At 46.4% G+C, this 576,716-nt stretch overlaps 2 protein-coding genes and 1 long non-coding RNA gene across 9 annotated transcripts; 2 read left to right on the top strand and 1 right to left on the bottom strand.

The window, feature by feature from the left end:
• The first annotated feature begins 38,513 nt into the window (after positions 1-38,513).
• Positions 38,514-139,488, top strand: SNX14 (sorting nexin 14). Of its 7 annotated transcripts, none has more exons than XM_073675658.1 (30): positions 38,514-38,712; positions 42,888-43,008; positions 45,407-45,480; positions 45,561-45,639; positions 48,052-48,095; positions 50,424-50,511; positions 61,766-61,850; positions 62,884-63,040; positions 63,575-63,650; positions 67,270-67,314; positions 67,409-67,489; positions 68,083-68,197; positions 69,561-69,782; positions 84,519-84,674; positions 86,076-86,200; positions 87,592-87,650; positions 89,055-89,081; positions 91,143-91,278; positions 93,762-93,969; positions 94,077-94,160; positions 95,153-95,253; positions 109,780-109,891; positions 110,198-110,238; positions 110,315-110,434; positions 110,519-110,642; positions 116,057-116,221; positions 117,308-117,403; positions 124,955-125,046; positions 125,614-125,670; positions 137,907-139,488. In XM_073675658.1, exons 1-30 carry the CDS (start codon positions 38,576-38,578, stop codon positions 137,916-137,918), a joined length of 3,039 nt encoding a protein of 1,012 aa, XP_073531759.1. In that variant the 5' UTR covers positions 38,514-38,575; the 3' UTR covers positions 137,919-139,488. The 7 variants fall into 7 exon arrangements, with proteins under 7 accessions (XP_073531759.1, XP_073531758.1, XP_073531763.1 ...); XM_073675657.1 differs by having other exon boundaries at positions 45,404-45,480; XM_073675662.1 differs by lacking the exon at positions 69,561-69,782.
• Positions 139,489-188,669: 49,181 nt separating this feature from the next.
• Positions 188,670-456,227, top strand: LOC141259522 (uncharacterized). The gene is made up of 3 exons (XR_012318430.1): positions 188,670-188,823; positions 214,472-214,630; positions 456,109-456,227. It is a non-coding gene; the product is annotated as an uncharacterized lncRNA (long non-coding RNA).
• On the bottom strand, positions 437,644-544,603 carry NT5E (5'-nucleotidase ecto). Its single transcript, XM_073675656.1, has 9 exons — positions 544,198-544,603; positions 485,762-485,984; positions 472,838-473,026; positions 468,151-468,348; positions 464,879-465,033; positions 460,694-460,802; positions 455,357-455,506; positions 446,342-446,542; positions 437,644-437,875 (listed from the first exon to the last, which is right to left on the bottom strand). Exons 1-9 carry the CDS (start codon positions 544,516-544,518, stop codon positions 437,691-437,693), a joined length of 1,731 nt encoding a protein of 576 aa, XP_073531757.1. The 5' UTR covers positions 544,519-544,603; the 3' UTR covers positions 437,644-437,690.
• Positions 544,604-576,716: the final 32,113 nt, after the last annotated feature.

Below are 576,716 nucleotides of genomic sequence, written 5' to 3'. Positions count from 1 at the left end.
AGAGATATTAGCTAGATAGATGGGCGCTTGTTTGGAAGTCAGATAGTGTAGATAACTCCTCTGCTGTGTACCTGTGAAATCGACCTTGCAGCACTTTTTTTTTTCTTGTGCAATTACTGAGATTCAGACAGAAACAGCAGTGCCCATGGCATAGAACTGTGTTGTGCACTGCTTTTATTGTGCTGTATGTACGAGTATACCTTCAATACATTTTTTTCACTTGCTAATGTGATAAAGCAAGCAAGCCCTTGTAGCCCACCTTCTGATTTTGTGGGGTTGAAATTCAGCTGTCTGCAGAGCTTGTCAGTGCAGAGCACAAAAAATCTTTTTTTTTCAATTGCTAATGTGATAGTGCAAGCTGTGTTAGCCCAGTTAGTCATTTTTTTGGTGGGTGAAATTCAGCTGTATGGACAGTAAAAAAATATATATTTTTTCTGTTGCCAGGCAGAGTCCACAAAAGATTTTTTTGTGTTGCAAACGTGATACACTCTGCTAAAAGCCACCTACTATCTTAGTAGCGATGAACTTCAGCTGTTTTCAGAGTAAAAAAATAGATTTTTTGGCTTGCTAGGCAGAGTCCACAACAGATTTTTTTGTGTCGCAAATGTGATACACTCTGCTATAAGCCACCTACTATCTTAGTAGCGATGAACTTCAGCTGTTTTCAGAGTAAAAAAATAGATTTTTTGGCTTGCTAGGCAGAGTCCACAACAGATTTTTTTGTGTCGCAAATGTGATACACTCTGCTATAAGCCACCTACTATTTTAGTGGCGTTGACATATCTCGTATTTTATACAGGCCTCATCCACACTAAAACAATACTTTCTTCTGTTAGTAACGTTATACAGCAAGCCATATCTTACCTTGTTATTTAGTGCTGTGAAAATTCAGGTGTGTGCAGAGCTGTTGCAGTGGAAAAAAATCTAAGTTTGTTTTGCTAATATTGTGCTCCTACTACACTATCTGAGCAACATGAGTGGGAAAAAGAGAGGTTGCGGTGGAAGGGGGAATAGGCTTGGTGTTCAAGGTATATGTGGGATAGGTAGTAATGTTAGTGAAAGCACTAGTGAACCAACACAGTCATGTCCTATCCAAAGACTACTGACAACGTCTGTTAGTGGACGGGCTACTCCACTCCTTTTCTTTGGCAGCCGCCGGTCAATTGATGGCACTTTCCAGGTGTCTACCCCTAATTTGATGTGTTTTAGAGGCTTTTGGGCCCATTTGAAGGTGTTGTATATGCATTTATTTTTGCTCCCCCCCCCATTGAATCCTATGGCATTCGGTAACGTTCAGCGAATATTCGACGAATAAATCGACGAATACTCTAAATTCGACGATCGTAATCCAAACCGAATATTGAAACATTCGCTCATCTCTAGTCATAAAAAAATGTGAAAAACAGATACATATTTCTTTTATTTTCTGCAAAAAATTGGAGTATGAAAATAACAAATATGAAGCCAGAGGTAGAACTAAAAAAGAAGCCAAAAATTATTTGAATATCCTAACAAGGTAAAAAAAACTATAGCTCTTTAAACTGATTGTAAGAAAAAAAAAAGTGTGCCTGGTTAGGAACCCTGGGGTAAATGGCCTTATCATCCTGAACTGGTTACAATAATATGAAAAAGTGGACATTTTGGTTTCTGTATTGCATCTGGTTTTGTTCCATTGCTTACTTTCTTTCCTAGAGGTATCTCTGAACACTTGAGTCAGCAGAGCGTTGCCGATTTTTATGCACTGTGCGCCTCATCAATCTGAGACTTCGCTCTATAACTTTGTGGCTGAGTTGCTGTTGTCTAAACGCTTCCACTCTTCAGTAGTTTTTCACTGTTGATCAAGGGGAGAGATTTCACTAACTGACTTGTTACAATGGTCGCATCCTATTACACAACCGAGGTCAAATTTACTGAGCTCTTTAGGGCTGTTTCAGATGTCCGTAATATCAATCCGATGTTGGATTGCAAATCATGGGCTGACCGCACATTTCCTGACCTGAGCATGACAGCTTCATAGAAATATATGAATCTGTCACGCTCTGGTCACAAGATATGCAGCCAGTCCGTGAATTTCGATCCAACATCGGACTGATATCACGGACATCTGAAACAGCCATTAAAGGACCTATTATTTTATAAATGTTTATACAAACAGACTGTATGGCTAGGTGCTGGATTTTATACACTTATGGCAATGGCATGAAGTGAAAAACATTAATTCAATGATTTAGGCTCCGTTTACATAGGTGATATATAGGTGTTGGTTGATTTACATTTCAAAGATCTGCATGCCATATATATGGTTTCGGGAGGTGGAGATGTTGATCTTCCTGACAACGGATCCACTCCATATCTTGCTCCAAAAACACTTGGAAATTCTTCCTGCTCGTTTCTATGGAACATCCTCTTTGCTGTTTTTATGATAAGTTTTTAATTTATTTTTTTCCTGAAGTCGTTTTGAAAAATGCTTAGTGGAAAAAAATGCACGTGCTGTCAAATCAAAATACTGCAACTAAATGCTTCAGGAAAATATTCTTCCCAAACTCTTTGCTCCAGGAAAATAAAAACTACTCAAAAAAGAGCCTTTCCTGAAGCAGTTTCCACTTGAAAACTCATTGTTTTGAATGTCTTCGAAAAAAAAAAAACTATGCGTGAACATAGCCTAAGATATATCACCCAATACTTTTGTCCAAATAGAGAATCTCCTAACAGAGCTGGAAAAAAAACTTCTATAGAGGCTCTGACAGCAGATACTAGTCGAACATTGATGCTTGTGAAGTATATCAGTACTCCATAAACTGCAGCTACAGGAAAGCAGAATTGTATTCTTTAAAACTATGGGTGAGCAAAGGGAAGGAAAGGATTTAGCGTTCAAAGCTCCATCCCTTCTAAAGATAATTTTTGCCCGTTATCTTTGAAATACTGCAGTACAATTCTTGGTAATGAAGGAGAATCTCTGTATTTCATGCTGCACGTGGTTAGGGTAGCAGCAATCTATTCTCAGTCCATTAAATTAGTTTTTCCACGGACAGTACTCGGACCAAAAATACAGTCGTATGAATCATCCTTTAGGGATATAACTATAGTCCGCAGAAGATGGGATTGCACTCAGGCCCTAGAGCTTGAGATGGCCTCTTGAGAAGAGAAGGGCCTAAATGATACTGGCTAGTTGGAAGGGAGGAAGGGCCCTATTACATTCATTGGGTTCCAGGAGATTAAAGGAAATGTCAGTAAGATCAACCCAAGTGCCCCCAAACTGCATATATGGGCATTCAGGTATTTGAAATGTAAATCGATCAACACTTTTAGGCTATGTGCCCACGATGCAGAAATGAAGCAGAAAATTTCTGCAGCATTTCTGCATCTCCCTGGCAGAAAAAACGCATGCAGATTGTGCATGCGTTTTTCCTGCAGAATACATGCGGATCCACATGCGGATTCACATGCGTTTCCGCATGCAGATTGACAAGCGCTTTCCAGGCGATAGCATCACTTGGAAAGTGCTTGACAACTAGGTCACACTATATAAATCCATGCAAACAGCATGGATTTATACAGTGTGAACCGTAAAAATTAAAACAAATGAAGCTATACTTACCCCCGAGGCCCCGGCGTGGCTGCAGCGCTGCTTCCTGGCTGGTTCCCGGCTGCCGGCATATTGCGAGACAGAGCGGTGAAGGGCCTGCGGTCACATGACTGTGACGTCACCGCAGGTCCTCAAGCGATGACGGCATTCAGAGAAAAGCCTTCGGAAAGGTGAATATAAACTTTATTTGTTATTTTATTCTTTTTTTACAGGTAGAATGGTACCCAGGTCTGGATGAGAGTCTTCTCTCCTCCAGAACTGGGTACCATCCGCACATAGAGACGCATAGAAGCCGCTTGTACAAATGTACAGTCGCGGTTTCTATGCGTTTCAATGCAAGTCAATGGCGGGAGTTCCGCTGCGCTTCCGCAAAATTAAATGACATGCTGCGGATTTTTGTACGCAGCATAAACGCTGTGGAAAAATCCGCAGCATGTGCATAGAACATGCGGAATCCCCTTGGGGACCATGGGGTGCGGATTACCTAGCGTTTCACAAGCGTTTATGCTGCGGAAATTCCGCAGCATAAACGCTTGAAAAACGCTACGTGGGCACCCAGCCTTATATCATCTATCTGGTGCTGCATTCCTGAAAGGATAATGTTTTCATCCATATGCAAATGAGGCGTTAAGTGCGCTGGGTGTACTCCTCCCCAAATTGTTTCCCCACCCAGCCCCAGACTCTAGTTTGATTCAGTTAGTGAACTATCAATCAAGGTAAAGAGGCTCCTGCTGGGTGGGAAAAAACCTGTGGATGCAAAGACTTTTTAGCTGTTTTGTCACCACCAAAGTATTTAACGCATGATTTGTATATAAATGAAAACGCTAATTATTCAGGAATGCAGGTAGAAGATATAAAGGTGTTGATGGATTTACATCTCAAAGACGTTCTTGCCCATATATGTGCTTTACGGGGGAGGGGGTGGGGAGGCTGATCTTACTGTCCAGTTCCCTTTAAGGTTAATCCTATGGCCAAATATCATTTCAAGCAGGATCTATGTTTTTTACATGGATGCAATACAAGGTGTTATGAAGTTTAGTGAGATATTATTTTAGCCTTGTATAATGGTTTTGTTCTGTATAATTTGAGTATATTGGCCTGCATATTGGTAATTTTCAAGCACTATATATTGGTATTAATTGGATGGGATATTTTGGTACATAGTCAGGCATTGTATGTTGTTGGTAATTATTTCACTGTATATTGGTATTTGTTTTTCATTATTTGAGAACTGTATTTTGGCATTATTTGGGCTCTGCATATTGAAATAATTTTAGCACTGTATAGTTATGTGTTACTGTGTATTTGTCTGTATTATGTTTTTGTTGTCCGTATTGTGTATCAGTGTGTGTATTGTGTTTTCTTGATGTTTGTATTATGTATAGTTGTGTGTATTTGTGTGGATCAGTGATGTTGAAAGCTATACTGTGGGCAGTGTATTTTGCCATCAGGAACACCCCAAGCGGACAAGTTTCAACTGAGGTGCCATAGAAAGGTTACTGCCCAGCGCCAGCAGGACATTTCGAGATGAGGTGGTTTCTATTGAGACCATACAACGCTTATTCAGTGTGGCTCCTTCACGGGTGCCACATGACTGCATGGAAGAAATGCCTGGCAATCTACATAGCTGCAAAGGATGAGAACATTGTTCTTCCACTGTACAAAGCACTGGTCAGACCACACTTGGAATACTGTGCTCAGTTATGGGCCCCAATATATAGAAAGGATATAAATGAGCTTGAAAAGGTACAAAGGAGGGCAACAAAATTAATAAAGGGAATGGAGGGACTGCAATACCCAGAGAGGTTGGCAAAACTAGGACTATTCAGCCTGGAAAAGAGAAGGTTGAGGGGGGACATAATAAATGTGTACAAATATGTTAGGGGACAGTATAGAGACCTTGCCCGGGATTTGTTCAAAAGGAGGGATATTACGGTAACAAGAGGGCACTCACTAAGACTGGAAGAGAAAAGGTTTCAGCACCAGCATAGGAAGGGGTTCTTTACGGTAAGAGCAGTGAGAATATGGAATTCACTGAGTGAGGAGACGGTAATGTCGGATTCACTACACCAGTTCAAGCGGGGACTGGATGCTTTTCTAGATACCAGGCAGATTTCTGCATATACTTAAAAATAGAATAAAATAGTAGGTTGATACAGGGATTTATTCTGACTGCTGGTTTCAGAGTCGGGAGGGAATTTTTCCTCAGGTGAAGATTGGCTAAATCATTTGGGGTTTTTGCCCTCCTCTGGATCAACTTTAGCAACTACAGAACTTACAGGTCGAACTTGATGGACGCAAGTCTTTATTCGGCTTTACAAACTATGTATCACTATGTATCCGTATTATGCCAAGAAAATTTGACGCAGAGAACAGCTAAAGTAATTTGATAAAGTGCTGGAAGATGCACATTCAGGTCAGAAGACACTCAACAAGCTACAGGGGAAGAGCCGATGGTCAACATGAGTATGACCAATGCTCATGAAGGGCCAGGATCAAAGCTGCAAAGACGTCTTGGTGCTGATATTGCTTGGTGGAAAGGGAAGATCAAAAGTTGCATAGATATCATAAAGTTTGGAAATTATAATGTACGAACTATGAACCAAGGCAAATTTGACATTGTCAAAGCCGAAATGGACAGAACGGGACTTGACATTAGCGAACGAAGATGGACTCAATCTGGACATTTCCAGTTAGACAACCATTGGATCTACTATTTTGGCAATGATAGCTGAAGAAACGTTGGCGCTTTTATTCTACACTGAAGATTGGCCAGCACTGTTCTGAAGTACAATGCCGTCAGCGATAGTCATCTCGATATGACTACAAGGAGCACCAATTCATGTCACAGTTATACAAGTCTACTCGCCAACAAAAGATGCCGAGGAGGAGGACATTGAACTATTCTACAATCAAGTTCAAGAAGAAATCGGCAAGACCCCAAAATAGGAGTTACTCATTATAATAGGAGACTTGAGTGCCAAGTGGGCCACGGTAAACATGGAATTGATTTTGAAAACTTTGGACCTTGCAATATGATTCTCTTCATCAATGCGATTACGACAATACCCAACATGTCAACTTTCTTTGTTTGTTGTAGTGGTGAAAAAAAAATTTTTTGGGTGGTGTCGCCATTTCCAGAGAACACTAACATTTTTATTTTTCAGCCGATGGAGCTGTGTGATGGCTTAACTTTTCATATATGGACACTCAGGTAATAGGAAGCTGAATAAAATTATATCTGTCACGCTGGTGGGCTGTGGACCAACTGTGCCACGGGCCGGGCAGGTAGCCGCCAGGTACTACTCCAATGCAGTCCCCAATACTCCAGCAAGTACGGACTTGGAGTGTCAGGCAGGACAGGAACAGGGTCACTGGCGGTATGGATACTTGTGCTGGTTCAGACTGAGCGGGTACAGGTTCAGACAGAATAACTAATACAGACAAGAGGAGTTCAGGTACAGGATTAGGTTCTGGCTATCCAGGATAACAGGACAGATTCTGGTACAGGGTAGCAGAACGGGTTTAGGAACAGAGACCTGACAACGAACAAGTGGGAACAAGACTAACTAGATACTGAAGTTGCTCAGGCACCTCTCTACAGGGGAGGCTGCCTTAAATACCTATTGCCTCTTAGCTATAGGCTGGTGACATTTCCGGAATGCGCGCGCTGCCCCTTTAAGAAGCGGGGAGTGTGCCCGCGCTACCGGGAGACCTCCGCGACGGGCGCTGGAAGCCGCGGTGGGAGACAGAGCAGGTGATGCCACCAAGGGGCTGTGGCGGTGAGCATGTCAGCGTCCCTGCTGGAGAGGAACCATGCAGGGATGCTATCATTACAATATCTTATCTGCATTCCTATGTCTTATTCCAGAGAAATTCACATTTTTCTTATATGTAAAGGATCTGTGCCACGCAATGGGCCGAACACTGATCTGCATGAGAATCTGGCTCTAGAGCTAGTAAAGGAAGTTACTAATGTGATATGTAATAGCTGCTCTCTGTTCTACATGTCTCACACTGATAACCCCTGTTTTCAAAACTAAAAAAAATTAAAAATGCACTGTTCCAAAATATGCACAACAGTTTCTAAATATTTTATAGTTTGTAAAGAACTGGAATTTGTCATTTGTTGAATTTGCAGCATTAAGAAGTCACATTTACTGATATCAAAAGCTTTTACAATCAAAAACATCTTAACCGGCCAAGTTACATGTTACCATAGGATCCCTTCTTTGATCTCACCTTCACAATTGTTGCATCCATTTTCCTTGTGAGTTTTCAGATAGTTTTCTGCTTGAATTTCTTTTCAGGACGTCAGGATAGATTCCCAGACCTACTTTTTTTAATGTGAACTGCTTCCCACCCTCATAGATCTTTTGCTTGAGAATTCTCCAAAGGTGCTCAATAGGGTTGAGGTCAGGGAAAGATGGTGGCCACGCCATGAGTTTCTCTCCTTTTATTCCCATAGCAGCCAAATGACTAAGAGGTTTTCTTTGCAACATGAGATGGTGCATTGTCATGCATGAAGATCATTTTGCTATGGAATGCATGATGCTTTTTTTTTTTTTTTTACTATGGAAGAAAGTCATTCAGAAACTCTATATACTTTCCCAAGGTAATTTTCACAACTTCTTGACTCTAAAAGGGCCTAGCACGTCTCCCCATGATTCTGGCCCAACAACATGACTCCACAACCTCCTTGCTGATGTAACAGCCTTGTTGGAACATGGTGTTCATCCACCAACCATCCACTACTCCATCCATCTAGACCACCCAGGATGGCATGGTACTCATCAGTAAACAAGACTGATTTAAAATTAGTCTTCATGTATGTCTGGTCCCACTGCAACCTTTTCTGCTTGTGAGCAGTGTTTAGGGGTAGCCGAATAGTAGGTTTATGCATAAGTACAAGCCACTGGGGGATCCTGCACCTTGAGGTTCGCAGTACTCCATAGGCACCAGCAGCTTCAAATATCTGTTTGCTGCTTTGTTATGTTATTTTAGCAGATGTCCTCTTAATTTGATGGAATTGTTGGGCAGAAACCTTCATCATTGTCCCTTTATCTGCACAAACCTCTGTATCAGCTAGAAATCTATTCACAGTACAATGATCACGCTTAAGTTTCCGTGAAATATGTAATGTTTTCATACCTTGTCCAAAACATTGCACTATTTGACACTTTTCGGCAGCAGAAATTCTTTTTCTTTCTCATATTGCTTAAAACCTGTGACTTGCTTATTAATGTGGAAGGTCCTTCTTAGGCTATGTACCCACGATGCAGAAATGCTTCGGATTTTTTCCTGAGCATTTCTGCATCTCCCTGGCAGAAAAAAACGCATGCGGATTGTACATGCGTTTTTCCTGCCAGGGACAAGCAGATGTGAAGCGTTCTTCACATGCATTTCCACATGCGGGATGTCAAGCGCTTTCCAAGCGATTTTAGCATCACTTGGAAAGTGCTTGACAACTTGGTCGCACTATATAAATCCATGCAAACGGCATGGATTTATATAGTGTGACCTTAAAGAATGGTAAAAAGTAAAAAAATAAATCTATACTTACCTTCTGATAGCCCCCGCAGTCTTTATTCGCTCCGTCCTGGCTTGCTGGCAGCTCGCGGTACACTGAAGGACCTGCCGACGTCAGCGTCGCGTGACCCGTCACATGACTAGACGACGTCATAGCAGGTGCTTCAGTCCACCGCGATCTGCCAGCAAGCGAAGACAAGGAGACCGGGGGCCATCAGAAGGTAAATATAATATTTCTTTTTTATTTTATTCTTTTTTTTTTTTTTTACAGGTTCTATGCTACCCGGGTCCGGAGGAGAGTCTCCTCTTCTCCAGGCCCGGGTACCATCCGCACATTGAAACGCTTGGATTCCGCATGTACAGATGCAGTGATGCGGATTCCATGCGTTCCAAAGCAAGTCAATGGCGGCGAAAACGCAGCGCTTCCGCAAAATAATTGGTAGTGCTGCGTTTTTTTTCCGCAATAATAACCCGCAGCGGAAATTTCCGCAGCATGTGCAAAGCACATGCAGATTATCATTGGGGAACATGGCAGGCCTTCTACCAAGCGTTTTTTAAGCATTTCTGCAGCGTTTTTGCCACTGCGGAAACGTTTAAAAAACGCATAGTGGGCACACAGCCTTAAGTAGTTTTCCTTTAATTGGGATCTCTTGGCAAACTAATTATCACAAGTGTTTGAGATTGATTTCAGTGATTCAAAGAGTCCTGAGACACAACATCATCCATGAGTATTTGAAAAACAAATATGCAAATTGCCTATTCAGAGAGGAAAAGGACTTGAACTCTAATGCTACCTATTAGAAGTAGCAATCCTAAAAGTCAATATCGACTCTTTAATGAGCCTTGCCACATGACTTGGATAAAAGCCAAACCAGAATCTCAATTTTCAGTCACTGTTTTTGGGGTGTTGCCCCTCGTCTGTGCAAAGTATGAGATCTGAAATTAGCTAGGTGCGAGGCTTAAGAATGGGAAGTAAGGGGTAACGTTCCTCCTTGTGGAGAAGTGACAAGCCAGGACGGGCGTGTCACAGTGAGGAGACTTGACTTTTAGGATTGCAACTTCCAATAGGTGGCACTAGAGTTCAAGATGTCCCTGCCTGAAGGCTGAGGCTATGCTCTGACAGCACACACACATCCTCTGCTATCCCTGCGCTGAGGCTATGCCCTGACAGCACACACACATCCTCTGCTCTCCTAGCGCTGAGGCTATGCCCTGAGAGCACACACACATCCTCTGCTCTCCCTGCGCTGAGGCTATGCCCTGACAGCACACACACATCCTCTGCTCTCCCTGCGCTGAGGCTATGCCCTGACTGCACACACACATCCTCTGATCTCCCTGCACTGAGACTATGCCCTGAGAGCACACACACATCCTCTGCTCTTCCCGCGCTGAGGCTATGCCCTGACAGCACACACATCCTCTGCTCTCCCTGCGCTGAGGCTATGCCCTGACAGCACACACACATCCTCTGCTTTCCCTTTGATGAGACTATGCCCTGACAGCACACACACATCCTCTGCTCTTCCTGCGCTGAGGCTATGCCCTGACTGCACACACATCCTCTGCTCTCCCTGTGCTGAGGCTATGCCCTGACAGCACACACACATCCTCTGCTCTCCCTGCGCTGAGGCTATGCCCTAACAGCACACACACATCCTCTGCTCTCCCTGCGCTGAGGCTATGCCCCGACAGCACACACACATCCTCTGCTCTCCCTACGCTGAGGCTATACCCTGACAGCACACACATCCTCTGCTCTCCCTGCGCTGAGGCTATACCCTGACAGCACACACACATCCTCTGTTCTCCCTGCGCTGAGGCTATGCCCTGACTGCACACACATCCTCTGCTCTCCCTGCGCTGAGGCTATGCCCTGACAGCACACACATCCTCTGCTCTCCCTGCGCTGAGGCTATGCCCTGACAGCACACACATCCTCTGCTCTTCCTGCGCTGAGGCTATGCCCTGACAGCACACACATCATCTGCTCTCCCTGCGCTGAGGCTATGCCCTGACAGCTCACACACATCCTCTGCTCTCCCTGCACTGAGGCTATGCCCTGACAGCACACAGACATCCTCTGCTCTCCTGCGCTGAGGCTAAGCACTGACAGCACAAACATCATCTGCTCTTCCTGCGCTGAGGCTATGCCCTGACAGCACACACATCCTCTGCACTCCCTGCGCTGAGGCTATGCCCTGACTGCACACACATCCTCTGCTCTCCCTGCGCTGAGGCTATGCCCTGACAGCACACACATACTCTGCTCTCCCTGCGCTGAGGCTATGCCCTGACAGCACACACATCCTCTGCTCTCCCTGCGCTGAGGCTATGCCCTGACTGCACACACACATCCTCTGCTCTCCCTGCGCTGAGGCTATGCCCTGACAGCACACACACATCTTCTGCTCTCCCTGCGCTGAGGCTATGCCCTGACTGCACACACATCCTCTGCTTTCCCTGCGCTGAGGCTATGCCCTGACAGCACACACACATCCTCTGCTCACCCTGCGCTGAGGCTATGCCCTGACTGCACACACATCCTCTGCTCTCCCTGCGCTGAGGCTATGCCCTGACTGCACACACATCCTCTGCTCTCCCTGCGCTGAGGCTATGCCCTGACTGCACACACATCCTCTGCTCTCCCTGCACTGAGGCTAGGCCCTGACAGCACACACATCCTCTGCTCTTCCTGCGCTGAGGCTATGCCCTGACAGCACACACATCCTCTGCTCTCCCTGCGCTGAGGCTATGCCCTGAGAGCACACACACATCCTCTGCTCTCCCTGCGCTGAGGCTATGCCCTGACAGCACACACACATCCTCTGCTCTCCTGCGCTGAGGCTAAGCCCTGACAGCACACACATCCTCTGCTCTCCCTGCGCTGAGGCTATGCCCTGACGGCACACACACATCCTCTGCTCTCCCTGCGCTGAGGCTATGCCCTGACGGCACACAGACATCCTCTGCTCTCCTGCGCTGAGGCTAAGCCCTGACAGCACACACATCCTGTGCTCTTCCTGCGCTGAGGCTATGCCCTGACAGCACACACACATCCTCTGCTCTCCCTGCGCTGAGGCTATGGCCTGACAGCACACACACATCCTCTGCTCTCCCTGCGCTGAGGCTATGCCCTGACAGCACACACACATCCTCTGCTCTCCTGCGCTGAGGCTAAGCCCTGACAGCACACACATCCTCTGCTCTTCCTGCGCTGAGGCTATGCCCTGACAGCACACACACATCCTCTGCTCTCCCTGCGCTGAGGCTATGCCCTGACAGCACACACACATCCTCTGCTCTCCCTGCGCTGAGGCTATGCCCTGAAAGCACACACACATCCTCTGCTCTCCTGCGCTGAGGCTATTCCCTGACTGCACACACACGTCCTCTGCTCTCCCTGCGCTGAGGCTATGCCCTGACTGCACACACACGTCCTCTGCTCTCCCTGCGCTGAGGCTATGCCCTGACAGCACACACACATCCTCTGCTCTCCTGCGCTGAGGCTATGCCCTGACTGCACACACAGACTCTGCTCTCCCTTCGCTGAGGCTATGCCCTGACTGCACACACACATCCTCTGCTCTCCCTTCGCTGAGGCTATGCCCTGACTGCACACACACATACTCTGCTCTCCCTGCGCTGAGGCTATGCCCTGACAGCACACTCATCCTCTGCTCTTCCTGCGCTGAGGCTATGCCCTGACAGCACACACATCCTCTGCTCTCCTTGCGCTGAGGCTATGCCCTGACAGCACACACACATCCTCTGCTCTCCCTGCGCTGAGGCTATGCCCTGACAGCACACAGACATCCTCTGCTCTCCTGCGCTGAGGATAAGCCCTGACAGCACACACATCCTCTGCTCTTCCTGCGCTGAGGCTATGCCCTGACAGCACACACATCCTCTGCTCTCCCTGCGCTGAGGCTATGCCCTGACTGCACACACACATCCTCTGCTCTCCCTGCGCTGAGGCTATGCCCTGACAGCACACACATCCTCTGCTCTCCCTGCGCTGAGGCTATGCCCTGACAGCACACACACACCCTCTGCTCTCCCTGCGCTGAGGCCATGCCCTGACTGCACACACACATCCTCTGCTCTCCCTGCACTGAGGCTATGCCCTTAATGCACACACGCATCTTCTGCTCTCCCTGCGCTGAGGCTATGCCCTGACAGCACACACACATCCTCTGCTTTCCCGGCACTGAGGCTATGCCCTGACAGCACACACATCCTCTGCTCTCCCTGCGCTGACGCTATGCTCTGACAGCACACACACATCCTCTGCTCTCCCTGCGCTGAGGCTAAGCCCTGACTGCACATACACATCCTCTGCTCTCCCTGCACTGAGGCTATGCCCTGACAGCACACACACATCCTCTGCTCTCCCTGCGCTGAGGCTATGCCCTGACTGCACACACACATCCTCTGCTCTCCCTGCGCTGAGGCTATGCCCGGACAGCACACACACATCCTCTGCTCTTCCTGCGCTGAGGCTATGCCCTGACAGCACACACACATCCTCTGCTCTCCCTTCGCTAAGGCTATGCCCTGACAGCACACACATCCTCTGCTCTCCCTGTGATGAGGGCTGAGGCTATGCCCTGACAGCACACACACATCCTCTGCTCTCCCTGCGCTGAGGCTATGCCCTGACAGCACACACATCCTCTGCTCTCCCTGCGCTGAAGCTATGTCCTGACTGCACACACATCCTCTGCTCTCCCTGCGCTGAGGCTATGCCCTGACAGCACACACATCCTCTGCTCTCCCTGCGCTGAGGCTATGCCCTGACAGCACACACATCCTCTGCTCTCCCTGCGCTGAGGCTATGCCCTGACTGCACACACACATCCTCTGCTCTCCCTGCGCTGAGGCTATGCCCTGACTGCAAACACACACATCCTCTGCTCTCCCTGCGCTGAGGCTATGCCCTAACTGCACACACACATCCTCTGCTCTCCCTGCGCTGAGGCTAAGCCCTGACTGCACACACACATCCTCTGCTCTCCCTGCGCTGAAGCTATGCCCTAACTGCACACACATCCTCTGCTCTCCCTGCGCTGAGGCTATGCCCTGACAGCACACACATCCTCTGCTCTCCCTGCGCTGAGGCTATGCCCTGACAGCACACACATCCTCTGCTCTCCCTGCGCTGAGGCTATGCCCTGAATGCACACACACATCCTCTGCTCTCCCTGCGCTGAGGCTATGCCCTGAATGCACACACACATCCTCTGCTCTCCCTGCACTGAGGCTATGCCCTGACAGCACACACACATCCTCTGCTTTCCCGGCACTGAGGCTATGCCCTGACAGCACACACATCCTCTGCTCTCCCTGCGCTGAGGCTATGCCCTGACAGCACACACACAACCTCTGCTCTCCCTGCGCTGAGGCTATGCCCTGACAGCACACACACAACCTCTGCTCTCCCTGCTCTGAGGCTATGCCCTGACTGCACACACACATCCTCAGCTCTCCCTGCGCTGAGGCTATGCCCTGACAGCACACACACATCCTCTGCTCTTCCTGCGCTGAGGCTATGCCCTGACAGCACACACACATCCTCTGCTCTCCCTTCGCTAAGGCTATGCCCTGACAGCACACACATCCTCTGCTCTCCCTGTGATGGGGGCTGAGGCTATGCCCTGACAGCACACACACATCCTCTGCTCTCCCTGCGCTGAAGCTATGCCTTGACTGCACACACATCCTCTGCTCTCCCTGCGCTGAGGCTATGCCCTGACAGCACACACATCCTCTGCTCTCCCTGCGCTGAGGCTATGCCCTGACAGCACACACATCCTCTGCTCTCCCTTCGCTGAGGCTATGCCCTGACTGCACACACACATCCTCTGCTCTCCCTGCGCTGAAGCTATGCCCTGACAGCACACACACATCCTCTGCTCTCACTGCGCTAAGGCTATGCCCTGACAGCACACACATCCTCTGCTCTCCCTGCGCTGAGGCTATGCCCTGACAGCACACACACATCCTCTGCTCTCCCTGCTCTGAGGCTATGCCCTGACTGCACACACATCCTCTGCTCTCCTTGCGCTGAGGCTATGCCCTGACTGCACACACACATCCTCTGCTCTCCCTGCGCTGAGGCTAAGCCCTGACTGCACACACACATCATCTGCTCTCCCTGCGCTGAGGCTTTGCCCTGACTGCACACACATCCTCTGCTCTCCCTGCGCTGAGGCTATGCCCTGACAGCACACACACATCCTCTGCTCTCCCTGCGCTGAGGCTATGCCCTGACTGCACACACACACATCCTCTGCTCTCCCTGCGCTGAGGCTATGCCCTGACTGCACACACACACATCCTCTGCTCTCCCTGCGCTGAGGCTATGCCCTGACTGCACACACACATCCTCTGCTCTCCCTGCGCTGAGGCTAAGCCCTGACTGCACACACACATCCTCTGCTCTCCCTGCGCTGAGGCTAAGCCCTGACTGCACACACACATCATCTGCTCTCCCTGCGCTGAGGCTATGCCCTGACAGCACACACACATCCTCTGCTCTCTCTGCGCTCAGGCTATGCCCTGACAGCACACACATCCTCTGCTCTCCCTACGCTGAGGCTATGCCCTGACAGCACACACACACCCTCTGCTCTCCCTGCGCTGAGGCCATGCCCTGACTGCACACACACATCCTCTGCTCTCCCTGCACTGAGGCTATGCCCTGACAGCACACACACATCCTCTGCTTTCCCGGCACTGAGGCTATGCCCTGACAGCACACACATCCTCTGCTCTCCCTGCGCTGAGGCTATGCCCTGACAGCACACACACAACCTCTGCTCTCCCTGCGCTGAGGCTATGCCCTGACAGCACACACACAACCTCTGCTCTCCCTGCTCTGAGGCTATGCCCTGACTGCACACACACATCCTCAGCTCTCCCTGCGCTGAGGCTATGCCCTGACAGCACACACACATCCTCTGCTCTTTCTGCGCTGAGGCTATGCCCTGACAGCACACACACATCCTCTGCTCTCCCTTCGCTAAGGCTATGCCCTGACAGCACACACATCCTCTGCTCTCCCTGTGATGGGGGCTGAGGCTATGCCCTGACAGCACACACACATCCTCTGCTCTCCCTGCGCTGAAGCTATGCCCTGACTGCACACACATCCTCTGCTCTCCCTGCGCTGAGGCTATGCCCTGACAGCACACACATCCTCTGCTCTCCCTGCGCTGAGGCTATGCCCTGACAGCACACACATCCTCTGCTCTCCCTTCGCTGAGGCTATGCCCTGACTGCACACACACATCCTCTGCTCTCCCTGCGCTGAAGCTATGCCCTGACAGCACACACACATCCTCTGCTCTCACTGCGCTAAGGCTATGCCCTGACAGCACACACATCCTCTGCTCTCCCTGCGCTGAGGCTATGCCCTGACAGCACACACACATCCTCTGCTCTCCCTGCTCTGAGGCTATGCCCTGACTGCACACACATCCTCTGCTCTCCTTGCGCTGAGGCTAAGCCCTGACTGCACACACACATCATCTGCTCTCCCTGCGCTGAGGCTTTGCCCTGACTGCACACACATCCTCTGCTCTCCCTGCGCTGAGGCTATGCCCTGACAGCACACACACATCCTCTGCTCTCCCTGCGCTGAGGCTATGCCCTGACTGCACACACACACATCCTCTGCTCTCCCTGCGCTGAGGCTATGCCCTGACTGCACACACACATCCTCTGCTCTCCCTGCGCTGAGGCTAAGCCCTGACTGCACACACACATCCTCTGCTCTCCCTGCGCTGAGGCTAAGCCCTGACTGCACACACACATCATCTGCTCTCCCTGCGCTGAGGCTATGCCCTGACAGCACACACACATCCTCTGCTCTCTCTGCGCTCAGGCTATGCCCTGACAGCACACACATCCTCTGCTCTCCCTGCGCTGAGGCCATGCCCTGACTGCACACACACATCCTCTGCTCTCCCTGCACTGAGGCTATGCCCTGAATGCACACACGCATCCTCTGCTCTCCCTGCGCTGAGGCTATGCCCTGACAGCACACACACATCCTCTGCTTTCCCAGCACTGAGGCTATGCCCTGATAGCACACACATCCTCTGCTCTCCCTGCGCTGAGGCTATGCCCTGACAGCACACACATCCTCTGCTCTCCCTGCGCTGAGGCTATGCCCTGACAGCACACACATCCTCTGCTCTCCCTGCGCTGAGGCTATGCTCTGACAGCACACACACATCCTCTGCTCTCCCTGCGCTGAGGCTATGCCCTGACAGCACACACACAACCTCTGCTCTCCCTGCGCTGAGGCTATGCCCTGACTGCACACACACATCCTCTGCTCTCCCTGCGCTGAGGCTATGCCCTGACAGTACACACACATCCTCTGCTCTCCCTGCGCTGAGGCTATGCCCTGACAGCACACACACATCCTCTGCTCTCCCTGCGCTGAGGCTATGCCCTGACAGCACACACACAACCTCTGCTCTCCCTGCCCTGAGGCTATGCCCTTACAGCACACACATCCTCTGCTCTCCCTGCGCTGAGGCTATGCTCTGAAAGCACACACATCCTCTGCTCTCCCTGCGCTGAGGCTATGCTCTGACAGCACACACATCCTCTGCTCTCCCTGCGCTGAGGCTATGCCCTGACAGCACACACATCCTCTGCTCTCCCTGCGCTGAGGCTATGCTCTGACAGCACACACACATCCTCTGCTCTCCCTGCGCTGAAGCTATGCCCTGACAGCACACACACAACCTCTGCTCTCCCTGCGCTGAGGCTATGCCCTGACTGCGCACACACATCCTCTGCTCTCCCTGCGCTGAGGCTATGCCCTAACAGCACACACACATCCTCTGCTCTCCCTGCGCTGAGGCTCTGCCCTGACAGCACACACACATCCTCTGCTCTTCCTGCGCTGAGGCTGTGCCCTGACAGCACACACACATCCTCTGCTCTCCCTGCGCTGAGGTTATGCCCTGACTGCACACACACATCCTCTGCTCTTCCTGCGCTGAGGCTATGCCCTGACAGCACACACACATCCTCTGCTCTCCCTGCGCTGAGGCTATGCCCTGACAGCACACACATCCTCTGCTCTCCCTGCGCTGAGGCTATGCCCTGACAGCACACACATCCTCTGCTCTCCCTGCGCTGAGGCTATGCTCTGACAGCACACACATCCTCTGCTCTCCCTGCGCTGAGGCTATGCCCTGACAGCACACAAATCCTCTGCTCTCCCTGCGCTGAGGCTATGCTCTGACAGCACACACACATCCTCTGCTCTCCCTGCGCTGAGGCTATGCCCTGACAGCACACACACAACCTCTGCTCTCCCTGCGCTGAGGCTATGCCCTGACTGCACACACACATCCTCTGCTCTCCCTGCGCTGAGGCTATGCCCTGACAGTACACACACATCCTCTGCTCTCCCTGCGCTGAGGCTGTGCCCTGACAGCACACACACATCCTCTGCTCTCCCTGCGCTGAGGCTATGCCCTGACAGCACACACACAACCTCTGCTCTCCCTGCGCTGAGGCTATGCCCTTACAGCACACACATCCTCTGCTCTCCCTGCGCTGAGGCTATGCTCTGACAGCACACACACATCCTCTGCTTTCCCAGCACTGAGGCTATGCCCTGATAGCACACACATCCTCTGCTCTCCCTGCGCTGAGGCTATGCCCTGACAGCACACACATCCTCTGCTCTCCCTGCGCTGAGGCTATGCCCTGACAGCACACACATCCTCTGCTCTCCCTGCGCTGAGGCTATGCTCTGACAGCACACACACATCCTCTGCTCTCCCTGCGCTGAGGCTATGCCCTGACAGCACACACACAACCTCTGCTCTCCCTGCGCTGAGGCTATGCCCTGACTGCACACACACATCCTCTGCTCTCCCTGCGCTGAGGCTATGCCCTGACAGTACACACACATCCTCTGCTCTCCCTGCGCTGAGGCTATGCCCTGACAGCACACACACATCCTCTGCTCTCCCTGCGCTGAGGCTATGCCCTGACAGCACACACACAACCTCTGCTCTCCCTGCCCTGAGGCTATGCCCTTACAGCACACACATCCTCTGCTCTCCCTGCGCTGAGGCTATGCTCTGAAAGCACACACATCCTCTGCTCTCCCTGCGCTGAGGCTATGCTCTGACAGCACACACATCCTCTGCTCTCCCTGCGCTGAGGCTATGCCCTGACAGCACACACATCCTCTGCTCTCCCTGCGCTGAGGCTATGCTCTGACAGCACACACACATCCTCTGCTCTCCCTGCGCTGAAGCTATGCCCTGACAGCACACACACAACCTCTGCTCTCCCTGCGCTGAGGCTATGCCCTGACTGCGCACACACATCCTCTGCTCTCCCTGCGCTGAGGCTATGCCCTAACAGCACACACACATCCTCTGCTCTCCCTGCGCTGAGGCTCTGCCCTGACAGCACACACACATCCTCTGCTCTTCCTGCGCTGAGGCTGTGCCCTGACAGCACACACACATCCTCTGCTCTCCCTGCGCTGAGGTTATGCCCTGACTGCACACACACATCCTCTGCTCTTCCTGCGCTGAGGCTATGCCCTGACAGCACACACACATCCTCTGCTCTCCCTGCGCTGAGGCTATGCTCTGACAGCACACACACATCCTCTGCTCTTCCTGCGCTGAGGCTATGCCCTGACAGCACACACACATCCTCTGCTCTCCCTGCGCTGAGGCTATGCCCTGATAGCACACACATCCTCTGCTCTCCCTGCGCTGAGGCTATGCCCTGACAGCACACACATCCTCTGCTCTCCCTGCGCTGAGGCTATGCCCTGACAGCACACACATCCTCTGCTCTCCCTGCGCTGAGGCTATGCTCTGACAGCACACACATCCTCTGCTCTCCCTGCGCTGAGGCTATGCCCTGACAGCACACAAATCCTCTGCTCTCCCTGCGCTGAGGCTATGCTCTGACAGCACACACACATCCTCTGCTCTCCCTGCGCTGAGGCTATGCCCTGACAGCACACACACAACCTCTGCTCTCCCTGCGCTGAGGCTATGCCCTGACTGCACACACACATCCTCTGCTCTCCCTGCGCTGAGGCTATGCCCTGACAGTACACACACATCCTCTGCTCTCCCTGCGCTGAGGCTGTGCCCTGACAGCACACACACATCCTCTGCTCTCCCTGCGCTGAGGCTATGCCCTGACAGCACACACACAACCTCTGCTCTCCCTGCGCTGAGGCTATGCCCTTACAGCACACACATCCTCTGCTCTCCCTGCGCTGAGGCTATGCTCTGACAGCACACACATCCTCTGCTCTCCTTGCGCTGAGGCTATGCCCTGACAGCACACACATCCTCTGCTCTCCCTGCGCTGAGGCTATGCCCTGACTGCACACACACATCCTCTGCTCTCCCTGCGCTGAGGCTAAGCCCTGACTGCACACACACATCCTCTGCTCTCCCTGCGCTGAGGCTAAGCCCTGACTGCACACACACATCATCTGCTCTCCCTGCGCTGAGGCTATGCCCTGACAGCACACACACATCCTCTGCTCTCTCTGCGCTCAGGCTATGCCCTGACAGCACACACATCCTCTGCTCTCCCTACGCTGAGGCTATGCCCTGACAGCACACACACACCCTCTGCTCTCCCTGCGCTGAGGCCATGCCCTGACTGCACACACACATCCTCTGCTCTCCCTGCACTGAGGCTATGCCCTGAATGCACACACGCATCCTCTGCTCTCCCTGCGCTGAGGCTATGCCCTGACAGCACACACACATCCTCTGCTTTCCCAGCACTGAGGCTATGCCCTGATAGCACACACATCCTCTGCTCTCCCTGCGCTGAGGCTATGCCCTGACAGCACACACATCCTCTGCTCTCCCTGCGCTGAGGCTATGCCCTGACAGCACACACATTCTCTGCTCTCCCTGCGCTGAGGCTATGCTCTGACAGCACACACATCCTCTGCTCTCCCTGCGCTGAGGCTATGCCCTGACAGCACACACATCCTCTGCTCTCCCTGCGCTGAGGCTATGCTCTGACAGCACACACACATCCTCTGCTCTCCCTGCGCTGAGGCTATGCCCTGACAGCATACACACAACCTCTACTCTCCCTGCGCTGAGGCTATGCCCTGACTGCACACACACATCCTCTGCTCTCCCTGCGCTGAGGCTATGCCCTGACAGTACACACACATCCTCTGCTCTCCCTGCGCTGAGGCTATGCCCTGACAGCACACACACATCCTCTGCTCTCCCTGCGCTGAGGCTATGCCCTGACAGCACACACACATCCTCTGCTCTTCCCGTGCTGAGGCTATGCCCTGACAGCACACACACATCCTCTGCTCTCCCTGCGCTGAGGCTATGCCCTGACAGCACACACACATCCTCTGCTCTCCCTGCGCTGAGGCTATGCCCTGACAGCACACACGTCCTCTGCTCTCCCTGCGCTGAGGCTATGCCCTGACAGCACACACACAACCTCTGCTCTCCCTGCGCTGAGGCTATGCTCTGACAGCACATACATCCTCTGCTCTCCTGCGCTGAGGCTATGCCCTGACTGCACACACATATCCTCTGCTCTTCCTGCGCTGAGGCTATGCCCTGACTGCACACACATCCTCTGCTCTCCCTGCGCTGAGGCTATGCTCTGACAGCACACACACATCCTCTGCTCTCCCTGCGCTGAAGCTATGCCCTGACAGCACACACACAACCTCTGCTCTCCCTGCGCTGAGGCTATGCCCTGACTGCGCACACACATCCTCTGCTCTCCCTGCGCTGAGGCTATGCCCTAACAGCACACACACATCCTCTGCTCTCCCTGCGCTGAGGCTCTGCCCTGACAGCACACACACATCCTCTGCTCTTCCTGCGCTGAGGCTGTGCCCTGACAGCACACACACATCCTCTGCTCTCCCTGCGCTGAGGTTATGCCCTGACTGCACACACACATCCTCTGCTCTTCCTGCGCTGAGGCTATGCCCTGACAGCACACACACATCCTCTGCTCTCCCTGCGCTGAGGCTATGCTCTGACAGCACACACACATCCTCTGCTCTTCCTGCGCTGAGGCTATGCCCTGACAGCACACACACATCCTCTGCTCTCCCTGCGCTGAGGCTATGCCCTGATAGCACACACATCCTCTGCTCTCCCTGCGCTGAGGCTATGCCCTGACAGCACACACATCCTCTGCTCTCCCTGCGCTGAGGCTATGCCCTGACAGCACACACATCCTCTGCTCTCCCTGCGCTGAGGCTATGCTCTGACAGCACACACATCCTCTGCTCTCCCTGCGCTGAGGCTATGCCCTGACAGCACACAAATCCTCTGCTCTCCCTGCGCTGAGGCTATGCTCTGACAGCACACACACATCCTCTGCTCTCCCTGCGCTGAGGCTATGCCCTGACAGCACACACACAACCTCTGCTCTCCCTGCGCTGAGGCTATGCCCTGACTGCACACACACATCCTCTGCTCTCCCTGCGCTGAGGCTATGCCCTGACAGTACACACACATCCTCTGCTCTCCCTGCGCTGAGGCTGTGCCCTGACAGCACACACACATCCTCTGCTCTCCCTGCGCTGAGGCTATGCCCTGACAGCACACACACAACCTCTGCTCTCCCTGCGCTGAGGCTATGCCCTTACAGCACACACATCCTCTGCTCTCCCTGCGCTGAGGCTATGCTCTGACAGCACACACATCCTCTGCTCTCCTTGCGCTGAGGCTATGCCCTGACAGCACACACATCCTCTGCTCTCCCTGCGCTGAGGCTATGCCCTGACTGCACACACACATCCTCTGCTCTCCCTGCGCTGAGGCTAAGCCCTGACTGCACACACACATCCTCTGCTCTCCCTGCGCTGAGGCTAAGCCCTGACTGCACACACACATCATCTGCTCTCCCTGCGCTGAGGCTATGCCCTGACAGCACACACACATCCTCTGCTCTCTCTGCGCTCAGGCTATGCCCTGACAGCACACACATCCTCTGCTCTCCCTACGCTGAGGCTATGCCCTGACAGCACACACACACCCTCTGCTCTCCCTGCGCTGAGGCCATGCCCTGACTGCACACACACATCCTCTGCTCTCCCTGCACTGAGGCTATGCCCTGAATGCACACACGCATCCTCTGCTCTCCCTGCGCTGAGGCTATGCCCTGACAGCACACACACATCCTCTGCTTTCCCAGCACTGAGGCTATGCCCTGATAGCACACACATCCTCTGCTCTCCCTGCGCTGAGGCTATGCCCTGACAGCACACACATCCTCTGCTCTCCCTGCGCTGAGGCTATGCCCTGACAGCACACACATTCTCTGCTCTCCCTGCGCTGAGGCTATGCTCTGACAGCACACACATCCTCTGCTCTCCCTGCGCTGAGGCTATGCCCTGACAGCACACACATCCTCTGCTCTCCCTGCGCTGAGGCTATGCTCTGACAGCACACACACATCCTCTGCTCTCCCTGCGCTGAGGCTATGCCCTGACAGCATACACACAACCTCTACTCTCCCTGCGCTGAGGCTATGCCCTGACTGCACACACACATCCTCTGCTCTCCCTGCGCTGAGGCTATGCCCTGACAGTACACACACATCCTCTGCTCTCCCTGCGCTGAGGCTATGCCCTGACAGCACACACACATCCTCTGCTCTCCCTGCGCTGAGGCTATGCCCTGACAGCACACACACATCCTCTGCTCTTCCCGTGCTGAGGCTATGCCCTGACAGCACACACACATCCTCTGCTCTCCCTGCGCTGAGGCTATGCCCTGACAGCACACACACATCCTCTGCTCTCCCTGCGCTGAGGCTATGCCCTGACAGCACACACGTCCTCTGCTCTCCCTGCGCTGAGGCTATGCCCTGACAGCACACACACAACCTCTGCTCTCCCTGCGCTGAGGCTATGCTCTGACAGCACATACATCCTCTGCTCTCCTGCGCTGAGGCTATGCCCTGACTGCACACACATATCCTCTGCTCTTCCTGCGCTGAGGCTATGCCCTGACTGCACACACATCCTCTGCTCTCCCTGCGCTGAGGCTATGCCCTGACTGCACACACATCCTCTGCTCTCCCTGCGCTGAGGCTATGCCCTGACTGCACACACATCCTCTGCTCTCCGTGCGCTGAGGCTATGCCCTGACAGCACACACACATCCTCTGCTCTCCCTGCGCTGAGGCTATGCTCTGACAGCAAACACATCCTCTGCTCTCCTGCGCTGAGGCTATGCCCTGACTGCACACACATCCTCTGCTCTCCCTGCACTGAGGCTATGCCCTGACTGTACACACATCCTCTGCTCTCCCTGCGCTGAGGCTATGCCCTGACTGCACACACATCCTCTGCTCTCCCTGCGCTGAGGCTATGCCCTGACAGCACACACACATCCTCTGCTCTCCCTGCGCTGAGGCTATGCCCTGACTGCACACACATCCTCTGCTCTCCCTGCGCTGAGGCTATGCCCTGACAGCACACACACATCCTCTGCTCTTCTTGCGCTGAGGCTATGCCCTGACAGCATACACACATCCTCTGCTCTTCCTGCGCTGAGGCTATGCCCTGACAGCATACACACATCCTCTGCTCTTCCTGCGCTGAGGCTATGCCCTGACAGCACACACACATCCTCTGCTCTCCCTGCGCTGAGGCTATACCCTGACAGCACACACACATCCTCTGCTCTCCCTGCGCTGAGACTATGCCCTGACAGCACACACACATCCTCTGCTCTCCCTGCGCTGAGGCTATGCCCTGACAGCACACACACATCCTCTGCTCTCCCTGCGCTGAGGCTATGCCCTGACAGCACACACACATCCTCCGCTCTCCCTGCGCTGAGGCTATGCCCTGACAGCACACACACATCCTCTGCTCTCCCTGCGCTGAGGCTATGCCCTGACTGCACACACATCCTCTGCTCTCCCTGCGCGGAGGCTATGCCCTGACAGCACACACACATCCTCTGCTCTCCCTGCGCTGAGGCTATGTCCTGACAGCACACACACATCCTCTGCTCTCCCTGCGCTGAGGCTATGCCCTGACTGCACACACATCCTCTGCTCTCCCTGCGCTGAGGCTATGCCCTGACTGCACACACATCCTCTGCTCTCCCTGCGCTGAGGCTATGCCCTGACTGCACACACATCCTCTGCTCTCCCTGCGCTGAGGCTATGCCCTGACAGCACACACATCCTCTGCTCTCCCTGCGCTGAGGCTATGCTCTGGCAGCACACACATCCTCTGCTCTCCTGCGCTGAGGCTATGCCCTGACTGCACACACATATCCTCTGCTCTCCCTGCGCTGAGGCTATGCCCTGACTGCACACACATCCTCTGCTCTCCCTGCGCTGAGGCTATGCCCTGACAGCACACACATCCTCTGCTCTCCCTGTGATGAGGGCTGAGGCTATGCCCTGACTGCACACACATCCTCTGCTCTCCCTGCGCTGAGGCTATGCCCTGACAGCACACACACATCCTCTGCTCTCCCTGCGCTGAGGCTATGCCCTGACAGCACACACACATCCTCTGCTCTCCCTGCGCTGAGGCTATGTCCTGACAGCACACACACATCCTCTGCTCTCCCTGCGCTGAGGCTATGCCCTGACTGCACACACATGCTCTGCTCTCCCTGCGCTGAGGCTATGCCCTGACTGCACACACATCCTCTGCTCTCCCTGCGCTGAGGCTATGCCCTGACTGCACACACATCCTCTGCTCTCCCTGCGCTGAGGCTATGCCCTGACAGCACACACATCCTCTGCTCTCCCTGCGCTGAGGCTATGCTCTGGCAGCACACACATCCTCTGCTCTCCTGCGCTGAGGCTATGCCCTGACTGCACATACATATCCTCTGCTCTCCCTGCGCTGAGGCTATGCCCTGACTGCACACACATCCTCTGCTCTCCCTGCGCTGAGGCTATGCCCTGACAGCACACACTTCCTCTGCTCTCCCTGTGATGAGGGCTGAGGCTATGCCCTGACTGCACACACATCCTCTGCTCTCCCTGCGCTGAGGCTATGCCCTGACAGCACACACACATCCTCTGCTCTCCCTGCGCTGAGGCTATGCCCTGACAGCACACACACATCCTCTGCTCTCCCTGCGCTGAGGCTATGCCCTGACAGCACACACGTCCTCTGCTCTCCCTGCGCTGAGGCTATGCCCTGACAGCACACACACATCCTCTGCTCTCCCTGCGCTGAGGCTATGCCCTGACAGCACACACATCCTCTGCTCTCCCTGTGATGAGGGCTGAGGCTATGCCCTGACTGCACACACATCCTCTGCTCTCCCTGCGCTGAGGCTATGCCCTGACAGCACACACACATCCTCTGCTCTCCCTGCGCTGAGGCTATGCCCTGACAGCACACACACATCCTCTGCTCTTCCCGCGCTGAGGCTATGCCCTGACAGCACACACACATCCTCTGCTCTCCCTGCGCTGAGGCTATGCCCTGACAGCACACACACATCCTCTGCTCTCCCTGCGCTGAGGCTATGCCCTGACAGCACACACGTCCTCTGCACTCCCTGCGCTGAGGCTATGCCCTGACTGCACACACATCCTCTGCTCTCCCTGCGCTGAGGCTATGCCCTGACAGCACACACACATCCTCTGCTCTCCCTGCGCTGAGGCTATGTCCTGACAGCACACACACATCCTCTGCTCTCCCTGCGCTGAGGCTATGCCCTGACTGCACACACATCCTCTGCTCTCCCTGCGCTGAGGCTATGCCTGACTGCACACACATCCTCTGCTCTCCCTGCGCTGAGGCTATGCCCTGACTGCACACACATCCTCTGCTCTCCCTGCGCTGAGGCTATGCCCTGACAGCACACACACATCCTCTGCTCTCCCTGCGCTGAGGCTATGCTCTGACAGCAAACACATCCTCTGCTCTCCTGCGCTGAGGCTATGCCCTGACTGCACACACATCCTCTGCTCTCCCTGCGCTGAGGCTATGCCCTGACTGCACACACATCCTCTGCTCTCCCTGCGCTGAGGCTATGCCCTGACTGCACACACATCCTCTGCTCTCCCTGCGCTGAGGCTATGCCCTGACAGCACACACACATCCTCTGCTCTCCCTGCGCTGAGGCTATGCCCTGACTGCACACACATCCTCTGCTCTCCCTGCGCTGAGGCTATGCCCTGACTGCGCACACACATCCTCTGCTCTCCCTGCGCTGAGGCTATGCCCTGACAGCACACACACATCCTCTGCTCTTCCTGCGCTGAGGCTATGCCCTGACAGCATACACACATCCTCTGCTCTTCCTGCGCTGAGGCTATGCCCTGACAGCATACACACATCCTCTGCTCTTCCTGCGCTGAGGCTATGCCCTGACAGCACACACACATCCTCTGCTCTCCCTGCGCTGAGGCTATGCCCTGACAGCACACACACATCCTCTGCTCTCCCTGCGCTGAGGCTATGCCCTGACAGCACACACACATCCTCTGCTCTCCCTGCACTGAGGCTATGTCCTGACAGCACACACACATCCTCTGCTCTCCCTGCGCTGAGGCTATGCCCTGACTGCACACACATCCTCTGCTCTCCCTGCGCTGAGGCTATGCCCTGACTGCACACACATCCTCTGCTCTCCCTGCGCTGAGGCTATGCCCTGACTGCACACACATCCTCTGCTCTCCCTGCGCTGAGGCTATGCCCTGACAGCACACACATCCTCTGCTCTCCCTGCGCTGAGGCTATGCTCTGGCAGCACACACATCCTCTGCTCTCCTGCGCTGAGGCTATGCCCTGACTGCACACACATATCCTCTGCTCTCCCTGCGCTGAGGCTATGCCCTGACTGCACACACATCCTCTGCTCTCCCTGCGCTGAGGCTATGCCCTGACAGCACACACATCCTCTGCTCTCCCTGTGATGAGGGCTGAGGCTATGCCCTGACTGCACACACATCCTCTGCTCTCCCTGCGCTGAGGCTATGCCCTGACAGCACACACACATCCTCTGCTCTCCCTGCGCTGAGGCTATGCCCTGACAGCACACACACATCCTCTGCTCTTCCCGTGCTGAGGCTATGCCCTGACAGCACACACACATCCTCTGCTCTCCCTGCGCTGAGGCTATGCCCTGACAGAACACACACATCCTCTCCTCTCCCTGCGCTGAGGCTATGCCCTGACAGCACACACATCCTCTGCTCTCCCTGCGCTGAGGCTATGCCCTGACTGCACACACATCCTCTGCTCTCCCTGCGCTGAGGCTATGCCCTGACTGCACACACATCCTCTGCTCTTCCTGCGCTGAGGCTATGCCCTGACTGCACACACATCCTCTGCTCTCCCTGCGCTGAGGCTATGCCCTGACAGCACACACATCCTCTGCTCTCCCTGCGCTGAGGCTATGCCCTGACAGCACACACGTCCTCTGCTCTCCCTGCGCTGAGGCTATGCCCTGACTGCACACACACATCCTCTGCTCTCCCTGCGCTGAGGCTATGCCCTGACTGCACACACACATGCTCTGCTCTCCCTGCGCTGAGGCTATGCCCTGACTGCACACACATCCTCTGCTCTCCCTGCGCGGAGGCTATGCCCTGACTGCACACACACATGCTCTGCTCTCCCTGCGCTGAGGCTATGCCCTGACTGCACACACATCCTCTGCTCTCCCTGCGCTGAGGCTATGCCCTGACTGCACAAACACATGCTCTGCTCTCCCTGCGCTGAGGCTATGCCCTGACTGCACACACACATGCTCTGCTCTCCCTGCGCTGAGGCTATGCCCTGACTGCACACACATCCTCTGCTCTCCCTGCGCTGAGGCTATGCCCTGACAGCACACACGTCCTCTGCTCTCCCTGCGCTGAGGCTATGCCCTGACAGCACACACACATCCTCTGCTCTCCCTGCGCTGAGGTTATGCCCTGACAGCACACACACATCCTCTGCTCTCCCTGTGCTGAGGCTATGCCCTGACTGCACACACACATCCTCTGCTCTCCTTGCGCTGTGGCTATGCCCTGACTGCACACACACACATCCTCTGCTCTCCCTGCGCTGAGGCTATGCCCTGACAGCACACACGTCCTCTGCTCTCCCTGCGCTGAGGCTATGCCCTGACTGCACACACACATCCTCTGCTCTCCCTGCGCTGAGGCTATGCCCTGACTGCACACACACATGCTCTGCTCTCCCTGCGCTGAGGCTATGCCCTGACAGCACACACACATCCTCTGCTCTCCCTGCGCTGAGGCTATGCCCTGACAGCACACACAGATCCTCTGCTCTCCCTGCGCTGAGGCTATGCCCTGACTGCACACACATCCTCTGCTCTTCCTGCGCTGAGGCTATGCCCTGACTGCACACACATCCTCTGCTCTCCCTGCGCTGAGGCTATGCCCTGACTGCACACACACATGCTCTGCTCTCCCTGCGCTGAGGCTATGCCCTGACTGCACACACACATGCTCTGCTCTCCCTGCGCTGAGGCTATGCCCTGACTGCACACACATCCTCTGCTCTCCCTGCGCTGAGGCTATGCCCTGACAGCACACACGTCCTCTGCTCTCCCTGCGCTGAGGCTATGCCCTGACAGCACACACACATCCTCTGCTCTCCCTGCGCTGAGGTTATGCCCTGACAGCACACACACATCCTCTGCTCTCCCTGTGCTGAGGCTATGCCCTGACTGCACACACACATCCTCTGCTCTCCTTGCGCTGTGGCTATGCCCTGACTGCACACACACACATCCTCTGCTCTCCCTGCGCTGAGGCTATGCCCTGACAGCACACACGTCCTCTGCTCTCCCTGCGCTGAGGCTATGCCCTGACTGCACACACACATCCTCTGCTCTCCCTGCGCTGAGGCTATGCCCTGACTGCACACACACATGCTCTGCTCTCCCTGCGCTGAGGCTATGCCCTGACAGCACACACACATCCTCTGCTCTCCCTGCGCTGAGGCTATGCCCTGACAGCACACACAGATCCTCTGCTCTCCCTGCGCTGAGGCTATGCCCTGACTGCACACACATCCTCTGCTCTTCCTGCGCTGAGGCTATGCCCTGACTGCACACACATCCTCTGCTCTCCCTGCGCTGAGGCTATGCCCTGACTGCACACACACATGCTCTGCTCTCCCTGCGCTGAGGCTATGCCCTGACTGCACACACACATGCTCTGCTCTCCCTGCGCTGAGGCTATGCCCTGACTGCACACACATCCTCTGCTCTCCCTGCGCTGAGGCTATGCCCTGACAGCACACACGTCCTCTGCTCTCCCTGCGCTGAGGCTATGCCCTGACAGCACACACACATCCTCTGCTCTCCCTGCGCTGAGGTTATGCCCTGACAGCACACACACATCCTCTGCTCTCCCTGTGCTGAGGCTATGCCCTGACTGCACACACACATCCTCTGCTCTCCTTGCGCTGTGGCTATGCCCTGACAGCACACACGTCCTCTGCTCTCCCTGCGCTGAGGCTATGCCCTGACTGCACACACACATCCTCTGCTCTCCCTGCGCTGAGGCTATGCCCTGACAGCACACACACATCCTCTGCTCTCCCTGCGCTGAGGCTATGCCCTGACAGCACACACAGATCCTCTGCTCTCCCTGCGCTGAGGCTATGCCCTGACTGCACACACATCCTCTGCTCTTCCTGCGCTGAGGCTATGCCCTGACTGCACACACACATCCTCTGCTCTCCCTGCGCTGAGGCTATGCCCTGACAGCACACACACATCCTCTGCTCTCCGGCTATGCCCTGACAGCACACAGACATCCTCTTCTCTCCCTGCGCTGAGGCTATGCCCTGACTGCACACACACATCCTCTGCTCTCCCTGCGCTGAGGCTATGCCCTGACTGCACACACATCCTCTGCTCTCCCTGCGCTGAGGCTATGCCCTGACTGCACACACATCCTCTGCTCTTCCTGCGCTGAGGCTATGCCCTGACTGCACACACACATCCTCTGCTCTCCCTGCGCTGAGGCTATGCCCTGACTGCACACACATCCTCTGCTCTCCCTGCGCTGAGGCTATGCCCTGACTGCACACACATCCTCTGCTCTCCCTGCGCTGAGGCTATGCCCTGACTGCACACACATCCTCTGCTCTCCCTGCGCTGAGGCTATGCCCTGACAGCACACACATCCTCTGCTCTCCCTGCGCTGAGGCTATGCCCTGACAGCACACACACATCCTCTGCTCTTCCTGCGCTGAGGCTATGCCCTGACTGCACACACACATCCTCTGCTCTCCCTGCGCTGAGGCTATGCCCTGACTGCACACACATCCTCTGCTCTCCCTGCGCTGAGGCTATGCCCTGACTGCACACACATCCTCTGCTCTCCCTGCGCTGAGGCTATGCCCTGACTGCACACACATCCTCTGCTCTCCCTGCGCTGAGGCTATGCCCTGACTGCACACACACATCCTCTGCTCTTCCTGCGCTGAGGCTATGCCCTGACTGCACACACACATCCTCTGCTCTCCCTGCGCTGAGGCTATGCCCTGACTGCACACACACGTCCTCTGCTCTCCCTGCGCTGAGGCTATGCCCTGACTGCACACACACATCCTCTGCTCTCCCTGCGCTGAGGCTATGCCCTGACTGCACACACATCCTCTGCTCTCCCTGCGCTGAGGCTATGCCCTGACTGCACACACATCCTCTGCTCTTCCTGCGCTGAGGCTATGCACTGACTGCACACACACGTCCTCTGCTCTCCCTGCGCTGAGGCTATGCCCTGACTGCACACACATCCTCTGCTCTCCCTGCGCTGAGGCTATGCCCTGACTGCACACACATCCTCTGCTCTCCCTGCGCTGAGGCTATGCCCTGACTGCACACACATCCTCTGCTCTCCCTGCGCTGAGGCTATGCCCTGACAGCACACACATCCTCTGCTCTCCCTGCGCTGAGGCTATGCCCTGACAGCACACACACATCCTCTGCTCTTCCTGCGCTGAGGCTATGCCCTGACTGCACACACACATCCTCTGCTCTCCCTGCGCTGAGGCTATGCCCTGACTGCACACACATCCTCTGCTCTCCCTGCGCTGAGGCTATGCCCTGACTGCACACACATCCTCTGCTCTCCCTGCGCTGAGGCTATACCCTGACTGCACACACATCCTCTGCTCTCCCTGCGCTGAGGCTATGCCCTGACTGCACACACACATCCTCTGCTCTCCCTGCGCTGAGGCTATACCCTGACTGCACACACATCCTCTGCTCTTCCTGCTCTGAGGCTATGCCCTGACTGCACACACACATCCTCTGCTCTCCCTGCGCTGAGGCTATGCCCTGACTGCACACACACATCCTCTGCTCTTCCTGCGCTGAGGCTATGCCCTGACTGCACACACACATCCTCTGCTCTCCCTGCGCTGAGGCTATGCCCTGACTGCACACACACGTCCTCTGCTCTCCCTGCGCTGAGGCTATGCCCTGACAGCACACACATCCTCTGCTCTTCCTGCGCTGAGGCTATGCCCTGACTGCACACACACATCCTCTGCTCTCCCTGCGCTGAGGCTATGCCCTGACTGCACACACACGTCCTCTGCTCTCCCTGCGCTGAGGCTATGCCCTGACAGCACACACACATCCTCTGCTCTTCCTGCGCTGAGGCTATGCCCTGACTGCACACACACGTCCTCTGCTCTCCCTGCGCTGAGGCTATGCCCTGACAGCACACACACATCCTCTGCTCTCCCTGCGCTGAGGCTATGCCCTGACAGCACACACACATCCTCTGCTCTTCCTGCGCTGAGGCTATGCCCTGACTGCACACACACATCCTCTGCTCTCCCTGCGCTGAGGCTATGCCCTGACTGCACACACACGTCCTCTGCTCTCCCTGCGCTGAGGCTATGCCCTGACAGCACACACACATCCTCTGCTCTTCCTGCGCTGAGGCTATGCCCTGACTGCACACACACGTCCTCTGCTCTCCCTGCGCTGAGGCTATGCCCTGACTGCACACACACATCCTCTGCTCTCCCTGCGCTGAGGCTATGCCCTGACAGCACACACATCCTCTGCTCTTCCTGCGCTGAGGCTATGCCCTGACTGCACACACACATCCTCTGCTCTCCCTGCGCTGAGGCTATGCCCTGACTGCACACACACGTCCTCTGCTCTCCCTGCGCTGAGGCTATGCCCTGACAGCACACACACATCCTCTGCTCTCCCTGCGCTGAGGTTATGCCCTGACAGCACACACACATCCTCTGCTCTCCCTGTGCTGAGGCTATGCCCTGACTGCACACACACATCCTCTGCTCTCCTTGCGCTGTGGCTATGCCCTGACTGCACACACACACATCCTCTGCTCTCCCTGCGCTGAGGCTATGCCCTGACTGCACACACACATGCTCTGCTCTCCCTGCGCTGAGGCTATGCCCTGACAGCACACACACATCCTCTGCTCTCCCTGCGCTGAGGCTATGCCCTGACAGCACACACAGATCCTCTGCTCTCCCTGCGCTGAGGCTATGCCCTGACTGCACACACATCCTCTGCTCTTCCTGCGCTGAGGCTATGCCCTGACTGCACACACATCCTCTGCTCTCCCTGCGCTGAGGCTATGCCCTGACTGCACACACACATGCTCTGCTCTCCCTGCGCTGAGGCTATGCCCTGACTGCACACACACATGCTCTGCTCTCCCTGCGCTGAGGCTATGCCCTGACTGCACACACATCCTCTGCTCTCCCTGCGCTGAGGCTATGCCCTGACAGCACACACGTCCTCTGCTCTCCCTGCGCTGAGGCTATGCCCTGACAGCACACACACATCCTCTGCTCTCCCTGCGCTGAGGCTATGCCCTGACTGCACACACATCCTCTGCTCTTCCTGCGCTGAGGCTATGCCCTGACTGCACACACATCCTCTGCTCTCCCTGCGCTGAGGCTATGCCCTGACTGCACACACACATGCTCTGCTCTCCCTGCGCTGAGGCTATGCCCTGACTGCACACACACATGCTCTGCTCTCCCTGCGCTGAGGCTATGCCCTGACTGCACACACATCCTCTGCTCTCCCTGCGCTGAGGCTATGCCCTGACAGCACACACGTCCTCTGCTCTCCCTGCGCTGAGGCTATGCCCTGACAGCACACACACATCCTCTGCTCTCCCTGCGCTGAGGTTATGCCCTGACAGCACACACACATCCTCTGCTCTCCCTGTGCTGAGGCTATGCCCTGACTGCACACACACATCCTCTGCTCTCCTTGCGCTGTGGCTATGCCCTGACTGCACACACACACATCCTCTGCTCTCCCTGCGCTGAGGCTATGCCCTGACAGCACACACGTCCTCTGCTCTCCCTGCGCTGAGGCTATGCCCTGACTGCACACACACATCCTCTGCTCTCCCTGCGCTGAGGCTATGCCCTGACTGCACACACACATGCTCTGCTCTCCCTGCGCTGAGGCTATGCCCTGACAGCACACACACATCCTCTGCTCTCCCTGCGCTGAGGCTATGCCCTGACAGCACACACAGATCCTCTGCTCTCCCTGCGCTGAGGCTATGCCCTGACTGCACACACATCCTCTGCTCTTCCTGCGCTGAGGCTATGCCCTGACTGCACACACATCCTCTGCTCTCCCTGCGCTGAGGCTATGCCCTGACTGCACACACACATGCTCTGCTCTCCCTGCGCTGAGGCTATGCCCTGACTGCACACACACATGCTCTGCTCTCCCTGCGCTGAGGCTATGCCCTGACTGCACACACATCCTCTGCTCTCCCTGCGCTGAGGCTATGCCCTGACAGCACACACGTCCTCTGCTCTCCCTGCGCTGAGGCTATGCCCTGACAGCACACACACATCCTCTGCTCTCCCTGCGCTGAGGTTATGCCCTGACAGCACACACACATCCTCTGCTCTTCCTGCGCTGAGGCTATGCCCTGACAGCACACACACATCCTCTGCTCTCCCTGCGCTGAGGCTATGCCCTGACAGCACACACACATCCTCTGCTCTTCCTGCGCTGAGGCTATGCCCTGACTGCACACACACATCCTCTGCTCTCCCTGCGCTGAGGCTATGCCCTGACTGCACACACATCCTCTGCTCTCCCTGCGCTGAGGCTATGCCCTGACTGCACACACATCCTCTGCTCTCCCTGCGCTGAGGCTATGCCCTGACTGCACACACATCCTCTGCTCTCCCTGCGCTGAGGCTATGCCCTGACTGCACACACACATCCTCTGCTCTTCCTGCGCTGAGGCTATGCCCTGACTGCACACACACATCCTCTGCTCTCCCTGCGCTGAGGCTATGCCCTGACTGCACACACACGTCCTCTGCTCTCCCTGCGCTGAGGCTATGCCCTGACTGCACACACACGTCCTCTGCTCTCCCTGCGCTGAGGCTATGCCCTGACTGCACACACATCCTCTGCTCTCCCTGCGCTGAGGCTATGCCCTGACTGCACACACATCCTCTGCTCTTCCTGCGCTGAGGCTATGCACTGACTGCACACACACATCCTCTGCTCTCCCTGCGCTGAGGCTATGCCCTGACTGCACACACATCCTCTGCTCTCCCTGCGCTGAGGCTATGCCCTGACTGCACACACATCCTCTGCTCTCCCTGCGCTGAGGCTATGCCCTGACTGCACACACATCCTCTGCTCTCCCTGCGCTGAGGCTATGCCCTGACAGCACACACATCCTCTGCTCTCCCTGCGCTGAGGCTATGCCCTGACAGCACACACACATCCTCTGCTCTTCCTGCGCTGAGGCTATGCCCTGACTGCACACACACATCCTCTGCTCTCCCTGCGCTGAGGCTATGCCCTGACTGCACACACATCCTCTGCTCTCCCTGCGCTGAGGCTATGCCCTGACTGCACACACATCCTCTGCTCTCCCTGCGCTGAGGCTATACCCTGACTGCACACACATCCTCTGCTCTCCCTGCGCTGAGGCTATGCCCTGACTGCACACACACATCCTCTGCTCTCCCTGCGCTGAGGCTATACCCTGACTGCACACACATCCTCTGCTCTTCCTGCGCTGAGGCTATGCCCTGACTGCACACACACATCCTCTGCTCTCCCTGCGCTGAGGCTATGCCCTGACTGCACACACACATCCTCTGCTCATCCTGCGCTGAGGCTATGCCCTGACTGCACACACACATCCTCTGCTCTCCCTGCGCTGAGGCTATGCCCTGACTGCACACACACGTCCTCTGCTCTCCCTGCGCTGAGGCTATGCCCTGACAGCACACACATCCTCTGCTCTTCCTGCGCTGAGGCTATGCCCTGACTGCACACACACATCCTCTGCTCTCCCTGCGCTGAGGCTATGCCCTGACTGCACACACACGTCCTCTGCTCTCCCTGCGCTGAGGCTATGCCCTGACTGCACACACATCCTCTGCTCTCCCTGCGCTGAGGCTATGCCCTGACTGCACACACATCCTCTGCTCTCCCTGCGCTGAGGCTATACCCTGACTGCACACACATCCTCTGCTCTCCCTGCGCTGAGGCTATGCCCTGACTGCACACACACATCCTCTGCTCTCCCTGCGCTGAGGCTATACCCTGACTGCACACACATCCTCTGCTCTTCCTGCGCTGAGGCTATGCCCTGACTGCACACACACATCCTCTGCTCTCCCTGCGCTGAGGCTATGCCCTGACTGCACACACACATCCTCTGCTCTTCCTGCGCTGAGGCTATGCCCTGACTGCACACACACATCCTCTGCTCTCCCTGCGCTGAGGCTATGCCCTGACTGCACACACACGTCCTCTGCTCTCCCTGCGCTGAGGCTATGCCCTGACAGCACACACATCCTCTGCTCTTCCTGCGCTGAGGCTATGCCCTGACTGCACACACACATCCTCTGCTCTCCCTGCGCTGAGGCTATGCCCTGACTGCACACACACGTCCTCTGCTCTCCCTGCGCTGAGGCTATGCCCTGACAGCACACACACATCCTCTGCTCTTCCTGCGCTGAGGCTATGCCCTGACTGCACACACACGTCCTCTGCTCTCCCTGCGCTGAGGCTATGCCCTGACAGCACACACACATCCTCTGCTCTCCCTGCGCTGAGGCTATGCCCTGACAGCACACACACATCCTCTGCTCTTCCTGCGCTGAGGCTATGCCCTGACTGCACACACACATCCTCTGCTCTCCCTGCGCTGAGGCTATGCCCTGACTGCACACACACGTCCTCTGCTCTCCCTGCGCTGAGGCTATGCCCTGACAGCACACACACGTCCTCTGCTCTTCCTGCGCTGAGGCTATGCCCTGACAGCACACACACATCCTCTGCTCTCCCTGCGCTGAGGCTATGCCCTGACTGCACACACACATCCTCTGCTCTCCCTGCGCTGAGGCTATGCCCTGACTGCACACACACGTCCTCTTCTCTCCCTGCGCTGAGGCTATGCCCTGACTGCACACACACGTCCTCTGCTCTCCCTGCGCTGAGGCTATGCCCTGACTGCACACACACATCCTCTGCTCTCCCTGCGCTGAGGCTATGCCCTGACAGCACACACACATCCTCTGCTCTTCCTGCGCTGAGGCTATGCCCTGACTGCACACACACATCCTCTGCTCTCCCTGCGCTGAGGCTATGCCCTGACTGCACACACACGTCCTCTGCTCTCCCTGCGCTGAGGCTATGCCCTGACAGCACACACACATCCTCTGCTCTTCCTGCGCTGAGGCTATGCCCTGACAGCACACACACATCCTCTGCTCTCCCTGCGCTGAGGCTATGCCCTGACTGCACACACACATCCTCTGCTCTCCCTGCGCTGAGGCTATGCCCTGACTGCACACACACGTCCTCTTCTCTCCCTGCGCTGAGGCTATGCCCTGACTGCACACACACGTCCTCTGCTCTCCCTGCGCTGAGGCTATGCCCTGACTGCACACACACATCCTCTGCTCTCCCTGCGCTGAGGCTATGCCCTGACAGCACACACATCCTCTGCTCTTCCTGCGCTGAGGCTATGCCCTGACTGCACACACACATCCTCTGCTCTCCCTGCGCTGAGGCTATGCCCTGACTGCACACACACGTCCTCTGCTCTCCCTGCGCTGAGGCTATGCCCTGACTGCACACACACATCCTCTGCTCTCCCTGCGCTGAGGCTATGCCCTGACAGCACACACACATCCTCTGCTCTCCCTGCGCTGAGGCTATGCCCTGACAGCACACACATCCTCTGCTCTCCCTGCGCTGAGGCTATGCCCTGACAGCACACACAGATCCTCTGCTCTCCCTGCGCTGAGGTTATGCCCTGACTGCACACACAGAACCGTAGCTCTCCCTGCGCTGAGGGATCTGACAATTACGTCAGTTCTAATGGATCAGGTTATTAGAGGGGCGTGGCCTCAGCAGTGACGTAAGTTGTCACATTCCAGGAAGAAGACTGGAGCCGAGAGCCGCCGTCATGTCCGCGGCCTGGAGGATGTGGCTGCTTATGAGGCAGCGGCTGCGGACCGGCGCACTGCGGGACATATGCCGGCAGTATCCCCTGCTCTGCTTTATATTCATCGTCCTCTCATTGTCCACCGTCCTGCTCCTCAGGTAACGCGGACCCTGTGTGTGACTTACATCTGTACTGCTGCCGTATGTCTGCTCTACAGGACAGTGGTGCTGAGTGATGCCGTTTATATATATATATATATACAGCTTGATAATGCACATTAGATGGGCTTCTGGGATTAGACCCTCTGTGACTCTTCATGTTCCCCACCGTATCTGCACCATATATACACCAACTAAGAAAGTCAGGAAGACGGACACACACTTTACACTAACCTCTCCTAGTACTGTATATGCCCCCACACCGATATACTGCTCCCTGGGGGGCCCAATAGTGTCCCTACACAGTGCCCACCCCACATACCACGGTGCCCAACATACACAATATAATGCCCACACACTATAATGCCCCACATACCACGGTGCCCAACATACACACTATAATGCCCACACACTATAATGCCCCACATACCACGGTGTCCAACACACACTATAATGCCCCACATACCACGGTGCCCAACACACACTATAATGCCCCACATACCATGGTGCCCAACCTACACAATATAATGCCCACAAACTATAATGCCCCACATACCACGGTGCCCAACACACACTATAATGCCCCACATACCACGGTGTCCAACACACACACACACACTATAATGCCACCACGGTGCCCACCCCATACAGTATAATGCCCCACATACCACGGTGTCCAACACACACTATAATGCCCCACAGTGCCCACCCCACACACTATAATGCCCACATACCACGGTGCCCATCACACACACACTATAATGCCCATCCCACACACTGTAATGCCCCACAGTGCCCACCCCACACACTATAATGCCCCACACACCACAGTGCCCATCAAACACACACACTCTATAATACTGCCACGGTGCCCAAGACACACACTATAATGCTGCCACAGTGTCCACCACACACTCTATAATGCTGCATAGTGCCCACCCTGCACCCTTTAATGCCCCTACTGTGCCCACACCAACATTCACTCACACACTATAATGCCCACACAGTGCCCACCCCACATTCATACACACACTGTAATGTGCCCAGCCCACATTCATGCACTAGAATGTCCCCACAGTGCCCACCCCACATTTGCACACACTATAATGCCCCCATTGTGCCCACCCACACTCACAGAACACACTATAATGTGCCTACTCCACATTCACACACATGCACTATAATGCCCACATATTGCCCTCCCCAAACACACACTTACAGTAAAATGTCCTCAAAGCACCCTATACACGGTATAACGTCTTCGCATCACCCCCACACACTATGATGACTTACAACCCTCCACAATATTATCCCCTCACAGCACCCTACAGTCTCCCCACCCCTTCTCCCTCCCAGTCACATGACCTGAAGGTCCTGCAGTGTCTACATAGATGGAACAATGGAGCAGGGAGCTGATGATTCCTTGCACCACTGTTTTATTACACTGGATTTGGATCTTGAGGACACAGATACAGTTGAAGTTGGGACACCCTTCCATCCTGGGACAACTCCTCAAATTTAGGGACCTATGAGTTTTCATAAAAAGGCTCTATAATGGTATGTGCAACCAATGTCTTTTTCTGGCTGCTTCCCACCCTGAAAAATCGCTCAATAAATGTTACCCTCATGTAGATACGCGCTGCATTGTCAAAATGACTTTCTGTTCATATGATCTTCCCTTTTTTTTAACTCCTTATAACCGATTCCTCTTGGAAACTGCCATTATTTTATGAAAAATTAGAATTTATGACAAAGTTGTTGCAAAGAGAACTAAGGTTAGTGCACATGACATCTTTTTGAGGGAGATTCTGCCTTGAACAACTACTAAAGTACTAAAATAATGAACATATGCACTGCATTGTCAAAATGACCTGCTGTACATGTGTTCAGTCTTTCTGAGCTTTTAACTGCTTCAGGCTTGGACAGCCGTGACATGACCGTTTATCAGGTGGTTTCCAATTGGAAATCTGACACCCGGCACCCCTGCCAATCAGCCGTTATCAGTGGCCCCGGCTGGAAGTACTTGCCGAGCTGCTCCGTTTTCTGATAGTGGCCGCCGCAGGGTACTGCACATCCGCAATCCTATTGATTTGAATAGGAGGTGGATGTATAGTACCAAGCCTCGGCCACTACCAGAAGACAGAGCAGCTCGGCAAGTGAGTATTTCCACCTGGCTGCTGCTGACACCAATAACTGATCGGCGGGGGATGTTGGGTGTCGGACCCCGGCCGATCAGACATTGATGACCTATTCTAATGATAGTCATCAATGTAAAAGTAATGAATAACCTCTTTAAACCCACTACAAAAATGTTTTTTCTTTTTTTTTTACAAATCTCATTTGGTAGTGTTTGTTGTAAATTCATTTTTAACTGCCATGATCTATATATCATATGTAATGTCAAAACTGAATTGATAAAACGCCACCAAAAACTTAGCTGCTATGTCACATTATTTGCAGCAAAAAAACAAACACATGTACCATTTAAAAAGAAAATAAAACACTTACAAAAAAGGGACCATTAACTAGTGTTACTTAAAGTAGCAGTCCAGTATTTTTCTTTTTTAATTCATTTCTTTACCAGACCTCTACTATGTATAATTCAGACAGAATTACTTTATTTAATTGCTCCTATCTATTTTGAAATTTATTGTGTATATATCCTCAGATAGGTCATGTAATGTAATTGTGAGACAAGCAACCTCCCTACACCCTTTCCCACCACCACCCTGGAAATTACATGGCTTCATGTTCTCTGAAGGGAGTCACCATCTCAGTAACGAGATCTGCCTGTATGATGAAATTGCATGAACCTTACCATTCAGGTTCTCCACAGGGAAAAAGACAGAATCTCCTATCACAGATAATGATGATGATTGCATGACTCTTGTTTCACAGTTATAGTATAGCACTGTGGTCTGCAACCTTTCAGACCTAGAAAGCCATATTCAGCTCTGAGAGATGGTTGGCGAGCCACATTCTATGCAAAGAAATCATAGGAGCCTTGTGCCCAATCGAAAACGAGACGACTAGAAACTGCTGCAAAATAACAATAACATAGATTATTCTTTACTGTTGCAGCAACGGCATGAAATTATGTATGGCTGCATGAAGTGAGTCACTGACAAATTTCCAGTACTAGAAAGAAGGTCTACTTTTTTCCCTCTAGAAACCGCTTCATTTTAGTCAATGAGTTTTGTCTGGTATTGTAGTGCTACCCTATTGAAGTGAGGAGAGGTAATACTACATTACTAGACACAGCTAAAGGGCAAAAGTGGTGCTGCTTATAGACAACATCCTGGAAACTTATTTCATTATTGAAGTTATTATCACCAAAATGAATGACATAGCCACACTGTTATCTTGGTGGTGGTTAGGACATAACAGTGGACCAGTGTTTTCTATCATGTTTCTCACAATCACAATAAAGTTTACGTAACAAAACCATTGTGAGACAGAAATGTACAGCCTTTTATGCCCTGGTCATGAGCATTATACCCATACTGATCATGACTTACACCTGTACCGAGAGGGAAGTAGGGGGAAGGAAGAGAGATGGAACAGGAGCGAGCGGAGCAGGAACTACCTAGGAGGAGGCAGCAGCCAAGCAAAGAAGGGTGACGTCACCAGATAGGAGGACGAGGCTGCTGCAGCACCACTTGATACATTTTATTGTTCATCCGCCATTACAATGTGTCTGGAACAAGTTTCACTTGTCTGCTACAGCTGCCGCTGACATGAGCCACGGGCTGGGGATCCCAGATGTAGAAGATGACAGATTAGCCCCCTAACTGTATGCTTAGAATCTTTTAGCTTATTTAGGAAACACATAGAGGGGAAGAAGATCCGTGTTACCACAGCACACAGAGATGGTACTGGCTCTAAGTGGTCATGTGATGCTTTACTGATGCATCATGGGATTGACAGAAGAGCAAAATAGGGGTAAACTCTTGGAAATCAAGTTGGAGGATCATTAGAACATAGAGGAGGCTGTACTACATGGACGCAAGTGCACCAGGTATAAAAGAAATGCAGAGTGTGACATTTGGTTCTGGGTGGAGGGATGGGAAAAACATCTCTGGACCGCCTCTTTAATATGTTTTGTTCGCTATAGTAGCTAGCCTTTATGCTTTTTCATTATATTAGTTCACCACGTTTTCTCTTTTTTTTTTCAGATACCTCCATATTCTTATGGTCTTCTGGTCTTTCCTTGCTGGAGTCGTTACATTGTATTGCACTCTGGAGCCTGAATCTCTCCTTCCTAATATTCTTTTTAATATAAAACATAAGCCCAAGGTACAGTATGTAATTACCTTTTTATTACACTTTTGAGGATCTATTAATAATAATGAGTCAGAAGGGCCTGAAGAGGCCAAAAGGTTCTGACAGTCCATCCATCGTCTTATGTAAAAACTCTCCGAACCGTCCCAAAGCTGCTCTGACAATCTGCAGTGTTTGTTATTACTCACAATAGGTAAGATCTCCTGAGGAGTCTGAAAATCTGATTTTACAATATACAATGTACAACAGGCTGCTAATATATGCCTATTTAAGGGGTTGTCTGGTCTAGAGTGACAAGTCTGCAGTCACTATGTGTGACTGTAGACTTGTGAATCCTCCCCGTGCACGCCCTGTGCGTTGTGAGGACTCACCGGTGTCTGCCTTGGGAACGAAGGTCAGGTATGCAATATGCATAGTCCAGGGCTGAACCCGTCTGGTGGGCGCAGCCTCGTTCCATACACTTCATATATCAAGGTAGACTGAACTTCTTTTTTATTGACTCTTCTTAATGAATCAATTAAAAATGGATGAAACATAGATGGAAAGCAACTTAAAAGTATGTCTTCTGTTTTTAACAAATCTCCATAGACTTTATTGACTTTGCGTGATCCGCAAAACAGATGAGAAGATATCATGCTGAGTCTCATGGGTAATTTTATAAAACAGAAGTGTGTATGGACCAAAGAAAGTCTATAGATCTGATTCACCAATTTTCATTTATTTAGTCACTTATCTTCTTTAACTTGTGATTTTCGCTGACTTTTTTTGCTCCAAATTGCTCAAAATTGCACATGCAATCCCTGAATTTTGTGCAAAGCCCAAAACTGTCTCTTTTTTTCTGTCTTTAGTTGGTTTTGTGACTTCTTAGTGTGAAAAGTCACACGTTTCGCAGAAATGCACCAAAATAACTGGCATACATATAATCGCCAAAAGAGGAGGCTGGAGTAAAGTTACACCAAATTTTTGTGACTTTTTTTTTTAAAAAATAGTCGCATTTTATCAATGTGTCTAAAACATCTGGAAAAACCACATTGACATAAAAGTAAGAAAAGTAATTAATCTACAAAAGACAAGTTGAGAAAAGGCACCAGTCGTGTGATGCATTTGGTAGTAATTGAAAAGCATTCACGCCAAAAAACTGTCAGAAATGCAATGAGAAATCAGCCTCTGATTCAATGTGCTTTCCGTGTAAAACGTGGCCAGCATTCGGACGTATATACCGGATGTGTGAATGTAGCCTTAGGGGAGGAGTTCTGTCTGATATTAATAAAAGGCTAATAAATAAACCTGCTATTCCAAGTAAATACAAGGAGATTATTTCTTATTAAATGTGCGATTAAAGGTTGATTAGAAGATTTATTAGTAGCTTTTCTCTGCAATTTATTAATTTGTGTATTAGCAGCTAAATTGTTTTTTCACCAGTAAAAGTGAATAAAATATGCTTAAAGGGGTGTTCTAGAAACCGCCGGCAGTCAGCTGGTTTTGCTAAAGATATATGCCTGTTTAATACCTGGTGGTCCTGAAGCCTTCAGAGCCACCTTTCCCCCTTTACTTCTGTTCACAATGCATCTGAGCCATCAGTTGAAGGTGTGCATTGAAAGTAATTTCTCAACGTATAATAGAAGGTTTTAATATGTAATTTTATAGGTATACACTGATGCATGCATGGACTGAAGGACTCCATAAATCGCATGATATATGTCTTGTTTTTTTGCTGTATGGCAGATGGGGCTCAGTGAGTACATTTGCATATATATGTCGGGAGTTGTGCTCCACTGCTGCCAACGGGCTGTTCTATAAGGGAATCTGTCACCACGTTTTGGCCACTTAATCTTGAGAGCAGCATAATGTAATATATTGTGAAACTGAGACCCTGATTCCAGCGACTTACTGGGCTTTTTGGTGTAGTATTAATAAAATCCCTGTTTTATCAACAGGAAATTATTACTAGAGGACTAGTAAGCCAGATGCCAGGTACCCCAACCACGCCCCACCTCTGATTGGCAGCTTTCTGCCTATGCACAGTGTACTCAGAAAGCTGCCAATCAGTGATGTGGGCAGGGTATTCAGAGCTTAGCATTTTAGACTTGGTAGATCTGCAGCAGATAAAACAAGGACTTTATCAAACTTTCAGCAACCAGTAAAGTAAGTGATACATCACTAAAATTGGGTTTCTGTCCCCACATCATGCTGCTCTCAGACGGGGTAGCAAAAACCTGGTGACAAATCTTTTAAGCAGTCTAATAGGACATATAGACAAGAATTGCACTAATGGGTTATTGCTGTTTAAAAATCCAGTGATCACCTTACCATGTCATTATAGTATGTCCTCATTGCAGTTTGTATAATACTAGTTGTTCAACTATAGTAAATGTTCCCATAACAGAGCTTGTCTATTTCTTCTGTCTAGCAGGCAGAACTACAAGAGCTTTTCCCACAAGGCCATAGCTGTGCAGTGTGTGGTAAAGTTAAGTGCCAAAGACATAGGTAAGTGCAAGCCTAATGTACAATAACGCTACACCATACTTCACTGTATTTCTAGGAGTAAAGGTTGGAATGTATTTCAGGCCAACACTGCAGCTGGAAAACTATCAGCCATGGCTAGACTTGAAGGTTTCTTCAAAAGTGGATGCATCGCTCTCCGAGGTATTCCTGTTTTCTATGGGCGTACTTTTAGCGTAGCGTTCCAAATGATGAGTTTTTGATGCTGCGTATTTTTACTGCTTCAAAAAAGCAGGTTCTTTGCTGGAACTCAAAGTGTACAGGATCTATATAAATCTCATGCCAACTGTGCTTTTATTTTACTCAGTGTAAACTGACCTGCGGTGCGTGTTTCAAATCTGCAGCATGTCAATTTCTCTTGCAGGTACGCTGAGTTTACTCTTCAGATTTTCCGCATAGTCCTGCATCAGATGTGGGCAATCCGCAGAAAAAAAAAGTGCATGCGTTTTTTGTGCCTTTTCTGCTGTGGAATCGGATCAAAAATGCATGTAAACCGCAACAAAGTATAACAATAAAGTTTTGTCAAAGCAAAAAAACAGGACGTATCAAAAAGTATATAAAAAAAAAAGAAAGTGTCAAAAGCAAAGTAGTTTTATTTAAAGGGGTATTCCCATCTCCAAGATCCTATGCCAATATGTAGTAGGTGTAATAATAATAATATTAGCAAATATCTCCAATTAGAAATGTAGTATAGTTTTTCTGATTCGCTATCTCTCTTGCCTCAAGTGCAGGCATTGCAGGACCTTAGGTATCCATGGTTACATCCACTGATAAAGTCACAGTTAGCTAGATGCTAGTGGTCGTAACCGTGGATACCTAAGGTCCTGCAATGCCTGCACATGAGGTAAGAGAGATAGCAAATCAAAAATACTATACTACATTTCTAGTTGGAGATATTTGCTAATATTATTATTATTATTACTACACCTACTACATATTGGGATAGGATCTTGGACATGGGAATACCCTTTAAAGCATGACACACCAAAAAGAGGCAAAAAACGCTTGTAAAAGAAACACACAAAAACGCAAACCGCAAGTAGCCTAATTTCAGTAATACGTGCAGAAATTCTGCATTGTCAAAAACTCTCTAAAAGCTCATAATACTTACGAAGCTATTTGGGGTTGTCTGGAAAAAAAAATCTTTTTTTTTTTCTACTTTAACCCCTTACTGGCCCAGGGCGTATCCGTACACCCCATGCCAGCACCCCCGGTTCAGTGAGGGCTCCGGCGCCGAGCCCGCACTGAACCGGGCACATATCAGCTGATTATTACAGCTGACATGTGCCCGCAACAGACTCGGGTGGAATCGCGATCCACCCGCGGCTGTTAACATGTTAAATGCCGCTGTCAATCTCTGACAGCGGCATTTAACATCACCGCGCTGGAAGCGCGGCATTAGCCCCTCCCATCGGTGACCCCGTCACGTGATCGCGGGTCACCGATGGGTGGTCATGACAACCCTGGGTCTGCAGCAGACACCAGTGGTTGTCATGTAAAGATTACTATGAGCGCCACCTAGTGGTCGGCGCTCATAGCACAGGACCATTTCTGCTGCATACAGGTGATCTGCTGATTATCTCTATGTAGCAGAGGCGATCGGACAAGTGCTGCTTCTAGTTTCCTATGGAGACTATAGAAGCAAGCAAAAAGTTTACAAATTTTTTTTAAAAAATATTAAAAAAATATAAAAGTTTAAATCACCCCCCTTTTGCCCCATTCAAAATAAAATAATAAAAAAAAAAAAACCCACATACACATATTTGGTATCGCTGCGTTCAGAATCGCCCGATCTATCAATGTAAAAAAAGAATTAATCTGATCGGTAAACGGCGTAATGAGAAAAAAATTTTAAACGCCAGAATTACATTTTTTTGGTCGCCGCAACATTGCAATAAAATGCAATAACTGGCGATCAAAACATCGGATCTACCCCAAAATGGTATTAATAAAAACGTCAGCTCGGCGCGCAAAAAACAAGCCCTCATCCGGCCCCAGATCCCGAAAAATGGAGACGCTACGGGTCTCGGAAAATGGCACCATTTTTTTACATTTTTTTTTAGCAAACTTTGGATTTTTTTTTCACCACTTAAATAAAAAAGAACCTATACATGTTTGGTGTCTACGAACTCATAATGACCTGGAGAGTAATAATGGCAGGTCAGTTTTAGCATTCAGTGAACGTGGTAAAAAAAAAAAAAAAAAAACATCTGTGGTATTGCACTTTTTTTGCAATTTCACTGCACTTGGAATTTTTTTCCCGTTTTCCAGTACATGATATGGTAAAACTAGTAATGGCGTTTAAAAGCACAACTCGTCCCGCAAAAAATAAGCCCTAACACGACCATATTGACCAAAAAATAAAAACGCTATGGCTCTGGGAACAAGGGGAGCAAAAAACGAAAATGCAAAAAACGGAAAATCCCAAGGTCGCGAAGGGGTTAATTCATATTTTGTGTACTGACATTGAGTACTGTTATACCTAGCACAGTGCTTTAGGAGATACATTGTGGTTATGATTATTCATAGGCTTATCATGCGTTATTTTCTTTATAGGTGTTTGAACTCGTGCTGGAAAACTTTGTTTACCCCTGGTATCGGTACGTTGGTATCCCAAATCATTACCTAATTGCTAAATGTGTGGCTCACTTCAATATTCATTTATTTTTCAGAGTAGGGTCACATGTAGCGGTTGGCACATACCCATCATATGTGCGTGATGCTGCTGTGTCCTGACTTATTTGGTTACAGTTGTTAATTGCCATCTGTTTTATTTGAATAACCATACAGCCATTAAAGGGGTGGTCCGAAGGCGAAAGTAAATTTTATCTAAATCCCTATCTATTTGATGCCATAATCTAAACTATTTTCTAATATACTTGTTTTAAAAATTCCCTACCTTTCCTAAACTATATTGTCTTAACTGCTAGTCTTTCTTGTCTGATGACGATTCGTTTGAGAGCTCCCCAGTACATGCTGGGATAATCAAACGAAGCATCAACAGATCAGGGGGCAGAGGCTGCGGTCACTGTCACAACCTCTGCTCTCTCCCTAACAGCCGTGGGTGGAATCTCGATCCAACCGCGGCTGTTAACATGTTAACTAACATTGAACATGCACGTGTCAGAAACGCGTCATCAACCATGCCCATCACACAATTGCAGGGCGCCGATGAGTTGGCATGACAACTGGGGGTCTGCAGGAGACCCCCGTGCTTGTCATTGTAGATCTGCTATGAGCGCCGCCCCGTGGCCGGCGTTCATAGCAGATGATTGTTTCTGCTACACGTAGCAGGGCTGAAGCTCTGCTGTGTGTAGCACAGGTGATCAGATGATCGCAGCTTTAAGACTTTTTGAATCATGGGAAAAAAAAATGTTTTTTAAAAATATTTAAAAAAAAAGTTAAAAAAAATATAAAGTTCAAATCACCTCCCTTTTTGCCCTATACAAGATAAAACAATTATACAAAAAAATACACATATTTGGTGTTGCTGCGTTCAGACACGCCCGATCTATCAATATATAAAAATAAGTACACCCAGCCCTATATCACGAAAAATGGAGGCACTACGGGTCTCATTTACTTTTTTTTTTTTTTTTTCAGCATTGAAATAAAAGAGAACCTTTGGTTTGGTATCTGCGAAATCGTAATGACCTGGAGAATCATAATGGCAGGCCAGTTTTAACATTTAGTGAACATGGTTAAAAAAAACTAAATAATTGTGGAATTGCACTTTTTTTTGCACTTTCACCGCTCTTGGAATTTTTTCTTCTGTTTTCCGGTACACTATATGGTAAAATCAATGGTGTCGTTCAAAAGTACAACTCGTCCCGCAAAAAAACAAGCCCTCACATGGCCATATTGACGGAAAAATAAAAAAGTTATGGCTCTGGGAAGAAGGGGAGCAAAAAACAAACGCAAAAATGGAAAATCCCAAAGTCGTGAAGGGTTTAAAGGAATTATCTAGGACTTTTTTTTTTTTTAAGTATTGTAAGAATCCTCAAACCATTTATTCATTTATTTCTTGATCATCTGCTGTACCCTGTATCTCTTTATAAGTACACTTTTCTTGGCTTTTTTTAAATTTTATGTATTTTTACACCATATGATCAAAAATACAAAGTAAGTAAAGTAGGCACAGTCATAATGGTGACCAAGCCAACTCAATCAATTCTGACGTGTCACTTTATGTTGCGATGCCGCTAGAATGTTTCAGCATATCCCAATGATACTGAGATTTTTTCGTAACACATTGTACTTTATGATAGTGGTAAATTTAGTTGATATGTTTTGCAAAGAGCTAAATATATAACATTTACCTTACGTCCACCGTACATCAACACCAATTGTCACATGTCCTTTTATTTTATTAGGATCTTAGAAGGTTTAAAAATTTAGCAGCAATCTATTTCAAGGAAACTTAAAAAACATATATTTTTTTAGTGACCTATTCAGAATTGAAGTGACTTTGGGTGACCTATATATTGGAAACCCCCCCCCCCCCTCCCAAAGTGATACAATTTTAGAAACAGCACCCCTCAACATATTCAAAACTGCTGTCTGGTAGTTTAACCCTTCAGGTGCTTTTCAGGAATTAGCGCAAAATGGAATGACAAGACTGAAAAAAATGTATTTTTACACTGTATTAAGCATCTAGATGCCAATGTCATTATTGACAGCAGCATTTAGGTGCTTAAACGGCTGTGGGCAGTCCCAAAAGCAATTGTAGCAGAAGCAGCAAGGTGTCAGCTATAGTGCACAGCTGACAGCTGCAACATTTTCATCCATCTGATGCTATTGTCCTATTTCAGGGTAGGTAAAATGCGTGGTGATCATTAAAGGGTTAATGTAATTGGTTTTCTCCACATGTGGAGGATTTCTTTGCAATATCATAGTAATAAATTAACTTTTTTTTAAACTTATGACAGCCACATAACTGAAGATGAATCTTCTGTGGATGAACTGAGGATGACATTGAGATTCTTTGCATCAGTGCTTGTGCGAAGAATACAAAAGGTGATCAAATGTGTTGTGTTTTTCGACGTGTTTCATGCATTAACTGTGCTATTGTAGAATATTGATGATGTACAATCAAAAAATATTTTGTAGTACTGTGTTAGGCAGAAAAATCGATGTAAATACTTTTATGCCCCCAAAAAACAAAAGTATTCTGGGAGTGATACATTTATTGGCTAACCAGGATCAGCTGTGATCCCATCCTGTAATGTCTGTATACGTTCCTCCCCTGCCCAGAAGATGTGGTATGATCAGACCATGTCCCTGTATGGTCAGACACAGCCATTACACAGTACACAGCAGGGGCACATTTATAGGATTATCTCAGCACAGGAACATTTTTACCACCTCCAATTGTGGAACTTATTACAAGAGCTGATGATTGAAATGTATTTTTCTATTAAAAAAAAAAAAAAAAAAAAATCTAACATTACTCGCCCATCCCAGGTTCAGCATCGGCTCTTTGCCGCTGTTCCAGACTGTATTGTTTACAACACTGAAGTCATGTGAAACACGGTCAGAGCTTCTGAGCTCATTGGCTGCAGCACTGTTGACATGACATCGGCTCTGCAGACAAACAGACCGAGGCAGCAGCGGACAGCTGACATTGGACCTTGAAACAGTGATTAATAATTGTTTTTTGTTGTTGATGTTTTTTTAAAGCTACCACAGCCTATAAGTGTTTTTTAAAAGGTGACAACCCCTTCATAAAGCTGCAACAATCGTAAGATTTAAAAAAAAAAAAAAAAAAGTCATGGCTCTGAGAATGTGGCCTTACAAAATACCAATTATTAAAAAAAAAGTAGTTTTTATTGTTCAAAAGTAATAAAACCCTAAACAACCTTGATATTGCCGCAATCTTAAACTCGTAAGCTATAGAAGAAAAATTTAAATTGCCAACCTCCGATTTATTTTTTTTTAAACCCTTCCTGGCATCTGCCATATGGTGCGCATCAGGATCAGGTAAATGGAGCGTGCTCAGAACCTGAGCCTGCGCCATACCCAACAGATAATGACTGTGACAAACTGTGGGTGGAGCCGAAATACTCCTTTGCTGTTAATCACTTCAGTGCACCTGTTGATCTCAGACAGTGGCATTTAAGGCTTGTGGTCTGGGGCCACCCGTCATTCCACATGCCCGTTATGTCCCCCTCGGCATCATGATTGCAGAGTTCCAGTGGGTTGTTTTAACATTAGGGGGTCTGATGAAGACCACAATATGTGCTATTAAAGGGAATTTTCAGCAAGGTTTTGCAACCTCATCTGAGAGCATATAATAACCACCACCCAGTGGTGGGACACGGTGCCTGGGACCCCGTAGGCATCTATTTGATTACTTTCAGGTAACATTACTTCCTATGATCCAGGGCAGCACGGTGGCTCAGTGGTTAGCACTGCGGCCTTGCAGCACTGGGGTCCTGGGTTCAAATCCCACCAAGGACAACATCTGCAAGGAGTTTGTATGTTCTCCCCATGTTTGCGTGGGTTTCCTCCGGGTTCTCCGGTTTCCTCCCACACTCCAAGCACATACTGATAGGGAATCTAGATTGTGAGCCCCGATGGGGACAGCAACGATAATGTATGGAGGACTATGGGGGGGGGCCCATTGTTCTGTATGGAGGACTATGGGGGGGGGGCCCATTGTTCTGTATGGAGGACTATGGGGGGGGGGCCCATTGTTCTGTATGGAGGACTATGGGGGGGGGGCCCATTGTTCTGTATGGAGGACTATGGGGGGGGGGCCCATTGTTCTGTATGGAGGACTATGGGGGGGGGCCCATTGTTCTGTATGGAGGACTATGGGGGGGGGCCCATTGTTCTGTATGGAGGACTATGGGGGGGGGCCCATTGTTCTGTATGGAGGACTATGGGGGGGGGGGGCCCATTGTTCTGTATGGAGGACTATGGGGGGGGGGCCCATTGTTCTGTATGGAGGACTATGGGGGGGGGGGCCCATTGTTCTGTATGGAGGACTATGGGGGGGGGGGCCCATTGTTCTGTATGGAGGACTATGGGGGGGGGGCCCATTGTTCTGTATGGAGGACTATGGGGGGGGGGCCCATTGTTCTGTATGGAGGACTATGGGGGGGGGCCCATTGTTCTGTATGGAGGACTATGGGGGGGGGGGCCCATTGTTCTGTATGGAGGACTATGGGGGGGGGGGCCCATTGTTCTGTATGGAGGACTATGGGGGGGGGGGCCCATTGTTCTGTATGGAGGACTATGGGGGGGGGGGCCCATTGTTCTGTATGGAGGACTATGGGGGGGGGGGGCCCATTGTTCTGTATGGAGGACTATGGGGGGGGGGGGCCCATTGTTCTGTATGGAGGACTATGGGGGGGGGGGCCCATTGTTCTGTATGGAGGACTATGGGGGGGGGGGCCCATTGTTCTGTATGGAGGACTATGGGGGGGGGGGGCCCATTGTTCTGTATGGAGGACTATGGGGGGGGGGGGCCCATTGTTCTGTATGGAGGACTATGGGGGGGGGGGGCCCATTATTCTGTATACTGGTTGGCCCGCAACTTTGTCCAAGTTTTTATCTTGGCCCTATGTGTGTTAAAAGGGATCCTGTCACGTCCTAGTAGGTATGTAAACTGCCGCCATTGCGTTGTTAGTGATGCAATGTGCATCACTAACACGCTTTTCGCATTAATATCAGAGCTCTAATCATTTGTAAAAAGCACTTTATGTACTTGTCATACCTGCTCGTTTAGTCATAGGGGTATTCATTGCTGTATTTAGTCCAGCTTGTCCCCGCCCACTCAATTTGAATTTTCCCCCGGTTTGCGTCTTTTTTTGAAGTTCCGCGCTCGTGCACTGTAATGTTCAGCCACACTGGCGCAGTGACGAGCGGCCCCCACTTGCGTGCACGTTTTTACACATTGCGCAAGCGTGGGTGAACATATACAGTGCACAAGCGCAGGTTTAAAAAAAAAAAGACTGTTCGTGTGACGTCGGTGCAAGCCCGGGGACAAGCTGGACTAAATACAGCAATGAACACTCCTATGATTAAACGAGCATGTATGATATAAGTACATAAAGTGCTTTTTACAAATAATTATAGCTCCAATTTTAATGAACAAAGCGTGTTAGTGATGCACATTGCATCACTAACAATGCAATGGCGGCAGTTTACATTTTCCACCTGACATGACAGGTTCCCTTTTAAGTTTGACATCTGTGTTCTATGGCTTTTCTGCTATAAGGTGTAAGAAACTGGGGATCTAAGTAATCTAGTTTTTATGGTGGTGATAGGTTTATACCTAATTATGGCTAGCACTTACACTTTATTATTCTACCCCCTTAGCTACTTTATGTGATCCCATCCTCTATCTTATGTTATAGGCTTCTCCAGGCTCATTGTGTCCCTAACATGAGGTGTTCCTTGTTATTTTATTGTTTTTTTTAATGCATTTTTTTAAATAAAATTATATTTTGAATTTTGGCATAAATCTTCTCTTATCCTGGGATTAAAAATTATATCCTGGGTGGTGTTTATTATATGCTTGAAGTGTTATGCATTTACTAAGAATTTTGGGACAATGATTATAAGTAACTCATCTTAGAGCAGCATAATGTAGGAAACGAGACACTGATTCCAGCAATATATCAATTAATTTACTGTGTGCAGCAGTTCTGACACACTCAGAGCTTTTAGATGTAGAATGCAGCAGAGCTGAGAAAGCTAACCCCGCCACACCAGGCTGGCTGTGCACAGTGTGTATTGACAGTGAGCTGCTTATCACAGGGGGAGGGGGCGTGGTAAGACTAGTCCAGACAATGCTAATCGCATGGTGATAAAACCTATGCTAAGTAAACACCACCACACTGAGTAATAAATAACACACCATTCAACTCTTGTCTCTCAGCTTCTATCTCCTGTTTTCTTCGGATTATGGTCATTTCACATTGCGTTTTGTCACATGCTTGGTGGCCATGTCGGGGCTTTTTTCCCCCTCCACCTGCAAAACTGGATTTGGGCATATGCGCCAAAGAGGCCATAGACTATAATGGTGCTGAGAAAGTGAATGTGTGCTCTGATGTGCATCATTTTCAGGCGTATATGCCTACTGGAGGCGAACACTCATGCGCAGTCTACTACGTCTGGGTGTCCGCCTCCAGTATATGCCCAGAAATAATGTACGACAGAGCACACATTCACACTCTCGGTACCATTATAGTCTATGACCCCATCAGTGCATATCCCCGAATCTCGTTTTGCAGGGGAGGTTTAGACTTAAGCCCCGACGGGTCCACCTGGCGTATATGACAAAGCGCCATGTGAAATCACCCTTACATAGCAAAAGCCTGCTGACAGATTCCTCTTAGGCTGTGTGCCCACAATGCGTTTTTTAAGCGTTTCCGCAGCAGCAAAAAGGCTGCAGAAACGCTTAAAAAACGCATGGTAGAAGGCCTGCCATGTCCCCCAATGATAATCCGCATGTGCTGTGCACATGCTGCGGAAATTTTCGCTGTGGATTATCATTGCGGAAAAAAACGCAGCACTACCAATTATTTTGCGGACGTGCTGCGTTTTCGCCGCCATTGACTTGCATTGGAACGTGCCAATTCCGCATGACTGCATCTGTACTTGCGTAATTGGTGCGTTCTAATGTGCGGATGGTACCCGAGTGTAGAGGAGAGGAGTGTCTCATCCACACCCAGGTACCATTAAAAAAGCTGTAAAAAAAGAATAAAATAAAAAATAAAGATTTTATTCACCTTCCGACGTCCCCCAGACTCCTTCTCTTCGCTTGCCGACAGATCGCGCAGGACTGAAGGACCTGCAGTGACGTCACAGTCATGTGACGGCAGGTCCTTCAGTACAGCGCACCGCGATCTGCCAGCAACCAGCACAGGAGAGCAGCAAGACTCCGGGGGCCATCTGAAGGTAAGTATAGGTTTATTTTTTTACATTCTCTCGGGTCACACTATATAAATCCATGTCGTTTACATGGATTTATATAGTGTGACCGAGTTGTGAAGCACTTTCCAAGTGATGCTGAAAGAGCTTGACAACCCGCATGCGGAAATACAAGTGAAGAACGCTTCACATCCGCATGTCTCTGGCAGGAAAGCGCATGTACAATCCGCATGTACAATCCGCATACTTTTTTTTCTGCCAGGGAGATGCAGAAACGCTCAGGAAAAATCTGGAGCATTTCTGCATCGTGGGCACATAGCCTTAAGGTGTTCCACTGAAATTCAGCCTGTGGCTGGGCTTAAAATGGGAAATGCTGCTTTATACTATACTATTGCTCTATATAGTATAAGTCCCCTACAAAGACTAATTGAGTAAAAAAAAATAAACCCCATAAAAATTTGAATCAACCCTTGATCCTCCATTAAAAATAAAGATTTTACAAAAAAAATCCAATTATGTGGTATCACCGCATGTGTAAAAGTCTGATCTATCAGATATAAAATTCAGCTGATCAGTAAGCAAAGTAAAGAGAAATAATATTAACCCCTTCACCCCCGAGCTTGTTTTCACCCTCATGACCAGGCCAAAGTGTCGCTTTGAGGTAATTACTCTGGAACGCTTCAACGGATCCCTCTGATTCTGAGATTGTTTTCTTGTGACATATTGTACTTCATGATGGTGGTCAATTTTCTGCTATATGACTTGGATTTATTTGTGAAAAAATCCCAGAAATTTTGGGAAAATGTAGCAATTTTCTAACTTTTAATTCTTATGCCCTTAAACTAGAGAGTTATATCACACAAGATAGTAGCCAAATAACATTTCCCACATGTCTATTTCATATTGGCATAATTTTTGAAATATAATTTTTTTTGTTAGGAAGTTATAAGGGTTAAAACTTGACCACCGATTTCTCATTTTTCCAAGAAAAAACACATTTTTTCTAGGCACCACTTCACATTTGAAGTCACTTTGAGGGGTCTGTATGACAGAAAATACCCAAAAGTGACACCATTCTAAAAATTGCACCCCTCAAGGTGCTCAAAACCACATTCAATAAGTTTAGTAACCCTTCAGATGCTTCACAGGAATTAATGGAACGTGGAAGGAAAAAAATGAACATTTAACTTTTTTCATAAAATTTTTCCTTTTAGATCCATTTTTTTTTTTATTTTCACAAAGGTAACAGAGAATGTACCCCACAATTTGTTGTGCAATTTCTCCTGAGCACACAGATACCCCATACGTGTGGGAAAACCACTGTTTGGGTGCTCAGAAGGGAAGGTGCGCCATTTGACTTTTTGCATGTAAAATTTGCTGGAATAATTAGCGGACGCCATGTCGCGTTTGGAGAGCGCCTGATTTACCTAAACAGTGCTAACCCCCCACAAGTGATACCATTCTGGAAACTAGACCCCTCAGGGAACTTACCTAGATGTGTGGTGAGCACCTTGAACCTCCAGGCACTTCACAGAAGTTTATAACGTAGAGCCATGAAAATAAGAAAAAACACATTTTCCCACAAAAATGTGCTTTTAATCCCCAACTTTTTTTAATTTCCACAAGGATAGCAGGAGAAAATGGACCTCCAGATTTGTTGGGCAATTTCTCCTGAGTACGCAGATACCCCATATGTGGTTGAAAACTACTTTTGAGGCACAGTGCAATGCTCAGAAGGGAAGAAAAGCCATATTAGAGTTCAGATTTTTCTGGACTGGTTTGAGGGTGCCATGTCACATTGGTAGAGCCTCTGAGGTGCCAGAACAGCAGGAGACCCCATTTTACAAACTACACTTCTCAATGAATTCATCTAGGGTAGGGGTGAACTGATCATATTGACACCACAGGTGAGTCACATAAATTTATTCTATTGGGCAGAGAAGAAAAAAAATATTACGTTTTTAGCCCCAGATTTTAGATTTTCACACTAGGAAATTGGTAAAAATGGCACCAAAATGTGTCCCACAATTTCTACTGAACGTGGCAATACCCCATTTGTGGCTGTACAGTACTACAGTGCCGGCAAAAAAAATCTTTACAAATTCAACGAAACCACAAAATCTTAACGTTCAAGTGTTTTATTGCGGATATTTCGTTACAATTAGTATTTTAATTAATTAGTATTGATATTTACATTTTACTAAGCCAGTTTTGCTATTATACAGTCATGGCCAAAAGTATTGAGAATGAGACAAATAGTAATTTTTCCAAAGTTTACTGCTTCATTTTTTGTAATGGCAATTTGCATATACTCCTGAATGTCAGAGTGATCAGCTTAACAGCAATTACTGTACTTGCCAAGTCAATATTTGCCCAGAAAATGAACTTTAACCCCCAAAACACATTTCAACATCATTGCAGTCCTGCCTTAAAAGGAGCAGCTAACATCGTTTTAGTGATTGATCCATTAACACAGGTGTGGGTGTTGATGAGGACAGGGCTGGCGATCAATCAGTCATGATTAAGTAAGAATGACATCACTGGACACTTTAAAAGGAGGCTGGTTCTTGGTATCATTGTTTCTCTTCAGTGAACCATGGTTATCTCTAAAGAAACACGTGCAGCCATCATTGCACTGCACAAAAATGGCCTAACAGGGAAGAGTATCGCAGCTACGAAGATTGCACCTCAGTCAACAATCTATCGCATCATCAAGAACTTCAAGGAGAGAGCTTCCATTGTTGTCAAAAAGGCTCCAGGGCGCCCAAGAAAGACCAGCAAGCGCCCGGACCGTATCTTAAAACTGTTTCAGCTGCGGGATCGGACTACCAGCAGTGCCGAGCTTGCTCAGGAATGGCAGCAGGCTGGTGTGAGTGCTTCTGCATGCACTGTGAGGCGGAGACTCTTTGAGCAAGGGCTGGTTTCAAGAAGGGCAACAAAGAAGCCACTTCTCTCCAGAAAAAACATCAGGGACCGACTGATATTCTGCAAAAGGTACAGGGAGTGGACTGCTGAGGACTGGGGCAAAGTCATTTTCTCTGATGAATCCCCTTTTCGATTGTTTGGGACATCTGGAAAACAGCTTATTCGGAGAAGAAGAGGTGAGCGCTACCACCAGTCTTGTCTCATGCCAACTGTAAAGCATCCTGAAACCATTCATGTGTGGGGTTGCTTCTCAGCCAAGGGAATCAGCTCACTCACAGTCTTGCCTAAAAACACAGCCATGAATAAAAAATGGTACCAGAATGTCCTCCAAGAGCAACTTCTCCCAACCGTCCAAGAGCAGTTTGGCGCCCAACAATGCCTTTTCCAGCTTGATGGAACACCTTGCCATAAAGCAAAGGTGATAACTAAATGGCTCATGGAACAAAACATAGAGATTTTGGGTCCATGGCCTGGAAACTCCCCAGATCTTAATCCCATTGAGAACTTGTGGTCCATCATCAAGAGACGGGTGGACAAACAAAAACCAACAAATTCTGGCAAAATGCAAGCATTGATTATGCAAGAATGGACTGCTATCAGTCAGGATTTGGTCCAAAAGTTGATTGAGAGCATGCCAGGGAGAATTACAGAGGTCTTGAAGAAGAAGGGGCAACACTGCAAATATTGACTTGCTGCATTAACTCATTCTAACTGTCAATATAACCTATTGGTACTCATAATATGATTGCAATTATATTTCTGTATGTGATATAAACATCAGACAAACACTAATAAAAACCAGAGGCCAGCAGATCATGTGAAAATATAATTTTGGTGTCATTCTCAAAACTTTTGGCCATGACTATAGTTTTTGATTATCTCCTTCATTGTGTGCACTTTTAAGAAGTGAAATCATGATGCGGATTTTACACGTAAAGTTTTTTTTTACCGCACAAATGTAAAGATTTTTTTTGCCAGCACTGTATTTAGCCACACAGCGCGATTCGAGAGGGACAGAGTGCTATTTACCTCCTGGAGCTCAGATTTTCCTAGAATAGTTTGCAGACTCCATATACAGAGACCCTAAGTGCTAGAAGAGCAGAATTCCCTCCTCAAGTGACCCCATTTTGGAAATTATACCCCTTTGTGAATTTATCTACTGGTGTAATGACGATTTTGACTCCATTGGGTGTTTTCCACAAACAAGCAGTAGTGGATGTTGCTGAGGGAAAATTGCAAACTGCCGTTGTAGTGCCTGTACATTGCAGTGACCAATACATTGTGCCCAGCTCGTGCTTCTGGAAACACACACCCGGAAATTAGGCGGGCTCATCGCTACAGAAATGCCAAACATGTGGAGTGATTTAGGCCCACTGTGGAGCTCAGAACGGAGGAATGCATTTGGATTTGGGATAGCAGAATTTGCTGGTTTTGTTTTGAGGGGTCGAAGAGCCATTTAGCTTTTCCATAACCTTTGTGCTACCAGTAACGTGGAAGCCTCTATATTTCCGTTAACAGATAACTGACCTGAGTGGGGGGGGGGCGACTTTCTTTTGTGGATTGATTTGAAGCTTTTGTTAGGAACATTTTACATAACATTTTGGATCACATTTATCCGGCGCGCTACGCGCTTAGTTTCCATCTAGATCGGAGTGACGTAATTCAGATGAAACTCCGAGGGATCCATTCACTATAATGAATAATGAGGCAGCAGAGTTACTCTGGACTCCATCTGGCCTCTGTTCAGTGTTGTCCTTTTTTTCAGAAGTGTACAAAAATGTGGCAGACCGCACTTTTATGCACTCCCAAAAAGACGGGACATTGTCGGATCATAGGTCAGACGGCATCCACAGTGTCCCCATCTGCCTCATTATAGGGAAACTTCCACTGGTGTTCCGTCTGAATCAGGTATTTCAGAGATTTACACTGAAACCCCGGTGTAAGCGCTCAGCACAGAGTGCAGGATAAATGTGAGCAGAGCCTTACTGCGATCTTTGGGAGGCAGAATGAAAAAATCAACTGCAGGTGAAGAATTGGTTTTATTTATTTTTTACGCCGTTCCTCGTGCTGTATACTAGACAACTTTATTCTTCGGGTCGGTGCGATTACAGATTTATATCGTTTTTTAAATTTGGCTTTGCTTTATAAACTGTCAGCGTTGCACTGACAGACAACCTTGCTCTGAACATTGTGTAGCAAGTTTGCTAGCTCTGGTGACCCGGATGTCGTCATGACTACATCGGGTCACCATGGCAACGATCGGCCTCTCGCAAAGACGTTGTGGGGGTGCCGATCGTAGAGCAAAGGGGGCTCCCTCCCTCTGCATGCCTGCTAAATTCTGCGATCGATATTGAGCGGGCACCGCTCCTGCTGCTGAGTACTGGGTGTCAAAATCAACTGTCACCTGGCTGCAATCGCATATGTACGGCCTCCTGTGCGTTGGCGATCGCCATGACGTATATGCATTTGTCGAGAAGTCCTTCCCGACCCTGACGTGTATATATACTGCAAATGTCGAGAAGGGGTTAAAAAGGCCAAAATTGTTGTTTTTTTTTGTTTTCCAGTCTCTGCAAAACTGCAAAGAATTCAATAATAAGTAATCAAAACGTATCTATCCCTAAATTATATCAAGAAAAACGTCAGCTTGCCCCTCAGAAAACATGCCCGTACGGAGCTCTACTTACCAGGAAATGGGAAACTTCTCAGAAAATGGCAGCACAAACCTCTGTTTTGTATTTAAAAAAAAAAATAAACAATTCCTAATTTTTGTCACAATTAAAATAATAATAATAATAAAAATATATATATTGGACAAGTTTTGCATTTTACTGACCTGATGAATCATGTTACTATGCCATTTTTACCACTAAATGAATGCTGTAAAAACAAACCCCAAAAAAACAGTTGCAGGGTCATTTTATGGTAAAATGAATGGTTTCCAACTAAAAGCAAACCATCATACAGCTATGTGCACAGAAAAATGAAGAAGTTACGTCTCATGGAAGAAGGTGAGAAAAAATAAACGAAAAAACAAAATTTCTTGTCATGGTGAATAATAAGAAATATAGTATTTTCATGGACCAGCCTCCTAGGTCTGCCTGGGTCCCGCGCTGGTCTTCCTCATTCTTGTTGTAGCAGCGGCAGGCATGTCACTAGCCATAGGGATGACCAATGTGGCACCACTGCGGCCAGCTAATCAAATTTCTATCATTGTATATTAGAGGAAAGTCGGCTAAAACTGTGATATGAGAGGGGTCTAGCAAGGATTTATTCTCCTGGAAACACTTCCCTGTGTTAGACAAAGCCAATACTTTAGGTGCCAGCCCCAACACTGACCTTACAATGGGGACACCGTTGATTGAAGCATATTAGGAAGTTGTATCTTTCTATTTTTTTTTTTTTTTAGCAGGATAATCCCTCCAAAAGTGCAGATTAAAAAAAAGTAATGTTTTCTCTTTTGTAGGTGGATATTCCATTTGTTATAACGAGAAAACTATTAAAAGCTGCTATGAAGCATATTGAAATAATTTCAAAAGCCAGACAAAAAGGTAAATTGTCTTTCAGCCCATTACAGCATATTCTTCGTCTCCCAGTCATCTGTGTGGTCTTTATTTTACTTTCATTATTAGGCCATTTTATGTACACATCAAAAATTTAAAGTAAACCTGACACCTGATTCATGTTGACCGATCCACGGGCTGTATTATCTCAGCCATGCATGCTTGACTCTGATACGCTGCGGCGTTTCAGAGAAATGCCATACTACCGTGTACAGTGCAGCTCGGTCCATTGTCGTACAGGCATGTCCCCATCGGCCTCTCCCTGCCTGCTGAAAGTGACTGACAGGTCTCTTCTTATATGCACACATACATAGAGATCTGTCAGTGGGCAGGGAGAAGCCGATGGGGGCGCGCCTGTACGACTAGTGTACAGTGCAGCTCGGTCCCCGGTGCAACAGTGTTTTAAAGTAAAACATACATGGCCGAGATTGTAGGCTGATTCATGCTGCCCATGGATTGAGCAACATATGTCAAGTGTCAGGTTCTCTTTAAAAGAAAACACCCTCTGGGAACCCATAGGAATGTTATGCAATTTCAGGGCTTCATGTGGGACAGGTACTCAGATTTTGGAGAACAAGTCCTAGATGCTTCTGATGTCTGTAGATGAACCCTCTGAACTGTACAGTGCTGTGGAATATGTTAGCGCTAGGTAAATTAAATTATTAGATTCATGCAGGAAGGCAGAAATATAATGGGTGCAGGATTTAGGTTTATAATCAACCCTGAAAACACTGTGCCATGTGAGCGAGCCCATATCTATGTATGATGGGTACACTCGTGGCTATTCATTTTGCATGGACCTGTTAGTATGCGGCTAGTATTGTATGACTAAACGAGGTCTCGCATACATTGATCAACAGATTATAAATGAATGATGCACAGAACACTGTTGTGAGGGACAATGTCCTCAGAACTGTTGCACGGGAACTACAATTCTAACATACTGTAATGGTTGGGGAGATGCTATTGGTTGAAATCATTAATTTTTTAATAACTTTTTTTGTCTTTTTATTCCACTTAGTAAAAAATTCAGAGTTTCTACAGCAGGCCGCACTTGAGGAATATGGACCTGATCTTCATGTTGCATTGAGAAGTCGCAGAGATGAGCTTTGCTATCTCCGAAAACTTACTGAGCTTCTTTTCCCATTTATTCTACCACCGAAAGCAACAGAGAGCAGGTGGATTTTCCGTTTTGTCCTAAGTGACAACTTCTCCTTTTCAGTTTGTGTTTTAGTTATGATCAGACCTTCTTAGATATGCAATGGAGTATTTAGTACTTTGTAAATGCCAACATTTTAGTACTGTTTATTATCAGTCCACTTGGCGGTAAACAGTAGTCTTATCAGTACAATCCCCTCTCTAAGGTAAGCTGCTCTGGCGACCAGTGAATTTTCATGGGTTCAGCTCCGGAGACCCCTCCAAGCTGTCAGTGTCTGTATATTTCCCTAACTACTGTCTATTGATATGTATGTAATGCATGGATGGGCCAGAACACAGTGACCAGAGCCGCTCTTACACTCATGGCTCTCTGCTCTGCTTTCGTGATGTCCATATGCTCTAATAGGGCACGTGTGCAAGAATTATATCCGAAAAAAACCCATTTAAATGTCTCTATAGGAGTATAATATTTCTGAAGCAGAAATGTTTTTTCTCAAGTATGCAGAACAACTGTCCATTTCTAATATCACATTGTTGCATGTTCTTTATTGCAGACCTTTAACATTGCTTCTGAGAGAGATTCTTTCTGGTTCTGTGTTCCTCCCCTCAATGGACTTCTTGGCTGATCCAGTAGGTTTCTAAAAATGTATTGCAGATTTATACGTTTGTAGGTGGTGTAGTAATATTACGTGCTCATATGGTAAAATAGATCTTTGCATTGATATTTGAAAAAGCTAGAGAAATCAACAATCAGTCTTGTGGAAATGCTGAAAATAAGGAAATGATGTGCACTAATGTTACACGTGTTAGTAATTGTGCAAATAGAGATGGACTCTTCTAGATCGTATGTCATTGGCATAAGCTGCCATTATAGAAGTGTGTTCTATTTTTTATTTTTTTTGCTGAAGGTGGAAAATTCGTTGTAGAATTAACTAGTACCTATGTGCATGAAGTTCATAGGGAACTTGTAACTAGTTTCATTGTGCCTAAACCATGGGCAAAATGAATCATAGCCTGGCTGTTCAGCCCCAGCCAGGTATGATTTACTCTGAAACGCTGTACGGCTTGTCAGAAAAAAACGAATTTGGGAGATACCGGACTAGTCCAATGTTGTCCCTGTTCAACTTCTCCCCACCCCACTCCAGTTGATTGACAGGTCTCTCCTTTGAATGTAAAACATACCTGACTAAAATTGTGCAGCCAGGCTTTTGCTTCATGCTGCCCGTGGTCTGTGCAGCATGAATGTAATGACAGATTCCCCTTAATTAGATCTTATCTACATACTGCAGAAATGTTACTTTTTTTTTAGAATCTGCATTATACCCCCATCGTTGCAGACTTTGCTGTGAATTCCTTGTGGATGAGGAATCAACAAGACCTGAAAAGAATACACTTTCTACATAGTTTAGAAAAAAAAAAACTCCCATCCTCGTCCATGTCTCACTTGCCTGATCCCCTGCTAGTCCCTTCACAACTTGGCATTTTGCTATGACGTCTAGTTTCAGTGACACGCTGCAGCACCCACATGATACAGTGTATTGAAAAAGTATTCATACCCCTTGAACTTTTTCACATTATACCCACAAACTTAAATGTATTTTATTGGGCTTTTATGTGATATACCAACACAAAGTAGCAGGCATTTGTGAAGCTTAAAGGAAATGATACATGGTTTTCTTTTGATAATATGTCTGAAAATTGTTATGTGAATTTGTATTCAGCCTTTTGTAGTCTAGTACCCCTAAATAAAATCCTTAGTGACCCATTGCCTCCAGAAGTCACATAATTAGTAAATTGAGTACTCCTGTGTGTAATTTATTCTCAGTATAACTACAGCTGTTCTGTGAAGGCCTCTGTAAACGTAAGAACACACCAGACAGGTCAGGTATAAAGTTGTGGAGAAGAGTAAAGCATGGTTAGGTTATTAAAAAAGAAAAAAAAAAAAGCCCAAATATGAAAAAACTGATCGGCATTTTCAAACAGGAAAAGACAAGTGTGAATGGGTCAAGCTAAGAGAGACACTCTATATAACTAACAAATTAAGGAACTCTAAAATGCTATAATATGTAAACATTGAATATATGAAATTGGAACAGCATTACTGCTGTAAAAAAAGTGCAGATACTTGGCACACAAATTGGCCAATTAGTGTGAGCCCAATGGCCAAAGACAAGGCGTACCCCTTTTTGGGACCGCAAACCTAACATGATGCTAAACGATTGGGCTAAAGGACTACAATTATATGAACAGCTAGGATCAAGCTCTAGTTAAAAACTCCTTAGGCTGATGGGACGAGTGCTCAGTCAGATGGTGTGTACTACAAATGTAAAAAAAACTGACCGGCACTTCCAAACAGGAAAAGACAAGTGTGAACAGGTGCATGCTAAAAGAGCCACTGTATTTAACAAATTAAAACTGCACTCTGAAATGCTATAATATGTAAACATTGAATATATGAAATTGGACTTAAAGCCTACAATAATACCTGCCCATATAATTGTAGGCCGAGCAGAGGCATCATGTTGGATTTAGGGTCCCAACATAGGGGTACACCTTGTCGTTGGTTGTTGTGCTCACACGAATTGGCCAATTTGTGCGCCAAGTACCTTCATTTTTTAAAATTTTTTCTACAGTAGTAATGCAATTCTGATTTCTTATATTAAATGTTTACATATTATAGCATTTCAGAGTGCAGCTTTATTTTGTTAAAAAAAGAAGCCCAAACACTGAACATCTCATGGTGCACTATTCAATCCATCCTCATCCATCATCCAAAAATGAAAGGAGTATGGCCCAACTGTTAACCTAACAAGACATGGCTGTCAACTTAAACTGACATCCTAAGCAAGGAGAACACTAAGAGAAGCATCCAAGAGGCCCATGGTCACTCTGGAGGAGCTGCAGGGATCCATAGCTAAAGTGGGAGAATTTGTCCACTGGACAACTATTAGTTGTATACGCCACAAATCTGGCCTTTTATGTAAGAGTGGCAAGAAGAAAGCGATTTTTGAAAGCAAGCCATAAGAAGTCATGTTTACAGTTTGCACAAAGCCATATAAGGGACACATCTAACATGTGGAAGAAGGTGCACTGGTCAGATGAGACCAAAGTAGAACTTTTTTGGCGAAATGCAAAACACTATATGTGACAGAAAATGAATACTGCACATTACCCTGAAAACACCATCCCCTCTGTCAGACATGATGGTGGCAGCGTCATGCTGTGGAAATGTTATTCTCAGCAGGGACAGGAAGCGGGTCAGAGTTGATGGGAAAATGGATGGAGCTAAATATAGGGGAATCCTGGAGAAAAAACAATTAGTCTGCAAAAGACTTGAGCCTGGGGCATAGGTTCACCTTTCAGCAGGACAATGACCCTAAACATACTGCCAGAGCTACAATGGAATGGTTTCGATCAAAGCATATTCATGTGTTTGAATGGCTTAGTCACAGTCCAGACCTAAATCCCATTAACAATTTGTGACAAGACTTGAAAATTGCTGTTCAGTCGCTCTCCATCCAATCTCACCGAGTTGGGCAAGCTTGCAAAGAGGAAAGGGCAAAAAATTTAGCCTGTAGATGTGCAAAGCTAGTAGTGACATACCCCAAAGACTTATGACCATAATGTTGCAGCAAAAAATGGTCCAACAAATTATTGATTAAGGGGGTCTGAATACAAATGAACATCACAATTTTAAGTATTTATTATTTAAAAATATTTAGAAAACCATGTATAATTTCCTTTACAGTTCACACATACTTGCTACTTTGTGTTGATATATCTCATAAAATCTCAATAAAATGTATTTAAGTTTGTGGGTGTAATGTGAAAAAAATGTGGAAATGTTCACAGGGTATGAATACTTTTTCAAGACACTGCATGAGATATCATTGCTGAAGGCCAAGCTCTGAAATTGTAAGCAAAATCCAAACCGATTTGGTGCCTATTTCCCTGTGGATTCTTGGAGAATTACTAGCAATGTCATCATAGCTATTCCTTTTATGTGTGATTTTAGCATTATAATTGGATGTGGCATCTTTATCTTACAGCTGTGTGACCTTTCCTTTTGTTTGTCAATATAATAAATTAGAAAAATCTACTTAATTTAATCATAAATGTAAGAGTTTGCTTTCTAGTTAATTGTTTTCTTTTCCTGTGCATGAGCTAATAGATATGTTCTTAATATGTGTATGCAACACCATATATATATTATCCATTTGTAAAGTAAGTGAATGTTTGTTTTTTCTAGGATAATGTTAATCGGTTACTCCTTATTTTCATTGACAATAGCCCTGTGAGTATTATTTTTGTATACTATTTGATCTTCTAGTCTTCTAAGTTCTATTCATTATTTTTTTTTAACATGTGGCCATTTAATTTTGTTTTAGCCTGAACAAGCAACTGAGCCGGCTTCCAGTTTGGTACCATTCCTCGAAAAATTTGCAGAGCCTAAAAACAAGAATCCTTCGGTACTTTCCATGGTTTGCTTTAAATGACAAATCATGCTCTTCTTTAATTAAATCTAAGGTGAAATTTAACTGAAGTCAATGACAATTAAAATGTATTACAGATATTTTTTGGTGTCCTGTTCTGGGCACTTGAACTAAAAAGAAAAAAATAGCAATAATTTATTGATAAAAATTACATATCTATTATTATGCAAATTGCCTCTTCAGAGAAAAAGAGGACTTGTACTCTATAGCGCCACCTATTGGAAGCAGCAATCCTACAAGTCACAATCAACCCTTTAACGAGTCGTACAATATGACTCTTTTTCTCTGAAGAGGCAATTTGCATATTAAATTTCCCCAGAGGAGCATTGCATGGCGAATAAGCCTCCTTACCTTGACAGAGCTGGTGTGTCACTCTCCATAAGGAGAAACGTTACCCCTTAGACCACATATCTGTTATTTCAATGATTGAATTACCTGTGCTGATTCATTTAACATACCCTTGTGGATAGCGCTGCTTTATTGTTTTTGCTAAATCATGCTTCTTTTGCCTGTTTTATGTTGTGTTTTACCAGCTTCTTAATGATGCAGTGGATTTATTTAATTTCCAGGTCCTGAAGCTAGAGTTGAAGGAGATCCGGGCAGAGCAGGACCTTCTTTTTCGCTTCATGAATTTTTTGAAACAAGAAGGAGCTGTGCATGTTTTACAGTTTTGCTTGACTGTGGGTAAGTTAATGAGACACCTTTTAAAAAAATATGCGCACAAAAGCCTTGCTCAAGCTAAAAATAATAAGAATGCTTTAAACTCTTTGCGACATTTGCCGTAAGTTTACGTCATGGTCAGAAAAGGTTTCCCACAAAATGATTTACATTTACGTCACGGCGATCATGCAGGCATAGGAGCAGTGCTCGCCTTAAGCAAAAGCCGAGCCCCGGCTGTCAAAGCCAAGAGCGGTGTCCGCAACGGGCCATTTAACCCCCTAAATGCTGCGATCAATAGCGAACGCAGCATTTCGAAGGCTTGGAGAGGGAGGGGGCTCCCTCTCCCTTCAGATCTGAACCTCCGCGATTTCATCACAAGTGCCCGATCGATGCTATAGCAACCCAAGCTCGTCATGAGGACTTCTGAGTCTGCCAGCTACGGTGGCCTGTTTAGACCTTGCTAGCATGTTAGGCTTCTGTCAGTGCAGCACTGACAGGTATAACGAATTGCAATTTGTTATATCAGCGATCAATGTAGTAAAAGAAAAAGTCCCATAGAGGGACTAAGTAAAAAAAAAAAAAAGACACAAAATAAAAAATTATTTTTTTCCCCCAAAAAAATATGTATATTTATGTTACAAAATGTGTACTTTTTTTTTTTTTTACCGCTACGTCTGCAAAGCCCCAATCTATAAAACTGTCAACTATTTAACCTCTTCCGTAAACACCGTTAAAAAGAAAAAAAAAAAAAGTGTCAAAAAAACGATGCTTTTCCCCTCCCCCATGACAGCACACCTTGTGAGAGGGATCCACCCCACCAAGGACAAGAAACCATCTGAAATAAAAGGGCGGTACCTCTCCCTCACTTCAGTTGGTTTCCTGTCCTTGATGGGAACCTGTCTGAAGAAAGGTGTCCATACTTACCTGGGCCTGTTCCGGTGTGGAAGAGCGGGCACCAGCCTCTGCACCGGGTTCCAGGTTCCAGAAGCGCCGTCCGCGGTTCCCTGGAGCGGTGTCCGAGCGTGTGCCGGCGGTGAGGAGGGCTCCGGCTCCCCGCAGACCGCTGCACTGTCCTCTCCCTGCCGCAGGCTCCTGGCTGGCCGCACGCCTGGCGCGGCGTCTTCCGGGTGTGACGCGCCTGATGTCACGGCGCGGTGCACGCTGGGAGAGGCGTGCCCGATGACGTCGGGGGGGGCGGCACCCGGATCCAATATGGCGGCGCCCTGTAAACGCTTGCCGGCCGGCTTTTTTTTTTTTTTTTAAAACATCGGCCGGTGGGTGCCAGGAGTGGGGAGGACACAAGAACCGGAGGAGGTTTGGATGTACCCTATTTAAGGTAGAGGGGTTGTCCTGGTCAAACGCTGCCTATACTCTTGTGGTGTTGCAGCTATGGCAGACCAGGACAGCCAGGAGCAGCAGCAGCTGACCCCTCCATCTCATCAACGCCAGCGGAAGAAGCAGTCGGACGCCTCTCACACGGACAGCCGCTCCAGCAACCGCAGCGGCAGCAGGAGAAGTAAGGTGTCGGACGCTTCAGGGCCATCCAGAAAGGATTCATCTTATGTCCCGCCACAGCTTCCGAATCCGGTACCCTTTTGTGACTTCAGGGGTGAGTGATCTTCGTGAATGTCACTTAATAGTAATGGAAAGTTATTATGTGCTTCATTCCTTAGGAACCTAAGAAGAGTAGCGCCAAACAGAAGCACAGGGTTTGCGCCTTATGCCAGCCCCCCCTTTCTATAGATTGGCAGAAACAGCTTTGTGCAAGCTGTATTAACCAAACCATAGTGGAGAGCTTTTCTCTGAAAGACTTACTAAAGGGGAAAAAGAGAACCCATAAGGATATCTCCTTCGACTATGATTTATCCTCCCAGTCAGAGGATCTTTGCCTCAGTGATTCAGCATCCTCCTCTTCATCAGACAGTGGTAGGCCCTGTTTCCCTATTGAGGATACTGACAAGTTGGTCAGAGCGGTCAGATTTACCATGGGGTTGAGGGAGGAAAAGGCAGCCAGGTCCCTGGAAGGCATTATGTTCGCAGGCCTGGGGGTAAAAAAGAGACGCTCCTTTCCAGTGAATCCTAAAATTCAGACCCTTATAGACCTGGAATGGAGGAAGCCGGAGAAATCTGGAGTGTTGCCCTCATCCTCTAAAAGGAGGTACCCCTTCGAGGATAGTGTCTCTGGGTCCTGGGATAAAATTCCTAAAGTTGACGGGTCTGTCGCCCGATCATCCAAAAGATCGTCCCTACCCCTGGAAGATTCGGGCAGTCTAAAGGATGCTCTTGATAAGAAGGCAGATTCCTTCCTGCGTCACACCTGGGAAGCGGCGGCAGGGGGCCTGAAACCAGCGGTAGCAGGCACTTGCGTCGCTAGGTCACTCATGGTGTGGCTTCAGCAATTAGGAGACCAGCTCAAGGATAAAAAGATATCCAGAGATAAAATCCTCTCCAATCTGACTTTGCTATAAGCAGCATCCGCTTTTCTGGCCAACTCCTCAGCGGATTCTGTTAAACTTGCTGCCAGGTCTGCAAATTTGTCTAATGCTGCCAGACGAGACCTGTGGCTCAAGGGTTGCCCAGGAGACCTACAATCTAAACATAAACTATGTTCCCTTCCTTGTGATGGTAAACTCTTGTTTGGCCAAAAACTGGACGTGCTTTTGGAGAAGGCTGGCGACAGGAAAAGAGGTTTCCCAGGGTTCACGGGGGACACAAAAAGGTCCTATTTTCGGAGGAAGAGATTTAACCGGGGTCGCCCTCCCGGAGAAAGGAAAAGATGGGAGCCCAGATCTAAAAAGGACTCTGGTTACATGTTTGGGGGCCATCCTCCAGTACCAAAAAATCTTCCCAATGACGCGAGGCTAGAGGTCGGGGGAAGGCTTTCCCATTTTATCCCAGCTTGGGAAGCCATCACTTCAAATTCCTGGGTGTTGAGTATCATAAAGAACGGCCTAAAGATACGCTTCAGTCAGGTCCCTCACCGAACCTTCATGATCACCTCCAGGAGGTCCAGGGAGGAGCAGATAGCCCTAGAATCGGAAATGTTAGATTTAGTCAACAAGCAGGTACTTCAAGAAGTTCCAGATTCACAATGGGGACGGGAATTTTATTCCCCCCTGTTCATGATAAAAAAAACAAATGGGTCCTTAAGGACCATTATCAACCTCAAAAGTCTAAATCAGCTGATAGAGAACCAGACTTTCAAGATGGAATCAGTGAACTCTGCAGTAAAACTCCTACACCACAATTGTTTCATGGCAGTTATCATGGCAGTTATCGACCTAAAAGATGCCTACTATCACGTCCCAATCCATCCAGACAACCAGAAGTACCTAAGGGTAGCCCTGTTCATCCAAGGAGAATTGAGACATTTCCAATTTACTGCCCTACCTTTTGGACTCTCGATAGCACCGAGAGTGTTTACAAAGGTTATAGCGGAGGTGACAGCTTTTCTCCGAATCAAAAACGTGGTGATTGTTCCCTACTTGGACGACTTTCTGATAATAGGGAAGTTGGAGGACCACTGTTCCTCTCAACTTTTAGAGGTCAGGACAGCTTTACATCAGCTAGGGTGGTTGATAAATATTCAAAAATCAAAACTATCCCCCTCAAGGACTCAGATATTTCTGGGCTTGACCCTAAATTCCCAACTCCAATCCTGCTTCCTCCCGGAAGACAAGATTTGCAAAATAATCAGCCTGGTTTCAAGGGCCATAAAGTCTCCTGTGATGTCCCTGAGAGGAGCAATGTCCCTACTAGGCTCCATGACTTCCTGTCTCCCGGCAGTTAAATGGGCCCAGAGTCATATGAGGCTTCTTCAGTGGGAGGTCCTGTCAGCACAAAAATCCTTCAACGGACATTTAGAAAAAAGACTATCTCTTTCTTTGGAGACAGTAAACTCCCTCTCCTGGTGGACAAACAGGGAGAATCTGACCTCAGGCTTACAGTGGTCCAGACCAGTCGACCATACAATTACAACAGATGCAAGTGGCTCTGGCTGGGGGGGGTCATCTAGCAGATCTCTCAGTTCAGGGGCTCTGGCTATGTCACGAAATAGAGGCATCATCGAACCTAAAAGAGCTTTTGGCAGTGGAGAAATCACTGATAGGCTTCCTTCACCACATACAGGGTCGCCATGTCCAGATCAGGTCCGACAATCGGACGACAGTAACTTATATAAATCACCAGGGAGGAACAAGATCTCGCTCCCTTATGGTAGTGGCAAACAGAATCCTGCATCTAGCAGAACAGCATCTCCCATCCCTCAGTGCTCTTTACATCCGGGGGGTAGAAAATTCAAGGGCAGATTTCCTCAGTCGCCACACTTTAAGACCAGGAGAGTGGGCTCTAAACCCGATAGTCTTCCAACAGATTATCCAGCTATGGGGGTCAGCGGACATAGATTTGTTCGCCACCAGGGAGAACAGGAAGGTGGAGAGATTCTGTTCACTAAATCCAACAGAGAATCCAAATGCTGTGGACGCTCTCCAGATACCCTGGAAGTTCGGGAAGGCCTACGCGTTTCCACCGATAGTAATGATTCCGGCAGTTGTGAGGAAAATTCGGGAGGAGGGGGCGAGGATAATTCTGATAGCCCCCTTTTGGCCAAAGAGACCCTGGTTCTCCCTGCTTCGCCTAATGTCGATCTCGGGTGCCTGGGTCCTGCCGGACAGGCCGGACCTTCTCATCCAGGGGCCGATATTCCATGCACAAGCCAAAGGTTTCCATCTGGCGGCTTGGAATTTGAGAGGTTGTTACTGAGCAATAGGGGGTTTTCCCCAGGCCTAGTTTCCACCCTATTGGGTAGTAGGAAGCCCATAACAACTAAGATTTATTCCAGAATCTGGGGAAAATTCCTGGATTTTATAGACTCCCCATTGTCGGATAAACCTCCAATTAAAAATGTCCTAGAATTTTTACAAAAGGGACGTGACCTGGGGTTAGCTACGGGAACACTTAAAGTTCAGGTATCCGCCCTAGGGTCGCTCTATAATTGTAACCTGGCGGGGAACAGATGGGTCTCTAGATTCATTAAATCCTGTTCCAGAGCTAAGCCAGTTCGGGCCCTCAGAGTTCCTCCCTGGGACCTGAATTTGGTTTTAAACGCACTCTCTGGCGACCCATTTGAACCCCTGCAGGTTATCTCTCCAAAGTTCCTCACCCTCAAAACCATTCTCTTAGTGGCCCTAACGTCAGCCCATAGGGTGAGTGACCTGCAGGCCCTTTCTGTTGATCCCCCATACACCAAAAATCATGAGGACCGGGTCGTTCTGCGTACAGATCCGGCATACCTTCCGAAAGTAGTATCCAGATTCCACTGTAATCAGGAGATTGTGCTTCCCTCTTTCTGCAGTAACCCTAAAAACTCCAGGGAGGTTAGGTTCCACAATCTAGATGTTAGAAGGGCATTACTACAGTACATAGACATGACTAGTCAGTGGAGGAAGGACAAGTCCTTGTTTCTGGCCTTTCAGGGGAGTAGGAAAGGTCACGGGGTATCAAAGGGAACTATTTCTAGGTGGCTTAGGGAGGCCATTTGTCTAGCTTATACATCTACAGGTGTTCCGGCAACGGACTGTATTAAAGCTCATTCCACCAGAGCTGTAGCAACCTCCTGGGCAGAGAGAGCAGACGTCTCGATTGACCAGATATGTAAAGCTGCTACTTGGTCTGCACCATCCACCTTCTACAAGCACTATCGGTTGTATCTATCCTCCTCTGACCTTACCTTTGGGAGAAGAGTACTTCAGGTGGTGGTCCCTCCCTAGGGTGCTCATATTCTCCAAAATTCTCTCAAGGTGTGCTGTCATGGGTGAGGGGAAAACACCAAGGTTACTTACCGGTAGCCGGTTTTTCCTGAACCCATGATGTCCTCTCAATGCTCTGTAATCTTTCAGACGGTTTCCTGTCCTTGGTGGGGCAGATCCCTCTCTCAAGGTGTGCTGTCATGGGTTAAGGAAAAACCGGCTACCAGTAAGTAACCTTGGTGTTTTTCATCATACTGCCAAAAAAGTGGAATAAAACGCAATCAAAAAGTTGAATGTAAATAAAAAGTGGTATCGCTGAAAGTGTCATCTTATCCCACAAAAAAACAAGTCGCCACTCAGCTCCGTCAGCGAAGAAATAAAAATTATAGCTCTCAGAAAAGAGGGTTGCAAATTTAATTATTTTTTTCTATAAAATAGTTTTTGTGTAAAAGTGCAAAACTTAAAAAATGACATAAATGTGGTATCTCTGTAATTGTACTGACCTGAAGAATAAAGCTGCCTTATCACTTTTACCACACAGTGTACGGCATAAAAAAAACCCCAAAAAACAGTTCCTAAATTGCTGATTTTTGTTCATTCTGCCTCCCAAAAATCGGAATAGAAAGTGATCAAATAATGTTACATGCCTGAAAATGGTGCCAATAAAAACGCCAACTCGTTCAACAATTAACAAGCCATCACATGGCTGTCAGCAGAAATATAGAATAATTATAGCTCTCAAAATATGGGGATGTAAAGATTTGTGTGTCCAAAAAAAGCACATTTTAGTGTGTGACAGCAGCCAAGCATAAAAAAAACTATGTAAATCTAGTATCTCTGTAATCGCAACGACCCGAAGAATAAAGTCATGTAATCACTTACACGACATGAGAAACGGTGTAAAAAAATGAAACCAATTCTTCACCTGCTGTAGATTTGTTCATTCTGCCTCCCAAAGATCACAGTAAGGCTCGGTTCACATTTATCCTGCTCTCTACACTGAGCGCTTACACTAGGGTTGTAGTGTAAACCTCTGAAATACGTAATTCAGATTCCCTATGATGAGGCAGATGGGGACACTGTATACGCCGTTTGGCCTATGATTTGGCGGTGTCTGTCTTTAAGTGTGCATAAAAGCGAAGTCGCCACAGTTTTGTGCACCTCTGAAAAGAGGGACACCGCTGAACTGAGGCCAGATGAGTCCAGAGAAACTATGCTGCTTCATTATAGTGAATAGATCAGTCAGGGGTTTTATCTGAATCACATTATCATCAGAGATTTAGATGAAAACCCCAAAGTAAGTGCTCAGCATAGAGCTCAGGATAAATGTGATCTAAAATGTTATGTGAATTGTTCCCAATAAAAGTTTCAACTCAGTCCACAAAAAAGCAAGTCCCCACTCAAGTCTGCCATTTGTTAACTAAAATATAGTGGGCATCCACGTTACTGGTAGCACAAAGGCTCTAGAAAATCCATATGGATCCTTGTCCCACAAAGAAATCCAATGAATTTTGCGCTCCCAAATCCAAATGCACCCCTTCCTTTCGGAGCCCCACTGTGTGCCTAAACCACATTTATCGTCCACATGATTGACATTTCCGTAACAATAAGAGCCCATCTAATTTACGGGTACATGTCTTCAGAAGCACGAGCTGGGCTTAATATACAGGCACTACAACGTACTGGCCACTACAATGGCAGATTTGTGTTTTTCACTTAGCAACATCCATTGCTGCTCATTTCTGGAAAACACCCATGGAGTCAAAATCATCACTACACCTGTAGATAAATTTGCAAAGTGGGGTCACTTGAGGGGGAATTCTGCTGTTCTGGAACTTGGGGGCTTTGGTGCCAATTTTACCCATTTTCCCTTGCAAAATTTTAAAATTTGGGGCTAAAGCAAAAATTTGTGGTAAAATTATTTTTTCTTCACTGCCCAAAGGTATAAAATTCTGAGAGACACCTGTGGTGTCAATATGATCACTGCACCCTTAGATGAATTCAGTGAGAGGTGTAGTTTGTAAAATGGGGTCATTTATGGGGGTTCTGCTGTTCTGGCACCTCCGCGGCTCTTTCAGTGTGTCATGGCACCCACAAACCATAACAGTAAAATCTGCATTATAGTATGGCGCTCCTTCCCTTCTGAGCTTTCATCTCTGCCTAAAAAGTATTCCCTGATGACATGCAGGGTATTGGCGCACTCAGGAGAAATTGCACAACATACTGTGAGGTCCATTTCTATTAGCCCTTAAAAAAATAAAACTTTGGGGCTAACAACATTTTAGTGGTGAAAATGTAATTATTCTTTCTTCACCACCAAATGGTATAAAATTCTGTGAGGCACATGTGGTGTTAACATGCTCACTGCAACCCCTAGTGGAATTCATTGGGGGGGGGGGGGGGGGGTGTAGCTTGTAAATTGGGGTCACTTATGGGGGATTCCGCTGTTCTGCCACCTCAGGGGCTCTGCCAAAGTGACATAGCACCCTCAAACCAGCAAAATTTGAACTCCAATATGGCACTTCTTCCTTTCAGAGCTTTACACAGTGCCTCAAAAGTAGTTTTTGACCACATATGGGGGTATTGGTGAATTGAAAATTAAAATCCATGGCCAAAGCTGCATTTTAGTGCAAAAACTGGTAATTTTCCATGTACTCAGCTCAATGTTATACAACTCTGTGAATCGCCTGAGGGTTAAAAATGCTCACTACACCTCTAGATGAATTCCTCAAGAGGTGTAGTTTCCAAAATGGGGTCACTTACGTGGGTTTCTGCTGTTTTGGCATGTCAGGGGCTCTTCAAATGTGACATGGTATCTACAGTCTATTCCAGCCAAATTTGCGCTGCAGAACTCAATTGGTTCTTCTTCCCTTCCGAGACCTGCCGTGCGCCTAAACAGTTGTTTTCCAACACATATGGGGTATCTGTGTACTTAGGAGAAAATGGACTGTTAAATTTGTTGTGTAATTTCTCCTGTTACCCTTGTAAAAAATGCAAAATTTGGGGCTGAAGCAACATTTTTGCTGGAAAAATGTATTTTTTCTGTCACCCATGACGGCACAACGAGAGAGAGGGGATCCGCCCTTCAAGGACAGGAAACCTTCAAGATAAAAAGAGCGGCACCTCTCTCCGCCTCAGTGGTTTCCTGTCCTTGATGGGGGACCTTCCTTCTCATCTGCGGCGACAGCATCAGGATCATCTTGCCGGGGCTGGTCGGTTGTGGCAGGGCTGCGGCTGGTCCCGTGGGTCCTGGAAGCGCCGCGGAGGGCGCCGACATCTGGTCTCCTCGCGTGTGGGTGTGGGTTTGCGGGACCTACACAGCATGGTAGCCGGCAACCCCGCGTCCCAGATGTGATGTCACGGGGCGCGACCGGAAGTGATGAGCCGGAAGTCGTGCCCCGATGACGCATGCCGGGACCTCTGACCCCCGGAAGTAATTTTCGGAGGAGGTACCAGAAGCTGTGGGAACGCCGTGATCTCCCTGGCACAATGAGGGTACTTAAGGGTAGATCACCGGCTAGGCAGGGGCGCAGTGTATGGAATGGCCTCACAGCAGACCATGCTGTAGCTGCAGCAGCCCGAGGAGATGGAGCAGCAGCCTCGGCGCCAGAAGCGGACCCAGGAGCAGCGTCCACCGCTGAGCAGGAGCAGTGGGCGTTCTGGGACACGCAATGCCAAGGATTCAAGATCCAGCCGGCATAGCTCATGCAGGATTGATGATTCCACGGTCTCCCGAGGAGAAATGTCGGATACCGTCCTGCCTCCTGTTCCGGTACCCAGTTTTTATCTACTGGGTGGTGGGTGAGCTACGTGAAATTCGATGTATTAATGGAGACTTTTTTCTGTTTGGTCTCTCTCTCCCTCTCCTTCCTCCTTCATATGGTCAGGATGTCCCTAGGAAATGTACGGGGAAGTCCAAGTACAAAGTATGTGCCCTGTGTGAACGGGGTCTGACTAAAGACTGGCCCAAAAAGTTATGCCAGCCATGTATTGAGGAAACCATTTCGGAGGGAACCCCGGATTTTGCTTCAAATTTGAAATCCCTTATTAGGTCTGAGGGGGAAAAATCGCTAAAATCGTTTTCCCAGGCAAAAGAAGCATCCCAGACCCATAGAGCAAAAACCCCACCCGCCCTTTCAGACTCTGAATCTGACGAGGGAATGCTGGATGACTCCACTGACTCTTCCTCTTCGGATAGCAAGGCAGGCAAAGGTCATTGTTTCCCCCTAGAAAGTGTTGATATCTTAGTAAAAGCCGTCAGGTCCACAATTGGGTTAGTTGACCAGAAGGCAAAAAAAATTGGCACAGAATATTATGTTCGGTACTTTGGATCGGAAAAAGCATAGAGTTTTTCCAATTAATGATAAGGTGCAGGGACTTATCAAGAAGGAGTGGGATAAGCCGGAGAAGAAGGGTCCCCTTCCATCCTCCTTCAAAAGGAAATATCCCTTTGATAAGGAAGATACCTCTTCCTGGAATAAAGCCCCGAAGCTGGATGTTGCGGTGTCCAAAGCTTCTAAAAAATCTTCTCTCCCTTTTGAAGACACAGGTATGCTGAAAGACCCACTGGACCGGAAGGTAGATACCTTCCTTAAGGGTACTTGGGAGTCATCAGCGGGGCATTTAAACCAGCCATAGCAGCAACCTGTACGGCAAGATCCCTCATGGTTTGGTTAGACAGGTTAGAAGACCAGGTTAAAAACAACGAGTCACAAGACTCCATTCTGGCCTCTCTACCAGTATTGAAAGGAGCTACGGCCTTCTTATCTGACACCTCTGCTGATTCTTCCAGATTAGCGGCTGGATCTGCGGCCCTGTCTAATGCCGGCCGTAGAGCAGTCTGGCTGAAATGTTGCCCAGGGGATATACAGACGAAAGGAAAGCTATGTTCTCTTCCGTGTGAAGGAGATTCTTTTCGGTACCTCTCTTGACACAATTCTTGAGAAAGCAGGTGACAACAAAAAGGGATTTCCTAAATCTTCCTTCTCTGCTTTTAAGCAGTCGTTTCGGAGGAAGAAATTTGGCCTCAGAAGGACATCCACAGAACAATCTAGATGGGAGGATCGTTCCAGGAAAGGGAAAGGGTTTTTATTCGGCGGGCCCTCCCAGGATAGTCGCAAAATGACACTCTATCCCTGGTGGGAGGGAGGCTCTCTCTCTTCCTTCCAGTCTGGGAAAGGATCTCTTCCAACAGGTGGATCCTCAAATTAATAAAACAGGATTAAAACTGGAGTTTCTGAGAAACCCGCCAGAGAGATTTGTTCTGACTGCCTTAAGATCCTCTCTACCAGAACAGCAAGCACTAGAGGAAGAGATTTCAGGTCTCCTGCAAAAGAACGTCTTACTGAAGGTATCACCACAAGAGGAAAGAAGAGGGTTCTATTCCCGCTTATTCCTTGTAAAGAAACCGGACAATTCATACAGAGTAATCATCGACTTGAAAGGCCTGAACATTCCATCATTTAAGATGGAAACAATAAAATCAACGATAAGCCTTCTATTTCCCGACTGCTACATGGCAGTGTTGTAGCTAAAAATATGCATATTACCATATGCCAATCCATCACGACTTTCAAAGATATCTCAGAGTGGCCATAACTGTACAGGGAGTCGTCAGGCACTATCAGTACAGAGCTCTTCCCTTCGGCCTAGCAGTGGCGCCCCGCATATTCACAAAACTTATAGCGGAGGTTACGGCTCATCTCAGGGAGGAAAACAGATTGATAATCCTGTACTTGGACGACTTCCTAATAGTGGGAATAACTCACGATCACTGCCTGGCCCAAGTGGATCAGGTGTGCACCATCTTAAAAAAACTTAGGATGGTGTTTAAACCTAGAAAAATCAAAACTGATCCCGCAAACAACTCAGATATTTTTAGGCCTTACTCTGGATTCGGTTCGACAGGAATGCCGCCTGCCCGAGCAGAAAAAATGTAAAAATAAAAAATTTAGTTTCGGCTGCCGTAACAAACCCGTAAAGACCATTTTGGAATTTCTTCAAAAAGGGCTGGAAAAAGGCCTAGCGGTTAGCACCCTAAAGGTCCAAATCTCTGCCTAGGGGCCTTGCATAATTATAATCTGGCCGGTAACAAATGGATTTCCAGGTTCGTGAGGGCATGCAGTAGAGTCAAATCAGCCCCTATAATAGGGGTCCCTTCTTGGGATTTAAACTTAGTGCTAAACGCGTTAAGAAGTTCTCCCTTTGAGCCCCTTAGCTCAGGGTCCATAAAATTACTTACCCTAAAAACAATACTTCTTGTGGCCTTAACATCATCAGTTACAGGCTTTATCTGCAGATCCACCTTTTACCTTAGTACTAGACGATAGGGTAGTTTTGACACCAGACCCTGCTTTCCTACCTAACATTGTATCTAAGTTTAATATGTTTCAGGAGATAGCCCTACCATCCTTCTGTCCTGAACCAAAAAATAGCAAGGAGGAAAGATTTCATACCTTGGATGTCAGGAGATGCCTTATACATTATTTAGCATCCACAAGCTCATGGAGGAAGGATAGGGCTCTATTTGTCTCCTTTCAGGGCTCCCGAAAGGGATCAAAGGTCTCAAAAGGCACTCTGTCAAGGTGGATCTGAGAAGCCATCACGATGGCCTATATGGGATCAGGCAGAGATACTCCTAACAATCTGATGGCCCACTCTACACGGGGCATGGCTGCTTCCTGGGCAGAAAGAGCGGACGTGCCCATTGAGCAAATATGTAAGGCGCCCACATGGTCATCTCCGTCCACTTTCTATAATCACTATAGGCTTGACCTTTCTGCCTCCTCTGATCTCACATTTGGGAGAAGGGTTCTGCAGGCTGTTGTCCCTCACTTACATACAGAGTTCTCTAATATAAGTTTCTCAATCGGTGCATATTAAAGATTATATATAGTACTCAGTGGCTAGCACCTAATGGTGGAAGTATTGGTTAAGTCTCTCAACTTAAATATATACTTGAAGAAAAAAATACGACCATATCAACCCAAAATAATGATAAAAATTAACTTTTATTCATAAATAGTATAAAAAATATATCCGGCACAGTACAAAAATGCAGAAAAGCACATATCATGTTGGATAACCATCTCACTGAAGGGACGATCCGGTCCACATGTTATAGGGTCCGAGGCACCACAGCCAAAAAATATATATATATAGTCCTTCATATAATAGACCAATAGGGAGGATCACCAAATGACCACAGCACAATATCCATAGTAATACCCATATGGTAGTGCATATAGCAAGTATATATATAGAAATCATTTTAAATACTTTGCAATACCTCATAGGGAACTTATAGCCTATACTGTCAAGGTGCCATGTATCAGCAGCTAGGATATACATTCCCCATATCAAATGCCACATAAGGGACACTAATAATAGCCACTATTGCACCTAATGTAGTCAAAGTATGACAGCTAGAGGGGTACAAATAATGGAACTATGTTAACAGAGTGCATTCCAGACAAGCATAACGATGGGTAAGTAAAAAGCAAGTGCTTCTTTATGTAAAGGAAAATTACCTGGGCCAAAAGCTGTGCTGTCAGGGTACCCTCACGTGGACCGCGCGTCCACCCCAACGCACGTTTCGGCGTTGCCTTCTTCAGGGGGCGTCCAAACGCGCAACGCCGAAATGCGCATTGGGGTGGACGCGCGGTCCACGTGAGGGTACCCTGACAGCACAGCTTTTGGCCCAGGTAATTTTCCTTTACATAACGAAGCACTTGCTTTTTACTTACCCATCGTTATGCTTGTCTGGAATGCACGCTGTTAACATAGTTCCATTATTTGTACCCCTCTAGCTGTCATACTTTGACTACATTAGGTGCAATAGTGGCTATTATTAGTGTCCCTTATGTGGCATTTGATATGGGGAATGTATATCCTAACTGCTGATATATGGCACCTTGACAGTATAGGCTATAAGTTCCCTATGAGGTATTGCAAAGTATTTAAAATTATTTCTATATATATATATACTTGCTATATGCACTACCATATGGGTATTACTATGGATATTGTGCTGTGGTCATTTGGTGATCCTCCCTATTGGTCTATTATATGAAGGACTATATATATATATATATATATATATATATATATATATATATTTTTTTTTTTGCTGTGGTGCCTCGGACCCTATAACATGTGGACCGGATCGTCCCTTCAGTGAGATGGATATTCAACATGATATGTGCTTTTCTGCATTTTTGTACTGTGCCGGATATATTTTTTATACTATTTATGAATAAAAGTTAATTTTTATCATTATTTTGGGTTGATATGGTCTTATTTTTTTCTTCAAGTATATACATAGTTCTCTGTAATTCTCTCGTTGTGCCGTCATGGGTGACAGAAAAACACATATATTACTTACTGGTAATGTGTTTTTTCGGAACCCATGACGGCACCTTTACATTCCCTCCCTATCACTATGGTGATCACCTTCATTTTGGTGGGTATTGAAGTGTTCACATGGGTGAAATTTGTTTATGGTTAATAAAATTATGTGCTCTAACCGGAGAGTCCTCTCATGCTCTGTAATCCACTGAGGCGGAGAGAGGCGCCGCCCTTTTTATGTTGAAGGTTTCCTGTTCTTGAAGGGCGGATCCCCTCTCTCTCGTTGTGCCGTCATGGGTTCCGAAAAAACACATTTACCGGTAAGTAATATACATGTTTTTCATTTTTAAGGCTCGGCGTTATAAAATTCTATGAAGCACTTGCAGGTTCAAGGTGCTCACCACACCTCTAGATAAACTCCTTGAGGGGTGTAGTTTCCAAAATCGGATCACTTGTGGGGGGTTTCCACTGTTTAGGCACATCAGGAGCTCTGCAAACAACACATGTTGTCCACTATCTATCCCAGCCAATTTTGCACTTCAAATATCAAATGGTGCTTTTTCCCTTCCGAGCCCTGCTGTGCGCCCAAACAGTAGTTTTCCACCATATTTGGGGTATGTGCGTACTCAGGAGAAATTGCATAACAAATTGTTTGGTGCATTTTCTCCTGTTACCCTTGTGAAAATGCAAAAATTTTGGCTAAAGCAACATATTTTTGAGGGAAAAAATAACATTTTAATTTTTTACACATTGCTTAAATTCCTGTGAAGCACCTGAAGGGAGGGTTAATAAACTACTTAAATGTGGTTTTGAGCACTTTGATGGGTGCAGTATTTAAAATACTGTCGCTTTTGGATATTTTCTGTCACATAGGACCCTCAAAGTCACTTCAAATGTGATGTGTTCCCTGATCAACTTTCAACCTTTATAACTTCCTAACAAAAAAAATTGTTTCAAAAATGATGCTGATGTAAATTAAGCATGTGGGAAATGTTATTTATTAACTATTTTGTGTGATTATATATCTCTTTGACTAAGGACATAAAAATTGAAAGTATGAAAATTGCTAAATTGTCACCAAAATTCCGATATTTTCACAAATAAATGCAAAAAATATCGACCTAAGTTTACTACTAACATAAAGTACAATCTGTCACGAAAAAACAGTCTCTGAATCATTGGGATTCGTTGAAGTGTGACTGGTCAGAATTGAAAAATTTGGCATGGTCAGGAAGCTGAAAACAGGCTCTCGGGGCTGAAGGGGTTAAAAATAATTTTCGATGGATGCAGGTTGGGATAATGGGTAAAAAACATCCTTTGCTCATCTACCAGACCGGCGCTGCTCCTCCAAACTCAATGCTGTGTCACCTGGGGCATCAAAATCTGGAAGAGCTTCATGTGACTACTGCAACCAACAAGCTGAGTTTCTTATAAGGACAAAATGTGAAGGTTGCAGACAATGGACGCTACAGTAGTGCATGAGGAGGAGCGGTGCCACCCCATCTGGGCCCATTGAGAATAACTTTTTAATTAGAGGAAAAACTGTTTTCATGCATAACATTTCCTAGAAGGTTCCTAGGACATGGTGGTAAAAATCCAGAAATGACTAAAATGAATATATTTGAGACCTTGTATCCATATTTATTTTTTTTGCCTTAAAGGGGTTGTCCACTACCTATTATCCCTTCCCCAATGTATCCCCCCCGGGGCCCATAAATGTTTTTGTAATTACCTTTGTTGTTTGTTGCAGTTACTGCCTGTGAGCGGCGCTATCGGTGGTCGCTCACAGGAATCATGTGACCCCCGGCTGCAGCCGGCTCTGACATCTGCTGACGTGATGACAAGTCCAGGCTGCAGCCGAGGGTCCCTCTTCTGCATTCCACCGGTGGATGCTGGGTTGTGGGCAACATCCACCGCGCGCTCTGCCTCTCCCCATTCATTGGGAAAGCTCGCAGTGAATGCTGGGTGTGATGCGGGGGGTAACCCTGCCCCCAACCCAGCAGCCACCGCGGGGACCCCAGCGCTGAGTCACGCCTCACTTGTCATGACGTCAGCGCGGGGTCACGTGATGCCTGTGAGCGGCCAAGGATAGCGCCGCTCACAGACAGAACCTGCAACAGAAGGTAATTACCAAGACACTTATGGGCCCCGGGGGGCTACATTGGGGGCATAATAAAAAATTGTATTAGTGTTATGTTTAATGTATTATCTTAAAGTTATAAAAGCTTAATAAACGTTTTCTTTATATGTAGAGGAATTTAATGACAAGATTTTGAGGCCAGAACTGTCTGATGATGAAATGCTTGCTCTTCATGAAGAAGTGAAAAAGATCTATGTCACTTATTGCTTGGATGAAAGCATTGATAAAATCCGATTTGATCCTTTCATCGTGGATGAAATCCAAAGAAGTAAGTGTATATGTTGCAAAGCAAAACATCCAACTGTCTAACCTGACTTACTTCCCCACAGATTAGGAATCCATCTTTTTTTTTTCTCTCCTTTTGCTTGTTCATTACTTTTTTGGCATTGTACTTGTTGTTGGTTCTCTATTTGTAAAGTGCTGTAGAATATGTTAACGCTATATAGATTAAGACTAGTATTGGGTGATAAGTCCAGATACACTTTGGTAAGAGGACTTTATTTTGTATGAATCTCAGAAGTGTTTCATTGACACTTCTTAGTTGGGTCTTGTATGGGGACAAGATGACAGGTACGTAAAATTGATCAAAGTGCTTCATATTGGTCACAGATCTGTTCCAAAAATTTATTTTTTGCTTTTTTTTTTCCAGAAAAGCAAAAAATAAGACACAGTATCTGCCTGTCGTTGCTAAATTTCAATATTCTGTCTCTAGCCGGATCAGTGATACTTACCTTTATTTTCCAGAGTATAAGATGACTGGGTGTATAAGACTACCCCCAACTTTTCCAGTTAAAATATAGAGTTTGGGATATACTCGCCTTATAAGACTACCCCTCTAATAATGCACATACGGTAAAAATTAAAAAACAAATCAGATTTGATTTCAATATGGTAATTTTAAAGTGATGAACCTTACCGGCAATTGGCTGGTTGTTGTATCCAAATCCTGCTTGGATTGGTCAGCTCTCCCTGCCTGCCCAGCCCTCCCTGTCTCCAAGACTATCAGAGCGGTAGCACATCCCTCTGGCCTGCCCTTGTATCCTATTACCGGTACCTCCTTCTCTGCCTCTCTGATCTCGCTCCTGAGGACTGCAGTGATGAGGTGAGGGGGCTCCTCACCGGGAAAGTGTAAGTGAAACAAGCTACAGGCGTCTGGGATGCCCCGGGTATGGAAAAAAGAGAAAGAGCGGTGCTGTGCCCAGAAAAACACGCCTCTTTCACTCGTCTGGCCGACCCTTGTATTACCTCCTTCTCTGCTTCTCAGATCTCGCTCCTGAGGACTGCAGTGAAGCGTGGGGAGCAGTGAATATTCATTTTCCTTAGCAGCGGGGACAGTGTAGGCTGCAGCAGGCGGCTGCTGCCCCCTGTGCCCCGCTCCTCCGTGGCTACCGCTCCCCCCACACACCCCACACATCATAGATAGATAGATATCCCCCTCTCCTCCCCCAACATTCGGACTATAAGGGTATACGCCCTATAAGATGACACCTGGCGTATAAGACGACTCCTGACTTTTGAGAAGATTTTCAGGGGTTAAAAAGTTGTCTTATACGCTGGAAAATACGGTAAGTTTTCCCCTGACAGATTTTTAGTTGAGTTTGGACATGCTTGTGTTAATGATAGATTATTATTAATAATATTTAATGTAGAGTTTAACCTCATGTTTTAGTTGCAGACGGCCCCTACAATGAAGTGGTGAAGCTTCAAACTATGAGATGCCTGTTTGAAGCCTATGAAGATGTCCTCTCCCTCCTTGAGGATGTTTTCACGCCTATGTTTTGTCACAGTGATGAGGTAAATAATAACATTCATACAGCCCAAGTTAAAATTTCTTCATGAAAGAAAAAGTTTGAGTAAACGGATAACCCCTTTTTATGTCAGTTAAAGGGAACCGGCCACTAGATTCATACTGCCCAAACTACAGGCAGCATGAATCAGAGCCTTCCTGCATGATCGCAGCAAGGTTTGTTGCTCTCTGAAACGCTCTAGCGTTTCAGAGAAAACCTAGTTTAAAGATCCCAAGCCAGCTTCTCTCCGCACCGCTGCACGTGATTGACAGGTCTCTTGCTAAGTACACACATGGAGTAGACAGATCTTTCAGCTGGAGTGGCCCAGACTAGTCTCGTAACTGCTTATGGTTTGTTGTGGGGAAAAAAAAGGTGCAGAAGTCAATTCGGTAAACTAAAAAAAATTATACATAGTCGTTCAATCAAGAAATAATGTTCTGTTCATTGAGGATCTAAATACTACTTTTACTATTAAGGGCTAAGTAGTGTAACATGCAGGGTCAGGTGCTGCTGATATTAGTTGCTGCTTTACCATCAATGCTCTCAAGCGGAGACAAAAATCTGAATTAATTGCTGACAGCAAAGTATAATGGTTCTCAGTCGCTTGCTGCTCTGTTACCCCCTGGATGTTACTGTCAGGCATTCAGATTTACTTTATATTAATGTTAGCAGATGGTGCGGAGTGCCGGGTGCTCCGGTCTACATGGGTAGGATCATACCGATGCAGTTTGTGGAGTAGAAGAGTTATTTTCTAGCGCTAAAGCGTTGCTCGAGTTTGTACACTGGACACCCACAGAGTTTACATTTGATTTTACATCTAAATTTAGGTCAATAATTATTCCTACCTACTGTTTCGGTCTACTTTGTACAATTCCAGAGGCAGGTTGTAAGTAGGAGGCATCATATTGTCAGAGGGAGTGTTCTTCTTTCTCCTTCGTTCAGGAAGCAAAAATAAAGCAAAATCTCTGGCTATTTATAATCCCATTCAGTTTATGGGACATTTGTAGCCACCTATTTTGCTTATTATTCACTTCTATGGTACACAGTGGGGGTAGAAGTGGGAGACAGTCTCATGTAGTTCTGTAATATGCTTTTCTTTACTTTAAAGGGAATCTGTCAGCAGGTTTTTGCTATGTAATCTGAACAGAAGGAGGTAGAGGCTGAAACACAGAATTCAGGGATGTATCACTTGTCAAACTGAAGGATTTATCACGAAGAGATTAACATTGCTGGTCTACATTAGTCAGAAGTGCTGCACCCAGTAATAGAAGTGATACATCGTTGGATTCAGGGTCTCTTTGCCTACATCAGGCTGCTCTCAGATGAGGTAGCAGAAACCTGCTGACAGATTCCCTTTAACTGAAACTGTAAAAAATTATAATGCATTTTTTCCTCTAGTATTTTAGGCAGTTGCTTGAAGGTGCAGAGTCGCCTACGCGCAGTTCAAAATTTAACAGGTAGGTTTTAGATTATCCTATATCTTGTGGAGTATTTATTCTATATGTGCACATAATCTTTTAGTTTATTGGGAAATACATATTTTTTTCTGCCTCTTCAGAACTTAAAGGGGTTTCCCCAAGAACAAAGTACATTTTAATCAATAGATCATGGAATAAAAATAGTTTCTACAATTGAATGTGTTAAAAACAAAACACAATGTTCCTGTGCTGACAACTATAAGTGTACCCCCCACTATGTACTGTGTAAAGGCTCTGTATGTACCATGTATAAGCTTAGCAGGCCGCTGGAGAGCTCCTATGTCAGTGACTTGATTTATGATGAACTCAGGGGACTGGAGACCAGGCAGAAACATTTGCTCCTGTGATAAAAATCAGGCATGGAAAGTGTTACTCCAGATAGCTGCAGTTGCTCTTTTGTCTGTATACTCACTTATAAGTGACATGTTTCCACCAGGGCTGTGGAGTCGGTATAAAATGGACCGACTCCGACTCCTACTCCTACAATATATAATAAATTGGGTACAGCAGTACAATGCAGGATGTGCTGTAATTGTTTTCATAAGAATTTGGGAAAGTTATGAAATGTTCTATAAATGTCTGTCCTATTCCTGATCTCAGGGTCTAGACTTTCAGCTGAGATGAATCTGTGTTGCAGTAAAGTTATCACTTACACATAAGCCATGTATGAGGGAGTTGGTGTCATGGAAATTGAGGAGTCTGAGGTTTGGCTTACCGACTCCACAGCCCTGGATTCCCCCCTTGCCAAGAGCTGTGCTATGTGCCGACCATGAACTGGAGTAGCTCTGCATGGTCGGGCACAGCAAATAACAGTACACAGCAGGGGCACATTTATAAGATTATCTTGGCACAGGAATATTTTTTTTGCCATATCCAATTATAGAACTTATTGTTCTTCCAGGATTTATTGATTAATATGCACCTTGTTTGTGGGAGAGCCCCTTTAAGTAGTTAAAGTAGTTAAAGGAAGACCACTAAGAATAATAAATAACCAGTGCAAACACTGAGCTTAGGGGAGTACAGAAGAGGTTCTGTTTCCTAGCTTACAAATGACCACGCTGGACCTTCCCCACTCCTATAGAAACCAGCAAGGTCATTTTGCATGTTAAAGGGGTTGTTGGAACCCTCTCTCTTCATTAGAATTGGATGTGCCAATATCTGATAATTAAGCAGGCGACCAGGAATTGTACATGCAGATGTAAAATCATTCAGCGCCACTTGTCTCCAGATGTGGAAGTGAGCAGTGTCTGATAACCCTTGGAAAGAAGTTCTGAGGGAAAGCTGTTTTGTACCTAATACAGAGGTGGCCAGTTTTCCCACTTCAGTACATAAGGCAGCAATGTTTCTAAAATATTGATTATGACTTATATATACTTATTCCAGAAATAGCCTCAGTTTGGATGATATACGGTGAGTTTCCAGACAGCATGTTTGCACTGCTTCCCTGTAGTTATGTGGTTGCATTTCTGTGCTATATTGTGTGAATTCCTTTTGTCCTTAATAGAAACTGTGTCCTATTTTCTACCTTTCCTATTTAATGCATACATGATGATGATTGGTGGAGATCCAATTACCAGTACTCTCTCAATCATCAGACAGAAGAGACTACATTGCCCTTCATTTTGAGGAATGGGGGCGTCCCAAAGACTGGACCTTCACCAATCATAATGTTATGGGTTGTTCTTATTATAGAAATTCATATGATGCAAACATTCAAAAGTTCCATTCAGGTGCAAGGTGATAAGTACCTGATCCCACAATGCCTGTTGGAAAGTCTCTATTCAAAAGTTCCTTTGACCTTAAATCAGGTGACACCAGGCATTACTATAGCTCCATTGAAATGAAAACATGGAACCCCATTCTCTTGACCGGTCGGGACCACTCAATACCGATCATGAGGATAGATGATAACTTGTCATTCTGGTAACATCTTTTTTAGCCAATAAATGTCATGTATGCTATCAAGGGTAAAAATAGGATACATCTTTCCTGTAAACCGCAATATACTGCCTTTACATAGAACCACTCATGATGAAGAATCTTGTTTTCATGCAGCAATGTTTTCTTATATGTAAGAAATATTAAACCTAATGAATGTAAAATGTATGTTGGTGCAGAGAATTAACCTTTTCACTCTGTTGTGAAGGCAGTACGTCTGGCTCTTGCATCATTACACAAAATGCATGACCAGTAAATGGATGCTATGCCCGGTATCGTTCCCTTAATGCACCTTTTGTCCTAACCTGCCTGCCTGGATTACCCCGTTGTCCCATAACATAGCTGTATCCAGATTGTGACTGCATCTACTTATGTCACTTGGCTGTATTAATAGATTCTGGTCTCCCTTTGCTGTGCCCCTTTTTATACTAACTGCTGGCTTCTCCAGTCATTTTTATTTGTTCTTGCCTATTCTCGGTCATGATCTTTTTACCAGGTAATGTATCCTAGTTTAAATGTGTGGAAGATCCTTGCTCTGTTAGTCTAAAATAAATCAAGCTAGATATATAATTTAATTAATAAACTGGGGCATTTAGTATACAAGTATTATTATATTTTATTATTATTATTATTATTATTATATAATACAATGTGCTGCAGCTGCTGCAGGGAGATAGTGGAGCACTTCAGAGCGCACTGAAATTAGAATCTGATTCCTAGAATATTGCTCTGCTTTTTCTTTTACTAGCTTGGATTCATTTCCCCCAAGGGTTTTCCAGCAGTGGATTTATTATTTCCAGATCTCCTCGTCACCAGGCAAATATGTTGAACCCTTTGAGAATATTTTAAGCACAAACTAAAAACATACACTTTAAAGGGTTCTCTATTTCCTGAAAAAAGGATTGTTGAAGAAGTCACTATAAGTCCTAAGGGTGCTTTCACATTGCGTTCTGTGTCCCCTTCAGGGCATATGTCTGAAATCCCCCGCAAAACGGGGTCTGGACATATGTGCCGATGGGGCCATAGACTGTAATGGTAACGGCAGAGCGAATGTGCGCTCTGGTGTGCACCATTTTCGGGAGTGTCTGCTTACTGGAGGCAGATACTCAGACGTAGTAGACCGAGTCTGAGTGTCTCCCTCCTGTAGAGGAACACTTCTGAAAATGGTGCACGTCAGAGTGCACGTTTGCTCTGCCGTCACCATTACAAACTATGACACTGCCGGTGCTTAAGTCTGGTCCCCGTTTTGTGGAGGATTTCGGACGTATGCCCCGACGGAATGCAATATGAAAGCACCCTTACACGTTGTATCAGTGGCATTTCACTTTTTTTTATATTGTATGTCACATATTAGATTGAAAGAAACTTATCACCCTCTTTTGTTTAGCACTACATTTTTATTCACCTATATGTGAAACACATTGTGAGCCCCCCGGGGCTGGGGAATCTGATGTCAGTGATTGTGAGATGTGCGTAGCATTGCAGAATATTGCTTGTAATTATGTTTGAATATATATATTTTTTTACTCTTAGGACAACACAAAAAAGAGGAGGTGAACCCTCAGGAATTGGGAAGTTTGGCAGTCGGCTTAAAGGAGTATTTAAGAGCACAACAATGGAGGGAGCAATGTTGCCTAATTATGGGATGGCTGAGGGAGATGAGTATGCAGTACGTAAAGAATTCTCATTATTCTCCTGTGACGATGGAAATAGCTTGAATGTATAAGTTGCAGTAGTTGCACAGCCTGAAGACGTGTTGTAAGGTTGCTACATCAATGCCACATTTAAAGACCAAAAGGAGAAGAAAGCAATACAATATTGATGTGCACACCTGTATATAATATGACATATATCTTATTGAAAACTAAAAAAAAATCAATAATCCATAAAAACAATTACACTTCAAAGGAAAGCATCCACAACATTGACATTCCAGCATAAGTTTGCAAGTTTGCATATACAAAAATAATAATTAAATCCCATACAGAGATATGGGTGACAGTATATTCAAGAGTAAACCCTGAGTATATGAGAAATGTGCAGGATACGGATCAAGGTGCAAATATATGCTTATATTAAAGTGCAGACAGCATACTGATTATGAGCATATATTTTATCTGTATCCTGCACATTTCTCATATACTTAGGATTTACTGCTGAGTATATTGTCACCCATATCTGTGTGTGGGATTTATTTATTATTTTTGCATAGTTTATGCTCTGAACATCAGCGTCGTGAATCTTTTCTTTTGAAGTTTCATTGTTTTTATGAAGTATTGATTTTTTAGTTTTCATATAGATATATTTCATATTATACACCGGTATGGACATCGATATTGTATTGCTTTCTTCTGCTCCTTTTGGCTGTAAATTGTTTGGACTCCAGCATCTCTTCTTCTTTATTATATTGTAAATACTCAGGCATTATGTGTCTATCTAAGAGGTTTTCCTTGATTAAGTTCTTATATACATATCATTATTGATAAGGCAAAACCAGGAGTGCCTCAAAACACACAAGACTTGTGAATCTTTAAAGAGTAACCATCATTTTATTTTTAATAATTCGGTAATTCATATAAAAATGAAAAACTTTGTAATGTCAGAGAACGCTGCTCATTTCTCTTTCTCGACTTATCATTCATTGTCAAAATACTCAATTCATGGTTAAAATCTCTTCAGTGAATCCAGATTTTCACATTACTAAGATGGGAGATGAAAGTTGGTTCTCGGTTCTATGTGTTACCTATACATATAAGTATACCTGTCGTTTCAGGAGATCTTATGAGCACTAGTTGCCATTTCCAATCTCAATAATATGAACATCTGTCGTCACTGAATCTAAAGATTTTTGGCACGAACTGTAAAATCTTTCTTGAAGTCTCCATTGGGGGACACAAGAACCCAAGGCTACTGACACTAACAATACATCTTAACCAAAAAAGTTTGCTCCTCCCTAGCATCGGAGAGTCACTGGTGGGGGTTTCTGCTGTTTTGGTACCTCAGGGGCTCTGCAATTGAGACATGGTGTCTGCAATCTATTTCAGCCAAATTTACAGCCAAATACCAAATGGTGCTCCTTCCCTTCCAACCCTGCCATGTGTCCAAGCAGAACTTTTTGACTACATGTTCAAAAGAAAGTGGGTAACAAACTGTGCGGTCCACTTTTTCATTTTATCTCTTGCAAAATTGAAAAATTTGGGTTAAAACATTTTTGTGAAAGAAAATGAAAATTTTCAATATGACGACTTAATGTTATCAAATTCAGTGTACTATATGTGAGTTCAAAATCCTCACTTTACCCCTGGATAGTTTCCAAAATGGGGTCACTTGTGGGGTTTTCTGCTGTTTGGGCGCTTTAGGGACCGTGCAAATGCAACATGGTGTCCGCAAACTATTTCAGCCAAATTTTGTGTTCAAAAATTTAATTGGTGCTCCTTCTTTTCCGAGCCCTGCCATGTGTTCAACAGAGGTTTCTGGCCACATATGGGGTATAGCCATACTCGGGTGATATTCATAAGTTTGTTACCTACTTTCCTCTAAGAAATGAGCGGTTATGTTTTCTTTTAATCCGGTGAGTCAAAATATATCTTAAAAAAAAATAGCTCCAAAATACGGCAATTAATATAATGTAACAAAGAAAAATAAAATTATAATAGACTAAGGGAAGGATGAATTCCCTAAACATGGTAAATGTTCCTAATCTATAGATTCCATTCTACATTAGTACAATGTCACTACTAACAGAGGTAGATATGTAGGAAAAAAAAGTGCTTAGTATATAGTGTACCATATATTTTTTATTATTAATTCAATGAACTTTTTATGAATTACCATTTTATACACTAATATCCAGTATTGTGTAATAAGTATGCAAAAAGTGACTGTAGAGTGCAATATATAAAATATGCATATAAAATAGGCCAAAAAAAAAAAAGATTACTTAGTCCTCTTTAATTGCGGATTACCACAGTTAAAGAGGACACTTTTGACTTAGTCCTCTTTAACTGAAGATTTCACTGATTGCAACGTGTTGGGTAAAACTTTAAGCAAAGTCCTTAATTTGTGGACTCGGCCTTTATGTGATCCTACAAGGTAAAGTCGGTGAAGGGCTGGCTTTATATTCTACTTATACTTCTTTGTATTTACTCTCAGATTGAAGAAGGAATTATGGTATTAGAAGATGACTCTCCTGTCGAAGTTCTCAACGCAACCACTCCAAATACACCCCGAAATCTCACCGCATGGAAAATCAGCATTCCATTTGTAGATTTTTTTGAAGACATGAGTCAGGAGAGAAGAGATCGAAAAGAGAGAATTCCTGTGTTTTATATAGATGTAGAGCGAAATGACAGAAAAGCAGGTACTCGGTACTGACTAAGTGCATGTCAATTGTTCTGTACAAAGAATGTAAAATAGTGTCCTAAAATGTTTTTGTGATAATTGCAATTGTTTTTTTTCTTTTTTCAGTTGGGCATGAGGCAGAGCATTGGTCAGTCTACAGAAAATATATAGAATTTTATGTTTTGGAGTCAAAACTTACAGAATTCCATGGTATGTTTATAAAACTCCTGTTTAGTGCCAGCTTGTCTATTTACAGTACCTAAAGCAAGACTCAAAACAGCTTTTTAATGTAGATTGTGTGAACAAGGCTAAAGAAAGTGTACAATAGACTATAAAATCTATGACATACTTTTAAGGAATAACTTTTTTTTTTCTTTTAATAATTTTATCTAACATGAAAAGTTATGAAACTTTGCAAATCACCTTATTAGAGGATTTATCTTCATTCCTGTTTATAAAAAATATATACATGTAAGCTGGTGCCAAACTGCTTTTCCCCGGTCTATTTCCCTACGTTTAGGGGTATTGATATCAGAACGTACTGATATGGAGTACAGATAATGGCCATGAAAGGGTCTGGTCAGCATCGGTGTCTCCCTAACTCTAGGCATGGGCTGCAGCAATCCATTGTTCTGATGATCGCAACACTCAGAGGGCAAAAAAGGTGCAGACCCTTTCACTGCCATCATCTGTACTCCAGAGAACTACGTTCTGATAGCAATGCAGCTGGAGGCAGGCAAATAGACCTGGGAAAAGCATGGGTTTACAGGCCACTTATTTTTTTTTCCCACAGGAATGAAGACAAATTCTTTAATAAAGCAATCTACAAAGTTTCACTTTCCATGCAGGACAAATTTCTTGAACTGTTACTATTTTATTACTTTATAGGAACACTAGATGGCAGCAATGTAGCTTTAGGCACACAGACTCTGCGGACACCTCCGTTCTCAACACATTAATATACATATGGACTAAGAACTGATTATCGTCAATGTATATTGTAGTGTATATTTTATAGAGCTTAGGCAAGGTATCTGTAAGAACAAAAGGATCTACATGTATATAGGATTGGTGTAGGTTATAACTCTTCCTTTTGTAGGGGTAGGAGGTGTTAACATTGCCATCTACATAGTGCAGTCAAACCCTACAGTGCTCCTAAGTGCCCCACTGCTTTTAATTTATGTCACATACTTCATATTTAGGCACTTTTCCAGATGCCCAGCTTCCATCAAAAAGAATTATTGGTCCCAAAAACTATGAATTTCTAAAATCCAAAAGAGAAGAATTTCAGGAATATTTACAGGTAGGGTATTTTTTTCTATGAACTTATTAATATACTAAATTATTGGTTTGTGTTCAAATTATTATGTGTACACATAATTGATTGTTCCACAGAGATGGCCTATTGATTAACTAATTGCCAGATTACCAGAGATTGTTTTTTTTTTCTTTTGTTTCTCTCTAAACCCAGTCAGGATAGACAACTTGTGTGTGTGTTTTTTTCTTTTTTTCTGGGCAATGTATTTAAAGAATATCTGTCGGCAGGATTTCACACTCCAAACTACACTGCTCAAAAAATAAAGGGAACACTCAAATAACACATCCTAGATCTGAATGAATGAAATATTCTCATTGAATACTTTGTTCTGTACAAAGTTGAATGTGCTGACAACAAAATCACACAAAAATCATCAATGGAAATAAACTTTATTAACCAATGGAGGCCTGGATTTGGAGTCACCCCTAAAATTAAAGTGGAAAAATACTCTACAGACTGATCCAACTTTGATGTAATGTCCTTAAAACAAGTCAAAATGAGGCTCAGTATTGTGTGTGGCCTCCACGTGCCTGTATGACCTCCCTACAACGCCTGGGCATGCTCCTGATGAGGTTGCGGATGGTCTCCTGTATGATCTCCTCCCAGACCTGGACTAAAGCATCCGCCAACTCCTGGACAGTCTGTGGTGCAACGTGACGTTGGTGGATGGAGCGAGACATGATGTCCCAGATGTGCTTAATCGGATTCAGGTCTGGGGAACGGGCGGGCCAGTCCATAGCTTCAATGCCTTCTTCTTGCAGGAACTGCTGACACACTCCAGCCTCATGAGGTCTGGCATTGTCCTGCATTAGGAGGAACCCAGGGCCAACCGCACCAGCATATGGTCTCACAAGGGGTCTGAGGATCTCATCTCGGTACCTAATGGCAGTCAGGATACCTCTGGCGAGCAGATGGAGAGCTGTGCAGCCCTCCAAAGAAATGCCACCCCACACCATTACTGACCCACTGCCAAACCGGTCATGTTGCAGGCAGCAGATCGCTCTCCACGGCGTCTCGAGGCTCTGTCACGTCTGTCACATGTGCTCAGTGTGAACCTGCTTTCATTTGTGAAGAGCACAGGGCGCCTGTGGCAACTTTGCCAATCCTGGTGTTCAGTGGCAAATGCCAAGCGTCCTGCACGGTGTTGGGCTGTGAGCACAACCCCCATCTGTGGACGTCGGGCCCTCATACCACCCTCATGGAGTCGGTTTCTAACCGTTTGTGCAGACACATGCACATTTGTAGCCTGCTGGAGGTCATTTTGCAGGGCTCTGGCAGTGCTCCTCCTGTTCCTCCTTGCACAAAGGCGGAGGTAACTGTCCTGCTGCTGGATTGTTGCCCTCCTATGGGTCCCTCCACATCTCCTGGTATCGCTCCATGCTCTGGACACTGTGCTGACAGACACAGCTACCCTTCTTGCCACAGCGTTCATTGATATGCCATCCTGGATGAACTGCACTACCTGAGCAACTTCTGTGGGTTGTACTGTAGACACCGCCTCATGCTACTGTACTTCTAGGAGTGAGAGCAATGGCAAAATGAAAAAGTGACCAAAACAACTGCCAAAAAGGATGAGAACAGAGAAATGGTCTGTGGTCACCACCTGCAGAACCACTCCTTTATAGGGGGTGTCTTGCTAATTGCCTATCATTTCTACCAGTTGTGTGTTCCATTTGCACAACAGCCGGAGAAATTGATTCACAATCAGTGTTGCTTCATAACTGGACAGGTAGATTTCACAGAAGTGTTATTGACTTGGAGTTGCATTGTGTTGTTTAAGTGTTCCCTTTATTTTCTCTAATAACCCCCCACGACAGCACACAGGAGGATATAGCCCTACCCTAATAAGGACAGGAAATACGAAGAGGTTTAAATAGCCCCTCCCACATCCTCCCTCCAGTGTTATTTCCTGTCCCTATCAGGGATGAAGAGGTCATCCCCGGTGTGCTGGGCTGGCAACAGGCACTGGGAGAAAGCTATTAGCCAGGCAGCGGAGGATCGAGCGGTTTACCTCTCCCCCTCACATGCGCTGCTCCCGTCTCCTCCGGATTCGGGACCCCCTCCTCCAGTCCGCGCTCTCGGGAAAGGTCTGCAGGATCTTTTGGCCGGAGGCCTCTTTGAGCTCTCCGGTCCATCTCCTCCCCCGCTGGATGCACGGGTGATGCCAGTCTCCAGGATGTGGAGTGCACGCTGCGGCGCCGGAAGTGACGTCGGACGCCGAGCAGTGGATGATGACGTCACTTCCGTCAGTTTTGCGTTCCACGGTGGACCGCAACAAACACTAAGGGGGAAAAGAGCGGTGAAGCCACCAGTGATCACGTCTTCACCTGGACACCGGGGAGGAGCCCTCTAACAGAGGGAGGCGCTGGCCCAGTCGCCCATAAAGGAGCCCTGGACACGAAGACATCTGCAGGTAGGACAAAACCATGTCTGTTGAAGCTTCTCTCTCTGCATCTGTAGAGCCCAGCACCGGTCTGGTCCCAGTAATTATGGCACTGGTAGTTCATCTCCCAGATGCAGGTAATAGTGATTATAGCTCCCTTTCCCTTCTCCCCTCTCTTGTAGGGGGACAAGGAACCTGCATCTGGAGACAAAGCTAAACCGTCACGCAGATGTCCCATCTTTACAAAAAAAGCTATCGTCCTCCCATAGAAAACCCCTATTCAAGGACTGTACGGAGAAGATTATCAGGCAGGAACAACCTTCCTTAATGTAAGAAATAAAGGGGTTTGTACGTCAAGAGATCAAATCCTCCTTAGCCTCAGTCACTCTCCCTACACCCTCACCTAGTCAGGATTCTACATCTACTCCCTCAGCAGCCAAAAAGAGGAAGATCAGCCCACCAGAGGGAGGGGCGGAAGACTCTCAGGAGGAGATATATATCTCAGAAGATCTTCCAGAGGAAGGTGAACTGAGTCCAACTCCTGATAACTCCCAGCGAGAGAGATATTACTTTCCATCAGATAGCTTGGAGGAACTCCTCATGGCAGTAAGGAGAACTATGGAGGTCGAGGAAGAAAAAGTTCCTCAGACAGTACAGGATCAGCTGTTTGGGGGGCTACGTTCCAGAAAAAAATTAGTGTTCCCTATACACCAGAGTATTAGGGACTTAGTCTTAGAGGAGTGGGAATCTCCAGAAAAGAGGTTGAATACCCCTACGGAGTTAAAGGATAGATTTCCTGTAGACAACAAGACTGCAGAATGCTGGTATGAAGTCCTAAGTGTGGATATCCAGATTGCACGAGTGGCAAAGAAAACCACACTGCCCTTTGAAGATTCCTCTCAATTAAAAGACCCCTTGGAACGCAAAATGGAGGAACTACTCAGAAAATCCTGGGAGACCTCGGCAGCACTATTAAACACCAACGCAGTCTCTACAGGCGTAGCTCGATCAATGGCTCTTTGGCTAGATCAACTGGAGGAACACCTAGTCTCGGGCACCCCCAGAGAAGACATCTTAGCATCCCTACTGCGTCTACAGAAAGCTACGAGATTTTTAGCAGATGTTTCTGCAGAATCAGTGAGAGTGGCGGCAAGAGCATCTGGGTTATCAAACTCTGTAAGAAGGGCCCTATGGTTGAAATCCTGGAGCGGCGATGTGGCATCAAAAATGAAATTGTGTTCCATCCCCTTTAAAGGGAAATACATGTTCGGGCCAGCCCTAGATGATCTTCTAGAGAAGGTATCAGGCAAGAAGGCCCTCCCGGAACCTAGAAATATAAGGAAAAGGCCTTTTCGTCCCTCCCAGTAACAGACCCCTCAATATAGGGGTAAAGGGAAAACAGGGCGATGGAGCTACCCAAAAGGTAGAGGAAGCAAGAATCTTTTTCTCTCCCAAAATCAACGTCAGGACAGTCGGGGGCCGCATCTCGAATTTTCTCCCTCAGTGGAAAGAAATCTGCTCAGACCCATGGGTCCTAAGGGTAGTCGATTTTGGAGTAAAAATAAATTTCTCCTCCTATCCTCCACAGAGAATAAAGTTAACAGAGCTTCTCTTCTCAGAGTCGGCAGGCCACCCTGATATCCTGTCTTACAGACCTATTGTCCTCAGGGGTGATATCCCTGGTTCCTACAAGGGAGATAGGCACAGGACATTATTCCAGACTCTTCCTAATAAAAAAAGCAAATGGCTCACACCGAGGGATAATCAATCTAAGGCCACTGAATCAGTATATCCACTACCAACGATTCAAGATGAAATCCATCAGGTCGACGGTCCCCCTGATAGGACAGGACCATGTCATGGCCACAATCGATCTCCAAGATGCATATTACCAAATCCCCATACATCCACTTCACAGGAGATTCCTAAGATTCCCAGTGACTCAAGGGGAACAAATAGTCCACTATCAGTTCAATGTTCTCCCATTCGGGATATCATCAGCCCCTCTAATATTTACAAAGGTCATGGCAGAAGTCATGGCTTATATCCGGGGTCAGAAAATTTCAATAGTACCATACCTTGACGACCTGTTATTAATCGGGCCCTCAGTACCAGTACTCCAAGAACATATACAGTTGATCACTCAGACCCTATAGTCTCTGGGCTGGTTAGTGAACCACAAAATATCGTATATGGTACCCTCCGTTCCAAAAACATTTCTAGGAGTACTATTGGATTTCCACAGCCAGATGTAATTTCTGCCCAAACAAAAACTGGTCATGCTAAAAGCAAAGATCAATGTCCTAAGAAGCAGGAGATCAGTATCATTGAGAGATGCCATGTCGGTCTTTGGGTCTATGACATCCTGTATCCAGATGGTGGCCTGGGCTCAGGCACATACCCGATCATTACAGACCCACATCCTTACGAATTAGGACGGATCTCCATGGTCTCTGAACAGGAAAATCCCTATACCACCACTGGTAAAGACCTCTCTATTCTGGTGGCTGAGCATGAAAAATCTGAACAGAGGAGTACCATGGATCCAGAATCCGCTAATAACCATAAAAGTGGATACCAGCGGGAAGGGATGGGGAGCCATGGTCTCCCAAGAGCTATTCCAGGGTATATGGACCAAAGAGGTGAGCCAGCGCTCATCAAATTTCAGAGAATTAAAAGCCATAGAGGCAGTCCTCAGAGCAGCAGAGCCTCTGGTCCAGAAAACTCACATAGATATTTTCAGACAATATCACCACAGTAGCCCACCTTTGTCATCAAGGGGGCACAAGATACGAAAGCTTAAAAGCAATCTCTGCGAGAATATTTTCCTGGGCCGAAGAACATCTTCTATCCCTGTCGGTTCTTCATATCAAAGGTTCAGTCAATGTCCAGGCCGATTTCTTAAGCAGAGCAAAGATTCATCCAGGAGAGTGGAGCCTAAACCCAGACGTCTTCCAGATGTTAGTCAAGAGATGGGGCTATCCAGAGGTAGATCTCTTCACCGGACACCAGAACGCGAAGGTACCTCAATATTTCTCCCTGGATCCAAACAGCCCTTGCTTGGGCGTGGACTCATTCGCTCACCAATGGGAATTCAAACTAGCGTATGCCTTTCCCCCACTGCCTATCCTTTCAAAAACCTTACAAAAGATAAGGACCGAAGGGACCAGAGTAATCCTAGTGGCCCCTCTCTGGCCAAAAAGTTGGTTCAGAACGTTAACCAGTCTGAGTGTGGAGAACCCTCTAATCCTTCCTCCCATCAAAGATCTCCTTCTCCAGGGACCAATTCACCATCCGGATCCCAAGAGACTACACCTAGCTGCCTGGATTCTGAATTCCTGATATTAAAAACAAGAGGCCTCTCAGAGAAAGTCATCAAAACTCTCCAAAAGAGCAGGAAACCTGTAACGAACATCATTTACCATAAGATCTGGAAAACCTTCTTAAGGTGGTGTGCACCCACTCACCCAGACCCCTCATATGGCTAATGTGGCACAGATTCTAGATTTTCTACAAGAAGGTCTGGCCAAAGGTCTCAGACCTAGTACTCTTAAGGTCCAGGTAGCAGCGTTAAGCTCCTACTTTGATCAAAGACTAGCTGAACATCAGTGGGTGAGAAGATTTATTACAGCAGCCACCCGCATCCACCCTACAGTAACAAACGTACCTTATTTTTCGGACTATAAGACGCACCGGACCATAAGACGCACCCCAAATTTCGGGGTGGAATATAGAAAAAATATATATTTTAATAAGATTGGGTCCGTCTTATAGTCTTAATAGGTACAGTATCTTACCTGGGGGTCGGTGGAGCGAGGGTCACAGGAGGCAGGGTCCTTCAGGAATCCGGTGCTCCAGCAGCGGGGAGTTGCGGTGGAGCAGGATTGCAGGGCTCTCCGTTCCCTCCCTCAGAAACCTGGCGGCTGCAGCAGAAGAGATGGCTGGGGGCCCGATGCCAGGCTGGGGGCCGGGCCCTGGGCCTGGCTGAGGGCTGGGGCCAGTGTTCGCCAATAGGGGCCTGCCTGCGTGCCTCCGAGGCCTGCCTGGAGACCGGGACCAGGGGTGGTGGTGGTGGCGGCGATGGCGGCAAAGGAGGAGGAGGTGAGGGGCCCGCGGGTGTCTGGCTGGGGGCCCTTGGTGTCTGGCTGGAGTTAGACTGGATGCGGGCAGTGTCTGACTGCGGGCCGGGGCGGTGAGCGGAGGAGGTGAGATGCTGCGGGTGTCTGTCTGGGGGCCAACACTGTTCAGCCAGAGACAGCGTAGGGGCAATTTAACTCATTAACATATTGCCTGTTGGCAAATAGAACCCCCAACTAAAGCTCTATAAAACTTAACTTTTAATAATTAAATCCTTATTATAGTAGTAATTTATATTAAAATTCCAATATAGGCGCAGGTAGTGAGGACTATCAGGATTATTCAATTGGCATGACTGTGTATCCAATAGTTATCCTATCTATTTCCATTATCATATGCTTGTGGCCCCGGACCTTAGGAATATCAACACTACAGGAGTCTCTAAGCCTTGTGGTACATGCAGTTTTTGCAGATACTTACCAAATACTAGTGAGTTCAGTAATCCATATGATCAGAGGATATATAAAATTAGGAATAATATAAATTGTAAGACCAAAGGGATTATATATATAGCATGTTGCTCTTGCCCTATGATATACGTAGGGAAAACAATACAAGAATTTAGGAGACGTATTTCTAAACATCTGAGCAGTATAAACACTAATCTGGATACCCTCCTCTCTCGCCACATGAGAATAGTTCACTCTGAGAATCCATTAAAATTACAATTTATTGGAATTAGACAGATGAAGTTGAGGCCCAGAAAAGGCAAACTTGATAGAATTTTACAGCAAGAAGAAGCTAAATGGATTTTCAGACTGAACGCTCTTGGGGAGGGGGGTTTAAATGAGGGATTTACCTATACATCCTTCTTATAATTAATCGATGTGAAGCCTGCAAATATAATATAAAATAAAATACTCTATTGAAAATTGTTATTATGGTATATTAATTTTAATGCACCCTGATTGAAACGCCCATATACCCAAAAATCTAGTTACCTTTTTTGCAGTCATATTTTACTCTTAATTATGATCAATGATGAATAGGATATCATTACTATTATCACTATATAGGTTATACAATAATTATTTATAGGTTTATTAACCATAGTGGAATGGAATATTGATATAAATGGAAGTGTTTATCCCCTTATAGCTATCTGTGATATATTGACAATAAGAAATCTCTGTTGTATGCGCAGTGAAGTCTAATTACTCCAAGAAATTAAATTAGAGCGTAAATAAATCAAGTAAATAGACATGCACATTGTGTAAAAGGAATGATATAACAGGACGTTGCCTACGTGGTACCACGTGACTAGAACATGTAAAGGTCCTTATATGCATGATCTTTAATGATCCTAGTAACCTGTGCAATTATAGAAAGAAATATGAAAAAGACCTTGGCTACGTAGTACCACGTGTTTAAAATATATAAAGGTCCTGACTCGTATGGTTTCTATTTGTTTTGGTTACCTTAGTAAACGCAGAATTGAATATACTAAGGGAAATAACTTTGCCTATGTGGCATAATCTGATTGGAGTAAGCAAAGGTCCTGCTATATATGCCTTCTATTGATTTGAACCAATGGTGCAGACTTAATAACTGATGTGCATAAAGAAAAGGACCTTGCCTATGTGGCATAATTTGATTGGAGCAAGTAAAGGTCCTGCTATACATGCCCTCTATGGATTTGGATAAATAGTGTAGATGCAGTAATTGATGTGCATAAAGAAAAGGACCTTGCCTATGTGGCCTAATCTGATTGGAGTAAGCAAAGGTCCTGTTATGCATCTCCTCTATTGATTTGGACAAATTGTGCAGACGTAGTAAATGATACGTATCAAGAAAAGGACCTTGCTTATGTGGCGTGTTTCGATTAGAGCATGTGACGGCCATGACATGAATCCCTCCTATTTTGAATCAGCTGATCACGCAAGTGCAGCAATCGTTTAACACTACCTTCCACTTGTGGATTGGATGTAGGTAAGTTAATGCAGATTGGTTCCTGAAACTGAGGCATTCAGGCTATTATGAGAATGCTGATATATCGCTTTAATCTCCCCCAATGTGGTTTCTTCTGGCCTGAATGACAGCTTTATCCTCCAATCATTTAAATGGTAGGTAACATTATAATGATATGATCTTCATGATTGGAAATAAGGGAGTCTATTCTATTGGCACATGGCTACAACAATACACATTGGCTTAGAGCCCAAACAGAGGTGATAAAAGCTACCTGGCGGCCATTTTGGGTGTCATTTAGCCTCTATCCCCTGATGACGCCAGTTAGGCGAAACATGTCGGGGAGGCTATAATTTTAGTTTACAATAGGACAGGTAGGGAATAGTGCAATAAGTGTTCCACGGCCACAAGCACATGATAATGGAAATAGATAGGATAACTATTGGATACACAGTCATGCCAATTGAATAATCCTGATAGTCCTCACTACCTGCGCCTATATTGGAATTTTAATATAAATTACTACTATAATAAGGATTTAATTATTAAAAGTTAAGTTTTATAGAGCTTTAGTTGGGGGTTCTATTTGCCAACAGGCAATATGTTAATCTGTCTGGGGGCCAGCACGGATTGAACTGAATGCGGGCAGTGTCTGGCTGCGGGCCGGGCGGTGAGCTGTGCAGGTTTCTGGTGTGCGCGGCCATCTTCCTGAAGCTGTGGTCTACAGGAAAATGGCCGCCCACGCTACAAGTCAGCGCATGCCCCGGCTCGGGCTGCCATTTTCCTGTGGATCACAGCTTCAGAAAGTGACCTCACACACCGGAAACCTGCGCCGCTCACCGCCCTGGCCCGCAGCCAGACACTGCCCGCATTCAATTCAACCCGCGCTGGCCCCCAGCCAAACACCCTCAGCATGTCACCACCTCCTCCTTTGATGCCGCCGCCAAGGAGGGAGATCCCGCTCCACCACCATCGCAGGTACTCAACTTTCGGACCATAAGACGCAACCCCCCATTTTCCTCCCAAATTTTGGGGAAAAAAAGTGCGTCTTATGGTCCAAAAAATACCGCAATCCCCCCCTGGGACCTTAACATTGTTCTGAAGGGGTTAACCCTTCCACCCTTTGAGCCCTTTCGGTCAACGAACCCTACCTGAGAATCCTGGAAGATCGTCTAATTTTCCAACTTGACCCTTCATTTCTACCTAAGGTGGTCTCAAATTTCTACAGATCTCAGGAGATAATTCTTCCATCATTTTGTGACAACCCAAAAGATAAGAAATAAATGGAATTCCACACTCTGGACGTTTGGAGAATAGTACTGCACTATCTTCAGGAAACAGAAGAAGGAAGGAAAGACAAGAACCTATTTGTCCATACACAAGGTCCAAACAGAGGAAAGAAGGCAGCAAAATCCACACTAGCCAACTGGATTAAGAGGGCAATTACGGAGGCTTACCAGATTCAGGATCTACCTCCTCCAGCAAGGCTCAATGCCCATTCTACAAGGGCGATATCTGTCTCCTGGGCTGAAAAAGCCAGCGCATCCATCGAACAGATTTGCAGAGCTGCTACGTGGTCCTCCATTCATACTTTCTTCAAACACTACAGACTAGACCTACAGTAACAAACGTACCTTATTTTTCGGACTATAAGACGCACCGGACCATAAGATGCACCCCAAATTTTGGGGTGGAATATAGAAAAAATATATATTTTAATAAGAAGGGGTCCGTCTTATAGTCTTAATAGGTACAGTATCTTACCTGGGGGTCGGTGGAGCGAGGGTCACAGGAGGCAGGGTCCTTCAGGAATCTCCGGTCTGGAGATTTAGCCTTCGGAAGTAAGGTCCTTTAGGCTATTGTCCCTCCCTAGTATATCTTTGGTATACCTCCTGTGTGCTGTCGTGGGGGGTCATTAGAAAAAATTGAATTCGACTTACCGGTAATTCGGTTTCTAATAACCCACCACGACAGCATGGGTAATTCCCTTCCCCTCACTTATTGTTTCTACGACAGCCGGATCAGTAGAAATTAAAGATTAATTTGAAGCATCTATACTCTTGTGGTCCTTTGTAATAACACTGGAGGGAGGATGTGGGAGGGGCTATTTAAACCTCTTCGTATTTCCTGTCCTTATTAGGGTGGGGCTACATCCTCCTGTGTGCTGTCGTGGTGGGTTATTAGAAACCAAATTACCGATAAGTCTAATTCTATTTTTTTGAGCAGTGTATTAATATGCGCATGTAGCTCTTTCAGAGACAAGTTCAGCAATACCTTTAAATGGCCAGTCCATTTTTCCATTACTTAAAAATCAGTGTATGAAGTGATATGCAAATGAGGCTGTAGATCTGAAGCCCCTGTCACTCCAGCTCTATTTCCCACCCAGCACCACCTCCTCCTGGTTGACTGACAGTCTCTATGCTGTGTGACTTCAGGCAAAGGAGCTATCCGTCTAGCAGGAGGCGACGATGCTGGGCGAAACATAAAGCTGGAGTGACCGAGGTCTCAGATTTACAAATAGTTCTTCAGCCTCATTTGCATATCTCTTCAAATGCTGATTTTTCAGTAATAGAGGAAGAAAGTGGCCGTGTAAAGATATTGCTGAACTTCTCTTTAAAAGCGTTACATGTGCAAATAAATGGTTTGAGGTATGAAATCCTGAAGACAGACATCCAACTTTATGGAGAATTTAGAAAACCAAAATTAATCATAAAGTTAAAGAGAACCTGTTTATAAGGATTTTATGCTCCAATCTAAGGATATGCATACAAAGGTGCCTTAATGCTGAGTAAATCCTCACCTTTGTAGAATCCTTTTCGCAGTCTTAGGCCTCCTTCACAAGTAATGATATTTCCGGTACTGGAAAAACCAGTACCGGAGCTGCACATATGTCCATGTTCAACATACGTGTTGCATCCGTATAACATGTATAGGCACTTGGGGAAAAAGCAGTACAGTTAGCACTGTTCCCAGATGCAGAGGTGCTGAAGCCAGCTCTCCTCATTGGCACCTGGTCTCCCTGCGCCCAGGCGATGCTGATGGGAGTTGTAGTCAGCACCGCTGTGTGTGTACGTCGTGAAATAAATAAAATGGCTTGTGGTCCTCCTTCATTTTCCTAACCAGCTGAGGGAAAGCTGATTGCTGGGGGCTGATGTTAATATTCTGGGAAAGGGGCCAATAGTCATAAAAGTTCCCAGGCTATTAATAACAGCTCACAGCTGTTTGATTACCCTTTACTGGTTAGTAAAAGGGGTTCTGAAAAAAAAATGATTTGAGGTCCCCTTATTATTACTAACCAGGAAAGGATAAACAGACAGCTGTGGGCTGATATTAACAGCCTGGGAAGAGGCCATGGATATTGGCACCCTCCCAGACTAAAAACAGCAGCCCACAGCCGCCCCAGAAATGGCGCATCCATAAGAGGTGTCAAATCTGGTCGATTCGCCTCGGCTCTTCCCACTTGCCCTGGTGCGGTGGCAAGTGGGATACTATTTGTGAGGTTGATGTCATCTTTGTAATGTCAGCTGATCTCAAACCCAGGGGTTAGTAATGGGGGCGTCTGATAGATTACTTTGTGTGTGTTGTTTAACTTAAACTCATGGGGTTAGTAAAGTCCTTTATTTGAAATAAAAACTCCCCAACCCTCTTTTACCCATTTATTATCCAAATGTCACACGAAGAGCCCAACTCGGCAACATCAGGATGCATTGCTAAGCGTTTACATGATGCGACCACTCAGACCTGCATCCAGGATACACTGAGCTGAGCATGTGAACACGGCTGCCTGTGACTGGCGGTAACCTCAATGACTTCACAGCTGGTCACTGAAGCTGCGTTCTCATGCTCAGCTCCGTGTGTGGATGCAGGGCTGAGTGATCGCATCATGTCACCGCTTAGCAATGCATCCAGATGTAGCTGAGTTGGTTTCTTCGTGGGACATATGGATTATCAGTGGACAGGTCAGAATGTCTTTGTTTTTTTATTTTTATTTGGAAAATAATAAATGAGTAAATGGGGGTTTAAAATTTTTTATTTCAAATAAAGAACTTTACTCTGTATGTGTGTTGTTTTTTTTTTTATTTAAACTTATGGGGTTAGTAATGGGGGCGTCTGAAAGATGCCTCTCCAACACTAACCCCTGGGCTTGATGTCAGCTGATATTACAAAGTTGACATAAACCCCACAAATATTACCCCACTTGCCACCGCACCAGGGCAAGTGGGAAGAGCCAAGGCGAAGTGCAAGATTTGGCGCATCTTAGGGATGCGCTATTTCTGGGGCGGCTGAGGGCTGATGTTTTTATTTTGGGAGGGTGCCCGTATCCATGGCCTCATCCCAGGCTGTTAATATCAGCCCACAGCTGTCTGTTTAGCCTTTGCTGGTTAGTAATAGTAGGGGGACCCCACGTCATTTTTTTTTCTGAACCCCTTTTACTAACCAGTAAAGTCTAATCAAACAGCTGTGAGCTGTTAATAGGCTGGGAACCTTTATGGATATTGGCCCCTTTCCTAGAATATTAACATCAGCCCCCAGTTGTCTGCTTTCCCTCAGTTGGTTAGGAAAATGAAGGGAGACCGCACGCCATTTTGTTTTTATGTTTATTCATTTAATACCTGATATATACACACAGCGGGTGCTGACACCAGCTCCCATCAGTGTTGCCTGGTCGCACTGATCGCAGGGAGACCAGGCGACAATGATGAGAGCTGGCTTCAGCACCCGGTGCCTGGTAACACCGCGAACTGTACTGCTTTTTCCCAGGCATCGGTACGTGTCACTGACACACGGATGTGATCCATGTGTCATCAGTGCGCACATGTGCGGGACGTTTTGCGGCCCAAGCTGCTTGTAAAAAAAACTGACATGTCAGCATGTTTTGCCCATGAACACATGGTCCATGGAAACACACTGACATGTGCGCAGACCCATTGATTTAAATGGGTGTATGTGTGTAAGTGTCTCCAGTTCGTGTGAAAACTGTCAACACACGTACCAGAGACACTGGTGTGTGAAGGAGGTCTTAGAGAAATCCATAGTTGAAATTGTATGCTAATGATTTGTAAGTGCAGTGGGTGGGGTCGTGCACTACAGCTCTCCTGTCCTCTCTCCATATTACCGCCCGCTGCATGCCTCTGGCTGACAGGTCACTGATGTTTCAGTTATGGATTCAGTCAGACAGGAAGCAAGCAATGGGCGAGGAGAAGCAGGAGAGCTGTGGGTGCAGTGTCCGTCCGCCCTCCTGCTGCACTTACAACTTACTAGCATAAAATTTCAGCTATGGATTTCTCTAAAACAGCAAAATGCATCTTTCTACAACAATTAGGCCAGGGTCACACGAGCGTATAACATGGCCGAGTGCTGTGCGATAAAACATTGCATAGCACTCGGACCAGTGTTATTCTATGGGGCAGCTTTCATCTGGGATTATTTTCTCATGCCGATTCAGCATGAGAGGATCGACAGCGAGACTGCTCACACGCACCTATACAAGTCTATAGGTGCGTGTAAAACCTTGGACTGCACTCTGATGTCATCCCAGTGCTGTCTGAAATATGCCGAGACAGGCAATGGAGGAGATGGAGAAATTACTCTCTCAATCTCTTCTCCACCGGTGCTGTGATCCCCTCATGTGAGGGAATCTGCCCACAGTGAACTGACACTCGGCTCACGCTCGCTGCAGAGCTGGAGCCGAGTGTCATTAGCATATCGCCTTAAAGCGCTGTACATGCATGTCATTAGTTTGGGGCATAAAATCCTGATGACAGGTCCTCTTTTAGTCCCATATCTCTATAGATTAGAATAGTGCTGTGAGATTTTTGGCAGCATTTACTGTATAATGATAAGAATTACAGATTAGTTACCTGCATTAGCTCCTCCAGCATCAAAACAAATTGCAGACATATTCCTTTTGGTACGAGCACTAGGAAGTTGTTGTATTTTTACAGACACTGTTTGGCAGCTTTTCCCCGGCCATTTTCTGTGATTATCACGGGGCGCTGCATTTGGCAGAGTTAATATTGCATTACATGCCAACCTCACAAATCTATAGAAGTAATTACTCATTTTGTGATCTTTTGTTACAGAAACTGTTGCAGCATCCAGAGCTGAGCAATAGCCAATTGTTGGCTGATTTTCTGTCACCTAACAGTTTGGAAACCCAGTTTCATGACAAAATCCTTCCAGATGTCAATCTTGGTATGTGATGATCAGTTTTCAGCAATACGTACTGTACATAAGAAGTCATCAAGTCCTAGCAGTGATAATGTTCTTATTAATCCAAGTCTTATTTATCTGTATATTATAGCACAAAATAATTAATATTTTTTTGCAATTTGGCCCCACTGCTTTACAGATGTTTCGCCCTCTCACCAGTGTGATGGGCCAGCTGCCAAAGAACATATTTCACTGGAAGGAACATGATGTTTGAGCTCTTGCAAATATTTTGATTGAGTGTTATTATAACATTGTGAATATTTCTTGTCTTTGTGTTCTAACTTGCAGGCAAAATGTTCAAGTCTGTGCCAGGCAAATTAATTAAAGAGGTGATTTTATATTTATTTTGTAGGTATGTTAGTCTGATCTTCTGTTCCAAAGTTATAACATGTCTTTGCCTTGCAGAAAGGGCAACATTTGGAGCCCTTCATCATGAATTTCATCAACTCTTGTGAATCTCCAAAACCTAAACCCAGCAGACCTGAACTAACCATTCTTAGTCCTACATCAGAAAATGACAAAAAGGTTTGGCTCCAGTTAGTAATATTGTGTTCATGTAATGAGTGATATTGTGACATTTTATTGATTTAAGGCTTGTTTCAAATGTAGCTTTTCAATGATTTGTACAAGAACAATGCCAACCGCTCTGAGAATATAGAGAGAAGACATAACCAGAACTGCTTCATGGAGGTTATGACCGTTGAAGGAGTTTATGACTATCTAATGTATATAGGTAAGTAAGGAGACATGCCATCCTACCAGACAATATTTTCTTCTGTCACTTTGATTACAGCCCTATAGCTGCAGTATGACTTTCTTTAATAGGTCAGCATCATTATAGAACAGATCCATTTTATAGGGCTTCAAAGCCACTGCAGGTATAGTGTTAAAAGAAAAGATCGTGACTCCTTCTGTATCCTGTTAATTAGTACTATACAGATATGTTAAAAAATTAATAACAACTTTGGACCAGTATAAAGAGTACCTACTAGGAAAAATCAACTTCTTCCTGCTGCGCCAATTTTGCATTTTAATCTTTTCTGCTCCTTCCAAATACCAATAACCTTTTCATTTTTACATCCACATAGATGGATTTTTTCCAAGTTGTACTTTAGAATCATACCATGATTACAGAGATACTAAATTTGTCCATTTTTTTATTAATATTTTAGTAGTTGAAAAAAAGTTCAGAATTTGTAAAAAAAAAAAAAAAAAAAAAAAAATTAATTAGTTTGTCTCCATTTTCTGAGACCCATAGCGTTTTCATTTTCAGCCGATGGGGCTGTGTGAGGGCTTGATTTTTTATTTTTTTTTTCAAGGCAAGCAGATGTTTTTATTGATACGATTTTAGGATAGGTATGTCGTTTTGATCGCTTTTTATATTAAAACATTTTTACGGCATTTCAGCCATTTATGTAGTTTTAATTTTTTTCCCATACAACTGTATTTATCAGTTTAGTTCATTTTATATTGATTGGATTTTTATGGATGCAGTGATGCCAAATATGTGTATTTTTTTTATATATACAGTACAGACCAAAAGTTTGGACACACCTTCTCATTTAAAGATTTTTCTTCATTTTCATGACTATGAAAACTGTACATTCACACTGAGTGCATAAAAACTATGAATTAACACATGTGGAATTATATACTTAACAAAAAAGTGTGAAACAACTGAAAATATGGCTTATATTCTAGGTTCTTCAAAGTAGCCACCTTTTGCTTTGATGACTGCTTTGCACACTCTTGGCATTCTCTTGATGAGCTTCAAGAGGTAGTCACCGGAAATGGTCTTCCAACAATCTTGAAGGAGTTCCCAGAGATGCTTAGCACTTGTTGGCCCTTTTGCCTTCACTCTGCGGTCCAGCTCACCCCAAACCATCTTGATTAGGATCAGGTCTGGTGACTGTGGAGGCCAGGTCATCTGGCATAGCACCCCATCACTCTCCTTCTTGGTCAAATAGCCCTTACACAGCCTGGAGGTGTGTTTGGGGTCATTGTCCTGTTGAAAAATAAATGATGGTCCAACTAAACGCAAACCGGATGGAATAGCATGCCGCTGCAAGCTGCTGTGGTAGCCATGCTGGTTCAGTATGCCTTCAATTTTGAATAAATCCCCAACAGTGTCACCAACAAAGCACCTCCTCTTCCATTCTTCACGGTGGGAACCAGGCATGTAGAGTCCATCCGTTCACCTTTTCTGCGTCGCACAAACACACTGTGGTTGGAAACAAAGATCTCAAATTTGGACTCATCAGACCAAAGACAGATTTCCACTGGTCTAATGTCCATTCCTTGTGTTCTTTAGCCCAAACAAGTCTTCTGCTTGTTGCCTGTCCTTAGCAGTGGTTTCCTAGCAGCTATTTTACCATGAAGGCCTGCTGCACAAAGTCTCCTCTTTACAGTTGTTGTAGAGATGTGTCTGCTGCTAGAACTCTGTGTGGCATTGACCTGGTCTCTAATCTGAGCTGCTGTTAACCTGCGATTTCTGAGGCTGGTGACTCGGATAAAATTATCCTCAGAAGCAGAGGTGACTCTTGGTCTTCCTTTCCTGGGGCGGTCCTCATGTGAGCCAGTTTCTTTGTAGCGCTTGATGGTTTTTGCAACTGCACTTGGGGACACTTTCAAAGTTTTCCCAATTTTTCGGACTGACTGACCTTCATTTCTTAAAGTAATAATGGCAACTGGTTTTTCTTTACTTAGCTGCTTTTTTCTTGCCATAATACAAATTCTAACAGTCTATTCAGTAGGACTATCAGCTGTGTATCCACCAGACTTCTGCACAACACAACTGATGGTCCCAACCCCATTTATAAGGCTAGAAATCCCACTTATTAAACCTGAAAGGGCACACCTGTGAAGTGAAAACCATTTCCGGTGACTACCTCTTGAAGCTCATCAAGAGAATGCCAAGAGCAAAGCAAAAGGTGGCTACTTTGAAGAACCTAGAATATAAGACATATTTTCAGTTGTTTCACACTTTTTTGTTAAGTATATAATTCCACATGTGTTAATTCATAGTTTTGATGCCTTCAGTGTGAATGTACAATTTTCATAGTCATGAACATAAAGAAAAATCTTTAAATGAGAAGGTGTGTCCAAACTTTTGGTCTGAAATATATATATATATATATATATATATATATATATATATATATATATATATATATATATATACAGTACAGACCAAAAGTTTGGACACACCTTCTCATTTAAAGATTTTTCTGTATTTTCATGACTATGAAAATTGTACGTTCACACTGAAGGCATCAAAACTATGAATTAACACATGTGGAATTATATACTTAACAAAAAGGTGTGAAACAACTGAAAATATGTCTTATAATCTAGGTTCTTCAAAGTAGCCAACTTTTGCTTTGATGACTGCTTTGCACACTCTTGGCATTCTCTTGATGAGCTTCAAGAGGTAGTCTCCGGAAATGGTCTTCCAACAATCTTGAAGGAGTTCCCAGAGATGCTTAGCACTTGTTGGCCCTTTTGCCTTCACTCTGCGGTCCAGCTCACCCCAAACCATCTCGATTGGGTTCAGGTCTGGTGACTGTGGAGGCCATGTCATCTGGCGTAGCACCCCATCACTCTCCTTCTTGGTCAAATAGCCCTTACACAGCCTGGAGGTGTGTTTGGGGTCATTGTCCTGTTGAAAAAGAAATGATGGTCCAACTAAACGCAAACCGGATGGAATAATATGCCGCTGCTAGATGCTGTGGTAGCCATGCTGGTTCAGTATGCCTTCAATTTTGAATAATTCCCCAACAGTGTCACCAGAAAAGCACCCCCACACCATCACACCTCCTCCTCCATGCTTCACGGTGGGAACCAGGCATGTAGAGTCCATCCGTTGACCCTTACTGCGTCAAACAAAGACACGGTAGTTGGAACCAAAGATCTCAAATTTGGACTCATCAGACCAAAGCACAGATTTTCACTGGTCTAATGTCCATTCCTTGTGTTCTTTAGCCCAAACAAGCCTCTTCTGCTTGTTGCCTGTCCTTAGCAGTGGTTTCCTAGCAGCTATTTTACCATGAAGGCCTGCTGAACAAAGTCTCCTCTTAACAGTTGTTGTAGAGATGTGTCTGCTGCTAGAACTCTGTGTGGCATTGACCTGGTCTCTAATCTGAGCTGCAGTTAACCTGCGATTTCTGAGGCTGGTGACTCGGATAAACTTATCCTCAGAAGCAGAGGTGACTCTTGGTCTTCCTTTCCTGGGTCGGTCCTCATGTGAGCCAGTTTCTTTGTAGCGCTTGATGGTTTTTGCAACTGCACTTGGGGACACTTTCAAAGTTTGCCCAATTTTTTGGACTGACTGACCTTCATTTCTTAAAGTAATGATGGCCACTCGTTTTTCTTTACTTAGCTGCTTTTTTCTTGCCATAATACAAATTCTAACAGTCTATTCAGTAGAACTATCAGCTGTGTATCCACCAGACTTCTGCACAACACAACTGATGGTCCCAACCCCATTTATAAGGCAAGAAATCCCACTTATTAAACCTGACAGGGCACACCTGTGAAGTGAAAACCATTTCCGGTGACTACCTCTTGAAGCTCATGAAGAGAAAGCCAAGAGTGTGCAAAGCAGTCATCAAAGCAAAAGGTGGCTACTTTGAAGAACCTAGAATATAAGACATATTTTCAGTTGTTTCACACTTTTTTGTTAAGTATATAATTCCACATGTGTTAATTCATAGTTTTGATGCCTTCAGTGTGAATGTACAATTTTCATAGTCATGAAAATACAGAAAAATCTTTAAATGAGAAGGTGTGTCCAAACTTTTGGTCTGTACTGTATATATATATATATATATATATATATATATATATATATATATATATATATATATATATATATATATATATATATATATATATATATATATATATATATATACATACATACATACATACATACATACTAGTAAAAATCACTTTCTTCTTTGAAGCGCAGCCACAGGCTGGTTTTCACCGGATTACTGTGACAATAGATACGTGGGGGTTTAGCAGATCCCCAACTGCCATAGCACCCCATCAGTGGTCTACGAGCACCACAGGGAGGGCGGGATGTTGGAATGGGGGTTAAAAATAAAAAAATATATATTTATCCATGTGTTTACTTATATTAGTAGAAGCTTTGATCCATATACCTGTTTTTCTATGGAATTGCTGCCATCTTGTGGATGGCAACGTTTCTCCTAATCACCCTGCAATTCTCTATATCTTCTAATGCGCATGCGCAGACAGAAAACACAGGACGCACCCTACTGCCACATATATAGTGTTACTACTTTACTAGAGGATTTTTATCTGCCTCTCCGCAGCACATCACTGCCCATGACTGTTCTACTGCTCTCGTTGGTGTGAGAACTCCCCAAGTAGAGCAGAGACCGGTGTCACAGTCATGGACAGTGAAGCGCTGCAGAGAAGCCGGGAAAACTCCTCTAGTAAAGTAGTACACTATGTCCCTGGCAATAGCGTGTAATGTATCTGTCACGCCACGGCCGTGAACATGATCTCTCTGCTCTAAGCAGCAATGTAATTCTGCTTAGGGCAGATAGATCACTTCTATGATGTGGAATGACATGGTGCCATTAAGCATGCTGGGAGCTGGCAGCGACTCTCAGCAGATAATTGGGTTTGCATGCCATGCATGTGCCCTTTGCATATTATGCAAGTGCCTTTATGTAGCAATTTTTAAATTCTATTTAGAAAAGTTTTTATGTGTAAAATATTAAAATAATAAAAAAAATATATTATTTTAAATTACTACAAAAAAATCAACACTGTCTCAGGCATTAAATAAAAAAGGACACTCCCTGTTTGGCTTCCCCATGAAGTACATGTTTTCCAGGAGATTGTAACCTTTACCGGACAAGATGTCCAAGATATTTTCTCATACTCTGTTCACATTGCATTTACATGCGACTTTTGGTAAAAAAAAATAAATATTTTTCAAATGTATTGAAAATCATTGAAAGCTGTGTTTCCAAATCAATGTATTAAAATAAGAAGATTTTAGAAGTATAAGGAAAATAGATGACTAACTGTATAAATTCAGATAACGCACTTAACACCTTTCATCAGTTGTTAATTCTCTATTTTGCATGTTTTATTATGAATTCCAAACAGGACGTCTTGTCTTCCACATTTCTGATTGGCTACATCACCTTTTAATGGGGGGACGAATCCTTTTAAAAAACACCCTTGAGACCTACACAGACCACTACCTGCAATGTAAACTTGAGCAGCTTAGTCAAGAGCATCGACTTGTTTCACTCATTACACTTCTTAGAGGTATGGGCACTACAATCTTTTCCTTGTCAATTTTCTTGCGTATTCCTATTTTATGATTTAGTTTCTCACGTTAGATATATGTAAATATCTCCAGGAAGGGCTTTAAATATATTCCGATTTTACATATATGAGTAGTGGTATGGCTCTATAGGCATTTTTCAAACAATTAAAAAAAAAAAAAGAGATCTGATGTACCAGCCAGTCATGCCAAAAAATATAGTGTAGGAGCCATATGCAAATAAGGGTGAAAGTGCACTAAGGGCGTGTCACTGCACTTGGAAGAAATAGTCCATGTGCCTCTAATGTACTTCCAGTCTGATTTGCATATGGGTTGTATGCTAGATTTATCATGATTGGCAAATTGAGTATTTTCCAAAAAAGGTATCAATTTTATTGGGGAAAAAAGTGCCTGTACAGCCAGACTTCTGCTTCCATATGTGAAAATGAGCTGACAGGTTCACTTTAATGAAGATCCATAAAAAATATTTGCATGCTAGATCTGCAAATAGAGGGTCAAAAACAGTAATTACACATATTGCTTTTTAATAAATTTATTTTTATAATTTTATTATTTTTGTTTATTTTTAAAAGACATTTGGGAAGTAAAAAAGTCAGAAGGGTGAAGTCCGAGGTTTTCTTAACTTCTTTATCAGGAGTACAGCACTTCCCTGCCTCCCCACTTTGGGGGGCAATGTGCTCCTGCTTCATTGACTATCAGCATCACTGGCCCGTAATTTTGTATCTTCTTGAGGACATTGAGGATTTTTATTTAGTAAATTGCAAAGTATCTTTTTTTTACAAGTATATTATAATTTTTACCATTTATGTTGATGAGAATAACCCTTTAAGCAGCAGCCTTTCACCTTTGTCAGCCTTCCAGCTATGTACAGATTACACTGTTTTTGCTATACATCCTTGGTAGGCCTTGCAGTTCTTCATGAAAAGAAGACTTAAGCGAAGCCTCCCCAGTTAAAGAATTAAAAACTGCACAAACGATCATTGCTGAATAGTATAGGATTTTTTTCTCCTAAAATTCAATGATGATCTATATCCACAGAGCATTACTGGTATTTATTTTCATTGTAGATGCTGTCTTCTGTGAAACTACTGAACCTAGAGCTGTGGCTGCAAAGCAAGAACGGGCAAGGCAGACCTTCAAAGAAATGATGGATTACATTCCAGGTTTGTGACCTTTCTTGGGAAATTTGAGTTTACTTACACAATAGCACTGTTTTTTTTCCTGACTCTGTGTTAAGGCCAGTGATAGCCTTATTGAGCGCTCCTGCTCTTTAAACAAGTTGTTCCCAACCTCTCCTATTCTTAGAGCAGGCACTGGAGGACGTGATTTTGACTGGCATCGGAGTTTCTTGCAGTGTGATTGGCTTGGTTGACTTTTTTGCATTCAGTGAGTGCAATGAAAGACCGTGCACATTCTGTTTACACAACAAAAATGCATTTTTTATCTGAATTGCATCACCCAATGCAATTCTATGGGGAAAATCTGCACATAAAACAAAGTGTATCTGAGCAAAATTTGACGTGTTGCTGATTTCAAACGTATATCTTTAACCCCTTTCTGACCTTAGACGTATCCATACATCCCTCTGGCCTGGTATTTGCCGACCTGGGACGTATGGATACGTCTTATATTTAATGCGGCACCGCGACATCAGAAGCCTGCGACATCACAATAGCTGCTGCATCTTTGCTTCTCCTGCTGAAGAAAGAAGACCGAAGACAGAAAAGTCCCTGATCCTTGCCTGATCTCTCCTCAATCACCCCAATACCCCCCCGCTCACCCCTCCCTTATACCACTCTCACCCCCTCCCCACCCCCCATTTCTGCCATCGAGTGCTGATCAGTACATGATCGCTCGATATTTGGCAGTTTTTTTTGTGCGTCCTGCAGCGGCCGAGCGCTGATCAATGACGCATGTCACTGATCAATGTTCGTGCTCACTGTTTTCCAGGAATTTTTTTGTAACTGTCTATTTTTCTCCCCCGCCTTTGCACTACCTCTGTGCGTGCATCCAGCAGCCGCCGAGCGTTGATCAGTGATGCAACACAAGGTGTGAAGATAGCCCAATTGTCATTTACTGCGGTATTGTTTACTGAACTGAGTTCCAGTTAGTAAAGTGTAAAAATATAATGTAGTAATCGTCATCTACTACGGTATTATTTACTGAACTGAATTTGAGTTAGTAAAGAGTAAAAATATACCGTAGTAATTGTCGTCTACTACGGTAATTTTTACTGAATTGAGTTTGTGTCAGCGCGGAAAAAAAGAATCATCCTTGCGGCCGTATTACAGCCATCGAGCGCTGATCACTGACGGACATCAGTGCTTTTTTTCTTTTTATCTTTTTCTTTTCAAAATAAAAAAAAAAAAAAAAAAAGTTTACACCAAGCACACAAACACACAACTGAATAAAATTTGGTACTCACACAAACACCACATACATAAAAAAAAAAAAATAAAAAAAATGTTGTCCTGCTCGTCCCAGACTTGGTATTCAGCGGAGGAGGCATACGCTTTTGTTGCCTCCAACAGTTAGGGAGAGGATCCCACCTTCCTTTATCTTTCCTCCTCCTCGAGTGATACCGAACTTCCCCGCAGACGCCCCAGGACAGAAATAGAACCAGCGCCCACCATTACTGACCCGTATGGACCTCACCTCCTGAAAATTATGAGCCACTGATTCCTGATGATGTGGCGCAATCAGGAATCAAATTTGACATCACCGGCCTCACAGAAATTGACTTTTTCAAAATCTTTTTCTCTGAGTATTTCGTAAACCTCGTGGTGGGCCAAACAAATTTGTACGCCCAGCAATTTTTACCACAAAACCGCTCTTCATCATTTTCTAACTGGATCCCAGTAGACGCAGTAGAAATTATGTCTTAGGGCCTGGTCCTTCACATAGGGATAATGCTGAAGGCAGAACTTTGGAAATATTGGAGTGTTGATTATACATCACCCCACTGTTCCAAGTGGTGATGACCCATAAATGTTTTGAGGCCTTCCATAAATTCTTGCATTACAGTGATAATGCAAGGTGTCCTCCCCGAGATGACCCCAACTTTGACCGTCTTTTCAAATTTCTGCCGGTCATTGAGCACTTCAGCAACAAGTTTGCTGAGATGTACGTGCCACAAAGGGACATCTGCATGGATGAGTCCCTAATCCATTTTAAGGGGAGGCTCCAATTCCGGAAGTACCTGTCCAGTAAGAGTGCCAGGTACGGAATTAAGCTGAACAAACTGTGTGAGAGTACCTCAGGTACACCTACAGATTTAGGGTCTATGAAGGGAAGGACTCCCGGATTGAACCCCCTGAATGCCCCGCTGTCCTGGGAGTGAGTGGGAAAATTGTGTGGGATTTGGTGCACCCACTGCTGAATCAAGGTTATCACCGCTACGTGGATAACTTTTATACCAGCATCCCACTCTTCAAGTCCCTCTCTGCGCGAGGTACCGCAGTCTGCAGTACTGTCTGCAAAAATCAGAGAGGCCTCCCTAAGACGCTAATTGGGCAGCTGCTCAGAAGGGGTGAGAGCAGAGCCCAATGTAGCAACAGCATGCTTATGGTCAAGGACAAGAGTGATGTCCTTTTCTTGACCATCATACATGGTAATGGCAGCAACCCCAGCACTGTACGAGGTACCTATACACATGTCCACAAGCCGCCACACTATGTGCTGGGGTGCAACAAGTACATGTGGGGGGTTGATCTCTGTTCAAGTCCTCCAGCCGTACAGTGCCTTGAGAAAGGCCTAGGTGTGGTACAAGAAGCTGGCCATGCATATCGTACAGATGGCAATGCACAACGCTTTTGTGTTATCACAATGTTCAGGCCAGACCGGTACTTCCCTTCAGTTCCAGGAGGTAATGATCAAGGCCCTGATATTTGGCATGAAGGAGTGGGCCTCAGTACTTCCGGAAATGAAGGTGCTCGTATCGTACCAGGCCTACATTTCCAGGGGGAGGTCCCTCAAAGCACAAAAAAAGAAAGGTCGCAAAAGAGGTGCCAAGTGTGTTACAGAAGGGGGATACGCTAGGACACCTTTATCAATGCGACACCTGCCCTGTCAAACCTGGCCTGTGTATAAAAGAATGCTTCACACTGGACCACACATCCATGGACTACTAAATTCATTTCTGACTTGCACAACTCGCGTATGCCAACCTGACTTACACTACACAACTCACGTATACCAACCTGATGCACTCTACACAACTATGCCACTACATTATAAAATTCACATACCAGGAACAGTAGATCAGTTTCAAAATGGGGTCACCTGCGGGGCATTTCCACTGTTTAGGCACATCAGGGGCTCTGCAAATGTGACATGATGCCCCGCAGACCATTCCATCAAAGTCTGCATTCCAAAACATCACTCATTCTCTTCCAAACCCTTCCATGCGCCCAAACAGTAGATTTCTCCCACATATGGGGTATCACTGTACTCAGGAGAAATTGCACAACAGATTTTGAAGTCCACTTTCTCCTGTTACCCTTGTGAAAATAATTTTTTTTTTGGCTAAAATAACATTTTTGTGGAAAAAATTAGATTTTTTTTTATTTTCACAACTCAACGTTATAATTTTCAGTGAACCTGGGGGTTCAAGGTGCTCACCACTCCTCTAGATAAATTTCTTGGGTGGTCTAGTTTCCAAAAAGGGGGCACTTGTGGGGCATTTCCACATCAGGGGCTCTCCTAACGCGACATGACGTCCGCTCTCAATTCCAGAGAATTTTGCGTTGAAAAAGTCAAATGGCGCTCCTTCCCTTCCGAGCCCTGTCGTGCACTCAAACAATGGTTTTCCCCCACATATGGGGTATCAGCGGACTCCGGAGAAATTGCACAACCACTTTTGGGGTCTTATTTCCCCTGTTACTCTTGTGAAAATAAAAAAAAATGTGTCTAAAGTAAAATTTTAGTGAAAAAAAGTTGCATTTTAATTTTTTCCTTTCACATTCTATGAATTCCTGTGAAGCACCTAAAGGGTTAAGAAACTTCTTGAATGTTGTTTTGAGCACCTTAAGGGGTGCACAGTATTTAGAATGGTGTCACTTTTGGGTATTTTCTGTCACACAGATCCCTCAAAGTCACTTCAGATGTGATGTGGTCCCTAAAAAAAAAGTTTTTATAAATTTTGTTGGAAAAATTAGAAATCGCTGGTCAGCTTTTAACCCTTATAACTTCCTAACAAAAAAAAAATTGGTTTCAAAAATTGTGCTGATGTAAAGTAGACATGTAGGAAATGTTATTTATTAACTATTTTGTATGACATATCTTTCTGATTTAAGGGCATAAGAATTAAAAGTTTGAAAATTTCTAGATTTTCAAAATTTTTGCCAAATTTCTGTTTTTTTTTTCACAAATAAACGCAAGTCAGATCGAATAAATTTTATCACTATCATGAAGTACAATATATCACAAATAAACAGTCTCAGAATCAGGGGGATCCGTTGAAGCGTTCCAGAGTTATTACCTCATAAAGTGACAGTGGTCAGAATTGTAAAATTTGGCCTTGTCCTTAACGTGCAAACATCCTTGGGTGGTAAAGGGGTTAAAAAGATGGCGTTTCTCACGGTAAAAATGAGAATCCTGTGAGCAATTCCCCCTTGGTAAAACTTATAAAAAAGCACTAAATAAAAAGGCCCCTATCTCTGGAACCATATGCCAGATTTAAAAAATAAATAACAGCGAAATACATGTGAGCAGCAAGAATAAAGCTAGAAAAAGCTGGTCACTTTTGACCTGGTGACAAGTCCTTTTTTCACAGTTTAGGTAGTGGTCTGACACCAACCCATAAGATCTTAGGGTCACTATTCGAGATGAGCGAATCTTTTGAATTTCAAATTCGCTAAGTTTGCCAAATCTTTCCAAAACATCTAATTCATGGAGAATCCATTCACCACAAAGCATTGAAAAGCTTTAAATTACCCTGAGAAGATGTGTGTAACACTCGGCGGTCTCCTAAGAGTGTATCCAACCCCTTTCAAGGCAGACACTGGCATAGTAATGTCAGAGCGACCTCAGCATGTATAACTATGGGTAAACAAATGATAAATGGTAGTAACTACCAGCCTGTTTTAAAGAAACCCCCTGTCCCTCTAACTGCAGTTTATTTAAAATAACAAACAAAATGTGCCTTACTCACCCTAGCTAGATCCAGCGCTGAGTCTTCACTGCTGCTCTTAGTGTCTGTTGTTGTCTGCAGTGCTGACATTACGTCAGCAGGAAAAATTCCAGCTCCTAAAATTCCAGTATTTATTTAAAAAAAATTAAAAACATAAATCCACAGTGCAGAGCAACACTTTTCGAACGCACGCAGGCATTCTTTATCAAGAAACGCGTTACTCTGCTTTGTGGATTCATGTTTTTAATTTTTTTAAATAAATATTGGAATTTTAGGAACTGGAATTTTTCTTGATTTTTCCTATTTACACACTTGGTCACACAATTTCCCTGCTCCTGCATGCTTGGGACCGAGAAGGTGAGCTGGTTTCCAACCCTTTTTTTGTTGCGTCAACAGCACTGCAGCCAATCCATGGGCTCAACGGCTAATGCCTCCAATTCGGGCAGAGCTTCTGAGCTCAGTTATTAACTGCACACTTTTAAGAGGGGACACACCTTGTCATAGGTGTCAGAATACACAAATTGGCCCTTATCCACATGTTTTGGAACTGCCGATAAGGAGCTATTGAAGTGCAGTGGTAACGTTCATTAGTTCAGTGTACCCCACTCCTCTGTCATGCTTGTAAGGTCATCTCTATTATGACTTTCTCCAGATCCCTCAGTATTACACGGACAGTACTTCGTTCTCTTTAAACAGCTTATCAGCAAGGGTGGAGAATTGAACCTTTGTCAATCGATAGGGATGCATCTCTTACTGACAGACCATCAATATTATGAGAACTTGTGGAAACCACCAAAAAGTTGAGTAACCATAAACCATCAAACACCAATTAAAAATACAAGTTTATTGAACTGGAAAATATCAAACATATAGAATATCAAGGTCCAATAAGGAGGAAGCATGAATAGTAGAAGGAATGACAGAGTCCAATATAAGGAGTGCCACTCCCTTGAGACACTCCCCTTGAGAAAGCAGCTATGTGAAACACGCATCGGGGCAGTAAGAAGGGCATTTGTGGTTCTGGGACATTATGGGTAAGCACTTATTTTCCTGATCATAGTATATACTGTTATCAAATTACCTGTATGCTCAGAGGGTTTTTTGCAAGCACTTGGACTGTCCTTTTGACTTTTTCGTGCACATGCTGTTTCATTACATCTTAAGATCCTGGTGTACACACTGTTATGTTCTGCAACTTAGAACTAAGGAATAGGAGGGAAAAGCTGTCCCTGCACTGAGACTCCGCTTTACCCTACGCTGGCGTGGGTGCCCTATTCCTTATGAATAGCCCCACCGAAACTCCTGCACTGAACTCAAACGAAGACCTGTTGGAAAGGGAAAGGGGTCCCTAAAAGATCTAAGGACTGGGAGCAAAAGCAGGAGACCTCCTAACAGAAAAGTTAGTTGCAGAAACGAAAATTAAAGGAAACAAAACTGGTGGAACAAGAAGTCCCAGGATAACACTAGTCAAAAGCAAGAAGAACTAAACCAGGCTACTTAGCCACAGCACGAGCGAAACAACACTGATGTCCAGCAGGGAATGGGGGCCAGGTGCTGGGTAATTAAAGAGTTCTGAGATCACGTGACCAAGAAACCCAGCACCAGAGGAAAAGATTAGAAGCCAGCAAACCACAACAAGATGGCCGATAGTAAAACAACATAGATTCTAACACACACTGGGGCTCCTATAGATTGCTCCCATACCCTATATTGGACTCTGCCATTCCTTCTGCTATGTTTCCTCCTTATTAGCCATTGATATTCTATATGTTTGATATTTTCCAATTTTAATTATTTCAGTAACTTGTATTTTTTAATTGGCGTTTGGTGGTTTATGATTACTTCACTCTTTGATGGTTTCCACAAGTTCTCTTGATGTTTAGGAGTACTCAACCGCTTAATTTCCTTCCTATTTAACTGAAAGGGAGAACATCTTGAAAAATTGTGGATATGTTCTCAACGTGGTTATATGACTTGTGCTATATGAATTTTGTTATAGTCTGCATCAATATTATGAACCTAGAAAACCCCTTTTAAGAATACAAGAACGTTTAAACAGGTGCTTTTAAAATTAAAGGGAACCTTTTGTGTCTGATGATTCTATTAACTATCAAGTATAGGGATTAATCTGCAGTTTAATAGCATTATGAAGGTGCCCAACCGCAGTGCTGAAAGTGTGGCACCTGGGAGAAAATATATTTCATTTCTCCTGGGAGCCACCGGCACAGAATTTATAAAAACAAAAATTCATCATACTTGGCCAAATTATCACATTATCCGAGAGAATCCAATCTAACTAATCACATTTCATTCAGATAGTAGTTTTCTGCAGCCAATAAAATCATGACTAATTTCAAAACTGTAGTTGCCCTTAAAGGTGAAAATTGGCAATTTTGTACAACTTTTATTTTAAATGTGTGGGCAGTGTTCCATTCACATTCACATCGTGCCTCGAGGTTAGATTGGGAGGGATCTAGTAGATTGGTGCTTAAAGGGGAAAGAGTTTTATTTGGTTGTAATTAAAAATAAAAATGTGTGTTGTTACTTTGTCAACTATCAACAATCCTTTCTCCTGTTACATTAGATTTAATAGGAAAATGTATTGGGGAGGAAGCGAAGTTTGAAGGAATTCGATTATTATTTGATGGTTTACAGCAGCCTGTGCTCAACAAGCAGGTAATTGTGAATGTATTATGATTTTCTGTTCACACAGTTCAGTCGTCTTCCTCTCTGCAGAGGCAATTTGCATATTTAATTTACTCGAGGAGCATTGCATGGCCCATAAGTCTCCTTACACTTGCATGTCAGGCATTTAATTCTACACAAGGAGAGATGTTACCCCTTAGATCCCAGTCCAGAGGCCAATCATACAGCCAAATCAGATCTTTGTATGCACTGAGGAGACACCACACCCCTGCAAATAGAGATTCTGGCTTAACTTTTATCCTAAGTAATATGGCAAGGCTTGTTAAAGGGTTGATATTGACTTTTAGGATTGCTATAGGGGGCACTAAAGTTCTCTTCCTTTCTAAAGAGGCAATTTGCATATTACATTTCCCAGAGGAGCATTGCATGGCCTAGAAGGCTCCTTACACTGGCATGTCACTCTCCACAAGGAAAGAAGTTACCCTTTAGACCTGTGTTTACACCGTGATTTTGGAACATGCTGTTTTAATTTCTCAGTAATTAATTTTTCATACCTACTAACTTTACATTAACACCAAGTATATGATGTCATTTCAGCTGTCATATGTTCTGCTAGATATTGTTCTGCTTGATATATTCCCAGAACTTGGAAAGGTACAGTGTATTTTTATATTTTTACAGATAAAATTATATAGAATTTTGTATTTTATTTTTAGAACTTTAAGATGTTATGTAGAGATGAGCGGTGTTCGACTAGAACTGTTCGCCAATCTCAAATTCGAGCTGTTTTGGGCGGTGTCCGAGTTGTTCGACGAACCCGAACGATTTGCAAAAAATTCGGCTGTTCGAGGTTATGTTCGATAACTGTTCGTGCACCAAAAGAGTGTCCTGCATGTCTGGTGCTATTTAGAGCACCAATCATGCAGGGATTGTCTGCCACTCACTGTAATGCCACAGCCATGGTGGTTGTGGCATTACAGTGATTGCCCAAATCGATGGGAACAGTGCCAACAGTGAAACATGAAAAGCCGGCAATTCAGCAGCGGCATACACCGGTACCCGACAATTTAGAACCGAAAGAATAGAGCTTCACACATAGATTAGATAGATATAAACATGTCAGCCACATATATACGAAGTACAGTGAAAGTGCTGCTTACTGTACTTGTCATTTAGCGTAAAGGATTTATCAAAAAAAATAATAGTGTTTTCATGCACCGTCTCTTTAAAAAAGCCGGCCGGCAATTCAGCAGCGGTACCCGACAATTTAGAATAGAAGGAATAGAGAATCACACATAGATTAGATAGATAGAAACATGTCAGTCACATATATATGAAGTACAGTGACAGTGTTGATTACTGTACTTGTCATTTAGTGTAAAGGATTTATCAAAAAAAATAATAGTGTTTTCATGCACCGTCTCTTTAAAAAAGCCGGCCGGCAATTCAGCATCTGTACCCAACAATTTAGAATAGAAGGAATAGAGAATCACACACAGATTAGATAGATAGAAACATGTCAGTCACATATATATGAAGTACAGTAACAGTGTTGCTTACTGTACTTGTCATTTAGTGTAAAGGATTTATTAAAAAAAATAATAGTGTTTTCATGCACCGTCTCTTTAAAAAAGCCGGCCGGCAATTCAGCAGCGGTACCCGACAATTTAGAATAGAAGGAATAGAGAATCACACATAGATTAGATAGATAGAAACATGTCAGTCACATATATATGAAGTACAGTGACAGTGTTGATTACTGTACTTGTCATTTAGTGTAAAGGATTTATTAAAAAAAATAATAGTGTTTTCATGCACCGTCTCTTTAAAAAAGCCGGCCGGCAATTCAGCAGCGGTACCCGACAATTTAGAATAGAAGGAATAGAGAATCACACATAGATTAGATAGATAGAAACATGTCAGTCACATATATATGAAGTACAGTGACAGTGTTGATTACTGTACTTGTCATTTAGTGTAAAGGATTTATCAAAAAAAATAATAGTGTTTTCATGCACCGTCTCTTTAAAAAAGCCGGCCGGCAATTCAGCATCTGTACCCAACAATTTAGAATAGAAGGAATAGAGAATCACACATAGATTAGATAGATAGAAACATGTCAGTCACATATATATGAAGTACAGTGACAGTGTTGCTTACTGTACTTGTCATTTAGTATTAAAATAAAGGATTTATTATTAAAAAAATTGGCGTGGGGTTCCCCTTAATTTTAGGCTCTAGCGGAGGTTAAGCAGACAGCTGGGGCAGATGTTTGAAGCCTGGGAAGGGGGTAATACCCACAGAGCTTCCCAGGCTACTAATATCAGCCCCCAGCTGAATACATAGCCTTTACTAGCTATTAAAATGGGGGACCCCCCAAAAAAAATGACGTGGGGTCCCCCCTAATTTAATAGCTAGCAAAGGCTAGGTAGACAGCTGGGGGCTGATATTAATAGCCCAGGAAGGGAGCCATGAATATTGGCCCCCTCCCAGGCTAGAAACACCAGCCGTCAGCCGCCCCAGAAATGGCGCATTCATAGGATGCGCCAATTCTGGCACTTAGCCTCGCTCTTCCACGCTGCCCTGGTGCGGTGGCAGGGGGTAATAGGGCTGGGGTTGATGTCAGCTTATAATGCCAGCTGACATCAAGCCCAGGTTAGTAATGGAGAGGCGTCTATAAGACACCCCCATTACTAACCCCATAGTCAAAGTTAAAAAAAACACAAACACCCAGAATAAAGTCCTTTAATTGAAATAAAGACACAATTCTTTATTGTTCTAAATTAAACCATACTTACCATCACGCCCATTCCAGCTGAAGCCAACGATCTCCTGTAATAAAAATAAAATAATAAAGCAACCTCATCCTTACCTTTCCATGGTTCCCACGACAGCTTCAGCTCTGCTACATCGAGATGACAGGCTGGACCGCAGCAGAACGCCGCCATCCAGCCTGTCATCCCGCAGACACTGAGAAGCGCAGGCTTGCTTGCGCTCTGCAGTGTCTGGCTGTGACGGCATAAAGATGAGACGAGTTCATGTCCAATGAACTCGGCGCACCTCATGCACGTCACTGGAAAGGTAAGGATGAGGTTGGTTTATTATTTTTCTTTTATTGCAGGAGATCGTTGGCTTCAGCTGGAATGGGCGTGATGGTAAGTATGGTTTAATTTAGAACAATAAAGAATTGTGTCTTTATTTCAATTAAAGGACTTTATTCTGGGTGTTGTGTTTTTTTTAAATACTTTACTAGAAATTCATGGCGGTCATGTCTAATACTGGCGTGACCCCATGAATTTTGGGCTTGGGGCCAGCTGATAATACCAAGCTGGCCCTAACCCCTTTATTACCCAGTGAGCCACCGCACCAGGGCCCTGGATGAGTTGAGCACTCAGCGCTTCAGCGTGGGAGAATTCTCACGCTGAAGCGCTGAGTGCAGGAGAATTCTCCCACGCTGTCAGTGACGTGCAGGAGGTGAGCTGAGTTCATTGGACATGAGCTCACCTTATGCACGTCACTGACAGCGTGGGAGAATTCTCCTGCACTCAGCTCTTCAGCGTGAGAATTTTCCCACGCTGTCAGTGACGTGCATGAGGTGCGCCGAGTTCATTGAACATGAACTCGTCTCATCTTTATGCCGTCACAGCCAGACACTGCAGAGCGCAAGCAAGCCTGCGCTTCTCAGTGTCTGCGGGATGACAGGCTGGATGGCGGCGTTCTGCTGCGGTCCAGCCTGTCATCTCGATGTAGCAGAGCTGAAGCTGTCGTGGGAACCATGGAAAGGTAAGGATGATGTTGCTTTATTATTTTTCTTTTATTGCAGGAGATCGTTGGCTTCAGCTGGAATGGGCGTGATGGTAAGTATGGTTTAATTTAGAACAATAAAGGATTGTGTCTTTATTTCAATTAAAGGACTTTATTCTGGGTGTTTGTGTTTTCTTTTAACTTTGACTATGGGGTTAGTAATGGGAGTGTCTTATAGACGCCTCTCCATTACTAACCTGGGCTTGATGTCAGCTGGCATTATAAGCTGACATCAACCCCAGCCCTATTACCCCCTGCCACCGCACCAGGGCAGCGTGGAAGAGCGAGGCTAAGTGCCAGAATTGGCGCATCCTATGAATGCGCCATTTCTGGGGCGGCTGACGGCTGGTGTTTCTAGCCTGGGAGGGGGCCAATATTCATGGCACCCTTCCTGGGCTATTAATATCAGCCCCCAGCTGTCTGCCTAGCCTTTGCTAGCTATTAAATTAGGGGGGACCCCACGTCATTTTTTGGGGGGGGTCCCCCATTTTAATAGCTAGTAAAGGCTATGTATTCAGCTGGGGGCTCATATTAGTAGCCTGGGAAGCTCCGTGGGTATTACCCCCTTCCCAGGCTTCAAACATCTGCCCCAGCTGTCTGCTTAACCTCCGCTAGAGACTAAAATTAAGGGGAACCCCACGCCAATTTTTTTTAATAATAAATCCTTTATTTTAATACTAAATGACAAGTACAGTAACCAACACTATCACTGTACTTCATATATATGTGACTGACATGTTTCTATCTATCTAATCTATGTGTGAAGCTCTATTCTGTCTGTTATAAATTGTCCGGTACAGATGCTGAATTGCCGGCCGGCTTTTTTAAAGAGACGGTGCATGAAAACACTATTATATTTTTTAATAAATCCTTTACACTAAATGACAAGTACAGTAAGCAACATTGTCACTGTACTTCATATATATGTGACTGACATGTTTCTATCTATCTAATCTATGTGTGAAGCTCTATTCTGTCTGTTATAAATTGTCGGATACCGCTGCTGAATTGCCGGCCGGCTTTTTTAAAGAGACAGTGCATGAAAACACTATTATATTTTTTAATAAATCCTTTACACTAAATGACAAGTACAGTAAGCAACACTGTCACTGTACTTCATATATATGTGACTGACCTGTTTCTATCTATCTAATCTATGTGTGAGGCTCTATTCCTTTTTGTCTAAATTGTCGGGTACCGGTGTATGCCGCTGCTGAATTGCCGGCCGGCTTTTTTAAAGAAAGCGTCTTCTGAGCAGTTTGTCAGCTTTTGGACACCTTTGAAGGTGTTTTCTATGTGTTTCTATGTGTTTTTGTTTGCCTGCCATTGGTTTTAACGGTGTTCGACGAACAGTTCCTCGAACATCCCGGTGTTCGACGAACCGAACCGAACCCGAACACTACGGGGGTGGCTCAACACTAATGTTATGCATTGAATGTGTCAGAAAATGACCCAATGAGTTAATGTTTTTATGTTACATGTATGTTTTAACAATTTTTGGTAAGGGTCTTTTTTATTTTTATATTACACTGACTACTGGTGCTATTCTAGACTTCTATTACCTGCTCTTTCAGGAAATCCACATGTACATTAGGAGCAATAGACTGACCCTTTTTTCATATTAAACTCTCTAATGATTGTGTGCCGCGGTCTTTAGTGAGAGGGGGAGCAGGGTCAGTTGTGACCTCGCCTACTGTGACTGGTAGATCCTTTGTTATTGACTGTGTATACAGTTGTTAACTGTCATTGCAATCCTGCCTGTGATGATAATGACTGCTGAAAAATATTCAGGAAATGCAAGTTTAAAATAGCCCCAGTGCCCAGTGTGAAAATTGAGGTTTCTACATATATATATTTTTTTAAATACAGATCATGTAATGAAAAGGTTTTATACCTTAACAATATAAAACAAAAAAAATTATAATGCAAATTTGGTTTAAACAGTAGGTCCTTCTCTGACGACATGTTCGCTTTAAAGAAGCAGCACCATGTAGAGACAGAGATCCTGATTCCAGTGATGTGTCACTTACTTGGCTGCTTGCTGCAGTTTTGATAAAATCCCTGTTTTACCTGCTAAACATTTACCAGTTCTCTAGATCAGGGTTCCCCAACTCCAGTCCTCAAGGCCCACGAACAGATCATGTTTTCAGGAAAATAAAGCCAACTGCCCAGTAAGTCACACATCACTGAAATTTGAGTCTCTGTCTCTACATTATGCTCTTCTCAGATTAGGTGCAGATTAGGTGCAAAAACATTAAGGCTTTATGATATTCTCACTACCAATGGTTACTCTGTTCAGAGCAGCCTTGGCAGTTCTTCCTGATTCGATAGTAATCATAGCTTGATTCTTGTCATCGGAATTAAATGAAAAAACAAACAAACAACAAAACTTAAATTGGGTCAGTCCAGCAGCAGATATGGAGAACTTTTGAGGGGAGGGAAAGATGACATACAAGAGATGTATGTAAGATTACTTTTGGAATCAATATAGATTTTGGGCTTGATTTATTAAAGTTTTTACATTGGCGTGCAAAGTTTTGAAAAGTCACAAAATTTTGGCACATCGCAAGGCTGTGCTAAAATTTTACAAATTTGGGCGTTCTCACGTCTTTTCCACCAGGCCTGTGGAGTCAGTTAGCCAAATCTCTAATTCCTTCATTTCCCTGACCCGACTTGCTTATACATAGCTCATGTTTAAGTGATAAATTTACTGTAGTAAAATGTTAACATCAAGCTTTTTATCACCATTATGATACAATAATCAAGCCTTAATCATGTTTCCTGTTCACTCTGGCAGTTCTGAGATGAATGCAGGCATTCCTTCTAGGGCATTTTTCCTCTGATCTGTAGAGGAGAAGCTTCACTACTGAGCATGTACATGAAGTGCAGCACAGATTCATCTCCGCTAAAAGCCGAGATCCTTAGACCAGAAATAGGACAGACATTTATAGGACATTTCATAACTTTTCCAAATTCTTATGAAAAAATATTCAGCACATGTTGCATTGAACTACTGTACCCAATTTATTATATATTTTAGGAGTCTGCATCAGTCCACGTTATTCTGACTTCACCAAAACGTATTTCCACCCACCTCCGAATAAGTGAGCAGAGCTGGGAGGAAGGGGGCATGGCAACAGCTGCTCATCAAATTCATGATGAGCTGCAGTGTTCTCCACGCCACAAATTGTTACTCCAGTGAGGGACTGGAGTAAATTTGTGGAAAGGCACATGCCACTTCTCAGAAGCACCAGATTCATTAAGACTATGTGCCCACGATGCAGAAATGCTGCATATTTTTTACGCTTCTCCCTGGCGGGAAAAAACGCATGCGGATTTTCCATGCATTTTTCCCGCCAGGTAGAAGCGTTTGTCAATCTTTTTTGCATGCATTTCTGCATGCGGGTTATCAAGCTCTTTTCCAAGCGATTTTAGCATCATTTGGAAAAGTGCTTGGCAACTTGGTCACGCTATATAAATCCATTCAACCGGCATGGATTTATACAGTGTGACCAAGTAATAGTTTAAAAAAAAGAATAAGAATGATAAAAAATTAAGATTATACTTACCTTCTGATGGCCCGCGGTCTCCTTCTCCGCTCCGTCCGGTCTCCCCGGTGTCTCGCGGTGGTGTGAAGGACATGACGTCATTGAGTCATGTGACAGGTCACGCGACCGCCGACGTCAGCGGTTGCGTGACCTGTCACATGACTCAGTGACGTAATGTCAGGTCCTCACACCACCGCGAGCCGCCTAAAACATCGCACGCATCGCTGAGGAGGCCGGGGGACATCGGAAGGTAAGTATAATCTTTATTTTTTATTTTAAATTCTTTTTTTTTTACAGTTTCTATGGTACCTAGGTCTGGATGAGAGTCTCCTCTTCTCCAGACCCGGGTACCATCCGCACATTGAACCACGTGATATCCGCATGTGCACATGTAGTGATGCAGATGTCACGCGGTCCAATGCAAGTCTATGGCGGCGATTACGCTGCGTGTCCGCAAAATTAATGGACATGCTGCGTATTGTTCCGCAATGATAATCCACAGCGGAAATTTCCGCAGCATGTGCACAGCAAATGGGGATTATCATTGGGGACCATGGGGCACGTAATACCAAGCGTTTTTTAAGCGTTTTCGCTGTGGAAATTCCGCGGCAGAAACGCTTGAAAAACGCATAGTGGGCACGCAGCCTAAGAGTTGTGTGCCTTTTAATAAATCGGGAGTGCCTGACTCCAGCACGCCTCTTCATCAAGACCGGTGTGAAAAACGCATGTCTTGATGAATCGGGGCCATTTTAGCTAAACTGTAGTCACAACTCTGCCAACTTCGTTCTAAGTTTTAAATAATCAAGGAGTTAGCAGTGAGGAAAATAGCAGATAAGCAACACCCACAAGGACTGACTTACAGAACACTTTAGAGCTATCGAATGGACAGTCACTTTAAGTAATTCGTTTTATGTTCACTCCACTTTTGCACTTTGCATGGTCCACTAGTCATATAATAATAATCTTTGACAAATTCAGATCTGTGAATGGATATAAAACAGTGTATACAGTGCATATCTCTAATGGATTTTTTAAATTGTTTGTGCTTTTTATTGACTTCCATTAAAACATGAGATTTCTTTTTGCCTACCTACATAATACACTATATACAATCGATAGAACTGTCTTTATGAAGGATTTCACCCTGGTTAAAATACTCTTGAGATGAATTATAAGAATGGATAATGTGCCTTTCAATCTACTTTGATGCTAAGAAACACTGAAAAACAAGTAGCTGCTTGTGTAGGATCGTGGGGACGGACATGGAAGTCATGGGAAATATCCAGCACTATAATCTGGATTTGAAAAGTGCTGCACTATAACCCTGACACATATTGCAATGATATCTTAATATAATATGTCTTTTGTTCAAGATATTGTATTCAGAAAGCACATACAATTGGCTTTTTTTTTCTTTTTTTTTTTTTTTTTTCTTTTTTTTAAGCAAAGAAAGACTAGAAATATACAACTGTATTCAGTACTGTTAATTATATTGCCCATACACTACCTGAATGTATGATGAAAAGATGCTCCATTGACAGATTCTTTATATACAGTTAAGGTCCAGAAATATTTGGACAGTGAATGAATTTTTGTGATTTGGGCTCTGATTGCCACTATTTTTTATTTAAAATGAAACAACTGAGATGCAATTGAAGTGTAGACATTCTGGTTTAATTAAAAAGGAACAAAAATATCCTGTAAAACGTTAAGACATTGCAACCATTTTTTTTGAATAAAGAGAAAATTTCAGCTCACCCCTGGCCGCTGACAGGCATCACGTGACCCCTGGCTGCAGCCGGCTCTGACATCCGCTGATGTCACGACAAATGCTGGCAGCAGCCGGGGGTCACGCTCTTCCTGGTTCCACGGTGGATGCCAGGCTGTGGGCGGGGTTACCCCGCACGTCACACCCATCATCCACCGCGCGATCTGCCTCTCCCCATTCATTGGGAAAGCGCGCGGTGGATGCTGGGTGTAACGTGGGGGTAACCCCGCCCACAACCCAGCAGCCACCGCGGGGACCCCAGCGTTGAGTCACGCCTCACTTGTCATGACGTCAGCGCGGGGTCACTTGATGCCTGTGAGCGGCCACCGATAGCGCCGCTCACAGGCATTATCAACAACAGAAGGTATTTACAATAAGTCTTAGAGGCCCCGGGGGAATACTTTGGGGGGGGTTAAAGTAGTGGGCAACTTCTTTAATGATCTCAAGGCAGCTGGGATCACAGTCACCAAGAAAACCATTGGTAACACATTATGCCTTAAGTTTAAAATCCTGCAGTGCCCGCAAGGTCTCCCTGCTCAAGAAGGCACATGTGCAGGCCCGTCTGAAGTTTGCCAATGAACACCTGGATGATTCTGTGAGTTATTGGGAAAAGGTGCTGTGGTCAGATGAGACAAAAATTGAGCTCTTTGGCATTAACTCAACTCGCCGTGTTTGGAGGAAGAAAAATGCTGCCTATGACCCAAAGAACACCATCCCCACTGTCGAGCATGGAGGTGGAAACATGTTTTGGGGGTGTTTCTCTGATAAGCGCACAGGACTACTTCACCGCATCAATGGGAGAATGGATGGAGCCATGTACCGTAAAATCCTGAGTGACAACCTCCTTCCCTCCGCCAGGACATTAAAAATGGGTCATGGCTAGGTCTTCCAGCAAGACAATGAGCCAAAACATACAGCCAAGGCAACAAAGGAATGGCTCAGAAAGAAGCATATTAAGGTCATGGAGTGGCCTAGCCAGTCTCCAGACCTTAATCCCATAGAAAACTTATGGAGGGAGTTGAAGCTGCGAGTTGCCAAGCGACAGCCTCAAAATCTTAATGATTTAGAGATGATCTGCAAAGAGGAGTGGACCAAAATTCATCCTGACATGTGCGCAACCCTCATCATCAACTACAAAAAACGTCTGACTGCTGTGCTTGCCAACAAGGGTTTTGCCACCAAGTATTAAGTGCTGTTTGCCAGAGGAATCAAATGCTTATTTCTCACTGCAAAATGCAAATAAATTTATCTAATTTATACAATGTGATTTTCTTGATTTTTTTTTTCGGGGATATTCTATCTCTGAATGTTAAAATTAACCTACCGTTAAAATTATAGACTGTTCATGTCTTTGTCAGTGGGCAAACTTACAAAAACAGCAAGGGATCACTGTAATTGGACAATTTAATAAAATATTAATTTTTAATACTTTGTAGAGAATTCTTTGCAGGCAATGACTGCCTGAAATCTGGAAGTCATGGACATCACCAAACACTGGGTTTCCTCCTTTGTGATGCTTTGACGGCCTTAACTGCAGCTGACTTCAGTTGTTGCTTATATGTTTCCTGCTTTAAGTTTTATCTTAAGCATGTAAGATCCTGCTCAATGGGGTTGAGATCTGGTGATTCGGCCATTGGAGAATATTCCACTTCTTTGCCTTAAACTCCTGGGTTGCTTCCGCATAAATGGTTTGGGTCATTGTCCATCTGTACTGTGAGGCGCCGTCCAATCAACATTGCTGCATCTGGTTGAATCTGAGCAGAAACTATAGCCCTGTACACTTCAGAGTTCATCCGGCTGCTTCTGTCTTCAGTCACATCATCAATAAACACTAGTAGCCCAGTGCTATTGGTCACCATGCATGCCCATGCCATCGCATTGCGTCCAGCATGTTTTACACAGGATGTGGTGTGCTTTGGATCATGAGCCGTTCCAAGCCTTCTCCATACTTTCTTCTTTCCATCATTCTGGTACAGGTTGATCTTAGCTTTTTCTGTCCAAAGAATGTTTTCCCAGAACTTGACTGGCTTTTTTAGATGTTTTCTGACAAAGACTAATCTGACCTTTTCTATTGTTAAGGCTTATTAATGGTTTGTATCTTGTAGTGTACCCTCTGTATTTGCTCTCATCAAGTCTTCTCTTTATGGCTTGCTCACACGAGCGTATAACATGGCCAAGTGTTGTGCGATAAAACATTGCATAGCACTCGGACCAGTGTTATTCTTTGGGGCAGCTTAGATTTGTAATTATTTTCTCATGCGGATTCGGCATGAGAAAGCAATCACAGCATGCTGCGAGTGCATCCGAGAATGGGATCGCACTCACCCATAGAATTCTATGCGTGCGTGTGAAACATCGGACTGCACTCAGATGCCATCTGGGTGCAGTCTGATTACCACGGATGCCGGCAATGGAGGAGATGGAGAAATTACTTTCTCCGTCTCCTCCGCACCTGTGTTGCGATTTTTTTAATGCGCGAGAATCAGAGCACAGTGCACTGACACTCTTGATTTTGAGCTGAGTGTCATTTGCATAATTGGCCCTGATTCTATCACACAAGACAACATGTACTTGTGTGACTCCTGCCTTATGGTAGAATTAGTAAAAATTCCTACTTCCTGGATTTCTTCTTTTTTTTCAGCCTAATGATGGTCTGTTTCTCTTCCGTTGAGAGCTCCTTAGACCGCATGGTGTAGTTTCACAGCAACAGCTTCCAAATGCAAATGCCACACCTGGAATCGGCTCCAGACCTTTTACCTGTTTTAATTGATGATGGATTAACAAGGGAATAGCCCATGCAGACCATTAAAGAGCTTTTCAAATAATTGTCCAATTACTTTTGGTCCCTTTAAAAAAAAAAAAAATAAAAAAAAATAAAAAAAAAGGCAGTTACACATTAAAGATCTGTAATTCTTAAACCCTTACTCCAATTACGATGTGAGTACCCACATATTAAAGCTGAAAGTCTGCACTTTAAGCCCATATTGATTATATAACTGTATCTTGAATATGTTTGGGTAAACAGCTAAAATACCAAAACTGTCCAGATATTTCTGGACCTAACTTTTGCAAACATTTCCCAATGCATATGTTGAAGGTGCAGCTCAAACTTGATGTGACCGTAGTCTGAATATTTGTCACTTAAAGGGTTATTACTCCAAAAAAAGTAATAGTGAATGGATATCAGATAACCTGCTAGTTTCTGGGGATCCGATCACTGGGACCAGCAGCGATACTGAGATCAGGGCTTTGCAACCCCGTCTTGATAAGAGCAGAGGTGTGTATACTAAATTTCTGCTCCAGTCGTTGTTTATGGGACTGGCAGAGTACTTTGTTTTGGCTTTATCTGGCAATGCAATTGATAATGAATGGAGTGGAATCATAATATGCACACTTCTTCAGGACAATGCTACAGGGCTACCTTCTCTGGGTTCCAGAGCTCCGATTTCAGGATTGTTGGAGGTCCCAGAGGTCTAACTCACAGCGATCGGAAAGTGATCCCCTGCCCTATTGATAGTGGATACGTTTGTTTATCTAAAGTTTTGTTTCCCAGTATAAAATGTAGTAACATACTTGGTAACATACTGAAAGTGTAAAAACATCTATGATTGCTTTTAATTAGTCAAGTAAGTCAAATCAAGTGATTTAATTTCATGCATGCATCAAAGATTGGCATTTGATGGGGAATGATAATGCCATGCAAATTTGACTTTTGATGTTCAGACAAAATGCCTTTATGCATACAAATAATTTTCTTGTTTTTGTTTCAGCCTCAAAAGTAATTGCCCTATATGCCAGCCTGAGTGTGACGGAGACCACTGTAATTCAACAACTATGTTCCTTGTTCCTTGGCTGTGATTCCAAAAGCCTAAGCTTGTTCCAATCACTTGACACAGACCAACACAATGAGTGTGGATATTGGTTAATCAGAACTCTGAAAATGAGTTGCCTGGTTTTGTTTGAACTAATCATTGAAAGTTCAGAAATGTACAATATATTATTTATTACAAAGTTCAATCTACAGAACGAACACCATAAAGAAATAATGGGCTTTGCAAAGAAATGGCACAATTTATAGACTAAAGTCTATAAAAGTTTAAAAACAAAAAAGTCAAAAGCCCACTAAGGCAAAACAGTAATGACAACAGTCACAAGGATTAACATAAACCAGTAAATACTCAGTTATGTAGTTTGTTTGTTTAAGGCCTAACAGGCTGTGTTTTTACCAATTTGTATCCTTGTGGTTTTTAGTGATAATTTTTTGCCTGCTTTTGCTCAACATCTATACTGACCATATTTCTTAGTAAAGTCCATTATTAGTGTTAAGTTCTTGCGCTCCTTGTAATGTGATGAAGTGAACTAAGATTTTTGTACATTAGATTGTAAATACGAACGAATAAAACTTTTAACAAGTATTATAGTGCTTGATTTCTTTTCTTTTTTTTTTTTGACCTGCCATAACACTAGATCTGGCCTGCACAACATACGGGCCGCTTGCGGACCATCAAAAGGTTTGTTGCAGCCAGGCTGGCTTTCTTTTTACCTTCTTCCCTTATTTAAATGTATTTGCGTCTTTTAGACACGAGTGCATTTGAACACTTGGACACCGGAACTTGGGCAGAGGAGCGCTCGTCAGCCCCCGCCCTGACGTGCAGTGGCATGATGAGGTCAGCACGCTATTGACTTCATCACACTGCTGCTGTCGCCTCACAGGCAGCAGAGACATCAGTCAATTGTAAGCGCTCCATGGAGGAGTTGAAGATTAAATGTCCCTTTATTTTAAATGAAGGGGCCATGGGAGGGGCGGGTTGTGTTACTACTGTTAAAGATAAGATTCTAAAATCTACTAAAAAACATATGAAACTCTGATGTATACTAAATATCTATACTTATATTCTGTTATATGTTATGAATCTTGTTTTGCATATATCTGTTATATTGGATATCATTTAGTCATATATACCCTCACTTTAATATATATTATGAAAACCTTGATATATATATCAGATATCTGTACTAGTGTGTCACTATATAAATATCCTGAAAGGATTAGTTGGAGCTGGTTATAAAAGTGGACTTTCAAATTGTTTACAAGAAGGAGATGAGACAAAGGATTCAACATGACACCTCCCAAGAGAATATCCTGAGGAATGAGGAGAATATCTGGGGAGGAAACATTTAACCCCTTAGGACAACATAATGAGACTTATCTATACCATGGGCCAGAGACTACTGTGATTGCTCAATTGCCTCAGGGCAACACCCTATTGGGACCTTCCTCCATATTGAACATATATATGTTATGCTGGAATAATAAACACATCTTTCCTGCGCCATTTCTCTTCAAGAGAAGTTCAGTATCTGACTCTGTCTGTCCGATATCAAAGCTTCACGTATACACTTGAATAAGTTAATTTGGCAAGGGATAAGCAAAGGGTTGGGGTCCTTTGAACCTCACTTCCACAATTGGCGCAACCAACGTGGGACACCACACGGGCACTACACCAGGGCAGACCGAATGAAGGTGTCCAGCTGTGGATCGTGGATGACTGGATGGGCCTGATCACCCCGCTTACACGGTAAGTCTAGTTAATTACACTGTAATTACAGACTTGCTTGTGTTTCCAGTCATTCATAGATTAGCAGAGGGCACGAGTCGGTCTGTTGTGGTAATCCTTAAGTGGGGGTAGGTGTGACCCTGCTGGTGTTATCGAAACCCACTCACATTCCAATCCACTGTAACCTTTGCTTATTCTAATTTGTTTGTGTTTGAGACTGACTTAGTGGATGTGCTGTTGTGTGTGACTTGTGAACAAAAGTACTCTCCTGGGTGTAATCTCACATTGCATCCCCATATACCTCCTGTTCTTGAGAGAACGTAGGGGGGATGATGTGAGAAGGTAAAAAAAAAAAAAAAAGAAGTTTCGCAGTTCTGTATCGCTCCCTAAAAAAACGTCCTGTTCTTGGAAGATAGAACGTACGAGGGTAGGAAACAGAAGCTAGGCTGGCCAGCTAGTATCTGCGGTTATTATAAGGAGATTATTCTGTTTCATTGAGTCATACTGACACAAGAATTCACTTTGTCTGGTCCGTCTTTCTGCTTGTATTGTGTCAACGTTCGTCAGCCATGCAGAAATTCTTGAGACTGTTCACAAAGAAAGTTGGTGTCGAATAACAGCTATACGGCTCACACACTGGTGGCCGGCCAACAGGGAAGGGGTTAAGTATGTTGCTAGGGTTAAACAGTTAATGGACATTGTAGGAATGGATAGGAGGGGAAGACTTCAGCAGGGGCTGTGGAAAATAGCTTTAAAGAGAAAAAAAAAAAAAGGGGGGGGTAAACTAGAGGAAACAGGTTTATTATCTGCGGCTATGGCAAATGACATAGCAAAAGAGGGATGGGAAGAGGAAGAGAGAACAGATGATAATGATGATGTATATTACATGTATGTTAAGCGCCATGTTTTTCATGTTGCTTTGAAAACTGTTGAGCCACCACCTTATAATGGCCTCAGGGGGTGGACATGTTCTAGGAGTGATGTGCAAACTTTAGACTGTCCGGACAATGGTTTACATTGTGGAGTTCATAGACCATCCACCCTCCCCACTGACTTTGTAGCCACAGCGCCTTCTCTTGACTGCTCCTGGACAGACACGCCACCCAGGTGCCCTCCCACCCACTCAGAGGAAGTCCCACCCACAGGTACTTCCTGTGGCGGCCATCTTACTCCACCCGGAAGGCCTGATAACAATGAGACGACAGATATTCCAAAGCCTAATGCCCAATTAGTTTCTCCACCAGTTTCTATATATCCGGTTGTGACTATGCAAGGACAATATTACACCCCACCTCAGCAATCTATCTCAGCATCTCCCCCACCTCCGACACCAATGTTCCCAGCTCTTACATCACCTGTCCCTCAGTCAGGTGAAGGGGCTCCATCTGTTGCCCCATCATATCAACATGTGGATAATGGCAGCTTTGTGTCGGGCCCCCCAGAGGACTGGGATCCTATTTTTGAGAAAATGATTACCCAGTGTCAGACAGGGGCTGGGGTACTAATCTCTGTGGGTATAGGGAACATGGTCACTCAGCGGGTGGATGCTATAGTGAATGCTACCAATAGCCACCTGCAGCACAGGGGTGGCCTGGCTAGAGATATTGTCATGGCAGGGGGAGACAGTATTCAAAGGGAAAGTGATAATATTGTATGACGACATGGTCCTTTCCAGCCAGCAATGGTCACAGTTACAGAATCAGGCGATTTACCCTGTAACACTATTATTCATGCAGTGGGGCCCATCTATGACCCTTCCTATCCAGATAATAGTGCACGGCTCTTGTGCCAGACTGTACACGCAGCATTAGACATTGCAAACAAGACTGCTGGCATTAAGACTATAGCACTTCCTTTAATTAGCTCCGGTATCTTTGGATACCCAGTCAGAGCATGTGCAAGGGAGCTAGTACAGACAGTGATAGAAGAAGCCTCTAAGCCTTCTTGCCATCTAACCGAGATACGTCTAGTCAGTAAACAGACTGACACTGCAAGGGCAATGAAAGATGCTTGTCAAACACATGTGACTCCCATCACACCAGTACCAATTAAAAATGATGGGGATGAAGAAGAGTTGCTGCCAGGCCTACCTAGACCACCATCTAATTTAACCCTTAAACCTATCACGCCACCACCTGCTCTTGGCAAACCAGAACCGATCATGTATGTAAAATTCACACTGACTCAGGCCATGACACTCTGCAACCAATTGCCAGACCCAGAGAAACAACTCATGCCTTTCTACCGTGCAGTTTTGACTATTCAGAAGACATACTCAGCTACGTGGCAAGATTTGTCCTCCCTTGTGTCTGTTAAAGCAGGAGATGCATATTGGCCAGTAATAGAAAGATCTCTGGATGATGCCCGGTTAGTCTCTGATACTACATGGGAATCGGGACAGGATTTCTGCCAGCAACTTAAAACATGGGCCCAGGAGAAATTAAGCGACCAGTCGACCAATTTAACAGATATTACACAGGAGGAGAAAGAATCCGTGGAAAGGTATGCAGCCAGAATGACTCAAATGTTCCAAGACATGGGCTTCAGTGAACAAATTAAAGTTCAGCAGGGTATTTTAGATTCTTCCTTTGTTCGTGGTCTTAGAGATGACCTTAAGAAACTGATCACTATGGCTAGGCCAGAAATCGAGACTCTAGATATGAAAACTGCAGTGCTTATAGCTAAAGGATTCCAAAAGATTACTCCAAAGCAGAAGAAAGCAGTCACTGCCATGTTAACTACAGAAGATTATCCCATGATGCCCAATATCTCAGCAGACCCGTGCCAAGTTCCCTATGGCCAGCCACAGGGACAGCAATACTCCCAGCACCAGACTCCAGTTGTTTATTACCCACCACAACAATTTTATCAAGGAAGGCAACAAAGATCTTTTACTGGCCCCTGCTATAGATGTGGCAAGATTGGCCACATGAGGAATGATTGTAGAACGCCCAGAAATTTTTGTAACCCACACCCGAGATCAAGACAATCCACAGGACAAGATTACAGACAATATCAAGATGCGAGGAATCAGCCTCACTCCCAGCCATAGGAATTCGGCGGTCTCGTGTCAAAAATGGTGTCTAAATCTGGCTTCACGTGTCCCAAGGTACCCTTACAGGTGGAAGGACAAACGCTTGAATTTATGGCTGACACGGGCGCTGCCAGGACTGTTATACGCCATGATGAGTTGCCAATTTCTAATATGACTACTAAAGACTTTATTACGTGCGTAGGGGTGGATGGGAAACCTACTAAAGCCCATTTGACTCAACCGGTACAGATTGGACCCTATGAAGAGGTGCTCGCCAGGTTGGTTGTCTCCCCAACCTGCCCTGTTAATCTCCTTGGAGCTGACCTACTCGCCAGATTACGAGCAAATATCAAATACACTTCTACAGGTCTCCAGTTGATCCTACACAATCCGCGCACGGAGGATATACTTCAAGATGAAGATTTGTGTGTGCTCCAAGCCGTGCCTCTGCTTCTTTTTGAATTAACAATGGGATATGGGGTACCAGACCACATTGTCCCCCAAGTACCCGATCATCTCTGGTCAAAAGGACCAGATGATATTGGGTGCCTCAGGGTACCCCCTGTTTCTGTGCGACTGAAGGAAGGGGCACAATTACCCCGAGTGCCCCAATACCCTCTCAAGGTAATACATGAATCTTCTCTCAAAGAACAGATCATGGCTCTATTAAAGAATGGTGCTCTCGTCAGATGCGTTTCTCCCTGCAACACACCCTTGTTTCCAGTAAAGAAGAAACCAGTGAAAGGTCAGCCGGATAAATTTAGACTAGTACAAGATCTCAGAGCCGTCAATGAAGCAACAGTGTTGGAATCTCCAGTGATCCCAAACCCACACACTCTTCTTTCTGGAATACCCCCAGATGCTACGCACTTTACCGTTATTGATCTTGCAAATGCTTTTTTCAGCGTACCGCTCCACGAAGACAGTCGTTTTTTGTTTGCCTTTACTTTTCAAGGGTCCCAATTCACTTGGACAGTAATGCCACAGGGAGCTCAGAATTCTCCAAATCAATTCACTCAGGCCTTGTCAGTATGTCTCCAACCATGGAAAGATTCACATCCAGACTCTACGCTGCTACAGTATGTTGATGACCTTCTTCTCTGTGCCCCAACCTTCGAGGATTGTGAGAGTCTATCTCTTGATCTCCTTTTACATCTTGCTGCACAGAACTGTAAAGTCTCCAAGGACAAGGTTCAATGGTGCCACCAGAAGGTTGTCTTTTTAGGCCATTGTCTATCTCAGGGCCTCCGACATTTAACGGATGAAAGAAAACAAGCCATTGTGGATATACCTTTCCCTAAAGGGTATAAACAACTCCAAGCCTTCTTAGGCCTCGTCACCTACTGTAGACAATGGATCCCCGATGCTTCAAGACTCATGCAACCTCTCTATGATGCCCTAAGAGAAGGTAATCTTGTTGCCTATGGTCATAACATACCCAGCCAGATGTATGACTCCTTTGAGAAGCTAAAAGAAGCCATCGTATCTGCCCTGTTTATACCAAGCCCTTCTACCTGTTTGTACACGAAGTCAAGGGACATGCCTCTGGAGTTCTCGCCCAGAAACATGGAGGCAGCATGAGACCCGTTGCCTACTACTCAGCAAGGCTTGATCCTGTTGCCAGAGCCGCCCCCTCATGCCTCAGAGCTGTTCAGGCTGCACACTTGCTTATTGACAAGACGGCTGATGTGATCCTCGGACATGAAACCCGCGTTATGGCTCCTCATGACCTCAAGACTATCCTTGCTCAGACACAGCCAAGATTCCTATCTGCTCAAAGACATGTCCGTCTTGAGTGTTCCCTTTTGCTTCCTGAGAACATCACTCTCCACAGATGTACAGTACTCAACCCTGCCACTCTGCTGCCTCTTTCCAGGGGGGATGATGTGGACAATTCTCCTCCCGTTAATCTCAGGCCACATGATTTTGACCCAGACGGCCCGAACATAGAAGATCTTCTTGAGCATGATTGCATTGAACAGATGATGTCAGAAGCACAACATAATTTGAAGATCCAAGAAGAGCCCCTCCCCAATCCAGACCTCCAGATATGGACGGATGGTTCTAGGTTTGCTGATAAAGCAGGAAGATTCCACACGGGCTACGCAGTAGTCACAATGGACCAGCCTGTCTCAATAGGCCCATTGCCCCCGTCCATCTCAGCTTAGGAGGTGGAGCTTGTTGCACTCATAGAGGCTTGCAAGGCAGGGGAGGGCAAGAAGATTAATATCTATACGGATTCGAACTATCCTTTGGTGTGGCACATGATTTCTGTTATCTGTGGAAGAACAGAGGATTTCTTACAGCCACCGGGACACCCATCAAACACGCAAGTCTTGTAAAAGACCTTTTGGAGGCATTGAAGTTGCCAGAAGAAGTAGCTGTCATGAAAGTCCGAGCACACAGACGCTTGGATACAGAAGAAGCCCTGGGTAATCATTATGCAGATGAAGCAGCCAAGGATGCGGCCCTTCAGTGGTGCCCAGGGAAAGAGACAGCAGAAGTGGCACGGCAGGAACAACAAATCCCAGCCCAAACAATGGTTATGACAAGAAGTCAGAGACAAATCCAAGATCAGAATGAGAATGAACATATAACACCACCATGGACCTTACTATACAAACATCAGGCAGAAGCTGAAGCAGAAGAAAAAGAAGAGTGGAAAAAGTCGGGAGCCAAGCAGGACAAGTATGGCCTATGGATGTTAGGTCCAAGAGTATGCCTTCCACGAACACTATATCCAGCGGCAATCTCATGGGCCCATGGAGCCACACACCTGGGAAAAGATCAGATGTTCCAAAAGATAAACAAATTATACTTGGCACCTGGAATATCAACACCCATTGTACGATACACAAAGGCCTGCTTGATCTGTGCAACTTGCAATCCAGGAAAAACAGAGAAGACTCCACCAAAACATCTGGCAAAACCACTATACCCATTTCAGAGAATCCAAGTTGACCATATTCAGATGCCCAAAGTAGGGAAATATGAATATGTTCTGGTAATAGTGGATATGTTTTCAGGCTGGCCTGAGGCCTACCCAGTTACTAACATGACAGCCCGCACCACAGCTAACAAATTGATGACAGAGGTTGTGTGTAGGTTTGGGGTACCAGAAGTAGTAGAAAGTGACCAGGGACCAGCATTCACGGCCCAACTCTACAGGGATCTGTGGAGTATGGTAGGAACCAGCTTAGGTCTTCATACGCCTTACAATCCCAAAAGTAGTGGGAAGGTTGAGAGACTGAATGGTACTTTAAAGTCCAAATTGTTGAAGATTAATCAGGGGAGACAAATTCCCTGGGCAGACGGTCTTCCCATTGCCCTGTACTCAATCAGAAACACACCGACAGGCCAACACAAACTGACTCCCTATGAGATTTTGTTTGGAGGAGCCCCAAGGTTGGGAGGGTATTTCCCCCAAGAGATGGTTGCAGGTAGTGATACCATTGTTGACTATTTAATACAATTGTCCAAAGAACTTGCAATAACACATGCTGCAGTCTTGTCTTCTATCCCAGATCCTGACAGTGACGAGCATACTCACTCAATCAAACCTGGAGACTGGGTGGTAGTTAAGAAGCATGTCCGGAAGTCCTGCCTGGATCCCAGATACGAGGGCCCATTCCAAGTGATCTTGGTGACACCTACATCAGTCAATGTCGAAGGGAAGGCCACTTGGATTCACGCTTCACATTGCAAGAAGACCCCAGCACCAGCACAGCCATGAAAATATATATCTTTTTCTGCATTGTTTTTGTGAGCGCTCAGAATTCCGAGTCCCAGGTAGCAATTACTAAAACAGGAGGTGTACCTACCTTCTGGTATAATGCCACCAGCATTCAAGTGGCAATGTTTATATTTGATTATTGTAGCATTGTTCCCTGTTATCATGAATATGCCCCACAAATGGGTAGGGCCGCCCAATTAAGGAGAGGGCAACAATATATATGTGTAACAGAAGGGGGATGGGGAGAGAGTTGTAGTTCAGGGAAAGCGGCTGGGTGGAACACAGGGGATGATTGGGGGTACAGACCTCAGGTAGCACTAAACAAGCAGGACACTAAACGAAGATCCCTCCTTATCAGAATGACCCTCACCAAACAGCAGACAACCATTTAATTGTGGGAACATAGGAAGTTGTAACCCCCTAATTTTAAATATTGACTCTCCCCAACCTGGAGATGCAGGATTATATGTGATGGGAACATATATAAGTGGAGGTTGCTATGGTTGTTCTTATCTCGGGAAGTTTAAATTAGCTGACATGAACTCGCCTGAGTGGCAACCCTATCAGAAGTCATTGAAACCTATAAATCCAAATCGCCTGATGCCTCACATTCCAACTTTCCTAGGAATGACTGCAATCATGAACCCTACTTTTGAAGATGTTTTTGCTATTGAAACAGGGTTTTCAGAGACTAATGTATGGTTAGAATGGATGAAATATACGGCCAGCCAATATAATAAATCTAACTGCTTTGTGTGTGCAGGAGCTAGACCCCATTTAGGCTCTGTCCCTCTGAATGTACCATCTGAAATAGAATAATGTTTTCTAAGTTTATTTACTAATCAGTCTTCTGATGACTCTGTATGTGAGAAATGGAAGCTGAAATATCCTATTGTTACCAAGGCACCAAGTTCAGTTAATGGTATTACTATCTATAAAGGTAATTACACTTGTTTTCACAGTGAAGGAACTGGTAGATTTCTAGGGAATTTTACTGAAGGGTATTGTGCCAGGTTTAGCAATGGCACTAAGAAACAAATCGCTAATCAGATCCAATCTGTGGCAGATGTTTTCTGGATATGTGGAGATATGAAAATTAGGTCCAGACTTGAAAGTGATTGGACAGGACAGTGTGCATTGGCCAAATCTATCATGCCTTTTCATATAGTAACAGAAGGAGAGGGTGTCAAGAAATCAGAAGGTCTCCATAGGACAAGAAGGGGAGTGGGAATAAATATCAAAGGAAATTTGGATCCCCATGTCTATATTGATGCTATAGGAGTGCCAAGGGGGGTACCAGACGAGTTTAAAGCCAGAGATGAAGTTAAAGCAGGATTTGAATCCTTCGTCATGCCCCTGGTAACTATCAACAAGAATGTAGATTGGATTAATTATCTGTATTATAACCAGCAGAGATTTGTAAATGCTACTAAAGATGCCCTACAGGGTTTGACAGATCAGCTAGGTCCTACGTCAGTAATGGCATACCAGAATAGAATGGCCCTGGATATGATTTTAGCGGAAAAAGGGGGCGTATGTAAGATGTTCGGGGACTCTTGTTGTACCTATATTCCAGATAATGTTGGCCCTACAGGCAAAGTAACAATTGCTCTAAAGAAACTTACTAGTTTATCAGAAGAACTTTCAGGGATCAAGGATCCATGGGACCAGTATTTCTCATGGATGAGTGACTGGCAGAAATGGTTAGTTCAGGTGGGGATGGCAATTTTTGTAATAATGATTATATTAGCAATGATGGCATGTTGTGTTGTTCCTTGTATACGGAAATTAATACAAAAAACTGTGGATCCTATAATGGTAATGACTGATGAGGAAACTAATAACTGGACAGCAGAATCTTTGACAACAATCCAGATTAAACAGTCAGTCTAAAGTAATGTCTAAAGGCCCCGTCGCGCAGTAGCGATTTCGCTGGCGATCTTGTTGTGTGTGAAGGGGCCTTAACACTTGATTGTGGCAGCTGCATAGTTCCCTTGTTTGTGGTGGTTTGTGTGAGTTTGTTTCCATCCGGCAGTGTAGCGGACAGGCTTGTCTGGGGAATCGGGCCTCGGCTGGCTCCTCCCACTAGGGGTGGAGAAGTACGTGGGCGGGTCTGTGTGTTTGCACTTCGGCTGGAGCGTTCACCCACTGCCAGAGGAGAAGGGAGGTGTGAAAGCAGTATTCATTTACTTATATCTAGAATTTATATTATTAAATGTAACCTCTAGATTCTTTTGTGTGAAATTTTTGCTATGTATTTCTATAAGTGCTAAGCAGAGAGGGGGTCTGATGAAGGGTTTCAAAAATGTTTTTAGTGGGGACTGTTAAAGCTAAGATTCTAAAATCTACTAAAAAACATTATATGAAACTGATGTATACTAAATATCTATACTTATATTCTGTTATATGTTATGAATCTTGTTTTACATATATCTGTTATATTGGATATCATTTAGTCATATATACCCTCACTTTAATATATATTATGAAAACCTTGATATATATATCAGATATCTGTACTAGTGTGTCACTATATAAATATCCTGAAAGGATTAGTTGGAGCTGGTTATAAAAGTGGACTTTCAAATTGTTTACAAGAAGGAGACGAGACAAAGGATTCAACATGACACCTCCCAAGAGAATATCCTGAGGAATGAGGAGAATATCTGGGGAGGAAACATTTAACCCCATAGGACAACATAATGAGACTTATCTATACCACGGGCCAGAGACCACTGTGATTGCTCAATTGCCTCAGGGCGACACCCTATTGGGACCTTCCTCCATATTGAACATATATATGTTATGCTGGAATAATAAACACATCTTTCCTGCGCCATTTCTCTTCAAGAGAAGTTCAGTATCTGACTCTGTCTGTCCGATATCAAAGCTTCACGTATACACTTGAATAAGTTAATTTGGCAAGGGATAAGCAAAGGGTTGGGGTCCTTTGAACCTCACTTCCACACTACCATGGCACATAATGGAGGATATCATGGGGCAATGTGGTGGATTTTGAAAAGGGGCACTTTATGCAGTGAGGGGAGTAGGGACGATGATATTATGAAGTGGGGCCGTGTGGGGAAGACGACATTATGGGGGAGGGACATTATGGAGAGGGGCCATGTGTGTAGTGGGACATTATAGAGAGGGGCCGTGTGAAGGGACATTATCGAGAGGGGTTTCATGGGGGTGTATTTTCTGCAGGAAGCACAGTGAGAGGCATTTTTTTTATGTCAGGTGTGCAGCAAGAGAGATATTTTTATTTATAGGGTGGTATAATGATACTTTTATTTTTATGGGCACCGTGTCGAAATGTGCTGCTGAAGATTGAGAAGAGGGATGTACAGAGAGACAAGTTCTGGGCATGAAATCTCATCATGGACTCTGTGCTACATGGAGACAAAAGGGATGGGAATGATGTCAATTACAGAAGATGTCATCTATATGGTACATGAGTGTAAATGTTTTTTTTTTAATACTGACTACGTCTCATCAGTGCTCTGGTTCCTGTATGGTACGCAGTCTGACAATGGCAGGTAACAACTCCCAGTATCTCCTTAACATTATTAAGGACATATTGCAAATTGTAGGTTTATGCAATACAATTGTATATGGGGCTGATCTGACATAAAAATTGAAACTAAACTTGGGGCTGTATACATGTATGATGGTGGTTCTTGCGCTGCAGTAATGTACTGATGGTGGTTCTGATGCTACAATCGTACTAATGGTGGTTCTTGTGCTGCATTTATGTACTGACGGTGGAGCTGGTACGGCATTTATGTACCGACGGTGGTTCTGGTGCTACATTCATGTACTGATGGTTTTCTGATACTGCATTCTTGTACTGACGGTGATTCTGGCGTTGCACTCGTGCTGATGGTGGTTCAGATCTTGTACACATGTAGTAATCCATAATGTGCTTCATGACTATTGTAGCACAGCTGGGAAGGCCGGGGTTAAATTCCAGCTCTGTAGGGTCTTGATTAGATGCACCTGTAGGGTTTTGCTAAGAACCAGGAGGTAGCTTCATGAAGCAGAGTTGTGTGCTGCTGGTGAGGGGTGTCCCCAGCCAATATTTGAGCTATAGTTGATAGAGACATGCCTGGGTCTCTGTCTGAACAGAGTTACTGGGGAGTATATAGCAGAGGCAAGAATCCCTCTCTGAGAAGAGTCTGCACAGACCGTGTGCAGAGAACCGCAAGTATCAGTGGTTGCTATGGACAATAGCTGTTTTGTTTGACCAAGCTGGGTCTAAGTCAGCCGTGTGTTGCCAGAGTCTGTTCTGTTTAGTTAGTGCCTGAACAAGGCTATGGATATTGATTTTGTTTTGGTGCTGGTCAACCTATGGAAAGTTATACAAACTGCACTTGTTTGGACCAAAACTGCATTGCCTGTGTGAACACTATCTAAGGCCTAATGCCTACATGAGAGAGTTAACCCTTACACTATAATAAAACTTAAAAATCCTCAAAATTTAGAAATTTGAGATTTTGGGGAGGATTTGACGAGTTTCTGCTTCAAAAGCTCAGTTTGTTAGCATGTGTTCACACTGATTTTGTTAGAGCAGAAACTCTACAAATCCTCCTCAAATACTCAAAACTTGGTTCTGGTGATGTATTAACATACTGATGGTGGTTTTGGTGGTGTATTTATGTAACTACCCCTTTTAAAAATTTTTGCAGCCCTTGGGATAGGTTTAGTATGGCAATGTGGCCCTTGGACCAAAAAATGTTCTGCACTAGCTCATTTGCAGCACAAATATAACTGCGTTTTAGATGATTAAATTATGGCAGCTAACAAATTAAGGGCGTTGTCATGGGCTGTATGTTTCTCTTGCAGCAGCTACTCTAGAGGAAATCTGTTCTTTCATGCATCCATTCAAGTCAATAGTTATCCAGCTAACACGTGAATGGCGTAACCCCTTTCCGACTTCATGATCGGGAAGGGGTTTACACACATTAACGTACGATTACGTCATGGCGATTATGCGGGCACAGAAGCTCTGGCAATGTAACATGGCACCCCACTATGGCGCTCCTTACATTCTGAGCTTTGCACTATGCCTGAAAAAAAATTTCTGACCACATATATGGTATCTGTTAGAACCCTCCTGTTTGTTTTTGTTTCTATCTTGTGTTTTGCGGTCACGTGACCATCTTCCTATCTATTCCAGCTCCGCCCTTCTGGCTTTGCTGGACTTCAGTGTTTTTTGCCTGTCTCTCTAGCCAGGTGCTTTTGTGCCTATCTATCTCTAGTTTGCTTCGTCCTCTGGGACCTCTAGTACTTTTGTCAGTTTATCTTTTGCTCTGCAACAACTTCTGTTAAGAGGTGTCCCATTTTTGTCCCAGTCCTTAGTTCTTTTAGGGACCCCTCCCTTTCTCTATAGGTCTCCGTTCAAACTAGCCGAGGACGAAGGCGGGTCTGTTCACAAGGAACAGGTTGCCCGCTACAACTCAGCTTAGTCTTACTGTAGGGACAGCTCTCCCCATCTTTCCCTAGTTTACGTTGCAGATCATAACAGTAAGTCCAGCCCAAACAAAAACTTTAAGGAAAGAAATCTGGGGATCAGTATGGTTTCTGTTCAAGATTTGGCTCAACGCCTGCAGGGATTGTCTCTGGAGGTGTCCGAGCTCCGGCAATACGTGAGTAGCTGTTCTGGAGCGCATTTTGTAGAACCCAAGGTAGGACTGCCTGATATTTTTTATGGTAAACAACAAGATTTTTTTCCTTTAAAAATGCTTGTTTATTATATTTTCGTTTGAGACCAAGGTCCTCTGGGAATGAATCACAGCACATTGGGTTTATCATGTCACTTTTGCGCAAGGAACCACAGGGGTGGGCCTTTTCTCTCCAACCTAATGATCCGTGTTTTAGGTCAGTGGAGGATTTTTTTTCTGCTATGGGGCTATTGTATGACGATCCTGATCGAGTCTCATCTGCTGAGACAGAACTGAGGCGTTTGAATCAGGGGTCAGGTGATGTTGAAAATTATTGTACACACTTCAGAAGGTGGTCCTCAGAAGTGAAAAGGAATGATTCGGCGTTAAAATGTTTTTTTCTTGCTGGTCTAAGTGAAAGGGTTAAGGATCTGCTGATTGCATTTCCTGCACCTGAGACCTTGCAGGAAGCCATGCAATTAGCTATACGTGTGGACAGGAGACTGCGTGCCAGGGTTAATGATGAAAAAATTCCTGCAATGGCAGCTCCTAGTTCCCAGGGGGTCTGCTCGGACGGCGGAGAACTGATGGAGGTTGGGGCGATGTCACTCCGCTCTCAGGAAAGAGACCACAGGTTTTCCAAGGGATTGTGTTTTTATTGTGGCAAAACTGACCATTTGATTAAGAGCTGTGAGCTTCATTTAAGTAAAGAAAAAAAAAAAGGTCAGTTATGCCCGTATTGCTTGTTTGAGCTCTAAGGGAGTATTTCTTTCAGGGAGTACCTCATTGCAGGAAGAGTTGATTGAATTTCAGGTATTTGTGGATTGTGGTTCAACACTTAATGTGATTGATGAGGGGTTTTTGGAAAAACTTAAATTGGAATCCAAACCTTTGTCATAACCTATTTCTGTGATTGCAATTGATAACACTCCTTTGAAATGTATTACTCACAAGGTTGCTGCATTTCCTCTCACTAGCAATGGCATTCACCAAGAAATTTTGGATTTGGTGGTATTAAATGATTTACCCTCTCGAGTCGTTTTAGGTTTGCCTTGGTTAAAACTGCACAATCCTTTACTGGACTGGTCTACTAATGAGATTAAGTCTTGGAGTCCTAAGTGCTATGATAAATGTTGTAATGGTCGCATTGCGGCTGTGGAAAAAGGGGAATTACCTGTACTTATTCAGGATTTTTGGAAGGTGTTTTCAGAAGAGGAGTCGCAAGTTTTACCTCCTCATAGGGACTATGATTGCACCATTGAGTTTGTTCCTGGAGCTACTCTTCCCAAGAGTCGCTTATTTAATCTGACTATCCCTGAGAGAAAGGCCTTGGAGGAATACATACAGACGAGCTTGGCTGCTGGTCACATTAGACCTTCTAAGTCGCCTGTGGCAGTTGGATTTTTCTTTGTTAAAAAAAAGGACGGGGGTTTACGTCCATGTCTGGACTTTCGTGAAATTAATAAGATTACCGTACGCAATTCCTACCCATTGCCGTTAATTCCTGACTTGTTTAACCAGTTAGTGGGGGCCAAGTGGTTCTCTAAAATTGATCTCCGGGGGGCATACAATTTGTTACGAATGAAGGAGGGTGATGAATGGAAAACTGCTTTTAACACTCCGGTAGGTCATTTTGAGAATCTGGTGATGCCTTTTGGTCTTACCAATGCACCAGTGTTTTTTCAGAACCTTATTAATGACATCCTGAGACCTTTGATTGGTAAGAATGTGGTTGTGTATTTGGATGACATTCTGATTTATTCACCAGATCTGGAGTCCCATTGGCAGAGTGTACGTGAGGTGTTGCAGTTATTGAGTGATAATTCACTTTTTGCTAAGCTGGAGAAATGTGAGTTCGCTGTGCAGAGAATTAGTTTTTTGTGCTAAATTATCTCCAGCGAGGGCTTTGAGATGGACCCGGTGAAGGTTCAGGCTGTGCAGGAATGGCCTAGGCCTATTGGTTTGAAATCGATAGAGATTTTTGGGTTTCGCCAATTATTACAGGAAATTCATTAAGAATTTTTCTATAATTGTTAAGCCGCTGACCGATCTCACCAGGAAAGGTGCGAATACGGTCCAGTGGACTACTGAGGCCATTAAAGCTTTTGTGTATCTCAAGGAGAGGTTCAGTTCTGCCCCTATCCTTATGCAGCCTGATGAGACCAAGCCTTTTTTGGTCGAGGTTGATGCTTCTTCGGTGGGGGTCGGTGCAGTTTTGTCGCAGGAGAACAAGGATGGAGTACATCCCTTTGCTTTTTTTTCAAAAAAATTTTCAGAAACCGAACTTAATTACGAAGTTGGTAATCGGGAATTGCTGGCTATTAAACTCGCGTTTGAAGATTGGCATCATTTCTTGGAAGGTGCTAAGTTTCCTATTCAGGTTTTCACAGATCATAAGAATTTGATCTATCTGGATGCTGCCAAACGCTTGAATGCCCGTCAAGCTAGGTGGGCACTTTTTTTTTCTCGGATTAATTTTTCTGTTACTTATATCCCTGGTACTAAGAATGTTAAAGCCGATGCTTTATGTCGCAGCTTTTCTCCCATGGTTGGTACCAAGGAAGAGGAGAGCATTTTACAGGAAGGAGTTGTGATAGCAGCATTGGACTCAGTTTTGGAAGATAAGATTCTGAAAGCCCAAGAGGATGCCCAATCTAACACTCCCCATGGGAGGTTGTTTGTGCCTAGAACCTTTAGGAGAGATTTGTTTGTGGAGTATCATGAGTCTCGGTTGGCAGGTCATCCAGGAATTTCTGAGACTAAGAGACTTATCAGTGTTATGCACACGCCCGGGCTGAGCGGCGTGTGCGTGTGATTGTAGTGATTCCACTGGACCATGAACCGGAGAGTGCCTGGAGGGGCGTGACTAAGTATCTGGCCGATCCGACCAAGATGGCACGACGGCATACGACGCCAGTGCACCAGGGAGAAACCGGGCAGAGGGACCAGGTGCTACTCCAGGTCAAACTCCGGACACGGGGGTTGACCCACACAGGGATTACTGGATCAGGCTAGTTAGGCTGGCGCACAGACTGGAGGGTATAGGCAGGCACGACTGGTATGCAGGCAGGCGGGTAAAGGCAAGTGCAGCTAGAGTGCAGACAGGGAGGCACTAGCAGGTAGGAACACAGGCGGGATAGGACCCAGTACACACTGGGACTCAGGAACAATACAGGTAGAGGGGTACAGGCAAGCACAGCTAGAGTGCAGACAGGGAGGCACTAGCAGGTAGGAACACAGGCGGGATAGGACCCAGTACACACTGGGACTCAGGAACAGGCAGGTTAGGCTGGCACAGACTGGTGGATATAAGCAAACACGGCAGGTATGCAGATGGGTGGATACAGGCGAGTATGCAGGCAGGGAGGTACTGGCCGAAAGGACGGGCTGGAGCACAGAAAGGTTAAGACCCAGTACAGACTGGGTCACAGAACCGCAGATGCGGTAGACAACCACAGCAGAGAGGGAACGCCCGAAGCGGTGGGCAAGAACAGAGCAGGATGGGGCTGCAGGAGCAGCGAGCACAAGCAGGGCAGGACAGGACTGCCGGAGCAGCGGGCAGAAGCAGGGCAGGACAGGACTGCCGGAGCAGCGGGCAGAAGCAGGGCAGGACAGGACTGCCGGAGCAGTGGGCAGAAGCAGGGCAGGACAGGACTGCCGGAGCAGTGGGCAGAAGCAGGGCAGGCTAGAACCGCCGGAGCGGTAAGCAAAGGAGTCAGAGCAGACTAGAACCGCCGGAGCGGTAAGCAAAGGAGTCAGAGCAGACTAGAACCGCCGGAGCGGTGAGCAAAGGAGTCAGAGCAGGCTAGAACCACCGGAGCGGTGAGCAAAGGAGTCAGAGCAGGCTAGGCTGAGTAGGGGGGACAGGGCTCTGTTCACACGGAACAGACAGGAAGGGAAAGGCAGAGCCAGACACCCACAGGGTACTAGCAGAGAAGTAGCGAGTGGACCACAAACTCACAAACGGGAGTACAGAGACAACAAGCAGGAGTTAGGTACAAGTTCAGACTCTGCAGAAAAAGGAAGGGAACGGACATAGAGGCAAAACAGGTAAAGGATAGGAGAGAGTTCAGACTGGAACTGAGTGTACGGAGGAGACCGACACTGCAGCGGAATACAGGAGCGGGTCTGGGAATACGGCCCCCAGAGAGGCAGGACGAACAGGCAAGGTGCGTGTTCAGACAGGACAGACAAGATACAGGAGCAGGTCTAGGTAATCGGCCCCTAGAAGGCAGGAGGAACAGGCTAGGAGCGTGTTCAGACAGGTCAGACAAGATACAGGAACGGGTCTAGGTAATCGGCCCCTAGAAGGCAGGAGGAACAGGCTAGGAGCGTGTTCAGACAGGCCTGGAAATACAGCCTCCAGGATAGGCAGACAAGAGAACACAGAACGGGACCTGGCACCTTCAGAGTGCAAGCACACACTGAATGAAACACTATGCTCAGGCAGGAATAGATGGGAGCAGCTGAGCTATATACCAGGTGACAGACAGCAATAGGCTGAGGACGCACAAGGGGTGTGACCCACAGCAGGTACAAAAAGCAGGAAGTGATCGGGCGCCGCCCTTAAGCAGCAGAAACAGACACAAACAGACAGCATGGAGGGAAGCCAGAGAGACATTCTGGACAGGAGATCAAGTGCGCGCTCTTGCACAGTGGGAGATGGACCACTATGCAAGGACGCCGCCAGGTATGTTACAATCAGTCGCAGTTTTTGGTGGCCTGGGTGGCAGAAGGAAGTCATCAAGTGGGTGCGTCAATGTACGCTGTGTGCTAGGTCAAAGGCTTCACATACCCCTGCTGCGGGGTTGCTTTGCCCTCTGGAGGTTCCTAGTGCGCCTTGGACGCATCTGGCAATGGATTTTATTACTGACCTTCCTGTGTCCGAGGGTTTCACTGTCATCTGGGTGGTCGTGGACCGTTTTAGCAAGATGTGTCATTTGGTTCCATTCATTAAGCTACCCTGCGCTAAGACACTCGCTAAGGCGTTTGTTAAGGAAATTGTCAGGCTCCATGGCGTTCCCACCGACATTGTTTCTGATAGGGGACCTCAGTTTGTGGCTCGCTTTTGGCGTGCTTTTTGTGACAGGTTGGGAGTCCATTTGTTATTTTCGTCTGGGTATCATCCTGAGTCTAATGGACAGACAGAAAGAAAGAACCAGGATGTTGAACAGTTTTTGCGTTGTTTTGTGGCAGACAATCAAGAGGGGTGGTCTGAGTTTCTGCCACTCGCAGAATTTGCTCTTAACAACCATACATCCTCCTCTGCTGGGTGTTCTCCTTTTTTTTGTTGTACTGGGAGACATCCGTATTTTGGTTCGTTCTCCAAATTGGGGTCGGCGGTGCCGGAGGAGGAGAATTTTTCCGGTGATTTGGAGAGAGTTTGGACTAATGTACGTTGTAACCTTCAAGAGGCTAAGAAAAAGTCCAAGAAGTATTTTAACAGGAAACGTAAAGAGGTTTTGTTTACTGTGGGTGACATGGTTTGGTTGTCCTCAAAGAATCTGCGGTTGAGGATTCCCTCTAAAAAATTGGGTCCGAAGTTTGTGGGGCCTTTTAAGGTGCTTCAGGTGGTTAACCAGTCTGCTGTTAGGTTGGAGGTTCCCACCTCCTGGAAGATTAATCCTGTGTTTCATGTTTCCTTGTTGAAAAAGGCTGATGTATCTGATAGGGATGCCACTGTCACAGTTCCTCTGGTGGTGGAAGACGGCGAATATGAAATTTCTCGTATCCTGAATTCCATAGGGCATAGAGGGAGATTGCAGTATCTTGTCGCTTGGAAAGGTTTCGGTCCCGAGGATAACTCCTGGGTAAGGGCGGATGATGTCTCTGCCCCTAGACTTGTCAGAGCTTTCCACAGGAGATTTCCGGATAGGCCTGGGCCTGGAGGATCCTCATAAAAGAGGGGGTACTGTTAGAACCCTCCTGTTTGTTTTTGTTTCTATCTTGTGTTTTGCGGTCACGTGACCATCTTCCTATCTATTCCAGCTCCGCCCCTCTGGCTTTGCTGGACTTCAGTGTTTTTTGCCTGTCTCTCTAGCCAGGTGCTTTTGTGCCTATCTATCTCTAGTTTGCTTCGTCCTCTGGGACCTCTAGTACTTTTGTCAGTTTATCTTTTGCTCTGCAACAACTTCTGTTAAGAGGTGTCCCATTTTTGTCCCAGTCCTTAGTTCTGTTCACAAGGAACAGGTTGCCCGCTACAACGTAGGGACTCAGCTTAGTCTTACTGTAGGGACAGCTCTCCCCATCTTTCCCTAGTTTATGTTGCAGATCATAACAGTATCGTAGTGCTCAGGAGAAATTGTGTGATAAATTGTGGTCTGTTTTCTCCTATTAGCCCTTTTGAAAATCAAAACTTGGGTCTACCACACCCCTATATAACTTCCTTGAGTGGTGTAGTTTCCAAAATGGGGTCACTTGTGTGGGGTTATCGGCTGTTTTGGCACCTCAGGGGCTCTTCAAATACGACATGGTAATCCAATCCGCAGACTATTCCAGCTAAATCTGAGCTTGAAAATGAAAATAGTGCCCCTTCCCTTCTGAGCCCTGTCGTGTGCCCACACAGTAGTTTTCCCCAACATATTAAGCATCGGAGTTCTCAGGAGAAATTGCACAACAATTTGGTCCTTTAGCTCCTCCTGTTACCCTTGTGAAAATGAAACATTTGGAGCTAAAGCAACATTTTATGATCTCGTATGCATCACTGAAACTTGGTGGGATGATAAACATGATTGGAATACAAACCTTGAAGGCTATAACTTAATAAGAAACTGTCTTAACAAGAGGGGAGGAGGTGTTGCATTGTATGTTAGGAAAACATATCTCCACAGATATAAAAACTTCCGAGAATGGTAGCACTGTAGAAACTGCTTGAATAAGAATACAAGACGAGAAGAGCAGAAAAGACACTATTGTAGGTGTTTACTATAGGCCACATAGACATACTGAAGATATGGATGAACTCTCTTTACATCAGATGTCTTTGTTCTCAAAAAAGTATGAAATAGTGATCATGGGAGATTTTAACTATCCATATATTTGTTGGTAATTTCTCTGTCAAAAGTAATGGGTCCAGAAAATTCTTATCTTTGGCTGACAACTTTATTTTTCAAAAGGTAGAAGAGAGAACAAGAGGATCTGCCTTCTTGGACCTAATTCTTACCAACAGGGAGGAATAGTTAAGGAAGTAAAGATGGCTCTGAATTTAGGAGGCAGTGATCATGCTATCCCCTAATTTTGGATTACAAGAGGAGGAAGACCTGCGAGGACTCGGGCTTTAAGGTTGGACTTCAGAAAGGCAGATTTTAATGATCTTAGAGGGTAGGAAAGGTCCAATGGCTGGATGTTCTAAAGGACAGAAATGTTCAAGAAGGATGGGAGATTTTGCTAAAATGAAATTCTCAGAGAAAGGAAAAGAGACATCCCAAGAACTGGTAGAAGATATAAAAAATCTATTTAATGAATATTAAAAACAATTTACAGAATACAGTGCCTTGTGAAAGTATTTGGCCCCCTTGAACTTTTATACCTTTTGCCACATTTCTGGCTTCAAACATAAAGATATAAAATTCTAATTTTTTTGGGAAGAATCAACAACAAGTGGGACACAATCGTGAAGTGGAACGAAATTTATTGGATATTTTAAACTTTTTTAAAAAAATTAAAAACTGAAAAGTGGGGCGTGCGATATTATTCGGCCCCTTTACTTTCAGTCCAGCAAACTCACTCCAGAAGTTCAGTGAGGATCTCTGAATGATCCAATGTTGTCCTAAATGACTGGTAATGATAAATAGAATCCACCTGTGTGTAATCAAGTCTCCGTATAAATGCACCTGCTCTGTGATAGTCTCAGGGTTCTGTTTCAAGTGCAGAGAGCATCATGAAGACCAAGGAACACACCAGGCAGGTCTGAGATACTGTTGTGGCAAAGTTTAAAGCCACATTTGGATACAAAAAGATTTCCCAAGTTTTACACATCTCAAGGAGCACTGTGCAAGCAATTATATTTAAATGAAAGGAGTATCAGACCACTGCAAATCTACCAAGACCCGGCCGTCCCTCTAAACTTTCATCTCGAACAAGGAGAAGACTGATCAGAGATGCAGCCAAAAGGCCCATGATCACTCTGGATGAACTGCAGAGATCTACAGCTGATGTGGGAGAGTCTGTCCATAGGACAACAATCAGTCGTACACTGCACAAATCTGGTATTTATGGAAGAATGGCAAGAAGAAAGCCATTTCTCAAAGATATCCATAAAAAGTCTCGTTTGAAGTTTGCCACAAGCCACCTGGGAGACACACTAAACATGTGGAATAAGGTGCTCTGGTCAGATGAAACCAAAATCGAACTTTTTGGCCACAATGCAAAACGATATGTTTGGCGTAAAAGCAACACAGCTTATCACCCTCAAAACACCATCCCTACTGTCAAACATGGTGGTGGCAGCATCATGGTTTGGGCCTGCTTTTCTTCAGCAGGGACAGGGAAGATGGTTAAAATTGATGGGAAGATGGATGGAGCCAAATACAGGACTATTCTGGAAGAAAACCTGTTGGAGTCTGCAAAAGACTTGAGACTGGGACGGAGATTTATCTTCCAACAAGACCATGATCCCAAACATAAAGCAAAATCTACAATGGAATGGTTCAAAAATAAACTTATCCAGGTGTTAGAATGGCCAAGTCAAAGTCCAGACCTGAATCCAATCGCGAATCTGTGGAAAGAGCTGAAAACTGCTGTTCACAAACGCTCTCCATCCAACCTCACTGAGCTCGAGCTGTTTTGCTAGGAAGAATGGGCAAGAATTTCAGCCTCTCGATGTGCAAAACTGATAGAGACATACCCCAAGCGACTTGCAGCTGTAATCGCAGCAAAAGGTGGCGCTACAAAGTATTAACTCGAGGGGGTCGAATAATATTGCACGCCCCACTTTTCAGTTTTTAATTTTTTAACAAAGTTTAAAATATCCAATAAATTTTGTTCCACTTCACGATTGTGTCCCACTTGTTGATTCTTCCCAAAAAATTAGAATTTTATATCTTTATGTTTGAAGCCAGAAATGTGGCAAAAGGTAGAAAAGTTCAAGGGGGCCAAATACTTTCACAAGGTATAGGTGACGATTAAATTAAAGTGGCTATTGCCAAAAAAGGGGCACCATGGGATGACATATACACATGATTAATACATAGCTGAAACCTTAGGGACTCATTACTCGGATATCTTAATAAATAACAATATACTAACTTGTATTAAGTACCAATAAAGTGCCAAGTTCAAGTAACATACACTGCTCAAAAAAATAAAGGGAACACTCAAATAACACATCCTAGATCTGAATGAATGAAATATTGTCATTGAAAACTTTGTTCTGTACAAAGTTGAATGTGCTGACAACAAAAATCACACAAAAATCATCAGTGGAAATCAAATTTATTAACCAATGGAGGACTGGATTTGGAGTCACCCCAAAAATGAAAGTGGAAAAACACACTACAGGCTGATCCAACTTTGATGTAATGTCCTTTAAAACAAGTCAAAATGAGGCTCAGTATTGTGTGTGACCTCCACGTGCCTGTATGACGTCCCTACAACACCTGGGCATGCTCCTGATGAGGTTGCGGATGGTCTCCTGTGGGATCTCCTCCCAGACCTCGACTAAAGCATCCGCCAACTCCTGGACAGTCTGTGGTGCAAAGTGACGTTGGTGGATGGAGCGAGACATGATGTCCCAGATGTGCTCAATCGGATTCAGGTCTGGGGAGCGGGCGGGACAGTCCTTAGCTTCAATGCCTTCATCTTGCAGGAACTGCTGACACACTCCAGCCACATGAGGTCTGGCATTGTCCTGCATTAGGAGGAACCCAGGGCCAACCGCGCCAGCATATGGTCTCACATGGGGTCTGAAGATCTCATCTCGGTACCTAATGGCAGTCAGGCTACCTCTGGCGAGCACATGGAGGGCTGTGCGGTCCTCCAACGAAATGCCACCCCACACCATTACTGACCCACTGCCAAACCGGTCATGGTGAAGGATGTTGCAGGGAGCAGATTGCTCTCCACGGCGTCTCCAGACTGTCACGTCTGTCACATGTGCTCAGTGTGAACCTGCTTTCATCTGTGAAGAGCACAGGGTGCCAGTGGTGACTTTGCCAATCCTGGTGTTCTGTGGCAAATGCCAAGCGTCCTGCATGGTGTTGGGCTGTGAGCACAACCCCCATCTGTCGATGTTGGGCCCTCATAACACCCTCATGGAGTCGGTTTCTAACCGTTTGTGCAGACACATGCACATTTGTGGCCTGCTGGAGGTCATTTTGCAGGGCTCTGGTAGTGCTCCTCCTGTTCCTCCTTGCACAAAGGCAGAGGTAGTGGTCCTTGCTGCTGGGTTGTTGCCCTCCTACGGCCCCCTCCACGTCTCCTGGTGTACTGGCCTGTCTTCTGGTAGCACCTCCAGCCTCTGGACACTATGCTGACAGACACAGCAAACCTTCTTGCCACAGCTCGCATTGATGTGCCATCCTGGATGAGCTGCACTACCTGAGCAACTTTTGTGGGTTGTAGAGTCCGTCTCATGCTACCACGAGTGTGAAAGCTCAACCAACATTCAAAAGTGACCACAACATCAGCCAGAAAGCATTGGTACTGAGATGTGATCTGTGGTCCCCATCTTCAGAACCACTCCTTTATTGAGGGTGTCTTGATAATTGCCAATAATTTCCATCTATTGTCTATTCCATTTGCACAACAGCATGTGAAATTGATTGTCAATCAGTGTTGCTTCCTAAGTGGACAGTTTGATTTCACAGAAGTTTGATTTACTTGGAGTTATATTCTGTTGTTTAAGTGTTCTCTTTATTTTTTTGAGCAGTGAAGTTATCCCGCATAAGTCCTATCCAAATGTAAGTATATACAGCATAGTAGAAAACGCTAACTTACATGTGTAGTAGTATGCCAAAAGATGGTGCCGCTTCCCCTAAAATGAAATTCTCACTGCACAATCAGTAACAATCCTGAAAAGAATGAATAATTGGAAGCATTTAAAGAGACCAGTATGGATGAACACAGAATTTAAAGACTTGCTAAAAAGGAAAAAACAAATGTATATCAAATGGAAAGAGGGGGGTATATCTAAAGAAGAATATAATGCTGTCTGCAGGGAATGCAAGGCAAGCGTTAGAAGAGTTAAAGCCAGTAATGAAATGAGGCTTGCAAGGGAAACAAAAAGCAAAAGAAAAGTCCTATTTTGCATCTGTGTTTTCTAAGAAAGCAAATGTAACATCAACTGATCTTTACTGTGCTATTGAAGGAATAAAATAATCTACACTATCTATAAACAGATGGTGAGGGAACACTTAGCTAATTTACCTTAAATGAATTTAAATCTGGTACAGATGAATTACATCCTTGGGTAGTGAAAGAGATGGTAGAGGAAATTGCAGAACCACGAACCACAATCTTTGAAAATTCCTGGAGGACAGGAGTAGTCCCAGAAAATTGGAGAAGGGCAAATGTTGGAAAGAAGATGGATCCAGGAAATTATAGGTCAGTGAGCCTTACTTCTATTCCAGGAAAGATATTTGAACAAATTATTAAACAGCATGTATGTGAGTACTTGGATAAGGATAAAGTAATTAATCAGAGCCAGCATGGGTTTGTAGAAAACAAGTCATGCCAGACTAATCTAATTTCCTTCTATGATGGAATCACTGACTGGGGTGGTTCAGGGAAATGCGATAGATATAGTATATCTCGACTTCAGTAAAGCATTTGGTACAGTATTTCATACTATCCCTATTGAAAAAATGACCAAGTATGGAATTGACAAGGCTATGGTTAGGTGGATTGATAACTGGCTCAGTGATCGTACTCAGAGTGGCAATAAATGGTTGCACATCCAATTGGAAGTGTTTCAAGTGGGGGTACCACATGGCTCTGTCTTGGCCCCAGTGTTGTTCAACATTTTTATAAATTATCTAAATAAGGGAATTGAAGGTAAACTAATCAAAATTGCAGATGATGCAAAGCGAGGAGGAAGAGCTAACACTCGAGAAGACAAAGGATTCAGAAGGATCTACATAAGCAGTGAGTAATAGAATGGTATTTAACAGGGATACATGCAAGATTCTACATATGGGCAAGAAAAATGAAAATGACATCGACAGAATGGGAGCAATAGAACTAAGCAACAGCATATGTGAAAAAGACTTGGGTAAACTAATAGATTGCAGACTTCACATGAGTCTACAGTGTGATGCAGCAGCAAAAAGGGCAAACACAGTTCTGGGATTATTAAGAGAAGCATAGAGTCTAGAACACATGAAGTAATTATCCCCTTCTACTTCTCCTTGGTCAGACCTCATCTGGAACACTGTATCCAGTACTGGGCACCACATTTTAATAAAGACACCTAAAAATTGGAGCAAGTTCAGAGAAGAGCTACCACGATGGTGAGCGGACTGCAAGCTATTAATGATGAGCGAGCGTGCACAATACTCGATCGAGCATGAGGTGCTCAGGACGCTCGGTACTCGATCAAGTATCCCTGGTGTTCGAGCGCCATGCTTGAGTCCCCTCCCCACATGTTTCACAGATTTTTTACAGCTAAACATGCAGGGATTGCCTGACAGTAGATGCTTGAGAAGAGCTAGTAGTGCATTACAGGTCTTGCGGCAGAAACGTAAAATCAAAACTCCTTATCAGGACTACATGAATTCTATGCAATATAAATACCGCTGTTTGCTGTATTTAGTATAGGGACAGCTGCTTGAGAAACGCTAGTAGTGCATTACAGGCTTTGCTGCATAAACCTAAAACCCAAACTCCTTTTCGGGCCTACATCTATTCTATTCCAGTCCCTGCATACCTAATGTAATATGCGCAAAGCATTGTGGTATGGGACGAGGAAGTGGACATGCTGCTGATGGTGCATGCGGAGGCTGAGGCCGTGTCCTAGGTGTAACTACCTCCTGCAGGAGCATAACAAACACGCTCATCCACGATAACTAGCTTCCTGTCCCACTTTGCAGGGGGGCACGGGACACCACTCTTGAAGCCAGAAAAGTGTAAACAGGTGGTTGGTTGGATAGCAGATATTCCTTCCAGTATGTTTCCCAGCATCACCCTGTCTTCCACACGGTCTAGTCTTACTAGACAATAATCTGGATCACATAATCCTCAACCTGATCCTCCTTCCTCCCGCTATGGCGAGTCCCAGGAAACAAGTGATCCCACCCTCAGACACTCCGAGGAGCTCTTTACATTTACATTTATTGATTCCGGCCTCTTGCCCTGCACATTTCAAGAGGGACATGAGGAGTTGGTGTTTAGTGATGCCCAAATATTTGAGAAGCCACGGTCAGAAAAAGATGACGGTGGGGAATAGCAATGTCTCAAGAGGTGAATGATGATAAGACAGTTGCCAACAAGTGATATTGTTTAGTCAACAAGTCAGGAGGACCAGCGTATGGAAGTGGAAGACAAGGAGAATGAAGTCACTGACCCAACCTGAAAGGTGCCATGCAAAGTGACCACAGCAACTCAGAGGGGGAGGGGTCTGCAGCACTGCAACAGACAGGAAGAAGCTGTGGGGTAGCCAGAGAGAGAAGGTTTGCAACTGTTCCCCAGAGCACCCACCCGCAGCAAGATTCCAGGCCAAGAGTTAGGTGTTCCCCAGTCTGGCATTTTTTTACAGAAAGTGCAGAAGACAAGAGAATGGTCATTTGCAACCTGCGCCTTACCAAGAATAGCAGGGGCTTCACCATTACCAGTTTGGTCACTATCAGCATGCTCATGGACATGTCATCCAAGCGCCCAACTAGGTGGGCCAAATTCCTGGGTCCACAATCTGTGTCTGCGGGTGACATCACTGCCTCTTCCGCTGTGCTACGTGCTTACCAATCCCCTGTCCAGGACACAGGTGCCGATGCTCCTGCCCTGCACCTCTTGTTGGACATTCACAAGCACCATCAGCAACCACATCCACTTCCTTGTCCCAGTGCACTGTTCATCTGTCCCTACTACAGGCCTTTGAACACAAGTGGAAATATGCAGCCACCCACCCGCATTTCCAGACAGCTTGACTCCCTGGAAAAGTAGCCATTTAGGCTTGTGGACACTGGGCTTTCTGAAACCTCATGATGGCGGCCGTCCCTCCGGTAATCGGTCCTCAGCCACCACTATTTCTCCCGCTGTGCTGTTCCCTCCTTACACCAGCACGTGTTCCATAACATCACCCGTGCCCTGATCAATGCAGTTACTGGGAAGGTACACTTAACCACAGACTTGTGGACAAATACTTGTGGCCAGGGATGCTACATTTCCCTCACGGCACACTGGGTAAACCTTGTGGAGGCAGGGACCAAGTCAGACCCTGGGATGGCACACGTGCTAGCAACACCTAGAATTGCGGGACCTAGTTCCATCAGGGATTCTTCCACTTCCTACGCCAGTTCCTGTACCCCCTTCTCCATCTCTGAATTGTCGTCCATATCAGTCACAAGCTGGAAGCACTGCCTCAGTGAAGCGGCAAAAGGCTCTGCTGAACCTCATTTCTTTAGGTGACAAACAGCACACAATTGCTGAGTTGTTGAAAGGTCATACAGACCAGACAGATCTGTGTCTCTCGCCACTGAACCTACAACCAGGCTTGATCGTGTGTGATAATGGCAGTAACCTGGTGGTGGCTTTGAAGCTTGGAAAACTTGCACATGCACCATGCCTGGTCCATGTGCTCAACTTAGTGGTTCAGCACTTTTTGAAAACCAACCTAGATTTGCCTGAGCTACTTATGAAGCTACGCTGCGTGTGTGTCCATTTCCGCAAGTCACCTACAGCTGCCACCGGTCAGACAGTGCTGCAGCAGTGCTTACAAGTGCCACCTCTCTGACTGGTTTGTGACGTGACCACGCATTGGAACTCAACATTATATATTTTGGCAAGGCTTTGTGAGTAGCAGAGGGCAGTAGCTGAATACCAGCTACAACATGCCCATTGTTATTCCGGTCAGCCTCCGCACATAAAAATGACGAGTGGGCATGGGTGTCTGACATCTTTGAGGATCTACAAAACTCTGAGGAATCAATAAAGATGGTGAGTGGCGATGATGCCAAAATCAGCATAGCCATCCCGCTTCTGTGTTACTCAAACGCTTGCTGCTCACAATTATAGATGAAGCTTTGCATGTGTACCGGGTGGAAATGGAGGAAGAAAGTAGACAGGGTGATACTATCCAGCTCAGTCTCATCTCATCTTCTCTGTGTGGATTGGGTGGTAATGAGGAGGAGGAGGAGGAACAGGAGATGGTTGCCTGCACTACAGAGGGTACTAGCCACACCAGCTTCATCCCATTTGTTCACCGTGGATGGGATGAATAGGAGGATGAGGTGGAGAGAGAGGAGGAGGAGGAGGAGCTGGATAGTCATCCTCGTAGTGGGGACAGGGAAGTCTTTCCTGTTGGGAGTCTGGCACACATGGCTGACTTTATGTCCCACTGACTTTCCCATGACCCTCATATTATACGCATTTTGGTAAAAACTAATTACAGGTTGTTCCCCCTTCTCAACCCACACTACAAAGAGAACTTTTCATCTCTCCTTCCTGCGGTGGAGAGGGCTGTTAAAATGGTGCAATACCAGAAAGCCCTAATCGCACAATTAATACAAAAAGTCCCATCTGACAATGTTGGCAGCAGCGGTCATAGATCCTTGGGCAACCAAGGAGGATAGATGAAGGAGACACACACCAGGTCCAACAGAGGCAAAGGAACACTATTAAAGGTCTGGGACAGTTTCATTAAACCCTTCAGCTCCCAGGCCCTGATTCCTGGGGCAGTCTGACAAGGAGGGAAAAGTTTTAGAAAATGGTGGAGTACCTAGCCAACTGTACCTGGGTTGTCCATGATTACCTTGGAAGTGCTGGTCTGTCCTGCCATTAGTGTTTTGTCAGTACGGGTTTTTAGTGCAACGTGGACATAATAACTGACAGGCGTATCCACCTGTCAACTGAAAATGCTGACTCTTATCAAAATGAACAAAGCCTGGATTAGCCCAGAGTTCTCAATCCCACTGGATGACAGCAGTGGAACATAAAGCAAATTCTAATGTTCCTTAAATAATGGTGTATTCCCATGCACACCTTCCCACCTAAACAAGGGTATAGTGGCATTAAAGCTTATATAAGTAAATCAGCATTTATTGTGTGGATGAAAGGCCCTCTACATGCATCTCTTGTGCCCCATGATGGGCTGCAGAAGTTTTCCCCACCTAGTTCAAGACTTTTCATTTTAAAATGTCTCCCAGGTAGTGTTGAGCGATACCTTCCGATATCGGATCGGATTGGATCGGACCGATACCGAAAAAGTATCGGATATCGCCGATTCCGATACCGGAAACCAATACTAGTCAATGGGACAGAAATATCGGAATGAAAATAAACCCTTTCTTTCCTTGTAGGTTAATTCTACATGAAGGAAAACAACTAAGAATAATGTAGAATGTATTGGGTGAGGTGGGGGAGACAATAAAGGCATAGAGGTTTAGCCCAATCAAATGGAATAGCAGGAATTAATATTTTCTTCACCTTCTTCGTATTATTCTTTTCTTTTACATTCTTCATATTCTACTTCTTCATCTTCTTCATCTTCTTCTTCTTCATCATATTCTTATTTGTGACAGGCATTCCTGTAGTTATCTATAAAAGGTTGGACATTACACCTATCGTTCTGCCCGTCACAAAAGATTTACAACAGGATTTGTCCGCGTTCAGTTTGGCCTGCAGCAGCAGGTCTTTTCCAGGGGCACCACGAGAAGGAACGGACTCACCCCCATACACTGCTTAGTCATCTTCTGCTTATAATTTAGATATTATCTTTTGCTCTGATTTTTAGTCTTATGCTTAATGTTCTTCCGCTTTTTGTTCTGCAGCTTCATGTATTTCTGCTTCTTGGTTTTCTGTCTCTTGTTCTTCTGTATCTTGGTGCTTGTCTTCTCTTCTTTGTCCTCTTGGTCAACTTCTTCAGGGTCATCTTCTTGGTCTTCTTCGGGGTGGTCTTCAGGGTCGTCGTCTTCGGGGGTCGTCGTCTTCGGGGTCCTCGTCTTCTTCGGGTTGGTCTTCTGGGTCCTCGTCTTCGGGGTCCTCGTCTTCGGGGTGGTCTTCAGGGTCCTCGTCTTCTTCGGGGTGGTCTTCAGGGTCCTCGTCTTCAGGGTCGTCGTCTTCGGGGTCCTCGTCTTCTTCGGGTTGGTCTTCAGGGTCCTCGTCAGGGAGATCCAGAGTGATTACCAAGAACCATTTCAAAAAGCTTGAACTTGGAAATGTAGCAGAAGGTACAAGAAGGCTGAGGAACTACCGAGGACCAGCTGATGGTACTGGAACCCGGATGGGTAGCAGAAGGTACCCATGTAAAAAAAAGTTTCAAGGCCGCGAGCCGGCCGCAGTTACCAAAACCCACAGTCCTACAGGGGGTGCTTGTCCTATTGGCACTATGGAACCAGCCTTCATTGCCAGATCCCACAGCCCACATAGGAGTCACCTAAACTGCAGGCACCATAGAGTCGGCTAACCCGACCACAACACGACAGGACAACGCATTGGAGGCAAAGTGACGTTGACACTACCCGGAAACAGCTGGCGTGCTGGAACCAGGCTGGGCAGGAGGGAGTACCCGTGCCAAAGACACTGCCGAGAACCAGCTGACTGTACTGGAACACGGATGGGTAGTAGAAGGTACAAGATCAAATGGAACTACCGAGGACCAGCTGACGGTACTGGAACCCGGATGGGTAGCAGAAGGTACAAGAGCCAATGGAACTGCCGAAGACCAGCTGATGGTACTGGAACTCTGTTACTAAGTAGGAGGTACCTGTGCCAGAAAGCACTACCAAGGACCAGCAGACGTTGGTGGAACTTGGATACCGAGAAGGAGGCACCTAATCCAAAGGCACTGCCGAGAACCAGCTGACGGTACTGGAACCCGGATGGGTAGCAGAAGGTACCCATGTAAAAAAAAGTTTCAAGGCCGCGAGCCGGCCGCAGTTACCAAAACCCACAGTCCTACAGGGGGTGCTTGTCCTATTGGCACTATGGAACCAGCCTTCATTGCCAGATCCCGCAGCCCACATAGGAGTCACCTAAACTGCCGGCACCATAGAGTCGGCTAACCCGACCGCAACACGACAGGACAACGCATTGGAGGCAAAGTGACGATGACACTACCCGGAAACAGCTGGCGTGCTGGAACCAGGCTAGGCAGGAGGGAGTACCCGTGCCAAAGACACTGCTAGGAAACAGCTGGCGGTGCTGGAACCCAGGGTAAATACTAAAAACAGAGTGGAGCCAGAGGTGTAATTGGAGCAAGTTTTAAATCAGTAGAACAGTGGATGTGGACAAAGCAGGAGAATTTGCCGGACACACAGCTGGGGAACAGCTGACGTTACTGAACCCCAATAACACTGGAGCAAGCGTTGACTGTGCAGACGGCACTTCTGAGCAGCAACTAGCGGTATTGGAGCCCAGGGTAAATACTAAAAACAGAGGAGCCAGAGGTGTAATTGGAGCAAGTTTTAAATCAGTAGAACAGTGGATGTGGACAAAGCAGGAGAATTTGCCGGACACACAGCTGGAGAACAGCTGACGTTACTGAACCCCAATAACACTGGAGCAAGCGTTGACTGTGCAGACGGCACTTCTGAGCAGCAACTAGCGGTATTGGAGCCCAGGGTAAATACTAAAAACAGAGGAGCCAGAGGTGTAATTGGAGCAAGTTTTAAATCAGTAGTACAGTGGATGTGGACAAAGCAGGAGAATTTGCCGGACACACAGCTGGGGTACAGCTGACGTTACTGAACCCAAATAACACTGGAGCAAGCGTTGACTCTGCAGACGGCACTTCTGAGCAGCAACTAGCGGTATTGGAGCCCAGGGTAAATACTAAAAACAGAGGAGCCAGAGGTGTAATTGGAGCAAGTTTTAAATCAGTAGTACAGTGGATGTGGACAAAGCAGGAGAATTTGCCGGACACACAGCTGGGGAACAGCTGACGTTACTGAACCCCAATAACACGGCAGCAAGTGTTGACTGTGCAAACAGCACTTCCGAGCGCCAACTGGCGGTGTTGGAGCTCAGGGATTACAGTTCAGGTGGTAGAAACATGAACACAACAGGAGACCTGGATACTGTTGCCAACCAATTATTTATTCTGGAAGAGGACTGGCAAATTCATGAGAGATCCAGACCTTGTTCATTTTGAGAAAAGTAAGCCGGTCAACATTATCGGAGGATAGTCGCATGCGACGGTCTGTTAGTACACCACCTGCGGCACTAAAGACGCGTTCCGATAATACACTAGCAGCAGGGCAAGCTAGCACCTCCAATGCATACTGACTAAGCTCTGGCCATGTATCCAGCTTACAGACCCAAAACTTGAAGGGAGAAAAGCCGTCTGGGAGTACACTAAGAGGGCAAGACATGTAGTCTGTCACCATCTGACGGAAACATTGCCTCCTGCTGACTGGAGCCGTCTGTGATGGTGTAGACATTTGTGGCGGCAGGGACACAAAACTTTGCCACATTTCGGCCATACTGGTCTTGCCTTGTGCTGAGGCGCTGCTTCTGCTCCCTCTTTGTGCAGAGCTTCCTCCACTGCCTCGACGCACTGAGCTGCTTTGTAAAGCACTAGCAGCACTGCTCTCGGTTGGAATGGAGAAAATGATGAAATGCACCAGTGCGTCTTGGTACTCCCGCATTTTACGCTCCCGGTTCAACGGTGTTATGAGGCTTTGTAAGTTGTCCCGGTAGCGAAGATCTAGGAGGGTGGACACCCAGTAATCAGCCGTGTTGAGAATGTGGGCGATGCGTCGGTCGTTTCTCAGGCACTGCAGCATGAAATCAACCATGTGCTGCAGACTGCCAACTGGCCAAGAAACGCTGTCCCCTGCTTGAGGCGTGATCTCTGCCTGCTCTGCATCACCCCACCCTCGCTCTAGATACTGACTACGAGAGCATTGTGTACCTCCCTCCTCTGGACAGATGTCTTCCTCATCCATTGACTCCTCCTCATCCTCCTCACAAAGTGTCCCCTGCCTAGGCCTTTGCGAGGAACCACGTTGCGCAGACTGTAGAGAAGCAGATGGCTTTTGTGACTCCTCATCCTCCACCTCTTCCAAAACCTCGTCCCTTAGTGCTCGCAGTGTTTTTTCAAGCAGGCAGATAAGGGGGATAGTCATGCTAACTAGTGCATCATCTGCACTCGCCATCCGCGTGGAATAATCGAAGGCACGCAAAAAGTGGCAAATGTCCTTCATAGAGGCCCACTCAGTGGTGGTGAAGTGTGAACGGCGCGCACTGCGACTTGTTTGCGCCTGCTGCAGCTGGTACTCCATTACTGCTGCCTGCTGCTCACACAACCTCTCCAACATATGTAACGTTGAATTCCACCTGGTGGGTAGGTCACATATGATGCGATGTTCCGGAAGACGTAATCGGCGCTGCAGAGCTGCAATGCATGATCTTGCGTTGCTGGAACGCCGCAAGTGAGCGCACTCTATGCGGACCTTGTGAAGCAGTGCATCAAGATCCGGATAGTCCCTCAAAAAACTCTGCACGACCAAGTTGAGCACATGTGCCAGACATGGGATGTGAGAGAGGTTGCCTAGGCCCAGAGCGGCCACCAGATTTCGGCCATTGTCACACACTGCCATGCCTGGCTGGAGATTCGCTGGCACAAACCACACGTCGCTCTGCTGCTTGATGGCATTCCAGAGCTCCTGCGCTGTGTGGCTTCGATTCCCCAAATAAATTAATTTTAATACGGCCTGTTGACGTTTGGCCACGGCTGTGCTCATATCGGTCATCATAACAGGTAACCCGTTCACGGGTCGATGTGGAGGTAGACCGTGACGGCTCCTGCAGCGCTGATTCAGAGGAACTGGAGTATGAAGAGGAGTCAATGTGTACAGACTGGATTCCTGCAATCCTTGGAGTTGGCAGAACACGTACAGCGCCACTCTCAAGATCTGTACCCGGCTCCACAACATTTACCCAATGGGCAGTGAGGGAAAGGTATTGTCCCTGTCCATGCTTACTGGTCCACGCATCGGTGGTCAGGTGGACCTTGCTACTGACGGCGTTTTGTAGCGCATGTTTAATTTTTCCCTCCACATGATGTTGCAGGGCAGGGACGGCTTGCCTGCTGAAATAAAAGCGGCTGGGCACGTTGTATTGTGGGACTGCCAATGCCATAAAGTTACGGAATGTGTCAGTCTCCACCAGCCTGAATGATAGCATTTCAAGGGCCAGTAGTTTAGCAATGCCAGCATTCAGAGCCTGTGCTCGGGGGTGGTTTGCCGAGTATGGGCGCCTTTTCTCCCATGCCTGTGCTAACGATGGCTGTAGACTGGCCTGGGAGTGTGAGGATGACTGGGAAAGTGGTGCTGTGGGTGGAATTACACTGTGTCTCTGTACAACAGTGCCAGAGATTCTTCCATGGCGATCCTGTGAGGAAGCCGAACCAGCTGTGTGTGAGCTGGAGGAAGAGGCTACAACACGAGCTGAAGAGGTGGTAGGTGGCGCTGTAGGTTGGCCTAGGTCTTCAGTGTGTTTTTGTAACTCCACCACGTGCTTGGTCCGCACATGTTTCCACATATTTGTGGTATTGAGGTTGCTGACACTTTTCCCTCTTTTCACCTTCTGATTACACAGCTTGCATTTGACAAAGCAAATGTCATCTGCAACTGTGTCAAAAAAGGACCAGGCACTGCAAGTCTTGGGAGCGCCCGCTTTGGATTTTGGAAGAGCCATGCTCCTAATGGGTGCCGAAGTGGAGGCTACAGGCAACCAAGTCTGCCCCCTCCCTCTCCCTCCTTTTTGGGCTGTTCGGGGAATCTCTTCCTCAGAGCTGCTCCCACCACCTTCCTGTCCCTCACGCCATGATGGGTCAAGGACCTCATCATCTACACCACCCTCTTCAAACAACTGCTTCTCCTGGGTAGTCTCGGTAGCACAGTACGCACCAGAAAGTGGCACCTGAGTCTCATCATCAGATGCGTACTGAGGTGTGCTGCTGACCATAGGCACTGGCCCACCCGCCTCTTCAGATTCAGAGAGACAAAACGGTTGCGCATCACTGCATACTACCTCTTCTTCAAATTCTCGAATTCTGCTTGGCTGGCCCCCTCTTTCCAAGCCAAGAGATTCAGAGAACAGAAGTAGAGATGGCTCCTGTCCAGGGCTCTCTGACTGCCTGGGCAATTTGGCAGGTGGTGAAGAGACAGATGGGTGCTCTTCAGTGCTCAGGACCTGAGAGGATCTGGAACTAATTGAAGTCGATGCGTTAGCTGCCATCCATCCGACAACGGCTTCAATTTGGTCCTCCCGCAGCAGTGGGGTACGGATAGCTCCTACAAAGCTGCGCATAAAGGACTGTTCCCTGGTAAAACTGGGGGATGCTGAGTCACTGGTGCCCGCAGCAGGCACAGAATCCCCACGTCCTCTCCCTGCAGGCACAGAATCCTCACCTCCTCTCCCTGCAGAAACTCCACGCCCACGACCACGACCACATGCCTTCCTCCTTGCCTTCTTCATCTTGGTAGACTGATAAAGATAGTACTTTTCTGCCTAAGGGCTTAGTGTGCTTATTCCTGAACAGCTGCTAACAGGTATAAGAAACACTAATTTTATAAAGTGTGGACTAGACTTTAATATGAGCTAATGTGGCCGACACAACTGTAAAGTGGAGTGTTTGGTGAACTTTATTTAGGTTTTTTTGTCACAAAAAGACACTGGATGTGCCTAAAGATGTAATACCGATAGTATCACAAACTTTTTGTAGCTATTACAATGTAGGAAGGTAACCTACAATGAAATAGATGAGGCTACAAAAAATAGGCTAATACTAATCTGGCTGGGGCTGCAGGGCCCAATGCTGCAGAAAGGCTCCTCTAACTACTCCTATATAGTGTGTTTGGAACCAATTTAGCTGTATACGGATGGAACCACCACACTAATAGGAGAAATCAGGAAAAATTATGAATTGGCAAAAAAGGACAATGTATGAGGCAGTGAGACACACTGAGTGCACTACAACAAGACGTGGCTGAAGTACACACTACAGGGTGAGCTGCACTCACACACACAGACCTTGCAGACAGTGGTGAACAGTACAGATGCATAGCACTGTGCACTAGCGCTGCAACACCAAAAAAATTTCTCTATCTACCCCTATATAGTGTGTTTGGAACCAATTTAGCTGAATACGGATGGAACCACCACACTAATAGGAGATATCAGGAAAAATTATGAATTGGCAAAAAAGGACAATGTATGAGGCAGTGAGACACACTGAGTGCACTACAACAAGACGTGGCTGAAGTACACACTACAGGGTGAGCTGCACTCACACACACAGACCTTGCAGACAGCGGTGAACAGTACAGATGCAGAGCACTGTGCACTAGCGCTGCAAGACCAAAAAAATTTCTCTATCTACTCCTATATAGTGTGTTTGGAACCAATTTAGCTGATTACGGATGGAACCACCACACTATTAGGAGATATCAGGAAAAATTATGAATTGGCAAAAAAGGACAATGTATGAGGCAGTGACACACACTGAGTGCACTACAACCAGACGTGGTTGAAGCACACACTACAGGGTGAGCTGCACTCACACACACAGACCTTGCAGAAAGCGGTGAACAGCACAGAGAACTGTGCACTAGCGCTCCAAGGCACAGCGATTTATAAAGTAGCTTGGGTAAAGCAGAATAGACCAAATAGGTAGCTAAAACTGTCCCTCAGAACAACAGCGTCCTATCCCTAACTGAATTCACAGCAGAGTGAGCTCAAAATGGCGGCGGCTTTTATAGTGCATCATGACATCATTTCAGCAGCCAATCACAGCCATGCCATTAGTTAAGATGCCTACATGCCTAACAGGATGTGCCGACACTTCTTAGGATCCTCATTGGCTGAATAAAATGAAAATGGCTCATTGCATTATGGGAACTTCCGATTCCGGTATACGATATTGCAAAAGTATCGGAATTAAGTATCGGAATTCCGATACCGCGAATATCGGCCGATACCCGATATTTCAGTATCGGAATGCTCAACACTACTCTCAGGAAATGAATGAAGATATATTTTAATCCCTTCTTTAGTCTATTTGAAGCCTCGGGGCAACCTGATGCCCTGAGGCACCACATGAGGAACTGCCGCCCACTTTAGCTGGAAAGTTGGTAAAAAAAAACTCCCACCTGCCTACGCTGGCAACAGAGGTCATAGTTCCTTGGGCAACTAAGGATAACAGATGAGGGAAACACACCAGGTCCAACAGAGGCAGGGGAAGACTATCAAAGATCTAGGACAGTTTCATTAGACCCTCCCAGTGCCCAGGCCCTGATGCATGGGGTACCCTGACAAGAAAGGAAACATTTTGGAAGATGGTGAAGGGGTACCTAGCCAACCGAACCAGCATCCTCCGTGATTCCTCTGTGCCATACAACTATTGGATGTCCAATCTGGACACTTGGTGTAGGCAGAGTTTCTGGAGAAGGACTAGTAGAATTAGAGGCATATAGGCACGAGCTGCTGGAACACTCGCTTCCCAGCATGATAGCGAGTTGCTCAGGTCCAACTGTTTCTTCGTTGTCCAATGGCCAGAAATTGTCCTACTTCTTTGAAGACCTTCATCCCCAGAGTCGCAATGGGTCCCCCTCCTCAGGGACCTTTTACCAATATGATTCCTTTCCTGTCCAGCTCTTTCCCGCATACTTGTACAGACATCCACACCACTTCAGCCACCGGGATAGACAACTAGTTGGTGGCCATCAGTTGAATGGTTGGTTCTTTTCTGGAACGGGCAAAGTCTGGGAAGTGAATCTGAAAGTACTTTTCAGGCATAGTGGTCACTTGGGACCCAGTGTCCATCAAGCAGCGAATGCGTTGTCCCTTATACTCAGCCTAGGTAATGGGTCTCTCAGAAACAATATCCTCAGTCTTCATCATTTCTTTCTGGGGTGTGGAACCCCATGGTGTGCTCATCAACCGTAAGGCGTGCTAGTTTAATGAACGCTCCCTCCTCCTTTCCCGGTTGGGTGAGCCCTTGAGATGTGCTCCCTCCCATTGCAGGTTCAGCATTCCGCTAAACATTCTTCTGATGGCCGATGGGTGCTAGGTGGTGGGGCATGAGGGAGTTTGCATTCCCGCTCCAACTTTTCATATCTGGTCACAGGGCCAGGAGTGGTGATGTTAGCGGGGGTTCCCTTAATACTACGCAATTTATCTCTAATGTCCTGGATCTCTTGGCGTAGCTCCTGGGCCCAGTCGGGCTCCTTATTTGTTGTTCCAGAGGTGGCAACTTCATGCTTTGCACCATACCTCTCAGGACATGGGCTTCTCGTTCCATGACTGTGGCTTCTACCCCAACCTCCAGGAAGCTAAAGTTGGGGTTAGAGCGTAGGCGCTCTTTTAGAGCCTGACGTAGGTAAGGGTTTCTCAGTCCACCCCCAGTTTATCCCGCAGCACCTCATCAGTGGACCCAGGCCCCTGTATCCGTCTTGGGTCTTCTTGGTGAATATTTTTAGAGGGTCATCAGGTGACCCTCACTCAAAATACTGAGCTGGTGAACAGGCGGCCCTCACTCCAAATTTTTAGAGGGTCATCATGCGACCCTCGCTCTTAATTTTTCCAGGGTGTATATGATACCCTCCTTCATAATTTTTCCAGGATGTTTTTAGACCTACCTCTACAATTCTCTTACATGTATACCCCCCAGGGGTCTTTCAGCCCGTGCACTTAGTGCGTAGGCTTTATGAATGTCGAAGTCCCACTACCTAACAATGTTAATAGAATGAGTATGAGGCCCTCCTTTATGTCTAGTTCAGGATGTATCAGAGTCCCTCTTCCTTCTCATTTTTGGCAGTTCTTGTATTGTCCACGTAAATTTTGAGCTTGAGTCCCTCCTTCATAAATTAAACAGGATTTGTCTGATCATGTCACACATACCACATGCCCAGATAAGGTAATAAGATGTCAAAATTACATTTACTGGTGGCTACAGGCGGGTGTAGTTTTATTTCCCCTTGTATTATGTCATCTACTGTAGTCCTAGACAACGGGAAAATACAGTGAGAGATGGTCCGGTTATTAAGGCTATGATCACATGTTTTTTTGTGAGTTTATGCAAATTAAATGCTGCTTTTTATAGTACTAGCAAAAGCTATGAGATTTCAGAAATCACATGCACATGATTAATTTTTTTTTTCCTGACTGACATGGAAAACTGTTGCGTTTTTGAAAGAATCAGCATGTCAATTCTTTCAGCGTTTCTATGTTTTTTCACCATTTTTTTTCCTCTTTTCATTTTGCCTTATATAGAAGTCATTAGGAAAAAATGTTTTCTAATATTTTTTCTCTCAAATCCATTTTATCTTTGGTTTTGTATGTTTTATTGTCACTCCGTAAAAGTGGCGTAATACTCGGACTCCCAAGTCTCTTCTGGGAACAATGTTGTCAGAGATGCATCCAGGCATCTTTTTCATGCTGTTCCCATTCCATTTGAGCGTTGTTTCCATCCATTTCAGCGATTTTCCTGTCCCCTAGCCTTCCAGGTAGGGTCTGCCGGAAAAATACTCGAGTTTCCCATTGACTTCCATTATACTCGTTAGTGGAATTGAGCCTGCCCTTGCGTCCGACCTGCTCAATTCGAGTACCGAGCACTCAAGCGTTTTAGTGCTCGCTCATCACTACAAATTAGGTTTCTTCACAAAATTTACAAACTTTGTACTGTTTGCAATAAACTAATGTGACATAGTCACTGGTATTATATCTGAGGGGAGATATGTTTCTCTATGCATAATAGCCTTAGTAAACTGAATCGTACAATTTCCTCCAGCATGTTATGTGTCAGGGGTTAATTCATTATATTCAAAGGGTGTGTTTTTTGTGAGTAGGTGAGAGATGGGTGAGACGCCTACTCACCATATCTCCGCCTCGAGGGTGTGGCTGGGAGCAGTTAAATACTCAGGGTTTTTTTTGTGTTGTGGTCTGGAGAAGGAAGTCTCCAGGTGGTGTGTGTGGAAGCCCAAAGAATTCCACTAAAGGACTTTGCTGGATTGTTTGGAATACCGAGAGCAGGCAAAACCTGCTCACTTATGAACTGCGCTATACTTTATCTTTTTATTTTCCCATTATCTCAGAGAGGACGTGTTTATTTTTTGGAACCCTGATGGAGTTTATGCCACCTAATTAACTCGCAGGAAGTTAACCTGAGACGTGTGTCTTGTGTCTGCCTCTGTGAGAGCCGAGCAAGTAGCTTTACCACGCTAATTAAATAAGAACAATTTAAATACCCAAACACAACTTGTATATCAAGTGCTTTCTCCACATTCTACTGAAAATGCCACTTTTACTGACTACTGCAGTCTCCAAATTCTTCAATCCTTTCATGACAAGCGTACTTAGTAGAGAACCTTTGGCTGTTATGACCTACTACAATCACGACACCGCCTTCTGGTAACATTCCCAAGGAATCTTAGCCAATTTTGCTAACATACTTCATTTATAACGCAACTTACACATGTTTATAGGTTTACTTATTGGCCTCAGTGATACAAGTTACCCTCTATTTTCCTTTTATTTTGCATACAGCATTTGTTATCCAGCTAAATGTACCCCTCCCTGTCATTCCCCCCTGCCACCTTTCATTTTGTCTGTGGGCACAGCAGGCAACTGTCTTGTCTATCAACACTAACTCCCAACAACATGTAACCAGTCCCTGGCTCCGCTAAGGTTTCCATGGCTAGGCCAAAGATTGTGCTCCTGGTCCTACTAAAACCCAGGAGACAAAAGAAGGCTCTTCTACTTAAGTCCCAGCACACTCCATTGCTCACCTTGTCTTTTGCCTGGACACCTCAAAAATACTTATTGTGCTGGGTAGTCTGTCTGAACTAATAATATAGGCGTCACCAATAGGTTGTAAGACAAACACTGTGCATTAGACTTATCTGTGTGACTGGCATCTTGTACAAACCTATCCGTGTAGATCCATAATACTTATCACAACCAAGTCTCAATACTAATATACTTGTTGCGTATGGCTGTTTTTTTTCTGGAATCCTCAGATTGAGCTAAAATCTCAACTATCCTAATTTTCTAAACCTGACATCATGGGCTTTGCAACAGTTCAGGCCAGGACCCACATTTTTCAAGAAAAAGTTTTACTTTATCACTGTCTGGTTGCTCCAAGCATGCACTCCAGTTTTCTATCAGTCTCTGCATGCATGTCTTGGGTCTCATGATCTTCATGAAGTAGTTCCCTTAGCCCATCCACATACTTGCCCCATTTTTTTCTGTGTATCATTTTGATTTAGTAGAACAAGTCTAAAAACATTCTGTATCATATAATTATTCTGCTCCAGTTAGTTTGTAGCTCTCAAATGATATTTACTCTTTTTAAGGGTGACAGTCAGGCCACTCGGTTCTACCACAAAGATGGTTGGCCTTATTTAAGACACAGGAAGGCCATACCAAAACCTATTGGTTCAACTCATTCAGCATCCTCTTGAGGTCTTAGCAGATCATGTCAAACTAAAGATCCACCCAGTAAAGTGGATGCATTAAGAGAGTTTTGAATTTTTGGGTTGCTTTCCACATGAGGGTCATGCTGATGTGGACTCCATAGAACCCAGATTGAATCTCAATCAGATTCCAGTTCGATTCTCTAGAAATCCTGGATTGCATTCAGGTGATTTTGTGACATTGATTCACATTTTCCATCTGCTCCTGCTGCAGATAATTAAGAAGAGCAAAGGTGTTCTATTGATTCTTCTTATTTTAGACTGGCATGGCATGGCCAAGTTCACTACCTGGTTGTTCTACTACCGGACATAACTTGACCACTTCTACTGTAATTTTTTTTCCCCCAGAGGCCACTTTTCCATCCAAAGTCCTTTATTCCTCTTTTATTAACATGGCAGTGGATGCTGCCATACAAAGAATGCTTGTCGTCTTTCTCTGAACTAGTGATTTTAACCAGGATTTAGTTTAGAAAGCCAACGTCCCCCATAGATCCACCAAAGAACATGGAAATACTTCTTTCTTTGGTTTGAAAGAATGTTGTTCCTTCCTCTGTACCAACCAGATCAGCTGTTGTATTTTCCTGTAGGGAGTGGTCGTTATCTTGTGATTGATTTATTACAGTCTTAAACATTGCAATTTCTCAATTCCCCTCAACTTCCCACCTAGCAATATGTGGCATTCTTCCCCATTCAGGGTATCCTCATATTGCAGGTATTCAGCGGGTGGTTCCCTATTAACGAAGAATTAATCTTCCTTTCTTCCTTCCTTCTATCCAGTTAGTTTTTTTTATTTACAATTGGTTTTGGTCTGATGTGATACGTATACTTTCTCAATGTAGTGAGCTCCTTTCAGTTATTGGCCCAACACAAAAAAGCGCTTTTTTTTCTTGGCAATCCTGGCAGCTGGTCCTCTTTTAAAGTTTGATAGGGTGTATACTTGTTGTCCTCCAATGCCCCTCCAGAGTGCATGATTTGGGTGCAGTGATGCACTGTCTGCATTCACCCTTTTTGTTCCTCCAGTGGATTGCTTTTGATTATCCCTAGGTTATCCCACTTGTCCCCCAAAGACATGATCAAGAAAAATAGATTTTTTTTATTTACAGTAATATAATTTTCTCATCAAATTAATTGAGACAAAGTTCTTGCCTATTTTTTTTACCTCTTACATGCTGTCTATCCCATTCAAGGAAAGTATTAGATCTCTAATTGTTGTTTTGATCTATTTACTTGTAACAATTTAGATATTTCTCTGCTTGTCCTATTACTTCCGTACAAACTGCTTTAGGTAATTATAGTATTTGTAAGAGGGGTATAGCTGGTAGAAGGAGCTAACACAGAGCTCTCAAACTCAGCCGGGTAAATGGGCCACACATAGAAAACAATATGAATATGAAGGGCCGCATTCTTTGCGAGTGAAGATGATGTCAGTGATGCCATTATTTTTCGATATGACTTCCTGATCATCATTTTTTTTATTATTGGTATGTTTTTTATTCCTTTTAATGGTGTTTGTCATATGGGTTATGGTACTGGTTTTCTTTTCTACTTCATGTTTTCATAAAACAGCCTTTTTAATGGCCAAATATTATTTCATTATTTTTTCATACTTATAGTAATTTTGGCCCCCATCCTGTAATAATGTTACCAATCCTATAATAACATCTCCAATCCTGTAATAAGTGATGAGTGAGCTACTGCTCGGTGCTCGCCCAAGCATCTCACTCCTCGAGATGCTCGGCGTGAGCTCTGGTCCCCTCCCTGCATGTTTGGTGCTATTTAGAGCGCCAATCAACATACAGGGATTGCCTGCCACTCACTGTAATGCCGTAGCCATGTTGGTTGTGGCATTACAGTGATTAGCTGGCCGCACAGCGTCATCAGGTCTATATCAGACCGGGCACCGCCATGCTCGTCACAGTCACTCCGGAATCAGGCAGAGTAGGGAGAGGTGCTGCTGCATCAGGGAGAGATTTGCTTGTGTATTAGGTAGTGTAGGGAGAAAAACCATACATTACACATATCCATCTTAACAAACAGTCCTTTTGAGGACTAACTAATCCATCTGCAGAGATATCAGGCAGGCAGTGTATATAGGCAGGAAGGGTATATAGCAGACTGCAGTGAATATAACACAAGAGGCTCCATTCCAATTTTGTAGTGAGCGTGGAAGATACTGTCCTCCATTTAAAATGGGCAAGGCACGTGGCAAGGGACGGGGAACTGGACGTGATGGTGATGGTGCATGCAGAGGCCGAGGACAAGGCCGTGGGCAAGCTGAAATTGTGCCACAACAAACACCCACGTCTTCTCCCCTGACCTTCCTGTCCCAATTCCTAGGGGACCGCAGAACACCACTATTGAACCAAGAGCAGTGTCAAAAGGTTGTTGGTTGGATAGCGGATAATGCTTCTAGTCACTTAGCCACCACCACCACCCTGTCTCCCACACAGTCATGTCTCAGTAGCCGTGAGTCTGGACCGCATATTCCTCACCCTGATCCTCCTTCCTCCCACCATGCCGAGTGCCCGGAGACAACTGATCCCACACTTGGACACTCTGAAGAGCTGTTCACTTTTCCATTTATAGATTCGGGCATGTCGCCCGGTCCACTTGAAGCAGGGCAAGAGGAGATTGCGTGAAGCGATGCCCAAATATATTTGAGCAGCCACGGTCACACAAAGACGATGGTGGGAAAGTGTCACAAGAGGTGGACGATGATGAGACAATTGCCAGAAAGTCAGGAGGAGGACCAGGGTGCGGAAGTAGAAGACGAGGTGGTGGATGATATAGTAACTGACCCATCCTGGCAGCAGGACATGCTGAGCGAGGACAGAAGCACACAGGGGGAGGGAGGCAGAGCACCCCAACAGGCAGGAAGAAGCTGTGTGGTGGCCTCAGACAGAAGGCAGGCAACCGTTCCCCATAACACCAACACGAAGGAAGTTGCCAGTATAACTGTTAGGTCTTCCCGAGTCTGGTTGTTTTTTAAAGATTCTGCCGATAACCCCAAAAAGGCCATTTGCACCACCTGCCAGGCCAGCATCAGCAGGGGTGGCAAAACAACCAGCTAACCACCACCAGCATGATCAGGCACATGACAGCAAAGCACCCGACTTTGTGGGCCGAACCCCAGGGTCCAGAAACAGTGTCCGCAGGTGGCACCATTGCTTCTTCTGCTGTTGTGCATGCAAGCCAATCCCGTGTCCATGGTGCATGGGAAGATGCCTCCTGCCCTGCACCTGTCGTTGCACACTCTCAAGTAGATAAGGGGGGATTGTTCCTCTGTGAAGCAGAGAAACAAAAAGATGGCCACACAAGTTCAAAATTGTAAAGAAGTAAGAAAATTCCTTTATTAACACATGTAGTAAACACAAATTACAAAGATAAATGCGGACGACAGAGTAGACACAGAGTGCTGGATCCACATGAATAAAACAATGTTAAAAACTGTGACACAGCGCCCGAAAGGTCAGCCTATATAGCAAGTGGAAATATAAGGGGGGGGGAGCGACAGGGTCACATGTATTAATAAATATATACCACCCATCATGAATACCTTTTACAAATAGTACCCCCAAAGCAATAATATCCCATCACAATCAAAATACCCAGAAACAAAAGGGTTAAAACCCTTATACAGATGGAAGTAATACAACCAATTGGTCATAAATAAGCTAAAATAGCTATGTACCTGGGTAAGGCCACCAGACAGGCTCTGCTACCGTCACCCCGACGCACGTTTCGGTAGGAAAACCTTTTTCAAGGGGTAATACTGCACACCAACTATCCACCTTTTATACCCCCACATCCATATCTGCAGCGTGACATGTTGCACAGTAAAGCGGAAGTGCCATGTAACTGACTTCCTGTTTCACTCACTGCATGTAACTGACTTCCTGCCTCACTCACAGCGTCTCCATGGAGAGGCGTCAACAGCCCTGTCATGTGGCTCCAGGCTCCACCCCCTCGCTTCACATGATCAAGCCCAAGTAACTGACTTCCTGTCTCACTCACTGCTTGTAACTGACTTCCTGCCACATTCACTACGTCTCCATGGCGAGGCATAAACAGCCCTATCATGTGGCTCCAAGTTCCACCCCCTCACTTCACATGATCAAGCCCGAGTAACTGGCTTCCTGTCTCACTCACTGCATGTGACTAACTTCCTGCCACATTCACTGCGTATCCATGGAGAGGCATCAACAGCCCTGTCATGTGGCTCCAAGTTCCGCCCCCTCGCTTCACATGATGAAGCCCAAGGTGCCACCCCCATGATCATGGGATATAAACACCACCGCTGCCCGGCCAAAAATGACGCGGAAACTCCGCCGCACCACAGGCGCACAGCGGCGTCGGCATCACAAGGACGTCGAGAGCCACTGGGCGCATGCGCGAAGCGGAGGGACCGCGTACCGGCCAGACAGTGATGGCGTGCACCGGAGCCACCACCAAGGCACCTGACAGCTGGCAGAAGACAAAGAAAGGGAACGAAAGAAGAAAGATTTAAAGGAGAAGGAGGAGAGGACAAAATTGACTCAGGTGGAACATAGGAGGCAGACAAGAAAGGGAGCAAATAGGAAATGTGTATACAAATAAGTACTGCAATCAAAAATATTACCATAATAGATGGAAGACATATGTATATCCAAAACTGTTAACCTATATCCATATCAGTGCATACAATATAGAGTACATAAATATCAATCCCATTAGAGCATTGTGCAATACAATCTTCTGCAGATTCGTCTCATTAGAAAAAATAATACATTGATGTAACAGCAAAAACCACATATATCTCTCAATATATGCTATATCAGTGAATTATGCAATCATCTTCTCATGGTGTCTGCAAGACTACATCATCACCATCCTCCATGGAATCCAGGTAGATAGCTGCATGATGTCAAACAATGGAGAACCGGGAGGTAAGGGCAACTCACTCATCACTGGTAACAGGGCAGACAATATGTCACGGGCAACAATCTAGTGGAGAATCAATGTGCAGCATTAAAATAAGAACAATGATAAAATCTGAAATGCAAAAAAGAATATAAAAACAACTGAGGACATCACATGCAGACCGGAAATTAAAGAAATGGGACGAAGCTAATACTCTCGTTCAACCCCTTCGGTTGCAGGGTTTTAAGTGCCCATATCCATTTAGACTCCAGCTGGGCCAACCTCTGGGTCACTCGACCACCACGGATACCTACAACTATATTGTCTATACCTCTCACACTCAGCCCAGTGGAGTCACATCCATGGTATAATTTGAAGTGGCGTGGGATGGTCTTGAGGGTGGATGCATCAGTGTGGCCAAGTGCCGCCTCTATGCCCAGTACGTGTTCCCTTACCCGTGTTTTAAACTGACGAGTAGTCATGCCCACATAGATGAGACCACACGGACAGGTTGCATGGTATATCACGTACCGTGTTTGGCAGGTGATGTAACTAGTGATCGGAAGTCTATTACCATCAGAGTCCCAAAATTCATTACTTCGATCAATGTTGGGACAGGCGACACACCGGCCACACGGACTACATCCACGCCGTACACCACCCACACCACTCAAAAAAGTCTGTCGGGGTACCCCCTCATAATGACTCCACACGAGATGATCCCCTAAATTTTTAGCGCGTCTGAAAGTTATGCATGGTTTTTCAGACACATATCTCGTTAGAATCGGGTCATTCATGAGCACCGGCCATGCTTTCTCCAGTGCTCTCCTCATAACCGGTGCTTGAGTGTGGTACTTAGTGATGAACCTAACGATCTCAGTGTTGGTATCATCTCTTGACCCATATAAGAGGTCATCTCGTGCAGAGTATTTAGCCCTATTAAAGGCCTTTTTCACAGATCTACGGCTATAACCACGGGCATAAAACCTCTCCATTAACTCCCTGGACTGAGTGAGAAAATCTTACCCGTGGTAAGAGGTTTTATGCCCGTGGTTATAGCCGTAGATCTGTGAAAAAGGCCTTTAATAGGGCTAAATACTCTGCACGAGATGACCTCTTATATGGGTCAAGAGATGATACCAACACTGAGATCGTTAGGTTCATCACTAAGTACCACACTCAAGCACCGGCTATGAGGAGAGCACTGGAGAAAGCATGGCCGGTGCTCATGAATGACCCGATTCTAACGAGATATGTGTCTGAAAAACCATGCATAACTTTCAGACGCGCTAAAAATTTAGGGGATCATCTCGTGTGGAGTCATTATGAGGGGGTACCCCGACAGACTTTTTTGAGTGGTGTGGGTGGTGTACGGCGTGGATGTAGTCCGTGTGGCCGGTGTGTCGCCTGTCCCAACATTGATCGAAGTAATGAATTTTGGGACTCTGATGGTAATAGACTTCCGATCACTAGTTACATCACCTGCCAAACACGGTACGTGATATACCATGCAACCTGTCCGTGTGGTCTCATCTATGTGGGCATGACTACTCGTCAGTTTAAAACACGGGTAAGGGAACACGTACTGGGCATAGAGGCGGCACTTGGCCACACTGATGCATCCACCCTCAAGACCATCCCACGCCACTTCAAATTATACCATGGATGTGACTCCACTGGGCTGAGTGTGAGAGGTATAGACAATATAGTTGTAGGTATCCGTGGTGGTCGAGTGACCCAGAGGTTGGCCCAGCTGGAGTCTAAATGGATATGGGCACTTAAAACCCTGCAACCGAAGGGGTTGAACGAGAGTATTAGCTTCGTCCCATTTCTTTAATTTCCGGTCTGCATGTGATGTCCTCAGTTGTTTTTATATTCTTTTTTGCATTTCAGATTTTATCATTGTTCTTATTTTAATGCTGCACATTGATTCTCCACTAGATTGTTGCCCGTGACATATTGTCTGCCCTGTTACCAGTGATGAGTGAGTTGCCCTTACCTCCCGGTTCTCCATTGTTTGACATCATGCAGCTATCTACCTGGATTCCATGGAGGATGGTGATGATGTAGTCTTGCAGACACCATGAGAAGATGATTGCATAATTCACTGATATAGCATATATTGAGAGATATATGTGGTTTTTGCTGTTACATCAATGTATTATTTTTTCTAATGAGACGAATCTGCAGAAGATTGTATTGCACAATGCTCTAATGGGATTGATATTTATGTACTCTATATTGTATGTACTGATATGGATATAGGTTAACAGTTTTGGATATACATATGTCTTCCATCTATTATGGTAATATTTTTGATTGCAGTACTTATTTGTATACACATTTCCTATTTGCTCCCTTTCTTGTCTGCCTCCTATGTTCCACCTGAGTCAATTTTGTCCTCTCCTCCTTCTCCTTTAAATCTTTCTTCTTTCGTTCCCTTTCTTTGTCTTCTGCCAGCTGTCAGGTGCCTTGGTGGTGGCTCCGGTGCACGCCATCACTGTCTGGCCGGTACGCGGTCCCTCCGCTTCGCGCATGCGCCCAGTGGCTCTCGACGTCCTTGTGATGCCGACGCCGCTGTGCGCCTGTGGTGCGGCGGAGTTTCCGCGTCATTTTTGGCCGGGCAGCGGTGGTGATTATATCCCATGATCATGGGGGTGGCACCTTGGGCTTCATCATGTGAAGCGAGGGGGCGGAACTTGGAGCCACATGACAGGGCTGTTGATGCCTCTCCATGGATACGCAGTGAATGTGGCAGGAAGTTAGTCACATGCAGTGAGTGAGACAGGAAGCCAGTTACTCGGGCTTGATCATGTGAAGTGAGGGGGTGGAACTTGGAGCCACATGATAGGACTGTTTATGCCTCGCCATGGAGACGTAGTGAATGTGGTAGGAAGTCAGTTACAAGCAGTGAGTGAGACAGGAAGTCAGTTACTTGGGCTTGATCATGTGAAGCGAGGGGGTGGAGCCTGGAGCCACATGACAGAGCTGTTGACGCCTCTCCATGGAGACGCTGTGAGTGAGGCAGGAAGTCAGTTACATGCAGTGAGTGAAACAGGAAGTCAGTTACATGGCACTTCCGCTTTACTGTGCAACATGTCACGCTGCAGATATGGATGTGGGGGTATAAAAGGTGGATAGTTGGTGTGCAGTATTACCCCTTGAAAAAGGTTTTCCTACCGAAACGTGCGTCGGGGGACGGTAGCAGAGCCTGTCTGGTGGCCTTACCCAGGTACATAGCTATTTTAGCTTATTTATGACCAATTGGTTGTATTACTTCCATCTGTATAAGGGTTTTAACCCTTTTGTTTCTGGGTATTTTGATTGTGATGGGATATTATTGCTTTGGGGGTACTATTTGTAAAGGGTATTCATGATGGGTGGTATATATTTATTAATACATGTGACCCTGTCGCTCCCCCCCCTTATATTTCCACTTGCTATATAGGCTGACCTTTCGGGCGCTGTGTCACAGTTTTTAACATTGTTTTATTCATGTGGATCCAGCACTCTGTGTCTACTCTGTCGTCCGCATTTATCTTTGTAATTTGTGTTTACTACATGTGTTAATAAAGGAATTTTCTTACTTCTTTACAATTTTGAACTTGTGTGGCCATCTTTTTGTTTCTCTGCTTCACAGAGGAACAATCCCCCCCTTATCTTTATTGTTACAAGATGATGGCCCGTTCTCTTTATTAGTCCTATATGCAATAACATGGGTCCATTGGGATTAGATTTATCTTCACTGTGTTGTTTGCATCTGAGTTTCTGTCTCTCACTACACTCTCAAGTAGCAGCATCAGGAAGCACGTCCATGTCCTTGTCCTAGCACAGCGTTCAGTTGTCCATACCGCAGTCCTTGGAACGCAAGCACTAATATGCAGCCAACGCCGCACAGGCCACACTACTAAATTCTCACATTTCACGACTGCTTGCACTCAAAATGTTGCCTTTTAGCCTTGTGGAGACGGAAGTATTCTGCAACCTGATGGCGGCGGCCGTCCCTTGGTACTCGGTCCCCAGCCACCACTATTTCTCCCGGTGTGCCGTCCCCGCATTACATAAGCACGTGTCCCAAAACATTAGCCGTGCCCTCAACAACGCAGTTACCGGGAAAATCCACCTAACCACAGACACATGGACAAGTGCTTGTGGGCAGGGGCGGTACATCTCGCTGATGGCAAGCTTGGTTAACATAGTGGAAGCCGGGACCCAGTCGGACCTTGGGACGGAACACGTCCTCCAGATGCCAAGGATTGCGGGCCCTAGGTCAATCAGGGTTGCTCCCACGGTCTAAAGCCCCTCACCTTATCCTCCTCAGCCTCCTCCTCTTCAGGCTCCATCTCCGAAATGACCACATCAGTCACAAGCTGGAAGCACTGCAGCACTGCCTCGGCCAAGCAGGAACAGGCTGTGCTGAAGCTAATATGCTTAGGTGACAAACCGCACAATGCTGAAGAGTTGTGGACAGCTCTGAAAGAGCAGGCAAATCTGTGGCTCACACCACTGAACCTACAGCCAGGTATGGTCGTGTGTGACAATGACCGGAACCTGGTGGCTGCTCTGAGGCGAGGCGAGCTCACACACGTACCATGCCTGGCCCATGTGCTTAACCTCGTGGTTCAGCGGTTTCTCAAATCCTACCCGGAGCTGCCAGATCTGCTTGTTAAAGTACGCCGCCTGTGAGCCCATTTTAGAAAGTCAGCTACAGCTTCCACCGCCCTTGCCGTGTTTCAGCAGCGTTTGCAGCTTCCGGCTCACAGACTGGTGTGTGATGTCCCCACGCATTGGAACTCCACACTGCAGATGTTGGGAAGGATTAGTGAGCAGAAGAGGGCAGTTGTTGAGTACCAGCATCAACAAGGCCGTTGATATTTAGTTCAGACTCCACACATAAGACCTCAGGAGTGGACATGGATGTCAGACATACAGTGCCTACAAGTAGTATTCAACCCCCTGCAGATTTAGCTGGTTTGATAAGATGCAAATAAGTTAGAGCCTTCAAACTGCAAACGAGAGTAGGTTTTATGAACAGAAGCATAAATCTTACAAACCAAAAAGTTATGTTGCTCAGTTGAATTTTCTTAAATTTTAAACATAAAAGTGTGGGTCAATTATTATACAACCCCTATGTTTAATATTTTGTGGAATAACCCTTGTTTGCAATTACAGCTAATAATCGTCTTTTATAAGACCTGATCAGGCCGGCACAGGTCTGTGGAGTTATCTTGGCCCACTCCTCCATGCAGATCTTCTCCAAGTTATCTAGGTTCTTTGGGTATCTCATGTGGACTTTATTCTTGAGCTCCTTCCACAAGTTTTCAATTGGGTTAAGGTCAGGAGACTGACTAGGCCACTCCAACACCTTGACTTTTTCCCTCTTGAACCAGGCCTTGGTTTTCTTGGCTGTGTGCTTTGGGTCGTTGTCTTGTTGGAAGATGAAATTACGACCCATCTTAAGATCCTTGATGGAGGAGTGGAGGTTCTTGGCCAAAATCTCCAGGTAGGCCGTGCTATCCATCTTCCCATGGATGCGGACCAGATGGCCAGGCCCCTTGGCTGAGAAACAGCCCCACAGCATGATGCTGCCACCACCATGCTTGACTGTAGGGATGGTATTCTTGGGGTCGTATGCAGTGCCATCCAGTCTCCAAGCATCACGTGTGTGGTTGGCACCAAAGATCTCGATCTTGGTCTCATCAGACCATAGAACCTTGAACCAGTCTGTCTCAGAGTCCTCCAAGTGATCATGAGCAAACTGTAGACGAGCCTTGACATGACGCTTTGAAAGTAAAGGTACCATACAGGCTCGTCTGGAACGGAGACCATTGCGGTGGAGTACGTTACTTATAGTATTGACTGAAACCAATGTCCCCACTGCCATGAGATCTTCCCGGAGCTCCTTCCTTGTTGTCCTTGGGTTAGTCTTGACTCTTCGGACAAGCCTGGCCTCGGCACGGGAGGACACTTTCAAAGGCTGTCCAGGCCGTGGAAGGCTGACAGTAGTTCCATAAGCCTTCCACTTACGGATGATGCTCCCAACAGTGGAGACAGGTAGGCCCAACTCCTTGGAAAGGGTTTTGTACCCCTTGCCAGCCTTGTGACCCTCCACGATCTTGTCTCTGATGGCCTTGGAATGCTCCTTTGTCTTTCCCATGTTGACCATGTCTGAGTGCTGTTCACAAGTTTGGGGAGGGTCTTAAATAGTCAGAAAAGGCTGGCAAAAGAGATCTTTAATCCACACATGTGAAGCTCATTATTCTTGGTGCCTGAACTACTTCTTAATACTTTAGGGGGACCAAACAGAATTCTTGTGGTTTGAGGGGTTGAAAAATAAATGACACTCTGAATTAACTTTTAACGTTTTTTAAAAAAAAAAAAAAAAAAAAATTTGCTGCAGTGCATTTCCCACTTCCAGGCTGATCTACAGTACAAATGTCACAATGCCAAGTTAATTCTGCATGTGTCAACCATCTAAATCTGCAGGGGGTTGAATACTACTTGTAGGCACTGTATGTACCATATTCCAAAACTTTGAGGACTCCACCAAGATGGTGAGCGGCGATGACGCCATAATTATCGTCACCATCCCGCTTTTATGTCTTCTGAAACTCTCTCTGCTCACAATCAAAGAGGATGCATTGCAGGCAGAGCACAATGAGATGGAGCAATGAACCATACAGGGTGATTACACACAGCCAAGCCTCATCTCATCCCAATGTGGATTGAGTGACAATGAGGAAGAGGAGGAGGAGGAAGGACAGGAGCTAGTTTCTTGCGCTATAGACGGTACTTCCTGCACAGCTGTCATACCGTCTGTTCAGCGTGGATGGCCAGAGGACAGAGAGGAGGAGGAGAGCATGGTCAGTCATTCTCTTGGTGAGAACATGGAAGTCTTGCCTGTTAGTGGTCTGGCACGCATGGCTGAGTTTATGTTACGCTGCCTTTCCTATGACCCTCGCATTCTCAAAATTTTGGGTGACAGTCATTACTGGTTGGTGACACTTCTAGATCCACGCTGCAAGGAGAACTCTTATTCCTGAGGCCGACAGGTCAATAAAAATGGGGCTGTACCAGAAGGCCCTTGTTGCGGAACTATTAAAAAAAATTCCCATCTGAAAACACTGGCGGCAGAGGGCACACTTCGTTGGACAACCAAGGAGTACAAGCGAGAGAGACACAACTTCAATCCAGCAGAGGCAGGGGAACACTGTCAAAGTTCTGGGAGAGTTTTCCCAGACCCTCCCATCGCACAGGCCCTGAGGCGTGGGCTACTCTCATAAGGAGTGCAGAGTTTTGGAAGATGCTGAGGGAGTACCTTGCCGACCGCACCAACGTCCTCCGTGATTCCGCTGTGCCTTATAATTATTGGGTCTCCAAGCTGGATAAGTGGAATGAACTGGCTCTCTATGCCTTGGGGGTCCTGGCTTTCCCTGCAGCCAGTTTTTTATCAGCGCGGGTTTTAGTGTTGCTGGTGCAATTATAACTGATAAGTGCATCCACCTGTCAACTGAAAATGCTGACAGGCTGACTCTTATAAAAATTAACAAGGGCTGGATTGGGCCAGACTTCTCAACACCACCGAATGAAAGCAGCGTAACATAAACTCAAATCCAGTGTCTTTTCTTGGGAGGTGTAGTCTCACTCGTATATGATAGTGACGGACCAATAGAGTAGCGATGTAGTGCCAACCCAGAATAATGATAGCACTCTACTCCTTATCGCATAGATCAGACTTCTCAATACGACCACCCATCTTTAGCAGTTTGTGATGATCAACCACTGGGTTCATTTCAAGCAGTGTACTGTTCTTTGACAGGCTGGTACCTTTTGTGATACTGTCAATATCAGAACGATATTCTTCTTGTTGCACACACTTGATGATGCCTTGTTTGGCATGTTCGATGTCCTTTACACATATGCCAGCCACAACAGTCTGATTATTTATAGCTGGTAAAGCAGTGAGCGATGTGTATAAGATGAAATATGGCCCACACAACAGCTGACCAAGTTGAGATGCGCTCATAGCAATGAGACTTTAGCTTCAATTTTGGTATCACGGAAGTGTAGTGAGCTGAGACGATTGGTCTCATTTCTTTGTCAGACTCCGGTTCCACAAGCTTGTAAGTATTGTTGGTGTCCATTGAACAAGAATCCTCACATAGGAGACTTGGAGGTGACAGACACGTGTTGTCATTGAGCTTAGATGCAGATATGAGTCGTGTCCCTCGGTCAGCTTGGTTTAAGTCAATGGAGATGTGATGCCACTTCTCAGGAGTAGAAAAGTTTTTGATGCGCTCTACTCTATTGCTGATGTAAATGTAGAATTGCTTGCTTTGGTTATATATGTAATCAAGCACCACTCTACTATCTGTGTAGAATGTAAACGAATCAATTGCAATGTCCATTTTGTCCTTTATAACTTCAGCAATTTCCACTGACAGTACAGAAGCACAAAGTTCGAGCCTTGGTACAGGGTGTGTGGGTTTCAGGGTTAATCTGGCCTTACCCAGGACTAATCCACAATGTACTTTGTTGTTGGCTTCTCAGGTCTTCAGGTAGGCTACTGCAGTTATGGCCTCTGTAGATGCGTCAGAGAAAATGCGGACTTCTCTTCTTATAGCAGCCTTAAGGGACTTTAAGGAGAAACAACGTGGCACTTGGAGCTGTTCTAGGATATTCAGAGACTTCTTCCATGTCTCTGTGAAGCCCAGCTGTGCTTGGTATCACAAATCCTAGAAGGGTGTATTGAAGGATTCCTCCACAAGAGGCCCCCATAACCATTCACACATCTCCACTTTCCACCTCAGACCACCAGAGGGAGCCCGTTAGGGATATAAAAGGGAAGGTGGAGCCAGGCAGCAGTTAGTCTAGACTGGAGTCGACAGAGAGCAAACCTGTTGAGAGAGTTCCTGCAGCAGAAGACTCAGTTGTAGCTCAGAGAGGTGAGCTTTAGGTGTGCCGGCTCCATAAGATCGGTAAAGCACGGCAAGCTGCCGTTAGTGTGAGTAGCCTATTGAGGGTCCGAGTAGGCCGAAGGCGAGTAGAGAGAGTTAGTTCATAGGGGCAGAGGAGCTTAACTAGCTCACCCCGAAGAAGCAGTTACCGGACACCGGGTCCAAAGCTTACCGGGATCTCCATGACCCAGTAAGATAAACCGGAATCCCTGGAGAACTACAAGTCCCAGGATCGCTAAAGTGCTGATACGTAACAGAGCCAGGAGACACATAGGCCCCGTAAGTCGGGAGTGTGTAATCCAACAGAAGGCCCTACCACAAGGTCAGCCAGCGCAGGACAGAGACAAAGTTAGGCCTAGCTCCAGGCAGGTCAGAAACTTACTACACAGAGTTAAGAAACAGGAGGCCCAAAACCCGCTCATTGGGGAGGATCCGGACATACACCCTTCACCCTACAGTGCTCTGGGAAGTGCCTGAATTTCCATCAGTAAAAGGTACTGAAGTGACTATCGTGTCTGTCCCTGTTCTTGCTCTGACCCGGCGGGGTCTCTTCGTCCTGCTTCCCCCGTTCATACACTGCCCTGAGGCCTAGCTCCACCTGTGGGGAGCTATACCATCCAGCTGCCTTATCACCAGCCTCAGTGGACTGCGCAGCGATGGTGATCATCACCAGAAGCCACAGGTGGCGTCACAAACTCTTTTGTAAACTTAACAAATCACCAACCCTTTTAAAGGAGAGGCCCAGGGTTCGGGCCCGGAAGCCGACCACCGCGACATCCCTAAAGGCCCGGGTACCGAGTTATCCCCATCCCCCTGGGCTAGTCATCTCCAACCTTTGTTTCTGGGATGGTAGCAGAGTGTCCCAATCCGTGTTCTAAGGAGTCAACTGTCTTAACAGTATCTTGCCTTGAACGGAGATTGGTGCTATAAACCAGTGAGGATCGTAGATGCTGTTCACAACTCATAAGACTCCTTGTTTGGTGAAGGGTTTATCGCAGACAGACACCTGGAATGTGATTGTGTCCTGTTTTCATGCCCCAAAACACATCAAGGCTGCATTGCATGGGTGGAACATCAGAGACCAAATCGAGGTTCTTTAAACATGTTGCATGGTCCTCAGATGGGAATGCTTTCATTACCTTATGGCTGTTGGAGATGACCTTGTGGAGTCTCAGGTTAGCTGCAGACAGCATTTCCTGTTTTCTAGAGAGCAGATCAATTGCCTGATCACTTGTGGGCAAATACTTAACGGGAAGAAGCCATCAAAAAATTTGTATTGAACAATTGATAAAATGTTTTTTTTTTTTTAAATATAATTTGTATTTAATGAAGTAAATATGAAAATTTATTAAAAAAAAAGGTTTGGTATTTCCAGTTTAAACACTAGGGGGAGCAGCTGCTGAAATTTCCCATGAAAACCTAGTGTACAACTAGCTCACATTACGAATGCAGTAAATGTGGGCTGGATCTGCCCAGATGGGTCTGATGTCACTCATCTCCTCCCTTTCTGGGTGTTCGCAAAAGGATAATGAATTTTAGGATCTCTGTGAGGAGCCATTTTGTTGGTGACTGCAAAGTGATACTGACAAGTAGACAGTGTCACTGAAGATACCTGGCAGAGCAGATTCTGTTAGTTGGTACTGCTCGCTGTATCATAAGCTGGGGTTAGATACGTGAAGTGTATCATGTGCGCGATTAGATATGCTTATATTAACACACGCTGAGATTAGATGCAGGGCTCAGCATAGTGTATCACATGATGGGATTAGATATGCAGTATCTAATGTATTTAGTGTGTGACCCTACTCAGTCCACTTCTATGGGATCAGTAGTGTAATGTGTGACTCTACTTCGTCCACTACATTACTACTCCCATAGAAGTAGACAGATTGGAGTCACAAATTACACCACTGCAGGGTCACACATTACACTACTGCTCCCTTAACAGTGGATGGAATAAAGTCACACATTACATTACTGCTCCCTTAGAAATGTGTGACCCCGCTCCGTCCACTTCTATGGGACCGGTGATGTAATGTGTGACCCCGCTCCATCCACTATGTTACTACTCCCATAGAAGTAGACAGAGTGGGGGCACACATTACACCACTGCTCCCATAAAAGTGGACGGAGCAGGACTTTAGTTTCCACGTAAAACATAGACCCAGGAATGTATACGGTAACGTTGATTCCTTCTCCAGAATTCCCTGTTTGGTGTCTGAAGGTGCCAAATCCCCCGGCTTTCGACAAAGGTGGGGATATGTAACAGGGTCACTGGCAATGTATTTTGAGGGGAGATATGTGTCACGAAGGTTGCTATCTTCCGTGATGTAAAACCCAGAAGTTTCTCTCCTGCATGTTATGTGCTGAGGGGTTAATCTGTCATGACAGGGGTTGGTTTTTTTTGTGAGTAGCTTTAAGAGATGGGCGGGATGGCTACTCACCATATCTCCATCCCAAGGGTGTGGTCTGGAAGGTAAATGTCAACTGAGTTTTTTGTCATCTTTGTGTTTGGAGGCGAAGAAAGTCTCCAGTCTGGAGCTCAAGTGTGAGTTGAAATTTGTTTCCCACAAGGCAGAAGCCACAGTGGGAAGGACTTTCTACATGCTGTTTATTTTCAGTTATGCCAGAAATGGAAGTTTTGTATTACTATTTTGTTTTTGCTGGTTTATGAAGTAATAGACCAGCCACGGACTTTAATAGATAAATACCAGTACCAGCCTTTGGCTGGTACTGGTATTGCGGTGCAAAAAGCTGGTCTCTGCGCTGCAATACATTTCAATTGAATGGGTATCCAAGGGTGCACACTCAGTTGAAAAGGAACGCTGACATTAGTGGCCCCTGGACTGAGCTGCGTTCATCTCAGGGGTACACAGGCAGCGTGTTTGAAACCCCTGGAACTAACAGGTTTTTTTTTTTTGCATGGCGTCCTCCCCCTAGCGGCAGCTACTATACCCAAAGTCATCAACTGTATCCAAGGTCAATGAACGTGACGAGAAAAGGATTTTACAAAAATAATAAATCCATACACAAAATTTCTATATTTAAATAACTAGTGCTGAGCTGTATTGCCAGAAACATTCTATATATAACATGAAAAATTTGCTAGAGCCATAAATACTTGTAGGGAACATAGTCCATATGGGGAACTCTCAATATACTGAGAGACAAAATTAGAGAAAACTGGAGCTAAGGACAAAAATGTGTGACAACACAGGCAAAGTATTAGTAATAGATGAACATTGTTCAAACATATCAATCATGTATAGTAACAGCAAATGATACGAGGAAAGTTTCACTCATACTGCCAAGAGCATGCCTCGTGTAAGGTGGGAGACTTTCCAGTGGTACAGTAAAAATGAAAAGGCATCCTGGCATTCATGGGTGAACACTTACTGCCATAGCATGTGGGTTTTTAGGACTTCTCTATGGTTCATATAACAAGTTCCTTTACACAGGGGACTTTTCATTTTTACTGTACCACTAGAGAGTCTCCCACCTCACATGAGGCATGCTCTTGGCAGTATGAGTGAGACTTTCCCGTATCATTTGCTGTTACTCTACATGATTGATATGTTTGAACAATGTGTTGCATATTAACTGTGTTGCTCATATCCCATCTATTACTAATAATGTGTTGTCACACATTTTGTGTCCTTGCCTAAAAAAAACATCCATTGATCTTACATTTGTATTATGTTGACATCCTATATCTTTTAATATGCTTAATAAAGTTTATACTTTTATATGAACTAGATTTCAATACATTTCTTGTTTAAACTATTGGGGAATATTAGCTCCAGTTTACTCTATTTTTGTCTCTGTCTATATATAACAGTGGTGCTTTTTCTGGATCAAAAAAATATGTTTTTTTCCAAGTCTCATGCACCAGTTCAAGATAAGTGAGTGCTATATGAAGATAACTGTATGATTATCACTAGGAATGTAGCTAGCTACTTCAAAATGGTACTGCACCTTTTAAAGGCATACTAAAAATTGTTAAACAATACCAATTTGCCTAATGCTAGTTGCACATGTCCAGGCTTGGACTGGCCCACAGGAGAACAGGAGAATCCACCGGTGGGCCCCTGTCCAAGAGTGGGCCACCTCCCTCTTATATGAGCAATACTTGGCACAATACACTTGATTCACTATGTACAAAGGCAGCATCTTATTTATTTAACAATCAACCCAGTTTAATGCTATAGAAATTTGTGAATAATGATAAAGTCATATTTGCTTGTAGGTGAAAAGTGGGTTGTTGGAGTTGATGTTACTGGTGGACCCTTGGCATCGCAGTCTAACGCTGCACATGTCCATCATTCACTGCCCAAGCACAGACCGATCTAACAGTTATTGTTCCAAATAGACACTCAACCAAGTTATTTTTTAAGCTGAGCAGAAAATAAGCTGACAGGAACTAAGGTTTGTTTCTGTTGATATCCTGCAACCTCTGACGTAAAGAGGGGAGTCGGGAGTAGAGATGAGCGTTGTTCTACTCGAACTGTTCGCCAATCTCAAATTCGAGCTGTTTTGGGCGGTGTTCGAGCCGTTCGGCGAACACGAACAATTTGAGAAAAATTCGGCTGTTCGAGGTTATGTTCGATAACTGTTCGTGCACCAAAATCATAACTGGATTTTTTCTCAGTAATGATGAAAATTAATGTTAATACGCAGTTTGAGTGTACAGCGGGGCGGGGGGAGGGGCAGGGGATGGATCTCTGCAGGAACAATGAAGATCTCCATTTTTTTTTCTCTTTCCCGCATTTGCAGTGGGGAGGTGCAATCTGTCAGCCTATCAGCAGCGCACACACGGAGCGAAGTGCTTTTTTTCACACAAGCAAGGGCATGTGTCATTGGCAGTGTATGGCACATGTCCTTGCCCTATAAGACCAAGCCATTTTCCCCGTCGCCACCATTTTCTCACTGCTGCAGCTGCGTGTTAGACGGCACCGCTGTTGCTCTGTGCGCTATACCTTGTTAATTTCAAGCCAATTTTCGCACAAATCTACAGATAGCTTGGGAGTAGGGAATAGTTGTGATTGCAGTCCTTTTAAGGACTAGGTTACAGCATTTCCTACGACTTTTATCAGGCAGGTCTGTGCTCTTAAATAGATAGATTGTGGGAGTAAAGACTAATTGTAATTGGAGTCCTTTTCAGGACTAGGTTACATCAGTTCCTATCAGTTTTTGCCAGGCAGGTCTGTGCCAGTGCTGTGCAAGTTTTTTTCACAGCATTTGGCTGAATCTAGCAAAGCTAATCCTTTTTGGCCTATTGCAGAGTGTGTTAGTCAGTGGAGTACCCTATCTGTGTTGCAAGCTACACCACCTGTGTATAGAATACCAATTTTTTTACTGCACCTAGTGAAGTAAAATCTTTTGGGCATAGCATCATTCTATTAGTCCATCTATACTGACCTCCATCAAGTTGCAAATTGAATATAAGTTTTTTCTGCATCTAGCTCTGAAAAAATATTGGGCTTCTAGCGGTGTGTGGGACTTGTATTAATCCATCTATACTGACCTCCATCAGGTTGCAAACTGCATATATTTTTTTCTGCATCTACCTCTGAAAAAATATTGGGCTTCTAGCTGTGTGTGGGACTTGTTCTATTAATCCATCTATATAGACCTCCATCAGGTTGCAAACTGAATATATTTTTTTCTGCATCTAGCTCTGAAAAAATATTGGGCTTCTAGCTGTGTGTGGGACTTGTTGTATTAGTCCATCTATACTGACCTCCATCAGGTTGCAAACTGAATATAATTTTTTTCTGCATCTAACCCAGCCAATAGTTTTGGCCTAATACCACAGTTTGGCCACTCAGCTCTGCTCGGTTCCCATCCATTGTTTTTTTGTGCAAACAACTCCAGAGTTGTGAATTAGTTAACCACCAAAATGAGTGGAAAAAGGCCTGCTGCTGGTGGAAAGGGGAATAGGTGTGTTGGGAAGGGGAAAAAAGGTTGTGTCCGTGGGGTAGGTGTTAAAGCAACAGTAACATCTGCAGAAGAAAGACCATCTTCCAGCCAAACTAAAATGTCTACTTCTTTTAGCGGACAATGTGATAAGATCCCTTTCTTACGGCCACGCCAATCGCTACAAATTCCAGATGAGGCAAAAAAACAGCAGGTGCTTCAACGGATATCAAGTGCTCCTTTAAGTGGGCTCTCCTCCACATCAACTTCAACATCACAAATACTCCAGTCCTCAAAGGTGTCACCCCAATCGCACTTGCTTCCTCACAGCTCCCAAATCTCCAGCTGCCCGTCTGAGTATGAGGTAGAACAGATGGTTGAGTCTGCAGAGCTGTTTACTCATACTATAGCCTGGGAATCAGAGGTCGACTCCAGCGCTTCTGTGAATCCAGACGAGGAAATGATCTGCACTGATGCCCAGAATCTTTATGAGTCGGATCCAGGACCAGACGCAGAAGGTTCTGACCATAATGTAGACCCTCATTCCCAAACTGTAACTCCTGTTGGTGGAGACAATGAGGAAGACGATGATAAGACTCAAATACCTGATTGGAGCGACAACTTTAGTTTTTTGTCAGGGCAGGAACAGGTTGGCTCTGAGGACGACGGGTGTGATAACACACAGGGTGATGATGATGAGGTTGGAGATCCCACTTACTGTCAACCCACAGTCAGCCAAGAGATGAGGTCAGCAGAGGAGGTGGAGGAAGATGCTAGTGACGACGAGGTCAGGTTGCGCCTTCCTGGACAGAGACGTAGTACTGGAAGCACGTCAACAACTGCATCCTCAAACACAACTCTGCCTCTCACCACAAGTCGTGGTGGCTCTTCAGGTCGCATGGGTGGTAAGCCTTGCATAGCCTGGGCATTTTTTCAGATCGATAAAGATGACCCAACTCGTGTTATCTGTAACATTTGTCAGCAAAAGCTAAGTAGAGGCCAAAAAATACATAGTTTAAGTACTTCATGCATGAACCGGCACATGGACATGAAGCATAAGTTGCAGTGGGAAGCTCAGTGTGCTACAATGCAGCCTAGCCGGCCGGGCCAACCACCGTCTGCCATATCTTGTGCATCCGCGGCCTCTTCATCCTCTGTGACTGGGGGGACAGCAGTCACACCTGTTTTGGGGCGCAGATCTGCCACCTCTTTACCCGCAACAGCCAGCGTGATTGGCAGGTCATCATTTTCTTTGGAGGTGGTAACACCAGCTGGTGTTGAGCGCTGTCCGACATCGATAGCACCACCTTTGGATCAAGGCAACCTAACATGTCCGCCTGCATCTTCCTCACAGACCGGCAGTTTGCCGGGGACACCCTTATCAACCCCGTCTAAGCACAATAGCCAGCCCTCGGTCCCTCAGATGTGGACAAGTAAAAGACCATTTCCTCCTAGCCATGAGAAAGCTAAGAGGTTGAATTTCACCATCTGCAAGTTCTTGGCTACAGAAATGCTGCCTTTCCGCCTGGTGGACACAGAGGATTTTCGAGACCTTATGTCCGTCGCAGTGCCCCAGTACCAGATGCCCAGTCGGCACTACTTCTCAAAGAAAGGTGTGCCTGCGTTCCACCAGCATGTCGCACACAACATCACCGCTTCTTTGAGAAACTCTGTGTGTGACAGGGTGCATTTCACCACAGACACTTGGACGAGTAGGCATGGACAGGGGCGTTACATGTCGCTGACTGGGCACTGGGTAACTATGGTGACAGCAGGACAAGGGGCTGCTGTCCAAGTCTTGCCGTCCCCACGAGTTGTGCGTCAATCCTCTTAATGTCAAAGTTCCTCCACTGCTTCTGCCTCCTCAACCTCCTCTCGGTCTTCCACCTGCACCCAAAGCCTGTCTGGTCATGCCACAAGCTTTCTAACTGCGCAGAAGGGATCCTGCACACCTCCTTACTATGCTGGCAGTAGGGCTCAACGTCATCAGGCAGTTTTTACATTGAAATGTCTGGGAAATGTGAGTCACACAGCTGAGGAGTTGTGGTCAGCTCTGGAGAACCAATTTCATGAATGGTTGTCTCCGCTGGACCTGAAACCAGGGAAGGCCGTGTGCGACAATGCTGCAAACCTGGGTGCGGCCCTTCGCCGGGGCAATGTCACACACGTGCCTTGTATGGCTCACGTGTTGAACCTGGTTGTCCAACAATTTTTAGCCCACTATCCCAGACTAGATGGCCTTCTGCAGAGGGCACGGTCGCTGTGTGCTCACTTTCGCCGTTCGCATCCCGCAGCTCAGCGACTTACATCTCTACAGAAGTCGTTGGGCCTGCCACTTCACCGGCTAAAATGCGATGTGCCTACCCGGTGGAATTCAACTCTGCACATGTTGCAGCGACTGTGGCAGCACCGACAAGCCCTGGTGCAATACGTTCTGACATATAGCCTGGGCCAACGAGATCCAGAGGTGGGGCAAATCACGCTGCAGGAGTGGTCTCAGATCAGGGACCTATGCACCCTTCTGCACAGTTTTGAAATGGCGACGAAGATGTTTAGTGCTGACGATGCCATTATCAGCATGACTATTCCGGTGATTTACATGCTGGAGCACATGTTAAACAGAATTCGGAGTCAGGTGGTGGCACAAGAGGAGGTGGAGGAAGTAGAGGAGGAGGAGTTGTATGTGGAAGGGCTAACATCTGCAAGGTCCAGACGGTCGGCAGCACCAAGGCGGCAGGCATGTGAGGGTGGGGGAGATGGTTTTACCAGGGCGCATGGTAGCAGCCAAACTAGTGAGGAAGGTGCAGGAGCCCAGGAAGAAGTGGAGGACGAACTGATGGAAGACTCATCAGATGAGGGAGACCTTGATCACATTTCTGTTGTGCGAGGTTGGGGGGAGAGGACAGAGGAAGGAAGCATGATTGTTACCTCGCCACCAACACAACAGGGACTTGGTGCTCCTGGATGCGCAACACACATGAGTGCCTTCTTGCTGCACTACCTGCAACATGACCCTCGAATTGTGAGAATTAGAAATAATCCTGACTACTGGGTTGCCACACTGTTAGATCCCCGGTACAAAAGTAAATTTGCAGAAATTATTCCTGCCATAGAAAGGGATGCACGCATGCAGGAGTATCAGCAGAGACTGTTGCAGAATCTTACATGTGCTTTTCCACAAAATACCAGTGGTGCACATAGTGAATCTCACAGTTCCAACTTGCCAACCGTGGGACCGTCAAGTGTTCAGCACTCAAACCGTAACAGAACCACAGTATCTGCTGGTAACATCAATTTTGCGGAATCATTTCACCACTTTTTTAACCCATCCTTTGCAAGGCCACAGGAGACAAGAAGTCTGACACATAGTCAACGCCTAGAGACGATGGTACAGGAGTATCTCCAAGTAAACATTGAAGCCACGACTGTGTCACTGGACCCTTGCTCTTTTTGGGCTTCCAATCTGGATAAATGGACGGAGCTAGCCACTTACGCCTTGGAGATCTTGTCATGCCCTGCAGCCAGCGTTCTGTCTGAACGTGTGTTCAGCGCTGCTGGTGGTGTGCTGACAGATAAGCGCACGCGGCTCTCCACTGATAATGTAGACAGACTCACGTTCATAAAGATGAACAAATCATGGATCCGAAACGACTTTTCTACCCCTGTGTCATCCTGGGGAGAGTAAAAGCTTGATGATTGGTTAAAATCACCCTACCAACCGTTTTAAGCTTTCAAATTACTAATCATGTTTATCTGTATCTTGACTGGAAAATAATTTGGGCTTTGTAGCAGTGTGCAGCACTGATCCTATTAGGCCATCTATACTAAAGCTTCACCAGATTTAAAATTAATAATAATTTTTAGCTGCATCTAGCCCGGAAAATAATTTTGGGGCTCCGAGATGCGCAAGGCACATAAGTGCCTTCTTGCTGCACTACCTGCAGCATGACCCTCATATTGTCAGAATTCGAAGTAATCATGACTACTGGGTTGCCACACTCTTAGATCCCCCAAACTTTTCGATCAACCTTTTCATTTTAATAAAGACCAAAAAAATGGTCATTTTTGAAATTATAAGCATTAGCAGGTTGTTAGAAACTGAAATCAAACAGTTTTCAACTCAAAACTTTATTCTAGGTGATGTTACATTTTCACATAGGACCCCTTGTTCGAAAGGAGCTTCTGAACTCTCTCGTCCATTGAATTTGTCAGGTTTTGGATGGTTTCTGCTTCAATTGTTTTGCATGAGGACAGAATACCCTCCCAGAGCTGTTGCTTAGATGTGAACTGCCTCCCACCATCATAGACACTCCTTTTAATGATGCTCCAAAGGTTCTGAATGGGGTAGAGGTCAGGGGAGCATGGGGGTCACACCATAAGTTTGTCCCCTTTTATGCCCATATCAACCAGAGATGCAGATGTTTTATGTGCAGCATGAGATGGTGCATTATCATGCAGAAAAATGATCTTGCTGTGAAATACACGGTTCTTCTTCTTGAACCATGGCAGGAAGTGCTGTTTGAGAAAATCCACATACATTATGGAGTTCATCTTTAGCGCCTTCAGGGATCCTAAAGGGGCCGACAATCTCTCTCCCCATGATTCCAGCCCAAAACATTACTCCACCTCCTCCTTGTTGGCGCTGTAGCCGTGTTTGCGTGGGGTGTCCATCAACCAGCCATCCTCCACTCCATCCATCTGGACCATCGAGCGCTGCACGGCACTCATCCGTGAACAAAACAGTTTTGAAATCAGTCTTCATGTAATGTTTGGCCCACTGGAGCCGTTTCTGCTTGTGTGAAGTGGATAGAGGAGGTCGACAGGATGGCGTATGCACAGCTGCAAACCTCTGAAGGACCCTGCATCTTGTTGCTCGGGGGACGTTGGAGGCACAAGCAGCTTCAAAAACTTGTCTGCTGCTATGACAAGGCTTTTTTGCCGCTGCTCTTTCAACCTGACGTAATTGCCTGTAGGAAAGAGTCCTCAATTTGCCCTTATCAGCACGCACACGTGTGTACTGTGAATCAGCTACATACTTCTTGATTGCCAAGACACTTCATCCTGATCATCGCACAATGTTGATTGTAGTCATGCCTTGACCTAAACACTCCACAATTTGTTGCTTCTCAGCAGCCGACACATCCTTTTTCTTTCCCATTTTGGCAGAAAATGTAGGCTGCTTAATAATGTGAGACAGCCTTCTTAAGTAGTCTTGCCTTTCATTGGACACACCTGCCAAACTAATTAGCACAGGTGTCTGCAATTGCTTACAGTGATATAAAGAGCCCTGACACACATCACCATCAATGAGTTTAACTGACAAACAAACAAATTCTTCCCTTATCACTCCTAAACACTTTTTGCATAATAATTTGGAACACAGTGTACATGTGCTTTTCCACAAAACACCAGTGGTTCACGTAGTGAATCTTACAGTTCTAACTTGCCAACCGTGGTCTGTATGGAGTTGTTCAATAAAGGGCCCAAAATTAAGATAACATAGATGGGAGAGGTCTCTATGAATAGGAATTCCTAAGTATTTGATACCCTGTGAGGGCCAGGCAAAGGGAAAGTTGGACTGGATGGAATCCTATATGGATTTGGGGAGGGAGACATCGAGGGCCTCAGACTTCGCTGCATTGATTTTAAAATTTGACCATGTAACAAAGTGATCTATTTCAGCCATAACAGCATGGATGGATATATGTGATTGAGTGATATATACTAGGACATCATCAGCAAATAGAGAGCACTTGTACTCGGTGCCTCCCACCTCAATCCACCTAATATTGGGGTTATGGCGAATTGATGAGAGCAGGTGCTCCGTCACTAGGATGTATAAGAGAGGGGACAGAGAACATCCCTGCCTTGTCCCATTGGTGATTGTGAAAGGTGATGAAAATGTTCTGACGCGCCCCCTGGGCCTTGGGACACCCGGAGCCGGACGCTTTTTGGTGGATGCTGGTGGTTGTAGTCTTCGTGGCGGCGATCCGGTTCCGTGGCTCAGGGCGGTCAAACCAGTGGCGGAACTATTTATGTGGTTTTGATGTTTAAATGTCCGACTACGCCACCCGTGGATTGCGGTCAGAGTGAACCGCCGCTCCAGGGCAGACCGCTGAGGCTGGTGTTGTGGGTGCAGCAGAGCGTAGCATAACTCCCCACGGGAGGAGTATAGCCTCAGGGCAGTGTATGCGGAGGATGGGGGTGATGGTGCAGGGCAGCAGCAGTAATGACACGGAGTCAGTGATGCAGTCCAGGGCCTTTACTCACAGTTCTTATTATCCAGACCACGTCTGCAGGTAACGGCTGCCCACGTCGTACTGTGCTCACCAGGTGAGGGGCTCAGACAACTCCCAGATAACTTTGGAGCACTTCACAGGACTCCCTTTGTGTGTCCTTTGTCTGGCCTTTCTTACCAACCCTTCTGTCCGGCTGCCTCGGGCCTCCTCTTGGTAAACTTGGCGCCAGTTTCCCTGACCCTATGTGGTGCCTTCCTAGCGGGTGTAGCGAGGGGCTGCGCCACATAAAATGTCACAGCCTCCTGTTTCTAGCTGAGGGTCGTTTCCTGCCTCCACTAGTTTCGGGGACCGGTCTCCCCCTTTGGCCTGACCCCTCCACGCAGGTGGATTCGGGCGTGCGGTGGCGACTCGCCCGTCCGCACCCCTGAGATCCCTTCGTTCCTCGTTCCTGGAGCCTTCTCCGCTCCTCTTCCTTCCTTCTCCCTCTTCCAGGCCTGGGCCTCTGTTACTAGGCCCGCCTCCGGAGCAGAGCTCATGCAGAGCCCCTGCTCCCTGCCACTTCTGCTCAGACTTCTCTGCACTGAACTAAGATGGTGCCCACCTTTTATACTCCCTTCTCAATGCACCCAGGAACTGTTTCCTCCCTGCTCCTGCACTACAGGGTTCCCCTTCCTTAGTGTTCCCTCCCCCCACTCCAGCCAGGGACAGGGACTGTCGTGCCCATCTCAGGGGCATATTGGTCGCCCTGCCCCACGGCAATGTGGTGTAATGCATGCAGGTGTCGGGCACACTACATCCTTACCTGAGAGTGAGATATCACACCTCTGGGTGAGGTGCAATACCTCTGTAGCAACCGAGCCCTCAGGGTGCTACAGTTCCATTTATCTTCAGCCTAGGTGACGTATTGCGATACAGGGCCGTGATTTGGGCTATAAAAGGGTCCCCTAGACCCCTACCCCAAGCTTTTTAAGAGAATCATATATGGCGTGCCAGGAGACTCTATGGAATGCTTTCTCAGCATCCAACGAGAGTATCTAATTACAAATTTTTAACTGCATCTAGCCCAGGAAATACTTTGTGCCTAGTAGCAGGGTCTGCTAGTCAGCGGATTATCCCGGCTGTTAAGCAAGCTACACCACCTGTAGTTTGGACACTTCATTTTTTCAAAGGAAATGCTTCGGGACCACGGGATACTCAGTGAAGAGCATCAGGAGGCACCCCAAGGCATAGGGGCTCGGACTGGCAATAGGATGCCTTGCGGTGGACAGCCGAGCTCGATCCTTATAAAAGCTTTTTAACTGCAGCAGCTTTAGTGGACGCTACTGGAGCTGGAATTACGCGGCTGCTGGCATGAGACTTGCCCTCCAATAGATCCTTGTAAATGGATTTAAAGTGTATTTATTCAAATTAGAGAGACAATTTAAATTAAAAAGCTTAGAGCTGCCTCCACCACAGGGGGGCTCGCTCGACCCACCAGCGGACAGGCACCAGTATTGGGAGAGGGGGGCTGGCCGTCAGGGTTCACCGCGGCTCTGGCACAAACCCGGCGACACGGAGGTGGCACGGGCAGGAGCGGACTGAACGTGTCGGCTTCTCACTTTTTGGATTTTAGAAGGGCATGACATGCCTATATCTGTGTCTCCCCCTCCTTTTACTCCTCCACCTCTTTTCTTTTCGCATGACTATATGTACTTGTCACTTTTCCATGTGTTAGTTGTGTCTTCTGAGCAGTTTGTCAGCTTTTGGACACCTTTGAAGGTGTTTTCTATGTGTTTCTATGTGTTTTTGTTTGCCTGCCATTGGTTTTAACGGTGTTCGAAGGTGTTCGACGAACAGTTCGATGAACAGTTCGGCGAACACACGGGTGTTCGACGAACCGAACCGAACTCGAACACTACGGGGGTGGCTCAACACTAGTCGGGAGACACTCATGTCCATCCGATCCTGCTAAAATTCTGTGTGGTCATTCTGATTGAACAAGGCAAAGTTATTAATTTTGTTATATTACAAAAGTGGAGCATGGGTACATGGCAAACAAAGATGAGTGGTTAAAGCGCAGAATAGCTTTTATCTTTGGCTATATTCAGTATAGCCCTTAGTGTGACAGCTGTATCATCCTGCCTGCTGCATTTATGATTAAGACGACTAGAGACAGTTTTGTTTTGTCGTATTAATCCTGTAATTTAGCTTAGTCAAGACTGTAAACTGGTCACTGGATGCAACACGCAGGCAAGGGCAAGGTGGAAGTAACCAATTTAACTATTTATTTTCCTAGGCCGGGAGTGGGGAAAGGTGTTTCTTTAACAGAAGGGAAAGGGCATGATCACAGAGTATTTACAGCATACAATTTTCAATATACAATTGTATTATGAGGCACATATACAGTGGTGGCCAAAAGTATTGGCACCCCTGCAATTCTGTCAGATAATACTCAGTTTCTTCCTGAAAATGATTGCAATCACAAATTCTTTGGTATTATTCTCTTCATTTAATTTGTCTTCAATGAAAAAACACAAAAAGAATTGTCCTAAAGCCAAATTGGATATAATTCCACACCAAACCTAAAAAAGGGGGTGGACAAAAGTATTGGCACTGTCTGAAAAATCATGTGATGCTTCTCTAATTCGTGAAAATAACAGCACCTGTAACTTACCTGTGGCACCTAACAGGTGTTGGCAATAACTAAATCACACTTGCAGTCAGTTAACATGGATTAACGTTGACTCAACCTCTGTCCTGTGTCCTTGTGTGTACCACATTGAGCATGGAGAAAAGAAAGAAGACCAAAGAACTGTCTGAGGACTTGAGAAACCAAATTGTGAGGAAGCATGAGCAATCTCAAGGCTACAAGTCCATCTCCAAAGACCTGAATGTTCCTGTGTCTTCCATGCGAAGTGTCATCAAGAAGTTTAAAGCCCATGGCACTGTGGCTAACCTCCCTAGATGTGGACGGAAAAGAAAAATTGACGAGAGATTTCAACGCAAGATTGTGTGGATGGTGGATAAAGAACCTCGACTAACATCCAAACAAGTTCAAGCTGCCTTCAGTCCGAGGGTACAACAGTGTCAACCCGTACTATCCATCGGCTTCTGAATGAAAAGGGACTATATGGCAGGATACCCAGGAAGACCCCACTTCTTACCCCAAGACATAAAAAAGCCAGGCTGGAGTTTGCCAAAACTTACCTGAGAAAGCCTAAAACGTTTTGGAAGAATGTTCTCTGGTCAGATGAGACAAAAGTAGAGCTTTTTGGGAAAAAGCATCAACATAGAGTGTACAGAAAAAAAAAAGAGACATTCAAAGAAAAGAACACGGTCCCTACAGTCAAACATGGCGGAGATTCCCTGATGTTTTGGGGTTGCTTTGGTGCCTCTGGCACTGGACTGCTTGACCTTTATGAAGTCTGAAGACTACCAACAAATTTTGCAGCATAATGTAGGGCCCAGTGTGAGAAAGCTGGGTCTCCCTCAGAGGTCATGGGTCTTCCAGCAGGACAATGACCCAAAAGCACTATAAAATGGTTTGAGAGAAAGCACTGGAGACTTCTAAGGTGGCCAGCAATGTGTCCAGACCTGAATCCCATAGAACACCTGTGGAGAGATCTCAAAATGGCAGTTTGGAGAAGGCACCCTTCAAATATCAGGGACCTGGAGCAGTTTGCCAAAGAAGAATGGTCTACAATTCCAGCAGAGCATTGTAAGAAACTCATTGATGGTTACCGGAAGCGGTTGTTCGCAGTTATTTTGGCTAAAGGTTGTGCAACCAAGTATTAGGCTGAGGGTGCCAATACTTTTGTCCGGCCCTTTTTTGGAGTTTTGTGTGAAATGATCAATGATTTGATTTTTGTTTCATTCTCTTTTGTGTTTTTTCCTTGCAAGAAAATTAAATGAAGAGAATAATACCAAAGAATTTGTGATTGCAATCATTTTCAGGAAGAAACTGAGTATTATCTGACAGCATTGCAGGGGTGCCAATACTGTAGATCCTCCTGTAATATAAAATTGTCCTCCTCTGTATTGATTACCCTGCAGAGTTTAGTGTCATCTGCAAATATTGAAATACTACTCTGTATGCCCCCTACAAGGTCATTAATAAATATGTTAAAAAAAAGCGTGCCCAATACTGACCCTTGTGGTACCCCACTGTTAACTGAGACCCAGTCTGAATGTGTTCCATTAATAACCACCCTTTGTTTCCTATCACTGAGCCAGTTCTTAACCCACATACATATATTTTCCCCTATCCCCATTGTTCTCATTTTATTTATCAACCTTTTGTGTGGAACCGTATCAAAAGCTTTTAAAAAGTCCATATACACAACATCCACTGCATTTCCTTGGTCCAGTCCGGAACTTACCTCCTCATGAAGTAGTATACGGTCCCAATTACCCCCTCGCCGGGGTTTGGACACTTTTTTAATGCCCATTAATTTGATCACACCCTTATCGCAACCATGAAGGTCTTTAACATGCCTAGAGATAGGAGTGTCCCTATTGTGTCATAGAAAATATTTAAAAAAAAAAAAAAAACTGTCTCTCTGAAATCCCTCTCACTCTTCCCTCCTCCCCTATACCATTTGTCAAAGAAATAAGAGCTCGCAATCTAAGGAGCTGTCTCTATGCGAATGGCAGTACACAAAAGAAGCCACAAACTCCATTATCCAGGCTAGTTACCATACCAAATAGAGAGACATGGGTGATGAATAGACACCTGAGTAAATAGGAAACCGTTCGTTAGGCTTCAAAGGAAATATGTCACACTCCTCACAATAGCCAGGACATTCCCAGCTGGGAATTCTATAATTCTGATTGCGATGGGACACATATTTTTAGTGGCGGGGCTAACTGGGGAACAAATGCATATTTTAACGTACCTGTGCACCCCGCCGGTGAGCTGTAACGCAAGAGAGCAAACATAACCAACAGCAGTTGTGTCATGTTTGGTCTCTAAGTAAAGGTAAAATCACAATAAAAAATATGGCATCACTTGCTAACTTCTGCGATCAACCAGCGAGGAGATATCACAGAAATTAGAAGTTTAATAAAATCATGAAGGGCGGAGACCAGCCCACGTAAGGTCATCACAGGGGAGTGTGTGGGCAGGGCCCCCTTCGGCATAAAAGATCAAGCCAAATATGGGTCTACACTCTAGCTGGGAGATACATATTTGTGTAAGCAGGGGTTCCATTCCATATCGGCCAGAATTGGAGTGCTTCCCTCCAGCTAAACTGAATCGTCTATGCGATCGGTCTAGTAAATTTCTTCTGTTAATCCATTTCATTTTGTGCAACTGTATATGCTGTATTGTCTTGTCCCCCTTTGTAAGATCTTTTGTATATTTTTTTTATAAACACTGCCTCCCTTTGGATTAAATATAAAATTTAATAGCTCTGTTTCTTCTGTTCTGTAATCATTCCTCCCCCGGAGTCATATGCGCTACCAGAAAGCAGGTGTCCAATCAGGCCTGTATTGGATTTTATATCTTTAAAAAAAAAAAACTGATTAGTGGTAATGTAGCACCCTGAGGATTCGGCTGCTACAGGGGTATTGCACCTCAGCCAGAGGTGTGATATTCCACTCCCGGGTAAGGATGGAGTGTGGAACTGAGCTCAGTAGGCTGCATGCACTACACACATCCCATTTCCGGGGGACAGACCAATGGTACTCCCACTAGAGAAATGTGCAGGTACGACCGTGTCTGTCCCTGGCTGGAGTGGGAGGGGGGTGGAACATCCCAGTAGTGTAGGGGCAGATAGGGGGAGCAGTCTGGGTAATGCTAGGAGCTCATTGGGTGCTGGTCACCTGAGCTCACACATAGAGGGAGTATATAAGGTGGGAACCATCTTAGAACAGGGTCTTTTGTAGAGGTTTGGTCAGACAAGCAGAGCAGCTCAGCCAGCTCCAAGGCCAAGAGAGAGAGAGAGAGGAGAAAGAAGGACCCAGAGGGGGAGAAGAGGGAACTCCAAGAACCCAAAATTAGACCAGAGGGTGAAGAGTTGGCACAAGGGTACCGGATCCCAAGCTGGTGGAGGGCACTAATCCTTAGCCAGAGACCGGAGGTCGTGGGCAGGATCTGCCATGACCACCCACTAAATCCACCTGGAAGGCAAACCGTGAATAGGGTCAGGGAACCCAGAGACAAGGGTTTTACCAACAAGAGGCCCGAGGGAGCCGGACATAGGTGGATCCCTGGTGGGGAAGGCCAGAGAGAAGGACAAGTCAGAAAGGGAGCTCAGGACCATGCTCCAGAATCACCTGGGGGTTGGCCGAGTCCAGGACCTGGTGGACGCAGCACGGCTCGGGCGGTCACTCAAGGCCGGAGTGACCAACACAAAAGCAGTAAGTAAAAACCCTGAACTGCACAGCCCGACTCGGAGTCTTATTACCACCCTCCCTGCACCACCACAACCACCACCCTCTACAACTGACCCCCTGAGGCTATACCCCTCCCGTTGGGGGTTATACTACCCGAAGCTGCACACACACCACCAGCCTCAGCGGACCCTGCTGCAGCGGCGGCCGTAGTGACCGCAAATCAACGGGTGGCGTAGTCGACACTAAAGAACATCCAGTAACATCTGTAGGACTGCCACACACTGAGCTTGACACCCTGGGCACGGACCGGGTCACCGCCACTCGGAGACTACAACCCCCATCTGATCCGGCTCCGGGTATCCCCCAAACAGCACTGGCCCAGGGGGCGCGTCAGTAACAGCGAATAATCTTAATTGGGTTATTGTGAAGCTGGCATTGATCGTACTGGGGCATATACACATATTTCATGCGTTGGAATTTGGAGGTGTGTACACCATACGATCACTGCTTGCTTGCTGATAGCTATGTAGCGAGTAATTGGGATTGTGCATGTGCAAGAATCTCTGACAAATTGATGGCAGCGGTGGGATATTGTATGATCTCCCCGGTGTCGTCCTGACAATTGTGTTCTATATCACCAAGGTACTCGCCAATTCTTCGCCTCAGCTCACGTTTAGTTTTGCTAATGTATTGTAAACCGCATTGGCAAGTACCTCTGTAGATAACACCCTGTGTACGGCACTTAATGAAGTCAATGATGGTGAATTCTTTGTCCACATTGGTACCTCTAAAAGTCTTAGCATTCTCAATTGAGGGACAGACTACACAGTTGCCGCACTTAAAACAGCCTTTAGTATCAGACTTTAACCATGAGTCACTCCGTGGTGCTGAAAATTGACTCCGCACCAACCTATCACCAGTAGGGGACACTATGCCAAGGAGGGGAAGTGTGAGGAGGGGGCACAGTATAAAGACTAGGCTCTATAGGAAGACGCAGTGTGAGAGGACAGTGTGAAGAGGGGGCCCAGTATGGAAAGGAGAGGGCAGTGTGGAGGGCATGAACCATAAGACAGACAGTGCGTTGGTCATATTTTGTGCAGGGAATATAGTGAGGGGAAATTACTTATTCAGGGGCTCAGCGTAGGGCAGATATTTTTATTCAGGAGCATTATAATGACAGTGCTATTCTTAAGGGTGCAGGTAATGGAGAAACAAATGGGTTAATTCTGCGCTGCCATGTAGAAAAGATGAGGGATGCCAATCCAAGTGTAAGTGGTTTATTTAGTCAACACGTTTCGAAGTGTGCAAATTCTTCCTCAGGACAACCACGGTCAGGACCTAAGCGTTATCAATGGTTGTGTGCACACAACCCGACCAGGTGAGCACTATTAAGTTATTCTCTCAACATTGTTACCCTGATAAGACCCTATTTTTGCACATTGTGTCTTTCCAGTCGTCTCTTTATTTGGATCTATTTTGAAGGGTATCGTATGGGGATGTTCTGCAGAAGGCTGCAGAGATGCTCTGTGGCTGTGAAAAGTCATCATAGCGTCTGGACAAGATGAAGAAAAGAAAGAGAACGATTCCAATGAGAGACAACGTCATCTATAAGGTATCTGGTTTTAAATGTGTAAATGTTTTTTTGTGATGCTAATTCACATCAGTACTGTGGTTCCTGTATGGTCCGCAGTCTGATGATGACTGATACTCCCAGTATCTCCTTACCATTGTTAACAACGTACTGGAAGTTGTAGGTTCATACGATACAAATGTATAGGGGTCTGACCTGACATTACAATTGATATACCATGTACTGATGGTGGTTCTGGTGCAGAATTCATGTACTAATGGTGGTCATAGTGATGTATTAATGTACTGATGGTAGTCCTGGTGATGTATTCCTGCACTGATGGTGGTTCTTATGATGTATTCTTGTACTGATGAGGGTTTTGATGCTGTTTTTCTTTACTGATGGGGGTTATATACATGTATTTCTGTACTACTGGTGGTTCTGGTGCTGTTATTGATTCTGATCCTGTACACATGTAACAATCTATAATTTTTAAGATTACATGATACATAGCTATGATAATAAAGTCTTTTTTCATCTCACAAGTTAAGAGTTACTATGTTTTTATTTATGTTAGGAGCATTAAAGTGGTTGCCCAAGTTTGTGAAGAGTCTGCAGTCATTATATGTGACTGCAGTCTTCTGAATTCTCACAGTGCAGTCACCTAGAGTGACTGCAGACTTTTATCTCAAACCTGGACAAGCCTTTTAATTATAAAATTAAGCACTGTAGCATGCCAATCTTAACAGTGTGTAATATACTCATTGTCAGGATTCAGCTCTGCTTGCTGGTTCCAGCAGTCATCACATGGCAACTTCACTCATATATGATTTTCATACTTACGGTCACGTGACATCGAGCTTCTCTTTCTGCTTCTCTCAGTTTTTCACTGAACATTGTGAGAATTAGGAAGAGCAGCTAGTCATAATGTGACTGTAAGTGTGCAAATTGCATATGTGCTTGGAGGGAGGAGATCGCCAAACTGAATTCTTGCCCAGGGTGCCGTAAAACCTAGATACACCTCTGACAAAAGTGAGTACACCCCTCACATTTTTGTAACTATGTGCAAACAGTGACCTGCATATTACTGAACAATTGCCAGGCAAACGGTCAACAATCCCGCGCCTGCAATAGAATTGCTTACTCAAAAACACTAAAAATATCAGGAGGACTACTGAGTAAGTGTGGCATAAAAAACAGCTTTTATTAGTACAAAAATATAAATAACATGTGAAGTACATAATAGCATAGCACAAGAATATGAGACAAAAGGTGCGGTGTGCAAGGAACCATGTTATTCCCGCCCCACAGATACTCCCCCAAGGAAGTTCCCAACTGGCAGTGTAATAATAGGTCTATGTGTAAAAGAGGGTTTAGAGAAACTGTACAAAGCCCAAAACCAGGTCATACCCTCCCTTCAATCAGACATGATTGTTAATGGATGCTTACCAGAAGGTGGGGTACAGGGTAGCGTAGAGAGCCACGGATGGTAGGTTTGAGAAAGCCAGTCACATTGGGGGCGAAACGCGCATCAAGGCGCTTGCCTGCCAAATGCTTTCCACCCGTGGCTCTCTACGCTACCCCGTACCCCACCTTCTGCTAAGCATCCATTAACAATCATGTCTGATTGAAGGGAGGGTATGACCCGGTTTTGGGCTTTATACATTTTCTCTAAACCCTCTTGGACTTTTACACATAGCCCTATAATTACACTGCCAATTGGGAGCTTCCCTGGGAGAATATCTGTGGGGCGGGAATGCAATGGTTCCTGGCCGACTGCACCTTTTGTCTCATATTCTTGTGCTATTCTATTATTTACTTCACATGTTATTTATATTTTTGGACTAATAAAAGCTTTTTTTTTATGCCACACTTACTCAGTAGTCCTCCTGATATTTTTGTAAATATGTTATTATATCTTTTTTCATGGGACAACACTGAAGATATGAAACTTTGAACAGTGTAAATTTGGTGTGCCCTCTAACTCAACACACAGCCATTAATGTCTAAACCACTGGCAACAAAAGTGAGTACACTCCTCCACTGTAATATACATGAAATATGCAGTAGCATGATTTCCATACATACTGTTGATTATTGTAATATAAGCAGCAATATGATTTGTATAAACACAGAGGACGTGGAAGCTCCCACTGAAGCTGTAATCTGCTGCAACTGAGTAAAAGCACATGGGGAAAGACCCATTTAATATGTTGCATGTGTATGCCATAGCTCTGTATAGAGGGACAGACCTGACACTGTGTGAGATGGTGGTGAATGGACTTGCTGTGACGGACTCCGGCAACAAGAGGTCACTGTTGCCTCTTTGGGTAGACTCTATTGTAGACTACATGGTATTTTTCAGTACTAGGTGAGAGCTGACAGAAGGAGGATGGGTGTGAAGTAGATCCACTGCCATCCTTGTAGCTCTGAGCTTGTGGTGTTCCGGAAACTGATCAAAGTACTTAAAAAGTATGTACCTGTTCCAGTAATGTCTGTTAGAGAGAGAGAATTCCTTGGAGAGATGACTACAGTTGGATACAGAGTCAGATTCCCCTCAAGCCATCTGCTGTGACATGGAGAGCCTCCTGCTAGTCTACCGGGCTAATCCATGCTGCGTGTGACAATTCCACCATCCACTCCTCGGCCTCCCAGCTAACGGCTGAACAGATGATTATCCACCCTCCTCAGTAACCAGGTTACGGTCAGTAAGTCCTGAGCTCAGGCCCCACCACAGTGATCTTGGTGGGACCGGACCTAGAAATAGAGTTTGAAGCCAAATGTAGATTGTCAGGCTGAGATACTGTTTGCTAGCAGAACTGTATGAACATGAGCTAAATGATCACAGCATTAGAGAGATTTATATACATTTACTCTGAGGCCATGGCCCCACTATCGGTATTTGGTCAGTATTTTTTCTCAGGAGTGGGAGCCAAAACCAGGTGAGGAACAATCAGAGAAAAGGTATAATAGAAACAAGTCACCAATTCTGCATTTATCACCCACTCCTGGTTTTGTTTCCCACTCCTGAGAAAAAATACTCACCAAATACTGACCAAATACTGATAGTGGGGCAGTGGCCTTAACAGAACTCTCTCCTTGGAGAATCACCTTTAGGCTATGTGCCCATGATGCAGAAATGCTACGGATTTTTTCCTGAGCGTTTCTGCATCTCCCTGACAGAAAAAAACGCATGCGCATTGTACATGCATGTTTCCTGCCAGGGATAAGCGGATATGAAGCGTTCTTCACATGCATTTCCGCATGCGGGTTATCAAGCGCTTTCCAAGCGATTTTAGCATCACTTGAAAACTGCTTCACAACTTGGTCACACTATATAAATCCATGCAAACGGCATGGATTTATATAGTGTGACCCCAAAGAATGTCAAAAAATAAAAAAATAAATATATACACTGTGTTCCAAATTATTATGGAAATAATATTTTCTCAGATTTTCCCAAATTACCTATATGAATTGCAGTCATTGTAATTTTCCAGTCAAATAACTATCAGAGTACAATTGAAAGGTTTGTGTACAAACTGCCTATGATAACAGTATTTTTAAAAAAATAAAAAACTCAAACTGCACTCAAAATGCATGTTCCAAATTATTATGCACAGCAGAGTTTTCAACCTTTTCATTTTAATAACCCTAGAACGCATACCTGGGGCCTCGCAGGCCCGCCCTGTTAATTTTTTTCTATTTTCTGCAAGATTACTTTAGTTAGAATTTTGAAACTCTAGGCATTTGTGACACCCCAGGGGTCTGGTTGCCACAGTGATAGAGATATTACGTCTGAGAGCAGGTGGGAGGTCCTTTGGTCAGGGATCCTGTGCATGCCACACCTCCTGCCCAGTCTTGGGAGGGGAAGGACTTCCCCTATATAAACCCGGGGCTGAGGCAGAGTGAGTGAGAAAGAAGACAGAACAAGAGTAGAGAAGAGAAGCAGCATAGCAAGAAACATCAGGAGCTCTGTGGGGAGCAGTGTTACAACGAGTCAGGGGCTGGCAGCTGTAGAGCTCGCCCTGACTGAGAAGATTTCTAACCGGACGCGGAGTCCGAGGCTGTGGGGACTAACTCCTACCCAGCAGCAGAAACCGTCCGGCAGAGGATTTCAGGTCCTCTGGCCCAGAAGCCCGAAGGCACGGTCACACGCGTGGGACCAGCACCGCCATCGTGGAGCGGAAGCCATTAGAAGGCCCCGAGTCACCGGCCATATGGGTGAGCACCACACGGTACACTCAGGGACGTGGGCTACTTATTCCCGCCTCTAGCAAGGTAGCCAGAAGAGTACAGTTAGTTGGGAAGGCCTATAACTCCGCCTGGCCAGGGGAAATCCCATCTGCTCAAGGACTGACCAGGCCCCTATCACTAGCAAGTACTCCGGGAGGGTCTTTCTTTTTCACCAGTAAAGACCCTGAACTACACCGCACCGTCTCTGAGTGGTTCCTGCTACCCCCATCATCCACGTCGGCTGCCCTGAGGCCATACCCCTCCCGTTGGGGGTTATACCATCCACGCTGCACCATCCTTCCACCGGCCTCAGCGGTCTGCCCTGCAGCGGCAGCTCCATAGCTGCATTCAACGGGTGGCGTAGTCACCAACCATCTACTGCTAGTACATCGCCGCTCAGTTTGACTCCCTGGGCACGGACCGGGTCGCCGCCACGAGACTACAACCCTCAAGAGATCCGGCTCCGGGTAAGCTCCCGCGTGCGCATCGCAGCGCGACACAGGCCCAGGGGCGCGTCAACTTTGGCGTAGTCGGCAGGATCTCGTGCCCGCAACCACCGGGTACTGCGTGCCTGAAAAGCAAAGACTGTTCAAACTTACCAGTGGTGAAGATTCCCGCTATCCGTGGAGGTTTCCCGCCATCCGGCGCCATCTTCGACCTTCTTCCCGCCATCCGTGGAGTTTTCCCGCCATTGGACGCCATCTTGAGGACGCCACGCGGGAAGAAGAGGGGCGTGGACTCCGAAAGCGCGCGAGAACTGAAGCCCCGCCTCACGTCCGGACGTTGCGTAAGGTCCTGGAAGGAGCCCAGCAGACGCCGACGTCACCGGAGCGCGACGGAAGGTCCTCAACCCTGACGATCCACTGCGGAGCCGCGGCCTACAGAACAGGATCATCGCAAGGTAGGCCATGGTCCACTAGGGGGGAGGAAGATGTCGGATACGGAGGAGAGCTTCACTGCCTCAACCCCCGCCAGCGCCACCGCTGCTGCAGTTATGCCCTTCACCATGCCCTATATCCCGGGAGCAGCTTGGCTACCCCAGTACTCAGGGGAGTCACATACCCTGCATGACTTTAGAGAAAAGCTGGATAGCCTCTTCCAGGTGTACCCCCTCACAGAAGAGCAAAAAGTGAGCATCCTGGTGGCCCAACTAACCGGGGCAGCCAAAAGGGAAGTAAAATCCTGGCCACCTGGGAGGAAGACTGTCGCAGGGATACTAACCCGGCTGAAGGACACCTTTGATACCCGCACCTCAGCCGAGATTAAGCTTTGATTCTACGGGTGCAAGCAGCGAGCGCATGAGAGTATAAGGGACTATGCACTAAACCTACAAGAGGCCCTGAGGGCCATAAAGCAGACCGACCCTGATGGGGTGGGAAACGAGGACAGGCTGTTGACTGAACAATTTATAGAGGGTTTATATTGCAATGCCCACCGAACCCAGTTGCGGGCAATGGCCTTACAGGATCCCCATCTGGACTTTGCACAGTTCAAGGACAGAGCCATCCGGGTGCTCCGAGAACCGGCACCGGGTGGCGTTGTGACCCACAGGTGCCCAGCTATCACTTACCACCAGGAGGCGGCGCCCTTGTCGGCAGGGCCTGTGGGAGCTGATGCGCAGGCTTTGGACAATGACCCGGCTCCAGACCTACGCCATCAGGTCCAAGAGCTAGCTAAGAGCGTTGCTGCGCTAACCCGAACTGTGCAGTCTTTACAGGTTTCCACCCCAGGGAAGATCCAGCTGGCATCCGGACCGGAGGACATCCCGTGGCGTCGACCAAGGAGGACCCCACCGGCCAGAGGAAGACCCAGTGACCGATACAGCGAGGACGGACGACCCATCTGCCGCCGCTGCAATCAACCCGGACATATGGAAAGGTACTGTTCTTTAAACGGGCACAACCTGGGGTAGAGGGCCAACCCCCAGGAAAAAGATCACCAGGCCCATCGAACTGGCGCGACAGATATGTGGGAGGACGTCCAGTCTTGCCTGTGGTACTGGATGGCATTCCCATGATTGCCCTACTGGACACCGGGTCACAGGTCACCACTATCCCGTACGTGCTCTTTAAGCAGTACTGGAATGACTCGGATATTACCCGCTACCCTGACGACGACTTGAGTATCATCGCCAGCAATGGCCAGCCCGTGCCACAGATCGGATTTAAAGAGGTGACCATCAAAATCGGTAGAGTCGAACTGGCAGCACAGGGACTGATCATTGTAGACATTGACAAACATGAGAGCCACCCAAAAATAACTCTAGGAACTAATGTAATTGAGAATTGTCTTGCAGAGGTGATTTTCCTTCTACAGCAGGTTGCCAAGAACGCCAGCTCCGGCGAGCAGCGAGTGCTCCAGAAAGAGATCCGGGCACTGATGCGACGGCAACAGGTGGAACTCTCAGGCGGTGAGATTGGTAGCGTAAGAATGTGTGACCCTTTCCCTATTGCCATGCCCCCAAAAAGCGAAATGATGATTTGGTGCCGGGCAGCTATTGGTCTGAGAGGTAGAGATTACCAGGCAATGGTAGAACCAGTTTACTCAGACAGTAGGCCCACCATTTTGACAGCACGGGGGGTGGTCAATGTACGCCATGGGAGGGTGCCCGTTCGCATAATCAATATCGGGGAGAGGGAAGTGTACCTGCCCCGGTATGCCACGCTAGCAAAATTATATACCATCAACCAAAACTCTATACAGTCTGTGGAACCCTTGCCTCCATCTCACCCGGAGGAAGGTAACGGCTCTAAGAAAGTAATGGAGGATTGGTGTCAGCAATTACACTTGGGAACTGACTCCACTCCCTCCCACCAGAAACAGGGAGTCTACCGGGTGGTTCAAGAGTATGAGAGAGTGTTTAGTAAACACCCGTTAGACTTCGGGCGAGTCAAGGGGGTAGAACACCGCATCCCCACGGGAGATCATCCTCCCATAAAAGAGAGGTATCGACCCGTACCCCCTGCACATTACCAACACGCCAAGGGGATGCTTAGAGACATGAAGGAGGCTGGGGTAATCCGGGATAGCTGTAGCCCCTGGGCAGCCCCGCTAGTTTTAGTCAAAAAGAAAGACAACACCATGAGGATGTGTGTAGATTACCGGAAAATCAACCGTATCACACACAAGGATGCGTACCCCTTACCAAGGATAGAGGAGTCATTGGCTGCTTTAAGATCTGCTAACTTCTTCTCTACCTTGGATCTCACTAGCGGGTACTGGCAGGTTCCTGTAGCAGAGGCGGACCGGGAGAAGACCGCATACACCACCCCGATGGGACTTAGTGAGTTCACCTGCATGCCGTTCGGACTCTGCAACGCCCCAGGAACCTTCCAACGATTAATGGAGTGCTGTCTGGGCCACAGAAACTTCGAGACGGTCCTGTTGTACCTGGACGATGTCATCGTATACTCCAAAACTTATGAGGACCACCTGAAACACCTGGCGGAGGTGTTCGAAGCTCTGGCGAGTTACGGCCTAAAGGTGAAACCCTCCAAGTGTCACCTCCTGAAACCAAAGGTGCAGTACCTGGGACACGTGGTGAGCGCTGACGGAGTGGCTCCCGACCCCGATAAGATCACCGCAATTAAGGGATGGCCAAGCCCCTCCAGCGTAAAAGAAGTGCGGCAGTTCCTCGGGTTGGTAGGCTACTACCGAAGGTTTATTCCCGGTTTCACCAAAAAGGCAGCGCCTATGCAGGACCTCCTGATAGGCCAGTCCCGGAAGGCCAAGAACCAGAAGCCGCCCTTCAAATGGGAAGAGCTAGAAGAAGAGTCCTTCCGCCAGCTGAAGATGGCCCTCACGGGGGATGAAATCTTGGCGTACCCGGATTATAGCCAGCCCTTCATCCTCTACACCGACGCCAGTAACATCGGGCTAGGAGCCGTACTGTCCCAGATCCAGCAGGGGAAAGAACGAGTAATCGCCTACGCCAGCCGAAAACTGCGACCCACCGAAAGGAACCCCGAGAATTACAGCTCATTTAAGCTAGAGTTCCTGGCCGTGGTATGGGCAGTCACTGAGCGCTTTAAGCATTACCTTGCTTCTTCCCGGTTCACCGTGTACACGGATAACAACCCGTTGACACACCTGGACACGGCAAGACTCGGTGCCCTGGAGCAGAGGTGGATGGCCCGTCTGTCCAACTACGAGTTCATAATCAAATACCGGGCAGGGCGCTCCAATACTAACGCGGACGCCCTGTCCAGGATGCCCAACCTGCCGGACGAAGGAGAAGATCCGGAGGGACTGGAAGAAATTGAACTCCCTGCGTTCCACCGTCATGGGACTATCCAGTATTCCCACCGGGTAAGGAGTAAGCAGGCTGCTACGTTGAACCCCTTACCTCACTACAACTGGGCGGAAACGCAAGACAGCGACCCTGCCGTCCGACTGGTGAAGGAGATGCTGACTCGGCCGGAGGCTCGCCTTGAACCAGACGCTCCGGAGGAAGCCAAACAACTATGGGCAGAGAAGAGTCGACTGTTCCTTTACAAAGGGAAGTTGTGCCGCAGAATGGTTAACTCCCGGACGCATGAATTACTCTGGCAAGTAGTGGTGCCACGAAGAGACGCAGCCATGGTGATGGAGGCATACCACGACGGAGCTGGACACTTCGGGTGGAAGAAGCTGGAGTTCCTGCTGCGCGAGCGATTCCACTGGGTAGGCATGAGGGGAACCATTGAGAAGTGGTGCAGAGACTGTGGCCCGTGCAACCTGAGAAGGAAGGACCGCGCCAGCCAGAAGACTCCCCTGCAGTCCATCGTCACCCGGCAACCGTTGGAACTGGTAGCCTTGGATCATGTAAAACTGACCCCAAGCAGAAGTGGCTACGTCTACGCGTTAACCATCGTGGATCATTACTCCCGGTTTCTGGTTGTCATCCCCGTCAAGGACTTAACGGCTCAAACAGCAGCTAGAGCCTTCCAGCAGCACTTTTGCCGTCCACACGGGTACCCGGACCAAGTGCTGACGGACCAGGGACCTGCCTTTGAAGCGGAGGTCTTCCAGGAATTCTGCAATCTGTATGGCTGCCGGAAGATAAGGACGACACCCTACCATCCCCAGACTAATGGACTTTGTGAAAAAATGAACCAGGTGGTGATGGATCTTCTAAAAACGTTGCCCCTGGAAGAACGCAGTCTGTGGCCTGAAAAGTTGCCCGATCTGGTGGACCTATACAACCACATCCCGGTAGGTTCCACCAACTGTACCCCGGCTTATCTAATGAGGGCAAGACCTGGTAAGTTACCTGTTGACCTGGAAATGGGAGTCCTGACACCCGAGGACACTTCACCAGAAACAGACTGGGACACAGAGAGGCAGCAGCAGTACCGGAGAGTACAGGAGAGCGTGGAGCGAAGTCTCTGTCAGGCTAGGGAAAGACAAGAGAAAACTTACAACCAGTATGCTCCCGCTGTTCCCCTGGTACCCGGAGAGCAGGTCTTGAAGAGGAAGAGACGGCTCCACAAGTTGGACGACCAGTGGGAGAAGGACCCGTACACCGTACTGCCCTCAAGCCACGAAAACCCGAAGGTCTGTACCATCAGTAAAGACGGAGGGGAAACCACAGCCATTGTATCCCGGGACCACCTGAAGAAGTGTCCCGAACAACTGAGGAACCCTGAAGAGGAACAAGAAGACCATCGACCCGTAGAGGAAAGGGAAGATATGGTTAGTACCGTGCTCGGGGACTTCCCTCGGTCTTGGACTCAAGTCAATGGTGCAGTTGTGGTACCCGTACTCACCTTCCTCCAACCATCATCCCAAGAACCTACGGAGCAACCGGTAGAGCTGGAAGAACAGCCGGTCCAGGAGGCAGAAGACTCTACACAAGCAGACCCGGAAAATCAACCCTCTGCTTATAGTGAGCCTGCCATACCCCTAGTGAGCCAGAGGGCCCATAGACAGCTGCCCAGTTTACCCTTGACAGCTCCTACACCCTGTAGTTCAGGGCCAGACAGTCAGCTCCGTAGGTCCACTAGGGCCACTAGAGGCCAGCTACCCGCACGTTGGAGGATCTAAATGTTTAAGCTATCTTATATGTTTACTTGTTTATAGTTGCTTGTGTATAATTTTGTGTTTCTAGTTCTTTTTAGGAGTCCTTGGTGGATTTACCGGGAATCCTTGTACATAGTTGGAGCGTAACCCAGGATGGACTAAAGACTGTTAAGGACTCGGGGCAAGACAGGCCCCTACCTGGTTACGTCTCCCTGTTTTGGTGAAATGGACACCTCGCTTTTCAAAACTGCACCCGGTTGCGGACACTCCGTAACCATCTTATGTGTTTTTCTTATTGTATTGTTATTGTTATACCTTGTTATGTTTTTCTAAAAAAAAAAAAAAAAAAAAAATATGTTTAGTCCCGGAGTACTAAATTTCACTAGGGGGGAATGTGACACCCCAGGGGTCTGGTTGCCACAGTGATAGAGATATTACGTCTGAGAGCAGGTGGGAGGTCCTTTGGTCAGGGATCCTGTGCATGCCGCACCTCCTGCCCAGTCTTGGGAGGGGAAGGACTTCCCCTATATAAACCCGGGGCTGAGGCAGAGTGAGTGAGAAAGAAGACAGAACAAGAGTAGAGAAGAGAAGCAGCATAGCAAGAAACATCAGGAGCTCTGTGGGGAGCAGTGTTACAACGAGTCAGGGGCTGGCAGCTGTAGAGCTCGCCCTGACTGAGAAGATTTCTAACCGGACCCGGAGTCCGAGGCTGTGGGGACTAACTCCTACCCAGCAGCAGAAACCGTCCGGCAGAGGATTTCAGGTCCTCTGGCCCAGAAGCCCGAAGGCACGGTCACACGCGTGGGACCAGCACCGCCATCGTGGAGCGGAAGCCATTAGAAGGCCCCGAGTCACCGGCCATACGGGTGAGCACCACACGGTACACTCAGGGACGTGGGCTACTTATTCCCGCCTCTAGCAAGGTAGCCAGAAGAGTACAGTTAGTTGGGAAGGCCTACAACTCCGCCTGGCCAGGGGAAATCCCATCTGCTCAAGGACTGACCAGGCCCCTATCACTAGCAAGTACTCCGGGAGGGTCTTTCTTTGTCACCAGTAAAGACCCTGAACTACACCGCACTGTCTCTGAGTGGTTCCTGCTACCCCCATCATCCACGTCGGCTGCCCTGAGGCCATACCCCTCCCGTTGGGGGTTATACCATCCACGCTGCACCATCCTTCCACCGGCCTCAGCGGTCTGCCCTGCAGCGGCAGCTCCATAGCTGCATTCAACGGGTGGCGTAGTCACCAACCATCTACTGCTAGTACATCGCCGCTCAGTTTGACTCCCTGGGCACGGACCGGGTCGCCGCCACGAGACTACAACCCTCAAGAGATCCGGCTCCGGGTAAGCTCCCGCGTGCGCATCGCAGCGCGACACAGGCCCAGGGGCGCGTCACATTCATCAGGTATATAGTAATTTGTCATTTGAGTTTGAGTTATTCCATGTTATTTGCACACGGGCCTAAAAGGCCCCAGGTATGTGAAAGTGTAGATTTTTATGGTCATGCGTTCTAGGGTTAAAGAACAAAATAATGGTCATTTTTGAAATTATAAGCATTAGGAGGTTATTACAAACTGAAATCAAACAGTTTTCAACTCAAAACTTTATTCTAGATGATGTTACATTTGCACATAGGACCCCTTGTTCGAAAGGAGCTTCTGAACTCTCTCATCCATTGAATTTGTCAGGTTTTGGATGGTTTCTGCTTTAATTGTTTTGCATGAGGACAGAATACCCTCCCAGAGCTGTTGCTTAGATGTGAACTGCCTCCCACCATCATAGACACTCCTTTTGATGATGCTCCAGAGGTTCTCAATGGGGTTGAGGTCAGGGGAGCATGGGTGCCACACCATAAGTTTGTCCCCTTTTATGCCCATAGCAGCCAGAGATGCAGATGTGTTATGTGCAGCAAGAGACGGGGCAATATCATCCATGAAATGATCTCGATGGTCCAGATGGATGGAGTGGAGGATGGCTGGTTGATGGACACCCCATGCAAACACAGCTACGGCGCTAACAAGGAGTAATGTTTTGGGCTGGAATCATGGGGAGAGAGATTGTCGGCCCTTTTAGGATCCCTGAAGGGGTAAAGATGAACTCCATAATGTATGTTGAGTTTCTCAAACAGCACTTCCTTCCATGGTTCAAGAAGAAGAACCGTGCATTCCGCAGCAAGATCATTTTCATGCATGATAATGCCCCGTCTCATGCTGCACATAACACATCTGCATCTCTGGCTGCTATGGGCATAAAAGGGAACAATCTTCTATGGTACCCGGGTCCGGAGGAGAGTCTCCTGTCCTCCAGACCCGGGTACCATCTACACATTGAAACGCATAGAATGCACATCTACAGATGCAGTGATGTGTAATCCATGTGTTTCAATGCAAGTCTATGGCGGCGAAAACGCAGCGCTTCCGCAAAATAATTGGTAGTGCTGCGTTTTTTTTCCGCAATGATAATCCACAGCGGAAATCTCCGCAGCATGTGCATAGCACATGCGGATTATCATTGGGGAACATGGCAGGCCTTCTACCATGCGTTTTTTAAGCGTTTCTGCAGCGTTTTTGCCGCTGCGGAAACGCTTAAAAAACGCATCGTGGGCACACAGCCTTAGGTGGGAGGAAAGGATGGGTTAGAAAAATTTTAAATTTGTGAACTGCTGTGCTGCACCACTGCTGGGCCAGCCCCTTGCACTCATCTAATTGCATTGTTGTCTGTGGTTAACTCCTTGGCTACCACATTAGGTGGCAGCATAGGTCAGGGAAATTATAGTGTATTTGATAGAACTTTCTGGGCCTACAGGTTATGCAGCACATGGGTTCTAGTCGACACTAACTAATTTCCAGAGAAATTCAGGTTCCATTGTCATTAAAACAATAGTTTCTTGATGAATTGTCTGGTTGTGTTCCTTGTCCATGTCCCGCTGTATCCTGGGGAGACAACCCCCGGTACATGGTCTACAACAGTAATATACATGTAATAAGCAGCAACATGATATCCAAACAGACTGCCCTGTAATATTAGCAGCAATAAGCAATATAATTTGTATAAACACTGAGCACAAGGAATACCCCAGACACTGAAAAATGCTGAAGAGAAGAAAAAAAGCACATGGAGAATGAACTTGTAGCACCCCGAGGGTTCGGTTGCTACAGAGGTATTGCATCTCACCCAGATGTGCGATATCTCACTTCCAGGTAAGGATGGAGTGTGGCTCAGGACCCTAACACCCACATGCACTACACCACATTTCCGGGGGACAGCTCGACGGTGCTCCCATTAGTTATGCAGGCTCGAGTGAGCATGTCCCTAGCTGGAGTGGGGGGAGGGAACACCTAGAGAAGGGAACCCGGTAGTGTGTGCGTGGGGGAAGTAGATCCTGGGTGCACTCTGTACAGGGGTATAAAGGGAGGCACCATCTTGGAAAGGGAGGGAGTTGAGAGAGGAGAAGACAGGGAGCAGAGCTGCTTTATGAGCTCTGCTCCACAGGCAGGCCCTGTCAGGAGGCCTGAGCCTGGAGGAGGGAAGAAGGAGGAAGAGGAGCAGACTGGGCTCCAGGAAGGACAGAGGGGACCCCAGGGGTGTGGACTGGCTGGTAGCCACCACACGCCCGCCGCTACCTGAGTAGGGGGGTCAGGTCAAGAAGATGGGAACCGGATCCCAAATTAGTGGAGGAGAGAAACTACCCTCAACTAAGAACCGGAGGCTGCGACATTACATGTGGAGCAGCCCCTCGCCACACCCGCTAGAAAGGCACCACATAGGACCTGGGAAACGCAGGCCAACGTTTGCCCACCAAGAAGGTCCGAGGCAGCTGGACATAAGCGTGGTCACTAGTGGGGTTGAAGACCAGAAACAGGGGACATAAAGGGGGTCCTGCAAAGCACTCCAGAAAGACCTGGGAGTTAACCGAGCCCCTCACCTGGTGAGCACAGCACGACGCAGGCGGCCACCTCTGCAGCGGTGGCCTGGAGCAGTAACCAAGTAACCGTGAGTAAAGACCCTGAACTGCACCACCAAGACTCCGAGTTGTCTTTGTTGCGCTCGTGTACCACCATCACCCCCATCATCTATCCCTGCTGCCCTGAGGCCATACCCCTCCCGTTGGGGGTTATACCACCACGCTGCACATCCTTATACACCTGGCCTCAGTGGACTGTTCTGCAGCGGCGGCTTCAAAGCCGCACTCAACGGGTGGCGTAGTCGATCAAGTTAACATCTACTGCCATAGACTGCCACTTAGTTTGACACCCTGGGCACGGACCGGGTCACCGCCACAAGGACTACTACCCCTATCCAGATCCGGCTCCGGGTATACCCTGAATATGGCCCAGGGGGCGCGTCAACTTTTGGCGTAGTCGGCAGGATTTCGTGCCCGCAACCACCGGGTACTGCGTGCCTGAAAAAGAGACTTTTAAAACTTACCATCCGTGAAGTTTTCCCGCCATCCGGCGCCATCTTCAGCCTTCTTCCCGCCATCTGTGGAGTTTTCCTGCCATTGGGCGCCATCTTGAGGACGCCGCGCGGGAAGAAGAGGGGCGTGGACTCCGAAAGCGCGCGAGAACTGAAGCCCCGCCTCACGTCCGGACGTCGCGTAAGGTCCTGGAAGGAGCCCAGCAGACGCCGACGTCACAGGAGCGCGACGGAAGGTCCTCAACCCTGACGATCTACTGCGGAGCCGCGGCCTACGGAAGAGGATCATCGCCAGGTAGGCCACGGTCCACCAAGGGGGAGGAGGACACCAGGAACGGACAGCAAGATGGCGGACCGGCAGCAGACTAAGCTGCCCAGCATCGGCAGCGCCCCAGCCATCGCGGGCCCCGACCAGCACCAGGAGAAGACGCGTGACGCAGGAGCGGTCGCGGGAGCAGGTAAGAGGAGTCTCCCTGTCCCGGACGCTGCCAGCGTCAGCCTGCTCCCGGGCCACCTGGTGGAGCCGCCGATCCCGGGCGCTGCAGACGCAGACCTGCTCCAGACCTGGGCACTGCCACCACCAGCCCGCGCCCAGGCCCAAAGTCGCACCCCCTGACCCCGGGCGTCATTAATAGTACCACTCAGACCCCGAGTACCAAGAGGGCCCGGACGGGTCTGAACCTGAGAAAGAGAAAGGAGCGTGTGGAGCACACCATTAATCGTAAACGGTAAAAGAGGAGATGTGAATAGTTACCCGACCGGGTATAAGGACTGTTGTGGGACTGTTTCCACTAAGAGTGTGGTCCCCGTTGGGACAGAAAGAGAACTGTTTCCCTTATCCCCTATCTGGCTGGGGACTGAGAACAGCCACCCCTTTTCCCTCTCACTGGCTGGGGACTGAGAACAGCCACCCCTACCTGGCCGAGGACTGAGAGCGGCCATATCCTGTAAATAATTATGTGTTTCTAGTAATGAATAGGAGTCCTTGGTGGATTTACCGGGAATCCTGTGTACATAGTTGGAGCGTAACCCAGGACGGACTAAAGATTGTTAAGGACTCGGGGCAGGACAGACCCCTACCTGGTTACGTCTCCCTGTTTTAGGAAAATGGACACCTGGTTGCAGAATAAACTGTGACCTGTTATAAAGAGACTTCTTCGTGGATCTGCTGCTAGAAATGTTTTATATGAAAAATTTATATGCTAGAATGTGTTACTATGAAAAAGAGTTCCAGAACAGTACATATGCACTTATACCGTTTAAGAGAGAGCCGTTCCCATAAAGGGAAACTGAATGTTGATACCTGTTGTACTTGTTGTTTATGAAAAATTTGCATGTTCTAATGTATACCCTGTCTTTTGCTCAGTTCCAGCCCGCGGACGTGCTGGGTTTTGCCGGGGGGGAATGTAGCACCCCGAGGGTTCGGTTGCTACAGAGGTATTGCATATCACCCAGATGTGCGATATCTCACTTCCAGGTAAGGATGGAGTGTGGCTCAGGACCCTAACACCCACATGCACTACACCACATTTCCGGGGGACAGCTCGACGGTGCTCCCATTAGTTATGCAGGCACGAGTGAGCTTGTCCCTGGCTGGAGTGGGGGGAGGGAACACCTAGAGAAGGGAACCCGGTAGTGTGTGCGTGGGGGAAGTAGATCCTGGGTGCACTCTGTACAGGGGTATAAAGGGAGGCACCATCTTGGAAAGGGAGGGAGTTGAGAGAGGAGAAGACAGGGAGCAGAGCTGCTTTATGGGCTCTGCTCCACAGGCAGGCCCTGTCAGGAGGCCTGAGCCTGGAGGAGGGAAGAAGGAGGAAGAGGAGCAGACTGGGCTCCAGGAAGGACAGAGGGGACCCCAGGGGTGTGGACTGGCTGGTAGCCACCACACGCCCGCCGCTACCTGAGTAGGGGGGTCAGGTCAAGAAGATGGGAACCGGATCCCAAATTAGTGGAGGAGAGAAACTACCCTCAACTAAGAACCGGAGGCTGCGACATTACATGTGGAGCAGCCCCTCGCCACACCCGCTAGAAAGGCACCACATAGGACCTGGGAAACGCAGGCCAACGTTTGCCCACCAAGAAGGTCCGAGGCAGCTGGACATAAGCGTGGTCACTAGTGGGGTTGAAGACCAGAAACAGGGGACATAAAGGGGGTCCTGCAAAGCACTCCAGAAAGACCTGGGAGTTAACCGAGCCCCTCACCTGGTGAGCACAGCGCGACGCAGGCGGCCACCTCTGCAGCGGTGGCCTGGAGCAGTAACCAAGTAACCGTGAGTAAAGACCCTGAACTGCACCACCAAGACTCCGAGTTGTCTTTGTTGCGCTCGTGTACCACCATCACCCCCATCATCTATCCCTGCTGCCCTGAGGCCATACCCCTCCCGTTGGGGGTTATACCACCACGCTGCACATCCTTATACACCTGGCCTCAGTGGACTGTTCTGCAGCGGCGGCTTCAAAGCCGCACTCAACGGGTGGCGTAGTCGATCAAGTTAACATCTACTGCCATAGACTGCCACTTAGTTTGACACCCTGGGCACGGACCGGGTCACCGCCACAAGGACTACTACCCCTATCCAGATCCGGCTCCGGGTATCCCCTGAATATGGCCCAGGGGGCGCGTCAAACTCATCAATTAAAATTTTCATCCTCTTAATACATAGATACCTCCCAACTTTTGAAGATCAGAAAGAGGGACAAATCTGGCCTCACCCCAAAGCACGCCCATTTACTATTTCTTTCTACCCTGGCAGGAGGAGATGTCAGAAGGGCAGTGGCAGTCAGGGACATTCATCGGATGGCTGAGACTGCAGGGTGTAGACTCAAATCCAGGACTGTCCTCTGTTTCTGGGATGGTTGGGACTAGAGATGAGCGGATGGATTCCTGGGTCTCCGGTCCACCGTCCAGGTTAGTTGTATCTGGTGGCTTGATGGGAGGCCACGAATCTCTTGCCTTCCCGCGTCTTCCACATGGCTTTTGATTAGACCGGGCTGATGTGATGTCATCTATGCGTCCTGCTCATCTCTAGTTGGGACCTGTGGATTTATTTTTTTTTCATTCATTCACACTTGTAGCCACCAGAACTTTCTCATCTTCATGTAGCTTCACTATATGACATTTGGCTTTTTGGTGTCTGTAAAGCCTGTATTCATATGTAACATAAATACTTATTTGATGTGTCTTTAGAGCAGAAGTGAAGCTGTGTTTTTAAGTGCTTTTATAGTACAGAAAAGCTCTCATTCTGTACTTAAAGTAACTGCAGTTTTTTACATGCCTCTAGAAAAAAAAAAACACCAAAACCACACAGATCAGCAGCGTCTTTAGATGCATAGGCGGCGCAGTTTTCATGAAATCACATCCACTGTGCTTGGACAGTTAAATGCAGCAGAATTTCTTTGCAACAAATATGCAGCATTTACGCTACAAGTGAACATGGCCTAAATTTTTAAGCAAAGTGGATGTAATTTCATGAACTCTCCACCCTCGGTGTGTTTTAAAGATGCTGCTGTACTCTGCGGTTTTGGTGCATTTTTTCTCTATAGGCTTCTTCTGAAAAAAAATCGTCATTGCATTTTTAAGTGCAGAATCAAAGCTTTTCTGTAGTATTAAAAACGCAGATTTACATCTACACCAAAAATGCATCAAATATGGGGGAAAAACGCATAAAAGAAAAGTAGCAAACACACAATAATCAGAGAAGATTGTTATTGTGTTGTGTGGTGAGGACACCTGCATAAGAAAAAGCAGTAGAAAAAATGCAGCATTAACGCTACATGTGAACACAGCCTCAGTGTTACATTATTATTAGAAGATAGTAGCAAGAGGTTAAAATATCAATGTTTTATTTGTTTCTAATGAAAACATATAGAATTATCACCCAAAATAGTGCACTGTGTAAATAAAACCTGAGATATACATATATGCAAGCTGATTAGGAAGACAAACAATACTCCTGGATTTATACCTTTATGAGACCAAGTTATTGAGCTGACTGCACAATTTCTTATTAGTATACCCTGTTTCTTACAGGAGGCTCAAAAAGACTTACTGATAGTTAATCAATCCTTATGCCACAACTCGAGCACTTCTTTATGGGGGGTCCTTTCTCTGTATTATTTCTATTTATCAAATGCTCTCATTATCCCACTTAATTAAGGGATCAGAGTGAGTAAATATCGTACCCCCTTTTTTCAGTCAGATTTATACAAAAAACGGTTTGTGAGACACAAAAATACCATAAGCCTCAGTTATAATATCATGATTGATACCTTATCAATGATTGCACACTCCTGCTGCTTACCACACTGTCTCGGAGTGGTTCCCATGACAGCTTCAGCTCTGCTACATTCACATGACAGCCTGGACCGCAGCAGAACGCTGCCATCCAGCTTGCCATGCGGCAGACACTGAGAAGCGCAGGCATGCTTGCGCTCCTCAGTGTCTGCCTGTGACGGCATCCAGATGAGCTAAGTTCATGTCCAATGAACTCAGCTCACTTCATGCACGTCACTGACAGCGTGGGAAAATTCTCCTGCGCATGCGGTGAGTGCAGGAGAATTTTCCCACGCTGTCAGTGACGTGCATGAGGTGAGCTGAGTTCATTGGACATGAACTCGGCTCATCTGGATGCCGTCACAGTCAGACACTGAGGAGCGCAAGCATGCCTGCGCTTCTCAGTGTCTGCCGCATGGCAAGCTGGATGGCAGCGTTCTGCTGCGGTCCAGCCTGTCATGTGAATGTAGCAGAGCTGAAGCTGTCATGGGAACCATGTAAAGGTAAAGATGATGTTGCTTTATTATTTTACTTTTATTGCAGGAGATCGTTGGCTTCAGCTGGAATGGGCGTGACGGTAAGTATGGTTTAATTTAGAACAATAAAGAATTGTGTGTTTATTTCAATTAAAGGACTTTATTCTGGGTGTTTTTTTTTTTTTTTTTAACTTTGACTATGGGGTTAGTAATGGGGGTGTCTTATAGACGCCTCTCCATTACTATCCAGGGCTTGATGTCAGCTGGCATTATAAGCTGACATCAACCCCAACCCTATTACCCCACTGCCACCGCTACAGGGCAGTGGGAAGAGCAAGTCTAAGTGCCAGAATTGGCACATCCTATGGATGCGCCATTTCTGGGGCGGCTGACGGCTGGTGTTTCTAGCCTGGGAGGGGGCCAATATTCATGGCACCCTTCCTGGGCTATTAATATCAGCCCTCAGCTGTCTGCCTAGCCTTTGCTAGCTATTAAAATAGGGGGGACCCCACGTCATTTTTTTTGGGGTCCCCCATTTTAATAGCTAGTAAAGGCTAGGTATTCAGCTGGGGGCTGATATTAGTAGCCTGGGAAGCTCCGTAGGTATTACCCCCTTCCCAGGCTTCAAACATCTGCCCCAGCCGTCTGCTTAACCTCTGCTAGAGACTAAAATTACGGGGAGCCCCACGCCAATTTTTTTTTTAAATAAATCCTTTATTTTAACACTAAATGTCAAGTACAGTAATCAACACTGTCACTGTACTTCTTATATATGTGACTGACCTGTTTCTATCTATCTAATCTATGTGTGATGCTCTATTCTTTCTGTTATAAATTGTCAGGTACCGATGCTGAATTGCCTGCCGGCTTTTTTAAAGAGACAGTCCATGAAAACACTAATATTTTTTTTAATAAATCCTTTAACACTAAATGACAAGTACAGTAACCAACACTGTCACTGTACTTCATATATATGTGACTGACATGTTTCTATGTATCTAATCTATGTGTGATACTCTATTCTTTCGGTTCTAAATTGTCGGGTACCGGTGTATGCCGCTGCTGAATTGCCGGCTTTTCATGTTTCACTGTGAGCACTGTTCCCATCGATTTGGGCAACCACTGTAATGCCACAACCATCATGGCTGTGGCATTACAGTGAGTGGCAGACAATCCCTGCATGATTGGTGCTCTAAATAGCGCCAGACATGCAGGACACGCTTTTGGTGCACGAACAATTATCGAACATAACCTCGAACAGCCGAATTTTTTGCAAATCGTTCGCGTTCGTCGAACGACTCGAACTCCGCCCAAAACAGCTCGAATTTGAGATTGGCGAACAGTTCTAGTCGAACACCGCTCATCTCTAATGCTCTATTCTTTCTGTTCTAAATTGTCTGGTACCGATGTATGCCGCTGATGAATTGCCGGCCGGCTTTTTTAAAGAGACGGGTGCATGAAAATCGGAGGGCACTAGTGTGTTCCAAGTGCCCTGCTATGTTTTTCATGCACCCTCCTATATACCCTGCCTGTCTGCCTATATATTCTGCCTGCCTGACGTTTAATTGAGCACTGTTCCCATCGATTTGGGCAATTTTTGACCTCCTGCAGACCGTTGGGGGGGACCGCCAGAAAAATGCTTGACTTTCCCATAGACTTACATTGGGCTCGTTACTCGGACCGAGCACCCAAGTATTCCAATGTGCTCGACCCGAGCATCGAGCACCCGAGCATTTTAGTGCTCGCTCATCACTATTTGGTATAATTAAACCATTTCACCAATTTTTTTTATATATAGGCAGACTTATCTGTCATGAACTCTCCTTCATTTGTGTCAGTGCAGGTTAAATCATGCTTCGGCTCCCGACGCATTTCCTTATTCTTCAGGGGAGTTTAGAGCCTTATGCCATCTTCCAGAAATGTCTGACACTGTTAGTGGATTGCATACACTTTATATGCTAACCGCCAGACCTGCCATGTGGTGTGTATTTCCGGTACCCGTGTCCCTTCAGCATTGCACTCCATGATCGTGCTTGTGTCTGTTTCCTGACACGCACACTGGAGCGCAAGGTCTCCTACTGCGCATGCACTCACGGCCGATGTTCCAGGTCACTTCTGGTTTCCCCGTGACGTATATCCGGCCTGTGGAATGCAAGCTCCGAGGTGGAATGCAACTCGTCTCAGAGTTGTTTCACATATCTCCGGAGCCTGTCTTATCAGGGTGAGGGTCATGCCTACCGCCTCAAAAAGCGCACCTACATTGCGGCATATATTAAGGGGGTTTATTATAGGGTATAGTATGCCCTTAAGATATTTCCCAATCCCCAATATACAAAATCATATTCAAAGGTCGGAGGAGACTGTTCCTCCAAGACTGACATTTTCTATGTAAGTATTAGTGTTGAGCCACCCCCGTAGTGTTCGTGTTCGGTTCGTCGAACACCCGTATGTTCGCCGAACTGTTCGTCGAACACCTTCGAACACCTTTAAAACCAATGGCAGGCAAACAAAAACACATAGTAACACATAGAAAACACCTTCAAAGGTGTCCAAAAGTTGACAAACTGCTCAGAAGACACAACTAACACATGGAAAAGTGACAAGTACATATAGTCATGCGAAAAGAAAAGAGGTGGAGGAGTAAAAGGAGGGGGAGACACAGATATAGGCATGTCATGCCCTTCTAAAACCAAAAAAGTGCGAAGCCGACACGGCCAGTCCGTTCCTGCCCGTGCGACCTCCGTGTTGCCTGGTTTGTGCCAGAGCTGCGGTGGACCCTGACGGCCAGCCCCCCTCTCTCAATACTGGTGCCTGTCCGCTGGTGGGTCGAGCCCCCCTGCAGTGGGGGGGGGGGGTAACATCTGCAGAAGAAAGACCATCTTCCAGCCAAACTAAGATGTCTACTTCTTTTCGTGGACAATGTGATATGATCCCTTTCTTACGGACATGCCTATCGCTACAAATTCCAGATGAGGCACAAACACAGCAGGTGCTTCAACGGATATCAAGTGCTCCTTCAAGTGGGCTCTCCTCCACCTCAACTTCAACATCACAAATACTCCAGTCCTCAGAGGTGTCACCCCAATCGCACTTGCTTCCTCACAGCTCCCAAGTCTCCAGCTGCCCGTCTGAGTATGGGGTAACACAGATGGTTGAGTCTGCACAGCTGTTTACTCATACTATAGCCTGGGAAACGGAGGTCTGATCCAGAGCTTCTGTTAATCCAGACGAGGAAATGATCTGCACTGATGCCCAGAATCTTTGAGTCGGATCCAGGACCAGATGAAGAAGGTTCTGAGCATAATGTAGACCCTCGTTCCAAAACTGTTACTCCTGTTGGTGGAGACAATGATGAAGACGATGATGAGACTCAAATACCTGATTGGAGCGACAACTTGACTTTTCAGTCAGGGCAGGAAGAGGTTGGCTCTGAGGACGATGGGTGTGAGAACACACAGGGTGATGATGACGAGGTTGGAGATCCCACTTACTGTCAACCCACAGTCAGCCAGTCGATGAGGTCAGCAGAGGAGGTGGAGGAGGATGTGACTAGCCCAGGGGATGGGGATGACTTGGTACCCGGACCTTTGCCTGGCCTTTGGGATGTCGCGGTGGTCGGCTCCTGGGCCTTTACCCTGGGGTCAGTCTTTAAAAGGGTGGATAATTGTTAATTTTATAAGAGTTCGTGACGCCACCTGTGGTATCTGGTGAGAAGCACCAGCGCTGCAGTAGTCCACTGAGGCCGGTGATAAGGCAGCTCGATGGTATAGCTCCCCACAGGTGGAGCTAGGCCTCAGAAAAGCGTATGCAGGGGGAATGCAGGACAGGCGAGACCCAGCTGGGTCAGAGCAAGAACGGGAATGGACACGTTAGTCACTTCAGTACCTTTTACTGGTGGAAATTCAGGCACATCCCGGAGCACTGTAGGGTGAAGGGTGCATATCAGGATCCTCCCCAATGAGCGGGTGTAGGGCCTCCTGTTTCTTGCCTCTGCGTAGTAAGTTTCTGACCTGCCTGGAGCTAGGCCTAACTTTGTCTCTGTCCTGCGCTGGCTCACCTTGTGGTAGGGCCTTGTCTTGGAGTTCACGCTCCCAGTATGCGGGGCCTTAGGGTCTCCTGGCTCTGTTACATATCAGCACCTTAGCGATCCTGGGACTTGTAGTTCTCCAGGGATTCCGGTTATGCCATAGAGATCCCGGTAAGCTCGGATCCGGTGTCCGGTAAATGCTTCGGGGTGAGCTGGTTAAGCTCCTCTGCCCCCTATGTACTAACTCTCCACTCGCCTTCGGCCTACTTGGGCCCTCACTAGGCTATACACACTAACGGCAACTTGCCGTGCTTCACCGATCTTATGGCGCCGGCACACCTTAAGCTCTAACTGGGCTCCCTGAATCTAGCTAACAGGAGCCTCGTGCTCCACTGCTGAACTATTAACTGAGTTCTCTAGACTAGACTGAGCTCCACTGCAGACTGACCTCTCTTAGGCTTCTCTACTGCAGGAACTCTTCAGAGGAACTGAACTGCCTAGCTCCACCTTCCCTATTTATATCCCTAACAGGCTCCCTCTGCTCGTCTGAGGTGGAAGGTGGAGATGTGTGAATGTTTATGGGGGCCTCTTGTGGAGGATTCCATCAATGCACTCTTCCAGGATCTGTGATACCAAGCGCAGCTGGGCATCACAGATGCTATTGACGACGAGGTTAGGTTGCGCCTTCCTGGACAGAGACGGAGTACTGGAAGCACGTCAACAACTGCATCCTCAAACACAACTCTGCCTCTCACCACAAGTCGTAGTGTCTCTTCAGGTCGCATGGGCTCTAAGCCTTGCATAGCCTGGGCATTTTTTCAGATCGATAAGGATGACCCAACTCGTGTTATCTGTAATATTTGTCACCAAAAGCTAAGTAGAGTACTTCATGCATGAACAGTCACATGGATATGAAGCATAAGTTGCAGTGGGAAGCTCACTGTGCTACAATGCGGCCTAGCCGGCAGGGCCAACCACCGTCTGCCCCATCTTGTGCATCCGCGGCCTCTTCATCCTCTGTGACTGAGGGGACAGCAGTCACACATGTTTTTGGACGCAGACCTGCCACCTCTTTATCCGCAACAGCCAGTGTGATTGGCAGGTCATCATTTCATTTGGAAGTGGAAACACCAGCTGGTGTTGAGTACTCTCCGACATCGAGAGCACCACCTTTTGGATCAAGGCAACCTAACTTTTCCGCCTGCATCTTCCTCACAGACCGGCAAGTTTGCCGGGGACATCTTACTCAACCCCGTCTAAGCACAACAGCCAGCCCTCTGTCCCTCAGATGTGGACAAGTAAAAGATCATTTCCTCCTAGCCAAGAGAAAGCTAAGAGGTTGAGTTTCACCATCTGCAAGCTGTTGGCTACAGAAATGCTGCCTTTCCGCCTGGTGGACACAGAGGATTTTCGAGACCTTATGTCCGTCGCAGTGCCCCAGTACCAGATGCCCAGTCGGCACTACTTCTCAAAGAAAGGTGTGGCTGCGCTCCACCAGCATGTCGCACACAACATCACCGGTTCTTTGAGAAACTCTGTGTGTGACAGGGTGCATTTCACCACAGACACTTGGACGAGTAGGCATGGACAGGGGCGTTACATGTCGCTGACTGGGCACTGGCTAACTATGGTGACAGCAGGACAAGGGGCTGCTGTCCAAGTCTTGCCGACCCCACGAGTTGTACGTCAATCCTCTTTATCTAGAAGTTCCTCCACTGCTTCTGCCTCCTCAACCTCCTCTCGGTCCTCCACCTGCACCTAAAGCCTGTCTGGTAATGCCACCCGCTTTCTAACTGCGCAGAAGGAATCCTGCACACTTCCTTACTATGCTGGCAGCAGGGCTCAACGGCATCAGGCGGTGTTTACTTTGAAATGTCTGGGAAATGTGAGTCACACAGCTGAGAAGTTGTGGTCCGCTCTGGAAACCCAGTTTCATGAATGGTTGTCTCCACTGGACCTGCAACGAGGGAAGGCCGTGTGCGACAATGCTGCAAACCTGGGTGCGGCCCTTAGCCGGGGCAATGTCACACACGTGCCTTGTATGGCTCTCGTGTTGAACCTGGTTGTCCAGCAATTTTTAGCCCACTATCCCGGACTAAATGGCCTTCTGCAGAGGGCACGGTCGCTGTGTGCTCACTTCCGCCGTTCGCATCCCGCAGCTCTACGACTTACATCTCTACAAAAGTCGTTGGGCCTGCCAGTTCACCGGCTGAAATGCGATGTGCCGACACGGTGGAATTCAACTCTGCACATGTTGCAGCGACTGTGGCAGCACCGACAAGCCCTGGTGCAATACGTTCTGACATATAGCCTGGGCCAACGAGATCCAGAGGTGGGGCAAATCACGCTGCAGGAGTGGTCTCAGATCAGGGACCTATGAAGTTGACGCGCCCCCTGGGCCGTGGGGTACCCGGAGCCGGGCCGGTAGACGCTGGGGGTTGTAGTCACTGTGGCGGCGACCTGTTCCGTGACCCAGGGCAGTCAATCCAAGGGTAATTTGTATATATGGGTTTTATAATGTCCGACTACGCCACCTATGGAGTGCGGCCAAAGGGGCCGCCGCTGCGGAGCAGTCCTCTGAAGCTGGTGGTTTTGCAGCAATGGTATTATTACTCCCCACAGGAAGAGTGTAGCTTCAGGGCAGTGTGGGTGGATGATGGTGGTTGTAGTGCAGGGAGTCAGTAATGAACACAGAGTCCGTGTGATGCAGTCCCAAGATCTTTACTCACAGTTGTTGCAGTCCAGGTTACAGGTACCAGAGCAATCTCCCCCGTCGTGCTGTGAGTACTCAGTGAGGGGCTCAGTCCACCCTCAGATAGCTCCGGAGTACTTAGCAGGACCCCCTTCTGTGTGTCCTTTCTCTGGCCTTCTCCCTGCACCTCACACCCAGTGACACTTCTATCCGGTGTCCTCGGGCCTTGGCGGGCGACGTGTGTTCCGTCCCCTGGGTCCTATGTGGCTACCTTCTTAGTGAGACTGGTGTGGACTTTGGCCTGCAGTACATGAAATGCTGCAGCCTCCGGTTTCTAGTTGAGCCTTGCTGTTTCTCCGCTAGTTGAGGGACCGGTTCCCCTTATCTGGCCTGACCCCTCTACCTCCTGGTAGCAGCGGGCGTACGGGTGGCCTTCTGCACGGCCCATACCCCTAGAGTACCTTCGGTTCCTGGAGCCTTCCTGCTCCCACTCCTCTCTTCTCTCCTTCAGTCCTGGACCTCCCAGGCTAGGTCCGCCTCCAGAGCAGAGCTCATGCAGAGCCTCTGCTCCTGTCACTTCTCCTCCTCTGACTGGCTTGCTCTTTCTAAGATGGCTTCCTATTTATACTCTACCTGTCATGTGCTCGACCTAAGCTGCTTTCTCCACCCACACCCACTACATAGGACCTTCCCACCAGCTAGGGACCTGGGACTGTGCTCTCCCATAGGAGCAATCTCGCCCTACCCCCACTGCGGGTATGTGTTGGATGCAGGTGTTAGGGTCCCGAGCCATACTCCTGAGGGTGAGATACCACACCTCTGGGTGAGATGCAGTACCTCTGTGGCGACTGAACCCTCAGGGGCACCACACACCCTTCTGCACAGTTTTGAAATGGCGACGAAAATGTTTAGTGCTGACGACGATGCCATTATCAGCATGAATATTCCGGTGAGTTACATGCTGGAGCACACATTAAACAGAATTCAGAGTCAGGTGGTGGGACAAGAGAAGATGGAGGAAGTAGAGGAGGAGTCGTATGCGGAAGGGATAACATCTCCTAGGTCCAGACGGTCGGCAGCACCAAGGCGGCAGGCATGGGAGGGTGGGGGAGAGGGATTAACCAGGGCACATGGTAGCAGCCAAACTGTTGAGGAAGGTGCAGGAGCCGAGGAAGAAGTGGAGGACGAACTGGCGCTGGGCATGTAAGACTCATCAGATGAGGGAGACCTCGATCACATTTCTGTTGTGCGATGTTGGGGAGAGAGGGCAGAGGAAGGAAGCATGATTCTTAACTCGCTACCAACACAACAAGGACTTGGTCCTCCTGGATGCGCAAGACACATGAGTTCCTTCTTGCTGCACTACCTGCAACATGACCCTCGGATTGTTAGAATTCGAAGTAATCCCGACTACTGGGTTGCCACACTCTTAGATCCCTGGTACAAAAGTAAATTTGCCGAAATAAATCCTGCCATAGAAAGGGATTCACGCATGCAGGAGTATCAGCAGAGGCTGTTGCAGAATCTTACATGTGCTTTTCCACAAAACACCAGTGGTGCACGTAGTGAATCCCACAGTTCTCACAGTTCTAACTTGCAAACCGTGGGGCTGTCGAGTCTTCATCACTCAAACCGTAACAGTAACACAGTATCTGCTGGTAACAGCAATTTTGTGGAATCGTTTCCCCACTTTTTTAGACCATCCTTTGCAAGGCCGCAGGAGACAAGAAGTCTGACACATAGTCAACGCCTAGAGAGGATGGTACAGGAGTATCTCCAAGTGAACATCGAAGCTATGACTGTGTCACTGGACCCTTGCTCATTTTGGGCTTCCAACCTTGAAAAATGGCCGGAGCTCGCCACTCACGCCTTGGAGATCTTGTCATGCCCTGCAGCCAGCGTTCTCTCTGAACGTGTGTTCAGCGCTTCTGGTGGTGTGCTGACAGATAAGCGCAAGCGGCTGTCCACTGAGAATGTAGACAGACTCACGTTCATAAAGATGAACAAATCATGGATCCGCAAGGACTTTTCTACCCCTGTGTCATCCTGGGGAGACTAAAAGCTTGAGGATTTGGTAAAATCACCTCACCAACCATTTTAAGCAACTCTGGGGCAATTGATGCCACTGAAGTGGTGTCTGTGCCACAATTTTTGGAAAAAATGGAGACTCTTTTTGGAGTCCCCTTGCTGTGTTTTACGTGACGTTGGCATCGTCAATTCCAGGTGGGTTGGGTCACTCCCCCCCCCCCCCCTTTTAACTGTAAGAAACTACATACACTATGGCTTGGGGTAACACAGATGGTTGAGTCTGAAGAGCTGTTTACTCAGAGGTCTGCTCCAAAGCTTCAGTGTCCTCTAGTCAGCATAGAATTTTTAACTGCATCTAGCCTAGGCAATACTTTGGGCTTAGTAGCCCAGCTGCGAAACAAGCTGCACCGCCTGTGTATCTAATAAGAATTTTTAAATGCATCTAGCCTAGGCTGACTGTGGGGACCCCCAACCAAAGCCAGACACTCAGCCCCCCTACCGCCCCCCTTTCCTTGACAATACAATAATGTAACTCTTACAACTGGATGGGTGAGGATCGGTCACAGCTTTATTAACTCTTTATACTCATTCCATTAGAAAGTCATTTTATTTCTAAAATAATTCAGCTTGTTGCAGCATGCCTTGGGTCTCCACACCGGCAAGTTGGCCAACAAGTGTAACTCTCCAATATGTCCTTTCTATTTCCAGGCCACGGAGGATCCTGCATACTCGTATGCAGGACTCTGACCCCCATCCATCACTCTTAACGCTTCTTCCACTCCGTCCTGGAGTCCTGACAGGAATATGTCCAGTCCAATATCCATTAAGTGAATACTGTCGGGCCGTATGAGGCCTGCTTTATCTCCTTCCAGTTGTCGGTGTTGTATCACTACACCGCCTCTGTCTCTTCTAAATTTTGCCATCCGAATATTTATTACCCGCCTTGTCCGTTCGATGGCCGTGATGTTTCGAGCACCTTGCCATACCGCTATCGGCACAATCTCTGACCATAATATAGTCAGTTTTGTGAAAAATTCTCTGAAGCGCTCAGTGTCTAGTTTCATTATTGCCATTAGTTATGTGCTCTTGTGATGACCTAGGTCATTTCCCCGGGCCTGTATAACTAAGATGACCAGACCTCTTGCCTCTCTCCCTACCTTGATTACCTCCATTAGTACCTGTGGCCATAGCAGGCCTCTAATACCTCTCCAGTTGAGATATGTGTTATGAAACTCTAATTTCCTCCCGCCTGGGTGGACTTTTGCCCTTTTTTCTGCCCAATATATATACGAGTGGACTATCACCCACACTGTTGGCTTAGCGTCACCTGTAAAAGAAACAAACCACGTTAGGATAACAAGTCCGGTCTAATGTATCTCGCCAAACTCGTGGATCGCCATCTCCCTATCCTCTGAACTTCCGTTTCTGAAAGTCCTGCTCTTGCTGCTTCCGTGGCCGCGCCTATGGGGAATGAGTGTGTCCCGTAATCTTTGGGGTGGTTCCCTGCCGATGTTATGCATTTATTAAATATAGCTTGGAACTGGTATCTTGATAATGGCGTTCCATCAATGTGTGATAGGAAGAAATTACTTTGTGATCTGATGGTTATATATGTTTTTACCATTGTAACCCGACACAGTGTACCGTTGTGGGTTGTAGAAGTACCCAAGTGCCCCTGCCCGCTGGAACCGTTTTCAATTGGCGTATGCGTAGACGTATTGCATTATTGGCTATGACTACGTCCTGGTGTAATAAGCCTCCACTGGTGGTAATTTTGGATTGAGGGACTAATTCGCTTATGCATAGCGCCCCGAAGAAGGCGATCGCAAATGCAGTAGACAGTAGTGTTGCTTCAAATTGTGAGTGTCATGTTAATGGTGTTAGGATTATGATGTGAGAAATCAGTTTTAGTGACACGGGACAGGACTTCTACACTCCTGACTTGGCTGACCCCTTTTCCACCCTTTTATGGATTGTCTGATGATGAATCTCTTTGTCACATCTCCCCAATTCAGTAGTTGGAAGTGAAATGCTACTCCGGTCAGACACCGCTGCGCTGACGCCCCTGATATGCCCCTCATCATTAGCTTGTGGAGAAATTCTATGGTGACTTGTAATCTGGCTTGTTCACATTGGTCAACACATCTGCCTGCTACTAGTCGTGTCCCATGCCTTACCGTATGCTTGCCACGTCGACGGGGCAACTGACGCTCTGATTAATGGCATCAACTATTCGCCACTAGATCCCATAAGGAGGGTGGGCAACTGTTGCCCGATGGGTGGACGTTGGGGTGGAGCTCTGTGTAAATCTGCCAATTGAATTGTGATAAAGCGTTAGCAGCAGCTTTAGACCCCTCAGCATCGTGGCTAACGCGGACCCATGCATTGTGTTTTAGGCACAGGAATGCTAGCCGGCGTAGACGGGAGAGACGATGATGCCATCTTATTAATGCAGTGCGCTAGGCTGGTGTTTTTTGTTATGAAGCATATATTTTTGTTAGCCAGGAGCGCGCCTCATATTTCTATTGCTACCACTATTGGGAAGAAAACATTTTTTCCGGGCTAGATGCAGCTAAAAATTATTATTAATTTCAAAGCTGGTGGAGCTTGGTATAGATGGCTTAATACAATGAGTACTACACACTGCTACTATGCCCAAAATTATTTTCCAGGCAAGATGCAGCTAAAAATTATTATTAATTTCAAAGCTGGTGGAGCTTAGTATAGATGGCCTAATAGAATGAGTACCACACACTGCTAATATGCCCAAAATTAGTTTACAGGCAAGATGCAGCTAAAAATTATTATTAATTTCAAAGCTGGTGGAGCTTAGTATAGATGGCCTAATAGAATGAGTACCACACACTGCTAATATGCCCAAAATTAGTTTACAGGCAAGATGCAGCTAAAAATTATTATTAATTTCAAAGCTGGTGGAGGTTAGTATAGATGGACTAATAGAACAAGTCCCACACACTGCTACAAGCCCAAGCCCAAATATTTTTTCAGAGCTAGATGCAGCTAAAAATTATTTTGAATTTGCAACCTGGTGGAGGTTAGTATAGATGGACTAATAGAACAAGTCCCACACACTGCTACAAGCCCAAGCCCAAATATTTTTTCAGCGCTAGATGCAGATAAAAATTATATTGAATTTGCAACCTGGTGGAGGTTAGTATAGATGGACTAATAGAACAAGTCCCACACACTGCTACAAGCCGAAGCCCAAATATTTTTTCAGCGCTAGATGCAGATAAAAATTATATTGAATTTGCAACCTGGTGGAGGTTAGTATAGATGGACTAATAGAACAAGTCCCACACACTGCTACCAGCCGAAGCCAAAATATTTTTTCAGAGCTAGATGCAGATAAAAATTATATTGAATTTGCAACCTGGTGAAGGTTAGTATAGATGGACTAATAAAACAAGTCCCACACACTGCTACAAGCCAAAATATTTTTTCAGAGCTAGATGCAGATAAAAATTATATTGAATTTGCAACCTGGTGGAGGTTAGTATAGATGGACTAATAGAACAAGTCCCACACACTGCTACAAGCCAAAATATTTTTTCAGAGCTAGATGCAGATAAAAATTATATTGAATTTGCAACCTGGTGGAGATTAGTATAGATGGACTAATAGAACAAGTCCCACACACTGCTACAAGCCGAAATATTTTTTCAGAGCTAGATGCAGATAAAAATTATATTGAATTTGCAACCTGGTGGAGGTTAGTATAGATGGACTAATAGAACAAGTCCCACACACTGCTACAAGTCGAAATATTTTTTCAAAGCTAGATGCAGATAAAAATTATATTGAATTTGCAACCTGGTGGAGGTTAGTATAGATGGATTGATAGAATAATGCTATGCCCAAAAGGTTTTACTTCACTAGGTTCAGTAAAAAAATTTGTATTCTATACTTAGGTGGTGTAGCTTGCAACACAGATAGGCTACTCCACTGACTAACACACACTGCAAGAGGCCAAAAAGGATTTGCTTTGCTAGATTTAGCCAAATGCTGTGAAAAAAACTTGCACAGCACTGGCACAGACCAGCCTGGCAAAAAGTGATAGGAACTGATGTAACCTAGCCCTGAAAAGGACTGCAATTACAATTAGTCTTTACTCCCAACCTATCTAAGAGCACAGATCTGCCTGATAAAAGTCGTAGGAAATGATGTAACCTAGTCCTCAAAAGGACTGCAATCACAACTATTCCCTACTCCCAAGCTATCTGTAGATTTGTGCGAAAATTGGCTTGAATTTATAAAAGTATAGCGCACACAGCAACAGCGGTGCCGTCTAACACGCAGCTGCAGCAGTGAGAAAATGGTGGCGACGGGGAAAATGGCTGGGTCTTATAGGGCAAGGACATGTGACATACACTGCCAATGACACATGCCCTTGCTTGTGTGAAAAAAAGCAGTTCGCTCCGTGTGTGCGCTGCTGATAGGCTGACAGACTGCACCTCCCCACTGTAAATGCGGGAAAGAGAAAAAAAAATGGAGATCTTCATTATTTCTGCAGAGATCCATCCCCTGCCCCTGCCCCACCCCCCGCCCCGCAGTACACTCAAACTGCGTATTAACATTAATTTTCAGCATTACTGAGAAAAAATCCAGTTATGATTTTGGTGCACGAACAGTTATCGAACATAACCTCGAACATCCGAATTTTTTTCAAATTGTTCGTGTTCGCCGAACGGCTTGAACACCGCCCAAAACAGCTCGTATTTGAGATTGGCAAACAGTTCGAGTCGAACTTCGCTCATCTCTAATAAGTATATACAAGTTCCTGCTGATGGCATTAAACATACACACAAGGATATAGGACTGAAGTGAGGCTTCGGACAGATAAATCACCAAAATATCAGATATTAATAAAATATATAAGAGGGTGGAGGCCCTGAGTACGCATGTCCGACCACTATTAATGGGTTAGTGTTATACGGAGGAAAATACAGTGAGGGGAAATTTCTTAGGAAAAGATAAGAGGGTCTAAACAGTCCCTTAGTAAATGTCCCTTTCCAAAGCTATCACCTGCCTAAAGCGGAGGATGGCACCCTAGGGGATCTACGCAATGGCACCCTCACTCAATGGCGGCTGTCCCTAAGATGAATCGTTCCTAATCTTTCACCTACATGCTCAAAGGAAAGGGATGAAAGACAGTTGTTCATTAAGTCCAGTCGGGTGTACTGTTTGTAGCCAGAAAATCCATTTGGATTCTTTTTGTAGGATCATTCTATCCCAATCGCCCCTTCTCTGGGGGTGGGGGAATCTTATCGATCCGCACAAATATTATTTTGTCCGTATTTCCCCCATGAAAATTATTTAAATTGTTGGCGATCGGGGTATTTCTCTTATTCATGGTGTCGCGAATGTGTTCTCTAATTCTCTTTCGAAATTCCCTTTTCGTCTTTCCAACGAATTCAGCCCCACATTCACATGTTGCTTTATATATTATGCCTACACTTCGACAATTGATGAAGTGCCTTATACAGTACTCCCTTTTTGTGTTATTATTCGTGAAAACTTTTGTTTGTTTCACCGACCTGCATGCCATACAATCTCTACATCTGTAACAACCCTTCATTTTTGTTTCCAACCATGATACCTGATGAGACTGCTTGTAATGGCTATGGACCAATCTATCTCTTAATGATCGACCCTTACGAAAGGTGATTTGGAGGATGTCATGTATACTCTCATTGATGTCCACATCCATCAGTAGAATTGGCCAATGACGCTTGAAGATTTCTCTAATGTCATTAGCACGGTTTGAAAATTTAGTGATAAATCTAGATCTATTTTCTAGTTTGTTATTTACAGCTGGTCTGAGGAGATCTTTTCAATATTTTGTCAAGGAGGATTTATATGCCTCTGTCAAAATCCCCTTAGGGTAACCTCTTTATAAGAAACGCTGTTTTAAATCGTCCGCTTGTTCTTTAAATTTATTGATATTAGAACAATTCCTGCATACCCTCAAATACTGTCCTTTTGGAATACCTTTCTTGAGTGGGACAGGATGTCCACTGTCCGATCTCAAAAGGGAATTAGTTGCAGTAGGTTTTCTAAAAGTGCTCGTAATTAGTTCGCCATTGTCCCCTTTTTGGATGCAGACATCAAGAAATGCTAGCTTTTCTCGATTCATTTCAGATGTGAATCATAGACCTATATCGTTCACATTTAGCCCTTCCACAAAGCTTGCAAAGTTATTCTCAGTTCCTTTCCATATCACGAAAATGTCGTCGATGTATCTTAACCAGATGACCACCCTCTTGATCCCTGGGATAGGGGGGGTCACTGAATATCTGGGTTTCCTCCCACCAGCCCAGGAGCAAATTCGCATACGAAGGGACACAGGGGCTCCCCATCGCAGTGCCCCTGAGCTGGTGGAAGTACTGGTTATCAAAAAGAAAGACATTATTCGTCAAACAGAAATGAAGGGCCTTCAAAATAAAAGCATTGTGTCTATTGAACTGACATCCCCTAGTTCGGAGAAAGTGGTCCACAGCTCTTAAGTCCCTTTTCATGTGGAATAGAAGAATAGAGTGCTTCAACGTCTATACTTCTTAAGATCATGCCTTCATCAAGATGTATGTCATCAATTTTACTTAGAAGATCGGTTGTGTCTCGGACATGCGAACTTAGGGACACCACAAAAGGTCTCAAAACCTCATCTATGTAGACACCCATATTCTGTGTGAGACTTCCCACTCCAGATATGATAGGTCTGGCCTTTAAGGGACTCGTCCCTTTGTGCAGTTTTGGCAAGCTATAAAAAGTTGTCATTATTGGATGTGTTGGGACTAAAAAATTCCTCTCGTCCTTTGTTATGACACCATTTGCAAAACCCTCGTCTACAATCTCCCTCAAACCTCCAATTAATTCTTTTATGGGATTTTTTCTTAATTTCTCAACCCGAATTGTCGTCCAGAATGCCCATGCAGAGATGTTTATAGTCCTTCGTATCCATGATAACTATATTTTCACTTTTGTCGGATGGTTTTATGACTATATTCGTGTCATGCTCCAATCTATGTAGACTCAACATCTGTTGTTTAGTTAAATTATGGTGCACTCTCGTGTTTTTTGACTCAAGGTTCATGATGTCTTCAGAGACCAGGTTAAGAAACACATCAATGGAGCTCAAATCTCCAGATGGAGGTGGCACTTTTTTACTTTTGTTTTTTAAATTTGTAAAAGGCCCATTTCCATCAACAATAGGTATATTCTCATCCAAATTAAAGAGAAATCTCACATCTTGTAATAGGTCTTCAGTTATCCCTAGGTCTAAACAGGATGTTTTATCTTCCCTTTTAAAATGTAGTTTCCATCTTCATTTTCGGATGAAAAGATGGACATCCTTAATTGTCTCAAAACAATCAAAATCAGTCATAGGGACAAATGATAACCCTTTCTTTAATACATCCATTTCATCATCCGACAGTATTCTTGATGATATATTAACCACTTTGGATTCAGTATTACTCTGTTGGGGTATGGGGGAGTTGGGTATGGAGGGGCCTATTAAAGTGATTCTTTTAAAAGTCCTATCCATCCCTTGATTTCGCGTACCACAGGCTTTTGTTATTTTAGCCCCCCACTGGAAAGGTTCATACGATTTCTCAGTGGGTAATTGTACTCTAAAAAATGATCAATCTGAGGTGATCTCCTATTGCTTCCTCTTCCACCTCTGCTTCCCACTCTCCCTCTTCCTCTTCCCTTTTGATTACGGGATCTAGTATCTGACGCGCCCCCTGGGCCGTGTGTGGGGGAATACCCGGAGCCGGGTCTCTGTGTACTGTTGGGGGTTTGTAGTCTCCGTGGCGGCGACCCGGTCCCGTGGCTCAGGGTGGTCAAACCAGTGGCGGATCTGTTTATTTGGTTTTTAATGTTTAAATGTCCGACTACGCCACCCGTGGATTGCGGTCACTGGGAACCGCCGCTGCGGAGCAGACCGCTGAGGCTGATATTGGGTGCGCAGCAGAGGGTAGTATAACTCCCCACGGGATGAGTATAGCCTCAGGGCAGCGTGTGTAGATGGTGAGGGTTGTGGTGCATGGGCGCAGCAGAAATGACTCAGAGTCCGTGCAGTGCAGTTCAGGGTCTTTACAGTTGGTAATGAAGAAGGCCCTGCCGGGATTACTGGCTAACATTAGTGGCCTGGTCAGTCTGTGAGCGAACAAGACTCCCCCTGGCCAGGTGGAGGTGTAGGCCTTCCCGTCTGACTGCACTCTTCCTGGCTACCTTGCTGTAGTCGTGTAGTAGCCCACGTCACTGAGTGTACCGTGTGGTGCTCACCCATATGGCTGGTGACTTGGGGCCTTTGGTACCTTCCGCTCCTCGATGGTGGTGCCGGTCCCTTGCGTGTGACTGAGCCTCCGGGCTTTCTATGGCCAGAGGACCTGAAATCCCCTGCCAGGTGTTTTCTGCTGCTGGATGTGGATATCCTCACAGCCTCGGACTTCGGTGTCCGGTTCTCTGTGTCTTCTGCCAGGATGAGCTCTATCAGCTCCAATCCCTGGCCTTCAGCTCCTGGCTCCTACAGAGCTCCTTGCTGCTCCTCTGTCCCTTCCTCTGGAACTAACTTCTCTGCTTACCCCGCCTCAGATCCAGTTTATAAAGGGCAGTGTAACGGGTCTGGGAGGCGGAACCTCTGAGCTACTATACAAGGGGGCGGTCCTTGTAAGGGAGCGGGTGGCGACCAGGCAGACAGTCACAGCAGGTGACCGGGACAGTCTCTAGAAGAACGGGCAGGAGGTCACGGCAAGTGACCGGGGCAGTCTCTGGATGAACGGGCAGATGGTCACGGCAAGTGACCGGGGCAGTCTCTGGGTGAACGGGCAGATGGTCACGGCAAGTGACCGGGGCAGTCTCTGGGTGAACGGGCAGATGGTCACGGCAAGTGACCGGGGCAGTCTCTGGGTGAACGGGCAGATGGTCACGGCAAGTGACCGGGGCAGTCTCTGGGTGAACGGGCAGATGGTCACGGCAAGTGACCGGGGCAGTCTCTGGGTAAAGGGTAGGTACGACCTGTGGCGGCTGATGGTAGACGTGAGCTCCCAGGTGAGCAGGCGAGAGTCTCTGGATAAACGGGTGGTCACAGCATGTGACGGCGGAGCCTCCAGGAAGACCAACAGACAGGCGGCAGATGAGCGCTCCCAGGTGAGCGGGCAGAAGTCTCTGGACAGGCGGGTGGTCACAGCACGTGACGGCAGAGCCTCCAGGTAGGCTAGCAGACAGGCAGCAGATGAGCGCTCCCAAGTGAGCGGGCAGGAGTCACTGGACAGGCAGGTGGTCACAGCACGTGACGGCAGAGCCTCCAGGTAGGCTAGCAGGCAGCAGATGTGCGCTCCCAGGTGAGCGGGCAAGCTGGTCCATAGACAGACTGACAAGAGTTGGAAGGCAGACCGTCGGACCTCAGGCAAGCAGGCAGGTAGTTGATATCAGGCAGGAATTTAGACAGCAGACTGGCAGGAATCTGGCAGGTATCTGGCAGGTAACTGGCAACGGGACCTGAGGGCTGAAGCAGAGTAGTGAACAGTGCTACAACATTGCTCGGGCACCTCCATTTTGGAGGAGGTGCCTTTTATATGAGAGGTCCTCCGGCAATTGGCCGGGTACTCCTTAGGACAGCGCGCGCGGTCCCTGTAAGCGAGGGGGAGCGCGCGCGCGCGCGCCCTAAGCACACTGCCGGGGAAGGAGCGCGTGCCGGAAGCAGCGGGGAGAGCAGCGCTGGAGGACGCCGCACCAGGAGCGGGGAGGTGAGAGGGACGGCGTCTCTGCCTAGAACGGGGCAGAGACGCCGATGCTACAGTACCCCCCCCTTTAGGCCCCCTCTTTTTTTGGCCAGAAAGAAATTTCTCAAGGAGAAGCGGGGCGTTGATGTTCTCCCTGGGTTCCCAAGTTCTCTCCTCAGGACCAAACCCCTTCCAATCTACCAGAAAAAAGGTTTTTCCTCTTACCCTCTTGGAGGCCAGAATACTCTCTACCTCAAAGATGTCATCAGCGGAAACCGGAGCAGGAGGGGCACCTGGATTTTTGGAAAAAAAGTTAGACAACGGGTTTGAGGAGAGATACGTGGAAGGAGTTGGGGATCCGTAGGGTGGCCGGGAGTTTTAATTTGTAGGCCACAGGGTTAATTTGCCTGAGGACTTCGAAGGGGCCGATGAATCGAGGACCCAACTTGTAGGAGGGTACTTTGAGCCGCACATGTTTGGATGAGAGCCAAACCTTGTCTCCCGGACGGAATTGGGGCGGATCCAGACGTCTCTTATCAGCATATCTCTTCATCCGCTCAGAGGAGAGAAGAAGAGCGGACCTGGTGCTCTCCCAAATAGTAGAAAATTCGCTGACAAGAGACTCCGCAGCAGGGTTGTCCACAGAAACGGAGACAGGAAGTGGAATCCGGGGATGTTGGCCACCGACTATAAAGAACGGGGATTTGGAAGAGGACTCGCTCTCATGGTTATTATAAGAGAACTCGGCCCATGGTAGGAGATCCACCCAGTCCGAGTGGTGAGCATCAACGAAGTGCCGGAGGTAGCTGGACAAGATCTGATTGATCCGCTCCACTTGACCATTGGACTGAGGGTGGTAAGCGGAGGAGAAATCCAGGGTAATGTCCAGCAGCTTACATGTGGCTCTCCAGAAGCGAGAGGTGAACTGAACCCCACGATCCGACACGATGTGGAGGGGCAGACCATGGAGACGGAAGATGTGGCGGATAAAGTCTTTAGCCAGCTCGGGTGCAGACGGAAGACCAGGCAGGGGAATGAAGTGGGCCATCTTAGAAAAACGGTCAGCGACAACCCAAATGACAGTGCAACCGGCAGAAACTGGAAGGTCGGTGATAAAGTCCATAGCGATGTGTTGCCAAGGAGCAGCAGGTACGGGAAGGGGCAGGAGATGGCCGGCAGGTAGATGTCGGGGAACTTTGTTACGGGCACAGGATGAACAGGCCGCGACGAAGTCTACCACGTCCTTACGCAGGGTAGGCCACCAGTAATGCCGGGTAATAAGTTGGAAGGTCTTCTTTTGGCCAGCATGGCCAGCTAGTTTAGAAGAATGTCCCCAGCGAAGAACCCTCTCCCGATCTGGCACAGCTACGAACGTCTTACCGGGTGGAAGACGAGTCAGATCCAAGGGGGCCACATTCATCACCTTGGAGGAGTCGATGATGTGCGTAGGTTCCTCCTCTTGATCGGAGGACAGGAAGGACCGGGACAAGGCATCAGCTTTGACGTTCTTGTCCGCCGGACGGAAATGAAGAATGAAATCGAAGCGGGCAAAAAACAACGACCACCGGGCCTGGCGAGGATTGAGTCTCTGGGCATTTTGGAGATATGCCAGGTTTTTGTGATCCGTGTAGATAATTACCGGGTAGAGAGCCCCTTCAAGCAGATAGCGCCACTCTCCCAGTGCCAATTTGATGGCTAGCAATTCCCGGTCTCCAATGGAGTAGTTGCGCTCCGACGAGGAGAAGATTTTGGAGAAGAAGCCGCACGTTACCATTCTCCCAGTAGAAGACTTCTGGGTGAGCACCGCTCCGGCTCCGGAAGAGGAGGCATCAACCTCCAGGTAGAATTGTTTATTACAGTCCGGACGGTGCAGGACGGGAGCAGAGGCGAAGGCTTTCTTTAGGGAAAGGAAGGCCTCCTCGGCTTCAGGCGACCATGTTCTGGGGTTAGCCCCCTTACGGGTAAGTGCAGATATGGGAGCAGTCCGAGACGAGAAGTGTGGGATGAAAAGACGATAATAATTAGCGAAGCCCAGGAATCGCTGTATCGCCTTCAAACCTTCAGGACGAGGCCATTTTAGAACGGAAGAGAGCTTCTCGGGATCCATTTGCAGACCTGTTTGGGAGATGACATAGCCCAAGAACGGAAGGGCATCACAAGGTACTCGTAGTGACCGGGTATTGAATGCCGTCTTCCACTCGTCTCCTTGACGGATACGGACCAGATTATACGCTCCTCGTAGATCCAGCTTGGAGAAGATCCTGGCGCCCTTGAGACGGTCAAACAATTCGGAGATGAGTGGCAGGGGATATTTGTTTTTTACCGTGATGAGATTGAGTCCTCTGTAGTCAATACAGGGACGTAGCGAGCCGTCTTTCTTTTTGACAAAGAAGAATCCGGCTCCAGCCGGGGAGGTAGATTTTCGGATAAATCCGCTAGCCAGATTCTCTTCAATGTACTCAGACATGGCTCGGGTCTCGGCTGCAGACAACGGGTAGATACGCCCACGGGGAGGAGTGGTGCCAGGTACCAGGTCGATCGGGCAACCGTATGGCCTATGGGGTGGCAACGTCTCAGCTTCCTTCTTACCGAAGCTTTCCGCATAGGGCCAGTAGGGAGCCGGGAGACCAGGTAAGTTAGCTGGAGTAGGCTGAGGGCGAAGTGGACGGACCGGGACCAGGCAGGTCCTATGGCAGTCAGGACCCCATCGGAGTACTTCACCGGACCGCCAGTTCAATACGGGTTCATGTGTCTGGAGCCAAGGTAGACCTAGCAACAGGGAGTGAGAAAGTCCGGACAGCACATGGAATGAGATCTCCTCAGAGTGCAGCATTCCCACCTGCAGGGTTATGGGTTCAGTGACGAGCAGGATGGTCTCCGAGAGAAGTCTTCCATCCACGGAGGCGACTGACAATGGTTCAGCCAGGGACTTGGTGGGAATATGGTATCTCTCTACCAGAGACTGGGAGATGAGGTTTCCAGCAGCTCCAGAATCCAGATGGGCGAGTTCAAAGAGATGGTTTTCTCCCCAAGCAATAGAGACCGGTAAGGTCAGAGACGGAGAGGGCTTACTTTTGTCTAGGACGACCTCTCCGAGTGGTCCTAGACACTGGCGTTTCCCGGCTTTTCCGGGCAGGAACGGATGAAGTGCTTCATACTGCCACAATAGAAACAGCTTCCCTTGGCTCGGCGAGATTCTTGGCGAGAACCGACCATCTTGGTCTGGTCGACCTGCATAGGCTCAGGAGAGTGTAGCTGAGGAGAGACGGAGGGAGTGACGGGTTTCTGAAAAGTAGGAGCTAGACGTGGAAACCTCCTCTCATGGGTGACCTCTTTGGCACGCTCCTGGAACCGCAGGTCAATCCGGGTGGCAAGAGTTATTAGGTCATCGAGAGTGGTAGGAATATCCCGACCGGCAAGTTCATCTTTTATATGGCCGGACAGACCCTCCCAGAAGACGGAAACCAGAGCGTCATTATCCCAGGCCAGCTCCGAGGCAAGGGTACGGAACCGTATGGCATATTGGCCCACGGTGAGACTTCCCTCACGGAGGCGTAGCAGAGATGATGCGGATGAGGTCTTCCGTCCGGGTTCGTCGAAGACTTTCCGGAAAGCCGTGAGAAAGGCAGGCAAGTCGGACACCAGGGGGTCTCCTCTCTCCCATAGAGGATTTAGCCAGGCCAGGGCCTCTCCGGTGAGATGGGACATGATGAAGGCAATTTTGGACCTGTTGGAGTTAAACTGGTGAGACAGGAGTTCAAAGTGCAGGGTGCACTGATTTATGAAGCCCCGAGCCTGGGCGGAGTCGCCTCCGAAACGAGGAGGTGCAGAAAGCCGGGGTCCGGGGTAGGATACCATGTTATTAGTGGGCAGTGGAGCTGCCGGATTGCGAGTCATGGCACTGGCGGTGGTTGCAGGCAGAGCAGTCAGAGTGTCCAGGCGAGAATTGACATTCCGCAGGTGACCCAGGATGGACTCCTGTTGGGACCTCTGACGGGACAGTTCATGACACAGGTCCGAGAGCGAGGGAGCTTGGGAGCCACCGGGTTCCATGGCCCGAGCAAACTGTAACGGGTCTGGGAGGCGGAACCTCTGAGCTACTATACAAGGGGGCGGTCCTTGTAAGGGAGCGGGTGGCGACCAGGCAGACAGTCACAGCAGGTGACCGGGACAGTCTCTAGAAGAACGGGCAGGAGGTCACGGCAAGTGACCGGGGCAGTCTCTGGATGAACGGGCAGATGGTCACGGCAAGTGACCGGGGCAGTCTCTGGGTGAACTGGCAGATGGTCACGGCAAGTGACCGGGGCAGTCTCTGGGTGAACGGGCAGATGGTCACGGCAAGTGACCGGGGCAGTCTCTGGGTGAACGGGCAGATGGTCACGGCAAGTGACTGGGGCAGTCTCTGGGTGAACGGGCAGATGGTCACGGCAAGTGACCGGGGCAGTCTCTGGGTAAAGGGTAGGTACGACCTTTGGCGGCTGATGGTAGACGTGAGCTCCCAGGTGAGCAGGCGAGAGTCTCTGGATAAACGGGTGGTCACAGCATGTGACGGCGGAGCCTCCAGGAAGACCAACAGACAGGCGGCAGATGAGCGCTCCCAGGTGAGCGGGCTGAAGTCTCTGGACAGGCGGGTGGTCACAGCACGTGACGGCAGAGCCTCCAGGTAGGCTAGCAGACAGGCAGCAGATGAGCGCTCCCAAGTGAGCGGGCAGGAGTCACTGGACAGGCAGGTGGTCACAGCACGTGACGGCAGAGCCTCCAGGTAGGCTAGCAGGCAGGTAGCAGATGTGCGCTCCCAGGTAAGCGGGCAAGCTGGTCCATAGACAGACTGACAAGAGTTGGAAGGCAGACCGTCGGACCTCAGGCAAGCAGGCAGGTAGTTGATATCAGGCAGGAATTTAGACAGCAGACTGGCAGGAATCTGGCAGGTATCTGGCAGGTAACTGGCAACGGGACCTGAGGGCTGAAGCAGAGTAGTGAACAGTGCTACAACATTGCTCGGGCACCTCCATTTTGGAGGAGGTGCCTTTTATATGGGAGGTCCTCCGGCAATTGGCCTGGGACTCCTTAGGACGGCGCGCGCGGTCCCTTTAAGAGAGGGGGAGCGCGCGCGCGCGCGCCCTAAGCACACTGCCGCGGAAGGAGCGCGTGCCGGAAGCAGCGGGGAGAGCAGCGCTGGAGGACGCCGCGCAGGAGCGGGGAGGTGAGAGGGACGGCATCTCTGCCTAGAACGGGGCAGAGACGCCGATGCTACAGGCAGGTTCCTCCCCTCCCTGGACTGGGGCAGGAGGCGTGGCATGCAATAATGCTCCTGATGAGGAAAAACCATGCTCGCTCTCAGACATGGTATTTCTACTACTGTGGCAACCAGACCCCTGAGGTGCCACATTCCCCCCTGGTAAATTTTAGTACTCCGGGACTAAACACATTTTATGAAAACATACATAACAGGGTATAAGCAATAACACATCAACGTATGTACAAGGAGTTCAGTTTTTATAGGTCGCGGCGCTTCCGTAGCCAGGTGTCCATGTCACCCAAGATGTATTTTGAGGGATCCGTCCCAAACCCTCCACGTAGGCCCTGGGGTGGCTACAGGGCATCGATGATCTGGCGTTGGATCACGTCTTCAGCCACCTCCACGGGTTTTTGTTCTGTGGTCAGGCACAAAAGGGGCACTTAACAGGTGCAACTATTTACAAGGTACAGTTCCGGTTATTCATTGTCCATAACCTGTCAGTCCATAAAACCTGTCGGGTAACTTGAGAAACATAATTAGTATTCATGCAATAAACATAAAACATTTCAACATTTGCAATTTACAGGTATATATCATTTTTTAGATTCTCCAGCGAGCAGGCATCTGACCTCTAGTGCTCCTGGTGGACCTACGTAACACACTATCTGGTGGTGTTCTTTCTGGGTCCCCTGTTTCCACCCCTTGTGTAGTGGGCTCGCTAGTGTCTGAACTACAGGTGTTTGGAGATGTTACAGGTAGGTTGGGCAGCTTTCTGCGTACTCTTTGGCTTACCACGGGCACGGCAGGCTCACTACTAGCAGAGGGTTGATTCTCCTGGGCTGCTGGTATGGAATCTTCTGCCTCCGAGGCCGGTTGCTCTTCCAACACTACTTGCTCTTCTGTAGGCCCTGGAGGGGCTGGCTGGAGAAAGGTAAGGACGGGTACCACAATAGCGTTGTTAATTTGTGTCCAGGACCGGGGAAATTCTCCGAGTACTGTACTGACCATTTCTTCCCTTTCCTCTGCGGGTTGAGGGCTATCTTGGTCTTCATCAGTGCTTTGCAGCTGCTCGGGACACTTCTTCAGGTGGTCTCTGAAGACAGTGGCTGTGGTCTCTCCTCCATCCTTACTGATAATGCATACTTTCGGATTTTCATGGCTTGAGGGCAGTACTGTGTACGGGTCTTTCTCCCACTGGTCATCCAACTTATGGAGCCGCCTCTTCCTCTTCAAGACCTGCTCTCCAGGTGCCAGGGGAACAGCGGAAGCATGCTGGTTGTAAGTCCTCTCTTGCCTTTCTCTTGCTTGAGACAGACTTCTCTCAACACTCTCCAGCACTTGCCAGTACTGCTGCTGCCGTTCTGTATCCCAGTCTGCCTCTGGCGAGGTGTCCTCGGGTGTCAGGACTCCCATATCCAGGTCAATAGGCAGATTACCAGGTCTTGCTCTCATTAGGTAAGCCGGGGTGCAGTTGGTGGAATTTACTGGGATGTGGTTATACAAGTCCACCAGATCAGGCAGTTTTTCAGGCCACAGACTGCGTTCTTCCAGGGGCAACGTTTTTAGCAAGTCTATCACCACCTGTTTCATCTTCTCGCATAATCCGTTGGTTTGGGGGTGATAGGGCGTTGTCCTTATCTTCTTGCAGCCATACAGGTTGCAGAACACCTGTAAGACCTCCACTTCGAAGGCTGGACCTTGGTCAGTCAACACTTGCTCCGGATACCCGTGTGGACGGCAGAAGTGCTGCTGGAAGGCTGCAGCTGCTGTCTGAGCCATTAAGTCCTTGACAGGGACCACCACCAGGAACCGGAAGTAGTGGTCTACGATGTTGAGGGCGTAGACGTACCCGGACCTACTTGGAGCCAGCTTCACATGGTCTAGGGCTACCAGTTCTAGTGGCTGCTTGGTGATGATGGGCTGCAGGGGGGTCCTCTGGCTGGCACGGTCCTTTCTTCTCAGGTTGCACAGGCCGCAGTCTCTGCACCATCTCTCAATGGCTCCTCTCATGCCTACCCAGAAGAACCGTTCACGTAACAGGAACTCCAACTTCTTCCATCCAAAGTGCCCTGCTCCGTCGTGGTATGCCTCCAGGACCACAGCCGCGTCTCGTCTCGGGACCACTACCTGCCAGGTCAGCTCATGTGTCCGGGAGTTGACAATTCTCCGGCACAGCTTCCCCTTGTAGAGAAACAGTTTACTCTTCTCCTTCCACAGCTGTTTGGTCTCTTCCGGAGCATCTGGGTCAAGGCGTGCATCAGCCTGTGTCAGCATCTCTTTTACCAGGCGGACGGCTGGGTCACTGTCTTGCATCTCCGCCCAGCTGTAGTGGGGTAAGGGATTGAACGTGGCAGAGTGCTTGTCACTTACGCAGTGGGAACACTGGGTAATCCCATGACGGTGGAACGCAGGGAGCTCAATCTCTTCCAGTTCTTCTGGATCTTCCCCTCCGTCCGGCAAGTTCGGCATCCTGAACAGGGCGTCTGCATTGGCATTTGTGCGTCCCGCCCGGTATTTGATGGTAAACTCATAGTTGGACAGCCTGGCCATCCATCTTTGCTCCAGGGCACCAAGTCTTGCAGTGTCCAGGTGTGTCAACGGGTTGTTGTCCGTGTACACTGTGAACTTGGCAGAGGCAAGGTAATGTTTGAAACGTTCTGTCACTGCCCACATCACTGCCAGGAACTCTAGCTTGAAGGAGCTATAATTCTCAGGGTTTCTCTCTGTGGGCCGTAGTTTTCGGCTAGCGTAAGCAATTACTCGCTCTCTGCCCTGCTGGATCTGGGATAGTACGGCTCCCAGACCCACGTTACTGGCGTCTGTGTGGAGGATGAAAGGCTGGCCGTAATCAGGGTAAGCCAGGATCTCATCCTCCATGAGGGCCATCTTCAACTGGCGGAAAGACTCCTCTTCCAGCTTGTCCCACCTGAAGGGCGGCTTCTGATTCTTGGTCTTTGACTGACCTAACAGGAGGTCTTGCATAGGGGCTGCCATTTTGGTGAACCCGGAGATGAATCTTTGGTAGTAGCCTACCAACCCGAGGAATTGCCGCACTTCCTTTATGCTGGAGGGTCTTGGCCAGTCCTTAATCACTGTGATCTTTTCAGGGTCTGGAGCTACTCCGTCAGCACTCACCACGTGTCCCAGTTACTGTACCTTTGGTTTCAGTAGATGACACTTGGAGGGTTTCACCTTTAGGCCGTAGCCTGCCAGGGCGTCAAACACCTCTGCCAGGTGTTTCAGATGGTCCCCATATGTTTTGGAATACACGATGACATCGTCCAGGTATAGCAGGACCGTCTCGAAATTCCTGTGCCCCAGGCAGCACTCCATCAACCGCTGGAAGGTTCCTGGTGCATTGCAGAGCCCGAACGGCATACAGTTGAATTCGCTGAGACCCATCGGGGTGGTGAACGCGGTCTTCTCCTTATCTGCCTCTGCTACAGGAACCTGCCAGTACCCGCTAGTAAGATCCAAAGTGGAGAAGAAGTTGGCAGACTTTAATGCAGCTAAAGATTCCTCTATCCTAGGTAACGAGTACGCATCTTTGTGTGTGATACGGTTGACCTTTCTGTAATCTACACACATTCTCATGGTGCCATCTTTCTTTTTCACAAGAACTAGTGGAGCTGCCCAGGTGCTACAGTTATCCCTGATTACCTCAGCCTCCTTCATTTCTCGCAACATTCCCTTGGCATTCTGATAGTGTGCAGGGGGTACAGGTCGGTATCTTTCCTTTATGGGTGGATGGTCTCCCGTGGGGATGTGGTGTTCTACCCCCTTTACTTGCCCAAAGTCTAGCGGGTGTTTTGCTAAAGACTCTTTCGTACTCCTGCACCACCCGGTAGACTCCCTGTTTTTGGTGTGAGGGAGTGGAGTCGGTGCCCACATGCAGCTTCTGACACCAGTCCTCCATTTGTTTCTTGGAGCCGTTACCCTCCTCTGGTTGAGATGGAGGCAAGGGTTCCACGGCCTTTACAGAGTTTTGGTTAACGGTGAACAATTTGGCTAGAGTGGCATACCGGGGCAAGTATACTTTTCTTTCCCCAATGTTTAGGATGCGGATGGGTACCCTCCCATGGCGTACATCGACCACCCCCCGTGCTGTCAAAATGGTGGGCCTACTGTCTGAGTAGACGGGTTCTACCATGGCTTGGTAGTCCCTTCCTCTTAACCCGATTGCAGTCCGGCACCAGATCATTATCTCACTTTTTGGGGGCATGGCGATAGGGAACGGGTCACTCATCCTAACACTACCAATCTCACCACCAGACAGTTCTACCTGTTGCTCTGATCTCTTTTTGTAGGACACGCTGCTTGCTGGAGCTGGCGTTCACCGCAACCTGCTGCAATATGACAATTATCTCTGCAAGACAATTTTCAATAACATTAGTACCCAAGGTTATCTTAGGATGGCTTTCACGACGGTCAGTATCCACAATAATCAGTCCTTGCACTGGCAGTTCAACTTTACCAATTTTTATGGTCACCTCCTTGAATCCCACCTGCGGCACGGGCTGACCATTGCTTGCGATGATGCTCAAATCGTCATCTGGGTAGCGGGTAATATCTGAGTCATTCCAGTACCGCTTAAAAAGCACATAGGGGATGGTGGTTACCTGTGACCCGGTGTCCAGTAGTGCACTCATAGGAATGCCATCCAGCACCACAGGCAAGACCGGTCGTCCCCCTACGTACTTATCATGCCAGCTCGATGGGCCTGATGATCTTATGCCTGGGGGTCGGCCCTCTGCCCCAGGTTGGGCCCATTTAAATAACAGTACCTTGCCATATGTCCTGGTTGGTTGCAGCGGCGGCAGATGGGTTGTCCGTCCTGGTCGTAGCGGTCGCTGGGCCTTCCTCTGGATGATGGGATCCTCCTCTGTCGGCGCCAAGGGACGTCCTCCGGACTGGAAGCCAGCTGGATCTTTCCTGGAGGGGACACCTGTAAAGACTGCACAGTTCTGGTTAACGCGGCAACGCTTTTGGTCAGCTCTTGGACCTGATGGTGCAGGTCTGCAGCCAGGCTTTGTCCAAAGCCTGTGCATCAGCTCCCACAGGCTCTGCAGACAAGGGCGCCGCCTCCTGGTGATAGGTGATAGCGGGGCGCCTGTGGGTTACAGCGCCACCTGGTGCTGGTTCTCCGAGCACCCGGATGGCTCTGTCTTTAAACTGCGCAAAGTCCAAATCAGGGTTCTGCAAGGCCATTACACGCAACTGGGTTCGGTGGGCACTGGACTGTAGACCCTCAATGAACTGTTCAGTCAACAGCTTATCCTCATTCCGCACGCTGTCAGGGTCTGCCTGCTTAATGGCTCTCAGGGCGTCCTGAAAGCATAGTCCCTTACACTGTCTTGTGTCCGCTGTTTGCACCCATAAAATTTTAGTTTGATCTCTGCTGAGGTGCGGGTATCAAAAGTGTCCTTTAGACGGGCCAGTATTTCCTTTACAGTCCCCTTTTCCCTGGCTGACCAGGACTTCACTTCTCTTTGGGCTGCTCCGATTAACTGGCCTATCAGGATGCTCACTTTTTGTTCCTCAGACAGGGGGTATACTTTGAATAGGCTATACAGTCTTTCTTTAAAGTCGCTCAGGGTATGCGACTCCCCTGAGTACTGGGGTAACCATGCCGCTCCGGGGATATACGGCATCACTGCGGCAGCAGCTGCGCTGGCGGTGGGAGCTCCCTCCATTCCTGGTGTCTTCCTCCCCCCCAGTTAACCGTGGCCTACCTTCCGTTGCTTCTTCTCCGCAAGCAATCGTCGGGATCGAGGACCTTGCGTCGCGCGCTGGTGACGGCGTCCGCTGGGCTCCTTCCAGGACCTTGCGCAGCGTCAGTACGTAAGGCGGGGCTTCAGCTCTCGCACGCTTTTGGCGTCCACGCCCCTCTTCTTCCCACGCGGCGTCCCAAAAATGGCGCCCAATGGCGGGAAAATGGCTGTGGATGGCGGAAAACTTCACCACGGTAAGTATCACAGTCTTTTTTCAGGCACGCAGTACCCGGTGGTTGCGGGCACGAAATCCTGCGGCTACGCCAAAGTTGATGCGCCCCCTGGGCCGTGTGTGGGGAAATACCCGGAGCCGGGTCTCTGTGTAATGCTGGGGGTTTGTAGTCTCCGTGGCGGCGACCTGGTCCCATGGCTCAGGGTGGTCAAACCAGTGACGGATCTGTTTATTTGGTTTTTAATGTTTAAATGTCCGACTACGCCACCCATGGATTGCGGTCACTGAGAACCGCCGCTGCGGGGCAGACCTCTGAGGCTGATGTTGGGTGCGCAGCAGAGGTTAGAATAACTCCCCACGGGAGGAGTATAGCCTCAGGGCAGCGTGTGTAGATGGTGAGGGTTGTGGTGCATGGGCGCAGCAGAAATGACTCAGAGTCCGTGCAGTGCAGTTCAGGGTCTTTACTGTTGGTAATGAAGAAGGCCCTGCCGGGAGTACTGGCTAACATTAGAGGCCTGGTCAGTCTGTGAGCGAACAAGAGTCCCCCTGGCCAGGTGGAGGTGTAGGCCTTCCCGTCTGACTGCACTCTTCCTGGCTACCTTGCTGTAGTCGTGTAGTAGCCCACGTCCCTGAGTGTACCGTGTGGTGCTCATCCGTATGGCTGGTGACTTGGGGCTTTGGTACCTTCCGCTCCTCGATGGCGGTGCTGGTCCCTTGCGTGTGACTGAGCCTCCGGGCTTTCTATGGCCATAGGACCTGAAATCCCCTGCCAGGTGTTTTCTGCTGCTGGATGTGGATATCCTCACAGCCTCGGACTCCGGTGTCCGGTTCTCTGTGTCTTCTGCCAGAATGAGCTCTATCAGCTCCAATCCCTGGCCTTCAGCTCCTGGCTCCTACAGAGCTCATTGCTGCTCCTCTGTCCCTTCCTCTGGAACTAACTTCTCTGCTAACCCTGCCCCAGATCCAGTTTATAAAGGGCAGGTTCCTCCCCTCCCTGGACTGGGGCAGGAGGCGTGGCATGCAATAATGCTCCTGATGAGGAAAAACCATGCTCGCTCTCAGACATGGTATTTCTACCACTGTGGCAACCAGACCCCTGGGGTGCCACATATCCGTATCAGAAAGGTGTGTTTCAGATGACGAGATGTCTGTCTCTAACACACGATAATTCCGCCCAATGGAAATGGAGTATGCCTTATTTTCACGAAACTCCTGTAGGTCTCTAGTAAACAATCTGTGTTTCCATTCTTTCAGAATGTATTGATATTTGTCAAGGCTATTCTGAAGACCAGTCTCTTTAATACTAAATTCGGGTTCTGCTGAGAATTTTTTAGTGATTTCGATGTGTTCCTTCAAAGAGTCATTTAAATTATTTAGGGTTATTTTCTCTTCCTCCAATAGCAGTTTCATCAATCTTAATGAGCTATCTGTTGCCTCTTTTTCCCATTTTGCCCAAATGCCTGAGCTTTTGTAACGATATCCTTGTGAGAGGGCAATCCTTAAGTGACGAGGTACTATGCCTGATTTAATGTAATTCTCAAGGCTTTTATTTTGAAGGCCCTTCATTTCTGTTTGACGAATAATGTCTTTCTTTTTGATAACCAGTACTTCCACCAGCTCAGGGGCACTGCGATGGGGAGCCCCTGTGCCCCCTCGTATGCAAATTTGCTCCTGGGCTGGTGGGAGGAAACCCAGATATTCAGTGACCCCCCCTATCCCAGGGATCAAGAGGGTGGTCATCTGGTTAAGATACATCGATGACATTTTCGTGATATGGAAAGGAACTGAGAATGACTTTGCAAGCTTTGTGGAAGGGCTAAATGTGAATGATATAGGTCTACGATTCACATCTGAAATGAATCGAGAAAAGCTAGCATTTCTTGATGTCTGCATCCAAAAAGGGGACAATGGCGAACTAATTACAATCACTTTTAGAAAACCTACTGCAACTAATTCCCTTTTGAGATGGGACAGTGGACATCCTGTCCCACTCAAGAAAGGTATTCCAAAAGGACAGTATTTGAGGGTACGCAGGAATTGTTCTAATATCAATAAATTTAAAGAACAAGCGGACGATTTAAAACAGCGTTTCTTATAAAGAGGTTACCCTAAGGGGATTTTGACAGAGGCATATAAATCCTCCTTGACAAAAGATCGAAAAGATCTCCTCAGACCAGCTGTAAATAACAAAATAAATCTAGATTTATCACTAAATTTTCAAACCGTGCTAATAACATTAGAGAAATCTTCAAACGTCATTGGCCAATTCTACTGATGGATGCGGACATCAATGAGAGTACACATGACATCCCCCAAATCACCTTTCGTAAGGGTCGATCATTAAGAGATAGATTGGTCCATAGCCATTACAAGCAGTCTCATCAGGTATCATGGTTGGAAACAAAAATGAAGGGTTGTTACAGATGTGGAGATTGTATGGCATGCAGGTCGGTGAAACAAACAAAAGTTTTCACGAGTAATAACACAAAAAGGGAGTACTGAATAAGGCACTTCATCAATTGTCGAAGTGTAGGCATAATATATAAAGCAACATGTGAATGTGGGGCTGAATACGTTGGAAAGACGAAAAGGGAATTTCGAAAGAGAATTAGAGAACACATTCGCGACACCATGAATAAGAGAAATACCCCGATCGCCAACCATTTAAACAACTTTCATGGGGGAAATATGGACAAAATAACATTTGTGGGGATCGATAAGATCCCCCCCCCCCCCAGAGAGGGGGCGATTGGGATAGAATGATCCTACAAAATGGCTACAAACAGTACACCCAACTGGACTTAATGAACAACTGTCTTTCATCCCTTTCCTTTGAGCATGTAGGTGAAAGATTAGGAACGATTCATCTTAGGGATAGCCGCCGTTGAGTGGGGGCGCCTTTGCGTAGATCCCCTAGGGTGCCAACCTCCGCTTTAGGCAGGTGATAGCTTAGGAAAGGGACATTTACTAAGGGACTGTTTAGACCCTCTTATCTTTTCCTAAGAAATTTCCCCTCACTGTATTTTCCTCCGTATAACACTAACCCATTAATAGTGGTCAGACATGTGAACTCAGGGCCCCCACCCTCTTATACAGTACAGACCAAAAGTTTTGACACACCTTCTCATTTAGAGATTTTTCTGTATTTACTTGACTGTGAAAATTGTACATTCACACTGAAGGCATCAAAACTATGAATTAACACATGTGGAATTATATACTTAACAAAAAAGTGTGAAACAACTGAAAATATGTCTTATATTCTAGGTTCTTCAAAGTAGCCACCTTTTGCTTTGATGACTGCTTTGCACACTCTTGGCATTCTCTTGATGAGCTTCAAGAGGTAGTCACCGGAAATGGTCTTCCAACAATCAAAAGGAGTTCCCAGAGATGCTTAGCACTTGTTGGCCCCTTTGCCTTCACTCTACGGTCCAGCTCACCCCAAACCATCTCGATTGGGTTCAGGTCTGGTGACTGTGGATGCCAGGTCATCTCGCATAGCACCCCATCACTCTCCTTCTTGGTCAAATAGCCCTTACACAGCCTGGAGGTGTGTTTGGGGTCATTGTCCTGTTGAAAAATAAATGATGGTCCAACTAAACGCAAACCGGATGTAATAGCATGCCGCTGCAAGATGCTGTGGTACCCATGCTGGTTCAGTATGCCTTCAATTTTGAATAAATCCCCAACAGTGTCATCAGCAAAGCACCCCCACACCATCACACCTCCTCCTCCATGCTTCACGGTGGAAACCAGGCATGTAGAGTCTATCCGTTCATCTTTTATGCGTTGCACAAAGACACGGTGGTTGGAACCAAAGATCTCAAATTTGGACTCCTCAGACCCAAGCACTGATTTCCACTGGTCTAATGTCCATTCCTTGTGTTCTTTAGCCCAAACAAGTCTCTTCTGCTTGTTGCCTGTCCTTAGCAGTGGTTTCCTAGCAGCTATTTTACCATGAAGGCCTGCTGCACAAAGTCTCCTCTTAACAGTTGTTGAAGAGCTGTGTCTGCTGCTAGATCTCTCTGTGGCATTGACCTGGTCTCTAATCTGAGCTGCTGTTAACTTGTAATTTCTGAGGCTGGTGACTCAGATAAACTTAGCCTCAGAAGCAGAGGTGACTCTTGGTCTTCCTTTCCTGGGGCGGTCCTCATGTGAGCCAGTTTCTTTGTAGCGCTTGATGGTTTTTGCAACTGAACTTGGGGACACTTTGAAAGTTTTCCCAATTTTTCAGACTGACTGACCTTCATTTCTTAAAGTAATGATGGCCACTCTTTTTTCTTTATTTAGCTGCTTTTTTCTTGCCATAATACAAATTCTAACAGTCTATTCAGTAGGACTATCAGCTGTGTATCCACCAGACTTCTGCACAACACAACTGATGGTCACAACCCCATTTATAAGGCAAGAAATCCCTCTTATTAAACCTGACAGGGCACACATGTGAAGTGAAAACCATTTCCGGTGACTACCACTTGAAGCTCATCAAGAGAATGCCAAGAGTGTGCAAAGCAGTCATCAAAGCAAAAGGTGGCTACTTTGAAGAACCTAGAATATAAGACATATTTTCAGTTGTTTCACACTTTTTTGTTAAGTATATAATTCCACATGTGTTAATTCATAGTTTTGATGCCTTCAGTGTGAATGTACAATTTTCATAGTCATGAAAATACAGAAAAATCTTTAAATGAGAAGGTGTGTCCAAACTTTTGGTCTGTACTGTATATTTTATTAATATCTGATTTTTTGGTGATTTATCTGTCCGAAACCTCACTTCAGTCCTATATCCTTGTGTGCATGTTTAATGCCATCAGCAGGAACTTGTATATACTTATATAGAAAAGGTCATGCTTGGAGGAACAGTCTCCTCCGACCTTTGAATATGATTTTGTATATTGGGGATTGGGAAATATCTTAAGGGCATACTATACCCTATAATAAACCCCCTTAATATATGCCGCAATGTAGGTGCGCTTTTTGAGGCGGTAGGCATGACCCTCACCCTGATAAGACAGGCTCCGGAGATATGTGAAACAACTCTGAGACGAGTTGCGTTCCACCTCGGAGCTTGCGTTCCACAGGCCGGATATACGTCACGGGGAAACCGGAAGTGACCTGGGACATCGGCCACAAGTGCATGCGCAGTAGGAGACCTTGCGCTCCAGCGTGCGTGTCAGGAAACAGACACAAGCACGATCATGGAGTGCAATGCTGAAGGGACACGGGTACCGGAAGTACACACCACATGGCAGGTCTGGTGGTTAGCATATAAAGTGTATGCAATCCACTAACAGTGTCAGACATTTCTGGAAGATGGCATAAGGCTCTAAACTCCCCTGAAGAATAAGGAAACGCGTCGGGAGTCGAAGGATGATGTAACCTGCACTGACACCAATGAAGGAGAGTTCATGACAGATAAGTCTGCCTATATATAAAAAATTGGTGAAATGGTTTAATTATGCCAAACTATTTAATTGCACTAGAATCCGTGGGCTGCTAAGAGAGTTTTATAAGCAGCAGGATGGTGTATAAGTTATGACATTGTACTTTGACGTTCATGGTTTCTTAGTGCCTCACAAACTGACAGTATGCCAAATCAATCAATTTCACTATAATCCGAGGGCTGCTAAGACAGTGTGGTAAGCAGCAGGAGTGTGCAATCATTGATAAGGTATCAATCATGACATAGTAATTGAGACTTAAGGTATTTTTGTGTCTCACAAACCGTTTTTTTTTTATAAATCTGACTGAAAAAAGGGGGTACGATATTTACTCACTCTGATCCCTTAATTAAGTGGGATAATGAGAGCATTTGATAAATAGAAATAATACAGAGAAAGGACCCCCCCATAAAGAAGTGCTCGAGTTGTGGCATAAGGATTGATTAACTATCAGTAAGCCTTTTTGAGCGTCCTGTAAGAAACAGGGTATACTAATAGGAAATTGCACAGTCAGCTCAATAACTTGGTCTCACAAAGGTATAAATCCAGGAGTATTGTTTGTCTTCCTAATCAGCTTGCATATATGTACAGTGCTGGCCAAAAGTATTGGCACCCCTGCAATTCTGTCAGATAATACTCAGTTTCTTCCTGAAAATGATTGCAATCACAAACTCTTTGGTATTATTATCTTCATTTAATTTGTCTTCAATGAAAAAAACACAAAAAGAATTGTCCTAAAGCCAAATTGGATATAATTCCACACCAAACATAAAAAAGGGGGTGGACAAAAGTATTGTCACCCTTTGAAAAATCATGTGATGCTTCTCTAATTCGTGTAATTAACAGCACCTGTAACTTACCTGTGGCACCTAACAGGTGTTGGCAATAACTAAATCACACTTGCAGCCAGTTAACATGGATTCAAGTTGACTCAACCTCTGCCCTGTGTCCTTGTGTGTACCACATTGAGCATGGAGAAAAGAAAGAAGACCAAAGAACTGTCTGAGGACTTGAGAAACCAAATTGTGAGGAAGCATGAGCAATCTCAAAGCTACAAATCCATCTCCAAAGACCTGAATGTTACTGTGTCTTCCGTGCGCAGTGTCATCAAGAAGTTTAAAGCCCATGGCACTGTGGCTAACCTCCCTAGATGTGGACGGAAAAGAAAAATTGACGAGAGATTTCAACGCAAGATTGTGCGGATGGTGAATAAAGAACCTCGACTAACATCCAAACAAGTTCAAGGTGCCCTGCAGTCCGAGGGTACAACAGTGTCAACCCGTACTATCCATCGGCGTCTGAATGAAAAGGGACTGTATGGTAGGATACCCAGGAAGACCCCACTTCTTACCCCGAGACATAAAAAAGCCAGGCTGGAGTTTGCCAAAACTTACCTGAGAAAGCCTAAAACGTTTTGGAAGAATGTTCTCTGGTCAGATGAGACAAAAGTAGAGCTTTTTGGGAAAAAGCATCAACATAGAGTGTACAGGAAAAAAAAAGAGGCATTCAAAGAGAAGAACACGGTTCCTACAGTCAAACATGGCGGAGGTTCCCTGATGTTTTGGGGTTGCTTTGCTGCCTCTGGCACTGGACTGCTTGACTGTGTGCATGGCATTATGAAGTCTGAAGACTACCAACAAATTTTGCAGCATAATGTATGGCCCAGTGTGAGAAAGCTGGGTCTCCCTTAGAGGTCATGGGTCTTCCAGCAGGACAATGACCCAAAACACACTTCCAAAAGCACTATAAAATGGTTTGAGAGAAAGCACTGGAGACTTCTAAGGTGGCCAGCAATGAGTCCAAACCTAAATCCCATAGAACACCTGTGGAGAGATCTCAAAATGGCAGTTTGGAGAAGGCACCCTTCAAATATCAGGGACCTGGAGCAGTTTGCCAAAGAAGAATGGTCTACAATTCCAGAAGAGCATTGTAAGAAACTCATTGATGGTTACCGGAAGCGGTTGTTCGCAGTTATTTTGGCTAAAGGTGGTGCAACCAAGTATTAGGCTGAGGGTGCCAATACTTTTGTCCGGTCATTTTTTGGAGTTTTGTGTGAAATGATCAATGATTTGATTTTTGCTTCATTCTCTTTTGTGTTTTTTCGTTGCAAGCAAATTAAATGAAGAGAATAATACCAAAGAATTTGTGATTGCAATCATTTTCAGGAAGAAACTGAGTATTATCTTACAGAATTGCAGGGGTGCCAATACTTTTGGCCAGCACTGTATATCTCAGGTTTTATATGCACAGTGCACTTTTTTGGGTGATAATTCTATATGTTTTTATTAGAAACAAATAAAACATTGATATTTTAACCTCTTGCTACTATCTTCTGATTTATAATTGAGGTTATCTATATTAGCTGAATTGTTGGTTAAATTATTATTACTTTTTTTAGGCGCTTAATAGAGAAAAAGATCAATCACACCATATTTTTAGGTAATTTATCAAACCCCATAATCCGATCACTTGTTTGTTCTGGTCGCTATGATTACATGGACACCAAATATGTCGATATTATTTGCTGATTTGTAATGTTCATTATTTTTTAAAAGAGCACATTAAAAATGACAATATTTTAAGTGTTTTTCATTATTATCTAGTAATTTTATAGGAAAAAAAAATCTATTTTATTCTCTGTCTAGAATACAAATATATAGAAATATTCTGCTGTGTACAACGTATCAAAGCAATCAGCCTATGGAATAAGAGTCTGCAATAAAGATGTCATGCACAGTGTGGGAAAGACTAAGTGCAACACGAAGGGATGAAGAGAAGGAAGCCCAGACATTAAGGAAAAGGGGAGTGGAGACGCCTAGGCAGATCTAATGACACCCTGCCTACCCTACCATCCCTATATTGGTTCCACACCAATCTCCAAGCAGGAAACCTAAGCCCTGTTTATCCCTAGAGCTAGGCCCTAGATTGGGAGGGGGGGTGAGCACTGATCAGTCCCCACTATAAACTGAAGACAACATGGGTGACAAGAAAAGGAGGAAAGCTTATCTTGAGCAGACACCAGAGAGATAACACCAAACGTCCTCCAAGGGCACCAGAGAGGAAGCTAGCTGACTGCTGTAGCTCCAATCCTTCACAAGGGAAGATGAGAATATCACCGGCTACTCTCTGTAGCAGACTGACCGTTTATAAACACCCAGACCAGGGTGTGTCAATCAGAGCAGGAGGGAGGTCGCCACTGGGTCCAAAAGTGAAAAGGATTAAGAAGACGTCTGCAATGCCAAACACAGTGACCTTCTGCAGCTAGATGCAGAGCGACTGTCTGTCACATCTGACACACCCGTGACAACAGATCAACTACACTAAATTCTCCTAGTGACATCACCAGCACTTGTGGCTCAATAGCTTTAGCTCCTGCCTGTAATGTTGAGGGTTGTGGGTTTGATTACAGGGGAAACTAACAAAAAAAAAAATTTTTTGTAATTAATTTTTCATATTTTTAGCAGTTTTATAGGAACAAAAAAATCTGACTTTTTCTTCACCTCAGTAAACAGGGAACATTAAAATACATTGTTATATACAATGTATCTCTATGTACATAAATAATCTGCTTCTGTGGTCACTGCCTGCAATACAGGCCAAACTTACCAAATTCTCCTATGTTTATCATCATGAGCTGTGGCTCATAAATAATGCTGTGTGTATGAACACTGAGATGCGAGTTCAAGTCCCGGGCAATCATGATCACACGAGAAAAAGCAGTGAATATTATGATTTAACTTATGCACTGAGCAGTGAGAAGTGGCCCTGCCCCCCCAGGACGGGGGGCTACGGAGCAATAAAGACGTCAGAGAGTGGTGAGTATTTAGAAGCCAAGACAAAGCTCTGATGTGGCGGGACTGAGCCCTCAAAGCAGGACAGTCCAGCTGAATCCGGGACGGTTGGGAGCTATGTTAATGTATTGAAGTCATCATAATATACAGTACAGACCAAAAGTTTGGACACACTTTCTCATTTAAAGATTTTTCTGTATTTTCATGACTATGAAAATTGTACATTCACACTGAAGGCATCAAAACTATGAATTAACACATGTGGAATTATATACTTAACAAAAAAGTGTGAAACAACTGAAAATATGTCTTATATTCTAGGTTCTTCAAAGCAGCCACCTTTTGCTTTGATGACTGCTTTGCATACTTTTGGCATTCTCTTGATGAGCTTCAAGAGGTAGTCACCAGAAATGGTTTTCACTTCACAGGTGTGCCCTGTCAGGTTTAATAAGAGGGATTTCTTGCCTTATAAATGGGGTTGGGACCATCAGTTGTATTGTGCAGAAGTCAGGTGGATACACAGCTGATAGTCCTACTGAATAGACTGTTAGAATTTGTATTATGGCAAGAAAAAAGGAGCTAAGTAAAGAAAAATGAGTGGCCATCATTACTTTAAGAAATGAAGGTCAGTCAGTCCAAAAAATTGGGAAAACTTTGAAAGTGTCCTCAAGTGCAGTTGCAAAAACCATCAAGCGCTACAAAGAAACTGGCTCACATGAGGACTGCCCCAGGAAAGGAAGACTAAGAGTCACCTCTGCTTCTGAGGATAAGTTTATCTGAGTCACCAGCCTCAGAAATCACAGGTTAACAGCAGCTCAGATTAGAGACCAGGTCAATGCCACACAGAGTTCTAGCAGCAGACACATCTCTACAACAACTGTAAAGAGGAGACTTTGTGCAGCAGGCCTTCATGGTAAAATAGCTGCTAGGAAACCACTGCTAAGGACAGGCAACAAGCAGAAGAGACTTGTTTGGGCTAAAGAACACAAGGAATGGACATTAGACCAGTGGAAATCTGTGCTTGGGTCTGATGAGTCCAAATTTGAGATCTTTGGTTCCAACCACTGTGTCTTTGTGCGACGCAGAAAAGGTGAACGGATGGACTCTACATGCCTGGTTCCCACCGTGAAGCGTGGAGGAGGAGGTGTGATGGTGTGGGGTGCTTTGCTGGTGACACTGTTGGGGATTTATTCAAAATTGAAGGCATACTGAACCAGCATGGGTACCACAGCATCTTGCAGCGGCATGCTATTCCATCCGGTTTGCGTTTAGTTGGACCATCATTTATTTTTCAACAGGACAATGACCCCAAACACACCTCCAGGCTGTGTAAGGGCTATTTGACCAAGAAGGAGAGTGATGGGGTGCTACGCCAGATGACCTGGCCTCCACAGTCACCGGACCTGAACCCAATCGAGATGGTTTGGGGTGAGCTGGACCGCAGAGTGAAGGCAAAAGGGCCAACAAGTGGTAAGCATCTCTGGGAACTCCTTCAAGATTGTTGGAAGATCATTTCCGGTGACTACCTCTTGAAGCTCATCAAGAGAATGCCAAGAGTGTGCAAAGCAGTCATCAAAGCAAAAGGTGGCTACTTTGAAGAACCTAGAATATAAGACATATTTTCAGTTGTTTCACACTTTTTTAAGTATATAATTAAACATGTGTTAATTCATAGTTTTTATGCCTTCAGTGTGAATGTACAATTTTCATAGTCATGAAAATACAGAAAAATCTTTAAATGAGAAGGTGTGTCCAAACTTTTGGTCTGTACTGTATATTGCTGCCTTTGCCTTTCTACCCAGCTAATTCTTCGCTCTGCTGTGCTCTCTGTAGAAACAGGAAGTCTCTTGTTCCTGCATTTATCATTCCCCTGTTCAACTCCTAACCCAGCTGCTCCCTCCTTCCCCCTGCCAGGGACTTTTGCAGTGACTCATGAGTCATAAAGGGAAAATTAACTTCCTGATTCTACATAGAGTTTAGAAGGATTCAGCTAGTCTATTTTTAATCATGTGATGTCATAGATCTAATGGAGAAGAGAAGAATTAGCTGGATGAAAGGGCAAAGTGAACAATTGTAAATACACAGTGCTAGATAATATGATGATTGCAATAAATTAAGAGGGTAAAAATTTTGATGGTATTGCTTCTTTAAAGAACCACTCCAGTGTTGTTTTTATTTCACTGCTGTAAATGTAAGTCCCCTGGTCATATACGTCCAGCCCTTCCCTGTTTTTTGGCACCGCTCCGGTCCCGTGGTGGCATCTTATGACAGTAGCTTCTGACTGTCCGGAAGTCAGAAGCTACATCCAAGCTCTGAATACAAGTCTATGAGAGACAGAACGAAACTCTCATAGACTTGTATTGAAAAGTGCCTTCGCGCAGCTCCATGAAACACCGGAGCAGCCGGCAGGTCACTTTTCGCTATAAACCGACGTCAGCGTCAGTGAAAACAGGTGAAAACGCCGCTAGGTGAGTATCAGACAGGTGTCAGGGGACTTAGATTTAAAGCACCAGGAGTGGTGCAATGAAAAAAATGCTGGAGTGGTGCTATAATGTGCTGCACTTCTTCTCCATAACAATATATAGAGAAAACCACTAACACAGTGATATGCATTTAATAAGCCTCAACGTGATTTGAATAAACACTAAAGATGGGTAAAGATGAGTGATGAGCGAGCGTGCTCACCACTACTCGGTACTCACCCCCAAGCATCTCACTGCTCGAGATGCTCGGCTTGCCTCGAGTATTTCCGGAATGCTCAGGGCGGGAGCTCGGGTCCCCTCCCTGCATGTTTGGCACTCTTTAGAGAGCCAATGAACATGCAGGGATTTTTTGCCACTCACTGTAATGCCATAGCCATCTTGGTTGTGGCATTACAATGATTGGCTGGCCGCATACCATCATCAGGTCTATATAAGACCTGGTGACCCTGTACTCGTCACAGTGTACCCTGGAAACAGGCAGAGTAGGGAGAGCTGCTGCTGAGTGAGGGAGAGATTTGCTTGTTTATTAGTTAGTATAGATATTCCACAACAATATATATATCTATAACATAACGCTGCAAGCGTCCCTCTGTCTGAAGCCTCTATAGACTGCGCATGCGCAACATGTAGTCTGGCTCCAGACAGAAGAACGCATGGAGCCGTTACAGGTAAGAGTAGTGTGTATGGCACTGGAGATCGCGGTATGTGTAGACACTGAACGCATCTCCGGCGTCATACTTAAATACTTACCTGACCGAGAGGAGTGTTGCCGTGGTGCCTCTTTTCGCCGGAGACCGGGGCAGCAGTGAAGGCGTCGGAGTCGGCGCATGCACATAGCGCTATCCAGCGCCATTTTACTGAAGACACATTTGCAGTGTGTCTTCTGCAAAATGGCGCCGGGCAGCGCGGTATGGGCACGGCGCCACACTCCTCCCCAGGCCTCCGGCCGAACAGCTCACCGCAGCGCTGGAGCACAGGGAAGAAAGGTGAGTATAAGTGTTTTTTTTTGTATGTGTGCAGCGTGAAAGGGATGAGGGGTGCCATACATACCAGGACTGGGGGATGAGGGGGCCACACATACCAGGATTTGGGGATGAGGGGCCACACATACAAGGATTGAGGGATGAGGGGGCCACACATGCCAGGATTGGGGGATGAGGGGGCCACACATACCAGGATTGGGGGATGATGGGTACCACACATACCAGTATTGGGGGATGAGGGGTACCACGCATACCAGGATTGAGGGGTAAGGGGACAATGCATATCAGGATTGAGGGGTAAGGGGACGATGCATACCAGGATTGAGGAGTGAGGGGACGATGCAAACCAGGATTGAGGGGTGAGGGGTACCATGCATACCAGGATTGGGGGTGAGGGGTACCATGCATACCAGGATTGGGTATGAGGGGTGCCATGCATACCAGGATTGGGGATGAGGGGTGCCATGCTTTCCAGGATAGGGATGAGGGGTACCATGCATACCAGGATAGGGATGAGGGGTACCATGTATATCAGGATGAGCGATGGGGTGCCATGCATAAAAGGATAGGGATGAGGGGTACCATGCATACCAGGATGAGGGGCGCCATGCATGCCAGGATTGGGGATGAGGGGTGCCATGCATACCAGGATTGGGGATGAGGGGTGCCATGCATTTCAGGATTGGGGGTGAGGGGTGCCATGCATACAGGATTGGGGGTGAGGGGTGCCATGCATACCAGGATTGGGGATGAGGGGTGCCATGCATACCTGGATTGGGGATGAGGGGTGCCATGCATACCTGGATTGGGGATGAGGGGTGCCATGCATACCAGGATTTGGGATGAGGGGTGCCATGCATACCAGGATTTGGGATGAAGGGTGACATACATACCAGGATAGGGATGAGGGCTACCATGCATACCAGGATAGGGATGAGGGGTACCATGCATACCATGATAGCGTTCTGGGGGCGTCATGCATACCAGGATTCGGATGAGGGGCCATGTATACCAGGATAGGGATGAGGGGTACCATGTATATCAGGATGCGGGATAGGGTGCCATGCATACCAGGATGATGGATGGGGTGCCATGCATACCAGGATGAGGGGTTCCATGCATACCAGAATAGGGATGAGGGGTACCATGCATTCCAGGATTGGGGGATGAGGGGGGCCATGCATACCAGGATTGGGGGTGAGGGGACAATGCATACCAGGATTGGGGGGTGAGGGGTGCCATGCATACCAGCATTTGGGATGAGGAGTACCATGCATACCAAGATGATGGATGGGGTGCCATGCATACCAGGATGAGGGGTACCATGCATATTAGAATAGGGATGAGGGGTACCATGCATATCAGAATAGGAATATGTGGTGCCATGCATACCAGGATTGGGGATGAGGGGTGCCATGCATACCCGGATTGGGGATGAGGGGTGCCATGCATACCAGGATTTGGGATGAGGGGTGCCATACATACCAGGATAGGGATGAGGGATACCATGCATACCAGGATAGGGATGAGGGGTACCATGCATACCAGGATAGGGATCTGGGGGCGTCATGCATACCAGGATTCGGATGAGGGGCCATGTATACCAGGATAGGGATGAGGGGTACCATGTATATCAGGATGCGGGATAGGGTGCCATGCATACCAGGGGATAGGGATGAGGGGTATCATGCATACCAGAATTGGGGGATGAGGGGTACCATGCATACCAGGAATGGGGGATGAGGGGTGCCATGCATACCAGGATTGGGGATGAGCAGTACCATACATACCAGGATAGGAATGTGGGGTACCATGTATACCAGGATGATGGATGGGGTGCCATGCATACCAAGATGAGGGGTGCCATGCATACCAGGATTTGGGGGTGAGAGGACCATGTATACCAGGATTGGGGGAGAGGGGACAATGCATACTAGGATTGGGGATGAGGGGTGCCATGCATACCAGGATTGGGGGGTGAGGGGTGCCATGCATACCAGCATTGGGGATGAGGAGTACCATGCATACCAAGAAGATGGATGGGGTGCAATGCATACCAGAATGAGGGGTACCATGCATACCAGAATATGAATATGTGGTGCCATGCCATACCAGGATTGGGGGGTGAGGGGTGCCATGCATACCAGCATTGGGGATGAGGAGTACCATGCATACCAAGAAGATGGATGGGGTGCCATGTATACCAGAATGAGGGGTACCATACATACCAGAATAGGGATGTGGCGTACCATGCATACCGGGATGAGGGATAGGGTGCCATGCATACCAGAATAGGGATGAGGGGTACCATGCATACCAGGATAGGAATGTGGGGTACCATGCATACCAGGATTGAGGGATGAGGAGGCCATACATGCCAGAATTGGGATAAGGGTTGCCATGTATACCAGGATGAAGGGGTACCATACATACCAGAATAGGGATGTGGGGTACCATGCATACCAGGATAGGAATGCGGGGTACCATGCATACCAGGATGAGGGATGGAGTGCCATGCATAGCAGGATGAGGGGTACCATACATATCAGGATAGGGATGAGGAGTGCCATGCATACCAGGATTGAGGGATGAGGAGGCCATGCATACCAGAATTGGGATGAGAATTGCCATGTATACCAGGATGAAGGGGTACCATACATACCAGAATAGGGATGTGGGGTACCATGCATACCAGGATGAGGGATGGAGTTCCATGCATACCAGGATGAGGGGTACCATACATACCAGGATAGGAATGCGGGGTACCATGCATACCAGAATGAGGGATGGAGTGCCATGCATAGCAGGATGAGGGGTACCATACATACCAGGATAGGGATGAGGAGTGCCATGCATACCAGGATTGGGGATTAGGGGTACCATGCATACTAGGATTGGGGATGAGGAAGCCATGCATACCAGGATGAGGGATTGGGTATAGTACATACCAGGATTGGGGGATGAGGGGTGCCATGCTTACCAGGATTGGGGGATGAGGGGTGCCATGCTTACCAGTATTGGGGATGAGGGGTGCCATGCATACAAGGATTGGGGATGAGGGGTGCCATGCATACCAGGATTGGGGATGAGGGGTGCCATGCATTCTAGGATAGGGATGAGGGGTACCATGCATACTAGGATAGGGATGAGGGGTACCATGTATATCAGGATGCGGGATAGGGTGCCATGCATACCAGGATAGGGATGAGGGGTATCATGCATACCAGGATGAGGGGTACCATACATACCAGGATAGGGATGAGGGATGGGGTACCTTGCATACTAGGATTGGGTATGAGGGAGCCATGCATACCAGGATGAGGGGCGCCATGCATGCCAGGATTGGGGATGTGGGGTGCCATGCATACCAGGATTGGGGATGATAGGTGCCATTCATACTAGGATTGGGGATGAGGGGTGCCATGCATACCAGGATTGGGGATGAGGGGTGCCATGCATACCAGAATTGGAGGGTGAAGGGTGCCCTGCATACCAGCATTGGGTATGAGGAGTACCATGCATACCAAGACGATGGATGGGGTACCATGCATATTAGAATAGGGATGAGGGGTACCATGCATACCAGAATAGCAATATGTTGTGCATGCATACCAGGATTGGGGGATGAGGAGTGCCATGCATACCAGGATAGGGATGAGGGGGCCATACATACCAGGATTGGAGGATTGGAGGATGAGGGGTGCCATACCTACCAGAATTGGGATGAGGGGTGCTATGTATACCAGAATGAGGGGTACCATACATACCAGAATAGGGATGTGGGGTACCATGCATACCAGGATAAAGGATAGGGTGCCCTGCATACCAGGATGAGGGGTACCATGCATACCAGAATAGGGATGAGGGGTACCATGCATACCAGGATAGGAATGTGGGGTACCATGCATACCAGGATTGAGGGATGAGGAGGCCATACATACCAGAATTGGGATGAGGGTTGCCATGTATACCAGGATGAAGGGGTACCATACATACCAGAATAGGGATGTGGGGTACCATGCATACCAGGATGAGGGATTAGGTGCCATGCATAGCAGGATGAGGGGTACCATATATACCAGGATAGGGATGAGAAGTGCCATGCATACCAGGATTGGGGATCAGGGGTACCATGCATACTAGGATTGGGGATGATGAAGCCATGCATACCAGGATGAGGGATTGGGTATCATACATACCAGGATTGGCGCATGAGGGGTGCCATGCTTATCAGGATTGGGGATGAGGCGTGCCATGCTTACCTGGATTGGGGATGAGGGGTGCCATGCATACCAGGATTGGGGATGAGGGGTGCCATGCATACCAGGATTGGGGATGAGGGGTGCCATGCATTCCAGCATAGGGATGAGGGGTACCATGCATACCAAGATAGGGATGAGGGGTGCCATGCATACCAGGATGAGGGGTACCATACATACCAGAATAGGGATAAGGGATGGGGTACCATGAATACCAGGATTGGGTATGAGGGAACCATGCATACCAGGATGAGGGGCGCCATGCACGCCAGGATTGGGGATGAGGGGTGCCATGCATACCAGGATTGGGGATGAGGGGTGCCATTCATACCAGGATTGGGGATGAGGGGTGCCATGCATACCAGGATTCTGGATGAGGGGTGCCATGCATACCAGGATTGGGGATGAGGGGTGCCATGCATACCAGGATTTGGGATGAGGGGTACCATGCATACCATGATAGCGTTCTGGGGGCGTCATGCATACCAGGATTCGGATGAGGGGCCATGTATACCAGGATAGGGATGAGGGGTACCATGTATATCAGGATGCGGGATAGGGTGCCATGCATACCAGGAAGATGGATGGGGTGCCATGCATACCAGGATGAGGGGTTCCATGCATACCAGAATAGGGATGAGGGGTACCATGCATACCAGGATTGGGGGATGAGGGGGGCCATGCATACCAGGATTGGGTGTGAGGGGACAATGCATACCAGGATTGGGGGGTGAGGGGTGCCATGCATACCAGCATTGGGGATGAGGAATACCATGCATACCAAGATGAGGGGTACCATGCATATTAGAATAGGGATGAGGGGTACCATGCATACCAGAATAGGAATATGTGGTGCCATGCATACCAGGATTGGGGGATGAGGAGTGCCATGCATACCAGGATAGGGATGAGGGGCCATACATACCAGGATTGGGGAATGAGGAGGCCATACATACCAGGATTGGAGGATTGGAGGATGAGGAGTGCCATACATACCAGAATTGGGATGAGAGGTGCCATGTATACCAGAATGAGGGGTACCATACATACCAGAATAGGGATGTGGGTTACCATGCATACCAGGATGAAGGATAGGGTGCCATGCATACCAGGATGAGGGGTACCATGCATATCAGAATAGGGATGAGGGGTACCATGCATACCAGGATAGGAATGTGGGGTACCATGCATACCAGGATTGAGGGATGAGGAGGCCATGCATACCAGAATTGGGATGAGGATTGCCATGTATACCAGGATGAAGGGGTACCATACATACCAGAATAGGGATGTGGGGTACCATGCATACCAGGATGAGGGATGGAGTTCCATGCATACCAGGATGAGGGGTACCATACATACCAGGATAAGAATGCGGGGTACCATGCATACCAGGATGAGCGATGGAGTGCCATGCATAGCAGGATGAGGGGTACCATACATACCAGGATAGGAATGAGTGCCATGCATACCAGGATTGGGGATTAGGGGTACCATGCATACTAGGATTGGGGATGAGGAAGCCATTCATACCAGGATGAGGGATTGGTTATCATACATACCAGGATTGGGGGATGAGGGGTGCCATGCTTACCAGGATTGGGGATGAGGGGTGCCATGCTTACCAGTATTGGGGATGAGGGGTGCCATGCATACCAGGATTGGGGATGAGGGGTGCCATGCATACCAGGATTGGGGATGAGGGGTGCCATGCATTCTAGGATAGGGATGAGGGGTACCATGCATACTAGGATAGGGATGAGGGGTACCATGTATATCAGGATGCGGGATAGGGTGCCATGCATGCCAGGATAGGGATGAGGGGTATCATGCATACCAGGATGAGGGGTACCATACATACCAGGATAGGGATGAGGGATGGGGTACCTTGCATACTAGGATTGGGTATGAGGGAGCCATGCATACCAGGATGAGGGGCGCCATGCATGCCAGGATTGGGGATGAGGGGTGCCATGCATACCAGGATTGGGGATGATAAGTGCCATTCATACTAGGATTGGGGATGAGGGGTGCCATGCATACCAGGATTGGGGATGAGGGGTGCCATGCATACCAGAATCGGAGGGTGAGGGGTGCCCTGCATACCAGCATTGGGTATGAGGAGTACCGTGCATACCAAGATGATGGATGGGGTGCCATGCATACCAGGATGAGGGGTACCATGCATATTCGAATAGGGATGAGGGGTACCATGTATACCAGAATAGGAATATGTTGTGCATGCATACCAGGATTGGGGGATGAGGAGTGCCATGCATACCAGGATAGGGATGAGGGGGCCATACATACCAGGATTGGGGAATGAGGAGGCCATACATACCAGGATTGGAGGATTGGAGGATGAGGGGTGCCATACCTACCAGAATTGGGATGAGGGGTGCCATGTATACCAGAATGAGGGGTACCATACATACCAGAATAGGGATGTGGGGTACCATGCATACCAGGATAAAGGATAGGGTGCCCTGCATACCAGGATGAGGGGTACCATGCATACCAGAATAGGGATGTGGGGTACCATGCATACCAGGATAGGAATGTGGGGTACCATGCATACCAGGATTGAGGGATGAGGAGGCCATACATACCAGAATTGGGATGAGGGTTGCCATGTATACCAGGATGAAGGGGTACCATACATGCCAGAATAGGGATGTGGGGTACCATGCATACCAGGATGAGGGATGGAGTGCCATGCATAGCAGGATGAGGGGTATCATACATACCAGGATAGGGATGAGGAGTGCCATGCATACCAGGATTGGGGATCAGGGGTACCATGCATACTAGGATTGGGGATGATGAAGCCATGCATACCAGGATGAGGGATTGGGTATCATACATACCAGGTTTGGCGCATGAGGGGTGCCATGCTTATCAGGATTGGGGATGAAGGGTGCCATGCTTACCAGGATTGGGGATGAGGGGTGCTATGCATACCAGGATTGGGGATGAGGGGTGCCATGCATACCAGGATTGGGGATGAGGAGTGCCATGCATACCAGCATAGGGATGAGGGGTACCATGCATACCAGGATAGGGATGAGGGGTGCCATGCATACCGGGATGAGGGGTGCCATGCATTCCAGCATAGGGATGAGGGGTACCATGCATACCAGGATAGGGATGAGGGGTACCATGCAAACCAGGATTGGGTATGAGGGAGCCATGCATACCAGGATAAGGGCGCCATGCATGCCAGGATTGGGGATGAGGTATGCCATGCATACAAGGATTGGGGATGAGGGGTGCCATGCATTTCAGGATTGGGTGTGAGGGGTGCCATGCTTACAGGATTGGGGGTGAGGGGTGCCATGCATACCAGGATTGGGGATGAGGGGTGCCATGCATACCAGGATTGGAGATGAGGGGTGCCATGCATACCTGGATTGGGGATGAGGGGTGCCATGCATACCAGGATTTGGGATGAGGGGTGCCATACATACCAGGATAGGGATGAGGGGTACCATGCATACCAGGATAGGGATGAGGGGTACCATGCATACCAGGATAGGGATCTGGGGGCGTTATGCATACCAGGATTCGGATGAGGGGCCATGTATACCAGGATAGGGATGAGGGGTACCATGTATATCAGGATGCGGGATAGGGTGCCATGCATACCAGGATTGGGGATGAGGGGTGCCATGCATACCAGGATTGGGGATGAGATGTGCCATGCATACCAGGATTGGGGATGAGGGATGCCATGCATACCAGGACTAGGGGTGAGGGGTGACATGCTTACCAGGATTGGGGATGAGGGGTGCCATTCATACCAGGATTGGGGATGAGGGGTGCCATGCATACCAGGATTGGGGATGAAGGGTGCCATGCATACCAGGATTGGGGATGAGGGGTGCCATGCATACCAGGATTGGGGATGAGGTGTGCCATGCATACCAGGATTGGGGATGAGGGATGCCATGCATACCAGGACTAGGGGTGAGGGGTGCCATGCATACCAGGATTGGGGGTGAGGGGTGCCATGCATACCAGGATTGGGGGTGAGGGGTGCTGTGTATACCAGGATTAGTGGTGAAGTGTGCAATGCATACCAGGATAGGGATGAGGGCAGCACATAACAGGATAGAGGAACAGGATTGGGGAGCACAAATACCAGGATGGGGGCAGCACAAATACCAGCATGGGAGACCATATACTAATTAAAAATGCTCACCACCCGGGCGTAGAACGGGCTCCATAGCTAATATATATATATATATATTCTGTACAGTCATGGCCAAAAGTATTGAGAATGAGACAAATAGTAATTTTTCCAAAGTTTACTGCTTCATTTTTTGTAATGGCAATTTGCATATACTCCTGAATGTCAAAGAGTGATCAGCTTAACAGCAATTACTGTACTTGCAAAGTCAATATTTGCCCAGAAAATGAACTTTAACCCCCAAAACACATTTCAACATCATTGCAGTCCTGCCTTAAAAGGAGCAGCTAACATCGTTTTAGTGATTGATCCATTAACACAGGTGTGGGTGTTGATGAGGACAGGGCTGGCGATCAATCAGTCATGATTAAGTAAGAATGACATCACTGGACACTTTAAAAGGAGGCTGGTTCTTGGTATCATTGTTTCTCTTCAGTTAACCATGGTTATCTCTAAAGAAACACGTGCAGCCATCATTGCACTGCACAAAAATGGCCTAACAGGGAAGAGTATCGCAGCTACAAAGATTGCACCTCAGTCAACAATTTATCGCATCATCAAGAACTTCAAGGAGAGAGCTTCCATTGTTGTCAAAAAGGCTCCAGGGCGCCCAAGAAAGACCAGCAAGTGCCAGGACCGTATCTTAAAACTGTTTCAGCTGCGGGATCGGACTACCAGCAGTGCCGAGCTTGCTCAGGCATGGCAGCAGGCTGGTGTGAGTGCTTCTGCACGCACTGTGAGGCGGAGACTCTTTGAGCAAGGGCTGGTTTCAAGGAGGGCAGCAAAGAAGCCACTTCTCTCCAGAAAAAACATCAGGGACCGACTGATATTCTGCAAAAGGTACAGGGAGTGGACTGCTGAGGACTGGGGCAAAGTCATTTTCTCTGATTAATCCCCTTTTCGATTGTTTGGGACATCTGGAAAACAGCTTATTCGGAGAAGAAGAGGTGAGCGCTACCACCAGTCTTGTCTCATGCCAGCTGTAAAGCATCCTGAAACCATTCATGTGTGGGGTTGCTTCTCAGCCACTCACAGTCTTGCCTAAAAACACAGGCATGAATAAAGAATGGTACCAGAATGTCCTCCCAGAGCAACTTCTCCCAACCGTCCAAAAGCAGTTTGGCGCCCAACAATGCCTTTTCCAGCATGATGGAGCACCTTGCCATAAAGCAAAGGTGATAACTAAATGGCTCATGGAACAAAACATAGAGATTTTGGGTCCATGGCCTGGAAACTCCCCAGATCTTAATCCCATTGAGAACTTGTGGTCAATCATCAAGAGACGGGTGGACAAACAAAAACCAACAAATTCTGGCAAAATGCAAGCATTGATTATGCAAGAATGGACTGCTATCAGTCAGGATTTGGTCCAAAAGTTGATTAAGAGCATGCCAGGGAGAATTACAGAGGTCTTGAAGAAGAAGGGGCAACACTGCAAATATTGACTTGCTGCATTAACTCATTCTAACTGTCAATATAACCTATTGGTACTCATAATATGATTGCAATTATATTTCTGTATGTGATATAAACATCAGACAAACACTAATAAAAACCAGAGGCCAGCAGATCATGTGAAAATATAATTTTGGTGTCATTCTCAAAACTTTTGGCCATGACTGTATATATATATAAAATATAACTGAGATCACAGTGGCGCTAGTAGGAGGTCTACAATCCTGCTGCAAATTGGGACAGTTGCCACTAAATGTCCTAGTGATATCAAAAATATATCAATATTTACATAGGATATGGCATAACATTTGTGCTAGATAGATAGACTTCGAAAACTAAGGATGATAAATAGTGTTAATTTTATTAATAAATAATTGATTAAAACATGAAGATAGTAGATATACTAAAATTAGTATAAAAAAAGTATAAAATCCTGGATGTTAGGATGGTGGTCCTACTGCGAGCTGAGTTAACGTGGAGGGATATGGTAAGAGGTACCGGATGTCCCCTCGAAGAGAAGGAAGTTGGGTAGGTTATTAGGCTAGACGTTTAAACAGGAATATTAGCTGTAGAAGTGGTGCCGGTACCTGAGTAGGACTGGTAAGAAAGGTGGGTCTGAAGGGATGAGCCCGCTCCTGAATTGATGTAGGTGAGAAGGTAGCTAGGAATAAACAGTATATAAAGTACACATGTAGGATTGGTCTAGGTAGTGGAGTGGGCTATATTTACCTGGATTGGTGGGGTTTCGGATGTGTATATTCCGTGGTAGATGGAGATGGAGAATGAGGATCCGGGTCTAATTGCAACCTTGTAGGAGAGAAAGGTGCATATGGGTGGTTAGAATAGTAGGAATAAATGGACAATGGTACCTAGAATGGATTGGTGAGCAGGGGGTTTACCTTGAGTGCATAAGTATAGGAGTCCAGATAGGGATGTAGTTGATGTCACAGCTGCAACTTGCTGGCTTTGAATATGTACACAACCCTGTGAGACCAGGGGAGTTCATGGAAGTGCAGGTAACTGTGTTAGTGATCTGGGTCACACCAGAGTCTTGATCCCTGGAGGGCTACTAGAGTCTGGAGGAAAAAATGGAGGTAAAAAATGACTAATGCAGCGAGTATTTGGATAAATACAGTTGAGATGCCCCTCTGGTATACACCTTGGTATGTAAATACTTAAATGTGTGTGTAGAGAGGCTGTACCTACTTGGTGTTGCTGAGAGTGCCCAAATTCCTAGTGGCAGGCGATTTTCCACAAAGAGCAAGGGGGATTTCTTGCTAGTAGTGTGCCAAGTTGGTACTTGCCCCGTCTGTGGAGTAGTTGGCGATGGATAGGTTGCGTGGTACAGTTTGCAGTGCTCTGGAGGCAGAAAGCTGGTTTGTTAAGGAAGTTCCGTATGCTGAACTGTGTGTCCTCTTCAGCTGGCTGGCGGCAAAGTGGGTGGCGTCTGGTCGAGGTGGATAGCTCACGGAGATATAGTGGCAGAGTCTGCTCGTGGAGAGAGAGGCTGCTGCCCGATGCTTTTTCTGCCCTAGTTGTGGCTAAGCATGTGGAAGAGGGCACTGGTCAGGCTGTCTTTGGAGCGGCGGAGTGGAGCGGAGTCCCGGCCGGTGACTCGCACTCTTAGGTGTCTTGACGCGATAGCGTGCAAGGACCTGACGTGACGTGACAGTCACGAGGATCACATGGTTCGCTGAGTAAGGAGCTGCAAAAGGACCAATAGTTCCTACGCGTTTCGAAGACGTCCGGTCTCCTTCATCAGGGATGTCCTATTGCCGCACATGGTCCATTATATAGGGGATGCCTTTCTGTGATTGGTCACAGGAAAACCAAGTTGTATTGGGTTTAAGTATTGAACGCACACAACTCGATTTCGCTATACAAACCTTTTGGTTTGAGTGTGTCCAGCTTGAAGATTCAGGAACTTTCAGCTCCTAACATTGCGCCAACTTTTTGGTACAACATGGATTCCCAATATTTGTGTACCTTATATGTGTCCCCCATGTGTTTCTAGAAAATGTTTAGATAGGGGGTGTCTGTTGTAGTGTTTTTTGATATTACAATGGTGTTCATTGATGCGTTTGAACATAGGGCGTTTGGTACGCCCTATATATATTTTGTTACATGAACATTTAAGGCAATAAATGACTCCTGTTGTGGTGCATGTAATAAAATCCATGATGGCGTATACATTTTGATCTGTGCTAATCGTTTTTTTTTTTTTTTTTGGTGGTGAGTGAGTGTTTGCATGCATTGCACTTTTTGCACAGACAAAAACCTTTAAGGTTTTTAGTGAATAGGGTGTATGAGTTAGTGGGATTTAGTGGGTTTCTTACTGAAGGGGCAATTATGTTTCCCAAGTTACTGGCTTTTCTGAATATAAGTTTTGGTTTTGGCGGTATTTTATCTCCCAGGTTTTTTATCATCCTTAAGGATATCCCAGTGTTTTCTAACAATTTTACGAAGGAGATGTGTGCTAGAATTAAATTGTATAATAATTGGGACATCTAGTGTGGTGTTGTTTGGTTCTGGGTAGGTTTTGAGATCTTTTTCATCCAGAAGGGTATCTCTAGGGATTTTTAATACGTCCTTTTTCGCTAATTCCAAAGAGGTTGATAACCCTTGTCGAGGAATTTATTGGTCAGGCTGGCGGTCTCCGTTTCAAAGTCGCGGATTTTGGAGCAGTTCCGATGGAGTCACATATACTGGCTGCGTGGAATGTTAAGCAGCCAGTTAGGAAGGTGACAACTGTCAATCAGGATAAAACTATTGGCATAAGTTGGTTTAGAGTAGGTGCAGGTGCAGAGGCGGCCTTGGTCAATGTAAATATTTAGGTCTAGAAAGTTAATTTGTTGCTGACTGGTATGAGAGGTGAATTCTAGATGGAATTCATTTTTATTAATATCCAAGATGAAGTTGGTAAGGGATTCCTGGTCACCCGACCAGATGAATATGATGTCGTCTATAAATCGTTGCCATAGCACCAGGTTCACGCGCAGCACCCCCCTGGGGCAGATGGCAGAATCTTCCCATCTACCTACGTAGAGGCTAGCATAGCTGGGCGTGAACCTGGTCCCCATAGCAGTGCCCCATTGCTGGGTGTAGTAGTGCCCTTCATGAAGGAAGAAGTTATGGGTGAGTATGAAATGCATACATTCTCTAAGGAAGGAGATTTGTTCCGGTGGTATTTGGCTGAATGAATGGATGAAGTGGGTTGCTGCCTCACAGCCTTTGTCGTGTTGAATGGCGGTATATAATGAGGATATATCCAGAGTTCCCAATATATAGTGGTCTTTCCATGAAATTTTATTGAGGAGCTGTAGAATGTGTTTGCTGTCCTTCAGGTAAGCTGGGAGTTTTGGTACTATATCATGGACGTGATGGTCGATGTATATTGATAGATTCGAGGTTAGACATTGTATTCCGGATATAATTGGTCTCCCAGGGGGATCTGTAAGGGATTTATGGATCTTTGGCAGATAATAGAATATTGCCATCCTCTGATGGAGGATGTTAATGTACTCGAATTCTTGTTTATTGAGGAAATCAGCTTGGAGCCCTTTGTTGGTTAGAGTTCTCATTTCTCTTAGGTATTGGTCTGTAGGGTTGTGGTCCAGAATTTGGTAAGTACGGGTATCACATAGGAGTCTTTTTGCTTCCTTTTGGTATTGGTTGGAGTCCTGGATTACGATCCCTTCTCCTTTATCGGCAGGTCTTATTACAATATTTCTGTTGTTCTGTAGTTGTCGGACTGCTCTTTGTTCGGATATTGTGAGATTGTTTTTGAATTTTGAGCACCTTTTGTCACTGATGTGATGGATGTCATGCATGACATTTTTCTGGAAGCTCATGAAAGCTTCCAAGTATTCATTCAGAGGGTTAAAGTTATATTTATTTTTAAGTTCAGTGTGAATGAAGTTGTTGACATGAGTTACAGGTGTGTTATATTTCTCTGAAATAGGCTCCTTTTTCATAAAATGTTTTTTTTCATAGCTAGTTTCCTCATAAATTGTTTGATGCCAATGAATGCTTTAAATTTATCGAATTTTGAGGACGGAGCATACTTAAGTCCTTTGTTGAGGAAGGAGATCTCGTTTGGTTTTAGTGGGTATTGGCTAAGGTTGAAGATGACCCTGGTTTCTTTCTTAGATTTATTTACTTCCTCTGGATTTTTCTTCTTTTTGGTGAGTCCCCCCCCCCCCCTCCGTTGCCCCTCTTACGTTTTGTTTTTGGTGCCAACTGAAAAAAAATAGATGTGCTGGTTCTCTTCCTTACCCGAAGAAGTAGTATCAGTTGGCAGTGTGGCGTCAGCCTGTGGATGAGTAGAGGGATGGTTGGAAATGGATGGTGGAGTTTCTTCAGAATCTTCAGAATTATTTAGAGGACTAAACCTATTTTGTGTGATTATAGGCATGAGTGTGAATGTATTGGCAACAGAGGGGATGATTGAGTGTATAGTTGAGAAGGTATTGGGCTTGATAAGGGGGGGGAGCGATCGTTTGCTGTGGTAGTAGATCTTCTTCCTGGGAGTTGGAAGAGATGGAAAATCTGTCTTCTGATATTGGGGAGTTGGAAGGAGTGGCCTCTACTTCATCTATAATTCTGAATACATGGTTATGTCGTTCGCAATAGCCGGGTGCAGATTCTGGGATGGAGTCATGGCCAAATTTCTTTTGCTTTTTTTCACTAATGTCCTTTTCCTTGGAGTTTATCCTCATCCTGATATTTTTGGTTAGGCAGATAATTTCAGGGTGATTTTGATACGGTCTGATTTCACTGTACAGCTAGACATTTTGGATTTACTTTACAAAACTTGATTTTTCCTTTTGTCACTAATAAATTTTACTGCCTGTTGGGAAAAAAGTTTGAACATGTGGTCCCATTCAAGTAGAGTGGCTGGATCACCTACAGTTAGGTCCATATATATTTGGACAGAGACAACATTTTTCTAATTTTGGTTCTAGACATTACCACAATGAATTTTAAACAAAACAATTCAGATGCAGTTGAAGTTCAGACTTTCAGCTTTCATTTGAGGGTATCCACATTAAAATTGGATGAAGGGTTTAGGAGTTTCAGCTCCTTAACATGTGCCACCCTGTTTTTAAAGGGACCAAAAGTAATTGGACAGATTAAATAATTGTAAATAAAATGTTCATTTCTAGTACTTGGTTGAAAATCCTTTGTTGGCAATGACTGCCTGAAGTCTTGAACTCATGGACATCACCAGACGCTGTGTTTCCTCCTTTTTGATGCTCTGCCAGGCCTTCACTGCGGTGGTTTTCAGTTGCTGTTTGTTTGTGGGCCTTTCTGTCTGAAGTTTAGTCTTTAACAAGTTAAATGCATGCTCAATTGGGTTGAGATCAGGTGACTGACTTGGCCATTCAAGAATATTCCACTTCTTTGCTTTAATAAACTCCTGGGTTGCTTTGGCTTTGTTTTGGGTCATTGTCCATCTGTAGTATGAAACGACGACCAATCAGTTTGGCTGCATTTGGCTGGATCTGAGCACACAGTATGGCTCTGAATACATCAGAATTCATTCGACTGCTTTTGTCCTGTGTCATATCATCAATAAACACTAGTGACCCAGTGCCACTGGCAGCCATGCATGCCCAAGCCATCACACTGCCTCCGCCGTGTTTTACAGATGATGTGGTATGCTTTGGATCATGAGCTGTACCATGCCTTTGCCATACTTTTCTCTTTCCATCATTCTGGTAGAGGTTGATCTTGGTTTCATCTGTCCAAAGAATGTTCTTCCTGAACTGTGCTGGCTTTTTTAGATATTTTTTAGCAAAGTCCAGTCTAGCCTTTTTATTCTTGATGCTTATGAGTGGCTTGCACCGTGCAGTGAACCCTCTGTATTTACTTTCATGCAGTCTTCTCTTTATGGTAGATTTGGATATTGATACGCCTACCTCCTGGAGAGTGTTGTTCACTTGGTTGGCTGTTGTGAAGGGGTTTCTCTTCACCATGGAGATTATTCTGCGATCATCCACCACTGTTGTCTTCCGTGGACGCCCAGGTCTTTTTGCATTGATGAGTTCACCAGTGCTTTCTTTCTCAGGATGTACCAAACTGTAGATTTTGCCACTCCTAATATTGTAGCAATTTCTCGGATGGGTTTTTTCTGCTTTTGCAGCTTAAGGATGGCTTTTTTCACCTGTATGGAGAGCTCCTTTGACCGCATGTTTACTTCACAGCAAAACCTTCCAAATGCAAGCACCACACCTCAAATCAACTCCAGGCCTTTTATCTGCTTAATTGAGAGTGACATAACGAAGGGATTGCCCACACCTGTCCATGAAATAGCCTTGGAGTCAATTGTCCAATTACTTTTGGTCCCTTTAAAAACAGGGTGGCACATGTTAAGGAGCTGAAACTCCTAAACCCGTCATCCAATTTTAATGTGGATACCCTCAAATGAAAGCTGAAAGTCTGAACTTCAACTGAATCTGAATTGTTTTGTTTAAAATTCATTGTGGTAATGTCTAGAACCAAAATTAGAAAAATGTTGTCTCTGTCCAAATATATATGGACCTAACTGTATGTCCCCAGATAGGGATTTTGAGACCACTAAGCCCTGTGGAATGCTGTCAAAGGCCAGATAGCATTCTAGGGTTGCTTTTTCCCAGAGATCCCTCATCTCCTTGAGAAGGAGCTGTTCGAGGATTTTCAGGGATTCTTTAATAGGATTGATGTCCTCGGTATTGGGTGCAGGAGGTTTATAGTTTGGACAGAACTACTGAATTGGTAACATTTTTTAATAATTTGTATGCGTTGTTTTCTATCTGCCCACTGATCTCCCATGGTGGGATCAGTGGGAGTATTGAACTAAAAGATAGGGGGTGGTGGTAAATCCTACTGTGCTGCCTCTGTGGGTAAGAGAGGTGGGTCCGAAGGGATGAGACCGCTCCTGAATTGATGTAGGTGAGAGAGGGTAGCTAGGAATAGACAGTATATAATGTACACAATTGAGAAATTGAGAAATGAGACACAATTGCCAGAAAGTCAGGAGGAGGACCAGGGTCCAGAAGTGGACGACGAGTTGGTGGACAATGAAGTCGCTGACCCAACTTGGCAAGGTGACATGTAAAGAGAGGACAGCAGCATAAAGGGGGAGGGAGGTGTAGCACCACAACAGGCAGGACCAAGCACTGGAGTGGCCACAGACACAAGGCGGGCAACTGTTCCCCGGAACACCAACACGACGGAAGTTGCCACTCCAACTGTAGGTCTTCCAGAGTCTGACTCTTTTTTAAAGACTGTCCAGATAAACCCAAAAAGGACATTTGCACCACCTGCCAGGCCAGCCTCAGCAGGGGCAGCAAAACTACCAGTCTGACCACCACCAGCATGCTCAGGCACATAACAGCAAAGCCCCCGACTAGGTGGGCCGAACGCCAGGGTCCAGAAACAGTGTTTGCAAGTGCCACCACTGCCTGTTCCGCTGTTGTGCGTGCACGCCTATCCCACGTCCATGGCGCAGGCGAACATGTCTCCCACCTTGCACCTGTCGCTGCACAATTGCAACCATCATCATCATCAACCATGTCCTTGTCCCAGCGAAGCGTTCAGTTGTCCCTACCTCAGTCCTTTGAACGCAAGTGAAAATACCCAGCCAACCACCCATAGGCAACACTATTAAACTCCCACAAGAATGCTTGCACTTGAAATGTTGCCTTTTAGGCTCGTGGAGACGGAACCTTTCGTCAACCTGATGGCGGTGGCCGTCCCTCGGTACTGGGTCCCCAGCCGCCACTATTTCTCCCGGTGTACCATCCCCACATTACACAAGCACGTGTCCCAGAACATAAGCCGTGCCCTCAAAAACGCAGTTACCTGGAAGGTCCACCTAACCACGGACACATGGACAAGAGCTTGTGGGCAGGGATGGTACATCTCGCTGATGTCACACTGGGTTAATATAGTGGAAGCCGGGATCCAGTCGGACCCTGGGACGAAACACGTCCTTCCGATGCCGAGGATTGTGGGCCCGGTGTCAATCAAGGTTGCCCCCATAATCTACAGCTTCTGCACCTCCTCCTTTTCCTCCTCTTCAGCCTCCATCTCCGAAATGACCACATCGGTCAGAAGCTGGAAGCACTGCAGCACTTTCTCAGCCAAGCGGCAACAGGCACTGCTGAAGCTAATATGCTTAGGTGACAAACCGCACATTTCTGAAGAGTTGTGGACAGCTCTAAAAGAGCAGGCAGATCTGTGGCTGTCACCGCTGAACCTACAGCCAGGTGTGTGACAATGGCCGGAACCTAGTGGCGGCTCTGAAGCGAGGTGAGCTCACACACATGCTATGCCTGGCCCATGTGCTCAACCTAGTGGTTCAGAGGTTTCCTACCCGGATCTACCTGATCTGCTTGTCAAATTACGCTGCATGTGTGCCCATTTTAGAAAGTTAGCACCATAGTTAGCGTCACCATCCTGCTTTTCTGTGTACTGAAACGCTCGCTGCTCACAATTAAAGAGGAGGCATTGCAGGCGGAGCACGATGAGATGGAGCAAGGAACCATTCAGGGTGATTCCACACAACCCAGCCTCATCTCAGGAAGAACAGGAGCTAGTTTCCTGCGCTATAGACGGTAGCACCCACACAGTTGTCATACCGTCTGTTCAACGTGGATGGCCTGAGGAGAGGGAGAATGAGGAGGAGGAGAGCATAGTCAGTCATCCTCTTGGTGAGGACACGGAAATCTTGCCTGTTAGCAGTCTGGCACACATGGCTGAGTTTATGTTACCCGTGACCCTCGCGTTGTCTAAATTTTGGGTGACAGCCATTACTGGTTGGACCCACGCTACAAGAAGAACTTTCTATCTTTCATTACCGTGGTGGAGAGGTCTACTAAAATGGCCCTTGTTGTGGAATTATTTAAAAAATTTGCATCTGAAAATGCTGGCGGCAGAGGTCACAGTTCATTAGACAACCAAGGAGTACAGGCGAGAGAGACACAAATACGATCCAGCAGAGGCAGGGGAACACTGTCAAAGGTCTGGGACAGTTTTCTCAGTACAGTTCATATACACTCAATGGTCCAACAAAATACCACCCCGTTTGCAAAACTTAACCAAAGTTTGTACATATAAGGACCCCCCTGATCCAGGCATACACTCCTGAAACAGTTGAGGGTCCTTGTACACAGACACCATCATATAGAGAACTATACTTCTCTATTAAATCCAGGAACAGAAAGGTGGGCATTATCAGCATATGTAGGTGAGAGTGCTCCACTGTACCTGGAGATTAGGATAAAGTGAAACACATGGGAGGATTAGTTACTTTATATAGTGTAGTCCCGAGTAATCAAAAGTTTTCAGATTTCTGGCTTATAAAGCTTTGAAACGTCACAAAATATTGTCTCAATGCGAGGCTGTGATAAAATTTGGCAATCTTTGCCCAGCTCTGAAAAAGTGGGCAGAGCTGGGGCACGACTGGGGCTTGGCAACCCCTGCTCATCAAATTCATGACAAGCATTGGTGTTTCTTACACCACAAATCTTACTCCAATCAATGACTGGGGTAAGATTTTTAGTGAGGTTCATGTAACTTTTCAGACGCGCCGGATTAATTAAAAAGTGTATACGCCTCTTAGTGAATGAGGAGCGTCTGAATCCACCACTCTGCCTCATCAAGACCTGGCAAGAAAAATGCTGGTCTTGATGAATTGGGCCCTTTGTGATCTAACATAATTGATGTGCTGTTTTAATTCTGATTGCTAGGTAAATCACAATATCCCTTGTGTGTTGCTTGACGAGGAAGAGGAAAGCAGAATTTTCTCTTGCTAAAAATGTTTTCTGTTTTCCAGAATGTGGTTTGATCTTGTTCCCTTCCTTCCTATAAACTCCATGAACTAAATTTAAGTATATAGGCCCTTGCCAGACCAAAAGACTCCACAACATTGGCACGACTGCTGTGAAAGTCTTTGATATGTCAAAAAAAATATTTGAGGGAACACAAATGAACACTTTGTTATGCCCAGTGCCATTTCAGAGAGGGCAGTGTGTGGCGCCCCTGAGGGTTCGACCGCTGCACTTCTCTAATGGAGTGTGGTGTTCCTCCTCTGAGGTAAGAACGGTGCAATAATCAGGACCTCACCTCCACATCCAACACCACACTTCTCCCACCAGAGGGGGCTAGTAGGCACTAGGTGCTGCCCCTACTGGGAATTGGGAGACTGGGGAACCAAAAGATAGGGGGAACCATGTAGTGGGTGAGGGTGGAGGACTCACATTTAGTTTACACTTAATATTTCATATTTAATACACAGCCATCTTGGCTCTTGGTTCTTTGATTGTGATCTCCCTCCCTGAATGTGGATCCTGTGTGGACCTGCAGCGGATGGGGACACGGCCCTCGTACCCTGGCCTTGGGTCGAGGGGCAGGTTCGAGTTAGCATATGTCTCAACCTGGTCAAGGACCATGATCAAGAAGGCCCGGAGCTTAGGAGTGTAGCTCCGCCGCAAAAGGATCCCAGGGGGATGCAGACGGAGCGGTATACGCCACCTGTCCTCGCTAATCTGATCTAGTCAGAGGGATTCCGGCTGCAAGAGGGTTACCGGCCCCAGACACTTGACTTTGCTACTCCACGTCCTAGTCAGGGAAGCCCGGCAGGCCCAGAGGATCCCACCGGGTAACGGAAGGAGCGGAGCTGCCACCCGTACCCTGTTTCTGAGCTTAGTCCAGAGGGAGACCTGGCCTATCTACACACACAAATAGGAGATGACTCAGTCTGAAATCTAGGAACACTCTGGTGCGGGGTCCTGATTGAACTCTTGAATTACTCAGAGGTTGTCGGACCCCCATTCCCTGGTGACCGCAGAACTCCGTGAGGAGCAGGGAGAAGCCTTGCAGCTGCGCTCTCCACCGTGAGTAAACAACCCTGGAAGTCGACCCCTATGGCCTCCGGACTCGTTATTTCTGCACCACACCGTGTAGCACCAGACACCCTACACTACGACTCCCTCCATCCCTCTCCTCTGCCCTGAGGCCCTGTTCCGCCTGTGGGGAGTAGTATCAACGTCGGCTGCCACAACATCACGCCTCAGAGGACTGCAGCAGCGCTGGTGGCCTTCACCAGGTACCACGGGTGGCGTAGTCGATGACAATCAATCAACCCTGAGAGTCCTTACATCCTTTTTAATGTGATGGCCCTGGGCACGGGACAGGTCCAGGCCACGGCTGCACCCCAACTTCCATAGGACCCGGCCCCGAGTAACCCCCCATCTTCCCAGGGCAAGGCTGCGAGCGTCACATCACTGGCGTAGTCGGCAGGATTGCGTACCCGCAGCAACGGAGGGAAATTGCCCATTGCTACCGGGTACTGTGCGCCTTACACCTTAGACTGTCGTTTCCACTTAAAATGGCGCCCACCCAAGAAGAACAGACACCATAGTGCATCAGAAAGACAGTCTCCTAACACCTCCTATCGTGGGCCAGGCTCCCACATGGCGCCAAAAGTGCGGACCGCCACTTCCATCAGAGACTGTCCGCGGGGTAATGCCCGTCAAAATGGATGGGCTGAACTAAGGTGTGCCTGTCCGCCTACCGCCCTGGAGCCGCCCCAAAAAGAGGAGGGAATGGAGAAACAACAAGGTGCGGCCATAGCAGTTGGAGTTTGGCAACCTTCAGGAGCGGACATGGATGCTGCTGGAGTTAGTCAGGTGGAACCTTCCGAACCCGGCCCAGATTCTTCTCCCATCAGGGAGAGAGGCGGCACGATCCTTACTTCGGGAGATATTGAATTTCTCCACCAGGAAGCCCCGTGTCTCGTGCGGAGACTGGATGAGGCCCAGAAAGCGGCGTCTGCTGCGTGGCGGGAAGAAATGCTGCTGCGCATCCGGACCCTCCGCCAAGGAGCAGGAGCTCAGGAAAAACAGTAACAGAGGTCGCGAGCAGCCCAGAGGCGGGTGAGTGTGCTACCCCTGCCCCGGCTGCTCAGCCTACCGAGCCCGTACTGGACCTCATGACCGAGTATCTGCTGCCCGGCGCGGTCACCTGGGAGCAGGTCTTTGCCCTGGAGCTTGAAGCTTCTGCTATCAGCGGGGACCTGCACTGCCGCCCAACTCCTGACTCGGAAGATCCTGAGTCTGCTGGGGTATCCACTGACCCCAATCCGGACTGGTCCGCACTTGCAGAGGACCCGCAGCAGCCCCTGCTGTCACCGCTGCCCGCACCTACAGTCACCTGGCCGGCGGCTGAAGAATGGGCCTGGGACAACCAGGAGGGGGACCTGATGGGCTTCCCCTGGGAGACCCGGGCTGAAGCACGGAGGAGGAGCGAGCTGTGCCGTCAGCAGATCCTCCAACTCGGCTGGGAGCAACGCCAGAGGGAGGTCCGCTGCAAGCGCCTCGAGGTGCGCGCCAAGGCTGCAAAGTCCCGGGCCCACCAGGAGGAGGCGACCCGTCCAAGCCCCCGTGTGGAAGGGCAAGTTGTCTGCTTCCACCATGAGGCGGGGTGGGGATTCATTCTGAGTTCCCAGCATGAGCACGACGTCTTCGTCAGCCGGCGGGATGTCGAGCCGCGGCTGAAAAAGGGACACCCTGGCCGGAACCTCTTCCCCGGTGACATAGTCACGTACACCCGCCACCACGGGGTGCGGGGGTGGTACGCCCTGGATGTCCACAAGGTGTCCGGGAGCGATGCCCCCTCGCGCTTGGCCATAGAGGACCAGTCAGCCTCCATCGGGAGGAATGAGCCGTTTCCCCCGTGGGGACCTGAGAATTAAGCAGCCCGGGAGGCTGTAACTTGTTTAAAGTTATAATGTTTATGTTGACCATGTTTTTCCCCAGTTTCTAGAGACTTTTGTCCCTGCGGACTTGCAGTAGACAGACTCCTTATCTGTAAATAGTTTGCATCTCTTTAGGTGCACCTCATTGGTTTTATGTAAAACCGTGGCTATTTCTACCTCAGGCCTCAGAAGAAAAACCTGTCTAGAGTGGCTCTCCTGGAGGTCCAACTCGAGATCTTCATGCCCTGCAGCCACCCCAGGGCCTACGTTGGGGGTTTGGGACAGGTCCCTCGTGCTTCTGAACTGACTCTTAGTCCTTGCACTTTAATCCGTCTGTCTATGCATAAATGTCTCTGGATGGTTTTATATTTTTATACTTTTGTACTTTTATATTATATGCTGTTTGTAACATTAAAGAAGAAGTACCTCCCATAATGGGAAGATTGTTTACTGTTTACAAAATATAAAAATACTGTACCAGGTTTTGCTCTCTTTGCAGCCCGCGGACGTGCTGTGTTTCACCAGGGGGGAATGTGGAGCCCCTGAGGGTTCGACCGCCACAGGGATGCTGCACTTCTCTAATGGAGTGTAGTGTTCCTCCTCTGAGGTAAGAACGGTGCAATAATCAGGACCTCGCCTCCACATCCAACACCACACTTCTCCCACCAGAGGGGGCTAGTAGGCACTAGGTGCTGCCCCTACTGGGAATTGGGAGACTGGGGAACTAAAAGATAGGGGGAACCATGTAGTGGGTGAGGGTGGAGGACCCACATTTAGTTTACACTTAATATTTCATATTTAATACACAGCCATCTTGGCTCTTGGTTCTTTGATTGTGATCTCCCTCCCTGAACGTGGATCCTGTGTGGACCTGCAGCGGATGGGGACACGGCCCTCGTACCCTGGCCTTGGGTCGATGGGCAGGTTCGAGTTAACATATGTCTCAACCCGGTCAAGGACCATGATCAAGAAGGCCCGGAGCTTAGGAGTGTAGCTCCGCCGCAAAAGGATCCCAGGGGGATGCAGACGGAGCGGTATACGCCACCTGTCCTTGCTAATCTGATCTAGTCAGAGGGATTCCGGCTGCAAGAGGGGTACCGGCCCCCGACACCTGACTTTGCTACTCCACGTCCTAGTCAGGGAAGCCCGGCAGGCCCAGAGGATCCCACCGGGTAACGGAAGGAGAGGAGCTGCCACCCGTACCCTGTTTCTGAGCTTAGTCCAGAGGGAGACCCGGCCTATCTACACACACAAATATGAGAGGACTCAGTCTGAAGTCTAGGAACACTCTGGTGCGGGGCCCTGATTGAACACTTGAATTACTCGGAGGTTGTCGGACCCCCATTCCCTGGTGACCGCAGAACTCCATGAGGAGCAGGGAGAAGCCTTGCAGCTGCGCTCTCCACCGTGAGTAAACAACCCTGGAAGTCAACCCTTATGGCCTCCGGACTCGTTATTTCAGCACCACACCGCGCAGCACCAGACACCCTACACTACGACTCCCTCCATCCCTCTCCTCTGCCCTGAGGCCCTGCTCCGCCTGTGGGGAGTAGTATCAACGTCGGCTGCCACATCACACTTCAGAGGACTGCAGCAGCGCTGGTGGCCTTCACCAGGTACCAAGGGTGGCGTAGTCGATAGCAACCACTCAACCCTGATAGCCCTTACATCCTTTTTAATGTGACGGCCCTGGGCACGGGACGGGTCCAGGCCACGGCTGCACCCCAACTTCCATAGGACCCGGCCCTGAGTAACCGCCCATGTTCCCACGGCCGGGCTGCGAGCGTCACAAGTGCATGACCGAGCTTTCGGAAATGCCAGTGAAAGTCATGTACTACCCCATCAGACCCTACATTAGACACATGCCAGTCTATCTGCTTTAGCTGTAGTGTCACCTCAATAGCTTGTATGGTATATTTTATATAATTAGTGAAAAGCAGCAAAAATTTGTGGCATGGGTATTGTATTGAAATGGGAACCAGTCTAATGCCCTCTGTCATAATACCTTTCTCCAAACAAAAAAAAAAAAATAATAGTTTATCAATACATTACTGTATATGTACTTCAAAACAGTGGTATTAAAAATATATTGTAACTTTTCCTGCAATAAACAAGCCCTCATACGGCCACTTTTCTAAAAAAAAAAATTAACAAGTTATGACTTTTATGAACATAGTAATAAAAAAAACAAAAGAAAAAAAGGTGTCTGTGGGGCAGAATGTTTAAGTAATTTTTATACTGTTTCCTTTTTTTAATACTAATATTGGTCGATGAAATAAAGAAAATACATTTCTGTTTTTTTTTTTACATTATACTGTGTGTGTGTTGGGTGGGGATTTAATGTGGACATCATACTGTGTACTGTAGTGACCATACTATAAGTGGGGTGCATTATACTGTATGAGGACTCTAGGACTATGCAGGGTGTATTATACCGTATGGAGGACTATGGGGGGTGCATTATGCTGTATGGAGGACTATGAGGCGTGCATTATGCTGTATGGAGGACTATGAAGAGTTCATTATAACGTATGGAGAACTATGGGGAGTGTATTATACCATATGGAGGAATTTGGGGGGTGCATTATACCATATGGAGCACTATGGGGGTGCATTATACCATATGGATGACTATGGAGAATGCATTATACTATATGGGGAACTATGGGGCATGCATCATACTATATGTAGGACTATGGGGCGTGCATTATGCTATATGGAGGACTATGGGGAGTGCATTATACAATATGGAGGAATATGGAGTGCATTATACTATATGAAGTACTGTAGTGAGTGCATTATACTATATGGAGGACTGTGGGGAGTGCATTATACTATATGGAGCACTATAGGCAGTGTATTATACTGTATGAAGGACTATGGGGTGCATTATAGTATACGGAGGTCTTATGCTTGTGTAGCACACGGGAAAATAGGTTATACACTAAAAAACTGAAACTGACCCTGCCGGTTCCTACAGATTAGATATCCTGACACCGTAGTCCCTAGTGGTTCCTGTGGGTGCAGAGATAGCCCTTACCACAGACTAGAAGATGGCAACTTGGCCCTAACCTGCCTAAACAGCCATCCATTTACTTCAAGTTCCTCCTAAAGAACCGGAGGGCAGAGCAAAGTGTGAATTATCTAAAAGAGGAGAAGTGTGCTGAACAAAGGAAAGATCCCATAGTGAGTAAAAAATATAATGAAATACCAAACAAAGAATAAAGCAAATACTGTTAATAAATATATTGCCTACTTCCTAATGATAAAAAGAAGATAGGTGCAACGTTGAGCAAAGAAGCGGCAATATGAAAATACTTAGCTGAAAGCTCACAGACTGGCTCCAGATATCAATAGAATTTCAGAATATCTAAATGAATCTATCACCAGCAGGAAAACGCCAGCAAGGGGCCGAATATATAGCTGTACCCAAATGGTGATAGGTTAAAAAAAATGAAAACACCTGTGTTAAACTAAACAGACTACAGCTAGAACAGCAGAACCTAAACAAAGAACCCGACCACAGAACACAAACTCAAGGTACTGAATCCAGGAGCATGACAGGAGGGCTATGGAGTGCATTACACTATATGGAGGCTACTTAGGGGGCCATCAAAGGTGTGGGGGCTAGTGACGGGGCCATCATACAGTGGGAAATGAAAGTGGGGTTTTTGTACAGTGTGGGGGTTATCCAACAGTTGGGGGCTAACAAGGGGTCAGTATACTGTGAGGGGGTACTATACAGTGTGAGGGCATTATACTGTGTAGAGGGGAGCTGTACAGGGGGTAGACTCGGGCTTTATTAAATGTTAAGTGGGCACTTATTGCTATAGGGACACTCAGGTTATTGTGACTGTAAAAGGGGCACACAGAGGGCATTATTACTTGGGGCTCTGCTTTCTAGTGTATTTCCACAGGGCATTAATATATTCTAGAGGGTTGTTTTACCATTTTGAGGGCACACAGTACCACACAGTTGGTGCAGTAATAGGGACACATACTGCAGCAGCGGCTTAGCATTGGAGTATCAGGAGGATAAGGAGTTTGTGCAAGTTGGGGATAGATGGGGATGGCGCTGGAAATGTGAGAAGTCAAATGTGTCTTTGTTATAATCTCTGCAGACAAGTCCTGGCTGGAAGAAGTTGTCATGTCAGTCTGGGCCAGATGTAAAAGTGAATGACTCCATCAGTAAGAGCATCAGCTGTAAATCATTATCTATAACTACTGTAATCTCTTATATGTTCTGCAGGATTGATATCTACCACTATATGGTCACCATATGGCAGTAATATCGGTGTTGGTCTTTGTATAGAGATTTTTTTAGTAACAGCACAGTCATCTGCTAAGGTTCTCCTACATCCACTATTAGGGTGCGCCACCATAGCTGTAATCAGGGTTACCTGATTAGGGGCCCACTCAGAAGTTTCGATCTCAATGAACCAATCCCCTAGCTACACCTCTGATGCAGCCTTTTTGAAATTGCAAAGATATTGGTATGATCACGGAACCATCAAATGTTTTGTTGCAAATAGTCAACAGCGTGGCAAAAAATGGTTTGAAAAAAAAAAGACGCACAGTAACTGCCAAGGTTTTGAAAGGAATCAAACATGAAGTAAAATAAAGAAGGTGGAGGTGGGGTACTGCTATAGGTTGGTATTATTAAATATGAGCTAGTTATTCTTTTCTGGGTTGAATATGGCCTCAAAATCAACCCCCAACCTACAGACAGTTTTTAGAAGACAGTTTTTAGAAGCAGTGGTATAGGAAAAAGTGTGCATCTTTCAAGAAGACTATGATTTTTATGCAGGACAATGCTTCATCATATGCATTGAAGTACTCCACTACTTCTCTATCCAGTAAAGGCCTTAAAGATTAAATAATAATGACATGGCCACATTCTCACCTGATCTAAACCATATTGAGAACTTGTAGGCCTTTCTTAAACTGGAGATTTATGGTGAGGAAAACAGTATACCTCTCTGAGCAATGTCTGGGAGGCTGTGGTTGGTTGTAATGGTGCCCTGGATGGTAGCTGTGGGCGAGTGTTATATATTCGGCACCCCGGCATGCTACAGTAAATTGAGAGTTCTGGATGTGTCTGTATGATGGCAGTGTTTCTATGAGTACCTTCACCTTCAGGCCGTTCCCATTCCACTCCTCACCAGGTCTATTGGGCTTAAGGACAAGGACACCAGACATGTTTATAAAACAAGACACTCTTTACGTGGCAACATATTTAAGTACACAGGGCAGCAGGAGGCACACTTCATAGTTTCTTCTGTCTCATACAGAGGTACATTCCTATTGGTTTTGGGCGACAGCACTTTACATGTGGATGGTAAACAAGAGGAACCCAAACAGCAGTCTGTGATCCATTACAAGAGCCGCTCCTAGAGCTGCTTCCCTCTTCTGTGTCCTCAGCTGGGCAGCACCCTTCCTTCACAGGTCCCCCTATGCCTGGATGGCACTGAACTCACTTCTTCCTCTAATTCTCCCCCAAATAGGTTTTGCCCACTTGCCTGCTGAACTGGATCTCAGTGGCCTCTAAAGTTCTTCAATGGTTATTGCTGCCTTGTGCCTCTCAGCTCACACCACACTAATTATTTTCCTATCCAGATGTCAGAATTCCTGTTGTCCTTCTACAGTTTGACCACTAGTGGCTGCAATTGTTCACCTTAATAATTGTGCTGCAATCCTACTCCTTACTACTGGAGGCTGCTGTTGTGTTCTGTAATTGCCCTTTACTAAGATGGCAGATTCTAAACCTGTGGGATCCATCTTGTTTCCTGTTTGGGCCCACTTAAAGCCACATGGATCTTTCACTCATTGCTTGAGTCTAGCTATTAGCCTAGTTCAGTCTAGAGCTCCTAAACATTCTTACCCAGACTGTTTTCACCTATCTATGGATAGTTTCCTACAACTCCTTTTCCTAACTCCAAGAACTTCTACTACCGCTTGCTGTTCCTGCTCATGCTCTTTCGGCCACTGGTTTCCAGCAGTACTATGTCAGTATCGTAACAGAATACTCAATCCATCATCATGTATGCCGCCAAGGGAAATTTGGAGGTTTATGTAAATAAAATGAACTGTTTGCTTACCAACATGCTGATATACAAACACTAAAAACAAAATATACGACATTTGAAACTCAGACATCTCATAACGTTCAAATTTTTGGACAAGCTGCACAGGATCTACAGAATATTGTGCAAGATCCAAGCAATAAGATTGCACTGCAGTCTGAACAGATCCTTCAATTACAAAATCAACATATTGCTCCAGCCCCTCCACCCACCCTTCCACTCCCACTAGTGTTGAGCGAGTATGTCTAACAGCCGTGACACTTGCAGCCGCGGCGACAGTAAAAAAAGAAAGCCGAGCAGGCCAAAATACTCGGCGAATACCTGAGTGTGCTCGCTGAAAGAGTTAGTGAAACATACTCGATCAACGCTAACTCCCACCTTTCAGATTTATTGGAGATCGTGACAAATTTTGTGGATTCATCAACCAGTGCAGACTGTACTTTGGTGCACACCTTGCTCACCTCCATACTGACAGATCAAAAGTATTGTGTATCATTATGCTACTGACACATAAAGCTTTGGCTTGGGCCAGCCCCCTTATTAAAACTCATGATGATCGACTTAATGATCTGGAGGCTTTCCTAGCAGCCATGAGCCAAGTGTTTGATGACCCTAATCATTGTGCAATAGCTTCAGCTACACTGATGGCACTACGTCAAGGTAAACGCTCTGTTGCAGAGTGCGCCACAGAATTCAGATGGTGCGTGATTGATACCAAAATAGAATAATGCTGCAAAATTATCTTTTTTTAAAAACAGACTCTCCAGCACACTCAAAGATGAACTAGCCGAGGCCGATGCTACTGCAAATTTTGATGACTTCATTCACCATTGTATTTGTATAGGCAACCGTCAGAGAGGAGATTGGAAAACTGGAATTCAAACTGGTCCCTCAACAGTAATCGTTATCCACCTGTTTCAACTACCAGTCCCAGAGACTTTGCGATAAAGAGTCCTCACATATCTGAAGCTAAATCCAAGCAGGTTGACAGTCTGTTAAAACGTGAAAGTGCTGAGAGAAAAGAATGGAGACTTCTGGGAAAATCAATGTTTTTATTGTGGCAAGACTGACCACTTTCTCGTCAATTGTCCGTCTCGACTACGTAAAACAGTGGCAGTGGTAGCGGAGCCCAAGTTTTCTGCTGAAGAATCGGTCTTGTCTGAACCAGCACTTCCAGTGAATGCTGTCATCCATTCAATTTCTTCTATTGCACCCGACATTAAAACAGAAAGCAAGGAATGTCATTGTTTCATTTCTATCAAGTTTCAAGTTCATTCTCAATGGATTTCCACATTTCCCAAGGAACATGGGGTAAAAATTCAAAACAGACTGTCATCTATCATCATGGAAACTGTTGACGGATCTCCACTAATTTCGGGACCAGTGAATCAAAAGACTGAACCCTTAGAGATAGTTATGGAACCTAATCACCATGAGGTTTTATCCTTCCTATTAATCTCACCTCCACATTTTCCAATAATCCTGGGGTTGCCATGGCTACAGACTCAAAATCCCACAATCAATTGGGAAACCAAAGAAGTGACTTTTCCATCTACTGTACACTTCCCACAGGCTTCACCAAATGAAGATTTGTAGAGGATCCTGAACAATCTTCTAAACTACCATCTATGTATAAGGAATTTGATGATGTACAGTATGTGACAAGAAAAATGCAGACAAACTCCCTCCTCTTCGGCCATATGATTGGTCCTATTGATCTATTGTCTGAAGCAGCAATACCCTTTGGAAGCATTTACCCACTGACAGCAGAAATTAAAAACAAACATAGCTAAAGGGTTTATTAGTCCATCTTCATCACCAGCAGGTGCGCCTGTATTTTTTTGTTAAAAAGAAAGACTGTTCCTTAAGACCCTGCGTTGATTACAGAGAATTGAATAAAATTACTGAAATGAATCATTACCCTCTGCATTTGATCCCTGAATTGCTGGACAAAGTTTGTCATGCAAAGTGACCAGACCTGAACCCAATAGAGATGGTTTGGGGTGAGCTGGACCGCAGAGTGAAGGCAAAAGGGCCAACAAGTGCTAAGCATCTCTGGGAACGCCTTCAAGATTGTTGGAAGACTATTTCCAGTGACTACATCTTGAAGCTCATCAAGAGAATGCCTAGAGTGTGCAAAGCAGTCATCAAAGCAAAAGGTGGCTACTTTGAAGAACCTAGAATATAAGACATATTTTCAGTTGTTTCACACTTTTTTGTTAAGTATATAATTCCACATGTGTTAATTCATAGTTTTGATGCCTTCAGTGTGAATGTACAATTTTCATAGTCAAGAAAAATCTTTACATGAGAAGGTGTGTCCAAACTTTTGGTCTGTACTGTAAGTATGGTAGTAGGAGAGGAATCCTAATATCTGCCTCAACTCCCCGACGGTAGAGGGCCACTTGTCTTTTAACGCCAGTACCAGAGCGATTTCTGCTGGGTCCATAGTATATCCTTCTCCGGACACAATTTTACCTAGAAATCGGACTTGCCTTTTGAACAGTTCACACTTCTTTGGGGTCAACTCAACTCCGTGTTGTTGATACCGCTGTAATACGGTCGTCACGTGTTCAACATGCTCCCAGAAAGTTTTGCTGTGTACCACATTGTCATTCAAGTAAGGCTGGCAGATATCGTCCCTCAATCCTTCTAAACATGTCTTTATACTTCTCTGGAATTCTGCTGGAGCTGAACGGAGCCCAAATGGTATGCGGATCTACTCATATAACCCCCACTGTGTGATGAATGCTGTCAAAGGTCTACTGGACTCTTCAACAAACCCTTGATGGTATGCTTTACCCTGATCGAGGACAGAGAACCAGGTACTTCCTGATAGGCTATCCAGCATATCTTGAATCGTTGGTATCGGGTGTTGAATAGTTACTGACTTTCGGTTTAGTTCCCTGTAATCACAGGAGAGTCTCAACGTACCGTCCTTCTTCCTAACACAAACAATAGGAGAATAATAAGATGACTTCGACTTTTGGACCCAACCTCTGTTGATTAGGTGTTGTAAATACTCTTTCACTTCACGGTGTAATGGTTTTGGCACAGACATGTAACTTCTGGTTACTGAGGTCGTGTCTTTCAAATTGATTTTCAACTGCAACGATGGGATGCAACCTATATCAGAGTCATCTTTGGAGAATGTGACGCGCCCCCTGGGCCATGTTCAAGGGATACCCGGAGCCGGATCTGTATGGGGGTAGTAGTCCTTGTGGCGGTGACCCGGTCCGTGCCCAGGGTGTCAAACTAAGTGGCAGTCTATGGCAGTAGATGTTAATTTGATCGACTACGCCACCCGTTGAGTGCGGCTTTGAAGCCGCCGCTGCAGAGCAGTCCGCTGAGGCCGGTGGTATATGTGCAGCAGTGATGGTATAACCCCCAACGGGAGAGGTATGGCCTCAGGGCAGCAGGTGTGGATGATGGGTGTAGTTATGTTGTAGAAAGGAGAGTCAGAGACTTGAGGTGCAGTTTCAGGATTTTTACTCACAGGTGTTCTCTCAGTCACTCTGGCCTTGAGTGACCACCCGAGCCGTGCTGCGTCCACCAGGTCCTGGACTCGGCCAACCCCCAGGCAGTCCGGAGCGTGGTCCTGAGCTTCCCTGTCTCTCTCTCTTCCTCCTGGCCGTTCCCACCAGGGATCCACCTTTGGCCGGCTCCCTCGGGTCTCTTGGTGGTCAAACCTCCTCTGGGTTCCCTGACCCTATGCTTGGTGTGCCTTTCTGGTGGATTTGGTGAGGGTCGTGGCAAATCTTGACCACGACCTCCGGTTCCTGGCTGAGGATAAGTGGCCTCCACCAGTTCGGGTTCGGGTACCCGTGTTCGCCAACCCTTCACCCTTTCTGGTCTGTTTCTGGGTTCTTGGGGTTCCCTCTGTCTTTCTCTCTGGGCCCTTCTTACTCCTCTCTCTCTCTCTCTCTGCAGGCCTTGCTCTGGAGCTGGGCCCAGCCGGAGCCACAGCTCCCTGTCAGCCCTCCTGGCTGAGCTCTCCCTCAGCTTCTCCTCAGGCTCTCTGACCCTGTCCTAAGATGGTGCCCACCTTATAAACTCCCTCTATGTGTGAGCCCAGGTGACTAGCACCCAATGGGCTCCTAGCTTTACCAAGACTACTCCCCCTATCTGCCCCTACACTACTGGGATGTTCCACCTCCCTCCCACTCCAGCCAGGGACAGACGCTGTCGTACCTGCACATATACTGGTGGGAGTACCGTTGTTCTGTCCCCCGGAAATGGGATGTATGTAGTGCATGCAGCCTACTAAGCTCAGTTCCACACTCCATCCTTACCCGGGAGTGGAATACCACACCTCTGGCTTGAGGTGTAATACCCCTGTAGCAGCCGAATCCTCAGGGTGCTACATTCCCCCCTGGTAAATCACAGCACGTCCTCGGGCTGTAAAAGAATAAAATATCCAAAAACATACAATTTTTTTTCAAAACATCATAAACATATAAAACACTATATATATTATCAGCAGCAATAAACTCTTCATATAAAACTTTTCATTATAAACATTCTTGTTCCTCCGGCCACGGTGCAACTTGTGACCGGGTAAAGTGCAACAGTCACAAAAACAGTTCTTTATAAAACCAGTAGGGGGCGCTTTAGAAAGCGCAACTATATACAAGGGGAGGTGGCCGCTCTCAGTCCTCGGCCAGTGGGATGAGGAAAGAATGACCGCTCTCAGTCCTCGGCCAGTGGGATAAAGGGACATACGGGTAACAGTTTAATTTGCTGGTCCCAACGGGGACTATAATGGTAACAGTTCCTGTACCCTGACAGGTAACTATTTTACAGTTCCATTTACCGTACTTTAGTAGCGGCGCCCTCCTAATACTTCCTCCGTGTACCCTTCAGACCCGTCCGGGTCCTCTTGCTCCTCCTGACACCTCAGCTCTTCCTCCGTCAGCCGGTGTACATGAAGGGCATAGGGTCCTTTGGCACACTGGTGCTGGGTAAAGGTGACCTCATCACCCAGGTAAAGGTCACGACCTCTGTGTCCCTCCGGTAGGTGGGACTCGACATCTCTTTTGGTCACGAAGACGTCGCCGGGGGTGTGATGATCTCTGATGAAGCCCCAACCGTGCTGCAGTTGGAATTTAATTACAGTCCCGGTGGCACGGGGACCGTGGGCTGCACGGGGGTTCCTTCGGGTCCGGCTCTTTTGTTCTGCACTCTTTACTTGCAGCCGCTCCTCGCGGACCCGTCTCTCTCTCCGTTCTCGCTCAAAGACTTCCAACTGCTGGCGGCAGCACTCCGCACGCTCAGCTGCGGCCGCCCGGGTCTCCTGAGTGAACCCGATGAGGTCTCCTCCTGCGGGGTCCCACTCAAACTGCACTTCCTCTAACGAGAGCGGGGTCATCTTGACGGGCGCCGGAGCCGGGGTCAGTGGTTCGCACAGGGGTCTTTCTTTCCGGAGTCGGGGATGGTGGTACTCCGGTGGCCACACAAAGGGCTGCCCATCCGGGCAAGTGTGCTGGGCAAACAAGTCCTCACCCAGGTGCGGCACAGTGGAAGTTGAGGGCGCGGTGGTGGTAGCGGCGCCCAGGTTTACCAGGCCTTGCGACCAGGCTTGGGGCACCCTGAACGTAAAGGGCACCGTGAAGACGGCGGCGCCCGGGGTTACTTGACCTTGCGACCAGGCCGGTGGCTCAGTGGAGGTAGAGGGCGTTGTTGGTACTGCGGCGCCCGGGGGCACTCGGCCTTGCGACCAGGCCGGTGGCGTCTCCTGCTTGGCCGCGCTCAGGGTTGAGGCGCGCGACGTCACAAGAGGCGTGGCTGCGGCTCCTGCTTGAGGCCTAGTCTGGAGCGGTAGCGGTGCGGCAACGGGCACGATCGGTGGGATTTCGGGCTCTGCGACGGGGAGCGGGGGTAGGCTTACGGTGGCCGGGCTTGGGGTAGTGACGTCCCCTTTACTTGCCTCCGTCTCTTCAGCTCCCTCTGCGGCGTCGTCTCCGGCCTCCGTCCCTTCTGCATCCTCTTCAGGGGCAGGCGTGCTCCTTGTTGCGGGTGGTGTGCTTCGCTGGCGGGCTCCAGCCTGCTGGGCCATCTCCCTGCTCCACTCCGTCAGCGTTTCTCGCTGCACCTGGGCCATCCTCTGTGCGAGGCCCTCCAGTGCGGTCTGTGCACGCTCCCGGTCTCGGGGGAGCTGTGCCAGGATCTCCACCAGGTCTTGTGGAGTGGTAGCTTGCAACAGGCTCCTGACCACAGGGTCGGTGCTGCCTGACTCTCCCTCCATCTCCGGGTACGGCTTCTCCAGACTCCTCCAGGCTGCACCCATCTTCTCTCTTTTGTTCTTGGTCCGCCCCCATTGAGGGCGGTCCTGGGGCAACTTGGTGATTGTCAGTTCCAGGGGCAGACCCCCCACGCTGATGGACATCTCAATCATTGCAGTCTCTGCTGGTGGGGGCGGTCTTCGTTTTTGGCGCCATTCTTGGTCCTGGCCCACGATGGGAGGTGGCCTCTTGCCACCCTCTGGCACGCCCATAATGGCGTCCGCTCTGCCAAGGCGGGAAATCTTCTCAGATGGCGGGAACCGCTTCCCAATGGCGGGAAACTCTGTGGATGGCGGGAAAAGACTGCAGATGGCGGGCAAACGGCGGGAAACGATCCGAGATGGCGTCCGATGGCGGGGACCCTCCGGAATTGGCGGGAGACTTCTTTTTACGGTAAATATGAACTTTTCTTCAGGCACGCAGTACCCGGTGGTTGCGGGCACGTAATCCTGCCGACTACGCCAAAGTTGACGCGCCCCCTGGGCCATGTTCAAGGGATACCCGGAGCCGGATCTGTATGGGGGTAGTAGTCCTTGTGGCGGTGACCCGGTCCGTGCCCAGGGTGTCAAACTAAGTGGCAGTCTATGGCAGTAGATGTTAATTGATCGACTACGCCACCCGTTGAGTGCGGCTTTGAAGCCGCCGCTGGAGAGCAGTCCGCTGAGGCCGGTGGTATATGTGCAGCAGTGATGGTATAACCCCCAACGGGAGAGGTATGGCCTCAGGGCAGCAGGTGTGGATGATGGGTGTAGTTATGTTGTAGAAAGGAGAGTCAGAGACTTGAGGTGCAGTTTCAGGATTTTTACTCACAGGTGTTCTCTCAGTCACTCTGGCCTTGAGTGACCACCCGAGCCGTGCTGCGTCCACCAGGTCCTGGACTCGGCCAACCCCCAGGCAGTCCGGAGCGTGGTCCTGAGCTTCCCTGTCTCTCTCTCTTCCTCCTGGCCGTTCCCACCAGGGATCCACCTTTGGCCGGCTCCCTCGGGTCTCTTGGTGGTCAAACCTCCTCTGGGTTCCCTGACCCTATGCTTGGTGTGCCTTTCTGGTGGATTTGGTGAGGGTCATGGCAAATCTTGACCACGACCTCCGGTTCCTGGCTGAGGATAAGTGGCCTCCACCAGTTCGGGTTCCGGTACCCGTGTTCGCCAACCCTTCACCCTTTCTGGTCTGTTTCTGGGTTCTTGGGGTTCCCTCTGTCTTTCTCTCTGGGCCCTTCTTACTCCTCTCTCTCTCTCTCTGCAGGACTTGCTCTGGAGCTGGGCCCAGCCGGAGCCACAGCTCCCTGTCAGCCCTCCTGGCTGAGCTCTCCCTCAGCTTCTCCTCAGGCTCTCTGACCCTGTCCTAAGATGGTGCCCACCTTATATACTCCCTCTATGTGTGAGCCCAGGTGACTAGCATCCAATGGGCTCCTAGCTTTACCCAGACTACTCCCCCTATCTGCCCCTACACTACTGGGATGTTCCACCCCCCTCCCACTCCAGCCAGGGACAGACGCTGTCGTACCTGCACATATACTGGTGGGAGTACCGTTGTTCTGTCCCCCGGAAATGGGATGTATGTAGTGCATGCAGCCTACTAAGCTCAGTTCCACACTCCATCCTTACCCGGGAGTGGAATACCACACCTCTGGCTTGAGGTGTAATACCCCTGTAGCAGCCGAATCCTCAGGGTGCTACAAATGCATGACACTCTTCTCTCAGCATCTGTTTTGCTACAGCTCGATCTTCAGCACACAAATGTTCCAGGGGTACTGGGGGATCCCAGGACCCCGAGGTGGGTCGTGCAATTTCCTCCCCTGGGCAACTCCTGTTCCTTGGTGGGGAGACTGAATTCATGGTAGACCCCTGGGCGGGTCTCACACTGGCTGGATATACAGTTTTAACGGTTTCGATGTGACCTAACACAGTCTTTGGATCCAATCTATTTTCGTGTTTCGTAGTATTCATCACCGGTACTGTCACTCGAGCAAACCCACCAGTTGGAATCATAAGTACAGTCTCACCTTGAACTAGACCTTCCCGAAGTTCTGAGGAGTCTTTTGGCACGAACAGTCTTTTCTGGGCTTTTCTTCCCGGTTCTACCCAGACTCCACACCTCACCCCCACCATTTGGTTTGCAGGGATGATGGTTGGGTGCCAGCCTACCTTGACTTCTTTTAGGTCCATTGTATTCTGTGCTTTCTTTACTCTATGAATCACATTTTCCGCCACCGCGTTGAGCATGGCAAGCGATGTGGCAATTGCATCCACCACCAGTGTTCCTGACTTGTGTTTCGTGATGACCTCACTGATTACATTATAACCCAGGATAGGATCCTCTGCCATGTTCTGATCACTGGTCACAAGAAAAGGTACCAAGAGCTCAATGGTGTTGCTGTTATTCGTGGCCCTCAGTTGTAAAGTCACTTCCACCCATCCTATGAAAGGGATTTTTGTCTGGTTGACAGTTTTGCCGTGGAGTTCCACTGTTTCTAAGAGTTCTTTTAGCGACCGAAGGCAGGTATGTGGCAGGTATCGCCTTCTCCATTCTTCATTTAAAAGGATCGCTTGGGCTCCTGTGTCCCACAGTGTTTTTACCAGGAGTCTATCTAGCTGGCACATCATTTGACCTCCTCACTGGGCATTAAGTAACTGATGCCCCTGTCTCTCTTGCAGCTGTTGTAGACGGAAACACACTTGGGGATAGTACTGATGCAGCCGTTTAGCCTCATGCGCCGTTCTGGGGCTTGGTGAGGTTTGGATTTGCTTCTGGGGCCTTCTACGTGTTGTGGTTACCAGTCGCTTCGCACTGGCAACCTCCTGTCTTTTAACCCAAACAACCGTGACCATTGGCATTCTTTGGTATAATGTTCTTCCTCACCACATCTGAGACAGTGGACACACACCGTACTCTGATTTGATGTACGGCATGCTTCACGAGCCGGGTATATTCTATTTTGGAACCCACTCCTGGGTCTGAGGGATACATGTTCTGGCCTGGAACGAATCAACTTTTTCACCTTAATCAACTCGGCTCGCAGTTCTCCTATTACTTCCTCCCAGTCAGCACTGGTGGTCCTCTCTTTTGTTGGTGATTTAAAGTTCCCTATCGGAGGTGGCACTGGAGGGTCTCCATGATGATCTTCGGACTGGCTCATTTTGGTTATTTTAGGAGCAGAGCCTTTCTTTAATTTCTGTTCACTCTGAGATCCCAAATTAGCTGCCCCATTCATTTTTTCAATTAGGACTTTGTCCAAAATGCCAGGATCTTCTAGGTACTGTTTCAGCTGCAGCTCGATGTCTTTGCTGATTAACACCGTTCCCAATGATCTCAAGAACTTCTTCTGGACTAGTCCAGCATCAAACTTCTCTTCCGCTTTTACACCTCTGGATGCAAACAACAGTCTATCCTTCAGTTCAATTGCTCTGAACAAAAACTTTGGGGTGATTCATTATTTTTCTGTGATAGGTTAATGAGTCGGTGGAACAATTCTGAAGTACTCTCTACTTTATAGTGCCCTTTTAATATCATCTTCAGCTGTTGCAAGGTCAATTGACTCTTAATTTCTAGCATACTATGGAGGTTCATGGATTTATATAGTGTGACCAAGTTATAGTTAAAAAGAATGGTAAAAAATAAACATTATACTCACCTTCTGCTGGCCCCCTGTCTCCTTGTCCGGTGCGTCTGGTGTGTTGGGCGGCTCACGGTGGTCTAAAAGGACCTTCCATGACATCATTTAGTCATGTGACAGGTCACGCGACCGCCGACGCCAGCGGTCGCGTGACCTGTCACATGACTAAATGACATCATGGAAGGTCCTTTTAGACCATCGCGAGCTGCCGGGGAGCCAGGACGCATCGTACAGGAGACCGGGGGCCATCAGAAGGTGAGTGTAATGTTTATTTTTTATTTTAAAATCTTTTTTTTTTACAGGTACTATGGTACCCGGGTCTGGATGAGAGTCTCCTCTTCTCCAGACACGGGTACCATCCGCACATTGAATCGCTTAATATCCGCATGTGCACATGTAGTCATGTGGATATTAAGCGATTCAATGCAAGTCAATGACGGCAAAAACGCCGCGCTTATGCAAAATAATTGGTAGTGCTGAGGATTTTTCCGCAATGGTAATCCGGAGCGGAAATTTCCGCAGCATGTGCACAGCACATGCGGATTATCATTGGGGAACATTGCAGACCTTCTACCAAGCATTTTTTAAGCGTTTCTGTGGTGGAATTGCCGCTGCAGAAACACTTAAAAAATGCATCGTGGGCACACAGCCTTATGGTGATTTGTGGTGTTAGAGAAGACTGTCTCCCTGATTTATCTAACCCAAGCAGGTTAAAGGTTCTGTCTGAGTCTATCACTCGTTCTAAGGTTTTGGTCGATTCCTGCAGGGCTGTTGTTAGGGCTTTGAATTGTTCTTTCAATTCCTGTAGTTCTGTCTGCGGACGGAGATTCTGGTAATTTTTTTTGGCAATTGGTGCCGCCTCTCCATCCTCCAACTTCAACCTGGTTAGAAACTTTGTTAGCGCCTGGAGGAATGTTCCCATTACGTCTTCAGATTCTTTCTCCCCCAGCTCATCCATTTTTGCATTAATGGCAGCTAACAGTTGCCTGTGGTTGTGTGCTTTAGAAATCTGTTCTTCTGACATCTTTATTATTGATGGGCGAGCACTAAAATGCTCGGGTGCTTGTTGCTCGGGCTGAGCAAATTGGAATGCTCGGGTGCTCCACCCGAGCAACGAGCCCAATGTAAGTCTATGGGAAACTCGAGGATTTTTCCGGTGGCCCCCCTGGCGGTCTGCAGAGGGACTAGAAGTTGTGGAAATCGATGGGAAAAAGTGCTCAAATGACATGGGAACAGCATGGGGAAGACAACTGGAAGCATTTCTGACTCCCAGGTCACTGCTGTGAACAATGTTGTCAGATTATTGCGCCACTTTTACGGACTCACGATAAAACATACAAAAACAAAATGGATTTTCATGGGAAAAATGTTAAGTAACATCCTTTGCACGATAATGACTTATATATAAGGCAAAATAAATAACCAAAAACAAAAATGGTCCTCCACACCTTGGGCTATGTTCATACATAGCGTTTTTGATGCGTTTTTGCACTTTTGCATTGCTTTCGACCAAGACAAATGCATTCACTGGGAAATGTCATTTTTTACATTTTACAACCTTATCTGGCCATGTGCTGTGTGACACATCATCAGACAAAAGCATACAGTGCTGAAAAGACATGGGAATAGCATGGGGAGGAACCCTGGAAGCATCTCTGACTCCCAGGTCACTGCCTAAAAGTGTGCCCATCATAAGTGAACCTTGGCGCATGCGAAGCTGCCTCCTGCCATGCACCTGTCGCTGCAGACGTCCATGTCCTTGTCACATCGCAGTGTTCAGTAATCCTTACTCCATTCCTTGGAATGCAAGCGCAAGTATGCAGCCAGCCGCCCACCCACAGGCTGCAATACTATACTACCAAATTTTTGACAGTTGCATGCACTTGAAATGTGGCCTTTTAGGTTCGTGGATGCGGAAGCTTTTCATAACCACATGGTGGCGGCGGCCAGGTACTCGGTCCCCAGCCACCACTATTTGTCCCGGTGTCGTCTCCGCCTTCCACAAGCAAGGGTCCTACAACATAACCTGTGCCCTCCCCAGTGCACATACTGGGAAGTATCGCCTAACCACAAACACGTTTAAAGTGAATGTGGCAAGGGATGGTACGGAGCCAGTTCACAGCTCGCTGGTGAGAGTTGTAATTCACCACAGCCATATTCTTTAGCTCAGTGAAAGGACTTGGGAAACCGTTTCTACTCCAGTTGTCATCTCTCCTAGGAAGTCCTCTAATGCATCTTCTTGCATAAGCAATTGCAGCCCATCCAACATCAGCTCACACTTCTTGGTGGTGCTTTGACACACAAACATCTTTCTTTGCGCCTTTAATTTCATGACTACAGAGTTGGGCAATGGCCTGATCTGCAATGCAGTTTGAGAAATAACATGCATAAGCACATCCAATCCACAGTAAAAAAGCAGCCATAGAGTTTCCGGGAACCTTCCCACACACTTTTCGTAGCCAGGGCTGCTCCTCGGCAGGGTTGGACGGTCGACGGTCCCACCAGAGAATCCTCGGGTGGGCCCTCTCTTCTCCATCAGGAGAGTTCATGATGATAGAGCAAACTTTGCAGCTGCTATGGTGCTATTGAGAGGGGGGAGAAAGGAGGGCCCTCAGAATCAAATCCTCTGGCAGGCCCAATGTTTTTCAGTCTGAAACTGCTTCTCAGTGGGAGTTGTATTTCACCACAGCCATATTCTGTAGCTCGGTGAAAGGACTGGCATAGAGGGAAACCGTATCTAATCCGGCTATCATTTCTCTGTCACCAGGTTCCGCCCATTGTCACACATGACGATGCCTGGCTGTATGTTCAGGGGTGAGAGCCACAGATCATACTGCTGTGTTACAGCTTTAAACAACTCTGCAGCAGTGGGCGGTTTGTCACCTAAGCGCAGCATTAAGCATGTTATCTTCAGCACAGCCTGTTGCTGCTTGGCCAAGGCAGTGCTGCAGTGCTTTCAGCTTGTGACTGATGTTGACATTTCGGAGATGGAGGCCAAACTGGAGGACGTGCAGGAGCTGAACAATGTGATTACATTGAGGTTACATTGGCGACTCTGGTTTTTATACTAAATAGTGTTGAGCGAGCATGCTCGACACTGCTCGGTACTCGCCCGAGCCTCTCACTACTCGGGATGTTCGGCGAGCACCAAGCATTTCCAGGTTACTCGGGCGGGAGCTCGGGTCTCCGCCCTGCATGTTTGGCGCTCTTTACAGAGCCAATGAACATGCAGGGATTGCCAGCCAGTCACTGTAATCCTGCAGCCATGTTGGTTGTGGGCATTACAGTGATTGGCTAGCCGCACAGAGTCACCTCAAGTATTTAAAACCGGGCGACGCCTTCTTGGACACAGTCGCTCCGGATCAGACGGTGTAGGGAGAGTGCTGCTGAGCTAGGGAGAAATTTATGCTGCAAAATAGGTAGTGTAGGGTGTAATGCACACGCCCGGACTGACTGGCGTGTGCGTGTATATGTAGTGATTCCACTGGACCGTACCGGAGAGTGAATGCCTGGAGGGGCGTAACTAAGTATCCACCCGATCCGACCAAGGTCGCACGACGGCATACGACGCCAGTGCACCAAGGAGGAACTGAGCAGAGGGACCAGGTGCTACTCCAGGTCAGACCCCGGACACGGCTGTTGACCCACACCGGGGAATACAGGAACAGGCAGGTTAGACTGGCACACAGACTGGTGGGTATAGGCAGACACGGCTGGTATGCAGATGGGTGGATGCAGGCAAGCACGACTGGTATGCAGGCAGGGAGGTACTGGCAGGTACGACAGGTTGGAGCACAGAGTGGATAGGACCCAGTACAGACTGGGACTCAGGAACAGAACCGCAGATGCGGTGGACAAACACAGCAGAGTGAGGCCGCCCGGAGCGGTGAGCAAGAGCAGAGCAAGATGAGACCGCCAGGAGCGGTGAGCGAGAGTGGAGCAGAGCAGGACTGCCGGAGCAGTGAGCAAAGGGTCAGAGCAGAGCGGGACTGCAGGAGCAGTGAGAAAAGGGTCAGAGCAGAGCGAGACAGCCGGAGCAGTGAGCAAAGGGGAAGTGCAGAGCGAGACTGTTGGAGCAGTGAGCAAAGGGGCAGAGCAGAGCGAGACTGCCGGAGCAGTGAGCGAAGGGGCAGAGCAGAGCGAGACTGCCGGAGCAGTGAGCAAAGGGGCAGAGCAGAGTGAGACTGCCGGAGCAGTGAGCAAAGGGGCAGAGCAGAGCGAGACTGCCGGAGCAGTGAGCAAGGCAGAGCAGGCAAGAACCGCCGGAGCAGTGAGCAAGGCAGAGCAGGCAAGAACCGCCGAAGCAGAGAGTAAGGCAGAGCAGGCAAGAACCGCCGGAGCGGTGAACAAGGCAGAGCAGGCAAGAACCGCCGGAGCGGTGAACAAGGCAGAGCGGGCAGAAACCGCCGGAGCGGCAAGCAAGGCAGTGCAGAGGGGACAGGGCACTGTTCACACGGAACAGACTGGAAGGGAAAGGCAGAACCAGATACACACAAGATACTTGCAATGAAGTAGCGAATGGACTCTAAACTCACAAACGGAAGTACAGCGACAACGAGTAGGAGTTAGGTGCAGGTACAGACTCTGCAGAAAAAGGGAAGGAACGGACATAGAGAAAATCAGGAGACAGGTTAGGAGACAGTTCAGACAGGAACTGTTACTGCAACAAATACAGGAACGAGCCAAGGTAAAGCCAAGTGCTGGTTCAGACAATGCAGGAGAAAGGGAAGGTACGGACATAGAGAAAAACAGGAAGCAGGTTAGGAGACAGTTCAGGCAGGAACTGTTACTGAAGCGAGATACAGGAGCGAGTCTGGGTATGCGGCCCCCAGAGGGCGGGACAAACAGGCTAAGAGCGTGTTCACATGGGCCTGGAAATACAGCCTCCAGGAAAGGCAGAAAGACAGCTGGCTAGAGTGCACAGACAGGACACAGTTCAGACATGGGAACTGATACCGCAAGGCAGAAAAAATAGACAGGACCTGGCACATCAGTGACAAGAAGCCAACTGACAGAACAAGATGCTCAGGCATGGATTCCAAGGAGGAGCTGGTTTAAATACCAGGTGACAGACAGCAATAGGCTGAGGACGCATTAAGGGTGTGTCTGCAGCAGCTACAAGAAGCAGGAAGTTCAGCAGACGTCGCCCTAAGCAGCCAGAGCAGAGCAAAGCAGACAGTATGGAAAGAAGCCAGAGTGGCAGTCTGGACTGGAAATCAAGTGCACGATCTTGCACAGTGGGAGATGGACCACTATGCAAGGACACCGCCAGGTATGTTACAGTACCCCCCCCTTACGCCCCCTCTTCTTCAGGCCTGCCAGAATCTTCCGCAGGGAATTTGAGGGCCAATCCTTCTCTTCAAGGAGATTACTTCTACTGTCCACAGGAGGGCGGGACGAACAGGCTAAGACCGTGTTCACATGGGCCTGGAAATACAGCCTCCAGGAAAGGCAGAAAGACAGCTGGCTAGAGTGCACAGACAGGACATAGTTCAGACATGGGAACTGATACTGCAAGGCAGGAAACATAGACAGGACCTGGCACATCAGTGACAAGAAGCCAACTGACAGAACAAGATGCTCAGGCATGGATTCCAAGGAGGAGCTGGTTTAAATACCAGGTGACAGACAGCAATAGGCTGAGGACGCATTAGGGGTGTGTCTGCAGCAGCTACAAGAAGCAGGAAGTTCAGCAGGCGTCGCCCTAAGCAGCCAGAGCAGAGCAAAGCAGACAGTATGGAAAGAAGCCAGAGTGGCAGTCTGGACTGGAAATCAAGTGCGCGCTCTTGCACAGTGGGAGATGGACCACTATGCAAGGACACCGCCAGGTATGTTACAGTACCCCCCCTTACGCCCCCTCTTCTTCAGGCCTGCCAGAATCTTCCGCAGGGAATTTGAGGGCCAATCCTTCTCTTCAAGGAGATTACTTCTACTGTCCACAGGAAGAGACAAAACTGGTCTCATCTGGGTAGCTAGGATGCTACCTCCTATCCAGCCATCCTCAGCAACAGACGATATGGGTGGAGTACCAGGAACAGCACACAAGGAAGTCTCTCTCCACTTATTATCAGGTAGCACCCCAGAGGGTTCAGGAGACAACTGGAAGTCCTCCGCCGGGTTGGAGGGGTGCAGAGACTCGGGAGTAACCTCTGCTTCGGGGTACATCTTGTCAAGCTCACAGGATGAAATAGGCGAGGTATCAGGTACAAGGTGTAGAAAAGTCACTGTCTCTTTGTTATGTGGTGGTACCCCGGAGGATTCAGGAAACAACTGGGGGTCCTCCGCCGGGTTGGAGGGGTGCTGAGACTCGGGGGTAACCTCCGCTTCGGAGTACACTTGTTCAGACTCACTGGATGAAGCAGGCGAGGTATCAGGTACCGGGTATAGGAAGATCTCTGTCCATTCGCTATCATGTAGCACCCCGAAGGGTTCAGGAGACACCTGGAGGTCCTCCGCCTGGTCAGAGGAGTGCAGAGACTTGGGGGTAACCTCTGCTTCGGAGTACACTAGGTCGGACTCACTGGATGAAGCGGGCGAGGTATCAGGTACAGAGTATAGGAAAGTCTCTGTCCATTCGCTACCAGGTAGCACCCCGAAGGGTTCAGGAGACAACTGGAGGTCCTCCGCCTGGTCGGAGGGGTGTAGAGACTCAGGATAACTACCGCTTTGAGGTACCCTTTGTCAAGCTCACAGGACGGAGCGGGCGAAGTATCGGGTACAGAGTGTAGGGAAGTCTCTCTCCATTTGTCATCAAGTGGTATTCCGGAGGATTCTGGGTGGGCACCAGTCTCTTCGGGCAGGAGAACTGGTGCGCTACCCACGCACATTAACCGTCGGGGCTGCTCCGGGATACTGGGAAGTGAAGCTTCAGCAGGGACTTCAAAGTTGGGGTCAGGAGGTCTTTGGGAGGACAGACCCTGGCGTGACGGCTTGCTTCTACGCCTAGCACGTCTGGACTGCCTCTTGAGGTTGGGAGAAGTATTCCGGAGAGCGTAGTCATCCTGTGTGGATTCTGGGTGGGCAGTAGTCTCTTCGGGCAGGAGGACTAGTGCGCTACCCACACACATTACCCATCGGGGCTGCTCCGGGATATTGGGAAGTGAAGCTTCAGCAGGGGCTTCCGGGTTAGGGTCATCGAAGACCATTAGAAAGGCCACCAGGAAGGCCTGCAGGTCCAGGACGATAGGATCCTGTGCTTCCCATAGGGGGGTGATCAATTTCAAGGCATCACCCGCTAGGTAAGACATCATGAATCCCACCTTAACCCGATCGGTGGGAAAATAAAGAGGGTAGAACTTGAAGTGTAGCATGCATTGCTCCACAAATGCACTACTCTGTCTTGGATCCCCATAGTACCGTGGCGGATCCGCAGGAAAGGGTGCAGAAAGCTCCATCTGGACGGGTGCGTAATTCGTCTGGAACTCAGCTTGCAGCAAAAAAAAATAAATTTCTTCTAGATGCACGTATTCACTGGAAAACGTCTCAGAGAGTGAAGGCCATGGGGCTCAGCGGGAACCATGGCCTGAGCATGCTGTAATGCACACGCCCAGACTGACTGGCGTGTGCGTGTATATGTAGTGATTCCACCTGACCGTACCGGAGAGTGAATGCCTGGAGGGGCGTAACTAAGTATCCACCCGATCCGACCAAGGTCGCATGACGGCATACGACGTCAGTGCACCAAGGAGGAACTGAGCAGAGGGACCAGGTGCTACTCCAGGTCAGACCCCGGACACGGCTGTTGACCCACACCGGGGAATACAGGAACAGGCAGGTTAGACTGGCACACAGACTGGTGGGTATAGGCAGACACGGCTGGTATGCAGACGGGTGGATGCAGGCAAGCACGACTGGTATGCAGGCAGGGAGGTACTGGCAGGTACGACAGGTTGGAGCACAGAGTGGATAGGACCCAGTACAGACTGGGACTCAGGAACAGAACCGCAGATGCGGTGGACAAACACAGCAGAGTGAGGCCGCCCGGAGCGGCGAGCAAGAGCAGAGCAAGACGAGACCGCCAGGAGCGGTGAGCGAGAGTGGAGCAGAGCGGGACTGCTAGAGCAGTGAGCAAAGGGTCAGAGCACAGCGGGACTGCCGGAGCAGTGAGCAAAGGGTCAGAGCACAGCGGGACTGCCGGAGTAGTGAGCAAAGGGTCAGAGCAGAGCGAGACTGCCGGAGCAGTGAGCGAAGGGGCAGAGCAGAGCGAGGCTGCCGGAGCAGTGAGCAAAGGGGCAGAGCAGAGCGAGACTGCCGGAGCAGTGAGCAAATGGGCAGAGCAGAGCGAGACTGGCGGAGCAGTGAGCAAAGGGGCAGAGCAGAGTTAGACTGCCGGAGTAGTGAGCAAAGGGGCAAGGCAGAGCGAGACTGCTGGAGCAGTGAGCAAGGCAGAGCAGGCAAGAACCGCCGGAGCGGTGAGCAAGGCAGAGCAGGCAAGAACCGCCGGAGCGGTGAACAAGGCAGAGCAGGCAAGAACCGCCGGAGCGGTGAACAAGGCAGAGCGGGCAGAAACCGCCGGAGCGGTGAACAAGGCAGAGCGGGCAGAAACCGCCGAAGCGGCGAGCAAGGCAAGGCAGAGGGGACAGGGCTCTGTTCACACGGAACAGACTGGAAGGGAAAGGCAGAACCAGATACACACAAGATACTTGCAATGAAGTAGCGAGTGGACTCTAAACTCACAAACGGAAGTACAGCGACAACGAGTAGGAGTTAGGTGCAGGTACAGACTCTGCAGAAAAAGAGAAGAAACGGACATAGAGAAAAACAGGAGACAGGTTAGGAGACAGTTCAGACAGGAACTGTTACTGCAACAAATACAGGAACGAGCCAAGGTAAAGCCAAGTGCTGGTTCAGACAATGCTGGAGAAAGGGAAGGTACGGACATAGAGAAAAACAGGAAGCAGGTTAGGAGACAGTTCAGACAGGAACTGTTACTGAAGCGAGATACAGGAGCGAGTCTGGGTATGCAGCCCCCAGAGGGCGGGACGAACAGGCTAAGAGCGTGTTCACATGGGCCTGGAAATACAGCCTCCAGGAAAGGCAGAAAGACAGCTGGCTAGAGTGCACAGACAGGACACAGTTCAGACATGGGAACTGATACTGCAAGGCAGGAAACATAGACAGGACTTAGCACATCAGTGACAAGAAGCCAACTGACAGAACAAGATGCTCAGGCATGGATTCCAAGGAGGAGCTGGTTTAAATACCAGGTGACAGACAGCAATAGGCTGAGGACGCATTAGGGGTGTGTCTGCAGCAGCTACAAGAAACAGGAAGTTCAGCGGGAGTGACCCTAAGCAGCCAGAGCAGAGCAAAGCAGACAGTATGGAAAGAAGCCAGAGTGGCAGTCTGGACTGGAAATCAAGTGCACGCTCTTGCACAGTGGGAGATGGACCACTATGCAAGGACGCCGCCAAGTATGTTACATAGGGTCTCTAAAGCCTGCAAAATCAAACAAACAGTCCTTCTCAGGACTAATATCCATCCCAGATATCAGGCAGGCTGTATAGGAGACGCAGTGGTTATACCAACACTGCATTACAGTCCTGTGTGCTGCTTCTCAAATTGCTAGACTTAGCCCTAGGTCTCAGGGGCCAGGAAAAATCCTTTTTTTTTCATCTAAATCCTCTTTTTTTTTTTCCTCAGTCAGACTGTACAAATACTCATCTTATTAACCTTTTGGTATTCCCCTCCCCCCCCAAAAAAAAATTGAGTGTGTCTGTCAGTGTTCAGACACAAATATATCTATTTAACAGAGTCTGGTTTCGGACAGATAACTAGAACTGTGGTTTTGCAGTTCCACGTTTCAAATCTCTGTATTATCCACTTTTTTGCCTTTTTCCATAAAAAAAACATTCTGAGTGTCTCGCTGACTGTTCAGACACAAATATATCTGTTTAAAAGATTCTGGTGTAGGCCAGAGAACTAGAACTGTGGTTTTCCTCTTCCACGGTTCTAATCTCCTTTTTGTTACCCTTTTGCCATTGTTAGTGCGAGTGTAAGCTATGGACGTTCTGGTGATGGTGCGTGCAGAGGACGGGGCCTTGGCCAAGGTGAAAATGTGCCACAACCAACAGCCACATCTTCTTGCTTCCAGTTCTTGACCGAATTACTAGGGAAGCACACAGCAACACCACTATTGCGAACTGATCAGTGTGAACAGGTTATTAATTGGATAGCAGATAATACTTCCACTCACCTGGGCACCAGCACCTCCGGTCTGTCTTCCACACGGTCAAGTGTTAGTAGCCGTGAGTCTCGACTGCATACTCCTCCTCACCCTGATGCCCCTTCCTCCCACCATGCCTAGTGTCGTCAGACAGCAACTGGTCCCACAGTTGGACACTCTGAAGAGCTGTTCACTGGTCCATTTCCATATTTGTGCCCCTCGCCTGCTTCACTTGAAGTGGTGGAAGAGGAGATCCCATGTAGCGATGGCCAAATATTTGAACAACCACGGCCACAGGAAGGCAACGCTGGCAATTGGTCACAAGAGGTGAACGATGACGAGACACAATTGCCACGAAGTGAGGAGGAGGACCGTGGTGCGGAAGTGGAAGAGGAGGAGGTGGTGGATGATATAGTAACTGACCCAACGTGGCAGGAGGATACGCAGAGCGAGGCCAGCAGCACACAGGGGGAGGGAGGCAGAGTTCCCCAACAGGCAGGAAGAAGCAGTGTGGTGGCCGCAGACAGAAGGCGGGCAACCGTTCCCCGTAACACCAACACGAGGGACATTGCCAGTACAACTGGTAGGTCTTCCAGAGTCTGGAATTTTTTTAAAGACTTTGCTGACAACCCCAAAAAGGCCATTTGTACCACCTGCCAGGCCAGCATCAGCAGGGGTGACAAAACTACCAGCCTGACCACCACCAGCATGATCAGGCACATGTCAGAAAAAGCACCCAACTTTGTGGGGTGAACCCCAGGGTCCACGACCAGTATCAGCGGGTGTCACCACTGCTTCTTCTGCTGTTGTGCGTGTAAGAGAACCCCCTGTTGTGCGTGCAAGGCAATCGCCTGTCCATACTGCATGCAAAGATTCCCCCTCCTCTCAGTCTTCACTTGTTATGGCAGTTTCTCAAGAAACAGCATCAACGTCCAAGTCCACGAGATCACACACGTACCATGCCTGGCTCATGTGCTTAACCTCGTGGTTCAGCGGTTTCTTAAATCGTACCCCGAGTTTCCTGATCTGCTCGTCAAAGTACGCCGCCTGTCAGCTCATTTTCGCAAGTCCACATGTTGCAAAGGATTTGTGAGCAGAAGAGAGCAGTTGTGGAGTACCAGCTGCAACAAGGCCATCGATATTCAGGTCAGACTCCACACATAAGACCTCAGGAGTGGACCTGGATGTCTGACATATATGTACCATCCTGACAAACTTTGAGGAGTCCACCAAGATGGTGAGTGGAGATGACGCCATCATTAGCATCAGAATCCCACTTGTCTGTCTTTTTCAACGCTCTCTGCAAAGAATTGAAGAGGAGGCATTGCAGCCAGAGTATGATGAGATGGATCAAGAAGCCGTAGCGGGCGATTACACACAGCCCAGCCTCATCTCATCCCAATGTGCATTGGGGGACAATGAGGGAGAGGAGGAGGAGGAGGAGGAGGAAGAACAGGAGCTGGTATCATGCACTGTAGATGGTAGTACCAGTACAACTGTCCTACCGTCGGTTCAGCGTGGGTGGCCTGAGGACAGGGGGAAGGAGGAGGAGAGCATGGACAGTCGTCATCTTGGTGAGGACACGGAAGTCTTGCCCGTTACCAGTCTGGCACGCATGGCTGACTTTATGTTACGCTACCTTAACCGTGACACTCGCGTTGTCAAAATGTTGGATGACAGTCATTACTGGTTGGTGACACTTTTAGACCCCCGCTACAAGGAGAACTTTCACTCTCTTATTCTTGATGTGGAGAGGTCTACAAAAATGGGGCAGTACCAGAAGGCCCTTGCTGCAGAGCTGTTAAAAAAATTCCCATCTGAACACGCTAGCGCCAGAGGTCACAGTTCGTTGCCCAACCAAGGCGTACTGGCGAGAGACACAACTCCAATCCAGCAGAGGCAGGGGAACACTGTCAACGTTCTGGGACTGTTTTCTAAGACCCACCCAGCTTACAGGCCCTGAGGCGCTGGGTACTCTCACAAGGAGTGGAAAGTTTCAAAAGATGGTGAGGGAGTACCTTGACGACCGTGCCAGAGTCCTCCTCTGTGCCTTTTAATTATTGGGTATCCAAGCTGGACACTTGGAATGAACTTTCTCTGTATGCCTTGGTGGTCCTGGCCTGCCTTGCCACTAGCATGTTATCAGAGCGTGTTTTTAGTGCTGCTGGGGGAATTATAACTGATAAGCGCACTTGCCTGTCAACTGACAAGCTGATCCTTATCAAAATGAACAAGAGCTGGATTGGGCCAGACTTCTCATCACCACCAAATGACAGCAGAGTAACATAAAGTCAAATCCACTGTGTTATTTCGGGAGGTGTATTCCCATGCACCGCTTCACACCCACACATGGGTATACGCTTCCTCATTTCGGCTGCTTTTTGCTCTTCTCCTTCTCCTCAGCCTCCACCACCACTATACCACCAGGGTGACCGTGGTCCGTGTTGCCCGCATTGCATGTTCCTCCGTCCTAATTTTTGGCAGCTTTTGCTTGGAAGGCATAGGCAAAGACAATGGGAGACGCACTCCCCAATAATGGGAATAATGTTTTTAATATGCTGTACTGCATGGCTCTTGTAAGGGGCATTGCAAGTTCCTCCGTCCTAATTTTTGGCAGCTTTTGCTTCGAAGGCATAGGCAAAGACTATGGGAGACCCACTCCCCAATAATGGGAATAATGTTTTTAATATGCTGTACTGCATGGTTCTTGCAAGGGGCATTGCAAGTTCCTCCGTCCTAATTTTTGGCAGCTTTTGCTTCGAAGGCATAGGCAAAGACTATGGGAGACCCACTCCCCAATAATGGGAATAATGTTTTTAATATGCTGTACTGCATGGCTCTTGTAAGGGGCATTGCAAGTTCCTCCGTCCTAATTTTTGGCAGCTTTTGCTTGGAAGGCATAGGCAAAGACTATGGGAGACCCACTCCCCAATAATGGGAATAATGTTTTTAATATGCTGTACTGCATGGCTTTTGTAAGGGGCATTAAAATCGTCTTGTTAAGCTATTATGACCTCCACGTCTCTTCCAAGTGGCATTGATATTGTCTTTTAATTCCACTGGGACCTCCACGTCTCTTCCAAGGGGCATTGATATTGTCTTTTTATTCCACGGTGACCTCCACATCTCTTCCAAGGGGCATTAAAACCGTCTTGTTAAGCTACTGCGACCTCCACGTCTCTTCCAAGGGTCATTGATATTGTCTTTTTATTCCACTGGGACCTCCACCACTCTTCCAAGGGGCATTGCTATTGTCTTTTTATTCCACTGCGACCTCCACCACTCTTCCAAGGGGCATTGATATTGTCTTTTTATTCCACTGTAACCTCCACCACTCTTCCAAGGGGCATTGATATTGTCTTTTTATTCCACTGGGACCTCCACCACTCTTCCAAGGGGCATTGATATTGTCTTTTTATTCCACTGGGACTTCCACGTCTCTTCCAAGGGGCATTAAAACCGTCTTGTTAAACCACTCTGAACTCCACAGCTCTTCCAAGGGGCATTGAAATGTTGTTTTTAATTACCTCTAACCTCCACGACTCTTCCAACGGGCATTGCACTTCCTCCTAATTTTAGTCAGCTTTTGCTTTTCAATGCATAGGCGAACACTAAGGGAGACCCACTCCCCAATAATGGGTAGAAGGTTTTTAGTACGCTGTAATCCACGTCTGTTTCAAGGGGCATTGCACTTCCTCATAATTTTGGAAAGCCTTCCATTCACTGCTTAGGCCAACAGTGTACAGGAGACCCAGTTGCTATAAATGGAAAAAACGGTTTAGTTAAGGCCCTCTGACCTCCATGTCACTTCCAAGGGGCATTGGAGTGCCTCTAAATTTTTGGTAGGCATTGCACTCACTGTATGCCCTATAACTGTGTAGCCGAACCGCTCCTTTTGGTACAGAAACATATCCTACAAGACATGTGTGGTTGACTGGCCTGATATTGATGTGAATGGTCCCTGTCCCTCCTGCTCTTTCTCCTTTGCCACCATTCATCACCTGAAGTTTTGTTTTAACGGGAGTCATAAAACTGGGATAGTAGCAGGAAAACATCCAGCAATCTTCGGAGGAGGTAGGATATGCGCCAAAACGCTGACCATCTCAGGCCTAGCCTCTTGCATTCCAAGGATCAGAAAGCTAAGGAGATGGATGGCCTCATGATCATGAATAATTTACTCGTTGTGTAGGAGGCTGACCACTGCTGCTGTCTACCTTCTGAACTTTGTGTTGAAGCCTGATTGACCCAGGACCCGCAATCCTCTATGTCTGGAGGACATGTTGCATCCCAGTGTCCAACTGTGTCCCTGCTTCCACAATATTAACCCAGTGTGAAGGCGTCAGTGAGATGGACCATCCCTGGCCTCATTGACTTGTCTACGTGTTTGTGGTTAGGCTGTCCTTCCCACTAAATGCACCGGGGAGGGCACTGGTAATGTTTTGGTATGCACGCTTGTGTATAAGGCACACCGGGACAAATAGGGGCCGTTTATGGATACCCGGCCGCCCCCAGGCGGCTGGGGACCCGTGTGTGGACACCCGGCCGCGGGGCGGCTGGGGACCGAGTATGGACACCCTGCCGCCCCCTGGCGGCTGGGGACCAAGCGTGGACACCCGGCCGTCGGGCGGCTGGGGACTGAGTATGGATACCAGGCCGCCGACGCAGCCATGGTGTGGTAGCCAGATTCCGCCTCCACATGCCTAAAAGGCCGAATTTCAAGTGCAAGCAAGCAATATGGTATTGCAGCCTGGGGGTGGGTGGGTGGCAGGCTGCATACTTACGCTTGCATTGCAAGCAATGGGGAAGGTACAATTGAACACTGTCCTTTGACAAGGACTTGAACGGGGATAGTTGCAAGTTTGCAATGACAGGTGCAGGGAGGGAGGCATCTTCGCATGTGCCATGAACAGGGGGTTGGCGTGCACACACTACAGCGGAATAGGCTTTCGTTCCCACTAAATGCACTGGGGAGGGCACAGGTAATGTTTTGGTATGCGCGCTTGTGTATAAGGCGCACCTGGACAAATAGGGGCAGCTGGGGACCAATTATGGACACCCGGCCGCCCCCTGGCGCCTGGGACCGAGCGTTGACACCCGGCCGCCGGGCGGCTAGGGACTGAGTATGGATACCAGGCCGCCGACGCAGCCATGACATGGTGGGTGGCGTCTGCCTCCACAAGCCTAAAAGGCCTCATTTCAAGTGCAAGCAAGCTAGCAGTATGGTATTGCAGCCTGGGGGTGGGTGGGTGGCAGGCTGCACACTTACGCTTGCATTCCAAGAAAACAAAGCAGATGCTAACTTCTATCATCATCATCATGCTCCTCACCTTGGCACTCTCAACTCCCCTGATGGAGAAGCCAGGGCCCACCGGAGGAGTCTGGTTGTCTGGTGGACTCGTCCAATGCTGCCCTAAAGCAGGCCAGGCTAAGAAAAGTGTGGGGATGGCTACCGGGACAAATAGTGGCGGCTGGGGTCTGAGTATGGAGACCTCGCTGCCGAAGCAACCATGAGGTAGTGACCAGCTTCGGCCTCCTCCAAACGAAAAGGCCCCATTTCAAATGCAAGCTAGCAGTATGGTATTGAAGCCGGGGGGTGGATGGGTGGTAGGCTGCACATTTACGCTTGCATTCCAAGAAAACAAACCAGATGCTAACTTCTATCATCATCATCATGCTCCTCACCTTGGCACTCTCAACTCCCCTGATGGAGAAGCCAGGGCCCACCAGAGAAGTCTCTAGTTGTCTGGTGGGCTCGTCTAATGCTGCCCTAAAGCAGGCCAGGCTAAGAAAAGTGTGGGGAAGGTTCCCAGGACAAATAGTGGCGGCTGGGGTCTGAGTATGGAGACCTCGCCGCCGACGCAGCCATGAGGTAGTGGCCAGCTTCGGCCTCCTCCAAACTAAAAGGCCCCATTTCAAGTGCAAGCTAGCAGTATAGTATTGCAGCCTGCGGGTGGGTGGTTGTTTGGCTGCATATTTGCGCTTGCATTGCAAGGAATGGGGGAGGTACAATTGAACACTGCCCTGGGACAAGGACTTGCATGGGGATAGTTGCAAGTCTGCATCTTCTGATGCGGCAAGGATCACTTCTGATGGGCACACTTTTAGGAAGTGACCTGGGTGTCAGAGATGCTTCTAGGGGTCTTCCCCATGCTGTTCCCATGTCTTTTCAGCACTGTATGCATGTGTCACACAGCACATGGCCAGATAAGGTTGTAAAATGTTAAAATGACATTTCCCAGTGAATGCATTTGTCACGGTTGAAAGCAATACAAAAGTGCAAAAACGCATGAAAAATGCTACTTGTGAACATAGTCCAAGGTGTGGAGGAGTATTTTTGTTTTTGGTTATTTAGGCTATGTGCCCATGAATCAGAAATGCTCTGGATTTTTCCTGAGCGTTTCTGCATCTCCCCTGGCAGAAAAAACGCATGCGGATTGTACATGCGTTTTTCCTGCCAGGGACATGCGGATGTGAAGCGTTCTTCACATGCATTTCCGCATGCGGGTTGACAAGCGCTTTCCAAGTATCACTTGGAAAGTATTTGTCAACTTGGTCACACTATATAAATCCATGCAAACGGCATGGATTTATATAGTGTGACCTAAAGAATGGTTAAAAATAAAAAAAATAAATCTATACTTACCTTCCGATGGCCCCCGCAGTCTTGCTTCACTGCGTCCTGGCTGCCGGCAGATCGCGGTACACTGAAGGACCCGCCAACGTCAGCATCGTGTGACCCGTCACATGACTATGACGTCAGCGCAGGTCCTTCAGTCCATCGCTAGCTGCCTTCATGGGAGGACGAGCGCACCAGGGGCCATCAGAAGGTAAGTATAACATTTATTTTTTATTTTATTCTTTTTTTCACAGATTCTATGATACCCGGGTCCGGAGGAGAGTCTCCTGTCCTCCAGACCCGGGTACCATCCGCACATTGGAACGCATGGAATGCGCATCTACATATACAGTGATGCGGAATCCATGCGTTCCAATGCAAGTCAATGGCGGCGAATACGCAGCGCTTCCGCAAAATAATTGGTAGTGTTGCGTTTTTTTCCGCTATGATAACCCGCAGCGTAAATTTCCGCAGTATGTGCACAGCACATGCGGATTATCATTGTGGAACATGACAGGCCTTCTACCATGCATTTTTTAAGCGTTTCTGCAGCGTTTTTGCCGCTGCGGAAACGCTTAAAAAAACGCATCGTGGGCAGACAGCCTTATTTTACCTTATACACAAGTCTTTACCCTGGAAAGGATGTTCCTTAACATATTTCACAGGAAAACAGTTTCAGTTTCGTTTTTGAACGTTTTATTGTGATCCCGTAAAAGTGGCTTCATACCTCTGACCACGTTGTAGACAGCAGTGACCTGGGGGTCAGAAATGCTTCCTGGGGCGATCCCCATGCTGTCCCTATGTCATTTGAGTACTGTCACTATCGTTTTGGGCTCTTTTTAGGCTTTCTACAGACTGCCGGGGGTGCCGCCGCAAAAATGCTCGGGTCTCCCATAGACTAACATTGGGCTCGTTGCTCTGGTCGAGCACCTGAGTATCACGGTGAGCTCGGCCCGAGCTTCGAGCACCCGAGCATTTTAGTGCTCGCTCAACACTACTTCTTACATTACATGAGTGATATCTATTGTAAATTCTACAATAGCTCAGAAACTGGCGAATCGCTCCATACAGAATACTGGCCCCCATAAAATGCTCCATACAGGATACTAGCCCCCATAAAACGCTCCATACAGAATACTGCCTAGCCCCCATATAACGCTCCATACAGGATACTGCCCCCCATATAACGCTCCATACAGAATACTGACCCCCATATAACGCTCCATACAGAATACTGGCCCCTATATAATGATCCATACAGAATACTGGCCCCCATATAATACTCCATACAGGATTCTTGCCCCCATATAACGCTCCATACAGTATACTGGCCCCCATATAACGCTCCATATAGGATACTGGCCCCCATATAACGCTCCATACAGAATACTGGCCCCCATATAACGCTCCATGCAGGCTGTGCCCCCCACATAATGCTCCATGCAGGCTGTTCCCCTCACATAATGCCCCATGCCGGCTGTCCCCCCCCCATATAATGCCCCATGCAGGATGTCACCCCCCCTTATAATGCCCCATGCAGGATGTCACCCCCCTTATAATGCCCCATGAATTATGTCACCTCCCTAATAATGCTCCATGCAGGCTGTTACCCCCACATAATGCCTCATGCAGGCTGTTCCCACCACATAATGCCCCACACAGGCTGTTCCCCCCCACATAATGCCCCATGCAGGATTAAACCCCCTTATAATGCCCCATGCATTATGTCACCTCCATAATAATGCCCCATGCAGGATGTCACCCCCCCTCCCTTATAATGCTCCATGAAGGATGTCACTTCCCCTCATTTTAATGCCCCATGCAGGATGTCACCCCCCCTTATAATGCCCCATGGAGGATGTCACACACCCCTTATAATGCCCCACACAGAATGTCACACCCCACCCTCCCCTATAATGCCCCATGCAGGATGTTACCCCCCCTTATAATGCCCCATGCAGGATGTCAAACACCCCCCCCCTTATAATGCCCCATGCAGGATGTCACCCCCCCTTATAATGCCCCATGCAAATGTCACCCCCCCCTCCCTTATAATGCCCCGTGCAAGATGTCACACACTCCCACCTGCCTTATTATGCCCCATGTAGGATGTCACACCCCCCTTGCTTATAATGCCCCATGCAGGATGTCACACACACACCCCCTCCCTTATAATGCCCCATGCAGGATGTCACACCCCACCTCCCTTATAATGCCCCATGCAGGATGTCACACACCCCCACCTCCCTTATAATGCCCCATGCAAAATGTCACCCCCCCTCCCTTATAATGCCCCATGCAAGATGTCACACACCCCCACCTGCCTTATAATGCCCCATGTAGGATGTCACACCCCCTTGCTTATAATGCCCCATGCAGGATGTCACACACACACCTCCTCCCTTATAATGCCCCATGCAGGATGTCACCCCCCCTCCTCCCTTGTAATGCCCCATGCAGGATGTCACACACACACACCCCCACCCTTATAATGCCCCATGCAGGATGTCACACCCCACCTCCCTTGTAATGCCCCATGCAAGATGTCACCCCCCCTCCTCCCTTGTAATGCCCCATGCAGGATGTCACCCCTCCCTTTCTAATGCCCCATGCAGGATGTCACTCCCCCCATATAATGCACCATGCAGGATGTCACGCCCCCCCTCCCTTATAATGCCCCATGCAGGATGTCACACACCCCCACCCCACCCCACCATATAATGCCCCATGCCTCCATACAATAAAAAAAAAAAAAAAAATCAAATACTCACCTCACTTCTCACCTGCTGCCGCTGCTCCGGACTCCTCACGCACGCCGGCGTCTTCCCGCTCTGCACGGTGACGGCTCAGGAGAGAGCCCGGTGTAAAGATGTCACTGCGCCCTCTGACCTGAGACAGGACGTGCTGCGGAGGCATGGGGAGAGGTAAGTATTGCGCCAGCTGCCCTGAGCAAGCAGGGGGGAGGGAGCTGACTCCGCTCTCCTCCACTCACGGGTCCCATAGCGCGGCGGGGTACCTGACGTCGAGTGGGCCCCCCGCCTGCTCAGGGCCCACGTGCGCCGGATGCTGACGCCGGCCCTGGTTCCGCCATTCTATGAGCTTTGGCTTCTTGTTTCTTCTGCACATGCGCCACCTAATATTTCTGCACACATAGATATTCTCCTAACAAAGACTAAATCTTACTTTTACTTTCTCACACAATATATAAGGATTTGCTTGGTACTTTTATTATTATAAGGCGTCAAGTGGAATTTTTATTTAAAGGAGGCACTGGGGAATTCTTATTATTATAAGGCGGCCCAGGTGGATATTATTTTTATAGGGTGCTGTATAACTGTAAGGAGCACAGAGGTGAGCATTATGACTATGAAGAATTATAAAGTGAACGTTATTACTGTGTAAGGGCACAGAGGAGGCACTGTAATTGGTACACAAAAATTAAGATTCGGTTAAGGTCTGGTGGTATTTGCCTGTTATATTGCAATATTATTATTGCGGTATTATTGGGAATATAGGTCCTGTAGTAAATCTTGATTTCTTCTAGACAGGATATTAGTATTACAGACCCTGTGAGGGTATGACACCTGGCACTCCCGCCATTCAGATGTAATTAGCACTAATGATGGCTGCATGTAAACATAACCAAGGTGAAAAGCAAAGCTCCGTTTAATGTGTAATGGCCACTTTTGGATACTTCAGATCAGCTCCTAGTCAAAACAATAGGTGATCATCTGCAGTTCTTAGCAGCAGCTACTACACATTGAACAGGACAGTTCTGTTGACCTCCGCTAAGTATTTACATCTGCCATCTCCAGAGCAGCAAACAGTTGATCAGTGCTGGGCGCCAGATGTCAGACCCCCACCAATTTGATGACCTATATCCTATCCTTGTGTTTGTATTATATTATTTTATCTAATAAGGTTTGTCTTGAAAGAATGTTATGATGGAGTAGAACTTGTTCTTGCTTGATACTTGAATGAATCCTATGAACCAAAGCAATCATTTTAAAGGAATTTGTGCATTGGTAAAGCTGCGGAGTGAAACCACTGAACTTGTCAGTAAGATTATGTTTCAGGGGCAATGACTTCATAGAAAGCAATTAAAAATTTTGTTCTAGCATGCGATTGTACACTGTCCTTTAAGCATTTTCATCTCTCTAGCTTTTGTGCCTGACTCATTAATGTGATCTATTCAAGTGTTGATAATGACACATCAATCCTATTAAACTGCAGAAAACTATTTTTGGCAAAAATCGGTAATCAAGATTCATTAACGTCCCTTAGAATAAAAAAAACATATTTTCCTCTCATATCTTAAAACACTGAAACATGTAACACCATTGTTACCCTCCTGTAGTTTTGTAACTTTTTGATATCTTTATTTCTATTTGATATTCATTACAAGTGCCAACTTGCTCTCTTTTTTGTGGCTACAGAGTATATACAACAAGTTGGACTAATCTCTAGCTTCCTTAGTTTCTGTATAATACCCATATATCCTTCCACTTGTAAGGAAGTGGAGGTGTTGCCCACATTCCATTTGAAGATATGATGTTGGTATATAATGCATTGCTCTCTTTTGTCTAATTGGAGATTTGCATTGCTATGTGTTGAAATGTTGATGTATTCATTTTCTGCCCTGCAACAGCTAGTTAGCAGCAGACAGGGTTGATAGTTGGGAGTAGCTCAGATGGGAGGAGTTATGTGGGCACTAACTGAGGCTGATTTCTTGTTATGACTCAGAGAGGGCCTAGCATTCAGTAGTGAATGACCTATGGTCTACTAACATGCAGACGTACATGCTAAAGAGTGTTGTGTGTGAAGAGGGGGGACATCAGATAATACGTCCTAAGGATCAAGGAAACTTGAATACACATTTGACATATTGGAACCCAGGCCAGGGAGGCCATTTAAATGGTAAAGAACTTTGCACAGGGGGTGCAGAAGGTCCACATGAAGAAGATTGAAAGCAGAGGGAACTGTAACAGAACTGTAAAGTGACCAAGTAGTCATGACAGAGTTGCTGTCTGGTTATGCTCTGGCACTCACTCTCACTTGTAGACTGCAGGATTCTGCTGTCTCCAGGCCTCCATCTTCAGGAGCTCAGGGGACATCAAGTTCATTGCAACAAGAAAACGTTTACTGGTTATTTCAAGTTTATCAAGCTGTAACGTGGGATAAGGCACAACACTTTGTATCCCTTAGTTCCTTAACACAACACATCTTCAGCCCTACCACTCATTCCTCCTGGACTATCCCCAAGCCCGCTGACACCATCAGCCTCAGGAATTTCCTGTCCAGTTCCGCAGAGCACCCGAGCGCGGCCACCTGCCCTTCACACGGTTCCGCATCTCTCTTCCCCTGTGCGCTAGAGGACAAGATGCAACCTTTAGCCCCCATGCAAGTCCTTAGGCTCCTGATGTGGCCGAATTGTCCGCACCGAATATCAGTATGTCCTATCACTGCCTTGAACGATTGGTATATGCTGACCCTAGCAGCCTTCTGGACTTGAACTTGACCTTGTCACTGTACTTCCCTAACTGAGTTACTACCAGGAAGTGGGCCCCTTTTCTAACCTCACTAAACCCCTCCCACTGTTGGCTAGCCCCAAACACTAACTGTATCTTATTCTTTTCCTTCAGCTAACTACAGTTACTATACTATAATCAATATGTACTAAGTCTATTCTTATCTTATGTCTTATCCTTATACGTTACATCACAACATATTAACAGCACTTATACTATTCTACATTACAGTTTAATTACAACATACACTAAAATCACCGCACATAGTTCACATTCTACATGACTCTATATACATATAAAACGCATGACATTGGTCAAATTACTCAATTGTTGTCTTCAGGTACAGGAACAGGGTAATACAGTCCACACCCTTACAGAAGGACGCTAGTGGACAACTGTCTACATTAAAAGGAAGCTATGGTCACCATATTGTTACATGAATTCTCCTACGAAGAGCAGTAGACTTTCACGGTACTATTGAGGAGTCGTACCGATGTACCTTGAGCAGTGGGGTTCTCATTAGTCAGTTGGGAACTGAGAGTAGCTGTGAGAAGCCGTAGCATTGCACCTCGATCCATGCAGCCCTCACAAGGGAAGACGTAGCTTCCTTTAAAAGTTTGCTGGACTGTCGTGAAATGCAAGATTGTGAAGTGCAAGGAAAGAGAAGTGTCATTGAATGTAACAGAAAATTGCCCATACCTGCTTAATGTAAGTGAAACATTTGTGAAGTATTGTAACTATTATCTGACGTAAATAGTTCATAACAAGTTACTATTTAGTAAAGACTCTGGTCTCCCTCACTCATCTCCGCAACATCTGGTCCTGACCTGCCAAGTACAACAGCAACCTGCAGTCTGCAGAGGCGTATCACCCAGGTAGCAAAAGCACACACACCTAGCCTACACTTTTATGTAGTGTGGCAAAGAAAGATAAAGGAAGAAAAAGTTGTGGATTATTCTTCACTGCAGAAAGAATGATGAGGATCCAGTATACAAGGAGCTCTATTTTTGCGGATTTATTATTGACACATATAACACACGTATTCAGGATACAACCACATATAAATACGTTGACCGAAAAAGCAGCTGTACAGGAATTAAATTCAAATAAAGGCGCCAAAGAGGCACATGACATGTCAGATTTCACGTCTTAACCGTTCCGATGAAAAAAATTACTCCAATTATCCCAGTATAAGATATTGTTTGAACCTTGCTCTTAGGTTTTTTCCTTTGCTGGTCACATGACCTCGTTGGCCTATTTAATCCTGCTCCGCCCTTCTGGCTTTGCTGGACTTCATTGTATAACTACTTTCTAGCTAGCCTGTGCTCTGTATCTAACTCTGTTAGTTTGCTTGGTCTACGGACCTCAGTGTTCTATATATTTTGTTTGTTTGTCTGTCTGCTACTATTTCTGTTAGGAGGTGTCCCATTTTCCTCCCAGTCCTTAGTACTTGTAGGGATTCCTTCCCCACATCTATAGGTCTCCGTACAGACTAGCTTAGGACTTTAGCAGGTCTGATCGCAGGATCAGGTTCCCCGTTACATCGTAGGGATTCAGCTGAGTTCTATCGTAGGGACAGATTTCCTCTCTTTCCTTAGCTCTGGTAGCAGAACATAACAGATATAGCATAAGATAAGATATATGGTGTGGTAGATTGGCTCACACGGAGATAGACATGGAACACTGTTTCTTTAAATTTCTTGTTGGTTTAGTAAAAAGATGACATAAACCAATATAGAGTTCATAAAAATAAACACGGCTCCTAACCCGACCTCTGAGGTATCCATCTGGACTACGAACTTCTTACTGAAGTCAGGTGCGATCAAGACCAGCTGTTTACACAAGGCAAGCTTCAACTCTTGGAAAGCCAACTCTGTTTCAGAAGACCTTTTGGCCATCGACGTCTTTGTGCCTTTAAGAGGGTCAGCTAGGGGTACGGCTATCATGGCGAAATTCAGGATAAATCGCCGATAGTATCCCATAAATCCCAGAAACGCCTGAACCTGTTTCTTCGAGACCAGTTGTGGACAATTTTGGAATGCCTCCACCTTTATCACTTACGGCTTTATTTTGACCCTTCCAGCAATGTAGCCCAAGTATTTTGCCTCTTCTTTTCCTATGGCGCGTTTCTTTGGGTTTATAGTAAACCCTGCCTTCCTAAGTGCATCCAGTACTGCCTGGACCTTCTGCAGGTGACTTCCCCAATCCGGGCTGAAGATCACAATGTCGTCCAGATAATCTGTGGCATACTTTTTGTGAGAGACTAGGATACGGTCCATGGCCCTCTGGCAAGGGCTGGGGCTCCCTGCAGACCGAATGGCATCCTGGTGTATTGAAAACACTCGTCAGGTGTAGAGAAGGCCACCTTCTCCTCGGCACTTGGAGATAGGAGAATTTTCCATTACCCTTTCATTAGGTCCAGGGTGGTGATATATCTGGACCTAGCCTCTCAATGAGTTCATCCATGCGGGGCATCGGATACATGTTGAATTTGGAAACTTCATTTAGTTTCCTGTAATCATTGCAAAAGCGCCATTCTCCATTAGGTTTCGGCACCAGGACAATGGGACTGGACCAGCCGCTCTTTGATTCCTCGATGACGCCCAGGCTCAACATTCTCCTCATCTCCTTCGAGATTACCTTGCGGCATGCTTCTGGAATCTGATATGACTTGAAGTTCACCTGTACATGCGGTTCCATCAGGATTTCATGCTACACAACCTGCAACTCCGAAAACAGGTCCTTGTTCCGCTGAAGCAGTTCTTGGCACTGTTGCTTCTGGGCTGGTAACAGTATTTCGGCCACTGTGACATCCTCAATCCTAGCTTCAGGATTGGCCCCCAGACACGTAGCTTCCACCAGTTCCCTGTCTCACCACGGTTTAAGCAGGTTGATGTGGTATATTTGGTATGGCTTTCTCCTTCCTGGCTGGTGGACCTTGTAGTTGACATCACTCAACTTTTCGACCACCTCGTATGGCCCTTGCCACTTGGCCAGGAACTTACTCTCCACCGGGGGAATCAACACCAACATCCGGTCTCCAGGGCTAAACTGTCTCAGTCTCGCTGACTGGTTGTAGACCCTTGCTTTGGCCTCTTGGGATTGAAGGAGGCTCTCCCTCAAAATTGGCATTACCTTCACAATCCAGTCCTGCATATGGGTCCCATGTTCGATGACGCTTCGGTGGGGTGTTACCTCGGCTTCCCAGGTCTCCTTTGCAATGTCCAGAAGTCTGCGGATGATACACTGACATGTTGAGTTGTGTAATTTGGAGAGCCTTACACAACTCCCTCATCACTTTGGACATGAAAGGAGTACCTTGGTCTGTCAGGAACTCCTTTGGCAGTCCCGCCCGGGTGAAAATATGCACTAGCTCTCGGGCTATACTGCTGGCAGAGGAGTTTCTCAGGGGTACCACCTCCGGGTACTATGTTGTGTAGTCCATCACCACTAGAATTCACTGGTGCCCCCTGGCAGACTTAACCAGGGGCCCGACAAGGTCTATGGAAAGCCGGTCAAATGGGACTTCTATAATGGGCAATGACACTAGAGGACTGTGAAAGTGGGATACTGGAGCAGCTAGCTGACAGGTAGGGCAGGATCGGCAGAAATGAACAATGTCTCGGTGACATCCAGGCCAGTAGAACCTCTGCAGGACCCGCTCTTGGGTTTTCTCAGCCTGATTGGTCACTGTCTCGTCCTCGTCACCAGCAAGGACACACTGGGTGAACTCATCCACCTCCGACTTCGATGGGGATTCATCATGATTGAACTGGGTCCTGTCTGAGTGACTTGGCACCCCCGCCTTCTGGCATAAGTACTAGAACAAGCTAAAGTCCCACCCTATTATCACTGGATATAGGAGGTCTTTATCCACTCCAACCTCATGGGACTCAGCGCCACAGTTCATTTTCACTCTGGCAACGGTGTAGTCCTTGGCATTCCGGTGAATACAGCGGACGCCCATGTGTTTTCCGGGGATCAATTGATGAGGGAGTGTGGGCCTTACCAAGGTCACCAAACTCCCGGAGTTCAAGAGTCCCGATACTAGTACCCCATTTATTGCGGCCCCGCACTGGGCTGATAGTCCACACTGCTGGCGGGATAGGCATAGTATGAACAGCGCCTCTCTAGGCTGCAGTCCATTTGCTCGGAGGACATAGGACACTGGGCAGCTATGTGTCCAGGACAGTGACATCTCCAGCAGGTCAAGTTTTTACCAGCGGCTTTTAGCAACCCCTTTTGACCTCGTCCTCCCCTTCCCCACCCCACTTGTGGCTCTACTACCCCTCTTGTGAGATTTGGGGCTCCCTCTGGGTATCCCAGTATGGGAATGCAACAACGCCAGGCTTCCTTAGGGACCCTATCGACCACCTGGTACCTTTCTACTAGGCCAACTAGGTCGTCTGCATTTCGGAGGTCCCCCTGGGCAACCCAGGTCTGCACCTGCCTGGGAAGGGAGTGGATAAATCTGTCCATTAAGACACGCTCTACCATCCGCGCTGGGATGGAGGAATCCGGCTGCAACCACTTTTGTACCAGATGCAGCAGATCGAACATTTGGGTGTGAGGGGGTTTATCATCGCAATACACCCAGTGGTGGACCCTTTGAGCTCGGACCGACATAGTCACCCCTAAGCGTGCAAGTATATCAGTTTTTTGTTTGGTATATTCCTGGGCATCCTGTAAGGCCAGGTCATAATAAGCCTTCTGGGGCTCGCCAGTTAAATAAGGGGTCAGCACCTACACCCACTGCTCCAGTGGCAGCTTCTCCCACTCTGCTACCCTTTCAAACACAGGCAAAAAACCTTCCACATCATCACCCGGCGTCATTTTTTGCATCGCTCGTCTTACCGCCTTCTGGACATACAGTACAGACCAAAAGTTTGGACACACCTTCTCATTTAAAGATTTTTCTGTATTTTCATGACTTTGAAAATTGTACATTCACACTGAAGGCATCAAAACTATGAATTAACACATGTGGAATTATATACATAACAAAAAAGTGTGAAAAAACTGAAAATATGTCTTATATTCTAGGTTCTTCAAAGTAGCCACCTTTTGCTTTGATGACTGCTTTGCACACTCTTGGCATTCTCTTGATGAGCTTCAAGAGGTAGTCATCGGAAATGGTCTTCCAACAATCTTGAAGGAGTTCCCAGAGATGCTTAGCACTTGTTGGCCCTTTTTCCTTCACTCTGCGGTCCAGCTCACCCCAAACCATCTCGATTGGGTTCAGGTCTGGTGACTGTGGAGGCCAGGTCATCTGGTGTAACACCCCTCACTCTCCTTCTTGGTCAAATAGCCCTTACACAGCCTGGAGGTGTGTTTGGAGTCATTGTCCCGTTAAAAATAAATGGTCCAACTAAACGCAAACCGGATGGAATAGCATGCCGCTGCAAGATGCTGTGGTAGCCATGCTGGTTGAGTATGCCTTCAATTTTGAATAAATCCCCAACAGTGTCACCAGCAAGCACCCCCACACCATCACACCTCCTCCTCCATGCTTCACGGTGGGAAACAGGCATGTAGAGTCCATCCGTTCACCTTTTCTGCGTCGCACAAAGACACGGTGGTTGGAACCAAAGATCTCAAATTTGGACTCATCAGACCAAAACACAGATTTCCACTGGTCTAATGTCCATTCCTTGTGTTCTTTAGCCCAAACAAGTCTCTTCTGCTTGTTGCCTGTCCTTAGCAGTGGTTTCCTAGAAGCTATTTTACCATGAAGGCCTGCTGCACAAAGTCTCCTCTTATCAGTTGTTGAAGAGTAGTGTTGAGCCACCCCCGTAGTGTTCGAGTTCGGTTCGGTTCGTCGAACACCCGTGTGTTCGCCGAACTGTTCGTCGAACTGTTCGTCGAACACCTTCGAACACCGTTAAAACCAATGGCAGGCAAACAAAAACACATAGAAACACATAGAAAACACCTTCAAAGGTGTCCAAAAGCTGACAAACTGCTCAGAAGACATAACTAACACATGGAAAAGTGACAAGTACATATAGTCATGCGAAAATAAAAGAGGTGGAGGAGTAAAAGGAGGGGGAGACACAGATATAGCCATGTCATGCCCTTCTAAAATCCAAAAAGTGAGAAGCCGACACGGCCAGTCCGCTCCTGCCCGTGCCACCTCCGTGTCGCCGGGTTTGTGCCAGAGCCGCGGTGAACCCTGACGGCCAGCCCCCCTCTCCCAATACTGGTGCCTGTCCGCTGGTGGGTCGAGCGAGCCCCCCTGTGGTGGAGGCAGCTCTAAGCTTTTTAATTTAAATTGTCTCTCTAATTTGAATGAATACACTTTAAATCCATTTACAAGGATCTATTGGAGGGCAAGTCTCATGCCAGCAGCCGCGGTAATTCCAGCTCCAGTAGCGTCCACTAAAGCTGCTGCAGTTAAAAAGCTTTTATAAGGATCGAGCTCGGCTGTCCACCGCAAGGCATCCTACTGCCAGTCCCAGCCGCTATGCCTTGGGGTGCCTCCTGATGCTCTTCACTAAGTATCCCATGGTCCCGAAGCATTTCCTTTGAAAAAATTAAGTGTCTAAACTACAGGTGGTGTAGCTTGCTTAACAGCCGGGATAATCCGCTGACTAGCAGACACTGCTACTAGGCACAAAGTATTTCCTGGGCTAGATGCAGTTAAAAATTTGTAATTAGATACTCTCTTTGGATGCTGAGAAAGCATTCCATAGAGTCTCCTGGCACGCCATATATGATTCTCTTAAAAAGCTTGGGGTAGGGGTCTAGGGGACCCTTTTATAGCCAAAATCACGGCCCTGTATCGCAATACGTCACCTAGGCTGAAGATAAATGGAACTGTAGCACCCTGAGGGCTCGGTTGCTACAGACGTATTGCACCTCACCCAGAGGTGTGATATCTCACTCTCAGGTAAGGATGGAGTGTGGATCAGGACCCGACACCTGCATGCATTACACCACATTGCCATGGGGCAGGGCGAGCAATATGCCCCTGAGATGGGCACGACAGTCCCTGTCCCTGGCTGGAGTGGGGGGAGGGAACACTGAGGAAGGGGAACCCTGTAGTGCAGGAGCAGGGAGGAAGCAGTTCCTGGGTGAATTGAGAAGGGAGTATAAAAGGTGGGCACCATCTTAGTTCAGTGCAGAGAAGTCTGAGCAGAAGTGGCAGGGAGCAGGGGCTCTGCATGAGCTCTGCTCCGGAGGCGGGCCTAGTAACAGAGGCCCAGGCCTGGAAGAGGGAGAAGGAAGGAAGAGGAGCGGAGAAGGCTCCAGGAACGAGGAATGAAGGGATCCCAGGGGTGCGGACGGGCGAGTCGCCACCGCACGCCCGAATCCACCTGCGTGGAGGGGTCAGGCCAAAGGGGGAGACCGGTCCCCAAACTAGTGGAGGCAGGAAACGACCCTCAGCTAGAAACCGGAGGCTCTGACATTTTATGTGGCGCAGCCCCTCGCTACACCCGCTAGGAAGGCACCACATAGGGTCAGGGAAACTGGCGCCAAGTTTACCAAGAGGAGGCCCGAGGCAGCCGGACAGAAGTGTTGGTAAGAAAGGCCAGACAAAGGACACACAAAGGGGGTCCTGTGAAGTGCTCCAAAGTTATCTGGGAGTTGTCTGAGCCCCTCACCTGGTGAGCACAGTACGACGTGGGCAGCCGTTACCTGCAGACGTGGTCTGGATAATAAGAACTGTGAGTAAAGGCCCTGGACTGCATCACTGACTCCGTGTCGTTACTGCTGCTGCCCTGCACCATCACCCCCATCCTCCGCATACACTGCCCTGAGGCTATACTCCTCCCGTGGGGAGTTATGCTACGCTCTGCTGCACCCACAACACCAGCCTCAGCGGTCTGCCCTGTAGCGGCGGTTCACTCTGACCGCAATCCACGGGTGGCGTAGTCGGACATTTAAACATCAAAACCACATAAATAGTTCCGCCACTGGTTTGACCGCCCTGAGCCACGGAACCGGGTCGCCGCCACGAAGACTACAACCACCAGCATCCACCAAAAAGGGTCCGGCTCCGGGTGTCCCAAGGCCCAGGGGGTGCGTCAGAACATTTTCATCACCTTTCACAATCACCAATGGGACAAGGCAGGGATGTCCTCTGTCCCCTCTCTTATACATCCTAGTGACGGAGCACCTGCTCTCATCAATTCGCCATAACCCCAATATTAGGTGGATTGAGGTGGGAGGCACCGAGTACAAGTGCTCTCTATTTGCTGATGATGTCCTAGTATATATCACTCAATCACATATATCCATCCCTGCTGTTATGGCTGAAATAGATCACTTTGTTACATGGTAAAATTTTAAAATCAATGCAGCGAAGTCTGAGGCCCTCGATGTCTCCCTCCCCAAATCCATATAGGATTCCATCCAGTCCAACTTTCCCTTTGCCTGGCCCTCACAGGGTATCAAATACTTAGGAATTCCTATTCATAGAGACCTCTCCCATTTATGTTATCTTAATTTTGGGCCCTTTATTGAACAATTCCATACAGACCACGGTTGGCAAGTTAGAACTGTAAGATTCACTACGTGAACCACTGGTGTTTTGTGGAAAAGCACATGTACACTGCGTTCCAAATTATTATGCAAAAAGTGTTTAGGAGTGATAAGGGAAGAATTTGTTTGTTTGTCAGTTAAACTCATTGATGGTGATGTGTGTCAGGGCTCTTTATATCACTGTAAGCAATTGCAGACACCTGTGCTAATTAGTTTGGCAGGTGTGTCCAATGAAAGGCAAGACTACTTAAGAAGGCTCTCTCACATTATTAAGCAGCCTACATTTTCTGCCAAAATGGGAAAGAAAAAGGATGTGTCGGCTGCTGAGAAGCAACAAATTGTGGAGTGTTTAGGTCAAGGCATGACTACAATCAACATTGTGCGATGATCAGGATGAAGTGTCTTGGCAATCAAGAAGTATGTAGCTGATTCACAGTACACACGTGTGCGTGCTGATAAGGGCAAATTGAGGACTCTTTCCTACAGGCAATTACGTCAGGTTGAAAGAGCAGCGGCAAAAAAGCCTTGTCATAGCAGCAGACAAGTTTTTGAAGCTGCTTGTGCCTCCAACGTCCCCCGAACAACAAGATGCAGGGTCCTTCAGAGGTTTGCAGATGTGCATACGCCATCCTGTCGACCTCCTCTATCCACTTCACACAAGCAGAAACGGCTCCAGTGGGCCAAACATTACATGAAGACTGATTTCAAAACTGTTTTGTTCACGGATGAGTGCCGTGCAGCGCTCGATGGTCCAGATGGATGGAGTGGAGGATGGCTGGTTGATGGACACCCCACGCAAACACGGCTACAGCGCCAACAAGGAGGAGGTGGAGTAATGTTTTGGGCTGGAATCATGGGGAGAGAGATTGTCGGCCCCTTTAGGATCCCTGAAGGCGCTAAAGATGAACTCCATAATGTATGTGGATTTTCTCAAACAGCACTTCCTGCCATGGTTCAAGAAGAAGAACCGTGTATTTCACAGCAAGATCATTTTTCTGCATGATAATGCACCATCTCATGCTGCACATAAAACATCTGCATCTCTGGCTGATATGGGCATAAAAGGGGACAAACTTATGGTGTGACCCCCATGCTCCCCTGACCTCTACCCCATTCAGAACCTTTGGAGCATCATTAAAAGGAGTGTCTATGATGGCGGGAGGCAGTTCACATCTAAGCAACAGCTCTGGGAGGGTATTCTGTCCTCATGCAAAACAATTGAAGCAGAAACCATCCAAAACCTGACAAATTCAATGGACGAGAGAGTTCAGAAGCTCCTTTCGAACAAGGGGTCCTATGTGAAAATGTAACATCACCTAGAATAAAGTTTTGAGTTGAAAACTGTTTGATTTCAGTTTCTAACAACCTGCTAATGCTTATAATTTCAAAAATGACCATTTTTTTGGTCTTTATTAAAATGAAAAGGTTGATCGAAAAGTTTGGGGGATCTAAGAGTGTGGCAACCCAGTAGTCATGATTACTTCGAATTCTGACAATATGAGGGTCATGCTGCAGGTAGTGCAGCAAGAAGGCACTTATGTGTCTTGCGCATCTCGGAGCCCCAAAATTATTTTCCGGGCTAGATGCAGCTAAAAATTATTTTTAATTTTAAATCTGGTGGAGCTTATTATAGATGGCCTAATAGGATCAGTGCTGCACACTGCTACAAAGCCCAAATTATTTTCCAGTCAAGATACAGATAAACATGATTAGTAATTTGAAAGCTTAAAACGGTTGGTAGGGTGATTTTAACCAATCATCAAGCTTTTACTCTCCCCAGGATGACACAGGGGTAGAAAAGTCGTTTCGGATCCATGATTTGTTCATCTTTATGAACGTGAGTCTGTCTACATTATCAGTGGAGAGCCACGTGCGCTTATCTGTCAGCACACCACCAGCAGCGCTGAACACACGTTCAAACAGAACGCTGGCTGCGGGGCATGACAAGATCTCCAAGGTGTAACTGGCTAGCTCCGGCCATTTATCCAGATTGGAAGCCCAAAAAGAGCAAGGGTCCAGTGACACAGTCGTGGCTTCAATGTTTACTTGGAGATACTCCTGTACCATCGTCTCTAGGCGTTGACTATGTGTCAGACTTCTTGTCTCCTGTGGCCTTGCAAAGGATGGGCTAAAAAAGTGGTGAAATGATTCCGCAAAATTGATGTTACCAGCAGATACTGTGGTTCTGTTACGGTTTGAGTGCTGAACACTTGACGGTCCCACGGTTGGCAAGTTGGAACTGTGAGATTCACTACGTGCACCACTGGTGTTTTGTGGAAAAGCACATGTAAGATTCTGCAACAGTCTCTGCTGATACTCCTGCATGCGTGCATCCCTTTCTATGGCAGGAATAATTTCGGCAAATTTACTTTTGTACCGGGGATCTAACAGTGTGGCAACCCAGTAGTCAGGATTATTTCTAATTCTCACAATTCGAGGGTCATGTTGCAGGTAGTGCAGCAAGAAGGCACTCATGTGTGTTGCGCATCCAGGAGCACCAAGTCCCTGTTGTGTTGGTGGCGAGGTAACAATCATGCTTCCTTCCTCTGTCCTCTCCCCCCAACCTCGCACAACAGAAATGTGATCAAGGTCTCCCTCATCTGATGAGTCTTCCATCAGTTCGTCCTCCACTTCTTCCTGGGCTCCTGCACCTTCCTCACTAGTTTGGCTGCTACCATGCGCCCTGGTAAAACCATCTCCCCCACCCTCACATGCCTGCCGCCTTGGTGCTGCCGACCGTCTGGACCTTGCAGATGTTAGCCCTTCCGCATACAACTCCTCCTCCTCTACTTCCTCCACTTCCTCTTGTGCCACCACCTGACTCCGAATTCTGTTTAACATGTGCTCCAGCATGTAAATCACCGGAATAGTCATGCTGATAATGGCATCATCAGCACTAAACATCTTCGTCGCCATTTCAAAACTGTGCAGAAGGGTGCATAGGTCCCTGATCTGAGACCACTCCTCCAGCGTGATTTGCCCCACCTCTGGATCTCGTTGTCCCAGGCTATACGTCAGAACGTATTGCACCAGGGCTTGTCGGTGCTGCCACAGTCGCTGCAACATGTGCAGAGTTGAATTCCACCGGGTAGGCACATCGCATTTTAGCCGGTGAAGTGGCAGGCCCAACGACTTCTGTAGAGATGTAAGTCGCTGAGCTGCGGGATGCGAACGGCGGAAGTGAGCACACAGCGACCGTGCCCTCTGCAGAAGGCCATCTAGTCTGGGATAGTGGGCTAAAAATTGCTGGACAACCAGGTTCAACACGTGAGCCATACAAGGCACGTGTGTGACATTGCCCCGGCGAAGGGCCGCACCCAGGTTTGCAGCATTGTCGCACACGGCCTTCCCTGGTTTCAGGTCCAGTGGAGACAGCCATTCATGAAATTGGTTCTCCAGAGCTGACCACAACTCCTCAGCTGTGTGACTCACATTTCCCAGACATTTCAAAGTAAAAACCGCCTGATGACGTTGAGTCCTACTGCCAGCATAGTAAGGAGGTGTGCAGGATCCCTTCTGCGCAGTTAGAAAGCTTGTGGCATGACCAGACAGGCTTTGGGTGCAGGTGGAAGACCGAGAGGAGGTTGAGGAGGCAGAAGCAGTGGAGGAACTTTGACATAAAGAGGATTGACGCACAACTCGTGGGGACGGCAAGACTTGGACAGCAGCCCCTTGTCCTGCTGTCACCATAGTTACCCAGTGCCCAGTCAGCGACATGTAACGCCCCTGTCCATGCCTACTTGTCCAAGTGTCTGTGGTGAAATGCACCCTGTCACACACAGAGTTTCTCAAAGAAGCGGTGATGTTGTGTGCGACATGCTGGTGGAGCGCAGGCACACCTTTCTTTAAGAAGTAGTGCCGACTGGGCATCTGGTACTGGGGCACTGCGACGGACATAAGGTCTCGAAAATCCTCTGTGTCCACCAGGCGGAAAGGCAGCATTTCTGTAGCCAAGAGCTTGCAGATGGTGAAATTCAACCTCTTAGCTTTCTCATGGCTAGGAGGAAATGGTCTTTTACTTGTCCACATCTGAGGGACCGAGGGCTGGCTATTGTGCTTAGACGGGGTTGATAAGGGTGTCCCCGGCAAACTGCCGGTCTGTGAGGAAGATGCAGGCGGACATGTTAGGTTGCCTTGATCCAAAGGTGGTGCTATCGATGTCGGACAGCGCTCAACACCAGCTGGTGTTACCACCTCCAAAGAAAATGATGACCTGCCAATCACGCTGGCTGTTGCGGGTAAAGAGGTGGCAGGTCTGCACCCCAAAACAGGTGTGACTGCTGTCCCCCCAGTCACAGAGGATGAAGAGGCCGCGGATGCACAAGATATGGCAGACGGTGGTTGGCCCGGCCGGCTAAGCCGCATTGTAGCACACTGAGCTTCCCACTGCAACTTATGCTTCATGTCCATGTGCCGGTTCATGCATGAAGTACTCAAACTATGTATTTTTTGGCCTCTACTTAGCTTTTGCTGACAAATGTTACAGATAACACGAGTTGGGTCATCTTTATCGATCTGAAAAAATGCCCAGGCTATGCAAGGCTTAGCACCCATGCGACCTGAAGAGCCACCACGACTTGTGGTGAGAGGCAGAGTTGTGTTTGAGGATGCAGTTGTTGACGTGCTTCCAGTACTACGTCTCTGTCCAGGAAGGCGCAACCTGACCTCGTCATCACTAGCATCTTCCTCCACCTCCTCTGCTGACCTCATCTCTTGGCTGACTGTGGGTTGACAGTAAGTGGGATCTCCAACCTCATCATCATCACCCTGTGTGTTATCACACCCGTCGTCCTCAGAGCCAACCTGTTCCTGCCCTGACAAAAAACTAAAGTTGTCGCTCCAATCAGGTATTTGAGTCTTATCATCGTCTTCCTCATTGTCTCCACCAACAGGAGTTACAGTTTGGGAATGAGGGTCTACATTATGGTCAGAACCTTCTGCGTCTGGTCCTGGATCCGACTCATAAAGATTCTGGGCATCAGTGCAGATCATTTCCTCGTCTGGATTCACAGAAGCGCTGGAGTCGACCTCTGATTCCCAGGCTATAGTATGAGTAAACAGCTCTGCAGACTCAACCATCTGTTCTACCTCATACTCAGACGGGCAGCTGGAGATTTGGGAGCTGTGAGGAAGCAAGTGCGATTTGGGTGACACCTTTGAGGACTGGAGTATTTGTGATGTTGAAGTTGATGTGGAGGAGAGCCCACTTAAAGGAGCACTTGATATCCGTTGAAGCACCTGCTGTTTTTGTGCCTCATCTGGAATTTGTAGCGATTGGCGTGGCCGTAAGAAAGGGATCTTATCACATTGTCCGCTAAAAGAAGTAGACATTTTAGTTTGGCTGGAAGATGGTCTTTCTTCTGCAGATGTTACTGTTGCTTTAACACCTACCCCACGGACACAACCTTTTTTCCCCTTCCCAACACGCCTATTCCCCTTTCCACCAGCAGCAGGCCTTTTTCCACTCATTTTGGTGGTTAACTAATTCACAACTCTGGAGTTGTTTGCACAAAAAAACAATGGATGGTAACCGAGCAGAGCTGAGTGGCCAAACTGTGGTATTAGGCCAAAACTATTGGCTGGGTTAGATGCAGAAAAAAATTATATTCAATTTGCAACCTGATGGAGGTCAGTATAGATGGACTAATACAACAAGTCCCACACACAGCTAGAAGCCCAATATATTTTCAGAGGTAGATGCAGAAAAAAATATATTCAGTTTGCAACCTGATGGAGGTCAGTATAGATGGACTAATACAACAAGTCCCACACACAGCTAGAAGCCCAATATTTTTTCAGAGGTAGATGCAGAAAAAAATATATTCAGTTTGCAACCTGATGGAGGTCTGTATAGATGGATTAATAGAACAAGTCCCACGCACAGCTAGAAGCCCAATATTTTTTCAGAGGTAGATGCAGAAAAAAATATATTCAGTTTGCAACCTGATGGAGGTCAGTATAGATGGACTAATACAACAAGTCCCACACACAGCTAGAAGCCCAATATTTTTTCAGAGGTAGATGCAGAAAAAAATTATATTCAGTTTGCAACCTGATGGAGGTCTGTATAGATGGATTAATAGAACAAGACCCACACACAGCTAGAAGCCCAATATTTTTTCAGAGGTAGATGCAGAAAAAAATATATTCAGTTTGCAACCTGATGGAGGTCAGTATAGATGGACTAATACAACAAGTCCCACACACAGCTAGAAGCCCAAATATTTTTTCAGAGGTACTGTAGATGCAGATAAAAATTATTTTTAATTTGCAACCTGATGGAGGTCAGTATAGATGGACTAATAGAGAAAGTCCGACACACTGCTAGAAGGCCAAATATTTTTTCAGAGCTAGATGCAGAAAAAAATTAGATTCAGTTTGCAACCTGATGGAGGTCAGTATAGATGGACTAACAGAGAAAGTCCCACACACTGCTAGAAGGCCAAATATTTTTTCAGAGCTAGATGCATACAAAAAATTATTTTGAATTTGCAACCTGATGGAGGTCAGTATAGGTGGACTAATAGAACAAGTCCCACACACTGCTAGAAGGCCAAATATTTTTTCAGAGCTAGATGCAGAAAAAAATTATATTCAGTTTGCAACCTGATGGAGGTCTGTATAGATGGATTAATAGAACAAGACCCACACACAGCTAGAAGCCCAATATTTTTTCAGAGGTAGATGCAGAAAAAAATATATTCAGTTTGCAACCTGATGGAGGTCAGTATAGATGGACTAATACAACAAGTCCCACACACAGCCAGAAGCCCAAATATTTTTTCAGAGGTACTGTAGATGCAGATAAAAATTATTTTTAATTTGCAACCTGATGGAGGTCAGTATAGATGGACTAATAGAGAAAGTCCGACACACTACTAGAAGGCCAAATATTTTTTCAGAGCTAGATGCAGAAAAAAATTATATTCAGTTTGCAACCTGATGGAGGTCAGTATAGATGGATTAATAGAACAAGACCCACACACAGCTAGAAGCCCAATATTTTTTCAGATGTAGATGCAGAAAAAAATATATTCAGTTTGCAACCTGATGGAGGTCAGTATAGATGGACTAACAGAGAAAGTCCCACACACTACTAGAAGGCCAAATATTTTTTCAGAGCTAGATGCAGAAAAAAATTATATTCAGTTTGCAACCTGATGGAGGTCTGTATAGATGGATTAATAGAACAAGACCCACACACAGCTAGAAGCCCAATATTTTTTCAGAGGTAGATGCAGAAAAAAATATATTCAGTTTGCAACCTGATGGAGGTCAGTATAGATGGACTAATACAACAAGTCCCACACACAGCTAGAAGCCCAATATTTTTTCAGAGGTAGATGCAGAAAAAAATATATTCAGTTTGCAACCTGATGGAGGTCAGTATAGGTGGACTAATAGAACAAGTCCCACACACTGCTAGAAGGCCAAATATTTTTTCAGAGCTAGATGCAGAAAAAAATTAGATTCAGTTTGCAACCTGATGGAGGTCAGTATAGATGGACTAATAGAATGATGCTATGCCCAAAAGATTTTACTTCACTAGGTGCAGTAAAAAAATTGGTATTCTATACACAGGTGGTATATCTTGCAACACAGATAGGCTACTCCACTGACTAACACACTCTGCAATAGGCCAAAAAGGATTAGCTTTGCTAGATTCAGCCAAATGCTGTGAAAAAAACTTGCACAGCACTGGCACAGACCTGCCTGATAAAAGTGATAGGAACTGATGTAACCTACTCCAATTACAATTAGTCTTTACTCCCACAACCTATCTATTTAAGAGCACAGACCTGCCTGATAAAAGTCGTAGGAAATGCTGTAACCTAGTCCTTAAAAGGACTGCAATCACAACTATTCCCTACTCCCAAGCTATCTGTATATTTGTGCGAAAATTGGCTTGAAATTAACAAGGTATAGCGCACACAGCAACAGCGGTGCCGTCTAACACGCAGCTGCAGCAGTGAGAAAATGGTGGCGACGGGGAAAATGGCTTGGTCTTATAGGGCAAGGACATGTGACATACACTGCCAATGACACATGCCCTTGCTTGTGTGAAAAAAAGCACTTCGCTCCGTGTGTGTGACGCACCCCTGGGCCTGTGTCGCGCTGCGTTGCGCACGCGGGGGCTTACCCGGAGCCGGATCTCTTGAGGGTTGTAGTCTCGTGGCGGTGATCCGGTCCGTGCCCAGGGAGTCAGACTAAGTGGCGCTGTATCAGCGGTAGATGTTGGACGACTACGCCACCCGTTGAGTACAGCTAAGGAGCTGCTGCTGCAGGGCAGACCGCTGAGGCCGGTGGTAGGATTGTGCAGCGTGATAGCATAACCCCCAACGGGAGGGGTATGGCCTCAGGGCAGCCGACGTGGACGATGGGGGTAGCAGGAACCACTCGGAGACGGTACGGTGTAGTTCAGGGTCTTTACTGGTGACAAAGATAGACCCTCCCGGAGTACTGGCTAGCGATTGGGGCCTGGTCAGTCCTTGAGCAGATGGGATCTCCCCTGGCCAGGCGGAGTTGTAGGCCTCCCAAACTGACTGTACTCTTCTGGCTAACTTGCTAGAGGCGGGTATAAGTAGCCCACGTCCCTGAGTGTACCGTGTGGTGCTCACCCGTATGGCCGGTGACTCGGGGCCTTCTAGTAGCTTCCGCTCCACGACGGCGGTGCTGGTCCCACGCGTGTGACCGTGCCTTCGGGTTTCTGGGCCAGAGGACCTGCAATCCCCTGCCGGTCGGTTTCTGCTGCTGGATAGGAGTTAGTCCCCACAGCCTCGGACTCCGGGTCCGGTGAGAAATCTTCTCAGTCAGGGCGAGCTCTGCAGCTGCCAGCCCCTGACTCCTTGTTGCACTGCTCCTACAGAGCTCCTGTAGTTTCTTCCTATGCTGCTTCTCTTCTCTACCTCTTCTCTACTCACTAACCCTGCCTCAGCCCTAGGTTTATATAGGGGAAGTTCTTCCCCTCCCAGGACTGGGCAGGAGGTGTGGCATGCATAGGATCCCTGACCAAGAGACCTCCCACCTGCTCTCAGACGTAATATCTCTATCACTGTGGCAACCAGACCCCTGGGGTGTCACATTCCCCCCTAGTGAAATTTAGTACTCCGGGACTAAACATATTTTTGGAAAAACATAACAAGGTATAACAATAATGATACAATAAGAAAAACACATAAAGGTGGTCACGGCATGTCCGTAACCGGGTGCAGTCTTTGCAGAAAAGCAAGGTGTCCATTTCACCAAAACAGGGAGACGTAACCAGGTAGGGGTCTGTCCTGCCCCGAGTCCTTAACAGTCTTTAGTCCGTCCTGGGTTACGCTCCAACTATGTACACAGGATTCCCGGGAAATCCACCAAAGACTCCTATAAACAACTAGAAACACATAATTATACACAAGCAACAAGAAAAACAGGTAACCACAAATAAAACAATTTATACACTTCAAATCCTCCAACGTGCGGGTAACTGGCCTCTAGTGGCCCTAGTGGACCTACGGAGCTGACTGTCTAGCCCTGAACTACAGGGTGTAGGAGCTGTCAAGGGTAAACTGGGCAGCTGTCTACCGGCTCCTTGGCTCACTAGGGGTACGGCAGGCTCACTATAAGCAGAGGGTTGATCCTCCTGTTCTGCTTGTGTGGAGTCTTCTGCCTCCTGGACCGGCTGCTCTTCCAGCTCTACCTGTCGCTCCGTAGGTGCTTGGGATGCTGGTTGGAGGAAGGTGAGTACGGGTACCACAACTGCGCCACTGACTTGAGTCCAAGACCGAGGGAAGTCTCCGAGCACAGTACTAACCATGTCTTCCCTTTCCTCTACGGGTCGAGGGTCTTCTTGTTCCTCTTCAGGGTTCCGTAGCTGTTCGGGACACTTCTTCAGGTGATCCCGGGATACAATGGTCGTGGTTTCCCCTCCGTCTTTACTGATGGTACAGACCTTTGGGTTGTCGTGGCTTGAGGGCAGTACGGTGTACGGGTCCTTCTCCCACTGGTCGTCCAACTTGTGGAGCCGTCTTTTTCTCTTCAAGACCTGCTCTCCGGGTACCAGGGGAACAGCGGGAGCATACTGGTTGTAAGTTTTCTCTTGTCTTTCCCTAGCCTGACAGAGACTTCGCTCCACACTCTCCTGTACTCTCCGGTACTGCTGCTGCCTCTCTGTGTCCCAGTCTGCTTCTGGTGAAGTGTCCTCGGGTGTCAGGACTCCCATTTCCAGGTCAACAGGTAACTTACCAGGTCTCGCCCTCATTAGGTAAGCCGGGGTACAGTTGGTGGAACCTACCGGGATGTGGTTGTATAGGTCCACCAGATCGGGCAGCTTCTCAGGCCACAGACTGCGTTCTTCCAGGGGCAACGTTTTCAGAAGATCCATTACCACCTGGTTCATTTTCTCACAAAGTCCATTAGTTTGCGGATGATAGGGTGTTGTCCTTATCTTCCGGCAGCCATACAGAGTGCAGAATTCTTGGAAGACCTCCGCTTCAAAGGCAGGTCCCTGGTCTGTCAACACTTGGTCCGGGTACCCGTGTGGACGGCAGAAATGCTGCTGGAAGGCTCTAGCTGCTGTTCGAGCTGTTAAGTCCTTGACGGGGACGACAACCAAGAACCGGGAGTAGTGATCCACGATGGTTAGTGCGTAGACGTAGCCACTTCTGCTTGGGGTCAGTTTTACATGATCCAAGGCTACCAGTTCCAACGGCTGCCGGGTGACGATGGACTGCAGGGGAGTCTTCTGGCTGGCACGGTCCTTCCTTCTTAGGTTGCACGGGCCACAGTCTCTGCACCACCTCTCGATGGTTCCCCTCATGCCTACCCAGTGGAACCGCTCGCGCAGCAGGAACTCCAGCTTCTTCCATCCGAAGTGTCCAGCCCCGTCGTGGTATGCCTCCATCACCATGGCTGCGTCTCTTCGTGGCACCACTACTTGCCAGATTAGTTCATGCGTCCGGGAGTTAACCATTCTGCGGCACAACTTCCCCTTGTAAAGGAACAGTCGACTCTTCTCAGCCCATAGTTGCTTGGCTTCCTCCGGAGCGTCTGGGTCAAGGCGAGCCTCTGGCCGAGTCAGCATCTCCTTCACCAGTCGGACGGCAGGGTCACTGTCTTGCGTTTCCTCCCAGTTGTAGTGAGGCAAGGGGTTAAACGTAGCGGCTTGCTTACTCTTTACCCGATGGGAATACTGGATAGTCCCATGACGGTGGAACGCGGGGAGTTCAACTTCTTCCAGTCCCTCTGGATCTTCTCCTACGTCCGGTAGGTTTGGCATCCTGGACAGGGCGTCCGCGTTGGTATTGGAGCGTCCTGCCCGGTATTTGATTGTGAACTCGTAGTTGGACAGACGGGCCATCCATCTCTGCTCTAGGGCACCGAGTCTTGCCGTGTCCAGGTGTGTCAACGGGTTGTTATCCGTGTACACGATGAACCGGGAAGAAGCGAGGTAGTGCTTAAAGCGTTCGGTGACTGCCCACACCACTGCCAGGAACTCTAGCTTAAATGAGCTGTAATTCTCAGGGTTTCTCTCGGTGGGTCGCAGTTTTCGGCTGGCGTAAGCGATTACGCGTTCTTTCCCCTGCTGGATCTGGGACAGCACGGCTCCTAGCCCGATGTTACTTGCGTCGGTGTAGAGGATAAAGGGCTGGCTGTAATCAGGGTACGCCAGGATTTCATCCCCCGTGAGGGCCATCTTCAGCTGGCGGAAGGACTCTTCTTCTAACTTCTCCCATCTGAAGGGTGGCTTCTGGTTCTTGGCCTTCCGGGACTGGCCTATCAGGAGGTCCTGCATAGGAGCTGCCTTTTTGGTGAAACCGGGGATGAATCTGCGGTAATAGCCTACCAACCCGAGGAACTTCCGCACTTCTTTTACACTGGAGGGACTTGGCCATTCCTTAATTGCGGTGATCTTATCAGGGTCGGAAGCCACTCCGTCAGCGCTCACCACGTGTCCCAGGTACTGCACCTTTGGTTTCAGGAGGTGACACTTGGAGGGTTTCACCTTTAGGCCGTAGCTTGCCAGAGCTTCGAACACTTCCGCCAGGTGTTTCAGGTGGTCCTCATACGTCTTGGAATACACGATGACATCGTCCAGGTACAACAAGACCGTCTCGAAGTTTCTGTGGCCCAGACAGCACTGCATTAATCGTTGGAAGGTTCCTGGTGCGTTGCAGAGTCCGAACGGCATGCAGGTAAACTCGCTAAGTCCCATCGGGGTGGTGAATGCGGTCTTCTCCCGGTCCGCCTCTGCTACAGGAACCTGCCAGTACCCACTAGTGAGATCCAAGGTAGAGAAGAAGTTAGCAGATCTTAAAGCAGCCAAAGACTCCTCTATCCTTGGTAAGGGGTACGCATCCTTGTGTGTGATACGGTTGATTTTCCGGTAATCTACACACATCCTCATGGTGTTGTCTTTCTTTTTGACTAAGACTAGTGGAGCTGCCCAGGGGCTACAGCTATCCCTGATCACCCCAGCCTCCTTCATGTCTCTAAGCATCCCCTTGGCGTGTTGGTAGTGTGCAGGGGGTACGGGTCGATACCTCTCTTTTATGGGAGGATGGTCTCCCGTGGGGATGTGGTGTTCTACCCCCTTTACTCGCCCGAAGTCTAGCGGGTGTTTACTAAACACTCTCTCGTACTCTCGAACCACCCGATAGACTCCCTGTTTCTGGTGTGAGGGAGTGGAGTCAGTACCCAAATGTAGTTGCTGACACCAGTCCTCCATCGTTTTCTTAGAGCCGTTACCTTCCTCCGGGGAAGATGGAGGCAAGGGTTCTACGGACTGTATGGAATCTTGATTGATGGTATACAATTTGGCTAGCGTGGCATACCGGGGCAGGTACACTTCCCTCTTCCCGATATTTATTATGCGAACGGGCACCCTCCCATGGCGTACATTGACCACCCCCCGTGCTGTCAAAATGGTGGGCCTACTGTCTGAGTAAACTGGTTCTACCATTGCCTGGTAATCTCTACCTCTCAGACCAATAGCTGCCCGGCACCAAATCATCATTTCACTTTTTGGGGGCATGGCAATAGGGAAAGGGTCACACATTTGCACGCTACCAATCTCACCACCGGAGAGTTCTAGCTGTTGCCGTCGCATCAGCGCCCGGATCTCTTTCTGGAGCACTCGCTGCTGGCCGGAGCTGGCGTTCTTGGCAACCTGCTGTAAAAGGAAAATCACCTCTGCAAGACAATTTTCAATTACATTAGTTCCTAGAGTTATCTTTGGGTGACTCTCGTGTTTGTCAATGTCTACAATGATCAGTCCCTGTGCTGCCAATTCGACTCTACCGATTTTAATGGTCACCTCTTTAAATCCAATCTGTGGCACGGGCTGACCATTGCTGGCGATGATACTCAAGTCGTCGTCAGGGTAGCGGGTGATATCCGAGTCATTCCAGTACTGCTTGAAGAGCACGTACGGGATGGTGGTGACCTGTGACCCGGTGTCCAGCAGGGCACTCATAGGAATGCCATCCAGTACCATGGGTAAGACTGGACGTCCTCCCACATATTTGTCGCGCCAGTTCGATGGGCCTGGTGATCTTTTTCCTGGGGGTTGGCCCTCTACCCCAGGTTGTGCCAGTTTAAAGGACAGTACCTTGCCATATGTCCGGGTTGATTGCAGCGGCGGCAGATGGGTCGTCCGTCCTCGTTGTATCGGTCGCTGGGTCTTCCTCTGGCCGGTGGGGTCCTCCTTGGTCGACGCCACGGGATGTCCTCCGGTCCGGATGCCAGCTGGATCTTCCCTGGAGTGGAAACCTGTAAAGACTGCACAGTTCAGGTTAGCGCAGCAACGCTTTTAGCTAGCTCTTGGACCTGATGGTGCAGGTCTGGAGCCGGGTCATTGTTCAAAGCCTGCGCATCAGCTCCCACAGGCCCTGCCGACAAGGGCGCCGCCTCCTGGTGGTAAGTGGTAGTGGGGCGTCTGTGGGTCACAACGCCACCTGGTGCCGGTTCTCGAAGCACCCGGATGGCTCTGTCCTTGAACTGTGCAAATCCCAGATGAGGGTCCTGTAAGGCCATTGCCCGCAACTGGGTTCGGTGGGCATTGCAATATAAACCCTCTATAAATTGTTCAGTCAACAGCCTGTCCTCGTCTCCCACGCCGTCAGGGTCGGTCTGCTTAATGGCTCTCAGGGCCTCTTGTAGGTTTAGGGCATAGTCCCTTATACTCTCATGTGCCCGCTGTTTGCACCCGTAGAATCTAAGCTTAATCTCGGCTGAGGTGCGGGTATCAAAGGTGTCCCTCAGCCGGGTTAGTATCCCTGCGACAGTCCTCCCCCCAGGTGGCCAGGACTTTACCTCCCTTTGGGCTGCCCCGGTTAATTGGGCCACCAGGATGCTCACTTTTTGCTCCTCTGTGAGGGGGTACACCTGGAAGAGGCTATCCAGCTTTTCTCTAAAGTCATGCAGGGTATGTGACTCCCCCGAGTACTGGGGTAGCCAGGCTGCCCCCGGGATATAGGGCATGGTGAAAGGCATGACCGCCACAGCGGTGGCGCTGGCGGGGGTTGAAGCGGTGAAGCTCTCCTCCGTATCCGACATCCTTCTCCCCCCTAGTGGACCGTGGCCTACCTTGCGATGATCCTCTTCCGTAGGCCGCGGCTCCGCAGTGGATCGTCAGGGTTGAGGACCTTCCGTCGCGCTCCTGTGACGTCGGCGTCTGCTGGGCTCCTTCCAGGACCTTACGCAACGTCCGGACGTGAGGCGGGGCTTCAGTTCTCGCGCGCTTTCGGAGTCCACGCCCCTCTTCTTCCCGCGCGGCGTCCTCAAGATGGCGTCCAATGGCGGGAAAACTCCACGTATGGCGGGAAGAAGGCTGAAGATGGCGCCGGATGGCGGGAAAACTCCACCGATGGCGGGAAGGAAGCGGGAGATGGCGCCGGATGGCGGGAATCTTCACCACAGGTAAGTTTGAACAGTCTTTTTCAGGCACGCAGTACCCGGTGGTTGCGGGCACGAGATCCTGCCGACTACGCCAAAAGTTGACGCGCCCCTGGGCCTGTGTCGCGCTGCGTTGCGCACGCGGGGGCTTACCCGGAGCCGGATCTCTTGAGGGTTGTAGTCTCGTGGCGGTGATCCGGTCCGTGCCCAGGGAGTCAGACTAAGTGGCGCTGTATCAGCGGTAGATGTTGGACGACTGCGCCACCCGTTGAGTACAGCTAAGGAGCTGCTGCTGCAGGGCAGACCGCTGAGGCCGGTGGTAGGATTGTGCAGCGTGATAGCATAACCCCCAACGGGAGGGGTATGGCCTCAGGGCAGCCGACGTGGACGATGGGGGTAGCAGGAACCACTCGGAGACGGTACGGTGTAGTTCAGGGTCTTTACTGGTGACAAAGATAGACCCTCCCGGAGTACTGGCTAGCGATTGGGGCCTGGTCAGTCCTTGAGCAGATGGGATCTCCCCTGGCCAGGCGGAGTTGTAGGCCTCCCAAACTGACTGTACTCTTCTGGCTACCTTGCTAGAGGCGGGTATAAGTAGCCCACGTCCCTGAGTGTACCGTGTGGTGTTCACCCGTATGGCCGGTGACTCGGGGCCTTCTAGTAGCTTCCGCTCCACGACGGCGGTGCTGGTCCCACGCGTGTGACCGTGCCTTCGGGTTTCTGGGCCAGAGGACCTGCAATCCCCTGCCGGTCGGTTTCTGCTGCTGGATAGGAGTTAGTCCCCACAGCCTCGGACTCCGGGTCCGGTGAGAAATCTTCTCAGTCAGGGCGAGCTCTGCAGCTGCCAGCCCCTGACTCCTTGTTGCACTGCTCCTACAGAGCTCCTGTAGTTTCTTCCTATGCTGCTTCTCTTCTCTACCTCTTCTCTACTCACTAACCCTGCCTCAGCCCTAGGTTTATATAGGGGAAGTTCTTCCCCTCCCAGGACTGGGCAGGAGGTGTGGCATGCATAGGATCCCTGACCAAGAGACCTCCCACCTGCTCTCAGACATAATATCTCTGTCACTGTGGCAACCAGACCCCTGGGGTGTCACATGTGCGCTGCTGATAGGCTGACAGATTGCACCTCCCCACTGTAAATGCGGGAAAGAGAAAAAAAAATGGAGATCTTCATTGTTCCTGCAGAGATCCATCCCCTGCCCCTCCCCCCACCCCGCTGTACACTCAAACTGCGTATTAACATTAATTTTCATCATTACTGAGAAAAAATCCAGTTATGATTTTGGTGCACGAACAGTTATCGAACATAACCTCGAACAGCCGAATTTTTCTCAAATTGTTCGTGTTCGCCGAACGGCTCGAACACCGCCCAAAACAGCTCGAATTTGAGATTGGCGAACAGTTCGAGTAGAACAACGCTCATCTCTATTGAAGAGATGTGTCTGCTGCTAGAACTCTGTGTGGCATTGACCTGGTCTCTAATCTGAGCTGCTGTTAACCTGCGATTTCTGAGGCTGGTGACTCGGATAAACTTATCCTCAGAAGCTGAGGTGACTCTTGGTCTTCATTTCCTGGGGCAGTCCTCATGTGAGCCAGTTTCTTTGTAGCTCTTGATGGTTTTTGCAACTGCACTTGGGGACACATTCAAAGTTTGCCCAATTTTTCGGACTGACTGACCTTCATTTCTTAAAGTAATGATGGCCACTCGTTTTTCTTTACTTAGCTGCTTTTTTCTTGCCATAATACAAATTCTAACAATCTATTCAGTAGGACTATCAGCTGTGTATCCACCAGACTTCTGCACAATACAACTGATGGTCCCAACCCCATTTATAAGGCATGAAATCCCACTTATTAAACCTGACAGGGCACACCTGTGAAGTGAAAACCATTTCCGGTAACTACCTTTTGAAGCTCATCAAGAGAATGCCAAGAGTGTACAAAGCAGTCATCAAAGCAAAAGGTGGCTACTTTGAAGAACCTAGAATATAAGGCATATTTTCAGTTGTTTCACTCTTTTTTGTTAAGTATAAAATTCCACATGTGTTAATTCATAGTTTTGATGCCTTCAGTGTGAATGTACAATTTTCATAGTCATGAAAATACAGAAAAATCTTTAAATGAGAAGGTGTGTCCAAACTTTTGGTCTGTACTGTATGTGTTGTCATCTGGAGTTGGGGGAGGGGCTGCCGGACTCCCACGAACCACCACTATGAGCAACTCATTCTACTGCTGCTGGTGTCGGTTCTGGTCTTGGTGCTGCTGCTGTTGTTGGATCTGGTCTTGGTACTGCTGCTGTTGTTGAATCTGTTGCATCAGCAGCTTACTTGTCTCCTGATACACCAGCTGTTGCTGCTGTTGTGTCAGTAGTTGTTGCTGTTGGGCTTTCACAAGGGGCTTAATCAGCTCCTCCATGTTGTCTGACTTCGCTTCCTGGTTCACTGCCAACTTCACCGGGGACATTTGGTTTGTCCACAGCTGCTACATGTGTTCCTGGAACGTTGCACGCATTCAAAACACCACCAGTGGTAGATCGGCTCACTCACTCACAGAATGCTGTTTCTTTAATTTCTTGTTACTTTATTAAAAAGATGGCATAAATCAATATAGAGTTCACAAAAATAAACACGGCCCTTCGGGCATAAGTCGGGGGCAAAAGAAAATGTACAGCACAGTCCTTGCACCAGCCGTGGTCTGGCCACTCATGATTAGCAAAAACACATAGTTCAGGTTAGCACAAAAAAACACAAGCTCCTCTCTCTGGAGCTAGCTTCTCCAGATACTGAACACCACATGATTCAAAAGGATGGCTATTTATATTCCAGGCCACACCCAGAGGTTGAGATATGGTGAACAGCCTTCCACCTGCTCTACAGCTGTTCACATCAAACCTAGCCCATTAAAAATGGCCAATTAACCCTCTCACCACAGTGTGCTGGAGCAAACTTCTGGGTTTCAACTCACTGAAGCTAATAGCCCAAGTGAAATATATCTCCCCTCTAGTGCTTTGCCAATGACTTTGTCACAATGGATGTAACAAAAATGGATTCTAAAATTTTGTTACATCCATTCTCCATGGCTCACTTAGTAGCATCACTCATTGACACTTCAATCCACCAGTTCAAATCCATTCAATTATATTTTCTATATAATTTTCCTTTATTTATACAAAAAACAAAAGTATTTATTTAAAAAAATGCTTTTAAAATATAATAGAGCACATTTGACATTTGCTTCACACAAAAATCCTTTAACATATGGTTATATTTTATATTTTAATCATTTTTTAATCGTAACGGTTAATAAGAGGTGAACTCTGATATGTCATGTGCCTCTTTGGTGCCTTTATTTGAATTTAAATCCTTTAAAGCTATTTTTTCTGTCAACATATCTATATATGGTTATATCCTGAAGGAGTGTTTTATACTTCGAAACATGTCCATAATAAAGCCGCAAAAATACAGCTCCTTGTATATTGGATCCTTATCATTCCTCCAGAAGCACAGAATAATCCATAGTTTTTCCTTTCTTACTTGAATCTGGTCTGGCAAACTTTGGATCAGCAGCAGGTGATTGCTCATAAAATGTTGTGTGGTCCACAACTTTATCAGGTTAGCAAATCCTATTTTAAATAATTCCTTACTGTCGGATAAGTACTGTCATTTGTTTGCTCCCCAGCTCCCGCACAAGAAAGATAGATTCCAATTAGAAATGTACTATAGTTCTTCTGATTAGCTATGTCACTTACTCCATGTGCAGCGTATTGCAGTAGCTTAGGTATCCATGATTATGACCACTAACAGCTAACTAACTGTCACTATATGAGTGGTCTTAAGCATGGATACCTAAGCTACTGCAATGCCCTGCACATGGGGTAAGCGACATAATGAATCAGAAGAACTATACTATATTTCTAATTTGAGGCATTTGCTAATATTACTATTATTATTACACCTAATACCTATTGGGATCGGATCTAGAAGATGGGAATATTCCTTGAAGGACAGAATATTACCCTCTTAAGCCACAAAGAAGCCTCTCCTTCTTAAGAGAATACCTTTTTAATTATTCCTCCAACCATCAACCACTCGACATGACCCATTTTCAAGGTATCTTCTAATAAGGAGGTAACAATGCCATAGTCCTTTTTTGTTCCCATGATTCAAGTATAATAGCTGCCAAGTCCCAAAATGCAAAGGAGGTAAAAGCAATGATATATTGAGTAAACGTGATTCAATCACAAGTATAGTCAAAAGGATTTTTTTTTATTATTATTATTATTGACTAGTCCAAATAGTTACAAACCAAAAATAATTATCCATAAAAGCTTACAATCTCAAAATTATGGGTTAGGAGCTGGTCATACAGAATGACGGTCAGTCGAATCTTTTAAAAACAAATGTATGGGAAAGTTAAGTAGTAGAAAGCTTTGTAAGCGTGGTGAACTTTAAGATTTGCTGATTTGTTAGTATCCAGTGTAGGGTACGAGAAAAAGTTGTGTCCATATGAGTGGGCAGAGAAAACTGCAGGTCTAAGTTTAAAACAGATTGAAGTGGTGCCAGTCTGTATCATGACAAGTCAAAGAGGAAGGAGTAGGCGTCAGGATATGAGGGCATGTGCTGGCATGTTAGCAGTATCACGAATGTTAAGTAAGGGGTGTAAAAACAATATTTTGAACTTGCAGACCATAAGATGTACGTTCTAAATGTTTGAACAAAAAATAAGTGAATCAGACAAGTGAAGACGGATGAGTCATAGTGTTAGTAGTAATAGTATTTGTTTTTATGGACAGAGGAGAAAAAAAGATGGTATAAAGAGGGCAAGTTCTGTTATTTTCCAAGAGATCATACAAGATTAAATAAACACAGGATCATACATAGACAACACAGGGCCATTCATAGAGAACACAGGGCCGCTTCTGCCATCAGTCGAGATGAGCATTTTGCCTCAGATGGCAGCCTGAGGTACCTTCCAGGAGACAGCATTTTACCAGCCTCCAGGAAAGGACTCAGCTGGGTCTCCAAACCGGTTGCTAAATTGACAACTGGTTCATAGCACCAGTAGAAGGCCAGTTCTCTGCAATCTACTTTCAATTGCGTTTGTGTGTTTTATCCGTGAATGCAATTAAGGAAATGAGCTCCAACGCCCAGTAGTTGAGGAGCGCTCTTCTCCCCACCCTGACATGGATCAGCGTGATGAGGTCTCCTCATAATGCTGCTTAACATCACTGCTGCACCACAGAGGACAGTGTAACAGTAAGAGCTCCATGGAGGCGAAGATATAGGTGACTTTTAATAGATACTATGGTGTAGGAGGTGTTTAGTGTTGAAGGCTCAGTATAAGGGGACTGTATGCGAAGGTGGGAAAAGTGTGAGAGCGAGCATAGAACGGAGAAGAGGAAGTGTAAGGAAGGGGAACAGTATTAAGAGGGGCAGTGTAAGGATGAGGCACAGTCTGAACATGGGGCACTGTGGGGGTGGCAGTGTAGAGATAAGGACAGCATGAGGGGGGACAGTGTGAAGAAGTAAGCACAGTATGGAAGAGGGCAGTGTGGAGACAGGTGTAAGGTGCCTCAGCGAGGTAGTCGTGGGCGAGCTGTAACCCCTGCTCGCTCTGACACCCTACAGACAATACGTGTCCTCTCTCTGATGTGTGACTGTGTATGTGGTGCTCTCCACTTACTTCCAACCATCCGCTCGTGGCTGTCTCCAGGCATTTCTCTTCTGGGACCAGGGCAGCAATAAATTCAGAGGACACGAGGTTCTTAACCATAACTTGGACTTTACTTGGGGAAGAGGAATATGTACAATATTTACAGGCAGATATAATGGATAAGGCCCGACAGGTTATTATCTTCCTCACAGGCGCTGGCAACATCTTCATCCCTGGTTCCCTCTTTAGGTGAAGCATCTCTGTGACTCTAATCTCTAGCCCAAGAGACTCTTCTGCAATACCAGCAGTGTTCCGGATCCAATATCTCCCCCATGTCTTAGCCTGGAGTCCTATTTATTTTCCTCTGCTACCTGCAGACTAGAAGTGCCCCAGGTTCCCAATACCTCCGTTGAGCTTCTCCGGCTGGCTAACAGGACTCTTGCACAGGGAGATCTTTACACTGATGATCCCACTATCTGAGGGTATGGAGCTCCCGTCTACCCTAGCAGCCTCCATATACTCAGGCTGCCCGTATGGTTCACTGTCCTAACTCTTACTACTCATCACTTCCTGCTGCTGGAAGGTAAGCATAGATTCCTAATCTGCCCACCCTCTGTGGGCTGTCATCACACACCATTAACCCCATCACTGTCTGTAATACTGCTGGCAGACTCAACCTAACATCTGCACCCGAAACAGTGGCATCTTGTGGCCGGTTACAAGTACTGCAGCCCACAAGTAATTATGTCAGGAACATGCTCTATAAATACTTTCTTTAACTACTTCAGTGCCAAGGGAAGGCTACGTCCTTCCCCACTATTACACAGGGACACCGTGAAGTGGGGACAGTGTGGTGGTTATAGTTCATAAGTGTATAGTATGTTGGTTATGGCTCATATGGGGAACAGTTTGAAGGTTATAACTCATTCTAGAGGACAGAGTGATGGTTATACAGTAGCTCATATAGATGAAAAGAGTGGAGGCAGAAATTTTTAGGTGAGGACAGTGTGGAGGCAGTGTACCATAAAAAAGTTTAGATTTGGGGCCATATTTCGTGCAAGGAGCACATTGAGGGTCAATTATTTATTCGGGGGCACAGAATGGGCAGATGTTTGAATACAGAGGGAATTATACTGACACTTATTTTTAAAGACACACAGGATATACAGACTGACACAAATTTTTGTTTTCAGAAAGTTTGCTGCTTCAATGTTTTTAAATATTTTAATCAGATGTTCTATGATTGCTGAAGTACAATTATAAGAATGTCATAAGTTTTAAACTTTTATTGATAAATACATCAAGTTTATGTAAGACTCAATATTTACATTGTTGACCCTTATTCTTCAAGATTTCTGCAATTTGCCCTGATATGCTGGATATCAACTTCGTGGCCAAATCCTGACTGATGGCAGCCAATTCTTGCCTAATCATTGCTTTGAGTTATCACAATTTCTGTATGTAAAATTTGCCATGGAAAATACTAATGCCCTGTGTAAGCTCCCTAAAAAACAGTGCCCACGTTTTATGCCTGAAAATTAATAATGCACTCTGTGCAACTTTTTGATGGTCACAATTAGTGATGGGCGAGCACTAAAATGCTCGGGTGCTCGATGCTCGGGTCAAGCAAATTGGAATACTCGGGTGCTCAACCCAAGCAACGAGCCCAATTTAAGTCTATGGGAAGCTCGAGCATTTTTCAGGCGGCTATCCCTGGCAGTTTGCAGAGGGCCTAAAAATTGCCCAAATCGATGGAAACAGTGGGAACAGCAGGGGGAAGACCCCTAGAAGCATTTCTGACTCCCAGGTCACTGCTGTCCACAACGTTGTCAGAGGTATTACGCTACTTTTACAGACTCACAATAAAACATACAAAAACGAAACCAAAATGGATTTTCCTGGGAAATATGTTACGGAACATCCTTTCCAGGGTAATGACATGTATACAAGGCAAAATAAATATACAAAAACAAAAATGCTCCTCCACACCTTGGGGTATGTTCACACTTAGTGTTTTTGATGCGTTTTTGCACTTTTGCATTGCTTTCAACCAAGACAAATGCATTCACTGGTAAATGTCATTTTAACATTTTATTAACTTATCTGGCCATGGGGTGTGTGACACATCATCCGACACATCCTGTTTCATTTATGATGGAGGTACTCTGAAAGTCACAAAGCCTATGTTTATAGGGCCATCAGGCGACCCTTACTATTCTTAAAGGGCTAGCAGTCGGCCCTCGCTATTGTTAGAGAGTCATCAACCGGCTATGCTTTGGTGTTCCCATTATTAACGAGTGGGTCTCCTATACTGTTATTGCGTATGCAGTGACTGCAAGGGCTGCCAATGGCTCTTGCAAGAGAGATAGAGGTCAAAGAGCCTCCTAAAAACAATGTTCCCATTATTAGGGCTTGTAAGATGGGAGGGTCTGAGAAAACTGTCCCATAACTTTGACAGTGTTCTGCTGCCTCTGCTGGATTGGAGTTGTGTCTCTTTTGCCTGTACTCCTTGGTTGTCCAATGAACTGTGACCTCTGCCGCCAGTGTTTTCAGATGGGAATTTTTTTAATAATTCCGCAACAAGGGCCTTCTGGTGCTGCCCCATTTTAGTACACCTGTCCGCCTTGGGAATAAGAGATAGAAAGTTCTCCTTGTAGTGTGGGTCTAGAAGTGTCACCAACCAGTAATGACTGTCACCCAAAATTTGGAGAACGTGAGGGTCATGGGAAAGGCAGCGTAGCATAAACTCAGCCTTGCATGCCAGACTGCTAACAGGCAAGATTTCCATGTCCTCACCAAGAGGACGACTGACCATGCTCTCCTCCTCCTCCCTGTCCTCAGGCCATCCACGCTGAACAGACTGTATGACAGTTGTGCAGGTAGTATCTTCTATAGCGCATGAAACTAACTCCTCCTCCTCTTCTTCCTCATTGTCACCCAATCCACATTGGGATGAGATGAGGCTGGGCTGTGTGTAATCACCCTGTGTGGTTCCTTGCTCCTTCGCATCGTGCTCCGCCTGCAATGCTTCCTCTTTGATTGTCAGCAGAGAGTGTTTCAGAAGACAGAGAAGCGGGATGGTGATGCTAATTATTTTGGCATTGCCGCTCACCATCTTGGTGGAGTCCTCAAAGTTTTGGAGGATGGTACATATGTCTGACATCCATGTCCACTCCTGGGGTCTTATGTTTGGAGTCTGAACTGAATACCGACGACCTTGTTGATGCTGGTAGTCAACAACTGTCCTCTTCTGCTCACAAATCCTTCCCAACATCTGCAGTGTAGAGTTCCAACATGTGGGGACATCACACACTAGTTGGTGAGCCGGAAGCTGCAAATGCTGCTGAAACACGGCAAGGGCGGCAGAAGCTGTAGGTGACTTTCTTAAATGGGCACTCAGGCGGTCTACTTTGACAAGCAGATCCGGCAGAACCAAGTAGGTTTTGAGAAACTGCTGAACCACGAGGTTAAGCACATGGGCCAGGCATGGTACGTGTGTGAGCTCGCTTCGCCTCAAAGCCGCCACCAGGTTTCAGCCATTGTCACACACGACCATGCCTGGCTGTAGGTTCAGCAGTGTCACCACAGATCTGCCTGCTCTTTGAGAGCTGTCCACAACTCTTCAGCGTTGTATGGTTTGTCACCTAAGCAGATTAGCTTCAGCACAGGTGGTGCAGGAGCTGTAGAATGTGGGGGCAACCCTGATTGATCCAGGGCCCACAATCCTCGGCGTCGGGAGGACATATTCTGTCCCAAGGTCCAACTGGGTCCCGGCTTCCACTATGTTAACCCAGTGTGCCGCCAGTGAGATGTACCATCCCTGCCCACAAGAACTTGTCCACGTGTCCATGGTTAGGTGGACTTTCCCAGTTACTGCGTTGTTGAGGGCACGGCTAATGTTGTAGGACACGTGTAATGTGGGGACGGCACACCCGGAGAAATAGTGACGGCTGGGGACCGATTACCGAGGGACGGCCGCCGCCATCAGGTTGCGGAAAGCTTCCTTCTCCATGAGCCTAAAAGCAAAACATTTTGAGCGCAAGCAGTTGCGAAATGTGTGAATTTAGTAGTGTTGCCTGTGAGGCGTTGGCTGCGTATTTGCGCTTGCGTTCCAAGGACTGGGGTAGGGACAACTGAACGCTGCGCTGGGACAAGGACGTGGACGTGCTTGCTGGTGGTGCTAGTTGATAGTGTGCAACGACAAGTGCATGTGTGACACCCCAGGGGTCTGGTTGCCACAGTAATAGAGATATTATGTCTGAGAGCAAGTGGGAGGCTTCTCTGGTCAGGAGCCCTAAACATGCAACACGGCCCACCCAGACCTGGGAGGGGAGGAATCTGCCCTTATAAACAGGGTCTGGGGCGGGATTAGTGAGTGAAGCTGCAGACAGAGACAGAGCCTGCAGAACAAGCAGAGCAGTCAGAGCCTGGAGTGAAGTTCCAGACACAGGGAAAGCAAGAATAGGAGCTCTGTAGGAGCAGAGGCAGAAGGCCAGGGGCTGTGAGCAGAGATATAGCTCGCCCTGGCTGAAGTTACTAAAACCGGACACAGGAGTCCGAGGCTGTGGGGACTGATATATACCCAGCAGCAGAAACCAACCGGCAGGGGATTCCAGGTCCTCTGGCCATAGAAGCCCGGAGGCGCAGTCACAAAGAAGGGACCAGCGCCGCCATCCAGGAGCGGAGGCTAACAGAAGGCCCCAAGTCACCAGCCATACGGGTGAGCACCACACGGTATACTCAGGGACGTGGGCTACTTGTAACCGCTGACAGCAAGGTAGTCAGGAAGAGTGCAGATAAACGGGGAGGCCTACAACTCCACCTGGCCAGGGGAACTCCTGCTTGCTCGCAGACTGACCAGGCCCCTTATACTAGCCAGTACTCCCGGAAGGGTCTGCCTTGTACCATCAGTAAAGACCCTGAACTGCACCTCACGTCTCTGTGATTCCTTGCTGCACCAGCACCATTAGCACTGGGACCCTCACACCATCACTCCCATCATCTCTCACATTAGCTGCCCTGAGGCTATACTCCTCCCGTGGGGAGTTATCCCATACTCGGCTGCGCAAACAACATCAGCCTCAGCGGTCGGCAGCGCAGCGGCGGTCCCCACTGACCGCAATCCACGGGTGGCGTAGTCGGACATTTGCTATACATTAAGACTGCCACTGGTTTGACCACCCTGGGCACGGACCGGGTCACCGCCACACGGAGACTACAACCCCCAGCATTCTACAGCATTCCCGGTTCCGGGTTCCCCTGCACAACACAGACCCAGGGGGCGCGTCAACTTTGGCGTAGTCGGCAGGATTTCGTGCCCGCAACCACCGGGTACTGCGTGCCTGAAAAAGAGACTTTTATACTTACCTGTGGTGAAGTTTCCCGCCGTCCGGAGTCGTTTCCCGCCATCCGGAGCCGATTCCCGTCATCAGACGCCATCTTGGACCGTTTCCCGCCGTCTTCTGCCTTCTTTCCGCCATCCGCAGCTGCTTCCCGCCTTCGGACGCCATCTTCGGGACGCCGCACGGGAAGAAGAGGGGCGTGGACGCCGAAAGCGCGCGAGATCCGAAGCTCCACCCCACGCTCCGCCCCACGCTCTGACGCTGCGCTAGGTCCTGGAAGGGAGGAAGAGCGACGCTGACATCATCGGAGCGCGACGCCAGGTCCTCAACCCCGACGATCGACTGCGGAGCCGCGGCCTACGGAAGAAGAGCATCGGAAGGTAGGCCACGGTCCACTAGGGGGGAAGGAGGATGTCGGACACTGAGGGGAGCTCCACTGCCACAGCCACCGCCAACGCAACCGCTGCAGCTGTCATGCCATTCACCATGCCCTATATCCCGGGGGCAACCTGGCTACCCCAGTACTCAGGGGAGTCACATACTCTAAATGACTTTAGAGAAAGACTGGATAGCCTCTTCCAGGTGTACCCCCTCACAGAAGAGCAAAAAGTGAGCATCCTGGTGGCCCAATTAATCGGGGCAGCCCAAAGGGAGGTAAAGTCCTGGCCACCTGGGAGGAAGAGGACTGTCAGAGAAATACTAGCCCGGCTGAAAGACACATTTGATACCCGCACCTCAGCCGAAATAAAGCTCAGATTTTACGGGTGTAAACAGCGGGCACATGAGAGTATAAGAGACTATGCTCTAAACCTACAAGAGGCCCTGAGAGCCATTAAGCAGGCAGACCCTGACAGCGTGGGAAATGAAGATAAGCTGTTGACTGAACAATTTATTGAGGGTCTACTGTGCAATGCCCACCGAACCCAGTTGCGGGCAATGGCCTTACAGGACCCTGACCTGGACTTTGCACAGTTCAATGACAGAGCCATCCGGGTGCTCCGAGAACCGGCACCAGGTGGCGCTGTGACCCACAGGCGCCCTGCTATCACTTACCACCAGGAGAGGGCGCCCTTGTCTGCAGGGCCTGTGGGAGCTGATGCTCAGGCTTTAAACAGTGTCCCGGCTACAGACCTGCACCATCAGGTCCAAGAGCTGACTAAGAGCGTTGCCGCGCTAACCAGAACTGTGCAGTCTTTACAGGTCTCTTCTCCAGGAAAGATCCAGCTGGCATTCGGACCGGAGGATGTCCCGTGGCGCCGACTGAGGAGGACCCCACCGGCCAGAGGAAGACCCAGCGACAGATACAACGAGGACGGACGACCCATCTGCCGCCGCTGCAATCAACCCGGACATGTGGCAAGGTACTGTCATTTAAACGGGCACAACCTGGGGTAGAGGGCCAACCCCCAGGCATAAGACCATCAGGCCCATCAAACTGGCGTGATAAATACGTAGGGGGACGTCCAATCTTGCCTGTGGTACTGGATGGCATTCCTATGAGTGCCCTACTAGACACTGGGTCACAGGTGACCACCATCCCGTACGTGCTCTTTAAACAGTACTGGAATGACGCGGACATAACCCGCTACCCAGATGACGACCTGAGTATCATCGCCAGCAATAGTCAGCCCGTGCCACAGGTGGGATTCAAAGAGGTGACCATTAAGACCGGTAAAGTCGAACTGGCGGCACAAGGACTGATTATAGTGGACATAGACCGTCATGAGAGTCACCCTAGAATAACCTTGGGAAGTAATGTGATTGAAAATTGTCTTGCAGAGGTGATTCTCATTTTACAGCAGGTTGCCAAGAACGCCAGTTCCGGCCAGCAGCGTGTGCTCCAAAAAGAGATCCGGGCACTGATGAAGCGGCAACAGGTGGAACTATCTGGTGGTGAGATAGGTAGCGTGAGAATGTGTGACCCGTTCCCTATTGCCATGCCCCCAAAAAGTGAGATGATGATTTGGTGCCGGGCAGCTATTGGTCTAAGAGGTAGAGACTACCAAGCAATGGTAGAACCCGTCTACTCAGACAGTAGGCCCACCATTTTGACAGCACGGGGGGTGGTCGATGTACGCCATGGGAGGGTGCCCGTTCGCATCATAAATATCAGGGAGAGAGAAGTACACCTGCCCCGGTATGCCACGCTAGCCAAATTGTTCACCATCAACCAGAACTCTGTACAGGCCGTAGAACCCTTGCCTCCATCTTCCCCGGAGGAAGGTAACGGCTCTAAGAAAACGATGGAGGACTGGTGTCAGCAACTACATTTGGGTACTGACTCCACTCCCTCACACCAGAAACAGGGAGTCTATCGGGTGGTTCGAGAGTACGAGAGAGTGTTTAGTAAACACCCGCTAGACTTCGGGCGAGTAAAGGGGATAGAACACCACATCCCCACGGGAGACCATCCTCCCATAAAGGAGAGATACCGACCCGTACCCCCGGCACACTACCAACACGCCAATGGGATGCTTAGAGACATGAAGGAGGCTGGGGTAATCAGGGACAGCTGTAGCCCCTGGGCAGCTCCACTAGTCTTAGTGAAAAAGAAAGACAACACCATGAGAATGTGTGTAGACTACAGGAAGGTCAACCGTATCACACACAAAGATGCGTACCCGTTACCAAGGATAGAAGAGTCCTTAGCTGCATTAAAATCTGCTAACTTCTTCTCTACTTTGGATCTCACTAGCGGGTACTGGCAGGTTCCTGTAGCAGAGGCGGACCGGGAGAAGACCGCATTCACCACCCCGATGGGTCTCAACTGTATGCCGTTCGGGCTCTGCAACGCACCAGGAACCTTCCAACGGTTGATGGAATGCTGTCTGGGACACCGGAACTTCAAGATGGTCCTGTTATACCTGGACGATGTCATCGTCTATTCCAAGACCTACGAGGACCACCTGAAACACCTGGCAGAAGTGTTCGAAGCTCTGGCAAACTACGGCCTAAAGGTGAAACCCTCCAAGTGTCACCTCCTGAAACCAAAGGTGCAATACCTGGGACACGTGGTGAGTGCTGACGGAGTGGCTCCTGACCCTGATAAGATCACCGTGATTAAGGACAGGCCAAGACCCTCCAGCATAAAGGAAGTGTGGCAGTTCCTCGGGTTGGTAGGCTACTACCGAAGATTCATTCCCGGTTTCACCAAAATGGCAGCCCCTATGCAGGACCTCCTGATAGGTCAATCTCGGAAGGCTAAAAACCAGAAGCCGCCCTTTAGGTGGGAAAAGCTGGAAGAGGAGTCCTTCTGCCTGCTGAAGATGGCCCTCACGGGGGATGAAATCCTGGCATTTCCAGACTACAGCCAGCCCTTTATCCTCCACACGGACGCAAGCAACATCGGGCTAGGAGCCGTACTGTCCCAGATCCAGCAAGGGAAAGAACGGGTAATCGCTTACGCCAGCCGAAAGCTATGGCCCACAGAGAGGAACCCTGAGAATTATAGCTCATTCAAGCTGGAGTTCCTGGCAGTAGTGTGGGCAGTGACCGAACGTTTCAAGCATTACCTTGCCTCCTCCAAATTCACCGTGTACACGGATAACAACCCGTTGACACACCTGGACACTGCAAGGCTCGGTGCCCTGGAACAGAGATGGATGGCCCGCCTGTCCAACTTTGAATTCGCCATCAAATACCGGGCAGGACGCTCAAATGCCAACGAGGATGCCCTGTCTAGAATGCCGAACTTACCGGACGTAGGGGAAGATCCAGAAGATCTGGAAGAAGTTGAGCTCCCTGCGTTCCACCATCATGGGATTACCCTGTATTCCCACCGTGTGAAGGACAGGCGCTCCGTGACGTTCAATCCCTTGCCCCACTACAACTGGGCGGAGACGCAAGACAGTGATCCCGCAGTCCATTTGGTGAAGGAAATGCTGACCCAGGCCGATGCCCGTCTTGACCCAGATGCTCCGGAGGAGACCAAGCAACTGTGGAAGGAGAAAAGTAAGCTGTTCCTCTACAGGGAGAAGCTGTGCCGGAGAATGGTTAACTCTCGAACACATGAGTTGACCTGGCAGGTAGTGGTCCCAAAACGAGACGCGGCTATGGTTCTGGAGGCATACCACAACGGAGCAGGGCATTTCGGATGGAAGAAGCTGGAGTTCTTGTTGCGTGAACGGTTCTACTGGGTAGGCATGAGAGGAGCCATAGAGAGGTGGTGCAGAGACTGTGGCCCGTGCCACCTGAGAAGAAAAGACCGAGCCAGCCAGAAGACTCCCCTGCAGCCCATCATCACCAGACAGCCACTGGAACTGGTAGCCCTGGACCATGTGAAACTAGCTCCAAGCAGATCTGGGTATGTCTACGCCCTCACAATCGTAGATCATTACTCCCGGTTCCTGGTGGTGGTCCCGGTCAAGGACTTAACGGCTCAAACAGCAGCTAGAGCCTTCCAGCAGCACTTCTGCCGTCCACACGGGTACCCGGACCAAGTGTTGACAGACCAAGGACCAGCCTTCGAAGCGGAGGTCTTCCAGGAGTTCTGCAACCTGTATGGCTGCAAGAAGATAAGAACAACGCCCTATCACCCTCAAACCAATGGACTCTGCGAGAAGATGAACCAGGTGGTGATAGATCTGCTAAAAACGTTGCCCCTGGAAGAACGCAGTCTATGGCCTGAGAAACTGCCCGATCTGGTGGACCTGTATAACCACATCCCTGTAGGTTCCACCAACTGTACCCCGGCTTACCTAATGAGAGCAAGACCTGGTAAGCTGCCTATTGACCTGGATATGGGAGTCCTGACCCCTGAGGACACCTCGCCAGAGGCAGACTGGGATACAGAACGGCAGCAGCAGTATCGGAAAGTACAGGAGAGCGTCGAGCGAAGTCTGTCTCAAGCTAGAGAAAGGCAAGAGAAGGCTTATAACCAGTATGCTCCCGCTGTTCCCCTGGTACCTGGAGAGCAGGTCTTGAAGAGGAAGAGGCGGCTCCACAAGTTGGACGACCAGTGGGAGAAGGACCCGTACACCGTACTGCCATCAAGCCATGAGAACCCAAAAATCTGCGTAATCAGTAAGGATGGAGGAGAAACCACAGCCATTGTCTCCAGAGACCACCTGAAGAAGATCAAGAAAACCCTCAACCCGCAGAGGAAAGGGAAGAAATGATCAGTACCGTACTCGGAGACTTCCCCCGGTCTTGGACACAAGTAAACGGCGCTGTCGTGGTACCCGTCCTCACCTTTCTCCAGCCAGCCCCGCAAGTGCCTACAGAGGAACCGGTAGAGCTGGAAGAGCAGCCGGCCCAAAAGGCAGGAGAGTCCACACCAGCAGTACAGGAGGATCAACCCTCTGCTAGTAGTGAGCCTGCCGTGCCCCTAGTGAGCCAAAGAGTGCGCAGACAGCTGCCCAGCTTACCTATAACATCCCCTACACCCTGTAGTGCAGAACCAGTTAGTGAGCTCCGTAGGTCCACTAGAGTCACTAGAGGTCAGATGCCCGCTCGCTGGAGAATCTAAACTAATGCACTGTGAATTTATCTGCTAACTGTTTATGGTTTATGTTTGTTACCTGTTATTAATTATGTTTCTCAGTTACCCTGCAGATTTATTTGGACTAACAGGTTATGGACGCTGGATAACCGGAACAGTATTGTAGATAGTTGCACCTTGGTGCCTCTTGCAAAGACGGCCGCGGAAGAGAAAACCTGTCTGGCGTGGCCTACTTGCGGCCCAAAGTAGCTAGCTCCAGCCTTGCAGCCACGCCCAAGGACAACGCAAGGGGTTTGCTTTGGACAGGTCCCCTACTTCCCTTAAAACTTCACCTTGGGTGATATGGACACCCGGTTGCGGACACTCCGTGACCTTTAAAGAACTAAAGCTTCTTGTAAATATGTTATCGTATTATTGTTATACCCTGTTATTATGTTTTAAAAATGTGTTTAGTCCCGGAGTACTAAAATTTACTAGGGGGGAATGTGACACCCCAGGGGTCTGGTTGCCACAGTAATAGAGATATTATGTCTGAGAGCAAGTGGGAGGCTTCTCTGGTCAGGAGCCCTAAACATGCAACATGGCCCACCCAGACCTGGGAGGGGAGGAATCTGCCCTTATAAACAGGGTCTGGGGCGGGATTAGTGAGTGAAGCTGCAGACAGAGACAGAGCCTGCAGAACAAGCAGAGCAGTCAGAGCCTGGAGTGAAGTTCCAGACACAGGGAAAGCAAGAATAGGAGCTCTGTAGGAGCAGAGGCAGAAGGCCAGGGGCTGTGAGCAGAGATATAGCTCGCCCTGGCTGAAGTTACTAAAACCGGACACAGGAGTCCGAGGCTGTGGGGACTGATATATACCCAGCAGCAGAAACCAACCGGCAGGGGATTCCAGGTCCTCTGGCCATAGAAGCCCGGAGGCTCAGTCACAAAGAAGGGACCAGCGCCACCATCCAGGAGCGGAGGCTAACAGAAGGCCCCAAGTCACCAGCCATACGGGTGAGCACCACACGGTATACTCAGGGACGTGGGCTACTTGTAACCGCTGACAGCAAGGTAGTCAGGAAGAGTGCAGATAAACGGGGAGGCCTACAACTCCACCTGGCCAGGGGAACTCCTGCTTGCTCGCAGACTGACCAGGCCCCTTATACTAGCCAGTGCTCCCGGGAGGGTCTGCCTTGTACCATCAGTAAAGACCCTGAACTGCACCTCACGTCTCTGTGATTCCTTGCTGCACCAGCACCATTAGCACTGGGACCCTCACACCATCACTCCCATCATCTCTCACATTAGCTGCCCTGAGGCTATACTCCTCCTGTGGGGAGTTATCCCATACTCGGCTGCGCAAACAACATCAGCCTCAGCGGTCGGCAGCGCAGCGGCGGTCCCCACTGACCGCAATCCACGGGTGGCGTAGTCGGACATTTGCTATACATTAAGACTGCCACTGGTTTGACCACCCTGGGCACGGACCGGGTTCCCCTGCACAACACAGACCCAGGGGGCGCGTCACATGTCAGGAGCCATCTTCGCATGCGCCATGAACAGAGGATTGGCTTGCACGCACAACAGCGGAAGAAGCAGTGGTGCCACCCACAGACTGTTCCTGGACCCTGGGGTTCGGCCCACTTTGTCTGGTGCTTTGCTGCCATGTGCCTTATCATGCTGGTGGTGGGGAGGCTGGTAGTTTTGCTACCTCTGCTGATGATGGCCTGGCAAGTGGTGCAAATGGCCTTTTTGGGGTTATTGGCAGTCTTTAAAAAACAACCAGACTCGGGAAGACCTAACTGTACTGACAACTTTCGTCGTGTTAGCGTTATGGGGAACACTTTCCCACCTTCTGTTTGCAGCCACCACACTGCTTCTTCCTGCCTGTTGTGGTGCTACGTCTCCCTCCCCCTGTGTGCTGCTGTCCTCGCTCTGTATGTCCCCCTACCAGGTTGGGTCAGTTACTATATCATCCACCACCTTGTCTTCCACTTCCGCACCCTGGTCCTCCTCCTGACTTTCTGACAATTGTGTCTCATCATCGTCCACCTCTTGTGACAGTTTCCCACTGTCGCCTTCATGTGACCGTGGCTGCTCAAATATTTGGGCATCGCTACATGCAATCTCCTCTTGCCCTGCTTCAAGTGGACCGGGCGAGAGGCCCGAATCTATAAATGGAAAAGTGAACAGCTTTTCGGAGTGTCCAAGTGTGGGATCAGTTGTCTCCGGGCACTTGGCATGGTGGGAGGAAGGAGGATCAGGGTGGGGAATACGCAGTCCAGACTCACGGCTACTGAGACTTGACCGTGTGGAAGACAGGGTGATGGTGGTGGTGGCTATGTGACTGGAAGCATTATCTACTATCCAACCAATAACCTTTTCACACTGCTCTGTGTTCAATAGTGGTGTTCTGCAGTCCCCTATTAATTGGGACAGGAAGGTGAGTGAGAAGATGTGGGTGTTTGTTGTGGCACAATTTCAGCTAGCCCACGGCCTCAGCCTCATCCTCTGCATGCACCATCATCACCATCACGTTCACTTCCCCATCCTTGCCACGCGCCTTGCCCATTTTAAATGGAGGGCAATATTTTCCACGTTCAGTACAAATGGCTGGATTTGAACCGCAGTGATATGTGATACATGTGATGGACAAACCACAGTTTTAAATAGCTGGCCTGTAGGTAACTATTTTTAACAGCGACCTCGTGTCAATAACTTCGCTGACACACTGCAACAAATCGGTTTATACAGTATATACACACCTTTTCTGAAAGGCCACAGAGGCTGCAACATCATTAAAGTGAATCTGTCACCCCCTATCAGGCCGCTAATATGGGCCTACAGGTTATAGAAATGTAAATCTATACTTACGTGTATATCCCACATTAGTGGTCTGATTGCTGTGAAATACTGTACCTTTTTATTAAATCAGTTCTGCCAAGAAATCCCCACCTACTAACTTTATTTCCATATTCTCCCCCCTCCCCTGCACGTCACAGTGCCCTGTGATGTGCAGTTCCCGGGCCGGATCCTGCGCCTGCACAATTTTCCCTGTACGGACAGAGCTCTTCTTCCTGCCGTCTGTGTATCCTTGTGGAGCAGGGAAGTTGTGAGTCATTCTGCTTTCCCAGCGCCTGCATACAAGTTTACTGCTGCACAAGGCTTCACAGATGGCAGGAAGCAGAGCGCCATCCGTACAGGGTATACTACGCCGGAACGGGATCCGGCTGGGAACTGCACATCACAGGGCCCTGTGATGTGCAGGGGAGGTGGGGTGACTATGGAAATAAAGCTAGTAGGCGGGGATTTCTTGGCGTCCTTTGGACTCGAAGCTTGGCAGAACTAATATAATAAAAAGGTATTTCACAGCAATCAGACTGCTAATATGGGACATACAGGTAAGTATAGATTCACATTTCTATAATCTGTATGCCCATATTAGCGGTCTGATAGGTCCCAGGAGGTGACAGATTCCCCTTAAGCAAGAGGCGCCACCAATCAAACAACACCTTGAAGACCAAGGAGATCTCCAAACAAGTCAGAGATTAAGTTGTTGAGAAGTACAAATCAGGGTTGGGTTCTAAAAAAATATCCCAATCTCTGATGATTCCCTGGAGCACCATCAAATCCTTTATCATCAAATGGAAAGAACATGGTACCACAACAAACCTGCCAATAGAGGGCCACCCACCAAAACTCTCAGCCTGGGCAAGGAGGGCATTAATCAGAGAGGCATCACAGAGACCAAAGGTAGCACTGAAGGAGCTGCAGAGTTCCCAAGCAGAGACTGGAGTATCTGTCCATACGACGACAATAGAGGTGGCAGAATGGGCAGAAAAAAAGCCTTTACTTATACACAAAAATTGTTTGATTTGAGTTTGCCAAAAGACATGTGTGAGACTCCCCACATGTATGGAGGAAGGTGCTGTGGTCAGATGAGACCAAAATTAAATTTTTTGGCCACCAAGGCTAACTCTATGTCTGGCGCAAAATTTACACAGCTCATCACCCCAAGAACACCATCCCCACAGTGAAACATGGTGATGGCAGCATCATGCTGTGGGGATGTATTTCGGCAGCAGGGATAAGGAAAATGGTCTGAGTCGAGGGGAAGATGAATGGTGTGAAATACAGGGATATTCTTGAGCAAAACCTGTTTCAGTCTACCGAGGGGAAGATGAATGGTGTGAAATACAGGGATATTCTTGAGCAAAACCTGTTTCAGTCTGTCAGTGATTTAAGACTGGTATAGAGGTTCACCTTCCAACAATACAATGACCCAAGTTATACTGCTAAAGCAACACTCGAGTGGTTTAAGGGGAAACGTGTAAATGTTTGGGAGCGGCCTAGTCAAAACCCAGGCCTTAATCCAATTGAGAATCTGTGGTCAGACTTGAAGATTGCTGTTCACAAGAGGAAAACATCTAAATTAAAAGAGCTGGAGCAGTTTTGCCTTGAGGAATGAGCAAAAATCCCAGTAGCAAGATGTGGAAAGCTCATTGAGACTTATTCAAAGTGACTTTCAGCTGTAATTGCCAGAAAAAAGAGGCTCTACAAAGTTCTGACTTTGTGGGGTGAATAGTTATGCACACTGAAGTTTTACTAATTTTGTCCTATTTGCTGTTTGCTTCACAAAAAAAAGAAAACCAAATGTTCACAGTTGTAGGCATGTTCTTTACATGAACTGATGCAAACCCTCAAAAACGACAGTAAAATTTCAGGTTGTGATGTAGCAAAACACAAAAAATGTCAAGGGGGTGAATACTTTCACAAGCCACTGTACTGGTTGTAGTTCTGTTGGTGTACGCATGTACTGATGATGGTTCAGGTCCTGTATTTCTGTACTAATGTTGGTTCTGGTGCTTTATTCTTATAATCTTAATAGTTCTGTGCACATGTAGCAATCCATATCTTGTCAGATGACATGCTATGTTGCTATTGTTATTGTATTAAAGTATTGTGCCATCTGATAACTGAAGAATTACTACATCTGTATTTAGGACTGGAGCTTTAAACTTTTGTATTTGAAAAGTCAAGGTTCCACGAGTTGGGCTTCATAGGAGACCATGATTTGTCATATATACTGCAATACATAAGCAACCAGATGATTCCAGGTTCAACTTCCCTAGGTAAAAAAATAAATAAAAAGTCTTTAATAATATAAAACAAATTCAAATTTTAGTCACACCCCCCTTCTTCCTTGTTAACAAAATCAAAAAGTAACATATTTGGTAAAAATCTGATACATCAAAATTATCACAATAAGGAATTAATCAACCCTTACAGTAAAGAGAGAAAAATCTACATGACAGAATTGCGTTTTTTTCCACATCACCTCCTTAACAAAATACAATAAAAAAGCTATCAAAACGTCATATGCACCCCAAATTTTTAGCAATAAAACAAAAAATATGTTTTCATGAATCTCCATGGAAAAAAATAGGTAAGTTTTAAGTCTCAAAAAATGACAAAAATGATTGTTTTTACACAGAAAAAAATGTATGATTGTTTGGTATTGCCATAACTGCACTGACCTGAGGAATCATGTTCACAATTTTTTTTACTGTACAATGAATACCATAAAAGCAAAACCCCAAAAACCTTGATTGAATAGTGTTTATTTACTGCAGGTTTATTTTGTAGTGTATTGAGGGGCGTCATTTAAATTTTTGACCCAGGCAGCGGCAAAGCTAGATTATTTAGACAGGCATAGGAGGCTCACAAACAGACAAATTGGCTGCAATAATATAGAATGCCGGTCAGTTCTTTCCTGCTACTTTTCATATAATGGTGATTGTAAGTGGGTTCATATGAATGTTCATTCCCCTTCACTTTCATTATTGTTGGTAGCACTTTCCCTGTTTACACCAGGAGATGTGCTGCCAACCACTGTTATTTTTTGTTTTCTAGTGTTAAAGTGCCTGAAATAGCCTACAAATTGTTGAGAGTCCAGAGCTCGAGACCCCCACCTATCGCTCAAAATACTTGTTGTCACATGTGTGTTGTTATGGAAGTAGGAGCACATGACAGGTGTTTTGAACAGCACACATGTGACAAGTATTTGAGTGGAGATCTCAGGACTCAGACCTTCACCAGTTTGCAGCACATTTCAGACCCCATCACATTTTAGAAGACAAAATTATAGGTGTAACTTTTCTTCCCATATAAAATATGCAATCAAAAACATTTTTTTTTGTTGGCTGACTACTGGCCATATTTGAAAAGCGAATGTAACAAACATTCATCCTGTGTCTTGAGTAGATATTGATGTTTTGAAAGTTGAACTAGTGTGCTTTGCTAAATTTTTCCCAAAAATTCTATTCATTTTTCCCCAAAAGTTCAATTCACAGTGGATTGTTTTGCCACTAAACACAGGTACTGATAAGCCTTTAATTGCTCAGCAAAGATGTGTTACACTCTGAGGTCTAAGGACTGTATTACTGAACCCCTTTTTGAATGATTTACTGCAAGTGAAAGTGACCAAAGTGACAAATCTGGCTAGGGATGAACAGATGGTCACCAGTGTTAACAAACAGTCTGTTTACCAATATGGGTGGTGCAAAAATTATCCTTATTTGGGGAGTATCAACAGGTTTGTACTTTACTAAATTATGAAGTGATAGCTTTTTCACAACCTATCCAAAAATATCTTTGATTTGGGAATAGCGACACATTCACTGTATAGATAGAGAAATAGCAATGGCTTCTTTATAATCCAATGGCTTCTTAACATCTTGAAAGTGAAGAAGCAGCGGCTTCTGAACTAGCTGTGAAAAAATTATACCTTTTTGAGATGCACAACAGGTTTGCTATTCAGAATGCAAACTACAATGTTTTTTTATCAAGCCATCACTTTTTTTAGGGATCAGGAACAGACTATCCATTTTAAAAGTGAAGAGGCAATGGCTTGTCAACAAGTCATAAAAAAATAATCTCTATTTTGAGAGCAGTTTCATGTTTGCGTACCTTGAAGAAGATACACTTCACAGCAGCAGTACAATATGGCATAGATGTGGTATAGTAACACTTATCAGTGCTGGCCATGAGTATTCAAAGCAATGCAAAATGACACACATGTCCCGCATGGAGGCCCACTCATTGATAGTGAAGTGGTTTTGTTCCGAAGAGCGAATCAGCCATGTGTGCTGCAGCTGAAACTCCACTATTACCTGCTGCTTCTCGCACAGTCTCTCCAACATATGCAAGGTGAGGCAGGTGGCCCTGTTGATCGTTAGCGGGAGGAAGAGACCGCAGCAGAAGAGGGAGCAGGTGGAGGCTCAGATCTGTCATGCTTTTTAAGGTGTGTACTCCACTCCACCTCATGCTTGGAATTCAGGTGCCTCATCATGCAGGTGGTGCTCAGTTTCAGAACATTAAGGCCTCGCTTCAGGCTCTGACAGTACAGCGTGCAAACTACACGTGTCTTGTTATCAACACATTGGCTGAAGAAATGTCACTCCAGGGAGCACCATTCAGCTGGCTTTGATTAGCTCATTTCCTTGGCACGGTGAGCAGTAGCTGTCGACATTATGACTAGGGGCAGCCTGCTGTGCTTTTGCACTCCTCACCCTTTTTTGCTGTGCTGCTGGGCCAGTGCAACTACTTCCTCATCCTCCGAACTGCGCATATCACTAGGAAGGCCTTCAGTCCATATGGGGTCTAGAACTTCATCATCCCCCGCATCATCTTCCACTCTTCCACCCACTCCTCACCCCTGCCCTCCTTGCCGATCTGCACACTGCAGAAAGACGCTGCAGTTGGCAACTGTGTTTCATCATCCTCTGAAATGGGCTGCAGTGGTCAATTGACCATGTGCACTAGCCCTCCCACGTACTCATTCTCCAACATAACAAGTGGTTGGGCATCAGTGCACTCAGTCTCTTCCACTTCTGGGGCAAGGCCAGGTGAATAGGCCATGGAACTCCACCCAGCAGAGTAATCAAAAGGCAGAAAAGACTGTAGCATGACTTGGGGCTCAGACTGCTTGGCTGACTTGCAAGGGTGTGAGGTGGAAGCCGTTTGACCATGGTCCTAAGTAGCCAACTCTCCTCTTTCTACAGTGGATCAGGTGTTAGATAATGTAAAGGAACTGGAGGCATTCTCAGCCATCCAATCTAACACTACCACAAGAAGTTCTGGCCTCACCATTCATGTAGCCGTACTCGGCCCTGTGAAATGATGCAGAACATCCTGTCGCCTACATGCACCAGAGGAAGGTGTTTCATTTTGGGCAAGTAGCAGGCACAGAATGACCACGTCCTATCCCTGCAGCAGCTACACCATCACCACCAGCTACACCCGCACCACCATGACGGCGTCCACATCCCATATTTGATTCGCTCCTCAGTTTTTGAAGTGGTTTTTAGGCACACTACTCCCAAAGATACGGATACAGAGTAGAACAATTTGTTTTTATGCACACTACTCTCACAGACACATGTGCAGGGTAGAGCCATTTGTTTTTATGCACACTACTGTCACAGCGATGGGTGTAGAGTATAAAAAATTGGTTTTAGGCACAAAGACACAGATGCAGAGTATAAACAATTGGTTAGGCACACTACTCCCACAAACATGGGTGCAGAGTATAAAAAATTGGTTGTAGGCACACTACTCCCACAGACACGGGTGCAGAGTAGGAAAAATTGGTTAGGCACAATACTCTCACAGACACGGCTGCAGAGTAGAAAAAATTGGTTGTAAGCACACTACTCCCACAGACACAGGTGCAGTGTACACACAGAGAGGCTTTTTGGAAAACTACGCACACACAAAACCTAATACTGTCCCTCACTCCAGCTTCGTTCTGTCCTTATGCTAAGCAGAGCAGAATGGCGGCGGCACCCATGATCCGGCATTTATACAGGCAGGATCACGTGATGTGCTGGCCAATCACAGTCATGCCAATACTTGACATGCTGTGATGGGTTCAGCAGTGCCCACAGCCTAAAAGCTTGTTGATTGGCTGAGATGCATCCTTTCAACAAAGTGTATTTGGCATCTGGCAACAGTAAACCGGACTTCTGGTAAAAATCGGGGTTCGGTACCAGACTCTAGGCGTCAGTTACGAACCCCGAACTTTACAGTTCGGGTTCGCACATCCCTAAACTTAGCCCATTTACTCATTTAAACTTTAGAACCCTGGTACTTTAGCTATTGTTTTATGCATGTTTTAGCTCCTATCTCTTATTTATTTTTAGCTTCCATTAGGTTTACAGTTTTATCATCACATATGGAATGTATTTATATCTATTGGCAAAAAAGTTGTAATTACTTGGAATCCATAAATGTGATACTTTGTGATGCTCATATCCATTGTGGAAAAAGCTTTCGATCAAGGCATTGTTCCTAAGAAAATGCTGGATAATGTTAGAAACTTCCACACAAGGCTTCCTACCTTGTATCTCATCCCAAAACTCCACAAGAATCACTTGGACCTTCCTGGTATTCCCATCAATGCAGGGAATGGGAGGATGTGAGATAATCTCTGATGTTATCGACCATTACCTGAAACCATTGGTGTCCACTTTGCCCTCCTTCATCCAAGATACCACTTCTGCCCTCCAAAGACTGGACCATCTTTATCTTCCTGAACATGCCACGATGATAAATGCCGATATTGAGGCACTGTACACATCGATAAGGCATGAAGATGGTTTAAAAGCAGTCGCGTGGTATCTTGGACTAAGCAATCTGGAGCCGGACCTGGTTGAACTTCTGATCATCTTGGAAAATGTCCTTAAACATAATGTCTTTCCCTTCAACAAAAAAAATTATTTTCAGCTACAAGGTACTGCTTTGGGGGCTTCTTGCGCCACCTCTTACGCTAATCTAATCTTTTTATTGGTGCCTGGGAAAAGGACATATTTCAGGGGGATACCATTTCAGGTATCAATCTAGTGCAGGGATGGATGCACTACATCGATGACATCTGGTTCGTGTGGGAGGGTACCGCTGAAGGGCTAGTGAGCCTGATGAATACTCTGAATAACAACAATTTGAATATTAAATTAATTTATAAGCTTGGTAGAGATCTTGAATTTTTGGACTTGCAAATACATGCTTCTGTGGATGGTCATCACTACAGACATCTACAGAAAGCAACCAACTCCCTTCTCCATGAGAAGTCCTCTCATCCCTTTTCTACTATTCATGGTATTCCATTGGCCAATTTTTGAGGGCCAAGAGGATATGCTCTGATGAGCCTGTTTTCCAAACTGAAGCTGCAAAACTTAAACACAGATTTACTGACAGAGGATATAGCCGCAAACAAATCAGACGAGGCTATGCAAGAGCCAAGAAAATCTCTAGGGAACAAATCATCTATGGTTCTAAGGACAAGAACACTACAAAAAAAGTTGAACAAGTTCGGTTCTATAACAACCAATGGGACCAGCTAACTACGATCATTAAGAAACATTAGAAGGTCCTACGAACCGACCCTGTTTTTTCCTCCTCTGGCTCAATACGTGGGAAGATCTCATTGGTTACTGCAAGATACATAACATACCGGCCCTCTGCAATAGGCACACGCCCCTGGAAGATGCAAAAGTAAAGCGGCGTTGGGGTGAGGGAGACATGACACTTTGCTTTCCACCCCCGGTTTGGCAGTGTTTTGCTAACTAGGTAATGCTATCCCTATTACTTACTTGATACATCTGGTAATATGATACTCTATTACTCCATTCTATCTGCAAACATTGTATGATTAGGTTTAAAGCTATGAATTTCATTGGACATGACCTCGGCTCATCTTTATGCCATCACAGCCAGACACTGAGGAGCGCAAGCATGCCTGCGCTTCTCAGTGTCTGCGGCATGGCAAACTGGATGGCAGCTTTCGGCTGCGATCCAGCCTGTCATGTGAATGTAGCAGAGCTGGAGCCGTCCTGGGAACCATGGAAAGGTAAGGATAATGTTGGTTTATTATTTTACTTTGATTGCAGAAGACATTGGCTTCAGCTGGAATGGGCATGATGGTAAGTATGGTTTAATTTAAAACAATAAAGAATTGTGTGTTTATTTCAATTAAAGGACTTTATTCTGGTGTTTGTGTTTTTTTTTAAATTTGACTATGGGGTTAGTAATGGGGGTGTCTTATAGACGCCTCTCCATTACTAACCTGGGCTTGATGTCAGCTGGAATTATAAGCTGACATCAACCCCAGCCCTATTACCCCACTGCCACCGCTACAGGGAAGTGGGAAGAGCGAGGCTAAGTGCCAGAATTGGCGCATCCTAAGGATGCGCCACTTCAGGGACGGCTGACGGCTGGTGTTTCTAGCCTGGGAGGGGGCCAATATTCATGGCACCCTTCCTGGGCTATTAATATCAGCCCCCAGCTGTCTGCCTAGCCTTTGCTAGCTATTAAAATAGGGGGGACCCCACGTCATTTTTTTGGAGGTCCCCCAATTTAATAGCTAGTAAAGGCTAGGTTTTCAGCTGGGGGCTGATATTAGTACCCTGGGAAGCTCCGTGGGTATTACCCCCTTCCCAGGCTTCAAACATCTGCCTCAGCTGTCTGCTTAACCTCTGCTAGAGACTAAAATTACGGGGCACCCCTCACCAATTTTTTTTTTAATAAATCCTTTATTTTAACACTAAATGACAAGTACAGTAATCAACACTGTCACTGTACTTATATATGTGACTGACATGTTTCTATGTATCTAATCTAGGTGTGATGCTTAATTCTTTCTGTTCTAACTTGTCGGGTACCGATGCTGAATTGCCGGCCGGCTTTTTTAAAGAGATGGTGCATGAAAACACTATTATTTTTTTAAATAAATCCTTTAACCCCTTTACGACATAGGGCATATTAGTACACTTTGTGCCATCACCCCCGGTTCAGTGAGGGCTCCGGCGCTGAGCCCGCACTGAACCAAGCACATGTCAGCTGATTCTTGCAGCTGACATGTGCCCACAACAGCCACGGGTGGAATCGCGATCCACCTGCGGCTGTTAACATGTTAAATGCCGCTGTCAATCTCCGACAGCGGCATTTAACTCGAGGTTCAGGGAAGCGCGTCCTAAGCCCCGCCCATCGGCAACCCCGTCACATGATCGCGGGTCGCCGATGGGTGGTCATGACAACCCTGGGTCTGCAGCAGACACCAGTGGTTGTCATGAGCTGGTCGCTATGAGCGCCACCTAGTGGTCGGCGCTCATAGCACAGGACCATTTCTGCTGCATGCAGGGGATCTGCTCGTCCCCTGTATACAGCAGAGGCGATCAAATGAGTGCTGCTTCTAGTCTCCTATGGAGACTATAGAAGCAAGCAAAAAGTAAAATAAAATAATTAAAAAAAAAACCCACATACACATATTTGGTATCGCCGCGTTCAGAATCGCCCGATCTATCAATATAAGAAAATAATTAATCCGATCGGTAAACGGCGTAACGAGAAAAAAATTCTAAACGCCAGAATTACGTTTTTTGGTCGCCGCAAAATTGCAATAAAATGCAATAACGGGTGATCAAAACATCGGATCTACCCCAAAATAGCATCAATAAAAGCTTCAGCTCGGTGCACAAAAAATAAGCCCTCACCCGGCCCCAGATCCCAAAAAATGGAGACGCTACGGGTCTCGGAAAATGGCACCCTTTTTTTTTTCTTTTTACCAAACTTTGGAATTTTTTTTCACCACTTAAATAAAAAGAACCTGTACATGTTTGGTGTCTATGAACTCATAATGACCTGGAGAATAATGGTGACAGGTCAGTTTTAGCATTCAGTGAACGTGGTAAAAAAAAAACAAAAAAAAAAACATCTGTGGTATTGCACTTTTTTTGCAATTTCACGGCACTTGGAATTTTTTTCCCATTTTCCCATACACGATATGGTAAAACTAGTAATGGCGTTGAAAAGTAAAACTCGTCCCACAAAAAATAAGCCCTCACATGGCCATATTGACCAAAAAATAAAAACGCTATAGCTCTGGGAACAAGGGGAGCAAAAAACGAAAACGCAAAAACAGAAAATGCTCCAGTCCTTAAGGGGTTAACACTAAATGACAAGTACAGTAAGCAACACTGTCACTGTACTTCTTATATATGTGACTGACATGTTTCTATCTATCTAATCTATGTGTGATGCTCTATTCTTTCTGTTCTAAATTGTCGGGTACCGGTGTATGCCGCTGCTGAATTGACGGCTTTTCATGTAATATATTCTACATTATTCTTAGTTGTTTTCCTTCATGTAGAATTAACCTACAAGGAAAGAAAGGGTTTATTTTCATTACGATATTTGTGTCCCATTGACTTGCATTGGTTTCCGGTATCGGAATCGGCGATATCGATATTTTTTGGGTATCGGTCCGATCCAATCCGATATTTCCCGATATCGGAAGGTATCGCTCAACACTAGCGATAAATGATCGCGTTTCCACTAATACTTTTTAGGACTTTGGCTAGGATAGTGGTGCTTTATGATGAGCTGGGGGGACGTGTTTGATCAGGGGAGGAGGTGGGGAGAGGTCAGAGGAGCAGCGGACTGTTATTCTTAAATTGTGTTTTCTTAACTTAATATGTGGAGATTCCGGCAGCCAATCAGGGTACAGAAACCATCCACAACATCCACACACAAGGGCTTGTTTCATTGGCTGCTGAAGTCACAAGTCCCTCTCCATATATAGAGCGGATATGTTGTTTTGTGCCATTTTGTCAGTGTAACAGCGCAGAGAGGCTGCTCCTGCTGCTACTAGATAGTGAGTTAGTTAGCTAGCTGGTTGTCAATCAGCTATTTCAGATAGATAGGATCCTGTGTGGCTGTGAAATCGACCTTCCAGCAGATCAATGCTTTTTGCTAATTGTGTGGTCCAGAGACACCAGGCCACATTTCAGCATATTACTCTTTTGTGCTGCTAATATTGTGCTCCAGGCAGGAGTCCACATTTGAAACTCTAATTTTTTTGTGCTAATAGCGTGGTCCTGAAACAAGGCCAGATTTGCGCATAGAAATATTTTGTGCTGGTAATATTTCTGGCCAGGCAGGAGTCCACGTTTGAAAATCTAAATTCTTTCTGCTAATAGCATGATCCTGAAACAAGGCCTCATTTGTGCATAGAACAGCTCAGTAGATGCCTACCATCAACAGCATCTGCTGTTTCTTCCTACTCTGTCACCGTGGCAAGTGTTTTCACACAGATCTCCGGTCACAGAACCTCCACTTCTTTACCCGCTACAGTTGGGGTGAATGAGAGCCCGTCAGCTGTTATGGAAGTGGACACGCCTGCTGTTTTTGTTTTATCGAGCACACCACATCTTTTTCAATCCACCATAACATCTCCGCCTTCACCTCACTCACAGTCCAGCAGTTTGTCGTGTTCACCCTACTCCATCCTCTCTCAGCACAACAGCCAGCCCTCGGTACCGCAGTTGTGGTCACGTAAAAGTTTGTTTCCTCCTACACATGCCAAAGTGAAGAGCTCGAACTCCACAATCTCCAATCTGTTGGCCACGGAAATGCTGCCTTTCCGCCTGGTAGATACAAATGGTTTCTGAAAGCCGATGGTCATCGCAGTTCCCCAGTACCAGTTGCCCAGTCACCATTACTTCTCTAAGAAAGCTGTGCCTGCGCTACACCAGCATGTTGCCGACAATATCACCCGTTCCTTGAAAAAATCTATGTCTGCCAGGGTGCATTTCACCACAGATACCTGGACGAGCAGGTGGAGAAGGGGCTGACCCACAAGTCTTGGAATCCCTACATCTTGTGGGACAAACCGCTGTATCAAACACTTTCTTCACTGCTTCTGCCTTCTCCACCTCACCCTCAACCTCTGCCTTAATGAGACATGCATTCCAACAGATGGCTGTCTCCACTGAACCTGGAGCCAATGAAGGCCGTGTGCGATAATGGGGTGAACCTGGTGGTGGCCCTACACCGGGGCAACCTCACACATGTGCCTTGCATGGCTCACATCCTCAACCTGGTGGTACAGCAATTTCTCCGCCACTATCCCGGCCTGGATGCACTGCTGCAGAAAGCACGATCGCTGTATGATCACTTTCGTCATTCGCACCCTGCGGGTCATCGACTTGCTTCGTTACAAAGTTTATTGGCCCTACCAGTTAAACGTTTGATATGCGATGTGCCGACACGGTGGAATTCCACTATGCACATGTTGCAGCGACTGTGGCAGCAGTGACGAGCCATGGCACAGTATCTCATTTTGCATAGCCTGGGCCAACGCTGTACGGATGTAGTCCAAATCACATTTGTGGAATGGGCACAGATTAAGGACCTCTGCACCCTTCTTCCCTGCTTCGAAATGGCTACTAAGATGGTTAGCGCTGACGATGCCATCATCAGCATCACTATTCTGGTCAACTAAATGCTAGAGCACACTTTGACCAGTCTGCGGGAGGAGGTGGTGGTCCCAGAGGAAGAGGAGGAAGCAGAGGAGAATGCGGAAGGGATAACAATATCTCTAAGATCCAGACTGTTGTCGCACAGGTGGGTGCCAAGGGAGGGTGGATTGCAGCGATCAAGGGGGGACTCATGGTACCAGACAATCTGTTAATGAAGGTTCAGGAGCCAAGAAACAAATGGAGGAGCATGAGGAGGAAGAGGTGATGGGAGCGCAACAGTCAGGAGATGAAGAGGATAATGATCCCATCTCTGTTGTCTGTGGTTGGTGGGAGGGGACGGAGGAATCAAGCTTCAGTTTTTACCCCGCCACCAACACACCATGGACTTGGACCTCATGAAAGAGTCCAATACATGAGCGCCTTCTTGCTGCACTATCTGCAATATGATGCCCATATTGTTAGGATTCAAAATAGTGCTTACTACTGAATTGTCACTCTGTTAGATCCATGGTACAAGAGCAAATTTTGTCAGATGATTTCCACCCTGGAAAGGGATGTGCACACGTGGGAGAATCGAAACACAGTTGTAGGCAACCTTAAGAATGGTTTTCCCCAAGACAGCAGTGATGCACGCAATGTGCATCGCAGTTGTAAACTTCCAACCCCGGGAATGTCGATTCGTCAACGCAAAAACATTAGCAGCAGTGTAAGTGGCAGAAGCAATTTCTGTGAGTCGTTTCACACATTTTTTAGACCAGCCTGTGTACCAGCAGAACAGAGTACACGTCTGACACATAGTGAACGACTGGAGAGGATGGTATCTCAAGCTCAAAATCAATGCCATCAGGTAGGGTTTTGATCCTTTTGCATTTTGGTCTTCAAAAACGGAAGAGTGGCCTGAACTCACCTGTCATGCCTTGGAGGTTTTGTCATGCCTGGCAGCCAGTGTGCTCTCAGAACGTGTTTTCAGCGCTGCTGGTGGTGTCCTGATGGATAAGCGCCTCCGGCTGTCCCCTACAAGTGTAGACTGCCTAACTTTCGTCAAGATGAACAAGTCATGTATCTCCAAGGACTTTTTCCACCCCAATTACAGACTGTGCAGACTAGGCGATGTTGTTGTAGTTTATAGTGTGCTGCATTGATCTCGCGTTATTGCAGTCTGTGACATCTTTGTCGTGGCTTCTATACCTGCTGTTGCTACTGCTGCTGATGTTGTCAATAATTTTTTGAAATGTGGAGACTCTAGTTGGGTATCTATCTGGTATGTTGCCTGTAGTGGAAGGGATGTCAGTGACCCATTATACTATTTCTACTCTGGTGAAATTGATGCCACTTTAGTCGTATATGGCAATAATTTTTTGAAATGTGGAGACTCCTAGTTGGGTCTCCATCTGGTTGGATTGCCTGTAGTGTAAAGGGTGTCAGTGCCCCATTATACTATTTCTACTCTGGTGAAATTGATTCCACTTTAGTCGTGTGTGGCAATAATTTTTTGAAATGTGGAGACTCCTAATTGGGTATTCATCTGGTGTTTTGCATGTAGTGGAATGGGTGTCAATGCCCCATTATACTATTTCTACTCTGGTGAAATTGATGTCACTTTAGCGGTGTGTGGCAATAATTCTTTGAAATGTGTAGACTCCGAGTTGGATATCAATCTCGTATGTTGCCTGTAGTGGGATCACATAATACTTGATGGATAAAAATTAGTGATGAGCGAGCAATAAATGCTCGGGTATGCATTGCTCGAGTCGAGCAAATTGGAATACTTGTGTGCTCAAACCAAGCAACGAGCCAAATGTAAGTCTATGGGAAACTCGAGCATTTTTCTGGCGGCCCCCAGTAGTCTGCAGAAGGCCTAAAAATTGCTCAAATTGATGGGAACAGTGCTCAAATGACATGGGAACAGCAGGGGGAAGACCCCTGGAAGCATCTCTGACTCTCAGGTTACTGCTGTGAACAATGTTGTCAGAGTATTATGCCACTTTTACGGACTTACAATAAAATATACAAAAACAAAACCAAAATGGATTTTCCTGGGAAAAATGTTAAGGAACATCCTTTCTAGGGTAATGACTTGTATATAAGTCTAAATAAATAACCAAAAACAAAAATGCTCCTCCACACCTTGGATTATGTTCACACGTAGCTTTTTTGATGCGTTTTTGCACTTTTTCATTGCTTTCAACGGTGAAAAATGCATTCACTGGTAAATGTCATTTTAACATTTTAATACCTTATCTGGCCATGTGGTGTGTGAGACATAATCAGACATATCCTGTTTCTTTTATGAAGGAGGGACTCTGAAAGTAACAAAGTCTATTTTTATAGGGCCATCAGGTGGCCCTTACTACTCTTAAAAGGCCAGCAGTTGGCCCTCGCTATTGTTAGAGAGCCATCAGATGGCTATGATTTGTTGTTCCCATTATTAAAGAGTTGGTCTCCTATACTGTTGTTGCATATGCAGTGACTGCAATGGCTGCAAAAATTTGGGAAAAACCCCAATACCAATTTAAAGACACATAGAGGTGGGCCACAGTAACGACATGTTCCCATTAGAAAGGAACGGTTCTGCTATACAGTTATAGGGTATGCAGTGAGTACAAGGGCTGTCAAAATTTGGGAAAAACCCCAATAACAATTTAAAGACACATAGAGGTGGGCCACAGTAACGATATTCTCCCATTAGAAAGGAGTAGGTCTGCTATCCAGTTATAGGGTATGCAGTGAGAACAAGGGCTGCCAAAATTTGGGAAAAACTCGAATAACAATTTAAAGACACATAAAGGTCGGCCACAGTAATGACATGTTCCTAAAAAGGAGCTGTTCTGCTATCAAGTTATAGGGTATGCAGTGCGTACAACGGCTGCCAAAATTTGGGAAAAACCCCAATAACAATTTAAAGACACATAGAGGTGGGCCACAGTAACGACATGTTCCCATTAGAAAGGAGCGGTTCTACTATCCAGTTATAGGGTATGCAGTGAGTACAAGGGCTGTCAAAATTTGAGAAAAACCCCAATAACAATTGAAAGACACATAGAGGTAGGCCTCCGTAATGACATGTCCTAGAAAGGAGTGGTTCTGCTATCCAGTTATAGGGTATGCAGTGAATATAAGGGCTGCCAAAATTTGGGTGGGAAAAACCCAATAACACTTTAAAGACACATAGAGGTGGGCCTCAGTAACAACATGTTCCCATTAGAAAGGAGAGGTTCTGCTATCCAGTTATAGCGTATGCAATGAGTACAAGGGCTGCCAAAATGTTTAAAAAAAAACAATAACAATTTAAAGACACATAGAGGTGGGCCAGGCCTCAGTAATGAGTACAACATGTTCCCATTAAAAAGGAGGGGGTCTCCCATACTGTTCTTGCGTATGCAGTGACTGCAATGGCTGCCAAAAATTTGGAGGCACTCCAATGCCCCTTGCAAGAGATGTAGAGGAGGACTTCCTGAAAAAAATGTTCCCATTATTAGGAAGTGGGTCTACCATACTGTTTGCCTATACAGTGAATGCAATGGCTGCCAAAAATTTGGAGTCACTCCAAAGCCCCTTGCAAGAGACGTAGAGGAGGGCCTCCTGAATTTTTTTTTTCCCATTATTAGGAAGTGGGTCTCCCATTCTGTTTGCCTATGCAGTGAATGCAATGGCTGACAAAAATTTGGAGGCACTCCAATGCCCCTTGCAAGAGACGTAGATATGGTGATATGGTAGATATGGTGGTAGAGGATGAGGAGAAGGAGGAGGACAAGAGCAAGTAAACAAAATCAGGAAGCATATACCCATGTCTGGGTGTGAAGACAGAGGTGTAAGGGAATAGAGTTAGACCATCCAAAAAAGACACTGTATTTGAGTTTATGGTATGCTTGTATAATTCGGTGGTGTTGAGAATTCTGGCCCAATCCAGCCCTTGGTCATTTTTATAAGAGTCCGCCTGTCAGCATTTTCAGTTGACAGATGGATGCGCCTATTGGTTATAATTCCACCAGCGGCACTAAAAACCCGCTCTGACAAAACGCTAGCGCAGGGCAAGCCAGGATCTCCAAGGCGTAGAGAGCTAATTCATGCCACGTGTCCAGCTTGGATACGCAATAATTATAAGGCACAGAGAAATCACGGAGGACGTTGGTACAGTCGGCAAGGTACTCCCCTCAGCATCTTCCCAAACTTTTCCCTCCTTGTGAGAGTACCCTGCGCCTCAGGGCCTGTGCGATGGGAGGGTCTGAGAAAACTGTCCCAGAACTTTGACAGTGTTCCCCTGCCTCTGCTGGATTGGATTTGTGTCTCTCTCACCTGTACACCTTGGTTGCCCAACGAACTATGACTTCTGCTGCCAGCGTTTTCAGATGGGATTTTTTTTAATAATTCCGCAATAAGAGCCTTCTGGTACTGCCCCATTTTATTTGGCCTGTCCAGCACTGGAATAAGAGACAGAGAGTTCTCCTTGCAGCGTGGGTCTAGAAATGTCACCAACCAGTAATGACTGTCACCCAAAATTTGGACAACGCGAGGGTCACGGGAAAGGCAGCGTAACAAACTCAGCCATGTGTGCCAGACTGCTAACAGGCAAGACTTCTGTGTCCTCACCAAGAGGACGACTGACCATGCTCTCCTCCTCATCCTCCTCCTCCTCATCCCTGTCCTCAGGCCATCCACGCTGAACAGACGGTATGATAGTTGTGCAGGTAGTACCGTCTATAGTGCAGGAAACTAGCTCCTGTCCTTCCTCCTTCTCCTCCTCTTCCTCATTGTCACCCAATCCACGTTGGGATGAGATGAGGCTGGGCTGTGTGGAATCACCCTGTATGGTTCCTTGCTCCATCTCATCGTGCTCCGCCTGCAATGCAATCCTCTTCAAGTGTGAGCAGATAGCATTTCAGAAGACAGGGAAGTGGGATGGTGACGCTAATTATGGCGTCATCGTCGCTCACCATCTTGGTGGAGTCCTCAAAGTTTTGGAGGATGGTACAGATGTCTGAAATACATGTCCACTCCTGAGGTCTTATGTGTGGAGCCTGACCTGAATACCAATGGTCTTGCTGATGGTTGTAGTCAGCAACTGCCCTCTTCTGCTCACAAATCCTTCCCAACATCTGCAATGTAGAGTTCCAACACGTGGGGACATCACACACCAGTCGGTGAGCTGGAAGCTGCAAATGCTGCTGAAGCACGGCAAGGGCGGCGGAAGCTGTAGGTAACTTTTCTAAAATGGGCACACACGTGGCGTACTTTGACAAACAGATCCAGCAGCTCCGTGTAGGTTTTGAAAAACCGCTGAACCATGAGGTTAAGCACATGGGCCAGGCATGGTATGTGTGTGAACTCGCCTCGCTTCAGAGCCACCACCAGGTTCCAGCCATTGTCACACACGACCATGCCTGGCTGTAGCGTCAGTGGTGTTAGCCACAGATCTGCCTGAGCTGTCCACAACTCTTCAGCGTTGAGCAGTTTGTCAGCTAAGCATATTAGCTTCAGCACAGGCTGTTGCCGCTTGGCCAAGGCAGTGCTGCAGTGCTTCCAGCTTCTGACTGATGTGGTCATTTCGGAGATAGAGGCTGAAGAACAGGAGGAGGTGCAGGTGCTGTAGAATGTGGGAACAACCCTGATTGATCCAGGGCCCGCAATCCTCGGTGTCGGGAGGAAGTGTTCCGTCCTAAGGTCTGACTGGGTCCCGGCTTCCACTCTATTAACTCAGTGTGCTGTCAGCGAGAAGTACCGTCCCTGCCCACAAGCACTTTTCCATGTGTCCGTGGTTAGGTGGACTTTCCCAGTAAATGAATTGTTGAGGACATGGCTAATGTTGTGGGACACGTGCTCTTGTAATGCGTGGACGGCACACCGGGAAAAATAATGGTGGCTGGGGACCGAGTAACGAAGGACGGCCGCCGCCATCAGGTTGTGGAAAGCTTCCGTCTTCACAAGACTAAAAGGCAACATTTCTAGCTCAAGCATTCGCGAAAGGTGTGAATATAGTAGTGTGGCCTGTGGGGCATTGGCTGCGTATTTGCATTCCAAGGACTGGGGGAGGGACAACTGAACGCTGCGCTGGGACAAGGACGTGGACATGCTTGCTGATGGTGCTAGTTGAGAGCATGCAACGACAGGTGCAGGGCGGGAGGCATCTTCGTGTAGTAGTGGGGAAGGACGTAGACTTCCTTTGGCACTGATGTAGTTAAAAGAGAATGTTCCCGGAGTTAGACCTCTCTAAACTGTTGTTAGACCAAGCTAGGGGGTTAGCTGCAGTGGTCCAGTCAGTAGAGTAGGGGGGAACTTAGTGCCATGATCAGACATTGAGTGTGTCTGGAGCTTAGTTTAACAGAATTCCTTGTGGGCTGCAGTACTTGTAACCAGCCACAAGATGCCACTGTTGGGTACAGCTGTTAGTGAGAGTCTACTAGCAGGATGACAGTGAAGAGTTAATTGGGTAAAAGGACAGCCCAGAGAGGGTAGGCACTCTAGGAAACCTGTTGTGAGTTTCCAGAAAAAGTTGAGCGAGCGTTTGGACAGTGAACCTTATCAAAAGCCTAATATAGTGGCTGCTAGGGAAGACAGGAGCTCCGTACCCTTAGGCAGTAGGATCACCAGTATGAAGATCTCCACTTTCAGTCTGCATGCAGCAGAGGAAGATAGGACTCCAGACTAAGACGTGGGGGAGATAAAGGATCCGGATATACTGTCGCTTGTGAGGAAGATTCTCTTGGTCTAGAGAATAGGGTCATAGAGATGCTTCACTTAAAGAGGGAACCAGGGCTGAAGATGTTTCCAGCGCCTGTGAGGGAGATGACAACCTCTCAGGCCTTATCCATTATATCTGTCTGTAAATACTGTATATATTCCTCTTCCCCAAGTAAAGTCCCAGTTATGGTTAAGAACCTCGTGTCCTCTGAATTTATTGCTGTCCTGATCCCAGAAGAGAAATGCCTGGAGACAGCCGCGATCAGATGGTCTGAAGTAAATAGAGAAAACCACATACACAGCCACACGTATTGTCTGTAAGGTGCCAGAGTGAGCAGGGGCTACAGCTCACCCACGACTACCTTGCAGAGGCACCTTACATTCGTATGCTCCATGGAAAGGAGATTGGCATGCACGCACAACAGTGAAAGAAGCAGTGGTGTCACCCGCAGACACTGTTTCTGGACCCTGGGGTTCGGCCCACTTAGTCGGGTGCTTTGCTGCCATGTACCTCATCATGCTGGTGGTGGTCAGGCTGGTAGTTTTGCTACCCCTGCTGATGCTGGCCTGGCAGGTGGTGAAAATGGCCTCTTTGGGGTTATCTGCAGAATCTTTAAGAAACAACCAGACACGGGAAGAGCAAACTGTTGTACTGGCGACTTCCGTTGTGTTGGTGTTATGGGGAACGCTTTCCCACCTAGTGTCTGCGGCCACCACACTGCTTCTTCCTGCCTATTGTGGTGCTATGCCTCCCTCCCCCTGTGTGCTGCTGTCCTCGCTGAGCATTGTCCCCCTGCCAGGTTGGGTCAGTTACTATATCATCCACCACCTCGTCTTCCACTTCCGCACCCTGGTCCTCCTCCTGACTTTCTGGCAATTGAGTCTCATCATCATCCACCTCTTGCGACAGTAATTGCACTATCCCACAGTTGCTTTCGTGTGACCGTGGCTGCTCAAATATTTGGCATCGTTACACACATTCTTCTCTTCACCCGCTTGAAGCTGGCTGGGCGAGAGGCCCGAATCTATAAATGGAAAAAGTGAACAGCTCTTCTGAGTGTCCAAGTGTGGGATCAGTTGTCTCCGGGCACTCGGCATGGTGGGAGGAAGGAGGATCAGGGTGAGGAATATGCGGTCCAGACTCATGGCTACTGAGACTTGACTGCCTGGAAGATAGGGTGGTGGTGGTGGTGGCATAGTGATTGGAAGCATTATCTGCTATCCAACCAACAACCTTTTGACACTGCTCTGTGTTCAATAGTGGTGTTCTGCGGTTCCCTAGTAATTGTGACAGGAAGGTCGAACGACAAGATGTGGGTGTTTGTTGTGGCACAATTTCAGCTTGCCCACGGCCTCGGCCTCTGCACGCACCATCACCATCACGTCTACTTCCCCGTCCCTTACCACGCACCTTGCCCATTTTAAATGAAGGACAATATTTTCCACTTACACTTCAAATGGCTGGATTTGAACCGCAGTTATGCGTCTGACGGACAACCACGGTTTTAAATAGCGGGTCTGTAGGTTACTATTCTTCACAGTAATCTTGTGTGAATAGCTTCACTGACACACTGCAACAAAATGGAAATGGAAGCCGGAAACGGCTGAATTTGGAATGCAGTTATATGTGATACGTCTGACGGAGAACCACGGTTTTAAAAAGCGGGCCTGTAGTTTACTAATACTATTTTTCACAACAACCTCGTGTGAATAGCTTCACCAACACACTGCAACAAAATGGCAATGGAAGCCAATATTTTCCACGTTCAGTTTAAATTTCTGAATTTTTATCTGTAATATAGAAAAGATCTGGCTGTATTCTGCAGTGCTAACAAGCAAATGGAGTAGAAAAATGGTGTACTCTGGATTGCTTTTTAAGCAAATAATCAGGATTAAGATAAAAAAAATTAGCATTGTCCCTGGATACCTGGGGCTATGTCTACAAATTTCTGTAAAAGCAGGATCAGTCAGAATGTGCAATGGACCCTCTTGTGCTGTATGCACTGCAGTCTGACATATACCCTGCGTGCCTTGCTTTTTAAGCAAATAACCCGGATTAAATTTAAAAAAAAATTATCCCTGGCCCCTGATATCTGGGGCTATGTCTACAAATATCTGTAACAGCAGCAGAAGACAGAACGTGCTATGGACCCTCTTGTGCTATATGCACTGCAGTCTGCCACATACCTTGCCTTCCTGCCTAGCTCCTGCTATCACCACTGAATATATGCAGCTGGATATGTCCTCAGAAGGACTGTTAGTTCAGATGCATATATAGATATGCTGTGGAATACCTATACTAACTATAAACAAGCAAATCTCTCCCAGACTCAGCAGCAGCCCTCCCTACTCTGCCTGTTTCTGGGGTAGACTGTGACGAGTCTAGCGTGATCAGGTCTTAAATAGACCCGATGACGCTATGCGGCCAGCCAATCACTGTAATGCCACAACCAACATGGCTACGGCATTACATTACGTGGCAAGCAATCCCTGCATGTTCATTGGCTCTCTAAAGAGCGCCAAACATGCAGGGCAGAGACCCGAGCAACCCAGAAATACTCGCCGAGCGCTGAGCTTCTCAAGCACCTTGATGCTCGGGCGAGAACCGAGTAGTGGCGAGCACATTCGCTCATCACTAATCAAAATATATAAAAAAATTTCAGCCTCCACAAAAAGAGCTGCAACTGTATATTTGCCACCGGACTGCACAGACCTAATCCTTGTTTACAGACTGTATTCTGCCACTCTCCCTCCTCCTTCAACTCTCTCTTCTTTCCTACACTGAATGCACAATGTACGTGATACAAACAGCGAAGCAAAGGATTAGCTTTGACAAGGGCTGTTAATATGATGATTCAGCTTCAGCACCAGTATTAACAGTAGAGGACTCGGAATCTTTATACTGTGCACACAAGCCTGTACAAGCACTCTCTCCCTCCCTACACTTAATGAAGAATGTGATACATGATACAGTATGTGATATACCATACAAACAGCAAAGCACAGGATTAGCCCTTACAATGGCTTTTAGTATGATTGTCCTGCTTCAGCACCAGTATCAATCGTATCTCCCTCCAATACAAACTGTCACAGAGCTGTGCAATGGTGTCAGTGTGCCAAGCCTGGCGCCACCTGCTCTTTTATAAGCTCTGATGATGTCAGAAGACCAACGAATCACAGTAATGCCACTACCAAGATGGCAATGGCGTTATAGTGACACACAGGCAATCTCCGCATGCTCATTGTCTGCATGTCTGCATAACAGGCGCCAAAGATGCGGGGTGGGGATAGGAGTTTGAAATCGAGTACCGCCAGATACTCGCCAATTAATGAGCATATCTGAGCACCGTGATACTCAAGTGATAACTGAGTATCACCAGGCACGTTCGTTCATCCCTAATGAATACCAATAAGAACACAATGGATAATAATTAGTGATGAGTGAGCAATAAAATGCTCGGGTGCTCGTTGCTCGGGTTGAGCAAATTGTAATGCTCAGGTGCTTGACTCAAGCAATAAGCCCAATGTAAGTCAATGGGAAACTCGAACATTTTTCTGGCGGCCCCCCCTGGAGGTCTGGAGGGGGCCTAAAAATTGGTCATATAGATATAAACAGTGCTCAAATGACATGGGAACAGCATGGGGAAGACCCCTGGAAGCATCTCTGACTCCTGGGTCACTGCTGTGAACAATGTTGTCAGAGTATTACGCCACTTTTACGGACTCACAATAAAGCATATAAAAACGAAGCCAAAATAGATTTTCCTGGAAAAAAAACGTTAAGGGACATTCTTTCCAAGTAATGACTAATCACTGGGATACGTTGAAGCCTTCCAGAGTTATTACCACATAAATTGACACTGGTCAGAATTGTAACATTTGGCCAGGTCATGAAGGTGAAAACAGGCTTGGGGGGTGAAGGGGTTAATTGGGGGAACATTGACTAATATAAATGAATGGGAGTTAAGGAAACATCTCTTGCGGTTCCCATAGCAATTTTTTGGTGGTTGGAGCCTGGATGGAGTAATTTCATGAAAAGCTGAGATGTGATTAATAGTGTTGAGCGAACATGCTCGACACTGCTCGGTACTCGCCCGAGCATCACGCTACTCGGGATGTTCGGCGAGCACCAAGCATTTCCGGGTTACTCGGGCGAGAGCTCGGGTCTCTGCCCTGCATGTTTGGCGCTCTTTACAGAGCCAATGAACATGCAGGGATTGCCAGCCAGTCACTGTAATGCCGCAGCCATGTTGGTTGTGGGCATTACAGTGATTGGCTGGCCGCACAGCGTCACCTCGAGTATTTAAAACCGGGCGCCGCCATCTTGGACACAGTCGCTCCGGATCAGACAGTGTAGGGACAGCGCTGCTGATTTAGGGAGAGATATAAACTGTGAAATAGTTAGTGTAGTGTCTGTAAAGGCTGCCAGATCAAACAAACAGTCCTTCTCAGGACTAATATCCATCCCAGATATCAGGCAGGCAGGCTGTATAGGAGACGCAGTGGTTATACCAGCAAACGCTGCATTACAGTCCCGTGTGCTGCTCCTGTTGCTGAAATTGCTGGACTTAGCTCCAGGTCTCAGGGGACAGGAAAAATCCTATTTTTTTTCATCTAAATCCTCTTTTTTTTTTCCTCCTTCACACTGTACAAATACCCGTCTTATTAACCTTTTGGTGTCCCCCCCCCCCAAAAAAAAAGCGTGTCTCTGATTTTTCAGACACAAATATATCTGTTGAAAATAGTCAGGTGTAGGCTAGAGAAACAGAAGTGTTGTTTTGCACTTCCACAGTTCAAACCTCTGTATTATCTACTTTTGGGCCATTTGTATCTAAAAAAGAAACAGTTTGAGTGTGTCGCTCACTGTTCAGCCACAATTATATCTATTTAAAAAAGTCTGATATACCCCAGTAAACAATAACTGTGGTTTTGCCATCCCACGGTAAAAAATCTCTATTATTCAGGTTTTGGTATTTTTTACGTAAAGAAAAACAGTAGTGTCTCCTGACTGTTGTGACACAAAAATATATCTGTTGAAAATAGTCTGGTGCAGGCCAGACAAATCCCAGTGTGGTTTTGCAGTTCCACAGGTCAAATCTCTGTACTATCCAGTTTTGGGCCTTTGGTATCTAAAAAAACACAGTTTGAGTGTGTCGCTCACTGTTCAGCCGCAATTATATCTATTTAAAAAAGTCTGGTGTACCCCAGTAAACAATAACTGTGGTTTTGCCATCCCACGGTAAAAAATCTCTATTATTCAGGTTTTGGTATATTTTCCGTAAAGAAAAACAGTAGTGTCTCCTGACTGTTGTGACACAAAAATATATCTGTTGAAAATAGTTTGGTGTAGGCCCGACAAATCCCAGTGTGGTTTTGCAGTTTCACGGGTCAAATCTCTGTACTATCCAGTTTTGGGCCTTTGGTATCTAAAAAAACACAGTTTGAGTGTGTCGCTCACTGTTCAGCCGCAATTTTTTCTATTTAAAAAAAGTCTGGTATACCCCAGTAAACAATAACTGTGGTTTTGCCATCCCACGGTAAAAAATCTCTATTATTCAGGTTTTGGTATTTTTTGCGTAAAGAAAAACAGTAATAGTTTCTCCCTGATTGTTCAGATTGTTTAAAAGAGTCGGGTGTAGGTCAGAGAAATAGAACTGTGGTTTTCCTCTTACACGGTTCTAATCTACTTTTTGTTACCCTTTTTCCATTGATAGTGCAAGTGTAAGCTATTTTACTTCCTTTACAATGGGCAAGGCGCGTGGCAAGGGACGTGGAAGTGGACGTTCTGGTGATGGTTCGTGCAGAGGACGGGGCCGTGGCAAAGGTGAAAATGTGCCACAACCAGCAGCGACATCTTCTCGCTCCCACTTCTTGACCGAATTACTAGGGAAGCACAGAACAACACCAGTATTGAGAACTGATCAGTGTGAACAGGTTATTAATTGGATAGCAGATAATACTTCCAGTTACCTGGGCACCACCACCTCCGGTCTGTCTTCAACACGGTCAACTCTTAGTAGCCGTGAGTCTCGACCGCATACTCCTCCTCACCCTGATGCTCCTTCCTCCCACCATGCCGAGTGTCATCAGACAGCAATTGATCCCACACTTGGACACTCTGAAGAGCTGTTCACTGGTCCATTTCCATATTTGTGCCGCTCGCCTGATACGCTTGAAGTGGTGGAAGAGGAGATCCCATGTAGCGATGCCCAAATATTTGAACAGCCACGGCCACAGGAAGTCGACACTGGCAATTTGTCACAAGAGGTGGACGATGACGAGACACAATTGCCAGGAAGTGAGGAGGAGCATCGTGGTGCGCAAGTGGAAGAGGAGGAGGTGGTGGATGATCTAGTAACTGACCCAACGTGGCAGGAGGACATGCAGAATGAGGCCAGCAGCACACAGGGGGAGGGAGGCAGAGTACCCCAACAGGCAGGAAGAAGCAGTGTGGTGGCCGCAGACAGAAGGCGGGCAACCGTTCCCCGTAACACCAACACGAGGGACGTTGCCAGTACAAGCGGTAGGTCTTCCAGAGTCTGGAATTTTTTTAAAGACTCTGCTGATAACCCCAAAAAGGCCATATGTTCCACCTGCCATGCCAGCATCAGCAGGGGTGACAAAACTACCAGCCTGACCACCACCAGCATGATCAGGCACATGGCAGCAAAGCACCCGACTTTGTGGGGCGAAACCCAGGGTCCATGACCAGTGTCAGCGGGTGTCACCACTGCTTCTTCCACTGTTGTACGTGCAATAGAACCCCCTGTTGTGTGTGCAAGGCAATCCCCTGTCCATACTGCATGTAAAGATGCCCCCTCCTCTCAGTCTTCACTTGTTATGGCAGTTTCTCAAGAAACAGCATCAACGTCCACATCCACGTCCCACCGCAGCGTTCAATTGTCCATATCCCAGACCTTTGAACGAAAGCGGAAATTCGCAGCTAACGCCCCACAGGCCACAGTCCTAAATTCGCACATTTCACGACTGCTTGCGCTGGAAATGCTGCCTTTTAGGCTGGTGGAGACGGAATCCTTCCCCAATCTTATGGCGGTGGCCGTCCCTCGGTACTCGGTCCTCAGCCGACACTATTTTGCCCGGTGTGCCATCCCCGCACTACAAAAGCATGAGTCCCAAAGCATCTGCCGTGCCCTCAACAACGCAGTTACTGGGAGAGTCCACCTGACAACGGACACGTGGACAAGTGCTTGTGGCCAGGGACGGTACATCTCTCTGACGGCACATTGGGTAAACATAGTGGAGGCCGGGACCCAGTCGGACCTTGGGACGGAACACGTCCTCCCCACACCGAGGATTGCGGGCCCTATGTCAGTCATAGTAGCCCCCACAGTGTATAGCTCCTGTGCATCATCCTCCTCCTCCTCCTCATGTTCAGCCTCCATCTCAGATATCACCACATCAGTTACAAGCTGGAAGCACTGCAGTACTGCCTCCGCCAAGCGGCAACAGGCTGTGCTGAAACTCATAAGCTTAGGTGATAAACCTCACACTGCTTGTGATTTGTGGACAGCTGTGAAGAGCAGGCAGATCTGTGGCTGAGACCGCTGAACCTACATCCCGGCATGGTCGTGTGTGACAATGGCCGTAACCTGGTGGCGGCTCTGAGGCGAGGTGAGATCACACATGTACCATGCCTGGCTCATGTGCTTAACCTCGTGGTTCAGCGGTGTCTTAAATCGTACCCCGAGTTGCCAGATCTGCTCGCGAAAGTACGCCGCCTGTTAGCTCATTTTCGTAAGTCGGCTACAGCTTCCGCCGCCCTTGCTGTGTTGCAGCAGCGTTTGCAGCTTCCGGCACACCGACTGGTGTGTGATGTCCCCACACATTGGAACTCTACCCTCCACATGTTGCAAAGGATTTGTGAGCAGAAGAGAGCAGTTGTGGAGTACCAGATGCAACAAGGCCATCGATATTCAGGTCAGACTCCACACAAAAGACCTCAGGAGTGGACCTGGATGTCTGACATATGTACCATCCTGACAAACTTTGAGGAGGCCACCAAGATGGTGAGTGGCGATGACGCCATCATTAGTGTCAGCATCCCACTTGTCTGTCTTTTGCAAGGCTCTCTGCAGAGAATTAAAGAGGAGGCATTGCAGCCAGAGTATGATGAGATGGATCAAGAAGCCGTAGTGGGCGATTACACACAGCCCAGCCTCATCTCATCCCAATGTGCATTGGGGGACAATGAGGGAGAGGAGGAGGAGGAGGAAGAACAGGAGCTATTATCATGCGCTGTAGACGGTAGTACCTGTATAAGTGTCATACCGTCGGTTCAGCGTGGGTGGCCTGAGGACAGGGGGGAGGAGGAGGAGGAGGAGGAGAGCATGGTCAGTCGTCATCTTGGTGAGGACACGGAAATCTTGCCCATTACCAGTCTGGCACGCATGGCTGACTTTATGTTACGCTGCCTTAACCATGACCCTCGCGTTGTCAAAATGTTGGATGACAGTCATTACTGGTTGGTGACTCTTTTAGACCCCCGCTACAAGGAGAACTTTCACTCTCTTATTCCTGAGGTGGAGAGGTCTACAAAAATGGGGCAGTACCAGAAGGCCCTTGCTGCAGAACTCTTAAAAAAATTCCCATCTGAACACGCTAGCGGCAGAGGTCACAGTTCGTTGCCCAACCAAGGCGTACAGGCGAGATGCAACTCCAATCCAGCAGAGGCAGGGGAACACTGTCAACGTTCTGGGACAGATTTCTGACACCCGCCCAGCTTACAGGCCCTGAAGCGCCGGGTACTCTCACAAGGAGTGGAAAGTTTCAAAAGATGGTGAGGGAGTACCTTGCCGACCGTACCAGCATCCTCCATGATTCCTCTGTGCCTTTTAATTTTTGGGTATCCAAGCTGGACTCTTGGAATGAACTCGCTCTGTACGCCTTGGAGGTCCTGGCCTGCCCTGCCGCTAGCGTGTTATCGGAGCGTGTTTTTAGTGCCGCTGGGGGAATTATAACTGATAAGCGCACTCGCCTGTCAACTGACAATGCTGACAAGCTGACCCTTATCAAAATGAACAAGGGCTGGATTGGGCCAGAATTCTCATCACCACCAAATGACAGCAGAGTAACATAAAGTTAAATCCACTGTGTTATTTCGGGAGGTGTATTCACATGCACCTCTTCACACCCACACATGGGTATACGCTTCCTCATTTCAGCTGTTTTATGTTCTTCTCCTTATCCTCAGCCTCCACCACCACTATACCACCAGGATGCCAGCATTGCAAGTTCCTCCGTCCTTATTTTTGTCAGCTTTTGCTTGGAAGGCATAAGCAAATACTATGGGAGACCCACTCCCCAATAATGGGACTTATGTTTGTAATATGCTGTACTGCATGGCTCTTGTAAGGGGCATTGCAAGTTGCTCCGTCCTAATTTTTGGCAGCTTTTGCTTGGAAGGCATAAGCAAATCCTATGGGAGACCCACTCCCCAATAATGGGACTTATGTTTGTAATATGCTGTACTGCATGGTTCTTGTAAGGGGCATTGCAAGTTGCTCCGTCCTAATTTTTGGAAGCTTTTGCTTGGAAGGCATAAGCAAATCCTATGGGAGACCCACTCCCCAATAATGGGACTTATGTTTGTAATATGCTGTACTGCATGGTTCTTGTAAGGGGCATTGCAAGTTGCTCTGTCCTAATTTTGGAAGCTTTCGCTTGGAAGGCATAAGCAAATCCTATGGGAGACCCACTCCCCAATAATGGGACTTATGTTTGTAATATGCTGTACTGCATGGCTCTTGTAAGGGGCATTGCAAGTTGCTCCGTCCTAATTTTTGGAAGCTTTTGCTTGGAAGGCATAAGCAAATCCTATGGGAGACCCACTCCCCAATAATGGGACTTATGTTTGTAATATGCTGTACCGCATGGCTCTTGTAAGGGGCATTGCAAGTTGCTCCGTCCTAATTTTTGGAAGCTTTTGCTTGGAAGGCATAAGAAAATCCTATGGGAGACCCACTCCCCAATAATGGGACTTATGTTTGTAATATGCTGTACTACATGGTTCTTGTTAGGGGCATTGCAAGTTGCTCCGTCATAATTTTTGGAAGCTTTTGCTTGGAAGGCATAAGCAAATCCTATGGGAGACCCACTCCCCAATAATGGGACTTATGTTTGTAATATGCTGTACTGCATGGCTCTTGTAAGGGGCATTGCAAGTTGCTCCGTCCTAATATTTGGAAGCTTTTGCTTGGAAGGCATAAGCCAATACTATGGGAGACCCACTCCCCAATAATGGGACTTATGTTTGTAATATGCTGTACTGCATGGCTCTTGTAAGGGACATTGCAGTTCCTCATAATTTTTGGAAAGCCTTCCGTTCACTGCTTAGGCCAACAGTGCACAGGAGACCCAGTTGCTATAAATGGAAAAAAAGGTTTAGTTAAGGCCCTCTGACCTCCATGTCATTTCCAAGGGGCATTGGAGTGCCTCGAAATTTTTGGTAGGCATTGCACTCACTGTGTGCCCTATAACTGTGTAGCCGAACTGCTCCTTTTGTTACAGAAACATATCCTACAAGACATATCTGGTTGACTGGCCTGATATTGATGTGAATGGTCCCTGTTCCTCCTGCTCTTTCTCCTTTGCCACTACCTCATCATCATTTATCACCTGAAGCTTTGTTTTAACGGGAGTCATAGAACTTGGATAGTAGCAGAAAAACATCCAGCAATCCTCGGAGGAGGTAGGATATGCGCCAAAAATCTGACCACCTCAGGCCTAGCCGCTACTACAGACATGCGCTTGCATTCCAACAAAACAAAGCAGATGCTAACTTCTATCATCCTCATCATGCTCCTCACCTTGGCACTCTCAACTCCCCTGATGGAGAAGCCAGGGCCCACCGGAGGAGTCTGGTTGTCTGGTGGGCTCGGCCAATGCTGCCTTAAAGCAGGCCAGGCTAAGAAAAGTGTGGGAAAGGTTACTAGGACAAATAGGGGAGGCTGGGGACCAAGTATGGACACCCGGCCGCCCCCTGGAGGCTGGGGAGCAAGCGGGGACATCCGACCACCGGGCGGCTGGGGACTGAGTATGGATACCAGGCCCCCGACGTAGCCATGGCGTGGTGGCCAGATTCCGCCTCTACATGCCTAAAAGGCCCAATTTAAAGTGCAAGCAAGCAGTATGGTATTGCAGCCTGGGGGTGGGTGGGTGGCAGGCTGCATACTTGCGCTTGCATTGCAAGGAATGGGAGAGGTATAATTGAACACTGCCCTGGGACAAGGACTTGAACGGGGATAGTTACAAGTCTGCAACGACAGGTGCAGGGTGGGAGGCATCCTCGCATGTACCATGAACAGGGGTTTGGCATGCACACACTACAGCGGAATAGGCTCTCCTTCCCACTAAATGCACTGGGGAGGGCACAGGTAATGTTTTGGTATACGCGCTTAATCTTATGTATAAGGCACACCAGGACAAATAGGGGCGGCTGGGGACTGAGTATGGATACCTCGCTGCCGAAGCAGCCATGAGGTAGTGGCCAGCTTCGGCCTCCGCCAAACTAAAAGGCCCCATTTCAAGTGCAAGTTAGCAGTATAGCATTGCAGTCTGGGGGTGGGTGGGTGGCAGGCTGCAAACTTACACTTGCATTAAAAGAAAACAAAGCAGATGCTAACTTCTGTCATCATCATCATGCTCCTCACCTTGGCACTCTCAACTCCCCTGATGGAGAAGCCAGGGCCCACCGGAGGAGTCTGGTTCTCTGGTGGGCTCGTCTAATGCTGCCCTAAAGCAGGCTGGGCTAAGAAAAGTGTGTGGGGGGATGTTCCAAGGAGAAATAGGGGCGGCTGGGGACCGTTTATGGACACCCGGCTGCCCCTAGGCGGCTGGGAACCGTGTGAGGACACCCGGCCACGGGGCAGCTGGGGACCGAGCATGGACACCCGGCCGCCGGGCGGCTGGGGACTGAGTATGGATTCCCGGCCGCCAACGCAGCCATGACGTGGTGGCCAGATTCCGCCTCCACATGCCTAAAAGGCCCAATTTCAAGTGCAAGCAAGCAAGCAGTATAGTATTACAGCCTGGGGGTGGGTGGGTGGCAGGCTGCATACTTGCTCTTGTATTGCAAGGAATGGGGGAGGTACAATTGAACACTGCCCTGGGACTACAACTTGCACGGGGATAGTTGCAAGTCTGCATCTTCTGATGCGGCAAGGATCACTTATGATGGGCACACTTTTAGACAGTGACCTGGGTGTCAGAGATGCTTCCAGGGGTCTTCCCCATGCTGTTCCCATGTCTTTTCAGCACTTTATGCATGTGTCACACAGCAGATGGCCAGATAAGGTTGTAAAATGTTAAAATTACATTTCCCGGTGAATGCATTTGTCACAGTTGAAAGCAATACAAAAGTACAAAAACGCATAAAAAATGCTACTTGTGAACATAGCCCAAGGTGTGGAGGAGTATTTTTGTTTTTGGTTATTTATTTTACTTTATACACAAGTCTTTACCCTGGAAAAGAAATTCCTTAACATATTTCACAGGAAAAAAGTTTCAGTTTCGTTTTTGAACGTTTTATTGTGAGCCCATAAAAGTGGCTTAATACCTCTGACCACGTTGTTGACAGCAGTGACCTGGGGGTCAGAAATGCTTCCTGGGGCGATCCCCATGCTGTCCCCATGTCATTTGAGCACTGTCACTATCTTTTTGGGCACTTGTTAGGCTTTTAAAAGACTGCCGAGGGTGCCACCGCAAAAATGCTCGAGTCTCCCATAGACTAACATTGGGCTCGTTGCTCGGGTCGAGCACCCGAGTATCACGGCGAGCTCGGCCCGAGCTTCGAGCACCCGAGCATTTTAGTGCTCGATCAACACTAGTGATTAACTCTTTTTAGGGACTAGAGATTTGTACTTAGGTGGTACAAACAATACATCTTTTTATACAAAACTAATGCACTTCGATTTTTCAGGTATTAACTTAGTTTTGTACTTGTCATGCTGATAAATTCACTGTTAAAAAAAACTTTGTCAACTAAAAAGTGACTTTTTGATAAATTTTAAAAGTAAAATATTTTTTATGAGTACTCAGTGACTCTTATCAACTATTGAACAGTTTCTTACTTTGTTGCAAATTAGCTCTCCTTCATCTGTATGAGGTAGCTACCTCATAATTTAGTGTTGTGCCATTTTCGAACCTTGGAGCATAACTACACAAACATTCCAATAAAGCTACACTTCATTCAATAACCAACAGACAGGGGACAGTCACAGGACATGGGGTAAAAGAAATAAAGAGGAAAAGAGAGGAAGGATCATAGGACAGAGACTTTATTAAGGGACAGGAAGAGAAAGGGAGAAAAAGCGTGCTATGTGAAGGACCTGATAGGTAGATGTGACGGAAACAGCCAAAAGGCCACTCACCTATTGGAATGGTGCACCCCTGCACAACTCCGGTGTTAGTGTGAGGATGGAAGGAGTAGGCACGTCTCACCGAAAGGTACAGGTAGCTTGGCACACCACGTGCCGTGTGCTGCAGACCACCGCTCGTGCTCACCGCTTCCAGGTTCCAAAATTGCAGGCCACGTGTCCGCCCACAGATCACGTGACTCAGGATCAGATGTGCATCACCACAGGTCCTGAAAGTTAGGAGAGTGCAGCCCCCAATCGCAGGTCCTGAGTTGAGCAGCCGAAGGGGAATTTTATAGTGGGAGGAGGATTTAAGAATGTTTAACTAGAAGCTGCTCCTGCCGCTAACCCCCAAAGGGGGACTGAAAGTGGTCCAAATTAAATAAAATAAAAAAGCGGTCTATATGGCGCTAAAAGAATAAACACTAGAAGTGAAAAATTTTTTAGGGCTTAAAAATAATTTAATGAGCCCTAAAGGGACAGACACGCTTAGCTGGATGGAGAGAGGCAGTAATCCTCTTCATAGTCTGTCAATGATGGCATAGTCCCTTAGCAGGCTGCAAACAACATCTTCCAGTTCATGACCAACAATTCCTGTCATGCCACAATGCATCCTTAAAACGGAGCACCAGGTTTCCTGGATAGTCTGAATCATGTAATACCAAAAAAAATGTCTTTAACCCCTTCTTAACTGGGTTATTTTCCATTTTTGTGCTTTTGTTTTTTCTTCCCCTTCTTCCTAGAGCAACGACCTTTTTTTATTTTTGTTGACCGATATAGTGGGCTTATTTTTTGCAAGATCGCTTGTAGTTTTGAATGACACCATTAATTTTACCAAACAATGTAGTGGAAATGGTGCCTGCCAGGCTCAGTGCAGGTTCAGCTCCTGTGCCCACTCCATACACAGGCACCCATTATGTGATATACTACAATGTCACATCAGGGAAAGGGTTAAAGCACTGAATTGTACATTACAGGGAATTTCTAGGAATCCACTTCTCTATTCTAAAGGTTTGCACATGTTTAAAACAATTGATACACCACTACGTGGCCATCTCAGGTCCTGTGCTGCCTCTCTGCTGCTGCTTTGGTTTTAGTTTACTGGAGTAGTGGTGATGACTAGAGATGAGCGTTGTTCGACTCGAACTGTTCGCCAATCTCAAATTCGAGCTGTTTTGGGCGGTGTTCGAGCCGTTCGGTGAACACGAACGATTTGAAAAAAATTAGGCTGTTGGAGGTTATGTTCGATAACTGTTCGTGCACCAGAATCATAACTGAATTTTTTCTCAGTAATGCTGAAAATTAATGTTAATACGCAGTTTGAGTGTACAGCGGGGCGGGGGGAGGGGCAGGGGATGGATCTCTGCAGGAATAATGAAGATCTCCATTTTTTTTTCTCTTTCCCGCATTTACAGTGGGGAGGTGCAGTCTGTCAGCCTATCAGCAGCGCACACACGGAGCGAACTGCTTTTTTTCACACAAGCAAGGGCATGTGTCATTGGCAGTGTATGTCACATGTCCTTGCCCTATAAGACCCAGCCATTTTCCCCATTGCCACCATTTTCTCACTGCTGCAGCTGCGTGTTAGACGGCACCGCTGTTGCTGTGTGCGCTATACTTTGTTAATTTCAAGCCAATTTTCGTACAAATCTACAGATAGCTTGGGAGTAGGGAATAGTTGTGATTGCAGTCCTTGTAAGGACTAGATTACATCATTTCCTATGACTTTTATCATGCAGGTCTGTGCTCTTAAATAGATAGGTTGGGAGTAAAGACTAATTGTAATTGCAGTCCTTTTCAGGGCTAGGTTACATCAGTTCCTATCAATTTTTGCCAGGCAGGTCTGTACCAGTGCTGTGCAAGTTATTTTTCACAGCATTTGGCTGAATCTAGCAAAGCAAATCCTTTTTGGCCTATTGCAGAGTGTGTTAGTCAGTGGAGTAGCCTATCTGTGTTGCAAGCTACACCACGTGTGTATAGAATACAATTTTTTTTACTACACCTAGTGAAGTAAAACCTTTTGGGCATAGCATCATTCTATTAGTCCATCTACACTAACCTCCACCAGGTTGCAAATTCAATATAATATTTTTCTACGTCGAGCTCTGAAAAAATATTTAGGCTTCTAGCAGTGTGTGGGACTTATTCTATTAGTCCATCTATACCATGGGTCTCAAACACGCGGCCCGCGGGCCGCATGCGGCCCCTGAGGCTGCTTTATGTGGCCCGCAGGCACAAACCCCTTGACGATCCCGACCTGGTCCAGGAGGAGCCGCCGACAGCAGCGCTGCATTGCCGCACACAGAGACTGTCTCCCAGCACAGCATTTCCAATGACAGCCGCTGGCCAATCAGAGGCCAGCAGCTGATATCTGCGTGTCGGCGCAGTGAGTATGATGTCATTGCCATATGCAGATGTCAGCTGCTGGCCTCTGATTGGTCAGCGGCTGACATTGGAAATGCTGTGCTGGGAGACAGTCTGTGTGCGGCAATGCAGCGCTGCTGTCAGCGGCTCCTCCTGGACCAGGTCGGGATCGTCAAGGGGTCTGACTCTGTGGTGCCTGCGGGCCACATCTGCAGGAAGGCCGCCGAGGGAACGGAGGACAGGTGAGAATCATCTTTTTTTTTTTTTATGTGTGTGAAGAACAGCACAGGGGGCACATAGCCACAAGAGGGGACCTGGATGGGGCACATAGCCACAAGAGGGGACCTGGATGGGGCACATAGCCACAAGATGGAGACCTGGATGGGGCACAGAGCCACAAGATGGAGACCTGGATGGGGCACATAGCCACAGGATGGGGACCTGGATGGGGCACATAGCCACAGGATGGGTACCTGGATGAGGCACATTAGTACAAGATGGGGGCCAGGATGGGGAACATTGCCACAAGATGGAAACCTGGATGGTCACATAGCCACAAGATGGGGACCTGGATCGGGAACATTGCCACAGGATGGGGACCTGGATCGGGAACATTGCCACAGGATGGGCACCTGGATGGGGCACATAGCCACAGGATGGGGACCTGGATGGGGCACATAGCCACAGGATGGGGACCTGGTTGGGGCACATTAGTACAAGATGGGGACATTACTACAAGATGTTTGCCATTATTACTATATGATGCTAATGGTATGACAATTTTACTGTATGTGGCCAATTGGAGGAAAGAAAATTGTAAAAATCAAAAAAATAAAAATAAAGCATGAAAAAATATTGGGCACTAAAAATGCTGTTTAATATGTAAACTAAAGTAAACACAAAAAAGTACACGTTTATTATCGCCACATCCATAACGACCCAAGCCATAAAAAAATAAACACGGGAAAAATGTTCAAAAGGTGTATACAAAAAAAAAATGGTATCACTAAAAATGTCACATTGAACAAAAAATGCGGCCCCCAAATTCTAATTTTTTCCATTTGTGGCCCATATACCCAGCCGAGTTTGAGACCCCTGATCTATACTAACCTCCATCAGGATGGAAATTCAATATAATTTTTTTCTGCATCTAGCTCTGAAAAAATATTTCAGCTTCTAGCAGTGTGTGGGACTTGTTCTATTAGTCCATCTATACTGACCTCCATCAGGTTGCAAATTCAATATAATTTTTTTCTGCATCTAGCTCTGAAAAAATATTTCAGCTTCTAGCAGTGTGTGGGACTTGTTCTATTAGTCCATCTATACTGAACTCCATCAGGTTGCAAATTAAAAATAATTTTTATCTGCATCTAGCTCTGAAAAAATATTTAGGCTTCTAGCAGTGTGTGGGACTTGGTCTACTTGTCCATCTATACTGACCTCCATCAGGTTGCAAATTCAATCTAATTTTTTTCTGCATCTAGCTCTGAAAAAATATTTAGGCTTCCAGCAGTGTGTGGGACTTGGTCTATTAGTCCATCTATACTGACCTCCATCAGGTTGCAAATTCAATCAAATTTTTTTCTGCATCTAGCTCTGAAAAAATATTTCAGCTTGCAGCAGTGTGTGGGACTGGGTCTATTAGTCCATCTATACTGACCTCCATCAGGTTGCAAATTCAATCAAATTTATTTCTGCATCTAGCTCTGAAAAAATATTTCAGCTTGTAGCAGTATTTGGGACTTTTTCTATTAGTCCATCTATACTGCCCTCCATCAGGTTGCAAATTCAATATAATTTTTTTCTGCATCTAGCTCTGAAAAAATATTTCAGCTTGTAGCAGTGTGTGGGACTTGTTCTATTAGTCCATCTATACTAACCTCCACCAGGTTGCAAATTAAAAATAATTTTTATCTGCATCTAGCTCTGAAAAAATATTTAGGCTTCTAGCAGTGTGTGGGACTTGGTCTATTAGTCCATCTATACTGACCTCCATCAGGTTGCAAATTCAATCTAATTTTTTTCTGCATCTAGCTCTGAAAAAATATTTAGGCTTCTAGCAGTGTGTGGGACTTGGTCTATTAGTCCATTTATACTGACCTCCATCAGGTTGCAAATTCAATCTAATTTTTTTCTGCATTTAGCTCTGAAAATATTTAGGCTTCTAACAGTGTGTGGGACTTGGTCTATTAGTCCATCTATACTGACCTCCATCAGGTTGCAAATTCAATCTAATTTTTTTCTGCATCTAGCTCTGAAAAAATATTTCAGCTTGTAGCAGTGTGTGGGACTTGTTCTATTAGTCCATCTATACTAACCTCCACCAGGTTGCAAATTAAAAATAATTTTTATCTGCATCTAGCTCTGAAAAAATATTTAGGCTTCTAGCAGTGTGTGGGACTTGGTCTATTAGTCCATCTATACTGACCTCCATCAGGTTGCAAATTCAATCTAATTTTTTTCTGCATCTAGCTCTGAAAATATTTAGGCTTCTAGGAGTGTGTGGGACTTGGTCTATTAGTCCATCTATACTGACCTCCATCAGGTTGCAAATTCAATATAATTTTTTTCTTCTTCTAGCTCTGAAAAAATATTTCAGCTTGTAGCAGTGTGTGGGACTTGTTCTATTAGTCCATCTATACTGACATCCATCAGGTTGCAAATTCAATATAATTTTTTTCTGCATCTAGCTCTGAAAATATTTAGGCTTCTAGCAGTGTGTGGGACTTGGTCTATTATTCCATCTATACTGACCTCCATCAGGTTGCAAATTCAATCTATTTTTTTTCTGCATCTAGCTCTGAAAATATTTAGGCTTCTAGCAGTGTGTGGGACTTGGTCTATTAGTCCATCTATACTGACCTCCATCAGGTTGCAAATTCAATCTATTTTTTTTCTGCATCTAGCTCTGAAAAAATATTTCAGCTTGTAGCAGTGTGTGGGACTTGTTCTATTAGTCCATCTATACTGACCTCCATCAGGTTGTAAAATCAATATAATTTTTTTCTGCATCTAGCTCTGAAAAAATATTTAGGCTTCTAGCACTGAGTGGAACTTGGTCTATTAGTCCATCTATACTGACCTCCATCAGGATGCAAATTCAATCTAATTTTTTTCTACATCTAGCTCTGAAAATATTTAGGCTTCTAGCAGTGTGTGGGACTTGGTCTATTAGTCCATCTATACTGACCTCCATCAGGTTGCAAATTCAATCTAATTTTTTTCTGCATCTAGCTCTGAAAATATTTAGGCTTCTAGAAGTGTGTGGGACTTGGTCTATTAGTCCATCTATACTGACCTCCATCAGGTTGCAAATTCAATATAATTTTTTTCTTCATCTAGCTCTGAAAATATTTAGGCTTCTAGCAGAGTGTGGGACTTGGTCTATTATTCCATGTATACTGACCTCCATCAGGTTGCAAATTCAATCTAATTTTTTTCTGCATCTAGCTCTGAAAATATTTAGGCTTCTAGCAGTGTGTGGGACTTGGTCTATTAGTCCATCTATACTGACCTCCATCAGGTTGCAAATTCAATCTATTTTTTTTCTACATATAGCTCTGAAAAAATATTTCAGCTTGTAGCAGTGTGTGGGACTTGTTCTATTAGTCCATCTATACTGACCTCCATCAGGTTGCAAATTCAATTTAATTTTCTTCTGCATCTAGCTCTGAAAAAATATTTAGGCTTCTAGCAGTGAGTGGAACTTGGTCTATTAGTCCATCTATACTGACCTCCATCAGGTTGCAAATTCAATCTAATTTTTTTCTGCATCTAGCTCTGAAAATATTTAGGCTTCTAGCAGTGTGTGGGACTTGGTCTATTAGTCCATCTATGCTGACCTCCATCAGGTTGCAAATTCAATCTAATTTTTTTCTGCATCTAGCTCTGAAAAAATATTTCAGCTTGTAGCAGTGTGTGGGACTTGTTCTATTATTCCATCTATACTGACCTCCATCAGGTTGCAAATTCAATATAATTTTTTTCTGCATCTAGCTCTGAAAAAATATTTCAGCTTGTAGCAGTGTGTGGGACTTGTTCTATTAGTCCATCTATACTAACCTCCACCAGGTTGCAAATTAAAAATAATTTTTTTCTGCATCTAGCTCTGAAAATATTTAGGCTTCTAGCAGTGTGTGGGACTTGGTCTATTAGTCCATCTATACTGACCTCCATCAGGTTGCAAATTCAATCTAATTTTTTTCTGCATCTAGCTCTGAAAATATTTAGGCTTCTAGCAGTGTGTGGGACTTGGTCTATTAGTCCATCTATACTGACCTCCATCAGGTTGCAAATTCAATATAATTTTTTTCTTCATCTAGCTCTGAAAAAATATTTCAGCTTGTAGCAGTGTGTGGGACTTGGTCTATTAGTCCATCTATACTGACCTCCATCAGGTTGCAAATTCAATATAATTTTTTTCTGCATCTAGCTCTGAAAATATTTAGGCTTCTAGCAGTGTGTGGGACTTGGTCTATTATTCCATCTATACTGACCTCCATCAGGTTGCAAATTCAATCTAATTTTTTTCTGCATCTAGCTCTGACAATATTTAGGCTTCTAGCAGTGTGTGGGACTTGGTCTATTAGTCCATCTATACTGACCTCCATCAGGTTGCAAATTCAATCTATTTTTTTTCTGCATCTAGCTCTGAAAAAATATTTCAGCTTATAGCAGTGTGTGGGACTTGTTCTATTAGTCCATCTATACTGACCTCCATCAGGTTGCAAATTCAATATAATTTTTTTCTGCATCTAGCTCTGAAAAAATATTTAGGCTTCTAGCAGTGAGTGGAACTTGGTCTATTAGTCCATCTATACTGACCTCCATCAGGTTGCAAATTCAATCTAATTTTTTTCTGCATCTAGCTCTGAAAATATTTAGGCTTCTAGCAGTGTGTGGGACTTGGTCTATTAGTCCATCTATGCTGACCTCCATCAGGTTGCAAATTCAATCTAATTTTTTTCTGCATCTAGCTCTGAAAAAATATTTCAGCTTGTAGCAGTGTGTGGGACTTGTTCTATTAGTCCATCTATACTGACCTCCATCAGGTTGCAAATTCAATATAATTTTTCTCTGCATCTAGCTCTGAAAACATATTTCAGCTTGTAGCAGTGTGTGGGACTTGTTCTATTAGTCCATCTATACTAACCTCCACCAGGTTGCAAATTAAAAATAATTTTTTTCTGCAACTAGCTCTGAAAATATTTAGGCTTCTAGCAGTGTGTGGGACTTGGTCTATTAGTCCATCTATACTGACCTCCATCAGGTTGCAAATTCAATCTAATTTTTTTCTGCATCTAGCTCTGAAAAAAATATTTAGGCTTCTAACAGTGTGTGGGACTTGGTCTATTAGTCCATCTATACTGACCTCCATCAGGTTGCAAATTCAATCTAATTTTTTTCTGCATCTAGCTCTGAAAAAATATTTTGGCTTGTAGCAGTGTGTGGGACTTGTTCTATTGGTCCATCTATACTAACCTCCACCAGGTTGCAAATTCAATCTAATTTTTTTCTGCATCTAGGTCTGAAAAAATATTTAGGCTTCCAGCAGTGTGTGGGACTTGGTCTATTAGTCCATCTATACTGACCTCCATCAGGTTGCAAATTCAATCTAATTTTTTTCTGCATCTAGCTCTGAAAAAATATTTCAGCTTGTAGCAGTGTGTGGGACTTGGTCTATTAGTCCATCTATACTGACCTCGATCAGGTTGCAAATTCAATCAAATTTATTTCTGCAAATAGCTCTGAAAAAATATTTCAGCTTGTAGCAGTATTTGGGACTTTTTCTATTAGTCCATCTATACTGACCTCCATCAGGTTGCAAATTCAATATAATTTTTTTCTGCATCTAGCTCTGAAAAAATATTTCAGCTTGTAGCAGTGTGTGGGACTTGTTCTATTAGTCCATCTATACTAACCTCTACCAGGTTGCAAATTAAAAATAATTTTTATCTGCATCTAGCTCTAAAAAAATATTTAGGCTTCTAGCAGTGTGTGGGACTTGGTCTATTAGTCCATCTATACTGACCTCCATCAGGTTGCAAATTCAATCTAATTTTTTTCTGCATCTAGCTCTGAAAAAATATTTTGGCTTGTAGCAGTGTGTGGGACTTGTTCTATTGGTCCATCTATACTATCCTCCACCAGGTTGCAAATTCAATATAATATTTTTCTGCGTCGAGCTCTGAAAAAATATTTAGGCTTCTAGCAGTGTGTGGGACTTATTCTATTAGTCCATCTATACCAACCTCCATCAGGATGGAAATTCAATATAATTTTTTTCTGCATCTAGCTCTGAAAAAATATTTCAGCTTCTAGCAGTGTGTGGGACTTGTTCTATTAGTCCATCTATACTGACCTCCATCTGGTTGCAAATTCAATATAATTTTTTTCTGCATCTAGCTCTGAAAAAATATTTCAGCTTCCAGCAGTGTGTGGGACTTGTTCTATTAGTCCATCTATACTGACCTCCATCAGGTTGCAAATTAAAAATAATTTTTATCTGCATCTAGCTCTGAAAAAATATTTAGGCTTCTAGCAGTGTGTGGGACTTGGTCTATTAGTCCATCTATGCTGACCTCCATCAGGTTGCAAATTCAATCTAATTTTTTTCTGCATCTAGCTCTGAAAAAATATTTCAGCTTGTAGCAGTGTGTGGGACTTGTTCTATTAGTCCATCTATACTGACCTCCATCAGGTTGCAAATTCAATATAATTTTTCTCTGCATCTAGCTCTGAAAACATATTTCAGCTTGTAGCAGTGTGTGGGACTTGTTCTATTAGTCCATCTATACTAACCTCCACCAGGTTGCAAATTAAAAATAATTTTTTTCTGCAACTAGCTCTGAAAATATTTAGGCTTCTAGCAGTGTGTGGGACTTGGTCTATTAGTCCATCTATACTGACCTCCATCAGGTTGCAAATTCAATCTAATTTTTTTCTGCATCTAGCTCTGAAAAAAATATCTAGGCTTCTAACAGTGTGTGGGACTTGGTCTATTAGTCCATCTATACTGACCTCCATCAGGTTGCAAATTCAATCTAATTTTTTTCTGCATCTAGCTCTGAAAAAATATTTTGGCTTGTAGCAGTGTGTGGGACTTGTTCTATTGGTCCATCTATACTAACCTCCACCAGGTTGCAAATTCAATCTAATTTTTTTCTGCATCTAGGTCTGAAAAAATATTTAGGCTTCCAGCAGTGTGTGGGACTTGGTCTATTAGTCCATCTATACTGACCTCCATCAGGTTGCAAATTCAATCTAATTTTTTTCTGCATCTAGCTCTGAAAAAATATTTCAGCTTGTAGCAGTGTGTGGGACTTGGTCTATTAGTCCATCTATACTGACCTCGATCAGGTTGCAAATTCAATCAAATTTATTTCTGCAAATAGCTCTGAAAAAATATTTCAGCTTGTAGCAGTATTTGGGACTTTTTCTATTAGTCCATCTATACTGACCTCCATCAGGTTGCAAATTCAATATAATTTTTTTCTGCATCTAGCTCTGAAAAAATATTTCAGCTTGTAGCAGTGTGTGGGACTTGTTCTATTAGTCCATCTGTACTAACCTCTACCAAGTTGCAAATTAAAAATAATTTTTATCTGCATCTAGCTCTAAAAAAATATTTAGGCTTCTAGCAGTGTGTGGGACTTGGTCTATTAGTCCATCTATACTGACCTCCATCAGGTTGCAAATTCAATCTAATTTTTTTCTGCATCTAGCTCTGAAAAAATATTTTGGCTTGTAGCAGTGTGTGGGACTTGTTCTATTGGTCCATCTATACTATCCTCCACCAGGTTGCAAATTCAATATAATATTTTTCTGCGTCGAGCTCTGAAAAAATATTTAGGCTTCTAGCAGTGTGTGGGACTTATTCTATTAGTCCATCTATACTAACCTCCATCAGGATGGAAATTCAATATAATTTTTTTCTGCATCTAGCTCTGAAAAAATATTTCAGCTTCTAGCAGTGTGTGGGACTTGTTCTATTAGTCCATCTATACTGACCTCCATCTGGTTGCAAATTCAATATAATTTTTTTCTGCATCTAGCTCTGAAAAAATATTTCAGCTTCCAGCAGTGTGTGGGACTTGTTCTATTAGTCCATCTATACTGACCTCCATCAGGTTGCAAATTAAAAATAATTTTTATCTGCATCTAGCTCTGAAAAAATATTTAGGCTTCTAGCAGTGTGTGGGACTTGGTCTATTTGTCCATCTATACTGACCTCCATCAGGTTGCAAATTCAATCTAATTTTTTTCTGCATCTAGCTCTGAAAAAATATTTAGGCTTCCAGCAGTGTTTGGGACTTGGTCTATTAGTCCATCTATACTGACCTCCATCAGGTTGCAAATTCAATCTAATTTTTTTCTGCATCTAGCTCTGAAAAAATATTTCAGCTTGTAGCAGTGTGTGGGACTTGGTCTATTAGTCCATCTATACTGACCTCCATCAGGTTGCAAATTCAATCAAATTTATTTCTGCATCTAGCTCTGAAAAAATATTTCAGCTTGTAGCAGTATTTGGAACTTTTTCTATTAGTCCATCTATACTGACCTCCATCAGGTTGCAAATTCAATATAATTTTTTTCTGCATCTAGCTCTGAAAAAATATTTCAGCTTGTAGCAGTGTTTGGGACTTGTTCTATTAGTCCATCTATACTAACCTCCACCAGGTTGCAAATTAAAAATAATTTTTATCTGCATCTAGCTCTGAAAAAATATTTAGGCTTCTAGCAGTGTGTGGGACTTGGTCTATTAGTCCATCTATACTGACCTCCATCAGGTTGCAAATTCAATCTAATTTTTTTCTGCATCTAGCTCTGAAAAAATATTTAGGCTTCTAGCAGTGTGTGGGACTTGGTCTATTAGTCCATCTATACTGACCTCCATCAGGTTGCAAATTCAATATAATTTTTTTCTGCATCTAGCTCTGAAAAAATATTTCAGCTTGTAGCAGTGTGTGGGACTTGTTCTATTAGTCCATCTATACTAACCTCCACCAGGTTGCAAATTAAAAATAATTTTTATCTGCATCTAGCTCTGAAAAAATATTTAGGCTTCTAGCAGTGTGTGGGACTTGGTCTATTAGTCCATCTATACTGACCTCCATCAGGTTGCAAATTCAATCTAATTTTTTTCTGCATGTAGCTCTGAAAATATTTAGGCTTCTAGCAGTGTGTGGGACTTGGTCTATTAGTTCATCTATACTGACCTCCATCAGGTTGCAAATTCAATATAATTTTTTTCTTCATCTAGCTCTGAAAAAATATTTCAGCTTGTAGCAGTGTGTGGGACTTGGTCTATTAGTCCATCTATACTGATCTCCATCAGGTTGCAAATTCAATATAATTTTTTTCTGCATCTAGCTCTGAAAATATTTAGGCTTCTAGCAGTGTGTGGGACTTGGTCTATTATTCTATCTATACTGACCTCCATCAGGTTGCAAATTCAATCTAATTTTTTTCTGCATCTAGCTCTGAAAATATTTAGGCTTCTAGCAGTGTGTGGGACTTGGTCTATTAGTCCATCTATACTGACCTCCATCAGGTTGCAAATTCAATCTATTTTTTTCTGCATCTAGCTCTGAAAAAATATTTCAGCTTGTAGCAGTGTGTGGGACTTGTTCTATTAGTCCATCTATACTGACCTCCATCAGGTTGCAAATTCAATATAATTTTTTTCTGCATCTAGCTCTGAAAAAATATTTAGGCTTCTAGCAGTGAGTGGAACTTGGTCTATTAGTCCATCTATACTGACCTCCATCAGGTTGCAAATTCAATCTAATTTTTTTCTGCATCTAGCTCTGAAAATATTTAGGCATCTAGCAGTGTGTGGGACTTGGTCTATTAGTCCATCTATACTAACCTCCATCAGGTTGCAAATTCAATCTAATTTTTTTCTGCATCTAGCTCTGAAAAAATATTTCAGCTTGTAGCAGTGTGTGGGACTTGTTCTATTAGTCCATCTATACTGACCTCCATCAGGTTGCAAATTCAATATAATTTTTTTCTGCATCTAGCTCTGAAAAAATATTTAGGTTTCTAGCAGTGTGTGGGACTTGGTCTATTAGTCCATCTATACTAACCTCCACCAGGTTGCAAATTAAAAATAATTTTTTTCTGCATCTAGCTCTGAAAATATTTAGGCTTCTAGCAGTGTGTGTGACTTGGTCTATTAGTCCATCTATACTGACGTCCATCAGGTTGCAAATTCAATCTAATTTTTTTCTGCATCTAGCTCTGAAAATATTTAGGCTTCTAGCAGTGTGTGGGACTTGGTCTATTAGTCCATCTATACTGACCTCCATCAGGTTGCAAATTCAATCTAATTTTTTCTGCATCTAGCTCTGAAAAAATATTTAGGCTTCTAGCAGTGTGTGGGACTTGGTCTATTAGTCCATCTATACTAATCTCCACCAGGTTGCAAATTAAAAATAATTTTTATCTGCATCTAGCTCTGAAAAAATATTTAGGCTTCTAGCAGTGTGTGGGACTTGGTCTATTAGTCCATCTATACTGACCTCCATCAGGTTGCAAATTCAATATAATTTTTATCTGCATCTAACCCAGCCAATACTTTTGGCCTAATAGCACAGTTTGGCCACTCAGCTCTGCTCGGTTCCCATCCATTGTTTTTTGTGCAAACAACTCCAGAGTTGTGAATTAGTTAACCACCAAAATGAGTGGAAAAAGGCCTGCTGCTGGTGGAAAGGGGAATAGGCATGTTGGGAAGGGGAAAAAAGGTTGTGTCCGTGAGGTAGGTGTTAAAGCAACAGTAACATCTGCAGAAGAAAGACCATCTTCCAGCCAAACTAAAATGTCTACTTCTTTTTGCGGACAATGTGATAAGATCCCTTTCTTACGGTAACGCCAATCGCTACAAATTCCAGATGAGGCACAAAAACAGCAGGTGCTTCAACGGATATCAAGTGCTCCTTTAAGTGGGCTCTCCTCCACCTCAACTTCAACATCACAAATACTCCAGTCCTCAGAGGTGTCACCCCAATCGCACTTGCTTCCTCACAGCTCCCAAATCTCCAGCTGCCCGTCTGAGTATGAGGTAGAACAGATGGTTGAGTCTGCAGAGCTGTTTACTCATACTATAGCCTGGGAACCAGAGGTCGGCTCCAGAGCTTCTGTGAATCCAGACGAGGAAATGATCTGCACTGATGCCCAGAATCTTTATAAGTCGTATCCAGGACCAGACGCAGAAGGTTCTGACCATAATGTAGACCCTCGTTCCCAAACTGTAACTCCTGTTGGTGGAGACAATGAGGAAGACGATGATGAGGCTCAAATACCTGATTGGAGCGACAACTTTAGTTTTTTGTCAGGGCAGGAACAGGTTGGCTCTGAGGACGACTGGTGTGATAACACACAGGGTGATGATGATGAGGTTGGAGATCCCACTTACTGTCAACCCACAGTCAGCCAAGAGATGAGGTCAGCAGAGGAGGTGGAGGAGGATGCTAGTGACGACGAGGTCAGGTTGCGCCTTCCTGGACAGAGACGTAGTACTGGAAGCACGTCAACAACTGCATCCTCAAACACAACTCTGCCTCTGACCACAAGTCATGGTGGCTCTTCAGGTCGCATGGGTGCTAAGCCTTCCATAGCCTGGGCATTTTTTCAGATCGATAGAGATGACCCAACTCGTGTTATCTGTAACATTTGTCAGCAAAAGCTAAGTAGAGGCCAAAAAATACATAGTTTGAGTACTTCATGCATGAACTGGCACATGGACATGAAGCATAAGTTGCAGTGGGAAGCTCACTGTGCTACAATGCGGCCTAGCCGGCAGGGCCAACCACCGTCTGCCCCATCTTGTGCATCTGCGGCCTCTTCATCCTCTGTGACTAGGGGGACAGCAGTCACACCTGTTTTGGGACGCAGACCTGCCACCTCTTTACCCGCAACAGCCAATGTGATTGGCAGGTCATCATTTTCTTTGGAGGTGGTAACACCAGCTGGTGTTGAGCGCTGTCCGACATCGATAGCACCACCTTTGGATCAAGGCAACCTAACATGTCCGCCTGCATCTTCCTCACAGACCGGCAGTTTGCCAGGGACACCCTTCTCAACCCCGTCTAAGCACAACAGCCAGCCCTCGGTCTCTCAGATGTGGACAAGTAAAAGACCATTTCCTCCTAGCCATGAGAAAGCTAAGAGGTTGAATTTTACCATCTGCAATCTCTTAGCTATAGAAATACTGCCTTTCCGCCTGGTGGACACAGAGGATTTTCGAGACTTTATGTCCGTCGCAGTGCCCCAGTACCAGATGCCCAGTCGGCACTACTTCTCAAAGAAAGGTGTGCCTGCACTACACCAGCATGTCGCACACAACATCACCGCCTCTTTGAGAAACTCTGTGTGTGACAGGGTGCATTTCACCACAGACACTTGGACGAGTAGGCATGGACAAGGGCGTTACATGTCGCTGACTGGGCACTGGGTAACTATGGTGACAGCAGGACAAGGGGCTGCTGTCCAAGTCTTGCCGTCCCCACGAGTTGTGCGTAAATCCTCTTTATCTCAAAGTTCCTCCACTGCTTCTGCCTCCTCAACCTCCTCTCGGTCCTCCACCTGCACCCAAAGCCTGTCTGGTCATGCCACAAGCTTTCTAACTGCGCAGAAGGGATCCTGCACACCTCCTTACTATGCTGGCAGCAGGGCTCAACGTCATCAGGCGGTTTTTACTTTGAAATGTCTGGGAAATGTGAGTCACACAGCTGAGGAGTTGTGGTCAGCTCCGGAGAACCAGTTTCATGAATGGTTGTCTCCACTGGACCTGAAACCAGGGAAGGCCGTGTGCGACAATGCTGCAAACCTGGGTGCGGCTCTTCGCCGGGGCAATGTCACACACGTGCCTTGTATGGCTCACGTGTTGAACCTGGTTGTCCAGCAATTGTTAGCTCACTATCCCGGACTAGCTGGCCTTCTGCAGAGGGCACGGTCGCTGTGTGCTCATTTCCGCCATTTGCATCCCGCAGCTCAGCGACTTACATCTCTGCAGAAGTCGTTGGGCCTGCCACTTCACCGGCTAAAATGCGATGTGCCTACCCGGTGGAATTTAACTCTGCACATGTTGCAGTGACTGTGGCAGCACCGACAAGCCCTGGTGCAATACGTTCTGACGTATAGCCTGGGCCAATGAGATCCAGAGGTGGGGCAAATCACGCTGGAGGAGTGGTCTCAGATCAGGGACCTATGCACCCTTCTGCACAGTTTTGAAATGGCGACAAAGATGTTTAGTGCTGACGATGCCATTATCAGCATGACTATTCCGGTGATTTACATGCTGGAGCACATGTTAAACAGAATTAGGAGTCAGGTGGTGGCACAGGAGGAGGAGGAGGAAGTAGAGGAGGAGGAGTTGTATGCGGAAGGGCTAACATCTGCAAAGTCCAGACGGTCGGCAGCACCAAGGTGGCAGGCATGTGAGGGTGGGGGAGATGGTTTTACCAGGGCGCATGGTAGCAGCCAAACTAGTGAGGAAGGTGCAGGAGCCCAGGATGAAGTGGAGGACTAACTGATGGAAGACTCATCAGATGAGGGAGACCTTGATCACATTTCTGTTGTGCGAGATTGGGGGGAGAGGACAGAGGAAGGAAGCATGATTGTTACCTCGCCACCAACACAACAGGGACTTGGTGCTCCTGGATGCGCAAGACACATGAGTGCCTTCCTTCTGCACTACCTGCAACATGACCCTCGAATTGTGAGAAAAAGAAATAATCCTGACTACTGGGTTGCCACACTGTTAGATCCCCGGTACAAAAGTAAATTTACAGAAATTATTCCTGCCATAGAAAGGGATGCACGCATGCAGGAGTATCAGCAGAGACTGTTGCAGAATCTTACATGTGCTTTTCCACAAAACACCAGTGGTGCACGTAGTGAATCTCACAGTTCCAACTTGCCAACCGTGGGACCGTCGAGTGTTCAGCACTCAAACCGTAACAGAAACACAGTATCTGCTGGTAACATCAATTTTGCGGAATCATTTCACCACTTTTTTAGCCCATCGTTTGCAAGGCCACAGGAGACAAGAAGTCTGACACATAGTCAACGCCTAGAGACGATGGTACAGGGGTATCTCCAAGTAAACATTGAAGCCATGACTGTGTCACTAGACCCTTGCTCTTTTTGGGCTTCCAATCTGGATGAATGGCCGGAGCTCGCCACTTACGCCTTGTAGATCTTGTCATGCTCCGCAGCCAGCGTTCTGTCTGAATGTGTGTTCAGCGCTGCTGGTGGTGTGCTGACAGATAAGCGCACGCGGCTCTCCACTGATAATGTAGACAGACTCACGTTCATAAAGATGAACAAATCATGGATCCGAAATGACTTTTCTACCCCTGTGTCATCCTGGGGAGAGTAAAAGCTTGATGATTTGTTAAAATCACCTCACCAACCATTTTAAGCTTTAAAATTACTAATCATGTTTATCTGTATCTTGGCTGGAAAATAATTTGGGCTTTGTAGCCGTGTGCAGTACTGATTCTATTAGGCCATCTATACTAAGCTCCACCAGATTTAAAATTACTAATCATGTTTATCTGTATCTTGGCTGGAAAATAATTTGGGCTTTGTAGCAGTGTGCAGTACTGATTCTATTAGGCCATCTATGCTAAGCTCCACCAGCTTTCAAATTAATAATAATTTTTAGCTGCATCTAGCCCGGAAAATAATTTTGGGTCTCCTAGATGCGCAAGACACATGAGTGCCTTCTTGCCGCACTACCTGCAACATGACCCTCAGATTGTCAGAATTCGAAGTAATCCTGACTACTGGGTTGCCACACTCTTAGATCCCCCACACTCTTCGATCAACCTTTTCATTTTAATAAAGAACAAAAAAATGGTCATTTTTGAAATTATAAGCATTAGCAGGTTATTAGAAACTGAAATCAAACAGTTTTCAACTCAAAACTTTATTCTAGGTGATGTTACATTTGCACATAGGACCCCTTGTTCGAAAGGAGCTTCTGAACTGTCTCGTCCATTGAATTTGTCAGGTTTTGGATGGTTTCTGCTTCAATTGTTTGGCATGAGGACAGAATACCCTCCCAGTGCTGTTGCTTAGATGTGAACTGCCTCCCGCCATCATAGACACTCCTTTAGATGATGCTCCAGAGGTTCTGAATGGGGTTGAGGTCAGGGGAACATGGGGGTCACACCATAAGTTTGTCCCCTTTTATGCCCATATCAGCCAGAGATGCAGATGTGTTATGTGCAGCATGAAACGGTGCATTATCATGCATGAAAATGATCTCGCTGGGGAATACACGGTTCTTCTTCTTGAACCATGGCAGGAAGTGTTGTTTGAGAAACTCCACATACATTATGGAGTTCATCTTTACCCCTTCAGGGATCCTAAAGGGGCCGACAATCTCTCCCCCCATGATTCCAGCCCAAAACATTACTCCACCTCCTCCTTGTTGGTGCCGTAGCCGTGTTTGCGTGGGGTGTCCATCAACCAGCCATCCTCCACTCATCCATCTGGACCATCGAGCGTTGCACAGCACTCATCGGTGAACAAAACAGTTTTGAAGTCAGTCTTCATGTATTGTTTGGCCCACTGGAGCCGTTTCTGCTTGTGTACAGTGGATAGAGGAGGTCGACAGGATGGCTTATGCACAGCTGCAAACCTCTGAAGGACCCTGCATCTTGTTGTTCGGGGGACGTTGGAGGCACCAGCAGCTTCAAAAACTTGTCTGCTGCTATGACAAGGCTTTTTTACCGCTGCTCTTTTAACCTGACGTAATTGCCTGTAGGAAAGAGTCCTCAATTTTCCCTTATCAACACGCACACGTGTGTACTGTGAATCAGCTACATACTTCTTGATTGTGCGATGATCAGGATGAAGTGTCTTGGCAATGTTGATTGTAGTCATGCCTTGACCTAAACACTCCACAATTTGTTGCTTCTCAGCAGCCGACACATCCTTTTTCTTTCCCATTTTGGCAGAAAATGTAGGCTGCTTAATAATGTGGGACAGCCTTCTTAAGTAGTCTTGCCTTTCATTGGACACACCTGCCAAACTAATTAGCACAGGTGTCTGCAATTGCTTACAGTGATATAAAGAGCCCTGACACACATCACCATCAATGAGTTTAACTGACAAACAAATTCTTCCCTTATCACTCCTAAACACTTTTTGCATAATAATTTGGAACACAGTGTACATGTGCTTTTCCACAAAACACCAGTGGTTCACGTAGTGAATCTTACAGTTCTAACTTGCCAACCGTGGTCTGTATGGAGTTGTTCAATAAAGGGACCAAAATTAAGATACCCATAGACGGGAGAAGTCTCTATGAATAGGAATTCCTAAGTATTTGATACCCTGTGAGGGCCAGGCAGAGGGAAAGTTGGACTGGATGGAATCCTGCATGGATTTGGGGATGGAGACATCGAGGGCCTCAGACTTTGCTGCATTGATTTTAAAATTTGACCATGTAACAAAGTGATCTATTTCAGCCATAACAGCAGGGATGGATATATATGATTGAGTGATATATACTAGGACATCATCAGCAAATGCAGAGCACTTGTACTCGGTGCCTCCCACCTCAATCCACCTAATATTGGGGTTATGGCGAATTGATGAGAGCAGGTGCTCCGTCACTAGGATGTATAAGAGAGGGGACAGAGGACATCCCTGCCTTGTCCCATTGGTGATTATTAAAGGTGATGAAAATGTTCTGACGCGCCCCCTGGGCCTTGGGACACCCGGAGCCGGACCCTTTTTGGTGGATGCTGGTGGTTGTAGTCTCCGTAGCGGTGACCTGGTTCCGTGGCTCAGGGCGGTCAAACCAGTGGCGGAACTATTTATGTGGTTTTGATGTTTAAATGTCCGACTATGCCACCCGTGGATTGCGGTCAGAGTGAACCGCCGCTGCAGGGCAGACCGCTGAGGCTGGTGTTGTGGGTGCAGCAGAGCGTAGCATAACTCCCCATGGGAGGAGTATAGCCTCAGGGCAGTGTATGCGGAGGATGGGGGTGATGGTGCAGGGCAGCAGCAGTAACGACACGGAGTCAGTGATGCAGTCCAGGGCCTTTTCTCACAGTTCTTAATATCCAGACCACTTCTGCAGGTAACGGCTGCCCACGTCGTACTGTGCTCACCAGGTGAGGGGCTCAGACAACTCCCAGATAACTTTGGAGCACTTCACAGGACCCCCTTTGTGTATCCTTTGTCTGGCCTTTCTTGCCAACGCTTCTGTCCGGCTGCCTCGGGCCTCCTCTTGGTAAACTTGGCGCCAGTTTCCCTAACCCTATGTGGTGCCTTCCTAGCGGGTGTAGCGAGGGGCTGCGCCTCATAAAATGTCACAGCCTCCGGTTTCTAGCTGAGGGTCATTTCCCGCCTCCACTAGTTTCGGGGACCGGTCTCCCCCTTTGGCCTGACCCCTCCACGCAGGTGGATTCGGGCGTGCTGTGGCGACTCGCCCGTCCGCACCCCTGGGATCCCTTCATTCCTCGTTCCTGGAGCCTTCTCCGCTCCTCTTCCTTCTCCCTCTTCCAGGCCTGGGCCTCTGTTACTAGGCCCGCCTCTGGAGCAGAGTTCATGCAGAGCCCCTGCTCCCTGTCACTTCTGCTCAGACTTCTCTGCACTGAACTAAGATGGTGCCCACCTTTTATACTCCCTTCTCAATGCACCCAGGAACTGCTTCCTCCCTGCTCCTGCACTACAGGGTTTCCCTTCCTCGGTGTTCCCTCCCCCCACTCCAGCCAGGGACAGGGACTGTCGTGCCAATCTCAGGGGCATATTGGTCACCCTGCCCCACGGCAATGTGGTGTAATGCATGCAGGTGTCGGGGTCCTGATCCACACTCCATCCTTACCTGAGAGTGAGATATCACACCTCTGGGTGAGGTGCAAAACCTCTGTAGCAACCGAGCCCTCGGGGTGCTACAGTTCCATTTATCTTCAGCCTAGGTGACGCATTGCGATACAGGGCCGTGATTTTGGCTATAAAAGGGTCCCCTAGACCCCTACCCCAAGCTTTTTAAGAGAATAATATATGGCGTGCCAGGAGACTCTATGGAATGCTTTCTCAGCATCCAACGAGAGTATCTAATTACAATTTTTTAACTGCATCTAGCCCAGGAAATACTTTGTGCCTAGTAGCAGTGTCTGCTAGTCAGCGGATTATCCCAGCTGTTAAGCAAGCTACATCACCTGTAGTTTGGACACTTAATTTTTTCAAAGGAAATGCTTCGGGACCCCAGGATACTCAGTGAAGAGCATCAGGAGGAACCCCAAGGCATAGGGGCTGGGACTGGTGGTAGGACGCCTTGCGGTGGACCACCGAGCTCGATCCTTATAAAAGCTTTTTAACTGCATCAGCTTTAGTGGACTCTACTGGAGCTGGAATTACGCGGCTGCTGGCATGAGACTTGCCCTCCAATAGATCCTTGTAAAAGGATTTAAAGTGTATTCATTCAAATTAGAGAGACAATTTAAATTAAAAAGCTTAGACCTGCCTCCACCACAGGGGGGCTCGCTCTACCCACCAGGGGACAGGCACCAGTATTGGGAGAGGGGGGCTGGCCGTCAGGGTGCACCGCAGCTCTGGCACAAAGCCAGCGACACGGAGGTCGCACGGGCAGGAACGGACTCGCCGTGTCGGCTTCGCACTATTTTGGTTTTAGAAGGGCATGACATGCCTATATCTGTGTTTCCCCCTCCTTTTACTCCTCCACCTCTTTTCTTTTCGCATGACTATATGTACTTGTCACTTTTCCATGTGTTAGTTGTGTCTTCTGAGCAGTTTGTCAGGTTTTGGACACCTTTGAAGGTGTTTTCTATGTGTTTCTATGTGTTTTTGTTTGCCTGCCATTGGTTTTAACGGTGTTCGAAGGTGTTCGACGAACAGTTCGACGAACAGTTCGGCGAACATACGGGTGTTCGACTAACCGAACTGGAACACTACGGGGGTGCCTCAACACTAGTGATGACACAACTACAGCACATCATTGCATCAGTCACTGAGCTCTGCAGTTCTGCTGATGTTGACACAAGCCACTGAGCTCAGTGATTGGCTGCAGTGTTGATCAGCGCTGTTATTGAGACATCATTGCTGTAGCCAGTAAATATAGTTTTGATTTCGAACAACCTCTAAGCTTATTTTTGGCACACTTTTTTGTTTGAGGACCACAGTTTGCCTCATCAAGGCTTGAGTGAAGGGAAATCTTAACCAGTGTCACCAACTTGACTTATTAAAAAATCATGGACAGACAATATTTTTTACAGACTCATTGTAAAACCATAATAAATCATTAAGATTATAAGTGATACATGTCTACAGCCCATAATGCTGATAAGAAAACATTAGCTGCATTCACGGTAAATTAACATGATGATAACTATAGTCAAAATAAATTGTATAAATTTCCTTAGCCTAAAAAAAAAATCCCGAACACCCTAAATGTTTTTTTCCAGACATTTTTACGAACTGTTCTGGAATTTCTGGATGGTTGGCAACCCTGGTTTTGACTGGTCCACTCTTTGACTTTTTTGGTAAGATGTCTAAGGGATAGCCTCATTGTAATCCAGGGAAGGGGGGTGGAAAGACATTTGTGGCAGGGTTTCTCTTAGAATACGTTGTGCTAATTTTTCCTTCCCTAGGTTCTTTGGTGCCATGTTGGTCCTCCAAGAATGCTGGGTAAAGCTATGCGTTTTACCCTATCTTCTTCAATGAAGAGCCTTGTCAAATCCTTTGGAGTGGGGGTGCAAAAGTAAGGATCTAGACAAAAATTCACACAAGATTGTCAGGCGTCATTCTCAGAGCTAATCAGTTGACTCCTGTTCCCAAGGAAGTAGCCTTGCATCTAATAACAGTAGTTGGCGGAAGCTGATTATATTTTCACAGGCTGAAGTTTCCATGAACCCATAATTTTCATCCATTCTCATTTTATGTACAGTTTAACCTTCTATGTACAGCCTTACATAGGTCTAGTGTAGAACTTCTTCACAGAAGCTGATTAGATTAGTTTGATAGGACTGACTCCTTGAATTATTTTCTTCCAATTTTATTGTAGTACATTAAAATGCCTATTTTCTTAGTACACTAACAGAAATTTGTTCTAGAATGTTAATAGGGTGAGTGCCTTTGAGCATGTGCGGTTGGAAGCTAGTCTGTGACCTGCAGATAATTTATGTACCAAATATTGTCAAGTTATCTCAAATTCACAGCTATCAGAAAGACAGGGTGGACAGCAGCATGAGCAGCCTCTTTTTACCTCAGCATCCATGGCACCTCCAGTATTAGATAAAAAAGGCAAGGTGGACCGCAGCAAGAGCAGCACCGTCTTACCTCAGCACCCCTGGTATCTTCAGTATTAGATCAGACATGGTGGACAGCATTGTGAGCGCCCCCTTCTTACCTCAGCTCACCTGATATCTCCAGTAGTATTAGATCAGAATATCCACTGAGCACATCTTCCCACAATTGAAAGGAAGGGCAGAGCTTCCTACTGCACATGCTCACTGGCATTTCATCTATTAACATTCTATGACAGGTTTCAGATAGTGTAACAAGGTGGTGGCCATTTTAACTCCATGGTGATTACTTCCTTAGATAAAATGAGTGTGATTTACTTAATTATAGGTATTTAGAAATGTATTTAGAATTACATTTCCTTTGGTTATTTTTGTTTTCTATTTCCGGAGAAAACTTTTAAGATCAACTTTTAGCAATGAAAACTAGCCTTTCGGAAGATTAATGTTTTGTTGTTCTTTACATAAACACATTTTTAAAGCCATAAATAAAAATGTACTATGTTAATGATCACATGGGTAACTCCAATCTACATTTTTGTTATCAACTAGCTTACAGTCATGACACAAATATCGGTTTTCAAAAGTTTTGCAGCTTCAGTGTTTTTCAATCTTTTGGTCTGATGTTTCTATGGTTACTGAAGTACAATTTCATAAGTTTTTTTTAACTTTTATTGACAAATACATCAAGTTTATGAAAGACTTCAAAATGTACAATTTTGACCCCTATTTTTCAAAGACCTCAGCAATTCGCCCTAACATGCTGGATATCAGCTTCTGTGCCAATTCCTGACTGACGACAGCCCATTCTTGTCCAATCAGTGCTTGGAGTTTATCAAAGCCTTTGTTTGTCTACTGCTTTTTGAGGATTGACCACAGGTTCTCCATGGGATTGAGGTCTGGGAATTTCTTAACCATGGGCCCAAAATTTTAATGTTTCTTTTTAACCAAGCCACTTACTTATCACTTTGCTTTGTGACATGGTGCTCCCTCATGCTGTAAAAAGTATTGTTCATCATCAATTTTTCCCTAGATCATTGCATTGATGCTGGATCGTCAGTAGAAGTTGGTCTTGGAGCATGTTTACATACCATTTTTTATTCATTACAGTGTTCTTAGGCAACATTTTTGTGGTCCAATGAAACGCAACCCCACACATGGATGGTTTTAGGATGAAGTTCAGTGTAAATGTTTTTTTTAATTAAGTTAATTTTCATGGAAGGAATTACTGTCATTTTTTGCAATTCATGTGCCACTATAAAAACTGAAGCAGCAAACTTTGTGAAGGCCAACATTTGTGTCAGTCTCAAAACTTTTGATAATCGCTGTACAGTTAAAAATTAGGTCTATAAGCGTCCCTTTCTTGGATTATGCCCTTGTTCTACAAAGTAATTGTTTTTTATTATTGTCAAAAGCCTGCTATCTTTGTTGGTTCTACAGGTTTGTATGTCTGTTTCTAATTTCAATAAGGAAGTGCTATGATTTGCTGCCTCATTCAGTCACCTCTGTTAATAGATTTTCTGCTGATTAATAATTATTCTACCTCAATATCATCATGCAATATGGACTTTAGGAAAAACAGGGCTGCTCCTTACTGTAAACTTATATTTAACTCAACTGCCCAGGTTCTTTTTTAAACCTCCCTTGCCCAATATATTGTGGCAGTTTTGTAAATTACTTTTTCACACTTGTGGTTTATTGTCTGTACTTTATAATCACTCCGTCTATGTACTGACTTCTAGAGATGAGTGAACCCGTACTTAAAAGTTCAGGGTTTGTACCAGACAGTTAGTGTCCGGGGCAAAGCTCCAAGAACGGACTTTTACAGGAAGTCAGTTGCAATGTTCGGAGTTCCAGGGAAGGAGAGAGAGAGAATTTTGAGGCTCAAAAGTCTGGGTTTCTATTGTTTTCAATTGGGTTTGGACTCTGGTTCAAGTTTGGGTATAGTTCTGGTACCCGATCCGAAGTTTGGAATAAAGTTCGGGTTGGGTACCAGAAGCCGAACTTCCACAGGTCCGCTCATCCCTACTGACTTCTTGATGAGCCTGTTATTGACATGTTTATACTGAATCCAATCAGTGTAGGTAGAGCTGAGTGGAGGAGGACAGCAGCAATGTGAGCCAGTGATTGGACAATTGGACAGGAGGTATACCTCAGACTACCTGTAGGCACTATAGCTAAACAATAGTCACAAATCATAGCTTTGTCCTTCAGGGGGAGGGCTAAAAAGCAGCCAAGGAGCAAAATCTGGGGAAACTTCTGGTAAAAATCCCCTGTAGGTGCTAACATATAAAGGTATATAATGTTTGAGCTTCTTACTGGACAGTCACTTTAAGGGGTTTGTCTGATCAGGATAATCCTTTTTATATGTGTCACCAATTGGTCTCTTCTACTCTCTATTTTGTCTATATCCAATTTCCAGAGTACCAGCAGCATGCCTGGAAACCAGGAACATGTAAAGTTTCTAGATAGTATAATTTAAAAAAAAAGTATAGCATGATTTGTATCGTCGTATTCACTTTCTGCTAGAAAAAAGACAGATCAAAACTATATTTAAAATTTAGAATAAATCTTTGTTTCACATCTTTGATGATGTTATTCAGAGTATTTTAAATATCAGCACAATTAAAGACATTGAAGAAACCAAGGATAAGTTCATTTCAATGATAACAGAAGAAGAATGGGAAAAGTCTTCATCTGAAAACTGAATCCTTCCTTCCACTGCAGGGTAAATTCGTAACATTCTATGAATATAATTCCCAACCACTGCTACATCAAGATCACCTAGAAAAAAGCAAACAAGAATAAAAAAAAGAGTACAGATTTATACATTTAAAGAGCACTGTATGATTTAATAATCTAAAACTGAATATTGAGTTACTAATGATATCCATTATCCAGCTACAATTTCCAGTAATTTGCAACAAGCTAAATGACTTTACTGCTTGCCACATTTTCAGCCAACAAGCATGCTCCCATCCAGAAGTCTTTAAATTATTTCTAGATTGTGAGACACTTTTTTCAATGGCTCTTATCCAAGCTTTATCTGCTGGTAGGATGGTTTTGATCCTACTTAAGCAATACTACTACAACCCTTGTCCCCATAGGGCACAATATTTTTAGCTATAGAACAGCTGCCAGGTGTGAAGCTACAGAGTTCCAGAGAGCCATATTTATCTTTGAAGCCACTGATTGAGAACACTGACCTACCCCCTCTGCACACTACCAACCAGGAGTTAATAAAACCTGGTAGGGCTTGATTACAAGTTGATAAGAGGTAAGTAGAGATGATAGAATCTTTTGAAATGTAAATTTGTTAGGTTTGTCTAATTAAAAAATTATCTTTTTGATTTGCAGTTAATTGCTTGACCGCAAATTGCAATTTTAATATAAAGCCTCCAATTACCCGTAAAACACTCTCTTCTTTGCAGAACACTGACTCAAACTGATGGTGTCACTGTCAGAGGTAACATCATCTTGTGGTAACTGAGACAAGTGATATACCATATATTCCCTAACGTCTTCCACATCCTCCCCAGTAATATGCTTGCCGGAGGCAAAGGAAGCTAATTGTGGCATGCGTTTGGTAGTACTACTGCATGGACGGCTAATACCAGTGGTGCAGGTGCTGCTGCTAGTGGCTCTCACATTCTTAGCCATTGTATGTTTTTAAGGTTTACACTACCCTTTGCCACTTTTTCTTTTACCATACAATTTGTACAATATATTGATAATCTTTTCAACCCCAATCATTCAATCCTTACCAAAAAGGACATAACAAGAAATGCTAGGTAGGTACACATACAGAAAGCAAAATGTGGCAGCAGGTATACTATAGGTGTGGTGTGTACAGTTGTCAAACTGGTCTAGAAAAAGATATGTAAAAACAGACATGTATAAATATTTTTTAAGATTTTTTTTAACAAAATGTAACCCTCTTGCAAAAAATGACATGAGGAGAAAGGCTAGCTAGACATATAATCAAAAAACCAGCACCTGCAATAGCGTGTTGAATTTGTTTGGTGTGTACAGAAGTACAGTTTGAATAGTAAAAAAGATGTGCAATAAAATTTTTCTTGCCACACGTACACTTTGTGAGATACAATGGCATGTAAAAGTTTGGGCAACCCTGGTCAAAATTACTGTTATTGTGAACAGTTAAGCAAGTTGAAGATGAAATGATCTCTAAAAGGGCTAAAGTTAAAGATGACACATTTCCTTTGTATTTTAGCCCCCCCAAAAAATATTGTATTTTTCGGATTATAAGACGCACTGCCCCACACACCCCAAACTTGGGAGGAAAATGGGGGTGCGTCTTATAATCCAAAAGTAAAAGTAGCTTACCGGGTGGGTCGGCGGCCGTGGAGCGTGGCCACAGGAGGCAGGATCGCTGCTTCAGGAGGCCGGCAGCTGCAGGAGTGGGGCGATCTCTGGGGCAGTGCTGGGGCGATGCTGTCTTTCACGAGATCTCAACCTGTGCATGTGCCACCTCCAGCGGCCATTTTTCCAAGGCCCACTGCAGGAAAACACTGCCCAGCGATGACATCTTAGGAAAGTCCAGGGCCCACAGCCTCACAGCATCGGGACATCCCCCCATCCTAGCCTTGGGCCCGCAGAATCGCCTCACTCCTACCACTGCTGCCAGCCTCCTGAAGCAGCAACCCTGCCTCCTGTGACCCTGCCCCACCACTGCCGACCAGCCCCGTAAGCTACCATAAAATGGGACTATAAGACGCACCACCATTTTATTTAAAACATTTTTTCCTATTTTCCTAACCAAAATTTAGGGTGCGTCTTATGGTCCAGTGCATCTTGTAGTCTGCAAAATACGGTATACAGTGGGTATGGAAAGCATTCAGATCCCTTTAAATTTTTCACTCTTTGTTTCATTGCAGCCATTTGGTAAATTCTAAAAAGTTCATTTTTTTTCTCATTAAAGTACACTCTGCACCCCATCTTGACTGAAAAAAAACAGAAATGTAGAAATTTTTGCAAATTTATTTAAAAAGAGAAACTGAAATATCACATGGTCATAAGTATTCAGACCCTTTGCTCAGACACTCATATTTAAGTCACATGCTGTCCATTTCCTTGTGTTCCTTCTTGAGATGATTCTACTCCTTCATTGGAGTCCAGCTGTGTTTAATTAAACTGATAGGACTTGATTTGGAATGGTACACACCTGTCTATATAAGACCTCACAGCTCACAGTGCATGTCAGACCAAATGAGAATCATGAGCTCAAAGGAACTGCCCAAGGAGCTCAGAGACAGAATTGTGGCAAGGCACAGATCTGGCCAAGATTACAAAAGAATTTCTGCATTACTCAAGGTTCCTAAGAGCACAGTGGCCTCCATAATCCTTAAATGGAAGAAGTTTGGGACCACCAGAAGTCTTCCTAGACCTGGTCATCCAGCCATCCTGAGCAATCGTGGGAGAAGAGCCTTGGTGAGAGAGGTAAAGAAGAACCCCAAGATCACTGTGGCTGAGCTCCAGAGATGCAGTAGGGAGATGGGAGAAAGTTCCACGAAGTCAAATATCACTGCAGCCCTGGACCAGTCGTGCCTTTATGGCAGAGTGGCCTGACAGAAGGCTCTCCTCGGTGCAAGACATATGAAAGCCCGCATAGAGTTTGCTCAAAAACACACGAAGGACTCCCAGACTATGAGAAATAAGATTCTCTGGTCGGATGAGACGAAGATACAACTTTTTAGTGATAATTCTAAGCGGTATGTGTGGAGAAAATCAGGCACTGCTCATCACCTGCTCAATACAATCCCAACAGTGATTTTCAGCTGCAGGGATAGGACGGCTGGTTGCAATTGAAGGAAACATGAATGTGGCCAAGTCCAGAGATAACCTGGATGAAAACCTCTTCCAGAGTCCAGACTTGGCTGAAGGTTCACCTTCCAACAAGACAATGACACTAAGCACAGAGCTGAAATAACAAAGTAGTGGCTTCAGAACAACTCTGTGACCATTCTTGACTGGCCCAGCCAGAGCCCTGACCTAAACCCAATTGAGCATCTCTGGAGAGACCTGAAAATGGCTGTCTACCAATGTTCACCATCCAACCTGACGGAATTGGAGAGGATCTGCAAGGAAAAATGGCAGAGGATCCCCAAATCCAGGTGTGAAAAACTTGTTGCATCATTTCCAAGAAGACTCATGGCTGTACTAGCTCAAAAGGGTGTTTCTACTCAATACTGAGCAAAGGGTCGGAATACTTATGACCATGTGATATTTCAGTTTTTCTTTTTTAATAAATTTGCAAAAATTTCTACATTTCAGTTTTTTTTTCAGTCAAGATGGGGTGCAGCGTGTACTTTAACCCCTTTAAAGCCCAAGACGTACTAATATGTATCTGCGCCCTGGGCTTTAAGAGCCTGATATGTATTAGTACATCTTGGCGATCGCGCCCGCACACAGGCTGTGCGGGCGCGATCATCGCCGGGTGTCAGCTGATTGTCACAGCTGACACCCGGTGCTATGTGCTGGGAGCAGTCTCGCACCGCTCCAGGCACATTAACCCCCGCAATGCTGCGATCGAAGTCGATCGCAGCATTTCGGTGGCAAGGTGGCAAGGTGATCGGGATACTCACCTCTCCTGCCGGCGTCCAGCGATGTCTGCCGCGGCTTCCTGGATGTTACCATGAAGACCCGATGTCGTCATGACAACATAGAGGTCACCAGACAGCAGGAAGATATTTTGGTAATACGCAGTGCATGACCAAAGTATCTTCTGCATCTGACAGCCTGTATAGCACAGGAATGGTGCTTCATCCCTATGCTATACAGGCGATCAGAAAAAAAAAAAGTGAAAGTCCCATAGTGGGACAAAGAATAAAAGTAAAAAAAGTTTTTAAAAATGAAAAAAAAAAAAAATTGTAAAAATAAAAAAAAAAATAACTAAAAAAAATAATCCACCAAAAATAAAATATAATGTACCCATCAATAAATATTATTATGAAAAAAAAAAAAAGCAATAAAAGTACACATATTTGGTATTGCCGCGTCCGGAACGATCTGACCTATAAAACTGCCCCACTAGTTAACCCCTTTAGTGAACACGGTAAAAAACTAAATAAAAAACGAAGCAAAAAACAATGCTTTATCAACATACTGCCAAACAAAAAATGGAATAACACGTGATCATAAAGAAAAATATAAATAAAAATGGTACCGCTGAAAACATCATCTTGTCCCGCAAAAAACAAGCTGCCATACTGCTCCTTCAGCCAAAAAATAAAAAAGTTATAGCTCTCAGAATAAAGCGATGCAAAAAAATATTTTTTTCTATAAAATAGTTTTTATTGTGTAAAAGCGCCAAAACATAGAAAAACAATATAAATATGATACCTCTGTAAACGTACTGACCTGAAGAATAAAGCTACCTTATCAATTTTACAGCATAAAAAAATGTAAAAATAAAACAATTCCTGAATTGTTGGTTTTTGTTTATTTTGCCTCCCAAAAATCGGAATAGAAAGCGATCAAAAAATGTCACGTGCCTGAAAATGGCACCAACAAAAACATCAACTCATCCCACAAAAAACAAGCCGTCACATGACTCTGTTGGCCAAAATATGGAAAAATTATAGCTCTCAAAATATGGCGATGCAAAAACTAGATTTTTTAAAAAAATGCGTCTTTTAGTGTGTGACAGCTGTCAATCCTAAAAACCCGATATGATTCTGGTATCGCTGTAATCGCACCGACCCGAAGAGTAAAGTCATCTAATCACTTATACCGCACGAGGAAGGGCGTAAAAAATAAACTCTAGGGTTAGGGTTAGGGTTGTGCTAGGGTTAGGGTTAGGGTTGGGGTTAGGGTTGGGCTAGGGTTGGGACTAGGGTTAGGGTTGGGCTAGGGTTAGGGTTGGGCTAGGGTTAGGGTTGGGCTAGGGTTGGGGTTAGGGTTGGGCTAGGGTTGGGGTTAGGGTTAGGGTTGGGCTAGAGATAGGGTTGGGCTGGGGTTGGGGTTAGGGTTGGGCTAGGGTTAGGGTTGGGCTAGGGTTGGGCTAGGGTTAGGGTTGGGCTAGAGATAGGGTTGGGCTGGGGTTGGGGTTAGGGTTGGGCTAGGGTTAGGGTTGGGCTAGGGTTAGGGTTGGGCTAGGGTTGGGGTTAGGGTTGGGCTAGAGATAGGGTTGGGCTGGGATTGGGGTTAGGGTTGGGCTAGGGTTAGGGTTGGGCTAGGGTTAGGGTTGGGCTAGGGTTAGGGTTGGGCTAGGGTTGGGCTAGGGTTGGGGTTAGGGTTAGGGTTGGGCTAGAGATAGGGTTGGGCTGGGGTTGGGGTTAGGGTTGGGTTAGGGTTGGGGTTAGGGTTGGGATTTTTTTCAAAAGTAAAAAAAAAAAGACGATATGGCGACTAGTGTTGAGCGTAAATGCTCGCTACTTGAGTTTGCATCAGGAGCTCGGGTATGCACTGAGTATCGCGGATGCTCAAGTGACATGCTCCAGTCTCCGCCCCATATTCTTCACGGCGAAAAAACCTCACGGGGATTGCCTGCCATGCACGAGCGATCCCTGCATGTTTTTTTTAGGGTGTGTAATAACTGTGAAACATATGGGCGGGGACTCAAGCATGTCACTCGAGCACCCGCGATACTTGGTGCATACCCGAGTACCCGACCCAATGCAAACTCAAGTAGCGAGCACTTGCACTCAAGACTAATGACAACTTATCCAATATGATGACCTAATGTTATCAAATTATGTGTCGTACCTCTGGGTTCAAAATGTTCACTATACCCCTTGATAAAATCCTTGAGGGGTGTAGTTTCCAAAATGGGGTCACTTGTGGGGGGTTTCCACTATTTAGGCACCTGATGCGGCTCTTGAAACGCGACATGGCGTCCACTCTCGATTCCAGCCAATTTTGCGTTCAAAAAATCACACAGTGCTCCTTCCCTTCTGAACTCTGCCGTGCGCCAAAACACTGTATTTTCCCCACATATGGGGTATTGGCGTACTCAGGAGAAATTGCAAAAAGTTTTTGGGGTCCATTTTCTCCTCTTACCCTTGTGAAAATAAAAAAATTGGGGCTAAAACATCATTTTTGTGGAAAAAGTTTGATTTTTTTATTTTCACGGCTCCATGTTATAAACTTCTGTAAAGCACTTGGGGGTTCAGGGTGCTCACCACACATCTAGATAAGTTCCCTGAGGGGTCTAGTTTCCAAAATGGTGTCACTTGTGGGGGGTTCCACTGTTTAGGCACATCAGGGGCACATCCGCTAATTATTCAAGCAAATTTTACATTCAAAAAGTCAAATGGTGCTCCTTCCCTTCCGAACCCTGCCTTATGCCCAAGCAGTGGTTTTCCCCCACATATGGGGTATGTGCGTACTCAGGAGAAATTGCAAAAAGTTTTCGGGGTCCATTTTCTCCTCTTACCCTTGTGAAAATAAAAAAATTGGGGCTAAAACATCATTTTTGTGGAAAAAGTTTGATTTTTTTATTTTCACGGCTCCATGTTATAAACTTCTGTAAAGCACTTGGGGGATCATGGTGCTCACCACACATCTAGTTAAGTTCCCTGAGGGGTCTAGTTTCCAAAATGGTGTCACTTATGGGGGTTTTCCACTGTTTAGGCACATCAGGGGCTCTCCAAAACGCAACATGGCGTCCGCTAATTATTCAAGCAAATTTTGCAATCAAAAAGTCAAATGGCGCTCCTTCCTTTCCGAACCCTGCTGTGCGCCCAAACAGTGGTTTTCCCCAACATATGGGGTATGTGCTTACTCAGGAGAAATTGCACAACAAACTGCATGATGCAATTTCTCCTGTTACCCTTATGAAAATGCAAAATTGGGGGCTGAAAAACATTTTTGTGGGAAAAATGTGAACATTTTATTTTTACAGCTCAATGTTATAAACTTCTGTGAAGCACCTGGGGGTTCAAGGTGCTCACCACACATCTAGATAAATTCCCTGAGGGGTCTAGTTTCCAAATGGTGTCACTTGTGGGGGGTTTCCACTGTTTAGGCACATCAGGGGCTCCCCAAACGCAACATGGCGTCCTCTAATTATTCAAGAAAATTTTACATTCAAAAAGTCAAACGGCGCTCCTTCCCTTCCGAACCCTGCCGTGTGCCCAAACAGTTGTTTTCCCCCACATATGGGGTATCTGCGTGCCCAGGGGAAATTGCACAACAAATTTTGGGGTCCATTTTTTCCTGTTACCCCTGCGAAAATAAAAAAAAAATAAAATAAAAAAAAGTAACATTTTTGTGAAAAAAGTAAAATGTTCATTTTTTTCTTCCACATTCCAAAAATTCCTGTGAAGCACCTGAAAGGTTAATAAGCTTCTTGAATGCGGTTTTGAGCACCTTGATGTCACTTTTGACATGATGATGTCACTTTTGGGTATTTTCTGTCATAAAAACCCCTCAAAATGACTTCAAATGTGATGTGGTCCCTAAAAAAATGTTTTTGCAAATTTTGTTGGAAAAATGAGAAATCGCTGGTCAACTTTTAACCCTTATAGCTCCCTAATAAAAAAAAATTTGGGTTCCAAAATTGTGCTGATGTAAAGTAGACATGTGGGAAATGTTATTTATTAACTATTTTGTGTGACATATCTCTCTGATTTAAGGGCATAAAAATTAAACTTTTGAAAATTGCAAAATTTTCAAAATTTTTGCCAAATTTCCGCTTTTTTTCACAAATAAACGCAAGTTATATCGAAGAAATTTTACCACAGTCATGAAGTACAATATGTCACAAAAAACAGTCTCAGAATCAGGGGGATCCGTTGAAGCGTTCCAGTGTAATTCCTCATAAAGTGACAGTGGTCAGAATTGTAAAAATTGGCCTGGTCATTAAAGTGCAAACCACCTTGGTTTGTAAAGGGGTTAATCAGAAAAAAAATTAACTTTTTAGAACTTACCAAATGGCTGCAATGAAACAAAGAGTGAAAAATTTAAAAGGGTCTGAATACTTTCCGTAGCCACTGTATATTGTCATTTTTTACATTTTAAAAATTGCAAAAAGGAAATTGGGCCGATGCAAAAGTTTGGACACCTTGCATGGTTAGTACCAAGTAGCAGCCCCTTTTGCAAGTATCACAGCTTGAAAAATGCTTTTTTGTAGCCATCCAAGAGCAGATTAAATTTAATAGGCTAAAGAGGGATTTGGCAGATATTTGCTGCAATGGATAAGAAAAAATTAACATATTGATGTTTTCACAACACAGTTGTAATACTATTTAATGTCATTTTAAAAACATGGGGCAATTATGCACAACTTACCACTATCATGTTTCAAGCTCTCATTTTTCAGCATACTAAAACCATCTCCCCCATCAGCAACGAAAGCCGGAAGAACAACTTTGTACACTTCATCCATTTGCAAAGGAACATATTTTGGTACTCGACATTTGGTGCACATAACTTGTAATGTTACAACTCTTTCTCCAGGTTCTTTATTTAAATTGTAAACCACTTTAATTCCTGCAACAGAAAAGGAAGGAATACATAAGTAAGTGTCCTTTTTATGAAGTATTATTTACAAGAAAGTTATGGTACTTTATGGTTTCCCCCAAAGTATTTTCCATAATCTTCAGTTCCTATGAAATTTAGAATTTATGCACAAGCAGTTGATTTGGTGCAGAAATTTCTGCCACTGTGTTATTCAATTAATTTGGGTTAGAAGAAATCCATGAACATGTTACATGATAAATCCCCATTCAGATGTATGCAGTAGCACTTCAGTTGCAGAAATTTTTTATATAAATGTTATGAGTGTGAACATACCCTTACATAACAGATACCTTGAGTTTCACTTCAGTTATACATTTCTCTATAGAATATTCTAATGCTAAGACACACATGTGCAATAAAACAGTGGAGATGAGCAAAATGTAACATTGACTTTCCGCTATGTGTTTTTGTAATTTATTTGAGTATCTCTGCAGACATCAATTATATCGGAAAGAAAATGCATTCTTCTTCCTTGGATTTGTAAAGACAAAATGCAGAATACTGTTTTAGATAGGTGCTAGTTAGGTGCTAGTTAGTACTTCGCTCTGAATATTAATGGGATTGTCTGGTCTCAGAAGAAAAGTCTGTGGTCAATATATGTGACTACAGATTGCTGAAACGTGATCATGTGCGATAACACAAATTGTCATAATTTCCTTGTATTCCCTGGGCGGAGGGGTGGTCTATAACAGATTTGCCAGAGAAAACCTGTCAGGAACTGACAGGATAGGTTCAGGAACACAGGTCAGACTTGGATACAGGGTCACAGGTGCAACTTCAGACTGGACTGGTGAGGGTAGCAGTATAAGTGCAGACAAGGCAGATCAGGCTCAGGACTAGGAAGAGGCAAGATGGGCACAAGAACAGGTTACAATGGAATGTGCAGGAACAAGATCAGACAGGACAGACAGAGTCAGGTAGACACGACAGACAGGATCAGATTCAAGTAGCTCAGGTACAGGGACCTTAAAACTAGGTAGCAGAATACACACTGATACTAATGTTTCTAAGGCACCTCCCAATAAAGGAGGATGCCTTAAGTATCATGCATCTCCCAGCTATTGGCTGGGGAAGTTTCCATAAGCATGCGCCCTGCCCCTTTGAGAGGCAGAGAGCTCGCGCGCCCTAAGCACACTCCTAGGAGACCTGGTAACAGGTCCTGGGAGGAAACAGATGCCGTGAGAGCAGCGCGGGCGAAAAAGTGAACAGGCTGAAGTTCCTGCTGATAGGACAAAAGGACCAAACTTGTAGGATGGGATCTTGAGAAGGATGTACTTGGAAGACAGCTACATCTTATCCCCTGGACGATAACAAGGTGGATCTAAGAGTCTTTCGTCCACATGCCTCTTCATATGCTCAGACGATTTCTCTAAAGTGGCTTTAATGTTCTCCCATAGCTTTGAGAAATCCTTTGTGAGAGCATTGGCTGCTAGAATGCCAGAAGTGGCCGACACTGGAAGAGGGATTCCTGGCTGTTGTCTATAGACAATGAAAAATGGAGAGCTTGCATAAAAGTCACGCGGTTGTTATAGGAGAACTCTGCCTATGGTAAGAGCTTGATCCAATCGTCATGATGTATGTTCGTGAAATGCCGAAGGAAGTTGGCCAGAATCTAGTTGACTCTCTCTACCTGTCTATTGGATTGAGGGTGGTATGTAGATGAGAAGTCCAGCACTATGTTTAGAAGTTTGCACAAAGCTCACCAAAAATTTGAATGTGAATTGGACACCTCAGTTGGACACGATGTGACGAGGAAACCCGTGAAGACGGAAGATGTGCTGGATGAATTTCTCCACAAGCTCCATGGCAGACAGAAAGCCCGTCAATGGGGTAAAATGTGCCATTTTCGAGAAGTGATCCACCACTACCCAGATGATGGAGCAGCCCTAGGACACAGGGAGGTTTGTAATAAAGTCCATGGCATATTGGTTGTATGTTGAGGTCATTGCCCTGCTGCAGAATAAATTTGGAGCAAACAGACGCCTCTCTGATAATACTGAATGATGGATAAGAATCTGCCTCTTGACACCAAGATATAGTCATTGTTAGGGATCATAGATGCAGTGGTGGTCCAAGGAAACTTAGTGCAGCAGATAAAAGAAACATCGTGCCTACTTCCTTTCAACATTGGAAAATGTACAGCAGTTACATCAATTCAGAATTAGCCGCAAACAGTGGGACCTAGGTACAGTACACCCATCTACTGTTTGGAAAAGTCTGACCAGATATGGTTTTTGTGGAAGAATTGCTGCCAAGAGCCTTACTTTAAACATCTGATTGGCTCTAAATTTATGCAGCAGGAGAACAATGACCCCAAACATACAGCCAATGTCAATCAGAACTATCCTCAGTGTAAAAAAGAACATGGACTCTATGAACTGATTATATGGTCCTCACAAAGTCCAGATCTCGACATCATCAAGTCTGTCTGGATTAGTGAATGAACAGACAGAAGGATTTGTGCAAGCCTACATTCACAGAAGATCTGTGGTTAATTCACCAAGATGTTTGAAACAACCTCCCTGCCTAGCATTTTCAAAACCTATGTACAAAGGTAAAGAATTGTCATGTCCAATATAGATTTGATTTAGATTTCTGTTTTGTTCATTCACATTGCATTTTGTTAGTTAATAAAATAAACTATTGACACTTCTATTTTTTAAAACATTATATACATTGTTGTAAAGCGACTTGCTCGGCTCTCCAGAGGCAGACACAGGACACACGGTCTGGGTTAACTTCCTGCTGGCTTATTCAGTGGCATAAACTCCAGCAGTGTCCCATAAAAATAAACAGACCCTCTCGGGGTTAACGGGAAAAACATAAAGATAAGGTATGACAGAGTCCAATAGTAAGCGAGGCTCTGCCCACTGCAGGTAGCAGAGTGAAGTCTTCAGCATCACCAGTCCTCCGGTGTTGCTCTCCGGTTTCAACCAAACACAGCCTGGAGACTTCACTCTCCAGACCACACACTCCAGAAAAACAAAGCTGACTGAGCATTTAACCCTGCTCAGCCACACCCTGAGGGGAGGTAGGGGAATGACATCCCTCCTATCTCTATGCCATTTCCCTAAAACCACACCCTTTAAAAGAGTTAACTCCCAGCATATAACATGCTGGCAGAAAGTTTATTGGTTTTAGTTCACACAGGCTAGCAACCTGCATGACACATACCTACCCTCATATATTATAACACTGACTCTGTCATAACATTAAAACAGGTTATAGAAAACAAAATTTGCACAGCAATGCATATGTATATACATATAGTGCATTGTGAAAGTATTTGGCCCCCTCAAACTTTTCTGCCTTTTGCCACATTTCTGGCTTCAAACATAAAGATATAAAATTCTAATTTTTTTGGGAAGAATCAACTACAAGTGGGACACAATCGTGAAGTGGAACGAAATTTATTGGATACTTTAAACTTTTTTAACAAATTAAAAACTGAAAAGTGGGGCGTGCAATATTATTCGGCCCCTTTGAGTTAATACTTTGTAGCGCCACCTTTTGCTGCGATTACAGCTGCAAGTCACTTGGGGTATGTCTCTATCAGTTTTGCACATCGAGAGGCGGAAATTCTTGCCCATTCTTCCTTGCAAAACAGCTCGAGCTCATTGAGGTTGGATGGAGAGCGTTTGTGAACTGCAGTTTTCAGCTCTTTCCACAGATTCTCGATTGGATTCAGGTCTGGACTTTGACTTGGCCATTCTAACACCTGGATAAGTTTATTTTTGAACTATTCAATTGTAGATTTTGCTTTATGTTTGGGATCATTGTCTTGTTGGAAGATAAATCTCTGTCCCAGTCTCAGGTCTTTTGCAGACTCCAACAGGTTTTCTTCCAGAATGGTCCTGTATTTGGCTCCATCCATCTTCCCATCAATTTTAACCATCTTCCCTGTCCCTGCTGAAGAAAAGCAGGGCCCAAGCCATGATACTGCCACCACCATGTTTGACAGTGGGGATGGTGTTTTGAGGGTGATGAGCTGTGTTGTTTTTATGCCAAACATATCGTTTTTGTTATGATCTGCAACAAAACTAAGGAAAGATAAGGAAAGCTGTCCCTACAGTAAGACTAAGCTGAATCCCCTACGATGTAGCGGGCTGCCTGTTCCTTGTGAACAGACCCGCCTTCGTCCTCGGCTAGTCTGAACGGAGACCTAGAGAATTAAGGGAGGGGTCCCTAAAAGAACTAAGGACTGGGACAAAAATGGGACACCTCCTAAACAGAAGTTGTTGCAAGAGCAAAAAGGACAAACTGACAAAAAGTACTAAAGGTCCCAGAGGACCAAGAACTGACAGAGATAGGCACCGAAGCACCTGGCTAGAGAGACAGTCAAAACAACACTGAAGGCCAGCAAAGCCAGAAGGACGGAGCTGGAATATATAGGCAGCTGGTCACGTGACCGCAAAACACAAGATAGCAAAAACTAACAGGAGGGTTCTAACAGTTTTGCATTGTGGCCAAAAAGTTCGATTTTGGTTTCATCTGACCTTATTCCACATGTTTGGTGTGTCTCCCAGGTGGCTTGTGGCAAACTTCAAACAAGACTTTTTATGGATATCTTTGAGAAATGGCTTTCTTCTTGCCACTCTTCCATAAAGGCCAGATTTGTGCAGTGTACGACTGATTGTTGTCCTATGGACAGACTCTCCCACCTCAGATGTAGATCTCTGCAGTTCATCCAGAGTGATCATGGGCCTTTTGGCTGCATCTCTGATCAGTCTTCTCCTTGTTCGAGATGAAAGTTTAGAGGGATGGCCCGGTCTTGGTAGATTTGCAGTGGTCTGATACTCCTTCCATTTCAATATGATCTCTTGCACAGTGCTCCTTGAGATGTGTGAAACTTGGGAAATCTTTTTGTATCCAAATCCAGCTTTAAACTTCGCCACAACAGTATCTCGGACCTGCGTGGTGTGTTCCTTGGTCTTCATGATGCACTCTGCACTTGAAACAGAACCCTGAGACTATCACAGAGCAGGTGCATTTATACGGAGACTTGATTACACACAGGTGGATTCTATTTATCATTACCAGTCATTTAGGACAACATTGGCTCATACAGAGATCCTCACTGAACTTCTGGAGTGAGTTTACTGCACTGAAAGTAAAGGGGCCGAATAATAATGCACGCCCCACTTTTCAGTTTTTAATTTGTTAAAAAAGTTTAAAATATCCAATAAATTTCGTTCCACTTCACGATTGTGTCCCACTTGTTGTTGATTCTTCCCAAAAAAAGTAGAATTTTATATCTTTATGTTTGAAGCCAGAAACGTGGCAAAAGGTTGAAAAGTTCAAGGGAGCCAAATACTTTCACAATGCACTGTATATCACAAATAGAAATGAGTGAACTCGAACTTTAAAGTTTGGGGTTCATATTGGACAGTTAGTGTCCAGTGCTGAATTCCGAACATGGACTTCTCCCGGACATCCATTTTAATGTTTGGAGTTCCGAGGGAAGTCAGAGAGGAGAGAGAGAAAGGGAGAATGAGAGAGGGAATTTTCCGGCTTCAAAGTTTGTGTCCCCATAGATTTCAATGGGTGTTTGGGTTCTGGTTCAAGTTCGGGTAACGTTCTGATACCCGAACCAAACTTTAGACTAAAGTTAGGTCAGGTACCAGAACCCGAACTTCCACAGGTCCGCTCATTCCTAATTACAAAGTATGAGAAAAAAAAGTTTATTAACCAGCATTATAACCTGCAATGTTATCTTAAAAAAAAAGATAGCCCAATGATAAACATGATTGCAGGGGACTGGGAAAGACATCTTTATTGTGCAAAGAAGGATAATTTTACTGTTGCTGAGTCATATACTTGATAGAATTGTGGACCCTGCAATGCTTCTGAGGCTTCTGCTCTCCCTCATTGTGTACCTCACTAGTCACGCAAAACTTGCAGAAGATCACTGGTCATCCTAACATGAGATCAAAATTCATGGCCTGCTTGCTGAGTCCTGCATGTAAGGCTATGCTTAATTGACAGGCTACATTTCATTCAAAACAACAGACATATCTGCACTTTGTGCTTTGAACGAACTGTTGCAGTACCACATTTGATAACTGAGAACAAAGCAGAAAGTTAACGGCAAAAAAACCCTTTTAAAGCAACATTTAAACACTACTAGGGATGGGCGAACCCGAACGGTAAACTTCGGAGTCGGTACCGGACACCTAGTGTCCGTGCATGGACCCTGAACACGGACTTCTCTAGGAAGTCTGTGTTACTGTTCAGATTTGGCAGCCAGAACAAAGCTTGTTGTAAGGCTGCAGCACAGCCAATCAACAAGCTTTGCTGTGTGGGCACTTCCGGCACAATCACAGCCATGTCAAGTATTTGTATAGTTGTGACTGGCCGGAGCGCTGTGTAAAAAAAAAAAAAATTAATAATAATAAAAAAAGATGTGCAGTCCCCTCTATTCTTGGTAACCAGTGCAGGTATAGCTGACAGCGGTGGTTGGTTATATATAACAGAAGGGTCCCACGCCATTTTTAAAAAAAAAATATTTAAATAAATAATTTAAAAATAGTGTAGGGTCCCCCCCCCCATAATTCATAACCAGCCAAGCTAAAGCAGACAGCTGAGACAGCACAAAGGTTAGTAACTGAGAGGCATCTATAAGACGCTCCCATTACTAACACCCTAATATGTGCTGCTTTATACATGATTTTCACCCATCAACAATGTACAGATAAATCCTGATGAAGGCACTACAGCCGAAACGTTCAAATACTGTACCTGTCCTTTTTTGTTGATTGTCTGTTGGTATTGAACCATTAAATATGAAATTTTGAGCTAAATTACTTTCTTTATTCTGTGCCGAGGGTTACTACTGTAACGGGTCGGGAGGTGGAACCTCTGAGCTATTATACAAAGGGGCAGTCTTTGTAAGGAGGCAGGTGGCTCCCAGGGAAGGTGGGAAGGTAGACACGGCAGGTGACAAGAACAGTCTCAGGGTAGAAGGACAGAACGGACACGGCAAGTGACAGGAACAGTCTCTTGACAGGCGGGTGGTCACAGAAAGTGACGGCAGAGCCTCCTGGTAGGCTAGCAGGCAGGTAGCAGGTGGGCGCTCCAGGTGAGCGGGCAAGAGTCTCTGGACAGGCAGGTGGTCACAGCAAGTGACGGCTAAGCCTCCAGGTAGCCTAGCAGGCGGGTAGCAGGTGAGCGCTCCCAGGTGAGCGGGCAAGAGTCTCTGGACAGGCAGGTGGTCACAGCAAGTGACGGCAGAGCCTCCAGGTAGGCTAGCAGGCAGGTAGCAGGTGGGCGCTCCCAGGTGAGCGGGCAAGAGTCTCTGGACAGGCAGGTGGTCACAGCAAGTGACGGCTAAGCCTCCAGGTAGCCTAGCAGGCGGGTAGCAGGCGAGCGCTCCCAGGTGAGCGGGTAAGAGTCTCACGGCTGGCTGGCAGGTGGTCACGGCAAGTGACGGCAGAGCCTCCAGGTAGGCTAGCAGGCAGGCAGCAGGTGGGCGCTCCCAGGTGAGCGGGCAGACTGATCCATAGACAGACTGGCAGGTGCTGGTAGGCAGACTGTCGGACCGCAGGAAAGCAAGCAGGTAGACAGGTATCAGGCAGGTATCAAGCAGGAATCTGGCAGGTAACTGGCAGGTATCTCGTAACGGGACCTGAGGGCTGAAGCAGAGTTGATAGGCTTTGCAACAACATTGCTCGGGCACCTCCATTTTGGAGGAGGTGCCTCATATATGGTGAGATCCTCCGGCCATTGGCCGGGGACTCCTTAGGACGGCGCGCGCGGCCGCTTTAAGAGAGGGGGAGCGCGCGCACGCGCCCTAAGCACAGTGGCCGGGAAGCAACGCGCGCTGCCAGCAGAGCGGGAGGAAGACGCCGGGCACGGAGAGGAGAGGTGAGGGAAACGGCGTCCCTGCCTAGCAGGAGGCAGGGACGCCGACGCTACAACTACTACCACACACTAAAGCTGTTATATCACTGAAGATACCAGGAAATAATGCAGAACAACTGGCAAGCACCGTTCACACACTACACCTCTAATCTCACAGTGCTGTCAGGTTGTGTGATGAAGGCATAGTGTGCGTCAGTGCTTGTCACATACACTGCTTTGAATCAATTCCTAGTGTCGGGGCTTTATTCTTCCATACCTGGGATAGTGTGGATACTGTTTGCAATGACACACAGCTCTGTTGTCATCCCCTTGCACAGTAATCGCCGGCAGTTAGATCTGTGTGATCTGCCACCTACACATCAGTCTCGACATATCACAGAAAAAAGCTGGTTTTGACATTTTCTGGGGGCATTTTCTTTTTTCTCCTGCATGTTGCCTCTTGCTTTTGATTGGTCAATGTCAAGAAGGGGAAAAGTAAACACGCCCAGTGAAGAATCTCTGCTAATGCCCCCTTAGTTTTAGTGGAAATTATCATATAAAGTTTACAAGCTAATATCCCTGCAACAGAGATGAGAAATAAAAAAGTTAAAAATATACTTTATTCAGACCTCCAGCCTCTTCATCATGATGTGGCGAGTTAAGTCATATGTGGTGAATGGTCTTCTTTTTCCCAAAAAGCTACATAAAAAAAATACGTCATTTTATATGTACCCACGAATATAATTGAATATTAAAGCTCATCCTGCAAAAAATAGGCTCCTTGAATATGTCAATCCAAACATAGGCTTGGTAATAAAGAGGAATAAACCATCTGGTACTTAAGTTATTACATTAATCTTTCAGGGAGACTGGAACAAGAATGATTACACACCTTTTGAAAAAAATGGCATAGGAATGACTTTGAAAATGAGAAATTCAACATACCACCAACTTGCAAAAACTCTCCAGTACTGGCCCCATAACGATGCACGCTGTGCTCAAATGCTTTTTTAAGAGTTGATCCTTTAACTTCAATTAGATCAAAAGTACCCCCAAACGGTAACACAGATAACAAGTCTTCAAGAGTTATACTCCCTGTAAATGACAGAACATAAGATCATTGTTTCAACAAGAGTTTTATCATATTGAGGCCTTATTCAGATGTCCATGTTTCATATATGTATGCTATTTGTGATTTTCACGGACAGAGCATGTACCCATTATAGTCTATGGGGCTGTTCAATTGTCTGTCACCTTTCACGGACCTTATGATCGTACAAAAATTACGGAGACATGCCTGTTTTATACAAGCATCATGTATGAAAAATACTAATACGAGTTTATGGGTCTGTGAAAATCACTGCACATGGAAGGCATCAGTGTGCAGTCCATGTGCTGTCTGTGATTAACATTGCAAAAGATAGGGGAAGCGTTGTAACTTATCTATATGTGAAAAACACTGATGAAACAGTGATTGTAAAAACTGACACTGATCAAGCACTGATTAAACTCAGACTTTCTTCATAAAATTTGACCTACGGCACGAGACAGTGTTTTTTAACGTGGCCTAAATGTGGCTCTTCTCCTAAATCTGCCATTTTTCCTGTTCCTGTACCTTTACACTCCTGAGATATGACCCCTTCTTCTTTGTATGTAAATCTAGTCTTGTTAATCATTGGCGTTTGATTCTCATGCAGATGCCTACAGAGAAGCGTTGAGACTCATGCCCACTTGACTAACAAGGAAGAGGAGGTAATTTATAAGGAGAAACCCATGAACCGAAAGAAAAACAAAAGAATCCAAGATTCAGGAGAGCAGATGTATTTATACCAGATATATATACATACATGCACAGTAAGTGACAGGTCTTTTTTAACACAGCAGATTTGTTGAAGAAATTTTTGCAAATGTCTCATATTTCACTGTAAGTTTCACGTGGTCCTTAAAATCTGAGGAGCAAAAGTTCAGGACCATGAACCATGGCTCATACATGCGATGCATAAACTTTTATAGAGCTGCTGCAGCTCATTGGAAAGTGGCATGTACATGACACTTTTAGTAGAGTTTAATTAGCCTATTACATCATGAAAAAAGTCTACAGTAAAAGAAGCAGTCACAGACAGATGTTTGGATTTTTTTCGTTCAATGCATACTAGTGGCTAAAAACACGCACTGCTCTCTCGAGTTTTCTGCAGTGCTTCGAGTGTAGACAATCTTCTATGACCTAATCAACATGAAATCTGGACTTTTATCTAGCAAACTATGAAGTCAGGAGAAAAATTGGTGCTGAAAATGCAAAAAATGCTTGTGACTCTTTTAGGACAGTCTAGTTTGGATACTACAGTAGCACTGCTAAGCCTCCAATGGTGGTGACTAGATGAGTATGACACTCTTAGATCTCCTAGAATTGTATCCAACCCTGTTCAAGCTTTGTAATGCAACACAGCCATAGTAATGTCAAAGTGACTATGGCTGTGGATAAATTGATGGTTTCCGTTTTTCACTGCTATGCCGTCACATCCTATCTGTGCAGTTTACTCAGTGTTTTATGTCTCTCTCTTCCTACCTATATGGCTAATATGTGAGCTATGACATCCTCTAACTAGATTTACCACAATATGGCTACTTGCATTCCTGCTTCAGCTTTTATACAACTTATGAAAGTCCCTTCTGATTGGCTGTGCTATATGATGTGTTGTGATAGCTTCAAGGCATTATGAAAAAGCCCATCTGCACCCAAGGTCATGTAAGTCCTATCTGGCTTATGCAATCTACTGCAATGTGTAAAATGACAGTGGCTGCTTTAGGCAATGCTTGTGAATCAAATTGCAAATTGTCCAAATTTGTCCAGCTCAGCAAATTCCTAAAAATTTTACTTGAATTCAATTTGCATTGAATCAATTCCGTCATCTGTACAAAAATGGTTTAACAAAATTAATCCAAAGTTAAAAATAACGTAGTTCATTAATCACCATGTTTACTCCTTCCTTGCCAAAGTGATGATAATGTAATGTAATGCTTAATATTATAATCCCAGAAATACATATTTGGAATCTGCCCTGTCCAACATCAGGAAACATTGTACAGCGCACTCTTCACCTCATCTTACCTCTCCTTGTTCACAATATTATATCTACCCTCAGAAGCCGCAGCACGCAGGTTTAGACCTTGGAGGTGGCAGATAATTTCTCTGTCATGGGTAGTGGCTTCTTATTGTTTCATCTCATTGTATTTACTTTGTTATTTTACTGTTTTTGTCTTTGCCAAAGCATAAAACAAGCATTTACATGTTATGTTCACCTTTATAGTTTATATCTAGTTCAACTTTCATAAATCAGGACACTTTTTAAAGGCATAGAGAGATGAGAGTATACAATGAATATAAAAAGTGTATACACCCTGTTAAAATATCAGGTTTTTATCATGTAAATAAATCATGCCAAGAAGAATCATTTCAGATTCTTTTCCACCTATAATGTTTCCCATATTCTGTACAATTCAATTGGGAAACTAAATGAAAATTAAAAATAAAGAAATAAAATTACGTGGGTGCATAAATGTGCATACCCTCAAGCTAATATTTTGTTGAAGTACCCTCTGAATTTCTGACAATATTCCATCTTTTTTGGATAGGAATCTATCAGAATGGCACATCTAGAATTAGCAATCTTTGCCTAACTTCCTTGCAGTAGCGCTACAAATCTGTCAGATTGTGAGAGCATCTCCTGTGTACAGCGCCCACTTTAGATCAACCGACAGATTTTCAATTGGATTCAGGTCTGGGCTATTCCAAAATTTTGATCATCTTCTTCTGGTGAAGCCATTCTTTTATTCATTTAATTGAGATTGTCACATGCAGTAGGCAACCAATACTTGCCAGAAATTCCTGCAGCTCCTTTAATGTTGCTGTAGACTTCTTGGCATCCTGCCAGACCAATTAAAATTTATTTGCACCCTCCTCCTGACTGATAATTTTCAACAATGCAAAACAGTAACAATGCAGTCTTGACAAGAATCCGCATAACTAATCATATGCAATGTAGTTGTAAGTCAAATTTATGTATGAGATAGCCAAGATGATTGTCTATAAAATGACGGTAGTCTCACATTCAAAGCAGTAGTGGATGGTGAGATATGGAGCTTGAAAGTTAAAAGTTCACAACATTGTTACCCTTTTGCTCCTCATTCAGTGTATAAGGAATCTATCACTAAATTTTTGTTAACCCATATAGGGGCATAGCCACTGATTCTGGCAATCTATGCTTGTATGCTCGTTGTATTTTTTTTTTTTAATAAAATCACAGTTTTATCTGCTCCAGATCTTTTGCAGTGACTCATGACTCTTACATGGAAAATAAACTTCCTGTTTCTACATAGAGCTTAAAAAGATTCAGCTAGTCAGTTTTTAATCATTGATGTCATAGACCTAGTGGAAAACAGAAGAATTAGCTGTGTAGAAAGGCAAATTGAGCAATTGTAAGTACTTAGTGCTATATAATATAATGACTGCAATATATTAAGAGGATAAAAATGTTGATGTGAGTGCTTCTTTAAGCCAGCTTCATAACTATTATTCTTTTTTTCTATATAGTTCTCTAAAACATACTGCAATTTTTATTAGCAATGAATTGTAGAATATTATGTATAAACAATCATAAAATAATTTTTATTTCCCTGAGTGAAAATACAGCTATTTATATGGTTATATATCTGACCATGCTAATTATATGTTGCCCTTGTTTTTTATGATTTTAACCCCTTCACCCCAGGGCGATTTTATGTTTTTCGTTTTTGTTTTTTCCTCCCCTTCTTCCAAAAGCCCTAACTTTTTTATTTTTCATGCCATATAGCCATATGAGGGCTTGTTTTTTTGCGGGATGAGTTGTTCTTTTGAATGACGCCATTCATTCTGCCACATAGTGTACTGGAAAATGGGAAAAAAAATTCCAAGTGCGGTGAAATTGCAGAATAAGTGTAATTCCATAATGTTTTTTAGTTTTTTTATTTACCACTTTCAACATATGGTAAAACTGACCTGGCAATATGATTTTCCAGCAAAAAAGGAGAGATAGTCACCGTTAAACAGCAGTAATAAATACAAAGTATTGAAACTTACATGTGTGGAAGAAGGCACAGCGCCGAAACGCGCGTAGGGGTGATAGTACCTGGACTTGCATCACTTGATACCCACACATGTAAGTTTCAATACTTTGTATTTATTACTGCTGTTTAATGGTGACTATCTCTCCTGTAGTAATCACACTACACATTACCATAGTGTTGTGATTTTTGGCTGAATAGCTTGTACAATTCTAGCACACGATTATACGGTTAAAAATAAAGGCACTACGATACTGCACTAATATGCTATAAAGTCTCATGTGGTTTTCTCTCGTGGTTCTCAGCCATGAAGTACACTAGTGCTGTGTGTACAGGCCACTACATGTCACGTCAAAGGCTCATGATGAGGATCCATTCTTTAGCCCAAAGCTTTACATAGAAACCTTGATTTTTCAAATTGTAGAACCCTTCCAAGGAAGATAATCCATTAATGCAACAATCTCTATTCCACTTTTCACCTCAGGCATCATCTATGTGAGTAGCAAGCTTGGACCCTAAGGGCACGTGTACACACTGATAGCCATCTTTCCCAACTTAAAGGGTTGACTGCATGAAACAAATGTTTATTGGAGTCTAAACATTATTGAAGATAAAAATATATGCACCCCAGACATATAGCAATCAGCTAAACACACATAATTGTATTGATACCTATAATTGACTCTATAGATAATTATCATTTTTTCACTTGTCAGGTTAAAGGGAATTTGTCAGTCAACCCTCCTAAGCCGTCTATATTGGCACGTAGGTCATAGGAAGCTGAATAAAATACCTTGATATCTGAGATCTGATGTCTTATTCTAGAGAAATCTATGTGTTTCTTATATGTAAATGAGGTGTTAAGATCTATGGGCTGGACACTGATCTGCATGAGAATCTGTCTCCAGAGCTTATATTAACTGAAAGGGGTTATTACCAGTATGAGACATATAATGACTAACAGTCTACATTCCTGATCTACATGTCTCATACTGGTAACACCCCCTTTCATTTAAAATAAGCTCTGGAAGTCAATTCTCAGGGAGATCTGTGTCCAGCCCATAGATCTTAGGTAATCACTGCTACTCTATTTACCTTATAGTTTTAAAGTGAGAGTAGTAATTTCCTGTATATGCACCTAGTGTATACCATTAATAAGATGGACATATTGTTTACACATACCATTACTGGATTTCTCATCAATCGATGCTCTTACTCCACCACCATTCATGATGCACATGGAAACATGATTCCATTTCACTTCATCAGGATTCCGAAGATTATTATATATCTAAGAAAACAAAAACACAATCCCTATTATTGTTAATGAGTAATGACCTGTCAATTGGTAGTGTCATTAGGAGTCATTAGGTATTAAATACAAATGAGCGAATATATATATGAGCGAATGAATGTTCAGACAGTACAGTTATATCTCAGTTTTTTGTGTAAACAACAATTTGACCACACTGTGTGAATAATCTCTAAATTAACCCAACTATCCAAAACTCTAACAGTGCTAAGCTAAAGGCTATAATTGTACTTGCTGAATACCCCAAACATTCAAAATGGAGGGGAAATATTGGCACATGCTGCATGAAAAACAGTTCTCTCTGCTGGCTAAGAGGGATCACTTAAAAAGCTCCAAGGTAACCTTGTGAATATAATCCTGAGACAACCAGCAAAAAATGCCATGTTTTACATTCGACATAGATATGTAAATGTAGTACTATATCTTTACATTTATAACTTGCTAAAGCTATATTTACATAGAAGCAGAAACCCTTCTGAAAAAGAGAATAATTTCAGTGTTAACTATACAGCGGTGTGAAAATGTTTTTGTCCCTTCCTGATTTCTTATTCTTTTGCATGTTTGTCACACTGAAATGTTTCAGATCACAAAAAATGTTAAATATTAGACAAAGATAACACAAATAAACACAAAATGCATTTGTTAAAGAAAGGCTTTATTATTAAGGGAAAAAGAAATCCAAACCTACAGGGCCATGTGTGAAAAAGTGATTGCTCCTTAAACCTAATAACTGGTTGGGCCACCCTTAGCAGCAACAACTACAATCAAGCGTTTACAATAACAGGCAATGGGTCTTTTACAATTCTCTGGAGGAGTTTTGACCCTCTCATCTTTCCAAAATTATTGTAATACAGTCCCATTGGAGGGTTTCCGAGCATGAACCGCCTTTTTAAGGTCGTCACAGCATCTGAATCGGATTAAAGTCAAGACTTTGACTAGTCCACTCCAAAATCTTAATTTTGTTTTTCTTAAGCCATTCAGAGGTGGACTTGCTGGTATGTTTTGGATCATTGTCCTGCAAAATAACCCAAGTGCGCTTCAGCTTGAGGTCAAGAACAGAAGGCCGGACATTCTACTTCAGGATTTTTTGGTAGACAGCAGAATTCATGGTTCCATTTACCACAGCAAGTTTTCCGGGTGCTGAAGCAGTAAAACAGCCACAGACCATCACACTACCACCACCATATTTTACTACTGGTATGATGTTCCTTTTCTGAAATACTGTGTTACTTCTATGCCAGATGTGATGGGACATATACCTTCCAAAAAGTTAAACTTTTGTCTAATAAGTTCACAATGCATTCTCTCAAAAGTCTTGGTGATCATCAAAATGTTTTGAGGCAAAACTGAGACGAGCTTTTATGTTCTTTTTGCTCAGCAGTGGTTTTTGTCTTGGAACTCGGCCAGGCATGCCATTTTTTCTCAGTCTTTGTCTTATGGTGGAGTCATGAACACTGACCTTAACTGATTCAAATGAGGCATACAGTTCTTTGGATGTTGTTGTACGGTCTTTTATGACCTCTTGGATGAGTCACTGCTGCGCTCTTGGGGATAATTTTGGTCGATCGGCCACTCCTGGGAAGGTTCACCACTGTTCCATGTTTTCGCCATTTGTGAACCATGGCTCTCACTGTGGTTTGCTGGAGTCCCAAAGCTTTAGAAATGGCTTTATAACCTTTTCCAGACTGATAGATCTCAATTACTTTGTTTTTCATTTGTTCCCGAATTTCTTTGGATCGCAGCATGATTTCTAGCTTTTGAGGATCTTTTGGTCTACTTCACTTTGTCAGGCAGGTCCTATTTAAGTGATTTCTTGATTGAGAACAGGTGTGGCAGTAATCGAGCCTGTGTGTGGCTAGAAAAATTGAACTCAGCTTCCCAAAGATGTGATAAACCACAGTTAATTTATGTTTTAAAGGGGGGCAATCACTTTTTCACATCGCTGTATATATATCACTGCATTTTGTGTTTACTTGTGTTATCTTTGTCTAATATATAAATTTGTTTTGTGATCTGAAACATTTAAGTGTGACAAACATGCAAATGAATAAGAAATCAGGAAGAGGGAAAACACTTTATCACACCACTATATATATATATACATATACACACTCACACATAGTGCTCAGTATAAATGAGCACACCCCAACAGATTTGTCAGAAAACCTTTAGTTTTCTTTCAGAATCAACATTTTCCATGGGATACCATGCTACAAAATACTCCAACAAATGACGACCATTGACTGTAAACAAGATTTGTTTTTCGCACATCTAAAAATGTAATTTTTCTAACAAATTCATTAGAGACCATGTTGTAAAACTGAGTACACCGCAGTGAAAGTCTTAGGAGCAAAGCTAAAGTTTAGACAGCAAAATTCTAATCAACAAGAATTCATCCACAGTTAAGTCTAATGATTCATTAAAGAGATGTTCAGCAAACAGTTGACAATAAAAAAAGCATTACTTAAAGGGGATATCCGGGACTTAAAAAAAAAAAATGTGCCTATGTTCTAACAGACAGGTAGTTGCTACCTACCTGCCTGTTGTGCCCAGTGCTGTTCTCCGTCGGCACAGAGCGGTCACAGACTTCCGCTGACGTCACATCAACAGAGCTGCAGTTTCTCTTCCTGTTGACTGGGTGGGACAACTGGTGTCATGCTGATTGACAGCTTGCTCCCCTCTGCCTAACTGGAGGAAGCCAGCTGTCAATCACCATTACACCAGTAGTTCTGCTCTGTCAACAGGAAGAGAAACTGCTGCTTTGTTGATAGGGAGCAGCTGAATCTCTGGCAGGAGCAGTCAATGCCCAGTGCCGGTACAACTGTTAGCAACTACATGCCTTTTTTTTTTTAAAGTCCCGGATATCCCCTTTAACAACAAAAAAAAATCTTTTCCATTTCATGCTATCAATGGTACCACATGGAAGAGACATGTCACAAGACCTGAGAAAGAAAATAATTTCTTTGCACAAGAAAGCTGAAGGCTACAAGACCAGCAAAGCTTTAATCATGTCAGATTACTATAGCATAAGTGATCCATCTTAATTAAACTTTTGGAACTGCAACCATCTCCCAGAGATGTCCAGGCCAACCATGGATGTTAACACTTAAACCTGAGCATCTGCTGATGAGAGGGGTCCAAAAAAACTGACATGCAAGTTCACTGCAGTTAGCTAAAGAAGTAGAAAGTCAAACCGGGGTGACTGTTTTCCATGACACAATATGATGTACACTGCAGAAGAATGGTATTCATGGCTGTTGTTCACAAAGGAAGTCTTTCCAAAAGTCCATGCACAAAAATGCTTGCTGGACCGAAAATCCCAGAAATAGCAGAGGTTTAAATTATGAACAAAAAAGTTATATTGAATCTTTTCTCACAAAACATTATATCAATCTATTCAAGTCCCCCTGTTCTATAACATGATGACTGCAGATTGTACTGCATGGTGACAGGTTCCCTTTAAACTTGGGACGAATGTAAAATCTGCCATTTGTAATTCTGAAACTGTTGGGATCTAATTCATCATTTGTGGCTTTTTTTTTAAATCAATGTTCTTTTTTTGTTTTGTTGCAGAAGGTTTTTTTGTGCCAAATGATCAAAAATGATGCTCATGGTTCAAGAATTTTGTGAAAAAGCAAAATGACTTTTTAATTTTGTCTTTTACTTTTTTTTTTGCCTTTTTAGAGCAAAAAGTTGCATGTTTTTCTAAAATATCACAAAATTTGCTCAAAAATCACTCCACGGGGCACTGGAGTACATGGTCACAAAAATATAGCGACTTTTTAAAGATTTATAATTGATGAAATGACCGCAAGCACCTGGAAAACAAAAACCACGGCCATGTTGGCAAAAATATAAAAAACAAAAGACAAGTGAACACATAAAATAGACTTCAAAAAAGGCACAAATTAAAAGAAGCAAAAGTGGGCTTAAAATATGAAAAACTAGAAAAAAAAGACACAACTGCAATAATGAATTGGGCCCTTTCTGTGTATGTGAATGCATAATTTTAGAACAAAGAAATAAATCTCTTTCAGTATATTATAGCCCCGTACCATAGCATCACATATCAGATTTCCCAAATTGCACTCTCGCCATCGACACTCCACAGATGAACCATTTAGAAACACTAAGGTTCTTCCAATTTCTTGTGCAGAAAAGTTATTTAATTGCTCCTTCCATTTGTTAACTTCCAGTAAAAGTGCTGGATCTGGAAAAGAGATATGCACAGATGTCTCACAATATACAGGCATTTTCCATTGTAATTGCATTTCCATTGTATCACATTGCACTTATTCAAGCTATACAACTTTACCTGCTATATTCAACCTCAGCAGATCATATATCGTTTCATCTCATCTAATCTAAATTCTGCCCAAATTCTATGCGTTAAAATCTCCTCACTTGAGATGAGCGGATCAGGCAAAGTTCAAATTCTCCTGATTCGCGCGTTTTTTCCTGCAAAATTGTATTTGCGGAGAAGTTATTCTCTGTGAACTTAATGTCCCTTATTATGCTCTGGGGTCTTGCCAGAGCCTAGAGCATAATGAATGTAATATGTAAAAAATAAGAAAAATCACCTTACTGCTCACCTCTCTGGCCCCTCCGTTTACTCACCACCACCACTCGTCCGATCCTCGCCCCATCTTCTGATTCCCCACCACCACTTGCATTTGAATCTCCTGTCGTTTTGCACTCTGCTAGACTTCTAGATGTCATGGCACCCGGGAGGATTCTGTGCAGCCGTGCTGAAGGTCAATGGCATCATGATGACACGATGTGTGCCCTTTCAAGCACATGTGCAGCTTGTCACCTGGAAGTCTGGCACAGCGCGAGAGGCCTGAAGATTCCATCACATCAGAAGGGGATCAGAAGATGCGGCGATGATCGGACAGGTGGTGTTGAGTAGCAGAGAGGCTAAATAATTTTTTAACCTTTTGATGGTCCATTATATTTCAGTAAAATGGCGGTCAGCAGCCGCCATTTTTGTTAAATCTGCTTGAAAACGAATTACAAAAAATTCAGCATTTTGGAAAATTTATGCTTTTGTAAAATTTGAGTTGAATTCAATTCAACTTGAAATTATTCGCTCATCTCTACTCCACACCTATTATTCTAAAACCTGTTGAAATTGACAAGACTTCTATTTCCTGTTCAAGTTAATACTTGTACAGCCAGGTTACTTGTATATACTGTAATGTGTATGCAATATTTACATTGCCTTTTTCATGGGATTAAGCAAGAAAGAAAATAAAACAATAAGACATCCAAGATATAAAAAAACATTGTAGTAACACCTGCTGCCAAACAGTTCAATAAAATTATATAGACTGGTGACTTGTGGAGTGAATCAGAATAATTGTTAAAGTAAGCACTCCGGTAATTTTTTGCTTAGTTCATTCTGTTGCTAGTCTCCCAATGGTTCTCATGGTACACATGGTATCCTTCTCCTCATTTGGGTCATCTGCTCACATGGTGTCCCCTTTGGAATTGCTTGCCTTTATGTTTTCTTCACAGGATCACCATCTCAGTCACAAGAACTACCTGTACGATGGAACTGCATGGACTGTACTCCTGAAGTTCTTCATAGGCGGAGACATGTGCTGCCGAAATCATTAACAGCTATGCACACAGAACGATCTATTACTAATTATTTTATTCACATAGAAAATAAGGCCAGCCTGTCTAAATAGGTTATTAAATGACTGCGGATATGCAAACAAGTAACTGATGGGTAGTCGTTTAACACAGCAAGTCGGGTGGTATAAACATACTCTTACTCCTACTAGAGGACAGTTTTTAACACCATACCATAATATACTGTAACAGTCTTAATGAGGCATACTCGCTCATCACTACTGGAGACCTTTAATAGGTTCAGTACATTTTGGTTTTCAGTCAGTGAGACAGAAAGACAGGATAAAGTAAGATCTATCACTACAGGTTGTGGTCCATCACAGGTTTAACTGATGGGATCAAAGTTTTCTCCAATTCTGGCAGTCACTGTGGGATTACGGTCATCAATCCCAGCCACAATCCCACTGGTGACATCCATATACATCATTTTGAGGGAAATGATTAATCAAGTTTTTTTTTTTGAATAGTTAAATTTCATCATCAATAAAATTAATGACATTTCACAAGATGATACAAGTAATACTTAGCATGGAATTACATAAAAAATTCTATTTTTTAATAAATAATGACTTTGAATTGATTATCCTCTTCAACCAGAATGTTCAATTACAAATGCCAATCAGTGAGGTTATTTGATCACACAATAAGCTTTTTTTTTACATTTTCTATTAAATTCATATACTTCTGACCCTATATGATCTATTTTTAATCTGAGTTGTGTGATGCTCACTGTCTTCCTCCTGTAAACCTGCTTTGAAACTCAAATAAAAATGTTCATTTTTTTAAAGCTTTCCTATTGTAGCTATAATGAACAACACTCCATTATTGTTTGTTTGGCAAACATATCAGAGTCTGGCAGATTCTAGGAGGATGTTTCCTGCCTGATTAATGATCATTGTAACATTTGGAGAAAGTGGAATTATGATGTCTTTTTTACGGTTTGTGTTGGGTTTCTTAATTGCAGTGAAAAATAATCATAGTATAATATTATACATAGAAGAGATTTGTATACTTCTAATGTTGTGACAACAATTCAATATGATAAAGCCCCTCATGTACAAGTTACATCCTTGAAAAATGGTTTATTGAACTTGACTGACCTGCCCAGAGACCAGACCTCAACTCCATCAACAACCTTTGGCATTAATTGGAATGTCGAGTGGAAGCCAAACCTCTTCAGCCTGTGCCAGTGCCCAGCCTCATTAACATTGTTGAATGGATGTGAATCTCCGGAGACATATCCGAACTGCGTTGGAAAGCCTTTCCCGAAGTGTAGACTTTTACATCAGAAAAGACCAACTCAATATTAAAGGCAATGTTTTTGAGTGAAGTGTTCTGCAAGTGCATGGATATAAACCAACACGCTTTTGGCCATGCAGTTTCTCCATTGAAGCTTCTTTATGTATATTTCTCTAGTTTTTAGTTGTTGCTATCTTTGCTTTCACCAGGTGTGCTTTTTTTATAAAATGTCACTATTCAAAATATATACTTATTTATGCATTAATTTATTTATATATGTTTGTTTCTTATATGCCAGCAAACACAAATTTCATGACATTCCTAGATGTGCAGTTACAAATGAATAATGCATATGCACTGTTGACCCAGTTTCAGGAGGACAAAGATGAAGCTCTGAACATGTGGGCTTAGCTATCTTAGCTGAGTTAAAAAAAACAGATATTTTGCTAACCTTCAGGAATGCTGCTGTTAAGTAGAATTGGATTTCCAGAAGATTGTAAAACATTTCCTTGTGCATCAAAAGTAACATTTAAGTAGCCAAGATATTTTCCAAAGGCATATGCTTGAACAACTGGCACAGTTCGACCATCGTCAGAATTTACCATAAAGGGATATTTCTCGACAGGTACATCATTGGAAGGTGGCGTGCCTGCAATCATAGACATTCACCAATATAAAAAAAGAATCTGATATAAAGATAGCATTTAAAGGTGTGTTCTCAAGTTATTAAATTGCTTTAATTAATTGGATAGCATAAAATTAAGCAAGTTTGCAATTGACTTGCTTTTTGTATATGCTGTCATTCTCCTGAAATGAGACCTTTTATCTTTCATAGTGTACAGCTGATTTCCATGGAGCTTGGCTACAAGTGCCTTCCCAGACCTTGATCAATAGCGCACAATAGTTACATTCATGGAGAGAGGTTAACTTAACTCCTAACACCCCAGGCAACTCTCTCCAGCCCATTGATTTCTATACAGCAGTTATCTGCTCACCTCTCTAACCATCCCTCTCTGCTCCTGACAAGCTACTATTATAAAACTTGCAAAATCAACAGCGACATCAGCTTCTCCAAGAGTAATTTTCATAATTACTTTCTTTTTCCTGAGCATGTGCTTGTTCCATATGGGTGCTATGTAAGTTGTCCACCTTAGCATGAATTACAAATAGTGTCCTGTATGGGTGATTCATGTGTCCCAAAGTATTTCATACTTCAGAACCAGGCTTCCTAAAAACAGTACTTGAACAGTACACATTTGGTTTCGCAACAATTTGTATAGACAAGTGGAATCTCTGTTGATTTCTATGGGAGAAAATTGGCACCCATTCAGCATCTGATAGATCACGGCATTAATGTCTTCTACAGTCATGGCCAAAAGTATTGAGAATGAGACAAATAGTAATTTTTCCAAAGTTTACTGCTTCATTTTTTGTAATGGCAATTTGCATATACTCCTGAATGTCAGAGTGATCAGCTTAACAGCAATTACTGTACTTGCAAAGTCAATATTTGCCAGAAAATGAACTTTAACCCCCAAAACACATTTCAACATAATTGCAGTTCTGCCTTAAAAGGAGCAGCTAACATCGTTTTAGTGATTGATCCATTAACACAGGTGTGGGTGTTGATGAGGACAGGGCTGGCGATCAATCAGTCATGATTAAGTAAGAATGACATCACTGGACACTTTAAAAGGAGGCTGGTTCTTGGTATCATTGTTTCTCTTCAGTTAACCATGGTTATCTCTAAAGAAACACGTGCAGCCATCATTGCACTGCACAAAAATGGCCTAACAGGGAAGAGTATCGCAGATACAAAGATTGCACCTCAGTCAACAATCTATCGCATCATCAAGAACTTCAAGGAGAGAGCTTCCATTGTTGTCAAAAAGGCTCCAGGGCGCCCAAGAAAGACCAGCAAGCGCCAGGACCGTATCTTAAAACTGTTTCAGCTGCGGGATCGGACTACCAGCAGTGCCGAGCTTGCTCAGGAATGTCAGCAGGCTGGTGTGAGTGCTTCTGCACGCACTGTGAGGCGGAGACTCTTTGAGCAAGGGCTGGTTTCAAGGAGGGCAGCAAAGAAGCCTCTTCTCTCCAGAAAAAACATCAGGAACCGACTGATATTCTGCAAAAGGTACAGGGAGTGGACTGCTGAGGACTGGGGCAAAGTCATTTTCTCTGATGAATCCCCTTTTCGATTGTTTGGGACATCTGGAAAACAGCTTATTCGGAGAAGAAGAGGTGAGCGCTACCACCAGTCTTGTCTCATGCCAACTGTAAAGCATCCTGAAACCATTCATGTGTGGGGTTGCTTCTCAGCCAAGGGAATCGGCTCACTCACAGTCTTGCCTAAAAACACAGCCATGAATAAAGAATGGTACCAGAATGTCCTCCAAGAGCAACTTCTCCCAACCGTCCAAGAGCAGTTTGGCGCCCAACAATGCCTTTTCCAGCATGATGGAGCACCTTGCCATAAAGCAAAGGTGATAACTAAATGGCTCATGGAACAAAACATAGAGATTTTGGGTCCATGACCTGGAAACTCCCCAGATCTTAATCCCATTGAGAACGTGTGGTCAATCATCAAGAGACGGGTGGACAAACAAAAACCAACAAATTCTGGCAAAATGCAAGCATTGATTATGCAAGAATGGACTGCTATCAGTCAGGATTTGGTCCAAAAGTTGATTGAGAGCATGCCAGGGAGAATTACAGGTGTCTTGAAGAAGAAGGGGCAACACTGCAAATATTGACTTGCTGCATTAATTCATTCTAACTGTCAATATAACCTATTGGTACTCATAATATGATTGCAATTATATTTCTGTATGTGATATAAACATCAGACAAACACTAATAAAAACCAGAGGCCAGCAGATCATGTGAAAATATAATTTTGGTGTCATTCTCAAAACTTTTGGCCATGACTGTATATTGTGACATAGGAAGTACAGACAGAAACACATCAGTACAAATAAATAGCATCCAATGAAGATACAGAGACATCCTTAGGGTATGTGCACACGGTCAGTACTGTCAGAGCTTTCAACGCAGCATACTCTATGCTGCGTCCAAAGGGCTGTACGCAGGTGAATCTGACGCGCCCCCTAGGCCGTGGGGGTTACTCGGCAGCCGTGGCCCAGGGCGGTCAATAAAAAGGGGGATTATTTATAGGGGATTTGTAAAGTTCGTGACGCCACCTGTGGTGTCTGGTAAGGATTACCAGTGCTGCGACAGTCCTCTGAGGCAGGTGTTTGGGCAGCTTTGTTAGGTCGGCTCCCCACAGGTGGAGCGGGCCTTAGGGCAGTGTAGGGGTAGATGGTGGATGCTGGTGAGAGACGGCAGGACGGTCCCGGAGGAAAGACGGACACTCACACGGGGGTAAGCTTCAGTACCTTTACTGGTGATGAGGCAGGCACGGTCCAGGGTACTCCGGACGAAGGGTGCACTTTTGGACTCTCCCCAGTGAGCGGGTATAGGGCCTCCTGATCCGTGGCTTTGACTTGCTAAGCTTCTGACCTGCCTGGAGCTAGGCCTGGCTTGATTACTGTCTCTCTCTCTTGCACCTGCTGACCTGGTGGTAGGGCCTTCTCTTGGAGATCACTCTCCCTGGACGCTGGGGCCTCCGTGACTCCTAGCCCTGGTACGGTAGTCAGCGTTGGTCGACCTGGGACTTGTAGTCTTCCGGGTATCCGGTGGTCCCTACTGGGTATAAAGGGAACCCGTAGGCGCGGACCCGGTGTCCGCTATATAGTTCGGGGTGAGCCTGGTACGCTCCTCTGCCCCCTTGTTACTTCTTCCTTCTCCTCTCGCCTTCGGCCACACTCTGGGCCCTCACTAGGCTGCAACTTGTGCTGTATTCCTTGGCTCGCCTAATCACAGCAGCCAGCGTGCTGCCTCTTCACTGGTCTAAGTGCCAGCACACTCTCTCCCTGACTGAGAGACTGACTAAACACTAAACTAAAACTGAGCTGCCTGGCTCCACCCTCCATCTATATATCCCTAACGGGCTCCCTCTGGTGGTCTGAGGTGGTAGGGTGGAGGTGTGTGAATGTGTGAGGGCCTCTTGTGGAGAAGTCCATTCATGCACCCTTCTGGGTTCTGTGGCACCAGTGCGCAGCAGGGCGCCACAAATCCGCATGTGTTCATTGTACATTGTATTGATCTAATTTCTCTTGCGGAAACTAGCGACTCTGCAAGAGAAATTGACATACTGTGGTCCGGAAAGACGCGCCGTATGTCTGTGTCCGCGGGTGATCCGCAGGAGCACGGAGACGCATAGTGGGCATGGGATTTCTTGAAATCCCATCCACTATGCTGCAACATCGTGCCGCTGTGGTTTGCACGCAGCGCAAGTGTGCGGCATCCAATCCGCAGCGATTACTGCACATACCCTTAGGATAACATTACTACTGTGTACATTAACACATGCATCTTTTGAAGACAGGAAAATGATGGAGGTCTGTGAGAGAAAAAGGCTACAAGGTGAGTAAAAAAAACAAGCCATACCTGTAACATAGTGTGTTTTTTGATAAAAAGCAATAATCACAAAGCACAGAAAAAAAACAAAACACCAGCTAAAAAAAGCAACGTGTATAGTGCATCTCAAAGTTTCTTTTCACTTTTGGCAAACATTTAGCTGCAACATTTTTTTTTTAATAAGAATGATGTTTTATTTATTTATTGTGTGAATCCATCCTAAATGCAATAAGGTACAGGCATGGGTGAACAAAGAAATGCATTGAAATGCAATGTAAAATAGACTCCTATATATTTATATATTAGTTCAATGTTATTTTTAAATGCGCAGTCTTTAGAAATTTTCAAAAAGCTCATGACCACTGATTTAGTATAATAACTGTGAGCAGGTGCAGAGATCTGAATATCTAAGCCTTAAAGTGCATCTGTCAGTAGGATCAACCTTCCTAAGCCGTCCTAAGCATGTAGGTCATAAAAAGTTTAATAAATTGATACCTTGATATCTGCAATCTGATGTCTTATTCCAGAGAAATTCACATTTTTTTATGCAAATGATCCTACAGACAGATTCCCTTTGATGTAAGAAATATAATAGTAGTGGAAGATTAGTCCATTCCACGGTTCCAAGATCGATTTATGTTACTGCGTTTACTACTAACCTGTATAAAGAAATGTATGTGAGTGTGCTCCGACTACTACATCCACTCCTCTCACTTTCTGAGCAATGAGCTTATCAGTTTCGAAGCCGGAATGTCCCAGTGCTATAACCTTGTTTACACCAAGGGTTAACACTTTAGAAACTTCAAGTTGTAACACAGCTATTTCATCTTCAAAGATCAAATATGGACCTGAAAAACAAAATTTAGGAATAAATCAGTAAAGCAGACACAATGCACTTTCCTTGATGTTTTGTTTTCTTTAGAGGTCGTACCTAGACTGACATGCTTGATTTCAAGGCCACCTCCATGTTCATCCCCATAATTATGTCTGCAATATTCTCACGTAAAGGGCAATTTCCATCATGACAATTTGACCACAGGGTATGCATTAAATACCTCATAGGTCAGGTTTCTGGAAGTGCTACTAGAAGTTATCAAAAATATTTGGTGACCATTATTTGTCAATTTCTTGTTATCACACGAGGACGATGGGCAGGTGACCTCTGAAGACAGTGACTAGTTGCAGTGGTGACATGTGGGTAGTCAATGTTGGACAGCGCTAGAAATCTGCGGGACCATTGGTGGACTAACAAGGTAGTTAATACTTATTTTGTTACTCTCATATTCTCTACTCTTAGCCAATGTTTGAAGAGTAACTAAACCTTTGTAATATCATGATATTTCATCGGCTTTATAATTGCAAGCAGATTGGTAGAAGTCTGTGTCCTGAGACCCACACCAATCACTCCCCCCTCCACCCTTCTCAGGAGACAGGAGTACATAGCTCCTACCTGAGAACACACATAGCGCTGAGTATGGGTTCAATAGAAAATATAGGCTTCATAGCGGTCTATTACTGCCTGTGCTTTCAATCGAATCCGTGCCCTGCTCTGTGCGAGATCAAGTAGAAGCTGTGTGCTCCAGTCTCCTTAGCTGCGTATCTCCCAGACAAGAGGACTTGAGCGATTGGTGGAGGTTTGAGGACCTGGACCCCACCGATCTGCTTGTAATGATACATCAAAAAACATGATATTTCATTGCAACCTTTAAAGGTTTATTTACACTTTAAAGGGTTATTCCTTTCTGAGCCTCTCATTGCCAAGATGGAAATAGCCCTGTCCTAGCTTCAATCTACTGAAGATGGAGTTACACAGAAACAGCCAAGATTGACTGAGCCACAGCGTTTCCGTAATTCCCATAAGAATGAATGGATGTTTCTGAGACAGCTTACTTCCTTTTAGAACAATTTTGTAAAAACTCTGCAAAACATTCAGCCAGATCACGTCATGTGAACATACTTTAACATTTCAAGCAAACTGGATTGGATGTTTTGAAAAATCATATGGAATCATAGTAGTTTTTTACTAAAATAAAACATAAAAAAAAGTCGAATCCTCACCCAAAATGCATTAAAAAGTAGGAAAACACATAAAAAAGAGATTATTATTGGATTTTTTGGTGTGCACTCATACAAACAAAATTAAACTTTTCTACATGTGGGAACACATCCTAAGTGTATGTACCCTCATGACACTGGCATGCACTTGCAGCAATTTTAATCGACCTTATCTGTCTTTATATGTGTTTCTGTCTGTCTCCTTGTCCTAAATGTGTGAATAATCCAAACCTATGTCAGGTTTTACTGAAAACTGCACTTTTTAACCTCAACCTGTTTTCACCTTCCTGACCAGGCCTAAACTTACAATTCTAACCAGTGTCAATTCATGGAGTAACAACTCCGGAACGCTTTAACGTACCCCACTGATTCTAACATTGTTTTTTGTGACACATTGTACTTGATATTTATAAATTTAAGTCGATATTTTTTGCTTTTATTTGTGAAAATATCAGAATTTGGGTGAAAATTTTGCAATTTTCAAACTTTTAATTTTTATTCCCTTAAACCAGATCATTATATTCCACAAGATAGTAAATAAACAACATTTACCACATCTGTAAAAGTGATAAAGCAGTTTTATTCTTCGGGTCAGTACGATTGCAGTGATATCACATTTATATACATTTTTTTACGTTTTAGCGCACATATTTTAAACTCTGGCCCGAGAGACAAATATGGTCCGGAGGGCTAGTATATTTGGCCCATGATGCCGGCGGGTTCTCCCATCCGCTACTTTCAACTATATCCTAGATGCTAATACAGTTGAAAGCAATGATGGAGGAAAGATCATTAGCTGGCACCCCCTCTCCCATCATTCACCCTCTGCGTCTCACGTCTCAGCGCAGAGGAAGCAATTACGTCATTACAACATGCCCGCTGTACCGGATCTTAAGAAACCATGAAGAGACCGGAGCAGTGGGTGAATGGGCAGAGGTGAGTATTTTTTTTATGTGGGACCTATTATACTGTATGGAGCACTATGTGGGGCTCATTATACTGTATGGAGGACTATATGGGGCCCATTATACTGTATTGATAGCTGTGTGGGGATTGCAGTTGGAAAATTATACTGTGATGGGGTCACCATTCTTTGTCAGAAGGATTGCGGGAGGGGGGTACAGTAGTGTCATCATACCATGCGTTATGGAGGGTACTGTGGAGGAATTCACTGTGGAGGTATCATACTGTCTTTGGGGGACACTTTTGTTGGTATAATACCTTATTATCTGTATTATTCAAAGTTTTTTATCCTTTGTTATTACATATTTAAATTAGACCACTGGGTAATATGCTTTTTACTGCTCTTATATAACATAGTATACTATTCCAATATTTTCTTCTAAGCTCTATTAATTAAATGTACTTTGTTCATGGGACAACCCCTTTAAGTTTTTTTCCATATGAAAATGTTCATCGTTATACTGTATTTGATGATAAGGAAAAACTTCCTTAGTTGTAGACTTTTTTTTTTAAATATTAAGGCTGGCCAGCGACTTTGTTCAAGTTTTTAATTTTGGCCCTCTGTGTATTTGAGATCCCTGATTTAGCGCTTTTACACAATAAAAACTATTTTTTAGAAAAATAATTGTTTTTGCGTTGCTATATTCTGAAAGCTATAATTTTTTTATTTCTCCAATGACAGAGCTGTATTGCATCTTATTTTTTGCGGGGCAAGATGACGTTTTCAGCTATATCATTTTTATTTCCTTTCGACATTTTGAATGCATGTTATTACACTTTTTGTTGTTGATGAAAAAGTAGTTTTTTGCCTAGTTTTTTATCTATTTTTTTACGGTGTTCACTGAAGGGGTTAACTAGTTTGACAGTTTTATAGGGTCATTCCTGACGCGGCGATACGAAATAACTGTACTTTTTTTGTTTATTTTTGTTTTTATATAAATATATGTATTTATTAGTATGATATCTTTTCATTTTTTTATTTTTTATTTTGTGATTTTTTTTTATATATTTTTTAAAAAATGTAAACTTTTTTTGTAGTTGTTTACTTATTCCCTCTGTGGGACTTCAACTTTTAGTAGTCGGATCGCTGGTATAATGCATTGCAATGCACTAGCATTACACAGTACCTGTCAGTGTTACACTGACAGAAGCCTCTTACACCAAGCTCAGGACATGGTCTAACAGGCTTGCCATAGTTGGCAGACCATGATGACCTTGGGTTGCCATTGCAACGATTGGCCCCTTTGACTCCTTAGCCTTCTTAATGTTGCGATCGATAGCAGCATTTAGAGGGCTAAATGGTCCGGGGCATTGCAGGTACCACTCCTTGCCATCACATTGGGAGCTGAACTATAAGTTACGCCGAGCTCACGGCAGCGATCATGAGGGCACAGCTCCTGTGCCCGCACAATCAGCATATCGTAAGAAGTTTACGTCATAAGTCGTGAGCCCCTATCTGACCATGATGTAAACTTGCATCAAAGCTTGTGAAAGGTTGTTGTTGAGAAGTTCTCTGATACAGTTTAATAAATTCTGGATCTCGTCTCCTTGGAGCTTTTTGTGTAACAGCACTCGTCATTATTTCTTTTCCTGTGCAGATGAAGTTTGACTTCACATATGAAATGGTTATTTTAGAAAAAATATGCTGTTAATTTATTGTCAATATTGGCTGTGGCATTCAGTGGATTAAATGGACCGGGGTGGTGCTGGCACCACTCCTGACAGTGACAGCCAAGTCTCAGCTATCACTTACCCCGAGCTCATGGCGGCGATAGTGCGGCCATTGGTCCTGTGTAAGCTTACGTCATAAGTTGTGAACCCCTATCAGATCATCCATAAGTGATGATGTAAAATTAGAGACTTTTTAGTCCTTTGCTGAAATTGACAAGAGATGCGAATAGTGAGAGCAGTCTGAGTGTCTAGTTTGACTTCTTAACCTTAGTCATGTGGCAAGATTTGTTAAAGGGCATCTGCCAGCAGGTTTTACTACCACAATCCAAATTCATCTCTGTGTTAGGTTGCTGTAATTCAGAATCAATCCATACCTTTGTTTTTGTAATCCTTTTTTGTGTTCCAAAGTAATAAATTTTTCTGCTAATGAGCTGCATGTGCATGTTACTTGGCCCTACACTTGCAGCTCTCTGTCCTCTTTCCATATTTCCCTACCCACTGCTGTCCTTTGTTCCCGTATTGATAGGTCATTCTTGTCTGAGTTAACTGCCTCCCTCACTTAAAATTATGCAGCGAGATCAGGACTATGGAGCTATACATGTGACGCGCCCCCTGGGCCGTGGGATACTCAGTAGCCGGGCCGGTCGTTGCTAGGGGAGATGTCATAGTGGCGGTGACCTTGTTCGTGACCCAGGGCGGTCAATAAAAGGGGAATTTGAGAAAGGGGATTATAGTTTTTATATAATGTTCATGACGCCACCTGTGGTATGCGGCTATTTGGAGCCGCCGCTGCGGTGCAGAACCTCTGGAGCCGATGATGACGCAGCAGAGTTGGTTCAGCTCTCCACAGGCAGAGCTTAGCTCCAGGGCAGGAAGTGGTGATTTTATAGATGTTGCTGTGCGGTGTAGTGCAGAGGATGGCGCAGTTAATAATCAGTCCACAACTTAATGGCGGTTTCCTCTTATCTTTACTTGCGGTGGTTAGGCAAACCGGGGCATGGGTACTAGCTGGTAGTAGAGGTCTGGGCGGCCTGGAAGCAAGTTGGGAATCCACCTCGTCAGGTGAAGTTGTAGGCCTTCCCTTTGCGCTAATCTCTTTGGCCCTGCTGCTTGTAGCTATGCTGTGGCCCTCATTCCTGAGTAAAACGCCTTTGTGCTCACCCGTATAGCAGGCAGCTTGGGCCTTCCTGGAGTGTCGCTCCCACGTGGCGGTGCTGGGCCCTATCGTGCTGCTGAGCCTCCGGGCGTCTGATGGGGCCAGGAGACCTGCAGTCTCCTGCCCTCCGGTTTCTGCTGCTAGGCCTTCAGTGCCCCACAACCTCGGACTCCGGTGCCTGGTTCTTCAGCGCTTCTCTCCTCTGGGGTGAACTGCCATGCAGTTCCACTCCCTAGGTCTTTTCTCGTCGACGTCCTGACTTCAACTCCTCTCACTAACTCTTGCTAACCCCGCCTCCAGATCCCAGTTGCTAAGGGGAGGAGCTCCCCTTGCTGGCCTGGAGCCAGGAAAATGTTGTATGCTAGTAAACCTGATTAGGGGACCCCTCCTTGCTTCCAGGCATGGCATCACCCCTTGTGAGGGAGGCAATGCCACTGTGGCAACCGGACTCCTGGGGTGCCACACATGTGCCTCCCCCTTTGAAAAGAAGACTGACACAAGAGTGACGGTGACTGCGTGAGATTTCTGCTGGGAAAGGCAGATCACTTAAGTAACAGCTATCTGTCAATCAGAGCTCAAAGAATGGCACCAGGCAGGGGAACCTGGAAAGAAGACAGAGAGCTGTAAGCGCAGGGTCAAGTCTCCTGCCCTTGCGTCTCATTAGCATAAAAGGTAAATGAGGATTTTTTTGAAAGAAGAAGATTACAAAAATTAAGGTATGCATTGATTCTTAACTACAGCAACCTACCATTGATGTATTTGGTTTATGGTAGTAAAACCTGCTGACAGGTTCCCTTTAACGAGCCTTATCACATGACTTAGAATAAGAGGCCAAACCAGACACTCTATTTGCAGAAATGTGTTCCAGGGTGTTTCTTTTCATTGGTGCAAAGTAGGAGGTCTGATTTGGGTGGGTGAGAGGCCTCTTAGAGGGCCTATAATGGAGAACGCTTCTCCTTGCAGAGATTGCCAAGCTGTTGTAAGGTGACTTATAGGCCAGGCAATGCTCCTCTGGGAAATTAAATATGCAAATATCTCCTTCAGAGAGGAAGAGGAATTGAACACTAGTGCCACCCTTTAACAAGCCTTGCCTTAGGATAAGTCAGCTACATTTATGGAGCATTTTGCAACTGTTTTAAAGCATTTTGCATTTTCACCTCTCATGATTTTCTAGTCCCAAACACCATTGTGGATGTGGTGTGAGGTTCTCAAGCAGATAGTTTACGACTAGTGTTGAGCATTCCGATACTGAAATATCGGGTATCGGCTGATATTCGCGGTATCGGAATTCCGATACTTTTACAATATCGAATACCGGAATCGGAAGTTCCAACAATGCCTGTGCTCTGCAGTGTCTCTGAAGGATGACAAGCTGGATGGCAGCGCTCAGCTGCGATCCAGCCTGTCATCAGAAAGCCATCCCAGCTTGAAAGAATTCTCCTGATTGTTTAAAAGCCGGCGGGCGGTAAAAAGCCGCCGGCTTTTAAACAATCACACAGCCCCATACTGCTTCCCCGCAGCCTCCCACCCCGATCCTCCGCTCCCCCCATCCTGATCGTAAGTTAGGACCGGGCGGGGAGCACAGCACCAAGGAGCGGGGAGCGAAGGACCCGGGCGGGGAAGCCGGCAGTGAAAAGACTTCACCGCCGGCTTTCCCGTTCTGTGCTGCGCTTTCCCGCCAGTTATTTCAAATGAACAGCTGAGGTATCAGGTGATGCCGATCAGCTGTTCATGTGAAGTAGCCGCGGTGCCCTCAGAGGGTTCATGTGAGTTCATGCTTGACTGCATTGCATGAACTCACATGAACTTTCCCACGGCCGCACAGGTCAGCCTCACCTCCCAGACCATCAGCCCGTCATGATTAGTGTGTGCGCAGTGTCTGTGCGATGTCTGCGGGTGTGTGAGGGGTGTCTGTGCGATGTCTGCGGGTGTGTGCGGTGTCTGTGCGATGTCTGCGAGTGTGTGCGGGTGTGCGCGGTGTCTGTGCGATGTCTGCGGGTGTGTGCGTGCAGGCAGACATAGGCCGATGTGACACTACTACTCCCATCGGCCTATGTCTGTCCCCCGTCCACTCGTGCCAGCAGGATCAGCTCGATGGGAGCAGTAGTTCCCATCAGCCTGATCCTGCTATTTAAACTGCCCCATGTGCTATTTTTGCCCCTATACATGTTTTTTTTGGTCCCCAATAAATTTTAAATACATGTCATTGGTGGTCAGTGGTTATCTACAATAAATTAGTTTATACATTACCTGTCCCCACCGATCGCCACCTAAAATAAAGTAAAAAATAAAAAACTACACCTATACTCACCTAGACACCTAATTCCCCGAAGCCATCGATCTCCTGTAATAAAATGTAAAATAATAAACCACAACCTTATCCTTACCCCTCCGTAGTAGTCCACAAGTGTCCCACGATGATCTCCAGTTTAGAGCAGCCACATAGAATGTGACCGCTCTGAACCGCTGCCGCTGCTAGAATGATGGGGCCGTAAAGCTGCCCCGTCATTGCATAAGCGGGTTCGCCGGAGTTCAGGCAGCGCTGCTCCGGTTAGCTCCTTTACGGCCCTGCTGTACCGTGAGAAATTCCCACGGTACAGCAGTGCCGTAAAGGAGGTCTCCGGAGCAGCGCTGACTGAATGCACTCCGGTGACCTCAGTCAGTGGCTCCCGCTGCCGGGAGCAGACGTGTTCCCGGCAGTGTGAGCTTACAGCAGCCGTGACAGCTGTCACCATCTCCAGATGTGACAGCTGTGCATGGGAGATCAGCGCAGGAACGTGGACAGGTAACTATTTTTTTATAGTAAACTAACAATTAAATAAAATGGTGTGTTTTATTTCAAATAAATTATTTTTTTCTGGGTGTAGTGTGTGTTTTCTTTTTAACACTTTGTAGGTTAGTAATGGGGGTGTCTTATAGACGCCCATCATTACTAACCTGGGCTTCATGGCAGCTGGCGCTGACATGAACCCCACCACTATTACCCCCTGCCACCGCACCAGGGCAGCGTGGAAGAGCAAGGCTAAGCGCCAGAATTGGCGCATCCTATGGATGCGCCATTTCTCGGGCAGCTGACGGCTGGTGTTTCTAGCCTGGGAGGGGGCCAATATTCATGGCACCCTTCCTGAGCTATTAATATCAGCCCCCAGCTGTCTGCCTAGCCTTTGCTAGCTATTAAAATAGGGGGGACCCCACGTCATTTCTTTGGGGGGGTCCCCCATTTTAATAGCTGGTAAAGGCTAGGTATTCAGCTGGGGGCTGATATTAGTAGCCTGGGAAGCTCCGTGGGTATTACCCCCTTCCCAGGCTTCAAACATCTGCCCCAGCCGTCTGCTTAACCTCCGCTAGAGACTAAAATTATGGGGGATCCCACGCCAATTTTTTTTTTAATAAATCCTTTATCTTAACACTAAATGATACTTGAGGAGTTAATAAAGATGCAGTCCCTAAATTATTATTTATTTTTTAATAAATTTTTCCCAAAAATTTTGACGTGGGCTTTGCCATATTTTTGTATGCCAGCCAGGTACAGCATTCAAGAACGGGCTGCCCCCAACTCCCAGCTGCCTAATTGTACCTGGCCGGACACAACAATATAGGGAAGCCCTTTTTTTATTATTATTTCATGAATTTCATGAAATAAGTAAAAAAAAAAAAATATGTGGGGCTTCGCCCTATTTTTGTGTCCAGCCAGGTACAACTAAGCAGCTGGGGGCTGGAATCCACAGCGCAGGGAGGCCCAAGCTTTGTGGGCCCCCCTGCTGTGAACTGCAGTCCGTAGCCACCCCAGAAAATGGCGCGTTCATAGAAGAGCCATCTTCTGGCGCTGTATCCAACTCATCCAGGGCCCTGGTGCGGTGGCTCACTGGGTAATAAAGGGGTTAGGGCCAGCTTTGTATTATCCGCTGGCCCTAAGCCCGAAATTCATGGGGTCACGCCAATATTAGACATGACCGCCATGAATTTCTAGTAAAGTATTTAAAAAGAACACAACACCCAGAATAAAGTCCTTTAATTGAAATAAACACACAATTCATTAATGTTCTAAATTAAACCATACTTACCGTCACGCCCATTCCAGCTGAAGCCAACGATCTCCTGCAATAAAAGTAAAATAATAAAGCAACATCATCCTTACCTTTCCATGGTTCCCAGGACAGCTTTAGCTCTGCTACATCGAGATGACAGGCTGGATCGCAGCAGAAAGCTGCCATCCAGCCTGTCATCCCGCAGACACTGAGAAGCGCAAGTATGCTTGCGCTCCTCAGTGTCTGGCTGTGACGGCATCCAGATGAGCCGACAATGAACTCAGCTCACCACATGCACGTCACTGACAGCGTGGGAGAATTCTCCTGCGCATGCGGTGAGCGTGAGAGACTCGGCTCATCTGGATGCCGTCCCAGCCTGACACTGAGGAGCGCAAGCATGCCTGCGCTTCTCAGTGTCCGTGGGATGACAGACTGGATGGCAGCTTTCTGCTGCGATCCAGCCTGTCATCTTGATGTAGCAGAGCTTGAGCTGTCCTGGGAACCATGGAAAGGTAAGGATGATGTTGGTATTTTATTATTTTTCTTTTATTGCAGGAGATCATTGTCTTCAGCTGGAATGGGCGTGATGGTAAGTATGGTTTAATTTACAACAATAAAGAATTGTGTGTTTATTTCAATTAAAGGACTTTATTCTGGGTGTTGTGGTTTTTTTAAATACTTTACTAGAAATTCATGGCGGTCATGTCTAATATTGGCGTGACCCCATAAATTTCGGGCTTAGGGCCAGCGGATAATACAAAGCTGGCCCTAACCCCTTTATTACCCAGTGAGCCACCGCACCAGAGCCCTGGATGAGTTGGGTACAGCGCCAGAAGATGGCGCTTCTATGAACGCGCCATTTTCCGGGGTGGCTGCGGACTGCAATTTGCAGCGAAGCGGGGGGGGGCAGAAAGCTTGGGCCTCCCTTCGCTGCAGATTCCATCCCCCAGCTGCCTAGTTGTACCTGGCTGGACACAAAAATAGGGAGAAGCCCCACGTATTTTTTTTTTTTTTTTAATTATTTCATGAAATTCATGAAATAATAAAGAAAAAAAGGGCTTTCCTATATTGTTGTGTCCAACCAGGTACAAATAGGCAGCCGGTGGTTGGGGGCAGCCGTTCCTGCCTGCTGTACCTGGCTGGACACAAATATAGAGCAAAGCCCCACGTCAATTTTTTTTAAGCCTGGGAGGGGGCCAATATTCATGGCACCCTTCCTGGGCTATTAATATCAGCCCCCAGCTGTCTGCCTAGCCTTTGCTAGCTATTAAAATAGGGGGGACCCCACGTCATTTTTTGGGGGGGACCCCCATTTTAATAGCTAGTAAAGGCTAGGTATTCAGCTGGGGGCTGATATTAGTAGCCTGGGGAGCTCCATGGATATTACCCCCTTCCCAGGCTTCAAACATCTGCCCCAGCCGTCTGCTTAACCTCCGCTAGAGACTAAAATTACGGGGAACCCCACGCCAATTTTTTTTTTAATAAATCCTTTATTTTAACACTAAATGACAAGTACAGTAATCAACACTATCACTGTACTTCATATATATGTGACTGACATGTTTCTATCTATCTAATCTATGTGTGATTCTCTATTCTTTCTATTCTAAATTGTCGGGTACAGATGCTGAATTGCCGGCCGGCTTTTTTAAAGAGACGGTGCATGAAAACACTAATATTTTTTTAATAAATCCTTTACACTAAATGACAAGTACAGTAAGCAACACTGTCACTGTACTTCATATATATGTGACTGACATGTTTCTATATATCTAATCTATGTGTGAAGCTCTATTCTTTCTGTTATAAATTGTCGGTTACCGGTGTATGCCGCTGCTGAATTGCCGGCTTTTCATTCTTCACTGTGGGCACTGTTCCCATCGATTTGGGCAACCACCTCCCCCAATACATTCTACATTATTGTTAGTTGTTTTCCTTCATGTAGAATTAACCTACAAGGAAAGAAAGGGTTTATTTTCATTCTGATATTTGTGTCCCATTGACTTGCATTGGTTTTCGGTATCGGAATCGGCGATATCCGATACTTTTTGGGTATCGGCCTGATCCAATCCGATCCGATATTTCCTGATATCGGAAGATATCGCTCAACACTATTTACGACTTTTAAAAAAGTCACACATTTTAAAACAATTTCTCTAGAAGAAAGGTTTCTTTGTCGGATGGTGATACTAAATGGCCCTTCTGAATTCAATGTATAAAGTTAAGGATAACCTATGGTGGTGGACAACATGCAGCTCTAGCAGAATGATAATGCAACCGTGGCAGATAGAGACAAGTTGCATGGAGAAATGTCTTTTCTTTTGGAATAGTTACTGGTATAGAATGGCAGATATCCATGTAGTATCATATAGTGTCTCTGAACATCACCATATTTATAGAGATATTCTTCCCTAGAATCAATGCTTCTGAGGGACAATATGTCCATGATGGGGCATGCCATTTCTGATGGAAAATGGCACACCTGGTAAATTCTGGCAGGAAAGCGAAATGAAACCAGTGAAACCACTGACTGACATGAGTGCTGTATTGTGGCTCTGTATAGTTCAGTGCAGGAGGCCGATTTCTTCCAGAATCTGGTGAATTACATACCTAATATTAGATATTCACCATAAGTTACAAACTGATGTTTTTCTGGCAGATGACGTGCCCATAGTCCTAGTCTAAACACGCTGAATCAAGGGAACATATCTAAAAATTAGATTTCTACAACATCATTTGTGCTAAAATTAAATGTAAACCTTTATTTCATATTATAAGGCAGAGTGGCCTACTATAGCTTCTAAGGGGTATTTGACTGCTTAACTACTACTGTGTCCCTTTACTATGTTAAAAGTGTTGTCCAGTTAAATATTTTCTTTGTTACTGACCCTTTCCGGGTCCATTGCTGCAATTTCACAGCTGCTTCAGTCTTTGTTGATGGGCTGCAGCTGTGATGTCACGTGTACAGTGCTTGTAACATAGCAATGGACTCAGCGGCTTGTGCCGTCTACATCTGTTGAGCCCAGTGATTGGCTGCAGCAATGATATGCACTGTAAACGTGACATCACCACAGTGCCCTAGCTACAAAGACCAAAGTAGTGGTAGAGCATCAATGTTGGACTAGAGGAGAGTGACTAACACTTGTGATAGTTATTTTATGGGTCTGGAACCCTATAGCCACAGGCAGAATGAATCAGACACTGGCTGCGTTATTCCAACCAGGCATGTTTTACTCTGACGCCTTGAGGAGTTTCAGAGAACATATAATTTGGAAAATCAGCCATGGACTATGTATCTCAGATGATTAGTCCAAGAGACAAGGTCCCCAGCGACTTCTCCCCACCCCGGTTTCCTACATGACAGGTCTCCTCTCCCTATGTGTGTGTACGGAGGACCCTGGCAGTCTAGGGGAACGTAGTGTGGAGAAGCCACCGGGACCAGCCTTGGACTCTTCATCGGGTACGCATAGCTCCAGTGCTGGGTTTTCATTATATGCTATCTATGCAATGCTATAGCGCTTCAGAGTAAAACATACACAGCTGATCCATGATGCCCATGGCTTAGAAGAGCATGGATCTCAGTTCAGGTTCCCTTTAATAGATAATGATACAGTATTACTGTATAACATATCACTTATTTGAAAGTGTTCATTTTAATGCACATTAAGCACATAAGTCATTGTAGCATAAGCATTAATGATTGCATTCACCTGGATCAGATAATACTGGGGTTTCTTTCGTGGTGTATCCAACTATTGCAATTTTTTCACCACCAACATCCAAAATCTTATATGGTTGAATATATCCACTGATATTAGAGGCAATGTTTGAGTCCGCTTTAATGTTGGCACTTAAAACAGGAAACTTTACGTTCATAAGGAATGGGCTCACAAGACCAGCTACTTTGTTGTCAAATTCATGATTCCCCAGTGACTAAACAGAGAGAAGAAAATTAATATTGTGGTAAAGTGAAAAACATGGAAATGCATTATACAATGTAATATTAACAATTATATGGTTTAAGGAGAAAGAACAATATAGTATTATATATTTTTATATAAATGCAAATACATAAAGGACTGTGCAAAAAATTTTAGTCAGATGTGAAAAAAATGCTGCAAAGTAAGAATGCTTAAAGAAAATAGAAGTGTTTGGCTATGTGCCCATGATGCAGAAATGCTCTGGATTTTTCCTGAGCGTTTCTGCATCTCCCTGGCAGAAAAAAACGCATGCGGATTGTACATGCAGATTGTACATGCGGATTGTACATGCGTTTTCCTGCCAGGGACATGCGGATGTGAAGCGTTCTTCACATGCATTTCCGCATGCGGGTTGACAAGCGCTTTCCAAGCGATTTTAGCATCACTTAGAAAGTGCTTGTCAACTTGGTCACACTATATAAATCCATGCAAACGGTAAATATAATATTTATTTTTTATTTTATTCTCTTTTTTACAGGTTCTATGGTACCCGGGTCCAGAGGAGAGTCTCCTCTCCTCCACACCTGGGTACCATCTGCATATTGAAACGCATGGATTCCGCATGTACAGATCCAGTGATGCGGAATCCATGCATTCCAATGCAAGTCAATGGCGGCGAAAACACAGCGCTTCCGCAAAATAATTGGTAGTGCTGCGTTTTTTTCCGCAATGATAATCTGCAGCGGAAATTTCCGCAGCATGTGCACAGCACATGCGGATTATCATTGGGGAACATGGCAGACCTTCTACCATGCGTTTTTTAAGCGTTTCTGCAGTGTTTTTGCCGCTACGTAAACGCTTAAAAAACGCATCGTGGGCACACAGCCTTAATGGTTCAATTTTATCCGTAGGATAGGTCATCAATGTCTCATCTATTGTTCCCTGTGTCAGCGGCGGATGGAACTGCTCAATTACGGAGCTGCACAGCTTCGTCAACTAAATAGTGGCCGTGGTAGGATACTACACATCCGCCCCCTATTAATTTAAATAGGGAGTGGATGTGCCATACCTGAATGAAGCCACTATACAGCCAATGGTGCTGTGTTATGCAGCTCTCTAACCGAGCATTTCGAGGCTGCCGCTAACACCAGGAACAGCTGAACAACGGGGGTGCCGGGTGTCGTGCCCGGACAATGCATTTAATTCCCTAAAAAGTCAGAGGATGTGCAGCAGTGCCATAATCTCAAAACTTGGTTAAAAAAAAGGATTGTATTAACAAAATAAGATTACAAGGCTACGCGTTTCAGAGTCACACCGACGTCTTCCTGTAAATCATGTCCAGCAATATACAATTGCGAGCCTACATACAGTATACAGAAGATCTGTGTTTAGTCCAGTATGTTTGGAACAAGCTCTCTGCCGAGTTCCTTTAAGAGGAATCTGTCAGCAGAGAGGGGGTGGTATTGAGCAGGAAATAGAGCTGGAGTGACAGAGGCTTCAGATCTGCAATAGGTATTCAGCCTCATTTACATAACAATTCAAATGCTTTTTTTCTCAGTAACAGAGAAATTATACTGGTGTCATCAGTGTTTCGTGTGTCATCAGTGTTTTTCATATAAATGGATAAATAAATAAATTACAAAGCTTCTCCTATACATGTAATGTTAAACATGCCCAGCACACGGATGGCATATGGATACCATCTGTGTGCTGTCCTTGTTTTTCAGAGAACATAGACTTATATCAACACTTTTCAACCGTGCTGCTGGAAAAAATGAACATTCCTCTATGAATTTTGCACAGTCACCGAGTCCATAAAGAAACATGGACATGTAAACAGCTCCATAGACTATAATAGGTACGTGTTGTATCAGTGAAAACGTGGATAGAAAACGTACATGCTACATTGACATCTTAATGAGCCATTACCCAAATAAACATACCCAAACCAGCAATTACTTGATGGACATCTATTATGTCAACCTGAAAATTATTGTTAGCTGCTGAAAATTGAAGGTGGTAAAATGAACGATTGCAAGAACCATTTTTGTATGAACCCCTGCTTCTGTTCATTGCCAGGTAGAAAAGATCCTTACTGGAAGTGTGGCACCCCAGGGGTCTGGTTTCCACAGTAATAGCAGTATTACGTCTGTGAGCAGGTGGGAGGTCTCCTGGGCAGGAATCCTAAGCATGCCACACCTCCTGCCCAGTCCTGGGAGGGGAAGAACTTCCCCTATATAAACTGGGGCTGAAGCAGGGTTAGAGAGAGGAGTTCCAGACAGAGACGGAGTCTGGTCTGGACACGCAGAAACAGGGACAGATAGACCTCAGGAGCTCTGTAGGAGCCAAGGAGAAGCGCCAGGGGCTGGAGCTGTGCAGAGCTCGCCCTGGGAGAAGGTACTAAAACCGGACACAGGAGTCCGAGGCTGTGGGGACTAAGATATACCCAGCAGCAGAATCCATCCGGCAGGGGATTCCAGGTCCTCTGGCCATAAAAGCCCGGAGGCTCAGTCACAACGAAGGGACCAGCACCGCCATCCCAGAGCGGAGGCTAACAGGAGGCCCCAGGTCACCAGCCATACGGGTGAGCACCACACGGTATACCCAGGGACGTGGGCTACTTGTAACCGCCGAAAGCAGGGTAGCCAGGAAGGGTACAGACTAACGGGAAGGCCTACAACTCCACCTGGCCAGGGGAACTCCGGCTTACTCGCAGACTAACCAGGCCCCAACTACTAGCCAGTACTCCCGGGGGAATTTGCCTTGTACCATCAGTAAAGGCCCTGAACTGTACCCTCGCGTTTCCGTGCTTCCTTGTCGCACCGTTAGTGCTGGGACATCCACACCATCACTCCCAACATCATCCACATCCGCTGCCCTGAGGCCATACCTCTCCCGTTGGGGGTTATATCAACATTGCTGCACACCTATACCACCGGCCTCAGCGGTCTGCCCTGCAGCGGCGGTTTCATAACCGCATTCAACGGGTGGCGTAGTCGGACACTAATACCATCATACCAATAACCGCCACTAAGTTTGACCACCCTGGGCGCGGACCGGGTCACCGCCACACGAAGACTACTACCCCCATCGGATCCGGCTCCGGGTATCCCCCGCGCGCACGCGCGCCGCACTAGAACACTGGCCCAGGGGGTGAGTCAATTTTGGCGTAGTCGGCAGGATTACGTGCCCGCAACCACCGGGTACTGCGTGCCTGAAAAAAGAGACTTTTATACTTACCTGTGGTGAAGTTTCCCGCCGTCCGGAGTCGTTTCCCACCATCTGGAGCCGATTCCCGCCATCCGACGCCATCTTCTGCCTTCTTCCCGCCATCCGTGGAGTTTTCCCGCCATTGGACGCCATCTTGAGGGCGCCGCGCGGGAAGAAGAGGGGCGTGGACTCCGAAAGCCCGCGAGAACTGAAGCCCCGCCTCACGTCCGGACGTTGCGTAAGGTCCTGGAAGGAGCCCAGCAGACGCCGACGTCACAGGAGCGCGACGGAAGGTCCTCAACCCTGACGATCCACTGCGGAGCCGCGGCCTACGGAAGAGGATCATCGCAAGGTAGGCCACGGTCCACTAGGGGGGAGGAGGATGTCGGATACGGAGGAGAGCTTCACCGCCACAGCCGCCGCCAGCGCCACCGCTGCTGCGGTCATGCCTTTCACCATGCCCTATATCCCGGGGGCAGCCTGGCTACCCCAGTACTCAGGGGAGTCACATACCCTAAATGACTTCAGAGAAAGGCTGGATAGCCTCTTCCAGGTGTATCCCCTCACGGAGGCGCAAAAAGTGAGCATCCTGGTGGCCCAATTAATCGGGGCAGCCCAAAGGGAGGTAAAGTCCTGGCCACCTGGGAGGAAGAGGACTGTCAGAGACATACTAACCCGGCTGAAAGACACATTTGACACCCGCACCTCAGCCGAAATAAAACTAAGATTTTATGGGTGCAAACAACGGGCACATGAGAGTATAAGAGATTATGCTCTAAACCTACAAGAGGCCCTGAGAGCCATTAAGCAGGCAGACCCTGACAGCGTGGGAAATGAAGATAAGCTGTTGACTGAACAATTCATTGAGGGTCTACTGTGCAATGCCCACCGAACCCAGTTGCGGGCAATGGCCTTACAGGACCCTGACCTGGACTTTGCACAGTTCAAGGACAGAGCCATCCGGGTGCTCCGAGAACAGGCACCAGGTGGCGCTGTGACCCACAGGCGCCCTGCTATCACTTATCACCAGGAGACGGCGCCCTTGTCTGCAGGGCCTGTGGGAGCTGATGCGCAGGCTTTAAACAGTGACCCGGCTACAGACCTGCACCATCAGGTTCAAGAGCTAACTAAAAGCGTTGCCGCGCTAACCCGAACTGTGCAGTCTTTACAGGTTTCTACTGCAGGGAAGATCGAGCTGGCATCCGGACCGGAGGACATCCCGTGGCGCCGACCAAGGAGGACCCCAACGGCCAGAGGAAGACCCAGCGATCGATACAACGAGGACGGACGATCTATTTGCCGCCGCTGCAATCAACCCGGACATGTGGCAAGGTACTGTCATTTAAACGGGCACAACCTGGGGTAGAGGGCCAACCCCCAGGCATAAGACCATCAGGCCCATCAAACTGGCGTGATAAATACGTAGGGGGACGTCCAATCTTGCCTGTGGTACTGGATGGCATTCCTATGAGTGCCCTACTAGACACTGGGTCACAGGTCACCACCATCCCGTACGTGCTCTTCAAGCAGTACTGGAATGATTCGGACATAACCCGCTACCCAGACGACGACCTGAGTATCATCGCCAGCAATGGTCAGCCCGTGCCGCAGGTGGGATTCAAGGAGGTGACCATTAAAATCGGTAAAGTCGAACTGGCGGCACAAGGACTGATTATAGTGGACATAGACCGTCATGAGAGTCACCCTAGAATCACCCTGGGAACCAATGTAATTGAAAATTGTCTTGCAGAGGTGATTCTCATTTTACAGCAGGTTGCCAAGAACGCCAGTTCCGGCCAGCAGCGTGTGCTCCAAAAAGAGATCCGGGCACTGATGAAGCGGCAACAGGTGGAACTATCTGGTGGCGAGATAGGTAGCGTGAGAATGTGTGACCCGTTCCCTATTGCCATGCCCCCAAAAAGTGAGATGATGATTTGGTGCCGGGCAGCTATTGGTCTAAGAGGTAGAGACTACCAAGCAATGGTAGAACCCGTCTACTCAGACAGTAGGCCCACCATTTTGACAGCACGGGGGGTGGTCGATGTACGCCATGGGAGGGTGCCCGTTCGCATCATAAATATCGGTGAGAGAGAAGTACACCTGCCCCGGTATGCCACGCTAGCTAAATTGTTCACCATAAACCAGAATTCTGTACAGGCCGTGGAACCCTTGCCTCCATCTCAACCAGAGGAAGGTAACGGCTCTAAGAAACCAATGGAGGACTGGTGTCAGCAACTACATTTGGGTACTGACTCCACTCCCTCACACCAGAAACAGGGAGTCTATCGGGTGGTTCAAGAGTGCGAGAGAGTGTTTAGTAAACACCCGTTAGACTTCGGGCGAGTAAAGGGGGTAGAACACCACATCCCCACGGGAGACCATCCTCCCATAAAGGAGAGATACCGACCCGTACCCCCTGCACACTACCAACACGCCAAGGGGATGCTTAGAGACATGAAGGAGGCCGGGGTAATCAGGGACAGCTGTAGCCCCTGGGCAGCTCCACTAGTCTTAGTGAAAAAGAAGGACAACACTATGAGAATGTGTGTAGACTACAGGAAGGTCAACCGTATCACACACAAAGATGCGTACCCGTTACCAAGGATAGAAGAGTCCTTAGCTGCATTAAAATCTGCTAACTTCTTCTCTACTTTGGATCTCACTAGAGGGTACTGGCAGGTTCCTGTAGCAAAGGCAGACCGGGAGAAGACCGCATTCACCACCCCGATGGGTCTCAGCGAATTTAACTGTATGCCGTTCGGGCTCTGCAACGCACCAGGAACCTTCCAACGGTTGATGGAATGCTGTCTGGGACACCGGAACTTCGAGACGGTCCTGTTATACCTGGACGATGTCATCGTCTATTCCAAGACCTACGAGGATCACCTGAAACACCTGGCGGAAGTGTTTGAAGCTCTGGCAAACTACGGCCTAAAGGTGAAACCCTCCAAGTGTCACCTCCTGAAACCAAAGGTGCAATACCTGGGACACGTGGTGAGTGCTGACGGAGTGGCTCCCGACCCTGATAAGATCACCGTAATTAAGGACTGGCCAAGACCCTCCAGCATAAAGCAAGTGCGGCAGTTCCTCGGGTTGGTAGGCTACTACCGAAGATTCATTCCCGGTTTCACCAAAATGGCAGCCCCTATGCAGGACCTCCTGATAGGTCAATCTCGGAAAGCCAAAAACAGAAGCCGCCCTTCAGGTGGGAAAAGCTGGAAGAGGAGTCCTTTTGCCAGCTGAAGATGGCCCTCCAGGGGGATGAAATCCTGGCATATCCAGACTACAGCCAGCCCTTTATCCTCCACACGGACGGAAGTAACATCGGGCTAGGAGCCGTGCTGTCCCAGATCCAGCAAGGAAAAGAACGGGTAATCGCTTACGCTAGCCGAAAGCTACGACCCACCGAGAGGAACCCTGAGAATTATAGCTCATTCAAGCTGGAGTTCCTGGCAGTAGTGTGGGCAGTGACCGAACGTTTCAAGCATTACCTTGCCTCCTCCAAATTCATCGTGTACACGGATAACAACCCGTTGACACACCTGGACACTGCAAGGCTCGGTGCTCTGGAACAGAGATGGATGGCTCGCCTGTCCAACTTTGAATTCACCATCAAATACCGGGCAGGGCGCTCAAATGCCAACGCGGATGCCCTGTCTAGAATGCCGAACTTACCGGACGTAGGGGAAGATCCAGAAGATCTGGAAGAAGTTGAGCTCCCTGCGTTCCACCGTCATGGGATTACCCTGTATTCCAACCGTGTGAAGGACAGGCGCTCCGCGACGTTCAATCCCTTGCCCCACTACAACTGGGCGGAGACGCAAGACAGTGATCCTGCAGTCCGCCTGGTGAAGGAAATGCTGACCCAAGCCGATGCCAGTCTGGACCCAGACGCCCCAGAGGAGACTAAGCAACTGTGGAAGGAGAAAAGTAGGCTGTTCCTCTACAGGGAGAAGTTGTGCCGGAGAATGGTTAACTCTCGAACGCATGAGTTGACCTGGCAGGTAGTGGTCCCCAGACGAGACGCGGCTATGATTCTGGAGGCGTACCACAACGGAGCAGGACATTTCGGGTGGAAGAAGCTGGAGTTCTTATTGCGTGAACGGTTCTACTGGGTAGGCATGAGAGGAGCCATCGAGAGGTGGTGCAGAGACTGTGGACCGTGCCACCTAAGAAGGAAGGACCGTGCCAGCCAGAAGACTCCCTTGCAGCCCATCATCACCCGACAGCCACTGGAACTGGTAGCCCTGGACCATGTGAAACTGGCTCCAAGCAGATCTGGGTACGTCTACGCCCTCACAATCGTAGATCATTACTCCCGGTTCCTGGTGGTGGTCCCGGTCAAGGACTTAACGGCTCAAACAGCAGCTAGAGCCTTCCAGCAGCACTTCTGCCGTCCACACGGGTACCCGGACCAAGTGCTGACAGACCAAGGGCCAGCCTTCGAAGCGGAAGTCTTCCAGGAGTTCTGCAACCTGTATGGCTGCACGAAGATAAGAACAACGCCCTATCACCCACAAACTAATGGACTCTGCGAGAAGATGAACCAGGTGGTGATAGACCTCCTGAAAACATTGCCCCTGGAAGAACGCAGTATGTGGCCTGAGAAGCTGCCTGATCTGGTGGACCTATACAACCACATCCCTGTAGGTTCTACCAACTGTACCCTGGCTTACCTAATGAGAGCGAGACCTGGTAAGCTGCCTATTGACCTGGATATGGGAGTCCTGACGCCCGATGACACCTCGCCAGAAGCAGACTGGGATACAGGGTGGCAGCAGCAGTATCGGAAAGTGCAGGAGAGCGTGGAGCGAAGTCTGTCTCAAGCTAGAGAAAGGCAAGAGAGGGCTTATAATCAGTATGCTCCCGCTGTTCCCCTGGTACCTGGAGAGCAGGTCTTGAAGAGGAAAAGATGGCTCCACAAGTTGGCCGACCAGTGGGAGAAGGACCCGTACACCGTACTGCCATCAAGCCATGAGAGCCCAAAGATTTGCGTGATCAGTAAGGATGGAGGAGAAACCACAGCCGTTGTCTCCAGAGACCACCTGAAGAAGTGTCCCGAGCAGCTGCAAAGCCCTGAAGAAGAAGATCAAGAAAACCCTCGACCCGCAGAGGAAAGGGAAGAAATGATCAGGACTGTACTCGGAGACTTCCCCCAGTCTTGGACACAAGTAAACAGTGCTGTCGTGGTACCCGTCCTCACCCTTCTCCAGCCAGCCCCGCAAGTGCCTACAGAAGAACCAGTAGAGCTGGAAGAGCAGCCGGCCCGAGAGGCAGAAGAGTCCACACCAGCAGTACAGGAGGATCAACCCTCTGCTAGTAGTGAGCCTGCCGTGCCCCTAGTGAGCCAAAGAGTGCGCAGAAAGCTGCCCAGCCTGCCCATAACACCTCCTACACCCTGTAGTGCAGGACCAGTTAGTGAGCTCCGTAGGTCCACTAGGGTTACCAGAGGCCAGATGCCCGTACGTTGGAGAATCTAATTTGGCTAGTTGCTTTAACTATTTTATGTTTACCTGTTTTGTTGTAGCCGTTGCTAATTATGTTTTTCAGTTACAGGTTTCTTTATATGGACTGACAGGTTATGGACAGTGAGTAACCGGAACTCTGTTGTAAATATGTTTGGAGCGTAACCCAGGAATGGACTACAGACTGTTAAAGACTCGGGGCAGGACAGACCCCTACCTGGTTACGGCTCCCTGTTCTTTGGTGAAATGGACACCCTTATTGCTTCCCGGTTATGGACACGCCGTGACCATCTCATGTATTTAATTGTTATTGTTTATACCCTGTTATGTTTAGTCCGGGAGTACTAAATTTCACTAGGGGGGAATGTGGCACCCCAGGGGTCTGGTTTCCACAGTAATAGCAGTATTACGTCTGTGAGCAGGTGGGAGGTCTCCTGGGCAGGAATCCTAAGCATGCCACACCTCCTGCCCAGTCCTGGGAGGGGAAGAACTTCCCCTATATAAACTGGGGCTGAAGCAGGGTTAGAGAGAGGAGTTCCAGACAGAGACGGAGTCTGGTCTGGACACGCAGAAACAGGGACAGATAGACCTCAGGAGCTCTGTAGGAGCCAAGGAGAAGCGCCAGGGGCTGGAGCTGTGCAGAGCTCGCCCTGGGAGAAGGTACTAAAACCGGACACAGGAGTCCGAGGCTGTGGGGACTAAGATATACCCAGCAGCAGAATCCATCCGGCAGGGGATTCCAGGTCCTCTGGCCATAAAAGCCTGGAGGCTCAGTCACAACGAAGGGACCAGCACCGCCATCCCAGAGCGGAGGCTAACAGGAGGCCCCAGGTCACCAGCCATACGGGTGAGCACCACACGGTATACCCAGGGACGTGGGCTACTTGTAACCGCCGAAAGCAGGGTAGCCAGGAAGGGTACAGACTAACGGGAAGGCCTACAACTCCACCTGGCCAGGGGAACTCCGGCTTACTCGCAGACTAACCAGGCCCCAACTACTAGCCAGTACTCCCGGGGGAATTTGCCTTGTACCATCAGTAAAGGCCCTGAACTGTACCCTCGCGTTTCCGTGCTTCCTTGTCACACCATTAGTGCTGGGACATCCACACCATCACTCCCAACATCATCCACATCCGCTGCCCTGAGGCCATACCTCTCCCGTTGGGGGTTATATCAACATTGCTGCACACCTATACCACCGGCCTCAGCGGTCTGCCCTGCAGCGGCGGTTTCATAACCGCATTCAACGGGTGGCGTAGTCGGACACTAATACCATCATACCAATAACCGCCACTAAGTTTGACCACCCTGGGCACGGACCGGGTCACCGCCACACGAAGACTACTACCCCCATCGGATCCGGCTCCGGGTATCCCCCGCGCGCACGCGCGCCGCACTACAGCACTGGCCCAGGGGGTGAGTCAGAAGCATTAGTGAGAAATCTATTTTCGCAGTCTTATTCTCAGGGCCATCAGGGCGGGCACTTCGCTTTGTTGTACATCGCCGCCCACCAGCAACCTCTGGTCATCGATTGACAAATCACTCTTTCCTCAGTGACCTGTCTCCCTGGCGTAGGTCCCATCATTTCCCGGGTTCATTTAATTAGAAGAGGTGGCACCTGCACAATGAATATAGTTTACATCTATAAAACAGCACTAACCTAGCCAAAAAAATTCACTCAGGGAGAAGCAGCTCCACAGAGTTATGTGTAACCTGCACCAGGAAGATTCACCCTTACAACCAAGGGATGCCAACTTACTACCAACCGGATGTTTGCTGTACACACATACAACTGCTGTTGTTTAGCACCAACGGCAGATCAGTCACTATTTCTGCTCATGCAGACGAGTATATAAATCGGATGTATGCTATCTGCTTTTTGATCGGGTAGCACACAGACAGCACACTGTCCCATGGTATTCAATAGGGCTGCTCAGATGAACGATTATTCTATTGGTCCGATCGTCCATGAGAAAAAAATCACAGCATGGTCTACTTTCTTCTGAGTCTTGGATGACACTTACTCATTCAAGTCAATGGGTGCCTAAAAAAATTGGATCTCACAAGGAACATAGGCGTGGCATCTGTTTGTTACGGATACATCTCTATTATAAACTTAGGAAACTGTATTTGATCATGTACATTTTTTAGTGTCAATGTATGACAATGGATTGCACACGGATGTCACAAGGATGTCACACAAATGTAAAAAACGGACACACAAATGGCACATGGATGAATATCGGATGAAGATTGGAAAAAAAGTCTACATTTTCTGGATGAAATTCAGACAATTTCTCATACGCTTGTCTGCAGGGACCCTTAGGCCTCATTAAGACATCCAAATTTGTTCTCTCACAGATAGAACACGCACCCATTGTAGTCTTTAGGGCTATTCATGTATCCATGTTTTTGCAGACCAAGTGTCCGCAAAAAATCATGGAGACATGCCAGTTTTTTTATCGATATTACAGATCTAAATTTTGTAAGTCTATGGCTGTGTGCCCACGATGAGTTTTTGGTGAGTTTTTTATGCTACTTATTCTCGCTGCGTCAAACATGCAGCGTCTTACTGTTCCAGCAAAGTGGATGGGATTTATAAAAGTCTCATGCGTCAAAAACGTGATAAAAACCCATGTAAAAAAACAAGTAACCTAATTTATATAATAGGTGCAAAAATGCTTTAAAGTCTGCAACATGAAAAACTAATTTCCACCTGCCAAAAAGCTCATCACACTCCAAAAAGCTCATGTCCACCTGCAGACCTTAGAGGCAGAAGATGGCTGAATAACACAGCCATCATCCGGTGGGAATGGCGCGGGCTCAGCTCATGAGACTGCTCCATACACCTGACGCACCCCCTGGGCCATGTTCAGGGGATACCCGGAGCCGGATCTGGGTAGGGGTAGTAGTCCTTGTGGCGGTGACCCGGTCCGTGCCCAGGGTGTCAAACTAAGTGGCAGTCTAAGGCAGTAGATGTTAACTTGATCGACTACGCCACCCGTTGAGTGCGGCTTTGAAGCCGCCGCTGCAGGACAGTCCACTGAGGCCAGGTGTATAAGGATGTGCAGCGTGGTGGTATAACCCCCAACGGGAGGGGTATGGCCTCAGGGCAGCAGGTGAAGATGAGGGGGGTTGTGACGGTGCAGTAAGAAGAGTCAGAGTCAGGAGATGCAGTTTCAGGGGTTTTACTCACAAGTGTTCTCTCAGTCACTCTGGCCTTGAGTGACCACCCGAGCCGTGCTGCGTCCACCAGGTCCTGGACTCGGCTAACCCCCAGGCAGTTCTGGAGCGTGGTCCTGAGCTCCCTTCTCCCTCTCTGTCTCTGGCCATTCCCACCAGGGATCCACCTTTGGCCGGCTCCCTCGGGTCTCTTAGTGGTCAAACCTCCTCTGGGTTCCCTGACCCTATGCTTGGTGTGCCTTTCTGGTGGATTTGGTGAGGGTCGTGGCAAATCTTGACCACGACCTCCGGTTCCTGGCTGAGGATAAGTGGCCTCCACCAGTTCGGGTTCCGGTACCCATGTCCGCCAACCCTTCACCCTTTTTGGTCTGATTCTGGGTTCTTAGGGTTCCCTCTGATCTTCCACTCTGGGCCTTTCTTTCTCCTCTCTCCTCTGCAGGCTTGGCTCTGGAGCTGGGCCCAGCCGGAGCCACAGCTCCCTGTCAGCCCTCCTGGCTGAGCTCCCCTGCTCAAAAGACCCTGTCCTAAGATGGTGCCCACCATATATACTCCCTCTATGTGCGAGCCCAGGTGACTAGCACCCAATGAGCTCCTAGCTTTACCCAGAGTACTCCCCCTATCTGCCCCTACACTACTGGGATGTTCCACCCCCCTCCCACTCCAGCCAGGGACAGACGCTGTCGTACCTGCACATATACTTGGTGGGAGTACCGTAGTTCTGTCCCCCGGAAATGGGATGTATGTAGTGCATGCAGCCTACTGAGCTCAGTCCCACACTCCATCCTTACCCGGGAGTGGAATACCACACCTCTGGAGTGAGGTGCAATACCCCTGTAGCAGCCGAGTCCTCAGGGTGCTACACACCTGTTCCCAACAAGCACCAATCATGTATGGTACTCGTCATCAAAAGGTTAATGATTATTGTGAGTTGTGAGTTCACTAGAATGATCAAACTAATAGTATCTGATCTAGTACTACCAACATACATAAAAGCTTGATGGAAAATGTGTTTGAAATATAAAATGCATCTGACATGACATAGAGTTTTGTAAAAAAAATAAATAAAAAATGAAATATCAAACTGCTCAATTACAATAATTATATGTATAGCCATCAGTTTCTTAACCTTGAATGAGCAACAAATTTATTAGCACAATTCTTTCTCCAAAAGAATACATAGCTCAGCTTTAGGGCTCATTCAGACGTCAGTGAATTTTCTCATATGCAATAAACGGTCCAAGTTCCATCAGAGTTTCTAATCAGAGTTTCATCTGAGTTTGGTCCGTGTTACAGTTTTTACCATCAGAGAGTCATCAGTTTTCCTCAGATGAAAGAATGAACTGATGGAGATGTCTCAAGCTTCTCATCGCAAACCGTCCATGATAAACGGACAGCACAATGTTGGCATCCAAGTGCTCGCCGATTTTAACACAGAACCATAGACTTCCAAATACCTATTAAAGTATAATAGGTTACAAGTTCCATCTGTGAAAAACACAGGACTTGTAAGAGAAAAACTGATGTTTGAATAAGCCCTTAGACAGGGTTCAGATAAGCATATGAAAAATTGACTGATTTTCATCCAGGAAAGTCAAATGATTTTAATCTGTAATGTCATCTGTATTTCATCTGTATGTCTGTTTTTTTACATTTGTATGACATCCATATGGCATCTGTTTTTATACATATGTAAGCATTAATACAATTAACAAGACCAAATACAATTTCCAATGTAAACATTTCCAATGTATCCATAAAGTTGTGATAAAATCTGGATGATCTATGATTTTTTTGTGCCCCCATAGACCTAAATAGGCAAGTCTGACCTGAAAACCAAAAGAGAATAGCACATTGCTCAGTGTGCTGTCCGATTATAAAGCTGGGTTCAGATGTCTACATTGGAAATCAGGCAAGTTGTGACCAGTAGGGATGAGCAGAACTTTTAAAATTCAAATTCGCTTCACCGAATTTTCCTAAAACAATTGATTTGGGGTGACTAAATTTGTGTAAATCTTAATACTGGATAGCTTGTAATTGCTCAAAAAGTACATGCAGGGGAGAGGAGAAAGAGAGAGAATGCGCTAACCATAAGAACTTACTCACTACAGAAGAGAGAGAGAGGTCACTGCTGATCATAACAAAAGAGCTTAAACTCTACAGAAGAGACAGAGAACCCTGCTAACTACTGTATAAGAGCTTACACTCTACAGAAGAGAGAGAAGACCATACTGATCATAAGAGCTTACACTCTACAGGAGAGAGAGGACCCCTCTAAGAAAATCTTGCCCAGCACCATTAGCCACACTGCTGAAGCATCAGAGAGCGAGCAAACATAATTTTATGTGGCCTCCCCATAATTCCTTGCAGCTATAACATCTTACAGATTACCATACTAGTGGAGTACAGTTTATATGTCAGTCATTTTCCATCTGCAGAGTCACTGGGTAAGTCTTTCTCCTGTAGAGTGTAAGCTCACTCAAGAGTTCCTATGGAACTCAGATCAGTTATTGCTGCATCATTTTAGGAGACTCTCTAGGGACTGGTACTGTTCTGAGCAACTTGAGCAAATTGGTGCCCATTTTCAAAAACAGCTCCAGATCTTTCCCAGTAACTACAGACCAGTAAGCTTAAAATCCATTGGAAAAAAATATTCAAGGGACTTTTAAAGAATTATACACAGGAGTATATAACAGAAAATAATATTATAAATGATAGGATGGTTTTGCAAAAGACAGAAGTTGTCAAACTAACTTGACATGATTTTATGAAGACATGAGTAGAAATCTGGACAGGGGAATAACTATGAATATAGTGTTTTTGGAATTTGCAAAAGCATTTGAAACTGTCCCACATAGACACCTAATGAGAGTGAATTAAAGTCGGTAGACTTAGAAAGTAAAGTTGGCCATACACAATGGATAGTTGTCTTCTTCTGAATGATGCTCCGTCTAATTGTTTTGCCGACAGCCATCTCAACCGACTCTCCCATACACAGGAGCAGTCACTTAGCCGAGACATCCTGGGTTCTCTCTGAGAAAGCCACCAGCTGATACATCGGCTGGTGACTTATCTCTAGGAGAAAATGCGATCAACAGTTCTTAATCAGAGATGTGGGATCGTCAACTCTCTCAACCATTAGTCGGCCAGAACTCCCATACACTTTATTCTGTCGGTCAGTATTAGTCTGATGTGTAGGGGGTAAGGTTGCAAATGGATCGAAAATTAGCTCAAAAACCGCACCCAGCGAGTATTGGTAAATTACTGCTAATCCAAATGGTCTCCGGTTTATAGTGGTGTACCCCAAGATTCATCACTGTGTCCTCTATTGTTCTAATTATTTATTAATAATTTAAAATACATGATTTATAGTGTTGTTTCTAGTTTTGCAGTTGATACCAAGCTATGTGGTACAGAGCAGTCTATGAAAGATAGTCATAAGATACAAGTTGACTTGGACAAATGAGGCAGAAAAGGTTCAATGTGGAGAAATGTTAAGTTATACACCTGCAAATAAAATAAATAACTGAAGAGACAAAAAGAGCAAAATAGGGTCTTATCCGGTAATCAAAGGGTAGAAAAAATTTAAAGTGCGTTAACCTGGTAGGGTTGTGTCAGTCACAACTCCTATAGAAGGCACATAAAGGCGGCCGCAGGACCACCAAATAGGTAGGATGCAACTGATGAGGAATGTGGTGGTTGGGAATCCGCGCTGCCAAATGTCCAAAGCACGATCGGAGACAAAGATGAAATATGAATGCCGTTTATTTCGTCAACGTGTTTCAAGGTTTTCAAACCTCTTCATCAGGACAAACCACAATGATATTTCAGATTATTTCGTCAACGCGTTATAAGGCTTTCAAACCTCTTTATCAGGACAAAACTGCAATTATATCATTGTGGTCTTGTCCTGATGAAGAGGTTTGAAAACCTTGAAACGCGTTGACGAAATAAACCACATTCATATTTCATCTTTTCTCCGAACGTGCTTTGGACATTTGGCAGCGCGGATTCCCAACCACCACATTTCTCATCAGTTGCAAGTTATACACCTGGGCGGGGACAAGAGAGAAAGATTTTCTCTTTTGGGTCAGATGAACTTTGCATTGTAGTTAAGCTAGTATCCCTTCTCTTTGTCGTTTCCCATCCCTGGGTTGAGCTTTATGTACATTTGTCTATTTTCAGCCACATTAACCATGTAAATACTATCACATTGACTTGTATTGATCACAGTGCTGTCCGTATGAATGCGCCTCTGGGAGACATAAGTAAATGTACCCTTCTTAGGGGCCCCATACACTATAGATAAGTGTTGGCTGATGTCTTTTTTCAGTCATGCATAAAAAATTAGTCTGCCATGTTTTTGTTCATAATTAAAAATAGAAGAATGGAAGAACACTTGTATTCAAATAACCAAACATTGAGAGTTCTGATAATATACTTGCATGTATGAAAATAATTGAGAAATTCAAAAAAATTCAAAATAATATGTTGGTTCTCAAAATGTTAGTTAAATATTATATTTTATTTTTATTTTACCTTTTCTTCAGTATATCAATAAAAATTCTTAAAAATTATTATGTTAAAAACACTGATAGCATCCCATATGAGTTGAAACACAACAAAAATATAAAACAATTCAAATATTACAAAAACAGATAAATAACTATGTATCTAGAATAAAATAGATAAACAACAGTGCATCAGAAATATATTAGATTGATGTTTAATATAATATAGTACAATTCAGGGAAAAAAAAATTTAGATAAAAATTGTGGATCTCTTGCAAATATTTCTAAATACATTAACTAAACATGTGTGCAGTGGCATACCGCCAATGGCGGCAGGCCACGCCTCTGCTATGGGGCCCGTGACTGGAGGGGGGCCCGTGAGCCGGGAGGGCCCCAAGCAGAGTGGGAACCAGGAGGATAGAGTGAGTATTGGGGGGAGGGAGGTTGCGGCGGTGGCGGTGGAGCAGCGGGGCACACACAGTAGCCAGCTGCAGCAGCTACCACGTGTGCCCGCTGCTAAAGGGACATGAATATTCCCTCTTCTCCACTCCCATGGGCATGGAGAAGAGGGAAAATTCATTCTCTTTAGTAGCAGGCACAGAGGAGCGCTGAGCCCCGGCTCCTGCTGTCAGTGCCCGCTGCTAAAGAGAATGCATATTCACGCTTCTCCATGCCCATAGTCCTGGAGTGGAGAAGAGTGAATGTGCCGGCAGCAGCAGCAGCTCACCTCGGCATCTGAGAGCGCACGCTGCTCAGATGCCGACATGAGCTGCTGGCAGACAGGACACAGCAGCGCTGGAGCAGAGGTGAGGAAGGAAGGTGAGTATAACTGTTTATTATTTTATGTGTGCAATGATTGGGGCCATACATACTATGATTGGGAGATGAGGAGGCTCCACATATTAGGATTGGGAGATGAGGAGGCCCCACATACTAGGATTGGGAGATGAGGAGGCCACACATACTAGGATTGGGAGATGAGGAGGCCCCACATACTAGGATTGGGAGATGAGGAGGCCACACATACTAAGATTGGGAGATAAGGAGGCCACACATACTAGGATTGGGAGATGAGGAGGCCACACATACTAGGATTGGGAGATGAGGAGGCCACACATACCAGGATTGGGGGATTGAAGAGGCCACACATACCAGGATTGGGGGATTGAGAAGGCCACACTTACTAGGATTGGGAGATGAGGAGGCCACACATACTAGAATTGGGAGATGAGGAGGCCACACATACTAGGAATGAGAGATGAGGAGGCCACACATACCGTATTGGGGGATTGAGGAGGCCACACATACCAGGATTGGGGGATTGAGGAGGCCACACTTACTAGAATTGGGAGATGAGGAGGCCACACATACCAGGATTGAGGGATTGAGGAGGCCACACATAACAGGATTGGGGGATTGAGGAGGCCACACATACCAGGATATGGAGACGATGAGGCCACACATATTAGGATTGGGAGACGATGAGGCCACACATACTAGGAATGAGAGATGAGGAGGCCACACACAATAGGATTGGGGGATTGAGGAGGCCACACTTGCAAGGATTGGGAGTTGAGGAGACCACACATACTAGAATTGGGAGATGAGGAGGCCACACATACCAGGATTGAGGGATTGAGGAGGCCACACATAACAGGATTGGGGGATTGAGGAGGCCACACATACCAGGATTGGGGGATTGAGGAGGCCAAACTTACTAGGATTGGGAGATGAGGAGGCCACACATACTAGAATTGGGAGATGAGGAGGCCACACATACCAGGATTGGGGGACTGAGGAGGCCACACATACCAGGATTGGGGGATTGAGGAGGCCACACATACTAGGATTGAGAGATGAGGAGGCCACACATACTAGGATTGGGAGATGAAGAGGCCACACATACTAGAATTTGGAGATGAAGAGGCCACACATACTAGGATTGGGAGATGAGGAGGCCACACATACTAGGATTGGGAGATGAAGAGGTCACATATACCAGGATTGGGGGATTGAGGAGGCCACACATATCAGGATTGGGGGATTGAGGATGCCACACATACCAGGATTGGGAGATGAGAAGGCCACACATACTAGGATTGGGAGATGAGGAGGCCACACATACTAGGATTGAGACATGAGGAGGCCACACATACCAGGATTAGGGGATTGAGGAGGCCACACATACCAGGATTGGGGGATTGAGGAGGCAACACATACTAGAATTGGGAGATGAGGAGGCCACACATACTAGGATTGGGAGATGAGGAGGCCACACATATCAGGATTGGGGGATTGAGGAGGCCACACATACCAGGATTGGGGGATTGAGGAGGCCACACATACCAGGATTGGGGGATTGAGCAGGCCACACATACTAGGATTAGGGGATTGAGGAGGCCACACATATAAGGATTGGGGGATTGAGGAGGCCACACATACTAGGATTGGGAGATGAGGAGGCCACACATACTAGGATTGGGAGATGAGGAGGCCACACATATCAGGATTGGGGGATTGAGGAGGCCACACATACCAGGATTGGGGGATTGAGGAGGCCACACGTACTAGGATTAGGGGATTGAGGAGGCCACAAATACCTGGAATGGGGAGGCCACACATACCAGGATTGGGGGATTGATGAGGCCACAAATACCAGGATTGGGGGATTGTGGAGGCCACACATACCAGGATTGGGGGATTGAGGAGGCCACACATACAAGGATTGGGGGATTGAGGAGGCCACACATACTAGGATTAGGGGATTGAGGAGGCCACAAATACCAGGATTGGGGATTGGGGGGGCCACGCACACCAGGATTGAGGGATTGAGGAGGCCACACATATCGGAATTGGGGGATTGAGGAGGCCACACATACCAGGATTGGGGGATTGAGCAGGCCACAAATAACAGGATTGAGGGAATGGGAAGGCAACACATTCCAGAATTGGGGGATTGGGGAGGCCACAAATATCAGGATTGGGGGATTGAGTAGGCCACACATACCAGGATTGGGAGATGAGGAGGCCACACGTACTAGGATTGGGAGATGAGGAGGCCACACATACTAGGATTGAGGGATGAGTAGGCCACACATATCATGATTGGGGGCTTGAAGAGGCCACACATACCAGGATTGTGGGATTGAGGAGGCCACACTTACTGGGATTGAGAGATGAGTAGGTCACACATACTAGGAGTGGGAGATGAGGAGGCCACACATACCAGGATTGGGGGATTGAGGAGGCCACACATACTAGGATTGGGAGATGTGGAGACCACACATACTTGGATTGGGAGATGAGGAGGCCACACATATCAGGATTGGGGGATTGAGGAGGCCACACATACCAGGTTTGGGGGATTGAGGAGGCCACACATACTAGGATTGGGAGATGAGGAGGCCGTACATACCAGGATTGGGGGATTGAGCAGGCCACAAATAACAGGATTGGGGGAATGGGAAGGCCACACATACCAGGATTGGGGGATTGGGGAGGCCATAAATATCAGGATTGGGGGATTGAGGAGGCCACACATACCAGGATTGGGAAATGAGGAGGCCACACGTACTAGGATTGGGAGATGAGGAGGCCACACATACTAGGATTGAGATATGAGGAGGCCACACATATCATGATTGGGGGCTTGAAGAGGCCACACATACCAGGATTGTCGGATTGAGGAGGCCACACTTACTGGGATTGAGAGATGAGGAGGCCACACATACTAGGAGTGGGAGATGAGGAGGCCACACATACCAGGATTGGGGGATTGAGGAGGCCACACATACCAGGATTGGGGGATTGAGGAGGCCACACATGCTAGGATTGGGGGAATGAGGAGGCCACACATGCTAGGATTGGGGGATTGAGGAGGCCACACATACTAGGATTGGGAGATGTGGAGACCACACATACTAGGATTTGGGAGATGAGGAGGCTACACATATCATGATTGGGGGATTGAGGAGGCCACACATACCAGGATTGGGGGATTGAGGAGGCCACACATGCTAGGATTGGGGGATTGAGGAGGCCACACATGCTAGGATTGGGGGATTGAGGAGGCCACACATACTAGGATTGGGAGATGTGGAGACCACACATACTAGGATTGGGAGATGAGGAGGCCACACATATCAGGATTGGGGTATTGAGGAGGCCACACATACCAGGTTTGGGGGATTGAGCAGGCCACACAAACCAGGATTGGGGTATTGAGGAGGCCACACATACTAGGATTGGGAGATGAGGAGGCCACACATATCATGATTGGGGGCTTGAAGAGGCAACACATACCAGGATTGTGGGATTGAGGAGGCCACACTTACTGGGATTGAGAGATGAGGAGGCCACACATACTAGGAGTGGGAGATGAGGAGGCCACACATACCAGGATTGGGGGATTGAGGAGGCCACACATACCAGGATTGGGGGATTGAGGAGGCCACACATGCTAGGATTGGGGGAATGAGGAGGCCACACATGCTAGGATTGGGGGATTGAGGAGGCCACACATACTAGGATTGGGAGATGTGGAGACCACACATACTAGGATTTGGGAGATGAGGAGGCTACACATATCATGATTGGGGGATTGAGGAGGCCACACATACCAGGATTGGGGGATTGAGGAGGCCACACATGCTAGGATTGGGGGATTGAGGAGGCCACACATGCTAGGATTGGGGGATTGAGGAGGCCACACATACTAGGATTGGGAGATGTGGAGACCACACATACTAGGATTGGGAGATGAGGAGGCCACACATATCAGGATTGGGGTATTGAGGAGGCCACACATACCAGGTTTGGGGGATTGAGCAGGCCACACATACCAGGATTGGGGTATTGAGGAGGCCACACATACTAGGATTGGGAGATGAGGAGGCCATACATACCAGGATTGGGAGATGAGGAGGCCACACAAACTAGGATTGGGGGATTGAGGAGGCCACACTTACTGGGATTCACATATCAGGATTGGGGGATTGAGGCCACACATACCAGGAATGGAGGATTGAGGAGGCCACACATGCTAGGATTGGGGGATTGAGGAGGCCACACATACTAGGATTGGGAGATGTGGAGACCACACATACTAGGATTGGGAGATGAGGAGGCCACACATATCAGGATTGGGGGATTGAGGAGGCCACACATACCAGGATTGGGGTATTGAGGAGGCCACACATACTAGGATTGGGAGATGAGGAGGCCACACATACTAGGATTGAGAGATGAGGAGGCCATACATACCAGGATTGGGGGCTTGAAGAGGCCACACATATCTGGATTGGGGGATTGAGGAGGCCACACATACTAGTATTGGGAGATGAGAAGGCCACACATACTAGCATTGGGAGATGAGGAGGCCACACATATCAGGATTGGGGGATTGAGGACGCCACACATACCAGGTTTGGGGGATTGAGGAGGCCACACATACCAGGATTGGAGGATTGAGGAGGCCACACAAACTAGGATTGGGAGATGAGGAGGCCACAAATATCAAGATTGTGGGATTGATGAGGCCACACATACCAGGATTGGGGGTTTGAGGAGGCCACACATGCCAGGATTGGGGGATTGAGGAGGCCACACATGCCAGGATTGGGGGATTGAGGAGGCCACACATACTAGGATAATGGGATTGAGGAGGCCACGCATACCAGGATTGGGGAGGCCACACATACCAAGATTGGGGGATTAATGAGGCCACAAATACCAGGATTGGGGGATTGGGGAGGCCACACATACCAGGATTGTGGGATTGAGGAAGCCACAAATACCAGGATTGGGGGATTGGGGAGGCCACACATACCAGGATTGGGATTGAGGTGGCCACACATACCAGGATTGGGGGATTGAGGAGGCCACACATACCAGGATTGGGGGATTTAGGAGGCCAAACATACTAGGATTGGGGATTGAGGAGGCCACACATACCAGGATTGGGGAGGCCACACATACCAGGATTGGGGGAATGGGGAGGCCACACATACCAGGATTGGGGAATTGGGGAGGCCACACATACCAGGATATGGGGATTGAGGAGGCTACACATACTAGGATTGGGAGATGAGGAGGCCACACATACTTGGATTGGGAGATGTGGAGGCCACATATACCAGGATTGGGGGATTGAGGAGGCCACACATACCAGGATTGGGGGATTGAGGAGGCCACACATAGCAGTATTGGGGAGGCCACACATAGCAGTACTGGGGGATTGATGAGGCCACAAATACAATGATTGGGAGATTGAGGAGGCCACACATACTAGGATTAGGAGATTGAGGAGGCCACACAGACCAGAATTGGGGGATTGAGGAGGCCACACATACTAGAATTGGGAGATGAGGAGGCCACACATACTAGGATTGGGAGATGAGGAGGCCACACATATCAGGATTGGGGGATTGAGGAGGCCGCACATACCAGGATTGGGGGAATGAGGAGGCCACACATACTAGGATTAGGGGATTGAGGAGGCCACAAGTACCAGGATTGGGGAGGCCACACATATCAGGATTGGACGATTGATGAGGCGACAAATACCAGGATTGGGGGATTGGGGAGGCCACAAATACCAGGATTGGGGGATTGAGGAGGCCACAAATACCAGGATTGGGTGATTGGGGAGGCCACACATACCAGGATTGGGGATTGAGGAGGCCACACATACCGGAATTGGGGGATTGAGGAGCCCACACATACCAGGTTGGGGTGATTGAGGAGGCCACAAATACCAGGATTGGGGGATTGAGGAGGCATTACATATCAGGATTGGGAGATGAGGAGACCACTCATACTAGGATTGGGAGATGAGGAGGCCACACATACTAGGAGTGGGAGATGAGGAGGTCACAAATACCAGGATTGGGAGATGAGGAGGCCACACATATCAGGATTAGGGGATTGAGGAGGCCACACATACCAGGATTGGGGAATTGAGGAGGCCACACATACCAGGATTGGGGGATTGAGGAGGCCACACATACTAGGATTAGGGGATTGAGGAGGCCACACATACCAGGATTGGGGAGGCCACACATACCAATATTGGGGGATTGATGAGGCCACAAATACCAGGATTGTGGGATTGGGGAGGCCACACATACCAGTATTGGGGGATTGAGGAAGCCACAAATACCAGGATTGGGGGATTGGGGAGGCCACACATACCAGGATTGGGGGATTGAGGAGGCCACACATACCGGAATTGGGGGATTGAGGAGGCCACACATACCAGGATTGGGGGATTGAGGAGGCCTCACATACCAGGATTGGAGGATTGAGGAGGCCATACATACTATGATTAGGACATTAAGGAGGCCACACATACTAGGATTGGGGGATTGAGGAGGCCACACATACCAGGATTAGGGATGCCACACATACCAGGATTGCAGGATTGAGGAGGCCACAATTACCAGGTTGGGGGGAATGCGGAGGCCACACATACCAGGATTGGGGGAATGGGGAGGCAACAAATACCTGGATTGGTGGATTGAGGAGGCCACACATACCAGGATTGGGGGATTGTGGAGGCCACACATACTAGGATTGGGAGATGAGGAGGCCACACATATCAGGATTGGGGGATTGAGGAGGCCACACATACCAGGATTGGGGAATTGAGGAGGCCACACATACCAGAATTGGAGGATTGAGGAGGCCACACATACTAGGATTAGGGGATTGAGGAGGCTACACATACCAGTATTGTGGAGGCCACATATACCAATATTGGGGGATTGATAAGGCTACAAATACCAGGATTGTGGGATTGGGGAGGCCACACATACCAGTATTGGGGGATTGAGGAAGCCACAAATACCAGGATTGGGGGATTGGGGAGGCCACACATACCAGGATTGGGGGATTGAGGACGCCACACATACCGGAATTGGGGGATTGAGGAGGCCACACATACCAGGATTGGGGGATTGAGGAGGTCACACAGAGCAGGATTGGGGAGGCCACACATACCAATATTGGGGGATTGATGAGGCCACAAATACCAGGATTGTGGGATTGGGGAGGCCACACATACCAGTATTGGGGGATTGAGGAGGCCACACATACCAGGATTGGGGGATTGAAGAGGCCCCACGTACCAGGATTGAAGGATTGAGGAGGCCATACATACTATGATTAGGGGATTAAGGAGGCCACACATACTAGGATTGGGGGATTGAGGAGGCCACACATACCAGGATTGGGGAGGCCACACATACCAGGATTGGGGGAATGCAGAGGCCACACATACCAGGATTGGGGAGGCCACAAATACCTGGATTGGGGGATTGAGGAGGCCACACAAACCAGGATTGGGGGATTGAGGAGGCCACACATACCTGGATTGGGAGATGAGGAGGCCACACATACAAGGATTGGGAGATGTGGAGGACACACATACCAGGATTGGGGGATTGAGGAGGCCACACATACCAGGTTTGGGGGATTGAGGAGGCCACACATACCAGGATTGGGGAGGCCACACATACCAGGATTGGGGGATTGATGAGGCCACAAATACCAGGATTGGGGGATTGGGGAGGCCACACATATCAGGATTGGGGGATTGAGGAGGCCACAAATACCTAGATTGGGGGATTGGGGAGGCCACACATACCAAGATTGGTGGATTAAGGAGGCCACACATACCAGAATTGGTGGGATTGAGGAGGCCACACATACCAGGATTAGGGGATTGAGGAGGCCACACATACTAGGATTGGGGGATTGAGGAGGCCAGACATACCACATTGGGGGATTGAGGAGGCCACACATACCAGGATTGGGGGATTGAGGAGGCCACATATACTAGGATTAGGGTGAGGAGGCCACACATACCAGGATTGTGGGATTGAGGAGACCACACATACCAGGATTGGGGAGGCCACACATACCAGGATTGGGGGATTGAGGAGGCCACAAATACCAGGATTGGGGGATTAGGGAGGCCACACATACCAGGATTGGGGGATTGAGCAGGCCACATATACCAGGATTGGGGGATTGAGGAGGCCACACATTCTAGGATTGGGGGATTGAAGAGGCCACACATACCAGGATTGAAGGATTGAGGAGGCCACACATACCAGGATTGGGGGATTGGGGAGGCTACACATACCAGGATTGGGGGATTGTGGAGGCCACGCATACAAGGATTGGGGGATGAGGGGTGCCATGCATACCAGGATTGGGGATGAGGGGTGCCATACGTACCAGGATTGGGGGATGAGTGGTCCATACATACCAGGATTGGGGGATGAGGGGTGCCATATGTACCAGGATTGGAAGATGAGGGGTGCCATATGTACCAGGGTGTGGAAATTTACCAATAGCTGCTGCATTTTCCACCCTAGGCTTATACTCGAATCAATACGTTTTCCCAGCTTTTTGTGGCAAAATTACGTACCTCCTCTTATACTCTGGTCGGCTTATTTAAAATATACTGTACTTTAAAATCAGTGAGTACTTGGTGCCCATAATACTTCAGGACTGTAGGGTGCATTATACTATATGGGGGCTGCATTTTACCCTTTGGGGTGTGTAATATACTATATGGAGGACTATGGGGAGTGCATTATATTCTATGGAGGACCATGGGAAGTTCATTATACTATATGGAGGATTATAGGGGGTGCATTATACTATATGGAGGATTATGGGGGGCACATTATACTATATGAAAGCCTATCTGGAGCCATTATAATATTTTGAGGGCTATGTGGGGGGCCATTATACTGTATGAAAGGAATTATACAGTGTGAAGGGTTGTGTGGGGTCCATTATACTGTTAGGAGGGCTAGTGCTGGCCATTATACTGTATGTAGGCACATTATAGTGTATTGAGGGCTCTGTGAGGGTCACAGTTGGGGGGATCATACTGTGTTGGGGTCACCATACTTTGCCTTGGGAGTTGAAGTTGGGTACAGTAGGGCCATTATACTGTGCATGTGGACGCTAATGTGCAGGAATGCGCCATGGGGGTAGAATACTGTGTTTGGAGGGCACTTTTGTTGGAATCACACTTTATGGGGCAATGAAAGAGGAATCTAGGACTTTAGCAGGAGGAAAATTACTATGTAAAGGATGGAAAGTTGTGAGATCTGCTCTTCTGTTACACAGACAAATATTTCTTTTTTTTTTGGGTGGGGCCCATTTAGAGCTTCTGCTAGGGGGCCCCATGATTTCTATGTACGCCCCTGCATGTGTGGACTGCTATTCATCTCTTGGATTACTGAAAGTTCATGTGGGTTGCAATGAATAATTACAGTAGATGTTATACGCATTAGATTCTAGGAAAGGGTGCGTTCCTTTATAGCAAGCAGCATTTGTGATTTTAACCAGAAAGCCTGTGTTATCCCCGTAGCTGACAGTTCAGTATAAATCATGATCAGATGGTATCAGCAAATACGGTAGACATGCCGCACTCAAACTTCTCCTTTGTGATTCTTACCTGGTAGGCTGCAATATCCTCCATGACTGACTGGTAAACCAATTGTTAGGATAAGTGTCACTTAGGGGCTTACATAGAAATCATGGGGCACCATAGCAGAAGTTCTAATCTAATCGGACCCCCTCCCCCACCAAAAAAAAGAAGAGAATATTAAACTATGTTCCCATGTTGATCTTTTGGTGCGTTCTTGACGCTGCGCACATTTGCTGCTTCAAAAACGCAGTGTCTAAGGCTATGTTCACACATGTTTGATTTTTTTACGCAGCAAATCTGCAGCAATACTGGTCTCTGTCAGGAAATCAGCTGCTTCAAAAACGCAGGTTTAGCTGCGTTTTTTGTGCATTTTTTCAGTGTTTTTTCATTGTCCTTCTGTTTCTATTTATGCACTTCCATAAAGTTCTGTGAAAAAAAGACTCCTATTGTACTTTGCCATCAAAAACTTAAAAAAAAAACGCTGATGCAAATTTTGGTGCATTTTCGATGCGTTTTTTTCAGCACCCATTACTTCCTATGGGTGAAAAAATGCTGAAAAAACGCTGAAAGAAGTGACATGCTCTATTTTCCAAAAACCCAACAATGGCACAAAAAAAAAAAAAAAAGATGTGAGAACAGAGAATTCTGGTTTCTCATAGACTTTGCTAGTATTGCAAAACGCAGCTGAAAATTTGCATAAAAATCTGCAGCAAAAAATGCTGAAAAACACAACATGTGTGAATATAGCCTTACAGTTCTAGCAAAGTTGATGGGATTTATAGAAATCTCTTGCCTGCTGTGTTTCTTTTTAACACAGCATAAACTGACCTGCGATACATTTTTCAAATCCGCAGCATGTGAATTTCTCTTGCAGGAACACCGAGTTTTCTGTGTGGATTTTCCCCATAGACTTATATTAGGTGCGGAAATTATAGAGGTAAAAAACGCACAAGCGTTTTTACTGCGTTTCCGCAAAGGAAACGTATCAAAAACGCATGTAATCTGCATCTAAGTATGTGAATAAAGTTTTGTCAAAGCCAAATACCAGGAATTATCAAAAACAAAGCAGCTTTATTTAAAGCGTTACACACCAACAAAAGCCAAAAAAGGCAGCGTAAAAAATGGGATAAAAACACGTGTTAAAAACTGCACCTAAAAATGCAATAAAAAAACGCAAGAAACATACTTTAAATCATAGGTGCAGAAATTCTGCAACATCAAAAATGCACCAAAAGCTCATCGTGGGAACACAGCCTTACAGTATGCGTGTCAAACTCTGGCCTGTGGGCCAAATCTGGCCCGCAGTGTGATTATATTTGGCCTGTGACACCAGAACCGCAACCTCTATGTGGGGCCACTATTCTGCACAGAGGACTTTGTGGGGCCGATTATACTGTATGGAAAGCTATGCGGGGCCCATTATACTCTATGGAAAGCTATGTGGGCCATTATACTGTATGGAGAACTATATGGGGCACATTATACTGTATACTGGTTGGCCCGCGACTTTGTCCAATATTTTCATTTTGGCCTTCTGTGTGTTTGAGTTTGACATCCCTGCCTTACAGAGTAATTTTCCTACTATTGAAGTCCTAGATTCCCCTTTTTATGCCTCCATAAAGTATGATGCCAATAAAAGTTCTACCCAAACACAGTATGATGCGACACAGTGCATTCCTACACAGCACTCTCCAAATGCACAGTATGATGACCCTACAGTACCCACCCGGCAAAGTATGGTGACCCAAACACTGTATGATGCCCCAACTGTGACCCCAACACAGCCCTCCACATAATATGATGGCCCCCACCTTCACACTGTATGATGGCCCCGACATAGCCTTCCAAACAGTATAATGACTCACACATAACCCTCCAAACAGTAAAATGGCCCGGCCTCCACATAACCCTCCAAGCAGTATAATGTCCCCCACATAGCCTTCCATATAGTATAATGGGCCCCACATAGCCTTCCATATAATGTAATGACCCTGCATATCCTTCCATATAACATAGTGGCCCCAGATTCTCTCCATAAAATGTAATGTGCCCCACATAGCCTTCCATAGAGTATAATGAGCACCACATAACCTTCCATATAATATAATACAATGGCCCTACATAGCTTTACATGTAAGATAATGGCCCCACATAGCCTTCCATTTAATACAATGTGCCCCACATAGCCTTCCATTTAATATAATGGGCCCCACATGTCCTTCCATATAAATAATGGCTCACATACAGTGGTGGCCAAAAGTATTGGCACCCCTGCAATTCTGTCAGATAATACTCAGTTTCTTCCTGAAAATGATTGCAATCACAAATTCTTTGGTATTATTATCTTCATTTAATTTGCTCGCAAGGAAAAAACACAAAAGAGAATGAAGCAAAAATCAAATCATTGATCATTTCACACAAAACTCCAAAAATGGGCCAGACAAAAGTATTGGCACCCTCAGCCTAATACTTGGTTGCACAACCTTTAGCCAAAATAACTGCGAACAACCGCTTCCGGTAACCATCAATGAGTTTCTTACAATGCTCTGCTGGAATTGTAGACCATTCTTCTTTGGCAAACAGCTCCAGGTCCCTGATATTTCAAGGGTGCCTTCTCCAAACTGCCATTTTGAGATCTCTCCACAGGTGTTCTATGGGATTCAGGTCTGGACTCATTGCTGGCCACCTTAGAAGTCTCCAGTGCTTTCTCTCAAACCATTTTATAGTGCTTTTGGAAGTGTGTTTTGGGTCATTGTCCTGCTGGAAGACCCATGACCTCTGAGGGAGACCCAGCTTTCTCACACTGGGCCCTACATTATGCTGCAAAATTTGTTGGTAGTCTTCAGACTTCATAATGCCATGCACACGGTCAAGCAGTCCAGTGCCAGAGGCAGCAAAGCAACCCCAAAACATCAGGGAACCTCCGCCATGTTTGACTGTAGGGACCGTGTTCTTTTCTTTGAATGCCTCTTTTTTTTCCCTGTACACTCTATGTTGATGCTTTTTCCCAAAAAGCTCTACTTTTGTCTCATCTGACCAGAGAACATTCTTCCAAAACGTTTTAGGCTTTCTCAGGTAAGTTTTGGCAAACTCCAGCCTGGCTTTTTTATGTCTCGGGGTAAGAAGTGGGGTCTTCCTGGGTATCCTACCATACAGTCCCTTTTCATTCAGACGCCGACGTATAGTACGGGTTGACACTGTTGCACCCTCGGACTGCAGGGCAGCTTGAACTTGTTAGGATGTTAGTCGAGGTTCTTTATCCACCATCCGCACAATCTTGCATTGAAATCTCTCGTCAATTTTTATTTTCCGTCCACATCTAGGGAGGTTAGCCACAGTGCCATGGGCTTTAAACTTCTTGATGACACTGCGCACGGAAGACACAGGAACATTCAAGTCTTTGGAGATGGACTTGTAGCCTTGAGATTGCTCATGCTTCCTCACAATTTGGTTTCTCAAGTCCTCAGACAGTTCTTTGGTCTTCTTTCTTTTCTCCATGCTCAATGTGGTACACACAAGGACACAGGACAGAGATTGAGCCAACTTTAATCCATGTTAACTGGCTGCAAGTGTGATTTAGTTATTGCCAACACCTGTTAGGTGCCACAGGTAAGTTACAGGTGCTGTTAATTACACGAATTAGAGAAGCATCACATGATTTTTCAAACAGTGCCAATACTTTTGTCCACCCCCTTTTTTAGGTTTGGTGTGGAATTCTATCCAATTTGGCTTTAGGGCAATTCTTTTTGTGTTTTTTTCATTGAAGACAAATTAAATGAAGATAATAATACCAAAGAATTTGTGATTGCAATCATTTTCAGGAAGAAACTGAGTATTATCTGACAGAATTGCAGGGGTGCCAATACTTTTGGCCACCACTGAACCTTGTACATCAGGCTGCTGTAGTTCCACATAATGTCCACAGAATAAGACTCCACCTTATCTACCACTGATTGCTGTTTTGTACACATGGAAAGCTACAGAATTCACTATTAAACAATAGAGGGGCTTCTGGGCCATCTCTTATAAGGCAGAGATAACACAGGTCTTTCTGACAAAACACAGAAAAGGGAAATAGAGCACTGGGTGGCCAGCCTAAGAAAAGTAAGAAATAATAAGCATTCACACACATTCACACAGAAGTTTGGCCAGACTAGGAAAAGTCCTGTACCGCAACCAGGGTTACAAACATTAAAAAAACATTGTGCTTCTTCATATTCCTTTGTCCTTCAGAGGTAGCGTATCCTTGCTCAGACAGCTTTAAAAGGAATCTGTCAGCAGTTTTTTTCCATGTAATTTGAGGACAGCATGAAGTAGAGGTTAAAACACAGAATTCAACAATGCTTCACATGTCTGGCTGTTTGGTGCTCTTTACTTACACTGAAGCTTTTATCACATGGTGATTATCATTGATTGGACTACAGAAGCACGTGAGCCCTGGTCTGACTCCGCCCCTTCTATGATAAGTATCTCACTGTCTATATCTATGTAGATAGGGAACCTGGTGTGGGTGGGTGCAGCTTTATTTCTCTGCATTGCTAAATCTAAAAGCTCTGTGTCAGAACGGTTGCACCCAGTAAACTTACTGATATATCATTGGATTCAGGGTCTCTTTGCCTACATCAGGCTGCTCTCAGATGAGGTAGTAAAAACCTGCTGCCAGATTCCCTTTAACCTCAGCACGGTATCTAGATAAATGATCTGCATTTTGGTGCTCTTTACATGATCGATGTTGTATTTGAAGCTGTGTTTTTTGGACTATCAAATGCACTTTTCGGCAAGAAAAAATCATGCTGAAAAGTGCAAGAGTCTTATAGTCCGGATACAGCTCTCCCGGCCCACTTCTGCAGTATCAGACCTTAGCTGCTGTGTGCTCAGTGATCTGGTAGAGAGCTGCTCCTCTCCCGATCACTGAGAGCAGAGCACAGTGATGCATACATGGCCATGCAAACATTTCTTGCCCTGCTGGACACTGACCCAGTGCAGCGCAGGAGAGAAAGCACTGTCGTCCAGTCTGCAAGACGCTCCTATCCTCCAGTGCTCGGCTCATAAGTATAAACCCTCTGGTCATTGTCCCTGTTATCCCCCCCTCCAAGTGTCCCTGGTATATGATATTATTGGTGTATTGGTCTTGATATAGTGGATGTTATTCAGCAACAATATTTATTCATGTGAATCTCAATACTGGAAACTTTGTAATTACTCACATAATTGCTCAAAATACATGTGGAGAAGAGGAGAGAGAAAAAATGAGTCTGCTGACCATAATAGCTTACACTCTACAGAAGAGAGAGGGAGGACCTTGCTGACTATAAGAGCTTACATTCTACATGACAGAATTACCAAGTGACTTTGGTGATGGAAAGTTACTTTGCCATACAAACTGTGCTGCATTTTGAACTGCTGATCTGTGATGGCCTAGGTGCTGACCACCACAGTACAAGGTGTGATAATCAGTAAGATGTCATAGCTGCAGGACGTTATGTGGAGGCCGGCGTGGAAGTCCAAAATTACATTAGCCTACTCACTCATGCTTCAGAAGTGTGAGAAACTTTGGCGGGCAAGTATTTTTTTGTGAATTATGAATCAAATCTCAAAATGTACAAATGTGCATGAAACCACAAATTTCAGGAAATTCGACTCAAACTCAATTGTTCGCATATCAATACGCTCATCTCTGCAGAAGTCCAGTCTACATAGGGGCAATTATCTTTCATTGCATATACAGTGGGGAAAAAAAAGTATTTAGTCAGCCACCAATTGTGCAAGTTCTCCCACTTAAAAAGATGAGAGAGGCTTGTAATTGACATCATAGGTAGACCTCAACTATGAGATACAAAATGAGAAAACAAATCCTGAAAATCACATTGTCTGACTTGGAAAGAAATTTTTTTCAAATTTTGGTGGAAAATAAGTATTTGGTCAATTACAAACAAGCAAGATTTCTGGCTCTCACAGACCTGTAACTTCTTCTTTAAGAGGCTCCTCTGTCCTCCACTCATTACCTGTAGTACTGGAACCTGTTTGAACTTGTTATCAGTATAAAAGACACCTGTCCGCAACCTCAAAGGAGTCACACTCCAAACTCCACTATGGTGAAAACCAAAGAACTGTCGAAGGACACCAGAAGCAAAATTGTAGCCCTGCACCAGGCTGGGAAGACTGAATCTGCAATAGGCAAGCTGCTAGTGTGAAGAAATCAACTGTGGGAGCAATAATTAGAAAATTGAAGACATACAAGACCACTGACAATCTCCCTCGATCTGGAGCTCCACACAAGATCTCACCCCGTGGGGTCAAAATGATCTCAAGAACGGTAAGCAAAAATCCCAGAACCACACTGGGGGAGCTAGTGAATGACCTGCAGAGAGCTGGGACCAATGTTACACATGCTACCATCAGTAACACACTACGCCATCAGGGACTCAGATCCTGCAGTGCCAGACGTGTCTCCCTGCTTAAGCCATTACATATCCGTGCCCGTCTGACGTTTGCTAGAGAGCATTTGGATGATCCAGAAGCGTATTGGGAGAATGTCATATGGTCAGCTGAAACCAAAGTAGAACTGTTTGGTAGAAACACAACTCGGCGTGTTTGGAGGAGAAAGAATGCTGAGTTGCATCCAAAGAACACCATACCTACTGTGAAGCATGGGGGTGGCAACATCATGCTTTGGGGCTGTTTCTCTGCCAAGGAACCAGAACGACTGATCCGTGTACATAAAAGAATGAATGGGGCCATGTATCGTCAGATTTTGAGTGCAAACCTCCTTCCATCAGCAATGGCATTGAAGACGAAACGTGGCTGGGTCTTTCAGCATGACAATGATCCCAAGCACACCACCAGGGCAATGAAGGAGTGGCTTCGTAAGAAGCATTTCAAGGTCCTGGAGTGGCCTAGCCAGTCTCCAGATCTAAACCCTATAGAAAACCTTTGGAGGGAGTTGAAAGTCCGTGTTGCCCAGCGACAGCCCCAAAACATCACTGCTCTAGAGGAGAGCTGCATGGAGGAATAGGCCAACATACCAGCAACAGTGTGTACCAACCTTGTGAAGACTTACAGAAAACGTTTGACCTCTGTCATTGACAACAAAGGATATATAACAAAGTATTGAGATGAACTTTTGTAATTGACCAAATACTTATTTTCCACCAAAATTTGAAAAAAAATTCTTTCCAAATCAGGCAATGTGATTTTCAGGATTTGTTTTCTCATTTTGTCTCTCATAGTTGAGGTCTACCTATGATGTCAATTACATGCCTCTCTCATCTTTTTAAGTGGGAGAACTTGCACAATTGGTGGCTGACTAAATACTTTTTTCCCCACTGTATAAGCACCTTTTTGCTAACAAGAAAACACACAGACAGCAACTACTCTCCCTGTAGCCTGCTGACTCCTAACATAATTGTCTACTCACAGATGAGAAGCTGCCATAACACCATAGCATAGTCTATAACACCTCCCCATTTTAGAGATGGCTTGGGAGATTGATTTACTTCTGAAGCACATCTCACCAATTTCTCCCTGGTGAGATAACTCATCTGCGTTTCTATGATCATTTCCCTTCTTGTGCTGGATGGTAAAGTCATACTGCTGTAAATTTAGTCTCCACCGCAGTTGTTTGACACGGCCATCTTATGTAAGAGGGTTGTGATGGGCTACTGCCGTAAAATTACATCTATGGAGACAAGGTTGCAAACTTTGTAGGGCCCACTCAGTGGCTAGAAACTCCGTCTCTACGGTGGCACAGGCCATCTCCTTGGGTAGAATGTTTCTGCTGAACTATATAGCTGGGTGCTCTTCCACACTGAAATGTATCTGACTGAGTACTAACCGCAGGCCATGAGCAGTCACATCTGTCTGTACCAGTAACCCTTAGGTGAAATCCAGAATTTGCAACACAGGAGAACTGGCAACAGAACATTTTAGTGAGGAAAAAGTGTGCTCAGTCTTCTGTCCATTTACCCCATTCCCTCCAAAGCCTGTCTAATCAGGCCAATTTTTCAAAACTTGATATGTGTCACTTTGTGATTATAACTTTGTCATACTTCCACATATAGTAGTGATTCTAAGACTGTTTTTTCATAAATCATTTTACTTTGTGCTAAATTAAGGTTGATATGATTTGTATTATATTATATGTATATTAATATTTAAAATTTGGCAAAAATATAAAAAATTTCGCAATTTTAGAACCCTGAATTTTAACACTCTTAAAACAGATAGTCATACCAAACAAAATGAACATTTACCACACGTTTACTTTTCAACATCATTTTTTAAAAAAGTTTTTTGTTAGGATGTTAAACTGGGTTAAAAGTTTACCAGCAATTTTTCATTTTGTCAAAGAAATTTACAAAACCTATCTTTTTAGTGCCTACTTCACTTTTGAAGTGACTTTGAGGGGCCTATATGTTAGAAAACTTATAAACAAGACCCAATTGAAGGAAAACTGCACCACTCAATGTATTCAAAACTGCATTCAGAAAGTTTTTTAACCTTTCAGGCGCTTCACTGGAATTAATGCAAACTGGAACAAAAAATGAAAAATTACATTTTGCTCTATCCCCAAATTTCTCATTTTCACAAGGATAACAGAAGAACTTGCACAGTAGATTTTGGGGTTCTTTTTATCCTGAGTGCATAAATATTCCACGTGTGCTTGGAAACTACTCATTGGACACGCAGCAGGGCTCAGAAGGGAAAGAGCACCATTTGCTTTTTGGAGCGCAATTTTTCTAAAAAAGATTGTTGACACCATATCTCATTTGCAGAGCCCCCACAAATGACCCCATTTTAGAACCCCCCTGAGAAATTTATCAGTGTGTATAGTGAACATTTTAAAGCCACAGTGGATTCACAACATTTTTTAACATTGAGTTATAAAAATGAAAGAATATTTTTTTTCATGAAAATGGTACTTTAGGCCCAAATCACAAACATGTGAACAGCTCTATAGACTATCACATGTATGAATGCTATCTGTGAAAAACATGGACAGCCCTCATACATGAAAAACCGATGTGCGAATGAGTCCTAAAGTTGAACAAAAGAAATTGGGCACATAACTTTAATTGGAACCTGTCAGGTCTGATAATGCTAGTAAACTGCAGATATATGGTTAATCTGCAAGATTATAAAGCGTTATGAAGGAGTCCGGCTGCGGTACTGACATCTGGGAGAAAATTAACTTTATTTCTCCAGGGAACCGCAGTCATTCAGGCGTGCGCAGAGCAATTACAGTCATCACTCACAGAACTGACAGCAGCTGCTGGAAGCACACACTGGTACTGACTGACAGCCAGCTCAACAGTGCATCAGTACAGAGCTAGCTCCCAGTCAGTGCCAGGCTGCGCATACATCTGCCGCTCTCAGTTCTGTGAGCGATGACTTATACGAAAATTGGAGAATTCCGGCAGGCGCTTCCATTTCAGAAGGAATCTCCAGGATAAGTAACAGTGGTCCAACAGGATGTCTTCACTAATGATGACAATTGTTATACTTTCTTCTTTTATAAAAATAAAAATAAATTTCTTAAAATAATTAAAAAATATTTCTATTCACACACAACGCGTTCTCGGCTTAACAAATAAATAAATTAATGAAGACTGTTGTCATCATTAATGAAGACATCCTGTTGGACCACTGTGACTTATCCTGGTCAAGTCTTGTGAGTTATTCAGGTTACCAGCAACACTAATTTTCCACAAACTTTGTTTCATCTGGAAAAACTAACCAAAAATGTGTTCTCAAGTCAGAAACTGAGAAAATGGAGAAAATCAACTAATAGTAAATTGCATTGTGTAAAAAAAAACCTATTGGATTCTGGATAGGAAAAGGCTGTGTGATTGCACACCACTGATTGGAACAAATACAAGTCTTCTGAATGTTGGTTCACTAGATGTGCTGTTAATGTATGTAACATGTCTTAAAATGGCTATTACCTGTCTTATTAGACTGTGTACTACATGTCATCTAAACAGTAATGTGGATTTAAGTGTCGTGTCAGGGATAATAGTTCCCTACTCTCCAGATCAGTGTGGTGCCCAGCAGTCGGACCCCCAACGATGAAGTGATAACTTTCTTTTACTGAAGAACCACTTTAATATAAACCACCATAATTGTACATCACAATTGGGGTGTGGGCACAGTAAGCGTGCATAAGCATTTATATTTTACAATTGACACTCCATTTTAATGGGAATAATGAAAAACGTATAAAATAGACTTTAAAAAAGATGCAACCTAACAGAAGAATAAGGTGCAAAGGAAAAGGCAAAAAAAATACCAAAAATTGGATATTACAAGCATAAATGCAATAATGAATCAGGCTCTATATATTTATCCGAATGGAGGCTGTATCCAATTGAAGGCACCCAGTTTGACATTTTTTCGGCTGCCAAGTTCCCAATCCCCTTAGTCAGGGTGGGTTCTGGCACTTCAGAATTATGAAAGTTCCACTTTGTTGGGTTTATGACTGAGAAATTGATAACAAAGCTATTTTTATTAATTTTGTTATCTTTGTTGTAATTTGTCATTACCTGGAAAAAACACCAGTTACAATATGTAAGGCTGAGTTCACACAATGCGTTTTTAATGCGTTTCCGCGGCGTTTTTTCAGCTGCGTAAATGCCTCGGAAACGCATTAAAAACGCATGGTAGAAGGGCAGCAATGTTCCCCAATTGAAATCCGCATGTGCTGTGCCCATGATGCGGATTTTTCCGCAGCGTAAGCGCTGCGCTCAAAAGTCCGCAGCATGTCAATTAATTTTGCATAAACGCGGCGTTTTCGCCGCCATTGTCTTGCATTAGAACGCGCCAATTCCGCAAGACTGCATCTGTACTTGCGTTATTGGCGCGTTCTAATGTGCGGATGGTACCCGGGTGTGGAGAAGATGAGACTCTCCTCCACACCCAGGTACCATTTAAAAAGCTGTAAAACAAAAATAAAATAAAAAATAAAGATATATTCACCTTCTGACGGCCCCCGGTCTCCTTCCCTCTGCTCGCGTGCAAGACTGAAGGACCTTCAGCGCAGTGTCTCGCGATATCCCGCAGCCAGGAACAAGCCAGGAACGAACACGGCAGCACACACCGGGGCATCAGAGGGTAAGTATAGCTTTATTTTTTTATTTTTAAACATTCTTATACGGTCACACTATATAAATCCATGCTGTTTGCATGGATTTATATAGTGTGACCCAGTTGTCAAGCACTTTCCAAGTGATGCTAAAATCGCCTGGAAAGCGCTTGTCAATCCGCATGCCGAAACGCATGTGAATCCGCATGTATTCCGCAGGAAAAACGCATGTACAATCCGCATGCGTTTTTTCTGCCAGGGAGATGCAGAAATGATGCAGAAATTTTCTGCTTCATTTCTGCATCGTGTGCACATAGCCTTAAAGGGTTATTCCCATCTCTGTCTTTCATGGTGGAGATGGGAATTTACTGCTTCCAGGTTCTGGCTATGCGATGTAGCAAAAAAAAATCCAAATGGAACTGGGCAATGGTTTGTGTCACTCCCATAGAAATGAATAGGAGATATAGAAACAAAGTAGCAAAGTGAGCAACCACGATAAGTTAACTCCCCAATTGAGCGAACAGTGTAGATGACTGAGTTACACTGTTTCCATAACTCCCATTCATTTCTATGAGAGTTATACAAATATTGTAGCATAGCTGGTCCTGGCTGTTATTCCAGTCTTGGCCATGAAAAGTAGAGATGTGAATAACCCTTTAAGTATTTTAGTGTCTGATGCCTGTTCCATAAATTAAAAAACACTAATAAAAGAAGAACTGAAAAGAAAAACTGCACAAGTGATTGTTATGAGATGATTTCCTAACAAATATTTTGTACCATGCTGAATGTTACATACAGTGGTGGCCAAAAGTATTGGCACCCCTGCAATTCTGTCAGATAATACTCAGTTTCTTCCTGAAAATGATTGCAATCACAAATTCTTTGGTATTATTCTCTTCATTTAATTTGCTTGCAAGGAAAAAACACAAAAGAGAATGAAGCAAAAATAAAATCATTGATCATTTCACACAAAACTCCAAAAAAGGGCCAGACAAAAGTATTGGCACCCTCAGCCTAATACTTGGTTGCACAACCTTTAGCCAAAATAACTGCGAACAACCGCTTCCGGTAACCATCAATGAGTTTCTTACAATGCTCTGCTGGAATTGTAGACCATTCTTCTTTAGCAAACTGCTCCAGGTCCCTGATATTTGAAGGGTGACTTCTCCAAACTGCCATTTTGAGATCTCTCCACAGGTGTTCTATGGGATTTAGGTCTGGACTCATTGCTGGCCACCTTAGAAGTCTCCAGTGCTTTCTCTAAAACCATTTTATAGTGTTTTTGGAAGTGTGTTTTGGGTCATTGTCCTGCTGGAAGACCCATGACCTCTGAGGGAGACCCAGCTTTCTCACACTGGGCCCTACATTATGCTGAAAAATTTGTTGGTAGTCTTCAGACTTCATAATGCCATGCACGCGGTCAAGCAGTACAGTGCCAGAGGGAGGAAAGCAACCCCAAAACATCAGGGAACCTCCTCCATGTTTGACTGTAGGGACTGTGTTCTTTTCTTTGAATGCCTCTTTTTTTTCCTGTGCACTCTATGTTGATGCTTTTTGCCAAAAAGCTCTACGTTTGTCTCATCTGACCAGAGAACATTCTTCCAAAACGTTTTAGGCTTTCTCAGGTAAGTTTTAGCAAACTCCAGCCTGGCTTTTTTATGTCTCGGGGTAAGAAGTGGGGTCTTCCTGGGTATCCTACCATACAGTCCCTTTTCATTCAGACGCCGACGGATAGTACGGGTTGACACTGTTGTACCCTCGGACTGCAGGGCAGCTTGAACTTGTTTGGATGTTAGTCGAGGTTCTTTATCCACCATCCGCACAATCTTGCGTTGAAATCTCTCGTCAATTTTTCTTTTCCGTCCACATCTAGGGAGGTTAGCCACAGTGCCATGGGCTTTAAACTTCTTGATGACACTGCGCACGGAAGACACAGGAACATTCAGGTCTTTGGAGATGGACTTGTAGCCTTGAGATTGCTCATGCTTCCTCACTATTTGGTTTCTCAAGTCCTCAGACAGTTCTTTGGTCTTCTTTCTTTTCTCCATGCTCAATGTGGTACACACAAGGACACAGGACAGAGGTTGAGTCAACTTTAATCCATGTTAACTGGCTGCAAGTGTGATTTAGTTATTGCCAACACCTGTTAGGTGCCACAGGTAAGTTACAGGTGCTGTTAATTACATGAATTAGAGAAGCATCACATGATTTTTCAAAGGGTGCCAATACTTTTGTCCACCCCCTTTTTTAGGTTTGGTGTGAAATTATATCCAATTTGGCTTTAGGACAATTCTTTTTGTGTTTTTTTCATTGAAGACAAATTAAATGAAGAGAATAATACCAAAGAATTTGTGATTGCAATCATTTTCAGGAAGAAACTGAGTATTATCTGACAGAATTGCAGGGGTGCCAATACTTTTGGCCAGCACTGTACATACCAACATTCAGACGACAGTGGTTTTTCACCTACACAAAAAATGATCTACATTTCATCACTGTTTTTGATCCGATTTTCACCAGTGTTTGGTCAGTGTGGCCGTTTTTTACCATCACTGATTTTCTCATATGAAAAATAATTAAATTCTATCTGCAATGTTAATCATAGACAGCACAAGGAATGCACTCGGATAGCAATATGTGATGTCAGTGATCTCTTATGGACTCGTAGACTTGGAATTTTTAGGGTATGTTTACACAATTTCTTTTAGACATGTGCAAACCCAGCTAGTTTTGCAGGAGGACACTTCAGGATATGTTGGCATCTTTTGCCCTGAAACATCTTTTTTTGCATCTTTTGGAATGTTTTTTTGCAATGACTTTGGCCGCTGGCTTTATTTTTAAACTTGTATTGAATAACCTAGAGAGCGGAGTCCTGGGAGCAGCCTGAAGTGTGGTCTGGTCACTTAAAGGGAATCTGTCAGCAGGTTTTTGCTATGTAATCTGAAGACAGCATGACGTAGGGGTTAAAGCACCGATTTCAGCAACGCCTCTCTTATCAAGCTCCCAGGTTTTGTTTGCTTACAGTGATTTTTTTGCACCAGGAACTTATCATTGCTGGATACAGCAGCAAGTGAGCCCAAGTCTGACTCCGCCCCCTCCTGTGAAAAGCAGCTCACTGTTTGTAGATATTATATATACAGAGACTGGTGTGGGCGGGGGCAGCTGTCTCAGCTCTGCTGCATTGCTGAATCTAAAAACTGATTGTGTCAGAATTGATGCACCCAGTAATCTAAGTGATACATCATTGGAATCAGGGTCTCTTTGCCTACAGCAGGCTGCTTTCAGAAGAGGTACCAAAAATCTGCTGACAGAGTCCCTTTAACTGATTTGCATCTTTGGAAACCTGAAGCGGTTAAAAGAAGCTCACAAGACTGAACAATACATGAACAGAATGTAGTTTTTTTTACATTGCAGTGCGTATGTTCATTCTTTTTAGTGTTTAGTTAGCACTTTTTCAGGCAGGTGATCTTGATCACTTTGTGATTTATTTATTTTTTTGCACAAAAAAACAAACATGTGAACAGCTCCATAAATTATATGTGTTCTATTCCTGAAAACCTTGGATGGAAAATGAATGTGAAAAATGTACGTCTGAATGAGGCTATAAGCCACAAAACAACTTATCCAAGTCTCAGATAAACTTGTATATATGTTCTTAGTTATTAATGGATTATATACACTAGTAAAAGGGAATGAAGTGGAATCAGGAGCTGAATGTAACATGACCCCTTTGCCAGACATACAGTAAAATGACTAAATGTTATCGCTGGGTTATGTAAAGACCTGTGTTTGGACATACTTCGGGTTAGTGATAATATAAGGCCTTTTTGACCTGCTTTTCTATGTAAGGAAATCTTCATATGCAATATATCCTGCTTTATTTCATTTACGGCAAGAGACAGGAAACTAAATCTATTTGTTAATCAGAATTCTGACTGTCCATTTCATCATAGGGGCAAAGAGTTGCAGTCTTTTGAAAATACAGGAAACATTTGTGTCAATCTTTAATAAAGGTTACTTTGACAACACCCTTGCAAACATCAACTTTGACAGTGAGTTGATGCCAATATATACATGGCAATTATTGTTAAGGGTTTGAATAATTCCATTAGAAATCATAATTACCTTGTAAATGTGCAAAGTAATCAATTATAAATGATAACAGTATGATTTATACTGTAGTTGTAGCAAGTTGATTACATATAAAAAATACTCATTTATTAAAGTGCAACAAGTAAACAGTAGTGTTGAGCATTCCGATACTGAAATATCGGGTATCGGCCGATATTCACTGTATCGGAATTCCGATACTTAATTCCGATACTTTTATAATATCGAATACCGGAATCGGAAGTTCCCATAATGCCTGCGCTCTGCAGTGTCTGTGAAGGATGACAAGCTGGATGGCAGCGCTCAGCTGCGATCCAGCTTGTCATCAGAATGCCATCCCAGCGTGGGAGAATTCTCCTGATTGTTTAAAAGCCGGCGGGCGGTAAAAAGCCGCCGGCTTTTAAACAATCACACAGCCCCATACTGCTTCCCCGCAGCCTCCCACCCCGATCCTCCGCTCCCCTCGCCACCTCCAATCCCAATCGTAAATTAGGACCGGGCGGGGAGCGCAGCACCAAGGAGCGAAGGACCCGGGCGGGGAAGCCGGCAGTGAAAAGACTTCACCGCCGGCTTTCCCGTTCTGTGCTGCGCTTTCCCGCCGGTTATTTCAAATGAACAGCTGAGGTATCAGCTGATGCCGATCAGCTGTTCATTTGAAGTAGCCGCGGTGCCCTCAGAGGGTTCATGTGAGTTCATGCTTGACTGCGTGAACTCACATCAACTTTCCCACGGTCGCACAGGTCAGCCTCACCTCCCAGACCCGTCATGATTAGTGTGTGCGGGGTGTGTGTGTGCGGGGTGTGTGTGTGTGCGGGGTGTGTGTGTGCGGGGTGTGTGTGCGGGGTGTGTGTGTGTGCGGGGTGTGTATGTGTGCGGGGTGTCTGTGCGTGCAGGCAGACATAGGCCGATGTGACACTACTACTCCCATCGGCCTATGTCTGTCCCCCGTCCACTCGTGCCAGCAGGATCAGCTTGATGGGAGCAGTAGTTCCCATCAGACTGATCCTGCTATATAAATTGCCCTACTGTGTCCCCAATAAATGTTAGATACATGTCATTGGTGGCCAGTGGTTACCTAAAAGAAATTAGTTCATACATTACCTGTCCCCGCCGATCGCCACCTAAAATAAAGTAAAAAATAAAAAACTACACCTATACTCACCTAGACACCTAATTCCCCGAAGCCATCGATCTCCTGTAATAAAATATAAAATAATAAACCACAACCTTATCCTTACCCCTCCGTAGCAGTCCACGAGTGTCCCACGAAGATCTCCAGTTCAGAGCAGCCACATAGAATGTGACCACTCTGAACCGCTGCCGCCGCTAGAATGACGGGGCCGTAAGGGTTCACCGGAGTTCAGGCAGCGCTGCTCCGGTTAGCTCCTTTACGGCACTGCTGTATCGTGAGAAATTCCCACGGTACAGCACTGCCGTAAAGGAGGTCTCCGGAGCTGCGCTGCCTGAATGCACTCCGGTAACCTCAGTCAGTGGCTCCCGCTGCCGGGAGCGGACGTGTTCCCGGCAGCGTGAGCTTACAGCAGCCATGCACAGCTGTCACCATCTCCAGATGTGACAGCTGTGCATGGGAGATCAGCGCAGGAACGTGGACAGGTAACTATTTTTTTTTAGTAAACTAAGAATTAAATAAAATGATGTTTTATTTCAAATAAATAATTTTTTTCTGGGTGTAGTGTGTTTTTTCTTTTTAACACTTTGTAGGTTAGTAATGGGGGTGTCTTATAGACGCCCATCATTACTAACCTGGGCTTCATGGCAGCTGGCGCTGACATGAACCCCACCACTATTACCCCCTGCCACCGCACCAGGGCAGCGTGGAAGAGCGAGGCTAAGTGCCAGAATTGGCGCATCCTATGGATGCGCCATTTCTGGGGCGGCTGACGGCTGGTGTTTCTAGCCTGGGAGGGGGCCAATATTCATGGCACCCTTCCTGAGCTATTAATATCAGCCCCCAGCTGTCTGCCTAGCCTTTGCTAGCTATTAAAATAGGGGGGACCCCACGTCATTTTTTTGGGGGGGTCCCCCATTTTAATAGCTAGTAAAGGCTAGGTATTCAGCTGGGGGCTGATATTAGTAGCCTGGGAAGCTCCGTGGGTTTTACCCCCTTCCCAGGCTTCAAACATCTGCCCCACCCGTCTGCTTAACCTCCGCTAGAGACTAAAATTATGGGGGATCCCACGCCATTTTTTTTTTAAATAAATCCTTTATTTTAACACTAAATGACATTTGAGGACTTAATAAAGATGCAGTCCCTAAATTATTATTTATTTTTTAATAAATTTTTCCCAAAACTTTTGACGTGGGCTTCGCCATATTTTTGTATGCCAGCCAGGTACAGCATCCAGCTTCTATGAACGCGCCATTTTCCGGGGCGGCCGCGGACTGCAATTTTCAGCGGGGGGGGGGGGGGCAGAAAGCTTGGGCCTCCCTGCGCTGCAGATTCCATCCCCCAGCTGCCTAGTTGTACCTGGCTGGACACAAAAATAGGGAGAAGCTCCATGTTTTTTTTTTTTTAATTATTTCATGAAATTCATGGAATAATTAAGAAAAAAAGGGCTTCCCTATATTGTTGTGTCTGGCCAGGTACAAATAGGCAGCTGGTGGTTGGGGGCAGCCCGTTCCTGCCTGCTGTACCTGGCTGGACACAAATATAGTGTGAAGCCCCACGTCAATTTTTTTTAATTATTTCAGGAAATTCATGAAATAATTAAAAAAAAATTATGTGGGGCTTCGCCCTATATTTGTGTCCAGTCAGGTACAGCAGGCAGGAACGGGCTGCCCCCAACCACCAGCTGCCTATTTGTACCTGGCCGGACACAACAATATAGGGAAGCCCTTTTTTTTAAAATTATTTCATGAAATAATTAAAAAAAAATTGACGTGGGGCTTCGCACTATATTTGTGTCCAGCCAGGTACAGCAGGCAGGAACGGGCTGCCCCCAACCACCAGCTGCCTATTTGTACCTAGCCGGACACAACAATATAGGGAAGCCCTTTTTTTCTTAATTATTCCATGAATTTCATGAAATAATTAAAAAAAAAAATGTGTGGCGCTTCGCCCTATTTTTGTGTCCAGCCAGGTACAACTAGGCAGCTGGGGGCTGGAATCTGCAGCGCAGGGAGACCCAAGCTTTCTGGGCCCCACCCGCTGCAAATTGCAGTCCGCAGCCGCCCCGGAAAATGGCGCGTTCATAGAAGCGCCATCTTCTGGCGCTGTACCCAACTCATCCAGGGCCCTGGTGCGGTGGCTCACTGGGTAATAAAGGGGTTAAGGCCAGCTTGGCATTATCAGCTGGCCCTAAGCCCGAAATTCATGGGGTCACGCCAATATTAGACATGACCGCCATGAATTTCTAGTAAAGTATTTAAAAAAAACACAAACACCCAGAAAAAAGTCCTTTAATTGAAATAAAGACACAATTCTTTATTGTTCTAAATTAAACCATACTTACAGTCACGCCCATTCCAGCTGAAGCCAACGATCTCCTGCAATAAAAGTAAAATAATAAAGCAACATCATCCTTACCTTTCCATGGCTCCCACGACAGCTTCAGCTCTGCTACATCGAGATGACAGGCTGGACCGCAGCAGAACGCTGCCATCCATCCTGTCATCCCGCAGACACTGAGAAGCGCAGGCATACTTCCACTCCTCAGTGTCTGGCTGTGACGGCATCCAGATGAGCCGAGGTCATGTCCAATGAACTCAGCTCACCTCATGTACGTCACTGACAGCGTGGGAAAATTCTCCTGCACTCAGCACTTCAGCGTGAGAATTTTCCCACACTGTCAGTGACGTGCATGAGGTGAGCTGAGTTCATTGGACATGACCTCACCTCATGTATGTGACGCGCCCCCTGGGACATATTCCTTTTTGAGGGGAATACCCGGCACCGGATCAGATGGGGGGGTTGTAGTCTCCGAGCGGCTGTGACCCGGCCCCGTGCCCAGGGCGTCAAGCTCAGTGTTATGTGGCAGTCCTACAGATGTTGTTAAGAGTTCTTTTGTGTCGACTACGCCACCCGTTGTGATGCGGTCACTGTGGCCGCCGCTGCTGCAGGGTCCGCTGAGGCTGATGGTGGGTGCGCAGCTTGGTGGGATAACCCCCAACGGGAGGGGTATAGCCTCAGAGGGGACAGGCGCAGAGGATGGGGGTTGTGGTGGTGCAGTGCAGACGGCAATGAAGACTGAGTCGGGTAGTGCAGTTAAGGGTGTTTACTTACTGCAGATGTTGTACTGGTCACCCCAGCTTCGAGTGACCACCCGAGCCGTGCTGCGTCCACCAGGTCCTGGATCCAGCCAACCCCCAAACAAGTCCGGAGCGTGGCCCTGAGCTCTCTTTCTGTCCCGTTCTCTGGCCGTCCCCACCAGTAATCCACCTAGGTCCAGCTCCCTCGGGCCTTCTGTTGGGACACCCTTGGCCTTGGGTTCCCTGACCCTTCATGTGGTGTGCCTTCGGGGTGGATGTGATGGGTGACCGTGGCAGACGCTGCCCACGGTCTCCGGTCTCTGGCTGGGGTGTGTTTTTGCCCCCACCAGCTTGGGTTCCGGTACCCTGATGCCGACTCCTCACCCGGTGCTTTAATTTGGGTTCTTGGGTCCTCTCTGTTTTCCCCTCTGGGTACTCCTTCTTTGCTCCTCTCTCACTCAGGGTCTCTCTCTTGCTGCAGGCTGACTTCCTCTCTGCTTGCTGTCTGCTCCTCTGCAGCTGTCTTGCTGTCTCCAACTGACTTGTTCTCTGCATCTGACCCTGATCTTAGTTGGTGCCCACCTTATATACACCCTCTATGTGTGAGCTCAGGTGACCAGCACCCAATGAGCTCCTAACTTTACCCAGGCTGCTCCCCCTATCTGCCCCTACACTACATGGGATGTACCACCCCCCTCCCACTCCAGCCAGGAACAGACTCGGTCGTACCTGCACATTTCTAAGTGGGAGTACCGTCGGCCTGTTCCTCGGAAATGGGATGTGTGTAGTGCATGCAGCCTACCGAGCTCAGTTCCACACTCCATCCTTACCCGGGAGTGGAATATCACACCTCTGGGTTGAGGTGCAATACCCCTGTAGCAGCCGAATCCTCAGGGTGCTACATATGTCACTGACAGCGTGGGAGAATTCTCACGCTGAAGCGCTGAGTGCAGGAGAATTTTCCCACGCTGTCAGTGACGTGCATGAGGTGAGCTGAGTTCATTGGACATGAACTCGGCTCATCTGGATGACGTCACAGAGAGACACTGAGGAGCGCAAGCATGCCTGCGCTTCTCAGTGTCTGCGGGATGACAGGCTGGATGGCAGCGTTCTGCTGCGGTCCAGCCTGTCATCTCGATGTAGCAGAGCTGGAGCTGTCCTGGGAACCATCGAAAGGTAAGGATGAGGTTGCTTTATTATTTTTCTTTTATTGCAGGAGATCGTTGGCTTCAGCTGGAATGGGCGTGATGGTAAGTATGGTTTAATTTAGAACAATAAAGAATTGTGTCTTTATTTCAATTAAAGGACTTTACTCTGGGTGTTTGTGTTTTCTTTTAACTTTGACTATGGGGTTAGTAATGGGGGTGTCTTATAGACGCCTCTCCATTACTAACCTGGGCTTGATGTCAGCTGGCATTATAAGCTGACATCAACCCCAACCCTATTACCCCACTGCCACCGCACCAGGGCAGCGTGGAAGAGCGAGGCTAAGTGCCAGAATTGGCGCATCCTATGGATGCGCCATTTCTGGGGCGGCTGACGGCTGGTGTTTCTAGCCTGGGAGGGGGCCAATATTCATGGCACCCTTCCTGGGCTATTAATATCAGCCCCCAGCTGTCTGCCTAGCCTGTGCTAGCTATTAAATTAGGGGGGACCCCACGTTATTTTTTTGGGGGGGTTCCCCCATTTTAATAGCTAGTAAAGGCTAGGTATTCAGCTGGGGGCTGATATTAGTAGCCTGGGAAGCTCCGTGGGTATTACCCCCTTCCCAGGCTTCAAACATTTGCCCCAGCTGTCTGCTTAACCTCCGCTAGAGCCTAAAATTAAGGGGAACCCCACGCCAATTTTTTTTTAAATAAATCCTTTATTTTAACACTAAATGACAAGTACAGTAATCAACACTGTCACTGTACTTCATATATATGTGACTGACATGTTTCTATCTATCTAATCTATGTGTGATTCTCTATTCTTTCTGTTCTAAATTGTCGGGTACAGATGCTGAATTGCCGGCCGGCTTTCTTAAAGAGACGGTGCATGAAAACACTAATATTTTTTTAAATAAATCCTTTACACTAAATGACAAGTACAGTAAGCAACACTGTCACTGTACTTCATATATATGTGACTGACATGTTTCTATCTATCTAATCTATGTGTGAAGCTCTATTCTGTCTGTTATAAATTGTCGGGTACAGATGCTGAATTGCCGGCCGGCTTTTTTAAAGAGACGGTGCACGAAAACACTAATATTTTTTTTAATAAATCCTTTACACTAAATGACAAGTACAGTAAGCAACACTGTCACTGTACTTCATATATATGTGACTGACATGTTTCTATCTATCTAATCTATGTGTGATTCTCTATTCTTTCTGTTGTAAATTGTCGGGTACCTGTGTATGCCGCTGATGAATTGCCGGCTTTTCATGTCATTCTACATTATTCTTAGTTGTTTTACTTCATGTAGAATTAACCTACAAGGAAAGAAAGGGTTTATTTTCATTCCGATATTTGTGTCCCATTGACTTGCATTGGTTTCCGGTATCGGAATCGGCGATATCCGATACTTTTTGGGTATCGGCCCGATCCAATCCGATACGATATTTCCTGATATCGGAAGGTATCGCTCAACACTAGTAAACAGTCATCCTCTGCCCTACTATGTTGTATTACTAGGGCAAACATATTCACAAGTAAATTAGTACTTTGTATGTACAATATTTATAATTGTAGAAATACCCAGAAAACTAGTACTCATAGTAATCTGCACAACCCTGCTGTTCATATACCTTTGATTTCATATGAGGGTGTTATATTACACTATCATTCTCCATTTGCTTTTTGGGGAGACTATGTAATATGGTGCAATATGTCGAAGAAAAGTTAAGTATCCAGCTTCCGGTATATATACAAAGTATCACATTTTCTTTAATCCATTAAAAAAGTGAAAAAATATATAAGATCTGCTACTTGTTAGACACAATGATAAAAGGGATGTTCTGATCCTAACCACTTTCCCCAATGGCAGCAGTTCTGTCCCTGTAGGTGGATCCATAACCCAAGCCCTAAAAACCTGTGTGCATTCAGGAGTAGAATAAATTCAAGAGAGGAGGTAATCTTTTGGATCAAGTAGCAAAGCCACAAAGTGCAAAACAAAAATATGGTATAAAAAGCTATCTGTCCATCTAACTCAAATTGTATTAGACAATGCTGTTGTCCTCTACATATCTGCTGGCAGCAGGGTCAGTTTGCTTCAATTTAAGGAAACAGTAATTAAATCTCTATTTACTGAACTGAAGAGGAGGACAGTGCATCTGGCCATTTTCCTTGATCGCATTTTGCGGAAATTTGCCACAGGTGCTCAGCCCTTAATTAGGGATATGGGTGATTTTTTTGAGAAGATCAAAGGAATTGATGCTACTGAATGACCTATTCTGCCATCATTTGATGTGGTTTCGCTATACATTCATTGAACATGAGAAGGGCATTCAAGCTGTGGCTGATATGCTTTCAGGCTCGGACATGGCCCCTGAGTGTGCACAGCCTGTTTTGGCGCTGCTGGAGTTCATTCTCAGGAGGAATTACTTCCTCTTTGGGGATGACTTTTTTCTGCACTACTGTGGCACCGCCATGGGGTCCATGTGACCCCCACCTATGCTAACATCTCTATGGCGTGGTTCGAAGACAGGTATGTTTACAAGTCCATCCTCTCATGCCATGTCCGAGCCGGGTGGCGTTACATTGATGATTTTTTCTTTGTTTGGGAGGGTATTTCTGTTGAACTTTTATCCTTCCAGAATGAGATAAATCATGTTTTCCCAGAGTTATAATTTATGTTGATTTATTCTACATCTCATATACAGTCCCTTGATACCTTGGTCTATAAGGAGAATGGTAAACTTAAAACAGATTTATTTGTTAAAAGCACTGATAGAAATAGTTTACTTCATTTCAGCAGTAACCATCCTAGGAAGATGGTGAGCTCCTTACCCTGGAGTCAGCTGATTAGAGTCAGACGGGTGGTTTCGAGTTAAGAGAAAATAGATACAAGGCTGGAGGAGTTGTATAAAAAGTTCATGTCGAGAGGCTACCCTGCGAGAGAGGTCTATGCACATAAGAGTAAGGCGTTGAGTTTGAGACGAGAACAGTTATTGATGGGGACTCATATTAATCAAAAAACAAAAAGAATCCTGCTTGTGTCAACATATCGTCCAGCAAGTGGACAGGTAGAGAAGATTCTTAATAAATACTGGGTATTTTTACAGAAAGGGCTTCCATCTATATCTGACTTTACATGGGCCGCCACTGGCACCATTTTCCTTAAGACTAGTACAAAAGTTAGGATATGCAGACATAATATTTATATATAAATCTTTGGGGTACCATAAATAAGTATCATGTCCAAACCATTACTACCCAGATAGAATAATAAGAAAATATACAGTACAGACCAAAAGTTTGGACACACCTTCTCATTTAAAGATTTTTCTGTATTTTCATAACTATGAAAATCGGATATTCACACTGAAGGCATCAAAACTATGAATTAACACATGTGGAATTATATACTTAACAAAAAAGTGTGAAACAACTGAAAATATGTCTTATATTCTAGGTTCTTCAAAGTAGCCACCTTTTGCTTTGATGACTCCTCTTGATGAGTTTCAAGAGGTAGTCACCGGAAATGGTCTTCCAACAATCTTGAAGGAGTTCCCAGAGATGCTTAGCACTTGTTGGCCCTTTTGCCTTCACTCTGCGGTCCAGCTCACCCCAAACCATCCCGATTGGGTTCAGGTCTGGTGCCTGTGGAGGCCAGGTCATCGGGCGAAGCACCCCATCACTCTCCTTCTTGGTCAAATAGCTCTTACACAGCCTGGAGGTGTGTTTGGAGTCATTGTCCTGTTGAAAAATAAATGATGGTCCAACTAAACGCAAACCGGATAGAATAGCATGCCGCTGCAAGATGCTGTGGTAGCCATGCTGGTTCAGTATGCCTTCAATTTTGAATAAATCCCCAACAGTGTCACCAGCAAAGCACTCCCACACCATCACACCTCCTCCTCCATGCTTCACGGTGGGAACCAGGCATGTAAAGTCCATCCGTTCACCTTTTCTGCGTCGCACAAAGACACGGTGGTTGGAACCAAAGATCTCAAATTTGGACTCATCAGACCAAAGCATAGATGTCCACTTGTCTAATGTCCATTCCTTGTGTTCTTTAGCCCAAACAAGTCTCTTCTGCTTTTTGCCTGTCCTTAGCAGTGGTTTACTAGCAGCTATTTTACCATGAAGGCCTGCTGCACAAAGTCTCCTCTTAACAGTTGTTGTAGAGATGTGTCTGCTGCTAGAACTCTGTGTGGCATTGACCTGGTCTCTAATCTGAGCTGCTGTTAACCTGCGATTTCTGAGGCTGGTGACTCGGATAAACTTATCCTCAGAAGCAGAGGTGACTCTTGGTCTTCCTTTCCAGGGGCGGTCCTCATGTGAGTCAGTTTCTTTGTAGCGCTTGATGGTTTTTGCAACTGCACTTGGGGACACTTTCAAAGTTTGCCCAATTTTTCGGACTGACTGACCTTCATTTCTTAAAGTAATGATGGCCACTCGTTTTTCTTTACTTAGCTGCTTTTTTCTTGCCATAATACAAATTCTAACAGTCTATTCAGTAGGACTATCAGCTGTGTATCCACCAGACTTCTGCACAACACAACTGATGGTCCCAACCCCATTTATAAGGCAAGAAATCCCGCTTATTAAACCTGACAGGGCACACCTGTGAAGTGAAAACCATTTCCGATGACTACCTCTTGAAGCTCATCAAGAGAATGCCAAGAGTGTGCAAAGCAGTCATCAAAGCAAAAGGTGGCTACTTTGAAGAACCTAGAATATAAGACATATTTTCAATTGTTTCACACTTTTTTGTTAAGTATATAATTCCACATGTGTTAATTCATAGTTTTGATGCCTTCAGTGTGAATGTACAATTTTCATAGTCATGAAAATACAGAAAAATCTTTAAATGAGAAGGTGTGTCCAAACTTTTGGTCTGTAATGTATACAGTGATGCGGAATACATGCGTTCCAATGCAAGTCAATGGCGTCAAAAACGCAGCGCTTCCGCAAAATAATTGGTAGTGCTGTGTTCTTTTCCGCAATCATAATCCGCAGCGGAAATTTCCACAGCATGTGCACAGCACATGTGGATTATCATTGGGGAACATGGCAGACCTTCTACCAAGCGTTTTTTAAGCGTTTCTGCAACGTTTTTGCCGCTGTGGAAACACTTAAAAAACGCATTGTGGGCACACAGCCTAAGGCAGCCAGGCTGGGTTTTAAAACTATATACAGTATCTGCAGATTAACCCTATATGTGCAGATAAATTAGACATTACAGGTTACCTATACGATTTCAGATTCCTATGTTAAATAGTGAAAATATGACATCTTAGCTGTAAATAAGCTCTATTCTACATCATACAAAAATGCAGCAGCGTTTAGGACAGTAGTTTAAAGACGTGGCAGGGGGGCAGTAATTGACTGATGCTACTTACGGGCAACCAGTTCTGAAATATGTCTGCACAAGTCTATTTTAATTTGGCAGCACAGCTGTTCTCCAGATGCCTCATAAAAAGAACAAACCTATTCACGTCACTTTAAAAATGATTAGCTTATGTATTTACTTGTTATATGTCTTTCAAATCGCCAAGTCCCTTCTCTCAATTAGCTCCCTTAGTAAATAAGAAGTGCCAGAGGCATGAAATGAAGATCACAAACTGGTAGTGCCACTTCTCCACCTATTTTCAGTAATTTCCTGCTGGATACACAATGATGGAGGTGCGCTGATTCATCTGTTTCTTATATTCTGCCCCACTTTGTACGGTATGCACACACACAGAAAATATACTGACATACAGTACATTCCAGACAACCCAAGGCACGAGATGCATACAGATGAGCATTTCTTCCTGCACCGAACGAAATCTTCATTTGGCATTACATTCATTTTCCAGCCTTACAAATAGATGAAATATACAATTTCTGACTCAGTATAGTGAAGAAGTCTGCATGCCATAGACCCTCATTATACTATGTATTCACTCAAATGCACAAGCATCTGGAAAGAAACCGGAGTCTGCTCATTAGTAGATTATGTGTTTATCAATATAATGCTAGAAGTACGGAACTGTCAGAACTGACACTAATGCAAGCAGAGCAGAAGAAGAAGGAGAGTATGGGACAGCTGTCACTATTATTAATCCAGTACAAAATTGCTGAAAAGAGCTATGATGGGGTGTTTTTATGCATTTTAAAGGGAATCAGTCACCTGATTTTGCTATGTAATCTGAGAGCAGCATGATGTAGGAGTAGAGACCCTGATTCCAGAGATGTGTCACTTACTTGGCTGCCTGGTGCAGTTTTGATAAAAAAAACTGTTTTATCTTCTGCAGATCTTCCAGTTCTTTGAATGCTGAGCTCTGTTTAACCCCATCCTCATCACTGATTAGCAGATTTCTGGGCATAGGCAGACAGGTGCCAATCAGTGGTGTGGGCGTGGTTACACAGAGCAGGAGGACTACACAGCAGCAGACAACTAGTCTTATAGTGATGATCTCCTGCTGATAAAAAACTGATTTTATTGAAACTACAAGAAGTCGCCTAGTAAGTGACACATCACTGCAATCAAGGTCTCTGCCCCTATATCATGCTGCCATCAGATTAGGTGGCAAAACTCTGCTGACAGATTCCTTGTAATATATAAGGGTCTGAATAATGTACAGAAAACCAAAACAGATAAATCAAGGGGTCCTTAATCAGTACACAAAACCAGAAAAAAACCGTTTCTAAAATTATTCTTTATTATATATTATATAAAAAATGTATACATAGTCACAACACACAAAGATATGAAGCTGTTAGGAAAATAAAATACCAGGGGACTCAAAAAATACTGAAAGGTCCCTAGCAAGAAACATATTCTTGCCCCTGTCTTCCAGCGGAGGTTGGCACCCTAATGTGTGGTCAAAATGGCACCCCCACTGCATGTAGGCTAACCCTATTGGTCCCTGAAAGTCCCTATATCCTCAATTAGATATGAGCAGAGGGATATGTACATGTGTATCTTGTGATGTCACCCCACACAATCTCACTCAGACACTTGTTGAAATGGTGTCAGGTAACAACAAGGTCAGACAAGTGATTTAGAAAAAGGAAAGAAAACTGTTAGTGTTGAGCGAGCATGTTCTATTAACCCTTTCGGCGAGTATGCTCGGGCCGAGCTCCGAGTATTTACAGCTGCTCGGTGATATGGTTAAATCACTCCCGTGTGCATGATTTACAACGGTTTGACAGCTTTATTACATGTGAGGAATGTGTAAGAAATAGACATTCCTCACATGTAATAAAACTGTCAAACAGTCACAAATCATGCACATGGGAGCGATTCAACCATATCACCGAGCAGCTATAAATACTCGGAGCTCGGCCCGAGCATACTCGCCGAAAGGGTTAATAGAACATACTCGCTCAACACTAAAAACTATCTGAGGCCTAAGTCCAACCCTATAGTTGCCCCTATCTCTCAGCGGAGGTAGACACCCTAATTTTTATTGGCGCCCCCGCTCCTCGTCAGCCGGTCCTATAATTCCCTATAAGGCCCTTAATAGACAGAAATGGGAACCAGCCAAACAGGACAGAAAAAGGGGGGTAAGTGTTATTAATGGCCCCACATTGCCATGGACAGCTCAGATATCAACAAAGACACCAAGATACAAGATACACCAGTCATGCTACATTGAGGTATCTAAATATTGGGAATTCATTTCAGTCCTCCATTTACAGATAAACACATAGTGATTATTGCAGCTCAAAAAGGACAAAAGGGATCAAATGTCCCCTCTAATACATGCGCATGCAATGACACTGCAATAAGTGTATGAGATAGAAAACGTGACACTTATCTTAGTTAGCAAAAACACCACAACCCGACGCGTTTTCCCCCGTCATCATTGTAGGGGTTCATCAGGGGTGGTAGTGAAAGTCACCTAGGTTCTCCAATATGCACCAAAAAGCACAGCATGTGACCCAGTGGAACGCGGCGTTATTTGTGTTAAGCGGACTGGCCAACTGACTTATTTCAAAAGCTAAGCCATACTGCTTCACTATGTGTGAAAGGGCTAGCTTAGCTTTTAAAATGAGCTAGCTAGCAAGCCCACTTCACACACATTACTAGTCATGTGCCAACATAGTGGCAGTTGCGGAGTTAAGTATTCTAGTTATGCCTTGTTTCCATTGATCAGGCAGTGTTTTTTTTGTTTTGTTTACCTCCAGTGAAGTAAAAAATGCTGCCGAAAAACTGATGGCAGAACTGATCACAAAGATTTTTTTTATTCCCAAACATCAGCTGTTGCCCCCGGGCAAGCGCTTTCTGATACTGCTGTATATGCTGAACTGGTGCATAAAATTCACATAACTCCAGCATCAAATGTGTGGAGTCCAGAGAGAGACCAACAAACAGGACACAATTCATTTATCTAAAGATCTTTTTTTTTAAGTTGGGAAACCCCATAAATCCTCTACTTCTCTTCATATAGTTGTGAATGAAACAAACTGTTTGAAGCCACCACCACCACTCACCGCTCACTGCCTAGGATGTACAAAGCCACCCAAAAACCCAGTGGAAGCTGTAAAAAATTCTAATCTCTCATCTCCCCCTAGTGGTGACTGCAGGAAAATTGCGTTTAGTACATGCTCGGTTGCCCCGTTGGGGCATGCGTCCGATCCCCCACCCCCCCGAAAAAAAACAGGATTAAAACGTAGGGGACTGCGTCTGAGGTGAGAGACATTGTTCTTTTTTATTTTTGGGTTGTTCACAGGGGACAATGGCCTCAGGGAAATAGGTGTAATGGTGAGTATAATGTGTTTTTTATTTTATTCTTATTTTTACACTTGTTGAAGACAAGAATACTGCTCTCAACATTGTCCCTTGCTCACGCTGCTCGCAGCACAAACAAGGGACAATGATAAGAGATTCCTTCAGCACCTGGTGTTTGGGAACAACACTAACTGTACCGCTGATTCCCAGGCGCCGGTACGTGTGATACTGATGACACATGGATGTCATCTGTGTGTCATCAGTGTTCACGTGTGTAGGACATTTTGCGGCCAGTGTGGCATGCAAAAAACGGTCCGTGGAAACACACTGACAAGTGCGCAGACCCATTCACTTGAATGTTTCTATGTGTGTATATGTCTGCAGTACATGTGAAAACTGTCACCACATGTACCAGAGACACTGACGTGTGAAACAGCCCTAAAACTGATGCCAAAGCCTTGGTACACGACCACCAGTGGTTGTAGTTGCCTTGACTTAATTTCCTCCAAATTTATAAAAATCTTGTTGTTTTTTTCACTTGAAAAAGCATTGAAACACGTAGTGGAATAAAAGAACCTACAGCAAGAGACTCCTATTTCCAGCAGCGCCGCCATTTTTTTTAATCAGATTTTTTTCTTTACTTGGAAAATTATATGGTGGAGTCTTCCCAAAGCCACGGGGCAGTGGCAGCTGGTATCTAAAGCCTTTATAGTGGTTGTGTCTCACACATCCTCCCCAGGTGAGCACAACCGATTCATATTTTTCAACCCTCCTTCATTGGGGTTTTAACATATTTTGTGCGCTTGTTTCCCCCTACAGTGTTGCAAAATGTTTGATTAACATGGGAGAGTCATATTAAAAAGTGAGAAAAATGCCCAAAAACTGCATGCGACAAAATTTGAAACTTTTTGATTCCAGAAAACTGTCACAAAAGCCTTGATAAAACATACAGCCTATAATAAAATATTACACTTCTATCTAGAAATTTTACACAACTTTTTACACCACCCTGTTAAAAGAGTGCGTTTGTGCCTTTCATGCAACTCTTTATAGGTTTTAAAAGTCGCAATTTAGAAATCTGGCTAAACCCTTATTTACATATCTCTTTACGCCCACCTGTATTAGAGTTCCACAATGAGCACCCCCAAAATGTGCAACTTTTCACATTATCAAACGGATGCCAGAGCCTTGATACATTACCGCCAGTGCTTGTACAGTAGATGACTTCATTTTCCCCAAATTTATCAAGGTGTTACACAATGTTTAATAAACATGGCAAGAGTCATGTCAAAATAAAAGCTAAAAAAGCCCAAAAACTGAATGCGACAAAATTTGCAACTTTTTGATTCTACAAAACTGGCAAAAAAAAACTTGATAAATCCCACCATAGTGCACAAGATCTTCCTCTAGTTTCCTATGTGGACGCACAGATAACACAATAAGTTTTGTACCTTGAAATATAAATAATTCAGGGTCTCTCATCAAGGTTCTCTTTTATATGTCACCACCACAGGAGATACAGTATGTGAATTTACAGTCCTTGAGTCTGTTAGTGATACACTGTTTCCATTGTTGGCAATCACAAGCATTGTACTTTGTTATCAAGCATAAATCCCATGGCATGCAGGTGAGATACAGTTCATTCACAAATCACAAAGGAACACAGTTTCACGGATAATCACACTATTCATGTATTGTGTTCTCTTTTATGAGATAATGGTGTCTGGATAAAGACTTGTCCAGAGTTATGGAGACTACAAGAAGCAATAAAATTCACCTTTGCATACTGTGTGGAAACAGTCATACAATACAGGAATGTTTTGTAAAGTGCATGCTACAAGTTCTCATAAATCTGTACAACATCTTGCACACTTGAAATGAAATTATATTTTTGTTGATTTAAGTCTGTCGGCAACTTTATACTCCTTGGCAATGCACATGAGTATGAATGTACCTAACAGAAATACATGTAAAAGGAAATGTTGGAAAATGTGACACTGGCCCCAGGTTCAAGCTAAGTTCTTTACATGAGACTTTGCACTGTGCCACACACAACCTCACTGGTGTTCGGCTTTATGTGTGCTATTCCACTGCCTCAGCTACAAAGGGAAAGCTAATAAGGCTAGATCTGTCACTCACCATGACATCGTACTTTAACTGGTTCATGAAATAAGCAGCTTCTTCTCCCTTATAAACATTGAACCATATTGTCCCCTGATACTGGTCACCTCCATCCAATAAAAGAACATTATTATGGCTGGCACGGATCTCCTTGATCTTGGTAAGTCTCCTGGCCACCCCTCCATAGCAGTCCGCAGGGTTGCCACATTTACCAGAGTCTTTGTTGGTCTGCTCTATACGAGCATGGACATCATTCGTATGCAGGATAGTGATCTGAAAAGACGCAGAAAAAGCGCAAAGCTCACTGCAGAGCAGCAACAGAACAGACACAAGCTGCATTACCACCAGCTGGCAAGTGCAGGTCTGGAGACTCCTTGTGCATTCATCTGGCTGACTAACATAAAGTTCATTTTATCCACAGAAGGAGGGGACTCTACATAGGAGGATCTGGGAGGTGTTCCTTCACAAGCATAAAAAAGTCAGTGTAATTGACTTCTCATGTCTGGTTCTTAGAGTTTTTGTTATTAGTAATCCATACAGTAACGTTACAACCCACAACTTCTCTTAAAATTGTATGATCTGTGTTCTCAGATCAGTGACCAACAGAAAGTAAAGTTGGTCATAGACACGTAGACACAAACTTTTTTATTCTTTATTCTGCTATATCGGAAAGTTCAAAGTGACAATACTACAATTGAACATTGTTATTGTCCTACCGGGCAGCAGAGAAAGGATATGAAAATGTTTTTATACAGTGATGGAATGATACCGTAGAAGATGTTTCCCTTTGTAATATCTCTGTCATTGATGATCAGTGTTTTAATCTTCACTTTCACGTGTATTCTTGCTAATTTATATCAACAAATTTGTGTATATAGCTCATGACTCAGGCAACACTAAACTTACATCTTAGGAGCTAGTAAGCACAAACGGCCTCTGGTAAAATTAGGATCAACAGGTGTAAATGTAACAGATAAGAGGCCTTGCACTGTATGGGCACAAACTTTTACCAGGAATAGCTGAGTGCTTACATACAGTAATATACAGTATATGTAGGCCATACAGAGCAGGGGTAGGCAATTAATATCACCAAGGGGCCACATGAGAGACTGTGACTGTTGTGGAGGGCCAAACTTAATTCTGCAATTTATTATTATTATTGTTGTTTGTATTAGTTTTTTTCACTTAATAATGAGCAGAATTAATTCTGTTGACTAGTTATTGATGCTAATACCTGTTATGACAGGGCTTATTGTAACATGTATTCTTATCAGTAGAAGCTAATCAAAACCATATAATTTATTGTTCTTTATACTCCTCCTGTTATTCAGCCCTTGTACCTTGATCAACAACTCCCAACACAATATAATATCTGCACAGTCCTCCTACAAAGTATGATGTCTCCACACAGCTTTCCACAGGTTATAATGTCTAACAAAGTATGATGTCCCCACACAGCTTTCCACAGGTTATAATTAGTGTTGAGCGAGCACTAATATGCTCGGGTGCTCAAAGCTCGGGCCGAGCTCGCCGTGATACTCGGGTACTCGACCGGAGCAACGAGCCCAATGTTAGTCTATGGGAGACCCGAGCATTTTTGCGGCAGCACCCCCCGGCAGTCTTTTAAAAGCCTAACAAGTGCCCAAAACGATAGTGACAGTGCTCAAATGACATGGGGACAGCATGGGGATCGCCCCAGGAAGCATTTCTGCCCCCCAGGTCACTGCTGTCAACAACGTGGTCAGAGGTATTAAGCCACTTTTAAGGGCTCACAATAAAACGTTCAAAAACGAAAGTGAAACTGTTTTCCTGTGAAATATGTTAAGGAACATCCTTTCCAGGGTAAAGACTTGTGTATAAGGTAAAATAAATAACCCCCCCAAAAAATACTCCTCCACACCTTGGGCTATGTTCACAAGTAACATTTTTTAAACGTTTTTGCACTTTTGTATTGCTTTCAACCGTGACAAATGCATTCACCGGGAAATGTCATTTTAACATTTAACAACCTTATCTGGCCATTTGCTGTGTGACACATGCATACAGTGCTGAAAAGACATGGGAACAGCATGGGAAAGACCCTTGGAAGCATCTCTGACACCCAGGTCACTGCCTAAAAGTGTGCCCATCAGAAGTCATCCTTGCCGCATCAGAAGATGCCGACTTGCAACTATCCCCGTGCAAGTTCTTGTCCCAGGGCACTGTTCAATTGTACCTCCCCCATTCCTTGCAATGCAAGCGCAAATATGCAGCCAACCACCCACCCACCCCCAGGCTGCAATACCATACTGCTTGCTTGCACTTGAAATTGGGCCTTTTAGGCATGTGGAGGCGGAATCTGGCCACCACGTCATGGCTGCGTTGGCGGCCTGGAATCCATACTCAGTCCCCGGCGGCCGGGTGTCCACACTCGGTCCCCAGCCGCCAGGGGGTGGCCGGGTGTCCATACTCGGTCCCCAGCCGCCCCGCGGCCGGGAGTCCACACACGGTCCCCAGCCGCCTGGGGGCAGCCGAGTGTCCATAAACGGTCCCCAGTCGCCCCTATTTCTCCTTGGAACATCCCCCCCACACACTTTTCTTAGCCTGCTTTAGGGCAGCAATGGACGAGCCCACCAGAGAACCAGACTCCTCCGGTGGGCCCTGGCTTCTCCATCAGGGGAGTTGAGAGTGCCAAGGTGAGGAGCATGATGATGATGATGATAGAAGTTAGCATCTGCTTTGTTTTCTTGGAATGCAAGCGCATGTATGTAGTAGCGGCTAGGCCTGAGGTGGTCAGCGTTTTGGCGCATATCCTACCTCCTCCGAGGATTGCTGGATGTTTTCCTGCTACTATCCCAGTTCTATGACTCCGGTTAAAACAAAGCTTCAGGTGATAAATGATGGATGAGGTAGTGGCAAAGGAGAAAGAGCAGGAGGAACAGGGACCATTCACATCAATATCAGGCCAGTCAACCACATATGTCTTGTAGGATATGTTTCTGTAACAAAAGGAGCGGTTCGGCTACACAGTTATAGGGCATACAGTGAGAGCAATGCCTACCAAAAATTTTGAGGCAATCCAATGCCCCTTCGAAATGACATGGAGGTCAGAAGGCCTTAACTAAACCGTTTTTTCCATTTATAGCAACTGGGTCTCCAGTACACTGTTGGCCTAAGCAGTGAATGGAAGGCTTTCCAAAAATTATGAGGAAGTGCAATGCCCCTTGAAACAGACGTGGATGACAGCGTACTAAAAACCTTCTACCCATTATTGGGGAGTGGGTCTCCCTTAGTTTTCACCTTTTCATTGAAAAGCAAAAGCTGACTAAAATTAGGAGGAAATGCAATGCCCGTTGGAAGAGTCGTGGAGGTTAGAGGTAATTAAAAACAACATTTCAATGCCCCTTGGAAGAGCTGTGGAGTTCAGAGTGGCTTAAGAAGACGCTTTTAATGCCCCTTTGAAGAAACGTGGAGGTCACAGTAGCTTAACAAGACGGTTTTAATGCCCCTCGGAAAAGACGTGGAGGTCCCAGTAGCTTAACAAGACGGTTTGAATGCCCCTTGGTAGAGACGTGGAGGTCACAGTAGCTTAACAAGATGCTTTTAATGCCCCTCAGAAGAGACGTGGAGGCCCCAGTAGCTTAACAAGACGCTTTTAATGCCCCTCAGAAAAGTGGTGGAGGTCCCAGTAGCTTAACAAGACGCTTTTAATGCCCCTCAAAAGAGACGTGGAGGTCCCAGTAGCTTAACAAGACCCTTTTAATGCCCCTCAGAAGAGATGTGGAGGTCCCAGTAGCTTAACAAGACGCTTTTAATGCCCCTCGGAAAAGTGGTGGAGGTCCCAGTAGCTTAACAAGACGCTTTTAATGCCCCTCGGAAAAGTGGTGGAGGTCGCAGGAGCTTAACAAGACACTTTTAATGCCCCTCGGAAAAGTGGTGGAGGTCGCAGTAGCTTAACAAGACGCTTTTAATGCATCTTACAAGAGCCATACAGTACAGCATCTTAAAAACATTATTCCCATTATTGGGGAGTGTGTCTCCCATAGTATTTGCTTATGCTTTCCAAGCAAAAGCTGCCAAAAATTAGGAGGAAATGCAATGACCGTTCGAAGAGTCGTGGAGGTTAGAGTTAATTAAAAACAACATTTCAAAGCCCCTTGGAAGAGCTGTGGAGTTCAGAGTGGTTTAACAATACGCTTTTAATGCCCCTCAGAAGAGACATGGAGGTCCCAGTAGCTTAACAAGACGGTTTTAATGCCCCTCGGAAAAGTGGTGGAGGTCCCAGTAGCTTAACAAGACGCTTTTAATGCCCCTCAGAAGAGACGTGGAGGTCCCAGTAGCTTAACAAGACGCTTTTAATGCCCCTCAGAAGAGACGTGGAGGTCCCAGTAGCTTAACAAGATGCTTTTAATGCCCCTCGGAAAAGTGGTGGAGGTCCCAGTAGCTTAACAAGACGCTTTTAATGCCCCTCAGAAGAGATGTGGAGGTCCCAGTAGCTTAACAAGACGCTTTTAATGCCCCTCGGAAAAGTGGTGGAGGTCGCAGTAGCTTAACAAGACGCTTTTAATGTCCCTTACAAGAGCCATACAGTACAGCATCTTAAAAACATTATTCCCATTATTGGGGAGTGTGTCTCCCATAGTATTTGCTTATGCCTTCCAAGCAAAAGCTGTCCAAAAATTAGGACAGAGGAACTTACAATGCCCCTTACAAGAGCCATGCAGTACAGCATATTGCAAACATTATCCCATTATTGGGGAGTGGGTCTCCCATAGTCTTTGCTTATGCCTTCCAAGCAAAAGCTGCCAAAAATTAGGACGGAGGAACTTTCAATAATGGCAACACGGACCACGGTCACCCTGGTGGTATATTGGTGGTGGAGGCTGAGGATAAGGAGAAGAACATAAAACAGCCGAAATGAGGAAGCGTATACCGATGTGTGGGTGTGAAGCAGTGCATGTGAATACACCTCCCGAAAAAACACAGTGGATTTGACTTTATGTTACTCTGCTGTCATTTGGTGGTGATGAGAAGTCTGGCCCAATCCAGCCCTTGTTCATTTTGATAAGGGTCAGCTTGTCAGCATTGTCAGTTGACAGGCGACTGCACTTATCAGTTATAATTCCCCCCAGAGGCACTAAAAACACGCTCCGATAACACGCTAGCGGCAGGGCAGGCCAGGACCTCCAAGGCGTACAGAGCGAGTTCATTCCAAGTGTCCAGCTTGGATACCCAATAATTAAAAGGCACAGATGTATCAAGGAGGACGCTGGTATGGTCAGCAAGGTACTCCCTCACCATCTTTTGAAACTTTCCACTCCTTGTGAGAGTACCCCGCACCTCAGGGCCTGTAAGCTGGGCGGGTCTCAGAAAACTGTCCCAGAACGTTGACAGTGTTACCCTGCCTCTGCTGGATTGGAGTTGCCTCTCTCTCGCTTGTACGCCTTGGTTGGTCAACGAACTGTGACCTCTGCCGCTAGCGTGTTCAGATGGGAACTTTTTGAACAGTTCTGCAGCAAGGGCATTCTGGTACTACCCCATTTTTTGTAGACCTCTCCACCTCAGGAATAAGAGAGTGAAAGTTCTCCTTGTAGCGGGGGTCTAAAAGTGTCACCAACCAGTAATGACTGTCACCCAACATTTTGACAACGCGAGGGACACGGTTAAGGCAGCATAACATTAAGTCAGCCATGCGTGCCAGACTGGTAACGGGCAAGACTTCCGTGTCCTCACCAAGATGACAACTGACCATGCTCTCCTCCTCCTCCTCCTCACCCCTGTCCTCAGGCCACCTACGCTGAACCGACGATATGACAGTTGTACAAGTACTACCGTCTACAGCGCATGATACAAGCTCCTGTTCTTCCTCCTCCTCCTCTCCCTCATTGTCCCCCAATGCACGTTGGGATGAGATGAGGCTGGGCTGTGTGTAATCGCCCGCTACGGCTTCTTGATCCATCTCATCATACTCTGGCTGCAATGCCTCCTCTTTAATTCTCTGCAGAGAGCGTTGCAAAAGACAGACAAGTGGAATGCTGACGCTAATGATGGCGTCATCGACACTCACCATCTGGGTGGACTCCTCAAAGTTTGTCAAGATGGTACAGATGTCAGACATCCAGGTCCACTCCTGAGGTCTTATGTGTGGAGTCTGACCTGAATATCGATGGCCTTTTTGCAGCTGGTACTCCACAACTGCTCTCTTCTGCTCACAAATCCTTTGCAACATGTGGAGCGTAGAGTTCCAACGTGTGGGGACATCACACACCAGTCAGTGTGACAGAAGCTGCAAACGCTGCTGCAACACAGCAAGGGCGGCTGAAGCTGTTGCCAACTTGCGAAAATGAGCTGACAGGCGGCGTACTTTGACGAGCAGATCTGGCAATTCGGGGTACGATTTAAGAAACCGCTGAACCATGAGGTTAAGCACATGAGCCAGGCATGGTACGTGTGTGATCTCGCCTCGCCTCAGAGCCGCCACCAGGTTACGGCCATTGTCACACACGACCATGCCTGGATGTAGGTTCAGCGGTTTCAGCTACAGATCTGCCTGCTCTTCACAGCTGTCCACAACTCACAAGCAGTGTGAGGTTTCTCACCTAAGGTTAGGAGTTTCAGCACAGTCTGTTGCCGCTTGGCTGCGGCAGTACTGCAGTGCTTCCAGCTTGTAACTGATGTGGTGATATCTGAGATGGAGGCTGAACATGAGGAGGAGGAGGAGGATGATGCGCAGGAACTGTACACTGTGGGGGCAACTCTGACTGACATAGGGCCTGCAATCCTCGGTGTGGAGAGGATGTGTTCCGTCCCAAGGTCCGACTGGGTCCCGGCTTCTACTATGTTTACCCAGTGTGCCGTCAGGGAGATGTACCGTCCCTGGCCACAAGCACTTGTCCACGTGTCCATTGTCAGGTGGACTCTCCCAGTAACTGCGTTGTTGAGGGCATGGCAGATGCTTTGGGACACGTACTTGTGTAGTGCGGGGATGGCACACCGGGCAAAATAGTGTCGGCTGGGGTCCGAGTACTGAGGGACGGCCACCGCCATAAGGTTGCGCAAGGATTCTGTCTCCACCAGCCTAAAAGGCAGCATTTCCAACGTAAGCAGTCGTGAAATGTGCAAATTTAGGACTGTGGCCTGTGGGGCGTTAGCTGCGAATTTCCGCTTTCGTTCAAAGGTCTTTGATATGGACAGTTAAACGCTGCGGTGGGACGTGGACGTGGATGTTGATGCTCTTTCTTGAGAAACTGCCATAACAAGTCAAGACTGAGAGGAGGGGGCATCTTTGCATGCAGTATGGACAGGGGATTGCCTTGCACACACAACAGGGGGTTCTATTGCATGCACAACAGTGGAAGAAGCAGTGGTGACACCCGCTGACACTGGTTGTGGACCCTGGGGTTCGCCCCACAAAGTCGGGTGCTTTGCTGCCATGTGTCTGATCATGCTGGTGGTGGTCAGGCCGGTAGTTTTGTCACCCCTGCTGTTGCTGGCATGGCAGGTGGTACAAATGGCCTTTTTGGGGTTATCAGCAGAGTCTTTAAAAAAATTCCAGACTCTGGAAGACCTACCGGTTGTACTGGCAACGTCCCTCGTGTTGGTGTTACGGGGAACGGTTGCCCGCCTTCTGTCTGCGGCCACCACACTGCTTCTTCCTGCCTGTTGGGGTTCTCTGCCTCCCTCCCCCTGTGTGCTGCTGGCCTCACTCTACATGTCCTCCTGCCACGTTGGGTTAGTTACTAGATCATCCACCACCTCCTCCTCTTCCACTTGCGCACCACTATCCTCCTCCTCACTTCCTGGCAATTGTGTCTCGTCATCGTCCTCCTCTTGTGACAAATTGCCAGCATCGACTTCCTGTGGCCGTGGCTGTTCAAATATTTGGGCATCGCTACATGGGATCTCCTCTTCCACCACTTCAAGCGGAGCAGGCGAGGGGCACAAATCTGGAAATGGACCAGTGAACAGCTCTTCAGAGTGTCCAAGTGTGGGATCAGTTGCTGTCTGACGACACTCGGCATGGAGGGAGGAAGGAGCATCAGGGTGAGGAGGAGTATGTGGTCGAGACTCACGGCTACTAAGAGTCGACCATGTGGAAGACAGGCCGGAGGTGGTGGTGCCCAGGTAACTGGAAGTATTATCTGCTATCCAATTAATAACCTGTTCACACTGATCAGTTCGCAATATTGGTGTTGTTCTGTGCTTCCCTAGTAATTCAGTCAAGAAGTGGGAGCGAGAAGATGTGGCTGTTGGTTGTGGCACATTTTCACCTTGGCCACGGTCCCATCCTCTGCACGCACCATCACCAGAACGTCCACTTCCATGTCCCTTGCCACGCGCCTTGCTCATTGTAAAGTAAGTAAAATAGCTTACACTCGCACTATCAATGGAAAAAGGGTAATAAAAAGTAGATCAGAACCGTGGAAGAGGAAAACCACAGTTCTATTTCTCTGGCCTACACCCGACTCTTTTAAACAATCTGAACAATCAGGGAGAAAATATTACTGTTTTTCTTTATGGTAGAAATACAAAAAGCTGAATAATAGAGATTTCTTACCGTGGAACAGCAAAACCACAGTTATAATTTACTGGTGTATGTATACCAGACTTTTTTAAATATATATATTTGTGGCTAAACAGTGAGCGACACACTCAAACTGTTTTTTTTAGATACAAATGGCCCAAAAGTGGATAATGCAGAGGTTTGAACCGTGGAACTGCAAAACCACTTTCAACAGATATATTTGTGTCTGAACAATCAGGAGACACTATTATTTATTTTTTACGGCCAAAAATTGCGAAAAGCAGGATAATACAAAGATTTGACCTGTGGAACTGCAAAACCACACTTGTATTTCTCGGGCCTACACCAGACTATTTTCAACAGATATATTTGTGTCTGAACAATCAGAAGACACTATTTATTTTTTACGGCAAAAAATGCCAAAAGCAGGATAATAGAGATTTTTTACCGTGGAACAGCAAAACCACAGTTATAATTTACTGGTGTATACCAGACTTTTTTAAATATATATATATTTGCGGCTGAACACTGAGCGACACACTCAAACTGTTATTTTTAGATACAAATGGCCCAAAAGTGGATAATACAGAGGTTTGAACCATGGAACTGCAAAACCACACTTGTATTTCTCGGGCCTACACCAGACTATTTTTAACAGATATATTTGTGTATGAAAAATCAGGGAGACAGTATTATTATTTTTTTTACGGCAAAAAATGCAAAAAGCAGGATAATAGAGATTTTTTACCGTGGAACAGCAAAAGCACACTTCTGTCTCTCTGGTCTACACCAGACTATTTTCAACAGATGTATTTGTGTCTGAAAAATCAGGGAGACACTATTATTTTTTTTTTTACAACAAAAAATGCCAAGAGCAGGATAATAGAGATTTTTTTTACCGTGGAACAGCAAAACCACAGTTATAATTTACTGGTGTATACCAGACTTTTTTAAATATATATATATTTGCGGATGAACAGTGAGCGACACACTCAAACTGTTTTTTTAAGATACAAATGGCCCAAAAGTGGATAATACAGAGGTTTGAACCGTGGAACTGCAAAACCACACTTGTATTTCTCGGGCCTACACCAGACTATTTTCAACAGATATATTTGTGTCTGAAAAATCAGGGAGACACTATTATTTTTTTTTTATGGCAATAAATGCAAAAAGCAGGATAATAGAGATTTTTTACCGTGGAACAGCAAAAGCACACTTCTGTCTCTCTGGCCTACACCAGACTATTTTCAATAGATATATTTGTGTCTGAAAAATCAGGGAGACACTATTATTATTTTTTTTACGGCAAAAAATGCCAAAAGCAGGATAATCGAGATTTTTTACCGTGGAACAGCAAAACCACAGTTATAATTTACTGGTGTATACCAGACTTTTTTAAATATATATATATTTGCGGCTGAACAGTGAGCGACACACTCAAACTGTTTTTTTTAGATACAAATGGCCCAAAAGTGGATAATACAGAGGTTTGAACTGTGGAACTGCAAAACCACACTTGTATTTATCGGGCCTACACCAGACTATTTTCAACAGATATATTTGTGTCTGAACAATCAGGAGACACTATTATTTATTTTTTACGGCCAAAAATTGCGAAAAGCAGGATAATACAGAGATTTGACCCGTGGAACTGCAAAACCACACTTGTATTTCTCGGGCCTACATCAGACTATTTTCAACAGATATATTTGTGTCTGAAAAATCAGGGAGACACTATTATTTTTTTTTTGACGGCAAAAAATGCCAAGAGCAGGATAATAGAGATTTTTTACCGTGGAACAGCAAAACCACAGTTATAATTTACTGGTGTATACCAGACTTTTTTAAATATATATATTTGCGGCTGAACAGTGAGCGACACACTCAAACTGTTTTTTTTAGATACAAATGGCCCATGGAACTGCAAAACCACACTTCCATTTCTCTGGCCTACACCAGACTATTTTCAACAGATATATTTGTGTCTGAGACACACTTTTTTTTTTTTTGGGGGGGGACACCAAAAGGTTAATAAGACAGGTATTTGTACAGTGTGAAGGAGGGAAAAAAAAAAGAGGATTTAGATGAAAAAAAAAGGATTTTTCCTGGCCCCCGAGAACTGGAGCTAAGTCCAGCAATTTCAGCAACAGGAGCACACAGGACTGTAATGCAGCGTTTGCTGGTATAACCACTGCGTCTCCTATACAGCCTGCCTGCCTGCCTGATATCTGGGATGGATATTAGTCCTGAGAAGGACTGTTTGTTTGATCTGGCAGCCTTTACAGACCCTACACTAACTATTTCGCAGGATATATCTCTCCCTAAATCAGCAGCGCTGTCCCTACACTGTCTGATCCGGAGCGACTGTGTCCAAGATGGCGGCGCCCGGTTTTAAATACTCGAGGTGACGCTGTGCGGCCAGCCAATCACTGTAATGCCTACAAACAACATGGCTGCGGCATTACAGTGACTAGCTGGCAATCCCTGCATGTTCATTGGCTCTGTAAAGAGCGCCAAACATGCAGGGCGGAGACCCGAGCTCCCGCCCGAGTAACCCGGAAATGCTCGGTGCTCGCCGAACATTCCGAGTAGCGTGATGCTCGGGCGAGTACTGAGCAGTGTCGAGCATGCTCTCTCAACACTAGTTATAATGTCTAAAATGAAGCTCCCCACACAGTATAATGTCTCCTCAAAGCCCCCCAAACAGAATGAAGTCCCCACAAGGTACCTCCATCAAACAGGATGATATCCTCACACAGACCCTCAAACAATATGCTGTCTCACAAAGCGTCACTCACAGTACAATGTTCCCACAAAGCCCCCTACACGGTATGATATCCCACCCATGGAGTCAACACAAATCCGACCATGCAGTATGATATCCCCACAAAGCCTTCCTAAAAGAATGATATCACCACAAGCTCCAAACGCAATATGATGTCCTCACACAACTCCACACACAGAATGATGTCCTCACACAGGCCACCATGACAGTATGATGTCCCCAGACAGCTCCTATTCAGAATGATGTCTCCACACAGTTCCCCACACAGAATGATATGCCCACAAGGTCCCCACGCAGTGTGATGTCCTCACATAACTCCACACACATTATGATGTCCCCACCCTGTGCAGTGTGATGTCCCCACCCTGTGCAGTGTGATGTCCCCACTAAGTTCTATAAGCAGTATGATGTCCCCACACAGCCTACACTGAGTGTGATATCCCCACACAGCCCGTCATGAAGTATGATGTCCCCACACAACATCCATGCAGTATGAAGTCACTGCAAAGCTCCCAATGAAGTATGAAGTCCCCATGTGGCGCTCTGCTGTGCACTGGTGCCACAGAACCCAGAAGGGTGCATGGATGGACTTCTCCACAATAGGCCCTCACACATTCACACACCTCCACCCTACCACCTCAGACACAGAGAAGGACAGAGCTCAGGGTGAGCTGAGAGCGTGCTGACGCTCAGAGAGCAGCGAAGAGGCAGCACGCTGGCTGCCGTGCTTAGGTGAGCCAAGGCTTACAGCACAAGTGAAAGCCTAGTGAGGGCCCTGAGTGTGGTTGAAGGCAAGAGGAAGAGAGGAGAAGGAAGAAGTAGCAAGGGGGCAGAGGAGCATACCAGGCTCACCCCGAGATATATACCGGACACTGGGTCTGCGCCTACAGGGACTCTTTACACCCAGTAGGGACCAACGGAACCCCTGGAGGACTACAGGTCCCAGGTTTGCCAAACACTGACTACAGTAGCAGGGCTAGGAGTCATGGAGGCCCCAACGTCCAGGGAGAGTGATCTCCAAAAGAAGGCCATACCACTACGTCAGCAGGCGCAAGGGAGAGAGAGACAGTAACCAAGCTAGGCCTAGTTCCAGGCAGGCCAAAAGCTTAATGAGAAAAGACAAGGATCAGGAGGCCCTATACCCGCTCACTGGGGAGAGTCCAAAAGTGCACCCTTCGCCCGGAGTACCCTGGACCGTGCCTGCAGCATCACCAGTAAAGGTACTGAAGCTTACCCCCGTGTGAGTGTCCGTCTCTCCCTAGCATCCACCATCTACCCCTACACTGCCCTGGAGCTAGCTCTACCTGTGGAGAGCCACACTATCCCTTCTGCCATAACACCAGCTCCAGAGGACTGCTCCGCAGCGGCGGCACCCTTTTGCCACATTCCACAGGTGGCGTCATTAACTTTCCAAATCCCCTACAAATTCCCCTTTTTACTGACCGCCCTGGGTCACAGACCGGGCCAGCCACCGTGTTATCCCCCACCGGCATACGCAGAGGCCCGGCTGCCAATTACACCACCGCCCAGGGGGCGCGTCACCCACACAGCAAGATGACAGAGCAAAGCCTTTTGCACAGTAGAATGTCCCCACAAAGCACCTTACACAGCATTTTGTCCTCTCTCACATTATGATATCCTCACACAGCTCCTCACAGAGTATGATGTCCACACACAGCTGCTCACAGAGTATGATTTCCCCACAAGGCTCCCAACACAGTATGATCTTACAAAAATCCCAGCACACAATATGAAGTCCCGACAAAGCACTTAACACAGTATGATGTCCCCTCAAACAATATGATGTCCCCACTAAGCGATCATACACAGTATGATATCACCACAAAGCTCCCTCACAAAGTACGTCAAACAATATATCTCGCACAAAGTCTCCCCAAATCATCCCATGCAGTAAGATATCCTTATAAATCCCCTCATGCAGTCTGTTGCCCCATCGCAGTGTTTGATGCCTGCACAAGCCTGCCACACTATATGATATTCCCACAAAGCCCCTCACACAATATGATATCTCCCAAACAGTCCCCACAAATCACCCCATGCAGTATGATGTCCCCACAGAGCCTCCCATACAGAAAGATGTCCTGACACAGCCTGTGAGAGTGTGAACTGTGATAGTAGCAGGAGAGCATTAGGACCCTGTGAGTTTTGCCTGGCTGAGCTCAGAGCAGGGGCAGAGCAGGAGACCCTGTGTGTTTTGAGGGTGTCTTCTGTGTGAGACGCTGGACAGGGCGTCTGAGGATAACTGTGAGGACTGAACTGCAACAAGACTCTTTCTCGACAAGCTTTCCTGTGGGGGTTGCTAACCCCTGGCCCTGGTGAAGCTGTGTCCCTGCTTAAGAACGAGTGCTGAGCTGGGGAAAGCTGTGTGGCTCTTTGGAGTTTTGTGGAAGTCCATGCTGAGTGGACTAGAGACTTTGTGCTGAAGGAGCCAAGTGTCGAGTGAGAGGGGAAGAGACTGAGGATATCATCTCTGTGACGGAGCGCGTGGTCGGTGGTCTGGAAAACAGTGAGTGACTGCGAGAGGAGAGAAAGGGTCCGGTGCCATTCACATTGAGAGGATACTGACAATCCTTGTGAAGAGTTCTTCCCAGACCTTAACCTGAGGCTACAGGACTAAAGTCCCCGGCGTGTGGGCTTGGCATCGGCCGACAAGACAAGGAACCTTTCCGGGACTAGCTGCAGCCACCGTGATTCACAGGCCTGTGATAGACCACATCTGAGGTTAATGGTACCGCAACTTTAAGATACCCGGGTATCCCTATACTAGGGGAATAAGAGCAATTGGTATAGTTTCTTGCATTGTTATTGTTAATAGTGGTAGGATTGTACTCAGTGTGCCATCTCAGGGGTCCCTATAGAACACCCTCACTATAGTGACACAGTGTTTAGGTAAAATTGTTCCAGATCTTTAGAATAATTCACATAAACTTGAAACCTTGAGATGGGCACATTGATTTCAGCTTTTGCCGATTGTGTGTATTTAGTAGAGACAGTGTCCCAGGTAGAACCTGAGACTGATTCATGCAATACTGAATTTTAGTCTAATCCCTGTTTTAGTAGAGAAAGTATTGTTTATTTCTGTGTCTGTCTCAGTTTGTGACTCACTGGATCTCTCTCGGACCTCCGGTCATTACAAGCCCACAAGCAGTGTCCTCATACAGACCCCCAAGCAGTATGATGTCCACCCACAGACCACATGCAGCAAGATATACCTGCACAGCCCCTCATTCAGTATGATGTCCCCACAGCCCACATGCAGTCTGATGTCCTTTCACAGACCCCAACACAGTATGATGCCCCCACAAAGCTCCCTCACAGTATGATGTCTGCAGACAGCTCCCCACAGAGTATGATGTCACCACAAAGCACCTCACACAGTATCATATCCCCACAAAGCCCCATAAGCAGTATTATGTCTCTCATGGAGTATGTTATCCCCACACAACCCTCATGCAGTATGGTGTCTCTGCAAACCCACCATGCAGTGTGAAGTCCCCACACAGTAAGATGACCAAACAAAGCCCTCTGCACAGTAGAATGTAACCACAAAACACCTTACACATTATTATGTCCTCCCTCACATTAGGATATCCTCACACAGCTCCCCACAGAGTATGATGTCCACACATAGCTCCCAACAGAGTATAATATCCCTAAAAAGCTCCCAACACAGTTTGATCTTATAAAAAGCCCTGGACAAAATATGATGTCCCCACGAAGCATCTTACAGAGTATGATGTACCCTCAAACAGTATGATGTCCCCACTAAGCCCTCAAACACAGTATGATATCACCACAAAGCTCCCACATAGTATGATGTCCCAGACAGCTTCTCACAGAGTATGATGGACCCATACAACTCTCCACAGAGTATGATGTTCCCACAAAGTAATTTAAACAATATGATATCCCCCACACAGTCCCCACAGATCAAACCATGCAGTATGATATCCCTATAAAGCCCCTCATTCAGTATGATGTCCCCACATATTATGATGTCTCCTCACATAGTATGATATTCTAACACAGCCCCATGTGGTGTCATGGCCACACACAGAATACATGCAGTATGATGTCCCCACACAGCCCCCATGCAGTATGGTGTCCATTCACAGGCCCCAACACAGTTTGATATCCCCACAAAATACCTCACACAGTATGATGTCCCCAAAATACATCTCACACAATATGATGTCCCCACAAAGCCCCCAATACATTATGTCCCCACAAAGCACTTCACACAGTATGATGTGACCACGTAGCCCCTCAAACTGTATGATGTCCCCACAAAGCCCCCTACACACTATGATATCTCAACAAAACACCCAACACAGTATGATGTTCCCACAAAGCCCCCCACACATTAAGTCCCCACAAAGCACTTCACACAGTATATCACCATGCAGCCCCTCAAACAGTATGGTGTCCCCACAAACCCCCCACACACTATGATGTCCCAACAAAACACTCAACACAGTATGATGTCACTTAATACAGTTTGATGTCCTCACAAAGCACCTCATACAGTATAATGCACCACAAAGCCCCCCAAAGTATGATGTCCCCATATATGGTATGATGCCCCCAAAAAGTCGCCAACACAAGGCCAAGGCCTCTAACACAGTATGATGTCTCCTCTACAATGTCCCCATAAATCAACCACACAGTATGATGTCCCTACACAGACTTTCATGCAGCATGATATCCCAATACATCCCTCAAAGCAGTATGATGTCCCCACACTGCCCCTTGCGCAGTATGTCAATGAGTCAGTTGTTAACACAATTACACATGTTTTTCCAAAGTTTGGCTATGTGCCCACGATGCAGAAATGCTCAGGATTTTTTCCTGAGCATTTCTGCATCTCCCTGGCAGAAAAAAACGCATGCGGATTGTACATGCGGATTGTACATGCGTTTTTCCTGCCAGGGACATGCGGATGTGAAGTGTTCTTCACTTGCATTTCCGCATGCGGGTTGACAAGCGCTTTCCAAGCGATTTTAGCATCACTTGGAAAGTGCTTGTCAACTTGGTCACACTATATAAATCCATGCCAACGGCATGGATTTATATACTGTGACCGAAAGAATGGTAAAAAATAAAAAAATAAATATATACTTACCCTCTGATGGCCCGCGCTGACTTGCTTCCCTCCGTTCTCCCTTGCCGGCAGCGGTACACTGAAGGACCTGCCGACGTCAGCGTCGCGTGACCCGTCACATGACTATGACGTCAGCGCAGGTCCTTCAGTCCATCGCGAACTGCCGGCATGGGAGGACGAGCACAGCGGGGGCTGTCAGAAGGTAAGTATAATATTTATTTTTTATTTTATTCTTTTTTTTTTACAGGTTCTATGGTACCCGGGTCCGGAGGAGAGTCTCCTCTTCTCTAGATCTGGATACCAACCACACATTAGAACGCATGGAATGCGCATCTACATATACAGTGATGCATAATCCATGCGTTCTAATGCAAGTCAATGGCGGCGAAAACGCAGCACTTCCGCAAAATAATTGGCAGCGCTGCGTTTTTCTCCGCAATGATAATCCGCAGCGGAAATTTCCGCAGCATGTGCACAGCACATGCGGATTATCAGTGGGGAACATGGCTGGCCTTCTACCATGCGTTTTTTAAGCGTTTCTGCAGCGTTTTTGCCGCTGCGGAAACGCTTAAAAAACGCATCGTGGGCACACAGCCTTCCATTGCTCTCATTATTTATACAGACCTTTTATGGAGCATTCTATCAAATGCCTTTGAAAAGTATAGATAGAGAGAACACAACATCTATGGCATTACCATGGTCCAGTCTGGAATTTACCTCATATAGGCTTATCAGATTAGTTTAACAGGACCTGTCTCTCACAAACCCATGTTGGTGCTGGGTTATGAGACTACAGTATATATACTGCCACAAATGCTGGTCAGGGTCTCACTGCATACCTTTCGTACAGTAAACTCCAATTTAAACACATTTATATATGGCTGCTTACAGTGGGTACAGAAAGTATTCAAACCCCATTACATTTTTCACTCTTTGTTTCATTGCAGCCATTTGGTAAATTCAAAAAAGTTCTTTTTTTTTCTCATTAAAGTACACTCTGCACCCCATCTTGACTGAAACAAACCAGAAATGTAGAAATTTTTGCAAATTTATTAAAAAAGGAAAAACTGAAATATCCCATGGTCATAAGAATTCAGACCCTTTGCTCAGTATTGAGTAGAAGCACCCTTTTGAGCTAGTACAGTCATGAGTCTTCTTGGGAATGATGCAACAAGTTTTTCGCACCTGGATTTGGGGATCCTCTGCCATTTTTCCTTGCATATCCTCTCCAGTTCTGTCAGGTTGGATGGTGAACGGGGTAACCGGAAAAAATGGACCCCAAAATTTGTTGAGCAATTTCCTCTGAGCACGCAGATACCCTATATGTGGGGAAAAAAACAATGTTTTGGGTGCACGGCAGGGTTTGAAAGGAAAGGAGCGCTATTTTACTTTTTCAATGTAAAATTTGCTTGAATAATTAGCGGACACTATGTTGCGTTTGGGGAGCCCCTGATGTGCCTAAACAGTGGAAACCCCAAACAAATGATACCATTTTGGAAACTAGACCCCTCAGGGAACTTATCTAGGTGTGTGGTGAGCACCTTGAACCCCCAGGTGCTTCACAGAAGTTTATAACATTGAGCCGTAAAAATAAAATTTTCACATTTTTCCAACAAAAATGTTTTTCAGCCCCCAATTTTGCATTTTCACAAGGGTAACAGGAGAAATTGCACCATGCAATTTGTTGTGCAATTTCTCCTGCATAAGCCGATACCCCATATGTGGGGGAAAACCACTGTTTGGGCGCACAGCAGGCTTCGGAAGGGAAGGAGCGCCATTTGACTTTTTGAATGTAAAATTTGCTTGAATAATTAGCGGACGCCATGTTACGTTTGGGGAGCCGCTGATGTGCCTAACCAGTGGAAACCCCCCACAAGTGACCCCATTTTGGAAACTAGACCCCCCAGGGAACTTATCTAGATGTGTGGTGAGCACCCTGAACCACCAGGTGCTTCACTCTATTTTGGAAACTACACCACTCAAGGATTTTGTCAAGGGGTATAGTGAACATTTTGAACCCAAAGGTACGACACAGAATTTGATAACATTAGGTCATCATATTGAATAAGTTGTCATTAGTCTTGAGTGCAAGTGCTCGCTACTTGAGTTTGCATCGGGTACTCGGGTATGCACCAAGTATCGCGGGTGCTCAAGTGACATGCTCGAGTCCCCGCCCCGCATGTTTCACGGTTATTGGACACCCAAAAAAAAACATGCGGGGATCACTCATGCATGGCAGGCAATCCCCACGAGTTTTTTTTGGCTGTATAACAGCTGCAAAACATTTGGGGTGGAGACTCAAGCATGTCACTCGAGCACCTGCTATACTCGGTGCATACCCGAGCACCTGATGCAAACTCAAGTAGCGAGCACTTGCGCTCAACATTAGTTGCCATATCGTCGTCATTTTTTTTTCTTTACTTCTGAAAAAATCCCAACCCCAACCCTAACCTTAGCCCAACCCTAACTCTAGCCCAACCCTTGCCCAACTCTAACCCTAGCCTAACCCTAACCTAACCCTATCCTTAGCCTAACCCTAACCCTAGCCCAACCCTTGACCAACGCTAACCCTATCCTAACCCTAGCACAACCCTAACCCTAGCACAACCCTAACCCTAGCCTAACCCTTGCCCAACCCTAGCCCTAGCCCAACCCTAACCCTAGCCCAACCCTAACCCTAGCACAACCCTAACCCTAGCACAACCTTAACGCTAAAGTTTATTTTTTACGCCGTTCCTCGTGCGGTATAAGTGATTACATGTCTTTATTCTTCGGGTCGGTGCAATTACAGCGATGCCAGATTCATATTAGGTTTTTATGATTGACAGCTGTCACACACTAAAAAAAACTTTTTTTGCAAAGACTAGTTTTTGCATTGCCATATTTTGAGAGCTATCATTTTTCCATATTTTGCCCGACGGCTAGTTTTTTGCAGGACAAGTTGACGTTTTTATTGGTACCATTTTCAGGCACGTGACATCTTTTGATCACTTTCTATTCAGATTTTTGGAAGGCAGAATAAACAAAAACCAACAATTCTGGAATTGTTTTTCTGTTTTTTTTTATGCTGTTCTGCGTGTGGTAAAATTGATAAGGCAGCCTTACTCTTCGGGTCAGTACGTTTTTATATTTTGGCGCTTTTACACAATAAAAACTATTTTATAGAAAAAAGAATTGTTTTTGCATCGCTTAATTCTGAGAGCTATATCTTTTTTATTTTTCGGCCGTTGGAGCTTGTTTTTTGCGGGACAAGATGACGTTTTCAGTGGTACCATTTTTATTTACATTCGTCTTTTTTATCACGTTTTATTCCATTTCTTGTTTGGCGGTATGATTATAAAACATAGTTTTATGTCTTGTTTTTTATTAATTTTTTTACCATGCGCACTAAAGGGGTTAACTAGAGTGACAGTTTTATAGGTCATGTCGTTCCGGACGTGGCGATACCAAATATGTGTTGGTTTATTTTTTTTAAATTTATTTATTTTTTTCACTTTCTGACATTTTTATTACTTTTACACTTTGTCCCACTATGGGACTTTCACTTTTTGCAGCCTGATCGGCTGTATAGCACAGGAATGCAGAACCATCCCTGTGCTATGCAGCCTGTCAGCGCTGCGCAGGGAGATGTTACTTTGGTCGTGCACTGCGCATAACCAAAGCAACTTCCTGCCTCCTGGTGACCCAGATGTTGTCATGATGACGTCGGGTCACCATGGCAACATCTGGGACCGGACTCAGACGCTGAGGGACGCCGGCAGAAAAGCTAAGTATCGTGATTACCTCCTCTTGCCACCGGAATGCTGGGATCGATTTCAATCGCAGCATTTTGGGGGTTAATGTGCAGGGAGCGGTGCGGGACCGCTCCTTGCACATAGCACCGGGTGTCAGGTGTGACAATCAGCTGACACCCGGCGGCGATCTTGCCAGCACAGCTTGTGTGCAGGCGAAATCGCTAAGGCGTACTAATACGTATCTGGCCCATAAGGCCCAGGGCACAGATACGTATTAGCACGCCCTGGGCCAGAAAGGGGTTAACCAACTTCTAAGAATGTACAGAACTAACCAGACCAGCAGGCTCGCTTACTGTTCAAAACATTCTTTATATGTGACATTCCCACTCTCATCATGGGAGACTTTAATATCCCCATCGATGATCCCCTCTCACAATCTGCCTGTTATCTACTTTCTCTAACCTCCTCATTCAGCCTCTCACACTTAACTAACTCTCCGACGCAAGAAGTCGGGAATACTCTCGACTTGGTCTTCTCCTGGCTCTGCTCAGTGCGCAACTTTACTAACTCCCCTCTCCCACTCTCTGACCACAACCTTCTTTCCTTCACTGTCAAGAACTATCTTCTCACCCGGGACACCCCCACTTACCACACTCATAGGAATACATGTACCATTAATACCCAGCAGCTTATGGACAATCTACACTTAGCTTTAGCTCCCATCTCCTTCCACTTCTATCCACACTTAGTTTTGTCAAACTACAATAATACACTGCAGAATGCCCTAGATGCCCTGCTACACGCAGAAAGACCCGACACAGACGACGGCAACCCTAGCACGCAATGCAAACACGGTTTCTTCATTGTTGTTTTTCTTCTGGTTTCCACTCTTCACACTCTACTGAAACTTCCCTTACTAAAGTCTCTAACAATCTATTAACAGTTATATCCAATGGACACTGCTCCCTGTTGACTCTCCTAGATCTATCTGCTGCATTTGACACTATGGATCACCAGCTCCTCCTCACTATGCTCCGCTCTATTGGGATCAAGGACACCATTCTCTCCTGATTCTCTTCCTACCTCTATGACCGCTCTTTCACTGTATCTTTTGCCTGCTCTTACTCTTCTCCTCCTCCCCTTACTATCGGAGGTTCCTCAGATCTCAGTCCTAGGCCCCCTCCTCTTCTCTCTATACACAGCCCCTATTGAACAAACAATCAGTAGATTTGGTTTCCAGTATCATCTCTATGCTGACAACACCCAATTATTCACTTCTTCCCCCACCCTAATACAAAATACCAAGGATTGTTTGTCCACTGTCTCTAACATTATGTCCTCCCACTATCTGAAACTGAATCTCTCCAAAACTGAACTTCTACTAATCTAACTCTACCTGACATTGAAATTACCTTGGAGGGTTCAACCATGACTCCCAAGCAGCAAGCCTGCTGCCTTGGGGTTATATTTGACATAGAACTTTCCTTTATTCCCTATACTCAATCGCTCACTCGCTCAAGTTACCTGCATCTTAAAAAAATCTCCAGAATCTGACCTTTCAAACTGCTAAAACTCTTACGGTTGCTCTTATTCATTCATGTTTAAACCACAGCAACTTTCTTCTGATCGGTCTCCCTCTAACCAAACATTCTCCTCTCCAATCTGTCCTGAATGAGGCAGCCAGGGTCGTATTTCTGTCCAGCCGCTTCACCGATGCCTCCACCTTGTGCCAGTCGTTACACTAGTTGCCCATTCATTACAGCGTCCAATATAAACTCATTTCTTTCACCAACAAAGCTCTTCACAGTTTTGTGTGGCACCCTGCTACTACAGGTACCACAGGACCCAAAAGGGTGCATGGACGGACTCCTCCACAAGAGGCCCTCAATACAAACAAACACCTCCACCCTTCCACCTCATATCACCAGAGGGAGCCCTGTTAGGGATATATATATGGAGGGTGGAGTCAGGCAGTTGAGTTCAGTCAGACAGTGTGCTGGCACTTAGACCAGTGAAGAAGCAGCACATGAGCTGCTGTGTTCTGAGGGCCCCGAGTGTGGCTGAGGCAAGGAGAGTGGAGAGAGGAGTTGAGGGGGCAGAGGAGCATCTGAGGCTCACCCCATGACACAATCCGGACACCGGGTCCGCGCCTACAGGGTTCTCTACACCCAGTAGGGCCAACCGGCATACCAGGAGGCTTCCAGACCCCTGGTCACCCTGAAGCTACCATCAAATACAGGACTAGGAAACACGAAGGCCCCGGCGTCCAGGGATAGTGGTTGCCAAAGAAAAGTCCTACTACCAAGCGGTCAGGTGAGAGAGCAACACAACATAGAAGCTAGGCCAAGTTCCAGGCGGGCCAGAAGCTTAGAGAGGGGAAGAAACGGATCAGGAGGCCTTATACCCGCTCACTGGGGAGAGTCCTGAAGTGCACCATTCCTAGCAAGTACCCTGGACCATACCTGCCGTTACACCAGTAAAGGTACTGAAGCGAATCCCCTGTGTGCGTGTCCGCCATTCCCCCTGACCCGACCGGGCCATCTCTCACCTGCATCCCTCTTATCCACCCTACCCCGGGGGGCCCGCTCCGCCTGTGGAGAGCAGAAACATCCCAGCTGCCATCCCATCACACCCCGGAGGTCTGCAGTAGCACTGGTAACCATTACCAGAAACCACAGGTGGCGTTACGAGACAAACTGTTAACAAAACCCCTTTTAAAGAATGACCCAGAGGACGGGCCCGAGAGCCGACTGCCGTGATATCCTACAAAGAAGGTAAAGGCCCAGGTACCGAGTCTCCCCCATATATCCCCCTGGGCGAGTCATTTGCATCGCCCTATATCATCTCTGTCTATCGCCCTACACGTGCCTTCCATTCTACAAATGACCTAAGACTAACATCCTCCACAGTGCCGGCGTCAGCAACCGGTGTAACCAGGAAGGAAAGTGCCAGGCCCTGAGTTAGCGGGGGGGGAGGGGGCAACTTTCCGCTGTGGACACTGGTGTGCTATGGGGCCAGTGAATCGGGGGAGCCAAGTGCCAGCGCCCACGAGTGGGCCTCCCATTTGCTTAGGGCCACATCTCTTGGAATACTTACCTCTCCTCATTATCTGCAGCTCCAGGTTCTTCTGTGTCTTCTGACTTGTGATGTCACATGGCAGAGGGCACGATGATGTCACTACTGTGCACCCTCTCCTATGAGCGCCACAGTGCTAAGAGCTGGAAGACGGCGACGCTGAGGAGTCCAGAGCTGCAGTCAGCGAATAACGAAGATAGGTAAGTATTTGATTTTTTTTTCCTGCATTATATGGGGCCCATTATGTATGGAGCTTTATATGGGGCTCATTATGTAGGGAGCATTATATTGGTCACATTATGTAGGGAGCATTATATGGGGCCCATTATGTAGGGAGCATTATATGAGGTCTATTATGTAGGGAGCATTATATGGGGCACATTATTTAGGGAGCATTATATGGGGCCCATTTTGTAGGGAGCATTATTTGAGGCCCATTATGTAGGGAGCATTAGGTTGGGTCCATTATTCTGTATGGAGCAATATATGAGGCTCATTATACTGTATGGAGCAATATATGGGGCTTATTATACTACATGGAGGACTATACTGTCCGGTCTAAAATTAAAACTTTTCAATAATCCCAGGGTGCGCACTGTGGCTGCGAGTATTCGCTGGTTTCTGAGCTATTGTAGAATTTACAATAGGTATCACTCATGTAATATAAGAAGTAAGCAAAATCTTTGGCCTTGTACTATACCTACCACTGTGTTCCAAATTATTATGCAAATAATATTTTCTCAGATTTTCCCAAATTACCTATATGAATTGCAGTCATTGTAATTTTCCAGTCAAATAACTATTAGAGTACAATTGAAAGGTTTTTGTACAAACTGCCTATGATAACAGTATATTTTTAAAAAAATAAAAAACTCAAACTGCACTCAAAATGCATGTTCCAAATTATTATGCACAGCAGAGTTTTCAACCTTTTCATTTTAATAAAGAACAAAAAAATGGTCATTATTGAAATTATAAGCATTAGCAGGTTATTACAAACTGAAATCAAACAGTTTTCAACTCAAAACTTTATTCTAGGTGATGTTACATTTGCACATAGGACCCCTTGTTCGAAAGGAGCTTCTGAACTCTCTCATCCATTGAATTTGTCAGGTTTTGGATGGTTTCTGCTTCAATTGTTTTGCATGAGGACAGAATACCCTCCCAGAGCTGTTGCTTAGATGTGAACTGCCTCCCGCCATCATAGACACTCCTTTTGATGATGCTCCAGAGGTTCTCAATGGGGTTGAGGTCAGGGGAGCATGGGTGCCACACCATAAGTTTGTCCCCTTTTATGCCCATAGCAGCCAGAGATGCAGATGTGTTATGTGCTGCATGAGACGGGGCATTATCATGCATAAAAATGATCTTGCTGCGGAATGCACGGTTCTTCTTCTTGAACCATGGCAGGAAGTGCTGTTTGAGAAACTCAACATACATTATGGAGTTCATCTTTACCCCTTCAGGGATCCTAAAAGGGCCGACAATCTCTCTCCCCATGATTCCAGCCCAAAACATTACTCCACCTCCTCCTTGTTAGCGCCGTAGCCGTGTTTGCATGGGGTGTCCATCAACCAGCCATCCTCCACTCCATCCATCTGGACCATCGAGATCATTTCATGCATGATAATGCCCTGTCTCATGCTTGTTTGCCGTATCTCTGCATCATGAATCGTGTTATGTTTTAATGGGGCCACTGAGACTCTTTCGCCCAGGGCCCACGAAAACCTGGAGCCGGCCCTGATCCTCTATAATCCAAACCTTGCACCTACGTCTCCAAGACTTCTCTTGTGCTGCGCCAGTTCTTTGGAATGTAGTACCCAAACGATCCAACTGATATATAGCCCCCACATTTTTTAGGCTATGTGCACACGATGCAGAAATGCTGCATATTTTTTACGCTTCTCCCTGGCAGGAAAAACGCATGTGGTTTTTACATGCGTTTTTCCCGCCAGGTAGAAGCGTTTGTCAAGCGTTTTTGCATGTGTGGCACCCCAGGGGTCTGGTTTCCACAGTAACGGCAATGTTATGTCTGAGAGCAGGTGGGAGGTCTCTTGGTCAGGGATCCTGTGCATGCCACACCTCCTGCCCAGTCCTGGGAGGGGAAGAACTTCCCCTATATAAACCTAGGGCTGAGGCAGGGTTAGTGAGTAGAGAAGAAGTAGAGACAGAGAAGAGAAGCAGAAATAGGAAAGAACATCAGGAGCTCTGTGGGAGCAGTGCTACAAGGAGTCAGGGGCTGGCAGCTGCAGAGCTCGCCCTGACTGAGAAGTTATCACCGGACCCGGAGTCCGAGGCTGTGGGGACTAACTCCTATCCAGCAGCAGAAACCGACCGGCAGGGGATTGCAGGTCCTCTGGCCCAGAAACCCGAAGGCACGGTCACACGCGTGGGACCAGCACCGCCGTCGTGGAGCGGAAGCTACTAGAAGGCCCCGAGTCACCGGCCATACGGGTGAGCACCACACGGTACACTCAGGGACGTGGGCTACTTATACCCGCTTCTAGCAAGGTAGCCAGAAGAGTATCGTTAGTTTGGGAGGCCTACAACTCCGCCTGGCCAGGGGAGATCCCATCTGCTCAAGGACTGACCAGGCCCCAATCGCTAGCCAGTACTCCGGGAGGGTCTATCGTTGTCACCAGTAAAGACCCTGAACTACACCATACCGTCTCTGAGTGGTTCCTGCTACCCCCATCATCCACGTCGGCTGCCCTGAGGCCATACCCCTCCCGTTGGGGGTTATACTATCACGCTGCACAATCCTACCACCGGCCTCAGCGGTCTGCCCTGCAGCAGCAGCTCCTTAGCTGTACTCAACGGGTGGCGTAGTCGTCCAACATCTACCGCTAATACAGCGCCACTTAGTCTGACTCCCTGGGCACGGACCGGATCACCGCCACGAGACTACAACCGTCAAGAGATCCGGCTCCGGGTAAGCTCCCGCATGCGCAACGCAGCGCGACACAGGCCCAGGGGCGCGTCAACTTTTGGCGTAGTCGGCAGGATTTCGTGCCCGCAACCACCGGGTACTGCGTGCCTGAAAAAGACTGTTCAAACTTACCTGTGGTGAAGATTCCCGCCATCCGGCGCCATCTTCCGCTTCCTTCCCGCCATCGGTGGAGTTTTCCCGCCATCCGGCGCCATCTTCGGCCTTCTTCCCACCATACGTGGAGTTTTCCCGCCATTGGACGCCATCTTGAGGACGCCGCGCGGGAAGAAGAGGGGCGTGGACTCCGAAAGCGCGCGAGAACTGAAGCCCCGCCTCACGTCCGGACGTTGCGTAAGGTCCTGGAAGGAGCCCAGCAGACGCCGACGTCACAGGAGCGCGACGGAAGGTCCTCAACCCTGACGATCCACTGCGGAGCCGCGGCCTACGGAAGAGGATCATCGCAAGGTAGGCCACGGTCCACTAGGGGGGAGAAGGATGTCGGATACGGAGGAGAGCTTCACCGCTTCAATCCCCGCCAGCGCCACCGCTGTTGCGGTCATGCCTTTCACCATGCCCTATATCCCGGGGGCAGCCTGGCTACCCCAGTACTCAGGGGAGTCACATACCCTGCATGACTTTAGAGAAAAGCTGGATAGCCTCTTCCAGGTGTACCCCCTCACAGAGGAGCAAAAAGTGAGCATCCTGGTGGCCCAATTAACCGGAGCAGCCCAAAGGGAGGTAAAGTCCTGGCCACCTGGGGGGAGGACTGTCGCAGGGATACTAACCCGGCTGAGGGACACCTTTGATACCCGCACCTCAGCCGAGATCAAGCTTAGATTCTACGGGTGCAAACAGCGGGCACATGAGAGTATAAGGGACTATGCCCTGAACCTACAAGAGGCCCTGAGAGCCATTAAGCAGACCGACCCTGACGGCGTGGGAGACGAGGACAGGCTGTTGACTGAACAATTTATAGAGGGTTTATATTGCAATGCCCACCGAACCCAGTTGCGGGCAATGGCCTTACAGGACCCTCATCTGGGATTTGCACAGTTCAAGGACAGAGCCATCCGGGTGCTTCGAGAACCGGCACCAGGTGGCGTTGTGACCCCCAGACGCCCCACTACCACTTACCACCAGGAGGCGGCGCCCTTGTCGGCAGGGCCTGTGGGAGCTGATGCGCAGGCTTTGAACAATGACCCGGCTCCAGACCTGCACCATCAGGTCCAAGAGCTAGCTAAAAGCGTTGCTGCGCTAACCCGAACTGTGCAGTCTTTACAGGTTTCCACTCCAGGGAAGATCCAGCTGGCATCCGGACCGGAGGACATCCCGTGGCGTCGACCAAGGAGGACCCCACCGGCCAGAGGAAGACCCAGCGACCGATACAACGAGGAGGGACGACCCATCTGCCGCCGCTGCAATCAACCCGGACATATGGCAAGGTACTGTCCTTTAAACTGGCACAACCTGGGGTAGAGGGCCAGCCCCCAGGAAAAAGATCACCAGGCCCATCGAACTGGCGCGACAAATATGTGGGAGGACGTCCAGTCTTACCCGTGGTACTGGATGGCATTCCTATGAGTGCCCTACTGGACACCGGGTCACATGTCACCACCATCCCGTACGTGCTCTTCAAGCAGTACTGGAATGACTCGGATATCACCCGCTACCCTGACGACGACTTGAGTATCATCGCCAGCAATGGTCAGCCCGTGCCACAGATTGGATTTAAAGAGGTGACCATTAAAATCGGTAGAGTCGAACTGGCAGCACAGGGACTGATCATTGTAGACATTGACAAACACGAGAGTCACCCAAAGATAACTCTAGGAACTAATGTAATTGAAAATTGTCTTGCAGAGGTGATTTTCCTTTTACAGCAGGTTGCCAAGAACGCCAGCTCCGGCCAGCAGCGAGTGCTCCAGAAAGAGATCCGGGCACTGATGCGACGGCAACAGCTAGAACTCTCCGGTGGTGAGATTGGTAGCGTGCGAATGTGTGACCCTTTCCCTATTGCCATGCCCCCGAAAAGTGAAATGATGATTTGGTGCCGGGCAGCTATTGGTCTGAGAGGTAGAGATTACCAGGCAATGGTAGAACCAGTTTACTCAGACAGTAGGCCCACCATTTTGACAGCACGGGGGGTGGTCAATGTACGCCATGGGAGGGTGCCCGTTCGCATAATAAATATCGGGAAGAGGGAAGTGTACCTGCCCCGGTATGCCACGCTAGCCAAATTGTATACCATCAATCAAGATTCCATACAGTCCGTAGAACTCTTGCCTCCATCTTCCCCGGAGGAAGGTAACGGCTCTCAGAAAACAATGGAGGACTGGTGTCAGCAACTACATTTGGGTACTGACTCCACTCCCTCACACCAGAAACAGGGAGTCTATCGGGTGGTGCAAGAGTACGAGAGAGTGTTTAGTAAACACCCGTTAGACTTCGGGCGAGTCAAGGGGGTAGAACACCACATCCCCACGGGAGACCATCCTCCCATAAAAGAGAGGTATCGACCCGTACCCCCTGCACACTACCAACACGCCAAGGGGATGCTTAGAGACATGAAGGAGGCTGGGGTGATCAGGGATAGCTGTAGCCCCTGGGCAGCTCCACTAGTCTTAGTCAAAAAGAAAGACAACACCATGAGGATGTGTGTAGATTACCGGAAAATCAACCGTATCACACACAAGGATGCGTACCCCTTACCAAGGATAGAGGAGTCTTTGGCTGCTTTAAGATCTGCTAACTTCTTCTCTACCTTGGATCTCACTAGTGGGTACTGGCAGGTTCCTGTAGCAGAGGCGGACCGGGAGAAGACCGCATTCACCACCCCGATGGGACTTAGCGAGTTTACCTGCATGCCGTTCGGACTCTGCAATGCACCAGGAACCTTCCAACGATTAATGGAGTGTTGTCTGGGCCACAGAAACTTTGAGACGGTCCTGTTGTACCTGGACGATGTCATCGTATATTCCAAGACGTATGAGGACCACCTGAAACACCTGGCGGAAGTGTTCGAAGCTCTGGCAAGCTGCGGCCTAAAGGTGAAACCCTCCAAGTGTCACCTCCTGAAACCAAAGGTGCAGTACCTGGGACACGTGGTGAGCGCTGATGGAGTGGCTCCCGACCCTGATAAGATCACCGCAATTAAGGAATGGCCAAGTCCCTCCAGTGTAAAGGAAGTGCGGCAGTTCCTCGGGTTGGTAGGCTATTACCGCAGATTCATCCCCGGTTTCACCAAAAAGGCAGCTCCTATGCAGGACCTCCTGATAGGCCAGTCCCGGAAGGCCAAGAACCAGAAGCCACCCTTCAGATGGGAGAAGTTAGAAGAAGAGTCCTTCCGCCAGCTGAAGATGGCCCTCACGGGGGATGAAATCCTGGCGTACCCTGATTACAGCCAGCCCTTTATCCTCTACACCGACGCAAGTAACATCGGGCTAGGAGCCGTGCTGTCCCAGATCCAGCAGGGGAAAGAACGAGTAATCGCTTACGCCAGCCGAAAACTGTGACCCACCGAAAGAAACCCTGAGAATTATAGCTCATTTAAGCTAGAGTTCCTGGCAGTGGTGTGGGCAGTCACCGAACGCTTTAAGCACTACCTCGCTTCTTCCCGGTTGACCGTGTACACGGATAACAACCCGTTGACACACCTGGACACTGCAAGACTCGGTGCCCTAGAGCAGAGATGGATGGCCCGTCTGTCCAACTACGAGTTCACAATCAAATACCGGGCAGGACGCTCCAATACCAACGCGGACGCCCTGTCCAGGATGCCAAACCTACCGGACGTAGGAGAAGATCCAGAGGGACTGGAAGAAGTCGAACTCCCCGCGTTCCACCGTCATGGGACTATCCAGTATTCCCATCGGGTAAGGAGTAAGCAAGCTGCTACGTTTAACCCCTTGCCTCACTACAACTGGGAGGAAACGCAAGACAGTGACCCTGCCGTCCGGCTGGTGAAGGAGATGCTGACTCGGCCAGAGGCTCGCCTTGACCCAGACGCTCCGGAGGAAGCCAAGCAACTGTGGGCTGAGAAGAGTCGACTGTTCCTTTACAAGGGGAAGTTGTGCCGCAGAATGGTTAACTCCCGGACGCATGAACTAATCTGGCAAGTAGTGGTGCCACGGAGAGACGCAGCCATGGTGATGGAAGCATACCACGACGGGGCTGGACACTTCGGATGGAAGAAGCTGGAGTTCCTGCTGCGTGGGCGGTTCCACTGGGTAGGCATGAGGGGAACCATCGAGAGGTGGTGCAGAGACTGTGGCCCGTGCAACCTAAGAAGGAAGGACCGTGCCAGCCAGAAGACTCCCCTGCAGTCCATCGTCACCCGGCAGCCGTTGGAACTGGTAGCCTTGGATCATGTAAAACTGACCCCAAGCAGAAGTGGCTACGTCTACGCGTTAACCATTGTGGATCATTACTCCCGGTTCTTGGTTGTCGTCCCCGTTAAGGACTTAACGGCTCAAACAGCAGCTAGAGCCTTTCAGCAGCACTTCTGCCGTCCACACGGGTACCCGGACCAAGTGCTGACGGACCAGGGACCTGCCTTTGAAGCGGAGGTCTTCCGGGAATTCTGCAATCTGTATGGCTGCCGGAAGATAAGGACGACACCCTATCATCCGCAAACTAATGGACTTTGTGAGAAAATGAACCAGGTGGTAATGGATCTCCTGAAAACGTTGCCCCTGGAAGAACGCAGTCTGTGGCCTGAGAAGCTGCCCGATCTAGTGGACCTATACAACCACATCCCGGTAGGTTCCACCAACTGTACCCCGGCTTACCTAATGAGGGCGAGACCTGGTAAGTTACCTGTTGACCTGGAAATGGGAGTCCTGACACCCGAGGACACTTCACCAGAAGCAGACTGGGACACAGAGAGGCAGCAGCAGTACCGGAAAGTATAGGAGAGCGTGGAGCGAAGTCTCTGTCAGGCTAGGGAAAGACAAGAGAAAACTTACAACCAGTATGCTCCCGCTGTTCCCCTGGTACCCGGAGAGCAGGTCTTGAAGAGGAAAAGACGGCTCCACAAGTTGGACGACCAGTGGGAGAAGGACCCGTACACCGTACTGCCCTCAAGCCACGAGAACCCGAAAGTCTGTACCATCAGTAAAGACGGAGGGGAGACCATAGCCATTGTATCCCGGGATCACCTGAAGAAGTGTCCTGAACAGCTACGGAACCCTGAAGAGGAACAAGAAGACCATCGACCCGTAGAGGAAAGGGAAGATATAGTTAGTACTGTGCTCGGAGACTTCCCTCGGTCCTGGACTCAAGTCAATGGTGCAGTTGGGTACCCGTCCTCACGTTCCTCCAACCAGCATCCCAAGTACCTACGGAGCAACAGGTAGAGCTGGAAGAGCAGCCGGTCCAGGAGGCAGAAGACTCCACACAAGCAGAACAGGAGGATCAACCCTCTGCTTATAGTGAGCCTGCCGTACCCCTAGTGAGTCAAAGAGCCGGTAGACAGCTGCCCAGTTTACCCTTGACAGCTCCTACACCCTGTAGTTCAGGGCTAGACAGTCAGCTCCGTAGGTCCACTAGGGCCACTAGAGGCCAGTTACCCGCACGTTGGAGGATTTGAAGTGTATAAATTGTTTTATTTGTGGTTACCTGTTTTTCTTGTTGCTTGTGTATAATTATGTGTTTCTAGTTATTTATAGGAGTCCTTGGTGGATTTACCGGGAATCCTTTGTGTATAGTTGGAGCGTAACCCAGGACGGACTAAAGACTGTTAAGGACTCGGGGCAGGACAGACCCCTACCTGGTTACGTCTCCCTGTTTTGGTGAAATGGACACCTTGCTTTTCTTCAAAGACTGCACCTGGTTGCGGACACGCCGTAACCATCTTTATGTGTTTTTCTTATTGTATTATTATTGTTTATACCTTGTTATGTTTTTCTAAAAATATGTTTAGTCCCGGAGTACTAAATTTCACTAGGGGGGAATGTGTCACCCCAGGGGTCTGGTTTCCACAGTAACGGCAATGTTATGTCTGAGAGCAGGTGGGAGGTCTCTTGGTCAGGGATCCTGTGCATGCCACACCTCCTGCCCAGTCCTGGGAGGGGAAGAACTTCCCCTATATAAACCTAGGGCTGAGGCAGGGTTAGTGAGTAGAGAAGAAGTAGAGACAGAGAAGAGAAGCAGATATAGGAAAGAACATCAGGAGCTCTGTGGGAGCAGTGCTACAAGGAGTCAGGGGCTGGCAGCTGCAGAGCTCGCCCTGACTGAGAAGTTATCACCGGACCCGGAGTCCGAGGCTGTGGGGACTAACTCCTATCCAGCAGCAGAAATAGACCGGCAGGGGATTGCAGGTCCTCTGGCCCAGAAACCCGAAGGCACGGTCACACGCGTGGGACCAGCACCGCCGTCGTGGAGCGGAA

Source organism: Phyllobates terribilis, unplaced genomic scaffold (assembly GCF_046119375.1).
Source record: "Phyllobates terribilis strain yellow unplaced genomic scaffold, ASM4611937v1 Scaffold_3__8_contigs__length_932513732, whole genome shotgun sequence".
Classification (NCBI taxonomy): domain Eukaryota; kingdom Metazoa; phylum Chordata; class Amphibia; order Anura; family Dendrobatidae; genus Phyllobates; species Phyllobates terribilis.
Note: the sequence above shows the minus strand (reverse complement) of the source record. Positions and strands in the feature narration are given on the sequence as shown.

Bases quoted from the DNA above. Each gene is read 5' to 3' on its own strand.
- SNX14 (XM_073675657.1), top strand. From the start codon at position 38,576: ATGTCCGCGGCCTGGAGGATGTGGCTGCTTATGAGGCAGCGGCTGCGG. The intron at 43,009-45,403 runs GTACAGTATGTA...TCTTCTGTCTAG, and splicing joins ATATAAAACATAAGCCCAAG to CAGGCAGAACTACAAGAGCT. The intron at 89,082-91,142 runs GTGAGTTTCCAG...TTTTACTCTTAG, and splicing joins CTCAGTTTGGATGATATACG to GACAACACAAAAAAGAGGAG.
- NT5E (XM_073675656.1), bottom strand. From the start codon at position 544,518: ATGCAGCTTGTGTCTGTTCTGTTGCTGCTCTGCAGTGAGCTTTGCGCT. The intron at 446,543-455,356 runs GTATGTTGAATT...TTTCTGTTGCAG, and splicing joins AGAGTTTTTGCAAGTTGGTG to GAATTAAAGTGGTTTACAAT. The intron at 437,876-446,341 runs GTAAGTTGTGCA...GCTTTTTTCTAG, and splicing joins GAGCTTGAAACATGATAGTG to GTGATCTTGATGTAGCAGTG.